The sequence below is a fragment of the Bombus terrestris genome, chromosome 11 (assembly GCF_910591885.1).
Source record: "Bombus terrestris chromosome 11, iyBomTerr1.2, whole genome shotgun sequence".
In the NCBI taxonomy this organism is placed as follows: Eukaryota; Metazoa; Arthropoda; class Insecta; order Hymenoptera; family Apidae; genus Bombus; species Bombus terrestris.
This window is the reverse complement of record NC_063279.1, coordinates 10,052,797-10,588,252: the sequence shown is the minus strand read 5'-3', so window position 1 is coordinate 10,588,252 and position 535,456 is coordinate 10,052,797. Positions and strand designations below refer to the sequence as shown.

At 35.6% G+C, this 535,456-nt stretch overlaps 28 protein-coding genes, 5 long non-coding RNA genes and 2 pseudogenes across 76 annotated transcripts in view; 23 read left to right on the top strand and 12 right to left on the bottom strand.

Moving 5' to 3' along the window:
- Positions 1-10,975: 10,975 nt before the first annotated feature.
- LOC125386047 lies at positions 10,976-14,747 on the bottom strand. Its single transcript, XR_007225873.1, has 3 exons — positions 14,126-14,747; positions 13,891-14,037; positions 10,976-13,462 (listed from the first exon to the last, which is right to left on the bottom strand). It is a non-coding gene; the product is annotated as an uncharacterized LOC125386047 (long non-coding RNA).
- Positions 14,748-68,784: 54,037 nt separating this feature from the next.
- Positions 68,785-80,200, top strand: LOC100647305 (transcription factor Sox-21-B-like). The gene is made up of 2 exons (XM_003398883.4): positions 68,785-69,692; positions 76,442-80,200. Exons 1-2 carry the CDS (start codon positions 69,490-69,492, stop codon positions 77,217-77,219), a joined length of 981 nt encoding a protein of 326 aa, XP_003398931.1. The 5' UTR covers positions 68,785-69,489; the 3' UTR covers positions 77,220-80,200.
- A 15,468-nt stretch (positions 80,201-95,668) lies between these two features.
- On the bottom strand, positions 95,669-104,549 carry LOC100647427 (peroxisome biogenesis factor 1). Its single transcript, XM_003398884.4, has 15 exons — positions 104,412-104,549; positions 102,851-103,066; positions 102,668-102,782; positions 101,362-102,340; positions 100,828-101,042; positions 100,355-100,511; positions 100,126-100,288; positions 99,655-99,814; positions 98,910-99,226; positions 98,754-98,818; positions 98,529-98,588; positions 98,264-98,450; positions 97,883-98,056; positions 96,269-96,381; positions 95,669-95,939 (listed from the first exon to the last, which is right to left on the bottom strand). The coding sequence occupies exons 1-15, from the start codon at positions 104,502-104,504 to the stop codon at positions 95,867-95,869; spliced, it is 3,087 nt and encodes a 1,028-aa protein (XP_003398932.2). The 5' UTR covers positions 104,505-104,549; the 3' UTR covers positions 95,669-95,866.
- LOC100647543 (G2/mitotic-specific cyclin-B3) lies at positions 104,466-109,827 on the top strand. Its single transcript, XM_048410465.1, has 8 exons — positions 104,466-104,602; positions 105,179-105,397; positions 106,095-106,353; positions 106,443-106,781; positions 106,869-107,318; positions 107,712-107,867; positions 107,958-108,265; positions 108,368-109,827. The coding sequence occupies exons 3-8, from the start codon at positions 106,132-106,134 to the stop codon at positions 108,417-108,419; spliced, it is 1,527 nt and encodes a 508-aa protein (XP_048266422.1). The 5' UTR covers positions 104,466-104,602; positions 105,179-105,397; positions 106,095-106,131; the 3' UTR covers positions 108,420-109,827.
- Positions 109,828-110,161: 334 nt separating this feature from the next.
- LOC100647867 (run domain Beclin-1-interacting and cysteine-rich domain-containing protein) lies at positions 110,162-115,390 on the bottom strand. 2 transcript variants are annotated; one of them, XM_048410464.1, is made up of 8 exons: positions 114,631-115,390; positions 114,122-114,273; positions 113,805-113,988; positions 112,100-113,697; positions 111,843-112,025; positions 111,584-111,766; positions 111,355-111,508; positions 110,162-111,257 (listed from the first exon to the last, which is right to left on the bottom strand). In XM_048410464.1, the coding sequence occupies exons 1-8, from the start codon at positions 114,808-114,810 to the stop codon at positions 111,060-111,062; spliced, it is 2,832 nt and encodes a 943-aa protein (XP_048266421.1). In that variant the 5' UTR covers positions 114,811-115,390; the 3' UTR covers positions 110,162-111,059. The 2 variants fall into 2 exon arrangements, with proteins under 2 accessions (XP_048266421.1, XP_012169043.2); XM_012313653.3 differs by having other exon boundaries at positions 111,091-111,275.
- Positions 115,391-115,525: 135 nt separating this feature from the next.
- On the bottom strand, positions 115,526-118,061 carry LOC105666243 (transcription elongation factor S-II). 3 transcript variants are annotated; one of them, XM_012313650.3, is made up of 4 exons: positions 117,841-118,061; positions 116,905-117,082; positions 116,451-116,806; positions 115,526-116,369 (listed from the first exon to the last, which is right to left on the bottom strand). In XM_012313650.3, exons 1-4 carry the CDS (start codon positions 117,907-117,909, stop codon positions 116,034-116,036), a joined length of 939 nt encoding a protein of 312 aa, XP_012169040.3. In that variant the 5' UTR covers positions 117,910-118,061; the 3' UTR covers positions 115,526-116,033. The 3 variants fall into 3 exon arrangements, with proteins under 3 accessions (XP_012169040.3, XP_048266428.1, XP_048266429.1); XM_048410471.1 differs by having other exon boundaries at positions 117,833-118,060; XM_048410472.1 differs by lacking the exon at positions 117,841-118,061 and adding an exon at positions 117,540-117,786.
- Positions 118,062-123,293: 5,232 nt separating this feature from the next.
- Positions 123,294-125,843, top strand: LOC100644217 (odorant receptor 9a). Its single transcript, XM_020865533.2, has 9 exons — positions 123,294-123,524; positions 123,668-123,793; positions 123,861-123,978; positions 124,090-124,351; positions 124,968-125,069; positions 125,157-125,247; positions 125,321-125,457; positions 125,537-125,669; positions 125,749-125,843. Exons 1-9 carry the CDS (start codon positions 123,489-123,491, stop codon positions 125,800-125,802), a joined length of 1,059 nt encoding a protein of 352 aa, XP_020721192.2. The 5' UTR covers positions 123,294-123,488; the 3' UTR covers positions 125,803-125,843.
- A 2,404-nt stretch (positions 125,844-128,247) lies between these two features.
- LOC100644336 (odorant receptor 9a-like) lies at positions 128,248-131,091 on the top strand. The gene is made up of 9 exons (XM_048409952.1): positions 128,248-129,191; positions 129,324-129,449; positions 129,517-129,634; positions 129,743-130,004; positions 130,223-130,324; positions 130,435-130,525; positions 130,599-130,735; positions 130,815-130,947; positions 131,038-131,091. Exons 1-9 carry the CDS (start codon positions 128,988-128,990, stop codon positions 131,089-131,091), a joined length of 1,227 nt encoding a protein of 408 aa, XP_048265909.1. The 5' UTR covers positions 128,248-128,987.
- A 1,879-nt stretch (positions 131,092-132,970) lies between these two features.
- Positions 132,971-135,879, top strand: LOC100644453 (odorant receptor 9a). Its single transcript, XM_048410467.1, has 9 exons — positions 132,971-133,045; positions 133,191-133,354; positions 133,489-133,614; positions 133,696-133,813; positions 133,923-134,187; positions 134,635-134,751; positions 134,841-134,931; positions 135,016-135,152; positions 135,481-135,879. The coding sequence occupies exons 1-9, from the start codon at positions 133,039-133,041 to the stop codon at positions 135,629-135,631; spliced, it is 1,176 nt and encodes a 391-aa protein (XP_048266424.1). The 5' UTR covers positions 132,971-133,038; the 3' UTR covers positions 135,632-135,879.
- A 573-nt stretch (positions 135,880-136,452) lies between these two features.
- Positions 136,453-136,819, top strand: LOC125386011. Its single transcript, XR_007225827.1, has 2 exons — positions 136,453-136,573; positions 136,653-136,819. It is a non-coding gene; the product is annotated as an uncharacterized LOC125386011 (long non-coding RNA).
- A 571-nt stretch (positions 136,820-137,390) lies between these two features.
- LOC125386013 lies at positions 137,391-138,311 on the top strand. The gene is made up of 2 exons (XR_007225829.1): positions 137,391-137,524; positions 137,613-138,311. It is a non-coding gene; the product is annotated as an uncharacterized LOC125386013 (long non-coding RNA).
- Positions 138,312-138,395: 84 nt separating this feature from the next.
- LOC125386012 lies at positions 138,396-139,834 on the top strand. Its single transcript, XR_007225828.1, has 3 exons — positions 138,396-138,499; positions 139,203-139,409; positions 139,511-139,834. It is a non-coding gene; the product is annotated as an uncharacterized LOC125386012 (long non-coding RNA).
- An 11-nt stretch (positions 139,835-139,845) lies between these two features.
- LOC100645397 lies at positions 139,846-143,261 on the top strand. The gene is made up of 10 exons (XM_012319904.3): positions 139,846-139,937; positions 140,083-140,246; positions 140,381-140,506; positions 140,588-140,705; positions 140,815-141,079; positions 141,509-141,625; positions 141,715-141,805; positions 141,890-142,026; positions 142,412-142,544; positions 142,620-143,261. The coding sequence occupies exons 1-10, from the start codon at positions 139,931-139,933 to the stop codon at positions 142,671-142,673; spliced, it is 1,212 nt and encodes a 403-aa protein (XP_012175294.2). The 5' UTR covers positions 139,846-139,930; the 3' UTR covers positions 142,674-143,261.
- Positions 143,262-143,729: 468 nt separating this feature from the next.
- On the top strand, positions 143,730-149,610 carry LOC100644571 (odorant receptor 9a). Its single transcript, XM_048410466.1, has 15 exons — positions 143,730-143,850; positions 143,906-144,467; positions 144,556-144,713; positions 144,801-144,900; positions 146,038-146,244; positions 146,504-146,774; positions 146,949-147,112; positions 147,239-147,364; positions 147,446-147,563; positions 147,673-147,937; positions 148,383-148,499; positions 148,589-148,679; positions 148,756-148,892; positions 149,205-149,337; positions 149,413-149,610. The coding sequence occupies exons 6-15, from the start codon at positions 146,768-146,770 to the stop codon at positions 149,464-149,466; spliced, it is 1,212 nt and encodes a 403-aa protein (XP_048266423.1). The 5' UTR covers positions 143,730-143,850; positions 143,906-144,467; positions 144,556-144,713; positions 144,801-144,900; positions 146,038-146,244; positions 146,504-146,767; the 3' UTR covers positions 149,467-149,610.
- Positions 149,611-151,108: 1,498 nt separating this feature from the next.
- On the top strand, positions 151,109-157,974 carry LOC110119693. The gene is made up of 17 exons (XM_048409951.1): positions 151,109-151,745; positions 151,824-151,941; positions 152,064-152,328; positions 152,455-152,571; positions 152,641-152,731; positions 152,808-152,944; positions 153,026-153,158; positions 154,344-154,385; positions 155,544-155,744; positions 155,878-156,003; positions 156,073-156,190; positions 156,314-156,578; positions 156,704-156,820; positions 156,920-157,010; positions 157,092-157,228; positions 157,313-157,445; positions 157,776-157,974. The coding sequence occupies exons 1-17, from the start codon at positions 151,656-151,658 to the stop codon at positions 157,827-157,829; spliced, it is 2,235 nt and encodes a 744-aa protein (XP_048265908.1). The 5' UTR covers positions 151,109-151,655; the 3' UTR covers positions 157,830-157,974.
- An 818-nt stretch (positions 157,975-158,792) lies between these two features.
- On the top strand, positions 158,793-162,441 carry LOC100645055. The gene is made up of 7 exons (XM_048410473.1): positions 158,793-159,447; positions 159,519-159,636; positions 159,760-160,024; positions 160,151-160,267; positions 160,367-160,457; positions 160,538-160,674; positions 160,757-162,441. Exons 1-7 carry the CDS (start codon positions 159,358-159,360, stop codon positions 160,938-160,940), a joined length of 1,002 nt encoding a protein of 333 aa, XP_048266430.1. The 5' UTR covers positions 158,793-159,357; the 3' UTR covers positions 160,941-162,441.
- Positions 162,438-164,991, top strand: LOC125384629 (annotated as a pseudogene).
- A 526-nt stretch (positions 164,992-165,517) lies between these two features.
- LOC100645294 lies at positions 165,518-169,739 on the top strand. The gene is made up of 10 exons (XM_048409950.1): positions 165,518-165,533; positions 165,814-165,998; positions 166,133-166,258; positions 166,328-166,445; positions 166,573-166,837; positions 166,993-167,103; positions 167,368-167,458; positions 167,524-167,660; positions 169,160-169,292; positions 169,359-169,739. Exons 1-10 carry the CDS (start codon positions 165,518-165,520, stop codon positions 169,407-169,409), a joined length of 1,233 nt encoding a protein of 410 aa, XP_048265907.1. The 3' UTR covers positions 169,410-169,739.
- Positions 169,740-170,253: 514 nt separating this feature from the next.
- Positions 170,254-172,725, top strand: LOC105665636. The gene is made up of 8 exons (XM_048409949.1): positions 170,254-170,902; positions 171,076-171,201; positions 171,284-171,445; positions 171,484-171,770; positions 171,976-172,092; positions 172,182-172,272; positions 172,349-172,485; positions 172,566-172,725. The coding sequence occupies exons 1-8, from the start codon at positions 170,765-170,767 to the stop codon at positions 172,723-172,725; spliced, it is 1,218 nt and encodes a 405-aa protein (XP_048265906.1). The 5' UTR covers positions 170,254-170,764.
- Positions 172,726-173,338: 613 nt separating this feature from the next.
- LOC100648061 (crossover junction endonuclease MUS81) lies at positions 173,339-180,890 on the bottom strand. 5 transcript variants are annotated; one of them, XR_007225825.1, is made up of 10 exons: positions 179,909-180,888; positions 179,723-179,828; positions 179,514-179,634; positions 178,919-179,428; positions 178,633-178,849; positions 178,343-178,555; positions 178,137-178,250; positions 177,929-178,067; positions 174,214-177,575; positions 173,339-174,124 (listed from the first exon to the last, which is right to left on the bottom strand). XR_007225825.1 is itself a non-coding variant. In XM_012313656.3 (9 exons), exons 1-9 carry the CDS (start codon positions 180,272-180,274, stop codon positions 174,000-174,002), a joined length of 1,854 nt encoding a protein of 617 aa, XP_012169046.2. In that variant the 5' UTR covers positions 180,275-180,889; the 3' UTR covers positions 173,339-173,999. The 5 variants fall into 5 exon arrangements, 2 of the variants coding, with proteins under 2 accessions (XP_012169046.2, XP_012169048.2); XR_007225824.1 differs by having other exon boundaries at positions 173,339-174,067; positions 174,214-178,067; XM_012313656.3 differs by lacking the exon at positions 174,214-177,575 and having other exon boundaries at positions 173,339-174,067; positions 179,909-180,889.
- On the top strand, positions 175,288-177,509 carry LOC100645417 (odorant receptor 9a). 4 transcript variants are annotated; one of them, XM_048410469.1, is made up of 9 exons: positions 175,288-175,424; positions 175,575-175,700; positions 175,761-175,878; positions 175,968-176,121; positions 176,355-176,471; positions 176,572-176,662; positions 176,870-177,006; positions 177,074-177,206; positions 177,290-177,509. In XM_048410469.1, exons 1-9 carry the CDS (start codon positions 175,392-175,394, stop codon positions 177,341-177,343), a joined length of 963 nt encoding a protein of 320 aa, XP_048266426.1. In that variant the 5' UTR covers positions 175,288-175,391; the 3' UTR covers positions 177,344-177,509. The 4 variants fall into 4 exon arrangements, with proteins under 4 accessions (XP_048266426.1, XP_048266425.1, XP_048266427.1 ...); XM_048410468.1 differs by having other exon boundaries at positions 175,968-176,232; XM_048410470.1 differs by lacking the exon at positions 176,355-176,471.
- A 355-nt stretch (positions 180,891-181,245) lies between the features above and the next one.
- Positions 181,246-185,392, top strand: LOC100648173 (SHC-transforming protein 1). Of its 4 annotated transcripts, none has more exons than XM_012313664.3 (11): positions 181,246-181,500; positions 181,911-182,018; positions 182,111-182,181; positions 182,298-182,358; positions 182,440-182,613; positions 182,709-182,872; positions 182,958-183,196; positions 183,275-183,424; positions 183,489-183,616; positions 183,681-183,791; positions 183,872-185,392. In XM_012313664.3, exons 2-11 carry the CDS (start codon positions 181,920-181,922, stop codon positions 184,004-184,006), a joined length of 1,332 nt encoding a protein of 443 aa, XP_012169054.1. In that variant the 5' UTR covers positions 181,246-181,500; positions 181,911-181,919; the 3' UTR covers positions 184,007-185,392. The 4 variants fall into 4 exon arrangements, with proteins under 4 accessions (XP_012169054.1, XP_003398939.1, XP_012169055.1 ...); XM_003398891.4 differs by having other exon boundaries at positions 181,891-182,018; XM_012313665.3 differs by lacking the exon at positions 181,246-181,500 and adding an exon at positions 181,507-181,713.
- Positions 185,393-186,204: 812 nt separating this feature from the next.
- On the top strand, positions 186,205-187,840 carry LOC100648368 (protein FRG1 homolog). Its single transcript, XM_048410463.1, has 5 exons — positions 186,205-186,556; positions 186,642-186,718; positions 186,839-187,131; positions 187,319-187,518; positions 187,595-187,840. The coding sequence occupies exons 1-5, from the start codon at positions 186,498-186,500 to the stop codon at positions 187,740-187,742; spliced, it is 777 nt and encodes a 258-aa protein (XP_048266420.1). The 5' UTR covers positions 186,205-186,497; the 3' UTR covers positions 187,743-187,840.
- An 82-nt stretch (positions 187,841-187,922) lies between these two features.
- LOC100645532 lies at positions 187,923-192,316 on the top strand (annotated as a pseudogene).
- Positions 192,051-227,821, bottom strand: LOC100648481 (kinesin-like protein unc-104). Of its 17 annotated transcripts, none has more exons than XM_048410406.1 (30): positions 227,603-227,821; positions 213,208-213,381; positions 211,842-211,924; positions 211,398-211,476; positions 210,446-210,791; positions 210,011-210,266; positions 209,707-209,709; positions 209,357-209,514; positions 208,900-209,039; positions 208,259-208,297; positions 206,276-206,410; positions 205,619-206,065; positions 204,708-204,910; positions 204,509-204,626; positions 203,630-203,802; positions 202,875-203,053; positions 202,254-202,391; positions 200,995-201,132; positions 200,537-200,655; positions 199,525-199,894; positions 199,346-199,436; positions 199,100-199,215; positions 198,412-198,952; positions 198,083-198,272; positions 197,497-197,744; positions 197,069-197,371; positions 196,193-196,480; positions 195,975-196,111; positions 195,790-195,891; positions 192,051-195,607 (listed from the first exon to the last, which is right to left on the bottom strand). In XM_048410406.1, exons 2-30 carry the CDS (start codon positions 213,305-213,307, stop codon positions 195,508-195,510), a joined length of 5,340 nt encoding a protein of 1,779 aa, XP_048266363.1. In that variant the 5' UTR covers positions 213,308-213,381; positions 227,603-227,821; the 3' UTR covers positions 192,051-195,507. The 17 variants fall into 17 exon arrangements, with proteins under 17 accessions (XP_048266363.1, XP_048266362.1, XP_020720941.1 ...); XM_048410405.1 differs by lacking the exon at positions 227,603-227,821 and adding an exon at positions 219,352-219,769; XM_020865282.2 differs by lacking the exon at positions 227,603-227,821 and adding an exon at positions 219,352-219,769 and having other exon boundaries at positions 196,193-196,433; positions 197,106-197,371.
- Positions 227,822-228,135: 314 nt separating this feature from the next.
- Positions 228,136-230,240, bottom strand: LOC105666244 (superoxide dismutase [Mn], mitochondrial). The gene is made up of 3 exons (XM_012313680.2): positions 229,890-230,240; positions 228,722-229,011; positions 228,136-228,648 (listed from the first exon to the last, which is right to left on the bottom strand). The coding sequence occupies exons 1-3, from the start codon at positions 229,925-229,927 to the stop codon at positions 228,320-228,322; spliced, it is 657 nt and encodes a 218-aa protein (XP_012169070.1). The 5' UTR covers positions 229,928-230,240; the 3' UTR covers positions 228,136-228,319.
- A 567-nt stretch (positions 230,241-230,807) lies between these two features.
- Positions 230,808-236,983, bottom strand: LOC100648687 (pre-mRNA-splicing regulator female-lethal(2)D). 4 transcript variants are annotated; one of them, XM_012313681.3, is made up of 6 exons: positions 236,585-236,983; positions 235,224-235,581; positions 232,871-232,995; positions 232,599-232,777; positions 232,359-232,513; positions 230,808-232,277 (listed from the first exon to the last, which is right to left on the bottom strand). In XM_012313681.3, exons 2-6 carry the CDS (start codon positions 235,453-235,455, stop codon positions 231,559-231,561), a joined length of 1,410 nt encoding a protein of 469 aa, XP_012169071.1. In that variant the 5' UTR covers positions 235,456-235,581; positions 236,585-236,983; the 3' UTR covers positions 230,808-231,558. The 4 variants fall into 4 exon arrangements, with proteins under 4 accessions (XP_012169071.1, XP_012169073.1, XP_012169072.1 ...); XM_012313683.3 differs by lacking the exon at positions 236,585-236,983 and adding an exon at positions 236,200-236,223; XM_012313682.3 differs by lacking the exon at positions 236,585-236,983 and adding an exon at positions 236,028-236,173.
- Positions 236,984-237,589: 606 nt separating this feature from the next.
- LOC100645647 lies at positions 237,590-240,218 on the bottom strand. 2 transcript variants are annotated; one of them, XM_012313687.3, is made up of 5 exons: positions 239,790-240,218; positions 238,832-239,104; positions 238,348-238,696; positions 237,872-238,259; positions 237,590-237,807 (listed from the first exon to the last, which is right to left on the bottom strand). In XM_012313687.3, the coding sequence occupies exons 1-5, from the start codon at positions 240,216-240,218 to the stop codon at positions 237,615-237,617; spliced, it is 1,632 nt and encodes a 543-aa protein (XP_012169077.1). In that variant the 3' UTR covers positions 237,590-237,614. The 2 variants fall into 2 exon arrangements, with proteins under 2 accessions (XP_012169077.1, XP_003399242.1); XM_003399194.4 differs by having other exon boundaries at positions 237,590-237,801.
- Positions 240,125-242,065, top strand: LOC100648910 (transmembrane protein 177). 2 transcript variants are annotated; one of them, XM_003398897.4, is made up of 3 exons: positions 240,125-240,264; positions 241,014-241,141; positions 241,211-242,065. In XM_003398897.4, exons 2-3 carry the CDS (start codon positions 241,038-241,040, stop codon positions 242,007-242,009), a joined length of 903 nt encoding a protein of 300 aa, XP_003398945.1. In that variant the 5' UTR covers positions 240,125-240,264; positions 241,014-241,037; the 3' UTR covers positions 242,010-242,065. The 2 variants fall into 2 exon arrangements, with proteins under 2 accessions (XP_003398945.1, XP_003398946.1); XM_003398898.4 differs by lacking the exon at positions 240,125-240,264 and adding an exon at positions 240,563-240,706.
- Positions 242,066-242,283: 218 nt separating this feature from the next.
- Positions 242,284-249,336, bottom strand: LOC100648795 (golgin subfamily A member 4). 3 transcript variants are annotated; one of them, XM_012313688.3, is made up of 9 exons: positions 248,951-249,336; positions 248,654-248,741; positions 248,406-248,575; positions 247,969-248,310; positions 244,165-247,906; positions 243,581-243,897; positions 243,373-243,402; positions 242,937-243,239; positions 242,284-242,651 (listed from the first exon to the last, which is right to left on the bottom strand). In XM_012313688.3, exons 1-9 carry the CDS (start codon positions 249,035-249,037, stop codon positions 242,628-242,630), a joined length of 5,103 nt encoding a protein of 1,700 aa, XP_012169078.1. In that variant the 5' UTR covers positions 249,038-249,336; the 3' UTR covers positions 242,284-242,627. The 3 variants fall into 3 exon arrangements, with proteins under 3 accessions (XP_012169078.1, XP_048266378.1, XP_012169080.1); XM_048410421.1 differs by having other exon boundaries at positions 248,406-248,500; XM_012313690.3 differs by lacking the exon at positions 243,373-243,402.
- A 358-nt stretch (positions 249,337-249,694) lies between these two features.
- On the top strand, positions 249,695-253,322 carry LOC100649185 (pre-mRNA-processing factor 40 homolog A). Of its 2 annotated transcripts, none has more exons than XM_048409895.1 (8): positions 249,695-249,834; positions 250,241-250,469; positions 250,550-250,943; positions 251,044-251,481; positions 251,571-252,039; positions 252,112-252,747; positions 252,814-252,960; positions 253,047-253,322. In XM_048409895.1, exons 2-8 carry the CDS (start codon positions 250,331-250,333, stop codon positions 253,242-253,244), a joined length of 2,421 nt encoding a protein of 806 aa, XP_048265852.1. In that variant the 5' UTR covers positions 249,695-249,834; positions 250,241-250,330; the 3' UTR covers positions 253,245-253,322. The 2 variants fall into 2 exon arrangements, with proteins under 2 accessions (XP_048265852.1, XP_012169081.2); XM_012313691.3 differs by having other exon boundaries at positions 249,735-249,906.
- Positions 253,323-254,205: 883 nt separating this feature from the next.
- Positions 254,206-297,801, top strand: LOC100642390 (delta-1-pyrroline-5-carboxylate dehydrogenase, mitochondrial). 5 transcript variants are annotated; one of them, XR_007225871.1, is made up of 9 exons: positions 254,206-254,450; positions 256,187-256,400; positions 256,493-256,927; positions 257,055-257,465; positions 257,536-257,714; positions 257,789-257,977; positions 258,043-258,279; positions 260,394-260,494; positions 260,815-261,713. XR_007225871.1 is itself a non-coding variant. In XM_048410592.1 (8 exons), the coding sequence occupies exons 1-7, from the start codon at positions 254,407-254,409 to the stop codon at positions 258,275-258,277; spliced, it is 1,707 nt and encodes a 568-aa protein (XP_048266549.1). In that variant the 5' UTR covers positions 254,206-254,406; the 3' UTR covers positions 258,278-258,279; positions 297,658-297,801. The 5 variants fall into 5 exon arrangements, 4 of the variants coding, with proteins under 4 accessions (XP_048266549.1, XP_048266550.1, XP_048266548.1 ...); XM_048410592.1 differs by lacking the exons at positions 260,394-260,494; positions 260,815-261,713 and adding an exon at positions 297,658-297,801; XM_048410593.1 differs by lacking the exon at positions 260,394-260,494.
- Positions 265,403-269,032, top strand: LOC105666274. Its single transcript, XM_048409948.1, has 2 exons — positions 265,403-265,408; positions 266,931-269,032. Exons 1-2 carry the CDS (start codon positions 265,403-265,405, stop codon positions 267,726-267,728), a joined length of 804 nt encoding a protein of 267 aa, XP_048265905.1. The 3' UTR covers positions 267,729-269,032.
- LOC110119689 lies at positions 271,000-273,249 on the bottom strand. The gene is made up of 3 exons (XR_002308189.2): positions 273,124-273,249; positions 272,836-273,037; positions 271,000-272,767 (listed from the first exon to the last, which is right to left on the bottom strand). It is a non-coding gene; the product is annotated as an uncharacterized LOC110119689 (long non-coding RNA).
- A 63,650-nt stretch (positions 297,802-361,451) lies between the features above and the next one.
- The window catches only part of LOC100649304 (carbonic anhydrase-related protein 10), a 230,806-nt gene continuing 56,801 nt past the window's right edge, over positions 361,452-535,456 (bottom strand). Inside the window, exons 2-10 of one of the 3 annotated variants that reach the window (XM_012313694.3) lie at positions 466,610-466,657; positions 434,923-435,059; positions 414,988-415,179; positions 389,527-389,622; positions 383,449-383,515; positions 366,199-366,353; positions 365,001-365,126; positions 364,239-364,287; positions 361,452-364,153 (exon numbers count right to left, since the gene is read on the bottom strand). In XM_012313694.3, coding sequence (XP_012169084.1) covers positions 364,086-364,153; positions 364,239-364,287; positions 365,001-365,126; positions 366,199-366,353; positions 383,449-383,515; positions 389,527-389,622; positions 414,988-415,179; positions 434,923-435,059; positions 466,610-466,657 — 938 coding nt within the window. In that variant the 3' untranslated portion in view covers positions 361,452-364,085. The remainder of the gene's footprint in view (positions 364,154-364,238; positions 364,288-365,000; positions 365,127-366,198; positions 366,354-383,448; positions 383,516-389,526; positions 389,623-414,987; positions 415,180-434,922; positions 435,060-466,609; positions 466,658-535,456) is intronic. The other 2 variants (XM_012313695.3, XM_012313693.3) reach the window with 2 other exon arrangements.

Here is a 535,456-nt window from a genome sequence, read left to right as displayed (position 1 = left end):
GGCAACAATTCTCCAGCTCCCAGACACAGGCCGATTCCGCTCACTGGGTATTGATTTTAATGAAATGATTATTGGAACCAGGGGTTAGCGTACGCAGTCTACAAGAAGCAAAGAGTAGAAAAATTACTGAATAGCTGTTTAACCCATTCACTGCCAGGCAAATTTAGTACGTCTTATCCTGAATGTCAAGATTTTATTTTAAAGAAAACGTGGAATTTCAGAAAATTTATATATTATTATATACAATTTTCGTTCATGGTTTCTAATAATTTCTAACTCAAACTTATTCCCTGACCAATTGCAATCAATTTAAACTTGTAGCGCAGAGTACGGGATATCTCGTGATCGGCCGTCTTGGTACATGCGCTTACTACGAGATATCTCGTAGTTGACTGTGAATCAGTTAATTGTATGGCTAGGGGTTTTCTGATGAATGAAAATCTTTTCTTTCAGCTAAATACTGATTCTACTAAAATGATTATTGGAAGGGGTTGTCGGTACACAAAGTCGAAAGAAGACAAAATACAAAGTAGTTATTTAATTGTTGATTGAATCAAAGATTGAACTACAACTTCTCGTCAGTTATAAAATGAGAAATAGGTCTATAACTACATCCAACTATTACATCTTTGATATCTACTATATTTATCAGAACATAACGTAACAATTCTATTTTTAAAAAAATACAATGAAAGATGATAAAACAGAGTTAGAATTTTCCCCGTACATGAATACAAGTATAATCAATAGGATCGAAACGTCGATTCTTCCTATTCCAGAAGGAAAGAATCACGCTGTTCCCTCTAATCCGCGTTTTTATCGAATGGACGTAGCGCGTAGCGTGCGTGTACAGACCCGCGGCAAGCACAATGTGTTCTTTAATTCTACACTTTCGTGGTCGACGCTGGAATCCCATAAATCGGCCGAAAATTCCCACCGGGGGCATCCGTGGCCGCCTCGTGGACGTAAATTACCGGCTTATTTCCGCGGACGCACCACCACCAACTCCGCCATCACACCACCATATACCACCATGCACCGCTAGACATCGTACAGTCTGGCCCACGGATAAATAAAAATATTTATACCGAGGCCGCATGCACTCGGACACTAAATTAAACCTCCTTCGTTCTCCCTTATTTTTCCATGGCTCTCCGCTTCCCCCTTTCGATCCTCCTTCCCCTCGTTTTACCCCTTCTCTTGTTGCTCGATCTTTAATTTTGTCCTCTCACCTTTCCCACCGACCTTTAATTTTCTCTTTTCTAATTCGACTTTGTCATACAGCGTGCATTGCGAGTTTCCAAACGTTGCATCTATTCCTCTTTTTTCTCTTTCTCTTTCTAAAGCACCATGGTTGGGTTGATTTTTAATTTTCAGCCAGCTACGTTATGTTCCTTTTTCTTTCCTCACCTCAACGTGGCTCGACTTTTTGCGTTTCAACAGTGTTACGTTGTTTCCGGTATTAACGCCTGTCGGATGTTGTTTGACGTTGCGGTCGTTTCCTTTTTACCAGCTTGATTTTTCGTTTCCCCTTGAACCGTGTGGATCACGTTTTCTATTATTCCATTGTTCCTTTCGAAAACACGGATTTGAGCTGGCCGCACGTATTCGAGTTTGTTTTTCGAGAATATGGTACATTGTTTCTTCTTACGAAGTTTTTAATTTCTTTATGAAATCTTGATTACTTTCTACGAGCTTCTTCGATTCTTTTTTATAGTTTTCATATTAATTCGGTGCGCGTAAATTAAACTTCAACTTCAAGTAGTTTCTTCGGAACATCATGTACATTTTTCAACGCGTTTCTTTATGTAGTTTCCTTCAATTTGTTATTTTCTTTGTCTTTGCGAGCTTGGTCTTTAATTGACTTCGTATGTCTTCTTTCTCTGAAATCATAAACGACACTAGTATTGTAATTTTCTTCGCTGTTTCTCTGGCGCGCATCCCATTTCCTTTTCCTTCTCGCTATTTTCCGTACTCCGCTTCGCGTGGAACGAAGAGCGCGTACAGTCGCTTTGTTAGCTTGCACCTGTGTCCAGCGACGCGAAGTTTATACTGCTGACTGATTATAAATCTTTCGCGCGTTGATGAAAGTTACGAACGGTGAGCACGACAAGGTGCAACCAGCTTTTTGCAATATAAATCGAGAAAATGAAATACTAAGTAACATTTGCGTATAATATTTCCAGCTATATACTAAGTAGATATAGCAAGTAATAAAAAATGTATACCATCACACTGCCTATACCTTCGACTCAAAACAAATTTCGTAATTCGATTCAGCTATGAAGAAGTTCATAAATAACATCTATTAAAGTGGCTATTCATTTGTGTGTCCTTTTCTGTTGTATGTACAATAATTACATAATAGCTACGTAACATTTAAAGTAGTAACGAAACAGTCTTTGATTACTTTCACATAAGAAGACTTTATCTGTACAATGAAATTTTCTATCATTTTATTTTCATCGATTTATTTTGAATTGCCTTCTTATATGGTGTACGAAAATTTTTGTGGATGATTGTGTAAATATAATTGAAAAAGTGATTCCAATTTTTTCGAAACTAATAATGTATAATATACTGTAGTATTAGGTTGTCCGGAAAGTTTCTTTCATTTTATAAGGAAATAATAGACGCACAATGTTTTTTGTTTGATATTAGTTTATTGAATTATGCACGAACATAATAATAGAAATAGAACGAAATGGATCACACCTAATTTAATAAAATAATATAAAACAAAAATTATTGTTCATTTATTATCACCTTACGAAACGAAAGAAACTTTTCGGACAACCTAATATAATTCCAAATTTCAAACAGTAGTAACAAAGAATATTAGCTATCGTTAAAGGATTAACAAATCCCTTCCCCAATTTCAAGCTAATATTTCCCAAATTCCTGCTCCCAATGATCATACGTCCGTAACACACAGATGATCGCGATTCAACACGCAAAAACGCAGTCAACCGCTCAGTATATCGTGCAAAGAAGGTGGAGACGGGACAGTGGGAAGCACCTGTAGCCTGTAATGGTCACTCCGGAAGAATTATATAGAGACGGTGATAAGGGTGACCGCGTCACGCCGAGTTAATTCTCGACGAGCGCGCGAGCAGCATGTATATTACTCGTGCCCAGGGACCGTTCGATAGATTTCGTGGATTCCTGGAAGCCCGGAGTACCGGGCCGGCCGCGGGATACGCGATAAATTAGCGTTATTTCAATAAATTAGGTGCGCGGTCGCCTGGTGCAGCCACGCAGCCTGTTGAACCCTTTTTGGGACCCGTGGCTCGTTCGACGACTTTGCCTACGCTTTCTGTTCTGCATATTGGACATTTCAGAGTATAGTATGATCAAGCAACAGTGGAATTTCTGTTAGGATTAAGGTGAGGAATAAAGGAATTTACAAGATATTTTTAATTAATGTCGATCGGTTGATTGCTTCTGAAGCATATCACTGGAAAAAATAGGGAATGCCGAGATTTAGCGTTTCTCAAAAGACGAAAATTTATTTTCCAATATATAATGTCGTAACTTCCTTATTTTCTCCTATATCGAAATGAAGCATCATTTTATTCTTCGTTTTATTCCGCATGATTCTCAACTTTTATTTCTGATTTCGAGTAACACAGTGAACTCTAAAAGACGAAAACCTCGTTGTACAGCACAATTTTTTATAACTATGTTTTCCCGTGCACCTTTCACCTACGATCGCGATTCTGTACGTTCACGAAGTCATTCAAACGAGACAGTAGTTCTTTATAGTTTCAATAATTTCCCCTCGATATTTGAGGCTTAATTATCTGCAAATATCCTATTATTATAAACAGGGCTGTATGTAGGTATATTTCTTCTTCATGTGAGAATAATTTTATATTTATCATAGGACTTTGCATATTTTACACCGCCTGTTAAACGTGTAACAGGACAGCTTATACTTATCGCATAGCACGAGCATGTCTATCCTATCCACTTTGAAGTACCTTAAAAAAAGTTCGATCTATTCCACCAAAAGTACAACTTGCGTTTTCTCGCGTAACGCGGTTTACAGCGGAGGAACGCGAAAACAGAATCGTGCAACAAGAAAGGGAAAAGCGAGAAGAAGGCAGGATGGAAGGAAGAAGGGAAACAACAGGCTGGAAAACGGGGAGAACAGAGAATTCTGCACGGCTTAGAGAAAAAGGGGAGGAAGAAAGGGAGAATCGGCGAGAAGGGCGACAGGAATTCTCGTCGTCTCGGAAAAACGCGCATTATGTACACGCACCACTGCAACTTCATCTCCCTCTCCCCGTTCCTCGTGTTCCACGGGGCTCTGCGCCTCGAGACGACTTGGAGTGGGCGAAAATTCCGAATTTTCGCTGGCGCTTTTTTCACCGTGCGCCTGTCGTATACTCGACGACTGTCGACGAACGAAAAACTTACATACATACATGCCGCGCGGCAAACAATGGAGCTGCACTCTTCACGGAGAATCGTGGAACGTTTCGAGGCGAATTAAAAGAACGTTTGGGAGGAGAAGGTTGTTGGAATTAACAGAGAGTGTTTGCAATAATAGTTTCTAGGGTGATCTTTTTGGCGCTTTTTTAGGCGCTCGTTTAACGAGAATTTTAATCAGAGTGGAAATTCGTTCCTTGCTTATTTGGAGCTGAGTTATTATTAATAAGTGTGATTATTCGGTACAGAGGATCAAATAACATTGACTTGACGTACGCAGTAAACACTTTTCCTAAATATAGTCTGAGTCACGAAAGTATTTGTACACTTATCAGAGTGACGGAGTTTATGCTGTACCTATATTTCTTACTAAATATATATTTGCAGTATATACATTCCCAGATTGGTTTCTGACTGTACTAATGTAATTATAACAGTCTTGTCTCATTACAGTACTAATGAAATTTCAGAAAGTTTTGTACAATATACACAATACGTTCATACAAATTTTCTGTAGTAGATATTCAAATACTTTCGCGAATCACTATTGGCAATATAATAAATTAGAAAAGTTAACGAATTAATTAATGGTAAATTTAAAAACATTGCGAATCGAATCTCGCCGTAAAACGCATATCAGATGATCAATGCGACTATTTTCTTGTCGCATTCGCCAATCCGTTTCAACAAGCGTTTCGTTGTTAATCGTAAACTACACCGTTAACAATCCCGCAGCGAACGTATTTCCATAATAAATCATGAATTCTAGAACCACAATGCCAGCCGATACAATATGCGTCGAAGGGCGGCAACATTCGTGCGACCTGAACGCGGCCCATTGTTCGCACTCGTTTTAATTATTATATTCCAACGAAAATACTTTCTGCCCTGCCCCCCTCCCACGCCACCCCGTCATATCCATCTCATCCTCCTTCCACGGATATTTCAAACGGGAACTGCACACCGTAACGTCTGTTTCCTTCCGAATGGTGAAACCTTCCTTAAATAATATCATAATACACCGCCGGTAGAAAATAAACGGAATTGTTTCCCTAATTGCATTCTATACTCGCGTTTTCTTTTACCCCTCTACAATACCTCATTATTACACATTGAATATTATACGCTTATTCAAGCCGTTTCGCCATTGGGATTTCGCCATTGTCCACGTCCTACTCCTACACTCTCGCCGTCGATATAACCGCGATAACAACCGAACCAACAAAACCTACCAACGAATGGATAAAAAGAAATAAAGGACAAAAAGATCAAGCAACCAAAGGAAAGCAGAAAATAAATATATAAATAATTCGAACGGTGTTCGCGACATTGCTATTTGACTCGTGTCGGCCAGAAGTATCGTGGTTTCTAATAACGCGAACCATTGCGGTGGTTCAGCGCGAAGGTTATCAGCCATACTCTTACTAATAATTGATATCCCTAATACTCCGTCTTTGTAATTACTTTGTCTATCAAACAATACAAAATCCGCACACTCGTAAGGAGGTTGTGGATGTTTATGGAAATTTATATTTTTATTAACAAACAAAGTTTATTAACAATAAAGTACAGAAATCGAACCTAAGTAAAGATCTATTTCCTTCGCGAAATTTTATGACGAACGGGTATACCCTAAACATTTGATATATTGTACACATTGTGTGTATTCTTTACACATTTCAATTTCTCATAAAATGCATAAAAATCCGCAGTCTACTTATAACGAACAATGCCATCGTTTCCCATCGCTCATCTAGCCCGCTTCCCAAGTCACCCGCTTCGTAATCTCCCATCAAACCTCAGTACTCCCTAATTTTTCTATCATACAACCATCCCCTCATCGTCCCCTTAATACATAGCAAGAAGTACATAAACTACGTTTCCCTCGAAAAAAGCAGGCAGCAAAGGAATCCTCGTCGTTGTCTGACTGTCCTTTTCGTCCGCGAGACGATTCACGTTCCAGCTGGAAGCGTTGCGCAAGGGGAGGAAAAATATCGGTCGTGGCCACATCGGTGAGCAACGAAGGAACGTCTCTATATAAAGGTGAACGTCGCCACGGTAGTCAGCCACTTGGCATCCGCTCGCGTACCACGAAATGCTTTTTTATTAACTCGCACCTGAATGACTTTCGTTCTCTCTTCCGTTCTCCTTGTCCCTTTCTCTAACGACGATTCACCCGCCAGCTGAATACATTCTTCGGCTCAATAAGACGAGCTGCCGCGTTCGCCGTTATTCGAAGAACGAACGACGAGAGAGGAGACGTCGTCGTCGCCGTCGCTCTCTTGTCGGTAATTATTTGCCGAGTGGTAATAAATTGAAAGCGAAGCAGCGATAAGACGACGAAACCGAGGAGGAGAGAAGAGAGGGTTCACCAGCCCCCGTTAACTCGGAGAAGGGGGAAGAGGGTGTGACGCGCAACTTTTCGACTTAATAAGTCAGCCCGCGGTGTCCTTTTTGCTTGTGGCAAGGTGTCGAGCCTTGCCGCTATCCTGGATGCTCCTCTTGTTCCCTCGTTTTCCATCCACTCTTCGGGAAAATCCGGCGTGTAAGCTGAAAGAAGATATTTCGAATCGTCTTTAAGTGTCTCGTTGAATAAACGATGAAGATAATGGCCAGTGAAATATTAGTTTTGTGGGTTAATTAGTTGGAGTACAGGATGGATAGATGGAATGAATATTTTTTATCACAAAGTGAGCATAGAAAACATTACTAAACGAACTAATCTATCATTCATATATTTTAAATGCTTTCGAAGTTTGACTCGACCATAATACATCGGAAATATTTCATTTTCTATATCGTTTTATCATAAATATATAATCCTCAACTTAATTAACATGAATCAAACAAACAATACTATATTTAAGTATGACCACTAAAATTACTATTTCATTTTAAGTTACATTAATAGAACGAGATAATATGACAAAAACAAGGGTAGTCGTATTTAAGATACAGCAGACACGGTAACCATTCGGAAGCCACGGGAATCACACGAATTTTCCATACTTTCCACTGCCTTAAAACGGATCTGGCATCCCTTTGGCTTGTGGTCGGTCAGTCGGAAAATTCGCTGAATGGAATTATTCTCTATCGAGCACGCGACAAACTTCATCCCTTGCACACGATGCTCGGCTGAGTGCGTCAACGAAAAGGAGAGAAGCCCACCACCGCGTTATGCGAATCGTACTCGGCATCGTAGGCATCCAAGGGAGACGTGGTTTTGGCATGCAGATTCGATCCAGACCTGTCTATCGTCCACCACCCCTTGCATTCTCCTCGTAACCCTCTACGGACCTTATTCTTCTCGCGACCACCCCTTGTACGCAAGGTGTCTTGCTTTTCGATAAAGGAAAAAAATATACTTATTTCTTTCATACGTATAATCTCGTTTATAAGTATTAGGACATATCCTGATTTTATACAAGGCGATAATTAGAAATTATTCAATTAAAAGTTATCCTATTTTTGATTCTCCATTATTAGACATTTCCCATAATTGGACATTTAGTTTTTATTTTCGATGAAAATTTAAATCGATTAACAAGAGAACGATTGATCGATCAAAATTTAATTTAATCTTAAGGGAACGATTAATCAAGCAAAATCTGTTATTCATACAAGATAACGACTATAAAACTTATTTACAAAAAGGTAAGGGAGGAACATAATGATTTAATAGTTACACGTTCCTTTCCATAATCTTATAATCTGGACTGAAACAATTTTAAATGAATTACAAATCGCAAACCGCCACAAACATCCTTCACGCTAAGCCCACAGAAAGCATTGAAAAAATAAATGAATCAAAACCGTCAACAATTAATCCCCACCTTCCATCCGCGTTCCCTAAACCATCGTGTCGAATGCGGCGAAGACAGAGAGCGAGCGAAAGAACAACGCGGGAAAAATGCTTGAATCCGGTTGGCGAATCCGAGCGATGTAATTTTTCAATGTAACACAAGCCGGCCCTGTTCCGGGGACATTGCGTTCTTATTTCAATAGCTTTGTTCGTGGCGCCCGTTTTTTCCGCATTGTTCCCACCTCCTCCCCCTTGTATATTTCGCGCGCGTGGTGTACATGCATACGCGAAACCCGAAGCCGATTGTATAAAATAACATAAAATGTATGTCGTGCATCGAACGAACAATTCGTCGGCGACAAAACCGGGCATTGTCTCGGCGAGCATTATGTCGCGTTTGTCGTACGGTATTCACCGCGTCGACGTTGGCGGCGCGTCGACGAAACGCACCCTTCCATCTTACACGTTGCTCTTACCCTCGCACCCCCCTCCGTCCAAGATTCATTTACCGCAAAACAGAATCACAGGGAACAATGCGTCGTCGCGTTATCACGGGGCCCCGGTGTTAACGCAAACGAACCCATTTTCGTCGAACAAAATGTTCCAAGGAGAATGGGCGCACACATTCGGTAGCGAAGAATCGTCGGACAATCGCGATGGAGGAAAAGAAACCCCGAGACTGAACTGCCTTTCCTCTTGGCCCTTTTCCTTTCCTTATTTTCATACACATCGCGTTGGTACGATGTGCCAAAGGCTTGTCTTCGTTCCGTCGCTTTCATCCCTTTAGCGGCTAAAGTTCAGCCTTCATTCCCATTACGTTGCTTCCGTGCGGTGGAATGCTGAGCTTGATGTATGGCTGTATAAACGCCTGATTTACATATTTTCCGGATTTAAATGGCACCATCGTAGCTGACGATGAAAACTGGCACGTGCATAGCGTTTCGCTTTAGCTAGGTAGATCCCAGGAGCGTCAGGCAGACGTGTAATTATCATTATCCCTGACTGCGACTATCGTCTCTGTCATTTATCCTGGAAAGGGAAACTTTCTTCCGTCTCTGGTACTTCTGAGTTCGCCTTCTCCACGTTTTCCATGCTCGTGCTTTGTAGCGATGTATTTAAGACGCAAGATTGGCAAGAGAATTTTCAGAGAATTTCTCCAATTATCCTGTAATTATCCTTTGCCGCCTTGTTCACCATTGTTCGGTCATTTTCGCGGCGCATTCGAAGAACTGAGGGAAGAATATTGTTCTTGAGATGCTTATTTTCAGTGTTTGATCTCTGGATTCGGTGTAGTCTCGTATAATTGTTCGGCCTGCGTAATCAATATATTATTCTTTAGAACAGAGATTATGAAAACACGTAAAATCTCATAGTTTATATTATCTTTACTTATGATTATGTTACGTTATAATTATAAATTATGCTTTTATGAATCTTTCAACCTTTTATGAATTTTCTATTAGGATCCCAAGACATCCCTCAGATTTCTAATCCAATCTAACATAATCTCATCCCAATCATTGCTTGCTTCTTTCACGAAACAAACTCTTCCTTTTATAATGCCATGAATAGATCATTTAAACTTTTAAATCAGAAATACTAACACAGTATAGGAATTGTAATTTTCGAAAAATAATATTTCGACTTCTCTTACTCATTATTTTACCAAAAACCATCACTAAAATCCTCTCTATCTCGTAAACAAGGAAAAGAAAAGAAATTCATAAAACTTCTAACAACAAGCAACTCAATATCCAAGAACTTCTATCTTACCGTACTTTTCCAGCGTCCTTTCTATTCCCGAAATTACGGTTAAAGTCACTCGATTAAGCTATTTACGAGGCATTGCGGACTAGAGTGCGATTTTTCTCGAAGAGAACGCTCAATTCGCGTCGTACTATCCCCGCCAGCGAGTCGACGAGCGGAAAGTTGTAGCGGCTCGTTCGCATAACGACCGACAGAAGCTCTTCGAGATTCGAGGATCCCAGCTTCCGGATCATTTCCGTGAGTTAACAGCGAACGAGTGGTTCGGCTTGCGAGAGGTCCAAGTTGGCTTTCAGCCCTGCATACCTTTCAGCCGGACAAACGGGCTGAAACTGTTTCCACGACTTACGCGTATCCTCCACGGGAAGTTTGTTGAAAATTGCACCCATTGTAGCGACAAGTTTCTCGGTACCTTTTTTTACAGACTCGATGCGAGGGACTCGACTGTTTGATGATTCCGTGTATATTGGCGGCTTCTCGAAATAAAATAGGGCAGAATTTTGTTAGCGGAAATTTGTTAGTTGAATTATTCGAAGCTTCTCGGCTGCGCAGCGAAACGTGTTTTCCGTTTTCTTAATGCTGCCAAAAGGCTTTAGTTGCGAAGATAAGCTCTATTGACGATTGAAGTGTAAAAGTTGTATCTGAGAGATAAAGATGAAAGTTATACAAAAAAATGTAATAATACTTGGGAAAAAGCACACGTTAATACATGCAGCAGAAATCATTCAAATCTATAAAAATATATAAATAGAATTTTATGAGAAATTATGATACGTTTTACATAGGTATACACTTTTTATGAAAAGTTATGAATTGGTCGTTCTCTCGTATTAAAAAGTTAATCGAAATTACCATATTTTATAGAGAAGCAAATTTTTGTAATTATTTAATTAGGTGACGGAATTGAAACATTATTGTAAATATTGTTATTTATTGTGTAATAATTATAAGCATGTAATTATGTTATTACTAATGTTGCATCATTGTTGGAAATATAATTAAAGTTGTTGTGTCATAAATTGAAATGCAATTGTAAACTCGATAATGAGTAGTAGGACAAAGTGTTCACCAAAGATAATTACATGTTAATTTTCGACGCATTCAATGGATCGACTCTATCAGTGAACATGCATGGAAACTAAAAACTCGCCTCTTTTTATTCGATTCTAATTAAAATTCTCCAAAGCAACGAGCCAACAATAAACATATTGCTACTTCTCTCTCATTCATGTGTCCAAGTTATTTCCAATTAATTCTCTTAAAATCGAAAATAGATTTCTTATTGCAACTACACTGAAATGGATTCAAAATTAACTTCACGTCCCAGCTTTCTTAAACTTCACTGCAATTTATTCGTTTGTTTATAGCTAAATTAATTTGTTTGAAGTTTATTAAAAATATTTTAAACGAAATAATATTGTTAATTATAATAATTTTCCAATAACAGCGTTGCAAATTGCCTCACTATTACGATTGACTTTTCCTTTTGTTTCACATTTTGCAATTAGTTTACTATAATATTAAAAATCCTCCTCTTCTGGTCGAACCACCTATTGTATTTTTCTGACAGTCTCATATATTTGTTCATTATTATTAATTATTTTTCATTGTGTTTATTAAACGCTTTATTATATATAGAACCATCCATCTTCGGTGAATTCTCTGACAGGCTTGTATACTGTATACTAACTCGATACGAACGTATCTTACATGATTATTACAATACTAATTACAAGAATTCAATAGACATATTCACTGTCCAATTAAGAGTGTTCCCTGATATATTTCCTTAATTATCACAGTTCTCTTAAGCATTTTTTATTATAAAGATATTGAAAAATGATCTCACATAAAGGATATATAGCAAATTCAAAAACAGAACTACACCAAACAAAAACACTTCATAATTCATTAAATTAGTCTTTCACATACAATTACAATATTCAAATTTCCACTTCTCTCTCCATTAATTTTTATTTTTACAAATTTCTACAAATCGAGTGAACTTCCCGCTACTTATTTTAACTACGCCATCAAAACTATTTTCTCTATTTGATGTCATTCCTAAAAAGAACGCGACACATTTCGCCAGTGATTCCAGAGCCGCAAGGGTCGTTTGGAAGTAAGTCGACGCGCGCGACGATTTATGTCGGTCGTCGTAGATATAGCTCGCGATGGGGCTAGGCATAAAAGTCCTGGAACAGGACCCGGGACGCTGTGCACGGGGCTGTGCCGAGGATTAGGAGCTGCGTGAATGGGAGAAAATGCGAATTGATACGGTCGTTAAGAAGAATCTTCTTTGAACCGTAGATCCGTATGAAAGCACGCGTGCTAAGCAACAGAATGTTCAGAGTGGGACCACTTCGATCCTTTATTTATTTCCTTTATATTCTTTCTAGCGCATTTTCGTCTTTAACCGTTGTACAATTTATCCGTCGATGTCCTGATGTGCATCTATTTTACGAATATTCGGCACAGGTGAATCTACCGATAAGGAATTTCGTTACTTTCTCTTGTTAGTAGTTCTACCTTATATCTTTTCCATGGGTACAAAGACCAAGAAACTTATTAAGAAACTACTGACTCAAAGAATACTTTTTTAAAACATTCATATATCTAATACCTATATTAATGATACAAGTATTTATCATACAATTACGAAATAAAAATGGTACGAAAATTCCACCAGTGTATCCAAAAGACTCACTGATTCGGATCGTGTTTGGAACCTATCTGCAAGTTTTCTACCTATTGCATGACAGATATAGGCAGATTAAATATGCCAAATCAAGCCAATAGCATCGAATATCTTCGCAATTACCCACCAGGCGCAACATCAGACAAACGAAAGATCAGTCTACGCCAATTTCAGAAACTTATCGGTCAGACCAAACAAAGATCGCAAATACGAAATCAAGCTGCTGTGCATCTTCCATAAAATGGGGGATAGTGAAAGGGGTGGGTGGAAGAAGAAAGGTGGAGTGCGGAACAGAGGAGAAAAGAAAAGAAAGAACGCGGAGAAAGGAGAGAAAAGAAAGAAAGGAACGGTGGGGGAATAGGAAAGGAAACAAACTCAGAAAGCTATTCAGACTCGGTTTATTCTCGTTCGTCTCGGCGGAGTGCATAATGCTCCGTGTTCCGCGTTTTCTTGCGAGGCGCGGCCATTATGAGCGGACGAAACAAAGAAAGAGCATATCTATTATGCTGGCCGAGTTGCCGCCGCGACGCCGCCGCTAGGATTAATCCGTTCTGTGTCATTATATAATGTAACGCTGACGACACCGCCGTTACGCGTCTTTCTCCCTTTCTTCTCTCTTTCTCGCTATTCGCCGTTTATCTTCGACTCTGTCTTCGTTTCCGCTTATGTACCTGATACACCGTGTACGCTAACTGCGCTCATTGTCGACTTATACTGGCGCGATTACATTCATCCGGATCGGACTCGATGTATGACCGCGTTCCCTGGAACCGAAGAAAGCCAGAAATGGGAGACGGTATCGACGTTTGACGTCGCGACGCCGACGAACGATTAGTCGCTGAACTGGCATTGGTTTTGTATGTAGCGTATGTTCGCTGATGTAATTGGTTTGGGATTGTTGGATTGACGGAGGTATACTTTATGTTAGATATTTTATTGTCTATCTATTAATTATATAGTATGACGACAGTAGAAATGTTCTTAATAAAATAAAATACAGAGTGGGAATGATAAAACAAAAAGGAATGTGGTATATAATAAATGATTATACCATGAGCCACTTAAAATATCAAAGTGATCAATTCTATTGATACCAATTGTCTGATCCCTAAAAGATGAAATACTAGTCATATATTCTACTAACTTCTACTTCTCAGTAAGCGTAGATAGGAACGTATTAAAAAATTGATACCATTTTTTATTCTCCTAGCTGCAAATAGTCGAAGCGCACGTGCGTAATTGGTAATCGAAGTCTCTTCGGCGACGTCATGCCGGTAAACGATGTTTTTCCGGAAGACCGGTTGCAGGAACCAGCGAGTCTGTCTTCCTTTTGTCATGGCTGAAACAACCAGATAGATCATTAATTATATTGACGTGCCGTGACCTTTTTTTTTCGTGGCCGATTTTCTAGAAAGGATGCCGCGTACCGCAGAATCATGCGGAATCGACGTTTCCTATCCTCCCGACCCCTTGACAAATTATTCTGCATGAAATGACGTAATCTACGATAACTATAATTTAAAACAATATAATACTAGCCTCGTTCATGAAATTTTAATACAAATTCCAGATTTTAAATGATTATTAAATACAATTTCAACTGAAAAGGAATTACATACATATCTGCGATGGACATTTATTTCCGCTTACAAAAACATGAATTTACATGAACAGTCTATATATTAGTAAGCAGTATAAGAATCAGAAATAGAAGGCGCCAAATTGAGCATCTTTCGGATATCCAGAGCACCTTAAATACCTCCACCGATAGAGCACTTTAGTTACGCTTCCAAATAGTCCTACGTCTACCCTCCGTTTCCGGAAACAGAGAGCAGCACAGTGTACCAAAAGGAAGAGAAGCTTGCTTCGTAACGAAATAATGAAACTACAAAAACACCCGAAAACTTCTGAGGAGGCAGAAGAACCTGACGCCTGAAAAATTCGAACACCAGTTACGCCTTCTAAAAAGTCCACCCCCGCGGCACCTTTGCCCGTGCACACGCTCAACTTGCTGGTGAGCGAGCGCGCACAACCGGCTGGTTGGTTTACAGACAGCGGGACGAGAGAGTGGAATAGGAAGGGCAGGGTTGAAGGAGAGCAAGACGTAGAGAAACGGGGGAAGACACAACGGAAAGGGTAAGAGATACTCTAAAAGCAAGACAGAGAGAGAAATAGAAGAAACTGGAGGGAGAGAGAAAGAGGCTGTTTACAGGGTGAGTTGATACAACATTAACAACAAGTCGTTAGAGAGATGAGGTACACACGGTGGGGTTGCTGGATCGGTTGTTGGGTGGCTAAGAGGGGGGCGGGGACGGTGGCGCTGTAGTCGCTGGCAGGAGAGGGGGAAAGGTTCGTTGGTGGAGGCGCTGTGTTGGAGCTTGACGAGTGAGTAGGTGGAGGAAGTAGAGGGGGGCCCGAGAAGGTGGAGTGAAGGTGGAGGTGGAAGAGAGTGTGGCACAATGGTCGTCATGGCAACACCGTACGGCTTCCAACACGAGCAACGCGAGCAAAAGAGAGAGACGGAGATTCGTAGGTGGAGGAGAAGAAGTTGGATAGACAGAGAGGGCTCGATCTAAAGAGAGAGAACTCTGTCTCCGACTCAGGGACTCTATTTCCATAATCTGCCGCTTTGTCGATTCTGAATTATGCGACTACGCTCCTCCTCCTCCTCCTACTTCTTCTTCTTCCTCCACCGTTTTCTCCCCGTACCGAACTCAGAGACTTCTCTTCTTCCTCCAACCTTCTCCGCTGCCACCCACTCACCCACCACTCCACCTTCTTTCACGTATATGTGTATATATGTATGTATAGGTATGTATATACACGTGTACATGTACATAGAGAGGTACAAGCAAGCGCATACATAGATGCAAAGCGTACTCTCGTAGCCGCCCCTGAACCGAGTATCCGATTATTTGCTTGAAATCGATTTCACGTGTTCGCCTGCCTGCCTTTGCATTTGTACAAACGCGCCCGTACAACGAACACACATCGTGCGTCGCTTTGTGCGATGTCACGGGGTGGCCCGGGTCCTCTCTCATCGTCTTCCTGTCGGCATTGTCGCGGCTTTGTCGTTCACGACATCGCGTTGTCGTTGTCGTTGTCGTCGTCGCCGTAACGCAGTAGCTTCGTCGTTGCGGTGGACTGATCTCTGATTAGGAACCACGAGGGGTAGTGCTCCCTTTTGCCTGAGACCTTCGATTTTTGTGTTTGAAGTAACGAGACCGCGGTTGATTTCGGAACACGCTTTCTTCAATTCGATTCCCTGGGGATGCTCGTCGTTATTCTCGTCAGCTTCCAACAGAATTCTACCAGGAGAAGGGGTTGACGGTCTCGTGTTCGCTTGGCAGACTGAGGCTGATCATTTCGACGCCCTCTTGCGATAAAGAAGCTATTGAAAAAGATTTGGGGGAATTATTAACCCTAATGTATAAATCTTTCCTTGTTTTACGGAAGATATCTAAATATTATTTTTAGCGCAAGATATTGTATACTAACTTTGAACAATAATAGCTGTGTTTAAACTACTATTAATATAAATGGCGTTTTCACAAGCCAAAATATGACGAAAATAAAGAATATAAAGATTGACGCTTTGTTTAACAATGATTAACATTTAGAAATTAACCAAAATATAATCTTCACAGCCAAACTGTGACATAACGTAAATCGAGACATGAGGTTAAGGCAAGAACTACTTACGAGTAAGCTATAAGACTTGTATAAAATAAAACAAAAGAAATAAAATTGGAAAGTTAACATACTAAGAACAAAAAAAGCAATACAAAAGGAAATAAACTTTTGCTTGCATATTTCACCAAAAATCATCCAAATCCTCCAAAATTCAATATATATATAAAATGCTATCGCAAAAGAAAACTACAAATTACTCTAGTAGTGCAAAATTTTCAAACTCGAATACCAACACATGGTCGAATACCAAAACTGAACCTCCTTGACTTTCGGGGTTGATTTATCCCGAACGTTTACTAAAAAAAGAGTAGATGAACAAAGGTAGCCAGCACCTAACGCTTCTGAGCTCGTACATTCACACGGCTATGTATGTTTTTTTCAGGTGGAAGTTGGTGGAGGTTTGACAGTTTTTATCGGACTGACTCGGACCAGCCGGTACAGGAGCAACGCGGGGGTATGCTCTCGAGTTCCGGTTCGGCGGGCAACTTTGCCACGCGTATCCTCCTTCCTTCATCCGCGCTCTCCCTCTGTCTCTGCGGACCCTCTCGCCCGAGCCCTCTCATAAACACTCGATCTCCATTAAACTGACTCTTTTCAAGGGACTGACCGGCTACCGATACTCGACTATCGTAACATCCGGCTTGACTGTCTGTTTATTTTTTTCTTTCCCTTTCTCTCCCTCTCTCTCTGTCCCTCCCTCTCCTCCACCTTTTCTCGTTCCCCGTTCGAATCCGGGAATAAATTCACCTTTTCAAGGAAAAAGTTCTGCGATCGTATGACGAGAGTAGAGAATTCACGCCTTGTTTGCGTTTAACGATGATTTTTCTACAGTATAGGACCAGGTGTTAGTTTTTGTTAATTTCAACCACGTGTTTTAAGGGTACGTTTCGTCAGATCCAAATAATTATTGTTTGGTATGAGACGATTGGTTTGTAGATCTGACTGACAGCATGATAATGTAGATAATGGTCAGAAATAGTATCTGTATATTATATGGACTTTACTTATTTTCCAGTAAAGCGTTTCTTAATATACATTTAGATACATTTCATTTTCCTAACATTAAATATTTATAATCGTGAAAGTGCATACTATTAAATGATGTGAAATTTAATATATCTCGTATTAACCAAACATATCAGATAATTTAATCGACGCAACATGTGCGTCTGTATCAAAATCATTATAGAATTCTTTCATAGAAAATACTCAAATATTGCCATCGATACGAATAGAATCCTATTCGAACTCTAAAATTGAATTACTTTCAACTCTCCGTTATAACCCACAAATCCCATCTCAAGAAAAAAGGAGAGTAGAAAAGAATTCGTTATAAAAATCCACGGCAGAAAACAATCGTGTGTTTGGTTTGAAAATAATGGCCAAGGGCTGCGCGATAAATTCGCCCTTTAACGATCGGCACGCGCGAACCGCGTTCATCCGGCGGAGACCTATTAGTTCCTCGGACTAATTAATTCGGGTTGGAAGAGGAAAAAAAGCGCGCGACGAGACAGGCGAAAGAGGGGTTCGCGACGAAAAGAAAGCGAGCATTATCGAGCGGGGACAGGGCTCGATGGAAAATAGTTGGCTGAACGACGAAGGGGGGACACTTTCGATCATCGGTTAAATTTCCAGCATCGGCCCATTGTTCGGCCACCATTGTTCTAGTATCTCGAGGGCGGCGCTTCCCTTTGTCTCCACCCTTTGTACGTTTCCGTGGCCGGATCTCTCGCCTCTTCGCGCGGGCGCGAGACGGCATCTGCCGAAGAGGGAAAGAAGAGGAAAAACCGGAGAAGATAAAGGGATAAACGGGACAGCCGGTGCACACGCTCCCGGATCGAATGAAAAGTTATGCCCACCACCCTCTAATTCTTTCGCGCTCTTTGTCCCTGAGTAATGCGTCGCGCTAATGTGCGGGAGAAACTGTTAATTAAATCGATGAAATTTTTTGGAATGATTTTGATTAGGTGTCCTGCGTGGAATGGTAACAGGTAATTTGATGACAATGGTAACTTTCATGATAAATCAATTTTAGAATATCATTTTTACAATTTTTCAATCTTATTATTACAATTTTATAGTTGCGATTTTCCAATCTTACGTACTATTTTTTTATGCAAACGTGCCTGAAATGTCTACATAATAATGTTTTAATATCAATGTTCTTCATAATATAATATGAACATTATTGCTCACTACTTTATTCGGTACCTAAGCCATTTTACGAAAACGTATAAAAATAAAGACGCAATGTTACTTATTAGACGCAACACTCATTGGTGTCTAATAATTAATGTATTTATAATACGTTATATATACGTTATATATTACATAAATCGACGTAACATGTACGTCAGTAGCATCGAGTACATAAAAACTTCGAAAAGAAATTAAAATTTCTATTCCATAAGTGGTGTGGTAGTTCTATCCCAAACAAATCCGAGGCATCAATTTCCTTTGGTTGAGCGTTTATTCGCGGCAGGACGCGGTCGAATGCATCGACGATCTTCATCGTGCGTATCTGCTCACCGGTACAATGTTACATTATCAATGCAACGCAATATTCACATATACAGCCGGTATCGAGTTCGCAATCTCTTCCAACAAACCCTTCTCACGGGCAGCTGTGTAACAGAGAGAAAATGTTCGTGCACGCATACAGTCACGATTCACACACACAGAGTCGATTAAGTCGGGGAATCGACGTGGGAGGACATTACCATATTGCTAGGACGTCTATTGTCGTGATCCACCGTAGAATTTGCATCGGATTCACATTCGGCCAGGAAAGTAGATCGCCGCACTTTGTTCTACGAAGACGAATGGCTAGCTCCTCCTGTTCCTTTCTCGGTTCAGGGCGGAACCAGGGGTTAGTCGAAGCTGGCCCAAGATTCCTCCAGTCCCGTCAGCTAGATCGAAGAAGAATCGCAGGATGTAGTGGCAGTATTTATTCGAATCCTTGAATCGTGAGGAGGAATGAATTTTAATAGCGCAATATGTAGATGTTTATCCTGGATCTGCTTAAAGCGGATGGATGGCTTTCATTTTCTTGGTAGAGGGGCAGGATTTTTTTGCAGAAAGATATTTTTTAGATAGTTTACTTGTTAGCTGTGTTCTTCTATCATTACAAAGTTTTTCAAGTTCGAAAAAGATATGAAAGGATGGTTTTTTAATATGCCTTATTTCCTGTTTCAATTTTACATTAATATCTTTACTGAAATATTAAATCATGTTTCCCTTGTTTGATTACTTGTAAACTAACTTGTTCAAACCATTTTGATTAGCTCCATAGCTGATCAGTTAAATTTCAAAGGAGCTCGTCTAAAAATCATCAATGGACATGAAAATACAATTTTCCATTAGAAATTTGTAATCTATCATAGACTAAAATACATTGCTCCGATAATTCTATTTACCTATGAACCATCAACAGGCGTACCTCCGAAACCACCTCTAATATCTTATGAAAATACCAAGTGTCTTAAATACCCCACTCATCCCACTATTCACTTCAACCTTACAAAAGCTGCACATTAACCCACCTCCCTAACAACTCGCAATTCCTCCAACCCACAACGACATTCTCCTATCCATGGATCTTAGTAGAATCAAAGCAATGTCCTGTGACGTTATACGGTTATCAGAATATTATGCAGCAAACGGACCAGTTATACCACCTACAAACATAAACGTGCACCCTCGCTGCCACTCCCTTTACATACGTATTCGAATATCACGAACGGATATATCTGAATGTAGCACGGCCACAGGATCAGGGGTTGCCTGGTCGAAGGGAAGGAGGCGACGTGCAGTGGCGGACCTGCATCGAGGAGTCGGGAAGCAAGAAGCCAGCGACGCGAGTGAAAGCGTCGATGTTTGGGTGAATGTGTGCCGGGTGGATAGAGGCAGGGAGGCACGAGGAAAGGCCGATACAATGCTGGCCTCTCCCGCGAGTCGACTTTCCTTGATACATCGCCATTGAGCCATTGTCCGCCTCCCAATGCCCGAACGAAAGACTCCGAGGACGAAAAATTCAATTCAGCTTTTAAATTATTTCTCCCCTCCCCGATCCTCGTCTCGCCATGCCCTGTGTCGCGCCACCCCTACGCGACCGATCTCTTCTTGTCCCTGCCGCCTCTGTCAGTACTAACAGGAGGAGGGGGGGAAAAAAAGGAAGAAGAAAAAATAACGTTGGTTACGTCGCTCGTCGTCCATTCTGTTGACGGGCAACCGACGACGATTTCGCTCTCGCCCCCTGCCTCCGTAATCGTAACGAGATCCATTCGTCTCGCCGCGCGTAATGAGACGTTCCTCGGAGAGAAATGCCACCCCCGGATGCTTGACGCGAGATCCGCCAGCCACGGAGTGGTTTTCAAGATTTTCTGGACACTCGAAGCTCTGTCTGATGATCCGCGTCGAATGCACTACGTGGATCGCTTTGGTGAATGGGGGTGCGTGCTGGTTTGTCTTTGGGCTATTGATTCAGGTGACGAAAAGGTGGAGGGATTGGGAGTGTTTTAATGGCTCGCATTATGAAAAATATTTTCTGTAATAGGAGTTGGATAGAATTTGGGCAGAATTTGAGATGTTGGACGTTTTATTCGTTTGAATAATGAAAAATATGTTCTACGATAGCTGGAAGAATTACATAAATAGAGTTTCACGCGAAACGATGAAATATTGTACAAGATATGATAATTGCAGACATCAGTTTTATTACCGCATATTGGCTTTTGAAAATAAATTTCCAGATATATTTATCTGTAATTTTGCAATTACGAGAAATTATATCTTCTTAGAACTGAACAAGCTTGAAAGGTTCAATTAAAATTTTTAGTAATGAATGGAAATTAAAAAATGATAAATTCGGAGATTCCTTAAGAGAGAACTTGTGAGAGTTATTTATTCAAAAAATTAGTCAATATGTTATAATTTTATTACATAACTTTTATTACATAATTAATTCTGTATGTTTTATTTGCATTACATTCGATGCTCAGTAGAATCTGTAGGTCGATTAAGAAAAGAAGAAGGTTTTTGTTCGTTATAAATAATTAATATAATCCTCTTAAGCCAACGCGCATTCACAGATTATATCAGTGAATTTCAGGGTGTCGAATTTAATCTATTTACGACCTTCGCACTAGTTGGTTTTCGCAGTCATATTACGAGATTCATCCATCGCACCGAACGTAATGAGACTTTCCACGAGAGAAATGGCTCGGGAATACCTACTCGTCGCGTGTACTCGAGGGGACGACGAAAAAACCCACGATCGCATCTACAGACTCGCTGGCGAAAGTTTGTTGAGATCTTTAATTACGCGGTTATTGCGGAAAGCTTCGAAATTATTCAGAAAAATCTCAACTATGCTTTCATTCGACAATCAAACGTACCTTACATCGCACAAAACATTTCCAAGAATTTAAAATTTAAATTTAAGAGTACCATATCGCGGAAAATTGTACAGTATCGCGGATAATATTACAGTATAAAGATGTACAAATCATATTGCATATAATATTTCACTTATTGAAAATGTCAAGAAGCGTCTCCATATTTTCCAACCAACTATGTCCTCTACATCATCTACTTCTTTGAAGAACTCCTCCCTTCTCAAAATTATTCTTACATAAAAAATCTACGCTCACGCTACTACCTTGAACAACAATTCAAAAAACATCCTTATATCCTTCAGCTAACTATATCTTCTACGTAATCTATCTCTTACGAAACAATCCCTCCTCGAACCTATACTTACACAAAATAAGTCCAAGTATACACTGGTATCTCAAGCTAACCATTCCAAATATTAAGAAACATCCCCATATTCTTCTTAAGAAAAATTCTTCTTCAGAACTACTCTTACACAAAAAATCCAAGCATAGCATATTCTATCTCAAGCCATTCCAAAAATCACTCCCAGTGTTACACCGTCGAATAAAAAAAACGTATTCCACCAGATGGTGGAAACCATCCCCTACACCTCTAAGACTTTCCAACGGCAGTTTCAGGCCCACAGCAAGATGACCATTGATGCCGCCGGTATCATCCTCCTTATCCATCCTCTCCAGCCGTGAGTCTAGCCAAGGGGATTGAGGAGAGGGGTGATGGAGGTTTAGAGTCGGTGCAAGGGCGTCAATTGATGTTGTGCTCGCCAGTACGAGGTACCACCGACAGGGGCGTCGGGCGCCACATTGTTTCAGCACAATATCACCACCGCCCCCTCCGCCCGTTTCCATCACCACCTCGATTCGCAACGCGACTCACCCCCGTCACCCCCTCAGCCACCCGCCAGTCAGTGACTAGCAGGGGATCTCTAGAGGACACCCTCCTCGCAGCCTCGTTATTTTAATCATCCCCCATTTTATACCCGTAACACGCGGACTATATAGCAACCCCCTGAACGCGGGGGTTAGCTATACAGAACGAATCTCGTGGTCGACGTCGTCGCGCGATTTCAGCCCGCTTTTATAGTTGCCCCGATTTCCATCGACGATCGAGAACACAGAGGCAGAGGGTTGGCTAAGGTGGATCATTAATGGCCGCTACCAGCCACTAGCAACCTCTTATCGGTCTTCGACAGAAAGGGTGATTTACCTACGACAATGACAATTAGATAGGTGCTCTAGTAGAGATTCTAATACAGAAATATTATAATGCAAAGGACATGCTGATGCTTTTGGTGAGATATTTCGTGTATGTCGCGGAATTCTTAGAGTAATAGGTTAGAGATTTAGAGCAACAAATACAGGGAAAATTAGATATTGTAATAGGTGGAGGTAAAGACAGATTATATGCAGGAATTCTATGTTTGCACGTTTTGATGGGATATAGTGGAACAATTTCGTGGAAGATCGATATAAATGCATATTTATCCAAGAAACGGCATAAATATAGCAAATAATACATGTACAGATATCTCATTTATTTATAATGAATTTAAAATTATTATATTCATTACTAATTATTGTATTATTGTACTTATTACATTATCTATTATTAACGAATATTACATAATTCTGCTATTAACAAATTTCCAGTTCATTAAACATTGGAAAGGCAAACGATAAAGATCGTGAAATTACCGTCGTATATTCGAAGGGTTGGTTCCCTTAGGCTCGAGGCGAGGACGAGTGTTCTCAATCATGGATAGTTAACGAAACTCGGTTTTTCCAGCCCTGAAGAACTTCACCCTCCCTTTTTTCTCTCGCAACCCTTTTTCTCCACTTCGGTTATTCTTGCGAGAACCTACGCTCTCTCATTTCATCTTTTTGTCTCTCCTTCTCTCTCTCTCTTCTTCTCTCCTTCCCTGTCTTTCTCTCTCTCTTCTGCTCCTCTCCCTCGCTCCTTCTCTCTGCACTGTTCTTGGTGGGTCCTGGCGGGCGCCCCGCTCCATTATGACATTATGTTCCCGGCATTGTCTACCGCTGAATGCCTGAACGTTGGCTACATTGTCGTGGCACATTGAAGCCAACCATACAACACTACGAACGCTAACTCGTTATCGGGCTGATAGGGACGTGGGGTAGCTGGCTCTCTCTCGTAACAGCAGTCCGATGTCTACCATTACTGATATTCCTCATCCCCCTACCTACTGCCTGTCCTGTAAACTTATCTTTTATATCGGAATGATCGATTACGCGTGTTGTGCCTTCTATATGGGACCATTACTTCATAGAGACAAATGGTCCGATTTGTCTGATTTCGGTTTTTAAAAGTAATCGATGGAATGTAATATAACTGTTGAGAGAGTTGGAACTAGATATGTCTTTGATATGTTTAGTATTCGAGGGTTGAAAAACGGAGATTGAAAAGTTGTTGAAGTAAGGGTTGAATAGTTTGAAGGTCCTTATATATACATCTTAAAAGCTGAAATAGTTCCAGAATAAAATTACGAAAGATTAGAGGGAATAATTGGTTCCATTAGTGAATTCTCTTTGAAGACATAAATATCAATATTCGCAGAAATATCATAAAGAGAACTATACTTTGGATATTTTCTATATAATTACCTTTTCAATTCTATGCATTGTTACACCTTCGAATTCTCCATAAATACATAAAAGTCCACGGTATATTAATCACAAACTGCTCCAAACTAATAATTCCATTAAAATTCTTAAAAATCAACCTAACCCTGTGTTGTCTGAATAACATCGTTCACCAACAAGCGAAGCAAATCAGCAAGGGAGCAACGCCCTGTCGAACGTAGTTCTGGACGAGAAGAAAAAGCGGAGGCGGAAGTAACTGGTAGAAAATAGGCTGGTTCGATGAGCAGTACTGGAGTTGGTGGCTGGAAAGAGGGGAGAGGGTATGATAAAGGAAGGATGAAGACGGTGCAGTGGAGAAAAAACAAAGACGGCTTGTTACGCGAAGCAGGACCTTTGTGGATCGGCTTTGTCTTCGCGCTTTATCGTGCGACAATGTCGCGACAATGGCGAGACAATGCCGGCATTACGACGGCTACCAGGCGGCACAGAGAATGGCTTCTCTCTCTCTTTCTCTCTGTCTTATTCTCTGTTCGTTCAGTTTTCCTCTTCGAGAACGAGCAGGAAGGACGCCAGGCGAAAAAATGGGCGTAACAATGGATTTATAATTAGTGGCTTGTACCGCCGCGCTGGCTGCCATTGTTCCATGTCTTTTCTGGCCGTTCTCCTGGCGGTGCGGAGGCCTCCGACCGTCGAACTTGGTTGAAACGAGCCGAAACTCTTTCGTGCTGCGCCTTTCGTCGCCGCTCCGTTAATTGACACCAGCCAAGAAGCCTTTTTCTCGTCATTGTCGCTTGGTCATTAGATCGCGGATAGACATCCCTTGCTTCCGGGTGACAAGCTTCACTTGCTTTTTCTTCTTGTTTTGCATCTTTCTACTTTGTTTTGTGAATTTAAAGCTAGAAGAATGTTGAGTGTCGATGTGGAATCGGATATTTAATCTTATTGCTAGATTTTAGAATCGTATTCATATACTGTTGATAAGCAAGCGTATTGCCATATACCAGTTTTCTCTTTTTTATTTTCATTTTTTGGAAAATTCGATATAAATTTGTAAAAATCAATTTTCGTGTTCATATCTTTTCTGTTTGTCAGAGAATATGCAATATTTTGCAAAAAAAAAATGTTATATCAAGATGCTAGTTATTTTCACTGAAAATCCATTCGATCTATAGTTGCAAAAAAACGCCTTGAATATTCCAGCGATGGGTGATTACTAAAACATCAACGGTCTGATTTTCACAAATTAGCCAGTCCCCCACCCTCTTTCCCTTTCCATTCTCCTGATGGTCGAACAATGGCGAGATAATGCCATTACGTCCACGTTAACAGCCATAATATCGAGCGACAACGATGCCAACGGTGCCGTGTAGTCTCGAATGATAAATGTCAGCGTTCGAGGTGGAGCAGCTTGTTCACAGGGTGAACCATAGAAAGAGAAGGGAAGAGATTTTTAGTTGTAACGAAACGAAACGAAAAGGGACAACGTATAGCAACGAGGAGGGGAGGGGAAAAAAATAAATACAAGCCAGTGGAGCGAACTAAATGCCACTAAACGGGGGAAAACTGGGGTAAAACATACGTTTCCGCTTTTCTCCCGTAATACGTCATAAGCGTGCGCGAAAACCAGTCCCCATTGTACGGGCCATTGTGCAAGGATAACGAATGGTTGTTCGTGATCCCACCGAGCCACTGACACCACCGCCCCACGCGTCCCTCTCTCGAGTGTGTGTTTTGATCCCGTGATTTTTATGCGTTTCAAGGGGCCCCCTTTTCTTTCGCTCTCTCGCCCGAAAATTAAATTTCACGGGGGAATTGTGAGAAGGCGTTTAGAAATCAACGGTGTCTCGTTTTCTTTTCTTAATTATGCAGAATAGTATGACACGTCGCTATATTTTCTGAGGACTAATAATGAAATAATGAATAATGCGATAACAAAACGTTTCTCCCCTTTGTTGTCCCCTTTGTGAACCTGATTTTTATTCGTTGAAATTATCCTTCAGTCAAGTTAATTGATAGAAAAATTGACGAAAACTTGGCAGGAAGATTAGTAGAGGAATTAGGAAGTTCACATGGGAACGATAGGAGTTCGATCGAAGCTAGAATCGATCGATAGAAGTTTATTTGACCAGGTACTAATTAAAGCTTCATTTAAATAAATGGAGTTCATATAAACGTACCTAACTACTGTGTATTGCTGCGATGCTAGTGATTAAGTAGAATGACCCGTACATAAACTGGCACAATAAACGTTTACGGAAGCCGGGCGTGTCTGACTAAGCAGGCTCATTCTCCTGAGCACACAAGATTCTATAACAACGTAACTTTCAGAGAAATGAAATTACTTGAACATAGATTTTAAGCAGTTTTTAACACTCCTATTGTGTTCATCAAAGCATGCGTTTGCTATGTAAGGATCATATATTTTCTCTGAAGAAACACATTTATAATATTGTAAGCTGCATAATAATACATACGATACTGTGTCACAAGGACGCAATAATTACACTGCTGGCCATTGTTATAACCATTTTTATGAGAAAACTCGATACTTGAAGACGAATAAATTGATTAAAAGACCAAAGATAACAATAGCTTTAATAGAATTCTTCGAAGTATGATATCTTGTGCTAATATAGTATCACCAATTAAGGCTTAATTAATCAAACGTTCTACAACCACCTTAAATACCTCCGCATTCTAATCAGAACATGTCAGACGAAGAAACAGGCCAAGTAAACCGAGTCCATTAACGTTTTGTACTGTTTGACCAAATAATTTTCGTTCGTCGTAGCACGAGAAAGGGGATACACGTTATCAGAAAGGATCGTTTTGTCCACCGACAAAATCAGCAGCGGAGGAAGGCAAAAGGAGGAAGGAACAAGGGGATGTGAATCGAACGGAACAGGTATAGGATTCCGGCGCAAAAAGAAATTGAAGCAACGGAGTAACACATTGTGCTTCGTACAATGGCTGTTTACTGTCTCCACTCCGCGACCTACAATGGCCGCTCGTTCCGCCGTCAGTTTTTGTCGATTGTCGTCCATCGTGTATATATATGGATAGAGACAACGAAGGAGTGAGGGGACGTAGCTGTCCTGGGAGAGCTTTCGCATAATTTATCAGGTTTGTTTAATCGATCGACCGAAAGGAACGACTCGACTACGCGTCTCTTGTTTTTTATCGAGCTTCTTCGATCTTCGTCCCGATTTAATCCCCCCTGCCCCGTTGACTCTGTGCTTCATTTTATTTTATATTTATGAAAATATTGTTCGAGGTATTTTAGTTATTGCGTTACTGGGATATTGGGAGAAAGAGATTTGAGAAAATTGAATTTAATTTCCATCGTTATTCGTTAACTAAACGATAAATATATTTGTTTTTGATAAAACTGCATTATATTTGCTCACAAAGCCATTCGAAGAATGTGTTCCTGCTATACGTGTTTAATAAAAGGAACAATTTCATCCCCAAGCAAAAAGGATTCTGTCTTGGAATAGTTAAGAGTACTCGGTAATAGAATCTTTCTTATTAAATCATTCTTAATCCAATACCTATGAAATTCGACTCTTTGAACGAAGTTCTTTAAAGAAATTATATCACAGCAAGTACACAATGCTTCCATCAATACACATATCTGGTAGCATTTGTATTTCTTGTGAGCAGCATTTGCAGCGCGTCGAAGGCATCAACGTTGCTAGTATTTTTCCCCCTTTCCCGTTTCCCTCCTTCTTTCATTCGTTCCTTTCTTTTTTTGCTGAAAAACCGCGTGATATTAACAAATGTTAATCCCATGAAACCCGTGACAACCGCATTGTCGGAGAAAGCCGATTCGTCGTTTACCGGATCGTTGTCGAAAAGGGGTTCTCTCGACGTACACTTTTGTCGGCGATCAGTGAGCAGGAAACCATGCTGTTACCTTGACGATGCCTCGACGAAAAGGAACGAGGGGAATACATATTCCCGAGCTTGAAAATCGCGTTTGCTGCGAGAGACCGGAAAATGGAAACGGAAGATTTCATATAGTAATAAACCGTGAGCAATAAACCTAGCTTCGATAACGTCCAACTAAGAACGCCATCGTCTTTCGACAGCCCTCGTTAATTGCTAAGCCCTCCTAATACTTTCTTTTATAGAACGAACTCGATTTCAAATATTTTGTATCATCTACAAATTTGTATTTTCTCCGAATATTGTAGCTATTTAAGACGAAGTTTAACGTTCCAGGATTTAGCAAAATTTTGAAGATAAAAAAATTATATTTCTGTCTTAAAAATACCAATAGCAATTGATAACAATTTAAAACAATACCAATTTTTTTCAAAAATAATCGCTTAAAAGATCTCCAATTGCCTTGAATTATGCAATCCGTTGAAAGTGTATCTAGAAGAAGGGAAAATAAATAATAATAGTAAGAGACGAAGAAGATGATTGAAACAACACTGTGCATCATAGATGCGTTTAGGAATTCAATTTAACTAGCGTTGAACCCTGTCAGAATTAGCCGGGACAATGAATAATCCAGATTGGGAATGATGAATCGCGGTCTGGGTGGACTGTTCGCTTCCAAGTGGGGGGATCAGTATAAAGATGTTGCATCCGCATTCTTCACGGCTGCTCCGTGTAATTCATATCGCGATTGTACCACGGACAACAAACAGATTCTATGCGTACGGTCACGTGCACGTGTCTAATGTCCCTATTCCGGCCCATATGTATAATATCCGTATACCGATTAGCGTGCACGTGTAATATGGGCGCAGCGTGTCGCTCTGCGTGGGTGTGGATTGTAATCACCTGAATACCTGCTCTATCGGAGGATCTTCGTTCGGTGGACGCATCTGGATCGTGATACGTAACAACGTCCCCTTTCCTTTCTTATCTATAAGTACCTTTAAAATGTCATAAATTTTTTCATTCTACTCATTTTTATCTTTTTCCGTAAGTGAATGAAATACATATTTTTTGTGGGTGAGTGGATATTGTTACTGAGAGTAAGTAGAAAAAGATACTTTTAACCTGAAGAACTATAAGCTTCATTTTGTGATATTGGACTACATTTAGGTACCATAGACATCCATTGAGGAATTTGGGTTCAACTCACATATCGTTAAAATTTCTTTTTCTCCACTGTAAGAATCGGTAACAATGTATATTTTAATATGGTAGTAATATGATATATAATATAATATTAGAATATATATTCCATGCATATCTAAAAGTATAAAAAAACAAGAAACTTTGAAAATTAGCCTCCTAAGTAATACTAACATATACAATACATATTATTTACGTTTAAAAAGTACAACATACATATGTATACATGATACACATATGTAAGTATATACTATTTCTCGCGAACATTTCAGAACATTTTCCATAATATTATTTCGTTGAATACCCATATATTTCAAATGAATAGAAATAAAGACTAGGAAATAAATTCATCTGTAAAGATTTTAAAGAATATTTCTTTTCTTTTAGAGGATTTTGCCATTTCTCACGAATGCCTAAAAAAATTAATAAAACGGTATAAGGACAAGGCTACAATTTTTCGCCCCAAATATTCTTCAAGGATATACATTTATATCTCAAACAAGAAGCACAGCAAACTGCCACAAGTTCGATACCAGTCACCCTTTACCATTCTTTTCATCGATGACACAGATCTTTCAATAAATCACAAGCGTGCACGATCGAGGATTTCTCGACTCGCAACGAAATGCACGCGAAACTACTCGGCCACGTGGCGACGAGTGACTTCTGGCCCCATTAGCGCGATCGTCTTGCAATGAGCCACGACGTGCGCTCGCTAATACACGACAACGCGCTGTCATCCGTGAAACGTTGGATCGCTGTTAACCTTCTTGCGGTAAGTGGCGAGGGTGAGCCCCATTGGCGTTTCGCGTAATAGATGACGAGGGAACCGGAAGGGTGGACCAGCAATATGATCCGAGCTGTCAACGCGCTTGCAACCTTCCTACTAAACTGTTCTTTCTGTGCTAAGATAGGTATTTGGTAATTCTGAACGATGACAGTGCCGCTTTAGCTTTAAATGGAAGATTTATGTATTTTTTAGCTTTATCGAGGGATTAGAGACTATTATTCAAATATATGGTAATTATTTCGAATAGAGACGTCTTACTGATTTTTATAAGTTTGAAATATGTACGTAATAAATAATTTTCCCTATGCATAAATTCTGCTAAAGACATTTTCTACTTCGGGCATATTAACTTCCAATGTCTATAAATGCTGACAAGAGAATATTGAATAATCTTGAGTAACTTTGATACGATCTTTGGTTACCTTAAATGATTCCAAAATAATTTGGATTAATTTTAGTACAACCTTAAATCTTAATTAGTAAATTTAATCTGTAACAACTGAAAATCGATACAGCTATCAAAGATCTCTAGTAAATTCTAATCCTAATATCTGGAACAATACAAATTTACAATTTTATAATAAATACCACAATGTGATCACAGATTACCATCACCAAGAACAGGCCCATTCAAAAATTCAATTCTATTGCAATAACACCTTCGAATCCCATAGAGAGACGCGTACCACAAACATATCACATTAATGGAGACATCTCATCCTCTCAAGCTAAAGTAGGGATGAGACTATAAAGGTTTTAGAAGGGCCTCGTTTCTACTGCGTGAGAGAACGAGCTTTTTAATTCGATTGATAATAAATGTTTGCATTTAACATGTAACCGAGCGTGTTGGATGCGTGGCATGTGGCAAAGCCAGTATTTGTTCAGGCACGAATGGCAAATAGAAAGCCTGGGTTCCCCCGGTTTTTGTCGCGCGTATCCGTCCATATTGTATTTTCGTACGCCGCATAGTGACGTAAGAACGTCGCCTGTTTTAAAGGGTGGCTTGGTCGGAATACTGACATATTTCTTTTTGCCTCGAAGTGCTCGCTATAAGAGCCTATCATGAGTACGATTCGGACAAAGGGTAAAAAGGGTGCTGTGATTAAATTTACTTTCTGAACCGTTTACTGTAATGCGAGATAGCTGTGCATGATGATGAATTTATTCCGAATTATTGTTCCTTTAAACATATTTTTGAATTAAATTTAGAAATACCTAATAACGATACAATTTCTAATTTCGCCTGTCATTTATAATTTATAACTTACTCTTATGATGCTTATAACTTTTGGTGTTAAATTGTATCGAAAATACATAGAGATACGGAATAGAAAGAAAAATAAATTTCCACACCTTCATCGTACAGATAGCATTCGCAATAATACTGTGACGTTATACTACAACAATATCTATTTATATAGGGAAGAAGAAAGACATAAAAAGGATAAAGGAACAAAAATAAAAATTACACAATCTTTCAAATTTAAACATCATTGCGTTCATTTTCAAAGAAATTCATTTCGAAAGGATCAAGTACACAGACTCAATTTTCAAGCATTTTTAAATCTGCCAATTCCCAAACATACTACATATCAAAAACAAAAATACAACGCTATCTTCGTCAAATTCTTCATTTTAAAATGTCCCTTAACATCCCCCATAAGCAGCCCTCAAAGCTCTCCTTTCTATCACAGATCCTCGAAGGTGCAAACGTTGCATATTGGAGCACGATAGTCACGCGAAGAGAGATAGGAGTAGCAAGCCATAGAGCACCCTTGAGTAGGCAGGCTGGAACTCGCGTAAACTCGCCGAAATGTACTCATTCATTTCTATACATGCCAGCAACACGCGCTTCTCCGTGTAATCCGCGTAGCGGGCGCATTCAGTGCTCTCGAACGCGTTTCTGTAACTTCTCCGTGCAACGTCTCGTCGCGGCTCGGCCTTCCAGATCCTCCAGGAATCCTATGGGATCACTCAAGAGACAACCCAGTACGCTGTGATGTCAACAAAAGCCCGCAGAAGCATAGAACAGAGTCCTCTGTTCCGAATGTAACGATACCTCGAACTGTTTCCGGTTTTGTCGTACCTGTTTACGCTCGAAACGCATCCGATTGCAAAGGGATGATCGTTGTTGGATCTGGTTTCGTTGATCGATGGCTGCTAGATTTAGAATGGACTCCATGAAATCTTCGATTCGGACGCAACGGACCGTTTTCTGTTTTACGAAGAGACGAATTCGTCGATACACTGATCCGCTGTTTGTAGCCTGATGTCAGATAGGATTTACGCTCGCCAATAGCTCCCGGCTGATATTACCGTCATTCGAATTGTAAATGCACTGATACAGTTACGGGATACTGTGGGAAGTTCGGTGTTTGCATAGAAACTCCGGTTGACTGCATTTAAGCACCGCGGTACGATGGGAATTTAGGGTCGCGGATGAAATTAAAATGCTCAGGGAGTTTCAGCATGATTTTAATTCGGGTTTCTTTGATAGGATTTTTTGATACTCAGATTTATAACATTATTGTTAATCGTAAAGTTGTCAGTATTTTCGAGTACATTTATCAGTTTGTCACTACCACGTAGAATCTCCGGTTGAGTTCTAATTTTGTAGCTTCTTACAGATAGAATTTTTTGGTATTTAATAACTGTAGAGTGTGAATAACGTAATAATACAATAAAGCAATGCCGGTTCAAAAAGTAGAACATCCTTAAACAAGGACAGTACAGAGATTGTAAACCAAAAAGAGAACGACAGATTACTAAGTTTAACGGAGAGTATTTCTCATTTGACATACAAGATGAAACACTGTTCCATCAATACCATTGGAAAGCGTGCTCAAAACTACGCCCTCCACTCCTTACATCATCTGTCACTAAACGTCACAAAAACAATGCCCACTCTAACTTGAACATCTTCGCGATTCATCATTTAACGAGCTCAATGTTCTCGCGACTACATCTCTAAAAATAAGTCTCTAGAAAGAAGAAAGATCGACTACACACGATCCTCTGCACGGCTTCACATCGTGACAATTCACGACCAAAGACTGCAAACGACATTTACGTGTGACGACTCGCGAAAAGGCAACTCGTACGTTTCTTCTTCCCATTCTTCGCCTTGTTTCTATTTTTTCCAACAACATCCGTCGTCGAGTGGTGGAACAGAACAATCGCTACGCATCTATACCGATTTCCTTTCGGGAAACCGAGGCTAAGAGGAAGAACGCGGGGGAGAGACGCGAATGAAGGGCGTGGAAAAGCGGGACACACGCTTTCTGTTCAGTGAAATTAGAAGTGCGCCCCGTCCTCATCTGAAAGCAAATAGCACTCGAGCCACGCTCCTTTTCAGGAACAATGGAAATGTTAAGCTAACAGCGACCGGCAATTGACACAAGTGCCGCCCGCGACTCGCTCTCTTTATCCATGGAAAAACTTTTTCCAGTGCCTGTGTTTTTTCCTCACTCCCTCTCCCTTTTTCTCTCTTCCTCTTCTTTTGTCCGTACCACCCACTCTTCATTTTCCTACTGCTCTTCCCTCTCCTCCTCCCTTCCTCCTCTTCCTCCTTGACAGCCCTCTTTCACCTGTGCAGAGTCGAGTCTTGCGTTTTCCCTCTCTCCCCTCTCCAGTCGAGTTGGTTCGTTCGTTCGCTCCTGCTTCTCTCCTGCTTGAATTCTTTTTGTCTTTTGTCTCCCCCTTTTCTTCTCTCTCCATTCATCCTTTGTTTCTCCCCGCCCTTCTCGTTCTGTTTCCAGCGTTCCCTGTGTTCCTCTGCCCCCCCCCTTTTTCGCTCTCTTTCTCTGTCTCTCAACCGTCCACCTACACACCATGCCGTTTCGTTTCTCTTGTTCCCGCTCTTTTCTTTCTCTTTTTTCTCTTTTCTTCTTTTTTTCTGTCTGTGCACGCTCGTGCGTGCACGCGAGTTCGATGCACTTTGCGCGTAAACCGCTCTCTCTCCCGCAAGCCGTTATTATCGCAGGTGTGCTCGAAGCTGGACTCCCTTCCGCCTCTCGGGTGGACAGTCCGTGTCTTTGACTCAGCGTCGATAGTGATACCAGAAGTTATTCTTGGAAGAAGAACTTGGAAGTTAAGGATGGCTGTGTTAGAGAATCTTTAACACGTTGGCTGCAACGATGGTCATCGACAACCCACGTTACTAAATCTTTTAATAATTAAATAAGACGAATTTTATAAATATTTTTATACCGCGGATGTTGATTCATCTATTTGAAATTTAACTATAGTATGTGTAAAATATAGAGATAGGTAAAATATTCAAAATAAAACATTCATTGGATATAATTACGTTTTTAAGGAGGATGATCTTTAGTTAGTTTCTATTCTTTCATTTGCATTCATAAAAATTCGAATTCGCATAAACGTCTGCATTCTATCTACAATCACTCGCTATTCTCGATCCATCGACCTTTAATTAACGTTTCTTGGTGAACGTATCCCCAATTTCTACTACCACAATGTACCTAAACCGAACAATGGTCACAAGTAACAACACATGAAACGAAGTCTCGGTTAATACGTCGAGCAATTTCGCGGCAAGAAAGCGATCAAGACAAGGGTCTTTGAGATAAAGGATCAGTCTGGAACACAACGGAAGAGAAGATGGTTGGAAAGACGAGGAAGTGGAAAGAAGAATCGAGAAAGAGAAGAAAAGTCTAGGAAGAAAGAATCTTCTCAATTCGAAGAAGACATTAGGTCCGAGTTTTTTAACGACGTTCCAGCTTCTGCAAGTTTTCGCGACAAAAGATGGGGCCGGAAACGCACGGCGCTACGGATATAACTGCGATCTTCGAAGTCGAGAAACGGTGTTACGAGATTAAGTAGACTGCAGCCTTTGATGTCGCAAACGATTACGAAACATGAACGCGTAAGAAGTAACAAAGAAGAAGAAGAAGCAGAAGAAAGATGGAAATTGTCCCTTATCGGGAGGCGTTTTCTTGATTCTCTTTAGAAGGATGTTCGGCAAAAAGTGATTTAATTTGACGTTATTACTTGTCAAGCGACGACTCGAGACTGTAACTTCTGTTTTATGCTCGTTGTAAATTAAAGAACTTCCGACGACTAGTCGAAAGGGATGCGTTCATTCTTTACGGATGTAATTTGTTGGAAGTAAAGAAATTCTTCCACGAAAATTAGCGAAAGCAATTAATAACGAGAACTTTTATATTCACCAAAATTACAATGAAATACTACGATGATCGTGTTTATCAAAAGTTATGTAAAAGAAATTTTCTAACTTATTCTGTAACACAAGTTACGTTAGTGTTGATCTTCTCCGTGGCAATGCAATACGAACGCGTTTATCGAGTTATGCGACTCAAAATTTTTCGTTTCTCCCATGGAAAAGTTTATTTCCCTTTGCAGTGTCATAGAACCTGGCCCCTCGTTGCTCCACAAAGCGGCCCCATATTTATGACATATCTGAAGCGAATAGAGACCTCAACGTCGCGAATGTCGATTCTACATCAGGAGGGCATGATCGGAAGCGCATAAAAGGACAAGAAAAAGAAAGGAAACTCGTAAATCGCGCACAGACAATGAATCGAACGTGTCGTTGCACCGACTGTCTCATCCGCGACTGCTTGGCCCATTTTCACCCCGTTTCCTACAAGACTACGGACATCTTTACGATGTGAATTTATAACCCACGATTGTCTACACTATGATACCTCCCCTAAAAGAATAAAAAGAAAGTCACTGAGGTCTACGGGTCGTTCGATCCGGTTCGATCATTGCTGGTGGAACCGCCCCGAGCGTCACGGCCGATTTATAGGCCAAACGGAAAAGGGGTTCGAGAATCTAACGAGAATCGTATGCACGCTTTATTACCATATTATTGCATCGCATTAAAGCGTCTCGCACGCGTGTTCTGTATAGTTTGTGAATAGGGGTATGAAGCATCTGCCTGCAGAGCCTCCATTTCCGTTCTTCTTCTGAGGAATAATGTTCAATTGATTATTGATAATGGAATCGTTACATTCTTTTCATATGAATCGGAAGAGCATATTATACAATTTATAGAATATCACAAAAATTTACAAAAATATTGAAAAATGCTCTATAGCTTGGAGAGCTTTGAAGTCTTCTTACAAGGAACACCAACACTCAAAAATCCTAATCTCCACGCCTAGAGTCAACATTTGCATCAATTGATCCTGAAATTCTCTTTTCCAATCTCTACCAGCAGCCTCTCGGGAATCACCCTTGTCGCGTTAAAATAAAAATCAATCTGCAGATCGGTCTCTGATGGCGTCTCTCGTCGATTTCGAATTATCCCGTCGACATTAAACAGCTCTTAACGGTTCCTACGTGGCTGCTGGAAAATCCCCGGGTCCGTTCGCTCGAAAAGGAGGACCGGTAAAAGGTGTATACTCCGAAATCGAGCCAATATTTATGTAACAGAATCGCGTCGCCTCGCGACACCGATGCTTTTCCTCTTCTACTTTGCTTCAAAGGTAAACAGAGGCGTAGATTCGGTCTCCGCGAGTCAGAGCCAGAGGTAAAAAAGTAGAACAGGGGCGTGGAGGGGTAACGGGGAGAGCAAACTGGTGCATTATGGCAACGACAAAGAGTGAGAAGGGACTCAAGACTGGTGCATTTCGCCAAGGGACCAAGAAGTAAGAAGATGGTGTCGGTGTTGGTCACAATACCGCGTTCAAATTAAATTTAAAGTGTCATCCCCTTGCCGTCATACGAGGTGGCCATTGTGTCCCCTTCGAAGACGCCTAGATTGGGGAAGATCTTTGGGGTGGTTGACGTCGAACCGCTCGCGAATCGTGATTTAAGAATATGAGACTCGATTCCAGTACTTCCCACGAAGAAACATCTAAATGGAAATGCGCGTATTCGTTCTGAGGTGGTTTGAGGGACGCGATGATAAATCGAGACGTCGAGCTGTTAATGATTTCTTGATGGGGATCGTATCAGGTTTTATAAGGAAAATACGAAAAGCTAAGTGTTTTAATAACTTTATTTAACTTATTATTATAGTATTTTCTTGAGATTTTTCTTTTGATATTTCCGAATCTTTTCGATAGAATCGTCAGCTAGCTGACAGACATCAAATAAGTCTATAATAATTACATTAATAAAATAAGTTCTCATTTTTTTTAACTTTCTACTTTATTTTTGTATTTATTGAAAACTATAATAACGCTTTATTACAACGTTCCTCCTGCACGAAAGACGTTTATTTTCATATTTCTATCAGATCACGGAATAATAAACAGGAATAAATCTAATGAAGGGGTTGATTCTAATCATTAAGCGAACCACGTACAATAAATTATACTCGGTAAATGGAGAATTCAATGATAAGAGGATGCAGTGGCAAATTTTGAAATATTCAGCCTGTAAACTTGTCCGCTAAGGCTCATCAGTGTCATCGTTTTCGCGTAAATGCTCGTTAATTAGAATTAGGGGAATGAACGACAGTCACGTTGTAAATCCTCATTAAGTCCGTAATAATTTCCAGAAACTCTGTTCCCGGCGTTCCTCCCGATCGCTTTAAGCCAGCCACGATTCTTAGGAACAATCGCACCAATCACAGCGCCCCCTGCTATCACCCACCCTTACCTCACGCATTACCCTTTGCCTTTTGTCACCCTCCTAACAATATTTCTCGGTTAATCACATCCGCGATTCACTTATGGCTGCGTTTACGTCCTCGTAATCAGCCATCAGACCAACCGCAGTCTCAAGCTCTCCGTCCATTTCTCTCCTTCCCCTTTTTCTTTCTTCATCTTCCCTGCCTTTTTATACTTTGACTTATTCGTTTCTTCACTTTTATCAAATAATTCATCGATTCATTTAATACTAACCTTTCCATACATTTTGTCTTCTTTTCCTTTTTCACTTTTAGAATACGTTTCATTCGACTTTTACGATTCACTTTCCGCTTATATAAAATTACAATGCAAACCTTTCATTCGTTTCCTTTAATCAACCCTTTCCTCTTTCTGGTTCTATCGCACGCGAACGCAGTTATCAGCTTAGTAGCCATAAATTACATGCCTTTTTCTTTTGACAAATTGCCTCACTCAACTCTCACTTATCTGTTTTTCTCGCGGGCTGACTTATTATCTAGATCGACTCTACTATATATCAAGTTATTATCGCGGCTAGCTATATCGTAAATTTATGTGTATAAACAGTTTGTACAGTGCCGTGAAAAATTCTCAGGCTAATTACTCAACAGAAATATCTTATTTTCATGATGGATATGAAAGCATTCATAATATAATTCAGCATAATAAATATAATAATATAAATATAATAATAAATATAATAAAATAAATATAATAATGTAATAAATATAATAAAGCATTCATAGCATAATTCATTAAGTACACTTAAATATATTACTAAATAATTGTTGTGTGTGTGTGTGTATATATATATATATATATATTCCACTTTATCACTTATCATGAATATCGTCGAATGAAAAACTCGTAGACGAACCGATGCTAAACATGTAACGAGATTATCGCCCGAAGTGGCTGTTTCTCGCACTGGCCAGCATTCATCCGTAATATTACCCATAATATACTTCCACCCTCTTAAGCGGCCACGGTTAAAGCTACAAAGCGGCTTACCCGCGGCTTTGCCTTTCAGCTTGGAATCTCGAGAGCGCCTACATTCCGGGGATAACCGTGTACAGTACCGTTCCACTTTTCAAAAGGGTCCACTCGCGTGCTCGGGTCAGTGTTTGGTGCACGGCCGCTAATCGAGAGTCGGCCTTTCAGACTGTTCGCATCACCGATACCCTACGCGAAAGCGAAAAAACTAATGTTAAAAAGAAGTGTCCCTTTACAAACAGAAATTATCCATATTGTAACGTAAAGTTTGTCCCTTTCAGCTTTTATCTTCGCTCATTGATCATTTTTCTTTCATAAAGGCCAACATTTTCATATTTGTGATATTCGTTGAAAAATAAATGAACATGCATTCGGTTCAGTATCTTTGTAAAAAATAGGTATTTACGATAGAAATATAGTAGTGGGAAATTAAATATCATTATATACATTGGGAATGTTTTTTTTTTGTGAATTGTAAAAATTGAAAATACTATGAAATTGTGTGGATCAATGGCCGACTAAAATATTTTTTTTTATACAATAAACACATACATGTGCACCTGTAAATTTAATTGTTCAATGGTAAGTGTACGTATTGTACCTCTATATTTTAAATAATCGCTAAAACTTCTAAATATTCTAAAAATTCAATAATATAAATTAGTAGATTTAATAATAATTTTCATCATTTTTTCATTTAAGTTTGAGATAATTTATCTCACAGATACTATGATCCACCATTCTATTCTTGAGCCCCGATCTACGTAAGGTTAAATTTTGAAAAATTGCAAATAGACGTTTGCCGATTAATTGTGATAGTTAATAAGTAATGTATCGCTCAATTGTAACTCTTAACGAGAAGGATATAAGTAGAAGATTCCAGGTATGTATTGCTGGTCTTCAAAGAATGATGTTTTTTATAGATGTCAGAATCCATTATCCAAGATTAGTAGGTTTTATTCGCTGGAGGCAATAACACAGGACACTCATATACGTTGAATTATCATCTTAAGTCGTATTACCTAAGCCACCGACTATAACTTACGCTATAAACTCAGCTCAGCTGATCATCCTCCCTCTATTACCAACTAAGACGTGTCGCAGTACTAATAAATCGCCAATAATACACCTGTTCCATTATGTTCGTGAAATGGTTCTCAAACATCCAGTTGAAGCATTTATAACATCAACTCTCTAAATAATACTCAGTTTCATCCTCCACTACTATTTGTTTGAGACATCCATTTACCATAAAGATACAAAACTAAATCCATTTCTATCGTTGAACTTCCTAAATATTATGTTAATAAATAATATGTGATTTAAATATATAAAAATAATATGATTTGACGAGATTTCTTTCTTTAACTGATAAATCATTTTCTTCAAACTCCATTAAATATGTAACACATAAAATATAATAAAATAAGATCGACTATCATAAACGTAATAAATTTCCCAACCAACCCAATATTCCAGAGATACCAACTCGTTAGAGTCAAACACCAGAAAGACTAGCGAAACTCGGTAAGAAAGAGTACCGTAAGGGTTAACTGGAGCCCTCGAACGCCTCTCAGGTGCAATTAAAGGGAACAGAGAAATAAAATCCTCCTTTGCCGTGGTCCCCATTAGAAACACACGAACGATCAGAGCACAATGCACGGGAAGCCCGGGGGTTGTAACCCCCGTAAGTGGCTGTTCACCGCTGCTCACGTTGGCCAAGAAGCTCGCCCTCCTCGTGAGGGTTGGGTGGATGGTCGTGGTCGTGAGGATGAGGACACGAATTCGCGAAAAATCGTCCACCGTGTCTAAAAGCCAGCAGTACCCACCCCCTCTCCGTAACGGCACGATCCACGCGCGTATTCTCGAGCAGTCGAGTCTCGAACAGTCGAAAGTCAGAGTGGCGCGTGCTGCCACCGCCCCGTAATGTGTATATTATGTTAACAAATAAGTGGTCGCGGTAATAAAAGCTCGAAGGGGCCTTTCACCCTTCCCCGCTAGTAATGTATGCGCGGGACGTCTTGAACAATATTCCAGCGACTCTCTGGCTGATATATAATGCCGCGTATAAATAATAACGTCTTTACTCCGCCACCCTCTGCCACATCCCTCGTCCCAGATTTCCACTTCCCGCCCTCCCTTTTCCCCTGATTCCCCACCCCTTTCTCGTGTCTTTGTCCCCCTGGCTGACGTTTTCTTTGTCCGGAATACGAAAGGAGAGAAAAGGGTGACTGTGGAAGGAGAACAGGAAGGAGAACGAGGGGGGTTGACAGAGGAGGTGGAGGTGGATGCGAGACTGAAATATGTACAAACTTGCGGCTTCTTGTTATGAGCGGTGATAAATTACTGCGCTGAGAGGAAGGGGAAGATTGGCAAGAGAGAGGAAGAAGGAGATGAGGAAGATGGGTATGGTGAAGAGAAAGAGGAGCAAGAAGGAGTGGAAGACGGGAACAAGCGCAGAAAAAGATGGAAAAAATGTGGGCGGTGGATTGGGGGATGGGTTCCGTTATAAGTACGCGGATATAGCGGTTCCAGGACAGAAGAATGGGGCTGTGTCGCGTGTTTCGGTAATTTTTCATGGACAATGCGTACGGCTTGCGTACGATGATTTTATGCAGATCAAGGATACCGCGTATAAAAGCCCGATTATCTATGGAACGAATAAGCATATTCGTGGCAGTCGATTGAATCGATTGTTGGTTGTTGGGGAATAATAATCGTGTTTGACTTCTTGTCGTTCTTTGAATTGCACCTTGATTCTTTAATTTTTTCTTCCCTCTGTTCATTATTATCAAGTAACTATAGTCAAAATAGGGCATGTATTAAAATGTATTAGAATAATAGATGCTTTATAAAAACATCATATACAAACCAGAGCCACCACAACCAGAGCCAAGACAACTTTTATAATTTAAAAAGATGTGTTGCTATATACTAATTATAAACTTTAACAGCGAAACTTAACTACTCAATTTTAAAAATTTAAAAAAGTTATTCTCAAACTCCAAAATTACAGCTGGTTATCCACGAAGGAGGTATATTCAAGAAATAGGACAACAATCAGAAAGCTGTCGCAATACGTAATTACCAGCGGCAATAAGCAGCCATTATGCTTAGCCATGTTAATCAGGTTTCAGCTCTGGCGGAAGGCAAGCCGACCCCGATGATTAGATCGATTCAGGGATAAATCGATTCAGTGATTCTTTGATCAGCACCTGGCCTGCCAGGAGTGCGCCGAATTCTTCATTAAGCCGGCTTTCCCTCTCGTCATCGTCTCTTCATCCTCTCGTCGCGATCGCTTCTGCACGGTCATCCTGCTCGTCCTTCGCCGCTGCTTTTCTATTCGCTCGAACGAGTCGCGTCTTAAATCATATTCTCGTGTCTCCCGCGACACGCTTCGTTGCTTCCAATCAGAGATCCGTGAGAAAGAATGCCAGGATAGAGAGGGTGGCATGGAAGAACCAGCGAAGCATTTGTTCGACTATTGCCATTGGTTAAATCGATAGATTGAATTGGCCTTTCTGATGTTTTTAGGAAAATGTATGCCCGTTGTGCATTGCTTTGTATAATACTCTCTGCGGTGTGAGCAAGTCGATGTGTATAGTGTTTGATTAGAAGGATTTTGACTTGGCTGAAGGGTTATGCGTTTGAATATGTTGCATGCGAAGAGGATGTAGTATTTGATAAATATCACGCGAATAGATTCTTCAATAAGTAAATGGTTGTTTCTGATTCTCATTAATAAAATCATTGTACTTAACAAGATATTTCATCGAGCAAGATTATTTCTGTCTGCAGGAATTGATCAAATTATTACCATCAACTTGGATCGTGTGTTGTATATGACAATCGTGTATTGTCATAAAAATATCGATTTGCATAAACATTCGCAGTTCAAATGTAATTTTGCTTTAAAAATCACATGAAATATTTCGATATATCTTGAAAAACGAAAAAATGCTAGGATACTTTAACTACTAAGGATAGAAGAACATCGAAGCCCCACTTTCAAATACTACTCTCAAATACTCGGTATTCCTGGTATCAAAATCCAGGATCGGTGTTGACGCTTGTTTCCCCCGTTTCTTTTTTGTTCGCGGTTCGCTTTTCTTCCCGTCGCCGAAACTTCGCAATTAATTCGCCTGGGATTCCGCCGCGTGATTATACGCGACGACACCGGTTTCGGTTCACGATTGGATGGCCTCTGACCTCGGAAGAATTCCCTGCGGAGGACAGCGGAAAAATCGCGGGAACGGTTGAATGAGGCCTTTTCTACCGGAGCTGAGGATTCAATGCGCATTCTGGCCGGGCGCATATGTGAAACGAGGCTGCGGATGATAATGGCAAAGTAGCGAGTTCGCGCGCGCGCCAAGCGACGAATGTGATGCGAAAACAAAAAATGAAAAAGGGAAGAAAAAAAGGAAAGAGCTGCTTTCCTATTGCTGTATAGTATATATGGATATGTATACCCGTATTTTGTTTTTTTCTTTGTTCCCACGCGAACGTGCGCGTTCGTCACCAGCAGAATTCATGGTGGAACGGTGAACAGGGCAATAGAGTAATTGAAAGTTACTGCTAAGGTTTCGCCATTCGGTTTTCTCCACCGATGTGAATTAGAATCCCTTATCCTTTATCCGTACTACGTGAATAGCTCCCTCGATTTTATTGAGAATTTTGATGGATTAGATTTTTTTTCGGTAAATTTGAAAATTTAAAACTGATCGAAAATTAGGAGACTATTTGGGACTTAACGATTATTTCTTGATGATTTAATTAGTATGTTAAAATATTATAAGGAGATTACATTTTTTAATGGGAGTTTAACCCTACTGTATCTTCTATGTTATTTTCTATTCGATAGTGTTACTTTATCATTAATAAGTTTCTTAATTGTAAGGAGAATATTTATTAAGAAGAACCATTGTTAATATGTGTGATTCCTCGTTTTAATTTTATATCATAGCTTAAATTCATTATGATCAATATCTATGTAGATATGTATGTACTTGCACAATACGTATGTGCATGTATACATATACGATACTTATGCAATATTTTTGATTTTATGTATGCTTGTTCTTAGCGTTGGCATCTATTAGAATTTTCATGACGCGGAAAGGAAAGCGTTCAAATCTTTCATCGAATGTTTGATTAATTTTCGTACGTAAAAAGCTCTTTACGAATATTCGAATGATAAATGAGAGGAAAATATTCTATGATAGTATACATTGTATCAAGTGTGAACAGAACGGATAAATATCCCCTAAAACCGAGCCAGGAGTCGATCAACCGTGAGTATCGATTTGTATCGATACCCATCGACCCCCCTCGCGTCTAGCCAGGTATTAACAATGGCTCGAGCTAATGACTACCGGAGACAAGGGGTGACATCGTCCGAAACTCCCCATCTGTTTCAGCCACTAAATCTTCCCATGGTCATACGCGCGCGTCCTAATCGATTATAGGCTCCTGTTTATGGGGTAAGTGCCGGGAATAGGAGTCGAAACATCCCCTTCGTGAAGCTGCGCCCGATCGCTTCCTATTTCCGGTGGAAATACATTTTACTTATAGGATTAAAGCTCACGCCGTTCTTCTTTTTAAAGGATTCTTTCTATTTTAACTGCATCAATACCTTTATCAGCACATAAATAATATCGGAAATTTTTCAATCCTATAGCTCGATATCTATTTTTTTTAAAAAACAATTTCAACCTCTTTCTTCGATTACCCCTAATATTCTTATAATAATTTAACGTAAAACAATTCCAGCCTACGATCATTTAGAACGACTCTGAACTATATGAATCTTTTTATTGACACACAACTCGATTAATATTCAAATTCTTCAATCTTATTATCTTTAATATTCGTTTCTTTTGATACAAGCAGGATCAAGAGAAGACAGTCTCACAGACAGTCAGAACGAGAAAAGAAGCTGAGTAGAGGGGGCACGCCGGTGTCTTGGAGGCCTTTGGACAACGACGGCCGTAATAAGAATAGATGGCTTCTCTCGATTCCTGAATGGTCGACTATTAGCAACGAGCCGTACGGGCGACAATGAGGCCCGACAAACTGATAAATTATACCACGGGCGTATCCGCCGGTGCACCGGCCGCAGGTAAATAGAATTAATCACGCTATAGAAGCTGTGCGACGCGGCCTACGACGCGAGCCAGCGCGAGCTACCAGCCAATATAACAACGTGACTACACATTTTCACCCGGGGAGACAGAACTCTTTTCGTTCCTTCATCCGATCTTTGCTTTCCTCTTTCACGTAAGAGACAAGAATATAAGAAGATCGACGAGACTCGACAATTGACACGAAATCGAAATGACACGAACGATCGTTTCTACATTACTATCTGTCGATTTTTGGGATAAAGAATTATTATAAAATTGTAGACTGAGAGATTTAATATTTTATATATACGTTCGGTTATGTCTTGCGAAAACATAGCTTTTTATACAGCTATTTTTATTCAGATAATTTGCTAACATAGTGTCACTTTGAATAGCTGTTCTGCTTAAGTATGGAGAAAGACAGTCTGTTAAGAAATCAATTCCTAAATACAAATACGAAGTTTCGCAGCTTCAGCCATTAACATTTTAAATCCAAAGATTAACATACGTCACAGAATTGGTAGATTTATCCGATCTCGTCAAACACTCAAAGCGAACATTCAAAGTCCTTTTTACCAACAGTCACACGTTCTAACAATAAGTACTTTCGATTGATTTCCAATGACACTGCACACGTTTCTTACACGCCTTGACAATTCTTAAAACTTCCTCACGATTGCATTAAGCACATACAGCACATATGTACTACTCGTTCGACTCGACTCCATCGAAATCCTCGCTAACAACACAACGTACAATCATTTCAACCGTCAACGCGACGCAATCCGCGTGCAAAATCCAATCGCTGTCTGCTCGAAGCTCTGACACTCAGAAAGTAAATCCTGGCTTTCCGAGCGCGTGAACGCCTCGTCATTCCACCAATTAACTCTTCACGGTGGATTCGAGCGTCGCCAGCCATTATCAGAGAATTCCAACGCGGAAAGAACAACGACGAGGTGTGTCGACCGCGTTACGCGACAAAATTACACTGCAATTGTACCTTACTTACGCGTTTTCTTCGCTTTATTCTGCTAGAAACGGTAACTACATATGCCCAGGCTACATATATTCAAACACTTATAAATATCCCTTATACATATGTTATGTGTGTTGTAGGAAATTTTTCGAAATATTGTTAGCTTTAAGTAAAATTTATGCCAAATGCAAAATACGAGTAAATATATATGTATGTAGAAACATTGTACGATTCGTCGAATATTTAACAATCCAAGTAGTGTTATACGAGACTGAAAGTAATATTCTCAAATTTAAAAGTTTTATTCGTTCGCTCATAATAATTTGGAACTTCACATTTTCTGTTGAATACGAAGTTACAAATATTATCAAATCGAATTCTAAAAACAACTCTGAAGCACAGATACCATTCTTACAAAAAGGAAACCCTAAGAGACGGCGATGCAACAGGGAAACCGATGAGCCATGAAAGGTTCGAAATACCTTTGTACGCGTTGGATAAAGAACACACCGTGAAAAACAATTTATTAGCCATTGGTGGGAACAATGTCAATTTGTTGAGAACCCAGTGTCTCCCTCCTCTCCATAGACGCGTCTTTTATCATTTGTCGAGGACCACGGATGAAAGATAGAGGGAGAAGGTAATTCACGGTGATTCGGGACCGTATTGAACCGGTATCGGTCGACTTTCGATTCGATTTTATGCGATTAGCCACGGTACACGTCGTTCTAAGCGTAGCCACAGGGAAAAGTTCCTTTTTACCGGTGGCATCGTCGAAACTTTCGGATTCATGACACTTTTTTCCCCTCCTCTTCACGTCGATCAAGTTCATGGCGCAACACGGAAGGGCCGATGACAAAAAAGATGCACGTTGCAATGAAGGGAAGGTTCGTTCCTTTCTTTCCTTCTTTTTTTTTTTTTTGTTTGGAGGCAGGGTACAATTTGGGGATTGTGGAAAATAAAGTGCGTCAGGGTGTTAGTATTTACCTGCGCCTATCTCTAATTTGATATTAAACGAATATCTTCACAAACGTTTACGTTATTTAATGTTAAAGTAATAAAGTAATGTTAAAATCAATAAAATTGTAGAAATTCAATTGTAGTTTGGGAACAAAATCTGAGAATTTATAAATATAGAGATCATATTGAAGATATTACGTAAAGTATGAGTAAAGTATTGCATTAAGAATACCTTTCGTTTTATTTGCTCTATGTTCATTCTTGTCCAGTGTGTCTCAAATGTGTATGTTCCTCATTATATTGATAAAATTCGAGACCAATTTGAAAATGTACATAGAAATTACGAGATATTTATTTCATACACTTCGAAGAAATTAGCAGATTATGTAGGCGATCATATTTATAATATTAATAAGGTAAAATACTTAGCGAGATTATTTTTACCAATTAGATATACATACATAAATACTCGTGCACTTTCAGATTGGCTTTAGATGCAATCTAACATCACTCAATAATCGTGTCTGACTTTCAGCAGTAATGAAACTTGAGAAAATTCTATATAATATATTCATAAAAAATTTCTATAAATTCGAATACATTCATCAGCCACTGTATACAGTTAGCTTTCTAACATCAAATAGAAACACCTTCTCTTATATCTTCCTCGACCTAACACCAATTTCTATAACACGTCAAGCAAATCTCAGCAAACCGCCGTCCGATCCCCGAATCTCACGTGGAATCTTCAACTAAAAAACACCGTACCCCATCATCCCCGTTGGGTTTACTTTCTATTTGTACACGCCGCCATTGTGGCCGCGTTTGTCGCCTGGTTCCCCGGCTTGCTCCTTGGCACACGAGTGTGTGCCCGGGAAAGGCGAAAGGAGAATGAAAATATTATTGCTCGATCCGCGCGCGCGTCATGCATAAATGCATCGATCGCGAAGGTTTCTCCTCTCTCTTGCACTTTCTCTCGCCTCCTTGTCGACTCTCGCGGCAGCCAGCAGGCGGCTGTACAAACAACGATATCCACAATGTTCGAGTTACAAGCAACGGATTAGTAATCGTGCTCTGTCTTGCATATACGCTTATGCGTATTCTTTCTCATCATTTTGTTATCCGTTCCAGTGGATGTCTCGTTCTTTGAGCGAGCTTGCCAATTGGAAATCGGGAACGTCGAAGGGGAGCTGCGTTTAAAGAAGCACAAAATTTAATTCGAAAGTTTATAATTCCCAGGAACGATTGTCTACAAATATACGGATACTTAGAAGATTTTGAATCCTTAGAAATACAAGGAAATTCGCGTTTCCTACTATACCGATCAAACTCATTCGAAGTTCTAAATCCTACAAACCAGCGAAGAATTACCCAACCAATCAACTAACCGTTTCCAACAGAAAGCACGAATAACGGCTTGCCACTATCGATATCGAAACCTTCGCAAAATTTCAGACAGCTCACGAAGCAAATGGAAGCGAAATAGGGCGGCATTAACAAAACAGAAGCAACAACAGCGAGCGAATAAACTCGTCGTTCTAAGTCGACGATCAATAACAAAGGAAGAAAGGGAAGAATAACGACGACACGTGAATCCTTGAATCTGTACGGAATCCAAAAGCAGAACTAGACGAGACGAGAAAGAGGAGAAGAAAGGAAGAGAATGAAGAAAGATAAAAAATGGTATGAACCAAAAGGGACGAAGAAAAGTTGGCGGAGACACGAAGAGAGGGATGCATTAACAGGGATGCGAAGGACGAAAGAAAGAAAGAATATAACAGGTCGAGCCCAGAAGCCTTCTCTGGAGGAAGACAAAGGGGGAGCAGAGAATTAAAAGTATCGTGGACAAAGCCGCGGGACAAGACGCAGGAGCTCATTTGGTGTCTCCCGGTGAATGGGCGTTCATTATGATGCCTCCCGGACTAACAATCGGGTTCATTTTGTCTCTCCTGCTCGTGGCAACAATGCTGCCCGGCTTGGAGGAGGTGAAGGTTACTAGGAAGAGGGACAGAGAAGAAAGACAGTCGAGCATGAGGTGCCGTTTCTCCGCCGCTATACCATCAGAGATCTGTCCCTCTCTTCTATCCCGCCATCTTGACTCTGGCCGCGATGTTCTTTTGTCGAGCTCTCTTGAAGCAGCCCCGGGAAAGAAAAAGACGCCGGCCTCCGTCGACGAAAGGGAGGAAGTCACCGGCGAACCGGTGGTAGAAAGAGCCGGACCGATACGAAGCTGCAAGAACCAGAGGCGGAGTGAACAGGAGGAATGGGAGTGGAGTGGAAAACTGGGTATGGAAAGGAACGAAGAATATAAGGGACAGAAGAAGAGGAAACGTCCGGGAAGTGTAACGCGAAAAAATCGAACAAGGAGGAATATATATATTGGATTCGTCGAGTTGAGGAAGGCAGAAAGGTAGAAAATTTTGGACAGAGGAAATAGGAGGAGTAAAAAGAAATATCATAAGTTTTCATCGTCGTTCTGATAATAGACTCGAATTATTTGATACAGAAAATACAGTACAAGAATGATATTCAGATGCTCCTACATCTCTTCCTTCGCCAATTTCAAATAACGCAGTAATCTAATAAAAAATGCCAGAATTAATTGAAATTTCTATTTGTTTATTGGAAGACGTCGACGGTAGAAACACATTTTTCGGGTGTTTTTCTAAAGAGGACACAATGCACTAAAATTTGAAATCAGTTTTACCGAAAATAAGTACATTTATTGTCTCGATTCATAATTTAACGAAGTATCTACGATATCGCAATTCCAAATAATCAACATCAAGCGTGGAAGAGTTAAAATGTCCATGACATGGTTACATTTAATATAATTAGATGTCCTAATACTCACGGCCGATGGTGTAGTTACGCAAGAATGAGTCTATTTTTATACATTTAGCGAACGTGGAAAGAAAAGTGAAAATTACGCCATGCAACGGTTTCATGGTCGAACGAACTGACACTAACGAGCAAGTAAGCGTTTCTTTTAATCAGTCGAAAATTATGCTATAAGAGACCAATATGGCGACTAGCGGCCACGTGCAAGGAGAATCACTTTGGCGCACGTCGTTTGGCCGCGCTGGGCGGTCGGCATCGGCCAGTTTTCTTTTTGTTTCCGTCAGCTGCGCCGTCCAATCGGAGACCTGGCTCGAACTGGCCCCTGGAACCGCGTTCCTCACAACCGAGAGACAAAAACTGCCGTTCCAGGGCCGCTCGTTTGGAACAGAATGGTGGACAACCGACGTCGACACTGGGAAAAAAAAAACACGTGCTGCCGCGTCATGTCGGTTTTAATAACGTTCCGCTAATTAAGAGCGAGAATTGGACGCGATTCCTGCGGTTCGTCGCTCGAAATCGAACGAAAGCGCCTGTATTCTTGTTAGTGTGTCCGAGAATGAGCATCCTTTTTTATTTCGAATGGTACCTTTTGCTTGCTTTCGTGTAATCCTTTTGTCGTTACTGCAAAAATAAGGTACAAGTAACGAAGTATGAAAATTATATATAATATCAATAGGAGAATAAATTACTGTTGTTCTATCGAATTTTATGTAACACGATCTCGCGACCACCCGCATCTAGTAGAATCATAGAATTTACGAACTTGACAAATCTCACGGATTTATCAGAATTCGATAATTTCTATCGTCTGAACAAATTTTATTTACAAATATTTCTACGATCGTGTCAATCGCGTAACACAGTGCAAACGTACCAAGTGCCATTGCCGCTGGCTACAAATCGTACAGTAGAAAGTACAATAATAGCAACGAGGAATAAAAAATGAACGATTCCTCGGAAGTTTCAAAATCCAATAAACTCAACTGTCCCAACGAATTTCATCCTATTATTATTCTCATAATCAATGTCCGATCACAACGTCAGACTAAGTAAACTCAAATACATGGTAAAGATAATGTCGAATCATCCCTAAACAAATGTCACCGTAAGTTATCTATAGGGAGGCGAAACTTGACCCGGTATCAGAGATTTACGAGCTGTTCCAACGAAAAGATCCATCATAAGACAGAGACAATCTGGCAACGGACCCACGGGGCGACCTTTGCCCAGGCTGACTGCGACTTTTTCCCGCATCTGGCCGAGGCGCATCGCCATTTTTCTCCCTTTTCGCCCCGCGGATTGTTCAATGGAGCGACAATGCGCGCGGCCGGTCCGCCGGTGGTCAATTTGTTTGAATGGACAACGACACAGGCCAGCCGCGCACAATGGCCGCGTCGGCTGTCAGGGGCATAAATCAATTTCGAGAAAACGCTCGAAGGTGGCACGTTGCATTGAGAGAGAACGCCGGCGCGCCGCGGTTTTCGCAGTTCACGCGCGTTCACGTTCCTCCCTAGCCCCCTGCGTTTCCACGATAGTTTGGGATTCGAGCCCGGGGAAAATACCGTTCACACTTCGACGCGTTGTAAAACAGAATATCGGAGTATTTTGGCCAGGATCGTATGATACGGAAGTTTGTTGTAAGGTCATTGTTACAATGCATGTGCGTTCTGAATCGGACGAGTCGTCATTTTCACGAATACATCGGAGCAATGAAAATAGTTTACGTACACTGTTGAAATATAAAGCACAGTAATAAGAATGTTCTACGAACGTTTTGTGGCACATTGTGATATTATAGACACGGATATGAAAGTATAAATAATTTTACGACAAAAAGGGATGGAATTTTCGAAGAGCGATGCTACTGTCTTTGTTTCTTTTCACCAATCGTCACCAATCTCGGATTCGTTTTTCATTTTCGTATCTTCCTTTGTCTCTTCATTCCGCGAAACGATATATATCAAGCGCGCATACATACATCGTTCGCCTCTGCACACATTCATATCATTTCCTCATATATATATGTATATGTATAGATCTTCACGAACGTATTTATGCATTTTGGTCCTCGGAATTTTTCTTCTTTAGGACGACAGCTCGGAATAGGCATTACGCACATAAATGTTTAATTCGTATAACACTCTTTAAAAGTACGCGAAACACAAAGACACATCCTAACATTAAGTATCAGAAATTTGACCATTAATCGCATATACTTTATAACATCATCTTACGTTAATAAAAGTGAAACACAGTACGTATATACACCAACACATTACTATACACCAGTAAACGTGAAAGCCGAGCGAAAAGAGCGAGAGTGTCAGCGTCAACGAGCAAATCGAAACGATTGCACCATCGGCGATCCGTATCCTGGTCATGGTGTTCGAAATCGTTTTTAATTAGCGGCTGAATCTCGACGTGAAATCCCGCAGGCGAAACGTTGTTTCGGTCGGCAAAATATTTTCAGAGCAATCTGCGCCGTTTTATACCGGTTGAATTATCTGCGTTTTTTGAATCGCCGCGTCGACAAACGGCCGTGAAACGTTTTCGGCGTCCGTTCGTGCGTGCGTGCGTGCGTGCGTGCGTGCGTGCGTGCGCGAGTTCGCGCGAACGTCCGTTTAATCCGACGTTAGTCAGACCAACGTCGAGTGATTGTCTGCCGGGCGTATAATGAAATTCAATTAATATAACGAGCCAATTAAGCACGTCGGCACACTGACACGGTGGTCTGGCCCGTTCGAAACGGAAAAAAGGAAAAATAAAATACGCGGCATTCGACTTTCGAACAGGCGACTCCATCATGCGCACCCTTTAATTCGTGCAATTTGTGAAACGCAGCCGACTCGTTATGTCGTAAATTGACGCGATTGTGGTATTACAATTAATGCGCGAACGATGTCGCGAGTTTCGATCCGCTCTTTTTAGCTTTTCTTCCTTCTTTTTTTTTTTTTATTATTCGCGATCGCGTCGCGCTCGTGCTTGCGTTTTTATCGACGTTGTATCTTTGTTTTAACTTTTAACCCCCGATGCTTCTACCTTTATCCCTTTGCTTGTTCGTACTGTTTTGCTTTGATACAGAATTTATTCAACATAGCAATTTTCTTTTTTTATAAGCTGGACGGAAGTCCTTTTTGGCATTTGAATGGAATTTGTTGAGTTGCTTTGAATAGTGTATCTATTTATTGTTATCCGCTGTTTTTTAAACGATGCTGTTATTTGAAAATTGATTTATTTATATATATTTTTCATTTAGCTGTAATTCATAGGGATACTATTCTTTTCTCGATGTTTTTATTTGTTGTTGATAAATGTGGATTTACTAGATCTGTCGATAATAGTAGATAACAGTCCGTAAAGAAGATTCCTACAGTGGAAAATAGCAATTTGTAAACATATTAGATCTGTTATTTAAATGTGAGCATTGAATAAATTCAGGATAGACACTAATATTATATATATATATGAAATTTTGTATCTCATATTCTAAAATATCAATTTCACAAAGGTTAAAGTGTTCCTTACGCCCTCTGTGATTTACTGTGGCGAATATTGAAATTGTATTCAACTCAATTGTCGAAGTGATAAAAACCTGGCATTTTATGGTGTATCTTAGCACATATTCTGTAATACCATTCAGAAATTTGATTACGCCCTCTACAATTTATAACGTCACGTCGAATGCGATTATTCTGTCTGAACGTGCATTGTTTATTTAAACAAAGTTTTAGAAAGTTGTGACGATTGAATTCATTGATTTAAATGTGGGTCATTATTATGTAGGCGAGAAATCGTAAGTATAAAGGAAATTTGTAAGTTATTATTATGTGCATATCAGATTATATGCATTAGTTGTCTCGCGATGTTCAAATAAACGAAATTCTATCGCATATTCAATTCAAACCATAGATTAATAAATAAAAGAACGTAGGTAATTAAATTAATAATTGAACTATAACAATACTTTAACTTAATTCTATATCAAAAAATAAAACAGAGCATGAAAATATATTAGATTTATGTATTTAATAAATAATCATTGGAGAATGCTATATGGTTAGAATTAAGTTAACCAAGTTTACGACCATCTATAAAATGTTATGGCGGTTACTAAAAATGCAAAATCTTACAAAAGAATTCCAGAAAATCTTTAATTTTTATAAATGAGAATATTATATATGTATGTAAATGATGGATGAACATTTATAATCATTGGTCAATTTGATGTTTGGATGTTGTAATCTAATTATTTTTATCATAAATAGGCATTTAATATTAGTTCAACATAGCTCTAAGCCAGAGAAACGTAAACTTAGTCTTAGCTGGTAAAAAATATAAAATTTATAAAAGTCATTATCGTAATAAATTGTTGTAGGTGTAAATTTATAATAAAAATTACAGAATTATTAAATTTGATTATATTATAACAAAAAGATCATTCTTTATGACATCGACAAAGATCGTTACCTTACGACTAATCTTGTCAAGGATATATCACTTTGTATACATATACATATAAGGAACACCCAGCGCGCGCGCAAGCGAGCTCGCAATATAGACTTGAACCTTTGTACTTACATATGTCGGTAATTTTTCGTTTGTCGGTATTATAGAGGCTTTCCAGTCAATAAGGCCAATTTCTGTCAGAAAACTGCAGAGCATTGATTACAGAAAAAGAACGCAACATTACAGAAATATGTACTTCTGAGTAACAGAAGAATAAGGTAACAGGAAGGGCAGGAGCTTGATTCTCTCTAAGAGGTTGATCGTTTACATTTCATTGTATTTTAGTAACTTATTAAGAAATTATTAATTAACTAAATGATGAAAGTATTTATTTTCTTCATACATCCAAAAAAAGGTGTTGTTTAATATTTAATTGTTGTTTAATTATTAATAATTGACAGAAAAATATTTATTCTGTAGCTTAAAAATAATTTGATCCTCATAAAGTTAAAGAAGCGAAACCTAAACAGAAATTTGTTTCGTCTACTGTTCTACTATTCTACGTAACTAAAATATACTTTTCTTAGGTGTTTCATATAATTTTACATATTATCTGCATTTTTAAACATTTAAATTTTAAATACACGTACGAACACTCAGAGTTCAGAAATCATTATCAGAATATACATATGAAAAACATAGTTCTCTACCCAAGAGACGAAAAATGTCTACGACAAAGCAACTAATTTCCAAAACGAAGAGCAATCACTCGTAAGAGCATAGCAACCATAAATGAATATCTAGTAATTTCTGAAGGTCCGCTTCTAGATAACGACTCTAATGTTCCTGCATCGTATCTAGCGATTTGCTTCATTTCCGCATTCGGCTACGCGGCTGCCACAGTCGCGATCCATCCAGACATTTATGCGCAGCTAGTTCCTCCTATTCGATGTGGCAACTTTATCTACCACCGTAGTAGCAGTCCCCGTGTCTTTCTTCGCGCCTTCAACACATTCCTCCCTTTTTTCTCCGTTATTTCCCAAGCTCGATTCAAATCCTCGCCAATTTGGCAAAATAAAAATGGGTGGAAAAACAGTTCAAGCTCTTACCAACAATTCTGTTTTGTCCGAGTCAGTCTTTCACCTATTTCCTCACACGTGATATTTTCGAACGTCAATTTAGAAAGAAAGCTTTTTGGATCTTTGATTGAATTTTGACGTGTTCAATTTAAACAAACATCATTATTAAATAATATACATTAGCTGGTAAAAATTTGAAATCATCGTCTCAGTGTTAATTATACGTACACTAAATCTCCCGTGTAAGTTTTAGTATTGGGTTGTCCGAAAAGTTCCTTTCGTTTTATAAGGAAATAATAGACGCACAATGTTTTTTGTTTTATATTAATTTATTGAATTATGCACTGAACAATAATAGAAATAGAACGAAATAGATCACACCTAATTTAATAAAATAATATAAAACAGAAATTGATGTTCATCTATTATCACCTTATGAAAGGAAAGAAACTTTTCGGACAGCCTAATATTAATTTAAGATTAACACCATACATAGAAAAAGCTTTTCAAAGTAATAGAATTCTAAGCTGATTTCTTTCTTAAAATTTTTTAATTCTACAGGTAGCGTATCCATCATCTAGCCACGTAATGAAATGGAGAAATATACGAAAAGTAGGAATCGATTTGGTTTTCGAAAGACTCAGATTTCGATGTCTGTGATAATTGAAACACTTGAAAATTATAACGTCCCATTCACAATTCTTCTATCAAGAGAGTAGTATCACGGATTTGAAATTTACCCTCGTTCTCGTCGTCTTCATTATTCTTTTCCATTCTATCCTCTGTGTCGGTCTAGCTGCCGTCACGTCAATTCGGCAAATCTTTCGGCAAATCTTCTTTGCTCGATTCTCGTCGGAATCCCGTGCCTTTCATTCTTCGAGAATAACGCGTTCCTTTGCCCCGGCGGTAAGCCGGCCGCGTTATCCGCGGGACTTCCTTTTTCCAGAATACGCGGAGACAATTTTATATTATTGCATTATATTCCACGGAGCTCAGTGAAAATTGGCTCTTCCGAAGATTATCGTATTATCTGGCGTACAAGTGGCCCTTCTAGTAAAGATACTGCTTCGAAGATGTCTACTTAAGAGTTCATTTACAGGTTAACGTTGATTAAGAAGTGGCTGTTGAATGGTAAATGGACTTTAATTATTATTCGAATCAGACAATTTCTTCTGCTGGAAAAGCGAATGAAGATTCCTAACATAATATGAAATGAATGAAGTGTATCGATTCAGATTGTTTCTACTTTGCTGGATAATTTTAATTTTCAAATAAATCGTATCCATTGATATTATTTATCTCGAAACAATAAATTTAATACAATTCGATCTGGATAAAAACCTTTCGTTTTAAAATAAGTTTCAGTTAAGGAAGAGAGCATTCATTTCGTAAAAATATTCTAACGAAAATAAGGGTATCATCAATCGTGATACGGTTATTACACGATTTACGTGGAATATATAGAGTTTAGGCGATAATGTCGCGCGATAATTTACAGCAATCGATGAGGCTGATTTTGATCGCGACGGAATTATAAATGCGTTTAACGCAGTTCTACCAGTGATTATAGAATAGTGACGATTTTATAGGCAATTATAACGGGGATTATTTCCATAATTTACACGATGAATTCGAAAAATGAAAATGGTATTCATGAATCGTTCAGCAATCTGCGGAATAAGGCGGCCCGCAATTAACTACCGAAGAACGCGCGAAAGCGAACGTCTACGACAGCTCCATTTCCGTTATCCCCGGGAGACCTTAACTTACGATAATGCTTAAGCTAAAGTAGTAGAATCTGTCTTATTACAATCTATGATCGCGATAATTGCATCCGGAAGTCTCTGAAACCTTCTGAGAGAAGAATTCTTTGTTTATAATTATCATAAATGAAACAAATAATGGCCACATATGAAAGAGATGTAGCGGCACATGAGTTACAATCAGTTGTCGATCAGTTATCAACCAGTTATCAACGAATTATCAGCGATGTAATTAACGAGTCATTAGCGATCCTATTTTACGACTTATACACTGTCTTAGCGAATCGGTTAGTACGAGCGTCTTTGCGAACATTACCTGCATACTAATTTATCATTTTAAATATATTCGACGGTTTCAACAACGTGCAATCTCGTCCATTAAACCTCACCGACCAACCATCCTCTACACATAAACCTCTACAGAGATAAGTCACATTTCGAGTCTTTTATAGAAGGACAATTTTACACTTCAATATATCAAACTTTGACCGATCCCATATCGATTTGATCTTGAAACCGAAATTCTATGATAGGATCATGCGAGTCAAACACGAAGTATTATACAGATACGTATGAGAATAATAAAATAAACAACAAAATAACTTCCAGTAATATACACGAATTACGGTAATTATAATTGAGAATATTAACATTGTTTATCAGGTCGCTAACAACCAGTCAAGCTGTCTATTTTCAAATATAAACCACATGAAAATTGTTTCGCCAATTACAAAGCGATTAATTTACTTTATCCTATTACAAAACAGAGCAATTACACGTAATCTTCGCAAGAATACTAATCGCCAACATTGACATTAAACAAGCACAAAATTCATTTTCTAGCTCGATAGATAACATCAACCATACCTATGATCAATTCAATATTATCGTTAAAGAGAATCATTGCACCAAAAAAAAAGAAAAAGAATTTATACAAATTAACAATTTCATCTTACATGAATATATCTAATCACCTAATCTTAAGCTGCTCGAGGTAAAAACGAGTAAAATAAGATACGGAATAGCACAGCGTGGAAAGCGTAGCAAAATGTTGATTGCGTTCATTTGCGCTCCACCCCACTATTTCATCCCCGGCTTGCACGCGTTTAAGAGTCACTACTTTTATGTAACTTTCATTTTTCGATTGTCAGACTGACGAAGGATAACGGATAGTTCTGACAGGAAAAAGTTGCGCACGCTTTTTCACCCTTTCACACGTTGGCTGAACTCGATCACGATTGGCGGTCGAACTACGGTTGTTAAATCGATTGTTTACCCTTCCGCTTCTACTAACTAATATTAAAGATCTTTCTCGTTTGCGAGCATTCAGGATCCGTTACCGTGTTCGCCGCTATTAACAATGCCCTTGGCTGACGAATCAAAAATCCACCTTTCGAACCTTTCGAAGGTTATTTGAAACTAATAGCCCTAATGAACGGTCATGTTTCGTTTAATGAAGTTCTAATAATCGAGAAAGTCGGTAATTCGATAGTACGAGTGATGTTGGGAACGAAAGCAAGCTACGACCACTTTATCATGCAACGTTACCACGATGATCAATTATTTCCTTCTTCAATTATATGTAGGATTCTTGTTTGAATGTGAAAACAAGCTGCGTGAGATGCAATTGTTCATCCTTTATTTGGTTCTTTTATTTGAACAAATTGAGGATCATTGAGATGATAAAATACCATCACGAAATTAAATGAAGTCCTTACTACGTTTTATATCATTTGATATAATCTACTAATTCCATTGAATACAAGAAAGTCTCCTTTTCGAAAGATCATTATTAATTGTTCCACGAATACCTTGTATAATTGAATTATAGTGCAAATTGTATTAGAATCGTACAACATTTTCTTAGGTAAAGTATAGGAAGATTTAATTAGAAAATTCGTAATTAAATTGTCAAACTTTACATTTGTAATTTTAATATCATTTATCAATATTAATTTCAAATATTAATTGATTAATTTTCTATATAAGAAACCGAATAGTTCGGTATTATTTTAAAAACAAGAAGCAGAAACTCTAAAGTCTCTTAGAAAATGAGTCTGTTCGAAAAACATTATAAGTTTATATAAAGAACGCGATCGAAACGTGTTCACGGAAATAACGCCATGGTTCGTCGATCGTCCTTTACCTCGGTTCTTTTTATAAGAAAGAAAGACAAGCTGGTCGACCGTTTATCTTTCCCACAGAAGGACTCGCGATAACGTTTTACTTATCGGCACTTCCGCAAATCGATTACACAAGACCAAGCCGAAGGGAAGAAATGACGATTATGGGACAGAGAACGCGGATGGAAGAATTTTCAGAAGTTCCTACGTGATCATCATTATTCGCGTTGCTTCGAATAGTTTGAAATTTTCACAAGAAAACAGTGTTTATTTCAATGAGAAACAATTGTAAAAAATTCCTATATTCATACATTTCCTATACTTTTCCTATAAAAATGGAAATGTTCCATTTGCTCCAAATTTTTTGAGATTTCATAAGAAAAGTTTATTTATTAAAATATGAAACAATGGAAAAATATTCGAATACATTTTCTATATTTTTCTTCCCGTAACAATAGAAGCATTTCTTCCTTATAAAATCTCTTGTTCGTACAAAAGTAATGTTCAAATCTTCTTACCAATGCAATATTCTCTTACTGTTGTCAAGTGATTTTTGTAATATTTTATAAAGCTTTAAAAAAAAGGGAGAAAAATAGTAATCAAAATAAATCATAAACGCTTGGAAACGCTCGAATCGAATGAAAAGGAACGCCACAGAAAGAAATGTCAGTGTTTCGACCGAAATGCCGAGTTTTTTTTCGATTTAATTGGCCATTCAACCACCCTCCCATTGAATTCCTCCAATCGCGGAAAATGCGTATCGTTTTAAACCGGGGACAATGTATCACGGGTTTAATTTCGATTTTATTGTGCTGTGGCTAACCAAGGGACGATCCGCGTGAATGTAATGTACATTTTCGGGTATTGTGGATCCTTTTTTAGCTGTGCACAGAAGTCAGAAAGGAAAGGGCCGATTCGAATCGATAATTGGAAAAAGGGCCGTTGTCGCGACAAACCAGTCACAGACAACCACTTCTACCTGGTACATAATGTGTGTACAGGGTCACGTAGATAAAGGGCTTATTCACACGCCCCTGCAAAAAGATTTGCATCGAACAATTATTCGCAACCAATCTATATACTCAAACATTGGCGATAGAGCCAATCAATCGATCAATTTTAAACGAACAGGGTGGAATTAACGAAAGCAAATTAATATTACAAGTATCCTAAAAATTTATGGATTACAATTTGAAGATTTAATTAATTTATGCAAATTTTGTTCACTCAGTCTATCGCAGAATTCTTCGTCGGTTTTCCCCTGTTCTTCTGTTGTAGCATACACAAATCTAGTTTAATTGTTACAATAATCGTGTCTATGAAAAATGTATATTTCACTTATAGTCGAGAACAAATAGATATACATATAAGACGAGATATAAACAGAAAACAATAAAATTAGTACTTTTATAATTATAATAACGTTTTGCTTATGTATAATTTTAAGTTCGACTATACCGTGCTATTATACATTTGTTGTTAATTAAACGGTAATCATGTAACTATCCAGATAAAGAAACTGAAGAATTTACAAAAAGTGAATTGATCAATTTTGCTTTTAAAGCATATAAATGTACAAACGATTTCACTTTAACAATCAGTCCAAAAAAAAGAAAATAATACAACAAAAATAAAAAACACTTTCCATTATCCATCAAATCAACCAAAGAAACTTCCCATTAGAAACATTAATCGGTAAAACCTTTACTTTCAATTTCCACAAAAGTACCAAATCTTTTACCAACCGCCAAGAAACATGCTTTCTTGACAAGAAAATCATCCTCTCGAGAAACAAGTTCGTTCTTTTACCAAGCAACCGAGGCTGCATCTCTAGCCTTGGCAAAAGGGGCGAGACACGAAAAGGAAAGGAGGAGGCGGGGGCTTGGGGGTAGAGATGGCCACGATATTGCAGCTTGTATACCCGAGGCAACAGGGCTCATATCAAGCCCACGACAATGTCCCCCATAATGCCGACAGTCCAGCATTGTCCGGTATTGGCGCGCGGATATCTTTGCCGGTCGCGTGCAAAACCTTCGCCAATCTCGTCGAACGTCTCCGTAGGCCCCGCGTCGATATTGATGGACATCGGACGGACGTTTAATCGTTCCCTCGTCCGCGTTGTGTCGTTTATTTTCCAAGCTAGCGGCCCTCCTTGCCGCGTTGTCGCCCACCAAGCTCACAATGGCGTGAGCGCGTGGCCGCCGGCGTTCCTCGACACACGTTCCTCGACACACGTTCCTCGACACACCTCGACCAAGAGCAAGGAATTCGATTCTGCCGACGGATTCTACCAGGATTCGAGTCGCGGTAACGAGACGTTATTGTAGGCTGCGACAGCCGAGGAGCGCAGAGTTTCGACGTTTCGCGGAGGACGTTGATGGAAGGAGACGTGAAAGATGGTAATGTTTGGAGAAGGCTGATGGAACGTATAGAGGATTAATTGTGAATGGTGTGGCGAGTGACGGGTTAGTTTTGGTTTTAGAAGAAATAATTTGGTACAGGTGGGAGAGGATGATTTGATGTGGAAGGACTCGAGACAATTATATGCTGAGGATTGATTGGTAGTTTGTTAGATAACTATTATAAGGAAATGGAAATACATGTGTAGGTTAATAGTTGAAGTAGGAGATAAGTTGGATTTCGAGATAATCTAATAGTAGGTTATATCGGTGTGAGAAGCGACAGCTTGGTTGTAGTTGTAGAAAAAAGATAACAGTAAAATATATACTTAACAGAAACGTAACAGTATCACCAAACCTATTTGTAATTAAAAATTCCGCGATATTAAACATTTCAGAATATGAATAAGCGGCTGTAGATGGAAGCAACTTAAAAATACTTAATACAAAACAGGGGCTAATATAAAATGTCACGATAGTTGAACATAAAATGTCTAAGAAACTGAATAATCATCGAGACGATTTTTAACGAAAAATTCTTCGCTATCCAACATTTCAAATTTCTCAACTATAAAATGATCAGAGTTCTCCACATTTTCCCACATTCTACGCAACTGGCTGCATCGTATCGTACGAAGCTCGCAAAGTATCGGCTTCGAAGAGCATCTTCTCAATGTCTAATGTCGAACCAGCTTACCCGAAGCGCGTGCACACACGTATATATCGTCTGTCGAATCAGTGATCGGCACCGCTCGACGCGGGACCATTCCTCACAATTAGCGGCGATTCAGGTGCCGTTTTACCACCCGGACAAGCCGGCCTTCCATTCGTCCAACTAGCACGGAACTCGTCGGCCGCGGATAATTATTTTCCGATTATGATTGATAATCCACCGGCACGATACGCGTTCCGTTTCACGTATCCCGCCGGTTATCTATCACCCGTGAACGTTGCCAGTAGAAGTGTTAGTCAGTGAAACCGGGTGAGGTCTGCGTGAATAGAATTTTGTGACTCGTGGAATCACCTTGAAAAGGGGACGCGCAGTTGGCCCTGAAGATAAGACGGCTGTGAGCGTGAAGCTTCTTTTAAAGAAAAACGGAATTATGCTTTCTTCTTTCACTGATATAACGTAATGCGAAGAAGAAACTGATAGCGATGGTTAAATTTGTCTGTAGGTATAGAGGACAGGTGAGCTAGATTTTCAGGTAAGCGATATATATACATAGGTAGGTTGAGGTAGGCGATAAAGCTATGGATGAGGATTGAAAGGCATCGAGATAGGAATTTTTATGTTTTCTTTGTGATAAGGTAAGCTAGTCGAATCTAAAATACAAATATCAAGAATCTTAAATCTAGTATTTCCGAAAGACAGTAGCCAAAGACAGAATATGAACTTTTACCACATACGTAGACTTTGCATTAGTTGACTCTTATATCTATACGTAATTTTCATATATAATTAATTAAGAGACTCAATGGGAACAAATGCATTTTTTCACAGAAAGAGAAAATTGGTACAGAAGTACAGAAAATAATACTCGAAAAATAATTGTACAGATATATTCTAGCAATAGTAATTACATATACTGCTCTAACATTCGAAAGCATACAGATCTCCTTTGTTAAACACTACTTAATTTTACCCATAGTTTTCTCAAATTAAACATTCCGTCAATTGTATACAACCTAAGATCATATTTTTATGAGTCCTCAATCTAGAAGCAACACATGACGAAGTCGATCTGCTTTAAAGAGGACCTCCCAAGAGGATTCGCATTCAACGAACACAAATAACTAACCATTGTCATCGGTGGTCAAAATGGTAAGAAATGAGACTCGATATACGAACGTGTAGGATATCCGAAGATCCTGGAAGAATCGGTTCTAAACCAAACTGCTGAGATTAGTATACGTGAGAGTCGGCGTACGGGGGTGGCTCACCCCTTAGCCGCGTTTATGATACATTCGAGTCACATACGACGAGGCCGGTCCCCGCCACCGGTCGATGTATTCATCGTATGTAACTCGAACGGGACTCCATAAAATACTACCCTTCCACAGGATTTTGTTCGGCCGAATAAGTTATTGTAGCGCGCTCTATTTTGATACGGCGACGCCTGGCCGAGCGGCCGCTCGCTGAATACCGAATGCCGCGTATATATTCGGCCAAACAAAGTGGAATTCGATTTTACGGGGCCTCGAGGAACGTTCGTACGCGCGATACGGACAATCGAGTCTCGTTTACGGGGAACGCCCTTTCGCGGCTCTCTCTTTTATCTTTTCGATTCTTGCGAGACTGGCTCGCCTGTACAAAGCGTAGTTCCTCTTCATCGGCCAGGAAACGATACCTCCCACCGTTAGAAAATATTAGGCTCTTGCAGAAATTTCATCCAGGTCTTTGTTCATGAAAACAAAAGTTATAATAATAATGTATTTATTATGTGCATTACTATAACATTGCTATACAAAGTGCTTCGTTTATCTTGCATTGCCAAATATTTTAATCGACGTTATCGATGGAACAAATTGTAGCAACCTTGTCGACTATCTGTTTAATTTGTAATGTAATTTGATATTTCGTGACGAAGGAAGGATTTGGAATTATGGATGGAAATTGGTGGTAATAGGGGCGAAGAGTGAGTTTAAGTTGATTAGAAGGGTAAAAATGGAAAGGGGTTGATGAATTAAAGGTACGCGTGATGCGGTAAAACTGAGAATCTTCGTAGGGGAAGGTTAAGCTATAATACATGCAGAATCATAAATACTCTACAACTTTGAGTATTCTAACTATGATATTCGTTTAATATTCTCTAACTATTTTGAACGGTGTAATTACTGCAGTACCATTATGAAACCTGTACCGATACGTCATTACCCGTTAGATGTACAAATATCAAACGATTCTCGTAGTTTCTTAAAATATGTACTCCTAAAATGGCATAAAGCACTAAAACACTCAAACAGAACCACAATGAAAAGCACAAAAATGAATGTATTAATGTTGTTTCAACCTTTATGCATTTCCTTTCTTTTTAACCGTCAATTTTTACCAAACTACAGTTGCAAGGTGGCGACTCGTTAAAGAATTTCGCGACGTCTCGCATCTTCGTTTCCTTGAATTCCAGGATGCACCCCTTCGTGTATCCGGGTGGGTGCAGCTGGCAACTGGTCGGCAGAACGGCGCGATAAAAGGACAACAAAACGCCACGAGGCGTGGCGATTAACTGAAACAACCGGTCCGACAATGGAGTAATCAGCGAGCTTTTCGACGCACCCATGCCTCCGCCCCGCCGTTCGCACACCCCACCGTGGCTCTTACCATTCGACGTCGCGGGCCACCGTTTTGTTGTCGCTTCAGCAATCGCAACGATGATGCCTCGCGAGCTCTTTGTCCCGTCACACGTTCTTTTCCACGCTCTGCACCAGTCAAGAACAATTTGCTCAGACTGGCTAAATATGTGTTGGACTAATTTGTGAAAGCATATCTGGAACAAAGTTTCGATTTAATGAATTTCGGCGTTTATTATGGTGAATGGACAGTGGCAGAGTGATTGAAAATCCTATGGATTGATCTTTTTATAGATTAATTGACACGTGGGATATGGATACGAATTTGGAAGACTTTTATAGCGAATGAATAATTTAAGAACATTTCAAGTAAGTTATAAAAGTATTTGATGAACCACGCTAATGGTTACAGGATCGATAGACTGCGAGTTTCCATGCGTTTTTTAAATACTTGAGACTACAAAAATGCACATTATATACGTGATACCTAAAAATATCCTATAAAGTAATCAAAGTAAAATAGACTGAATAATAGTAAAAAGTAGAATACTAAAGTATTATAAAATAATAGTAAAATAGCGATAACATCTGATCTGAACATCTGAAACAAATGCGTATTTAATTCCATTTCTTTATTCATAAAAATACGAATTTGCATAAATGTCCGCAGTCCTATTTTAGTCCAATCATCCACTAAAATAGTCGAAATCAACAAAATGACGGAAACAAACACAAACACTTGATAATTGATCGAAAATGTAGAAGAAGATTTCGTTGGAAAGGGAGACGCGGTATCCCGAAATTAAGAAGCCGTCGGCGACGGGGCTCCGGAAAGCCGGATTGTTTCATTGATGAGGGAGCATTCAGGGCCGTAGTAGTCGCCGGGACCAAAGTGGGCACACGGTTGAAAGGGGGAGAAACAAGGGGTAGAACGGTGCTACGACGTTTACGAGTCCGCTAGCAACCCTCTTTCGGACTACGGTGCGCGATGAATGGTATAATCAGTGGTCGCGTGCCACCCCACAGCACGGAAGAGCGACCGAGACGATAACGGAAGGTGAGACGAATGGAGAGAGAACGTGTACTGATAGAGAAATTCCCTCCCCCGATTGTCGTGCCTTTGCTATCATCGAAATCGAGACAGAAGCGAACATGGAAAAGTCACTTAACATCCCCATACCATCGTACACTTTTTCTCCCTTTTTGGGATGTGCAATCCCAAGTCCTTTGAAGTTCGCCCAATTCTTTTGCAGGAAAAAGTCAGATTTTTGGGCAAATGACACTAATTCAGATATACTTTTTATGAAATTTTTCAAGATATCACTTTATTCTTTATCTGGGGTTTGTTGGAAAATTGTTATATCATTGTTATATTAAAATTAGTAAAAAGGAAAACATTTATTATAAACATCAAACGATATTAGTTAAAATTACTAGTGTCATAAAAATTGCGAAATATGGTAGGAATATCTGGTTTAGAATTTTTGGTACTTTATTGAAGAAGATATTTTGACAAAAATATGAGAAGGAAAAATAATTATTATTACCTGATATTCAGTACACGATACTTTTGAATTTCCTAACATTGTGGTGGAACATCCCATAAAAAAAGAAGCGTGATGTTTGCCAGCGATACGGACTAATTGAAAGTGTCAGAGTACAGATAAGGGTTTCGTACAACTTCGTGTATGAAAAGGGACACGGTTCCCCTTTTCGAGATCCTTTCTTCTCGTCGATGACCGATAAAAATCGCGTTCACGCCCTGCGAATAACGGAGAATGTGTAACGAGGGGTGATAAAGGAACGCCGGCAGAACGACAGCCGAGCGTGGCGATTCATTCACCATCGTGTAGTGAATTTATGATCGAGTTAATAACAGAACAAACAGCTGATTGCCTTCGATAATTTCAACCCTCGCTCGTGCGTCCTCTTTTCCACTGCCACCCGATTCGCCTACATCTGTTCATAGCTAAATTTTACTGCGAATTCCTTTCTAACCTCGCATTATCCCCATTACTAGTAAAAAGAAATTATATAGTATTCTATCAATTTATCAAGAAAGACGATAGTAAAAATAATCAATCTTAGAGAAATTTCAGAGAAAATATAAGATGAATAATGAATTAAATTTTTGTTATGTTATTCTTACTAATAAATTTCGGATTTTAATGCAAGCAGTGATATTTAAATGAAAAAGTAAAATATTATTCCTATATTTTTAATAGTCACACATATTGGATTTGTTGTCTGGTGATTCCATTATTATTTTTCCATGAATTTGTACATTTTGATAAAATTCGCATATACTATCGTATTAACTTACTTAAGAATAATATCAAAAATAATAAGCAGAATATTGGATGTTAACAGAATCTCGAAGTAAAAGGAAGATAACGAAGATAGTTAAATTAACGTTTAGAAATCGACCCTTTTTCTTCTACCTTTCTCATTATTTCATTTTCTCGTCGACTTTTCTCCTGCCTGACACAAATACACCCCAGCTTCACCCCAGTCAGATGAATATTTCGGAACCTTCCGGAAATTCGATGACACCGACCGTACAGCCGTTTCTTTATAAAAGTTAGAATTCGCTGAAATGTTACCACTAACACACAGCCCTCTTGTCTCGTTTTATACCTCCTCTCTTTATCGTCTTATCACTAAAGAGACGTCTTCAGCTCTGCGTTCCCCCTCGACCGTTTCTTCCAGCAAGACATTGCCGACACTGATAACATTTATTTGGAGAAATGGCCCGCTCGCTCTTCGCCTCTACAACGGCCGAACAAAGCAAAGAAAAAATTCTCCGTTCATGGTGTGATCACTGCAATACATGTGATGGTGTATTAATGAGGTTCGTCGATGACGGTGGAAAAATTTCTGGGCGAAGTATCGTCCGTTTCGTGAATGATTGATGGTGTTTTGTCATATTTACTCGATAGATTTATTTAAAACTAGATATGCATTTTTATTACAGGAAACAATATCTATCGTTACTGGATATCTAATTTGTATTATATGAAACAATTGTTCTTTTTAATTTAAAATTGAATAACAAATTGCTATGATGATATATCAGATATATAAATGTCATTATATTCTATTATGCGATATTTGATAGATATGATATATACAAATTTAATTTGTCCAATAATTGCGTTAGTATTGTCTAACTGTTATCTAACCGTTCAGTCACTATTTAATATGCATATAAATAACAACTTTTCACACAATAGAAAGTATAAATATTAAAACAATAGAATACCAAATAAGATAAAATACTAATGTCTACAAAATGAAATATCAAATAATATAAAATACCGATATAGCAAAGTATCGCATCTATAAAACATTCATTCATTACTTTATTCATTACTAGTTACGGGAAATTTAGAAGTGTAAAAATGCATAGAATAACAGATAATACACAAATCCTCCTTAGATCCTTCAGACACGAATCTCATTGTCAGAGATGCGCGTAACGCGTTACGTCTGACTTGTGACGGTCCTGTTCTACTTACGACCGTAAAAATCAATTCAGCTCGCGATTATTTAAAAGCGTCGATGTCGACCGGATGCAAGCTGACCATCGACGTCGACCAAAGAGGTCAGAAAAGCGGTAGTACGATAATCTGCGTGACAGACACACAGCGAGAATCATGGCCCGGCTGGCTGGCTGGCTGGCTGGCTGGCTGGCAACGTGTACAACGAGGAAACGTAGCTAAAAAACGAAGAGAGAAGAAGCACACCTCCACCTGTTGAACGCGCCTGTATCCTCCGTCCGCCATGTCGACGAAAGAGCCAATCGTGCTTGTCCATTAGCCGTGGACCATGGTGGGAGAGTAGAAACATCCCTGGTTGGCCGATCCTTGTCTCCTCCGCGTCCCACGGGACTCCAGCTACTCCACTCGGTCCCGATTCCTCCCTGGCTCATCCCAGACTCGATGTCAGAGAGGTCCTGACGGATTCTTACCAGTCCTCGTCACGGTATCAATCACACAGCTTCTCTACGGTTAACTTGGTGTCGGTGCGCTGTTTCTCTCCTTATGAGCAATCGAGAAGAAACCAGTTTAATTGAATCGAACAAGGACAGATCGAATGGAGAGGATTCAAGGAGTTGGCCTTAACGAGACATATTCGTATAACATTGAAGAATGAATCTCTCTGTGAGTGGCTGCTGGAACGACGATCAGATTCGAAGAACATCTTTCGTGTGAATTTTGAAATCCGGTTAGAGGGGGTGAGTGTAAAAAGAGAAAGATTCTGGCTCGAAGATTCATAAGAAGATTAAAAGAGAAAGTTGATGACAATTTGAGACAACAGAGTTTTGTTGCGAGAATTTTGATTGGAATTGTGATTTGAAGACTGAAATCGAGTGGTCGTTGAGCATGTGGAAATTGTTGGCTTTGACGACCACGTGATCGAAAGTTGTAGAAAGGTGCAGTGTACAATATTTGTCAAGATCGATATTCATTGAGTAATGATGAAGGACAAGAATAGTGAAGAAAGAAATTGTTTATCGATAGAGAGATGTGAAAGAATGATATTGATAGAAGATAGGAATTGAATTTGTAGAAGGAATTGATAGAAAATAATTGTAGATCGTAAATCAGTATAACGGTCGAGATGTCATCGAAAACGCTTCACAACGAGCATATCAAACGTCCGATGAACGCGTTTATGGTGTGGTCACGGGGACAGCGACGGAAAATGGCCCAGGAAAATCCGAAGATGCACAATTCTGAGATATCGAAGAGGCTTGGCGCCGAATGGAAACTGCTTAGCGAAAGTGAAAAGCGACCTTTCATCGACGAAGCTAAAAGATTAAGGTGAGTATCGAAATTTTATTAAATATTCCACAAGAAAGTAACGTCTGTATCAGTCTCTACTGATAAATTTCGAGATCCTGAAAGGAAATCACGAAATTGATCAAATATTATTTTATTTATTTATTAAAATACAAAATTTACTCTACCATGCTGTGCATTATAAATGTAGAATGGAATCTTGAAATAAGAATCCGATATAATATTTACATAATAATAAAATTAATGCTTAATAAAATAATGTAGAAATTGGGAAAATACAAGAGAAGCCGTCGCGTGATGTTCGCTACTTTTTACACGCTTCTGAAGACTCGACACGCACAACACACATTTTTGCCACATGTGCAACTCCAAATTTCCACGTGGGGTCACGCATCTGAGTCAACTTGTATATTTTTGGAATCAATCCTTGCTCACTATCGATAATTTAAACATCTATATAATTCGTTACCACTTTGCACAAATTTTTTACACAAGTTCACAAAAATGCGTACATTGTATCATTCCCTCATAAATATTACGAAATTTCTTATAAAAAGACCAAACGTTATAATTTTTCCATGTATTATTCGAACTATTTTATTTACCAAAATTACAAAATCTTCTAGATTATAATACGCATCATAAATGTTATAAAATTTATCATTAAAATACAAAAATTTTTTCTTAATAAAACAAAAATTGTAAGTGTTCCGATTTTATTTCCGTTTAATTTTGTTTTCTAAAAGTATTTAAGAAAATATCGATCAGTTTCTATAAACACCAATTTTTGTGGTTTGTGAATCGAAATGTCTTTTTGAAAGAATATGAAATAGAAAGTTCGTTTCGTATCGCTTTCAATCAATATCGAAGATTTTTCTTTTGCGTGCTAATTGCTCTTTAGTCACGAGTGGCCGAACAAAATTATCGCATCGAGGCGTATCTGCAATAACTGCGAAGAGGATGAAAAACGAGGAAGGGGGATCTCGTAGTTCATAATACGGTACATTGTTGCTAAAGCTAAGGGCGTGCTGCGCTAAGCCAAGGGGTGGAATAGGGTGAACGAAGTGGTATTTATGGAGGTGGAGGGGACGGCCTCTTTATTACCGACCCTGAATATTTAATCATTGTTATGAGTTTATTTAGCTCGCCGTACGATGAACAGGTCGGAGAGATTTCACGATCGAACGACATTTTTATCATTTCTGTTTCATTCTTCATGCTATCGAGGGGAATTAATGGGGGAATGATTGCTACTTTAAACATAATATTCTATATAGTCAGTTATAACTTATTCGATCCCTTAAGGAAATATTAGATACTATTTTGTGTGTTTTGAATGTGTTACGTTAAATTTTAACTTTCCCTACTTTCTTTCGGTTACTACTGTTTTTAAAAGAAGCATGAAGTAATCGTTCTTCGAAAGAGAAATTCTTTTGGGCACTTGATATGTATTTCTAACGTTAACAAATGCAGTAAATAAAAAGAAAAGGAAACGAAGGAACTCAGTCAAAGAACAATAAGGCAATAAATACAGCGGAGATGGAGAGAACACGACGAAAGGAAGATTAATTTAAAAGTACGATGCGCGAACTATCGATGGCAGAATCGAGGTCTGTCAGGGTTTTTCAAAGCAAAAATTGTCGGGACAGCGAATTGATAGGAGGCGGCTGGGGTTGAATATAACCGGCGCGGCGATGATGCTCGTAAAATAAATAATAGAATAATAAAGTCGGTTCTTCCTAAATTGTCGATTCACTTTCAATTGCCAAGTATTCACTTTTCCCCTCTTTTTTTCGTTCGGGCTAGATCGGTTTTGAAAAGAAAGAAAAATAAAAAATATATAGAAAGGGTAGAAGAAAGAAGAATCAATCGACTCGGTAGTGAATTCTATCAACGGAATGTAACATGGAATCCGCTTTTCTGTCGATGACCATGATCGAGTCCAACAAAAGGAATTATGAAGTTTCGCACTGACGCACAGTCCGTGTCAGTTGTGATTCGATTCCTTTTTTTACGGTATCGAATATTGCCTCTTTTCAATTGCCGAATGAAAAATATTGTCCCGCCTAACAGACGCTACTGAAATTTTTTTCAAAAGTGGACAAATGTGTCTTCATTGTTTTGCAATCATCTTTTATTCGCAAACAATCCGTTCGAGTTTTCAAAGAGATGTGCATATAAAATTTTCAAACTGAAAACTATATGTATTATATATATTTCAGAAAAATTCTATTCCACATAATACGATCCTAAAACAAAAATCATCAAAACAAGACATATATATTCATTAACCAGTATTTGTTACCAAACATGCTATGTCTTTTTATTTATTCTCAACGCAATCCTATTTTCCCATCATTGAAAAATTCCTCGAGTTTAAAAAAATTGATAGAATTATTATTGAGGTATGTGTTTTTCAGGAGAATTAAGACATTGACGCTTGATGTTTATGATGGGTTCTTCTACTCTTCATCTAGTGTTCAATAATAACAAAATATTTAATTCCAATTGCTTAGCTTTATCAGTTTCGTAATTAAAAACAAAAGTATATTGTAATGAACTTTCACTCGTGAGAGTCTTTAAGGGTTAAAAGTTCTTTTGATTGTTGAGATGAGAATGAGATTGAGAAACAAAAATTTGGGTATAAGCATGACCCTTCTGCAATGATTGAACTGGTATTATTAGCGAAATTGTGCAAGCCATCTTACAAATTAATTTGGATCGTTCTGTTCAACACGAAAATCACTTGTACAATGCAAGCCTATAACCCATATATTTTACTTACCAATTTTGTAATATTACTGCTTAGATCGTAAGTAAATTATTCGTAGAGATTACCATATTATACCATTCTATCACATCCCATCTCAAAAAGAAACAACTCCACTGAAACAAACTAACAACCATCCCCACTGGAAGTCTGTAAAATCGACTTGAGGAAGCCTCAATATTCATTCTACCCGCGAAAACGTTTCTCAGGTAAAGGTACAGAGAGTCAGGGGAGGAAAATTTCGAGCAGAGACGTGTAACGGCGAATCCGCTTTTCTGGCGGATGACGGCGTCGCTGACGATTCTGGTAACGGTAGTGTGCAAAAACGAGAGGGGTTGGCCCGCGGGGGAGGGTTGCCAAGAGAGGGAGGAACGGTCGTAAAATAAAGAGGAGAGGGCCCGATAAAAGTCGTTCCCCTGGAGCCAGGTTCCTGGTAGGAACGGGTTCCCCTGGAGCCAAGCCGTCACTGGCCCGACGTAATCTGTCCGTTCGTTCACGGCGACTCACAATGTGGCCCCCGAGATAACAAATAAAGCCCCATTGTCGCAATTGTGTGGATTTAAAAGGATTTGCGCGGCTCCTCTGCCGGCCCCTACCCTCTCCGCCGCCCCTGGTCTCACCCCCTCGCTTGCTGTTCGTTGGCTGTGCCGTGCTGCCACTGCTGCTGCCTGTCCTACGATACCCTCCTCCTCAACCCTCTTTTCTCCCAGCTCCTACAGACGCTCTGTCTACCCCGTTCTCGGTCGCGCACCGAGGAAACCGAGAAGGAAAGCGACGAGAGTGAAAATGCTGCATCGAAACGGTGGTAAAGAATTGGTGAGTTAGAGTCAGTTGCGTCGATCAACGGTGTAAGGTGAAATGGGGAAGGTTAGGGGATAGATGATAGACAGCGAGATTTTGAAGATTTTTTATGTGGTTGGTGGGTTCTCTGATGTTTAAAAGTAGATGTAGATAGAATGGAGAAGAATACGAAGAACAAATTTCCAATTTTTTACAAAGGAGCTGTTTTAAAATTCAATATATCGTCGATCAATCCTATTTTATCAAAATTGTTTTCGTATTATCTGGTTTCCGAGTTAAACACGCGTTTCTTCGCCAAATCCAACATTTTGAAAATATGTTGATGCAAATTCGTATATTGTTGAACTCAATTCAAGAGATGAGATGTTTCTTTTACCACGAAAATTTAATAATGAATACTTCAGCTTGGTTATTTGGTATACTTTTACATATTTAGTTTTCCATATACGAAAAGATCAGTGTAAATGAACTCAACCTTCCTGATTCGCCTCACTGTCACTATCATAATCAAAACCATCCCCCTTAGGATCGACGTAACCGAGAGATATGGAAAACAATATCAAACAACTTTTTACACATTGCAATAATTATCGAAAGGTATATAATATGGACCAATTTATCCAACAATAATCGGTCACATCGACGACCGATATTCGGTTACACGGGTCGCGGGAAGACCGTCACGAGGACATCGAGAAAGTCCGTCGATCGTTGGCAGCACAATGACATTTATGACGAATCGTTACACTAACGACATTCGCTAGGCCACCAGAGGACAATCGTGACTAATTGTTATTGTTTCTTGTTGCGGCAGCCGCGAGCGCAACTACCGCGCGGCTTATGTCCACCGATATGATATAACGCGTTGTTTATCGCACGGTTGGAAGTGGTGTGTGGTCACACCCTCTCCCTGCTAGCTCTGGCAGTGTGCTATTTTCCCTGTGTGATGGTGGTGGTAGAGGGCTCCAAGCGAATTGTAAAGATTACGCCCGATGTTTATGCATTTATGCTGAATTATTGTCGGCGGGGCTTTACCGATGTTTATGCTGATTTACGCTTTGTGCTATCTGCCGGGACACATTGTCCCGGAATTATTATTCCGCTGCGTCACTCTCGCCGCGAGGAACCGAAATTTCGGATTTCGTTCGCGAGTTGGAAAATTCTCCACCGTTATACACCTCGTGGCTCGTTTTCGACCACGCCGATACGAACCATCGGTTTTGCCAATGTGCAGCCTGACTTCCCTCGTTATTCCTATCGTTCGTTCCCAGGAATCGATGATACACTCGAAATATAGAAAATATAGAAATATGACGACACCTGTCTTGCAAAAATAAGAAGGATTTGGATGAATTTCCAGTATTGTATTAATATATCATTGAATTGGAAAGTTAAAAATTTCATCATTTTATTTATTTCCTTTATTACAATCATTTTATTTGTCTATTTAGTAAATAAATGCTACGAGAGGAAGATCGATGTCGAAATTGTGTAAAATGTCGTGATAAATTCATCACGTAATACAGTACCTAAAGGTTTATATATTCTTAGATTTAAAAGAAATATTTTACATAATATATAAATGATATGGGATTAATTTCTTACCAAGCTTATATTTACAGTAAATCCATATAACTGATGCATATATCTGCGTTCCTAGATTCCTTTCAAATTTTACCACGATAGTCGTATCTCATCACGGTATTCATGATATTTCAAAATATTTTATATAACACACACAATATATTCATAAAAGGTGTCTATATATGTTCAAATATTTTCGCCAGACACTGCATAGAAAATAGAACATATCGATGCTGAAAAGTACTAAAAACCCCTGGCGAGATGGTCGAAGTAATTCGAGTGGTTGTGATTGTGCGCGCGTTTTCCGGCAGGATTCCCCAACGCGAAACTCTAGGCACGTAAAAAAGAGTTCCCGCCCGTGAAACACCTATCTCGCTCGCTTTCTTTTATCTCCGTGAGGCGAAGCATAAATAAGGACTGCGTTTGTGCGCCTCTTGGGTACATAATGGAGTATTATGTGACGGAGATACCACGGGGTTCTGACTCTTCCCTTCCTCCCCTCACTTTTACCAGCCTGTCGACACAAACGTGGCGTCGACTGCGCCTTCAGCCGGGGTGTGTGTACAAGATATTAGCTGCAAATACCCATGGTGTCCCGTATCGTGTTCTAGTACCACGATAATACGTTCCTTTGTACGGATAACGGTGTCGAGAGCAAAGTTTACCGAATTCTCGAGTGTCTCATCTCGTCTCGCGCGATTCTTCCAGCGATAACGCGACACCTTGGATTATCGAAGATTGATAGAGGGCGACATCATTGTTTAAAACTGCGTAAAGACTGATTTTTCTTGGTAAACTTGGAAAATAATCTGTATTTTATCAAGATACGATGTATTTACTTATATTATTTATATATATTTCTAGATATACATTAGAAAAATACTTGTCAAAAGTGCTTTTGCTCTAAATATAGATTAGATACACTTGTTAAAAGTGCTTTTGATCAAATTAATATCGACTTGGATTAATTAAATCTACGTTATTTGAACGAATGTTTCTGTTACGTTCTAAACGCGTTTCTTCGTTATGAAAAATTCGTGAAAACTCCTAGAATCTTACAAGCGTTTTCGTTCAACCAGCGGTGCCAGAGATTATGCCTTCGACCCTTCAAAGAACTATCGCGTTCGCCGTAGCAAAACTATTCAATTAGGCCACCCCTGAAACGCTCGAACAAAAGCCTCCCTTAAAACCTAGCGATAGCAGGTTTAGCGGTAGATTTACGATAACTAGAAATATCTTAAAATTTCATGTAACTAAAAAATTAAATGAAAAATAAATATCTTTTTGCCTTAATCATCGTTAATAAATCATAACAAATTATCAATAAATACTATGTTAAATAATTATTACTTATCATTAATTAGTAAATTGTTGTGTACGTTAACCTAGATCTTATATTAATGTTCCTTAATCAAATATTAAATCTATCATTCGTTAAAAAAAAAAAGATACATTGTCGCCTCAATAAAGAAACATATATTCTTCAAATATATCGTGGATATCGCGTATCGCTCTATTCTGTGTTTAATTATAGTATTTTATTGAAACTTCGTTTTAATTATAATCTTCTATCAAACGTTTAATATGGTAACACAGAAAAACATTTTCCTTGCAGAGCCCTCCACATGAAAGAGCACCCAGACTACAAGTACCGGCCGCGCAGGAAGCCGAAATCTTTAGTAAAGAAAGAGAACAAATTCGGTTTCTCGATATCACCCCTGATGTCCTCGGGTGAGACCTTAGGCAATATATCGAGAAGCCTCTTACCACCTTTGGCACCACCATCGCACCACACGTTGATGAGCCACGAGGATCTCAAGATTCCCCGTTTCTTTCCGCCATTTCCATACCCCCTATATCCTATACAACACAAACTTGGAGAAGAGTTCAACGGTGGCAAATTGGCCGCAGATTTGGCGCTTCAAGCACTCTATGGAGGCAGCACCTTTTATTCGAGCCATCAAACCATGTCCTGGCCGGGATTATCAACAGCGACCTGTCTACAACCCAATTGTGGCTGTCCAAGTTCACCTAAAGATCCAAAGAGGCCGTACTTACCCACCAAATTAGAAGAAAGACCTTTTCCTAGTCCAGGTAAGCCAGAAGAGGATGGATTTCCTTCAGACAGAGACTCTAGCAGGGAAGAACCTCGATATAGAAAACTTGAAGAAGATACGTACTTGTCTTCGGTAGACAGGCACCAGGAAGACAGGTCTCAAGACAGATTTTCTTCGTCTTCTTCTTCGTCACCTACCGATCAGACAGAGAAAACTGTTAATAGTGTTCCAACGACGACGTCAACCGCGACGACAAAGGTGGAGAGCGCGTTTTCGGTTCAAAATCTGACGTCGTCCAGCTCAAATTTGGGAAGTCATCGCGGCCACGTCATATGAAGGCCGCTTCCGGTTCTCCCGGACCTAAACTTCCGGGGGAACCTGGTACCACCTGGATGGCCAAGCACTGACTGGTGGAGGGTACCACCGATGTTATCGCCCATTCCTCAGACCACGGTGACGAATTTAAACGTACCACCGAAGGACGACGAGGTTCAGTTACAAGAAGAACAGAGAAACTCCGTGATGGCCAGGTCGAGGGGCATTCATATTGGAAATGTACAGTGATCATTGATGCTCAGGGAGATGAATGGCTTCTAAAATTATTCGATTGAAAACTACTTGAAGGTCCATAATCTGTTATGTAAACGATGACGAAAGGAAGTTATCAATCGTGTATATGATGTAAACGGGACTTTTCGTTGGAAAAGTGACTCTTTTACAAATCGGACATTTACATTTATAGAATCTTATACTCTCCTCCTTAGTTAAAATGTCTTATCTATCACCTTGAAACTGAAGAAAACTGAAGTTGAATGGTGTACTTTGTTCTATCTTTAGTTTTCTTCGTTCAATCGAAAATACTTAGTCACTATTTCGTAAAAGCATGTGTAATATAACATATTGTTAAAAGAAAAAACATATGGAAATACTAATTGGGTTCATATTTGAATCTAATTAATTGTTATGTAAATGCTATAATAAATACGATGACATGTAAATACCTTCCGTATCCGCTGCATATCTTTAAAAATACTAGATAGGATATTTTGACGAAGGAGGGCTGTATAGAGAAAGGTATGAAAGATGAACCACGAAGGTCGTCGATCGTTCGTAACCTGTTGCGTTGTGTGATAATTCCAACAGCCTACTTAACCTGTTTTTTACGATTGTATATATGATATCTCGTTGAGAGGAAATCCTAAAACCTGGTTGGAGACCTCGAGAAATATCACATCATCCCAATGATGTTCCACAATGTCCATGAGTGATCTTACTCTTGGGGGTTGCAGCTTTTTCGCTAGGGAGACGGAACGAGTCGAACTTTTCGACGAGAATTCGTTATGCGACTCGACGGTGGATACCAAAGCCGAATCGATAACTCGCCACGGCCAAAATCCTACAAAGAGAGAAGCGAAAGGGTCCTTTCTGGCAAAGCGTGTACAGGGATGCCAGAGAAGAGTCCAATTTTGATGAGATAACCAACCCTCTCGGTGGCACATATTACCGCACACGCGAGCCCAAAGCGTCACGGGAGGACAGAAAAGAGCCCCCATACGAGCGAAGAGAGGTAGGAAAAAAATAAAACCCTCTTCGAGCAGAGGCAAATCTCTTCTTTAGGGCGCGGCCATGCGAAATAAGCCAAACATTCTGAATGCTAACGTAGATGCGACACAGCGGACCTGTATACGCGTTATACCACCCCCTCCCTCTCCTCACGAGATGATTTTATTGCGTCGCGCATTGATACTGCAACTCCCTGATATTTTCCCTGTGTCTTTCTCATTTTCCTTTTCTGTTTCTGTTATTTGTTAATTTCCTTTTTTAGCAACCTTGTAATTGCTAGATCGCCGGTTGGTGGTGATTGTGAGGGAGAGATTGGTAAGTGAATCGACGATATGAATTTATTTTTACGTCTCTTTTTAGCTTTCATAAAGATTTTGAAATCTTGTGATCCTTTTGAGATCCCCTTGCACAATTAAATTGATATTATTAGCGAAATTTTATAAATCACAAGATGAGGGTGTCAATATATCTTCCTGTGCAATACTAACACGGTTGTTAATAAAGCGAATGGAATTTAAGGAAGTATACGTTATCTAATTGTTCTATTTAATGTAAAATTTTAGAAAGGAAATTATTGACTCATAACTTATAACTTGTTGATTTACTAATATTTATTGTGCAAGAGGATCCTGGTTATTACTGTTGTATTTCTTATGTTATTCGTGGTTCTATTGTTGTTTTGTTTTTCAGTTAAAAAATATTGACGAAAGAGTTTATAATAAATAGACTATGGATATTTATGCATATATATGTAGAATACACATAATATAAAAAGATATATAAAATATCCAAAGTACTCATTATACTACCTTAAAGGTAAATCTTCTATTTTTTAAATTGTGTGCATGAAAATTCGCAGTCCAGTAATGTGCAGCATACAAACTGTACAACTAACAGTTTAGTATTTATCAATTAATTTTATACTATAGAAAGTTTCGAAGCTAAAAAAGTATTAAAAAAAACTTGTTTAAAGAACGAAGTTTATACGTAATCTAGTATCGTTTATCATATCTCTCTCATAATCCTACTGAAAAGAAACTACATAAAAGCAGGACGCAAAAGTGTCGAACATTCTTTTTCGAATGGCATAGAAATATACGAAGCTGTAATTTATTACTGTGAAGCTTTAAACAATTGGCCAGTAATAATAAAACGTTCAATTCAAGCAAATTGTTTGCAGACGTGCCATTCTGTCCGCGAATTGCTCAATTCGTTGCTGGTCCCCTTTGACCTCTTCCCCCCGTTCACGCAGTTTTATTGCAGCTGATTTTTCGCGATCGACGCGCACCCGTATATTCAAAATTTTATACGCTTGTTTTGCCGCGTGAGACACGTATTTTTCGGTGAAAAATTTCGACCATGACGATCGAGCCTCACTACCGACCAGAATGGAAACTAATTCTCACGCACACTTCCCCCACATCTAGAAATTGTATACAGTTAACAAAAAAAAAAGAAGAAAAAAGAAAATCGTAATGATCATAAAGAATCGACGATACAAAAAAAAAAAGAGTACCTATAATGTAAAGCGTATTGTAAACAAATAGAAACATATCTTCTCGATATTTACATAAGTTCCTCGGCTACCGTTCACTTTCAACGTTAAACGAGAGAAAAGACGAGAAATATAGAGGATCATGTAGGGGTTTTCCATTAATCACAAAAAATGGCTGCGTTAACGCCCCAGGCGATATGCACGTAATCATTGTTAATTATTTGCTGTAACATAACGCGACGTTTGTAAATAAATTGGATCTTAACCGAAGCATTTGACTTGCCTATGCTATATCCTAATTACGTAAAAGGTTCTTTGATAGCAGTAACATCACGTTTTGCATGTTTCCTTTAAGCATTTTTATAATACAAGAAATTAATTTAACTTTTCCTGCACTATATCATTTTATGGAATACTCAAATTTCTAATACAATTGAACTTTGATTATTCGAACCAATCATGACACGTTGCTCGAGGTAATCGAATATTTTACCACTAATTATTTCGAGTTACTTTATAAAAATTAATATTAGATAGAATCAAAAACTTGTAAACAAAAATGTAACTATTTTTTTCGATTTTTGTTCTTGTTTCACGATGTTTCTTACAAGAAACCATTCTTAAGTTCTTCATTAATTAATTTCAAAGTCTTAAAATACCTATTCAATGAACAGTGTACTTCTTATTTCACACTTTTTAATTGACAACACGTTTCATGATTACCACATTTCACCAAAATATTATAGATGGTTACGTGTATGCTTGAGAACTGGTCCTTGACACAGAAGGTGAAAAGTAACCAGGATCGATCAAGAAACCATCGACACGTATCTCCCACGTATTTGTAGAACTAATCGGAGGTTACGTGAAGGAGGAATCGTCGTAGGGGAAAATCTAAAGGACGGGAAGGAGAAACTTTCACGCCTCCCCTTCGACCCTCGATCCTCCCCTCCGTTGCGTCGTGTTTTATTTCTGATAGCGACGCCTCCGTCGTCTCCGCGAGGACATTATCGCCACCGCGAAGGACCTTTTCTTCCCCCATAAAGGCAATCACGCTTTCTTCGTGGCGAGATAACAGCAGAATGGAGAGCCAGAGACGTCTCCGTTCGCGCCAACGAATTCAACTACGATTCCATAATTCTTCGTACGACCATGAAGCGAGCAAAGCGATTCTTTCCACTTTCTTTCTTATTGTGAATAGAATTCTGTGAAATCTACGAGCATATTGTTTTCTATGTCGGTTTTCAATTAAGTAATACATGAAATTATTCCCGGTAATTATATGTTGAAAATATTCAAGTCTTGAAATTATTTTTTAATTGCTGTTTAGTGTATAATTAATCGTAATTTTGATCTGAAGCAACACATAACGCGAAGTATTCTATTAATCTTCGTATTGATCAATTTAATCAATATAACTATAGGACTGTAATCGTACTCTTCTTGTGTCCGTATTTTCGAAGATTTATAAAATTGAGAATTTTTCTAGGAATTAGTACGAACTAATGAAAGAATGATCTTTAATTACAATGAAATGAAAACATATTACAATTCTTTGGAGAATAGACGTTTCAGACACTACAATGATAAATTAAAACCTAAGTTTATAAGTTATAGTTATAGTATATTATACAATACATATCTTAAATTATATTTCAATAACTATAACATGATTATACTTTAAACGTGTGTTCCTTTATAACTGCAACTTACAAGTTCTGATATTACAATACCTTACCAAGTAATCAACATATGTATTTCCAATTCATCGATAGTTAGTATCATTTCTCCATTATCGAAATAATTCTTAGAGAAATTCATGACTTTGTAGCTTCGAAAGGACACGAACACGAATAGAAGTAGTTCGATCGAAAATGTAGACGTTTAAAATCTGAAGGAGGGCACGAGGAACGACCGGAAGCCCGAAGAACCGACGTAGACTCGAAATGCACGGTGGGTGTTCCGATTCGAAAGTGATTACATTTGACTTGGATTCGTGCCTCCTTACGGCAAAGGCAGCCTCTGCCGGTACAGAGCCTCGGCAACGAGGACATTCTTCCCCGACAATACCTCCCACAATCGAGCGAGCAGCACTTCCGCGCATACTAATGGAGAGGTGCCTAGACTCCTTTGGCCAGCCAGTAGTCGACGCCCCAATCCACCCTTTCCCCCTTTTCACCCCTTTGCACGCCGCCGTGGAAAACTTCTCCTAGCGGAGAAGACGTCCTCCTCTAGTTTCTAGCAGAGAAACACCAGACCGCGATGGATTTTTCCAAGAAAGTCGATTTTACATTCTTCGATAACTTTTGTAAAATGGGAAAAAATTAGAGATGAAATGGTTGTTTTAATGATGAAAAGAGGTAAGGGATTAGGTAGGAAGTGTGTTATACTGAATAAGCTTTAATACTAGTATTAGTACCCAGTTTCTAACGTATACTTAAATATACTATATAAAAATAATTACAATAAAATGGAAAATGAAAAACATATGTTAATAAAGGGCTGTTTCAAGGTTGGAACTGCTAAATTTATGAAAGTAGCAAATTTTAATTCTCTTGTTTATACGTAAATTATATTTTGATCTTAATAAAAGTTAACATTAATTTTATTAGAAGTATCCACTCTTTGCTAGTATATGAAAATAATTTTCGAAAAGTTCACAAACTTTTTACTTCATACATGATGCTATTACAAAGTCTTTAGACAAATGAAGATCCACGCTGAAAGAGGAGATTAAAATATTCAAGCAACTTCTTACAGATTCATAAATAAACTATGGACAGTTATTTATGCAAATATTTGTACGAATATAATTAAGGAAATAATAGCAGGAAAAGAAGCAAATAGAGATTTGTTTTATCCCATTGAATATTGTAAGGTATACTTTGGACATTTTACCTTCAAATCCATAAATCATCACCACCATCGTTTTCTCATAAATCTGTCTTACTTTATACCTGCCATAACCAGTTCACAACGGAAAGGACAACGAGCTCACTGTCTATAAGAGAAATTAGAAATGTTTAACTTTCATCCTTCACTGTGTAAAAACTACTCCATAATACCACACCTTTTCCCAAAACTGTCTTAGATCCAAAAAATTCGGACGACATTTGAACGCGAAGAAAACAAATTAAAGAATACGAAGGAGACGAGACGCGACTCGATAGACATTTTAATTGCAAATTATATAAGCGCTTTTGTAAGCACCGCGTGAGTGGGAACTCGAGTGCATCGCACGAATCGTTTGATTGCGGAAAATGACGGGCGGCGATGGCGCGAGTGGAAGTTTTGAGTGGGCGTCGGTCCTGGCAGACAATGAGGCATTCAGGGGTGGCATTGTCGGGCCGACAACTGCGTTACCGTAGACAAACCCGAAATCACCGGCGCTATCGCCGTCCCAGATCCGATTATGCGAATAATAAAATGCAGCGAAACAGAGGAGGAGAAAGAGAGAGAAAGGGATGCAACGTGGTAAAGCAATGGATGCAGGGGTAGCGGTGAGAAGTTTGTTAATAGCGTCAGGGTCGCATCTTTTTCTTCGTTCCAACCTCACCCTGTTCTCCCTTTTTATAGGGCGACGATAATCCTGTGAATTCTGATAGTGGGTTAACATAAAAGATGACTCGAAGCTCTGAACATAGTCGCGGTTCTTTTAGGCGAAGTATTTTTATATTATATTCTAATCTATTTTAATTCTTTATATTATTTAAAGATTATCCGTTTTTTATGAGAATAGAGGTGAAATTTATTAAATTGCAAATATTTTTATGAACATAATTAAAGAACAATCAGAGTACATCAACTAAACTTTATCAACTGTATCGTGTATTTCTTGTTCTTTAATTTCCAATGTTTCATAATTCCTAAAACTTTTATTATTATATACCTTATTTCAATTATATAACTCGCATTTGCCATCGTAAAATAAAATCACTTATTAATAAATGATAAAATGCAACAAGAATCAATTTTACAAATATTACATCGAAGTCGAAGAACGAATTCAGAGCAAGAATACACGATGTCTTCGACAGAGGATCAATTGGCAAAGTGGGTCGTGCGAATATTCGCCTGGAAACTAGGTAACAGGGACGTTGATCGGTCGTAGGAGAGACAAACGTGGCCAAGAATCGTCGTAGAAACGATATTCTCCCAAGCAGCGGCTATAATTATGCATCAAGGGTCGTCAAGTCCGGCCCAAGTTGGGGAACTTGGTTAATTAGGGACGGTAGTCAGACGCCGCCCGGTATTGTCCAGCACTGTTGACTTCCGGCCTCTTCTCGCCACCACGAAAGCCCCGCAGAGAGGTAGTACGGGGTTGATTGTTTCATTGTTTCCGACCCCACTGTCAAATGCCACCACGCTGAATAGCGTTATTGTTATTTCAGGCCATGGCGCAGACAATCCAAGGGTTTTCGGGATCCCCACCCGCTTCGCGGTTTAATGTCGAGGTATGTCGACTTCGGGTATGTCAACAATCGCGTTGCCTTCTTCTTCTATTGCGCTTGAAACTTTGCCAGAGAAAATGAACGGAGAACTGGACAAGAGCTTAATAAGTATCTCGATATATCGGCAATAAATTAGAAAGACTCGTAACAAAAATGACCATCATCCATGTCTATCTCTTTCCCAAAAGACGAAGGAATATTGTAACATTCTTTAATTTCTTTAATTTCTGAATATGAAACTGTGTTTAATTGAATCTAATTTCTATTTAATAATAAATTATGACATGGGTCATTTTTTATAATACTGATAAAATTGATCATATCACAAACATTACCTTTTGTAATCTAAGAGATTAAGTTAATTTGACTTAATTTAAGAAAATTGGAATTTATAGTACTGATTTCTAATAGCACGATAGTTGAAAGCAAACTTTTCACATTCTTATCGTTATCACATTACAGAAGATCGTGGTTTCAATTTTTATAAAATGACTAGCTAAAAATGATATTATTAAAAAAAAATCCAATTTATATCGAAGATTATGATTTCCTTGCAAAAAGAAATTAAATTCTAAAATATTGATAACGCTTCTGTTACGATCTCCGATAACGTCCTTCGTCGATTTATCGATTTTTCCGCAAGAATCGTGTGACCCTCGATGGCCCGCCTTCGTGTCGACCGGAAGTCCGTCCAAGCAGCGCCCACTGGCCGCTTTCGGTTTTTCAATTTCGCATAATGTCTGGGCATGGTCTATCGGCGTCTTGGAAAAGCGCGCACGTGATAAGATAGCCGTGGCCAATACCAGGGAATTTACGTTCGGCATAAGTTTGCCTTATATATGAGCGTCCACGGGAAATGCGACGATCCTATCGGTAGCGGCTGGGTCATGAAGATCCGTCCGTGAAATGTTGCCCTGGCTAGTATTTTACTAGTTGTGGGGGATGCGACGTGTTCGAAAAGCGACAGCGAAACCGTTCAAAACGAACAGAGATAAACTGAACCCTGTGGTCAAGTGCTGTCTTTTAAAAAGGTAATCTGTTACCCGGAAGTCGATCGATGATCGTGCCACTACTATCGAGTGAACATATATCTGTGTTTATAAATATTAGAATACTTAAAAAAATTTAGGTAGATCTGAGAAATTACGAAATTATTTGAATCTGTAAGAACTGTTGTCTCATTAGACTTTCAATATGTCAGGAAATATTTTTTAACATAGGATTGAAACAAGAAGTCATACATATCAACAACGATTTCTTCATGTTTAGAAATCGTTTAAGAAATCGTTTAAGAAAATAAAAGCTCAATTACGTCGAAAATGATCGCAAAAAGATGCAATAGGATTAACTTGGAGGATTTTAATTTCAGTATGGACGTTCAATAAATACTAAAAGTGGACTTCGAACAGAGTAAAGTGCACATTCAATAATAATAACACCCAAGGAAGAGAGTAAATCTGGGAAAGATCATTTCCGACGAAGCATCCCATGCTTCAAGCTTCGAGAAAGAATCGCGTGTAGGTCTGCCGAAGGAAGGAAGAGAGGAGAGAAAAAAAGGTTGGCAGAGGGGGCCATTCCGGGGATACTTCATCACGATTTAACGCCATAAAAGTCGCATAAGGCCCGACGCCGGTGATGCCCCGACACCTTCTACCGCGGATTGGAAACAAAATGTCGTAAAATATCGGGTGGGAAGCTTCGGCCAATGATTCCCTCCTTTCCTCACCCCTTTCACCCCTGCCTGTTTCCAACAGTATTCCGGCTTTCCCTCTCGTTTCCGCGCCGTACCGGCTGACCCGAGAACGACGGATATAAAATCGCGGCTGGTAGGGGCTGGCAGGCCACGCGGCGGTAAATATAAATAAAAATGGAAAGCCGACCATAATGGTCGATGGAAAGTATGACGCATACCTATACCCGTGGCTGTTTCAAATTGATATTTCGAAAGTGCCCCCGATGCAGGCGAACGTACATTTTTTCTCCACACGTTCTACTCTATTTTCTCATTCCTGCCTTCTTCTACCCTGTGTAACATTGTCGAGCGTGGTTCTTCCGGTTTCAATGGCCCTCCAACTGACTGTTAAGCCCTGTTGCAGTCCTGGAATTTTTATAGCTATTCTCGTTCTTCTTCTCCTTCTAGTTCCCGTTTCAACAAACGCAAAGGTTTTTAACGTTGTATCAATAGTTCTTTTATATTTCTGTTAATCCTATCATAATCTTCGAATTTTTGTTTTTTAATTTCGCTCAGGAGACAAACGAAAGACTCCTAATATCCTGTTAATGATTCCACCTTTTAAACTTTTCGTAGCCTTTATGTCATATGACTATTAGCTTGTTTACGCACATATAAACAACAGATAAGTATTGTTCTCCCAAGAAGATAAATGAAAAATTCTGTTAAAATATTAATGTTCTTTTATCGCGTTATACAAATCCACTTTATACAGGATACGTTGTACTTTATTTTCGTTTTCCTTACTCGTCAACAGTATTTCTGTCTATGGCATATAAAATTGATTTTATTTCCTTTCAACAGTTCTCAGCAAACACGGCATATCATGACATCTCAAGTCCTACTTGGCGATCCCTTCCTTCGATCGCGTAAAAATTGGACCACTGTTCTGCGCGTCATTTCTGGAATCCCTTGACCATTGGATCAACCGCTGAGAGGAAGATTTGATTTTAGCAAAAGAAAATTCTATCTGCTGGCAAATCTTGGTTTTTTGTTTCATGTACTTATATGGAGAATATAGAAAATACTACATCGCTCTGTTTCATTTGAAAGAATTTACTGGAAATGTAAGGAATTTAAGGGAATTCATTTGAAGATCCTTTAAATTTTTTATTAAAATTTATAGAAAAAATTTGATTATCGATAAAAGGCTCGTTTAGGTATGGAATAAAATTGAGAGTATTTGTGCGATATTCGTTTCGTTTCAAAATAGTTGGTATTCCGCTAGTGGCTCTAGACGGTAGTTCTAATCGATTTGAAAGGTTATAACGTCTTCAACTTATCCATACGACGCCTGACATCGACTGCAATGTACCAATAACGCGAATAAATCGCTTGATAAATATGTAAAACCGCCTAGACTCGCCAGTCATTATCGTTCCTCCGACGATTCACTTTAAATAATTCAATCATAGATATGCAAATGGGTAAAACGGTACCAATATACTAGCTTCCTAACTATATCACTGGCGATTTCTTCAAATGGGCAAAATTATTGTACGTGTTGCACATTGCTGAAATATAATAACGAAACACTGTATTCTATAAACTCGTCAAATTTCAAATAACCAAATAAATAATTAAAGAATGACGCGTTTGTCTTAAAAAAAACTTTAACAAATACGCATTTTTATTTTTATTAAAATTCATTTTATTAGATTTTTATTTTTGTAAAATACGTTTATTTATCTTATTAATCTTATCTTCTTTATCTAAGAAGAAAAAAGAATGGTTTACAATCTGTAAAATAGAAGAAATTTTCAGTGGATCGGTGGAACGAAGGAAATCGACGAAGGGTGAATGGAAGAGAAAAAGAACGGTGCTCGCGGAGACGCGACGCGAGCGCAAATTATTTTTCACGGTGACAACCATCCCCGATAGAGGCTCAGGAATCCATGCACCAATGGATATGCAGCGGAGGCAAAATATAATGCAACGTTCGCTTCTCTCTTCTCTCCGCTCTTCTATTTCCCCGTAACCAACAAAGGAAGGATTTGTCGCGAAGCGAAGCTCCGCCGCCGACAAAACCTTACCCTCTCCTCTCCACACCCCTCCTTCACCTATCTATTCGTACGCTTTGTAAAGCTTTTAGCCCATTACAAGAGCGTGTGTAGCGCGTTCGGCTCGTCGATTGATGTAATGCTATTCTTGTTGCTATATTTATGCTTAATGCATATTCCTTCGACGCGACGCCGTTGAATTATATGTATATATATTATACGTATTTGCGAGTGTATTTCAATGTTCTATACAATGAACGAGAATGTCACATGTACTCTGTGTGTTTTATTATCCCTATTGATCTGATTCTTTTACATTTACGAGGATGGTGTGTAGTTGCCTGCACGACATTGTATAGTAAAGTCGGTCAAATGTCAAAGTTCGCATGTGCATAGCATATTGAAGAGAAAATTGAATGAGGTTTATTCTTAGTTGTGGTTTATTCCATTCATGAATAGTTGCTATTATTTGATGATACAATAGAAATCCCTTTATATGATCTTTCCGAAAGACAAATAGATCGTGTAATTAGAGTTCGTATTATAGTTTACCAGTTTTGTTCACTACCTGTTAGTTCACATAATAAGAGTTCACATTCAGATAAATAGATTCAATCGACAGGAGTTCGCTTAATCAGACACCAACTGAAATTTCGTTGCTACAAAAGGAATTCTATTTGTGCTCCATTTAACGTTCTTATGTAACGATAATAATGTCATCGTCACTTCTTTCTACTTTTTAATTATATTAATGCAGTTTAATGTATTCTAATTTTTAATGTATTTAATGTGACATTAAAGTCAGTAAGCCTTCTGAACAACTAATACATGTTTACTATATTTATTAAATTAAATATCGAATTATGCAGAAAGCATGTTGAAATTGCCGTTTGCTCATACTTTGGTAACTAGTCCAAGAGAAAATTCGTTTGATAAAAAAAAAAGACTTGGTGTAACTAATATCATCGACGACGGGCATAATTTCTGTTTTTAAATCTCGACCCATCCTTTACCATCCCCCAACACTCTTCGGTAATTGAATTCTTGGCCGAGATTACTTTAGCTTTCGCCATTTACTTCAGCTGGAGCATCTTGCAGCGAAGCTCGAACGATGAAGACTCCTTCAACGACGCTTGAACCCCGCAGGTTATTTAAGATAGATTATTATTCTCCGAGCCGTGGCAGCAAGGCATCAGCGAAAATGAAAACGCTATCATTTACAGGCGAATTAATTGCCGCGAATCACTTTATCCGCCATTCCGCTCTCCGCGGCTCCTTTCTCCTTGCTGTTCCCTGCGTCAAATGTTTAATAGAATCCTGTTGTTGCACCACGTTCCTGTCGTTGCTGGTTACCCGTTGTCCGAATACAACGTTTATGAAATTGAAAATATCATAAGAAAAATATGTAATTGTGTTTAACTATTTACAAAGAGTGGACTGAGTACTACACTTACGTAAATCAACATTTTGAAACTTTAATAGTCACCAACTTTGGAAAATCAATCTTAAAACTTGATCAGCAGTCGAACATTCCCTTGACTACAAGGTTCAACTACATAATGCCCTATCTTTCTTTAATGACCAAAATACTGTAAGCCAAAATAATCTAGTTGAAAATTCAGAAACTTATTGCCTTCTAGGAATCGGGCCCCAATAATTAATCAAGAGTCAAACCCTTTCGTTACCACTAAAACAACCTTTGACTGAAAACGATCCAGTTGAAAATATTTCCAAAATCACTGCCCTTAAAGTATCCAATCTTAAGTACTGATCAAAAGTCAAATGTCCTTCTGGTCGCAAGAACCATCAATTATAAAACGCTCTATCTTTCTTCGATAACCAAAACTACCATAAACTAGGATGATCCAGTTAAAAATTTATTCAAAGTCACCGCCTCCGAAGAATCGAACCTAGACGATAGATCAAGAATGAAATTGTCCGGAGACCACGAGGACCAGCGTCACGTTACCAGAGGTCCGATTCTTGATCCTCGATCGTCTCCCATGGAAAGGGGTTGGAGGGCCTGGATTGGAATAGGATCGGAGCGAAGCGTGAAGAGGCCGTTATTGTGGGCGCTGGCGCGCGTCATTTGATCGCGCACAGTGGAAGCCGAGGCCTCTCTGTGTGCACCATTTCCCTCCTGCCAGGCTTGTCGGCCGATCCGCCACCCCCGTTTTCCCTCCACTCTCCCCTTCGCCATCGGTCGTCTGTCGTTTCGCCCCGCGCCGCCGTCGAAGTTGCGCAACCCAGCCCGCAGGAAGGGTAGGTGGGCCTGTGAGGGTGGAATTTAGCCCGCAGGCCGGCCAACCTAATGGAAACAAGAAATTGCGGCAAACAGCGTTACCCACGCCTCGACGCCCCGTAAATATCGCGACCGAGAGAGAGAGCGTGGCCGAGAGCGGCACCCACAACAGCGTCGACTGTCCTCGTCAAAAGATCCTCTGGATCGGCTGCCCTGTAAGGGGGGGTCGCTGCAAAGGGTGCCAAGCGACGTGAAACGTCGTCATGAACATCTTTCTAGTCAGTTGTTCAATGCTATTTAATGTTTGGATTGTTTTGTTTGTTGGGGGTGAACCGCGATAGGTAGTTGGAAAGAAAAGTACATATGTAGTTTGGAAAATTGGATGAGCATTCGGATGATTTGTTTGAATGATTGGAGAGGTTGAGGTTGGAGATGATTTACTTCGAGGGTTGAAATGGGAATAATTGTTTGGCAGAATTGGTTATGGTTTTTCGAAGATCTGCCGATTATTTTATATTGGAAGTTTTCAGTGTAGAAATTAACACATAAAACACGTGATCACAATCCCAACTACTCCAATTATTGGCTGGTGATCGGTAGTTAATTGCAGTTATTAAAAAACGAGTTTCTTTTGTTTATTGTGCACTAGTCAGGTATAGCTATAAGATTTAACTATGATAAAATATGACAAATTCTACCCTATCACACGTAAATAATCAACATATGAATTAGTTTAAAATTACTGATTTAATTCATTCTTTAGATTATAGACGAATTTAACTAAAGAAATTTTCAGAAATTTTTCTATATAAGCGAAAATAATTCAATTGCCATTTCCAAAAGACAGTAGAAGTGGTTCGGCGCGATAAAACGTTGGTAACAATAGAAACGGAAACCGTAGACATTCTTGTAATGCAGCTTCCGGACATTGAACGCGTTCGAGTGGGTAGTACTCGTTCCTGGTAAAAGCGCATTGGCCATCGTCTATTTATCTGGGTCTCTGATAATCGAGTTATCGCTGCTTTCTTTTCATTCGATTCGACCGACACCGAGAGATATCGGTGACACTTTCGAGGGATCGGCCACGTTTCGAGTGCAATTTATTAGAGAAACTCTCGTGTACAACGTTCCGACGATTTCACCCCACCAACAGAATCTCCCGTGTTTGCCAAGAACGTTTGTTCTCCAAGCACAACTTTACATCATGCCATTTTTCCTCCGTGACATTCACATCTTTGTATCCACTTTTAAATTGTTCAATAATAATTTTATCTCTTTACTTTTAAACATTCTTGTTTTATGCATTAATCTATACATTTATGGAAAATTAAGAAATACATAACAAATCTGAAGTATAGTTCTCGTTACAATATTTAAATGTACGAAACGAATCTTTGCTCATATCCCATTTTTTCCTTCGATAGGATAAAGCTAGACTAGTATTCTTTATAGAAATATGAATTTGTATAAAAATCCGTAGTCTAATTATTACGATATATATATAAGTATATTGAATAATTATGACATAAAATATAGCAATAATAACAACCATATTTTTAAAAATCACAAATCTCCACAAAATATACGATCCAAACTACAAATCGAAGTATACTCGAAATAGCGACCGGGTGCGGAAGAAAATAGTATGACGGAAAGACGGTCACGACTTTGAAAAAAGGCGAGAACGCGACGGAAAGGGGGTACGCTGAATGTCGAGTTTTCAATCTGCCATTCTATCATTGACAATTTCGCGCAAATGGGATCGCGGTGCAAGGGCGTTGAGGCGTGCTCTCGGCGCACATTGGCGTTAAATAAGAGTAACCCAGCCAGCACGCCGCCACGACATAATTGCCTGTGAAATCACTAGATGGATTTTGCCTCCTTGTTCTGCATTTCCATCCTGTATTTTTGCAACACCACCCACGCCTAGTCCAGCCTCCAGCTGTGCCGGCCGCGTAATTCCGGGATCGAATCGCAACCGCGAAATTGTTTCATATCACAGCCGCGAATGTGATTCGTCTGCACACCCGAGAGCCAACCATGACGCGAAATTTCAATCTTCTCTGGATGGATTCCTTTAATTTCGAAATTCTATCATAAGCGGGGATAGAAAATGAAATTTCATAAAAACAGAGCTTTCACGGAAGATTGAAAGGGAATATGATAATCCTTGGGATTTTTATTGCACAGAGAAATCGTTTACTGCGGTTGTTATTTTTCAACTGAGAAGATTTGTACGTTTATAAAGAAAAAATTGTAATGTGTGCGGAATACATACATATTTAAAATATCCAGAGTAAAACAATTGTTATAATTAGACTTGAAAGTTGTATGCAAAATATAAAGGTATAAAAAACACACTAAAATTGGTATAAAAATGAAGTTCGTTCCGGGAATACGTTTCGTTCCAGTCCAATTTCGCTTTGTAGAAGGGGAACAATCGTTGCAGTTGGAGGACGGTGAATCTTTTCCTTTCGCGACTTCTACCACAAAGGTGCACTGGTACTTTGACCAGAGAAATGTATTTCCGCGATTCGGTAATCGCCTTACCGCGGCACAGACCGCCGTTACAGCCTTATCTTGTAGCAACCGCGAGATAGAGAGAAAGGAGACCGACGCTATAAAGAAAGAGCACGTGAATCGGAATGTACGACCAACCCAAAACTGAATTCTCTTTTTGAAAATTATTCTAGATAATAAGTTGGAAGTTTGCGAGCTCCATGAAGAAATGAACTTCCCGGTACGAAAGTTATCGATTTGTTGGCGATAGGATAGGATATTCTTTTCGTCCTTGGAGATTTTTACTATTTCTTAATCGAATTCTTTTCTGCAAGAAAATACAACGTAGTTATCGATTAATACGAATAAAGATTTCTCATAAATAATGTTTATCATATAGTATTCCATTGAAAAATGAATTTCTCAACTACATTGATAGAACGTTCCTCGATACATATTAACTACATGTCCTAGGATAGTTACACAGCTTCCACAAAAGACGAAACTAAACATTTGGATTTATGCAAGGAACGCTGTCGTCTTTTTAAAATTCCAACTTTTTAAAAAGACCAATTCTCTCAGGAGTGGAAAGACAAAACCATAGGACGATCAAACGGAGGTAAAAGCGACTAGAAGAAAAGCGGAAACGAGAATGCGAGGTAGCGTAACAGCCACGGGTCTGCTTAGCATAAAAATGGCCAATTATCCGGCTAACAAGCCGGCCGAGCGACGAAAACCCCGTGGAAACGCGGAGGCTGGCTGGTCCTAACTCCGTTAGCGCCTCCTCGCCTCTTGAAGCAGATTAGTTAGCGTAAATGCCGTCGGTCCTAGCATTTTTATTCCTGATTACCGTTTCTCGTCGTACTAATCTCGTTACCTTGACATTCGAAAACTTAACTCTCTCTCTCTCTCTCTTTCTCTCTCTCTCTTTTCCTCCACCTCCATTTTCCTTTACTTTTCATCGACAAGAAGGGCGTCTTGAAGCGAAGAAGACGTTACGAAGAAGAGGTGAGAGAAGCTACAGAAACGTAGAGGCACCCAGCCAGTTCGAAGGACACGCGACAATGCCGTCATGATTTCCAAGAGGACTGAATGCCATCCTAATTCTTCGCGGAATAATCGTGAGTGCAAGTTTGTTTGCCTCCGCGTTCACCGGTACTATGTGTTGCGTAATGGCTTCTGATGGTTGCGGAAAACTCACCACCGGAAACGCCTTTCACTTGGACTTTAACTGAGACGCTTAGTTTTTTAATTTTGTTATTTAAGTAGCAGTGGCAGCGATGAAAAGTCGATAAAAAAGTTTTTCTTTTCGTAACACACTAGACGCTCATACATATCCAGATATTTTTATCAATTTGTAGTAACAGTTCATGAATGTTGATAAAATGTATAAATTAATGGGAAGCTAATGGCTGAAAGTAGTACTCATTGTCGCACATGTATTTCAAAAGTGTCAGAAAATAACTCAGTCCCGTGTTAGAATATAAAAAAGAGATCTTTTTTAAATACTTGATCTTTAGATATTTCGTAGGATCTATCATTTTTGTCAACATTATGTGTTTAATATGCGTGTATAAATAATTCTCTTGTAAGTTTTTAAATAGTTCTTTGCTTTTTCTAATGAACTTATTCGAATTGAAATACTGTATATGCAATGATATAACTGTATAACAATATAATTTTATTTCCATTTTCCTTCCAATAAAATATACACACCTATGAAAGGAACTCATCAAGAGACTAGTGAACAAATCGGAACCGGAAACGAAGATTCCCGACGTTATTTCAACGAGCGCGTAATTTCTTTGGAATCCGCTTATCCCAGCCTCGCAAAACTATAAACACATGTCGACGTAGAGAGGGTTGGGTGGTCGTGGGGTAGATGCTGGTTAACCAGGCTGAAGTAGGAGGCAGCTGAAAGCTAGAGGCGGATGTCGCACCGGGGCAAAGTTAAATTAAATCACGGGCGAAGGCAGCTAATATTGTAGTTTATCTGGCGGGACATTAGCGCGGTGAAATATGCGCCTCCTTCGCCTGAACTTAAAATCAAGATTCACCGAAGTTCCCAGAGCCTCATTCTCACTCTCTCTCTCTTTCTCTCTCTCTCTCTCCCTCTCTCTCTCTCTCTCTCTCTATCTATCTATCTCTCTCTCTCTTTCTCCTTCTCACTGTGTTTCACTTCTGAAACTCGTTCTCTGTCTTACATACGGCCACATCCTTCCTGCTAAGTCGCGCATGAAAATACTAATTATTATACCGATTATTAATACGAAAAGTTCCGTGGCGCGCTATGCCCGTGCTGTTAAGCTTCAGCATGGCGTGCAACGACGCCGCCGGAGGCTGAGTTTCTTGAGAGACGCAGGCATCCGGATTACGCTTATGCTCGGCTAAACGAGGAAAACTGGGCCCCCGTCTACGCGAACGGCTCCGCGGATCCGCAGAACCGTATATACGCGATAAAACGAAAATTAGAACGCGTTCTTCTTTACGTCAGGCGATTTCGGTTTGCCAGAATTGTTCGAGCACAGTCTGTTCTTGACGGAGAATTCGATAATATTGTTACAGAATCGGGCTTCGGCTTCACTCGTATTCTTCATGTTATACTATGTTATATATTATATATATGTATATTATGCGTATATTATATATTACGCAAAATGTACCAGAATGTAAAAAATGTATGAAAGTAAAAAATGTTGTATAATCATAAATCGTTTAAAGGTTTATTAAAATATTGTGTTAAAAATACGAAACACGAAAGAAACAGTAATAAGCGTACAATTATTATGTTATAAGACAAAAATATGAATAATTATTAAACTTTGGTTTATTGGAGATCACTTTATACAAGTCGATTGTATTCTTGCAAAATTCAATATAAAGTAATTAGTATCAATGTATAAGAATAAAGAAATAAACATATTTTGTATAATGAAACATTGTACATCGAAAATATATTCTTAATTACACCAAAAGGAAGACCCAAATCTTCATCTTGCGTTCATGCCAAAGTAGCTTTCTGATTTTGCAATATATCTTCTACGAAATTATCATTCTTCGCAAATTTGGCATAACTGCGGTAAAAAAATATAAAAATTACCAAGGATGAAACACTCGAAACCTCAAAATCCCACGAAATTCAGAAAGTTTTGTGTTCTCGAATACAGGAAGCTTTGACTAAACAAGTTGATCTTCTAAAAAAAATCATTAAAATTTTAATTCCTAGTAAGAAATATGTATATTCTTTAGAAAAAAGGGAAAGAAATAAACATTCCTGGTTTCGAGAGTTTCGAGGCTTCACAAAATTTGGAATTCGATTCATTATCACAGATCTAGAAATCAGGTTTCGACCCACTTCCAAAAATTGGCTAAGATGTATGGATCGGTTTAAGGAAATACTTACATCCTTTTATATTTCTCCTTTTCGACACGGGATAAAGAGGGATGAGTAGATTTGATGGAATCGATTAAATGCGTCTGAGAAACCTTAATGTCCTCCGCTTCGATCTTTCCGTCCTGAAGTCAGGGTAAGAAGACAAGGCTATTAATTGGTAGGTTAAGCGAGAAACGGCCTGTAAGTCTGCCTATATGCGTTATCGTTTATCAGTAAGACGCGTTCCTCTCGAAACGTGTCGCGCTCAGGAAACTCGCTCGCTAATTAGACGTACAGTTTGGATATTCGTGTTCTTCCGGTAGGTAAGTGCCGGCGTAACTTCGTTTTCTCAGTAGGAAGTTAATTAATGACTCTACCACCTTCAGCGTATTAGACACACGACACTCACACCTCTTACACGTTACACGTGAAACACCAATACTGACACGTATATCGCTCCACTTTTTATGTTTACTCTACCACTTATAAGTACGTGGATACTGGTATTTAAGTTAGTATTAACAACGCACGAATACTACTAAAATATATAATAGCATGATACCAAAATATGTATATCATATACGCCGTGGTCCCCTAAATTCGTGGTACGATCGAAGTCAGGAAGATTCTATGATTCAAAATATAACGAAACTCAAGAATAAGAAGAAAATTATGTCGGGAACTTTATTCGCGAGAAAATTTGATATGACATGAGTTATATGTTCTATAAAAAATATAAATTACATTATCTATATGTTGTATAAATAACTTTTCTGATTGAGGTAGTGGAGAAGAATTAAAGGTCAGGTTAATAATGTATTTTAGAATTAGTGTCGTTTTAGAATCGAATCGACGCAGAATAAGCGTCAATAGCAACGAGTGTATTCATTCTCAAACTAATGATTACTCTCATAAGTCGCTGTATTTTTAATAAAGCATCGAAGAAAGTGATCTCGTGGTTCAATCGCAAAATCCGAACTCTTGGAAGCAAGGTGGCAACCGAGGGTGTGGGTGGTGTCTGCCTTTCGATTTTACAGGACCGCTGCAGGCCCTAAACCGTGTATCATTATAACGCATAAGATAATAACCCCCTCGACGTTCAGTGAGGCGTAGGCCAGGATGAAGTGGAGCGAAATGGGGGATGGCTGGTGCTCTCGGCAGCGTGCGCTAATAAACCTGGTCTACGTTTCCTCAGTTATATCGCACCATACCTACCCACCTAGCCAGCTCGACACTCTATATACATAGGGCATAAGCAGAGAGGGGTGGGAGAGGAGTATACACCTAACGATATTATCATCATTACGCACTATCTTACTTCGGAAGCTCCCTACAAATGATTCTCGGCCGGAGTCGCGCTAAAATGCTTTTCATTATTACAGAAGAGAGATACAACGGGCCGTGTAACAAAACGGCGCGATCGTTAGGAACAGAGGAACAATTCTTTGCTCCGTAATACGTACAATTCGTTTTCGTTACTTAAACATTGCCTTCATATTGAGAAACTTATGTTCATGCTAGCGTTTAAGTGGGGTTCATTGATGAAGGGTTCGTTGCCTGACATTTTATCATATGTAACGTGGCTAATGTGGTGTACATATATATATTTTGTACGTAGTCCTAAATCAATTTAGACATACTTACAGGAGCATTCGCAACAGCATCTTCGAAAGCTGATAGTCTGCCCTGTGTTACCACAGCATTTAAATCTGCACCCGTAAATCCTGAAGTAAGTACTGCCAGTTCTTTTAAATCTAACCCCGCCGCGTCTATGTTCTGTGTTCTACACAGGGCAATTAAGATTTCCTCCCTGTCCACCTACATAATTCGAGAAATAATTTTATTCAGCTGACATTCTTATCAGGGAAACTATTACATAATTTTATTGTACCTATATAGAATCTTTTTCTGTACATAAACTTTTATTTCGAGTTAAATAAGTAAGAATATAGAATTCTTATTAGAATTTATTCGAATATATTACTTTTATTTGGAATTATAAGGATAAAATCAAAAGCTACCTGCCTCATTCGGAAGTGGACAATATAAAGCTTTATCGAGACGTCCAGGTCTTAATAGTGCTGGATCTAATAAATCTGGTCTTGAAGACGCTGCCACGACTGCAACACCTTCTCTGTCCTCCACCCCATCCATTTGCGTTAATAATTGGTTTACCACTCTGTCAGTAACGCCAGTACTATCGTGGCCTCGTCTGAAATAAGTTCGGTAATAAAGGGTGCAGTTTAAAACGGTTCATAAACGAACATTAATAAAAAATAAATAAATTTACCTTGGGGCAAGACTGTCAAATTCGTCGAAAAATAATACACACGGTTTGGCACGAAGAGCTCTGTAAATTTCACCAATTTTTATCGTTAATCTTGAAACGAGAAATCACGCATATTTGTAGATAAGAGTTTTTCTCATTTTTTTTTTCTGACTTAAAATATTTTTCAACGTTCGAAAATTAGGTCAAAAATGACTGGAAGAACATAACACAATTTAAAACTCTTACCTTTCGAATACGTTCCTAACAGATTCCTCGCTAACACCAATATATTTTGATAATAATTCTGGACCCTGCAATACACATTTATATATGTAATAATTAAATTACTAAGTTGATTAAAAGGAAAAATAGAGAAGAAAGTAAAAATGTATTTGTTCATACTTTAACACTGATTAAATTAACACCGCATTCGTTAGCGATCGCTTTGGCGAGCATCGTTTTTCCCGTGCCAGGCATGCCGTACAATAAAACCCCATTTTGCAACTTAATCGGGGCATTCTTGAATATTTCAGGATATTTTAATGGCCACTGCAGAATCTCTACGAGAGATCTTTTCACTTCAGCCAGACCGCCAATATCGGACCAAACGTGGCCCACTCCTTTGTACAATTGTACACCTTGCAAAGATATCGGCGTGCAATTCTTCAGGGCGACCGCTACATCCTCTTCTGCGACCTCGACTGGAGGCTTGGCCGTACCTTTTGTGTAAAAATCAACATTACAAATATTTATCTTATGATCAGAAATGGTACTAGTTATTCGTACTTCGCACAAAACATCAGAAAACTTGTAACTTGATACCTTTTGTGTAAATATTGACATTATAAATATTTATATTAAAAATTATGCCATAATTTATTCCAATCTCACAGATGAAATTATCTATCATTTTTATTTTCTATATCTATCAATTATTTAAAACCAGTTCTATCATCTCATAACAATAAAATAATAATATACAATAGAATATACAATAGTTGGTCATTATACGAGTATATACTAATTATATATGTTCATTACGATAAAAAAGAATAGTTTGATGTTAGATGAATTAATAAATGATAAAAATGAAAATGATATAATATTTTAATCCAATATTTGTCTTAAACGAAGGTAACTGTAGTACCGTGACGCTTCCAAGCGGCAAATGCAGCTTTCTCAGCCATATCCACGAGATCCTGAACCATCCATCCCTCGGTCTTGTTTCCATAGTAATCCCAATTCACGTCTCCAGGCACGTACAACTTGTCCCCAAGCATTAATTGCAAAATATCGATTCTATCCGCCTAATTAGAGAGTATACGTTATATCCCAAACAGAAACACTGATCACGATCTGAGTTATTAAACACGATGACTTTCTAATACATAGTTCGATCACCACGTACACGTTCTCCTTCCTCTCTTTCTCGAGTTATAACTCTTAATTTATATAACTTTCATTTTAACTAACTTTAATAATTGATCTATTTCTAATTAATTTATACACTTGTAAATAAGCGTATTATGAATTATTAATGTTTAAGACTTACATTCTGTCTTCCTATACTGCAACCAAATATCTATTTTACAAATAAAATACAATCAAAATAAAATACCTTCTCTAGATTAGGAACAGATAAAACGGTTCTAAAAAAGTGACAGCCCCTAGCCGGTCTCAGTTTTTGGCCTATCGCGCTAACACTCGCACACGTAGCAATTATTGATACTTGATAACTTTCTTGATATTGTGTCACTGTATTAACCAACATATCTGTAATCCTGATAACAAGAAATTAGAAAATAAGAATAAATTTTTACAATTTTATTTTAAACTAGACGGAATACCTAGCAGCGTTTATGGCATCGGGTGTGTTCTCTTCGTTATTCATCGACGCGCTAGTAATGGACTCTAAATCGTCCAAAAATAATACCGAAGGATGATAATAAATACATTCAGTTAGTGCGGTCATAATAATTCTTTGCAACGTTTCAGCCTTCTTTCCTAAAAATTAACAAGTCCCATGGATCGAGAAATTCTTTAAGGAAACAGGGTTAAATATAATATTATATGTGTAATTATATATATTTTAATACATTATATAAATAGACTGAGGATGCAATTTTATATCTTTATGAATATAACCAAAGAAATAACTTTTAAGTAGAGATATATTTCATTGGTTAAATATTTTATTATACTTTTTATTTTTTTATTTCATGTATTCTTAATATTATGTGCACTTTGTTTATTTCTCCACCCTCAAATTTTCCATAAATGGCTAAACGATCGAAGCTTACTTATAGATCTATAGATCTACCTTTTAAAGATCTACAGTCCATCATGTGAGTATGTACAAAATACGGTGGATTCCGTAATTTGTCTACAAGTATCTTGCAGATAGTGGTTTTGCCCGAACCAATTGCTCCAGAAATTAAGATATTTTCAGGCTCGTATTCGAATGGTAGCTGTGTTTTCAAGCCTAGACCAAGATCTAACGCGAATTCGCATTCTGATAGAATTTTGTTTAAGTATCTAAAACAAACAATATTTGAAGTAGAAGAAAAAGTATCAAACACGATAAAGGCAAAACATATGGTACTATTTAAAAAATTACTCCGATTCCTTTCTAATAAGAAAAATAATACTTCTGAAATTATCTGTTACATCAATAAATTCCTCATTTAATAACAATTAAAGTTTACTCGAAACCTTCGTTTTATTAAGTTACCAAGATTAGCTTAAATATTGTGCTGATGAATACGTGAACCATTCTGTATGTTTTGAATAATTTTCAAATAATGTAAAAAGCAAAGCTAATAATTTGGATGCATACAGAGAAGATAAACAATACCTCGTGGATGTCATTCCTAGCGAGGGAGTTTCTTGATCCAAGTGTTCAGATATTCTCAGTTGGCTTTTCTCTTCGACATCCCTCACATGCACCCTCACGTTTCCTAAATTGTTCTCCGTGATCATGGCAAACTTACAATCCTCCGGTGAGATATTCACCACGCAACAACAACCATTATCCATAGCGATAACAGCACGTGCGTTGATTAACAATTCTTTATGAGAGGAATACGTTTTAACGTAATTCTCGAAATCCCTCATAGACACAGAATTTCTCCACGAGAACAGCTCGATGGAAGATGGTGAAGATGTTTGAAAAGTATCTACCAAACACAAACTTACTTTCGCACCTACTTTTAAGCTCAAGCTGCTTCTCAAACTGGTCGAAACGTATACGCTTTTATGACGAAAATTTACGTTAAAATGGTTCCTGTCCAACGTGGAGCATTTCTCTAATAAATCTTCCAATATAAACACTCTCGTTATCAATTCCGTAGAAAGCTTTGGAACCGGGGATTCGTCTTTCTGGAGAAAATTCGTGTTTGTTATGTTTACGTGTTGCTTGCCCTCTGGAACCTTCTTTATACGACAGATAGCAAAATCGTTTGATTGTGAGAATTCTGGCGCTTGAATTCTTGGAATAAACACGTGGTAGGGGCAACGCGCAATCTCGTCGTATTCATTTCCTTCGATTGCATTCACATTGGGCATCGGATAGACACGGTACACCGTCGGTATTTTCCTATTGCGAAAACTCTGCAAAAGTTCGTAATTCTTTGCTGCTCGGTCTTCTTCTGAATTTCGATCGTTTACGCTTGGTAAGAATTTTTTGAGAGCAAAGAACAGATTGTTCATTATACTGGACGACTGTTTGGAATTTTCGTCTGGCTCGTTCTTTTTTGTACTTGCCACTGTATCAGAAACGTGAACCTCGGAAAATTGCTCGAGTCTTCCGTATTTCATTGCTGACTCTAGCGATTCTGTAAAAAAGGAACGACTCTGCTGTCTCTAGATATGTATGTATTTCTATTCGCAAAATAATAGAAGTCACTACATTGGTAAAGACTTATCGACTCTGTAACCTTAATTAACCACAGTTGGTAAGTAAGCAGACTTTAATTATTTTTAATGGCAATTCTTATGAACAATAATCATTTTAATTACGATATGAATTCTTACACTATAACTTCTTTCACATTATGTCCATCTGATCTTTGTTTGTTGTAGCGTTCTAATTTTGCTGGTAATAAACGATCGTTGTAGGGAACATAGGGTGTCTCATTATACAGGGAATTTTAATTACTTGCCTACGATTAGCGTAATGGATGTATGTTTCGAAACCCACGCGACGATTGGCTGCCCCACAGCTACCACGTGAATTTGGCTTAGCAGTGTCGATTGCACCTTTTCCATTTGTATTTCCTGGAAGTAATACAATTTTATATCCAGTCGAGTATACGACAATGCTACCTGATTTTTATAGGACATACCAAAATTTCCCTATCAGACGCAGTGAGAGGTGCAACGTTAATTTTTGTTGAAATTGGAACATCCTTTAAGAGCGATACAAATACTTCGTCACCTTCTTCAATGTTCAAACTTCTTGCAAAAATTGTACCAAGGCACAGTGTTCCACTGGGATTCGATCTTATGTTATAGGACATGTAATATGTTTCATCCTTATGCATTATTTGAATTACATTCTCCTATAATTTATAATAAAGGATATTGAATTATTAAAAAAAGAAAAAAAACAGGATGCTTAATACAATTGCAGAGCCTGTAACAGAAGCATGTCAAATTTGTTATATCTTTGATAATAATTTACTCTAATAGCCAAGAAGTTAAATTCACAACACGATACAATCGATATTATAAGACACGATTTATATCTTGTCAAAGAATAATTCATTTCTATTTAGGTTCCACTGATTTACTTCAACTTTAAATTTTATTCATATATTTTATTAAAAATTAAAATATTTCAACGTTAAGAAATATTTGGCGTAGTGCACCCTGAATACCTGGTTTTCACAATACTGATTTTAGATTACATAGGTATGAAAACCTGCATAACTGCTTACAATAAGAGCGGGTAACGCAAATCGGACTATTTTATTTTACCAGCCGATCTGTACCATCAGTTAAACATAAATTTATTTAGAAAAGTAATGCATTAGCAGCCGAAATGTCATATAATTTTTCAACTTATTGTATACTATTAAAATACCTTCTGACCCGTCTCTATTTTTGTGACCCTAACTTTATTGAAACGATGGAATAAAATGTTTCATAGCTCTAGTTTAATGTTTATATTAACAATTTTAAACAAAGGTAGAATAACAATGTTTAAGAAAAATATGAGAAAAATAAATGATTCCTAATATAATTTTTATATAGATTTATATTTTTTGCTTGCAGAAAACTGCTGGTGTAATTAAATTTTTTGTTAGAAAAATACACAACATTTTTCAGATCCAATAGTTTTTGAAATGTTAAAAAAAATTCCTTTTTTCGTCTCTAATTTTGGGAGCCGTTTTCAATCCTTACCTATATATTAGTAAATACAAAAAAATACGTGTCAAATATTTTTCCAAAAACTACCTGATATTTAAATTTTAAGGAATTAACCTTTTTAAATAATTACTTTTTTGTGTATGCACATACATACGTAATTACCAACACTCGATATTCTCCTTTTATCATATAATGGTAACAGAAACGAACAAAATCATTTATAACGAAATCAATATAAAAATTTAAATTATTACTTGTAATAAAACGGCAATACTCAAAACTATTACGATTAATTAATAATATATAGATCTGTAATCATCGAAATATCTTCAATGCTGACGAGAACTTTCTTATCCACTTAACCGAAGAAAAAATTAATCTCGACATCTAGCGAGACGATAGGATATTACCGCATTCAAAATCGACTCGTTGAGTTCCAATTGGTGTATCAGATATTCTATCTACCATTATATGTGTGATATATGTTTCACAATCTATACGTTTCCTAGTTGATTATAAGAACAAAGCACCAACCTTAGTTTCCAATTTACGTAGCCAGGTGTCCGGCAAATAAGCAAAACAGTTGTTCACTGTTATATACTTAACTACAAAACGTTCACTTTGCATTCTTTTGGTTCATAAAATCAAAGACCAATAAAAACGAAAATCCGGAGCACGGCACGCGAAGGTACACACGTATGAAGAGAATATATGATAAATACTCGGTATGTGACAAAACTTTCACAATATCCAAAGGAAAATCATGTTTAGTTAGGTTAGCGAACATCAAAAAAACGAAATACTCTTTATAATTGCTCAAATAGAATTTATATATCTACCCGAAGTTTCAAGCATGCTAGTGTTTTACTTTAAATCGAACGATTAAATACAGGTCAAAGGTTAATTATTTATTACAAATATTAAGTTCAAACTATTCACATGAGACCAATTATTTGCAGTAAGAATGTATTGTAGTATTTAACAGAACAAACAAGAGGAAGATACACATAAACGTTCTGTATATATATATTAATGTAAATGTAATACACAATTTTTTATACATATTGTTTACATTGTAGACAATTACATTCTTACGTTATAGACAATCATAAATGAAGTATACCAAATTGTTAATCAATTGGTATGTTTTTCTACTTAAAGTTCAGTAATGTGATGCACACGTTATATTAAAGATTAATTAAAATTGTACTTGTATAAGTCATTGATTATATAAAGTATAAAAAACGGATGTATACGTTTTAAATAAACGGACAGTATTGAATTGTATATTTTGTCGATAGGTGGCGGTCGGATCAATTTCGTCTTTGATTGGCTGGCATAAACCGAAGTGGTCCAATAGCAGGAAGAGTTAACAATAACTGTGATAATTTGAACAGCGTCAACTTCAGTTGCTCTCATGAGATAAATGGACACATAGCAATCTGTTAGTAGCATAAGAATTTGATAAATGAGAAACATTATTAAACCAGAACGTACTAAATCATAAATCTTACTTACAAGTAAGTCGGAATAACTCATATATTGTCAGAAAATAACCTTTTAAGTGAATAGTCAATTTTCCTCCTGTATAAAAATTACTAGTTCTGGGCCATTTTTGCGATCGCATGCCTTTAAAGCAGTCATGATGAATTTATCAAATTTATTTTCATTCTTCTTTGACATTATTTTTAAAGATTGTGTATCGTAGTTTTGAAACGATAAAACTTATGCTTTCGTATCTCTTTTAACGACGTATTCTTGGTGTATATTCCCGCGCTTTTCTCTCATCCTGAATAGACCGTTTCATGAATTAAGTCAACAATCAAAATTCGGGTACAAGAAAAGTAGAAAAATCTCTCGATTTATAACAGAAAGTGATTTCAATTTTTTAATAAATTGGTTAGATATTGATCAAAGTGCTATAAAATTGTGCCAATGAACAAATAAACGATCGAATTTATTGGTCATCAAGCTTTGCTTTCTTCGTAATTTAGACCACGTATATTTAACATATTGCTATTGAAAGTCTTATATTGCGTTAAAAAATACTGCTGTAATATTTATTTATATTTAGATATTTTTAAGTAAAAATTTTAATTTGAAACTTTAATTTAAAATCTTTTATTTAATAATGGATTTAAATAGTCGTTGATTGTATTTTTATTACTGTAAAATTATATATTAAATTTAATATATTAATACTTGGTTCCTATATAGGGGAAAATCTGAATTTTAATATTAAGTAATTATAAGGATGGCTCCATCGAAAATTTTAAATATACAAAATAAACAAAGTGGTACTAATGTGACAAATACAAGAAAAAGAATAGCCACGAGAAGTCAAAATTCTGCACTAAACAATGTTTTAGTTAAGCCACCTGTTCTTGGTAAAGATCTCCGTGTCAAAAGAAAAGCAGAAGCGTCCCCACCAAAAGAAAAAACAACAAAGAGATCTGCACTGGGAAATATTACTAATGTATGTTATTTAATCTTTCATTTTTCCTTTTTTATATTTTGTTGATAAAAGTCCCATGAAATGTAATAATAGAACATATAAAATTACAGGCAATTGGAAAAACATTGGGGACGCATCAAACACAAGAACCAAAGAAAACAGTAAAAAAGACAGCTGTTACTCAAGTAAAACCCTTCACACAGACAAGTTCTATTAGAACGCTTGAAAAAGTTGTGACTAAGCCAGAGGTAATACCTCAGAAACCAAAGCCAGTGCCACGTGTGAAACCAGTAAAAAAGGATGATGGAAAAGTTGAAATACCTAGTAAAATTGTAAAGGTTAGACGTAGTTTAGATTTAGAAAAATCAGAGGACAGTTCTTTGTATGTAAGTGCATTAGATGATATTGGAGATGACAGTACAAAGAAATCCAGAAAAAGCAATGTAGAAGTAAGCAATTTTTGTTATTATATATCATTACCTATATCGCGTACTTTTATGTAAATTTTAAGTGTTCAAATAAATATTTAAAAACAGCCTGAAGAAATCGAGAAAACAGATGAAAAAAATGAACCAAGTGAGCCCCAAGTACCTGCAAAAGTTGAAGAAAAATTAGTAACGAATCAACTGGATGCTGTTCCTGAAAGAACATTACCTGAGGGTGTTCAGTGGGATTTTGATGTAGAAAATTGGTTAGATCCATTTCAAGTTTCTCACTATGCCATGGATATTTTCAATTATTTAAAAGAAAGGGAACATCTATTTTCAATTGGAGATTATATGGAAAAACAAGTATGCCTCTCACGATGGATGAGAGCTTTATTAGTTGACTGGATGGTAGAAGTTCAAGAATCCTTTGAACTCAATCATGAAACTCTATATCTGGCTGTGAAACTAGTTGACCTATACTTGACAAAAGTAATTGTTGGAAAAGAAACATTACAATTATTGGGAGCAGCAAGTCTTTTCATAGCAAGTAAATATGATGTTAGTATTAAAATTAATTGTAATATTTTTATTTAACCCTTTGCGATAAAGCCAAAAGACTCATATCTATGGCCCACGTAAACGCATATAGTCGCTATAGTTGAGAAACTCGTGTATCTCATATATGCGTATATATAAAAGACTCATGTGTGTGTCATTTTATTTATCCTGTGGAAAATCTGTGCATATACATATGTCTAAAATTTGACATCTTGAAGTGCTATGAACGAAAATCGCGTCTAAGCAGAAATGTGCGCTAACAATTTTAAATGACTATTGCGGCAGCAGTTCGGCCTCATGGTACGGTTGACTTCGAACCGTCCCGTCCGCAAAGGGTTAATTCCTAAACAAATTTAGCATGTCTCATTATTGTTCAATTGTATAATTTTAAAGGAAAGAATACCTCCAATGGTGGAAGATTTTTTGTATATATGTGACGGTGCTTACACACAAAGAGAATTAATTAGAATGGAAATGAGCATATTGAAAGTAGTCGATTTTGATCTTGGTATACCACTTTCTTATCGATTTCTTCGACGATATGCTAGGGTGAGGCTTACGTTAATATGCTAGGCTTACGTTAATAACGCTTTTTTTTATCATAATGTAACAAATTATAATTATATCGTTTTCGAACAGTGTGCAAAAGTGTCGATGCCGACATTAACTTTAGCTCGATATATTCTTGAATACTCATTAATGGATTATTCGACAATAATGTTCAGCGATAGTAAAATGGCTGCATCTGCACTCCTCCTAGCATTACAAATGAAAGATTTAGGAGGGTGGACTCCTACTCTAAAATATTATAGCGGTTATAGTGTTGATGATATACGAGACATCGTAGATATTATGAACCAAGGGTTACATCGGAAACTTAAAGAAGATGGACTACATCGGAAGCATAAAGAAACTCTCACCACTATACGCAACAAGTACAGTCACAAGTAAGTATATCAATATGCTTCATATATATCTCTAATATATAATTAGAAAAACTAAATAGAGATTAGAGTAATAATGAAATTTACAAATAATTTTTATTTTAGGATATTTTTTGAAGTAGCAACGCTGCCATTAAAAGATACTTTAAATATATAATTAGTTTAGGTAGAGATGTGTAGTTGCCAATAATATATAGGATTGCCTAATTATTGCTAGGTAATCTGTAATGACATTTATAAAAAATTGAGGTGGTCACTGAGCATTAACTTATAAATCAAAATGATTGTTAATTTATGTAATAATGAAATTTCAATAAGAAAATTTTCAAGTTATCTGTGCGCCATAAAAAAATCAAATAAATTACGCTCAGTATAAATTTAACATGTCCAAAAGGATCGGTAAATACACGGTTTTTTTCCTTTATATTTTTTCTTTTTTTTTATTATTATTAGTATTTATACAATATTAGTAATCTCTATCTACAATCTCAGTATTTGTAAGTTAATTTTTTCTCTCTCTCTCTTTTTTTTTTTTTTTTTTTTTTTTTTTTTTGTTGAGAAATTTATTTTAGCGCCACACTTTTATACTTCATAGAAATTCTGATAAAAATTAATATTTTTAAATCTGTTTTTTAGCATGCTAAGATTGAAATGAATCTTTTACTCCTTTTTTTATTTATATATAATGCTATTATATGATGTCTTACTGAAGATTCGGTTGGTACACATATACAAACATCAGTAAATAGAAAATTAAGTGGTACTCATATTTTATAGAGAGTGGCGTATTGTTATGCATTGTTGTTGCACTTTATAGACTGATAATAAATTGTATGCTCCTAAGGATAGTTACATGAAATACCGACGAATATATATTTTTACGCATTGCACTCGTTATTAAAAGAAAGAGATTATTTCCTCCCTTATAAAGAAATTTAGGAACTTAAAAAATTTGAATATTTTCGATTGACACATTGCACGAAAATAATAAATTCCAATATATATATATATAAATATGTAATTTATAGAGGAAATAATTTCTCATTATTTGCTATTATACATAAAATTGTATTCTTCACTACTTTAATTAGTTGCATACATATTATGAGTGTAACAAAGAGGTCTATTTTCGGATTTTACTCATAGTCACTAGTTGTGTCTGTAAGACATGTTCTTCTTTACAAAATACCACCTGTGATATTTATGTATTCAAAACTTTGGTACAGTCAAATTCATCACGATTTTCTCATAAACAATATTTATGCAAGGCATAATGTGCCTATCAATTAGAACATGTTGCATCAGGAGGGTAGTTGTACATAGTAAACACAATTAACGATGTGTACATATTTTTAACAATTATTAAATCAAATTTAGAGTGATTTTTTTATAATAAAAATTTATCATATAGAAATACTACATAGTAAGACTTATTGACATTAGGTGGTGTACATAATATCATATTTTTGTACCAGCAGTGAATGTATTACCTATTATTTTATAAGATGTGTGTATGTGAACCATTGTAAACGAGATGTAATTTAATAAAAAATAATGATTTTTCATTTTTCGTACATATCATTTTTGTATACAATCTTCCAATACAATTTATTAAGGCAATGAAACATACAGAATAGACGGACATTAAATGGGACTCCGTGTTTCATAACCTAATCTATATTTTATTTATAATTTCGTACGTATAAAGCTTTATTTAGTTTTAATTCAAACCAATATTATATACTCTATCGACAAAATCACATATGGTACGAAAGTGGTAAAGGAATGTCAGATAATCCCCAAAACGTAGGACACCAAAGAGCATTGCATATCACATCTATTCTGTACCTTGTTTGTAATACATATATTGCAAATACTTCCGAAAAATAAAACAACCTATTAGATTTTAATATTTTATTATAAACTTCGACCATATTAACAACTTTTATAAATAAACAATGCATACTTTCAATCATGATAGGAACCAGGTACAGCATTTATGACTATTATATTTTTTCAGTATAAAGATAATATTTTTATAAACCATTGTACTAAAAATATTATTGCCACTTTATAATCAATATTTATAACATGTAATAATTTATTTTTATTTTATTTTTAATCATATTAAACGTCTATCAAATTAATTTATAGTTAAAAAAATAAAAGCAAGCTATAAATACATATTTAGAATAATACATTTTTCAAATACGTAATATTTACACTACCTTTTGTCACATTGAAATAATTTATATTATTTAAGTCGAAAACTTATATAAATAAATTATACATATCGCTATTTAGTGTTGACTGGTAACAGTATATGTACTATAGCATGAGTAATTATGTAATATAAAAAAAATAAATAGAAAAAATACTTCAAGAATAAAGTTACAATTACTTTAAATATCACATTTTCTCAGTCTTTACTACATTTGTAATGTACACATAATTATATTAAGTAAATTTTTTTTATAAAATGCTATACTTTAGGCGTTTCAAGCAATAGAATGTTTCAATTCGTGAAATTTGCAAATATATTAAATTTTTTAAATTAAAATATAACTTTTACATTTTAACACATCTATGTAACTAATAATATAATGGAGATTTTTGGTAGTTTGAATTTACTTGTTGCTACTTGACAATTTCAATTTTGTATTAAATATGATAAATAGAAACCAAAGCACAATTTGGGAATATCTTTTTTTTACAAATAATAATTTAAATGAAATTTATAAATTACTAATTCGATACTTATATCTAAAAATATGACACAAGATAATCTTACCATATGTCAAAATTGTTCTCTAGATATTCGTCTATCATGTAAACGAATGCAGCGTGGACAATCTACTTTATTAAAATTCTGCTTGCATTCATTATGAAAACATGCACCACACATTTCACATCTACTAACTTTCGTGAATTCCCATGGAAATATGACATCTTTGGAACGGCATAGCTCACATACAAATCCCCTAGCTTGGCATAGCTAAAAACAAAATTAGATCTTATTAAAAGTACAAATATATAACATACATAACTCGGCTTTCATAAGAAATATAAATATTTACTATAAAAAACACTACCTCACAGCCCATAATATGCATATTACACATTTCAACTAATTCTTGCAATCTCATTGGCAAGATACCATATTTAACATGCATCAGATCTTGAATGGAATATACATGGGGTTCACTTATCATATAATTTGATTCCTTCTTCAGTACATCTTGTACACTAAAAGAAGTAACACAAATTTCAGAATATTATCTTTTCTCACAATAAAAGAGAAAAAATATTTGAAATGCATACCTTGTTGCAAATCGACATGTAAATAGGAAATCTTTAAAGAAAAATAATTGTAAACGTAATAATCTTGTTCTGGCTAATTGTTTTATTCGTCTATATAATGATGGATTTAAGTCATTTATTTGAAATAATGGATCTGATGTCATTTGATCCAACAGTCTATATGAAAAGTTTGATACAGAATATCTAAATGGACAAATAAATGAATACATAGTATCATTTTATAAATTATAGATGTATGTTGTCTTATTAATTGTTATACCTGTTAAAATCCCACTTAGTTAACATTTTTCCTGGTATTAATGCTACCTGATTAGTATGGCATCCAGTACAGAAGTATCTACCTAAATACTCACAGTAACGAAATTTATTTGCATATTTTATTGCAACCTTCATTCCACATCCTGCGCACCTGTAATTCTGTTTGGCTATAAGAGTCCGTCGCCTATGTATAAAAAATATCATGTTCAACTGAATAATAAAATTATATATATGTATCTCCTAAATTCATAAACATACACTGGTGGAGGATGTGATGTAAAAATAATTTGAGGTCTTGGTGGAGCCCATTCTGTTGTTCCACGCAGAGGAATTGACTGTGAATTTTCTGCATCATCTGGATTTATTGGCCAACTTTTTGGTAATGGTAACAATCTTTGTGGTACATCCTTTTCAGAGACTAGCCATTGTAATTCACTCGCTCTCGGTAATTGTTTCTCACTAAATTTACTAAGAAGTGACAAAGCTACCCCTTCCGCGGACATACTACTCTCAGTTAAAGTTGATTCTGTTCCATGTGCAGGGGATGATTGATACAAATCTGCATCTGAATATAAAGATGCCATGGATATGGAAATTCCAGCATTTTTAAGTTTTACTGCATTTCGCTCGTCATCCACTTCTAAATCTTCTATGTCATCTGTAGATATATTTTCTGAGGGAGTATCAGACGAAGTTGATAATGGACTAACACTTTGATCAGTGGTTGTAGTATCAGTTTTGCCATCACTCAGTAGTTCGCGATTCCACGTCCTTCCTTTGTACCGCTCTTCCTGTCGCTGACGCCGTCTTAATCGTATCCTCTGTTTTAAGCTATTTATTTCTTCATCGCTTTCTTCAGTTGCTTCTTCCATAAGACGCCATTGCCTATTACATTTTACTTGTTCTATGGCAGCTATCATTGCTTCGGAAACACTGAAATGTGCGTTTTCTCTGTCCAATTCAGCATTTGCTCTAGAAAATTGTGCAGAAGCTAAAAAATTTGTCAAACTTTGACCTTCCGTTGGACGCGGAAAATATCCTATTGCCATAGGTTGAACACTGCTTCCTCCATCTTCCATGAAACTCTTCTTTGCTGTTCTTATATCTTTTTGCCCCTCAATTTCTAAATTCCATGGACTAGTGAATTCAGGCGCTGAACCTGATAAAAGAGAAGTTTTTCTTCTTGGCGTTTGAGAAATTCTAATTTCTGTAGAATTTGTGTTATATGCATTTGGATTTGTTTCATTTGGTATAAAAAAAGGAATCCGGTATTCTTCTACTGCATTTATTGATGTATCCTCAGAATTTAGCACATCAGAATCTTCACTAGATTTCTTCATACTTTGATTCTGTTTCGCTTTAGTTTTGTTTTGTACTTTCCTTACAGGAGTCCTTGGCTTTACAAGTTGTTTATTATCCACATTTGATGTTGAATGTTTTAATTCGGCATAATTTACATTAATTATTTTTGATAATTCAACTGAAGATGTTTGAGGATCATTACTTTTATGTGAACTACTCTTTGCAACACATGATGAAGCTGCAGAAGCACTCTTTTCTACAGATGTACAATTTTTAGTCAGTGCTGAAAGACTACTCCAACTTTTCAAAGGTATATCATTAATTTCTTTAGAATCTAATGATTTATCTTCATATTTTTCATTAGATTTAACATCATCATGTTGCATAATTTTATTGTCTGAAACTATTTTTAATGATTCTAATTGACATTTCTCAATATGTATTGCTTTATCTCTTGCAACACTAAAATTTATTGTTGAGAAATTAATTGGATATGAAGAAGATCGACGATGTCTCTTTGGACTTGTTTTAGGAGAAATCCAACAAGGTAAAAACTAAAAACAAAAATACTAAGTGAACGATTAGATTAAAATGTGGATCAATCATACAAATACAACGATATACACATTACAATAAATAAAATTGTTTTTGGACAACTTACCAAGGATGGATCAATTTCTGTAAGCAATGTAGGTTGGTTTCTTTCAACTGCTCTTAAACATAAGAGTGTGGCTTCAGCTAAGTTTTCTTGACACAAAAATGCCCATGGTTCAAAACAAGAAAGTAAATGTTCTTTATCAGACAAAAGCCATGGAAGCTTATGTGACAAAGAATGACTTTCCAAACTATGTCATAATAATTATTAAATTATGTTATGTAAATTTAAGTATCTGATTTTATATATATACGTTACTAAACTAATTGAGTTTGTTATTAAACATTAATAGATTAAATCAACATGTTCCTTTTCGTAATTACCTCTTGTACAGCCATAACATATCTTTGTGTGAGACAATTCGAGTTGGTAAATTTAAAAGATAATCTTCTGTTTCAGGAACAACAGGTGACAATGCTACAGAAGGCTGCAGCCAATTTAATCCTTGAATAAAGATCCAACAATCCGGTTCTCCCTTGTAATAAATTTTATTAAATTCTTTTCAACATTAAGTTTACATTAAGTATTTCTCTATGTAAATAATATAAAAATACATTGACCATAAGTAAAAATGGTGAAATAATTCTAAATATAAAAAAAGATAATGACGTCTTCAATGAAAGTAAAAAAGAACCAATGTCACTGTCAATGTAAACAAACAATTATAACTGAGTACAATTTCATATTACATTGCGATCAAAAATTTAATTGTATTAAACAATAAAGAGGCAGAAATAAAATATGGCCAAGTATAATTACAAATACAAATAAATTATATCATATTAATAACTATGCGTGTCAAGCAAAAACAAGTTAAAGGATTTAATCTTACATTTCGATTAAATATTCGACAGCCATGTTTGAATATCCTTTCCATTACATTGTGAAGACGATTTAAACCACCGTAAACATCCCATACGTTTAAAACACCATCGACCAATAAACCTTCTACCGTAGATCGAAGGTTTTGCAAAAGTTGCCATTGCTCTTTGATGTGGGCGTCTCCGCACATAGTTATGATCAGGAATCATTCACTTTCTATTTTAATATATTCTTCAATTATTTTTCGTTGTGTCATCAAATATTTCAGAAAAGTTAACGATCGTTACATATTATATAAACATTATGTATAGCTATTGAAAAACGTTACTTATGCTTTCCTGGATATTTATTAAATTTTCTATTACCTTCAAAAAACTTCATTTTAAATGTTATATCATTACGATCAATTTTACTATAATACTTATATGCTATCTTTTAACGCAAACAGAATCACGTAATTTCATTCTTTTACATGATCTGTTAATAAACTGTAAAAAATTTAGAAACCATTCGAAAAGTACATACTGATGGACATACTTTAATAGTTACACAAATGACATTGATATTAGGTTAGAAATTAGCGTACGCGTTGAAGTACGTAAAACCTTAAATCTAAATTGCTAGAAACATCGAGTGCAGTGGCGGCCCCCAACGGTGATTCATAAAAACTATCAAGTTTATGGTAAAGTCAATCGACAAATAAAGAATTATACGCGTGCGTGGTTATACGGTAACATATGTACAATAGTTACTTAACCAATCCAATTTTTTCAGATGATATAATAGAAATTTTTTAATTTAAATAAAAATGAAACTTTTACATTCGCAATCATATATCATATCTATTTTTAAATATGAAATTTTTAACTACTACATTGTCAAAAAGGGTTCCAAAAATACTACAATATAATTACATACATGTATTTCAGAACTGTACCCACAATTTCTAACTTTTCACAGATAAAATACGATGTAACCTCGTACAATATAGAACGAAATATTTTTATTTTAATGTTAGTCTCATATCCGAACTTTTTAACAGCAACAATGCTGTATATACACAAAATAAGAACATATATCATTCAATTTGTTTAATTTAATGAATTCTTTGTTAATATGTTTTAGATCCTATAAAGCTTTTATGAGTCTTTAATCTTTAAATCCTATGAGACCTCTGGTAAATCAATCAAATATGAGTATATACAATTGAATGAAAACTGACATACTTTTTAACTCGTTGAAAAATTAAAAACATCATTAAGTATTCAATGTAATCTGTGAATTGTAAATATGCAATATATTTGCACTGAGTTTCTTTAACTCTAATAATAATGATTAATAATAGGTAGGTCTTGAACGAAATACATTTTCCTCTCCATTGCAATCGGAAAAAACTGTGGAAGGTAAGGATATTTAGCAAAACTTCCATCGATTTCCACATTCGTTGCATAGCACAAAGGTAGTCATAGGTTCATCAGCTGAACGTGTCTGCACTTGATTATAAGTACAATTACGTTTTTTGCACTTTCCACATTTTAATAGATCAGTTTTCGTTCCTTGTACTGTAGCAAGTTGTGCATCATTAATTGCTTCCTTTTTAAACTGTTCCCTTAATTGTTTTATTTCGTCGCTTGCCATCTCTTCTGCAGTCATAACAGCAAGCCTAGCAGGTGTTATAGCACCGGCAATAAAATTTGTTCGAAGATTAGGATTTTTTGCGTCACGTAAATTAGCGACTCTACTTCGCACCTAAATAATTAGATATATACAATTAGGTTTCGTATTTATATAAATACAAAATATAAAAATATAAAGAAATTAAGATCTTACTCTGTTCTTATATCTATTATCAGTATTTTTAAATTCTGCATAAATTGCTTCTTCGAGTTCTTCTGCTAATTCCTCTGGAGTAGCACAGCCATCAATTGTATTTCCATCTACTCTTAAAGCTGCTGCCAGTAGCTCTCTACATTTAAGCCTTACAGCATCTGTGGTTGTAGGAGCAGGAAACGTAGACTGTTTTCTTTGAATATCTTTATGAGGTTTCTCTTCCTTTATTTTAACATCACTTCCATCTGCATTATCCTTTTCTTTTTTCTGTTCTCCATCATCTTTGCTTTTCTCTGATTTATCGTCTTTCTTCTTTGAACTACTTGAAGAAGTAGAATCTTTTTCTTTATTGGACCCTATGGAAAAGATATAGCATTTTAATTTATCTAAGAGAAATTTTACTTTTATGTTTACTTTTTTATTTTTAATTTTATATTTAAATTTATTTTCTTACCAGATAAAAATTTCTTCCAATTTTTAATAAGAGTTTTGGATAACGATATAACTTCTTCGTCTCTACTTGATTTTCTCAATGCATTCACTGTCATCCCAATGCGTGTCTTGGTCAGAAGTTCCAAATCCACAGGCAATTTTTGTAATATTTTAAGTAATTCCAGTGCTTGTTCTTGCCCCTGTAATATGAACACACTTTTATTATAAAAAGAAATCTAAATGTATATGATCCATTTATATTTATTTAATATAGATTACACATATAGACATACATGATATTTATATAATTTACTGAATACATTGTTATCATGTATCTTTATCATCAAAACATGCATTGTAACCAATTTTATATAAGGATATAATTTGTGTATGTATCAGACAATTTTTTTAAAGTGACTTTAAATGTAAACAGTCGAACTATACAAATAATATATATAAATAATGTATACAAATAATATATATAATATATATATAAATATATACAAGTAATAATTATAGCATAAACGAAAAGTCTATACCAATAAGCTTTGAATTAGTGCGACTACATACTTTAGCGACGACTTCAATACTTATATGAATAGAAAATTTTATAGGCTGAATTTTCGAAAACTCTACAACGAAAATAACATGACTCGCCTTTCTCAAGTTTTATGAATGCATTAAAATTATCGTGCAAAATATTAAAGTTCCATAAATACGTTTTGTTGCTTTAACACCATCGAATTACTGTGTATACAAAAATTCATACGAATAAACATTTATTTCTGGAGAAAAGTTTCAAACGATATTTGTATTTGTTATATTTCTTTGTATTTGTTAAACATTTACGATGATGTATTAGAGTAATCACAGTTTATATTGGAAAAGAGCTTTGCTTAATGAACAGCCTCCAATATGCCGAGCAGGGTACACAACTATATTTTACTCACTTACTCACCGTCCCGTCTCCGCTCGACATTTTGTTCAATTTTTTTTGAATCCGTAGCACTTCTTCCTCAGCACTCATTATGAAAATTTTGTAGTTTTTACACAAGAAACCAATATAAACACATACAACACACCGATCAAATGAATAACAAACTCCGAGTATCCCTATAACCGTAACTTGCGATGCAGAGTTCGATACTGAATAGGTAACTTACAACACGCTAAGGTTGCGGTCATTATATGATATTATAGTGCCATCTATCGTAGAGGAAATAAGTTAAAACTTTTAAGGGCGGGAATATTTAAAAATTTTATATAAAGAATATTTCTCATTGTCAGAGGAGGAATGCATAATAAATATATTTGGTGAATTTGCCAAATAGTTACCTCCTTATCGATTTTGATATCTTTGAAATATTTTGTCAAGATCACCATTCTGAACAATTTTTTCCTATACATATGTGGAGTGATCGATTTTAGTTTTCGCGTTATACACAAACATATATTTGGTATCATATATGCACTTTCTTCCTATATTTTGTACAAAATTATAGATTAGATATTATTATTATTGCCTGTATATGCGTGTATGTGTCTATATTATCATTGTGTTGATGTAGCCGCATTATTATTGATATTGCCCTCACAACTTGCGCGGACCCGCCATATTTAAATAGCTTAACCCTATCTATTCCTGTGTATTTGAAATTCAGTAACTGGACTTCTAATTATTTTTTTCATTGTTTGTACATCACTATAAAGATATAAAAAAAATTCCGTTAAAAAAAAAATTCATGAGAAGGTGACACATCGACAGCTTCACGCGCCATATATGATACTAGACATACTTTTGTATACAACTTGTGACTTACCGATCCCTATTATATACATAGGAAAAAGTTGTTCAAAATGCTGACCTTGATTCCAAGGCCATCGAAATTGGTGAGGAAGTAACAGAATAACTATTCAGCAATTTAATTGTACATTTTTGTTAATATTTTGATTTTACTATAATTAAGTAGGAGAATTTTGATACAATATAACTGAAGATGAAACTGATTTGTTGATTCCAAACATGTAAGCAAATACAGGCAATATTTTTAAAATTTTGACAAAAAACTTTGAAAAATTTTGAAAAAAAAAAAAACATGATTAACACCAAAATTAAATATGAAGATAATTTTGGCGATATGAAACTGATTAATAATGTACTGAATCTTACAATTACTTCTCCGAAAAAAATAGGAAATGTGACTTATCGTGTTCCTCCCTCCGGTCTTTATGTAGAATTTGTAATAAAATAATATTTAGGAAAATTTTAGGAACGAGATAATGCTTCCGTCTTAATCTAATATTAGTAAGACATTGGTGTTTAATCAATAAAATTTATGCTTGATTTGAAAATAGTTATACCATAGAATCTATATCATATTATGTAAATAATAAAAGTTTATTTTGAAATATTTACCGTTCTTCTTTGTAACTATTTCTCCAGTAAACTTGATTACTAGTTCCAGCACTATCGGTCTCAGTAAATATGATCATTCCCAGTAGTAATAATAGTAGTAATAATAAGTAAAATTACAAAATATACTATTCAAAATCCGTAGAGTATTACTCAATAGTCTGTAATATTTTTCTGCAAAGAATGGAATGGAATAAGGCACTCCGAAACGTTACAAATACTATTGCTATTAAATTTTTATACGGAGAATCAATTTATAAAAAAAAACCTATTAATAATTAAGATTTTTTCATATTTATTTACCTAAACTAACTGAACAATGAACAGTTCATACAATAAAAATTCTGATTCTTAATATCGTCTATAATTTTTCGAATAATTGAAATCGACTACAATGCTATTTCAATACATTCTAATAAGCGCAGTTTATCTTTTTTGAACGAGTAATTTTAGAAGCAATTTTTCATCTATTACGGAATCGCAAACAGATTGAAAAAAAGAAAGATAAAATTGAATGAACCTAATTTTCTTATAGACGGTAATAACTATAGCATACGTATATACTTATCCGGTATCAAATAACTTGTGCTACCTATAATAGTGAAAATAACATAAATTGTTGCAGTACTGTATACAGTATTGAGTATGAAAGATTCATCCAATCATCTTACTAACATTTCTTATTTCCAGTCTATAAAGAATAGATTCATGTTTCAGTAACGATATTGTTGAAACCTTCGTGGCCACGTATCTACCTTACGTATCTCGAAACATACGTATAATCGTTCAAGATATTTGGAAACATATTCGAGAAATTTAAGAAGTAAGGTTGTGCGCGCATTAGCGACAAAACTGTTACTTTAGTATTTATATAATAGAGGAACGTAGGGTGTAACCGGGTATGTAAGACATACTGTATGGTGTTACATTCGGGCTGACCTTAAGTCATTATGAGATCATAAGAGTAGAACAGAGAACATCAAATGTTTCATCCAGTGAAGTTAAAAAATTTCAGGTTGGAAAGCATCAATGTTGTGTTGGTAAATTAATAACTTTTTATCACTTGAATTTAAAAAATTATTACGATAAGTAGTGAATTTTATTTTGCAGTCTTTACACGGTATTTTGACATTTTACTCGATTTCTTATCGCATGCTGAAGTGTAAATGTCTAATATAAATTATAAGATCGGGTATTTGATTGTGTGGTAAAACCGGTAACCGGCGCTGCTTTGCTATACTTGCTTTCTATCTATAGTGTAAATGTGTTTTAGTATTCATTCATTTGTGCTACAATTGGAACAATATAAAAGTCAGCTCGAACAAGAAATTGTTCGGATTCGGAAAAAGATCATACGAAAAAAGAATTTCTAAATAATTGAAAGAAGTTAATGTAAGCTAAAATAAGTTAATATAAACTGAAATAAGCTAATATTTGTCAAAATCATATAAAATAACTTTCCTTTGTAAGCTTTCCTTATTACTTTTGTCGAAAAGCTGCCTACCTCCGATTTCAATGAATTTTAATGCCAGATTTTCGCGAATATCTCAGAAACTAAGCGAATGCATCCTTTCTACGTATAGGAAAGAGTTTTTTGAAATATCGATTTCTACAACACATCCAAAAATCATCAAAACTTGAGGATAGGTAGTGTTTCTGCAGTTTCACAGTTTTGTAATAATAGAAACAAAGATTTTATAATTATATCATATTTTATGTGTTTTTAATAGGTACCCGATATTAGCCACACCTATAGGATAAATATTTGCACACTTCATGATATTTGCACAATATTTGCAAACAATCATGATTTTATATATCGTAAATAGCTTTTTCAAAGAGGGTCTCTGATTTCCTGATTCCGTACGATCCGCACGACGCCCTTTATTGTCTGACCGTCAAGGCCCAAGCACCCATAGAAAGACCCTCAATAATCTAAGGTCCCACCATAAACCAAGTCTTACAAACCCGCAGGATTCGTTAATCCTGCAAATATTTTCGGTTTATAATTGGTACTTAAAAAGTCCTTAGGTCCATTGTACGTTCTTGCAAATTACGGAGAAAGTTAATTACCTAATGGAAAAAAACCAAATAGTTGTCTAACGGAAAAGCTGATTTTTCCCATAAACAATGTCAATCAATTCTTCCTCCCATCTTCATTCCCAACATTGGTCATAATCAATCGGCATCGCGGATCATTGCCCTCACTTTCCTAACTAAAAATGTGAGCAACGAATCCGCGTTCTTCAGAGTTCCTACAGTTCCGACTGTTCCTACTGCTCCGACTTCTGCTACGCCATCAGGAGGGTCACTCTACTGGTTCTCATAACCAACGAACAGTCCAAGTCAACATATATACGAATTCTCTCATCTACGACTAATCCTTTTCTTCGTCACCTGTATCTTAATCAACGGCGTTACTAATTTGTGTGATTGTACAAAGTATACAACTACCCCTATTATCTTAACGGAAATCAGGGGATCGATCTATTCGTGGTGTCGATCATTATAATCGTAACGGAAATTTACGACTCCCGTTGACGCGTTTTCTCGCAACCGCGTCTCCCCGCAATAGCTCGAAAATACAACAAGGTTCTTTTTGCCATTTGACCTTTGCTAGCAGGAGAAATATATTATGTACCCGGTTATGCCCCTATGGCATTATTAACAGAAGCAAATATTGAATTTTTTTTTTACGTGAACGAAAGGAAAAAATGAGTCGTTCTTTGCTCGCGTCGTCAAATGTATACATGCCTATATTTCATATAAAAATGGCCTTTTCGTAAACGATAAAATTGTCGCTAATGCGCGAGGGGGTTAAAAGGAAGAATATGCAATACACACATATCACGATTAAAATATTTTCCATGTCGTTCATTATTATTGTTATATATTGTTATATCAAATATATATGTCAGGTTGGCGTTAAGACTAAGGTTAGGGTTATGGGCGTGAAACGAATCCACATTTGGATTAGGCGTTGTCGTTATGCAATGGAGGATATATTTACTAGTGCAAACATGATTACTATAGAATTTGACAAGTAATCGCGATAATTAGATACTCGAGAAGCTAATGACAATGATCCTAGGTTCAATAACGAATTCGCGGTCAAGGGGATAGCGAACATTACTCTTCGTCTAAGTTGTAAACATCTAAATTGTACTCAATCTTAGAACGCCGGGTAATCACTCCTGTGATACGATACTTTAATCGTTGATGAGATTGTATGAGAGAATATCTCTCCATCACGGTGACGCTGTTAAGGAAAACTAACATGGGTGTGTCTAAGGTCCTTAGATTTGTGGAGAAAAGTCTTCGTTCGGAAGATGATAAAAATTGATGTTACTGTTAATTGGTCGATTTCCATGATGGTGGTTAGAGAAGGATGCCAGCCGCCCTTAAGGGAACGTTGCTGGCGGGAAGCGTCGTTCGCGGAAAAAGACTGTTTGTCTGTTTTCGTTAATTAAAACTTAAGATTTATAACGTTATCAGGCTAGCTGAACATATACTGCGGATATGCCTCGACATCCGGCAATCAACTTACCCGGGACAGAAACCATTAGAATGTTTACTGTCGAGTGCCGCTACAATTATTTCTTTTTATGGAGGGCTATAGAATTTCTCCATAACTTTGTTAGACAAAACGTTCATCCCTTAACCGCGGCGATGTTTGGCGACTGATTGTCGCCTCGAACCCAAGCTCATTATTATAACTTTCGAACAATTACAGTCGGATTGAATGACCCGTTGACCGCGGATTCGTTGTCGAACCTAAGACCATTGTCACTAGCGTTACGAGTGCCTAACCGCCGCAGTTAATTGTCAAATCTGTCATATCCATACTTGTGCCAATAAACTCTCCATTGTACTACAACAATGGCTAATACCAGTGGAGATTCTTTAAACGCCCACAACCCTAATCCTGCCATTAACCCGACATATATATATATATTATTTAATGCTATTGTTTATATGTATGGTTGTACAATGTAAACTGAAGATCATTACAAAACCGAAATGCCAGCGGAAACAACAAAATATAATTATATTATTTAGTGTTTCAGAAGAATGAAAGACGGACAAGCACTGTATTTGATATTTCTTATTACAAAGTATTTAAAAAGTATCTACTATTCTTGGGACAGTTTCCAAATCAATCGCACTGGAGTAAGAAACTTAATCTAACCGTGATGATAGGCAGTCTATTGACATTACATTATCCAGGTGTAAGTAAAATTATCATAGATATGTTAAACATGTGAAAAATATTTATAATGTTAATGTTGTTAAATAAATATTGTGAAAACTAGTTACATGAAATTGATAAAAAGATATTGAATACAATATAATTAGAGATTTTACTTAACAGTTTGTACAAATTTATACGTCATTATACGCAAAAGATGTGGCAAGTTTCTTGGAAGCCGTACCTGTAATAACTACGTTAACAGCTGCCTTAATAAAATTGCTAAATCATGTAATTTACAAGGAAAATGTATATAAATTTATAAAGAAAAATCCTATGATGAAAATAAAGATTATAAAATGTAACTATTTTCTAGTTCGAAAAGATGTTCCATATCATAAAGAAAGACTGGGAATTGTTAAACGATAAGAGTCAAACACATATTCTTGAGGAAATTACTAAGGAAGGAAATAAGATTGGTGAAATATATAGAAGTAACTGTTGTGCCTTATTTTTTGATAAATTTTACATATTGATTATATTTTTATATACCAACATTTTTCATAATTTTTATACAAATGATAAGTTATTAATATTATTTTCAGCTTTTATGTTATCATGTATGTTAGGATTTATAATTATTCCATTGACCCCTGTGATCTTGGATATCATCTCACCGCTCAATGAAACTCGCCATCGTGAACAAATGTTTAGAGTAACATACTTTCTAGATGAAAATCGGTACTTTTACCCTATATATTTTCATTCACTTTGGTGTGCATTTGTAATAACGATAATTGCAATCACTATCGATTCATTATACATACAAATTGTTCATCACGATAGCGCCTTATTTGCCATATGTGGGTAAGTATATAATAATATGTACAAGTATACATATAGCGGAAGGATATCTAGTGATTTCCTTTATTCGCTACAGTATCTGTGAAAAATAATAAAAATGATATTTTCTATTGAGATACAGGTGAATTTGTAAAACTGTTACGTCCTCTCCGATTTAGATGATTTTTTAATATGTTATGAAAATCAGCAAATTGGACAACTCTTTCTTTTATATGTAACTATCATGTAACTTTAACTAAAATCTAAACTAACATGATATTCACTTTTAAATCGAGCTATAAGTTATACGTATACAACAGGCACCTTTCGCAACCTCGAGTATACAGTTATTATACAAGTTATCATTAATTATTATTATTAATAACAGAGTTATTATACAAGTCCGCTACATAATTAGCAACCGATGATAACACGTACGTTATTACGAGCGTACAATTATAGGCAGAATTCACTGTAATGTCATTGGATTTTTTCTAATATCTGGGAAATTATGGCCCACTGACTGTTACATGAAAGAGTTGCTTAAAATGTTGAGCTTTATAACATATTTAAAAATCATCGAAATTAGACAGGATGCAACAGATTTACAGTTTTACTGAGATATTTGACAATGATGTAGGCAGGCCCTCATAACAGCACGAAAATCTACTGATGTCGACACAAATGGAACTTACACTGAATGGCTTAGGCAATGTTTGACTATGCATAACGATGCCCTCCAGTTAGTAACGATAGAATTATAATTATATAACGATATAAATTAAAAAGTTATAATAAAAGTTGACTTATCCTTCCGATGTATTTTAAGATTCTTTGAGATGCTAGATGACAGCAGCCGTAGAAGTTACTTTTTTCAAATTTTGCTAACTATGGTCGGTATGACCGTAACAGCCGTACAAGTAAGAATTATTTTGCAATTATAGAAAATATTAATAAACCAAACGCTGAAACCTATTAATACATTTTAATTAGGCCGTTATGAATCTGCATCAACCTGAAGAAGCTCTCAGAATTGGTCTGTTTCTTGTGGCTCAACAATTCCATTTGCTTATTATTACTTTACCTGGGCAAGTGATCACGGATTATAGTTTTGAGTTGACTAACGATATGTATGTTGACAAATATGTTTTAAACGTTTGAAAAATCATCAGTTCGGTATAACATCTGTATTAATATTATATCTAATAGATACCGCTCAATGTGGTACAACATGCCAATAAATGATCAAAGAATACTTCACATGATGCAAATGAGATCTAGTAAACCATGTAAGTTGACAGCAGGAGGGATATACGAAATGAACATAGAGAATTTTGGAATAGTACGTACTTTGCAGTATTGGGTTTGTAATTATTTTGTTGTACTTTAAATAATGATATAATAATATTTTTTATTTTAAGACATTTAAAACATGTGTATCGTATTTCACGGTTCTCCTATCCTTGGGTGACTGATTCGTTTTCAAAATGAATTTGAATGAAAGCCGTATGTTCAATTTATAAGATTCTTCGGAAGCTAACCATTGGTATTGATATGGTAATGTGTATCTATTCTACTTTTTATGGTGTTATTAATATTAAATGCATACAAGGCGTACAATGAAATAATGTTTACATAGAACACTAGCATCAAGATACAATAATTATAAGCACACGTAAATAAAATCACTATATACCTAATTTCTTCTTTGATATCATTGCTTGAACATGACAACAATATTGTTTCTCTTTTTAAATAAATTTTGATCACTTCAATATCATCAAATGAAAATGACATTTTGTATTTCACGTTCATAGCTATATCTTAGCGTGTAAAGGCACAGTATTTAGAACGAAACCATGTTTAAACAGTGTTTAGAACTCTAACATGATACCGAAAGAAAGGATTTAAACTAAGAACGAGAGCACGAAAACAAACAAGACGAGCATAACACAGTAAGAAAGTTTATTGTAAGAACTATATTAAATTAAACTTAACAAAATCCACTGAACTGAACTTGATGTAACTTAACAGCGGCAATGAAATAAATATGAGCACGTATAATTATTTCGATTAAGAATATTAAAGCGAGCACGACTATTTAACTTAGTTTCATGCGACGCAAAGCCTGTATTCTGCGGCTACTAACACCTCGTAATGAAAGATACTGCACCGTTCTTTCTACGTCTGTCGCCTGTTCTTGCCAAGCGTGAACTGGTGGTATAAGTTGCTTCTGTCTGAATCGAATCGTTCCGCAACGTTGCGTACTTGAACGGATAACATAAATCAAACTACAATATAAGCGAAGCACCGCCGATAAACACATTGATATTACCCGACCTGTGGTCTACGACTCGAACGTGATAAAAGAACAGCTTGCGACGATTTGGACGGTTTGACCCCAACTTAAGCCAACGCTATCCAAAATTGTCTCCCGGGTGATAAACGCCGTTCCTACCATTGTACCGTTTTAACGAATACGTCGCACGTTTCATCTGTTAAGACGCTATGGCTGACTACTTAAGGTAGAAAGTGTAGAAACACATTACTATCACGTTATAGCACGTGACTTCACATAACATTCGAAAAGTGTAATCCGACATATTCTCATTGTTTTAAATCCATTGGAAACAAACTACTATCGCGTCATGCTGTTTATATGCAATACGCTATGTGATAGTATGTGATTTCACGTGATGCGATAGTAATGTATTTCTACCTTTAACGTCATGCGGTTTCTCTGAACAAACACACTGCGCAAAAGAATGATGGGAAGCAGGCAAGTGAAGAATCTCTATATTGTACAAATAAAAAACCTGGCATTGGTCGAAGTGATTCAGTGTTATTTAGAAAATGGGTAGCTCAAACTGTTCGTAATACACAATATCTCATATGTTCTTATGGATTCAAACATCTTCAATTACTGAGAAGTCAATCTGTGACTGAATATTCCACGAAACGTCCTAATCACCGTTTTCAATACTTCATCTCACTGAAATCGATGATTGTCCGAAAAAATTGGACAATTTTTGTCCACCATACCTAATTAATTTCTTTGTCCACTACACACAATTGCCATAGAATGCTTTGACTTGAGCATAGCATAACACACATCTCTCTGGTCTTCATCATATTTCACCTTGAATTTACATACGGAAAAGATCTTCAAATATTGGAGAATTAGCGTATATGAAAACCACTACTGTTATTGTACGTTTTCGATAGCTGAATCCTCGAATAGTAAGAATTTTATAATTAACACATAATTGTAGATATTCAATTATTCCTCGTCTTATGATAAGATGTCACATACTGTTTTAATCATACACTTTCTAAAAACGTTGTTCTCAAATATAGCCTTTCTATACAGAGTGGAAGTCAGTTAGTTGACTCTAGATTATTAGAAATCAATGTTTTTGATACTTCCTTACCCTTTGCTTAGTAAACCCTTAAAAACACGCAGCCGAATTCATCACGGTAGGAGTCACAGAAAAACGTTATTGCATGCCTTCCCTTTAGTTTAGGTACTCTATAAGTATAGTCGTAAAAGGAGACGGCAATTCTTGTTACAGAGTCTAAAAAGCACTTCGATAACTTTAATAAACACTCTTTTTGAAAAAGCAATTAATTAGAGCCTACACCAAAATGTCGCTGAAAAATTCACAAGAGTCGTATTTTACTTTCTTTCCTGATGAATAGTAAAGGATAACATTAATATGAAGATAATCTGAATGACAATATTAATACTTGATATATGTTAATATATGTTAATTGAGATAAATTACTTTGACAAGTTATTTCTTTTCCCAAAATTGTTAGTTAAATACTGTGCATGTACGGTAGTATGACATATTTCAGAAAAAATCAAAGAGATATTCCATATATAAGTTATAAAATAAATTAAAGAGGTGATTCTTACCAAGATTATTTGACGAACAGGAGCAAATTTGTTGAAGTCGTCGATACCATGTAAAATGAACGCAATGGCATTTATGCAAAACATGAAATTTGCACTAAGATTTTTACAGACTTGTTACTAAGATGCTTTCATTTACTTAAATCTATGGAGAAACAAACGATACATATGGTAAAGATTCTGATTCTCGCTACTACTTTCGAATAATCGGAATTTGAATAAGAGAATTCAAACGAAAAGAGTTCACTTCATCGGTCAATATCGTTTCAACTACAATATCATTTCAATTCATCCAAATAGACATAGTATAAATGAAAGCCTATAATAATTTTTGTTTAACTATTCAGAAGTTTCTAACGATCAATTTTCTGTTTATCACAGAGTCATTCAACAACAGATTGAAAAAGAGAAAGATAAGTACATCATTTTCTTATAGACTAATAGCTATCTCATAAATTTTAATGTACACATACTCTACCTGTAATAATGAAAATAACACGATGTCACTCAATGTAAAAGATATCCATATCTTATCTGACCAACAAAATGTTTTTTTATTCCGGATCTCTAAAGAGTAGATTCATACTTCGTGTCCAGCAGTATTGTTGAAACGTTCGTACCACACTACGTTTCCATAGTATTACTCCAGAAATTTTGAAACACTGGCAGTAAGAGAAAGAGATACAATATACATATATCACGATTAAAATATTTACCACTTTGTTCACTAATAACATTAATGTTATGCCAACTATATGTGTATATATATATTATTTAGTGTTTCAGAAGAATGAAAGACGCACAAGCACTGTATTTGATATTTCTTATTACAAAGTATTTAAAAAGTATTTACTATTCTTGGGACAGTTTCCAAAACAATCGCGATGGAGCAGCAAATTTAATGTAACCGTGATGACAGGCAGTCTATTGACATTCTATTTTCCAGCGGTAAGTAAGAATGCTACAGATGAATTAAATACGTTAACGATTTATGTTATTAAAAAAATATTGTGAATATTGGTTACATGAAATTGATGAAAGGATATTGGATGCAATATAATTAGAGATTTTACTCAACAGTTTGCACAAATTTTTACGTCATTATACGAAAAAGATCTAGGAGGGATGTTGGAAGGCATGCCTGTAGTGGCTTCGGTATCAGCTGTCTTAATAAAATTGCTAAATCATGAAATTTACAAGGAAAATGTATATAAATTTATGAAAACGAATTCTGTGGTAAAAATAAAAATCACTAAATACAATTATTTTCTAGTTTGAAAAGATGTTCGATGTTATAAAGAAAGACTGGAAATTATTAAACGATAAAAGTCAAATACATATTCTTGAGGAAATTACTAAGCAAGGAAATAAGATTGGTGAAATATATAGAAGTAACTGTTGCAGCTTATCTTTCTATAAATTTTATACATTGAATATGTTTTTATATATTAACATTTTTAATAATTTCTATACGAATGACAAGTTCCTGATATTTTCAGCTTTTGTGTTGTCATGTATGTCAGGATTTATAGTCATTCCGTTATACCCTGCATTCTTAGATATCATCATACCGCTCAATGAAACTCGCCAAAGACATCAAATGTTCAGACTGACATACTTTCTAGATGAAAATCGGTACTTTTATCCTATATATTTTCATTCACTTTGGTGTTCATTCGTAACAGTAATGATTGCAGTCACTATCGATTCATTGTATATACAAATCGTTCATCACGACTGTGCCATATTTGCTATATGTGGGTAAGTATATAATAATATTTTAGAAACATTTCTATATAAAATAGCAAGCTGCAAGGAATGATATCATGAGATTTTCTTTGTCCGCTACAGTATTTGTGATAATGTAATAAAAATAACATTTTTTCGAAATTACTTCTATCTTGAATTCAATTTATCTAACTTCTTTTAATATAAAGAAAAATGGAATTCCTTTATTCAGATACTTATCAATGATATAGGCAGAACATTATAACAGCAACAGGATCTACTGGTGTTCGTATAAACGAAACTTACACTGAACAGTTTAGACAATGCTTGACCATGCATAAGAATGCCCTCCAGTTAGTAACGATAAAGTTATAATTAACGTTATAATAAAAAAGTTATAATAGAAAAAGTAGCAAAAGAGTTTACAGATTACGGTTGACTTTTTCTTTGGTTGTATTTTAAGATTATTCGAGATGTTAGATGACAGCAGCCGCAGGAGTTTCTTTTTCCAAATTTTGCTAACTATGGTCGGTATGACCATAACAGCCGTACAAGTAAGAATTATTTTGCAATTATAGAAAATATTAAGGAATCAAATATTAAACTATATTGGTACCTTTTAATTAGGCAGTTATAAATTTGCATCGACCCGAAGAAGCTCTCAGAATTGGATTGTTTCTTGTGGGCCAACAATTCCATTTGCTTATTATTACCTTACCTGGACAAGTAATCACGGATCATAGTTTCGAGTTAACTAATGATATGTATGTTAATAAATATGTTTTAAACGTTCGAAAAGTCATCAGTTCGGTAGAACATCTGTATTAATTTTATATCTAATAGATACCGCTCAATGTGGTACGACATGCCAATAAATGTACAAAGAATACTTCACATGATGCAAATGAGATCTAGTAAACCATGTAAGTTGACAGCAGGAGGGATATACGAAATGAACATAGAAAATTTTGGAATAGTACGTACATGATAGTATAAAACGGGTATAATCATTTTTCGTCATGATGTAAGTAACGAAATAGTAATTGATATTTTTTCATATCTTAAGACATTTAAGACATGCGTATCATACTTCATGGTGCTCCTATCATTGAAAGACTAATTCGTTCTCGGAAGAAGTTCATCCTGTCAATCCTGTTTTGATGTAAAAGATACCGAACAATGATCAACTACTGATGCGAATATGGCAATGCGTATCTACATAGTAGCTAGTTAGATATGTATAATAAGAAGGTGTAAATCAATGTATGGTACAATAAATAAATGTACACATAAACAAAGCGCTTATTTCGGTATTACTGTTTAAGCATGGAAACAATATTGCCTTGCCGTTTTACTTTGTTCTTTCATTAATTTCAATAAAGTAGCACAAGACACTAATATTATTTTCTAAATAAAATATATAACGATACTTATATTATGATTTCATGTTTGTCAGTTTTTATAATTTCATATTCAATGCTCATAAGCCCAAAATAAACTGGGAAAATGAAACTTAGCAAGATCATTTTTTGTGAAGAAACAAACATTTTGAATTTGTGAACTTCAGTAATGCACGCTACGTAAAATGAAAATCAGTGTCATTTATGCAAAGTATGAGATTTGCAACTAAGAGCATACAGAGACATATAAGCATACAAAGCATATAATATTAAAATATTTAGAGAAGGGTATAAATATGGAATATCCATTTTATTTTTTAGTGTAGAGAGTCTCAGAAGAGACATAAATAGAAAAAACACACGAAGAAGTTTGGGAAATTTTATGTAAAATGAACTGTATAAACGTAGATCTCGTGGATCTTATAGAACTCCAGATCTTTTTTGGGGCTTTTGAACTTTTCCCAAACGAAGGTAAAATTGAACCATTAAAAATTATGGTAGTAGTATAGTATAGTGCAAGTTTTTTGCTAATTTTATGCAAGCTACATATATTCTCAGCAGTAATAACTTACAGTTTATCGTCACACGTTATAATAATTACATTGTTCTAATGTAGTCAAATATCTTTAGTTAAACAGCTTTAATAGCTTGTATCATATCTTTTTCGAAATAATTATTTAAATTTTTCTATTTCTTTATCTAGCTTTATCCGTGCCATTTAAAGGAAAGATTGACATCCATTTGATTATTTACTATATAAACTATATAGACGGTCATAAGGCAATAAAGTATTTCTCATACTTCTGCCAATTCGTTATTTTACTTTTTCTTATTATGTCATAATCAAAACCATAAACACTTCACATCTTCATTGATTTACTAAATCTCGATTATAGTAGTACAACTTCCCGTTTTTGTTCTGTTTCAAAATCTCAGAGTAAACCAACGTGAGTTTCACTTCAATAAGAACGTAAAGACACTTCCTACTGCGGCTGGAACGTAAAATGTATATTAAATAAAAGAACGATAACTATCACCAATGGTTGCTAGGAGAGAGTGTTCTAGTCGTCATAAAGCGCGATGTACAAAATTCATATCGATCGACATTATCAACACTGTCAGAACTGTACTGTAACTGTAACTGTAAGTACTATGTACAGAATAGAATTTTGTTCTCTCATATTTCTACCCTATCTCATATTCATAATATCTCCTCTGTCTATATCTCAACATTTATCTTCGAGGTATCTATGTTCTTCAACAATAGGGGACTTATTCTTTGTCTTCCAACGAAGCGTCCAACAAGCGACAGCTTTAGAAAGAGATGATTGATATTTTATAATGTGCATCCTAACTGAAATTGGCAGTCCCTTAAAAGAACGATTACGTCATTTTCTTATAGGTATGCACATATGCAACTACCGTATAGACTGCTAACACAATAACACCAGCAATCAAACAGCTTTGACTCGATACAATAAATGAAATAATATGAAAATACTGTCATTAAGTTTCTCTATACCTTACCAAATCAATATAGTACCATTTTATACTTTGGATCTACAAAGAATCGCTTCATGCATTCGGCACGGCATGTCAGTTTTATCGAGTTTGTGGTTCCGTGCGTTGCGTTTCTTTAAAAGTCGTTGTTTCGGGAATTTGGAAATATGGACGGTAAGAGGAAGGGACCCAATATACTTATATTATACCGAGATCAAAATAACTAATGTTTCGTTTACTAATAATATTAACGGTATCTGAATTATATTTCAGTATATATTTTATATCGATAATTTTATTCAATTTTCGAAATATGTAGTATTTCAGAAAACCGGAGAACAGTATCCTAATATATATGACATTCCTTATTATAACACGATCAAGAAGTATTTAAGATTTTTGGGCCTAGATCCACACCAAAAATATGGATTGATCATTGTAATTATAATGGTGATTAGTATGACAAGCGGACTTATTCCAATGGTAAGGTAAACATATGGGGAATGCAAGTCATAGAAATAGTACTATAGTTAAAATATGTAAAGTGATTGAATTCTGCGGAATAAATTAAATAGTCAGATAATATCATTAAACAACTGGAACTTATAATTCAATAGTCAATCGTATTGTACGGATCGTTATGCACCAAGAATCTGGACATGGTGCTCGAGTGTTTGCCGCATTTAGGTGCACTTTTGACCAGTGTTGTTAAAATATTGAATGTTCATCTCAACAGAGAAAATGTACGCAAATTTATTACTATTGAACAATCTTTTCGGACGAAAGCATGTTATAAAGTTATGACAACACGTGTTATGTTACAGTTTAAAAAATTGTTCGATTCCATAACGAAAGAGTGGCAGCAGCTGAAATTAAGTCAAGATTTGTACATTCTGGAAGAAGTCACCATACGAGGCAGCAAAATGGCGAAATTGTATCGAAGTAAGTTATCGTGTCTTAAATTTTCAATCGGTGTACTTTTAGTACACGCAAAAATGGTTTCGTACTACTTAATATTTCACACATAAATGATCAATTCTAATATTTTTAGATACTCTATTAATATGTATGGTACTTTTTTTACTCGTTCCACTGCTTCCTCCTATGTTGGATATCGTTCTTCCACTAAACGAAACTCGACCACGACAACAAATACTTAATGTTAATTACGTGCTTTTTGACAGCGATAACTATTTTTTCTACGTGTACTTACAGTTATCTTGGACGTCAATAGTAGTTTCGATAATCATAGTTACCGTAGATTCTTTATTGATGCTTATAGTACACCATAATAGTGGACTATTTATAGTATGTGGGTAAATATGATTTACTCAATACAATTATATTACATATAATTATGTATATATATTGCCGCTTAATAATATTTGCACATATTTTACCTCATTGCAATATAACTATAAAATTGCAGATGTTCAAGTTTTTCAGATGTTTATTAGAATGGGTCACGAAAGTACTTGAACAGCCAAATACTAATATTTTACTTCTTTTTGTACTAAATGTTTTATAGCTTTTATATTCGTATATATACGTTTATATATATTTGTATAAAATTTTAGATTGGTCTGAAACTTTACAAATACAATAATGACAGATGTGTCGCATTACTGTCAATAAAATTTCAAAATGCTTTATGCAACATATAGAATAAATGTATACATGAAACAACATATATACATTTGCCAGCCACTGTATGTACCAATAGACATTATGATAATTTCTTTTAATTCTCGATATATATCCAGGCACCAAATCCAGAAGAGTACAAGGCACTTAAATTCATTTGCTAATGAAGTAATTTCGGAACGTTACACATACAAACAGATCAGAAATTGCGTGATTATGCACAATAAAGCCATAGAGTTGGTATTTAACAAATAACGATAAAATACAATAAATTATCAAATTGTTATTGAACGAGATTAATCATTTTTATACATTGCATTTTTAGCTTTTACGATATATTAGATGAAAACAATCGAATTAGCTATATGATTCAAATTGGACTAAATATGATTGGTATAACCACGACAGCTGTTCAAGTAAAGATATTCTTATGTATTCTTCGTGAAAATCTAGCGAAGCTTGAAAAATCATTAACCTAATAAATTGTTTTATATTTGCAGACAGTCATTAACTTAGATAGACCGGGAGAATCAATTAGAAGCGCTGTGCTATGCGGTGCAAATCAGTTTCATTTATTTATGCTGAGTTTACCTGGACAAATACTTATAGATCACTGCACCGAGCTAACGAAACAACTGTAGGTGTTTAGTGTTTTCAAAGCATAAGTGCAGCAGAATCTCGATTATCAGATCACAGATTAATGAAGATTTGTGAGTGGTCCTGTACATGAAAGATTGAAGAATAAGAATAGGAACTGACGAAAATTTTCACTATTTTATCCAAATATTTTTGTTCGCTTTTGATATTAGTATTTATAAAATAATTCAAAGTTAATGATGCTTTCCAATGTCCAAACAAAGCTATTCGATTAACCGAATAGCGCATATCATTGTTAGATCGAATAATCAAGATTCTGCTGCTTCTTATTAATCATAGAATGTAATGTTTTACTGATATCGAAACAGATACAATTCTACATGGTATGGAGTACCAGTAAAAGTTCAAAGAATGCTTTATATGATGCAAATAAGAACTAGGAGGCCATGTACATTAACTGCGTGTGGATTATACGAAATGAACATTGAGAACTTTGGAACTGTATGTAACACAGCATAAGTCGATTGTAATTGTTGTACTATATCAACCATTACTTACAATCGTTTTCATTGTAAGACCTTCAAAACCTGCATGTCGTATATTACGATGATAATGTCATTAAAAGGATGAAGTCCACTGTTACCTCTATATCCGTTGCATTTTATACTTGGACTGAGTATGCATGAAGATGGTATAATAACCGATATAATAGTTTGTCATTAAATCGAACGAACAAATAGTGTTAATAAATCACGATGATTAGCTGATATACTTTAATTCGCAAGTAATACTGTGTACCTTCCCAAAAATTACTGTACTGAACCTTTTTAAATATTGCCAGAAAATACAATGTGTGTATGTATACACGTTTACTAACGTTATCAAGGTAAACGGATATGATACAAGTACGCAATTAAATCAAGCGAGTAATAATTATTTTTTTATTTTTTGCATCACATATACAACAACGCTGCACAGTTATATAGGAAAACACTGCAAACAAAAAAATAATGGCTCTGGTAGAAATTTGAACTACTTCACTGAGCAGTTTCATGTTTATCAGCGAACGCGTATGCAGTGCAATGTGTAATCAATATTTCAGAACAATTACAACTCTTGATCTTTCAAGGAAATCGACCGATGGCACGACAATGGCGTACGTGTCATTTTTTATCTACTATGCGGTTTTGACGGTACTTTGAACCTGCTTTAAAAATAATACGTACCTGTCCAGTAAACAAAATGATTCGCAGCCATATTTAATGATTGCAATTTCGTACTTCATGTAACGCCGAGTATTTAGTACAACTGTGTTTACTAGATATTGTTCGCCAGTTCTGGAAATGAATAGGTACATTTATATACTTTACGAACATTAAATAGTTACAAACAGAGTTTCGCTTGCATATCTAAAATCTGAAATCTATCTAAAAATCCGATCTCATGGACAGTAAAGCAAAGGTACAACGAGATATTATTTACATCGCGATTAAAATCAATCAATTATATTTAAAATGGCTCGTAAAAGTATTATATTAAGTATTTCAGGGAAACGTAAGACAGTATTGTGATATGTCTGAAATCTAGTACCATAAAGTACTCACGAAGTACTTACAATTAGTAGAACTACTCCCACGTCAAAAGCAAGAAGTCCGGAAATACTAGCACAATTGTTGTGATGATTAACATCACAAGCACGCTCCTACCATAAGAAGAAGAATAGTTTTTAAAATGTTATTATAGATAAAAAGAAGAAACTGAAGAGTGAATTGCACGTAACAGATTAAATAATCAGGTAAGATTGACAAACAGTCGGAGTTCGAATTATTCATTATTAGAATTATATGCAGGAATCTGTACGAACAATGTGGATGCCGTGTTTGTATGTCTACCGAATGTAGCTGCTTATATGACCAGTATCGATAAATTATCGAATATACATATGTGTAGAAAGGACGAACGCCAATTATTTATTATAAAAAGTAGATTTCAGACAGCAAATGTTGAAATGTTGAAAGGACATGGTATTTTATATATTGTAGTTTAACAAGATGTTCGATTTCGCGTCGAAAGAGTGGCAGTAGTTGTAATGAAATAATGAATTATCCCTTCTAGAAAAAATAGTCCTACAAGACAATGAAATGACCCAATTGAATGGAAATATCATCACTGTAAAAAGTCATTTACGAAATTGAATCAATTTTTAAAGATTGGACCAAACAATTTGAATTTTTGTTTTGAGGCGTTAGAGACAGTAGTTTATCCTTATGTTTCAGACAGTCGTCAATTTTTATATACCAGTACGAGCTCTTAAATGTGGTGTATTTTGTGGAGCCATTCAGTTCTATTAGTTTGTGCTCAGTTTATCTGGACAATACTTCTAGACTATTATGCTGACTTAATGAAACAATAGTACGTGTTTAGTGTCGTATTTAGTGTGGCCATTATATGCAAGTTATCATACCAATCTGCAATGTAACGTTTAACCGAATTAACATAGGTACAATTCCACATGGTATAACATATCGGTAAAAATTCAAAAAATGTTTTACGTGACGCAAATAAGGGAGAACAAGCCATGTGTCTCAACAGCAGATGGATTCTACGAAATGAATATGGAAAACTTTGGAATATTATGTATTTCTATAATGCTGTACTTGTATGTGTATACCGTAATTGTATATTATCTACTTTCCGATTATTTTAAATTTTAAGACCTTCAAAACGTGCATGTCGTCTTTCACAATGATAACGTCGGCAGAATAATGCTTCCACGTCAGCTGTGGGAAATATGGTAGCATAGTCATTATGTTCTGACATTGAATTTGGACTAAGCAAGAATGCAGATAATAGTAAAAGTAACTGACATATATCATTAATTTTGTATTATTTAAATCACCCTATTGAATATGCAAACAAGAATTATTGTGTAATAAAATTACATGTCTAAATTAACGATTAACTACTATTAGTACTTACTAGATTTCTTCCCCATATATATATTATTCTTCTATTACATCCACACAGTAAGTTTCATCTTCGTCTTATAAAATAAGGAGTAGAATAAAGCGACCATAATTTGAGTTGAAATTATGATACCTGCATCTTGCACAATAAGTTACTGACACGATTATGTACTTCTCAAATGAAATGATTTTGTCGAAAATGCAAATAAGATTATAAACCATCATTTGTCATATATTGTTTTTACTTTTATTCGAACCTTGTGTCTGTGAACTTTGCAGAAATGATTAATAGTACTCTATTCCTCTGAATTCTTTGTACATTATCACAAAAAAGTTTATATTTTGTATTGTGTGTAAGAAGGTTTTTCATTGTTCAGCAATAGCAAAATACGAAACAAAATTTCAAAAATACGCATGTCTTGTAAGTAACATTATAACCTTGCCATTTCTTGTTTGTAGAAGAACCTTTAATTGGCTATAATATCTAAAATAGTAAAATAAACTCACAATACTTTCTTAAAGAATTAAATAGTTTCAATTATGTGTACAACAATCCTCTGTTAAGAACCGCAACCAACATTTCATTTTGTACTTTTTCCAAATGTAAGTAAAATCGGACTATTAAAAATTACGATAGTAAGATGAAACCGTGTTACTTTTGAGAAAAAAAAGTTGATCGACACGATAGGCACTGAATGTACAATTCGCATTTAAAATATTCGGAAAATATTATTTTTGCCGTGAAAAATTCTGGTTGGACATCTGAATTTGTCGAATGGAATTTAAATCAATTCATCTACTAAAATTTGCGTCCTTAGTGATTTTCTTTTACAGGAGAGTGCAGGTTATTTGCTAATTGTATGTAAGTTACATACATTCTTAGCAGTAATATCTTCATTAATTTTGGCGCACATATAGGCCGACTATATACAACTAGCAATATAGTATTTCTCAATCGTTATTTCTACAACTAGCAATATAGTATTTCTCAATCAATTCGTTATTTCAGTTTTTCTTATTATACTACAATTAAAACCATAAGCACTTCACATCTTCATTGATTTACTAGATCTCGATTATAGTAGTATAACTTCCCGATTTTTTGTTTTGTTTCAAAATCACAGAGTAAACCAACGTGAGTTTCACTTCAGAAAGAGTGTGAAGACACTTCCTACTGCGGCTGGAACGTAAAATGTGAATTAAATAAAAGAACCATAACTATCAGCAATGGTTGCTGGGAGAAAGTGTTGTAGCCGTCATAACGCGTGATGTACAAAATTCATATCGATCGACATTATTAACACTGTCAGAACTGTACTGTGACTGTAACTGTAAGTACTATGTACAGAATACAATTTGGTTTTCTCATATTTACACCCTATCTCATATTCGTAATATCTCCTCTGTCTATATCTCAACATTGATCTTCGAGGTATCTATGTTCTTCAACAATAGGGGATTTATTCTTTGTCTTCCAACGATGCGTCCAACAAGCGATAGCTTTAGAAAGAGATGATTGATATTTTATAATATGCATCCTAACTGAAATTGGCAGTCCCTTAAAAGAACGATTACGTCATTTTCTTATAGGTATGTACATATGTAACTACCGTATAAACTGCTAACACAATAACACCAGCAATCAAGCAGTTTTGTCTCGATACAATAAATGAAATAATATGAAAATACTGTCATTAAGTTTCTCTACACTTTACTGAATCAATTTATTACCACTTAATACTTTGGATCTATAAAGAATCGCTTCAAGCATTCAACACGGCATGACAGTTTTACTGAGTTTGTGGTTCCGTGCGTTGCGTTTCTTTAAAAGTTGTTTCAGGAATTTGGAAACATGGACGGTAAGAGGAAGGGACCCAATATACTTATATTATACCCAGATCAAAATAAGTAACGTTTCGCTTACTAGTAATATTAACGGTATCTGAATTATATTTCAGTATATAATTTATATCGATAATTTTATTCAATTTTCGAAATATGTAGTATTTCAGAAAACCGGAGAACAGTATCCCAATATATATGACATTCCTTATTATAACATGATCAAGATGTATTTAAGATTTTTGGGCCTAGATCCACACCAAAAATATGGATTGATCATTGTAGCTATAATGGTGACTAGTATGACAAGTGTACTTATTCCAATGGTAAGGTAAACATACCGTACGTACATATTATAGAAATAGTACAATAGTTAAAATATGGTAATTGATTGAATTCTGCGTAATAAACTAAATAGTCAGATAATGTCATTAAACAACTGGAACTTATAATTCATTAGTCAATCGTATTGTACGGATCATTATGCACCAAGAATCTGGACATGGTGCTCGAGTGTTTGCCGCATTTAGGTGCTCTTTTGACCAGTTTTGTTAAAGTATTGAATGTTCATCTCAACAGAGAAAATGTACGCAAATTTATTACTATTGAACAATCTTTTCGGACGAAAGCATGTTATAAAGTTATGACAACACGTGTTACGTTACAGTTTAAAAAATTGTTCGATTCCATAACGAAAGAATGGCAGCAGCTGAAATTAAGTCAAGATTTGTACATTCTGGAAGAAGTCACCATACGAGGCAGCAAAATGGCGAAATTGTATCGAAGTGTGTTATCGTGCCTTAAATTTTTAATCGGCATACTTCTAGTACACGTAAAAATGGTTTCGTACTGCTTAATATTTCGCACATAAGTAATCAATTCTAATCTTTTCAGATACTTTATTAATATGTATGGTACTCTTTTTACTCATTCCACTGATTTCTCCTATGTTGGATATCGTTCTTCCACTAAACGAAACTCGACCACGACAACAACTTGTTAATGTTAATTACGTGCTTTTTGACAGCGATAACTATTTTTTCTACGTGTACTTACAGCTATCTTGGGCTTCAGTTGTAGTTTCGATAAGCATAGTTACCGTAGATTCCTTATTGATGCTTTTAGTTCACCACAATAGTGGACTATTTATAGTATGTGGGTAAATATGATTTACTCAATACAACTATATTACATAAAAATATGTATATATATTGCCGCTTGAAAATATTTGCACATTCATTTTAATTCGTTGCAATATAATTATAAAGTTACAGATGTGCAAGTGTTTCAGATGTTTATTAGGGTGGGTCACGAAAATACTTGAGCAGCCAAATACTAATCATTTACTTCCTTTTGTACTAAATGTTTTATAGTTTTTATATTCGTTTATATACGTTTATATATATTTGTATAAAATTTTAGATTGGTTTGAAACTTTACTGTCGCATTACTGTCAATAAAATTTCAAAACGCATTATGCAACGTATAGAATAAATGTGTACATGAAACAACATATATACATCTGTTAGCCACTGTATGTACCAATAGACATTATGATAATTTCTTTTAATTCTCGATATATATCCAGGCACCAAATCCAGAAGAGTACAAGGCACTTAAATTCATTCACTAATGAAGTTATGTCGGAACGTTACACATACAAACAGATCAGAAATTGCGTGATCATGCACAATAAAGCCATAGAGTTGGTATTTAACAAATAACGATAAAATACAATAAATTATCAAATTGTTATTGAACGACATTAATAATTTTTACACATTGCATTTTCAGCTTTTACGATATATTAGATGAAAACAATCGAATTAGCTATATGATTCAAATTGGACTAAATATGATTGGTATAACCACGACAGCTGTTCAAGTAAAGATATTCTTATGTATTCTTAGTGAAAATCTAGCGAAGCTTGGAAAATCATTAGCCTAATCAATTGTTTTATATTTGCAGACAGTCATTAACTTAGATAGACCGGGAGAATCAATTAAAAGCGCTGTGCTATGCGGTGCTAATCAATTTCATTTGTTTATGCTGAGTTTACCTGGACAAATACTTATAGATCATTGCACCGAGCTAACGAAGCAACTGTAGGTTTTTAGTGTTTTCAAAGCGTAAGTGCAGCAGAATCTCGATTATCAGATCACAGATTAATGAAGATTTGTGAGTGGTCCTGTATATGAAAGATTGAAGAATAAGAATAGGAACTGATGAAAACATTTTTATCAAAAAATTTTTAGTCCTTCCAGATATTGGTATTTATAAAACATTACATGTTACATTTTTATCAAAAAATTTTTAGTCCTTCCAGATATTGGTATTTATAAAAGAATTTAAAGTAAATAATGTTTTCCTACGTCCAAGCAAAGCAAATCGATTAACCGTACAGCGCATACCATGGTTAGATCGAATAATCAAGATTCTAATGTAATCTTATTAATCACAGAATGTAATGTTTTACTGATATCGAAACAGATACAATTCTACATGGTATGGAGTACCAGTAAAAACTCAAAAAATGCTTTACATGATGCAAATAAGAACTAGAAGCCCATGTACACTAACTGCGTGTGGATTGTACCAAATGAACATTGAGAACTTTGGAACTGTATGTAACACAGCATAAGTGGAATGTAATTGTTGTACTATATCAACCATTATTTATAATCGTTTTCATTGTAAGACCTTCAAAACCTGCATGTCGTATATTACGATGATAATGTCATTAAAAGGATGAAGTCCACTGTTACCTCTATATCCGTTGCATTTTATACTTGGACTGAGTAAGCATGAAGATGATATAATAATCGATATAATTGTATGTCATTATATCGAACGAGCAAATAGTGTTAATAAATCACGATGATTAGTTGATATACTGTAATTCGCAAGTAATACTGTGTACCTTCCCAAAAATTACTGTACTGGATCTTTTTAACTATCGCCAAAAGCACAATGTGTGTATGTATACACGTTTACTAACGTCATCCAGGTAAACCGATATGATACAAGTACTCAATTAAATCAAGCGAGTAATAATTATTTTTTTATATTCTGCATCACATAAACAACATCACTGCACAGTTATATCGGAAAACACTGCAAACAAAAACATAATGGCCCTGGTAGAAATTCGAACTACTTCACTGAGCAGTTACCTGTTTATCAGCGAACGCGTATGCAGTGCAATGTGTAATCAATATTTCAGAACAATTACAGCTCTTGATCTTTCAAGGAAATCGACAGATGGCACGACAATGGCGTACGTGTCATTTTTTACCTACTATGTGGTTCGGACCGTACTTTGAACCTGCTTTAAAAATAATACGTACCTGTCCAATAAACAAAATGATTCGCAGCCATATCTAATGATTGCAATTTCGTACTTCATGTAATGCTGAGTATTTAGTACAACTGTGTTTACTAGATATTGTCCGTCAGTTCTGGAAATGAATAGGTACATTTATATAATTTACAAACATTAAATAGTTACAAACAGAATTACGCTTGCATGTGGATTCATTAACTACCATGACGCTATTTTAAAAATCTGATCTCATGGACAGTAAGGCAAAGGTACAACGAGATAATATTTACTTCGCGATTAAAATCAATCAATTATATTTAAAATCGCTCGCAAAAGTATTATATTAAGAATTTCAGGGAAACGTAAGACAGTATCGTGATATGTCTGAAATCTAGTACCATAAAGTACTCAAGAAGTACTTACAATTAGTAGAACTACTCCCACGTCAAAAGGAAGAATTCCGGAAATACTAGCACAATTGTTGTGATGATTAACATCACAAGCATACTCCAGCCATCTGTAAGAAGAAGAATAGTTTCTATATAGTTATTATAAATAAAAAGAAGAAACTGAAGAGTGAATTGCACGTAACAGATTAAATAATCAGGTAAGATTGACAAACAGTCGGAGTTCGAATCGTTAGTTATTAGAATTATATGCAGGAATCTGTACGAACAATGTGGATGCCGTGTTTGAATGTCTACCGAATGTAGCTGCTTATATGCCCAGTATCGTTAAATTATCGAGTATACATATGTATAGAAAGGACGTACGCCAATTATTTATTATACAAAGTAGATTTCAGGCAGCAAATGTTGAAATGTTGAAAGGACATGGTATTTTATATATTGTAGTTTAACAAGATGTTCGATTTCGCGTCGAAAGAGTGGCAGTAGTTGTAATGAAATAATGAATTATCCCCTCTAGAAAAAATAGTCTTACAAGACAATGAAGTGACCCAATTGAATGGAAATATTATCACTGTAAAAAGTGATATACGAAATCGAATCAATTTTTAAAAGTTGGACCAAACAATTTGAGTTTTCGTTTTGAAGCGTTAGAGACAGTAGTTTATCCTTATGTTTCAGACAGTTGTCAATTTTTATACACCAGTACGAGCTCTTAAATGTGGTGTATTTTGTGGAGCCATTCAGTTCTATTAGTTTGTGCTCAGTTTATCTGGACAATACTTCTAGACTATTATGCTGACTTAATGAAACAATAGTACGTGTTTAGTGTCGTATTTAGTGTGGCCATCATATGCAAGTTATCATACTAATCTGCAATGTAACGTTTAACCGAATTGAAATAGGTACAATTCCCCATGGTATAACATATCAGTAAAAATTCAAAAAATGTTTTACGTGACGCAAAAAGGAGGAAGAAGCCATGTGTCTCAACAGCAGATAGATTCCACGAAATGAATATGGAAAACTTCGGAATATTATGTATTTTTATAATGCTGTACTTGTATGTGTAAACCGTAATTGTATATTATCTACTTTCCGATTATTTTAAATTTTAAGACCTTTAAAACGTGCATGTCGTCTTTCACAGTGATAACGTCGGCAGAATAATGCTTCCACGTCAGCTGTGGGAAATATGGTAGCATAGTCATTATATTCTGACATTGAATTTGGACTAAACAAGAATGCAGGTAATAGTAAAAGTAACCGACATATATCATTAATTTTGTATTATTTAAATCACCCTATTGAATATGCAAACAAAAATTATTGTGTAATAAAATTACATGTCTAAATTAACGATTAGCTACTATTAGTACTTACTAGATTTCTTCCCCATATATATATTATTCTTCTATTACATGTACACAGTAAGTTTCATCTTCGTCTTATAAAATAAGGAGTAGAATAAAGCGACCATAATTTTAGTTGAAATTATGATACCTGCATCTTGCACAATACGTAACTGACACGATTATATACTTATGGAATGAAATGATTTTGTCGAAAATGCAAATAAGATTATAAAACTCTATTCCTCTGAATTCTTTGTACATTATCACAAAAAAGTTTATTTTCGGATTGTGTGTAAGAAGGTTTTTCATTGTTCAACTATAACAAGGTCGGAAACAAAATTTCAGAAATACGCATGCCTTGTAAGTTACATTATAACCATAACTTTTCTCGTTCGTAGAAGAACCTTCACTTAGCTATAATATCTAAAATAGTAAAATAAACTCACAGTACTTTCTTAAAGAATTAAATAGTTTCAATTATGTGTACAGCAATCCTCTGTTAAGAACCGCAATCAACATTTCATTTTGTACTTTTTCTAAATGTAGGTAAAATCGAACTATTAAAAATTACGATAGTAAGGTGAAACCGTGTTACTTTTGAGAAAAAAAGTTGATCGACACGATAGGCACTGAATGTACAATTCGCCTTTAAAATATTCGGAAAATATTATTTTTGCCGTGAAAAATTCTGGTTGGGCATCTGAATTTGTCGAATGGAATTTAAATCAATTCATCTACTAAAATTAGCGTCCTTAGTGATTTTCTTTTACTGGAGAGTGCAGGTTATTTGCTAATTGTATGCAAGTTACATACATTCTTAGCAGTAATATCTTCATTAATTTTGGCGCACATATAGGCCAACTATATACAACTAGCAATATAGTATTTCTCATATTTCTACCAATTCGTTATTTCAGTTTTTCTTATTATACCACAATCAAAACCACAAGCACTTCACATCTTCATTGATTTACTAGATCTCGATTATAGTAGTATAACTTCCCGTTTTTTTGTTTTGTTTCAAAATCACAGAGTAAACCAACGTGAGTTTCACTTCAGAAAGAGTGTGAAGACACTTCCTACTGCGACTAAAACGTAAAATGTATATTAAATAAAAGAACGATATCTATCAGCAATGGTTGCTAGGAGAGAGTGTTCTAGTCGTCATAACGCGTGATGTACAAAATTCATATTGATCGACATTATCAAAATTGTCAGAACTGTACTGTAATTGTAACTGTAAGTACTATGTACGGAATAGAATTTTGTTCTCTCATATTTCTACCCTATCTCATATTCGTAATCTCTCCTCTGTCTATATCTCTACATTTATCTTCGAGGTATCTATGTTCTTTAACAATAGGGGACTAATTCGTTGTCTTCCAACGAATCGTCCAACAAGCGACAGTTTTAGAAAGGGATGATTGATATTTTATAATGTGCATCCTAACTGAAATTGGCAGTTCCTTAAAAGAACGATTACGTTATTTTCTTATAGGTATGCACATATGTAACTACCGTACAAACTGCTTATACAATAATACCAGCAATCAAATTGTTTTGCCTCGATACAATAAATGAAATAATATGAAAATATTGTCATTAAGTTTCTCTACACTTTACCGAATCAATTTACTACTGCTTGATACTTTGGATCTATAAAGAATCGCTTCATGCCTTCGGCCCGGCATGCCAGTTTTATTGAGTTTGTGGTTCCGTGCGTTGCGTTTCTTTACAAGTCGCTGTTTCGAAATTTGGAAACATGGACGGTAAGAGGAAGGAACGCAATATACTTATATTATACCGCGATCAAAATATCTAACGTTTCGTTTACTAATAATATTAACGGTATCTGAGTTATATTTCTGTATATATTTTATATCGATAGTTTTATTCAAATATAATTCATTCAAATAATTTTATTTAATTTGCGAATTATATAGTATTTCAGAAAACCGGGGAACAGTATCCCAATATATATGACATTCCTTATTATAACATGATCAAGAAGTATTTGAGGTTTGTGGGGCTAGATCCACACCAAAAAAATGGATTGATCACTGTGATTATAATGATGACTAGTATAACAACCGTACTTATTCCAATGGTAAGATAATCATACCGTGGGTGCAAGTTATAGAAATAGTTAATATGAGGCAATTGATTGAATTCTGCGTAATAAATTAAATAGTCAAGTAATGTCATTAAACAACTGGAATTTATAATTCATTAGTCAATCGCATTGTACGAATCATTATACACCAAGAATTTGGACGTGATGCTGGAGTGTTTGCCACATTTAGCTGCAATTGTGACCAGTTTCGTTAAAATAATGAATGTTTATCTCAACAGAGAAAATGTACGTGTATTTATTATTATTGAATAATCTTTGCAGACGAAAGCATGTTATAAAGATATGACAACACGTTTTACGTTCTAGTTTAGAAAATTGTTCGATTCTATAACAAAAGAATGGCAGCAGCTGAAATTAAGTCAAGATTTGTACATTCTGGAAGAAGTCACCATACGGGGCAGTAAATTGGCGAAATTGTATCGAAGTAAGTTATCGTGTCTTAATTTTTTAAACGGCTTACTTCTAGTACACGTAAAAACAGATTCATACCACTTAATATTTCGCACTTGAATGATTAATTCTAATCTTTTCAGATACATTAATGACATTTATGGTACTCTTTTTATTCGTTCCACTGATTTCTCCTATGATGGATATCTTTCTTCCACTAAACGAAACTCGACCACGGCAACAACTACTTAATGTTAATTACGTGTTTTTTGATAGCCGTAATTATTTTTTCTGCGTGTACTTACAGTTATCTTGGGCGGCAATAGTAGTTTCAATAAGCATAGTTACCGTAGATTCTTTATTGATGCTGATAGTTCACCATAATAGTGGACTATTTATAGTATGTGGGTGAATATTATTTACTCAATACAATTATATTACATATAATTATGTATATTCACTACCGCTTAAACATATTAGCACATTTTTAATACGTTGCACCATAATTATAATATTACAGATGTTGAAGTTTTTCAGATGTTTATTACAGTGGATGACGAAAGTACTTGAGCATCCAAATACTAATCTTTTACTTCTTTGATAGTAAATGTCTTATAGCTTTTGTATCCATTTATATACATTTATATACATTTATATACAATTTTAGGTTGGTTTGAAACTTTACTAATACAATAATGACAGATGTGTCGCATTAGTGTTAATAAAGTTTCAAAACGTTTTATAAAACATATGTAATTGATGTATAAGTGAAACAACATATATGCTTTAGTCATCCACTGTATGTACCAACAGATATTATGATAATTTCTTTTAATTCTTGTTATATATCCAGGCATCAAATCCAGAAAAAAACAAGGCACTTAAGTTCATTTACTAATGAAGTTATGTCGGAACATTACACATACAAACAGATCAGAAATTGCGTGATCATGCACAATAAAGCCATAGAGTTTGTATTTAACAAATAACGATATAGTATAATAAATTTTTAAATTATTATTGAACGACATTAATCATTTTTGCTTGTTGCATTTTTAGCTTTTATGATATATTAGATGAGAACAATCGAATTAGCTATATGATTCAAATTGGACTAACTATGATTGGTATAACCACAACTGCCGTTCAAGTAAAGACACTCATACAGTGAAAATCTAGCAAAACTTGAAAAATCATTAACCTAATCAACTGTTTTATATTTGCAGACAGTCATTAATTTAGATAGACCGGGAATATCAATTAAAAGCGCTGTATTGTGCGGAGCTAATCAGTTTCATTTATTTATGCTCAGTTTACCTGGACAGATACTTGTAGATCATTGCACCGAACTAACGAAACAATTGTACGTGTTTAGTGCTTTCGAAACGTAACTGCGGTAGAATCTCGATTATCAGATCACAGATTAATGAAAATTTGTGGATGATTCTGTATATGAGAGATTGAAAAATAAGAATAGGAACTGAAAATTTTTACTTTTTTATCCAAACATTTTTGTTCGCTTCTGATATTAGTATTTATAAAATAATTCAAAGTAAATGATGCTTTCCTATGTCCAAACAAAGCTATTCGATTAGATCATGATTAGATCAGATAATCAAGATTCTGCTGCTTCTTATTAATCATAGAATGTAATATTTTACTGACATCGAAACAGATACGGTTCTACATGGTATGGAGTACCAGTAAAAACTCAAAAAATGCTTTACATGATGCAAATAAGAACTAGAAGCCCATGTACACTAACTGCGTGTGGATTGTACCAAATGAACATTGAGAACTTTGGAACTGTATGTAACACAGCATAAGTCGATTGTAATTGTTGTACTATATCAACCATTATTTATAATCGTTTTCATTGTAAGACCTTCAAAACCTGCATATCGTACATTACGATGATGTTGTCATTGAAAGGATGAAGTTAACTGTTACCTCTATATCCGTTGCATTTTATACTTGGACTGAGTAAGCATGAAGATGGTATAATAACCGATATAATAGTTTGTTATTATATCGAACGTACAAATAAAATTAATAAATCACGATGATTAGTTGATATACTTTAATTCGTAAGTAATACTGTGTTCCTTCCCAAAAATTACTGTACTGGATCTTTTTAAATATCGCCAAAAAGTACAATGTATGTATGTATACATATTTATTAACATCATCAAGGTAAACAGAAATAATACGGGTCCTAATTGAACTAGCATTAATAAAACTAACACTATTATATGTAACTAGAAAAGTGCACAAAAATTCCTAATTTTTCATTTCATATTTTTAAAGCGATAATTTAATGAATATTATGAAGTACATACTACACTATGAACATAAACCAATTATGATTTGTGCTACTGTATCTTTTTCCTTGTTATGCTGTCATATTCAGTATTGCATAAGATTTTTTTAAATATCGTTTTTACAATATAAAGTGAAGAACCTGGCTGAAAACTTCCTAACTACAATAGTTACATATATTATATTACGTACTATTTATGAATATTTTAATCTTCAAACTGTCAAAGTATACATGTCCTATATTACAAGGTTAATATCAGTGAAATATTGAATCCGCACTACCTGTCTAATGTAATCATATCTACTGTATGTTCTACACAGTTTTATCTGACATAAGAATAAATAGCCGATATGTCATATTGAATAAATTGAACGATTTCAATGAATCTGCAAATAATGATATAAAATCACACACTTCAAATACAGTGTTAATACTTTAATACATAAATCAAAGCTAAATAATATACATTCACTATTATTTCACTGAATCTTCCTTACATTTCCTTCAAAAATAACTTGACAATCTTAAGAAGTTGAAATAAATGCCACTTCTATTGTTACAATATTCATGTGTTGCAAACAATGATAAACTCTTCACTGAGACTTTTCAATTGAAAGTCAGAGGAAGTGTTATAACTAGGATACGCTGTGCATAAAAAGAAATGTTTTCAAGCAGCCAGCGCTACGAATACTCTGTTAGCATTCACAATAAATTATTTAGTTGGTATACCATAATTAATTACAATAACAGCTGTACCATGTCCCGCAGAGCGATGTAACATGTCTTACAGGAACGTCGGAAAGCCATCATTATGATGTCAAAGATGATATCACAAATTTAAAAATGATATCGTAGCAAGGTACTTGACAACAAATCGATTTACTATAATATTTAATGACGAAAATTATGCATTTCCAGTAACATTGAATGTCCAGTATAACTACATATGAAGCATATTGATTTCTACGAGAAGGGAATCTCATACTCCATACGACGCTTCTTACACACGCGATTTCTTGTTGAAAGCGGTTACACAAATTAAAAAGGCCGACGTTTGAAACCTGAAGCAACAGCCAGTAAGGGAAAGAGATTTACACTAAAACTAAAATATTTAGTTCTCTTTAAATTAATAATTGGGCTGCAGATATTTATGTAAATCCCACTTTGTATGAATAGATTTGAAAAATCGAACCTAGGAAAAAGATATTTTTACCTGTTACATATTACAGGCAATATTATATTTTGAATATTTTATACATTTTGGCATATGATATGATCGTTGATGATCGTCTTATTTCGGCTTCAAGAATCACCTCCTAAATTTCCTGACACCTGTAGCCGAACATCCTGTGTATTTTTAAATATTATATGCATTCATTACATCTCTTTTCCTTGCAACTTCACATAAATATATAAAAACACGTAGTGACTAATGGTATTAATCCTATATTGATGTTTTCTCTATGCTATTTGATATAACACGATGGTGTAATTAATGTGGGTTTTGAGTATTCAGTGTTTCAGATAACCGGAGGTCCCGAAATATTTCAAGTGCCTTACTACAGCAAACTCGAACGATACATCCAACTTTTGGGGCAAGATCCGCGTCATAAAAGTAGCACTAGAAATATTATTGTAGTAATAGTAGTGACTAGTATCGCAAGCATTACTATCCCAGCGGTAAGAAAAACACGATAATCATTATGGTGAAAAGTAATAAAGCTAACAATAAGCTAATGTCATTAAACAATTGGGACTTGCAATCGATAGACCACAGAGTTACTTGTGTCGTTGCATAAGAAGGACATGGATGGAGTCATCGAGTGTCTGCCACACTTTGTCACATCTTCCGCCAGTGTTGTTAAAATATTAAATATGCATTTCAACAGGCGAAGTGTGCGCTAATTTCTTTTTATGTAAAGAAATTGTCAACTACACACGTTGTTAAATGGATAAATACTTATCTTTTTCAAGTTTAACAAAATGTTCCAACTTGTGGCAAAACAATGGGAACAACTGAAATTAAATGGCGAATTGCACGTTCTGGAGGAAGTCGTCAAGCAAGGCAACAGAATGGCGCACTTTTATCGTAGTAAGTAAAGCTATCCCAATTCTCATCATGATTTCCAATATTTTTAATTTTTAACCAAAACAGTACTTCCTAACATACATAAAATTATTTATACGTAAAAAATCAACTGTACTAATTTTCAGACACTCTAATATCTTTTATGGTATTGTTCTTGCTGGTGCCACTAGTTTCTCCTATTCTCGATATTGTCCATCCAATAAACGGAACTCGAACACGCCAACAACTACTAAGAGTTAATTACATATTTTTTAACGACGACGACTATTTCATTTACATATATTTACAATTATTTTGGAGCTCCGTCGTTATAGTATTCACCATAATTAGTGCAGACTGGTTATACATGCTAATAATTCACCACAGTAGTGGATTATTTGCGGTTTGTGGGTAAATGTCATAATGATATGCAAGACTTGGTTATTACTCGTCATTCTTTCATGCACCAGTAAATATTGTAATCACTATATTTATACTAAGTATACACATACTCATTATTTGTTATCATAACCGCAGATACCGAGTTCACAAAGCAACTGTGAATCCAAACAACTTTACTGGTGAATCTATGTCTGAGAATTATACGTATGAAAAGATCCGGAGTTGCGCAATAATTCACAATGAAGCCATACGGTCTGTATTTAATACAATAATCAAAAAATTACGAAATGTCACTAATATACATCTTCATTAACTTTAAAGATTTTCAGACATATTGAAACAAAGCAGTCAAGGTAGTTACTTAATTCAGGTTGGATTGAATATGTTGGGGATAAGCGCAACAGCTGTTCAAGTAAAAACAATCATCAAAATGATAACAAATATTAAAAATAGTTTCGGGCAAATAATTTGTTTATATTGTTCTTCAGACAGTGATAAACTTAGACAGACCGGAAGAAGCAATACGAAGTGCAGTATTTTGTGGGGCTTGTCAATTTCATTTACTTTTACTTAGTTTACCTGGCCAGGTGCTTCTGGATCATTGTTCTGATTTAGCAGATAATATGTATGTGTTTAGAAAGTATTCATATAAACTATATATATTAATCACAGGCTCGGATAAAATTAAATGCTCGTATCAAAATAGTTACAGCTCCAAATGGTACAAGGCACCCATGCAGATTCAAAAAGTACTATACGTGATGCAAATAAGATGCAAAAGGTTTTGTTCATTAACGGCAGGTGGATTGTATGAAATGAATATAGAAAACTTCGGAATAGTATGTATAAATATAATAATATTATACGTACGTACAATGGTGTATAAAAATTTCTGATTTTACATTAAATATCGCAAAAATGATATTTTAAAGAACCTTTCGAAGTACATAGTATAGTATGACCATAAAGCAAGTATCATTTGTTATACTGTCTCTTTCTACCTGTTATGCCCTTATACTCAATATCAGATAAAATTCTTTCAAATATCATTTTTATAATATCATGTGAAAGGTCTATTTGGGTGAAAACTGCTGCATACTACTATACAGAGTGTTTAGCTATAGGTATAAAAAAATTTAAGGTGTGATTCTTGAAGCTAAAATAAAATGAAAATCAAGAATAAAAAATTTGCGTTTTCTGATTCGTTTGTTGATTATTACCAATTAAAAATTGGTTGAAATATCCCTGTATGCGAGCAAGCGCCCTTACAGGAACGAAATTAAGTCAACCTAAGGAGTGGGGTGCACAGTGATCCTCAAATCGAACAACACATGGGCAGCAGGTTCCCTCGCACAAGCCGTAGAGAAGATGGTAATGACTTTCGAAAACCTAAATCGTCCTGCGCAATGTTTTCTCAGAAAAATCGTAGAATACACGTTATACTTGTCTACTTATTAAAGTACATAACAGCATATCGAAAATCGCCTCGTGGAATTTTCAAGTAGAGAGGATTAATGTTTCTCCTAGTTCTTTGTCTCCATAAATAAATGATAAATAATGGCATACATAAACAATGTTTATATAAATTTCACACACGTACCACCATTGCCCCGTCTGTGGTTGACCGATTTTTCTTAGAAAACGTCGTGCAGGATAATTTGCGACTTCGAATGTCATTATTTTCTTCTCTACAGCTTTTCTCTTTTCTTTTTTCTCTACATTTGTGCGAGGGAATCTGTTGCCCGTATATCGTTCGATTTGAGGATCCCTGCGCACTCCGTTGCTTAGGTTGATCTAAATATTTTTCGTTCGTGTAAGGAGGCTTGCTCGAGCACAGGAATATTTCGGACAATTTTTAATCGACAATGACTGAAAAACAAATCAGAAGACGGAATTTTTTTATTTTTGATTTTATCTTATTTTAGCTTCAAGAATCATCCCTTAAATTTTGTTACGCTTATAGCCAAACATCCTGTATATACGTATATGTATTATCCGCTACTTACGAATATTTTAATTTTCAGACCTTCAAAACGTGCATGTCCTATATTACAATGATGATGTCAGTGAAAGATTAACTCAGCACTATCTGTCGAATGTAATCGTTCATACATCCACTGTGTGTTATATACAGTTTTATCAAGTATAGAAATGATATGATAGATAATTTACATGTAATACTGGATATATTGAACTACTCAGACGAATAGAAATATAAAACCACACACTTCAGATACCGTGTTAATATTTCAGTACATAATTCGTACCTAAATAGTACATTTGCTACCATTTCACTGAATTCTTTCGACACCACTTCAAGAATAATTATACAGATTTAGGCAGATAAAATTGGTACAAGTACAAAGATAACGGTTCTGTTGTTAGAATATTCGCGTGTTGCAATCAGTGATAAATATGTCGAAGGTGAATTCTTAATTGAAAATCGAGGAAAGTATCCGAACTCGAATACACCGCACACTTTTATCGTAGTAAGTAAAGAAATGTTTTCAAGCAATCAACGCTATGAAGAATTTCCCACCACTTATAATCAATATTCAGTTGGTATACCAACACTTAATTATAATAACTGCTCATCCATGTCCTGCCGAGTGCCGTAACATGTGTTGCAAGAACTCCGAAAAGCCATCATTTTCGTATCAAAGACGATGTCACAAGTTTAAAAGTGATACCGTAGTAGACTACCTGACAACAAATCGATACGCAATAATATGTAATGACAAAATTGACGCATTCCCAGCAACATTGAATATACAGCATAACTACATATGAGCATATTGATTTTTACGACTTCAGAATGAGACCTCATACTCCACACGACACTTCTTAAACGCGCGATTCCTCCAAAAGCGGTTACACAAGATAAAGAAGTCGACGTTTGGAACCTGAGGCTACACAACCAGTAAGGGAAAGAGATTTACATCACATCAAAATAAGTGGTTCTTTTTAAACTAATGATGAGCCTGTGGATATTTATGCAAACCTGTATTTATAGGAATATCATTTTAAAAATCGTACTCAGGCAGAATATGATTTTACCTAGTACATTCTATGAAGAATATTATATTTTGAACATTTTATTTATTTTTGCATATCATGTGCATTCTTTGCGTTTCTTTACCTTGAAAATCCTATAAATGCATAAAAATCCACAGTCTAGACATATTGATGTCATGTTGATGTTACTTTTACGGTATTTAATATAACCTCATGGGGTAATTAATCTGAGCTTGGAGTATTTAGTGCGTCAGAAAACCGGGATCCCCGAAATACTTCATGTGACATACTACAATAAACTCGAACGATACATCCAACTTTTGGGGCAAGATCCGCGTCATAAAAGTAGCACTAGAAATATGATTGTAATAATAGTGGTGACTAGTATCGCAAGCATCACTATCCCAACGGTAAGAACAACATGTCGATCATTATATAGAAAAGTAGGAAGGATAAAATGAGGAAACTGAATTCAGTGAATGCTACGTAATAAAGCTAATAATCAGGTAATCTCATTAAACAATTGGGACTTGCAATCGATAGACAATAGAGCTATTTGCGTCGTTGCATAAAAAGGATATGGATGGAGTGATCGAGTGTCTGTCATATTTTGTCACATCTTCCACCAGTGCTGTTAAAGTATTAAATATGCATTTCAACAAACGAAATGTGCGCAAATATCTTCTTGCATAAGAAAGTTTTGCATATAAGAGGCATAAAAACTTATCCTTTTTCTAGTTCAGCAAAATGTACCAACTTGTAGCAAAACAATGGGAGCAACTGAAATTAAACAATGAATTGCACGTTCTAGAGAAAGTCGTCATGCAAGGCAACAGGATGGCGCACTTTTATCGTAGTAAGAAAAGAATTTAAATCCTCAACACGATTTCCAATATTTTTAATGTTTAAAATAAAAGATCTTCCTTAACGTATACATAGAATTATTTACACCTAAATAATCAATTATACTAACTTTTAGACACTTTAGTATCTTTTATGGTATTGTTCTTACTGGTGCCACTAACTTCTCCAATTCTTGATATTGTCCATCCAATAAACGGAACTCGAAAACGCCAACAACTACTAAGAGTTAATTACATATTTTTCAACAGTGATGACTATTTCTTTTACATTTATTTACAATTATTTTGGAGCACTGTCGTTGTGGTGCTTACCATAGTCGGTGCAGATTGGTTATACATGTTAATAATTCATCACAGTAGTGGATTATTTGCAGTTTGTGGGTAAATGTCATGATGTTATGCAAGAGTTGGTATTAGTCGCCATACTCGCATGTACTAGTTAATATTATAATCATTATATTCATATCAAGTACACACATTTTCATTATTTCTTTTCATAACCATAGATATCAAATTCAAAAAGCAACTGCGAATCTAAATTACTTTTCTGGTGAAAAAGATTCTGAGAATCAGACGTATGAAAAATTCCGAAATTGCGTGATGATGCATAAAGAAGCCATACAGTATGTATACATTAATCAACAACAAAGCATAATAAAAGTAGACAAAATAATTAAAAAATTATGAAATATAACTAATATATATCTCCATTAATTATAAAGGTTTTACAATATATTGGACGAAAGCAGCCAAAGTAGTTATTTAATCCAGGTTGGATTAAATATATTGAGTATAAGCACAGCAGCAGTTCAAGTAAAGAACAATCTTGAGAATGATAACAAATACAAATTAAAAATAGATGTCGGTAATTAAATATCTCATTTTATTTTTCAGACCGTGGTCAACTTGGACAGACCAGAAGAAGCAATACGAAGTGCTGTATTTTGTGGCGCTTGTCAATTTCATTTGTTTCTACTTAGTTTACCTGGCCAAGTGCTCCTGGATCATTCTTCTGATTTAGCAGATAATATGTATGTGTTTAGAAAATATCCATATAAACTATATATATATATATCAATCAGACTCGAATAAAATTGAATGTCCGCATCAAATAGTTACAGCTCCAAATGGTATAAAGCACCCGTGCAAATTCAAAAAGTACTATACGTGATGCAAATAAGATGCAGAAGGTTTTGTTCATTGACGGCAGGTGGATTGTATGAAATGAATATAGAAAACTTCGGAATAGTATGTATAAATTTAACAATATTATATGTATGTACGTACAGTGATGTATAAAAATTTCTGATTTTTCATTACATACCGCAAAAGCCATATTTTAAGATACCTTACGAAGTATATAATATATATTAGATTTATACTATAACCATAAAGTAATTTTCAATTGTTCTACTGTTGAATTACCTGTTATGTCCCCATATTTAAAATCAGATAAAATTTTATCAAATGCCGATTTCACAATATAAAATTCGAAAACAATCTGGCTGAAAAATTTTCTAAACCAATATGTTTACACATAGTGTATTAAGTACTGTTTACGAATATTTTAATCTTCAGACCTTCAAAACGTGCATATCCTATATTACAATGTTGATGTCCATGAAAGATTGAACATGCATTAGCTATCGAATGTAATCTCATCCACTGTATGTTATACACAACTTTACCAAGTATAAGACTAGTATAATAAATAGCTGACATGTAATACTGGACATATTGGATGACATTGGTGAATAAATATATAAAACACATCCTTCATATACAGTATTAACGTCTTAACACATAAATCGTACCTAAATAACACGCATTCACTACCATTCCAATGAAGTCTCTATACGTTACTTAAAAAACAATTTCACAACATTAGAAGAATGAAATTGATCCCGCATAATGGTACGTGTAAGGATAAGATATATCTATTGTAACAATATTCGCGTGTGGCAAACAGTGATAAACTTATCGGTGGAGAATCCTTCATTGAGAATCGGCGAAAGTATTCGAAGTTGAATACACTGTGTACAAAAAGAAACGTTTTCAAGGAGTCAGCGCTATGAAGAATTCCCTACCACTCATAATCAATACTCAGTTGGTATACCAATACTCAATTATAATAACTGCTCATCCATATCCTGCCGAGTGGCATGTTCATTGTGTTGCATTCAACATGTGTTACAAGAACTTCGAAAGGCCATCATTTTCGCATCAAAGACGATGTTACAAGTTTTAAAGTGATACCGTAGTAGACTACCTGACAACAAATCGATACGCAATGATATGTAATGACAAAATTGACGCATTTGCAGCAACATTGAATATACAGCATAACTACATATGAGCATATTGATTTTTACGACTTCAGAATGAGACCTCATACTCCACACGACACTTCTTAAACGCGCGGTTCCTCCAAAAGCGGTTACACAAGATAAAGAAGTCGACGTTTGGAACCTGAGGCTACACAACCAGTAAGGGAAAGAGATCTACATCACATCAAAATAAGTGGTTCTTTTTAAACTAATGATAAGCCTGTGGATATTTATGCAAACCTGTATTTATAGGAATATCATTTTAAAAATCGTACTCAGGCAAAATATGATTTTACCTTGTACATTCTATGAAGAATATTATATTTTGAATATTTTATTTATTTTTGTATATCATGTGCATTCTTTGCGTTTCTTTACCTTGAAAATCCTATAAATGCATAAAAATCCGCAGTCTAGACATATTGATGTCATGTTGATGTTACTTCTACGGTATTTGATATAACCTCATGGGATAATTAATCTGAGCTTGGAGTATTTAGTGCGTCAGAAAACCGGGAACCCCGAAATACTTCATGTGACATACTACAATAAACTCGAACGATACATCCAACTTTTGGGGCAAGATCCGCGTCATAAAAGTAGCACTAGAAATATGATTGTAACAATAGTGGTGACTAGTATCGCAAGCATCACTATCCCAACGGTAAGAACAACATTTCGATCATTATATAGAAAAGTAGGAAGGATAAAATGAGGAAACTGAATCGAGTGAATGCTACGTAATAAAGCTAATAATCAGGTAATCTCATTAAACAATTGGAACTTGCAATCGATAGACAATAGAGTTATTTGCGTCGTTGCATAAAAAGGATATGGATGGAGTCATCGAGTGTTTGCCACATTTTGTTGCATCTTCCATCAGCGCTGTTAAAGTATTAAATATGCATTTCAACAAACGAAATGTGCGCAAATATCTTTTTACATAAGAATATTTTGAACTATACAAGAGGCATAAAAAATTATCTTTCTCTAGTTCAGTAAACTGTTTCAACTTGTGGCAAGACAATGGCAGCAGCTGAAATTCAACAATGAATTGCACATTCTAGAGGAAGTCGTCATGCAAGGCAACAGGATGGCACACTTTTATCGTAGTAAGTAAAGAATTTAAATTCTCAACACGATTTCCAATATTTTTAATGTTTAAAATAAAAGATCTTCCTTAACGTATACATAGAATTATTTACACCTAAATAATCAATTATACTAACTTTCAGGCACTTTAGTATCTTTTATGGTATTGTTCTTGCTAGTGCCACTAATTTCTCCAATTCTTGATATTGTCCATCCAATAAACGGAACTCGAACACGTCAACAACTGCTAAGAGTTAATTACATATTTTTTAACGATGACGACTATTTCTTTTACATTTATTTACAATTATTTTGGAGCTCTATCGTTGTAGTGTTCACCATAATAGGTGCTGATTGGTTATACATGCTAATAATTCATCACAGTAGTGGATTATTTGCGGTCTGTGGGTAAATATCCTGATATTATGCAAAATTTGGTTGTTAGTTGCTATTCTCGCATGTACTCGTAAATTTTATAATAACTATAATTTTTTTAAGTACACACGTTTTCATTATTTGTTTTCTTAACAACAGATATCAAATTCAAAAGGCAACTGCGAATCCAAACTACCTTACTCGTGAAAGTATTTTTGAGAATGCGACGTATGAAAAGTTTCGAAATTGTGTGATAATGCATAAGGAAGCCATACAGTACGTATAAATTAATTAACAACAAAGCATAATAAAAGTCGACAAAATAATTACAAAATTATGAAATATGACTAATATACATGTCCATTAATTATAAAGGTTTTACAATATATTGAACGAAAGCAGCCAAGGGAGTTATTTAATTCAGGTTGGATTGAATATATTGAGTATTAGCACAGCAGCAGTTCAAGTAAAAAACAATCTTGACATTGATAATGGATACAAATTAAAATATATCACGGTAAATAATTATCTTATTTTATTTTTCAGACCGTGGTAAAGTTGAACAGACCAGAAGAAGCAATACGAAGTGCTGTATTTTGTGGCGCTTGTCAATTTCATTTGTTTCTACTCAGCTTACCAGGCCAGGTGCTCCTGGATCATTGTTCTGATTTAGCAAACAATATGTATGTGTTTAGAAAATATCCATATAAACTATATATATATATCAATCAGGCTCGAATAAAATTAAATGTCCGTATCAAATAGTTACAGCTCCAAATGGTACAAGGCACCCGTGCAGATTCAAAAAGTACTATACGTGATGCAAATAAGATGCAGAAGGTTTTGTTCATTGACGGCAGGTGGATTGTATGAAATGAATATAGAAAACTTCGGAATAGTATGTATAAATTTAACAATATTATATGTATGTACGTACAGTGGTGTATAAAAATTTCTGATTTTTCATTACTTATCCCAAAAGCGATATTTTAAGAAACCTTACTGAGTATATGCCATATATTAGGTTTATACTATAACCACAAAGCAATTATCATTTATTCTACTGTTTCCAATTATCTATTATGTCCCCATATTCAAAATTAGATAAAATTTCTGGCTGAAAACTTTTCCAAATCAATATATTTTCATATAGTATATTAACTACTATTTACGTATATTTTAATCTTCAGACCTTCAAAACGTGCATATCCTATATTACAATGTTGATGTCCCTGAATGGTTGAATATGCATTACCTGTCGAATGTAATCTCATCCACTGTATGTTATACACAATTTTATCAAGCATACAACTAGTATAATAAATAGCTGAGATGTAATACTAGACATATTTGATGACATTTTCGAATAAAGATATAAAAATCACCCCTCTTATACAGTGTTAATATTTTAGCACATAAATCATACCTGAATAACACACATAACACATATTTACTATCATTTCAATGAATTCAATTTACATTACTTCAAAAACAATTTCGCAATTTTAGAAGAATGAAATTGATGCCGGCAATGGTAAGTCTAACGATAACATAGATCCATTGATTCCAATATTCGTGTGTGACAAACAGTGACAACCTTCTCAGTTAAGAATCCTCAATTAGAAGTCCGAAGAAGTAACGCTAAAATGTCAGAGACTAGGATACACTGGGCATAAAAAGAACATCGACTTTCAAGATCAATGTCACAATTTCAAAAACTCTGCTAGTATTTACCATTAAAATTTAACTGGCATGTCGTACGAGACGGTATCAATATTTCAGGATAACTATACATAATAATAAGCCTTTCATGTTCCACAGAATATTTTGATGGGAGCCAGAAGAACATCAGAAAATCATAGTACTCTTAACCATGATGATGTAATAAATTAAAAATGATATCAACTTGCACAGCTGTTCGACAAGAAACTGAATCAGTATAATATATAATGACCAAAATTATACATTTTCAGTAACATCTAACACCTGGTACAACTACTATGAACTATATTGATTTCCACGATCCTTAGATGGAAACTTGTACTCCATACGACACTTGTTAAATACGCGATTTCTCCTAAACCACTCGCACCAGTTAAAAACGCCAGCGTTAGAAATCTCGAGCTATAGCCAGTAACGAAAAGACATTTACACTAAAACTATAAATAATATTTAGTTCTTCTTAAACTAATGATAACACTGCGGGTGTTTATGCAAACCTATATCTCTATGAATATAATTGGAAAAGTCGAACCCAGGCAGAAAATGTGTTTAGCTGTTACATATTATAGACAATATTATATATTGATTATTTTATACATTTTTTCATATAATATACATTTTTTTGCATCTCTTTCCCTTAAAATTTTCCATAAATGCATAAAAACTCGCAGTGGTTAGTGAAATTAATGTTATGTTATCGTTATTTCTATCGTCTTTAATATAACGCGAATATGTAATTAATGTGAGCTTGGAGTATTCAGTGCTTCAGATAAACGAAGGCTCTGAAATATTTCACGTACCTTACTACAATAAACTCGAACGATACATCCAACTTTTGGGGCAAGATCCACGTCATAAAAGTAGCACTAGAAATATTATTGTAATGATAGTGGTGATTAGTATCGCAAGCATTACTATCCCAGCGGTAAGAAAAACACGATAATCATTATGGTGAAAAGTAATAAAGCTAACAATAAGCTAATGTCATTAAACAATTGGGACTTGCAATCGATAGACAATAGAGTTACTTGCATCATTGCATAACAAGGATACGGATGGAGTCATCGAGTGTTTGCCACATTTTCTTGCATCTTCCATCAGCGCTGTTAAAGTATTAAATATGCATTTCAACAGGCGAAATGTGCGCTAATTTCTTTTTATATAAAAAAATCCTGAACGATGCAAGAGGCATAGAAACTTATTTTTTTCTAGTTTCACAAATTGTTCCAACTTGTGGCAAAACAATGGCAGGAGCTGAAATTAAACGACGAACTGCACATTCTAGAGGAAACCGTCATGCAAGGCAACAGGATGGCGCAATTTTACCATAGTAAGTCATGGTATCCTCATCATGATTTTCAATATTTCTAGTTTTTTACAAAAATGGTCCTCCCTGACATACACTTAAAATTATTTACTCGTAAATATTCGATTATACTAATTTTCAGACACTTTAGTATCTTTTCTGGGGTTGTTCTTGCTGGTGCCACTAATTTTCCCCATTCTCGATATTGTTCATCCAATAAACGGGACTCGAACACGCCAACAACTACTAAGAGTTAATTACATATTTTTTAACGGTGCTGATTATTTTTTCTACGTATACGTGCAATTATTTTATGCAGCAGCTGTTGTTGTGTTCACCATAATTAGTGCAGACTGGTTATACATGCTAATAATTCATCACGTCAGTGGGTTATTTGCAGTCTGTGGGTAAATATCATAATGTGATGCAAGATTCGGTTATTGGTCGCCATTCTCGCATGCACTTTTAAATATTGCAATCACTACAATTATAACACGTACATATGTCCATTTTTGTTATCATACCTGTAGACACCGAATTCAAAAAGCAACTCTGAATTCAAACAACTCTACTGGCACAGCTGTTTCTGAAAAGTACACGTATGAAAAGATCCGGAATTGTGCGATAATGCACAGTGAAGCCATACTGTATGTATTTATTAATTGATAAAGCTTAACTGAAAATGATAAAGTAATTAAAAAATTACGTAATGTTACTAATATACATTTTCATTAATTTTAAAGATTTTACAATATATTGAACGGAAGCAGTCAAGGTAGTTACTTAATTCAGGTTGGATTGAATATGTTGGGAATAAGCGTGACAGCTGTCCAAGTAAAGTATAGTTTTGAAAATGATAACAAATACAAACTGAAAATAATTTTATGTAAATAATTGTTTTACTTCATATTTCAGACAGTAGTAAACTTAGATAGACCGGAGGAAGCAATGCGAAGTGCTGTATTTTGTGGGGCTAGTCAATTCCATTTGTTTCTACTTAGCTTACCTGGTCAGGTTCTCCTGGATCATTGCTCTGATTTAGCAGATAATATGTATGTGTTAAAAAAAGTACTCATATGGACTACATTAGTTACAGACTCCAACAAAATTAATTACTTGTATCAAAATAGTTACAGCTCCACATGGTACGGAACACCCGTGCAGATTCAAAAAGTACTATACGTGATGCAAATAAGATGCAAAAGATTTTGTTCATTGACGGCAGGTGGATTCTACGAAATGAATATAGAAAACTTCGGAATAGTATGTATCAGTCTAGCACTGTTATATATACGTACAGTGGTGCACAAAAATTTCTAATTTTTCATGTGATATAACACACGCGATATTTTAAAGAGTCTTACGTAGTATTACTGTACTATAACGATAAAACAATTATTATTAGTTTCACTACTGTTCACTGTTCTTTTATTTATTATACTCTTTATTAATATTACATATTACATATTAGATAAAATTCTATCAAATACGGCTTTTACGATATAAGATAGAAAACCTACCTGGCTGGGAACTTTTGTATACCACTATATTTATATATACTATATTATCTTCTATTTACGAATATTTTAATCTTCAGACTTTCAAAACTTGCATGTCCTACATTACGATGTTGATGTCTGTGAATGACTGAACCTGCATTACTAGTCAAATGTAATTACTAGTCAAATATCATCAACTGTATATTATACACACTTTTACCAAGCGTACAACTAATATAATAGATAGCTGGCATGTAATACTGAACATATTGGATGACTTTGGCGAATAAAGATATAAAAACACCCCTCAGATACAGTGTTAATATTTTAGTATAGATATCATACCTGAATAACACACACTCCATATTATTTCACAGAATTCACTTCCTACATTACTTCAAGCATAATTATACGACTTTAAGTACATGAAATTGGTGATAGAACAAAGATAATACAATCCTATTGTTACAATATTCGCGTGTTGTGAACAGTGATAAGCTTATCGGTAGAGAATCCTCAATCGAATGTCGGAGAAAGTATTACAACTAGAATACGCTATTCATAAAAAGAACAATGTCTTTCAGAATCAATGTTTCAAAAAATCTCTCGACACTTACAATTAATATTTAACTGGGACGCTCTACGAAACGATATCAATATTTAAGAGAGCTATAATAATGCTAGCTATAATGACAGGTGTTGCATATACTGCAGAACGTTTTGACAGGCTGCAATAAAACCTCGGAAATCATAATTTTCTCTCCAAGTATGATGTCACAAATTAAAAATTATACGATAGTTCATATTTGTGTGACAGCAAATCGAAAAAATTCACATTAATACTTGATGGAAAAATTGCAGATGTCTAATAGTATCGAATGTCGTGTAAACTTACATACGTATATCATATTGATTTCTACGATCCTGAGAAACAGAACTTTCATACTCTCCACATGACAGTTTTTCTTCTGAAGCGGTTACTCTAGTTAAAAAGGAGATATGGCTAGTAAGCGAAGTAAGTTTATACAAAAATCGAAATAGTTACCATTTTTTGAATCGCGGATATTTGTGCAAATTAATATTTTTATAAATAATTAATAAAATGGAAGCTAAGTAGAGAGCTTTTTTACCTATTATACTTTTAATGTCTTGTATATTTTTGCATATGATATATACCTTGTACATTTTTTACCTTGAGATTTCCCATAAATGCATAAAAGTCTACTAGTGATAGTTACAATTTTATGTTGTTCTTTTATGATCCTTAATGTAAATTATCGGGAAATTAATTTAAGCTTGGAGTACTTTAGCGTTTCAGGAAACTGACAGACAATCTCCTGATATATTTGATGTTCCTCACTATAAAATGCTAGAAAAATATTTGCAACTTTTGGGGCAAGATCCACGTCAAAAAAATGGATTTAGGAATTTTATAGTAACTGCTGTAGTGATCAGTATTATAGGCAACATTATATCAACGGTAAGGAAGGATCTAGTAAACCTCTCGTAGAAAAATGTTATAGATAAATTGAGAATACTAAAGTACATGAATTCCTCGCAAGAAAGTAAATAATTAGGTAATGTTATTAAACAATTGGAACCTGCAATCATTAGTCACTAGAATTGTATACCTCGTTATGTGACAAGGATATGGACGCAGTAATCGACGTTTTCCCACATTTTATGGCAGCTACGATCAGTGCTATTAAAATATTAAATATCCAGATCAACAGACAAAATGTAAGTAAATTTATTATTAGATAAGAAGTTTCTTCTATATAATAAACATTCACAATATATTATTCATAGTTTAACAAATTGCTTCAATTTGTGGCAAAGCAATGGGAACAGCTGAAATTAAACAATGAATTGTACGTTTTGAATCAAACCGTTATGCAAGGCAACAAGATGGCTCAATTGTATCGAAGTATATTATCGTATTACTATATTATTATATTATATTATATTACTATATTATCGTACTACTATATCGTATAACAAAAATTCTTTCTTTCAGTATTTTGCAGGTAAGTTATCGAGTTTATTCTTTTCAGGATCTTTATTGACCGCTTTGATATTATTTCTACTGGTCCCACTAGTTTCTCCCATTCTCGATGTCGTTCTCCCATTAAATGAAACTCGACCACGTCAGCAACTGCTTAAAATTAATTACATCATCTTTGACGACGCCGACTATTTTTTCTACGTATATATGCAGTTAGCTTGGGGCTCAATTATGGTTGTGGTAACCATAATTTCCGTAGATTCACTGTACATCCTTATAATTCATCATAATAGCGGATTGTTTGCCGTGTGTGGGTAAATATGGTGCTATCAGAAACATGTAGACACATATCATAATTATAATATATTTACAAAAGATATGCATAAATATTCAAATGCTTTCACACGACACTACAATGAATTTTAAAAGATGTTACAATTATTTTTTCTATCTGTTGTTAAAAATACAGGAACCAAGTGCAAAGAGCAACAACAAATTTAGACACCAATCAAATTATTTCGGAAAGTTACATGTACAAACAGATTAGGGATTGCGTGATCACGCACAACGAAGCCATCCAGTTTGTATCTGTCGAGTAACAATAAATTATAAATAGGCTGTGAATATTTACATAAAATATTGTTATAAACACGACTAAAGTAATAACTAAATATCATAGTGAATACAATACTTTGAATATTTCATATATTTTTGCGTATTATATTCATTTTGTATTATTTTGCATCTCTGAATTTCCCATAAACGCATAAACATTTGCGGTCTAACAGTAGATTATCAAAAAATTATTAAACGCAACTAATTTTTTCTCTTATTATATTTTAAGGTTCTACAATATTCTAAACGAAAGCAGTCGAACTAGTTATTTGATCCAAGTTGGATTAAATATGTTGATAATCAGCGCAACAGCCTTGCAAGTAAGGAGCAAAACCGAACAAAATTAAAAAGAGACATGTATTTAACTGATAGCTTTATTTTTCAGGCAGTTATAAATTTAGATAAGCCGGAAGAAGCAATTAGAAGCGTGGTATTTTGTGGAGCCAACCAATTTCATTTATTTGTGCTTAGTCTACCCGGACAGGTGCTTCTGGATCATTGTGCTGAGCTAGGAAATAATATGTACATATATGTCTAATATACGTGTGCAGTGTGTAAACCATACGAGACAAACATGATAATTCCATTTATTATTGATTTCTTCTTCAGTTTTTGTGTCTATATAATTTATATATATATAATATAGTATAATATATAATATATGATATAAACTTAATAACAACTCTAAAATAGGTAACTGCAATATTTTAAAAATGAAACAACTCATATAATTAAGTTTCTTTTTAAATTAGATTTTGAACTTCTACGATGCTGAGATGTCGTGATATCGGATTTTCGGGAAAAATCGTGTAACTATTGCACTTGCACTTTGCACTTTACACTTATACTTTGCGCCAACATTTCATAAATGTAGCAGTCTACTTCTTGATGGTAGACCTAAAACTGAGGGTTTCGAGCCCCGTTGTCACTATTTATACTGAACGATGTTCCGCTTGGCTGATCAAACTTTTCTTTTTACGTGGGGAAATCCTCTCGGACACCCTGCCTCCTTTTGGGTGGCGACAGGGTAGTGTCGGACTCAAACCAACTAAAACCCCACGGTGGTCTTCCTGACATTTCGCAGAAGTGGCCCGGGTTCTCTTGCGAAATCCTGCCGGAGCACTTTTTCGTCTTCTCCCTATTTGTTGTTAAGGGAGGCGTCCTTGTCTTTACTTGGGCCGCTAGGGGGGGGGGGGACCACAAACCCCCTAACGCCTCTTCCCCGTACCGTCGTGCAAGTCCGGGGAGGGCCCAGACCCTCCTCGGCGTGACGGCTCCTTAAACGCACCTAAGGCGGCAGTGGTGGTGGTTCCGCAACCCTGCGGCGTGCAGGGTCCCTTGGGTACGGCAGCCTGACAGGATCCTGTCTCTTCTCCCTATCCCGCTCCGCTCGCTCCTTCACGCGCATAACTTGCTCGCAGTAGGAGCAAACGGCGATGAACTCCTGGTGCCCCCTCAGCATCGCCCCGACGACAGCCTCGGGGGCCAATCTCTCGCCGATGGCGAGTCGCAAGATACGGCGCGGTTCTTCCCACGCTGGACAGAATTCCAGAGTGTGCTGCGCCGTGTTGGCTGATCAAACTGATGGCTCAATTTGGAAGTTTTAACCGGGTGAATGAAGATCTTCCAAGTAGAGTCATCAGTTTGATCAACCAATCGGAATATCGCTCAATATAGATTGAGACAATGAGACCCAAGACCCTCAATTTCAAATCTGTCTTGAAGAAGCAGACTGCTACATTTACGAAATGTTAGCGCAAAGTACAAATGCAATAGCTACGCGATTATTCCCGAAAAAGCAATATCATGCTGATATAATTAATATTATGATAATGAATCAGAGATTTGGTATTAGGAGATCGGCTGACAATTAATATAAAATTAAAAAATTTCTTAAATAATAAAATATAAAAAAATCTACCTTATCATATTTTTCTCTGTAGTCTTCATATGCAATTAATAATTAGTCTCAATCAAGAATCGATTGATTCGAATATTGTGTTTTCTCAATGTTATAATAGATATGGTGCCATGTGGTATAAAACACCCGTGCAAATTCAAAAAATACTTTACATGATGCAGATAAGAAGTGGGAAACTATGCAGCTTAACGGCAGGCGGACTGTACGAAATGAATATTGAAAATTTCGGAGTGGTATGTATCACTATATGATTCTAATAATTGCTCGTCTTATATTAACTACTTACAATTTCTTTCAAGACCTTCAAAACGTGCATGTCCTACTTCACGATGTTATTGTCGCTAAAATAATGGTTATACCTTATCTGTTGAAATTATTTAGTCAAACTGTGCTGTGATACAAGATTAACCAGGAATGCAAATATTAAGATCATATAGCCAAGATATGTACAGTTAATATTAAATCGTTTAGATTACTATATTAAAAACGTAAATAGAATTATTGAACCATCTTTCAATATTATTTGATATTTCAGGGTGTAAAACATGTTATATACCTTATCGAAATAATGAATTGACCACTATTTCACAGATTTCTTTCAGTTAGTTCCATCGAGCCACAGAGAAAATTTACATTTATGTACTAATTTTAGCAAGATACATATAATGAAACTCCAACAGTTGAGTCTATTAACTAACTGGATCCACCACTTTTTTAAATTACATTCACATCTCGCAAATAACACCGTTGCACTTTTTTCTGTGTCAAAGCTTCAGCTAAAGGTTGAAGGAAATATTATCATGTCAACATTGCGAATAGAGGTACGATACTTTTCTGAGAATTCAAGTCTTTTCAGTGTATAATTAATTCTACAATTATTTATGCATCACTGAGTACGTAGCTAATACCATATTGCCAGTGGCTCGATCAATATTTCACCGTAATTATAGATCTTCGATTTTCAGTTTAAATGACAGGCATCGCTATAACCCTTGATTCGTTATGTTCTTATTTATAATGCACTTGTCATTCAGCAATAGCTAACTTAGACATTTGGCTATATACTGCATACCTGTCTGGCAAAGAAGTCGATTCATAGTCATACTTGATAACCGTAATTGCAAGCACATTAATTATCGAATATCGAGTATAACTGCATTCGCAGATTGACTTTCGCAATTTTAAGAACAGAAACATTTATTCAATCGGCACGACGATAGTCCGAACGTTAACCGGTCAATTAATTGAAAATCTGGAAATATGGATAGTAAGAGATAGAAATGAGCCATTTAGAAATCACGTTGATCAACTCTATAAATTGAAAAGCACATGAAAATGATGAATTACAACTATTATTGTTTTTAAATTTATCTTAGAATGTATCATAATTTACGTCACCTTTTTACGATAAGTAAATTTATGGAAGTAAATTTGTTCCTGGAGAATTGAATATTAATCGTGTGCATGTGTAATGAAATTTAAAAATTAATAAAAAGTGCGGTTGGATCAGTGCTTGTCTTCTGAATGACTCAAATGCAATTTATGCTATGACTATAATATAAATTATAAATAATTAAAATAGTTCTTTGTCAATATATAATTTTTATGGTACTTAAAGTAAACTAGCCAGGAATAATTCTTTCATGAAATTAATCTAAACTTAGGACATTCAGCATTTCAGAAAGTCAAAACACGGTCTACCGATATGTTCGACATTCCTTATTATAAAATGCTCGAGAAATATTTGCAAGTTGTAGGACAAGATCCACGCCAAAGAGATATATTCAGAAGTATTATAGTGACTATAATGGTGACTAGTATCACAGGCATTCTCGTTCCAACGGTAAGGGAAACATATCGCATAGTACATTTTATAGAAATGTATTCTTTATTTATAGAGATACATTTTTATAAAATGTACTATAATCGAAATGAGAAAACTTAGTTGAACAAATTCCTCGCAAGAAAGTAAATAATCAGATAATGTTATTGACAATTGGAACCTACAATCACTAGTCATTAGAAGTATATAGATCCTTATATGACAAGGATATGGACGGAGTAATCGAGTGTATGCCGCATTTAATCGCAGCTATAACTAGTATCGTTAAAATATTAAATGTCCACTTCAACAGAGAAAATGTACGTGAATTTATTATTATGCGATTAAGCTTTGGGAATGAAAACATATTATAAAGTCGTAAAAATACATGTTATATCATAGTTTAGAAAATTGTTCGAATTTGTGAGGAAACAATGGGAGGAACTGAAGTTAACCAATGATTTACGCGTTCTGGAGGAAGTTACCATTCAAGGCAGCAAAATGGCACAACTGTACCGAAGTAGGTTATCATGTCTTAATTTTTCAATTACAGTGCTTCTATGTGTATAAAGGATTTCTTCTATTAATATTTTGAACATAAGCGATCAATTATAATCATTTCAGATACTTTATTGATCTTCATGGTACTGTTCTTGCTGGTTCCATTACTTTTTCCTATTCTGGATGTCGTCCTTCCATTAAATGAAACTCGACCGCGACAACAACTATTTAGAGTTAATTACATATTTTTTGATCATGAAGAGTACTTCTTTTACATATATTTACAGCTTGCATGGGGATCTGTCATTGTTGTGATGATAATAGTTACCGTAGATTCGTTATATATCCTTATAATCCATCACAGTAGTGGATTATTTGCGGTGTGTGGGTAAATATGATACTGCAAAAAGCATAAGGTCGCGTTAATCCGTAAAGGCTATCATGCGTGAAATTTCTCCCTTGATAACATAGACGTGATATTCTTTAATGATAGCTTTTAAGGATCAATAGCCATATGTCTCTTTTTGTACTAATAAGAATAAGAAGATAAAACTAATAAGATTTCATTTTTTATAATTATATTCAAAATATAGGCATCAAGTCCATAAAGCAACTAGTAGTTCAATCATATTCTCTACAGAAGCTATGACGGAGACTTACACGTACGAACAGATAAAAAATTGTGTGATCACTCACGATAAAGCGATCGAGTTTGTATTTATTAAATGACGATAAAATACAATATGGTGCGAGATGATTATTGATCGCAATTAATATGCTTTTTTCGTTATATTTTGAGGTTTTACAATATTCTAAATGAAAACAGTCGAAGTAGTTATTTGCTTCAAGTTGGATTAAATATGATGGGTATAAGCATGACAGCTGTTCAAGTAAAGAGAATCTAATAAATGAAAACAAATGAAAATTCTGGAAACATTTTCCTAATTGAAAGTTTGTATTTTTCAGACAGTCGCTAACTTAGAAAGACCGGCGGAAGCAGTTAGAACCGGCATATTTCTTGGAGCTGAACAATTTCATTTGTTTGTGATCAGTCTGCCTGGGCAGGTACTTCTGGATCATTGTTCTGATTTAGCAAATAATATGTATGTATCTAGTGCAATCGTATAAAATGCAAATATTCAATCGTAGAGAAAAATATAATTTATTACTCGTATCAAAACAGATATGGGTCCACCTGGTATAAAATACCAGTAAAAATTCAAAAAATGCTTCTCATGATGCAAATACGGAGTAAAAAACTGTGTACATTAACGGCAGGTGGATTGTACGAAATGAATATGGAAAATTTTGCAATTGTATGTAATATTATGGGACAGTTATAGTTACTTTATATTATTAACTAGTAGGTACTTACGTCACTTTTGTTTTAAGACTTTCAAAACATGTATGTCATACTTCACGATGTTAATGTCACTGAGGGAATGAGTTGGCTTATAGACCTTTACTCATATTCATTGCATTTTATACCTGGATGGACCTACAATGAGAATAATAAGATAAATAGTCACTATGCATTGTTAATGTTGAATAGTTTAAACAACGTTATCGATGTAAATAAAATTATTAAACTATATCTTTCACAGAATATTTTTAAATATTTTTAAATATAGATTGATCTCGCTTAATACTGTAAATCATTGTTACTTAATCACTTTTATAAGCTAATGATAATACCTTGAAAATGAGAGAGACATTTCGCCATCTTTTGTAAGACTTCCAGAAGAAATCATTTTGGCTTCTTTATTTCTCTATATAAAGTTATTTAAACTTTTCTCAAGGCTAGGCTGATCTATAACCATTATTTGTGCAAAATTTCATTTCTCTGAAGTATTGCTTAATAATTCCTAAACAAATAAATGGGTAAACATAATAGTTCCTATAAGAATTGTATCAAAACTGTGCAAAAATAATATCACACGGTACAAGGTATACATATTTCATTCATGAATGTCCATTTATTTGAATTTCAATTATTAACGTATACAGATCTCAATTGCAGAAAATAATTCTACCGAAAAGAAATGGCACTAATATTAAGAGCATTGGGTACGAAGAGTTTAAAGAATATGTGATGTTGCGTTATATCTCTTCTAAACTAACAATCAATAAGAAATTAATATAACTAGACCTAAGTTTGGTTCTTTTATCATATTTCTACATAATTACGTTGTTACCAAGCATTTTAACAAGATTAGTAGTTAGTTTTGAGGTGATTAGGCCGTGATAGTTATAGTTGCTGGCTGTAGATGTCGCTGTTGGGGTAGGTACTGCTGCATTTTCTTCTCATTTAAGAATCGTGGAAAGAAAAATTGGACTCCGGTCGCCAGGATTTGAAGGCGGGTCCCGAATGTTTGTAACCTAAGGCGTTAACCATTGCGCTGCCGTATTCCGACACTTGGTGTCGTCCGGTGGTATTTGCTGTCGAGTGCTGCCACAGTTTCATAACCATTGTTCGCGTAAGATATCATTTCGCCAATATTCATATACAGTTTTTCAATATGCTGGATTTTATATATGGATTTTACTCAGTAGGCATAATGAGTTATATTTTCGAATGTTGTAATCCTTTTCCCTACGGCTTGTACAAGATAAGCTGCTATCCATCTATCGTTCGATTTAAGGAACCCTGTGTACCCCGCTGCTTAGGCTCACCTACTTTGGTTCCTGTAAAGAAAGTTGCTCGGCACGGAGGTATTTTGGATAATATTTAATTCTCAATAACTAAAAAAGAAAACCGAAAACACAATCTTTTTATTCTAGATTTTCATCATATTTTAACTTCAAGTATCACCCCTTAAATACTTTTATACCTGTAGCCGAATATACTATATAGCAGCTTGTTGATTAATATAATATGCGTATAAAACTTTGAACGATGCGTTACAAATATACAACGCAATAAGTAATTGAGTGTCACTGCAATGTCCATCGCACACATACGCATGCTTCTTGCTCGTAAGATATTAACCACCAAAGAATTTTCAAGGAATAAATTGATTGAAAACCTACTGCTATCGCCGATCGTCATCGACTAAGGTTGTGTCACAACCAGTGAGGTCGATATTTCAGAGTAACCACAGGTTTTCAATTCCCAACGCAAATGATTGACACTCCAGCAACCGATGGCCTATTATTTTCACATCTACGACATGGTTATTATTCGATGTCGTGCTACCCAACATTGTGCTATAATGCATACTTGCCGGTAAGCAAACCGTCAAACTAATTCGATGGTAAAAATTACATGCTTTCACAGACATCGGGTGAAGGAATATAAGTGCATTCGTAGGATCCATTTCAATTTCTCGGTGTACAATATAAAGAACAACTTTCATACTTCATACTTCATACAACTTCGTTAAATCACTTTCGCCGCCTCGTTTACTAATAAGTCGATTGTACTAGACAGATCTAAGAAATTTAAATAGTAAGAGAAAACTGGATATATTCTATATTATGACTGACTGGATTCTTTTGCAATTATGCGAAATTTAAAGATGTAAAATTTCATAGATTTCTCATAATATACCAAAATATATTAATTTTAATCGGTAAAGCGAATCTCTATATAAGTTCCATTTCTTTACTTGTGTCCATAAAGGTAAAAATTTATACAAAAATTTGATATCAAATTATGATTATTGCGGTAACTCGGTCTTATAATTCACTGATTATAAGTGTTTTAATTACCAAAAAATAGATGTCGAAATAAATTTCTTATTTTTGCACATCATATCATTTTCTCTTTTTCTTCTTCATTCTAGCATATTTTACATTACGATATCTAATTCAATGTTGAGTCACATTTTTCAATAAATACTTGAATTGTTAGTTTAAACGGCAATGTTCAGTGTTTCAGGCAAACAGCAAGCAAGATTTTAATGTGTTCGATATTAGCTACCATAAGCCGCTTAAACAGTATCTGTCAATTTGTGGGATAAATCCGTATCAGGAAGATCGTACCAGTAATATTATAGTAATTGCAATAATGTGCAGTTTTATGAGCTTCTTTGCTCCAACGGTAAGAGGAACGTACGCTATGAAATTGCGTTGTTCAAACGTCGTTTTTATGATTATTATTATTAATCGATGAATATAATGAAAAATAAATAAATAGCAGAATAAGTAATCAGTTAATATTATTACATGATCGGGATTCACGATTCCATAGTCTATGCAACTATACGATGCCATACGTGACAAAGATTTCGATAACGTCATCCTAAATTTACCGCATATACTTACAGTACTTGTCAGTGTTACAAAAATACTAAACATCTATTCCAACAAAACGCTGGTACGTATGTATTTAATACCTCCTTCACATACAAAGTCATAATAATCAAGATATCATTAGTTTAGAAAATTATTTAATTCCCTGGAAGAAGATTGGAAATTACTGGAATCAAAAAACGAATTACAAATGCTAGATAAATTTACCAAACACGGCAATAAAGTTGCATGTCTGTACAGAAGTAAGTGGTCATCTTATGATTTTTATTATATACTTCCACAACAATTGTTGGATATAAAAATAATTTTTAATTAAAAATAATTCTTCCAGGAACGTTATTAATAGCTCTCGTAATATTTTTGTCCCTTCCGTTATGTAATCCCATCCTAGATATTATTATACCATTAAACGAAACCCGACAACGAAATAATGTATTTCAAGTTCACTATGGTATCCTAGATAACGAAGAACACTTTTACATCGTGTATGTGCATTTATCTCTTTGTGCGATTATTATCGTGGTGACGATAATCTCGGTAGATTCGTTATACATTACTATTATTTATCACGCTTGCGGATTATTTGCAGTGTGTGGGTAAATACAATGGTTTAAATAAAAATTCTGTTAAAACAAGGCAAAAATTGTATTACGCGGTAAAGAGTATACTTCATTTGTATATGTTTACTTATTTGGATTTCAATTATTCGCATGTACAGATCCCAGGTTCAGAAAACTGCAGAAAATAATTTTGTCGAGAAAAATGGCATTAACATACGCAACATTGGATACGATGCTTTCAAAGAATGCGTGATGATGCATTATAAATGTCTTCAGTCTGTATAGTTTTAAGTCCGACTAGTTAATAGTAAACTAATAATCGATAAGAAATTAATACAACTTGAACTGACTTTGGTTCATTTGTCATATTTTAAGACTTTATGACGCCCTCGAGAAATGTTGCCGGAATTTGTACTTGATTACGATGGTGTTGAATGCAGTCATTCTCAGCGTAACAGCTGTTGAAGTAAGAACATCTTTTACACACCTTAGAAATTACTAGATTGTTGATTTTTTCTGCATTTCTTGAAAATGCAAATGTTAACATATGTAAAACAGTTTTTATGTAACTACCATGTTTTTTTAATTCTTTTTATAAAAGTTTGAATTAGGAGGAACATCCTGAGTCGAATAAGTATTGAGAAAGAACGAAACCGATGCTTTTACCTTCTAGGTAATTGTGTTCTTGGACCGACCGGCAGAAGCCATCAGGGCTATTGTCTACCTTATAGCACAACAATTTCATTTGTACATGTTTAGTCTACCAGGGCAAACATTACTGGATCAAAGCGTAGAATTGGCCAATAAAATGTAAGTTTTTAACACATATAAAATAAAGAAAGCCGCAAATAATCTAAACTTATGGATTTCGGGGCAGATATGACTCGGATTGGTATAAAATACCGACAAAAGCTCAAAAGGTATTTTACCTAATGCAAGTGAGGTCCAACAAACCGTGTATATTGACAGCAGCGGGGATATACAAGATGAACATTGAAAGTTTTGGAATAGTACGTAATAATGGAAATTAATAAAAGTATCATGTTATAATAATTTAAGCGGATGTTAGTAATAATAATTCTTTAATTTCAAGACTGTTAAAGCTTGTATGTCGTATTTCACCATGTTCTTGTCACTGAGAGAATAATCGTTCGTACCTACTCGAAAATATTCGTTTCTAGTAATTTTATGGTTTAATGATAACCCAATCTTACATTTTCTAAGAGTTATGTCAATGTTATATGATTATGATTACATTCTGAATGGAAAAAAGACATATATTATTGAAATAAAATGATATACTTTACCAAGTACGTCAATAAATTGTTATATTCTGGTTCAATAAAATTTTTTATCAATTTGTCACTGATGCTGCTATTCTGAAATTTGTGGCATGTACTCATTGGGGTATTATTGCTAAATATTTTGAAAATAGTAACTAGTAGTGATCATTAATGAGCCCAACACCATATATATAATAAAAGGTTTTACAGAGAGTATGAACATTATAAAATATATAATTCTATAAAAGTATTATTCTCTATATCATTATTGTATAAAATTTTGTTCATTTTTTTGTACATATAATATTCATTTATGTCTTTATTCGTGTAAAATTTCAGTTATCAGTTTAGATCTTTTTTCATATACAATTGATAAATTGTTTTACTAATTACTGATCCTATAAGACGTTTTTTATCACCAAATTCAATAGTGGCTAATAATAACTCACCATTGCAATCAGACTTCTGAAAAGCTTCAACTAATAATCGGGGAGTTGGATAATGTTCTACAATTGCTAAGGCTTTATCTATGGACATTCCTTTTAACTGTAGCAGTTGGCGGACAAACATTTGATTTACTTTAAAAACCTAAAAAATGTATTAACACCTAAAAATGTAAACATTAAATCAATGATCAGTGATAAATAGCTTAAATACCTTTTGTTTAGAAGCTGCTTTATTAAATTCTTCAAATACCATGAGACTACAGGTATTATTTAAAATATTTGTTCGTGTGATAACTTCTTTTTTACAACCTATCAGGTTTTTTTCCTAGAAAAATATATTTGCTATATAATACGATTCAAACTAAATTACATAACTACACAAAAATATAAAAATTTGTTGTAAAAAAGATTAGGTACTTTAAACATTTTTATTAAAATTCTAGTTAATGATGACAAATAGAACATAGAATCTTTATGATTCTTAGTATATTTTACAGAGAATCCATCTTGTATCAAAGTATTAATGGAAGCTTGCATCAATGATGAATGTGGTATTGTCAATCTTTGACCCTTCTCATAATCTTCAATTATGTACATAAGATTTGTAATTCCAGATTGCTTTAATCTAAACTATATAAAGTAACATTCTATTTAACCATATAAAAATATATAAATATAAATTATGTATACATATGTCATACATATACCTTTTGTTCATGAAATCTTCCATCTGTAATACTTGCACTTAAATCATCTATTCGTTTCCTTTCTACTATAAAGGGTAAAATTAATTCATTATTTTTATTTCTTCTACACCTAGCAATCCATGCAAAATCACCAACTTTTAAATGACGTATCTCAAATGATACACCAAACTCTGTTAGTCCTGTGATAGTAGCATCATGTTGAGGTTTTGTCCTACCACTATATGAAAATTGTTTACAAATATATGATAAAATTTTAACATTAGAATTTAACAAAATGTAAACATACCCAGCAGTCTCTTGTGTATCTACTAATAGTATTATATCGAAATTACTTGATTCTAAATAATAGTTTCTTTGAAAATCATCTGTAAAATCTGTTTCATTATTTTCTAAATTATGTACATGATTCATATCTTTTACTTCTTTCGTTTTTTCTTGCATTTTTTTTGGATAGACAATATTTTCCGTTGATTTTTGTTTTACAAAATTTTTATCAAATTGTTGGCAGTGATCTTCAATAGTAATAGTTTCTACAGATTTAGACTTATATATTGTTGGAGGTTCTAAATTCTTGGTTTGTATATCCTTAGCAGATTGTATAAATATTTGTGTATCCTCATTCCTATTATTAAGATCGGCTGAATCTTTTATTAACTTAGACTTTTGGGTAATCAATGATTTTAATGAGATTTGAATTCTATTTAATACTTCAAAAGAATTTAATGATATTACATCAGTATTTGTAATTTCACATATCTTCTTTGAAATACTTATACCATGCTCTGTAAGATTATACCTATACAAGTTATATTACTTTTAATACTACAGAAATGTTAAATTCACATATAATTTTAAAAATTGTTATTAATAAATATTATTACCTAATTGGTCTACCTATCATAGAAATTAATCCACTTTCAAACAAATCTAAGATTGAAGTCTTTGCTCCATGCCCACACAATTGTTTCATTTCCAACAGTAGATCTGTTTCTGTAGTATATCCTAATAAATTATAACATTCATTAGTGATTTAATAATTTAATAATAGAATACACTTACAAAAAAATTAAAAATATTCTTTGAAATATACCTAAATAACATGAGTCTAGTGTTTTCTTATATAATATCAATAAGGCAGCATAATTTTCTACATTCCAAGATGATAAATTTAAGTCATCAAATATTGTTAGTTCTGTCTTGAAACAAAATATTTATTAAGTTTATTTCTTTAATATGTTATTACGTCTGTATATAAGAAATATATAAATATATTTACTCTTTCAGGTACGAAATCTGTGTCCACAATAATTTGTTGTGATCTGTGTTTCCTTTTAAATACAGGTTGTTCATTAAAACTGCAGTGCTTGCAAACATTCTTCACACTTGTTGAGTCATTATTTTGAACTTTATATTCTTTGAGTTTTCTATCTAACATGGAGCATAATTTTGTGCCGAAGTGTTGCAATATTATACAATCCTTCCCAGATTTTAATGGTAAGGGATATTTTTTTAATGCAGCAAGTGCTTTCGAAAAATGATATTGCAAGTCGGAATTTCTCGATGCAGCCTCTTTTCTCCATTCTTCTAACCAGAGCTCAAATAGTGGGTTTGGATTTTTAGGCTTAAGTTTTATTCTTTTCATAGTATTTTTATATCATGGTATGCAAAAGATTATATCATGTATGTTATGAAGTTTAATAAATTATGAAATTAATACTTCAACCAAACACAAAATATTTTTGAGGTTGAAATCTGTATGTATATCAATTTTAGGTGTAGAACTTCAAATCTTCACGATCTATACATATATTTATATACACATCCCCTTTTAAATGCAAGATCATTACTTTTATAAACGTATGAATAAATACATTAAACAATGAACATTTTAAAATTATTCTTAAGAAATTTTCTTAAGGACAGATTCACATAATATAGGATGTTAAGTCAAGATAGCTCTGACATTTCTGACAGTATTAATCATGATCTAAAAAATTCTCGAGTCTTGACACTCATATAATATTGAAGCTTAACGAAAATCGAGTGTGACTACCTGCGAAAAATCAGCATGGAAGACAAGGAGTCTGTCTGTCTTACAAAAACTTGGATTTTATTGAACTTCCATGATGATTTTTCACAACTAGACACGACTCAATTTTCGGACGGTTTTCTCTAGCGAGTGTCGAAACCTCTTTATATGATCGTAGTAGTGATATAAAAATTTTAATATTACTAGAAATCTTAAGAAAATATTAATTCATATAGAATTTTATAAAATATAATAAATATAATTCATATATATTAATTCATATTACTAACCAACCAAAAATAAGTAAAATTTATATGTGTAGTATAAATATGTATTTTTGATCTCTTTTATATAAAAACTAATATATATTTAATTCTCTTTTTCTTAAAATAAAATTATTACCGATGGAGTAATATTAATAAATTATTTATATTTAACTAACAATTTATTTTAATATATATATATATATACCTTTATCTTTTAATAATGAATAATAGAAAAGTTGTGTTGTATATAGTGTGAAATGTGTAATACGAAAATTGATTACAAATCATGGTATACTTAATATACATTTTAAAATAGACAAAGCATGCTGGTTCAGTCGGTGATAAAGGGAACATAGTTAAATTGTCGATAATTTTTGTTTGGCATTTATGGAATTTTCTACAAGATAGTAAATGTGTCTCCTAATTTGAGTGTAGCAGAAAATGCAGAGCAATACGAATTTATTATAGTACTACATTTTATATAGTGACCGAAAAAAATTTCTATGAAATGATTAGTGTACCTAATGAGTATAATTGTATCGTAGATGTGTGATTCCAGTAACCGTCTGCGAGGTATGATCTCATTTCCTGATAAATCATGTATTCGTGTGTTAATCGAAATTTTCTTGTTCGCAATTTACGGAATATCTTAGTTATTCGCATTCGGTTGTCACTGCCAGAAATGTATTTCAATTGAAGTATAATGTCAAGTAACGTTGTCTGCATTATGTAATATTCATTGTCGATTTACCATCATAACTATAATTTCAAAGTGTCAAAGACATTGTAAGCAATACTGTATTTATACATATTTAATTGGAAAAATGTATGATTATTAGTTTCAAATTTGAACAAAAATTACAAACATAATATGCCTACAAAACATTCTGGATGATATTTTTTTTCTATCTTATTGTACAAAATTTTATATTTTGTATAATATTTAAAATGCTTATGTTGTAGTTGTATACTTATGTGCATAGAATTTAGAAATGGCAACTGGAGGTAGTAGTTTTATAAGTAAACCAGCCAGAGGATGGTTACACCCTGATCATTTAGTGAGCAAAGAAGGAATTACCTATAATGTTAAAGTAAGTTTCTATTTTTCTATTATCAATATGTAACATTAAAATAATTTTTTACAAATTATAAGTGTTTAACTATTATATTATATGATTTTCAGTATATAGGATGTCTTGAAGTATACACATCTATGAAAAGCTTAGATTTTGAAACAAGATCATGTGTTGCCAAGTAAGCTTTTTAATAAATTTTTAAAACACATTTATTTGTAGAATTTATTTTACATGTAAAGAAACACTAAAAGTATAAATGTATGTTCTTAATATATCATGAACAAATTTTTTTAGAGAATGTATAAACAGAGTTTGTGAAGCAGCTGGTTTAAAATCTGCAGATAAAAAGAGGAGGGTATGTATATTAATTATGTATGTATATTAATTTTTACTTTTATAATTGCGGCTTTACATTTATAATAATTTATATTTGAAGGTGGATAGGAAAGTGTTAAGAGCCATAGCAGATAAACCTCGCATGGAACATACAGGTGCTACGATAAATTTAACTATTAGTAGCTGCAGCTTAGCTTTGACTAACATAGAGACTGGACATACTATCGCCAAACATGAAATGCCACGTATATCCTTTGCTTCAGGTGGAGATACGGTAAATTATATGTTATGAAATATTAGTTTTTATTATCATTTGTATTATACAATAATTGCCAGACATATGAACTGGTTAATATATTTTTTTTATAGGAAATATTAGATTTTGTAGCATATGTTGCTAAAAATATGCAAGAATGGCGTGCTTGTTATGTATTAGAGTGTGGAGGAGGACTTGCACAAGATGTCATATCTACTATTGGACAAGCTTTTGAATTACGATTTAAAGAATTTCTTACAAAACCAGCTTCATTACAGTAATTATAGATATTAAAAACAAATTTTATTTATTATAAAATTAATCTTTAATATGTTATTTAATATATCTTTTTTATAATACAGCCCTATGTTAAATGGCATGCGAGAAGCAGATAGAGATTATTATAATGATCTACCAGGGAAAGTACCACCTGATATTGGCCCTCCACCAGTTCCACCATTACCAATTTCGGCATCAACACTACCTAATTTAAAACATCATCATTCTACTCAAAATCATGTGTCACGTAGCAATGTACAAAACTCTGCTTTACATGACACATTTTCCATAAATTCTGATAGACATCATCAACAATGGGCAGGTAACATTCTTTTAAAATTTTATTATTATTAGTAATTTCATTTAATAATGAAAACTAATTTCATTTCTGTTATTGTAGAAAGTGATAACTTAATTGACTTGAATTCTGATGGAACATCAACAAATTTCAATATTCCTCCTGAACATAACTATGTAAATGACAGTGTCATAGCAGCTACAAGAGAAAGTCATCGTGACCAAACATCACTTTTCGATGTGTTTGATATGCGTAAGTAATTTAATGTTGATATAGCATTTAAAATTCCAGCATATAACATAATATAATTTTATAGAGCCATTTAGTTCTGCGATATCAGATTTGAATAGATTAAGCCCCCATTCTCAAAAGCAACAATTAAAACAAGAGATATGGTTCCATGGTAGTGTTAGTCGCGCTGAAGCAGAATCAATGTTAACGAGGGTAAGTATTACGATTAATATTTATACATAAGTTGTGTATATTTCCAATATAACATATTTGACAGGATGGTGACTTTTTGGTTCGAGAATCTCAAGGCTCGCCTGGACAATATGTCCTTACTGGTATGAACAATGGTACTCCAAAACATTTACTGTTAATTGATCCGGAAGGCGTAGTAAGTATTTCAGAACATAACATTGGAAGAAATCTACATACATTGAAAAGGCAAATATTTATGATTTATTGTAATTCCAGGTTCGCACAAAAGACCGAGTTTTCGATAGCGTTAGCCATTTAGTAAATCATCATTGTGACAATGTATTACCAATTATATCAGCAGACAGTGTTTTAGTACTTCGATATCCAATTCCCAGACGTGCAAATAATTGATTTTTACAAATTTATAATAGTGCACAAAGTAACGAATGAGATTCACATTTGGTATCGATTAATCTCACTGGTATTTACTAAAAGAAATCGATACTGAATATGTACTGAATATGGTACTGAATATGCTTTTCATAGCAAAAATTTCATGCCATGAATACTTTTCTTTAAAAGAGAAGAAAAAGGTTTATCAGAAAAACGGTTTATCCTAATTTTACTTTCTATTCTTATCAAAAGAAAGACTTAATATTTCACGAAATATAATCCTATAATTATTAGTAATATCGCCTTGCAGAGAGAGGTGTTGAATCATATTCAAAATTAAAGAAATTATTATTAGATGTTAAATTATGATAATTAGTGTGTAAAAGATTTTATCAAAGTATTTTTATGTATCAATTTTTTTGTAAAAAGAAGTATATGTATAAAAAATGGTAGTATTTACAGTATTCTTTGTTTAATTTATTAAATTGAATTTTTGAGATACTTTCTCATACATAATTTTTAAATAGTACCAGTATACTTCCATTAAATATGAACATAACATACGTATCTTCAATTGTTTACAAATACTTATAAATTTATAGTTGCAAAACTATATGAATTTCTCTTTTCATTAAATATTCAACTTAAAATATATAAAAAGATAACATTAAATGATATTGACGAATATTAAAAGATAACTTTCAACTTAAAATATATCAATGTTACATCTGTTAAATATTAGACAAAGATTTTTTTAAATTGACTAAAATCAATTATTCGATATAACTCAATATTAAATCAAATATAGTTTTTTTATTCAATTTACATCTAATTAATTCAACTTTTGTGTAAGATTCAAAATAGTATCTTACATATGCCATTACTACACCTCAAAGTGTGCCACAATTTAATTTTTTAGTGAAGATTTGGTACTGACTACTGAATAAAATAAAACTATACATTTTTAATTTTATATATAACTTTACCATATAGATTATGGCTTTCATAAAAAAATGTTTTGTAATTTTAGTCATTTCATGTTATAAAACTCGCAAAATAGTTATGTGCATAAAAGATATATATATATACATATGTATATATATTTTTACGAATTTTGTAATATCCTGACAGTATGACATTTTGATTCCATATTTGTGAGGTAATTTTCATTTGTAATCTCAATTTTAATAGAGAATTGTATATTTATATTTTATCTAAATATATAATAATCAAAGTAAATTTTGTATTCTGCATATTTATTTGCAGAAATATTTGAACTGAGTCCTGCAAAGGACCTCGCGTTTGCACTTTTATATTATGCATACATTAAAATATTTATTGCGCTTAAATATGGCCTATATTGTAATGTTTTTAGTATTAAAATATACAAATTATAATATTTAATATTTTTACCTTCCATTATTTTAAAATAGAAATATATGATGATAGTACATAAGTATGAATTATTGATTATGCGCTACAAAATTACAATATTAAATCGTATCTGATAATTTATTGCTTATATAGTTTCTTTGAGAATAATATCGTATATACACAACAAATTAAAATATTTGTGAATAATCATTAATTTAGAAAGAATACAGAAAGAATTAAACTTGAAACAAATAACTATATTTTGATAAACCAATTACAAATTGAAAAATCTTTAATTTATTATGATTTCCACATTTTTAGAATGGTGTCCGGATGTCGGGATTAGCTTTACAATTCTGTCTTTCGTACTTTCGTCCGGTCTACTTGTGTCTTCGGTCGTTACATAAAAAATGCAATGTGTTTCAAATAAGATCAAATAAGAACAATTGTTATTAACTAATATCAGTAACGGTTGTTCCTATTAGAATTAATCATATATCAGAGCGAACGGTTTGTGCCTTGAGAATGTTCTTTTCTATGGTAACAGATAAATATGCAAATCAGAAAGTGATTAGAATTATCAGTGGCAAATAATTTGACAGATAAGTATTGTATTTTTATATGGTATCTTATGATTATCTTCTATGATTATATATTTTATATATGATTATATATTATCAAAATCATATTAAAATAAAATATTTATTTAGATAAATTGTCTCTGTTCATTGCTTCGGTTACGATCTTTTACAATTTGAATTTGGCGCAAGTTAGTTCACACAGAGCTTAATAGAGGGCGCACATGACGGTTCTGATATCAATTAATAGAATCAGTTTCCTCTCTAATAAAATTTTAGGAAATATAAGAAACACAATTAGTAAAGCTAACTACATCGTGGATGTTTATTTTTCTTGTATTCTCTATAAGAATAAGTGTAAAACATGACGATGTTATTGATATAATCTTTATTATTAAAAATATTAATAATAATTGATAATCTTTTCATCTACATATTTACGTACGTGACAAAAAAAATATTTTTCCTTAAATCACAAGAATACTTTATTGTATTCAATACAATAATCAAAATTACAAAATATATATATAAGAATTAATATATAAAGAAACGTGAAAATGTCAGAATATGATAAAGTGAGAACTGGAAAACTTGTTTTGAAAGGTGAAAAAAAAAGGTATACAAATTGTTCCCATGCATAATATGTTCATTTCAATGCATATATATTTTAAGAAATAATTATTGTCTTTTGTTTTTTACAGAGCGAAAAAGAGGAAATTGAAAAAACAAGAGAAAGGACATATTATAACCTCAGAAGATAAAGATACCATAAGTCATGGTATTTTATTTTAATATATTTTATATTCTAAACTACATAATATATTCTAATATAATTTTAATCTAATATGTACTTCCTCCTATTGATTATCAAAATAATTGTATTGTATGTTATTCATAGGTGGTTGGTGGAAAGCTACACAAGTGTCAGAAGTTACAGGAACAGTAGCAATTGAATTTGGAAATCATATCTATATGAAAGCGTTAGATAATGGATTATTTACCTTAGGCGCACCTCACAATGAAGGCGAAGGGCCTTTACCAGAAGAGATTCTAACAGCTTTTCCAATAAGTGAAACTAAAGTTGCATTGAAATCTGGTTATGGAAAATACTTAGGTATTGATAAAAAAGGCATTGTCATTGGAAGAAGTGATGCAGTAGGCATGATTGAACAGTGGGAACCAATATTTCAGGTAAATATATTATTCATTGCAAGTTTTGATTACTGAGTCATTTCATAAAGATTATCATTTTTATTAGTTTGTATAAAGGAATGAGATTATTCATTTAATTTTACTGTCAGTAATTTAACACTACAAGTGTAAAAAAATATAACCAATTATTTATATATATTTTATTTAAAAAACTATGATTTTTTAGGATAACAAGCTTGCTATTTTAAATAGCAACGATTGTTTCATATCAGTTACAGATGAAGATGATATTATTTGTCAGAAAAGAACCGCTGGATCTTCTGAGTTTTGTACTATAAGAAGTATAACTCAAAAAGCTCAAGATCCAAATAAGGACATTCCCAAAGAGGAACAGGGTTCTCTTCATGATGTTGAAGTGAATTATGTGTAAGTAGTATAGATTTTATATGAAAAGTTGTTTTCAATATAATATAAGAAACATAATATATTTACAATATTATAGGAGGAAGTTCCAGAAATTTCAGGACAAAAAATTAAGAATAAGTAAAGAGGATAGTTCTAAACTAGAGAAAGCAAAACGAGAAGGAACTTTACATGAAGCTTTATTAGATAGAAGAAGCAAGATGAAGGCTGATCGATATTGTAAATAATTTTATTTATTATTTTTATTTAAACATGTATTTAGATAATTACTGAAATGTATAAATTGTAAAATGTATAAATCTTTAATAAAAATATGAAAAAAGTATATGACTACGTACATTTATATTATATACATACCTATACATTTTATATTATGTGAAATTAACCAATTACATAAATTATTCAAAATGTTTTCATATATGCCTGATGTAATAATTAATGCAATTTAATATGTTTTAAATCCTGAGAAACTCATGACTATTAATAATATAATTCCATATTTACAATGTATGTTTATATATATTTTTTGACTAATATTTATATTATATTTGGAAGTAAATGTTTTTATTCAGTATTAATTTATTTATTAAGTATTAATGGTTGCATTCTATTTTCTATTTTATTATTAGGCGGCACCAAATTTAGTTACAACAAAACAACGTCATAATGCAGAAGTTTTTTTAAATTTTTGGAAATTTAAATCTCCTTATGAACTTTATAGACAAATTTTGGGGATTAATACAAATGATTATATTATTTTTGAGGCAGGCAAATATAGGTTTATCGTAGGAAACAGATTTCTATGAAAAGAAAACATTTCAAGCTGTTGATTTGAAAAGAATTTTTAAGTTTTGTTGTAGGGTAATTGAAGAATTAATTAAAAAAGATTTAGGGGTAGATAGTATAACTATTTTAAAACCACTACTTCAAATTTACATAAACATTTGTTCATGCAAGGTATGAAAATAACCGTTTCACAAAAATCTGCTCTTATAATCTCTATGCCTTCAGATATCTTTAAATTATTTCCTTCCTATTGTTACTCTTATTTTAATTCCTTAATTTCGTTACACAACCATTGTTGATAGGTATTTGGGAATAAGTAAACACTGAGTGTGTACCTTTGGATATGGATATAGATTGGAAATATATAATGTTAGTTTCAGCTGTAATAGATTTAATGTTCACATTGTATTTGAAAATACGAGAAAATCCACAATTTCATGCATCAATCAATTTCAACATCATGCAAGAACTTGTTTAGTTCAAATGGTATGTACAGAAAGAGAATTTGGATGTGACGAAACAAAAATAGAAGAGGAATATTTTATTATTTATGTGGAAAAAGTTTTAAAATTTACTACAAGCGTTAATATTATCGATGAAGAAGCAAGTGCAATTGCTCATATTTTTGAGAAACTTTTCATATCTTTTCATAGAAGGTTTAATTTTTTATCTATTAATAAGTTCAAAACATTTTTGAAACAAATGTTGCGATTGACTTGCACATTTTTACAAAGTTTAGCACAAGAAGAATCAGTAAGTTACAATAAGTTATAAATAAAGAATAAGTGTATGATTATTAATAAAATTATTTTATTTATTGTAATTATGTGTCAGTGAATGCTTATATAAAGAAGCTGTAGATGTTATATTTGGTGTCTGGACGTATGTTGTATTTGATAAAGAATTATTCTCTCAGGGGTTTCTTAAACCACTTATTGTTCAAATGTTTAATACATATCTGCGCTGTTATCTATCACCTCCTGAAGGTATAAGAAATATTGAAGATAAGGATCTTGAGAAAAAAGCTGGATAAAAAACATACTGATATGAAAAAATTCAAAGAACATTTAGATACAATTGGTAAATTTTACATGTGCCCTTACATGCATAATAGATGCATATACATATTTCTCATTTTAGAAATTTTTGGGAGACTGATACTACATTATACTCTTCCATTATTGGCACAATTAATCGAAAATCGACTTCTAAATTACGAGAAATCTTCAGTAAATTAGTGGAACAGATTGAATCACTTTATACAATGAAAAATGACTTTCTGTCTAGATTATATAAAGATATACATTGGTTAATACTTATAATGAATGATATCATTTGCTCGAACACTGTCAGTCAACTTTCTTTAATACCTGATGAAATAATAAAATATGATATTGAACAGGTGTGTAAATAGAATGAGTAGAATAAGACATATATGACATAAATTAGAATTCGGCTTTATAATAATATATATATATTTTTATAAAAAATAATGTATTCCATCGTAGATAAAACAGGGAAACGTTGATACGAGTCTGACATTACAATTCTTCGCTTCATCAGAAAATATTACATCTATCGACATTGCTACAGAATTAGCAGACTATGTTATTCGTTTACTCGCAAGCATTTTCTGTCTGTGTGTCATAGAAAAAGCTGCAATGTCTGTTTTATCAGATAATATACTAAGTCCCGAATTATGTCTTACCATAATGTCGTTTTTGCATATATGGTCCACACTTTACCTTTTACAATTAAAATTCCATTATTATGAAATGTCTCCTATAATGTCTCCTAAAGGAGATAGTCTGATTGCAACATGGGCTCTAAATTTTCTTTTTGAAAAAATAGTGTTCAATATTAATTCCTTTAAAAGTGAACCTGCAGTAATGGAAAGAACTATTAAGATGTTGATATCACTTACTGATAGATCACAAAAGTAAGTTTGCGTTAATAAAGAATGGTATTATATTTTATGTATATCATTTTACATGTAGTATGTATATGCTTTTCAGAGCCAATTATGTATTAAACTCTAAGGACTTGAAAGAATCATAAATTTAATCACAAAAGGACAGCATGACCTTCCACAAGTAGTCAAAGGAGGATTAATGAAATCAGTGGTTCAAGTCGGGGTTAAAAATAAGGTAGATCAGTCATATTGGACACACACTCTGTAACCATTGATAGACAAATTTAAACAAATTACCTCTAATGAAAAATTTGTACAACGTTCAAAAAGAGATTAAAATTCAAGTTACAAATATTTTAGAATGTTTTATTGGTAAGTTTGGTTTTTAAATTCTGTTTTTAAACTTAAATTTTTATTGGTTAGTCGTTTTACTAATTGATTTTTACTAGTTTAACATTAAGCGCATTGTATATAAAATATTTACTATTACTATTTAAAACATACTCTAATATTATAGGAGTAGCACAAGGTACAAGAGGATCAAAAGATAGATTACTATATCACAACATTCAACCGATATTACATGAGCTACCAAATTTAATATCATTGTACCATAATTATCAAGATATACAATTAATTTTAGAATTACTTTTTGAATGTACAAATGGACCAGAACCAGTTCTTTTTCACATAACTGAGGTAAAATAATTTTCAATCTAATCACACTGCTTTAATATAACAATTGTTATAAAAAATAATATTTATTTCTATCATAATGTCAAATAAATTCATTCTTTTAGACTGATGCTGCACAGGTATCTGAGATATATTTAAGTGCAATACAAAATTATATACGTTGTAATATTAACAGACTGACTATAGATTCAACTGCAGAAGAAGATAATTATCAAGATATCTTGTATCATGAAACTTTTAACTAATATTGTATCCAAGAATATATTGCAAGATAAGACAGTGTTTTTACAAGGTATAACTATAATTATTCCTATGATGATTACAGATTTATTTAAATTTCCATGTTTGTGTTTACAGTAAGTTACCATTATTTATTATTGTATTTTTTAATTATTATTGTATTAAAATTACTGTGAAATTATTCTAATTACATTAAAATACATTTCTTACAGATATTTTGAAATGATGATGTCTTCTTGTAAGGATGATCCTCAAAAAGTGCTCGATTTACCGCCCGAACTATTACAACCACTTTTAACATCAATAGAATTGGGTTTATTCTCATTTAATTATGATGTATCTATGTTGTATTGTAATATGATTGAAATTTTAATAACAGATTTTTGAAAATATACAAAACGGCCGTCCAAAAAATGAAATAATGGCACCATTCTTAAATGTAACCTATTTTTCAAAGTAATATTACAATTAAGTTATATATAATTTTATTCTAATTGATGTCTCTTTTTCAGTTAGTAATTACTGTTATTTTAACACATCAAGTTGACTCATATTTTATATCGAACGTGTGCATATCTGTTTATTATTTGATATTTTATTATCAAGACGAATATAATCAGATTGTGCAAAATTTTTCTATCCACTCGATCAGATGAACAAGTTACGCAGAGATTAGCCAACACTTTTAAAAAGTTGACTGAACATATAAATTTTCTCTGGAAATATGTTTGTAGAGATAAAGAAAGATTTAAAAATTCTTTTGATAAATTCGTTGCTAATTTACAGGGTTTTTTAATGATTAAATAATATCTTATTGATTTTTTTTGTCTCCATCTAAGGAACGAAAAACAAATTTTACCTTTGATGTCAAATTTAACATAAGGATATGTCACAAAAGGAATTCATTAAGCATGTAAGCTTTTTATTGACCGATTTATTACACGTTACCACTTACAGTGAGTCTAGCGAAAATCGAATAATTATAATAATAATAAATACAAGTTACAGCATCGATGCATGTCTTTTTCCATAGCAAACGATCAAAAACGAAAACGTTTTTGCAATAGAGTTTTTAGTTACCTTACAAACAAGTACATGAACTTACATACTTGGTACAGATCAAATCATCGTTAGCCTTTTTATCGTATGCCTCTAGATGGTCTTCGACATTTGACAAAATGCTTATATCAATATTAAATTTATTTATATATTTATATAATATACTTTATATATAAGGTATATATACGTATATACCTTATATATATAAGCAAACATGTTCTTTCGCGCTATCTCTTTCGCACTCACTCTCTCTCGCGCACACGCGCTTCTCCATTCTCTCCCCTTTAGTTCTTCCCTTTTTCTTCTCTCGTCTCCCTTTAATTCCACATTTTGTCTTTTAATAACAACAATGATTATTAATCTTATCGACAGCGTTCCTGTATTTTTTATTCACAACGCTCGTATCATTTTTCTTTCTGCTCACTTGTCCTATTTTCCTTTAATTAATTTTTTATTTGTCTACTCCATGCTTAATATTCAATTTCTTTTCCTTCTTTACGTAGTAATAAATTATGTCTTTAACCCCCTGAAGCAATACTTTTCTTTCCGTTTTATTTACTTACATGCACAGTTGTTTGTCGTATATAGTATAACAAATAAATTATGCGTAAATAACACGATTAAAATATAAATGCTACGTATCGTAGGTAATATTCATAAATACATTATGCATACATATACGTATTATGCTCTTGTACAATTCATTGATGTCTTCTTACATGTTAAAAAAAAAAATGAATGAATATCTGAATTATGCATTGTTTATTTCTTATTTTGTTGTGTAAAAGCGCATTTCGTAAACCTTTATTTTAATCCTAAGTCTGTAAGTACAGTTATTCTGTAGATATACAATAAACATCTTAGAAAATAGCAATAGAGAGAGAGAGTACACTTTTTGCATCCTCCAGTTCAGATTTTTAATGTGCTTGCTTTCAAGAATTAATATTATGAATATTACATTTCTTATATTTATTTTCTATATTTATGTTACATGGATTCTACCATTCCCATTTTAAACAGGACTTGGAGTCTCTTTGATATATTATTAGACATAAGCAACAATCTAACAATACTAAATATCACCTTTTGATAAAAAAGAAAAATAATTAAAAAACTTTAGTATTGTACAATGTTTTTCATACATTTTAAAGGATGAAAGATCATTTAACTTTAAGAATTAACCAACATTGCACTCCTATTGTTATACTAGGGAAAATGAAATATAATTTTTGGGGGATTTACTGAAGCACGACGTAATCAAATAATTAATTTTATCGAGGTAATTCTGCCCATCAATTCGTTCATTTTATTGTATAATAGTAATTATACGGTTTAATTCAAATTTCTGCCAATAAATAAATAATTGAAATTGATTACCTACTAAATTCTCGTATTTGGGGCTGCTTCGTAACTACGCACAGATTTTCAATTGTGAAATATACATATATATCTATATATATATTGTATACTTGGCAATATTAATTAAATACATTTACAATTTCAATTAAAAAGTCATAAATAATCAGTCTATCCCATAAATTGGGGTGTGTAATTGTAATTTGATTACTACTATATGGTTGTAAAAGTATAACATAAATTAAAATAAATAATTAAAGCTAACATGTATTATAAAGCTAATATGTACTGAGCAATAAAATTCATGTGTATAAAAGAAAAATGGTTAATGTCGATACTATCGGTTCGTTTTACCTAAATTTTTGCTTCAAAGGGTTAAAAAAGCTGAGTGCGTATATAACTTATTAAAGTACGATTTCTTGTTCTTCATTGACACGTACGTTCTCGTTAACAAAATAAAACTATCAGACTCTACAACAGTATAGTAAGCAAAAACGGTAACAGAAGCGGGGCTCACTTTTGTGTAGACCTCCGCGTACAAACAACCGAGAAAATAATCCGCTTACAAATTTCCCATTTTATCTGCCGTTCAACAGAATATGTTGGTAATCGTTTTTCACTGATAACTCGGTTAGATAAGATTGATAGAAAAATTGGAATATAACTGAAATCAACGAAGAAAAATATTTCTTAAATGACAATGAGGATTATGCCAGCAACTAACACTGACATAAAAATTTTAACGAACGTTTGTACTAAATTAAAAATATATCTGACTCGTCGTTCCATCTAAATAATACTGCAAATTATCCGTATTGTTATTACGAACTTTCTCTGTTGAGACAGAAAAATGTTTCCCTCGATCTTTATGTTTGAATACTGGTCTATACAGTAAGAGTACAAATTTGAGTGAAACTTGTGACCTCGATATTCTACTTTATGACTCAAGTATTCGTTATTCGAGGCGTAAAATGGTTAATACTACAGCAACACGAAACAAGAGGAAAAAGGATTATTTCGATAACGGTCATAATAGACAAACAGAATTACATAAACGAATTACTAACAATGAATTGTTCAACGATTACCATTTAGAATTCGCGTTCGAAATAATCTGCACCCTTTTTGGTGTAGAATCTCTTATTTCTCTCTTTTCTTAATTCCTGTTCTCTTCTTCCTTTCGTTCTCTTTTTCTCTCTTTCTCTCAGACATAAACACTCAGAAATTCATAATTTCACTACATTGCCTTTTCCCTACTTCTCTCTCTCTCTCGTTCTCTCCCTCTCTTTCTTGCTTCCTCTCGCGCCACATCTTCTCTTTAATGAGTATACCTACAATGTGTATTCTCTTGCCTCGTTTTCTATGATCGTCTTAGGAATGTTTTATTTAGGCATAAATACGTTGCTCTTCACTGCATGCGTTCCACGCTTAAAAGAGAATCGCTTCGTACGACCGACTAATATCGAGAAATTCGAATATATTATAAGATAGGTATCGCGAGCTCGTGGTGATGTCTCATCAACGTTATTGCACATTTTGATCGTGTATCAAAATGAACGGAGAGACCACTGAAGGAGAATTTGCGATTCCGAAAGTAATAATGTCAATAATTCGAACACGTATAACCATTTTTTCTTTTTTGGCGAAAGATAAACATGCCCTTGCATTTATGAGTCGGTCCGATTTTCATTTCTCTATTCGGTCGCCAGGAGTAAAAGGACTGACGGGTAGTTAAATCAGATGTCACGAGATATTAATCGGCGGCTACCGAAGCTGGTAGTCAATCGTTAGTACGCATTTTTCGAGGCGTTTTAATAATCGAAAACTACCGAAAATCGAAAGCTACAGAGATCATGAGACTCGAAGGCCGAGTGCGACCAGCAAAGCACCTTTTCGGAGGCTTTTGCAATGACGCTCGTTACCTCGGCCAACGTGTCGGCCACTCACTTATTTTGGTTCGACTGTTGATCTATGGGCGGGACTAGACCAACAGGCGAAGCGTTATTCAGATTCGTAGCTGGCCCCTTGCGTGCTAGTTTTGACCTGTAATAATTATCAAGTATATTTCGTTAGCGAAATTTGTTAACGTTATAAATAAATTTTTATGAATTATATGTTGTGATACAAATTTATAAATACTCTCAAAACTTAAAATCTTTATTTGTTCATATAAACGTATCGGATTATAGACTTTTTTAAATATAATTTCAAATGAACAGCCTTACCTGATTTGACCAGCAAGAAGAGGATTAATAGCGTACAGCCAGTCATAAACCTCCTTATCTCCTAAAGTTTGCAATAAATATCCTCGATGTTTTGTAACAACGCTGTAAAATAAAGAAAGCCGATTTGAGATGTCTAACACTGATTACATCCAAAAGTAAATAACTTTATATGCTCGATAACTTACCTGAAAGTATTTGGTACTTTCACCATAGCTAATTGATCTTCAGAATATTCAACTTGAGCAGTAGCTAAATTAATGAGAGCTCTCTCCACTGGGTCCTTTTCTTCCCGAAAGATTAAAACGTATGGTCGTCGTACAGCCTAATAACCAATGATAATTTTAGTATATCAATCAATTCTAGAAACGGAGAAATAAAAATACTGTATTCAAGATATACATACCACCCAACGTTTCTTCCAACCATTAGTCTTGTGTTCGAGAACATTTAGGTATCCTTTTCTGGCAATAACCGGACTGATGCGAATTTCTTCGACTTCCGGCACGTAGAGTACCAAATTCTCCTTCGATGGGGAAGATGAACCCAATGGAGCCGGTGCGATCGTACACGGTTGATTAGCGGATTCACTGGCTAATATACTCTCCTGCAGTTCCTGCAGTCTAGCTCTCTCCGGTGAACTTAACCTAAGGATGCACGACTTAGATCTGCTCCATACTATTATACCAGCAGCCTGCAAGTAACACTCCAGCATCACCCTGACCGTGTCCAATTTTACTTGCGGTTGTCTTTGACTCGAAAATCTCGAGTCATCGTCTACCAATTGTTGTGTTTCAAAGTAGACAGAAAGCGATTCTTAGAAGCTGATTGCGCTAGAAGCGCGACTTTCACTCAGCGAAGCTACTCGAAACGTTGCGTAACAAACGATTATTGATCGTTCTTAAAAGCGAACGTGAATCGAACTTCGATCAGATACAATAATTTCATTGAGTCTGTTGCAAGCTCGTATGTGGAAGAGACAAGTCGACCTTCAAATTGAATCGAATCCTCGCAATCTTCACTCATAATTGTTAAGAAATATCTTTAAGTTTTTCATTTCGAGATATTACTTATCCAGTTTTTAATTTTATACTTTTAATTTACATTTTATTGGCATTAAATTATGACCGATGATAATGTGAATGAAGAAAGAGAGTATCGTTTTTCTTTGAATCTCGAAAAACAAATATCTATTTTTGCCATCGAGATAAAAATACGATGATGCGACGAAGCGTGGACAACCGCTACTAGCAGGAGCACTCAGGCATGCGGGGAGGGTTACCTGCTCTAAGTAATCACTAGCTCTCTCGTATACTGACTCTTGGGACGAGGATGATATCACCGAAGATATCATAGATGCCGTCATATCGGCCATAGTGTCTTCCCCGGGTGAAACGTCGGACAATAGAATGGGTTCTTTGCTTGGAATGCGACCTTGAATAAGTTTGATATACTTCGTGGCTAGTTCTTTTTCTCTTTCGGTCATCTCCCAAGGCTCGTAAACGTCTTTACTAGTTGAACGCTTCAATTTCACCGGGCTGGCATGCGTTTCATTCGTCGCTTTCGCCATCATGTTGCAGACCTCCTGTATTGAATAAATATAACGAATGTATCTCATTTGTTTAACTTTTCTTCACCTCTACTCAAATGCTTAAATATTATATAAAGATTCTTAGGTCTTTATAAAACTAAAAATATAAGATACTTTACCTTCTCACTCTTTGTGAAATCATGAGATATTTTATTGCAGAATGACACTTTGTCGATACCGAGCTTTTCTCGTAACAATAGCGTGTGTCTTACTCTCTCCACCTCTTCTAATCTTGTCAATTTTTCTAACTCCCATTGGTGATCGAATATTAAGCTATCTCCCCGTGGTCTCCATCCATGAAGATTCTCCTCTCCTCTAACATACGTAGAGCTGGTGTCCAATACACGCCGTTGTCTCCTCTGAACGCCTACAAAAAAACAATTGCAAAAGTGGGGTGGGTACTGAATGTGGGAAAAGCGAAATGTTAGAAAGAAGTATGAATATGTTTCGTCTTGGCCAAGATTGGAAATTTCTTTGTCGAAATAATTTAAGAAGGAATAAAACATAACGAAGAAAATTGCCAATTCGTTAATAACATGATATAATAGTCATCGTGATAGCCACCGGAGCTTATTATTATATAATCTAGTAATGTAGTAACATCTTTCTAATAAAATATCCCCTTTCTCCAAATTTGTGCGACTATTATATCGACAAGGAGGGAAAGGATCAAGAGGGGTCTACGCTAAGGGTAGCAAGACAAACCTGGGCTACCTGCTTCCGAAGAACGACGCAAGACCAGCTCGTAAACACCACTGAGTCTGTTTGCTTCTTGATTGCGATAGCTTCCGCTGAATAGATGCTTCAGAGAACGTGGCCCTACTCTGGCATCTCTGCCATAAATGATCATACTCAAGTCTTTCGTGATGATCGCTGGTCTTCCACAATTCTCCAACTAAAAGAAATGATATGAAGAAATAAATCAGAGAACGAATCTTATGGCCGCATTTAATCTCCATTAAATATACAACGCATAATCTGTGATTAAATCTCTAATAAATATATAATATAAGACGAATAAAGAATAAGCGTACCTCGAGGTAAGCAGAAATTGTCATGAAGATTTGTTCTCCGTAAGCTGTAACTCTATTGAGCAAGGCCGAATTATGAAGAGAACTATCCCACGCTGCCTCGAATCTGAACATGCATCTATCATCACCAGGTATTTCTAGATATTCGCCAGGGAAAAGCCCTAACGAAAGCACCGACGAATCATTGTCCTCCTCCTCCGGTTCTGGCGTGTTTCTAATACGTCCGACGACCAACTCTCTTACATCTTTCCATCGCAGCTCAGACGCTGGTTCATGTACAATGGTAATTCGAATCCGACGCTGGATTCCCTGATGGAGCAAAAACAATCCACGACACGGTAGATCGTCGCTATGGTCGACCACGGATGGTACGTATTCACCGTTCGGCGCTAACTCGCAAATCTCAAACCAAACTAATACATCGTATTTCGCGTGCACGTGTGAGGTGCTCGGAGATGGTAAAACACTGCCGAATTTCGGTGAACGTACGGGTTGACTGATAGGTATAGATGGCGGAAGCATTCTCTTCGGTGGTTGTCTTACGCTATGGAATACAATGCAACTGAGTTTATTCGTGATTTAAGAAAGACAATAATATCTTACCAAATCGTTATAACTAACCATCTTAAGGATTAAAAAAGACAGTATCTTGTCGAACTAATAGATTTTATAGAAATTATTTAATACTTACTATTCCAGTTTTGCATCTTTATGCAGAGGATGTTGCTGATAGTGTCCAAAAACTTCGAAAACGATTGGCTGAGTTTTTAGATATTCCAAGAATGATTTCGTTACCGTCACCGTGATCTGAACAGTATACGAAAAAAAGAGAATAAAGAAACACATAATCGAAGTTGATCATATATAAATTATTTCTCCTTTTTTCATTTAATGCAAATTATTTGTTATTTCTTATTTTAATGTAAATGTAGCTTACATTTTGTACGTGATAAAATCCAGGAGGACATCCTTTTCCTGTATTTTTTACTGGCTCAGTTGAAAATGCCTCATCGTGTCGATGCAAGAAACTAGATATAACGCATCATAATCATGTATTAACTATCAATTTCTTATATAAAATATCTTTATTATTGTATTATATAAAACTAAACATACTTGAATTGGCAAAATATGTCAGCATATTCGGTAGAAATGCCCATGGCCTGTAACACGGTAACCCTGAATGTGAATTCAGAGCCAAGTTGCAAATGATCCGGTAGATCCTCTTCCTTCATGTCGCTGGAAACTGAGCTATCCCCTCTGCCACTGTCTGCATCGCCGATATCGTCTTCGTCTTTCACCTCCTTTTGCTCGTTGTGGCCCTCCACGACGCGTTCCTCGTGTAACAGAATTTGTCGGTTCTTCTCGAGAGTTTGGGTTAACAGAGTGTTGCGTTTGTTCTGCTTTTGATTTCCAAACAAGTCGTCCTCGAATGAAATTCTAGCTGACTGTCTGACGCCACTTGAGTATTCACTGTTTTCCTCTTCTGGAACAAGGGTTCGTTACGAAAATCCTACGCCAGAATACTTTTTCCACAAAATATAACGCGTTTCGTGTTCTTATCGATCGCGTGCAATAAATTTCTCATTATGACTGATATAAACTGACTGTCATAAAGTATTCTGACATATAATACAAGGAGTGATATCCAAGTAATAAGCGTATGTATTGAATAGTATGTAAAATATATTATGTATATATATTTACTTATTTAAGTGTGTATATGGGGTGAATAGTAAAATATATTATTGTAACATCTTTTAAATACTAAATTTAAATTTGTATGAACAATAGTGTACGCGTATAAATATTTTAATCCACACGGCAAGGAAACGATACAACAGTAAAATTATATGACGATAACGTAATTTTAATTACTTCTTTAACTACTTCTGAAATAATTGATGGAACTGTTGTCTAGTTTCATTGTATTGACATTGTTTCACAATCAATTGTATTACTGATAATATACATGTAGGTATACGCATTTCAACGATGCGGTCAACTTAAGATCGCCTAATCAATCACGTAATATGTATTTAATTTCCTCCATCAGAGGAAATAAAGGAGTTAAATAAACTTAAGGTAGGAAATAATAAAAGAAAATATACAGACACTGATTACGTACCAACAACAGCTTGCACGGCTACACGCAAGTAGCCTTTTACGTCTCCCTTTTCGTTTACTATCGCTACTTTGTGGATCAATGGTACAGGATACATAAGATTGCTTAGATATACGAAAGACCTATGGCAACAAACAAATTGTACATTTATTATCAACGTTTTTTTATAGGGCCATAAACATCAAAATGCTTCAACACTACAGATACAACACAAAATGTTTCATATTAATAAAACAAAATTCATTAAAATATTTAGTTCATTTATCAACTAGGTCGTTAAATATTTATAAAATACAATTTTTGTTAATGACTATTTTGTAAAATGTGCTCTTCGCTGTCTCAAAAGAAAGTTCATGAAGATTCGTTTCATCTATCAGCTAGATTGTTAAACAATTATAAAAAAGATAATCTAAAGCATAGATTTTGCAAATGTCTGATGTTTAAAAAGGTTTCTTACGAACCTGCCGACCATTCGGAACCAGGGAAAACGGTCGTAGAATGGATCACCTCCAGTGATGGACTCGATATTGAAATCCGGGGATGTCGGCGACAATTCTGCCTCGTTGTGATACATTTCTCGCATCAGTTCAAGTCTTTGTCTGCACAAAAGTGAAAACGTCGAATCTCCGTTGTTAATCGGTTCGTATTTTCCTTAGTCATAAGATAAAAACGTAATAAAACATTGTCGAGAAGCACAGTGAAGGACACTCTGTACATAATACTACACCGTATGCGTGGTGTTGTGTTCGGATGTATTCGAAAGTGGTATGACAGATATTGTACATGTTCAAACAAAGGGACATAACATGAGAACTTGAGTGTCTTTTATTTTCTTTAACGGTGACTGAAATTTTCGTAAAAATGTAAGTTCTATTTCATCTAAGTAATAAAGTTGATATATTAAGGACAACATTTTACATATTTCTGCTGTCCCTGTATTTTCATAGTAAGAAAGAATTACGTTACGAGTTACGATGATGTAGGACAGCTAAAATATTCTATATGATTTTTGTCAAAATTGTTCGATCATAGTTGTTTAATCATAGTTTCGTGTAATTCGCAGTGACACGTGCACGGTGAAGTCACAAAGCGATAATGTGAGAAAACTTCAGCAGCAAGGAGCGCACGTGTTCAGCGGGACGCAATTGAAACGTATACAGGAGTTAAACCCTTCGACTAATTTTCAGTTAATGCCAATCTAATAAATTTGATTACAGATTTCTTTAGTCAATATGTAGAATATACAGACTATTTCTCTAATTTTATTCTAATCGTTGAAACTGGTACAACGAAACTTTAGACTGCCTAAAGAGGAAATAAAAAAGAAAAATGTAAATATATTAAAAAATAAGATACAAAATAAGATAAAAGAATTTTGTAAAATATACGGAGGGGTTAATTCCGCCCCGATTGTTAATATCAAACAGACTAAACACGCTTGGCCATGCAGAGATCCTTGATCGATGTACATTTTCGTTGAATTTAGCACAATTGCAAAGCGAAAGTATATTTCGTTGGTAAGGAAGAGAGGAAGAATAGAGAAACTGTTCAAATCAAACAAACAGTGTATTGAGACGTAGCAGAAATACGGTGATAAGACGAGATTAAGACCGATATTTTGCACATATTCGTATATATATAAATAGTTAACAGAATTAGAGGATGGGCATGAAGCGTGTGACGATAAAGAGGAAAGAGTCTCACGCGTTCGAGCACCAACCTCGAAGGCAAAAGATTTGCGAGCGAGAACTTCGGATTAGAGTAGGCGGTTAGACATTGGAAAATATCCTCTTTGGCCTCCGGAGTGCTGGGGCTCGAGTCCTCGTTGTACACGTGTCGCATCAACTCCAAGCGCTGTCTATAAGTTAACACGTATTACTTGCGTGAGTGTCCCTGTGCGGTTTCATCCAAGCACGCGTCTAATTAAAAGCGATGATAGACCTTGATCCGCGAATCCGCACTCTTATCAGTTCTTTAATCGACCTCCTTACTATTCGATCGTACGACGAATTTAAAGTGTTGTCAACACTTACCGATTCTGATCGTATGGCCGAGAATAAAGAAATCGATAAAGGAACGATATTTTATTTTTTTCGCATTTGATACTGATATTAAAAAAAAGAAATGAGATTAGAAAATAGCTAGTAGCTATAATATTCGCTACAAATAATGGCAATAAGAAGAAAGGTGGCAATAAGGAAGCTTTCTGATATCTCGTTTCACTCGAGAGATATGTATTGGAGTTTGAAATAAATTATGTGACTCACCCTGTATATATAAACATAAAATGATAAGGTAAAGCATGTTCAAGAAATGAAATGTTAAATAAAATGTAACACACCTAAGTTTATCGAGTGTCCAGTAATGTGTCGCGCCATTCTTCGTGTCTTGAACTTCTACAGCAACTATAGTACGCGGGAATGGTCTTTCCTCCTCTTCCTCGTCGTCAATGACAGGCAAGAGATCCGAAGGAAGCGGCGAATAAAGCGTATCCGTGAGCAAAGTAAACTGGAATTGTACCTAAAAAGGATATATATGATATTTGTGAAGTAAAAGTAGAAAAAGCTTTTGTCGCCTGGAATAAATATAAAGATGTACCATTGTGAAAAAATGAAACGACCAATGAAATGTTAAATTATAAAAGTGATGGTGAGGTACGAAACAAGCGGATGGAATTAATAAAAAAAAATATCAGCGATGAATAAAAGATTAAACAATTAGATCAACAAAGGGATCGATATGGGAATGTAAAGTAATTACTTGTAAATACAAAGTATTTTTTTGACTATTAGAACGTCAAAAAGGGGGTACGCAAAAGTGCATTAATCGTCAAATTTGAAAATCTGTTAAGTTTAAGTAATTCAGGCTTAAATTAATATTATGACCGATGATTGATTAACAAAAAGCTTTTTTCGAATAATTTATTTTGAAATATTTGATCATTTTTGTGAAACTGATCAAATGTTTATGATGGCTCTTAAAAGAATGTCAAAAGATATGATGAAAGACATGAATGTTGATGATTCGTAATCAAAAAAGAGCCGTATAAAGGTTTAAGTTTTCGTTAGTTCATCGAAGAATGAACCACGGATGTACCTTCTTTTTGAGTTCGACAGAAATAGCGTTAGCTTCTTTGAGGAATATAGCGTTGCCCCATAGATCATCCCGAAGACTTGTGAATTGATGATATTTCCACTTGCGGAAGGCCCAAGCGGCCAGTTGGAACTCTCTCTCGGTCCAGTTGCTCTCTGCGTCAAACAAGGGGTTGACTGAAATGCAAGCCATTACCAGGCAAAACAGTCAGAGAAGCCAAGCATTTCGTGGATACTGGTTTCTTCGTTAAAAGAAGCGACTGGCGTTCTGTCCACGATCAGATGATACACCATTTCATTTTGCGACAAGCGATCTTTCTAAGAAACATACCTCGAGACTGCCAACAACTTTTTAATAATGGGGAAAAAGTAAAAATTTCAGGAACACAAAAGAAATATAGTGATGTCATACCGGTTAACTACATGCGTGCATCGCAAGTTAATTGAAAGACAAAATCGAACAATCAACGTACATTCAGAGAACATATTATTAACAATTCGTTACGTACCACCATCTGATCGTCTCACAGATCCGTACAATGATAAAATTTGTAATGGAATGAAACTGAAATTATACGACGGACAACGGTGTATGCCCCTTTAATTAGATTTTTCTAAAAAAGTTTACGATATAAACTATAGGTGAGTCCATTACAAATTCAAACCTTTTAACGAAAGGAATATAACGAATATATGTGATCATTCCTCATTCGTATACAGAACTGTGAAAAATGTTTGATCAAAGATCACTGGCTTGAAATTATGATAGTTCAAGCCATAATTGTTGATCTTATACTATCTTGCTTATGTGAATTTCAATAATTGTAAAAAGTCAGAATATGCTATGTCATAACTTTAAAAACCGTTCAATATGTGTACTCACCGAAAATATCTTCCTCGATATTGTTAAAGTCTTCGGGGGTATAACTGCTGTACATTGACATCGTCATGCTTTGTTCCTCAACCTGTCGTTGCAGTGCGTCTATTCGGGCCTCGTAGTTCTATGTAAAAATATAAGAAAGCATATGTATGAATATTTACATTGAGTATCCATTAGTTTATAAAATATTAGTTGTACTTACCTTTCTTTGTTCTTCGAACAATTGGTCCGCCTCTTCCTTCTCTTTGCGGAATTGTTCTTCCAAAGCTAATAATCTCTTCTCCATCTCAGCTTTTAGATCAATTCCTTGTTTTTCCAGCAATTCGATCTGTGCAAAGTTCCAGTCGACTGTTTCTCCATTTCCAGGAGTTTCTGCGGGAGATCCCTTCTCTCTTCGTTCACGGACTGCACAGCCAACAAAATATCTTTTTTCACATAATATCATTGTAGACATGTTGAATTATAGGCGGGTCTCTCCTCATTAAATATAAGATAACGTAGATAAAGCTATATTTAGTAATAAGATAGAAATAAAGAATGTAATAAGAATAACTCTTAGAACAACTTTTTCAGTTCTGAATCTTTCAACGGTTCACACATAACTTCCATCTGCCAATCATATCGCACTCTTAAAGATTACACAATACTGTTGAGTCTGTTTAATCGCTACTTCTATTAAAACACGAGGGCCTTCATTTATCAGAGCGTCGTATCTCAAAATCTCGTCTATGCCCTTTATATCATACGTAACGGTCTAACTCATTGGTGTATTAAATGTTGGAAATATACATTTTATAACCCTGTTAATCGCAGTGTTATACTGCAACAACCACCCCTATTATCTTAACCGAAATAAGGAGATCGATCTATTCGTGGTGTCGATTATTACAATCGTAACGGGAATTTACGATTCCCGTTGACGCGTTTTCTCGTGACCGCGTCTCCCCGCGATAGCTCGAAAATACACCGTATGTAGTCAAATTTAAATTTAATGCCCAGTCTTCCATGCTTGTACGAAGCTTATTCTCACTGAGGGCATTTAGGTATAAATGGTATCAAGGGTAAAGCATAGGTAAACGGTTAAGCATAAAACAAAGTATATACACTACTTACCCTGATCAGGGTGATTGAATCTGAACACATGATTCTTTCCTAAGATGACGCGAGATCCGGTCTTCAGAACGATCGGTTCAGTGACCTCACGCCCATTCACGTAAATTAAAGCTCCTTTCTTCGGAATCAGGGTAATAATACCCTCGTGATTCTCGAAGACGCAGTGCTCGCTCAGTATGTGAGGACCACATAACTGTATATCTTGCGGTATATTAGCTTCAGCGCTACCGATACGTGTGAAGCCATCCTTGATGTAGTAAATCAAACACTCGGACATGAGCGGATCCTCATTCAAATTCACCAAGTGAGGAGTCTTTTTCGGAGAGAATACACCAACCGTGACTCCATCCTCTTTCACAGCAACCCCCATTTCGGCGAACACCGCCTCGCGTTGTAAACGAATTATCTCGGTTCGTTTCAGCTTCTCTTCCCATGTTTCATTCAATTCTGAGAAGTAAATAACAACAAATTTCGTATGCTTCTAATTTTTACCATTTCGTTTAGTGTTATATATATATATATATATATATATATACACAATTGTTTCCAATAGCGTTCTTTTTTAACTTTAAAAGAATATTTATCTAACCATAGAATTTATTTTCTGTACAGTATTTCGTGTATGTAGTTTGTTAAAAGAATTAATATTTTATTTACCGGCTATAAGTTTTTCTGAAGCTTGCAATTGATCCACTGCTTCTTCAGCGATAGTCGATGTGGTGTGAGATGGAATTCTGGGCCGACTTTCCTTCACGTCGTCCTCGCGTTTGGTTGCTCGGACGATTTCATCCCCTGTGGGATAAATAGAATCGAATAAAAATACAGAAAGTATAAGGGATTGAATTTAGAATGGCGAGTCTCAGCCAGGGGTATAACACGCGTCTCGGAAACATCAAAAGCCATAACTAAAGCAGTGGCGTAAGTGAAAGAGAAAATTTTTGTCAAGATCTGTCCCATGATCCGTATCACAATGAAAAATGTTCTTTAGAAAAAACAGGAAATAGAACATGTAATTTAGACATTCTCCTGCACGAATAAAAGCTGTTATTATATTATTTCATTGAACAGAGAACTTCTTTAAATAATAATATATATTGTATATAAAAGAAAGTTGTTTCAAAGTTATTCACGTACATGAAAATTAACACATTATAGCTTATATCTTTTTTCTTATGAAATACCAAGGGATTAAACTTTACAAAATATCAAAAATTTGTTTTCTTATTTTGGTTATCGCATATAAAGCGACATTCTATCTTAAAAGAAACTAGAGATGACATTCAATGTGAAATCTCTGATTATAAAATTGAGATTGCATACTTCACAAATATCTGAGAATAAAAAATATCTTCGTGGCATACAATACTGTAAAAATGACAAATACAAACGATCCGTATATATTTATGCAAATCAAGCGCAGCACTCAATCAAATATTGCTATCCAGCTACAATGTTCATTAAACTTTAGTTGAAATCTAGTAAACGGTGCTCGTGTCACTGCGTCCGAGATGCGTTCGAGATGTTCATTGTCGAGTGCCATGCAATACCTTTAGGCTGGTTCGGGAACAAAGTGATGGATCTAAGTGGATAATAAGCGAGGCAAACAACACGTGTTTACTGGAGAGGAATTCTGACACAATGGAAAACTATAAAGCCTGAATTCATATGTGGCCGCTCGACGCGAAATGAATTGTAATTACATGTTTACATATCATTTAAGATTCTCTCGAAGACGCTAACAAGATTTTTCTAAAGAATGATATTACGATGACGATGATACATCGATCTCAATCAAATTGTTCGGCTCATAACACAATCAGTTACATTTTATATGACTATTTTTTCCTTATAACTATACTACGGATATTTATATATTTAAAAGTGCAAAAATATACAGAATGTATATAATATACAAAAGTCCTCATTTAATTTTTATTTCTTTATTTGTGTTTATAAAAATATGAATTTCCATCAACATCCACAATCTACTTAGAAGTTTATCTTAGAGGAAATGCTACCTTTCTGAATTTCTGATCAAGATCGAATTACTTGTAACGATTCGTTTTTATCGGTTAGTTACAACAATCTATTGTAATCCAAAAAATGTGGCAATATCGTAACGAATGATTAATTGTAATAAGGATCAAGGTATCTGCTTATCCTCATATGCTGCTTATTAAATTACTGTACCGAAAAGTCCATCAGAGTGACTCGATAGTACATTGGTTTAATTTAACGTTGGTTTATGAAATATACAAGAATGTTGCGTTCTATGCAACCATATGATGTGTTCTTCCTCTATTATTCATTCTTATATTTTTTTTTTTTAACGAGGAACGCTAAAAGCCGCTAATTATGCAGCCTACGAGAGGCAGGAACAATGATAATCATTAGGCACTGGTTGTCACAGGGTTGTATATATATTAAAGGAAAAACAGAATGCGTATCGCGAAGCATATGTAAAGAGAATTTTGTCGGAATCGACAAAAACACAGAAATAGAAATAGATAGATAGATGACACGCATTATGCACTTGGCCGTGAATGAAGCGGACGTTCAAAGAATAGGCGCAGAAGAGTGATCGATTGTCTGGCTTTTATAAGACTTTTCGTTGTGTGGATTGTCGGTTATTTTACTTACTAGATTCTTTCTTTTCATATGTGACTTTACCATCTGGCCCTACGTCAAGCACAGGGGAAACAAAGAAAAAAAATGTACTATGTAAATGGTGGCTTGTCTACCGCGCACTACTTTTTTACAATTTGTTTCTCCTTATTTTTTTATTTCTCTCTATATCTTTTTGTTTATCATCGTTTGTCCTTTCCTTCAGCTTGATATATTGTTATAGTAATATTTCTTTTCTCTTTTACACGAGCAAGTTTACTAAAACGCGTAGAACACTGCGAAAAATTATTTTTGCAACCTATTACATCATTTATAGCATATTTTCTTTTTTTACATGGGAGGAATATCAATGATCAAATAAGAGTATCGTCTAATGGAAGAAATACCATATTTCGTTTACAGTTTAATCAGTGTTCAAATATTACTCTTCCGTAAAAAGTATTTTCATTATAGAATTATTAAAAAACGTAACAAACCAACCCTGATAGATTATCAGGCACACGCAAATGTGTTCAGATTACTAGACTTTCAATTTCGTTATTTTCATTCGAACTATTATTTGCATATACCTGTCATAATGTGCCTGTATGCCTGTATAGAGAAAGAGGGCATCACTCTTTGAAATTGGAGTATTATATGGTGAAAATCCAACTTACCTTCTTGCACATCAATACCCTCTTGTTTCAGCAATTCCCGCAATTTTTGAATCTCTTCTTTGAGTTCTCTGATAAGCTTCGCGTTTGCGTCTTCGTTGACGACGGCTTTGCAAACTATTTGTTTCGCTCTGTCTGCGTATCTGTAGTTTATCAAAGTAAAAATAATAAAAATAATTATTCACAAACGTAGATATGATAGTAACGGGAACAGTTACAAAAAAGCATGCAGCCTATTACAAGTTATTTTATATAGTTAGCTATTTTATACAAATAAACTATCGAAGAAAGGAGATTTATTCATATTCGTTAAATTTGTTGATGCCAAAAATTCTTGCAACTCTAAATAACTATGCACTGAAATTGTCGTGCGACTTTTACGAAAACAGAAATGCTTGAAAAGAAGATCAGTTAATAAAGGCGAAAATAGCAAAATTACAAGGGTGATGAATAACTATACCGTAAGGTGGAGAGGGTTTCATCGTAATTGATGTCCGCTGGACTCACTGCCGCAATCATTGCTGTTTTAGAATTACCTCCTAGATTTTCTCTCAAAAGCCACGTTAGAACAGAATCTCTATAGGGGATGAAATCAGCCTTTTTCTTCTTTTTAGTCGCCTAGATGGCCAAAACAAGGACTCATTCACTGTCTATTTTGTATACAAAAATTTAGCAGACTAACATTCAATGTATTTCAAAGTATAAGTAATTAAGACATATTTGACGAATTGAAAATATTATGATACATTTAATTTGTAATATTATTAAATTAAATAAGTGAGTTAAAATATCATGGATACACGAACTTACCGCCTAAAAATCCATAAACGACAGTAGAGTAAACAGAAGACATAGATTTCGTTAATGTGAAATTTAGGCAACATCTACGTAACTTTGAAAGGTTAAAATTGTGCAACTTGTGTACAACCAATTGTGCAACTTGTGTACAACCAATTGTGTAACGTACCCATTTTTTATATGACTTATGTCAATAAAATAAAAAAGCAATTTCATCGTAATGTTACGTTCCATCATACGAGAAATATAAATTTCAAATCATCTTCCTACTATGCATTATACATTATTTTTTTATAGGTAAAAAAATATTGCTTACAATTTCAGCAAGGGCACTGATGACCTTTCCAAGGGTCGTCAAGCTTTTATTAATATTGGCACCTTCTTTCAATCTCGTACCCTTTGCACCAGTAGAATCAGCCCTTTCAGAACCCGCCAAATCGACCAGGGAGATTTTGCTGACTTTTTCTGTCACTAATCCTGTTGCAGAATCCTGCTTTTGTTGCGTGAAGAATATCGTAAATACGGCATGAGATCTGCTAGACGTTTCGTTCATATTTGTGGCTGCTACCGTTCTGAGAAAAGAAAGTAAGATATATGAAATAGAATATTTTGAAATAAAATATCAAATATATTTTATATCAATTTTTATAATATATTATATATTAAAAGTATAATACTAATCTTTCAATTAATTAGATGTTTGTCAGTTTGGATTATTAAATTTCACTAATTTTATATTTAATGTACATACCTTGCCTTGTTCCCTTCATCGATAAGATCATGAATATCTTGATACGACATCACCGCCAATTTGGACAGGTCCTCAACGTACGGTCCAAGCAGAGGATGCTCCCGTACACGAAGGTTTCCTTTGTTCTTGGGATTTAAGAGATCCCGCACCCTTTCGCAGTATATTTCCATATAACTCACTTCAACAGAATACTTCAGGCACTCGTTTGAATTGCGACTGATTTTTCTAAAGAGGTCCTTGCAAATTTGAGGTATTATTCCCTCTTGACCTTCTTCTTGTTTACCCATCATAGTGTATGATTTGCCAGCACCGGTCTGTCCGTAAGCGAATATACAGACGTTGTAACCTACATGTTAACAAAATCATTGTTCAAATTAATTATTAATTAAATTTTTAAATAATTAAAATTAGTAGCTAAAACTATATCGAGTCGTACATATACTGTTGGTCATAAGTAATAAAACTCCTGCTGATATTTGATGCAAATCAAATAATTGATAATAAATATTAAATATTTAACTATCTTTATTTTTTAATTATTTTATTACAAATTTCTCAAAACTTAGTCCAATAAATGTAAGGAGTAGATATCATAATATTTATAAATGATAATGCGTCTACATATTTCTAAAAATCGCGAGTATTGTAAAAGGTATAACAAGATGTCTTTCCAATAATCATTTATTATAAGAAATTCATAAGAACAGTAAAATAATGTTTTCAAATTTTTTAACGGTAGCATATATTCGTATGTCGTGAATATATGCCAAGATCGTATGAGAATTCGAACGACTAAATTCCTATCCGGATGGTATGTGGGTCCACATGTTCGGTTTCTCGACGTAAATTCCGCGGTATGCGACAATTCGAGTACACGATGCCTAAAGTATTGAGAAATTGTTCGATCAATCTCTGCAGACGTTCAGAAATTTTCCATTTGGTATATGCTCACCTTCGAAAGCATGCTCCAACATCTCTTCGCCGATATCCTTGTAGACCATTAGTTGTGAAGAATAATTTGCATCGTTTGGCTGTGACAAAGAATATAGTCCATTTATTATGTTTTTATACTATCTGTTCCCGATATCGGTTTTACGATAATGCGATAAATTATCGAATAGATGTTTAACTTGTGTCCTTTTACTAACTTCTTCTTGGTCTTAATCTCAGTAGGAGTTATTGTAAGTACCTATATAATTTAGACTCTCTTTAAATAGTTTGATTCTTGTTATTGATCCGTAATTTTAATTAAGAGTAACAATTCACTTTATTAATAATGGACGAATTTATGCTATATTTATAATAGATCTTTAGAGCAATGAAATAAAAGGAACACCAATACAAATGATTGATCTTTTTACGGAAATTCAATAAAACGAAAAAGGTATATACTTACATCCATGGAAAAATAGGAATAATCGTAATTGAAGCTCTTGAGCGCATCTTTGCTGCCAGGTGGTGCTTTGGGATTCAATATCGCTGGAACACGCAAAACAGCAAATTAGTAATACAAAAGGAAGTCACAACTTATTACTCGTTCTTATTTCATTTCCAACTCTTTCTGCGTTGTATATCAAACACGATTCTCGGATAAGACCCATAAAAATTGAATAGAAAGTTTCCAAATATAAACTTTTCTCATTCGTACGTACTGATCAAAAGCTATATAAACATGTAACATATATTACGCACGAACAAATCGATAGACAAATAAATAATTAGATTAATACGTGTGTCATGGTCGAATAAGGACAGCTGCAGGTGATTATATAAAAAGAAGAAATAAATATATAAAAGACAAAATCCGGGAATGTGAGATTACATGTGCATGTAAAAATATTGATTAACTATGTCGAAAATTCGCAACGAAATCATTACACACCAATGAACTGACGTCAATGTGTTCTCCGAACTTTATCTAATATTAAACTTGCCCCGTGATCCATTTGCATTTTACGAGACTTAAGGAACCGAAGTTCTTCGTTCAATTCGTGACGCAACATTAAAGTTGCACGAGAAATTGCCTCAAATATCGAGTAAAAAACTTTTACAAGAGAGAACCAGAATTTTCACCTCGACATTTAAGTAGATTTTCCCTTCAACAAACAACGCGTGTATACAAGGCACGCTATTAGCCAAGTTTGTTGAGTTCAAGTTGTTTAAATTGAAGATTTCAAATGAATGAAAAAGATCGAAGGACGTGGTTATGCATGTATGCAAAATGTTAACCCAGGTATAATATCCCACTTACATAATATGTGTATGCCCAATTATTACGTAATATTTTTCAAAATAATGTCAATTTTTCCTTTATCTGAGATTTAAATTGAATCAATGTTAAATTTGTTAATGTATGAAAACTACCTTTTCATTTCAAAGAATATTGGTTCACGAAACAATAGGAAAGACATACTTCAAATCAGGTGAAATAACAGGCTTGTAATAAAAAACAATTGTCTAATCAGAAGAAGTTTCGTTCTATATGTTCTATACAAACACAATTACGATAATTGAATGACAAATCAATGGCGAAAAAACGAACATGCATCTATGTCTTGATAGAAGCAATTGTTCTCGTGGTAAACGCGGCAACTGTTTTGTTTTGTCGAAAACAATTTTTTTATTTAAAAAGAAGAAAAAAGGTAGAGAATAAATAATAATCAGATCATAATACAAAGACGAAGAAACGAAACGGAGGACGAAATACGAGCGGAAAACAGCGTGAAAGTACAGACAATGTACGAGAATTAAATTATACTCACAAGTAGTATTGCCGGACATTTCGATAATACATTGTGCCTCACGGGAGATCTCTCGATTGTTGAAGGGCCGTACCCTCACCGCCACCTTTACCGACGACATTTTCCGTCTGTTTTTAATTCAGCGTCGGATCACGATGGCGGCGGTGCTGGCGATTGACTTTTTCCTCGTTTTCTCTGTGGAAATAAAAAGGCATCGTTAGCGAAACTGGCATCGCGGAAGAAAGACACGATCGTAGGCTTCCATTCAGTAGCGGTCACGCGCTTCTTGATTAATTGTAACGATACGTTCTTTCGAGATAATCTTATTTGATATTATATCGCTAAATATTTCAGGAGGGACAGCTGAAGAGGAATGAAACGACGAGGGTTGTAATTAAAATTTTCTTTTTTAATAGACATATAAATTCTGGCTGTGGAATATTTCGCCTAAAAATAGAAACAAAAGTATCACTTATTTTTTCATGAAGTAGTTTTATTATTTTATTCGCGTTATTCTATGCAACTTTTTGCGCGTATTTAAGAAGCACAACTTGTTTTTATTATAATTTTTCACCATCATACACCTTTTTAATTACACATTATAAAATGTTTAAAGATCTAAGAATATCAGCAAACAAAATTATTTAGAGAAAAGATAAATAATGTGTAAGTTGAATTCTATTAATATAATTCGGATAAGGATAAGAACGAAATTGAAGACATATCTGTCTTATCAAATAAACGTCTTTTCACAACGTCGTATGTGCATGATCTTCTTCGATTCGTAAGGTTCGGAACAAACCTTTCAATATCAGTAAAATGATATCATAATAAAGGATGGTAGACGTGTCAACGTCAAAACAATTTGATTGAATTTATTATGGTATATTTCATTAGGTCGTAATCGAATCTTGACGCCGTAAAGTCCGTGGCGTCAATTATCCACCAACAAGAGTAACTAGTACCTACATAGTGCATGACGTCGAAAATCGATATTCACCGACAAAAGGTTCGTCTATCGGTAGGTAATTATCCCTCCATACACAGAACAGTCGGCCAATAAACATCAAACGAATCAGCGCAGGAACAAAAGAAGAGAACAGATTATCATTTATCCATAAATCCGATTAACTTTTGCAATTGCTGAAAAAGAAGCTCAGTATGAATATCCATGATACCAAATAAAGTTTCAAGACTCTACTTAAAATAAGAAATATTCAATACTTGCTTTTGTTCAGTAGATTTAATAGCAATTTTGAAGTTTATTGCTGTACGTTGATGTCTAATGTCAAATTGGTCTGTATCACAGTGCATACTATGCCAATTTTAGACATAACTAACTATGTTAGAATAGCTTGAATTTTTACCAGAAACACTGCTTTTGACTTTTTCTTACTAGAAACATTGCAAAACAAACTTTTCACTTTACATTTAAAATACAAAATATGTTCAAATAATATACAATAACTTTCATAATGCATACAATTCTTATCAATATTAAAGTAGTTAGATATCAATGACGTAAATGTATCATAGATTATAAATTTCTTTCTATTTAAAAATACGTAAAAACCGATAATTTAAGCAATTGTTAAGCGCGTTTGTTAATTTCGTTAATTGATGTTTCTGATGTTTTTTTATGTAATATATTTTATTAGTTTGTGCAGTGAGGAATAAAATGTGTTCAAAACTGGGGAAAGCATATTTTTAGCTAACTATAGGATGTAGTATGTACATATAGTCCCTCATCAATGGCTGACCCATTCTACTGCGAACGTATCGATATTCTCTTGTCTATTCAGCTGCACAGAAAAATCCATATTAGGTACAAGATTAGTTCTCGAAATCATTAGAATCTGTATAACCAGTTTTATCTCCCTGATCAACTATCCGTGGAAATTAAGTGAACGTGTAACTTCTACCTCAAGGGCACGAACATAAGCTATATTTATAACCACATCATTAAGATTAAATTCCAACCCTATGCTTATCATAGCGAGGATGATAAAACTAATTTTCAAGGGTATTAAAATTTAAATGGCTAATAAATTTCACTCAAAGATGTAAAGATAGTTTTAATGTTGGATATAAATTCTATTAAATATTGTACACTGCGATTTTAATGTATGATTTTATTAAAATGTTAAAAATCTTTTCGTTTGATTTAAAAATAAAAATTCGTGCGCTGTATTCCTCGTTATCCCGACAATAGACCAATAGTCAGGCTAGGTTCCTTTCTTTCTGAAACGAAGCGGAACAACAGTTTGAATCCAAGGATCGATACGATACATTCAAAGCAAAGAAATTGCAGAAGTTGCTGCTGAGCAAAGTGCCTTCTCCTGTAATTCAATCACGACGAATGGTAGATACAATTATCGTCGCTAGTAAACGTATTATTACCACTTGATGCGACATCAAAGATGCTTATTTTATGATCTTCCCACGAGAAAATGAAAGGTTGATCAGATGAATTGGAAAAACAAGGAAAGGAGATGGTCCTGATACAGGCGTAGTACTAACGACTGAATATTGTGATCCATTTTTAAAATATCCTCTCTGAGTAATTGGTTTGCTTTAAAGCAAGAAGTTACGTCTTTGAAGTCCGTACAGTAAAGTTAATCAATCTAGTGAACCCTTAATCTATCTAGTAAAACACAATAAAGAAAAATAATCTTTAATGCGCTGTTTAAATCATTCTAGTCTTCTTGTTTTTAAATGAGATGATATGAAATAAAAATAAATTTTATTCGTAAGAAAGAAATTACACGGTATCAGAGGAGCAAGAAACGTCGAAGAATTTTTTCAAGAAAAATTTCCTACGCGGGTTCCAATGGAAATCCTTCTGCTGTTATCTCACGCGAAGGATAAACGATAGTGACGTTTCAATCGAAGAAAAATCTCTCCGAGGTGACGCAATTCCATGTAAGGTTTTAAATTACGTTAGTGATACATGATGGTAATTCGTTTTTGTAAACAGAAAAATTTCATTCCCGTAAATGAATTTATTGAAACAAACTCAAATTTTCATCATAAAAATCAAAGTAAATATATATATCAATTAATGAAATATGTACGTTACCTATCAGTTTTCAATTTTAAAAATTCTAAATTCGTACGTTGAAATTAGAAGAACTCGGATTTAAAAAATCTCAATGTTTAATTCCAGGTTTCAAGGGTTTTATTTTTCTAAACGTATTTAAATCTCGTGACGCACCTTGACTTCGATAATTACTGCGCCATTTAGAAATGCAAACAAGCAGCTATGCTGGTTCGAGCTTAAAGCATCGCTTAAATGAAACGGGTACACCGCGCCGCTGTAAACGCGACATGATGATTTAGAAAAATGATTTCTTAAATCTGAATGCTTATAATATAATGGATCAAATATCTGATAACACGAGTATCCTTGATACGAGAATAACAATATCATCGCTATCGATCAACCGATAGTCACGGCCGGGTATTGAAAAAGACTGCAACCGTTGACTGACTACGCAGTGACACGAATCACTTGCAGAGTCTGAACAAGCACTGATATCATCCATTCGATTTTATGAACTACGATTTAAATTGTCGTACTTGCTGCAAGAGCACGTTTCTTTGTAAACCGTTTTTATGGGTTTAATTGCATGACTAAAAATCAGAGAAAGATTAAACGTTCTGAAAATCATGAAAATATTAATGTTTAACTTCTTGAAGGATACCTTCACATATTATGCATATACGGACAAATACTGTTAATAAGAAGTATATCTTGTACGAAATGTTTCTGGTTATAATAAAATAGTTAACCTTTGCATATAATGGCATATGTATGTGTATTAGCTTCCTTAGTTAAGGACGTTCTATCAGTTGGGAACGGAAGAAAACAGAATTTTTATTACTTTCATAGTACCATCTTTACTACTCTTTATTCAACCAAAAATATATATAAATAGCCTGTATAATATAACTTTATTTGATAGATAAAAATTATGGAGAAATTGAAATATTTCGCATCTTGAAAAATGGGGAAATGCTAGTTAGGACACTTTAACTACAAAAAGACGATGTATATTATCTTTTTCTGAAAAACAAAAACTAATGATCTTTCTCTGACTTTAATAAATTTATAAAATTCATTCTCAAAGAGATAAAATTATCCTTAAAACCTACCATCCTATTTAATTACAAAATCACCCATCTATTTATACAAATGTATCTTATTCACCGTGTAAAATAAAAAATATTAATTTATATAAGGCATTTTATTTAATTTTTCTATTTTATTTGTTAAGAATCCAAGTCACTTGAATAAACGGTCCGGTAATTATTCTGTGCAGCGTATAGCGCCTCTGGCGAAAAAAGGACCATCGCTATCAGTTCAATATTCCACTGAATATTCTCCGTTATTGCAACATACAATAAGACAGATCTTTTTGTTAAAGGAATATCGATAATATCTGAAAGGTAGAAGTATATATATTGCACGGCCGTAAATACGTAATTTCGATACAATCGTATTGTGGTGTTCCGTATGGATGTAAAAGTTGCTAGAATGTATCAGCAAGGAAATTTCACCTCCGCTCATAGACTGAAAGGCAACAGTCAGCAGGTTAGTAATTAACATTACGCTTCTTTGCTCGGTTATCGATTGACACGTTATAACACAAAAATAGATCTACATCTATATTATTGTAGATTTACTCGACTAAATTTAGATTAAACTGAAATAAGAAAAAAAAAGAAGAAGAAATAAGATAAATACAATAGCTACTTTTAAAACTAACATGTATTCATTTAATGTTAATAATTCGTCCTGAATTTTATCTGAGATCGCTTGACTTTGTATTATCCTTGTTAACCTTTTTTAAGGTTAACTTTGTACATATATGTATATTATTAGACTGGAAGTCTTTTCTTATATTCATTTTTTTATGATTAGAGAAGAAAAAATCGAAAAAGAATATAAAATCCACATTGTATGATATGTATAGCAGGAAATGGAGTACATACTGCGATTTCATGGAAACGTATACCGCTGCGTGTGCAAGTACATTCTTGAGATGAACGTAAAAACATAGCCACCACGTAATCGATAACAGCAACCGAGTTCGAGTTACACGGTGACTCTAACCAACCAAATTTCAATTTTCTATTAATTGATTCTTAAAACTCTTATAACTCGATCTATCATCGATTCGAATATAATTGACGCAATATCCATTTTCAATATCTATTTCGATTTCCAATTGGATAAATATCGTTCCCCACCCAACGTAACCTCAATAATCTATAAGAGTATAAATGAATTTTTCCATCTCCAATATGTTTAGTCAATATCTAAGATTGACGTTTTGACGTATTTAGTGAAATATCGTGTAATTTGTTTATGATAATTGAATGTATTCCGATCCGTGCTACGGTGATGATTATCGATGGTATGACCTACCATTCGATTCGAGTGCACAGTCGTGTTGCACCATGTAACATACGTATAGGGGTTTAAATGTACAAATTATCGTTGGATTGCTAAAAGCGTAATAAATTAGAAAAGATTGTTACTTTTGAAATATTTGGAAAAATGAATTTCAAGAGTGAGCTATTTTCCAGAATAAGAATATCAAAAATTTTCTAATAGAATTATTTGGCAAGAGTAATATTATAATTCAAAAGAGGAATTAAAATCTTTTTCGAGTAATGAGCAATAAAAACAATATTTTCTTAGAAGCCTGAAAATCTATAGATTATTAACTAAATTGTAAAAGAAAAAAATAATCTTCTGGATAAATAGTTGAGTAATTAATAATTTTTCACTGCAAATTATTCTGGAAAATATATATATTTTTCCTATTTATGCCACAATTCAAGTAAGCCACCGATACGTATGCACGGTCTAAAGGGTATACTATGAGCGATGTATACAAAATGTCGTCGAGCGACTGTTGACAGGACTCATTTACCAAAACCAAGTATAATGTGTAACCTCTTTTATCAGCGAATATTCTCAATATATTCCCCGCATATCTTTGATGTACGAACTCAAACTGACACGGCATAATCGATAAAACAGTAGTGGAAAAGTGTCGCAAGAAGCGAGACGGGCGTAGGTGAAAGAACATCCATCGCGTATACATAGATTTTCGCGATCGATCGTTGTAGCGAAGACGTTTCTACGGTTCTTACCTTCGACTCCCTGTTCAAGAACCAAGCTCAACCTGTCGTTCGTTTTCTCAAAATGAATTCGGGCGTTAAGCGTTCAGGTTCACCGTTGATTCGGACGATAGCGATGATGACAGTCGCTGATGCGACACTTGACATGAAACCTTAAGAAACGATGGGAAACGATGAAACAACACTCAACGAGCCTCACAGTCGACGGTCACTATTATGTCGGTGCACTGGTTATGCTTGGATGATCCTCAAAACTCTTAACGGACACGTACGCGGACATTATAATGTATTCATCCACGTATCGCTCACGGCTGAGCGTGTACGCGCGCACACCCACACACACATACACTCACTTTACTATTTGAACCACCCTGCTGCACGACAACGAGCAACTACGACACCTCCGGTCGGCGGTCGGTCGTCGAGTGACGAACTGATTCGGAGCGCTTGCGCACTTACCCCCGCGGCGTCCATTAGCCGATGGCCGAGTTACCGCGTCGGCGCCATCTGCCGGTCACCTGATAGTTACCCCTACCCATGTGTCCTTTAAGCCCTTCGGGTCGCCTCGATTCTAATTTATTTCTTTTGGTTAACTTTTTTTAGTCTTTCTTCTCTTCTCCGGGCAATGGCTCGAATTTTAAGCCGTTCTATTTAATAAGATGACTTTTGCAACGAAAAACTTCCAGATCTCTTGAGTACCTGAGTCTTTTAGGCAGTGGTACTTCTAAGAACTTCACGTCCAATTACCACTTTGGTTCACCTTTTCCCTTTTTAATTTATACGTAGGATGAGTCATACACGATTAAAATGAAATGGTTTTGGTGATCGTGACGACGATCTGATTTTTTATGATTTCACTTTTTTTCGTGCCTGCAACGATGCGGGTGTAGAATGTAATTTCATTTCTCTGGAGTAAAATCGTAATCTATTTTTATGAGCAAATGCTTCGTACGTGGTTTTGGAGTTCTTAGCAAGTACTTTCGAATGCCTCATAGAAACAAATATAGGGTACGGTCCGCGTACATACATGGGATTATTCGTTGCAATTGCGCTCTAAATTATTTCATATTAATAAAATAATAAAAAGAAATTCGTATTTCCTTTATCTCAACTAAAAACTATTTACTCGACTGTAGAGCAATAACAAAGTACTAAGAAATCTATACACTACTGTAAAACTACAAAATTAAAAAGACAAATTATACAACTACACTTTATAACTATTTCTCGTCCCCTTTTTTCCTTTCTATATATAAATTCTATTTCTCTTTATCGAAATACTTACACATAAATACTCATACATCAACAACGGTATGTTTTAACAAAAGACGTCTGCGCAACAGTTCTAATTGAAACTATCGATCATAGCTTTATTCGAGCTGGCTTTCATTGTTTCAAATTCGTCGTCCATTTTGGAAAACGCTCTCATCTCATCAGAGTTTATATAAGTTCTTATCGATTCGATAAATTTGCTCACTTCTACGCTTATTCTGTTCGGATCGTCGGCGAGCCAATATTTTTCAACGATCACCTGGCCACGCGAAAGGGTTCAGGACTGAGCTTTCCCCGTAGACGTGCTTGGGGTAGTCCGGATACAACCAAAGACCCTGCTGACGTAAAATTGCAATCTCCGTGTTTTAATGCGATTTTTAAATTGGAAATGAAGCTTTGTTAACGCATCCAATATCCATCCTGGGTATTACAAATACCTAGTAGTAATATTACAAATTTACCCTTACTACAAAATTACAGAATTACAGTCAGAACAATTATGTAATATGATGAACGTTTTCTTTGAAATAACTAAAGCGTATTAAATACGTATTATATATGCTGGACTTTATTGCTTTCTGAAAAAGAACAAGCATAAACAAAGGTGGTTTTGTTATGAGTTAAGTCACATAATTCGATAAAAGAAGCTATTATCCTAGAAATTAATTCGAATCAAGTAGTATTGGTCAACAATTAAACCATGTGCGGTTTAGAGACAAGTACAAGTTAGAGAAGCCACATCTAATGAGTCTCATAAAATGATTACAGGGACTCGATCAGACGTTACGTAAAATTGATTCAATGGTTCTTTTACAACTAATGTTGTAAAGAATTAATATATCGGGGACCTAAATTTTTACCAAAAGTAAAATCAGGGAGATTCAATAAATCGAAATAAGACGAAAATCAAGAATAACAAAAGCACGTTTCAAATCACGTGCAGTATATGATTCGATGATATATTTAACAATCCGTAGCAGAAACTCGTAAAACATGACGCTTTACAGCAATGATCATTAAATGACATCAAGAAAACGTCATTGGCCATTTTCTCAAGAACGTCCTCGGAGAAACTTTTTACGCCTTCAGGTTTATTGCGTAGGCTGAGTGTAAGAGATATACAGATAATAGGACCGTAAGTGTAAAATATAAAGTGGAATGTAAATTCAATCGATAAAAAAATAAATTAACGATATCGCTTTGATGGCGGTGAAACATTTAATTCTCATCATGTTAAGCTTCTTGTTCGAAGATCATATCGTGCTTTTTATAAACTAACTAAGTTTTAATTAAGTTACAGTAGATAACAGATTATAACATTTCAATGGGAAATATACGAGATACAGTGTATTCTGCGCAATAAGTCTCAAGATGTATTAAAAGATTCGAAATGAGTAGTCTGATTCTATCTTTCCTATTATTCACAAATCAATGCATGTCGTGTTTTACATAATACCTGCTTGCTAAATATGGTCATTCCGTTCGAATAGGCGAAAGATTCTGTCCGGCTGTTTACTACATGTATACTATAACACTAAAGATGCGACAGGTATAGGGGTTGCTTGGAGAAACAAAGGTCGCACACCCATCCCTCGTTAGGATATCTGTGGTGTCTACATATACAACAGATTGTGTAAACAGAGATGTTAACAGACTACAGAAAATCTGTCAATATTTCCCAATAAGATTAAATCTATTTCCAATGAAATGCAATAGTTGATATCTCACATGTATCGATAGATTATGCTACCAGATACATATGTGTGTTATCTTTTTTTCATAAATATCTCTACCAGTTCATGCAAAAGTTGATAAAAGATTTTTTCTATCAAAGTTTGCATATTTATTTCTTTTTTTATTTCTAAAGTTAGAAGCACTAATCTCGCGTTGAATACGAGATATACCATAGGAAGTGAGAATGTTTTCATGAAACAGAATTCTTCGCCAAATGAGTCATACACATCAATGACGTCAGGATACGTGCGTAGTCAACAGCCCAAACCCACGCTTTTATAAACTGCTCGTCAGATTTCCGTCCCATTCGGCGTTGAACTAATTCTTAGTCGTTATATTTTACGTAATTTTTCTAGCCCTGTCATGATCTTCGAATTTTTGTGCCTGAATCATGTCCCCCGTTTTAACAAAAAATAAGGAAGAAAGTTCAGTATTGTGACAAAATCTCTAGCAAAATATTGAAATAAAAGATCATACAACGATTACTTTATCTACTCTTCAAACTTAAGAAATTTATTAAGGATAGAAACATATAATGGAAAATGGCTCAAAGAACGCAGCAGGGTCACAAGAAATATTATACATAAGCAAGAATTTTAAAGATTTTGCTAAAAAAATAGTAGAATTAGAAAGGTCATCTCTAGGTGTTACATATACGCAACATTGTACTTTAATCAACTATTAATTAACTAAATAATAAATGTACCTATTTTCTATTGTCTATATTGTACCATGTCTTCTTTACAGAACAAATCCAGAAAATTATGTGTTAATAATTAATAGATAAATAATGTTTACTTGCAAGGCACGTTTAAAAAAATTCATTGCTAAAATGATTAAACAAATCAAATTTTCTGACATCACTTTAAATTATTCCACTGGGCCTGCACACCAATTTCCTTCTAAATTGCACTTCTGCGCAGCAAAGTTCCCTTGCAATTTATTTAACGTAATGATAGGTTCGCCAGATAATTTTCCATAATTTATTGCCAGGAAGAACCGTGCAACTATTCATACTAATTACTCGTTACGACACTGCGTTACCCGAAGATATAGGATAATTATGAATATGAATTAATACCGAAATAAAATGAAAAATAATAAGTCCACGGTGACGCATTTTTTTCAATGCAATTGCCCTAATTTTCCCCGTGTATAATCCCACGCCTATTGTGAGGGACAGCTCTTGTAATTAAGATAAATTGATCGTAAAAGCATCAGTTCTGATTATCAGTAGCGACACGAATTGTTTGGTTTCAAAGAATTACTGCGATGCCGTATCAGGTGTGAGTTACTTTCAAGTGATTAGAGTAAACCATATTCCCAACGATGCAAAATTCCATTTAACATAATTTTTCCATCAAAAATGGAATAAACCAAAAGCTGATTTCAATGTGAAATCTTCATTTTGTAATAAATATATACTTATTATTATTTAATTATCATTTGGCAAGCTTTTTGTGTTATGCTTTAAACTATTTTTGTAGCTGCTAGTTAAACTATTTCACTGGAATGTTATACGTTATTTTTATTGTTAGATTTATATAATAAAAGCACGACATGGGAACGTTTTACAAATGTATCACAGAAGCCTATTTTTGTGCAAATCAACAAATCAAATTTAAAGTAGAAATCCTATATATTTCTCTTATTTTTTATGCCAAAGTAGGCAGATAAAATCGAAACAGTGAAGCGACTATTTGATGAAAAGTGTTTCAGGGAAATGCTTCATTTATCAAAAGAAGCAGGCGATAAACCGAATCCCCTTCGTAAACGAAAAACGGCTGCAAGAAATTGTCAAGAGACCTATTCCGGTGCACGTTATTCCAAATTCAGCGTGTCTTACATACATTTATGTGAAATAATTCTTCCACGAAAAGTAAGAAATAGTTAGATCATTCGAATTTTCTGGATAAACTCTCAAGGATATGACAACGAATCTATGATTAAAAATATTTTCGGATGATCGATCTAAGTCGATGAAGGTATGCGCACATGGTTGCTGGATAGGAATTTGCCCTCGAAAGTGAAGTAGTATCGAAACCGGTGATAGTAGGTGGTTGGAAGCAATATGGCGACCCTTAGTTAGCGATGTAGAGTGCGCGGGCGCCGATCGACATCGTGGTCCAGGGTCGTGCATGCCCGCTTTCTCCGTTTATGGACCAATCACATCGCGCCTAGAGGAGAAAATCAATAGGCGTAGAGGCACGGATGACGTCAGCCTGCAACCCGACGATCGACCGATGCGACGCGGGCGGCGCCGGCCAATTTCTACGGAGCAATCAATAAGTAAAGATATCCAACGATGTCGGCAATAGCACCCACGTATCTTTATTTCAACCATATACGAATACGTATCTAACCGCCTGTTATTGCTCATTCAAAAATCTAATTCAACCTTTGTTACAACCCCCTAATCACGAAAGCCACCCCTAAAGGCAGTAATCGTTTCGTCAATATAGTAGCCAAATTATCAATATTGTTAAAAGTTAGAGACTCTCGGTTACTGCATATCTATTATTGTGTTTATTCATTCATAATTTTGGATTATAACTACCTTAAAACCACGAAAGTTCTTCCCAAAGCACAATAGTTTCGCTATCATAGTAGCTGAAATGTTAATATTATTAGAAAAATTTAGAAATATTCATTTATGATCTTAGATTATATAATTGCAATTCCTAATTATAGAAGTCACTTCTGAAACTGTAATAGTTTCATAAATGCCGTAGATGAATTATTAATGTTATTGGAAAATTTGAGAAACCTGGTTATCGTATATTTAGTGTTGTGTATAATTATTCATGATTTTAGATTATAACTGCACATCCTAATTAGGAAACCACCTCTAAAAAAGGGTGATACTTTTATGGGTAAAGTAGGCAAATTATTTATTTGCTCTTCTTACCTAAAATGTTCTGTCTATCATTTTTTTCGTTTTTTAACGTATATTTAAATATTTGAAATTATTTGTGAATAAAGAAAAACAAAAATGACATAACTGGTGGCTACTGACGTGAGTTATTTGCCAAAATAATAAAATTGAAAAAATATTAGGTAAATATCTTGATGAATATATATATCTTTATCGAAAACAAATGTTATCTTACGTTAACAGGCTGTATTGAATCAAATATTACAATATTTCGATAAAATTGTTTTTCCGTAACGTTGCATCGTGAGTAAGTTATATATAAGTAGTACCATTGACGCATGTTCATATTTCATGAGATTTCGTTCCAGGAACGTCATTGGGACATTTGGCCACTGTCACAAAAATGATAAATTTTCCTCTAAATTTCTTAATATTATGTTACGTATAATTATAATTTGGATGTTCATCGTTTAAATTTATTACATTTTGGATTTTATTTTATATCATGAAAAATAGATGATTTAATAATGTTATACAACAAGTAACATAATAATTATGAAATATTCATTTTCAATATCATAATTTTTTGATTTACGATATTCTAAACGCTATTAACTTTGTAATAAATATCATTTAACATTTTTATATTGATATATATTAAGATTGATAGAAGAATGAATTATAACACATAGATGTCATGTTCAACGAAAGTTCATAATTAGTATTCTGTTAAAATTATACATGTCAAGATTTAGTGAAACATGCAAATTGCCGAGAAAAGAAGAATAACTTTCAAAGATATTGAATCAAAGTAGATACTTGACACTTTTATTCATAGTACCACTTTTAATCATCTATCGATACACAAATAATTTCCATCGAACATATTCAACTTATTCAACTATTACTTATTTAAACAAATGAAGGGCAAAAACATTACACTTTTCAAATACAGATCAGAAACATTTCTTTATTTTTTCTCTTTTCCTACATTAAATATAAGTCCTTCCATTATCTTGAAGTATATAATATTTTGAACTGTTAAAAAAATTAAAATAATTTTAAAAAATATAAAGATTTCTATTTAAAAATTTGTTTAAATTTGTTAGGTTCGTATTGGCCCGATCGCTGAATCAAAACAGCGTTCTTATTCACAACAAATTTGATAGTCAACTCCTATTAGCGTATCCCTAACGAACTTAAATCAGCACAAAGATCTAGTTTGTGTCCCGGTCTTTTCAGCATCAACCTTCCGCGGCGTTGCACTTGCATACCCTAATTTTGAAAAAATCCTAATCCTAGAAGCGCGGTATAATTTTCTTCAGTAACGATCCGCGACTCGAACGTATTTGTGTAAATGTGTACCATCGGGTGGCTTCGTATTTTACCAGCAAAAACCTTGTGGCAGGAACGAGTCGATTCCACGCACGTTCACTAAGACGAAAGCGCCCCCTTCGATCATAATTAACACTTCTGATATGCACTAACATAATGAATCATTCGAAACATGCTGCGAACGTACTCCTCGATTCATTGATCTTAGAATTAACTACATAGATACGACACATACATGCACTTATCTTTATATATCGCATATCGTTCAATCTTTATGCAAATACACGTACGAGCACACGTTAAGAGCAAATATAGATGAGAATTTTCTTTTTTCAAACCCTCCTTGACATAACAGAGAAATATATTATAGAACGTGTAAAAAAATGTCAAGTATCGATCAAAATCATTTATTCAGATACTCATTTGCAAGGAAATATTTCGAAAAAAATTATACTTGAAATATTCAAATTACTTACATTTAAGCCCTAGTCTTCGAATTTTTATGTCCTAATTTAGCGCTCGTTTTGATAAACAAAAAGATTTTTGAAGTTTTAAGAAATCACGCGTATTAACAATGATTCTTTCATATTTTCCTCAAATTAAAATTTTTTAACAATGGGAAAACCTGATTATGTCGGAAATGACCCAAGGAACGTAGAATTTTTATCCCTAATAATAATCGATCAAAATTCTTCAAACGATTTTTTATATTTTATACATGTAGTGCATTTACGAACTGTCATCGTATAAAGTCAAACCAACCATGCTAATGAACTAACTATGAAACAGAATAAAGGAATACAATGTCGCGATGGTTAAAACTGATCTGTCTGACTAAAGTTGTACGTATCTACTGTGTACTCTAGATTGACAAAGCAAACAGGAAATTAATTTGCGGCGCAAACGGCATTCGAAGATTTATAATAGACGATGTATTGTACACAAACGAGTTTACGATAACTACAATGATAGCAACGCGTTCGTACATTCATAACGAATGTGCTATTAGTACAAGTGGTTAAAATGACAAGAATGTTTTCGACTCACCAGATACGTAGGCAGTGACGTGAAAACAGCTGAGGACCTCCGGCCATACTGGTTCTAGTTCCGCGATGTTCCTCGAGACACGGCGTGGACGCGACGCGACGCGACGCAAAGCAATTCAACTCTAACCGATCGATTATCAAAGGCGCGAGTTAGGCGTCTTTTTCTTCTTTCTCGGCACTCGCTTGTGCAGCTTATTAACCGTGTGGCGCTGATGTCTGTTTTCTCCTAGCGAAATAGCGCGACGTTTCATGCGAAATTTTCAATTCACACTGCCCATTGATATTATGCCAGATGAAAACGGAAATGACCGCGATGGTTATCGATATATGATAACTTAAATAGCGCGCTTCGATTTGAGCGCGAAAGTTTTCCAAATCGTTCTTGATATGTAAAAGATGATTCTTTTATTAATTTAAGAATATCGGTTTAACATTTGAAAGTATATTTTATATTTTTAAGAAAGAAAAATAATCTTTATGAAATAATATAATTAGTAAGATATTTCTTTTATCTGATTTTAAACCAACAATAACTTCTCTGGCAAATTTCATTATCATTTATTGTTATATGCGTACAATATATATGAAACAGATATATATAAAATCATAAATGTCTTCTGAAGACAAATAAGAAGAGAGAGAATACAAAATTGATTCTCGAAAAAGGTTCATACTATGTAAAAATCATTTTCGACACTATCATATCTTCCTTCACTCTCTAACATTTCTGAGCATTGTTGTAACGACTATTCACGTCATTCCAGTTCACTATGTCGAAGATAGCTTTAACATAATCAGGTCGAACATTCTTATATTGTAAATAGTACGCGTGTTCCCAAACATCGATACCAAAAAGTGGTATCAAACCAGTTGTAGCTTGGAGAGGGTCTTGGTTAGCGCAAGTAGCTATCCTTAAAGATTTTGCTTTTGGACAATATCCAAGCCAACCCCAACCAGAACCTTGGATAGCAACAGTACTCTCAGATAACCGCTTTTTCATCTCTTCCATACTACCGAAGTCCTTCTCAATCTGTTTGAGGAGTGCAGCTGAAAGAAAATGATATTTAATTAATTTTTATTTGATTTTATTACAGAATATCTATCTCGTAGAGATATTTACCATCTGGTTTACCGCCATTTGGTGAAAGATTACACCAGAAAATTGAGTGATTTAAGTGACCTCCTCCATTGAATTTAATAGCTGGACCCAATGCAATTTGCGTATTAACATCACCTTTGGCGACAGCTTCTTTCATTTTCTCTTCGGCAACATTTAAATTGTTAACATATGTCGCATGATGCTTTGAATGATGAAGTTGCATAATTTCAGCGCAGATGATAGGTTCCAAAGCTTTGTAATCATAGGGTAATTCAGGTAGTGAATGTTTTGTTCTCACAAATGTGTCTTTGCTAAAAGTGAAAGATACATAATAGAATTTTTATTTTATCTAGAAATTTGCATAATATATATTGTAAAGTTAAAAATAATGTGTAATAGTTAAAAAAATAGAGTATAAATTATATACTTAACTTTTATGTTTAAAAATATCATATCTACGAAATATCAACTTTGTTTTCATTGATAATATGAATATTATCTTGTCATATGTTGTTTATTTTTTGTTATTATTTTTTATCATGTATATTCTTTTTATTTTTTACATTTCAAATTTAAATAAAATTTACTTCATACATGTATGATATATATGGACTACAAATATAATGATATTCATATATCACATTGACAAAGTATTTATCTAACATATATCTACATGCCAAAGGTCAAACCAAATTGATATTGATTTTTTGTATATACAGTTAATTTCAGCACTTTGACAATATGTCTAAATATATCTTTTTAAAATATACATTTGCCTTTTGTAATTTGGTTCAATATTTTCAAATTTGATAGATGCATCCAATACATATGGCTGAATATCAGTAATATTTTGTCATTTAACTATCAATTATTGTAAAATAAATTTCAATTTGGAACTTAAATTATATAAATGACCATATATAAATTATATATTTAATTAAGTGAAAAGAAATCAGTTTATATTAAATATAATTCATTCCAAATTTTGATATTATTTTCGCAATTATATTTTAAAGTACAAATGTTAATCTTTTATACAATTATGTATATATACAATATCAATAAACGCAATTGTTACAAATAAAATGTCTAATACTAATGACAAAAAGCAGAAAGAATGACAGGTTAGAAATTATATAATATCAACTATGCGAATGTCAATTATAAATAAAAAGTAAGATAGACTTACATTGTGTTGGAAAACAGAGCACGTCTTGCTGCGAACATTATTGAAACTGTGACAAATCAACTTGTTTTTATAAACTAATATCAGAAAATGTGAAGTGCAGAAGCAACCGTTGATCACAGACTTGTCGCGATAGTTGCAAAAATCTTAATGCCGGAGTATGCTGGAAAATGGCTCGAACTCTACTACCACTACCAGCTATACAAATATCAGATATTACGTCACAATCTTTTTCCACTGACAATAACCACATTACTAATTTTCCCCTAATTAGACAATATCTACATATTTAGATGATATATTATAATTAAAACATGACTAACCCTTAGAAAATATTTTTTTCATTTTGATAAACATTACATCTTCCCGAAGTTTATATTAATTATTTAAAAATATTTCGTATAAAATTAGGAACAAATATAGCTTTTGTGTTACAAGGCTACAGGCTTTGTGGTTTCAATTTTATTTTAATTAGATGTTTTTAATTTCCAATTTTAATAACTGTAAAAGTTGATGAATAAAAGAAATGACGTTTTACCTTACGATTATCATAAATAATTATTTTTGTGTTGAAAGGTAATCTTTAATTGATAAATTACATATTATACAATAATAATCGTTTTTGTTATAGATATATTTGAATTGAATTATCCACAAATTATATTTTAATTATGGATAAGTTTCCAAAAATTATACTCCAAATACAATAGATATACCTATTCAAAATCCAAACTGAACATTACATACCAAAATTACAATTGAATTAGAAAGCAAAATATTTATGTAAGAAACACGATAAAAAATATGTGCTTTTATACAAGATACTATAAAATAGCAATGTAAATATTTTGTATATTTGTCCTCAAAAAAAATAAAAAATATGCAACTGTGATGTTCTGTGATCTACAGATCAGTTGCACGTTTTACTGAAATTAATATCGTTTAATATTTCATATAATTTACAGGTATTCAATGAATCTAACAAATAGACCTCAATTTTATTATACACAATTAAAAGCATATTTTATGCATGAATAACGAATGTTGACACGCGTGTCTCACAATGAAAAAAACAATACATACATACAAATTATTGCGCACATAATCGTGTATAAATCTATGTATGTGCGTCGTTGTGTATCAGATATTAACATTTGTGTATTTACATAATAAAAAAGGCATTGCCCTGATTATTATTCTATTGTTATTTATATTCTTTATGATTGCTTTGCAAAATCTAACAAGAGAAGCTACTATCAATGTTTTAACGAATTTACAAAAAGCCATTTAAAAACGTTGAAGCATTTGTTCGTAATAACGAATACTTATTAGAAAATTTAATACGATTTTATTGCGAAAGAAAAAATACTTTTAACTATCTACCCCTTTATTCCAACGCCACATTATTTTTGTGAAGATATAATCATACGTAATCAAGTGCTGTTATCTTGGCATTAACGTGACTTCAAAAAATTTGAAATTTAAAGATATATTTACGGATACACGTTATGAAAAATTACAAAACCATCAGAAATAATATTTATCATAATGTGTCTCCATATTATTCTTAAATATGAAATATTCGATTCAACTTATGTTGGGCATTAAGTCACGCTAAGCTTTGTTCATATATAACAAGTGTTATGTGTATAAAATCGTTCTAGAAAACTGTTCATTCTGGATCGCTTTGAAGCGTCTCACCATTAGTTAGAACTAACGCGTCATCATCAGCTTCGTTATAATCAAGAGAAAGGATACTCTCTCTTCTCTTTTTTTTATATGTCCTTTCGTCGTCACTACCTGGTGCACTTTTGTCCCTTTTGGTCCTATCCCTACCCCTAGTTATTCTAGTTAGCACCTCTTCCCCATTAGTTTTATTGTTATTTCTATTATGACTTTTGCTCCTCAGTATCCTTTTATTATTTCGATTTTCTTCATGTTCTTCTTCCCTATCACTTAATTCCTCATTCTCTACTTTAATGATCAAAGCAGCCGAATCACTTGAGCTTTCGTCATTATGGTCTGCTTGATTGGGTTTTCGTTCGACCCGTTCTGTTCTTTCAGTATTAGAAAACTCACACTGTGGCGATCGCTGCGATGATAACGGTGGAGTCCTAGCACCTTTGCACACATCACTATCTTCCATTGATTTTGAAGTCTTTGTTTCCGAAATTGAATTTTCCTCAGATTCTTCCTTCTTTATTGGTGGTGTGTGAGGTGACAAACCATTCGTTAAATTATTTTCGCTTGAATTTGCTTTCAATGCTGCATTTTCTTGCTGTAACAATGTAACTGATTCACGAGCTTTACGTAGCTCTTGTTGTAAGAAGTAAATTGTGCTCTGCATTCCTTCAACATCCTCGTCCAAATCTTGTAAGAATTCATCCAATTCTGTAACATAGACATTACCAACAGACATTAGCTACTTTGATTTATAACATATTAAAAAAATATCCATAACAAAAATAATACCTGATTGTGATTTCTTCATTTCTTCGCTGAAACTTCTTTGAAGAGCAAGATCTCCCTCCAACTTAGCAATCCGTCCACTAGCAATCATGCGACCTAATTCTTCATTTTCTTGATATAACAATCTGCATTTTGCCATTAGTCTTTTACCTGTATTGCTATAAATAAAAAAAATATACAGAGTGTCATTGGAAATACAAATTTATTATTTAGTTTTATCAAAAGACGTAAATTATTATTTACCTATCTGGTGTAAATTTCCAGGCACTAAGTTCGTTTTGGGTGTCCTCTAATTTAGCTTTAGTTGTAACAAGTTCTTGCCTTAATTTTTGAATTAAAATATTAACAGCTGGATCTAACAAAGCAGATCTTAAAGCCACAGCGGATGGAGCATGAGCAGCTTTCATTTCAGCAATTTGACTCTAAAAGAGAGAGGAAAGAAGAAGAGTTACGTGCTATGAAATTTTTTAATTACTTCTATATTTCTTCTATTAAGAAATGTAAAATCTACATACAATATATTCTTGTAATTCTTGTTCTTTAGAAGCAAGTCTCCTGACTAAAATCTTCTCTCTATGAGATGCTTCTGCATGTTGCTGTCTGTACTTGCTTTCAGAGTCCCTCAATGAGGATAGCTCACCTACAAAAAAAAATTATATCATTTCCTCTTTTAATTAAGACTTCACTGTTTAAAGCTATCTATGTGTTTCGTCAATTTGTTTTATGCTTATTATATAATCATTTTAAAATTAAGCAGAGTATGAGCATCTATATATATAATATGTAATATAATGGGTAATATAATATATATACACACAATATATATACATGTAATGTATATATATCATAATGTATATATATCATATCAAATGTATATATATCATGTAATGTACATTTTTTATTATATTTTAAAAGGTTATGATTTTTTCAACTTTATTTCAATTAGATATAAAAATACTATACTTCAAATACATTTCAAACATAAAAATCATTAAAGCAGTTATTAATTGATAATACAAATTTAAAGAGAAAGCTGTATTAACATTTATTTAATTTAAAATACAATATGAAAAAAGATGTATTTCCATGTCTTTCATAATTTTACCTATATTTTTATGATATATAATTTTTATTCATACACTTTGAATAAAATTATATTTTCATAATCAGAGTTGGGGATTATTTTATAATATTCTTTTTGATTATTTTCTCCATCTCTGGTAATAATTCGTTTAAATAATGGTAAGTCATATAAATTTATGAGACACATAGAGAGCTAAAAACCTTAAAATATATATGCATATAATATAATGGTACAGAGTATTCTGTACAGTCTCTTTTGATATTTCATATCTGTATATCTTTGGTGAAAGAAAGCATAGTGGTGAAAATCTACTACATACTGTTTTGCCCTAAGTGCGCATAAACAAAATATGTTTTCATATGTATGTGACATTGATTGCCTGACAACTGACATTTTTAATTAGCGCATACTTTGAGTTTGGAGTCGTTGCATCGTGCCATTTGTGAGATTCTCTGTGCTTCCACCGAGACCAAGAGTGGACGTTACTTTTCTTCCATGAAAATAGATAGACTACTTGTTGCAGACACAGATGTTGTCACAAGATGACCTCCCGGCCTTATTTGATCAGGATTGTATTTTTTTCAGATTGGTACTTGGACATCAGGAAGTTATGGTGCAGGTACAAATGCATGCATGAATTGCGTTCATAATGGGAATAGACAGGGATGTTTGTCTAGGAACATAATTAAAATTGTTCAGTTTTATCAGATGTATCTATATATAAGATGATATTAAAGATTGTAGATTGGGATAAGAATTGTTAGGATTGGAAAAAGCAGCTGGAATTTCAGATCATAACTGCATCAATTAAAGGTTTCGTACTTCACCAAGACTTAGGTTCACGCATCCCTGGCACAGAGTTTTGTGGGCCAAAGGATGACATAGGGCCTCTGTTTTTACTCTTCTGAGTGGTATATTCAGAGCCAGCAAGGATGTTGTATTTCATTCAATCCTCGCAAAGTGGAAACTCGATATCCAATGTACACACAAACACACACGCACTGTCCTGCTTCTGGCAGTGTGTTTTACTACACTGTAGAATTATACGTGGCACACTGCACGGTCACTTAAGAGCTCATACCAAAAGTAAGCTATGTGTGTTTATTACAGTGAAAGAGATGATTCATAGTGAACACATTCGAAAAAATCTTTCCATCTCTTCTTGTCACACAATATCACTTTTTTCGACATACACTTTGCTTTTAGCATTAAGTGACTTTTAATATCAATAGCAGCGCAACTTAACACCAGATGATAAAATTATGCATACATGCATAATATTGTATTAGATTTTCTGTACATGCAGTGTATATGACTGTCACATCACTTCTGCTCACCAAAAAAATTTCGAACACTGTACATATTGGCATTAATTTAATTGCCCGCACTACACATCACAAATGTAGTTTTCAAAATATTACAATATTACTGTATCACTAGCCTTTATCTAAAGTCTATTACCCAATTGATCTATCTAGTGTTTCATATGAATACATAAATTTTCTACAATTGTAATTTGTTTATCGATGTCATAAGAGATTTTCTTAAGAATTTCATCTATCTTATTATGATACTTATTTATTCAAAATTTTTTCGACTTTAGGATTTATAAAAACTTAGCATTATTATTATCCTAAACACAGTACTAATAATATGCTTAATCCCTAATCTTAGCGTCCCTATAAGAGTCTTGTCTCATACAAGAGACCGTTGTGTTCTGGCATTCATAAATTCGCTTAAGAAATGTGGTGAGTGAGGTGGTCTCACTCAAGTGATCTCAGTACCTTCCTGGGCTGCCGCCTGGGCCTCTAGACACTCCACATACAAGTCCTGTTCATGCCACTTGGCTGCTAGCTCATCCTTTGTCATGCTGTCCAATTGTTGCTGTGTTAGCTTCATACGCCTTGGTTGTCTAGGAGAATGAGGACTGCTTGGTTTTCCTCCCATACTATTATTCAGTGGACTTCTTGGTGAAGATGGACCAGCAGACTTAACATCGTTGCACTCTTCTGCCATTTTATATTAGAAGTTATTAAAACCACACCTAGGCCTGTAAGTATGTTTTGAAGTCTGCCTCTTCTTTAATTGTTTAACGGCAACGAGTGCGTTGATGATATGCTATTAGTGCTAGCACACATTTGTCTGAAAAAAATAAAAATATTTTTTTGGTATAATATATGTATATAATATAAATAAATTTAACAATTATATAAAATTTAATAGTATGCTAAATTGTAATTTTATTGCCTGTAAGTCGACTGTCTTGCTGTTCTACATTTACAATAATATTATTATTACTACAAATATATTTATTGTTATTTAACAATCATTATTAATTTTTAATACATTTTTAAAATTTCTATAATGTAATATCAATAAATAGTATATGGTATATTCTAGAACATATTCTTATAACTAAGGTTATATAGCTACAATACATTAAATAGTAAAATAAAATACAAGAATCTTGTTGTAGATAATAAATTATCTATAGAGATATATTTACGAACTCTTTAAATTACAATTTTTAATTTACTTTTGAACAGCGTATTAATATCTAATATAGCATCGAAAAAACATATACATACGATGCAGAGTTACTATGTATTATTGGAGCTATAATTGTAAACTTGTACGACAGTACTATACAGATACACGTTATATTTACTACTTCATTTTCATAGATATTACATGCACTTGTCATGTACTAGGATAAAACTTTTTCAGGGCGCAGGTTCGGACCCGGCTTTTAGAACATACCGCGTGATTGAAGAAGGTCACGTGGCACGTTTAATGTTTTATTGCGACATGCAAGGTAGGGAATGTAGGATCCAGTTATCTATAGTTGAAGGGAACATTGACGCCATTATGTCGACATGTCTGCCATGAACGAGAATTTCGCGATATAAGATTACAAATTTATAATTTATCTTCTTTCGAAGATCATTGAAATTGCTTGCATATTTGAATTATAAAAAAGATTTAAAAATATTTCTGTAAAACAGTGCACTTATAATCACATAGCCGTCCAGATGTTTGATACAACTTTAACAATTATAACACTTTTCTAACATAGATCGTCGTGAACTTATTACTATGTAATATTGTCTAACGATATAACATGATTCTTGTTCACTTTACATACCTGGTATGGTGACACGCCTATCATTCCATTGAAAAATGTTTATATCCAGTACTCGGTATAACGTGAAACGATGAAACACGACACCATGTATGTGTATATCCACGTACATGTATATACATATATACCTGTATATGTATATATATATGTGTGTATACAAATGTAATTTCGTAGTCTGTTATAAGCAAGTTCAAGCTTTCGCTAGTGTGTTCTTCAATTGATCAATTGACGAATGGAATAAATGTGATATACAGGATTTGTCTCAATGTACCGCGCATTCCAAATACAACATCAATACGCGCACATGATACACGTATCGCGTAAATACTCGAAAACCATGCCACTACAGGCTAACACAGTAATATAACTAATCACGAACAATGATTACTGCCGACATCACGTTCAGAGTGCCTAAGAAACGAATGTCAGGCGCATGCTCCAATTACAATTGTCCAAATACAAGTGCTGACATAGAAATGTACCAAATATTTTTCGAATAAATACAATATAAAGAATATCTAAATTAAAAAAAAAAACAATATTTCAAAAAATTATCATCAATCAAAAAGGTCACAACTTTTTTATATGTTTCCTGTAATTATTTAGTATTGATGTTACAGTTTATTAATTTATAGTCATATTAAGCACAACACAGTAAAATATATTTCAAATATCGAATCATAAATTTCACAACATTAACTACATTACCGCGAAGTTCTAACTGATCTAAAACATTTCAAGATGGCATGTTAAGCCCGCCATTTTCAAAACGTACAATAATACGAACCTCCGGTAACTATCAGTCTGTATAGAGAGTACGACTTCTTTTTTTACGAATGAAATATATTAATTATTTGAAACAACATTATATTTTTTTAGGCATTACAAAATAATTAAATACTATAATAGTAAAATACCTGGGTAAATCTCCGTTTAAAATGACGTAATAAACGTAAAGTTAAAGTATGCTTATTAATTAAATAATATAAATGAAGATAAAAATAATAATTTATCGCTTTAAAAGGTTAGATTTTTATTTCTTCAATATTCCTGGACTCATCTTGATAGTAGATTTCATTGATTTCACTTTAATTGGTATTGTTTTTGAGACTTTTGTAGGTGGTTTAATCATTGACATACGAGTATTCGATGTATTAAATGCTCCCAAGTTTGATGATGCCTGTTCTGAAGATACAACCTTTTTTGTTGTCAATAAAGCTCTGCAACTTTAGGAATAACTTAATTTAAACATTTACATATATAATATTAATTAATAAGATTCAATTATACCTGTTCGACAGGTCGGAATTGATCGTGAGATTTGTTTTACTTGTGCTGTACTTTTTACTCGCCAAAATTTTTTGTCCTGTATCCGAAGATTTTAACAACGAGATATTAGAATTAGCAGTCGAAGGAATGTGAAAGCTACTGCGACGAAGCGTCGGTTTTACATTTTCTTGCTCAGGTTTTAAGTTCCTTCGTGTCGTAGATTTAGGAAGCATTGGTTCGATACTACGACGAGCTCTCGGCGTTAACGTCAAATATGCTTTTGCTCGCGTCTCTTGTTCATTCGTCGATTTTGATAAAGGTTTGATGATTGTACATGTACTTGATTTAGTTGATGTATAGGGACTAAGAATAATAGCAGGTGCTGATCTTACGGATGCACTGTCATTATCTATTATGAAGATAAACAGATTTTAATAATTTCCAGTAGAATATTACTATTTTCAAATAATATTCATTTATCTAAATAAGATAATTGCCTTGAATAGGAGAAGTATCATTCGAAATCTCTGGTTTCTTGATCAGTAACACCTTAAGAGCCTTTTCTAAGTTTTGATATGCCCCTAAAACATATTCAGTTACAATCCTAGGATTTTCAATTTCGTTCTGTAAAGAATATTGCCCTAAGGAATTGGACAATTCAGAAACTACAGAGGGAGAACTCGTAAGCTTTGGAAGTGACGGCCGTGGTTCTTCGTTTAAACTTTCGGTTTCGATGTCCCATGTTTTTTGACGTTGTAAAACAGGTTTAACTGATTGTATTGGAGACATAACACGACTTGCAGATGGATCGGAATTTACACTCCTACTTTTCTTCTCAGGAACACACTAACAATGCGTAATCAAATTAATTGAAATATAAATAATAAAAATATCATTATTATTTTTATATTATATAATATTCTATAAATATTATATAAATTATATTATAATAATACAATATTATATAAATAAAGTACCCACTTTTAAACTCATATCTGTACGCAGAAACATTTCCGGTTCTGTATGACTTCGCGTAACTCCAATGTCTGCTGTTAAATTATTCTGCGCGGTTTTACAAGACGTATTACTTATTTGTGAAGCGTTTAAAATGTCCATATTTCGATTGACATCCGGTTCGCATACGATTATGTCGAATAGTTTATATGATACATCACGCAAAAGTCGAACGACATCTTTTGATAAACCAGGTAATAAAGTACTACCAGTTTCTTCGATTTTTTGTGATATATTGTCCTGAAAATAAATACAATATTAAAATATTCTTACTGTACACTTCTTACTGTACTTTTCACGATTGTTGACTAAAATCGTAAACTTGTACTAATTTTTTTCTGAGGAAAATAAAGAAGATATGTTTAAATCGATATACTCGATGTATTTATTATTTTTTTGCTGACAAATTGTCAAATTTCAGTTTTGGACGTTGTCGTATTTCAGATAAATATTAAATTGCATAATAGAGGTATATCTTTACTTTCATTCGCGCAAGTTATACATTATTTAGTTAGTTGAGCTATTTACATACGTAGTAAATGATGCTTGAATTTAGAAATATTACTATACGTAAAATAAAAATTATTCCATCCCGAATATAATATTAAACGCTGTAAGCATTAGATAATTCATTTTAATTGTTAATACTTTCATAAGACCCAAGTTCACGTGATTGAGAAGCTCTCAATTTAAGCATTTCGATACACTTTATATTATTTATTGCCTCCCCCCCCCCCTAAGTTTGTAAATGTTGGAAGTCAATAAACTCCAAATGACAAACGATGTAAATGCTAAAATTAATACACATTTAAATTTTTTAATTCGCGCGATCACTTCAGTAATAGCTCAGCATAATTTCATTTTAATACTTAGATAAAGCCAGGTTTAATAAAAATTATGAAAGAAATTATTAATTTTTGCATACGGTGCTTCCAACAGGTCCGGTACCACTAATAGTCCAAAAGGATGCGTCCTTAATGTGATCAGAATTGGGACATTTACATATGACTCCTCCTAATTCTAACACTGCCCTCATGTTGGAAATATCGCATTCGAGTGCAACTCTAAGAACTCCTTGATCAGGTGTTTCAACATTATTATCATTCTTTCCTGAGGCATGTAAATCATCGTGCCTTTCAAACGAGAGTAGTTTAAATCCGATCGCTTGTAAAAAACTGGCTAACGTTGCTACGTCCGGTTTTGTTGAATGTCGAATGTCGCGCATTTCCTCATTGTTCCAGTCAGCATGCGCATGTACACCAGTTATCCATTTGAGTACCCACTGATAAAACTTTCGTTGTGCACTAGATTGAGGAGCATTTTGACTGTTAGGAACACACGTGCTGGTATCCATCCTGAGAACTTGTAAACTGAGTGTCACGAGAAACAAACTGTTCTCGGTATTTATATTTAAATTTTTTTTTATCGGCAACCGAAAGTGTCAGTAATGAACCTACATACATATACTAGTATTAAACATATAACAGTCCTTGCTATTGGATTATAAACATTCAAAATGATACGAATAACGATAAACGAAAATATATACAAATTACAAATCTATATAAATTTAATCTTATTGCAAATATCTTTTGTGCTATTTTTTTCATAAACTATATACAACATCTATATGATAAATGATAATATATGATATACATACATTTTTTTTTAAGATATCATGTAAATGTAGTATTGAATTAGAGCTTAATTATTTAATGGTACATAAAAAATATATATAACCTAACACTGTATAAATTATAAATATTTATTTAGTATACATAGTATCTGTTTGATGATGTATTAGAATAATCGTATATATAATCCATAAAATACATACTTTATGTGGGTATTTAATTGTTGTTTACATTGTTACATGAATATTATTTAGTAACAATATAATTTAAGCTGTATTTGAATTATTTTAATAGCATAAAAGTTATATTGCAGATTTTATAGATATTTAATTATAATATCAATTAATATGTTACTATATTGTGTTTCATATTTTTAGGTTATAGTTAGATACAAATAAAATAAGTGGAACTATGAATGCTTTTTTATTGACCTCTACAAATTATCATTTATCTCGATTCATTTTGTTATATTTCTTTATTGTAAACCATTATTTATCTCATCTTCTTTATTTCAGAATTTGTAAAAAAGTGGTTTTACAATGGCATTTGCAAGAGTTACTTTGGTAGCTGGTGCTACAGCCATACAATTATTTCCACAAACTTTCTTATTGGGACAATATAGAAAAATTAGAGCTAGATATGAGTAAGTATAAAAAATTGTGAGAAGATATTAAGAATTCTATAATGCAATTTTGTAAAATTTTATAAATAGCTTTGAGAATAATGAAATACCGATACGAAAAGATATTGATAGAAGAATTAAAGATGTACTAGATGATATAAATCTAGTATATAGACCAATGATACCAGAAGAACGTATTAAATTTTTTAATGTTCATGATATAGAAATGTTTCATGCTGGAACAACGTACTCAAAGTATGGTGGCTTAGTTGGAATACCAGTGAATTTTGAATATAATGATATTAGTCATATAAATAATGGAAACATATCAATTCAATCTGCATCACTTCAATGGGATGCAGAAGCTATCGAGGAATTTTATAAGTCTTTAGTACTCTCAGAAAATGCCCAAAAATTTGCTATAGCTCAACAAATTTTAAAAGTCACAAATTTTGATCCAATAGTAAAAGGTTTGAGTGTATTTGCAGATGCAATACTAGGATTAGGAGCTTATGAGTTACTTCGTTCAAAATTAAAAGTTACTAAACAGCAAAGAGGCAAAAATGTTTTATGTATGAGTATTGCTGCAATTGGAGCTTTTATTTTTACCTTATTAACAAATAATGATTTAAATTATTATAGAGAGACAGAAGTCAATAAAATAATGTCTCAAATTGATGATAAATATATTCAAGGTGGTGTGGAATATTATGAAAAATTATTACAAAGGAATAGGGCCTTAAGAGTACTATTGGGAAGTAAGGGTACATATATGTATACACCTGTTGGAAATCAGACTACTTGGTTTATTCAAAAACAGATTCCAATTTCTGAACAAATAGATTATTTTAAACAAAAAATGCAAAATATCCAGTCACAATTAGTGTAGTATGTATGTTTAAGATTTTATGTAAATAAAACAATGATAATGAAATTAATGACAAATTCGGAGTTAATTAATTAATAGTAGTTCCATTCTAAATTAACTTTATTTATTAATACATATTAATTACTTAATTTATATACAATAGAAATATTATTTTTAAAATATTTATCTATATGAAATGAAATTTAATTTTTCAAGTTAAACTATTTATAACATATATAATGTTGACAATTTACCCTTCGTTATATAAAAAATTACAAGAAAGTAAATACATCTGTGACAACTTTATAACAGTAAATTTTTATTCTATTAATAAATTTATAAACGGTTATAAAAGTTAATAGATAGTGGCATGCTTATAGATGAACAGCTAATATTTATAATTTTTGTATCATAGAATATATATATATATTAGGAAGCAAGGTAATCACATCTAAAATTGCTTCTACCTGTAAATTGTGTCAAGCTTTTTACAGTATATATTTTCTACATATTATATATCATATATTGGCAGAATAATAGTCATCTTTTTAAAATACATATTCCATAAATAAATACAAGATACTTACAATCTAATATACAAAAGTACTTACACAATTTTTAAATATACAGAATTTTGCACTATGTGAGACCTAGAGAACCAAGCTGAAACATTAAAAAATTAAGATTTAAAGTAGAAACATTTTTAAGATATGCAATATGTATAATAAAAGTTATAAGTTGTAATATATATCAAAATAAATAAAACATTCGAAAAAAGCTAATTTTATTTCTGTTTATTAACAGGTATTTGCTTTTTATCTGTTATAAATTAATGTTATTAATGTTAATGTTATGTTAATGTCATTAATTAATGTTTTATAAACATTAATTAAATAAATATTAATTAAAAATATAAATATTCTTTCAAAAAATTTAAAAACTTTTTACCAATGTCATTTTATCTTCTTCTTTCTTAAGTACTTTTGCTGTTTGTTCTTGATCAAATTTGACAACTGCAGCGATCACTCTAGCAAGCACCATTGTTTCTCTTCCCATCATGTATTCAAATAAAATGTTTCTAAGATATTCAATCTCTGTTGAATCTTCTAGTGTATCATGCCTTAACTTCATTAATTTTCTAAGTTCTGCTAATTCTCGTCTCTGTGCTGTTAGGGTTTGTTGAAGAGTGTGAAAAGAACCAGTATTTGATTGTACAGCTGCCATTGCAACTCGTGAAGTGCTCTCTAATTCCTAAGTCAATTAATAAAAATTAGTAAATTTTAATTTTTTACTTATACTGCTTATTTTTATGTTTATGTTAAAAAATAATGATAAAATTGCAATTAGTAAAATTGAAGTGTTTACAAATTTGAAAGAACTTTACCTTGTTAATTAAATCAGTTTGCATATCAGGCTGAAAGAGATAAGTATAAATAAAATTATAAAAAATGAAAAAATAATTACATGAAATTAAAATAAGTAATATAAATATAACAAAATCTTAAAAGTAAATAAAAAAAGAAATATAAAATAAAACGTAATTTTGTAAATTATAAGGTATTATTATTTTTTATAACTTTGTTGTAACCAACCCTCCTTTCATTTCGCCATTCCTGTGTTAATTCATTAATCTCTTCTTCGTGTTTTGCTTCCAACTTGTCAGTTTTCTGTTGCACAATTGATTTCCATTTCTTTTCTATTTCTTTAATTTCATCTACATGTTCTTTTTTCATTATTGTAATTTTTTCCACTAACTGGTTTATATCTTTTGCTTTTTGTGACATTAAATTTTTATTTTCTAAAATTAGATTCTCAATTTGCTCAGATTTGGCTGTTAATTCTATTTGGAAATCTTTTAATTGCTCTTTATATTGTTGAATAAGATTTGATTCATAATTTTGCTGACGATCTAAACAGGGAAATGCAATAATATATGTACAATATATTACTACAATATTTTTGTATATTTATTATCATCATATATAAGGTGATTTTTTCACTTTGTATATGGGTTGGGGTTCGTTAACTTAAAAACAATCCCGACGAGATGATAACACTGTATCGGTATATGTAATCTGTTATTACATGCCGAAATATCATCTCTGTTAGAGTGCGGATAATTATATGCACATATATGTAAAATGGAAACAATATTATAAAAAGAATTCTAATTTACCGAATCGTCTTTCTAATGCAGCATGTAACTCTTCTTCCTTATCATGTAACTGTGCTTGAAATTCCTTAACTAGTTGTTTTAATCTCATGCTTTGCTCTTCCTCGTTTGTTTTTAATTCTTGTTTCAAAGTATCTACTTGATTTTTTAATTCATTACTAACGAAATGCATTTCCAGTTCTTTTGCTTGGAATGTTATTAATGCTTCATCTAGTTGTGCTTCTAATTTTTTATTTTTTTCTTCCAATTTGTCATTATTTTTAGTAGAAAACTCATGTACTATTTCACTACTACTTATACTTTTTACTTTTTCATTTAGTGCAGTATTTGTTTCTCTAAGAACCTTTATTTCATTTTGTAATTTTTTAAAATCTTCAACAGTAGTTGTTGATTTGTCTGTTTCTATTGCTACTTCCTCTTCCACTGATGAAGATTTTAACCTTTCAATTTCTTTCAACAATTCCATATTTTTAGTATCTAGTAATTTTAACTCTGCCACTTTTTCATCTACTATAAGTTTTAATTCATCTATTTCCGTTGTTAATCGTTCTTCTACTACATCTTTATTCTTTATTTGAGATAATAATTCCATATTTGTAGATTTTAATATATCAACTTCATTTTTTAATTCAATATTCTTACATTCTGTTTGATCTAAACTGGAAACCTTAGATTCTAAATTATTTACATAAGATTGAAATTTCGTATTTATATTTTCTAATTCTATAATTCTATTTTTTAAAGATAAATTTTCAGTAATTAATTCACTGCTTTGTAATTGCTTTTCTTCTAAATCACTTTTTACTTTATTTAAGCCATTTATTTCTAATCTTAAGCTATTAATTTCCTCTTCAATATTTTTTAATCTTGCAACTTCCTTGTCCAAAAGTTCTAAATTCATTAGTAGTTCTTTATTTTTTTCTTCCACATTATTATTATTCTCTAACAACAAATTTAATTTATCTACTTCATTATGTAAACTTGCATTTTCCTTTGTAAGATGTTCTTCAATTTCTTCTACTTTTTTCTTAGATGAAGTTAATTCTTCAAGTTGAAAATTCAGTTCCTTATTGTTAAATTGTAATTCCGTATTTAATAATATGCTTTCATTTAACCGATTTTTGTATGATTCAATTTCTTTTCCTAATTGTGTATTTTCAGTTAGTAATTGTTGATTGTGTTTGTCATAATTTACAACTTTTTGTTTTAAGTTTTCATTAGATTCATTTAATTCTTGATTATGTTTTAGAAATTCGTTTTGCTTATCTTTTAGATTCTTATTTTCCAAATTGGTTTCATTATGAATTAATTTTAGCTTTTCTAATTCAGTAATGATTGCTGCATTATTATCTTTTAATGTTACTATTTGACAGTTTTCAGATTTTAATATATTTACTTCATTTTCTGATGTTTTTAACTGTTCTAATAATTCTGCATTTAAAGTTTTTACTTCATTAATTTCGTCATTTAATTTTTGAATAGTGGTATCTTGTTTTTGTTTAATAGTTTTTAACTTCGTTAATTGCTGGATTTTTGTTTGTATTTTTTGCTGTAGAGTTTCATTTGACTTTGTAAGCTGAATGATTTCATTTTCATATTTTTCATCTTTGACTTTTAAATCAACTAAAAAACTTTCTTTATTTCCTAATTCTTCATTTAAGGTACTTATTTTTTTATCTTTTTCAGACAAATTTTCATTTAAAACTTTTATTTCTGATTCTAAAGTGTTTATTTTTTCTTCTAATTTATTGGAATTAAGGTTTTCAGATTTTAATAACGTAGCAATTTTTGTTGCTTCTACATATTTCTGTTCTAATTCCTGTAATTTTTTTGTATTACCATTTGCTTCTTCAAGTTGTACTTTCAAATCAGATATTTCATTTGAAAGTAATTGATTCATATCATTAACATTGTTAAGTTCTTCCTGCAAAGATTTAGATTCTATCATTAATAATTTCACTTGTTCAGGTAAATTTCGTAAGTCATATAATTTGAAATTGAGATTATCTATCTCAGCTATAAGTTTACGATTTTTTGTATCAACTTCGCATTGTTGCTCCAATTTCATGGACATCTCATTTAGTTGTTTGTTATAATTTTCCAAACTTATTTCCAAATTAGATTTAAGACATATAGTATCTTTTAATTCGGTTTGTAATTGATTATATTTTTGTTCAAGTTCTTCAAATTCCTGTAATTTAGTTTGGAAATTTTTAATTTGCAAATTTACACTATTCTGAATAATATTATTTGCTTTTAGAAAAGCATCAAATCCATTCTTTAAGACAGAAATTTCATTGTTAATCTCCATGAAGCATTTCACTGTATTGCTTTTAATATAGATGTTATCTTCCTTTAATTTTTTAGTAGAAATTTTATAATTTAAAATATTTTTAATTAAATTATTTTTCTCTTTGTGAAGTGAAGTAATATTAGAACTATCTGTTTGAAGTCTATTTTTAAGATCAGAGATAGTAGATTTACAGGATTGAAGTTGTGTACATACTCCTAATAACTCAGTATTTTTTATTTCTAACTCATTGTTCAATGTAATGATCTCTGTATTATCTTGTACTTTTTCTTTAAGAATTTTCATTTCCGCCTCCTGACTCAATAATCTTTCTTTCATGTTTTCAAGCATTGTTTTATATTCATGAACTTTAGCATTGTAATTTTCACATACTTTATCTCTATCAATTAAAGCATTTCTCATATTTTCTAATTCTTTATCAAGACTTTGTATGGTAGCTTGTAATTTTTCAATTGTTGCTTCTGCTTCTTTCCTTTTTTCTTCAGCAACAATTTTATGTGCATTTTGTTCATTTTGAAGCTCTGTATATTTTAATTTGTAATTTGAAAATTCCATATGTAGCTCTTCTTTATGTATTTGATATTCTTTAGTAATCTTTTGCAATTCTTCTAATTTATTTCTTGTCTCTTGAAGTTCAATTTCCTTTTCATTTAATTCAAACTTTATATTTTGATATATTTCAGTATCATGCACTTTTGTAGTTTTTTCTATGTTTTCTTTATTACAATCTTCTCCATGATGTTTTGAGCCCACTTTTTCATCTAGATCATTTAATAATTGCTGCATTTCTTGCTGTACTGGTTTTAAAGCTTCTGATTTTTCATTTGTTACATCTTGTACAATTTCTTTTTTTTCTGAATCTGAATTTTGAGTACTATGTGATAATTTTAGTTCTTCCACTTCAGCTTTATATTTATTAACAATTTCACTTAGATTCTCTTTATATTCTGTCACATGCTTCAAATCCAATTGTAGCTTTTTGATTTGTTCTTCTTTATCTTCTAATTCTCTGTGTATCGAAAGTTTATTTTCAGCTAAGGATATTACAGACTCTTCCTCGCGTTTTTTTAAAATAATCATTTGATCTGTTAAACTTTTAATTTCTGTAGATGCATAACTTAACTCCTTTTCCTTTTCTGTATAGGAATTTTTTAATGTTTCATACTGAGACTCTAATATATTTTTTTCTGTTAATATTTCAGAAAATTTTTCTTTATTTCGTTTCAAAGATTCTTTATACTTCAAAACAACATTTTCCAATTTTTTTAGTTTATCTTTTAATTGTGTATTTTCCATTACCAAAGCATTTTCTTCAGAACTAATTGATGATCCAGTACTTAGGTCAATGAGATTATCTTTTAAATTTCCTTTATCATTAGTAGTATCTGGTAAAGTAGATTCTAAGTTTGGTCCAGTCGTTTGTAAAAGTTTAATCTGTAATGCATATAACATTAAAATCTGATATAATATATTAATAGTAAATTTTTTAATATTACCTTTGTATTTAATGTATTTATTATGTGATCTTTTTCTTCAATGTCATTTCTCAATGCTTCTTCCAAATGAGCTTTGGCCTGTTGTTCTAACTGACACTGTTCTTTTAAGTCAGCTATTCTTCTTAATACTTTATCTTGGGTTTCTACTAAGACTGATTCTAACTTGCCTTTTACCCTTTCCAATTCTTTATAATGTGTTGCTAAATCTGTATATCTTCCACGATATTTGTGGTATTTTGCTTGCACTTTCCGATATGCTGAATATATTTGATCTTTTGAAATTTTATCTAATTGTGGATTTATATTTTCATCTATCTCACTAGCAGATTGGTCCATATCAGACTAAAAAGGAAATTAAAATTGACAGTTAATTATATTCAAATATTAATAATTTTTAAAAATATTATATCTTCTTGATGATAAATATTCTGTAATACCTGTAAATGATACAAATTAGCAGGGCTTTCATAAATTGGAAAAAGAGAAGAAGTATCACTAGTAATACTGCTAACTGATGATCTTCTTGAAACACCTATAGAATTTGACGTAGGTGACATTAAATCTACATTTTGAAAACCATGTTTTGCAGGACTATTTTTGGGAGTTTCTGTAAATAATCACTTTTATACTTAAATTCTTCTTAATTTAAAGTAATAAAGCAATATATAAAAAAAGAAAGGCTTACCATCTCCTTCTTCCGTTAAACTAAAATTGTCATTAGATACAGATAATTCTTGTACTGAACTGTTAGACAAAGCAGGAGATACTACCGCCTAAATTAAACCAAGTTATTAATATATAAGATAGATATTTAAATTTTATTTCAATTATATTAGTAAATCAACATATATTTAATTATCAGATATGACAAATGTATTTTTGTAAAAGTAATAATTTTTTTATAAGTACACAATAATTTTATTTTATTAAGCAGATTACAAAATACATAATTTATGTCTTAATTTTATATAAAATGTCAAACCTGTGCTAGTTGTTGCATGCTTGCCTGTAATCTGGCAGGCGATTGTTTCATTTCTTCCGCGAGTTTATCTTTAAATTTTTTGAACATTTTGGCAAAATTTGTATGATATTGTAGTTTTTTATTAAATTATATAAATTTCCATAGATTTTTATTTACATCAAAATTAGGTTGGGATCGAAGACAAATGTCAAAGTTTAAACATAAGTACAAGCATTATCCTATATTGTTTGAGAAAGTATTTTCAGAAAATATGCAAATCATTGATTATTAAACACGATATTTAATCCTTTGATACAATATATTTTTACTGCAATATTAAAACTTTCACGTGAGAACTATGTATACGTAGCACAGTTATTGCCATTGATGTTGATAATGCTAGATTGAACTGAAACTATTTTTGAATGAACGTAGATAAACTGGTTCATTGCATGATTTTGTGTATTGTATATAATTTTATTTCTTTCAATGCATATAATTTTTCTAAGTAATTAGTTAGAAGGAATAAATAAATAAATAAATATAGTCGGAAATAAAAATTATTTCAATTAGAATTGAAATATAATATACTATAGAGTGATCATATAATTATTTATCAAAAAATATTTCAGTTTCTTATAATATTTTTAGAAATTTGAAATATAAATTGAAACGAAATATTGGATTAAAACATTAATATAATAGTCTTATTATAGCATAGTCTTATATGCCAACTTTTAATCTATATATCCACAATGTTCACTCATTTCTTATGGCCATCATATACATAAAATCTAGTTGCTTTCATGCGTTGGTGTAGTATAGTATGGTTGGTTGGTAGTATAAATACAGCGTGATATAGTTTACATGTGAAGTAGAATACCGTTGCTTATATCATTTAATTTGTAAGGAATTACAATAATTCTATTTTCAATGATTTAATTTAAAAGGAAAACATTTTCATTCTGTAGGAAATGGTATGGTATTATTAAACGTAAAATGAATGAATAAGTGATTATGAATAAGTGTAATAACCTTACATATTAGTTCTGTTGTTAATAAGTTTATACAAATTTATTCAATTTACCTTTAAAGAAAATTTTTATGATTTAATTTATATACTCAAAATTTTAATTTCTTTTCTATTTTGTTTTGATAATATACGAGAAAAGTACACTTGAATTAAATCTTCTGAGAATAAATTTAGAAAATAATTTTTTATAATGTATTACACATGTGTGTGATTTCATACATAGAAACATTTAATTTAATTATTTATAAGTTTAACTTGTACATTGTATTATATTACAGGCTTCAAATGATGGTATACCTCCACCCGCTGCGGTACCAGGGTTTCCACCAGCGACTCCAAATATTGCTTCCACTTTTGTACCACCTATTATGCCTACTGCACCTTTTATACCTCCTCCTAGTTTACCACCTGGTCCACCCGGTATAATGCCTCCACAGTTTTCTATACCTCCACCAGGTTTTAGTTTTCCAATTACTGCTGCTCCTCCACCTGATGCTGGAGTCATAGGTTAATACTTTTTTTAATTAAAGGATATTTTTCATCTTTTAGAAGTAATGTGCTTTATTTAAATGTCATTTATATTTTAGCTGCACCTCCTCAAATAACGGCACCAGGTATTCCTCCACCTGCACCTATAGCAAGTGAAGCCACATCAGGTGTTCAACCTATTGCAACAACAGAAAAAAAGACTGATTGGACTGAACATAAAGCTCCTGATGGAAGGACATATTATTATAATAGTGCTACAAAACAATCTTTGTGGGAGAAACCAGATGAGCTAAAAACACCTAGTGAATTGCTTTTATCACAATGCCCTTGGAAAGAATATAAATCAGAGAATGGAAAAGTATATTATCATAATGTGACAACTAAGGAATCTAGGTGGACCATTCCTACAGAGTTAGAAGAATTAAAAGCAAGAATTGCAGCTGAAGAGGCTGCAGCTGCAGCTGCAGCAGTTGTTGCGAGTGCTACAAATACGTTAGTAAAAATTATATTTATTATAATTCACATATGCATATACATATAATAAAGAAACTTTAAGGTTGTAAATGTAATTATCAATATTTTACCTTTTCAGTATAGTTCCTGCAGGTATTCAACATTTATCTCCAAATGTTGCAATTGCGAATACATCTCAAACCAGTACACCAGAACCAGGTGGAAAATCTGCAATTGAACAAGCCATGGCTGCAACTCTTGCAGCAATAAACATTCCTACTCCACCTGCAAAGCCAGATGAAGATAGCAATTCTGCAAAAGGATCAGCAAATGATAGTCGTACCAGTACTCCTGAACCAAAAATGCAATTTAAAGATAAGAAGGAAGCAATTGAAGCATTTAAAGAATTATTAAGAGAAAGAGATGTTCCATCAAATGCTACATGGGAACAGGCAGTAAAATTAATTCAAAGTGATCCTAGATATCCACAAATGAAAAAATTAAATGAACGTAAACAAGCATTCAATGCATATAAGACACAGAAACTTAAAGAGGAACGTGAGCAAGAAAGATTAAGGTAAGTATCATTGTGTCATATTATATAAAACTAGCATATTTTAACAGAAGAAATAAAAAATAGAAATACAGATAAGTTATTTCAAACAGATTAAAAAAAGCTAAGGAAGATTTGGAACAATTTTTATTAGAAAATGATAGAATGACAAGTACAACAAAGTATTATAAATGTGAAGAAATGTTTGGTAATTTGGAAGTGTGGAGGGCTGTTGGTGATTCAGATCGCCGGGATATTTATGAGGATGTTATTTTTAATTTAGCTAAGCGTGAAAAAGAAGAAGCAAAACAGTTAAAAAAGAGAAATACTAAAAGATTAGCTCAAGTTTTAGATACTATGACTGATGTTACATATAGAACTACTTGGCAAGAAGCACAAGCATTACTTTTACAACACGCAGCTTTTGCAGAAGATGCAGACTTATTAGAAATGGATAAAGAGGATGCATTACTTATTTTTGAAAATCATATACGTCAACTAGAAAAGGATGAAGAAGAAGAGAAAGAACATGAGAAAAAACGTAGAAAAAGACAAGAACGAAAAAACAGAGATGCTTTTATAGTAAGTTTTACAAAATTATGAAATTTTATATCACCTTTACTAATGTTTTCAATAAGGACAATTATTTCACAGAGTTTGTTGGATGAGCTTCATGAACAAGGAAAATTAACATCCATGTCATTGTGGGTAGAACTTTACCCGATGTTATCTGCTGATTTAAGATTTTCAGCTATGCTTGGACAATCTGGATCAACTCCACTAGATTTGTTTAAATTTTACGTCGAAGATTTGAAATCTAGATTTCATGACGAAAAGAAAATTATCAGAGAAATTCTGAAAGATAAAAATTTTGAAGTGCAAGTTAATACTACTTTTGAAGAGTTTGCTACAGTCGTATGTGAGGATCGAAAATCTGCAACATTAGATGCGGGTAATGTAAAATTAACGTACAATTTATTACTTGAAAAAGCTGAAGCCCGAGAGAAAGAACGTGTAAAGGAAGAAACTAGAAAGTTTAAGAAATTAGAAACTGGCTTTAAAAATTTACTAAAAACTCTTAATGTTGATTATCAAATGACGTGGGACGATGTAAGAAGTAAGATTGAAGAAGAACCAGATTTCAAAGCAATAACATTAGAAAGCGAGAGAGTTAGAATTTTCAAGGAATATCAACACGAACTTGAAGAAAGCTGTAGTCATCATCACATTAGAAGTAAAAAGAAGAAAACAAAAAAGGTGAAACGCAAGTCACGATCGCGATCACATAGTGTAAGTATATTATACAATTTTAGAGCCTAAATATTTATTTTAAACAATTGTTTTATTCTGTATTAGGAGTCTGAAGGTAGCGATAAAGGTTTGAAGAAAAAAAGACATAAATCAAGATCACCAAGTGTTCCTAGCAAATCGGATAGTTCCGAGTCTGATACTAGAAAATCAAAAAAGAAGAAGAGTAAAAAGAAGAGAGGTCGTAGTCATTCGGTAAGTTCAATTAATATTGCAATATAATTAACAATTTTCTAAGTTTGTTTAGATTTAAGTTTATTAATTGCACATGGTTGGTGTAGCGATCACATTCGAGACTTCCGTCTTCTGAAGAATCACCAGAAAGAAAACGAAAGGAAGAAAAACATAGAAGACCTTCTGCTCATAGTGAAGGGTCTGTTACTGAAAATGCTGAGCATCATGAACTTTCAGAGGATGAGTTGGAAAAACAAAGGGCACAACTATTACGTGAATTACAAATGCAGCAAGAAGACAATTAAAAAAAGTCCGATTGTTAATAACATCTGTAATTTTAGATAATTGCAATATTAAATTAAACGTGATTTGTACAAGTTGAATTATTCATTTATTTCCTTAGTATATTGATAAAATTTCTTTATAATTCATAGTAGACAAAAAGAAAAAACAGAGTATGATCAGACAGAGAAACAGAGAATCCTATGATATACAATGAATCATAAATCTATAAAAGTATAATGTACCCGAAGTGAACATTCTGATTATATATTTTTCAAAAACTAAACTTTTTAATACATTGCTTTAAGACCTTGTATCTATCTTTGTGCATTTGATAAAGTATACATTAAAAAAATTGTTTGGGCTACAAAAAGATAAGCGGATTTTTTATATGTTTTATTTTTAGATATTTGAAACAATATATAGTAACAATGAAATTATTTTATTACATTCATTTGGTTTACATTTTGTTTAAATTTCATTAATTTAATTGATGTTACTTTTGATGTATTGATACTATACTATATTCCATAAAAAAGAAACAAAATGTAAACCAAATGAATGTAATAAAATAATTATATATATATATATATATATATATATATATAGATATTAATAGATTAATTTAAATATGAATCCAAATATACCTCCTTAAGCAGGATTAAAATAGTTCAAATTATTTTTTTCTCGATATTTATAGTTATTAATAGAGAGTTAATAATATTTTATATTTCGACATTTTGATACCGAAATATTTGACGATTCTTTCAACACTTTATGTATTAAATAATCTGTTACAAATTTTATGAAATAACTTCTTGGATAAAATATCTTATAAATGACAATTAATCTATAATTGTATATTTACCTATTTTTGCTGTTATACATATTTTTATTCAAGAATTAACCAACGCCCTACTTTTCGGAATCTTATTACGGCCCTGTTTCATAGTCGAATTGATGGAGGGTGGGGTATACATGGGGGGAGGTTTGGGTCACTATTTGTTCGATGGTTGCCACTGTCGAGTTTCGTAGTTTCGACAGTTCAGCATCCTAATCAGTCTTTACAGTGATTATAGAGAGAAAGGTTTATTGATACCTTTGCAAAATTTTTACGACGAACGTGAAGGTGTTCATGTAAAAAGTTCTAAAGGGAATATAAATCAAAAGAACCAAAAATAGACAATGTTGAGTCTTTGCCGTCAAGCGTTAATAATTAACAGTCAAAAGTGAGTAGCCAAACGCGAAATTACTAACTAAAATTACACGTATAAACAAAACTAAAGCTTTCGTAGTTGGTGTCTTGTGTATTTTATCAGATATGTTAAATCCCATTATAATATATTGATTACTTTCGCGCATTAATACACGCACTATATAATAACGATCATAAACGAAGGGGCGCGTTTATATGTAGATGTCAGCTCATTGGTGTGTTATTGGTCCTCTGATTCATTTTCTTTGTCTAAACTTCTCTGTTCACATACCTCTTCGTCTACGGAAAGGATAGACTACTTTGTGGGCTCCATCGGAATTTTCCACTATAATATGGACGTGAAAGGTGTTTTTTGGTAGTTTACCGACTATCATACTTTTGTCAATGTATTTTTGTATTTTTCTCTATTTAACTATTTTTGCCGGTCACTTTTCAATGTCCATTTTAATGCATTACTCTTGCGCTTTTTTTTGTAAACCTATATTATAATATATAGAACATATTTGTAAAATTTAATATTAGCTAGATTTGTAGTATTGACTGTAAATGTGAACATATGTATAAGGATGCATGTAGGAAGCATAAACTTTATTATATTTATTATATATAAACGTGTCATATCACTTGTGTATATATATATATGTACGTATTTCGATTTTAATTTGCTTTATTGAATGATTCTCATAAAATTATTCATAAATTTCCAAACTTTGAGATAATCAGATTACGTGTTAACATTACTTTGAAATAATATTTTTATTCATTGTATATATGTGAGCGCCCTTGAAACATATTTTTACAGACCAATACATATGGATAAAGCAGACGGTAACATCTGCTTAAAGGACGTTTGTAAATGTATAAAATACACAGCAAAATTTTATGCGGTAGCCCCAATATTCGCTTATTAATACGTAACATTTTTTAGATTACAACTATTTCTTTTCGATTTGTTTGAATTCAAAATGTTACATATAATGTATATCATGTAATGTTTCGCGATATTTTGAAAAGGAATGTATTACTGAAAATAGTGAATCTTTATTACAAGGCCGCTTTGTATAATTAAACGAGCTTTATATCGATTCATTCACTTTACCCATTTAACTTATCCGCAACTTCATTGATTTAATTCAATTGGGATAATTTTCGTTATCAAATTAATGTGTAATTAGTAATGCAGCGATAACTGTAATGACATGGGTCATTGAATTTGTGTTATGTAATAATCTGACCATGATGTCGGCTTGACACATGTAAGCAAGTTTAAAATAACATTCTTCCCTGAAAATAATTTCTCTCTCCTTTTTATTTATGTAAGATATATTTTTGATTTTATTTTAGATTTTAAATAAATAAAAATATTGCTTTTGTGTTATAATGCATATAGAAATAAATAATAATTTTTTATTTTCATAATTTTTGTATTATTTTCTATTACCTTTATCATTTATTAAAATAAAAGATTGGTTACAGAAAATCTTGTGCTGAAGATAACATCATGAGTTTAAGTCTTACTACAAAGTACATAGATAAATATTGACAGATGGTATCAAGAAGCTAATATGTATTCTCTCTCTTAATCTTATGTTCTATATCAGTAAATTTAGATACGAGTACATTTGTAAACATTATGAATATATAAAAGGGATATGTGAAAATACTCGAAAAAAATTTAAAAATTGAAATGTTTGATTTCTTAGATTTTTATTACTTGTAATTATATATATTTCATACTTTTCTAAACAGAGTTGGTACAAGATGTTTAGGAACAATAATACCATTGCCAAATCCTGCTGAATTTCCTTTGGAAAATGAACCTGTCCTTAATTATAAAAAAGGTAGCCCTGAGAGGGCAGAATTGGAGAGAGCTTTGGATAAAATGGCCAGTGATTGTGAGGAAGTACCCCTGGTTATTGGAAATGAAGAAATTAAAACAGATTTATGTAGATATCAAGTTATGGTAAGTTAACAAGTACAATATTAAAGAATTAACGTATAGTAAAAAACTAACAATAGAGTATATATTAGTGACAGTTATGATATATATTTCAGCCACATAATCATAAAGCAAAGGTTGCAAAATATCATTGGGCAACACCTGATCTAGTCAAAAAGGCAATAGATGTTGCTGTAAAGGCTCAGCGTGAATGGGAAAAATGTCCATTTGAACAGCGTTTAGAAATCTGGTTGAGGGCAGCTGATTTGATGGCAACAAAATACAGACAGCAATTAAATGCTGCTACAATGCTCGGACAGAGCAAATCTGTTATTCAAGCAGAAATCGATAGTGCAGCAGAATTAGTTGATTTCTTTAGAATGCATGCATATTTTGCCAAAGAGGCTTTAAAATATCAGCCAATTTCAACCAATTCTAAAGAAACATTAAATTCAATGAGATATAGAGGAATGGATGGTTTTGTTGCGGCAGTATCACCATTCAACTTTACTGCCATTGGTGGTAATCTTAGCTATACACCTGCTTTAATGGTTTGCATTTTTTTTTATTATTTCATTTTTATGTATCTTACTATACAAATGATTTATACATTGAAAATTCAAGTGCAGTACATGTTATACAATAAATGTATATTACAAACGTATCACACATTTTTAGGGTAATGCAGTACTCTGGAAGCCATCTGATACAGCTTTACTTTCTAACTGGTGGATTTTTAAGATATGTAAAGAAGCTGGTGTACCACCAGGTGTAGTCAATTTTGTTCCATGTGAAGGTCCCGTTTTTGGTGACACTATAACTGCTTCACCTCATCTATCCGGAATTAATTTTACCGGATCAGTTCCCACGTTTAATCGTTTGTGGGCACAAATTGGTAAAAATCTGGGGAAGTATAAGAACTACCCCAAATTAGTAGGCGAATGTGGCGGAAAAAATTATCATTTCATACACGCGAGTGCTGATGTAGAGTCAGTTATTAATGGGACCATACGAAGCGCTTTTGAATTTAATGGTCAAAAATGTTCAGCTTGCAGTAGAATGTATGTTCCAGAATCATTGTGGCCAAAGGTAGATTTCACACATAGTTTTGATTTCAGTCTTTCCAATTTTCTAATTTCAAACACTGTTATATATATAGATAAAGGAAGGCCTTTTATCACTTCGTGATGCACTTAAGATTGGCGACATCAGAGATTTTACCGTGTTCACCGGAGCCGTTATAGATGCTACTGCATTTAAAAGAATTTCTGGTTATATCGAACATGCCAAAAAATCGCCTAATTTAAAAATTATCGGCGGTGGGAAATACGATGATTCGTACGTTTCATTTTACATACAATCTGTTAAATATGTATTTTCTTATTATTTTTAATTCCTTTTCTTTCCATTAGGGTTGGATACTTCATTGATCCGACAATAGTAGAAACAAAAGACCCTACAGATAAGATAATAACAGAGGAAATATTTGGCCCTGTATTAACAATATATGTTTATAAAGATTCAAACCTCGATGAAACGATGAAATTGGTAGAATCCTCGACACCTTATGCTTTAACTGGATCGATATTCTCGCAAGACGAGTAAGCATTTCATTTCGTTTTTAACATATTTGTACTTTATCTCATTATACAATGTTCTCCTTCAGAAAATGGGCGAGAAGAGCTCTCGAAGAATTTAAATATACAGCTGGCAATTTCTATGTTAACGATAAATCGACAGGCTCGGTCGTTGGTCAGCAACCGTTTGGTGGTAGTAGAATGTCTGGAACAAATGATAAGGCTGGCGGACCTCATTACGTTCTTCGTTGGGCATCGCCACAGTCAATCAAAGAAACATTTGTTCCTTTGCGTGAATACGATTATCCATATATGAGGTCTTAGATGTAAGTATTATTAACAGCTTGCAGTTATAATGTGAAGATACATATACTGATGCAACAGCATCTTATATTACAAATTGAAAAAGAGCAGATTTTCGGGTTGTTCGATAAGAAATAATGAAATATCTTCATGCATTCCTCTATGTGAATTCATGAAATTTGCGTATAAGGCGCTATTTGCACTCACAATGCAAGTGACATGGGCTTTGTAGGAATTTATACTATAAAGCAAACTGCTTAAACACAAAGTAATTCACGATAAAGATAGTCGACTTTAAAAAAAAGATTCAAGTATTCAGTGGTTGTTAATACATATACCAATTGAACAGTATTTTTTTGTTTTTAATAAATGTGTTTATCGATTTGATGTTACATAGCGTACAAGGAAGGCGAACATATGAATAAGTACATATTTCTAAACTACTTACAAAGTAGTCTCGACATAAGCAACATAAAAGCAAGTCCACCTTAATACATATTTGCTGCCAATAGATAACACTAATGTTCTGCAAGTTGCAGCGTGTAGAGTCTATATTATTAAGATCAAATGTTTTAGTACAATAATATTTTAATATCTCAGGAATTACTATATGTGGTTGCAAACAAAGAGGCATTTTTTTTTGGTCGTACATTACAGTGATACAAGAAATTTTATAACAATATTATTCAAGTATGGTGATCGAGATAAATAACATCTGACGGTGTGTTTGAAGATTGTGATGAATGCGTACTAGTTAGAAAACCATCTGCTGTGTTTTTCTGACCTTACTTTTTTATATTCTTATATAAATCATTTACAATGGTTGATATTACATTATAAACGCGCAGCAAAGAAAACATTCATTTTACTGTGTTACTTACAAGACAATATGTAGACGCGGGACGAACACAGTAAAATGCAAAAGTTACCCTTAAATCTTTACATTGTGTTGTCAAGCCTGATCGTCGATCGTTTAGGCATGTTATTGTTAATAGTGTGATTGAGATAAAGCATCTTGCAAATCGAACAATTATTAATTATTATTAATTAAATATACAATAATATGTTAGATGTTGTGGCTGATGTTACGATGTAATTTAATTTAAGTGTACCATAGCAATAAAAACACTATACAATTAGATACTTTTAATATAAATTTTTCAATTGACTCATCAGTCATCTTGATTTATCGTTGCGATTGATCGCTTTCGTTAAAAGTAATTTTACATTCCTAAAATTCCGAAATTAAAGATATGTACATAATTATTACTAGCACTACACTTGATTATTGAATAATCTAAGGACCGCAAATAAATGCCACAGCAGGTAAATAGAATGTTCGTCCACTCCTGTATTGTCAGTTACCTTGTAATGATAATGTTGACAATAATATCGCATTCTCAAAAAATGATGATTCCACTTTTATGAATCGATGATTACGTGAATCGTTATTGCAATTTAAATTATTATTATTATATTATTATAATGGCACAGATGGTAATAATTAGATATGGTCTAATGCTGAAATATCGACCGATTATTTCGAACTCACGTCAACAAAGTTCGCAATGACGTCAATTAACATTCACTAATATTTTTTTTTACATAAAACTTAGCTGTAACCTTAAAAACAGAATATCTTTAAAAATCTTTTTCAAAAGTTTCATTTAAACATTTTTGATGTTCCTTAAAAATATTACGTCATAAGAGATCTATTACACTCTGTTCTTAACCTATTCTATTTTATCAACTCTTGATAGATAGACTTATATCGAGATATTTAAAGCTACAAAAGATATAAATTTTAAAGGTGTACATTTAAATTCGTATTTCTTTATATAGCTACGTTTTTATTTTGAGCTATATAATCGACAAAATTATACCTTTCAAATATTAACATTTTTAACCTTTTTTTCTCGATCTGTAATTGTAGATAAGGAAGGAACTTTATGTCTTTTAATCCCTATGCAGTTCCTGGCCATCAAATTAGAATCACTTAAAACTTTTAATTTTCTTTCCTGTTTTTAGTGATATTGAGAAGCGCGAACGAATTCTAACATTAAAGTTTATTACTTATTACGCTGTTATACATATACATGCTAGTGATTTGTATTTCTCTTCTTTATCTTCTTTATAGGTCTATAGCTCATATGCTTTCCCGTATGATCCATATGCACTGTCTTTGTGTCTGCACTATTGTGTTAAATTTCTGTGTTTTTGTCCACGAATTGAACATAAGTAAGTAGAACGTAGCATTTAAAGATGGGTATATAGATGATTTGATCATGGTCCAGACACTTTCAATAGCATTCAAATTGAGTGAATTATTCAATCATAAGTACGTTTTAGCTTGGTATCCTCGTGTCACTTTCATTACTAAGATTTCGTATTAGTATTTATGAATTGTTTCTTATTGTTGAAATTAAGAACAATTCGCCATTTATTTGATACGATATATGAGTATATGATATACGTATTATAACTAAAAAAGGTTTCTACATGTAACCTGAATTCGATGACCTGGAATGTCTAAAGCAAATTTCGTATTTTTTGTGTAGACTTATCAGCTGGAGGACAAATTACCTCCTCTTCCTTCTCCTCCTCTCCCCCTTCCCCCTCTCACGTCCTGATCGTACCATTTGCATTTTTCACAGTTCCTCGTTTCCCTTCGTTACTTGGTTGCTGGAACTTTACCTTCCGTCATTTCCACTCGACTTTCTTCGCTCCTCCCGTTCATTCCTTCTTTTTTCTCTTTCTATTTCTTTCTCTTTCACGGCACGTCGATGGCGCCGCTTTGACGAGCCCTGGAATGGGGTTGACATTGGAAGACATCGACGGAAGAAGTGGGATTCGATGGCTTAGGAGAAATCGTCGTTAATGGCTTTGCCGAAGGATTTCCTGGCGTTCTCGGTGCTTTTTTACGAGTTTTCCGGGCGCGACGATCTAAAGCGCTCACTCAAATCAAGATTTTCACCTTTTCAACGGCAGATGAGGCGGATGGCCAACCGTCCTCGCCTTGACGCGACGCCGTTTTTTCTTCATCCATCTTTCGCCGCTTTTCGTCCTCCACGATCCATCCTTTCTTTCCTTTCTCTAGTTGAGCCCTTTCAGGCCCTCCCCCTACCCCTCCTTTTTTCCGTGCTCGACTAAATGACTTGTTTTTTCGAGTTCTGCTTGGATCATCTTGTAGCGGGAGGATGAAGGTCCCGTCTTCTGCCCGGTAATCTGAAATTGACGTAATGATGATGGATGTACGGTCACGAAATTAATCGTTCCGTTTTCAATATCCTTGGCTACGGGTCCTACGTTCATCATAAGAGAGAACCGATAGTATTACTCGAACATATCGTAGAAATGTTGAATTGCAAATGTTGTGGAAATTATTCAGCAACGCGGATAAATGTATAAAATGTAAATTGAAACGGTCACTTAAATAATTATTTCGTTCGTAACAGAATCTCTTTGCTTTTATCTTTTCAAGCATATTTTTTCGTTCGATTGTAGATGTAAAATCGAAAGAGTTTCCATTCCACTCGCTCATTACCGGCATATACATTATTAAAGTTCATTCTCGAAAGCAATTGTTTGTCGGAAACAGAATGTCGTTATTATCGGCAAATATCGAACAATGAACGAACAATGAATGAAACCAAAGATTTAAAAAGAACAAAAGAAAATACGTTGCAAATTTATTAATTAGCGTGCAACCGATTGGTTCATTAAGGGCCTCTAATGGAACACGTGTATTTGAAATTTAAGGATTTCATTGGCAACGGATACAATAGTAAATCAGGAGAACTGGATTTTTTAAAAATCTCATCACGTAATGGTTTCAAGGTTTCAAGAATAGAGAATTTTTAATAGTAATATTTTAAACGTAAATCGTTCGAAAGAAAAATACAATGAATTTTTATTTTAATTAACGCTTGCTTAAATGGAGGAGTGTGTTTCGAAAATCATGATATAAGTGATCTGGAAATGACTGAGTGATTATTTGAATAACATAATTCTCGGTAAGACGTTGAGATTGGATAAAGAAAAAGCACTTGAGTTTCGGTGTCAGTTCGCAGACGATGCTTATATTCTGCTCTCACGCAATATTAATCGTAGAGGAGCAACGTTTAACCATTTCATTCTAGTGTTTCATACACGAAATAAAATTACCGCTCTTCCATTTTGTCTTGCATGGCTTCCTACATAATTTTCCTTTATCCAACGTCCGAGTAAACAGACAGATGTTTAACGGAAGAGTTGGTCGTCCATCCTACAGAACACTTGTTAATTGTTACCTGAAGTCACATACATATAACATTTATTATCTTATATTACGTAATTATTTTATATTACAAAAAGCAAATGAAGAGGACCTTCATATAAAAACATTTATTTAAAGTTTGAAAACAAGACATTCTCTAACGAAAGCAAATTAACGTGAGAGTGACATGTCCATATGCACTCGTATTATACTAGTCTTATCTACTAGGTATACTATAGTTTAGAGATTTCATACGTAAACTAAACAAAGTGGGAACGGTTATAATGAAATTTAAAGATAGTTTTATTTCGTATAAAATATCACACGATATACTGATCTACAGATTTATCGTTCGCTATACAAAAACATTAAAATAACAAGTTTAAATCTACCGCAAACCTAACAACTCACCAAAACACCAAACTTAAAACAAAGCGTATCGACAGGGATGCTACGAAATACTTGGAAATAGATGGTTCGATGTTTCGTCTCACGACGAAGACTCTCGTGTCAATATCTCGGCGAAATTCAATGATATCCGAACAAGGCGTGCTCGTCTTGCGTTGCAAGAATACAAGCGACCAGAAGATCGGGATACGAGAGTAGGAGAGAGAGAGAGAGAGAGAGAGAGAGAGAGAGAGAGAGAGAGAGAGAGAGAGTAAAGGCGATACTACGGTGGCACTCGTGGGGTGGCGTTGGGTTTTAAAGGGTGGGAAGGATACAATATTTCAGAGTGGCGACAAGGAGCAAGCCTGCTTGCCACTGGCAAATTAATTAAATTCCTAGAGGCTGGCTGGAAAGGCTAAGGGGTTGGTTGGCGAACCGGGCAAGAGTCCTGTGTTCAGCTCGTGGGAATATTGTAATTAAGATATGCACTTCCACCCTCCCATTTTACCCATTGCAGTTTCCACACTCTATCCTCTCACTCTTGCCGCGGTGGATGATTTACGCTTCGAAGGACGCGGTATTGTCTGTTTCGACCGTTTCTAAATTGCATCCTATTATGGTTTGGGGCTCGAGGTTGACGCGCCACCGAGATTCTACTTCCTCTTACGGCTCGCTGCTTCAAATTACTCCACTCTGATTGACGCTTAATGCTTCTGTTTATATTGTGCGGTGTATACATATGGAAATGGGTTGAGCGTGCACGCGAAATAAGGGTCGAAACACGCCGGGGGTTTTGTAGATTTGTAAAATGGTACGATGGCCGAACCAGATGTTCTCGTATTGTCCCTACATTGCTGGAATTTCTATTTCTTTCTTTCTTTTTGCTGTCGTTGCCATGCTCTTTTCATTGTCGCGATGTATTTTGTTTGGTCTCCTTATCCTTTGTTTTCTGTTTGAACTGAAATCTCATTTTCGGTACGTGTACTTTGTTTGTTCTTTTTATTATTGGAATACTTAGCTCGGTGTCGTCGTGCTATTTTCGTGTCAACATCTTTAAATCGTTTTTTTGCTGTTGAAACCTCTTCTACGTGTTCTCGTATTGTATCTTTATCGCTGAAATCAATTTTACTTGTTTATGTATTCCCGAGCTGTATTTTTGCTACTGGAGTTCGCCGTTTCGAAAGTTGTATTCCTCTCTTGTTGCATCCGTGAGCGCGGAAAACTTTTCAAAGTTTCAATTTCATCATGCTAGAGTACCGTACGAAGGTATTGCTGAAAGAAAAAGGCTTGCGGGATTGATGGATTATTTTCCACACTGCGCTGGATTGGACACTCTCCACGCAAGTAGTTGGAATCGCAACTGGTCAAGAATGATTTCAGAGAAAATGTTCATACATTAGCGATCACGTTACCATTGATCGATCACAGGGTAAACGTTAGTAGCATAAAGCAGCTTTGAGTACTTTGGTAATCGCATAAAAACAAAACAAAAGGTTTAGGGAATTAGTTTTACCTAAAATTAGGATCACTTAAAGTAGGATCATTTAGGATCACAGCAAGAAGTAGTTCTGTATTGGATTTTATTAGTAAATTGGAAAAGTTCGAAACTCAGAAGCATCTTTGTACGTGTTTGTCAAAATACTCGACTGTTTTTTTACAAAATAAACGGTGGTGTTTTTTGAAAGTTTAATCCCACAAAGCAATATTAAAACGTGGCAGATTAGCATAGTGTATACAGTCTACGCGACGAAAAAAACGAAAAAGAAAAAATATTCGTTCTCTCCCCTTGCGTATGGAAATGCGATGAAATTTTCCTCCGTGAATCACCGAGACCGGCGTGATCACTGTTTTTCAATATTACCAGAACATCGCTGTTATTCACTTTGTGTTTTCAGTGAAATTTCAATCTGCGTCGCTTCTTTTTTTATATATATATTCCCCATATCTTACCACGTTTCTCTTTATTTTGCTGCTTTTCAAATATTTATTCAGACATCGATATACAGCAGCCCATAAAAATATTCGTACACTGGTAGAAATTTTCTGCGAGTATACAGTGCGTTCTACGATGTTTCATCATTTTGACGATCATTACATGACATTATTGTTCATAGAAGGTACGAAATATTTAACGCAATATTTAGCGCAATGATTAGAAAAGAATTTAAGCTGTAAATTATTCGTTATATTAATAAGCCTCGATATTCAACGAGATCTTATTTTTGAAATATTTAAGGAAATGAGAGGAATGTATATTTAATCCCAAAATTAAACAGGAAAAGAATTTTGTTTACATCGGATTGATTGTTAAGATCCTCGTTGAAGTAATTACTTCAAGAAAAACTCTACACCTTTACACGCTGTTACGAAGAGAATAGAATTTAATGAAAAACATTCAAAATAAGGAGAGATCCATATGGATAAGTACAGGTATAGTGTATACTAGTGTATACTATAGTGTATAGTGTATACAGATAACTCTTACAGTGTTACAATACAATAGGATGAAGGTATGAATAATATTATTGTGCCTTTGAATATAAATTTTGTTTTGGATTACAAGGTTCAGAAACAAAAGAGCTTTCTATTGCTGTTTCTTGTAGCCTTCAGCTAGGGCTTCACACCATGGTTAACTTGTGTTGTCGTTTGCTATAAATATAGGAACGTGCACCCTATCATACCTTCTTCCTATTGTACTGTAACAGTGTAAGAGTGATCTGGATCAGCATACACTATACCTGTATTTATACTTATACCTATACTTATTTCAATATATTTTTCTATTACAAATTCATGCACTCGTTCCTCTATCAGTCAACCTCAACAGCCCTAACTCTTCAAGTTGCTTTAAGAAAACCACTTACTATGTTTCTGCCCTATGCTCTTTATACTTAAGGCGACTATTCATTTTTACAGAAAATATCTTCCAACTTCTATATTATATCTTTAAATCGATTTCAAATTTTATCGGATTTTAATAACGACGTGTATGTAAAAAGTTTCCTATGCTAAGTATTCAAATACTTGCAGCGAGCGGCTGCATATTTTTACGTAGAACGAGACTCTATCACGGATACGTATTAAACGTAGAGATGTCAACGGAACGTCCAGATAGGTTACAAAATTCTTCGTTTCGACCACGCGTATTTCCATAAACAAATGACAGGTTTCTGTAGTCTCGTGTTGTGTCGTAAAAAAATCGATCCACAAGCCGTGGTGTCCGATGGGACCCGGTGTCCGACTGATTTTTATAGAATTAAAGAACGAAAAAGAAAAGCTCGATTAAACGATGTCTTCTGTCGATATCGTGAGCCACAGAGCGATGAAGATGTCCAGGCCTGAGAAACCGGTCGAGATTTTAGCCTTTTCATAGAGCGAAAACGAGATTCATTAAGTTTACCATGGCGAGCATCTACGCTCTGTTTCTCACTTTGATCCTTGTGTTTTCTATCGCCGTTCAGCTTCAAATGTTAATCGTATGTAATTAATGTAAATATATTAATTAATATGAATATACGAAGTATCTTTTTGTGATATCGTAAAGAAGATTTCTAGTCTGAAAAACTGCTTAGAGGTTATCACGTTTTTTTTTTTTAAGTTGAACGACTTTAACGAATTATTTAATACGTTGTTATTTTACGAATTATATTTTCATAATTTATTTGAATTTCATTTATTGGGATGAAATTTTCTTTGTCCTTTCGTTAAATTAACTCCTTTTTGATCGAATTAAATCATCCAATTGTGAACTCGTTATTTTCATCGGCAGTGTTATATCGCTTACTGGCCACGATAATGGCAATTCTCGCGGGGAATAAATTCGTATATTCTGTAGCTATAAATCAGAATTAGCAAACTGCATCGTTTGCCGAGCGTCCAAGCTAACCCACTTTTGCCCTCAATGTCTCGCGTGTATTTACATTTCACTTTCTTAGTTACGTATGTAAAAGCATATAAGTTTAACAATCGTATAGAGCTTCGTAAATTCAAATCACAGGAGTCACGATAAAACCATAATACCTTGCTTCATAGGCAGATCCAAAGAAGCTATGCACGATTTTCCATTACTACGCGACCAACGCGGAAGATTCCAACAAATCATCCGTCTGTAACATACTGCAATACTATTCCAAAGAACCTAACGTCTTCAGCGTTCCCAGCTCCGATTCCAAGATATCGTTGACCAACCTGAGAACTGTTTCATCTTGGCCAGTGATACCGAACCAAACGCTATCGATTCCTAACCCAACGGCCAAGACAGAAGCTAGAAATTCGAAGGAAACTGAGCCGAACGTGGTCGCGAAATATTCGTCCACGTTCGTGAAAACCGATCAGGTTTTACCTGTCGTTGACATCACATGGGATTACAATTCGTATCGATTCAAAACGTTTGAGTCGTGCTTACGAAATTGTTACGGGGATAGGTATCCACCAGGTGAAGTGGTGTTGAACTCGATGCAGCTGAATCTGTTGGATTCTCACACGAACGTCCCGATGAACGTTGCCGGTCTATTCGATTTCATGAAAGAAGAGAGCGAACCGCGTTTGAACACCGTGTCGAGGAAGCTGGAAATTGAGTATCTTAATCCGTTGGATCACTTTGTGACGAAACAACCCGGTAGACCGGAGACTGTGGAGAGATTCACGGAAACGGATGAGCAGGATCGGTGGTACAATACAGCCAAAAGCCAACAGGAGGACGCTATCGGGCCCGTAATCACCGGCCGAGAAAAGAATCAGCCGAATCGAAGATCCTCCAGGAAGATCGAGGCCCCTTGCAAATGCTATTTGTCCCCGTCTCGGCGTGTTTGCGGGACGAATGACTCTTGATCGGGAAGAAACCCTCTAGAAACGATTGGAGAACACGGTCGCTGGCTGTTGCCGGGGCATCGATTAGGGCAACTAGTCTGATTGAGAAGAAAAGCTGGCGAGAAATATTTGTCGCGAGATTATCGCTGCTTCTTTCTTATTCTACGAAGGATTCTACGAGTTTCTTCCTTTTTTAATATTTTATCCTGACGCGTGGATGAGAGAGAAGGTTCAAGGGATTTTTGAGATCTCGCCGTGGGAATTTTATAATTTACGGTTTATACTTTACCGCGTGCAGGATACTTGTTTCATAGTACTACTATTTTTATACACGGCTTTGTTTAAAGATTTTTCTCTGGAAATATTAGTCTAAGCAACTTAGACGAATAAATTTCTGGCTACAGAATGCGATTTTTCTGACGATTCTTTCGAGTTCTATCGAGTTTCTCTGAGCGTTACTCGTAGGTAATCAGGATAAAGTTAATCCTTATTTATGGATCATTGTCGTTTCGAGTGTCGAATATTTTATTCGGTGAAAAGTCTGTTTATTTCTAGGCGATAGTTAAAATTTGATAAAATTTGATAGAGTAATAACGCAAGGACGACAGTCATATGTATCCAAGTAGGTTAACGATTCAGATTCCATATACATATAATAGAAATTAGAAGTAAATATCTGAAATCAAATTATGAAATAATCTAATAACTATCTAACAACCAAAGATATCAGTTCAAGGTTAATTAGATTGTTATACATCTGTTCAATCAACGTGATTAAATTATACAGTATCGGGGTTGATATCATTTTAGCACTGGCAGAGTACGAGGTTTGGCTGTAGCCGGAATCAACGTCAACCGTGACAATGATGTTTGTATTCGCTATTGACAGATATACAGGGGTCACGTGTGTATGTATTTCGGTCTTGCCGAAGCTCCGTTTTAAATAGAAATCGATAATGGGTAATAAGGATTGGATAGGGAGGGAGCTTCCATAGGATAGCTTCCTAGGAATTGCGTCTATTTATTGATCGTCCGCTGTATCGGAATATTCAGACGAACCATGGCCTCTATTCACTTTTGGCTCGTCTTACCCTTATTCCTTGTTTCTCTTGTCGTTCTTGAACGCAAGTGTCTCTATTCTCTCGTAACCAATAATTTCAAGGAATTCAATAATACCGAAATAACAATAAAATATATGATTATTGACAGTCTAAAAATTGTATAGTATAGGACAGAATTGTGAGAATTCAATTTTAATGCTGGAAACACCGATGATATTGTATTGGGTTGTAACATAAATTCGTATACATACAAGTACTGTATAATCACAGATATATTAAATATATTCATATATTAGTTGGTATACATATATTATATACATATATATTATATACATATATTCATACATATATTCTGATAAATAGTAGTAGCAGTGAATTTATTCATTTCAGCTTATTAGCCCAGAAAATGGACTTGGTTACATAGGTTGCTACTGTAACTCGTACTGTTATTGAACCTGCTTTAGATAATTATTTCTTTGGTTTCTATTCTAAAACCGTTTCTGCTTCGCTATAAAGCATTATCGTTCCTTAAAACTACCTTAAACTATTTCATTGGTTTCACACTTTGCGCAGCTTTCTTTGCTCATCTCCTCTCCGCTTCTTTTCCTCCTTTCTATCTTTTTTAGCCATTCCGCTTTTCGCTCCTCCATTAGTATTTCTTCCACGTTTACGTTTGTTTTATCAATTCTTTTGCATATCCCCCATGTGTTCAAATGCCTTCGCTGGTTTTACAAAATAAACATCTCTTTTCCTTTTCACTCACCCAAAATCTACATGCATTGTTCGAGTTGTTATACCTTGTTCTTCTCAGTAGCTTTTGCTCCCTAGCTTCCGTCTCTACCTTAAATATTTTGGTACACTCCCTATGGCTATTCTCCTGTATTTCCTATTATATCTAGATCCTTGTATTTTAATTCACCGCTTCTCTCTTTGTACATCTTCTTCCCTGCTCCTTAGAACTTCACCTTCATCTCCTACCTCTCCATCTCTCCATCCCTCTCTCTCTCTCTTTCTTTCTTCTATAGTTTCTCTACTCCTTCTTAACTTTACCCACATTCTTTGAAGTGTTCTAACCTTTCATATTGCAATAAATACAAGAACAGGATGAATTTATGTTACGACTGAATAGTACGAAGTTTGTGTATACTTGTACATGTTATATATATATATAGAAATTGAAATGAATGTCATATGAGAAAATATTAGGGTTGTAACATATGTAAGTCCCCATTTCTCCGTTTAGAATAATAAATAGAAATACAGGACGAATTTATGTTACAACCCAACACTTTTATTGATCAAGCTGTCACGTTTGGATGATTCGTTCCAACTGTTTCACGATGGCAAGCCGTTGGTCGAAGATGAGAATTAATTGCGTCGGGAGAACGATCATCTGTCAAGAAATCGAAAGGAAAGGGCCGGGAGATAGATCAGTTGTAAGAGGGAAAAGCGTAGCTTTCCTAGCTGTGCTATTAGCTCTTAAGCTAAGCCGGAAATTCCAGACCGGAAACCGGCAGTCGCAGCTTGGCTGGATACAGTGAGGCAAAACAAAAAGATCAAAGAGAGACAGAGATAGAGAGAGAGAGAGAGAGAGAGGTGCAAAGAAGAAGGAGAGAGAGAGAGAGAGGGTGAAAGATGGAAGGTTGAGTTGCGCGAGGAAAGAAGAGGATTTATCATGGATCCAGCATCGAACGCGTACTCTCACGTGGCCGAAATGCCGATAGTTTGTTTAACGCCTCCTATGGACATTCTGAGAAGGATTCAATTAAAGCTAGCCTTCATTATTGTCGCTCTAGCAAACCTACTTTCTTCTGCATCGCTGATTACGTTATCGTCATTCTTTTTTATTCTGAGCAAATGGCAGAAATTTTTCTTGTCACGATTGAAGGAATAAAAAATAGGGAATGATATGCTTCAAAGTAAAAAGGCATTAGTGGACTGCGAATATTTACGCGAGTTTATACTTTTTATAAATACGATTAAAGCGATCGAATCTAAACAGATAGTATCCTGCTCGTTCACGTTGGAAATGATTGTTTATCGGGAAGTTGTTATATTCTGCGAAATTACACGTGGCGTGTAAAAACGAGGGAAGATAACAGTACTGTAACAAAGAAAGGAATATATAATGGAAAAACCATTAATTTTTTGCCGGAGTACTCTGACCGACACTCTATGCGAAATAGTCACGTTGTGGAATACGTGTAAATATTGAAACTTTTTTTTTTTATTGGCTTTTTGTACAAGTATCGATAATGTATCAAAATATCTACATTTTTTTTATTTTTCAATTTAATTCACTTTTATTCCTTCGTATCTTTGTTCCATCTTAATATGTTGGTCCTTTTATTTTATTATTCTTCGTAAATCACGAACGCTAGAAATAATTCCAAACGTTTGAACGATAACGTAAGTGGGATGGTTTTTATCGTTAATCATCTGATAAGAAATTCTACGCAGTTTGTACATTATTTTTCATTATTTGCAACTGTTACAGTAACATAACAGTTCCTTTTAGTTTGTCTGACGACTTGGCCTCACGACAGCTTCACGGGAATTTGAATTTTAAAGCGCATTCTTTCGCGATACCTGTGCACCGTGTACAAAGGAAAAAAGTCACGTTCCTTCTTTAACCCTTTTTGCTTGCAGCGTCGTTTCGCGCGTCACGCGTTGCATCGTGTCTCAGACACGTAACGCAGATTCCACCCACCCACGCCCCTATGAATTTTCATCACGATACTTCATGAAAACCCATTTGGATCTGTACACTGTCTACTTTTTACTGAACCATGCACGCAAAACATCGTAAATGGAACTCAGATTACGCGAATCTACAGCAGTTTTATCTAAACGTAAATCAACAATTTTACATTGTGATTCTTTATTCTTCTTCGAATCTTGTAAGACTTGTAAGAATTTGCTATATCTTCTATGAATTAATCGGTTGATCGAGTAAAATGAAAAGTGAATAATAATTCTTTGTTAGAAAAATCAAAGGATAGATAAAGTAACATTCTTCTAATTCCATTTTCATCATCTTTTCCGTGCTACATGAGCGTGACACTTACGAATTGAGCACGTAAGAGGTAAATGGCTCAACTTTATCTTCCACTTACACGAAGAGTAGAATTTCCTTTGAGAAATAAAAAAGTCAATGTATCTCATGTATACTAGGAACTTTTGCTACTATTTTTAATCTCTATTAGCACTTTATATTCCTTTCTATTAATTTCATTAGTATTTTGTACTCGTATTGTTAACGTGAGAATTGTTTTTCAATTTACAAATTTAAATTCACGAACTTAGAATGTTCTCCTCCTCGAAGACGAATTCTTCATTTTTAAAAAGTTTCGCTATAAAAGCGTAGGAGAGAGGGTAGGAAAAATATGGTCAACATGCAAAGGATTAACGTTTCTATCAAACCTATCCAGAATGAATCGAATACAATGGAAATTTTATGTGCGTAACGAAACGCATGGGGCAAGAAATAATCATCGCAAGCAAAGGTGAATACGTCGTGGAAAATCGGATTTCGGGCGAGCATCATGGAGCTAAGCGTCTCGAAAATTTGAGCACGCCGTCGAACGAGGTTTTATCGGGTTTCACGACAGGGAGGTGAGGAGGATGAGAAGGTGGAAAACGAGAAGAACGCTGGAAACATGCAGGAGGCGGCAATAGGATTTCGTGACAAGTCGATTTGCCGCGGAGCAAAGTTCTCGGATTCGTCGGCGTCTTCGTCTTTTACGCGTGCTTTCATGCTTTCCAACAATGTCTGCGGGAAAATTCGTGCCATTCGATCGTCGGCGAATGGAATTGCGATAATCGGACGCGAACCCATGTGTTTCGTTCTCTAACTTTTCTCTCTGAACAACATAATGATAAACTAAGTTCAGCTTAGTGAGATTTGGTGAGAGAATTAAATATGTGTTGTTGTCTCTGCCAGATATACGCTATTGATCGCAAATTTTGGATTCTTCTTGGGAAGTTTCTGTTGTTCGTCTGAAATTAATTCGCTACAGATATAGATACTTATTTTCTTTAGATTTTTTAGTAGACATTATACGAACCTAAAGGAATTCTAAATTGACGTTTTGAATTTCTACTGAATTTTCAATTTATGGATTTCAGCTAATTTGCGAGTGATTCAATTACTCGTTTGCTGCTCGTATAAGACGTAGTGCTATATTTTAAGTATCCCATCCAAGTCTATAATCCTTCCACGTATGATCGTCGAAGAACATTTTGACGTTACCAGTACAAACATTTTACCTGCTAAGTCTTGTATTTTATATTTCGAAAAATTAGGAAAAATAGAAAAATTAGAAAAGATTTGCTATACTTTAAAATACGCTTACCTCTGTTTACGTTAATTACGCTAGTAATACACCGATAATAATTGTTCACCGCGACTGTAACACAGCAACTGTAAAATAGAATTAGTACGAAAAATTGCTAGATGCTATCACTCTAAAGAGCTAAACATTGAGAATGTAGCGTGTAGCTATTCGAAGCTCTTGATCGCCGACGTATTTATAGCAGCTGTTCGAAGGAAGTGGGATCGAGCGGCGCGCAATTAAACCAGCGGGCTCGAGCAGGTTCACGGGAACTCGGACGTTACGCGTGCAAGTACGATTTCGAAGGAGGTCGGTTCGAAGGCCGGGGAACTCATTTCGCGGGCGCAACTTTATGGAGATCGATGCTTCGGGAAATAAAAGCTCGGCTATAACCTCGAGTGCCTCGCGGACGACCGATTCTCGTAGCCATCAAAGGATGGAGTGCCGCGAGGATTTGCCTATTCCATTACGACTCCACCTTTCTCCGTTTCCGATTCCGATATCTTCTTTCGAGGTTGCCCTCGTTCGTGGAAAGCCATTCTGTGGCGTACAGTCAAACTTGCCGATGAATATAAATGCCAAGGGCAACGTGGGGCCGACTTAATGCCACTGAAACGGGCCGGGCCGGTAGAGACTTCCGGTCGAACCATCAATCTCGCTTCTTGCCGTTTGCCTCTCCGTTCGTATCACGCGGATCGTTGCGCAGACGTGGTTGTCGAAGGGGGATGGATAAGTCGATCCGGGTGTTCCATTGTCGGGTAAGTTGTACCCTTAGCCTCGTGTGTTTGTATTTATAAGTTGTTTCTGAACGCTCGTTTATAGAGTGTTTGGGTAAAAAGGTGATAAGACGAAATGGTTATGAGTTTGGAAGAGATTTTAGAATGTTTATTGTTATCTCTGACGTTAGGTTGAGACCTTAAATGGGGTTTTTACGAAAGCAATTTAAAGAGACTTTTATTAGTATTGGGAATATTGATATTGGCACATATATTTTAATATTGGGTATAGTTCTATGAAAAAACTTACGAAATATCTGAAATAAAGTATTCCCTGTTTTTCTATTCAGATTCAATTTTTTTATTTGTACTTATGAAGATACGAATTTAAGTTTAATAATTAATATAGAACATGACGTATGATTCTCATTGTTGGGTAAATTGTATCGTAGGCTGTTCATGAAGGACTTCGGATGTATCATATATTTATTGTTACACAATATATACACACTGTATATATATACACGTATATGCACACTGCATTTGTTTGAAAGATTGTCTAATTAGTTTGTGTACTTAATACTGAAAATATGTATTTGGTTCAAGGTTTTCCTACATATCTACATACTATTTTCAAAGGAGAAAATAGAAGTTGTTAAGATACTAATTTTCTTATCGCTTCTTCGTACTTATTTTTACCTGACGTTTTGCACGTATCTCTCGTTTGATATTCCATGATCGACGTTTCAAAAATCGGAAGGCCGAGGTAAGAATGTACAAAGGTTAAAGAAGGTGCGCATGTTTTGCTAACGTATGACGTTTAGCAAACTGAATATGAAAAAGGGACTGAGAGAGTACGATGTACAAAAAGAAGAGGAAGATGAAGGGGGACACGTGTTTTCTTGCTGGACATACCGATGGACATGTCGGTAAAGCTATCTTGCTGATGTTGCTTTAGACACGAGAGACGTACGGCGATAGTACGAAAGGTCTATGTATATGAAGGGATCGATGGCTAACCGAGAACTTGCGGAAATAGGGATTGATGGATGGTCATCTACCAGCGAGTGCGAAAGGTGTTACGTATACTTCTCCGAAGCGACTTTTCAAACACTCAGCTTCGTAAAAACTTTTCCCAATACCAATAAATATGTATCAATAAATTACGAATAATTTAAGGTGACTCAATTATCTGACTCATGTTTGTGTGATAGTATTTTATATAATATTCACAAAATCTCTATATTTTTAATATCATTATGTTTATCTTCTGATACGAAGAAACTGTAAGTGAAGTTATGTTTTAACGCAGAAATCTGTAGGTTGTAAACATTGAAGCAGGTCATTATACATGACCTCCAGATAAACATGGATATTTTATGTTGTATTTTTGAATTATTTCTTTTTTTGGAAAAAGTGCACTTATACTTCTGTAGCATTTCTCTACTGAGTTTTTCATGTATAGATGCAGCATTTTTTCTATAATATTATTATACGTAATATCATGGATAATAATGATCTTCCTCTGTAACAAGAGTGACCTGTTATAAACCTTTCGTCATCCTCCTCAAGAGGACCCATCATTTCAAAAAAACTATACTTGTACCACTTTCCCATTAAATGTAAGTCCCTCATAGAGTGCAAAATTAAATTATTTACGATTTCGAAGATAAGTTTCAACCAAAATTTTCATATGCGAATTCTTGGGCGACTAAAATTGCATCCTACAAATATTACCTATATATTTCTTAATACTTCGTATATTATTACGTATGATTATTTATCTATATTATTTATCTAAACGTTTCTATAAAAATTATTCAACTGCTGTCACCCTTCTCAAGGGGAGGCAACTCCCGAAGGAACAGTCGGCTAACGCGGTATTTACGATTCGATCTTTGGCCTCAGCATGCTGGTCCGCTACTTCACGGGTCGGATCTGTATTTTTCTCCCGATCTAACGCTCGGAGACATTTCGTTTCACGCGGCGTCTCATTCCTTTCCTTTCTGCCCGTTCGTCGGAATCCATCGGTGTCCTTTTAATCTTTCTAGCCAGCTTTCCACGGCAGATTTATTCCCAAAGATTCGTTGACCGTCTCGAGGCAGCCGTGTTGGTCGCTCGACACGTTTAAATGGCTCGAGAATCACCGACTTCAAGGGAAAGAGCTCTATCAACTGCCCAGACAAAGGCGCGCTCCCAAACGAGACAGACCCTGTTTCTCCTTCGATTCTGTCTTGTTCCGTTTCAATTTCTGTTCCGTCTTACTTTTTTGCCTTCCCACACAAGAGAGTTTGACGAATATCTCAACGCTCGCGATCATATGGTACTTTGTGAACTGTGTGGATGTTAGAAGACGATGGATGCAACAAGTTCTTGAGAAGGGAATTTGAATTAAAATTTGTATTAGTCGTATTATTAATTTGTATTATTTGTATTATCGATATTAATCGAAGATATTGCGGGAATAACGATAAGCTGAACAGCGGTAGCTTTTGATTATTAAAAAATTCACGCACTAAATATCATAACGAGTACTGTACTTCGGATATATTTTATATTTGTGTATCGTGTGTAGACCGTGCATTTTTTAAATTAAATAATTTTTCACGAACACATAAATATCTACAATTGATTAATTATTCGTATTTTAAAGTCGAGATCTATATAGTGTAAATGTAGATGATTTTCTTAGAATATAAATCTTCGTAGAAGATTGTGAACACGGATTTTATAGCGTCGATCGTCGACCATTTTTATCGAGACTCTCGAAGAATGTCTTCTTCGTAGATTTTCGAGGAAAGACGGCGTCGAAATCAAATCGCCCAAGGCGCTCAAGTCTGCCAAACTTTACGATCGATCGTTATTAAGCTAACTCGTTTTACCATTAACGACGGCGTAAACCTGATCATTGAGCAAATTTATATAGATTTTCGAATTGTTTCGCGTGAGCAACCATCGTTCTCGCCACTTCTGGCCTTTAGAATCCGGAGAACTACGCGAATTTCGCGGAAAATCGACGATAATGACGGCGACGAGGCTAGGCTACGATGGAAACAAAGTGCTTGAAAATGTGTTCCCCGTTTCTCGAATTGTATTACATAATTACTTCGAAGAAATATCCTATAGAAACTTCGTGTTTTCGGAAGAGCGATACTCTTGGTTTAATTTTTTAACGCTGTAAACTTCCATGATCAGAGCTATCAAGTCTAAGAGTTCTTTTTCCCCTTTGATCTTTCAAAATCGTTTAACTTTAACGCGCAATTTTTCTGACAAGCCTATCTTTTCAGAAGTTTTTTTTTTTAGAAGCGTGACACTTCGTAATATTCCCATTTTTCAAGCTGATTGTAATCCAGTATCAACTCTTTATAACTTGCAAGTCATGTGCTTAATTGCTTATATATACGCTTTTCAATCTTCATTTTATTTATCTATCATTTGCTATATCATCGATCGCTGATTTATTCTCTGATATCGATAATCTATAATCAATTAGAATTTCTTTCTTTTTCTATAATCTTACTTTTTAGTCTATAATCTGTAATATCGAAGTCTTATTGTACTTAGTATTTCGACTTTGAAAAATTTGATTCGATATCTGAGAAGGTATCTCGTTTCGGAATGCGAAAATTCGGCAGAGGGAAGGATCACAGAGAGACAAAAGAAAATTTTCAATTTTATTCTTATTCTTCGTTTGAAAATCGACATGCGAGGGGATGACAGTGTCGTGAAAGAGGTAAAGGGTCGAATTCCGTACTAGATCGAAGATAATGGCAGCGATGAGACGGAAGAGAGTCGATCACAGAAGTCACTTATCGACCGAAGGAAGTCGTTTAACGCTTCGTTACGAACGGAATTCCTTCTTATTTTATCTATCGCCTCCTCCTTCTTACCGAGCAAGGAGAATGACATTTCAGAGAAACAGAACGAAATTGGCATATTGGCAGATCCTTTTTTTTTATCATTATTATTATTGGTTTTTCGTCACTGTTTAACTTCATATATAACTGACGTATACCTAGTGGGCAAGTTGCAATATCTGTAGATAATTGGATTTTTTGTATGTATGTCAAAATATTTTTCCATGACGTATACCAGAGAAAACTATTTGCAAAAATACTCGAAACGAATTTATATTAATAACTTTCGTCGACGTCCAAACTCTTCGAAAATTAACCATTTCCTCCTTTTATATGCAACGATATATTTAAGAAAATAATTTTCGAGTAAAAAAAAATATATGCGTGTGTAGTACGCGAGACTATCCTACATTGACACAGTATAAAATAAATGTACTATTATTCTAAAATTGCTATCTTCACCTTTCACTCGACGGATTTGATCAAATCTTAGCTCTTTCTCTTTCCAACCCAAACCAATCGTTCTAGTTCCTAATTCCTCATATTCAGAGAGAATAAAAGCTTTCGAAATATCCCGAACAACCGAATCCACTCTTTCATTCGACTTAAATCGTTCCAACATAGGGAACCGCGAAGAGAAGAGAGGAACGTAAAACGAAAAAGATCGAGGTCGTGGAAACAGGATCAAAATGGTTAAGTCGATGGAGGTTCTTCATTTCGCTGGACCTTCAATCTGCTCGCGTAAGTCCTGGCTGCTGTTATCTTATCGATTGACTTTATTACCTAAGTATACTTGGTACGTGAGTAGCTCGAGGAGAATCGGTCGATTCTGTGCCAGACATTGAATCGACCATTGCTGCAGTGTCTAGTCATAGCACGCTAAATGAATGGCACTTTATGACGCCATCCTCGTTCCAGTTGCACGTCCCGTACATTTGCCATTCTATGAATAATTGTTTCTCCATGGAAACTTTCCATTACGCGCATTTCAGTCTTACATTCTTGTTCACGTCAATATCCCGTGAAAGTACACGGGATATTGTGCAGAGTTGTGTGGAAGTTGGTTTAAACAGCTGGTATTTGAGTAATTACAGTGATGTACGAATACATATTTATTTGGAATCGTCAGTTTGATACGTTCACGAAAGTATACGAACGCTAGCCATATGGAAAATTGTTATGTTCCATATCGTGTGTGTTATTCATATAAAACATTTTGAGATTTCATTAGTGTCGTAACAAGGCAGGATTATCGTGATTATATCGATGAATATAATAATATACGAGAGTACATAGATAAGATAAAGAAAAAAAGAAGAAGGAAGATAAAAAAGAAAGAAGATAACTATTTGAAACCAATGATGAAACCGTATAGAAATTACAAAATATTTGAAGTGGTTTATTATACGTGTTGGTTTATTAAAGAGAGAGAGAGAATGATAAAAATTGTAATAGTCAATTATATTAAAATCACTTTAAGTACAAGTACAGAGGTAGTGTATGCTGGTTGTAATCGTCGCTCGCTCAATGCTACTGTTCAACTCTACGCTCGCTATTCGACTGTATCACTCGCTACAATCATTGTCCTAGAGAGCATGTTCGTCTATTTGTATCGAGCGGTGGAATTACGAAAAGTTTTGTCCGGAGTTTGTTTAGCTTTGAATCTAGCAGACCAAAACAACGTTGGTACTCCAAGGCACAACAATATGAGTCTCTTCCGGTTCGAATCTTCCGTTGATTCATGTGCAAATATTTATATATGTGACATATTTGTCGCAAATGTATATGTATTTAATAAAAAATTAGTATACTACATGAACAGTCGTCTGAGGCATATGCATAGTAAGGGTTGAATATGGTCTCAATGAATATTGAGGTTTATTCATATGAACAATTGGTTGTTTAAGTGCTTTTGTGACGGTGATGGCCAAGAAAATACGGTAAATTGAAGTGAAGTAACAGAAGTTGAAAGAAATTTATAATGATTAATTTTGGAAATTTAAAACCAGTACTTTGACGCAAATCTAACTTTTTAACATTAAGAATTCGAATAGGATATTATAAAAGATTCTATTTCTCTGTAAGAAACGACATACTCCTTATCGAGTGTTTAAATTTAAAAGTGCCGATTTCCGAGCTACCTTGTTATCAAATTACATTTTTTAATTTCAAACTCAAAGAATTCATGGAAACAGGAAGCCAATTTACCTAAGAATAATTAAAAAATAAAAAGAAACCAGGAAAATTCGTACATTTACGCGAAGAAGTCGTGTTGTAAGAAAAAAAGGATCGGAGTGAAATCGACAAGAAAGCTCCTTTCTTACGAGGAGCGTTTCGCCTCGGGAATCGCTCGTTTTAATCGCGGACGACGATGCAACGAATTAGTCGTCGTTCCGTTTTAAACCATTTCTTCGACACATGGCTCGAGTCAACGAGCTTTCAGAAGGTCGAGAAAGCTTGGAAGCTGGTCTCAAGGTGCGAAAGCGTGCTTGAAGTATAGAGAAGGTGGTTCTGGTCAAAGAAAGAACGAAGGTAGACCGGAAGTGGGATGAAGATTGATACGAAACAGTGAAAGGGAAGAGACTAGTCACTGATGGAGGCGGGCAAGAGAGTTTTCTCAGGGAAAAACATGTCTTCGTCTATTTCCCGAGCGAAGGAAATTCTTTGTGTTTTTAAATTAAGTTAGCCCACGGAAAAGCCATGCATTCGAACTTTATCCTCGTCCCTCGCTTTCTTCGAACGCTTTTTCACCCTTCCACTATTCTTATTTCGGCTTCTCCAGCAAGCTTATCGCGATTATTTAACGCAAATTGCTTCTCTGATTTTTATTGCTCGTTATACAATAGCAGCGTGAGATAAATATTTACGATTAGGATAAAAAAGAAAAGTAAACTTCACGCAGATCAAAATTCTTTCGTGACAGTAATTTTTATAAAATGTTGTAAAAATTGATAACTTTGAAGCTCTTTATTTCAATAACTTTGGTTTTATCAATCATAAGCGCTAAGATGAGGTTTCAAAAAAAACTTCAGCGTTACGTTTTTCAGATAAACGTTAAGATAGAGAATATTTTTTGCTTGTAGCTGACACGGTGTAAAGGAAAGGACGCATGTGACGTGAGGATACCAGATTCCAAGCTCTTAGGTGCGCGTTTATATTCAAAGGTCCATTAGCGGAGCAGCGTTAATTAATATTTAACTTCCTGTCTGAAGCAAAGGGTATTTATTACGCTTTGTATCAGGTGTCTGTAAACTATACTCGGGACGTGGTTATGATAGCTTACTTTGGTTAATTTCCAATGTATACATAAACAAAGTCGGTCGCCACTCTCTCTTGTTTTTAGTGAGTTACTTGATTTTCTATCGATAGTTTCGATAAACAGGCTCGGTCGGCTGAAATTGCCTACGGTGCACCTGGTTGCATTCATAAATAAATGCATCTTCCTTTTAAGGGCACCAAAAGTAAATTTCTCTACCATCAATTTTCCTAACATCAAATTTCCACGTTTTGAAATCCAAAATTCTATGTCCACGAGAGAAGGTCTTATATTTTCGTAATTATTTATATCGTAATTTCCAAATATGATACTATGACTTTCTTGAACTCTTCAATTCGAACTTTACCATCTTTTATGATATCGTCTATACTTCGAATTCTTATGTATTCTACTATTCGAATTTCAAAAACTTGATCTCATCGCTTCATTGAAGTTCCACCTCTCCAATGACATCGTCATACTACCAAGTTTCTAAAGTCAAAAATTTCATATTCAAGGAGAAAAGCAAGTATTCTTGCCGTATACATATTTTACATTTACAAAAGATCATTCAAATCTTACGACATATATCGTTGCCAGTTTATAAAATGTTTAATCTAAAAGTCACGCGAATGGACCACTTTAACGCTTTTAGGGTTACGAAAGTTAAATCGATGTTAAGGAAATTGATTTTTTCCTAGCAAAACAAAGATTCATAATCGCAACAATCTCGATTAAGGTTCCTCGCATCGTGAAATCGTTTTGAAATCAGTTTATCCTTTGTCTGGTCGTCCTGGCTTGTTAACGCGATGGATTAATAGTCGTCACTCAGTCTAGATGAAAATTCTTGTTTACTTAATTAATTAAATTTGCGAATTCGATGTGTGTCCTGCTAATGAAAGGATGTAACGTCACCGACTTGGCGCAAAGGTCCCACGCTCTGTTGAATATAATTTCGGCCAGGGCGGCGGAAATGCACTGCCAATTTTCCAACATCGTTCGAGTGTTTGTCCGGCGGCTTCACCATGGACATCCAAACTACATACACACGGAAACGCTTGTTCTCTCTACGCGACGAATACATACCGATTTCCGAATTACACGCTCGCACTTTCCAAATATCTAGCAAACAGTAATTGAAACACGACTGACCCCTAGATCTCCCTGCATGTCAACTTTCTATACTTCCTCCAGCCCTATAATTACTTCTTCCCCGCGAAGAACTTTCTAATAACTTTCATCTTATCCCCCTTTGATATTCTTATGGCGTATGCATAAAAGGATGGTGGAAAATTAAACGCTGTAGAGCGTGAAGTGCAGCCATTTTGTACGTGATGTTTACGGGAGTTTGTGAAGCGGTCATGCCTCGCTTTTAGTTGATACTTTCTGGGTACTTAGTTAATGAAGTATAAGAAGTAGCCGAGATTAAAAATCGTCTCTGTGTTTGTGGTTTTAGAATTTTATCAAGGATGAGTGTGGTTACAGACTTTTGTTTTTAGGAAATAAAACACGCCGCTTACATTTGAAAATGGCACCTTCGGTTAGTTTAGAAATGGAATAGCGTCATAAATATAGTAGCAGATTGATAACTTGCGAGGTTGGTAAAAGGTGAATTCTCAACAGTCCAAAATTCTTACATTAATTCCTGTTGTTTTAAAAAATCCAAGGAATTCCGTAGTTCATGAAAGGTTCAAATAATTCCATCTTTTTGTTTAAGGGTAAGTAACCTTTTCCGTACTAGATGGAAATTTGTGTCGTGATTGTATTGATTAGAAAGTTTCATACGGAACGGATTTCAGGTAAATGTGTATCTATGTCGTGTTCGAAGCTTTGGATGCCATTCTCTCCTTCGCAAGATTAAATCTCGCGCGCGCTGTACACAATGTAATGCCGCGCGGAAAAATACTCCGGTCGAGGGTTTCATCTTGGGAAGATAAAAGCGTCTCGAGGATTCTTGGAAATCGACCGGAGTTCTATCGGAGGAATTTAAGAAAATCCACTGGAATCATTGCGAGAAACAATATATGAAAAACAAAAGAAGGAGATGAGTTTCGAACAAATTACCATCGAACGTATATTTTTGGCTGGTTTCTTCGAATATGGAAACCAAACATAAGATACGAAAATATAAAAAGATAGAAGAAACATAACTTTGCAGATTGTATTCATTCGTGTTATTAGTATCATGTTATTAATTTATATTTTATATGAATCATACTGTAAAATAGATCTTCCTAAATTTATATTCTCTAAGTATGTAAACATATATGTACGAGCCAAACAAAACGAATATAGTGATATATATTAATATTTCAAAATACATATACATCGTCCTATTAAAATCTAATTTAAACCCCATCTAACCTTAACAAATCAAAAAATGTTGTCATTTTTCAAACCATTCGATCGATAGAGACAAGTACGTATATAATGAAATACCAAATATCCGATCAAAATATCGCAAATATTTAAATATTTCAAAGTACGCAGATTATGTTACTAAAATCTAACTTTTACTCTATCCAACTTTCACAAGTGAAAAAATTTCATTTCATTTTTTCTTCAAATCATTCTATCTGTCGATATGAAGCAATAATTAATCGCAATAGGTTCACAATAAAATAGCAAATCACCGATCTTCCTGAACACTCAGCCACTTTTGCTAGCGTCGCAGGTTGTCGCGAATCAACAAAGAGGCGCGTCGTTGCTTTTCACAGAGACGGAAGCAGCAATGACCCATGGAAAGCGACGAGACATTCGTACGGCAATCAGGACGAAGCACGAAGAACCATTCAAGTTGTGGGCTTTCATCGTCGCCTTACAAGTTCCACCACTTTCCGTCCCCATCGCGGCTTTCTCGTCGTATATCTGGTTCGCCGCTCTTTTCCGACCTTTCCCTCGCTCCCTTCCAACCTTTCTTTCGCATTGGACACCCCTTTTACCCACGTACCACTCTTCCATCCTCTGTTTGAGCCTTGCCGAACTGTATATAAAGTGGTGCTACTAAATTGGAAACCGCAGCTTTGTCGATGCTATTGCCATCCTCTTCTCTTTACCTTGCTCGTTTCTTTTCCTCCCCATTGAGCCCACTACCCCTTTCCTCTTCGCTTCTTTTCTCGTTCAAACCGGTCCTGGTCAGGATGGATCGTTGTTAGAGTTGACATTGGGGCTGGATTTATTGGCCTGGCCCGTTTTTCGAACTTCTTTTGGGGTTGGTCGACCAAGCTTCGAGGGTCGCTGGATCTCACGGCTGGAAAATTCGTCTGTCCTGACGCTTTGATAACTTTTTCTCGCGCCTCGCTGCGAATCCTCGTCCTCCTCACTGGTTTTCCACGTCCGAGCCGCGGTTTTCTAATTTCTTCAGGTTCCTTCCTTCTAGTTCCCAGGTGTTTTTCGTTTTTTGCTTTCTCTCCCTCTCTCTCTTTTCTTTTTCTTTTCCTTCTTTTTTAATACTGTAATGGATGCTGAGGAGATAAGAGAGAGGAAGCGAAGCGAGAGCGTTTAGGTAGATTTCGCGTTACGTTTAAGGACGATAATGGTGACTTGAGTTTATTAAGCGAAGAGCTGCCAGAGTTGAGTAATTGCCATTTACGGTTCGCTGTTTAACATGAAAATATTGACCGGAACAATTTGGCCTTTGACAAAGACCAAGTTCGAAACTTTTGTCACTCGTTACGAAGAATAATGTTTTAAGATGGAATTTGAATTTAATTACTTCTAGACTTTCCTCTGCTTCCTGCAGGATGAAAAGTTGCTGCTACAAGAAACTAGAGACAACTTTCAGGCTTGTTATAGCTCACTATATAAACAATTTCTTTGAATATTTTTTAGATTAAAATGGTGATTATAATTCCATTATTTTTTAAATATCCAGCAACGTAGAAATTTCAAGGGAAATTTAATAAGAATTGGTCTCTACACATTAAAATTCATTACGTTCTGGTAATCTATCATGGTCTAATTATTATCACGAAAGCATTGGCTTCTACTTCGATCAGATTGCAAAGCTCGGTACGGATAGTAGAACGCGGAGATCGTCGATTTCTACCACGGATGAGTATGGATAGATATCAAACCGATGAATTTAATATATGAGGAGGTCGACTTACACGGAATTAATTAGAACTATTCTGCATTCGGCAAGTACCATCGCTTGAAAATGTCCGGCAGATATTACTCGACCCCTTGCTGTTCTACTACGTATAATATCACGAAATTTACCGATCTACGTTTGCTAAGAAACAAAAGTGCAGCATTTATGGGATCATCTACGTTATTATAATTTTTAGATTTTGTATGGAATAATAATAAAAATTAATTGTAAAACAACTATGTAACTACGTTTCAACAGGTCATAATCAACGGGTCACTTAACTAAACATCAACTTGATCTTGATCTGACCTCGACTTCAATTAAAATATTCAATTAAATTAAAATCGACCTTGATCTAGTTTTGACTTGATCTTTAGCTAACATTAATTTCAATTTGTAGTCAAATTGACCTCCACTTGATTCCATTATCGAAAGCAATATATTTTAGCATTATTTTAAAGCAATATAATAATCGATATATTTTATCAAAAGAAGAAAAGGAAGGTTTCGGTTGTATTTTATTTCATACTTTAACGTGTATCCAATCGAAACCTCTATGATTCCTTCATCATGCAATCTTCATACGTTAGCGTGTATTTTTTAAAAACATGACGTAGAAATGTCTCGAAGGACGCTCGAACAAGAACTCATTCAACTTTCTTGCTTTCATTCTATGTATATACTTGGCGGTAATCTCTCCTCGCTCGTTGACCTCGACGACTGAGCAAAATTTCGCGATATCTGGAAGAAAGAAAAAGAAAAGCACACGTCTGTCCTCGAGACTTTTTTCGCGGATTTCATCCGACGATATTATAACTCTCGAGGAAAGGGACTGCGCGCTCGAGTCGTTGGAAGAATGGCGGGTATCGACGTCTTCGGATTAAAGTTAATCCGGTTGAATCGGCATTCTCGTGGAAACCACGGACGCGGTGCACTTTAGCTGATTGCTTGATTTAACGTAAACGGAGGCACAACCCACGAAGGAGAGAGGCTGCAAGGCGAGTCGGAAAATGCGCTTTGCTTTGTCTGCCCGTCGCGATATCGCCCATGGTCTTCCGTTTTCCTCTCGACTTTCGCACGCTAACCTGCGCTCCTTGTAGAACATTCGTTTCCACCAGATGCTCGACGATGATTATCATCGAAGGTAGAATAGAACTGCAATATTACGTAGAACAATGTGATTTACTGTTAAGTGGTACATGTCTACGTCCTCCTATTTTAACTTTCTGTTTTTTACAACGAAGCTGGAAAGTTTACAAAGAGTTAACACGTTGACTGCTACGTGAATCTCATATGTATTGTACATTGAGTTGGCTAATAATTTCGTCTGTCTTTTATTTAGTGTATAATATCTCGAAGAACGTTGTAAAAATTATTCAAAGAAAGTAAAGAAATTTTTCGATGGGGAATATAAATTTTGTAGGGCAATAGTACAGATATCTTACTTTACTTAGTGTATAATATTTCGAAGAACGTTGTAAAAGTTATTCAAAGAAAGTAAAGAAATATTTTCATGAGAAATATAAATTTTGTAGGGCCATAGTACAGATATTTTACTTTGTGATTAGGTAGACTTTATATGAAAGCAATAAACACTTGACGTGCACTTTGAAGAAAATATAAATAAACGTATTACTCAATCTAATATCGTAGGGATGATAGAGCGGATGACTATTATGACAGGTTGAACTATTATTTTATTGCTAGGTAAAAAGAGAGTACGCTCACACTCGCTGGCGAAGAATCTCTCGTCTTCACGCAGCCACTCGTTGCAAGCGCACACATGCACATATTTTTTGGCTTAAATCTGCGTGTCTCACAAGGATTGCCCGTAGTCACGAGTCCATCATCGCTTGCTGATCTTAAGACTAAACAGAAAACTATGGATATTTAAACTATCTACAATGTAACACTTATCCTAACTTATATACTAACACTATAATAGTTTGTTGAATATTTCTTAATCTATGAAATTTATCTTATTTTAATTATTCTGAAAAATGTGGCAACATTTGATCGAATCACCGATGATCACCAATGATCACCATGGCACTCAACGTGTTAATCAGTGTGGTTTCCGGAAGATTCGACATTGCGTCACGCGTCTTTCTTTCCGCTAAAAACTTGAGATATAGTTACAAGTCGACATTTTCTTTTTGCAATATAGAGATATGAGATGTAGGATTAATTTACGATCGATAAGTCGGAGTTTAAGTAAATGCTCGGGCTGTACCGGGAACAGTAACGAACCGAGACGCGGAATAAGTGTTTCCCGTGTTCGTGGCAATCTCCGAGAGTGAAAGGTGTCTCGAGAATGGATAGAATTTATTCCGTAGAAGTTCCGAAGGTACAGGGCTGTCTCGTTGGAAAAATTTCTCCCCGGATAGGTTCCGCGCCGTTCATAGAATACTTGAAGACGGTTGCTCTCTTTGTAACAAAAGAAGATACGATCAAAACAGAGCTTGCCGCAGTATCCCTTTGAACGTTTCGAATTCTTCACCGACATGATTTTCACCAAGTGGTGAAGACGTTTTTAGAGGCAAATGAAACCAATTTTCTGTGGAAATGATAGTGAAAATGGAAATATATATCTGGTATTTATAGAAGATAGTCTTGTTCATCTTAATTCTGTTGCATGAACAGAGATACCTATCGATATTCCAATTTCTCTTTTATCGAGCCAATTCGAAGAGACTATTTTACGGTACATTGCACATTCTAACGTTATAGCAAAATTTCAATTATAGTTATATAATACTCATTTTTATTTTATTAATACAGTGTAAGAGAAAATTCTTTTCAACCTCAGAGTCCCGAAGAACCAGAAAGGTGGCTTCTGATAGCTAGGAGACATATTGGAATTCTGGAAAATTCAGCCCTTGGATTTTTCCCTTTCTTCGGTTTTATGAATCATGCGAACCAACCGCCTGGTACCAGTTACCAGCAACTAGAGTAACGACGAAAATGTTGTCGTTCTACGTGATTGAATATCGATTATGTGTCGAAACCTCTTCTTGCTTGCTAGCATGGTCAGCAAGGAACCCATCACCGGATACCAAAATCCCAATGATTTACGAAAAAGAAAGATTCTTAAGTAAACGATTCGTGAAAGCCTCCTTTTGATATAAGAACTACGGTCGCGTGCCTATCCATCTGTGAATCTCTCGATTTTTTAACTAGCCTAATCGACTTTCTCTTCGACAGTTGATTATGTTTCGATATATAGGGTACGAAAGGAATTCGATTGATAAGTTCTTCTATCTTATCTAAAATATTTTAATTGACGGTTATCACGTGTTGATTTTCACTTTTGGTTAGAATTAATAGAATGGAGATGTCTCCTTTTGTATTGGATTTTAATTGTACAAATGTAATATAATGGAAGTGTTTCTTTTTTTCTACGAAGAAAGATATTCTTTCGTGTATTATTCAAATTAGGTAAATGCCAGAGAAGATCGAAATAGAATTTAAAATTTGATTCTACGTCAAAGCTTTCGTATTAATATGCTGTTCAACAGTTGTGTTGAAATTAGGTTTAAAATTATATGAATTTTTGATGAATATCGAGAAACGATATAGAAATCACGTAAGGGTTATTTAAATTGCATAACAAAAATTTGTATAATAAATACTTATTATACACTGGGTAATAATGAAATAAACTTGCATCATGCCAAAATCAACGCGCAAGCCTTCAATCTTCGCATAAATTACACGCACAGGCGACCGAAAGGTTCCTCAACTTCGTACTCTTGGAACAAAATTTCGCTGAAATTATAAGGAAGCAGCAGAAAATTATAATTGAAAGAAGAAGATACAATCAAATTGATTCATAATTATTAGATAACTTACTAAACAATTACAGGTTCTTCGAAGTAGACTGGCATTAATGAGGATTGAGTTTACTGGTTATTAAACTCTGAATCTCCTTCCGGTTCTTCGATATAGAATTTCCAAAGAACGTTCTTCACGGTGTTCACGTTCGCGATAGAAAATTTAAATTCTTAAGATATATTGAAATACTAAAATTTCATGACATCGATTCGTTTTCTATCGCAAAACGAAGAATATTTATAATCAATGAATGTGATTTACGTTAATTACTAATTATATCTGGTATCAACATAATTTGGCGTTCATGCTCTCTGCTGATTTTCTCATCAAATCGTAAAGATCCAGTGAATTTTGTCTAATACTTATGGCACATATCTAGTTTCCTTGTGTAAGTATGTGCGCGCATGTAGTAGAAAATTGATACTAAGTGGAGATATCGCGAGTTAGCGAACCTTTCTAAAATATTTACCGAATACTCAGTACCAGGTGTTTAACTTTCGACGCTGTCATCTATTGTAGAACTTAAACATCACACTTAACCCTCTGTTTGCGAACTATTCCTGGTCCACTTTCTAGAAGATTTGTGTTTGTAACCTTTATTAACGTTATTTGTAGAACTGTATATCGCTTGATTGTCTAGTGCATTTCAGCGAATCACAATTTCAAGCGGGTCAATCGTTTATTTAAGCTTTGAGCAAGTTTAGGTCTTCTCAAGGATCAGATTAAATCCCTGAACAGTTTATTTTCTAAAGAAAATTACTCGGCTTAAGAAACTTATTTCAACATTCAAAGACCAAATGGATCAATTTCAATATGTTATGCTTCGAATCAGAACATTCTCGAAGATTAACTCAAGCTCACAACAAATCAAACTATCAATGAAACGTATATTCGTCATAGATAGCCTTAGATCTTTAATGATTCTTTGCTTTGTACAGGAGTATACTCAATATACTATATTTAAAATTTTACTAAACCCTACGACAAGAGCTAAATTCTCTAACAAAATTTTCATAAACTATAACAGAAGATTAATTTAAGTTTAATTTAAGAAGAATATTTTAATATTCAAATGCTTGAAATTAGAACGTCCACGATCATCAATTATCTAGTTACGTATACATTTAACGATACAAGTACTCGTTCTTTAAATCAGTAGTCAGATACTAATCAATTTTCACTTTGCACAGCTAGGTCTAATAGATTCACCGTTGGTATCAGATCGCAGTCGGTCGTATTTCCTCGTCTCGAGCCGCAAGTCTAACGGCCGGTTACTCGACGATCCCTTCGAGTTCTCGAAGAACGTTAGGATCCCTTGTGAGAATGGAAGTGAATTCGATTCCTCGAAGAATCCAGTTTCTGTCTGATGCCCTTTCTTTTTCGCTCGTACCGGGCGGAGATTCAAATCTCGAGTCGATCGACTCGAGACCACTTTGGCGTCGATCGAGTCTCTCCTTTGGTAGATTCCACCTCTTCCACTTATCCGACTGGACGATAACATCGAGAAATAATCCGGCGGTTTCCTACCAGGCGCAAGTTTTCGGGGAGAACCGTCTTATTATACCCGACGACCGGGATTACCGTGACCGGTTCAAGGTCGCTGCATCGATCTTACTGGGAAGCTTTTCCTACAATTTCGTGGTTATCACTTTCGCTGAAGGCTGCTTGATCGTCGTTCGATGCTTCTACCTTTTTTGCATTAAGTTGGATTGAATTAATTTTCTATGAATTTTAGATTATTATTTTAGAACGTATATCGTTGTTTTGTTGGAATATCGTCAATTCTGAGATATCCGTAAAGATTCGATTTAAGATTGAATTATTAGATCGTAACATATGAAATGTTCGATTTTGAACGAACAATACTTCACTGGATATTAAATGGTATTCCTGTGTTTCAGAATATTTGTGGACTATATGCGAAGATACACGTTAAGTTAATATAGAAAGGTTATAAGTTGTTTTTTACAGAAGTTACAGGCCTTTTAGTAGTAGCCTTAATTTTTATCTAGAAGAATTTTACAAGTATAAATAATTATAAATATAAATAATATCAGTAGCTTATTACATGTGTAGATATGTGATAAGCGTTAACCGGGTGCTAATTCTTTTATCAACAGTTATTGACTCAACAAATATACTTTTGATAAGCCTCTGAAGAGATTTCTGATGTTTTGTTAATTTACACTCGAATATAATGGCAAACACAAGACACAAGATATAATATGTCTCGTGATTTACTAACGCATATTGTAAGTAATATGTCACTTTCGAATACGTACGTATGCACTTTACGTTTAAAATCGGTCGTTCAACCTGTCATTTTCTATTTTTCTATGTCGCGCTCCATTATATGAACGCGTTACATGCGATTTTTCTCTTTTCATTACCTTTTTCACGCCGTACAAGCCCGTTCGAAGGAGGCCGAGATAAAACACGATTTGGGGCGCGCGGTGGCTGAAGGTAGGCGCAACTCTCAAGGAAAATATTGACCTTTCCGCGAAAGTTGTTCAGAAATCTCCGCAAACTATACCTGGAGCACCACCTGGAAGAGGGCTTCGGCCTGTTTTCACAGTTGGCGGCGCTTTCGTTAAAATCGATTCCGCGTCTGTCGTGTCTGACTCGCGAACACGCGGCTGCTACGAATTTTTCTCTTTTTCTTTACTGCCGTTAAATTTTAGATTTTTTGTATTTATCAATATTACGACCAATAATCCTATTAAATAAAAATTTGTAATCAACATCGATAATTTTCAGCATTTTCAACACGTTTGCTGTCACTCTGTTTTACGACATTCTTGATCTTCTTACGTTTCACGCAAACGATTCATCGATGCGCAAATTAATTAATTCGCGTGACATTGAATGATTCAAGGTTCTTATCTTTCATCTAAGTTACATCCAGCATTATCGAACCGATAACTAGAGTGTCAAGGATCTACTAAATTAACCGACACGTGGGACGTCTGAGATTAGATCGATTGTGACTGGAGCAATTAAAACCGTAGGTATTAAACCGTCTGGCAGGTTCGTTTTACTAATTTACGACAGTGGAACTTAAATAGAAATCCGTTTGGTACCCTATCCTGAATATTTTACATTCTTCTGCATATTCTATGCGTTTTTGAATTGAACCTTCGAGTTCGCACTTGTAAATCGTAAGTATCAATAAACGTATAAACATTCACAGCATATGAATTACGAATTACGTTTTCAATTAATACATTTTTCGATACAAAAGTACAATATTTCTAGGGAATTTGTTTTTGCAATGCACAAATTTGATTTATAGATATGTTATGTCGCTTCGATATTTGCGAAACAAAATGTATTTTCGACTTTAAACACTCTTTTTATTACAAACACAGCGATGAAACAATATTTATGATACCAAAACTGGCGACATATATTTATAAAGAGGGCTGCTATTATCACAAGAACAGCAATGAAACAATCGGTAAAATTGAACAATACGCTTTACGAACAATTTAGACCCAGGGTGTCTTTATGCGCATTATACGTATATTCGACTGTTTGGTCAATTATATGAAAACTTTCCATGGTTTGTACCTCTCTTTATTCGTGCTCGAACAAAATCTCATTCTTCTTTCTTTCTTTCTTCCTCTTCCTTAAATATTGTTTGCATAATACCGAGGCTAGGAGCCAGTTGCTTAATGATCCGGCCTCATCAACTTCCGTCTTTCGTTTTAATCTCGATTCCTTTCGTACAAAGGTCATCCACGACGCTCTTAATCTGCATCCCTGTCCATCCTTTTCCACGATTTCTTTTTCGTCCGTAATCTTCCTCCCTTCTTCCGCGTACCTAGCCATTTCAACTCTTCGTATTTATACCTCCGTTTAAGACGATTTCTACTCTTCACCTCTCCTTCATTCCCCTTTTCCATACTACCTGAATTTTCCGTCATTTAATCAGTCACTGTCTCAAAGAAGTTCACCGTCTAATTACCGCTATTGCCACACCGCTGTTTTACGTAAGCAATTATCGTCACGCGATTTCGCTCCCCGCGAGAACAATGGAACGTGACAATGGAAAAGAAATACAATTTTTGGTTATTTAAAGCTTTGAGAAGCGATTGTTTGTTGAGACATTGATAAGTTTCCGGCAAACAGAATAATCGGATAGTAGCTGCAATTTATACAATTTTCTTTTATTTCGTGACTGAAACTGTTATTGAAGACGCGAAGATGTTTATTATTATTAGACTGCGGATCTCTGTATATCCATAGAGAAATTTAAAAATTGTAGGAACGCAGAGAATTCGCGTAATATGCAAAGGTACATAAAATACGCAAAGCTTAGCATCTATTATAATATTTGGTAGCAGTATAATATTTCGTAAAACAAGTTTCTGTCCCCTTATTTGTCTTTGTAGAAATTCGCATAACGAGCCGCAGTTTAATTATCACTGGTGAAGTTAGTAATCCCGTGACATTCAAAATTAGTTCGATCGTGAAAGAGAGTCTAGAAGATGTTACTTTCATATTTTTCTATTGTTTTATCGATACAAATTGCTGCGGTCTCTCAAAAAAAAAAAAAAAATCCCCAGCGATCACGTTTGTCCGCCGAACGGCGCGCGGCGAATTGCATCGAGTTTCCGTATCGGCTTTTAGCCGTGTCCCCGAAGGCTCCCTCCATCTTTATTCTCGGCGGGAACCTCGGCGCAACTTGTCGCTATTCATTTACCCTTTTTCCCTCGTTCCCAAGGGAGACGATCTTCCTTCGTTCTCTTGCGGGACACTTTCAGCCTCCGGCTCCGGACCGGAGACGTTTTGAGAAAGTGCGAACGATTGGGATTGTCTCGTCTTTTACACCGTGAAAGGACAGCCACGGCCTCGATGCACTTGAGACTCCGGTGAACAAAGGATCGGGCGATATTTTTTGCCCGAGGGAACGGACCAACCCGACAATTACGACGATCGATACCATCTTCTCCCTGCGATCATTAAAATGCTTTATTTTTATTTTTCTTCTTTTATTCTCCGCCGTTTTATTAAATTCTTCTTTTTGTCTTTCTCTCTTTAGAATATTTTTCTCTTACCGTGTTGACTGCTGCGAGGCAGACGCCGATGATCGCCACTTGACTTGCTAATGGCGCGATAGGGAAATTTTCTGATAGACCTGGGATTAATTAAAACACTCGATTCGAATAAACGATATTGTTTTTGGAACTTTTAATACTGTCGATGTCATTACATCAGTCGATGTTAAGTATCGTGTGTGCTATAAAGCAGGAAGTATTGTTTTACGATCAGATGTAGAGCAAGATTTCACTATGTCACACTTCACACTTCATTAAATCGTAAAAGAGTCATAGTATTATTAACCAATTCTTAATGTTTCTCTTATCTTCTATCTTGTACCATCCAATTCCTATACTTCTCTATAATTGTCACATTTGGTACCCTAATGAGAAACAGTTTATTTATTTGTTATTTATTTGTCATTTGCTTAATTGTCAAATGTTCATAATAAAGGAACACATAGCGCAAGTTTATGCGAATTATCAGGATTTATAGAAACAGATCAGCTGATATTTGAGGATAATCGTTGGTTATATTTACAAAGGAGAGTTTGCAAGTTAACTTTTCATCTTTCTTTTTTCAAAGACATTGATCGATTGGTCAGCGATAAGAAAAACGAGGCAGAGTTACTTGAAATTTCGCAGTGTCTTATACGAAATTCAGTCTCAGTAATCCAGCCTCGTAGTTCCGTAATCAGGTGAAGTAGGGCGCTATAATTACAGACGCAATTTGTTTCGAGCGTCGATGCACGACTGCTTGGAAGTAGCTCAAGGATCATCGTCTTCACTCCGCCTCTCCTGTTCCGCCTCCGTGAATGCCGGGGAAACCGACAGAGAGAGTAGTAAATGCCCCTGAAGTGAAACGCCGTCGAAATAAACGGTGAATCTCGATCGGTCAGTACTCGTGAGTACTATACTGACGTATCGTCAGTATTAGAACGTTTCACGGCTCTAGTTAACGACTAGATTGTTCCCTTCTATCGATCTTTTTCTAGTCTCGAATATTGTTACCTGCTCGCTGCCAATTGGCATATTTCTTATCAAAACGAGGAATATAATTAATTGATTAGAATTAAAATGACACAACGAAAATAAATAATTCTGTGTAATCAGATTTCTATCCTCGTCAAATTAAATATTAACATTACCAGGAACATTTTTTCTCATCATTGCCTTGATCGAACTATTTTATCAAATATCAAATCAAATTCACAATTTAACATTTCTTTCGTTGAACTGATTGTGCTGTTTAGTCCATTTCACAATTTCATTGTGATTGTAAGCTACTCAGGTTATTAAGATAGCAATAATTCAATAAATTATTAATAATACAAATACGTGAATAAATTATTGTAATACGAAATATAATATTTATGTCTCATTAATTTGTAATATTTATAAGACTGTGAATTATTATTTATCCAGTAATTATTGTCGAAGCTTAAAATCTATTATTTATCGTTGATGTATCAACAGTTATACGGTTATAGAATTAAAATCGTTGATATTATTTACACATAAACACGTGACTGTTATGAGGCCAGCGTACCTATATGTCGCATTCGAAACTTAACAGTAATACGACTCTGTTCGAGGGATAGTAACTTCCGGGTACATCCGCTGGAACCGGAAACATCGTTAATCAACGAATGATATATAAAGTTTGGGGGCAAATAAAGTAGCCGAGCAAACGTCCCGGCGTAGAAAATTACTTTCACGATGACGATGAAGAGACGGAAAAGGAAGAAAGAAGGAAAGAAAGAAAGTATAAGACGAGGTGTCGACGGGAATCCAAGAAACGGCTGGAAATAAGAAATGTCATTAAAGTTCCTCCATAGGCCACGTGTCGATTCCTTTCCTATCACGGTACCACCCTTCGAGATCTCCACTTTTTTCCCTATCCCTCGCTTCTTTGATTATTCCTCATTTTCATCCACCACCACGGCACCTGATATTTGCATTGGAAATTTCTGATGAAGTGGGGATGGTCACAGGAACCAGACCGCGACAACTCTTTCTTTACTTCTTCCGTTTTCTTCGTCTTCTACTTTTTCTCGGGACGGCTTTCTTTGATTCCTTCTATCTCTTCCACTTCTGGCGTTTATCGGTCACGAAGTTTTTAATTGCGAGTCCTTGAATTCTTATTCTGAGAATGGAGAATAAATGTTAGATACGTTTAATATCAATATTGTTGAGAAATAATTCATAGAAAATTATCATTCTATTTATTTATATTGCCGTACACGTGTTACAAGGGTTCATTAGGTGAAAGTAAATTTCATATAAATCCATATGAAACAATGTGTAATACAAGCAGAAAAAGTAGAAAATTCTTAAAAATTGTTGTAAGTCTATCTGATCATTTTCGTGTTAACACTACAATTCATTTATTTCATGTTCATTCGTTAATTATTTATTCTTAAAGCATAGAATAAAATCAAATGCTGTAAAAATTAAGTAACTCGATTCAAACCAAAACTTAATCACTATATCAACAATGCTAATAGAGATCTAAATTCCATCAATATCCAAAGCTAACGATAATCCCGGTTCCAGTACCGAGCCAGGCTAAAAATTCTTCCACAAACTACTCTTTTCGCCTGTCACGTGACACATCATACTCACTGCGTCGCATTATCACACGTTCTCCTATAAACACGAGTTTTGTCTCGCGAAATGAAACTTTCCGGACCGTGGCATTTGCAAATCACGCGCGGAACGTCAACCGTGTACGTCAGCCGAGTAAGAAGATCGGCAGTGATTTGATTTTTTACTCATTACCAGTCAGACAAGAATTTTTATTTCGCCACGGTTGTCTCAGGTTTCTCATTTTCTTCTTCTTTATTCGTTTCATTCCATTTTACCGTTGCGTTTTACAGGATGCCATAAAAAAAGAGTCACCGCGTATGTAAAATACGATATTGATCAAATGGCCGCTTCCACTTCTTTTACAAATGTGTGCCAGTTCAAACGTCATTTTTCATAACATTTTCTCGTAGTATTTGTTCAATTTCTTATCGAATAATATCGTTGAATGGCTCGATTGTGGTCGATTTATTTGCATAGGCGTCTTCCTTTTTAGTGTCACTACCTTTGAACATAATCCCGGTGATCGATATCGATAATAACTTTCTATTATGATAAAATCGAACGAATACAGCACGGTGTATAATATATCAGCCGAGAAATGGAATGACGATAAAACAAAAATGTAACATCTCTTTCATGACACGGTGTATAATCTTCCTTATCCGCTGACGTAAATACGCTGATAGGATTTCGTGACGCCAGTGTACACCCCATAGAAATACGTTTCATCGTAATACGATACGCGGCCATGAATAATAATATTTACCCACGAACGTTTCGTCAGGAAGCGACGGTAGTGAATAGCCGGAAGGATATCTCCCTATCTATAACAAGCGAATTCGATCGTCGATCTCCCACGAAAGTCCACGATTTCCCCTTGATGCACGTTGTTATTCATTTGCCCATGGTGGATTTAATTAGTTTTCGACCGATCCTCGGCCTTGGCACTAATTAAACTCGCTCTCGCTCCTCTTTCTCCCTCCGTTTTATCGCTTGTGCCGCCTTGTGGGGTCGTGTAGGCGGTGTGAAAGAGTTGTACGAATTTGTTTTAATTGTTAATTGGCGAAAAAAGGAACCACGTCTCGGGGGAATGTTCAAAATAACGAGTATAAAGATGCAAATTGGGGAACAACCGTATAACGTTGTCCAATTTTTTTCTGTTCATTAGGCTCCGAGAGGCTCGCCGATTTTTGTGACAGATTCCATGGCGCCTTTTTTCAATGCTGATGAAATTGAAAGGGATCCCGATTGTATTCACGTTTACTGACCAATTGTTGATAAAATTAATACGCCTAAGTCTAAGATAAATTATTACAGGTAATTACAATATCATGTACTTGTTAAATGTAAAATATCGAATTCACAGTTCTGGTTACAGTTACATAACATACATATTACATATTTATACAATGTATACATAGGTACACGTATAAACCAATAATGGAACACCGTGATATCTGAACATTAATAAGTCATTGTACGTACATATGTACGTATATGACATTTTGTGTAAATATATAAATATAAATCGATATAATAGATATAATAATAATATATATACATAATAATATATATAATAATAATATATCAAATATATTTCTATTATTCGAATTATTTCTATTCTATTCTACACACACTATTCACGTTTACTAGTACATGCCTGTTTTCGTGCATTCTCTCCTGTTTTACAACGATATAACCGGCACTTCGAGACTTCCCCACGTGCCTTCGACCAAGCTACGTCTTTGACGGTGGTCTTTGAAGGTGGCCTCTTCGTGAATTCCATCGACGAGCGCGACCTAATTGCTCCGAACTACGTTTCGCGCAATCGAATTTCCGACGATTCCGCCACCCTCGCGTATCGATTTCCTGTTCGTTGGCTAGTGCGATTAATTTCGCTCGAGCAGTAACTTACTCGCGGTATGATAATTAAAATAATGTTGTCGAATCACGATACTATATACCGATTTTGGTCGCGATACCAACGGAACAGGCTGATCCAAGGAGAAACGGAGACGGAGAGGTGTCGTGTTGTCGGTACGTACATTACGTGTTAAAAATTTAGAATCATCATAGGTATATAGAATTGAAAGAAATTGTTAATTTAAAGTCCGTATTTATTTTAGAAAATTCTTTAGGCAAAAATCTATCAAAGTTAAAAAAATTAATATTGATACATATATAAGTATATTAAATTAAATTGAAAACATATATAAGTATATTAAATTAATTAAATTTCCTATCATTTAGTAGTAGATTTGTATGTCTACAGAAAATTGGTACTGTAAAAATTAAATATAAAATCGGATTAAAAAAGCACTTCACCGGAAGATAAGTACTTTTTTTAACTACCATAAATCAAGTAGTATATACAAAAGTTATTAACTTGCTTAAAATACTTCAAATTCATACTGACCTATCATCCCACGTGATTTTTCCATTCCTTTTATGTCTATGATTTCTTTACGTAGCTAATAACCCATACAATCATTTAGTACGATCACAAGCAACTGAAGGAAAAAGAAAAAAACAGTAAAGAACAAACAAAGACGAAATTCCAATAAAGAGCGTTCGATCGAGCGAACGTAAAAGAAGTTCAAAGAGTAATTTGATGAACCAACAAATTCGAAAATTAAATCGATCTGAAAGAAGATAATATAAATAGTCTAAATGAAACGTTCTAATAAAAAGTGAAATAATCTAAAAAAAGGAAACGAAAATCGGGGATGGTTCGAGAGCAACGATAATGGTGAAGCGAGAAGGTTGGGATAAACATGAAGGGGTGGAAGGAAACAAAACTACGGAGAGCGAGAGACGGGCTGGAACGAGGGATAAGCGAACGGCTATTCCGTTTCGTTAAGCAATTCCGACGCGTTTCGTCCGATAACGTCCGGCCACGAGGTTCTCTCATAACAAATGAATTTATTCGTGCGCGAGTTTACGCGGCGGGCCTGGTCACGCGGATAATTTACAAGGAAACGGGCCACGCGCGTAGATACCGGAACACATCGACTCTATAGTGTTTCCGCCGCTTTTTAACCGGAGGGTCGCGGCTTTGTTTGGCCGCTTTAAAAGGCACGGCCAAGTCGCAGCGATTTTTCACTTTTAATCTCGGCCAACCCAACTCTCCTCTCTCTGTCTCTCTCTTTTTTTCTGGCCGAGTCCCGTGGCCAGGCTCAACAGCTCGTTCGAAGAGCTCTTTTTCTCCCGCTTCTGTTTTTTGTACACGTCTGCGTTCTCCCTTTTATTTTTTTTCGTTTGTTTGTAAGGGGATGATCCTTTATTTGATAAAATTTTTGCACACGTAAAAGGCGAGTGTTTTTTCCCCCTCCCCCCGTAAAGATTCGCTTTTTATTTCTTCGTTTAATATTTCTGACCACGCGTGCAAGTAATGCAAGCATCAGTTGCTCGGTTGCTGCATTTTTAATTTGTTTTCGTTAAGTAGGTTTCGATGGAATATGGAATACGTGGAAGATATTGTACGTTGTAAAAAGGAAGCTTAAAGGTCGTCTGGGAGTTTTATTGAGAGATTTAGGAAAGTAAATTCATCCTTTTTTCTTGTGCGATAGTAGTTTTTAAAGTTTATTACGCATGGAATAACATAGAAGAACATTTGTTTTTATTATGCGGAAGATACGAAAGGGGTGAAATATGTAGAAAATATTGAAATTTGTGAAAAAAGCGTAAAAGTTGTCTGAAATCCTGATTGAGCGATTCGCTAGTATAAATTGTTTTATATTTCATGCAATAATATGTTTTAAACAGCGCAATAACTTATTTCTAATATTGTTGGAATAAATATCCATATCGTAATTGATTTAATTAACTCCGCGTTAATCCAAAACGAATGTTGGACCTTCTTTAGAGTTCTATTAAATTCCGCAACTAATAATTACAATGGACATTCGAATTATTAATGTTCATTAATATTGCTGATGTGGCTGCTATCTGTCCATTGGGCATTTATTAATTTCAATAATGCCGAGTAATTGTTTTTGCGAATTCCGTGCTTCGAAATCGTGACAACGTTGAACTTCAATTGCGATATTGCCGCCATTCAATTCCATGCTTATGCAGCGCTTCTATTGAACAATATTACGTATATCGCAATGGAAACTTTTGCAAATTATTTTCAACCTTCATCATCGTGTATATCAAAATAATATTTCATTTAAGTCTTAATTATCTTTTATTCATTTGTTCTGGAAGCAATAATAGACGACGATTAACGAAGATGCATTCATTTTGCATTCATCCAATCATTTCATCATTTTGGAAAATTTTTCATCTCGTGCTACTGTCGATTGTGTTGCAAAGATATTTTGTAGAAAGTCATGGAAGGAAAGAGGCCATGTAAACTCTATTCCAGTCGTCTCTGTCTCTTGATATTCTACGCGCGTTCTTTGCAAACGAGATTCCGACCAAAGCTAGAGGCGAAAACGGGAAAAATTTTCAGCTGGCTCGTGAAACGTCGTAAGGACGGACGTTACACGTACTGCAAACTATCTTAGGATGTTCCGACCGGTACGTGTCACTAGATCCTTTCCGATTTGCATTATTATCGGACGTACTTTTAACACTAGGGATGAAATCACCCTTCAGGTCTACAGAAACAATCACAGTAAACGTTCTTGGCAAATTTTTTAAGGGTCTTTGCCTTTTTTCTTTTTAGCTTATTCGGGGAATTAAGAATTTCCATGTCTCCTGCTTTTGTAAGTTTGACAATTATATCAGATTTTTCTGTAAGTTAAATGAAAAAAATCTTCCTTGTTTATTAAGCGTAAGCTTATGACACGATTCCGATGTTTAAAGATATTTTTTTTCAATTATATACTTTAGTTCAAGAAATAAGTCTTTGTTTAATAATTTAGTAATGAATAATTTCATATACTTGAAACTAATTAATTAATATGTAAATGCTACAATATATATGATTATTATAGTTAATCGATCCCATCGTTTAACATAAATATTCTTTAAATGACGTTGCCAAAATGATAAAGAATAGCGATAATTATAAAATATAGTCAATAATAATAATTATTATAAAACGTGTAATAGATTGAACAAGGCGAAGAATATAATGGAATTAAAATGAAATGCACGGAAGGGTAAAGAGTGGAATTTATTTTAACGTGTAATAAATACAGGCATCTCGCAGTTCATAATTATTATCACTCACGACAATGTTCGTTTCGTTTTGCGAAACAAAAGTGCCTCGGTGGCGTACGAAGAGCATTGTGTGCGCACGGAGGTTTAACCGGGGGAAACGCTTGGCGACCAGCGTCATCCGGTGTTAATACTTCTCTCAGTGAACAGGAAAAACAAGATTGTAAAGTGTGTGTTCAGCGTGGTGCGCGTGTGCGCCGTTTAAAAGGCGTGCACTTTAGTCAGTAAACAGCGAGTTTTGTTAATCCCGTATAACAGAAATCTGCAGGTAATACCATGAAATATCGCGCAATCTCCCGTAGAAACCATAAATTGAATATGATGTTTTATTCACGTACGTTTTAATCAATTTAAGTCGATCTCGCTTATTTTTCATTGTTTATCTTTCATAATAATTTGATCGTGTCATCGGAGCGATATAGCCCTCCGAATCAGGAACACTTTTTACGTTTTATCATTTAATCTCTTTCCATCGTTTCCTCGCGAAACAAATGGCTAGAATGTCGTTAAAAGATAATTAGCCGCCCATCAAAAGCTTTCTTGTAATTAATAGCTGCAGCGCGGGAAGAGTATAGAAATATACAGTGTGGAATCTTTATTCAACTTGTTTTTGGTAATCATGGTTATGCTAAAATACAATTTCTTAGACCAAGTCGATACTCGCCATAAACCAACTAAAATTTCAAGAAACTTGCCAATCTCTCCAACAATTATCTTTTCACAGTCTTTCAAAAGTCAAATTGACCGACTTCTTCCAATAAAATTTTCAATTTTATTATCCAGATAAGTTAGGTGTGTTCCTTTCCTTCCTATAATTTTATTTACAATACATTTATGTATAAATGTATAAATTTACAATACATTTCTAACACCCTTGCTTATTTCTACCTTTCTACTTATAAAGTAGATTACTATTCTTTCAAGAATTGATAACTGAAATACTTTTAACCAACCTCATATTTAAATTTCCAAATTCTCATCCCTCTTGACTGCCCCAAAAACTCAGTACCCCAAGTTATATCACACTGACGTTACATAGTCGTCTAGGTGGCAGGAAAAAGCGCTAATAGTACATCAAAAGTGGAGTGTAAAAATGAGGAAATCGGGAGGCGTCAGACACTGGGTGGATGTCGCGTCGAGACAGGAAAAAGGCAACATTAAGAGGCGCTGAGCTGGCGACACGGCAATCTCAGGAACTGGCAGGAAAAAATTCGCCCTCCCTGACGCGCGGACCGCCTTCAAAAAAGGAACTGGCTAAAAGGTCGTTAAGGTTAATGTGGCGCGAAAAGACGAGGACAGAGAGTGAATCCCCTGAAGGCGGTGGCTCGCCTCCTGCCTCGTTTCGACGTTTGGCACCCTTTGAGGTGTGACTTGTTCCTAGTGACAACCTCACGACGTCATCGAGAGATCTCCTTCTTGCGTTATATTCGTCCGATTCGAGCTTCTACACGCAGCAAAGGAATGGTTTAGTAGCTAGGGAATGGACCAGAAGAGAGATATACTAGATGGATTCCAGGCGTCGGGGAGCATTAAGGGTTTAGGAGCTTCGAGTTTCGAGAGGGAATGTCTCTTGACTTGTACGTGGATCTCGTTGGTCGCGGAGATTTCGGGAGACTGGATTTTTCCGTGGAGAAAGTTTCGAGATTTCTTAGATGCATGTTGGGATTTGCTTCTTTCTCTTGCTTTCCTTTTTTTTCGTCCTTCCTGATATATGAGGTTGTGTGTTCGGGAGATTGAACAGTATATAGTGCATGAAATATAATTGGATTTATAAAGTGTGAACTGAAAGTGCGATGGAAGATTGTTTTGATATAGCAGACGAAGGTCGCCGTGGCCAACACTGTTCATTCAAGCTTTTCTCTATTGTTAATTGCTTTCAAGAGGAGATCAGAGAAGGAGAATGCTGCTACAGGTTACGTATATCAATGTTAGGAAGATTTATAATAAATATTCGAAGCAATGGTCGGAATATTCGTGTAATTTTCTTATGTGAGACCAAATTTGGAAAAAAGTTGATGAAGATTGAGTATTTGAGGAAATAAATTTTATTTCATAGCTTTGATTTATTTCTGTACAAGAAATTATATAAAATACTAAATAACTTTTGATCGTATTTTGTATAATAATATTCGTACTATAATAGTCAAGTATAAGTTGGCTTTTGGTATGGGGAGAAGGAGATGTAGTAGAATGAAACAAGAGAAAATTCTTCTTTACCATCTCTTTCCCTCATTACGAAAGTATCTGAACTCTCACGGTTATGCAAGAAGAAGGGGAGAGTAAAGTAGAGAAGCAAGTGAAAACGGATCGTTTGTAGCCAGACGCGCTACATTACTTCATAACTCGGAACTCTCGCATTCTTTTAACAATCTTATCTCACATTCTTTTATAAACTGGCAGAAGGATAAGGAGTAAAATATAAAACGAAATAAAACCGTGGAAGTAAGAGTTCGCGTTGGTGATTAATAATTAAGAATTGAGTAGATATAAATAATACAGTAAACGTGTTAATAAAGAATTTCTATAGTTACAATATGAAAGATTAATAAAAACCAATAAAACGAAGAGCAAACGCATTGACATGGATGTCACGTTTTTACAAATATAAGAATTGTTTTGTGTACTTTGCTGCCTGTATCGGCTATTTCCCAAATCGTTTCGTGTACTTTATTATTTTTTGTCAATTTTTAAGTTTTTAATTACAATACCTTTTTTCAATAATCGATTGTTAATTTTTTATCAAATAAAAATGTAATCCTTCCTCGTTTTGTTTTACGTTTTTCGTAAAATTTGTCATAGAAGGATTTACTCTGCGGTCGACGTGTATACTTGTCATTGCTTGATTTTATTTGCGCTCCTCGTAAGGGATTTTTGAAACTAAACTTCGCAGTTAACAGGCTAAACGTTCCGACAAAATTCATCTTTCACGAGTCGAAGCATTCTGTACGGTTAACAGGTCGAACGATAGAAGCTTCAAAACGAAAAATAAAAACGATACAATCGTCTGGACTCGGTTATCGTCAAAGTCCGCGTCACATCTTTTCTTCGTGGCCACCAGCTATTTATTTTCACAGACAAATTTTATTATCAAGCAACGGTTGAAGTTAGCAGAAAGGCTGGGGGAATTTTCATTGCATATAAAAAGAGAGAATCGCGGGTTCATAGGGCGACAGGGGGCACGTTTCACGCCTTCAGAGAAATCCTTAAAGCCGTTTAAGCCCTGCGGTGACGCCGGATCTCACGTAGCCACGGTAGAGGCGGAGCCAGGAGTTGCGGCGTTCAACGACGGATGAATGGAGCTTAACTCTGCGGCTGTTACGATTTGTACGCGTATTCGTTCCCGTAGATTCGAATGGTTAATTCACCTATAATCGCCGCGTTTCTCCTGCGTGTCGCATTTTCTTATTACACATCACGTTCGCCGGCTTAAAACGCGAGAATGGAACAACGGAACGGACAATTATTAAGTTTTATACGTGTTTCTTGTTACCTTTTCGCATTATTATTCTTTATTATTTATTTCCTGAGGATATTGGATTGTTTGCTTATAATATAGAATATAAGGAACTATATTTAGTGACAAAACAATAACGATTGTTCTTAAAATTCTTCCTCTCTTTCTTGTGAAACAGAAAAAGGGAAAGGAGAGGAAGAAAAAGTGCATTTTGTGGATTTATCATTAAGGCCCTTTCAACATCCTTAGACATTAGGATAGTGTAGGACACGTTGAAGGATGTCTATGAAATAAACGAATAAGCTCCATAGCTAGTGCAGTACGGTCTTCACGGTATTTTACTTCTTTCACTCCCAAAACTTCTTTTGACATGTTAACATTTGTTTGCAATAAAGAAGTTAGAAAGAACACACCTTTGGAAAATCATAGAGCGTGACAATTTCGTGTTTGTATAAATGTAAACATAGCTCCGCGTTCTAAACAGTATAGCGAGCGTTTTATTTCAGATATTTTACGTATTTATGCATATTATTTACATTTGCACGTTTTGAAATTCTTCATAAATGCATAAACATGTGCAGTTTACACACAGTAACGAGAAGAAAGCAAAGAAATGAAAGCACGGAGAAGCCATTGTTTCGCCGCATATACATTTTAATTTGCTGGGACGTCATTGTCAAGTAAAAGCCTCTTGGTACGAAGATATTACAACGCTAGGAGAGGACGATGGGGTGAATGCGGGATCATCCGATCCATACCGCCGCCATGATATATCATAAGTTCCATTATCCGGCTCCCGTGTTACATTATCGCGGCACGTTTCGGTTTAAAGGCATCCCTCAGGTGAAATAGCCATTGCCTTTCTTGCCCTCTTCTGTATACGACGTCGTGTAAATTCAATTTAACTGGTTCGAAGGATGAAAGACGTGTCGAGACTCTTCAACGCCCCCTCCTTCCTTTTACTTCTTCTTCGGCTCGACCGATTTAACGGGGTAATTACCTACGTAGCGTCTATTTAGACCAGTAATGGAACTACCACCATGGTGTATTTCTTCGATTGAATTTTATGGTGGATTTTCCGCTGGAAGATGTAGAAGCTCGTTACCGGCTTCACCGGGATTCGCTGTTCAGATTTATTTTGGTTTTCCAAGAGTACATTTGAAGAGAGACTAATCACAAATCGAATAGAAATTCGAGTATTTGTATTTTCAATCATATTCATATAATTTTTATACTTTTGTATCTTGGCACGATGGCCAAAAGTCTCTTCTCAAAAGATGGCTAATTTTCTATGGGCGAAAGTAGCTCGTTATTGGCTTCATTGAAATTTGTTGTACGAATTTATATCAATTTTCGAGGAGTATCCTGGAGAGAAGTAATCACGAAAGTACCGTAATATTTGTATTTTTCATCTAATTACACAGTTCTCGTATTTTTATATCTTTATATCTTCGCATAAACAAATTTTTCTATACGTATAAAATGGAATTCTATCTTCGATAGATTCATAAATAGGGTATTACTGTATAGCGTTATAAATTGTGTTTATTATATGATATTTCAAATTCTCTGTTTCTATTTTCTATTCGCTCGAAAAAAGATATATTAGAGAATGCAAAGAAACAAGTAGCAGCAAATTGAATCGATACGTACCGAGTCACCCGTTATGATAACGGCTATGTAGATATTAAATTATATTCAGTATGTTTGCAGCAGATATGGCGAGGAGGAAGTGACTTTGTATTAGAGGTCTTCCAATATGGGACCATTTCCTGGCCCTCGACCCCTGTCTCGTTCGAACCTCTTTTTTCTCTCCGACATCGACCCTTTCCTACCGAGTGCTCCCGTCATGCTGCGGTGTTACGGTATTATGAGCTTAGAAATATCATAATATCGGCGACGTGTTTTCCGGAATATTGAATTTTGAACAGGAGAGAATCGGACGAGAAGTCGAGCGCTATTCTCCACGAGGAATTTAACACCCGGTTCGTCTTTTTGAAACGCCAATGTGTTCTAAGTTATTAAATATTTAAAGGGTACCTTTACTTGCTTTTAAGCTCTGTTCCAAACGAATTTGATCTCTCGAATTGAAAGGGATTTCAAGTGAGAAAAATTGCTGGATCTTTTGGAATTTGTATATTGTATGAGACTTTGTAGAAGGAATACAAATTTGAAAGTATGAAAAAGTATTCTTTTCTGTAAAGACTAATTTTCAGATTAATTAAATGACTGACTCGTTTCGAGAAGCGCGTGTCGGTAAGAAACGATCATTTGAAATAATCTTCAACTAAAAAATATTAAAAGATCAATTCTTGTCCCAACTTACCTGCACAAATATTCTTTAATTAGCAATAGAATTTATTCAATTCTTTTATTTAATAACTATATGAAAGAAATATTCCAGTAAACTGAGACCCTATTGTTTTTCCATATTCCTAAATTAACCTTTGAATATTCCATAGAAAATTATCGCAAAGCGTACCGTAACTCTACGAAAGAAACTTACATTCCGCTGTCGAGCCATCGAACGGAAAGTTGCTCGATATCGTGGCATTCCACTCCTCTTAAAAAACAAGTAACTCGTACACATCCGGGAACATTCCCCCCGGAGAATCCGTTAAACGAGAGGAGGAATTATCGAGGAATCGTCGAACCGTCGTCTTTCAGCGACTCCATCCGAGCGGGAGCATAATCTCGCCTCGTTTCGTGTCAATATAAGGCGAAACTTCGATGAACCGTCACCCCCCGTGGGAGGGTTGCTACCGCCGTCACTCTGCCGACTTTTTAATTGCGAATCTTCCGCGAAGAGATATCGTAACTATCATCCAGGGAGAGAGACAGGGTGCCGCGATAAAATTCCACGTCCGAGATCTGAATGAAAAAAGACTCCGATTTCTTCGACGATTTTTTCATTTCTTCTCTCCCCTGTCGAACAACTTGTCCGCGAAAATTCAAGAAGATATTCCGCGTCGAGAGTCGCTCATCAGATACACCCTCCCTGCCCATTTCTTTTTTTGCTTTCCTGAAAGACGGCCGCCTTTGAGCAAAACGCGGAGAAAAGTTGCAAAAAAGTTGAAAAGCTTCCATCTTTTTCCATTCTCTTTTTATTTTCCTCGTCTGCATGCCCCAACCAGCAAGCGCGGACGGAATCGTCCAGATCAACTTTTATATAAAATTCCCTCTCTACCGAGAGGCGCGTGTAAATCAAAGGACGCAATTAATCGGAGGTTGATTGCAATACTTCGCGGACTTTCAATATCCAATTTCGAGCTGGCAAAGGACCGCGATGGTGGGCGACCGATGCGAGCTTCCGCCCACTCTTACAGCTTCGTCGCGAGCCGTCGCGGCTATCTCCTTGCCGGACACCGAATCAAGTCCGTTCTACCTTTGTGCGGATCGTTTCTGGGATCTATCAACTTTCCATCGAGTCAATTTCCACAAGGCGAATCGAAAAATTGTTTTCGTTTTGCTTCTGATTCGTTTGAGGATTTACTTAACGCTCTCTCGTTAGAGTTCTGTTGCTACGGTAAATTGCAGGCTTTTCGTAGATTGGGTGCCTTTGATGTATTAGTGTATGATGGCGAAGAAATAGAATTTGTGGTAGGAATAGAATTCTACAATAGGGAAATGGAAACTTAAAATATAAATAAAGAAATTTGTATTTTTCTATCAACGAGCAAGACACATCTGTATTTTCTGTAATTTTTTTTTATGACAGATATGAAGAATCTTTTCCTTTCACAACACATACCTTTCTTGAAAATTCATTGGTTTAATAATTCTGGTATAATAAGCTCGTATTCTTTTCATTCTATTGCACACTATATTGTATTCTATATCACGTGAAACAAGAAACTTATTTGAAAACAAGGGAAGAAAAATGATAAGAGATCGTCCTAGACGTATTTCCTAAAAATTTTGCAAATTTCTTACATCATTGTACTGTGATAATTCGACCAACTGTTATGTATAAAATCTATTATTCAGAATAATCTTGAGTTAATTCTAATCGATTAGCACGCACGAAATAAATTATTCGTCATAAAATAACTTTTAATTAACCAACGCGAGTTTATCTATATGCTATAACACGATATAAAATTCCTTATCGTTCACAGAATTCGCATGCAACTAACTAACGTCCGCCCTCGTCTTCGTTCCGTCGAAGAACGTTGCATAGTAGACGAACGATTATACAGGCCAAGTGAAGAGCAGCAAAAACTTGGCAAAAGAAGCGAACGCGGAACGCTAGAGCAAGAAGATAATTCCCGCTGATCGTAGGAAGGATACCCGGTCTTTCCGGATCCATGGAAAAAAAAGGATCGAAGAGATTTCCAACCGGGGAACCGTGGCCAAGGAACCGAGCCTAATGGGGAATGGAGGCTTAATTACAGGCTCTGGCGGATATTAAGGGTATGCACGGCAGCTCAGTATAAACGTTGAAGCTGTCGTGTGCGTCTATCGGCTGAAATTGACTACGATAGGAGCAAACGCGGTGCAACCACAGGAAAGGAGACAGATAGACGGAAAGGGAGAAAATCGAGGAAAATAAGGTGAAACGAGGGGTTTGGGAGTTTGAAGAGGATAACGCAGATAGATTGACAGATAAGTACCACCGGGTAAAAAGCTGAGTGGTGTCTAACGAGTGACGAGCAAAGTGAGAGATAAAGAGGCGCGTGATAACAGAGATGGAAGAAAGAAGACAAAATGGTGTCTGGTTATTTGCATTGCTTGAAAATCGACGATGTGCACGATGTAGAAACATTAAATGGTCATAATTCAAGCACGTTGACAGCTCTAGAATATACCAATTAAGGTAGCTGCACGGTGGCGGATATTAAGATCGAGCCTGGATACACGCGACACCGATGTTATCGTCTTTCGCCGCCTCCGCGCATCAATGGCTTCGCCGTGTGTGGTTTTACACACGTGCCACTTGTCACGTGGCATACAGGATCGTACGTATGTGTGTAGGTAGACGTACCACAGGGACGTACACGAGCAGACGTGGCAAACATTATTGCGATATTGGACACATAGTGGCAGCGGGCTACCAACGCGGTAAGCAAACCTCTTTAGCACAAAGCAAATGGGAACTCTGATTTAACACGACTCAGTAGTTGGGCCGAAACTCTCTGAATATACTGATTGTGGTATCATCGTGGTAGCAATCTACGACTCGTTTGGTGGACATAGTGATTAAAATGTTTTGAATGTAGTTTCTCCTTTTGGGTGATTTTTTTAAGGGTGAATGTGTATGTGTGTGTAGTATAAATATACAGTGAATCACGAAAGTATTCGAAGATTTACGATACATTGTTATGAATATATTATACGCGTTATACGAGCCTTTTTGAATTACCATTTTTATTTAGCAAATTATTTAAATACTGTTCGATGCTATCATAGTTGAAGAATATACGGGAAGAATGCGATAAGAATTTCCTATTTTCTACAGGGAAATAGTTTTAAAATTCAATATATTGTTAAATTGATAGCATATTAGCAAGATTACTTTTGGCTTTAGAGCTAGAGTATTGTTCACAATATTAAAATATTGTTTGTCTTAATAATTATATCTTTGGCTTTGATAAAATTTCTCCAACTTACTATCAATAAAGAGTATCTTTGAACCTAATAGACTCTTTCCATTTTTAATCGTTATATTAAAATTCTTCTGTTTAATAGTAAAATGATTACTAAAATTTAGTGATCTTCTATGATGTTGAATTACTATCAAACGATCCTTCACCTTCATTTTACACAGCTAGATACTTCTTACATGTTATTCTCATTATCCAAACAGCGATAATCACCATGTCATCACGTACCCTAAGAGCCTATAATAACCCCTCGAACCATTCACCTCATCTTCAGATAATCCCTAAACCTTTTTCCTTCGGCAGTTATCTACCCCCTTTGCGACGATGTTTCACCAATATCGAGCAACGACATCGACAACAATGATATCAAAAGTTATTCAAGCCTGTGATCGATATTTTCGAAGCTTTTAGACCCTCGGTTGACCTAGTTTCTCCGTAATCTAAGGCCGTAACGAAGACATTAGCGTGTTGAAATTCGAGGGTAATGACCAGGATGGAGACATTTATACAAATGAACATTTTTATGAATATAATTTAAAAAATCGTACTTAGATCTAGAGATTTGTTTTACCTACTTACATATCATAACTGGACTGGCCATTTGATATATTTATAGAAAATTTAAATTGTGAAAAATGTACACAATGTAAATAATCGATAAAAATGTATAAAATATCCAGGATATAGTGTAATAGTAATTAGAAGTACAGTATAATAATAGAAGTATAGTATACGTAGAAAGCATAGTAATAAAATAAAAGTATAGTATGATAAGTCCCTGTAATATTTTTCATAGGTGAAACAGTTTTCTATCTTGGTACCATTTCTTAAATTATATTCATAAAAATGTGAATTTGCATACATATTCGCAGTCTAATTATAAGAAACACCACGTTTTAAATATTTCATAGATTTATTTATCACGTGTAATATGTGCGTTTTTCAACCTTCAAATTACCCATAAATGCATAAAAATCCGCAGTGCAGTAATTTGGCCTGACCGATATGTAAGTAATATAATACAAATCAGCGTTGTCGTCGTCGATTAAGATATCTTGCCAAGGTATTTCCAAGAAGTTTCTACGATCGAACGGTCTCTATGAATGCCAATGGCAAATCCGATCGACTTGGTCACGCGAAAATCTCTTCGTCCATTACGCTAACGCGAGTCCGAGTCGAGAAGCAAAGTACGCTGCCCGTTTTATATTGGACGCAAGAAGATGGAAGCATAATCGTTTCTCGTGCGATCATACGTTCGTCGTACTGGCCGGTTGCGTGGACTTCGTTTGAAATTCTATGCATTCGGGAAAGGGGATGAATATTCACGCGGGGCTCAAAGACGCGGAGTACGCGCGCGCCTGTTTCGCTCTGCTCGTCCGCTTGTAAAAGTACTAATTAATGGTAAATACCGGCGATGCGCGTGGAAATCTGATGAGATTGTTATTTTCATAACGTGAATCCTTCCATTCTTTTTTCCCTGACCAGAGAATAATTTTGAATATTTCTAGAATTCTCCATGAACCTCCGCGGCTGCGATTAATTTGATTGGAATTGAATATGAATTTTTTTTTATGCGCGGTTTATTACGTTTGAAAGGTTGTATTTGTCCTTGGTGACGGATAAAAGTATTGATTTATAAAGGGACCAATATTTTTTGTATTATTAAATATATTCAAATATATCTAATTGTAGACAACTATACAAAACTGGATTTAATCCCAACAAAAGATCTTAGTAAAATTTTGAATAAAATTGAAAATTTAGTATTATCCATACCACCTCTCTTTTAAATAAATAATTTAAATAAACCACGCTTTTAAATAAAAGATTGAATAAATCTTGCCTAATCCGGACATATCTACCGAATTATTTTTTTAGAACAATGATCGTAAAATAATTCTCTTCCGCGATTTCATATTTTATATTATGCTTTTGTCCAGAACGTTGTTATTACAGTTAGTATTTCAGATGATAATAATAATACTATAATTTAATTAGTAGATTTAATCTAAAGAAAAGATATTACTTTTTAAAATATTAAAACAAATTCAGATGTGTCTGAGCTAAAATATTAAATTGCGCAAAGTTTAATTTAAAACGAAAGAAGCATAGTATCTCTAAAACATAAAGTGTCATGTTAATATTTTAATATCCTTTAGAGATAATGAATTGTTATATTTTTAAAAATCTCAAAGGTAATTTTAATCAATCTTTATTACGCAGCAATAAGTGTATCGCGCCTTACGATCTATAAATTTCGATATTGTGCTATATATGGGTTTTATGTTACGTTGACGTTATATTAACGTTAATTTAGACGCCCCGACGTCTCTTCGTTTTTTCCTAGACTCTATTTTATTTGCAGTAAATAGCCGGGATATGATGCTGTAACGTTGTTGCGGAAATTGTGTATGAAGCGATGATGCCGTTATAAAAGTTTTATCGGATAATATTATTTACTGTTTTATCCAGATTTTTATCCCAGCTCCGAGGTATATTATCTATTATGTAATTTCATAGTATAATATTGTTGAATTAAAACTTATGAAGAAATTATGCACGTCAGAAAATTATATTCTTGATGATAAATTAATACAAATGGCTCTACAATTTTCACAAATTTATTGTTATATTTATAATAATTTTTTAATACTTACAAAAAGCTACGTTTTTCAAATAAAACTTTAACAGGTAGTTCCTTTAAAATACTACATATATTTAATCAAATATGATTCAATGCTCTTTTTTCGAAACTGATATGAATATTTTCATTATTCATACCAAACAATAATTTTTATTATAAACCTTCTTATGATCAAATATACTGGATTTCTAGTAAATTTTTTCTGTCTCTAATGTGGTTGACAATTGACGATATGATAAACTTTGATGAGTAGTATTGACCTGTCAAGTTCGAATTTTGAAAAAACAAGATATATTTTACATACACCCAATATAATAATTAGACATATTTTAGAAACATTTAAATCGTAACTAAAAATAAATCTATTAGACCGAGACATAAGATGATAGTAGCACGAAAAAAACGACAAGGAAGATAGATCTCGGTGACGTCAGAAGATAAGAATACGGACACGGAATAAAAATTACAGATCCGAGTCATATATTTACCGTGAAGATGCTCTGCCACTGACTTCTCCTGCTAAGCTTGCCAACACCTTTCATATATAATGGCCGTATAAGTCTGCCAGCTCTATATGAAACACTTACGAATCTCTCGCCCGTGTGCAAGCGAGTTCTGCCTCTAGAAAACACGATTGTCTTACTGTCATTTACAGGCTACGTTTGCTAAGTAACTAATGCTCTTCGAATCTCAACCGGATATGTGTAAGTAGAAGCGTGTTAAAGTACGATTGCAATGGAAAAACCAAAAATTTTATATTTTGGAATCATATACAGTGCCCTAGGAAAGTATTTGAACGCTTACCATAGAGAACCTGTATGTCTTTATCGCTCGACACATAAATCGTTCTAAAGTATCATTAACATTGTAATAAAATAGAAAAATCATGGTTATATAGAGAATGTTTAAAACATTGTTATGTATGTATGTTAAATGTCTTCTTATTTTGGTCCTTACAAAATATGATATTGTACGAAATTAGGTACTTTGGAAGTCTGTGAACACTACGTGAAGGAATACGTTGCCGAAAAAGTCGAACAGTTTTCCAAGAAAAGGCTCGTCAAGTTACAGACAGCAAGAAGTCAAATTGTAATTAAATTTTTCTTAACTCTCGCTACGAATTTTCTCTACGACCTAATATCTATATCGTTTTCCTATTTTTCAATCTACGAAGTTGATCGGGCTTCTGAATGGCTCGTATATCTCTCATTTTCGATCGATGTTCCGTAATACAAGCGATAGTTCCGATCGCACGAAAGTCTCGCGATGGTCCCCAACGCAAACACACACCGTACGAAGTAAAACTTTCCTAGTGGCAGGAAAGGAATCCTCAGGAACGCCCTCCGATAAGGGTGGCGAGTAATGAGTAATAGGCTGCTTATTTTCAAAGTTCCTTTTGCGGGCTGGAGGTTTGAAAGGAGGGTTGGGTCGCGAGGAAACGAAGAGACGTTTCGACCCCAAGCTGGGTTAGGTGGCAAGGGTGGCGCAGGTAAGACGTAGAGGGGACTGCGGTACTGGCAGATAATACTATTAATTTACTTCCAAGAATCGTAAAATTACGATGAAACTTTAAATTGGATATTTTATCTGAGAATCTTACTGGATGTGCTCGGCCGGCACTCTTTCACCCCCTTTTCGTTCTCCACCCTGCAGGTATCCGGAGTTCCTTTCTTTTCTCTTCGTCCACGATTTCGAGCGCCGTCTCCTTTCACCGTGGCTCTCGCATACCATTCAACGGAACAACGTTTCCATCGAACGAGCTGTCTAATCGGTCTTATCGCAGGAATATCCCTTCCGCGAGCTTTTTAATGGCGGCCTATCAAAACGGCGGCTACGGAAGAGCGTAATCAAGAGCCGGGGCTATTAAGAGACTTCCCGATGAGAAATTCAAGGTACCAACTTCTTTGAACATCGTGTGGTTTTCGAAGTCGTGACCTAACAATTCGCGTGAGAATTGTAACAAATTGACTTTCAACGTCTCGAACTACGGAGAATTGGTAATGATCTTCGTCTACTTATTTAGGGGACGCGATGTAAATTCAATTGGCGGATCTTGAGTTTGCCTGCGAGCAAGTTTATAGGCATTGAATATTGTTAGCAGGAAATAATTTAGAGAAATCTTTTCAATTATATATGATATATGATTTTTCTGTTAATCCTTGACAGGTTATGATCGACTTATTTAAGATTTGACTCGAGTGAAAGAATGAAATGCATTTTTAGAGCTTCGTATATATTTCACAAGGGAAATGTGCGTTAAGAATAATTAAGCCGAGGATGTTTATGTAATCGATATTTTCCAGCAAATAATCATTGGAATAAAATCTAAATAGAGATTAGTTTTATCATTTTTGTATTGAAGATATGTAATTAAGTAGCTACGTATTTATTTCGACTAATATGAACTTGGTCTAAAAAGTATACGTGTCATACGTGATTTAGTCATAGTTGTCTACAATTTACTGTGTGAGCATTAACATTAGAAATATCACACCAATCAAATTGGCTGATTTTACAATTTTATTTTAAAATTCCTATTTCATGTTATATTTTTCCCCGCAATGATGTAATGACTTTTGCAACGATAACTAAAAGAATAATATAATGAATTTTATTTTGTTTTTTATGTATTCGAACTCAAAATAATTTTGTATCAAGGCTACTTATACCAATACCAGTCAAAGTATAAAAGGATCTTGCAATCTGTTTATCGAACCCCAATTCACCAGTTTCCTCGTTTTGTACAACTTCCCACACATTTTTAAAATTTCTACTGCGTATCATTCAATATGATGATATCATTTATCAGGAAAATTCCGGATCGAATGCTAGATCTCTAGATACTAATACTAGAAATACCACATCAGTCAAACTGACTGGTTCTACAATTCTATAAATGTGTCAACCCTCGTTTAGGGATTATGGTTCCAGATGGACAAAAATGTACTACATAACATGGAATTTCTTCTGTAAGAAAGTAATAAATTAATAAATATAAAAATATTCTATTATTACGTATTTTTTAAAGACCAGTCATTGGTAGAAATAGTTTCGATTTCAAGTACATATTTTATTTAACTAGTCATTGAAATAACGTGTTAGCATTTTCTACTGTCATTACGAAAACCAATTCCCATCTTTCATTCCAATGTACACAAAACTTAAGCAACTTAAATGATCGACGTTCGTTTAGACTCGTAGATGCTTGGTAAAGTGATAGCAAACAGGGCACTCCGAGTAATAGTTCTCGGAGGGATCGCGCGATCGTTAATTTGCCCAGTGTGACTTGACCGATGCAACTGATAACCCATCTTCTATCCTCGAAGTTTCACGGCTGGCCAAACTTCCTTTTCCGCGCAGGAAGTTCAACGATCTCGTGGAGGTCGCTATTGGACGACAATGAGCCTAAGGTAACTACCAGCCTCACCATGATTGTTGTTACTGCACGAGGTGGATGATGTCTGACCTCGGTTTCCGTCGTTACTCCACTACTTCCTCAACCGTGAACTTGCCTTTGAAGGGAAGCTTCTAACTTAACTGCGTAATGAGTCTTTCTACTTACGCATCGCCCGCACCGTCCCACCAAATTTCGTCTACGTTATATTCGGCTAGACTTGAAGATGTTCGTTGAAAATATTAGATACCGTGAATATATTTCAGAATCATTGATAATTGGTATAAACGTAAAAAATTCTGAAGGAGATTTTTGTGAAACATGTTTACAACAATTTTACAAAATTCTATGATATAATTTTTTTATCAGAATACCTTTAGAAATCGAAATTAGGGAACATGATCTGTTGCAATCACGAAATGTTTTCAATGGATGAAAAAGGAGAAGAATGGGTAAATACATAAAATGGAAGAAATGTAAAAAAAATGTTAACAATGTATTTAAATATAAAAATGTAACAATAATTAGTTTCTAAGTGCAAGGAACTGAAATACCAAAAATTTCTAATCGATATTTGTAATTCTTTTTCTCATAATTAAAAAGACATTTCAGCTATAGAGGGGTTAAATACCACTTACACGTTCGATAATATTTTCTAATTACATAAAAAATTATATTTTACATGAAAAAATCATCTGGAATGTTTCCGTTCTTTCATCCCTTACAGAGTCTACTGTTTCACCAGTGTATACTGATATTGTGTATCGGTGTCGACTCCCTTCTGATGAAGTAAACTACGGTGTTTACGAAAGGTAGGCGACAAAACCCCGCGTATAGCCGAAAACTAACAGCGATGCGGGTCGTAAAAGCTTAAAATACTCCGGCTTGAAATTTTCGTCGGCACTGCTGCGCCTGAAAATATTTTGTGCCTTGCGGCACTCAAGATTCACTCGTTTTCATTACGTTCCTTTTTTCTGCTCTTTCTTTTTCTTTCTTTTTCCCCCATTTTACTACTTCTCCCTCAGTTTCTCTGTTTTCTTTTAAGCATTTTTCCTTATTTCCCTTTTCTATCTCCTCCCCCTATACCATCTTTTCTTCTTATTCTTTTTTTTAACAACTTTCATCGTTCCATCCATTTCTATCTCTTTTTCTTCTTTTGCTTAAGATACATTTCGAAGCCTCTTCAACAATGCGATCAAGTTATTATTCTTTGAAAATAAGACTAAAAGATCTTTCCATATTTCCCACTTTAACCTCACAATTATCGAAATGACTAATTCACGATTTCTTCTAGAAATTTTAAACAACGATGCACATTCAAGGGCTTTTTATATGATTTTTTAACAAAATACAATATAGATAAAGGCTTTGCTTTTCTTTTGCATTAGTTCTAGCACCGGGCAACACAACTTTTCTCTAAAATATATTTCCCCATAGTACAAAATATAGCGTCCTTTTTCCGTTATCCAAAAGTTACCTCCGCTAGAATTATTCCTTCGATAACTCTAAACCACGGAAACCTTAATCATCGAAACTGCGCGGTCGCAAATAATCCTTCGCAGTTGCAACGTGTACAGGTTTTCCGGGACGAAGAGCTGGCCGTATCCTTTTCTAGGTGGACGATCGCCATGGGAGAGTGTGCGCGCGGTTGTGTACAAAAATACACGAAGAAATTCCTGGTCCACGACACGGCTTGAAAAGGGTTTGAAAACGTTGGAGGAAGAGAGGGTTTGGGTACATCGGGGGTTAGATGGGTATTTTACGTTTGAGGGGTCGGTAAGCTTCTGATGTATTACTGGCTGAGCCTGCGGAGTCAGCGCTGCCGGTCCAACAAACTGGACAATCCGATTTTTTCCTCCTCTCTCGCTCGTCTCTTCTTCCCCGAGACGGAATGAAAAAGGTCCACGACGAAACTACCGATTCCGACGAACGCCGACTAGCGCCGCGACGCTCTTGTGCCCGCGCCAAGATTCTCATGGCAAGATACAAATTGTAATCCGGCGTGATTGGATCGCGAAATTAGCGGTGCGTTAGTTGAACGTGGACGTTTCGCTGTACCAAGGAAAATTGAAGCGTTTCAGTGAGATTGGATCGTGTGCCATCTCTCTTTCCTTTTTTCTACCTATCTTTTTTGCATATAATATCGCATGCAATTTGTCATAGATCCTCGGTTTGTCGGAAGAAAGACACGAATATAGAAATGGAAAATAGAAGTAGAAGTAAGAAAGTGATTAATTATCAGGGCATATATAAATAAATAAGTATTTAACTAACAATCTTTGGGAGATTTCTCATAGAAATACGCAACTGTAAGACAGCTTTATATAAAAAGATTCGAGTAATTTTCATTCTCAATTTTATAGAATTACTATTCCGCTCACACATATTGCACATAATATATGTAAACCGAGACGTTTTAAGACGTACATTCGATCACGTCAATGTAAAATTTTGATGTGAAAATTTGCTTTTTGATATTTAACTGTTCCTCGTAGTATCAAATATTTATTTTCACATTATACTAAAATGTGTGCAAGAAAATGTATTCAAAAGCTAAATTATTGAAATTTTAGAAAGTGTCTACCATTTAAATATCTTTATCCATTTCATATTATAAGTAGATTCATTATTGTAAGTAGAAATAGAATTTATTGTAGACGTATAAAATTGTTATTTGCAAGCCAGGAATTGGTTTCAGAATATGCTATTTAATATATGTATTTTCATAACGTATAAATGGAGAAATATATCGAAAATTTTGCGCAGATTTTTCATCATTCTTTCTGATTTTTGTGCAATGTATATCTACAGTGTTCAATGAAGATTCGATACATCATATGATCCCTCGAAGAGAATCGACCGTCTGTGTTTCATACTGGTCAGAAATGTATTTCGAAACGGGGTTGCTGGATTTTGATTGACTCTTTAGCGGACGGCGCTCCAGTTTCGATGGATTATTTCATTTCCGCCAGTGAGATCGACTCGTTGCGTGCTTTACGTGTTTCGAGGCGTACGAATTTTTGCATTTAGTCGTCTGTTCTTTGTGGTAGCCCTGTTGGCCGCGTTTTATGTCTATGCTGAACGAGCAAATTTAATTCCATTTTTCTTCCTAGCTGACAACTTAACGATAACGAAAAACGATTCACACATATATCTTTTTCATCTCGTATGTATATAATAAATACTGTTTCGTTTACGTTAACAGCCTTTTTCGAAGAGACTAAAAAGAAGTATTTAAAAATTCATGTTTTAACAAAATTTAATACATGTGGCCAGACGTTATAATTAATCCTGTTATATTCAACGTTGCACTTTAAAAAAAACATTGCATTTTAAAAACTGGCTATCTAACTGTATATGTGCAAATGCAACATGTGAATTTGAAGACAGAGGTATAATTATTATGACACGCTATATTTTAATACTACGATGAGCAGTATTTGTCAAATTTTGCAGAGTCTATATACTTATCACACTTCTGTAATCGACTAAAATAACTTTCATATACCTCTGTCTAGCGAAAGACATATTTTCGTTCATCGAACTTTTGTAGAAACCACCTTAGCTGGAGCATCTTCTTCGCAAATGGAAACTTCCTTTCATAAGTACGTTTTGAGCGTGTATCTCGATCGACAATAATAGTTCCGATCCAGTAAAGCGCGACGACAGATCTCTGACTAATTATCTTCAAGTGTTGTCACTCGTCGTTAAAACTAACTGGAACAACCGAAGGGGTGTGCTTCCTGGAACTGGTTCCGGTTATGTTTCCGCGATACCATGCGCATCTGCGTCTGAACGCGGCCTACTTATTTCGCAAATTGACATGTACACATTAAAACAGATAGCATCTGTTTCAGGGGCTCGCAGTTTCGGGATTACAATTTCGTTGCGCAGCGCTATTGTTAAATAACGGATGATTGTTGGAAATTTATATTTTTACCACTGTGACTAAAGGGACAGAATACGAGCAGAGATTTATTTCATACGTTATATAGCATAACGAGTGCCCCTTTTTAACTGTTTCGTTCAAATTTCCGTATTATTTACGCAACACAGCGTTTATTAATTTTTTTATAAACGCATATAGATTCGCAGTCCAATTTCTTTATTGTTACGAACGACATAGAGGAGTTACGAAATTTTAGAATATCGACAATTAAAAAATCTTCGAGCGGAAAGGTTCTCGATCCAACATTTCGCTACCTCAAAGTAAACGTATTGCTTCAAGGTGTTTTACAAGGAGAATTTGGGAACCTCTGTTCCAACTCGTTCCCTCCCCGTCTTGTTATCTTTAAGCTTCTTGCTTTTCCACCCCTCCCGTCCATTCTCGCATTGCGCTTTCTTTCATTTCGCCTCAGACTGATAAATTCCGTTCTTCTTCCTCGGTTTCTCGGCCCGAACGCTCTTATTCCTCCCTTCCAACCTTATTCCATTCGGCCTTTTGTTTCCTTATTTTCCACCCCCTTCTTCCTTCTATGGTTTCTTCCGTTTTTCGAGGTGCTCCTTTTCTTCCGTTTAGTCGGGCGCAAAGATACGCACAAACGGTATCATAGTTTTCCTCCGTGCTTTCGTTCCTCTGTTTCCATTTATTCGCATTCGTGCGTTATGCCATTTCCGTTCGCCTCTACTCTTTTCTCTCTTTCACTGTTTTTTTCTTCTTCTTCTTTATTTTTACCTTCGCTTTCTTGCCTTTTTGAACAATGGCGAATACGCGTGCAAATTTTACCGGCACAACTACCGTCCTTTCTCTCGTTTCGTCTTGTCGTTAGCCACGTAATCTTTTATTCATTCGCCAACCGTTTTAGATTCCTTTCTTCCGTTTATTTTATCGCGAGCATGATAGACGTTGTCTGTTTGCTGTTCTCCACTTTCTTGCCGTTTCTCTAACCTATTTTCCATATTTCTTGTCTGGGATTTCTTCTTCATCGATTTCCCTGGTCAATTCATTCTAGGTCATAGTTGCCAATTTTTTTATTCATTATATCGTTCCAAGTGTGTAAATTTTGTTCCTTTTTTTTTCTTTTGGATCTTCTCTGTTATTTGTTCTTTTCTTTCTCCTCAATTTTCTCTGTTGAATTCCTTCAGCCATATCTCGTTATTCTTTCGAAAGCTCCTTTCTCTTCTCTGTATTATTTTCTTCGCTAACCCCCTAGCCTTCTCCTAAATCTTCTTATGGCACCACTCGTTACATTTTCTTTTCACAGCCGCACGCTTTTTGTGAAAATACACTCGCGAGTTCACCCACGGTCTACATATACACGTTCGCGTCCCGGCACACCTTTCCGTTTAAGTCTTTTTGTTAATACCACCTTCGCTGGGATATTTATAATTCGATCTATATTACGAGAATAGAAAGAATCTCTTCTTTTCTTTACCACTTTATACCTCGTAATTTATCACAATTCCTCGCGTGCTAAAATATATTTATACATGTCGTAAAGAAATCTAAGAACTTTCAAAAATATCCTCAGCTTTCCTAAAATTCTGTAATCCGAATCACAATAGAAACCTTACTCTTCGATTCTTAATCAATTTATAATTTTTCCACTCGCAACTTCAATTCTAAATTCAGAATTCATCGCTCATAACATTTTCACCATCATTCTCCTCTAAACGTACCCCTTATCGAAGTTTTACGAACGTAATTAAAGAAAAAAAATATTCCCAACTCTCTTAAACCTTCGTAACTAAAATTTTAATTATTTACAACGAGAACTTGGCGTCCTATTTCGGAATTCGAAACACGCGACACACGCATTACCTATCAGTATCTCGCAAAAGCAAACCTGAAAACGAGGCCCCGATCCTTCCGCATTTAAACGAAAGCTGTTTAATAAGGGGAAACCTGTTTAATAAAGCAGCCTGAAACTTCGTAATCTCAATCATAATAAAGTGCTCATTCTTCAATTCTGAATTCAGAGCTCGTCGTTTATAATTCTTTCAGCCCATGACCAGCCCTTTCTACGTATATTCTCCATCAACGTTTCAGGAATTTAAAAAGATGGATGCCGCAGTCTTTTCTCTGCTTTGCACTCGCTTCTCCATCTTCCAACCCCTCGTTCTCCGGTCACGCTCGTTTCGCGTTTCCGCGGACGCGCGGAAAGCCGCGTGACGAGCAAGGCTGGAAAAGAATATTAAAGGAAACGGCAGGGTACGCGTTTTCATATTTCGACGACGTCTTAGGGGGCGCGTGCGCCACCAGTGACGGGCCTGGCTTTCGATTCAGACAGAGAACGTCGTGTATTCCCATGAGAAGAGATAGAAACGCGAGATGAGTTTGAAGAATGCTGATGACGAGCTTCTTTTTCTGGTATCTTCTTCTTTTTCGACTTGGATATAACTGAGACGAACCAAGCATATGGACAATGCTTGGTTCCTGTTTTCTCTGTTTCGACATTTGGTTGTTTAATACTGGCAAGAAACGCGAATAGGACGCGAGACTAATGAAGTTAATTTTGAAAATTTATTTGTATGATCGCTGTGGAATTGGTGCATTTGACGTAGAACTGTATTTCATTTGCAATTCTCCTCAGTCGGTTTACGCGAGTCAGTTTTAATTTTATTTGTTTTAAGATTGTGAAGGGGATTTTCCAAGCTTTAGGTCACTTCTGTCGTCGCTTTTTTTCTGTCACCTAAATAAAAGATTTGAAGAAATTAAATAAGAGATTAAGATATTCAAAAAATTAAGAAATTAAATCATGAAAATTTGTTATTATACGTCTGTGGTTTATGTAGTCGGCTTTCGAAAAATCTCCTCTGCAATGTATATCTTTTTTCTCTTTTAACTGTACGCAAATTTGTTCAAGTTTCTCGCAGTTGATATAATAGGATGTTCATACTATAATTAAGTTCTAATACGAGATATCAATTATTTTTAACGTAGGAATTATTAAATAATCGTTTGTTCGAGCATGGCGAACGATATGATACATTATCGCGATAGACTTTTGCTCGAAGCTGTCACATAAATTTCTCTATTCACAGAGAATCGCGAATAGTTCTCCGTTTAAACACCGGAGCGGTTCACGATAAGAAGTTCAAAGATTAATTTCGAGGGACCGAATTACTTCCGGGCAAATGGTAATCGGGTTAAAAGTTTAATCAAGGCATTGATTACCGGTAAGAAATGAAGCTCAAACGGTTTGTTAAGTCACTCTTCCAAGGAAGGTAAATCGTAAAAAGGTATTCGATAATTATAGTTTTATAATTATTTTCTCAAAATATAAATCTTAAATATATTATGTATATGCATATTCGTAATTCTTTTAAATTAGCTACAATACACAATATAGTGACAATTTTCTCACGAATATGATCTTTTTATTTTATTACCAACATTCCTAAGAAATGAAATTTTCAATTTGACCTTCAGCTTCCAAGGTTAAATATTTATTTAGCTTTCCCACAAAAAGGAGATTTCGGTTTGACCTCAAACTTCACAGGTTAAACATTCGTTCACCAACCACACGAACATTTACGGTCAAATATTTATTCAGCATTTATCGAGTATTCAAGATCAAATATTTATTCAACATCTCCACTACGATGGAGCTTCCAGTTTGACCTAGGTAAAATGTAAAACGTCCCGAAAATGTCGATTGTGTAAAGTGAATCCTACCATCGTCGCAGAAGTGGAAATCAGTTGCCCATCTTTTCTCCGGGAAAAATATTCCCGTTTCGGTGGAATGCTGGCTTGCAGGCAACTCAACGCGCGCCTTATGTCTTCCGTGGCATTGATTGAAGTATGTCTTCCGTCAGAGCAGCAGGATCGTCACGACATTTCCGTCTTGGTAGCGCCGTTATTTCATTACGTATAACGGATATCAACTGTCGAATAAAAACCAAACGAAAAGAGCAACGCTTCCTGTAATATGTAGCTGGAAAATCGTCTTTTAAATGCAGTTTATTGCGATAAATTTGCTGTGTCCAAAAATTTGCAAAAGATGAAAGCGTCGAGTCGGTCGAAAAATTCGTAGCGTTTCTGCTAGGAAATTTTCTCAAACAATGAAATGTTCGATCAAACATTGCCCTTTGTTGGATATTAACCAGTTAGCTGTTTTTGACATTGTTTTAAGTTAAGTAAAAATGGCAATATTTCGTGTTGTGACGACACCTGTCAGTAATAAAATTAAAAAATAAAATTGTCGATTCAATTAATTTTTAATTCTGCATTATAACAGCCACACACAGTCTGTGTGTGACGAGTATACTCGTCATCGTTTACTTTCTGCGACACATTTTACGTACCCGCTTTTCAAAGAGGTCGCAACAGCTAACTAGTTAAGAAGAAACTCAACCATCTACACAAATGACGAATGCCGCAGTACGAAAATCACGAGACTATTTAATCGCTGGCGAAAAATGTTAACGGAAATGATATTCGTGCGAGACAACACCGTCGGGCTATAACGTTGATTAGTTTAATGGCTTTTGATTTAATGGTCGGTGGATGGTGCAGGTCGGCGCGCTCGCGTGCGTTCGCCTGTCGCATTGCATGCGACGCCCGGAACGACGTGCGTTTTCGTTAACGTTCCACGCCGACCGGGGCTTCGTTTATAATTACGCCACCGCGAATGGTAATCGGTTTATTTAAAAAGCCTTTCAACGTGTCTCGGTAGACCGTGGCGGCAGCCTCCATTCCTCGTTACAGCTCGAAATGCGCAAGGCGCGAGGCGCGGAATTTTTCCCGCGTGCATCAACGTAAATCAATCGGCTTCCAGTCTTACTGAGAATTCGGTCTTGATCTCCTCTCTTCCTTCAATGTGGTTTAATTTCTCTCCTTTACGGTGAAATATTCTACACGATTAAGAAAGGACGTATTGGCTGTGAAAGAAATATAAGGAAAATGTAAGGAAATTATTTGTATAATTATTCTGTGCCGATCAATAATTTAACGCAAAAGTTGTATAATTTTTTGATATATACTATAAAGACTGTATATTGGTTAATCAATAATTCACCTGCAATTAACGACAGCTGAGAGTCCTGCTCTAAATTCTTAATTTTAAAGGCAAGATAAATTATTACTGATGAAGATCGAATACTGGAAAATGTAGAATATCGACAGTAATATTCTAGTAAAAAGAATCACAAATTCCCAACAAAGAGAATGTAATATTACAGTAAACAACAAAGTTAAACACGAAATTTCTGCATCTTTTGTGGAGCACATAAATCCGCCGGACGCAGAGTTAAATGGATCTTAAAGAAGAAATAGAATTTTAATTTCCAACAAGCAAAAGAAGGGGCACGTCGAAAACGCAAAGCGCAATCGAAGACGATTGCCTCGAATCGGCTTTTTCGAAAGCCGATTTCTCTGTGACAAGGCCGCGTTGGTTTCGTCTGGTCTTCTTGCAAGACATCCACGTAGCAAAGGAGGTTGAAGGAAATACCCTTATGGGTGGAGAAAAAGAGGAGGTTAAACGCAGGACGTTTCCGAAGCTCGATCGGCTGGAAAGCGAGGAATCACGTGTCACAACGGCTGACATCTTCATGAAAATCGGCACGTGTCACGAGATTTTCACGACTGCCTACCAAACTAGCTCATGTTTTCCGCTTCCTTCTCCATTTTCTGCACAGATGTACAACGAATTTTTGATCTAAACGAGAAACGATCGAACGTTTTATTATTTGACAGAAATTCATAAGAAAAATGTTACGAAATTTCCGAACGGCTGGATACTTTTATCCTTTCCAATTATAATTTAGTTTAGTACGATCAGGATTATATTTTGTGATAATCCAAAGAGTTGGAATAAGTTACTTTAAAACTATTGATATACGTATATGTACATTTAAAATATTATTTATATTTCTAATAACAACTTTCACTATATTTATATCCATTGTAATTTTAGCAAGGATTTGAATCTAGTAGTTCTGTAAAATGGGCAAGGATTTCATATTCGTGAGAACCAAGACGACAAAGAGAAATGAATTTACTTGGAAGAGATTGCAGGTTTTAAATCCGCAGAATTATGAGATTTGCTACGTGTGTGCCACCTGCGAGTCTTTGTTTCGTTAAGTACATCGACAATGAAGCGACTCCGCTTTAAAATGTTTTGAAACAGAAAAATCTCTCGATCAACAACCGGCTGAATCGAACAAACTAAATAAATAAAAAGTCTTCTAAAAAGAAAGGAAACGATTTTTATCAAAAGCTATTATTACTCATCTAATTTTGCTACAATTCTTAAATTTCTTCTTTTTTAACGATAAGAAGACACGAGTAAATTAAGAATAATCCAAAGAAGAGACAAACGAAACACGCACTCCTCTAACGACGAATATAATAAAATAAAATCGAACGTACAATAAAACTGGGGAATTCTCAAAACCTTTAAAAAACGCCTCAAGAAAAGGAACACTCTGCAAAAACAATAATGGTCTTGAAAATCGCATTACCAGACTACCGTCATTCTTCTTTCGAGCTCTTCTTTCGTACCTGTCTCGAACCTCTCTAGTACCAACGAGACAGGCCAGAAAAGAATACTTCCTTATATTCCACGAGTGACTAGAACGGACAATCTCAGCTGATCGAACGAGGAGGAACAGTCTCAATAGACAGGTAAAGAAGATCCTCCATACACATTCTCGTTATATAATAAGAAAGATATAATTTGATGTAAAGAAGTAAATTATTCGCAAAAAATTCATAAAAGCGATAAAAATAATCTTTGAGTATCTTGCGGCACATCAAAAAATTTATTGGTTAGATTAGTCTTTTAATAACTTAATTACCACTATAGAAGACAATTTTTAATCGTTATTAATAGCCATGAATAGCGCAAACAAATTTTCCCCTATATTTTGCACTACTTTAGTGTACATCATCGGCCCTGCAGAGGGAGAGAAATAATGTAATAAAATATAATTTATAAGACAACGCAATTTATCGAAAACAAGAAGTAAATTACTCACGAAAAATTCATGAAAACGATAAAAGTCATTTTTGAGTATCTCGTCACGTTCCAAAAAATGTATTGCTTCGTTTCAAAGTTTAACTGAAATACTCTCATAGAAGGCAATTTTTAATCACTATCAGTAGTGATGAATAACACGGAAAGATTTACTTCTATATTCGCTATATACACTTTAGCGTACATCTTCAATCCCGAAGAGGGAGACAGATAAGAAGAAACAAAAGCAGGAGGAACAGAGAAAGTATAGATGGAAGATGGTACAAAGGTGTATAAGGAGGTTGTATCAAGCTTCTCTCAGCTATCGTCGAAGGTATTTGCCGCGAGGTACATCGGCATCATTAGAATCTACCCCCAGGTAGCCTCGCGGCTCTTTGTATCCTGCTCGTCGTCAGTTTTTTGCCTCCTACCCCTCGATTCACCCCATGGATCGTCTTTCCGCTGTACCTAGCATCCCTCTTCCGTTACAGGAACACAGGATGAATAGCGTTTTCTTTATCAATGCTTTGAAATCTCGATGCGGCAACGGATAAGACCGTGGAGAGATGATATCGCGAGAAAACTGTCCTAAGTGCGGCAACGGAGGGGTGAAGCGTGGCCCTGGCGTCTCAAGAAACGGAATTAGATTTGTTAAGAGGCTGTCCTGCCACCGAGAGTTCCAGGATGAAAGACGCGACGGTGGCGTGCACCTGCATCCACTCGGCGAATAATAATGTCGTAGCTACGTCCACTGGCGATTTGCTTAATTTATTCTTAACGAGTCGCGCGAAACCAGTCTCCGGTCTTTGTGAGAAGGCTCGTTGATTGTTAGAGAGATGGACCTGATCGTGATGATAATTATCGATCGACGATTCGGACTGATCGCACGGCGAATGGAAATCGGAATTTCTCTGTCGCGGGTAAAGGGACGGATGTCTCAGAGAAGGGTTAGGGGTAGCTGAGAAGTTTGAAGTTCGTCGTAGAATAATCTTGGCCGGGCCTTTGTCCTTTGGTAATTATGTTACATTTGAATTAATTGAGATGCATATTATGGACATTTCCAGTGTTTGAATTTCTTCTCAATCCTTTGCGGTTCGATGATCAGTTTGCCCGGACATCGATTTCATTCTGGTAGGTCTAATGTCCAGTCTGGTTGGACAGACGATTTTATTCTGGTAGACGCGATGTCCAGTGTTACTGAACAGTGATATTTTTTCTGGTAAGTCCAATGTTCGGTCTGATATGTATTTGAAATGTGATTTGAAGTATATCATGTTTGGTCTGGTGTTAATTAGAAACAGCTCACAAATGCTAATAATAAATGTGTAATAAAAAAAGATCAAAAATAAAGAAATTTCATTATTATCTCATAAGTGCATTAGTATTGTTCCGTGGACGATTGAATTCGGATCAAATTGCGTTGCTTAGCAATCGAGCTTCGCGCTTCACTCGATTTCAGTGTATCTGGTTTTTTCTTTCGGTTGATAAGTCCGAGCAATTCCTGGAACACTTGTCTTCCTCGATTTTGTTCGCCACGTGAGTCCAAACTTAGGACGTTAGTTTCGGCTAGCAATTGCTGATGTCGGACCTGCCGGTGTCGTCTATGTAAATACCTGGTACAGATCTAGCGAATAGTACTTCGAAAGTAATCGCGGACCGCAAAGTGTTAACAGCAGTGTATCGCTGCGAGGATGAATTAATACAATGCAAGTGATATTCAAGAATCAGGAAAATTATAAATCGAGTAAATTTCTATATTTATGTAAAATAACGGTTCAGGAAATACGGCGAGGATACGTGAAAATCAGGAAGAAATTAAATGAGGAAGAGACACAAATAATGAAGTCTTTTAATGTTTCCAAATATACGAAATAGTAAGACGACCAGCAAAAAGGAAGCGTTCTTTCGAATTGTGCGTTTGCGTTGCAGAAAGTTGAATAATTAGCGGGATGTAACGAGCGCATATATTTTCCAAGGCAATGGTTTTCGTTTTTAGAAAAGCGCTAATTAAAGGCGAGTGGGAACTGCCGTTACGCGAAGAAGAATACACATGTGTGGCATTTTTACATCTTTGTTTCACCGTGAATTCATTTTGCAACTCCCGACTTTCGTTCCTTTTCCAACTTGTTTTTTATTTCTCTTTCTTCAACAGACCTAGCGTAAAAGCGCAAATAATTTTATGCCGCTACCACGCGTATTCATTTATATTGCTATTAAGAAAATAAGCGAACAAACCGAGCAACCCCGTTCGCAATTTCGAATTTTGCCAGCGGCGAAATTCTTGTCCATTCGACGATCATTAACATCTGTTCCTAGTTAACCGGATTGGGGAAGGTTGTTGGGTGGCCAAATTATTTGTTACCTGGAAAATTGTTTAGAAAATGACCTACACACTTTTCCCTAGTGCAATTAGAAATTTATTGGCAAACGATAATTAATAATATCAGTTAGACTATGCTGCATATGAAATGTCGTTTCTTCGAAGTTTGAATTTGTTGCACTTATCGTGAATTATCAACGATAGTAAAAAAGTAGAAATTTGTTATAAATAACCTATATTCAATATTCAGACGACTTATAATAGAGATATGAAAGCTTTGTTACTTATTATTGTTATTTATTCGTACGATCTTCTTGCACGAGCTCAAAAGAGAAAATAACGTAAATGTTGCAGATAAGATAAATTTATTACAATTTTTAATGCACTAAGTATACATTAAATGGAACTATAAACGAAAAAGTCGTAACAGAGCCGTTGCAAGAATTTTTCAATTATAGAATTGAGAATTTTTACACAAATGTAATAATGAAACCAGCTAATCATTCAAAAAGCCTATCTCATTATGTGAAAATTATTTTCATCCATAACGTTCTGAGCGAAGAGTTGTGATAAAGTTCGGATTTCTCTGTATTTTTTTGGCAAAATTGTTGACACTGACGACCATTGAATACGAGGTTTGAACATTGTTTGATTTTAGTTACTGTCATGTCTCGCACAGAGTGAACAGACGTCTCCAACCCCCACGAGCTCCATTAATTCCTGTTGTGTGCGCACGCCAGTGTCTATCTCCAGACTTTGTCACTTGTCAGATAAAAAATGATGGATTTTCCATCGCAGCTTCGACTAATTACGGTAGACAAAGTCCCTTCTCTTTTCTCATACATTTTCGTACTCTTATCCATTTTAAAATTTAAATACATTAACAACGTAATATATATTGCGCTTTGTATGCCCTACGTGATATTCTTTTCCATCTCTTCCCCTTAGTTTGAAAATTAACTCAAATCTAACTTTCTCATAAACTTCTCAATTTTGTTTCCATGTCCTACTAAAATTTGATTCAAACCCTCTTAATAAATTTCAGCAATTCTTTGAGCCTCTAAACTTAACTTAAACTTAACCCAAACCATGCCACAAACAAGATCGCTTTGTTCACGAATCCGAAACGTTTCTTAGAAATTGTTCAAACTACTATTCGTTTCTTCCTCATTCGACACACTCATTTGATGATACACATTACCAATTTTTAACCAAACTTCGACAGGTTTAACCAACAGACTTATACAATAATTTCATGATAAATTTTCTGTTTCCAGGAAAATCTTCAAAATTCGTTGCTTACGTAAATTCAAGTCCACAAATCGATCTTCACATCAACTCTGTGCGCCACCCCACGGAATCAAGTTCTTCTTCACGTAACGCGATGACATTGCGAGCCACGCGAAGAGAGATCGCGAGAGAGGAGAGGAGAGAGCGGCCGAACGGTCGAAAAACAGTCGGTCACGTGGCTGTACGTGCACAAGAGCAGAAGGAATACCCTTTTGCTTACTAGTGGTGGAGGTAACGGAGGGTAAGTATTCCAACGTGTTTAGTATTCCGGCGCCATTTGATTCCTCGGCTTCGGTACGTGGGCCGCATTGTTTTCGAGGCTGACATCTCACTAAGGCGAATAAGGAGGGCCGAGTTTCGTGGGAATTCGCCCGAGGAATATTATCGTGCCACCACCGTCTTCGTTTTTCCAATGTCCGTCTAACCCTGCCTCAACCCATTCGTTTCTTTATTTCACGTGTTTGTTAAGGAAAGCTCGTTTCACGCGATAATTCTTTCGATTCTTCGTTGATTTGGTTCGTTTTCGCTGAGAGAAGTTCCGTTAAGAGTTCTTAACGTTTTATCAAAAGCGTCGCTTCTACGATGAACGATGATCTTATCGGGAGAATTTTGGAAAACGAGGAGAAAAAATTAATCGTGTTGCTTAAACTTTCTTTATGGAGTTTGATGTGTTACTCATAAATTGTACTACGATTATTTAAATTATTTAGAATATTGTTTAGATTATTTGAAACACTATGTAAATTATTTAGAATATTATTTAAATTACTTACAATGCTATTACTTTCTCTGGATATTTTTACACAAATTTATATACAAAGGTCCCAGGTATTTATTAACATTCCAAACTTGCTCGTGCATTTGTTGGATAATTGCAACATCTCGGATTCCTACTCGCCGAAAATTTATGAACAACAATGTCAATAGAAACTCGAAGAAGACAAGCTTCACCGAGAAAGACACTCCACAAATAAAGTAAAATCAGCCAGCGATCTTTCGGTCAGCTTCTCATTTACCACGCTCGATGTTCCATTCGCTCGGTTTATTATGCTAATTCCAGGGTCATGTAACTTCCATGTCTTCTCGACATTAGTATAAACCAGCCAGCGTCGCCTGTGGAACACTAAATTTCGCCGCGCGAGTACGTGCAACCCTTCGAAGCCTTAACGCGAGACAAACCTAGCTTCTTCGACGTGAATTCACGTTCCAAGTTGCGTATCGTGTGTGTTTTCACCGCGACTGCTTTTGCTTCGAAAGTTGTCGCGGCAACTTCCTAAACACGCCGCCACCCTTCATCCTCTTGCGAGCTTCTCGTTCACCCGGTTGCCTCTGCTCGCCGATTAAATGGAAGATTAACCTTGCGACACGAGCACACGATACCCCCACGTTCCTTGATACTTTAATCTTCGACACGCGCCAGTCCTTTACTTTTACACGTAGTCAACGCTGGGAATCGGGGGTTGCGTCCTTAGGGATCAGATCGATCAGCGCCGAATGCAGCCAGCTACCGGGTGTATGTTGGATAGATAAGGGATGGACGCTGAATCGAATGCAAACTGAACTATTTATTATGATTTCTTGCCGAGATTAATGGCTATTTCTATATTTTGCGGGTGAAATTTTAGATTTAGGGAGCATTGGTTTCAGCGTTTAAAATATTTATAATTAACTGGGGTATTTTGGGATATAGAATGATTGGACGCTGAATCGAATGTAAACCGAACTGTTTACTATGATTTCTCACCGAAATTAATTGGAATATTGTTATTTTCTGCTTTTGAGAGAATTGATTCCGATGTTTGAAATATTCATAATTAAGGGGTGATTCGCTAAGCGCCAAGTATTTGATTAATTTTGGAGCTGTTGTCGTTTTGCTCTAGATCATTCCATGCTCGATGGTTTCATATCTTACACCATTTATAGAGATATTATAGTTTTTAAATGTTTTATATATTTTTTAAATAAACATGTTAAGGTACATGTATCGAATAATTTATAATTCGTTCTGACGCGTTACGTAACTCGTTAATACGATTTTTATGCAACGCTGCAGAAATGTATATAATTCACACGATACGCAAAGTCGAATAAAATATGCGACGTGTACCGATCATTGGAAATTAGGAATAAATGGAAATGCTTTTAGGTAGAAGATATAATATATGCAAATCCGTCAAGCTAATAAATAAACATCAAGCTCAACCAGGAGTAACATATAAATATTTCTCCTGTCCCATAATAAAAAATATCCCCCATATTACAATTGATAATCCAACCCTTTGTATTCTACAAACCCAATCCATCTCCCTTTGCTATACAAACCTCTTCTGGCAAAAAGATGTCCTACGAAAACTACAAATAACATCTTCATCCATGCAGACCGCAAGAGGAGTTTCCGCCCCGAGACAAGGGTGGCCAGCCTCCCTGTTACGTTCCAAATATTATTCTCCCAAGAGATTCGAATTCATCGTGGCCTGATACGAAGAAACTTGGCATGAGAAACTGCCAGGCGAGAGAAAGCAGCAGGGATCGAACGAAGCTGGGGGTGGCTTCTCCGACCACCGTTTGAGAAAGTAGCAGCAGTCGAGACGGGGAAGAGACGTCGGTGGTTGGACCACAACGACGACGATCCCGGCCGTGCTTTCACGTACAGGGAATATTTCCTTCTGGCCGGCGCCACGGCGCGCGAAATTCGGGTAAACAGATTCTCCGTGTGGAATTCGTTCGATCGATAGGAGACGCGACCCTTTCCCTTCTTGCCAAACCAGTCGAATACCGAAGGGAGACGAGTTAGTCTGTTGTGATAAGGATGCTGGGCAGAGAGGAGAGAAGGCAAGGTTGCAAGAAAAGGAGAAGAAAAAAGGGAATTGGGATAGAAGAAGGATGATATAGGAATGTGGGGATCATAGGTTCAACGAATCGAGCAATAAGATCAGCGTTGTTTTTGCGAGGTTTCAGAGGCAAGGAGGTTTCGTTACGGATCGCAGGATAATTTTGGAAGGATATTTTTGTCGTTTATAATGGAGATATTTAGAGATTTCTTTTAGAATTTTAGTATTATATCTCTTAATAATACTGTTTAAAACTACGATAGATACTTTGTTTCTAAGTCGAGGTTTGTATGTTTGAGAATTTAATCTCTGTGAGAAATTTACAGGGAAAATCTCACCGAGGTATTTTTGCCATTTACGTATGTTTCCTGTGTAACGTAGAGCTATGTAACCGATCGGCGAACAAAATACAATAATCGATAACTTTGGATAATAGAGGCTCATTTACTTTCTCCATCAGACACTGCTATGAGTTTCGATAATAGAGGTTGACGTTCGTGCAACCGAGGTTTAACAACAATTTCGACGCAACTTGTGTTCAATTATATATCAGATTAGACAAAACACACGTACGACTTCAGGATGCGTGTTCGTATAACTGAAAGTACGCTGAAGCGCGCTTCGAATAATAGAGGCTCAGTTACGAGTTCATATAACTGACGGTAAACAAAAGCTGGTTCGTATAAACGAGCTTCGGATAAACGAACTTCTGCTCTATCTAATAATCTTTTTTCCCAAAAGTCGTTCCTGCAGAACTCGTTTGGATAAGAAAACACTAGTCAAACAAGAGGAGGGCGATTCCGGAGTAAGGAAAGGAGGACGGAAGGAGCTTGGAACTGTGGAGCTTTGGCTAGATGTCCCGACGGGGATTGGGTGCGAACCTCCGATCCATGGAGAGTCCGATTGGCGTCGGTTACAGCGAGACGCAGACGAGAAGGCGCCGCGTGTCGTTATTCTGGCGCCAGATACGCCATATCCCCTTCACTGTTCTCCCGTTTTGCAGACCTGGACGCGTTTCTCTTCGTCGATCTCGTACCATTAGCTTTTGTCCTAAAGGTCTGGACGAGAGACTCGTCGTTCTGTGCAATAATTCCTAGAAGCTATAGTTGCAGAAATTGAAGTTGACCGATGATTTATTCCATTAGGGGATGAAAAATATATCGGTGATAAATTCTTTAACAGCCATATGTATTAGACTATAATTATTTGGCTATTTTATGATAAATTGATAGTTATTACAATAGATGTGTAAGGATTTTTTCGAAATGCGTGAATTAAACAAAGATGTAAAAGAAACGAAACATTATTATTTATCAAAATAGTAGACAGGCGTGATACAATGGAAGATACATAACGAATACAATAAGAGATATATAACGTTATGAAGCATTTATTCGCTAAGAATTAAAGAGATAGGATATTATCTCGTCGAAATACGAAAGTAGACGTCTTCGTGAAATGTCTCTGTATTTTCCAGCACCGAAGCGATTATCTTAATGAAGAAAAATAAACGTAGAAAATGCCGCTGCGTATTCTGACGTTTACTTTAATTAATTATGAATGACCATCGCTGGCATAGAAAAAATCGAACAATTATAAGATACCACTTTATAGCACGGAGACGTTTTGTATTTTAAAGCGACCTATTTAGCTCGCTCTCTCCAATTCCTCACTTCTAAATGCCACTCTCATTATACAGGAAGAGTCACTTTGTTTAATTCTCTAATGTCACAATACTGAAACGTCAGTTTTCGCGATATTGAGAATACTAGAATTTCTCCTTTTTTTCTGGAGCAGTTAAGTAAGAAATTAACTATTTAGAGACACGTATGTTGTAAGCTGGCAAAATTTCCGTATCTCGTCTATCTGTACAGAAATCGAAGGACAATTTATATCGTCAACGTTTCAGGTATTCGAACTATACAAAAAATTACATGGTATCACGTTCACGATATAATACGATGTTATTTGAAAAATGGTACCTTCACTAGTTTTCGCTTTGTCGCAACAAGACTCGGGTTCTCAATCCTCGAGTATCGCTTCTGGGGCACTGATGTAGATTTAATAAAGAGTCACGCGGTACTGGTATACGCGCTCCATGGGTAGCATTTGGGAAAGATCGAGTGGAAAAGAAGGGAGCATGTCGTAAACGTGGCGCCAGATACTTTATATCCAGCTCTTTACACTCGGTGCGCAAGGACGGTACAGTGCGTCGCGAAAATTTCATCGGCCAACCATTCGTTTGAAAAACGTAGAAACCTACTCGATCTGCAGTTCCATTTCGATTCGATCGGTTCACTTCAGTGATCGAAGGATCGTTTAATTTTACATTCCTCATTTTTCTACATTCGAGGATAATATAGGAAATTAGTTAGATCGTTTCAGCATAATTAATAGTAGAATTATTAAATTTCAGATTTTTAAATTTTTGCAACTATTAAAAATTTGTAGGTATTTTTGATGAAATTCGTGCTGCTTTTTAATAAGATATTAGGTTGTCCGAAAAGTTTCTTTCGTTTCATATAAGGTGATAATAGATGAACAACAATTTCTGTTTTATATTATTTTATTGAATTAGGTATGACCCATTTCGTTATATTTCTATTATTATGCTCGTGCATAATTCAATAAGCTAATATAAAACAATTGTGCGTCTATTATTTCCTTATAAAACGAAAGAAACTTTTCGGACAGCCTAATGGAAATGTATTTGTCACGTGAACTTTATGGATTTGAAGAACCTAATTTTGTACGATAACACATTATCTATCGATTCCACGAGCGCTATTGTATAAAAGTATCTGATACAAAGATACATGATCGTCAGTTATAAAAAATCGTTTGTGTTCATTGTAATCACAGAAATTTCAGCGAATCTGAAAATCCATTTTTCGTTTTTATAAATCCTTTATACAACACTATGTATGTAATACAAACAACAATGATATCTAGAAAAAAATATTTCAATCGTTGGAATCGCAATGGAATGGCAGCAACCACATTGTGACAACAAAACATATGAAAAGCAAATCTGAAAATCCTTCATGCTCGGTACTACATAAAAATATGGTATATATATCATAAAAATACAAACAACACTTATAAAAAATTTTTCATTCTCTGTAAACATTGCGAAACAATATCATTCACGGTATAACAATGAAACCTAACAGCAACGAATTTAAAAATCCATCTACCATTTCTACAAACAATTTAATTCCACGCAATACTATGAAATCGTTTCATAAATTCTACCGTGTTTTCGTTATTATATATTGCTTTTTAATTGTTTATTTTCTCAACTCTATTTTCCCATCAGTACATATTTAATAGTATCAGCGTGTTTCTACATTTTTTAATTGTGTTCATAAAAATATTAAACTTTGTGAATAGAATGTACCAAAAATGTAGAAATATATAATATAAAATACCCAAAGTATCGTAGTGTACAATATTCCACAAACACAATAATATTTGATAGAACAAATCTTCGCTTAAGTCCCATATCCGAATCTCAAAGCCAGAGTGTATCAGCGTAAAGTGCACTTTTTTCAAAAAGTCACATTTTACGTATTTTCAATATCAAGTTTTTACTCTTCCCGATGGTAAAAATATCTCCTTTCCAAGTCGTTCTGTTTTTAATACAACAGTATAAAAGTATCTTGTTACAAGGTTTTTGCAACTTTCATTTGCTCTCTAAACTTTGAAAATTCTGACTTACTACACTCTGTCTCTGGGGTTTACATAACTTTGACGAAAACATTCATAAAAATAGCAATTTACGTCAATGGTCTATGAAACAATCCACCAACGACAAATTCATACAAAAATCCATATTCTCCTTCACAAGCCTGCAATCGTAACTAAATGGCGTAATCATCAAGACCACTAAAAAATCATAGCCACCCCATCAACGTATTAAACATTCATCCGAACGCATCGCCCATTAAGCTTCGACGTGTTAGTCCATACAATAACGCGTCGATCGTTCCATCTTCGCTAGTCGATTCACGAGGATTCCTCGATAAGTGGCAGTGGACTCTATGGGAACACGTTCGCATTGTATTTCGTGGGCAACAATCGTCCTGGCATTAGGACGTCTGTCCTGCACGTTCGTACACAGAATGGTACACGGCTGAACGGCGTCCATAATTCAGAAATATCCGCTGGACTGGGCGACGAGCGAAGGGTTGGGGCTTAGAAGCGAGGGAGGCTCGTGTATCATTCACGAGAGAGACGTCACGAGGAGTTGGGCAACGTCAGCGGGAAAAGAATACACGGGACACTGGCTGAAAGCTGGTCCAAGTATCGGTTAATTTATTTAATGCGTAGCTGCTGCATCAAGACGCGGAAAAAGCATTCTGGTTAACCCGCTGCTACGTTTCTCGAATTTTTATATCGCAATCTCACTTTTGTTTCCGCCACCGAGCAAAGGTTTTAAATTTTGTATAGGGAACATCGTTCGTCAAATTGAAGCGAGAGGTAACCCTTAAAGGTATACCTTTACCAAATTAGAAAATTGATAATGTTACTTACGTTTTACTGTTATTCAATGTCCAACGAAGAGCAGAAAAGTTATATTGTTTGGCCAGTGGTTATAAATAACGGTATTGCGATGGCATATTACAGGATGATAATATTAAGATGAAATTCGCGTGGGAAATTTTAAGAGTCGACAACGATTCCTTCGTATTTTCCTTAATCTGTTTCAGGATTAAAACGTTGCTCGATTTTGACAAAAATTTGTACATCAATTATTTTTATATAGATATAAATTTTTAATTTAGCCGGTTATTTTAGTCAGTCGAGGCATCCAAGGTACATATTTATATTTTCCAATATAATATATCATCTGTAAGCATCGAATAAAGCTGGATATATAGAGGTCGCGAAAGTAATTGACTAGAATTTGCCTTAATAAATCAAGAACGTGTTTGCCAGGTATAAGAGAAAGAGTAGTTTAAGAAAACGTTAAAAGATAAGCGAATTAACCGTGGACGAAGCGAGCGCAGGGAAGACCGTCTTTCCTGCACCATCCCCAGACGTTAATCCCGTGAAACCTAATAGAAGGATCAAGCCTTCGTTCGCTTAAAGCGTCACTAATAACGCCAAGCGAAGGAAGAGCGCGGGGTCAAAATCGTTTACGAGTAGCTTCATAATTATTTCGAACAACACTCGCCGCCACAATTAAGCGTACGGCGTAATAAGCGGCGCTTCGTTATCCATCCGGAAACGTGACTTTTTGGATTTTCGAAACTACGCGCTCAGGTCGAGTCGAACTTTCGGCTGGCTCGTCGGGAACGGTTGCTGTGACGAGAATAAAAGAGCTAGCGGAAATAAGGAAGAAAGAGAAATATATACAGGATGTTTCATAATAAGTGGGCAACATCTAAAGGACGGATTCTACACCTAAAAGCAGTGAGAAATGTTCGTGTCAACGTATATTCTATTTGATATCGTTCACGAGATATAGCGAGTTTTGCGTTCTGTCATTTCGTATCTGATTACCTTCATAGGCGATACGCAAAATCATCTTCTTGCATTTCAATGGATGCATGCACACGTCTACAGATATGGTGACTCCTTCAATAGCTATCGATATTCCTTGAATTTATTGAAACCCTTGTTCAATTTTATGGCGAAGTATCTGAATGCTGTCGGTAGACGTTGAGTATACAATGGGTTTCAAGTACATATTTCTGCAAATAAAAATCCATTGGATGTATGCACCGAGATGCAAGACAGTCATTTTGAGTATCTCCTATAATGATATTTAGATATGAAGCGACAGAGCTCGCCATATCTGAACATTTTTCTAACTTCTATATTACGATTTGTTTCTTCCCTTTAGATGCTGAATGTGTTTTTTAAATATTGTCCATTTATTGTGAAATACCCTGTATAAGTACAGAGAAAATAAACGAGGAAGAAAAATAGAGAAAGAGGGAGAGAGAGAGGGAGAGAGAGATAAATATTAAAGGGAGAAAGGGGGAAGGGTAACGAGGGTTAAAAAGCGAGTACTCGTCAATTATGAAACGCTTCTCTCCCCATCGGCGGAGAAAATTGCGACCCATTAAGGGAAACGCTACGTGTCCAGGCGAAATTTTCGGACGGTCGTCGGTCGCGAAAACAAGCAGCGCGGTCGAAATTCGCGCAATTCACGTTAGCTAAAAATTCTAATCTGTGCTCGGGAATTTTGACAGATTTTGCAAAGGACGATTTTCAATTTATTATCGACTACCACGTAGTGACCAGGAATCATACGATTGAAATTTTTGTCCTCTCTTTCGATTGATTTTGAAACTCTAAACGTCGATGTTTCCCATTTTCGTTTCAATTTTTGCTTCGTTTGTTGTATAATTGACCTAAATATTTTCATGTACACTTCCATAATCTTAAACGAAATACACACATAAAATGCAGCATAAAATAGATTTTTGATAACATTTTAGATACACTATGGTGACTGAGATTGAGATAAAATTGCAAATGATAAAAAGAACGAATTTGTCACTTTTTCTAGCAATATTATTGACCTGCGACAGTGTATTTTTGGTGACTCGAATAATTGTTATACATACAGACTGCTTCTTTTTTTTCTTATTACATATATTTTCATATATCTTTCATTTTTATTCCTTTTCATACTAATCTCAAACTTTGTTCGTTGACGGTTCTACTGTTTCCACTCATTTGTACCAATACCTTTGTAATTAACAAGTTGCTAAGCCTTCATCAGCCGAATTTCCTTTTTTCCTTACTTTCTCTCGAAACTACTAATAATATTTCCGCGACCCACCGTATATCCCCGTGGAGATCGTTATTTTTTCCCGAGGAATTGATCGTAAGAATACTGGAAATTTATAGGAACGATTTTGTCATAGCAGCGGCGGTTTTTTTTCGAAAAGAATTTTATAAAGAATCCGAGTCCAATAAATCGACCAGCACGATAATAATTGTCGCTTCGGTTTTATCGATTATTTTGTTAGATCGTAGTGGCGACAACAAATTAATAGTTGCCATTATTTCTTCGAGCTGAGGATGGCAAAACCGGTTCGCGAATCGAGCTTAGCAAGCGAAGTTTTTGTCAAACAATCGCCGGTTTCCAACGTACAACCCGAACAAATCGGTCTATACAGGAATTCGAAACGTACCGTGTTTCATTGTCTTTAGCATTGTCCCGTCTGGTCTCGTCGTGCCACTAACCCATAGAAATACTACGAATATACCGCCACAACTATAGCGAAATATACAAAAGCCAGGGCCTATCGATAAATCAATATATATTTATACATTGTCATATCAATGTCAACAACGAGAGTTTATTAATGGGAGTGAATTACTACTCAAAATAAATATACGATACTTTGCAGTATGAATTCACACTTCACGTTACTGTTTGGTCTTTCAATGCGCTGATGCTCCATTTGCTTTCTATAGTACTTCAAAGAAATAATTATTTGCAGTCTAGGGTGTTAAATCGAGTTGACATGATTTAAAAATAAAATTGTTTATCGTACTTCACAACTTGTACAAACTTCATAAACTTTTACCTTCTAAGTAGAAAGATTAACTAATCAATAGCTACCTTGAAAATGCTACTTTTACATTTTTCTCCATCTTATTTCTATTTCAAATATCGTATTGTATATACCGTTTCATTTAGTTGAATAATTCTAGACTCATTTAATATAAATTCTATCGTTACACAATTATTATAAATTCACAAAATTATTGTCAAAATTCCATCGTTTCCATAAAATTATTCTTTCTTTTATGCCAACATTAAAGATAAGTAATAGAAAAATAATTGGAAGATATTTGATATTCCTTGCATCTTTTCTGCAATTGCACTCTCTTTTTCTTTCAAGTATCGCCGAGATATAAAGCTGCACCGACGTTTGCTCGACGATTGTTGGACGATTCTTTCCGCAAGATGTTTCAGAGATTTCGAATGCCTGGATCACGCGACGGTGAACGGAAGCGAAGGATCGCTGACATAGCGTGCATGTCAATACCGAGTACGGTTCGAATGCCCTGAACGACCTGAATGCCTGTACCTAGATCGCTTGGCGCAATCATAGAACGATTGCAACGGCGATCTAGCCGAACTTCGTCGACCATGATAGCGAATTTCCTTTTAGAACGTAACCGTAAACGTCGTGGAAACAACTGTTTATGGAACCACTGTTCCCTTTAGACGCAATACCATTTTGACAGGTAAACAATTGGCAAAGTTTCTGAAAGCCAGTGAAACTGCCTTGCAATACTGTGTCGATAGAAAACCGTGATCGAGATAAAAATTTCTATTGTAGGATCTTTTTTATTTTCTCTCGAAAATAAACGATTCACCGAGAAAGTGAATATCGAAACCTCTATATATTATATTTTATGCCAGTTCTATCATTTCTTGGATGTTATTTACCAAGAAACCGGACAAGAAGAAAGATAATTTGCAAGATATCGACGTTTTAAGGAGTTCTCTTCTTATACTTTTTAGTGAGAGGAAATAAGAAAAAGAGATAGCGTGTGTAAGATCTAGACAGGTCCGTAAAAATATCCAAGCACTTACCAATGAAACAATTCGTCCCACTGGTGCAAGCAGCGAAGTGTGATAACACTATGAAACTTTTACGGGTAAATAAAGACCACTGCACGAAATGACGTGGACATCGTAAAATTTTTACAGCCCAGAAAGGGAGCATTTCCACTTTCTTTTCTTTATTCTATAAACTTTTAACGCGGTTATTTGTAAATCTCAATATGTCGCAAGGCCATTGATCCTCTCTTACTTTTCCAAGCGTCGTTGATTATTAATCGTTAATCAATTTATCGTAGTTTCATGGATTGATGATGCCGAAACATTGTTCGTGATTTTTTGTAGATTCCAAGAAGTTTCTGAACAGAGAGCCCGCAAGCTTCTGATTCATTCTAAATTTAAGACTTGCCTGAAGAATCTACTGCAGAATTTAAGACTTACCTGTAGAATGTTGAATCTGATACTTGAGTTTACAGGATTTAAGAATTTGTTAAATTGTGTATGCGCCTATCTGAAATTTTCCAACGTGCGAACCTACAATTTTCAAGGAATTCTTAACCTGATATTGTATGCTTGCCGATTTATTTTCGATCTCTGACGTTTAATTAAATCTTAGGCTCGTTCAAGTTCGAGTTTGCAGTTTTCGATGTCCTTCTGATTCGAAGATTCAAGCTTCCCAATTTGCTATAGATTCGGAATTTATGCAATAAAAAATCGAGCTTGCAAGTTTTTCTGTTCATTTTCTTTATTCTACATTTAAATTTGCACGCTGTGAAATCCAAGCTTGCAGGATTTCAGTGTAAAATTTCTACCCTCGTATTTAAACGTGTACAGTTTATCAATTTTATTATAACTTGTTTCTAAAAATCAAACGTCCGGTACAATAATCTCTCGTGTGTGTATAAATATAATACTTATTCCGTATACGTTCATTCTGGCAGAGCTGCAGCTTCAAGCGTTAAAAGTAAATTTCTCTGCGTTCGAAATATCACCGTATCGCGTTTCAGCTCGTTAATTAACTCATATCCCGGGCTTCTATTAAATTTACATAATTTATATAACTCGCTCTTTTTCGCGCGGCTGTTTCAAGTTGCCGCAGGATGGTGTTAATTTATGCTTCATTTTAATTGGTCGGTGCTCATTTAATATAATACAATATCAATTTTTACGATCATTGTACAGAATAGAATATCCCAAATTTTTTATCTTATTATATCAATTCGTCATTTGAATGATATTCTTACGACGATGCAAAATGTTCAAGCCCTCGTTTCTTTTAAAAATCGTGATCTTTTATTTATGTCGTCGTTGGTGCGGATAAGCGATATATTTGTTAAATATATCCGCTATCAACACAAATAAACTTAACTTCTTCGTTGAGTTCGATGAAGCGCATGGAAGCTTTAACAATCGCGCGACATTATTTAATGTTATTTTCGAGTTCGTTGCCTGTTGTTTTCACCCATTAAAGTTACCACGTCGCTCACGTTAGCTCACTGAAATACGAAACGGAAATGGCTAGCAGAACGAGCCAGTTCGCTTCGATTGAAATGTAAAATTCACGGATAGCCTCTCCATGAATATTACCCGTTCGGTTTGTTAGCTCGAACTCTCAATTCTTTATAGGTTGGTCAAAAAGTAAGAGGTTTCTACTTTCTACTAGAGGTTTCTACGACCGGCTAAGAAATAGCAAACAAGTTGCGTTTATGACGAGCACGCGAGATTAAAGTATACGAGTTGAGAAACGTTGCAACATTGGAAAATTCTATTTCTTTTCCTTTCTTCTCAGTAAAACTTCCCTCTGAATAAATTTTCTACTGGAATAGTTTATCTTATCGTGAGAAGTAGTTAACTTGCTTATAAACGATCTATGTATTTGTACCTGTTTCTGCAACTTTCTTACGATGAAATATAACGAGAAATCATTTGCATTTGTAAGCCAAGGCGATGAGAAATGTCTACTTTGTTTAAGGCATCGTGAAATGGAAATTACCGTATTATTAGGTGTACGTGTTGATTTAGCTGTAAGAGATTGTCGATATCTGTTTATCGATTTTCAAATTAATGTAGCTTTTTATCGAAATGGCAAACAACAATTACGTTCAGAATAGAGGTCTAAGGCCCGATACGAATAAACGATTTGTCGATTTTGTATAGGAGGTACATTGAGATTGGAGAGGATCTTACACAGAATTATTTAACGTACATATATTTTCAAAAATTATATCACTGTTAAAATTACTTTCTACGCTTTAACCTAATGTGAACGCGACGTTCAAATCTCTGAAAGAACGATTTTCCATTAAAGAAAGCTCCGTAACATCACCGCTTATCGTGTAAAGGGAACGCGTAACGACGTCGTGGCATTTATCTGAACGAAAAAATAGCTCGCCAGAAGCTTAATAAGAGGCTGGAGGAGAATCGCGAAGATAAAGTAGAGAACGTTAGAGGATGGTTTGGTCGACGCGTCGAAGGAATCAGCGGCGTCGCGCATAAATTACGCAAGCGAACTCGTTGATTTGCTTGCGTTTAACGCGGTTAATGGAAATTTAATGCACGTCCCAACCGCGGTAATAATAAATAACCTGGTAAGGGAGATAAGGCGGCCGATAACCGCCGCCAATGAGTCGTCGAAGAGTTTCCATTTTGCTCAGGTTAAAGGATGAAGGGACAGAAAAATAGCGGCCCGATAGAGGAGGACTTTCGGAGGAGCGGCGGTTTTTCCCGCTTTCTTGCCTTCCCGGCGAACACCACAAACGAAGATAACTCGAATAAATGTAAAAGGGAAGAACGGCTGACTTTTCTCTAAGTGAAAATCGATGGAGTTTTATTGTGTGTCGAGGCATCGCGAAAACTTGCCCCTCATCCCCCTCGCTGTTCGTTGCTTTCTCTCCGTGTTTGTCCTTTTCCCTCTTTCATTTCTTATTTGGTTAGAGGCACAGTTTCGTGGCGAGAACGATCGAAACTCGATAACAGTCGGCGACTGAATAATTTTCCGCTATTAGACCCGGTACAGAAGAGGGATGCGATATTGTTCATTTTATAAAGTGTATATGTGTTGTGTATATTGATGGTATATATATCTTGGAAAGTTCATATTTTCGAGAAAGCAGTATACGCATTAGAGTGTGTTGTTAGAAGCAAAGAATGCGTTATTTGATATTATTACAAATATTGTCGTGTCATAAAGAAAAATGGAGTAAAGTAAATCGGCATGACGTTAATATTTTGTGACGATTCTTAAAACTATAATTTTAATTCATTTTAACATTCCTTTGTAACTTACGTTCGCAAATTTTCGCCGAGGCAAATCGATCAATCGAGATGCTCCTTCTTTAACATTGCGCTAAGAATATCAATCGAGGGAAAGTTTAAAAATGTGTTTCCGACTACGTTTTTCCGACTACGCGAATTTATATCTAGACAATTTGTCACTTTTCCATCTACATTCGACGTTTCAACAGGCGAAATAACGCGCGATAGTGATGCAAACTTCACCACAAACGGCGATTCATAAATTCAGAAGAGCTTGTGAAACGTTCTTTCTGTCTCGAATTGAAATTTTCGTTGCTCGATGCCATCCCTATTTCGTTCTCCTCGCTCCGACTCCTCCGGCTGCATCCTCGCTTATTAATCCACCCCTCATTATTTCATAATGAAGAGTAAATGGATTTCGTCCTCCCAGGGGCCGAGAGAAGAAACCTGCAGCGCTAAAGTTGCTGCAGAGTAAATAGCAATATATCGAATACAGTTGGAAAAGGGTGTATTCTCTCCCTTTGTTTGTACTTTTCTCTAATATTAATGTTATCGTTAGTATTGTCGTTAAATTACTGTCAGCATTATTGCGAATGCTCCTGTTCAACTATACTATTATTCAAATTTATTGGAAATACAATTGTTGAATGAAATTGTTGTTGTCGAAAATAATTGTAATCGTAATTGTTGAAAAACATTTATCGAGAATGGAGATTTTATTATTCAACTAGATTGTTACTGGGAATATTATCAAAGAATTGTGCCATCAAATGTTGCTGAAAATATCGTTATCGATTTAATACGTTGCGGAAATTCCAGGATAAAAAATTTCATAATCACAATTGTACTTTTTAAAGAACTATGAAAAGATTCTATATGAATTCTAATTCGTATGAAGAATGAAAGGGAAAACAAATAAATAAAGACATTTTGTTTATACGTTTTATCGAGACATGCGTAATTTGTAATTATTTAAAATAATCGATTGTTTCTGCGATTTAATGTTGTCTGTATTATATCCATTTTATATGGAATTTTGAATTTTATTGTTTCTTTTCTATATTTTCATGAGTATAGACGTACCCATTTATTGGCTATGCACATGCGCAACGCCTCAATCAAAGGTAATTAATCGATTATGAGATTAATGGAAAACGTTACTGAATGTGATTCGACGAAATAATATTTAACAACAACACGCAAGGAATGAAGAAAATGACATGTAATAAAAATGACCGCTAATAGGGTTTCGAATGGGATAAAATTCCCAAAGGTTTGACATTTTATTAACATATCTTGTGTTGGTCACGCAAAAGCATATCTTTTCCACACCATCCTTTAATCATTGCATACATAGCAATGTATCTCCTTTTTCATAAATTTCTTATACTTTTATTTACAATTTTTATGTTGATTTAAATTCTTATATTTTTATTTGAAACTTCTATTTTGATGTAAATTTAATTTTGGTATTTGATGAACGAAGTGATCGATATATCGAATATATCGATATATCAAAATCTGTTAGAACATCAATCTCTTCATGCAAAAATCATAATTTTATAACGTATTTTTATAACCACTTTAAATTATATCAAATATTTTCCTCTAAATTTCCAAAATTCAAATGCTCTTGCTCGATCACGAAGATCCGACTTCAAATCTCTTCCGGATGTTTGGCCAAAGAAATTCTCAGACGACTTTCTAGTGGTCGTGCGTTATTTTCATCGGGGATGCCCCCGGTAACGCGGTTATGGAAATTACGAAGCTTCAAAACGCTTTCAACGACGAGAAACGGGGCGAACTGCTTACAGACCGGAGTTCGTGTTTTACTAAACTTTGGTATTCTTCTTCGTTATGAAAACAAGAAACTGGCGTATGGTTAATGAACAGTTGCAGCGTTCAAGAAAGCTCGATTGCAACCGTATGACGTGCTTTTGGTATTTGAAATGTTGTCTCTGATTCTTGGCTAGAACTTCCGTGTGTCGGATTTCGAATAAAATTGATTTTATTTCGTTGAAGATGACACGATTTTCGAAATAGAAATCAATGCTGTATGATTTTTAATAATTCTAATTGTTAGGACCGTTCGCGGAGAGACGCGGTCGCGAGGAAAACGCGTCAGCGAGAGACGTAAATTCTCGCTACGATTTGGATAATCGACGCCGCGAATTAGTCGTTCCCGTTTCGATTAAGATGACAGAGGTGGTTAGGATGAGTTTAACACTGAATTAACAGGATTAACATACACTTGTATATTTGACAGTATTTAATATTATAATGAGCACGTCACAAATTATTTAATGATAATTGGTTTGTTACAGTAATTTGACCCCACTGTAGGATATTTCTCGATGTATTTTATGGACTAAGCGACTTTAATTTTATTCGTCAGAACCTCTCCATGCATAATGTTTGAATCCCCAAATGATACTCGTTGCCCTTCGATCTTTTCCTTTGTCTTCTCTCGGAGACGACCCTAACTACGCTCGAGTCATGCCATCGTACGCGCCTATGCCACCTTCGTTGTATATAAAATAGCAGTCACGTTAAACGAATCGACGTTTCTAGAACTCGTTGCTTCATGAACTATGCGCTTGTCGCTACATTGTATATTTTTCGCCGGTCCTATAAGACGATCCGTCTGCGACACTGTAGTACCACGAGCGACGGTTAGGAATACGGCCTATGGTAAGCCTCGTGGCGTAACACTAGTTTTCGCTCGACGTGAGCATCATTCTATACAAATATATGTAATATACAATGGCTTATGTTATTTCGTATACAATTTTATCATATTTTTTAAATAAAAATGTTGTTTAATAATACACATGGAAGTTCTAAGATTAAAAGTTAAAAAGAGAGATTTTTACGTTAGTCTACTTATACACAAACTTACAATGTACATGGTTATTATACCTTGTACCAGGTCGAACAGTCAGATTTTCATGAACTACACAGATATTTTGGCGCATTCACAAAAGAAAAAAGGAATTATTTCCAATGTTAGGCTCGCTGTCACGCGAAATATTCGCGATTCCATCAATGGTACAAAGAACTTCAATTGCCGATCTTCTCCCTCCACATTTTTTTCTTTCTCTCTTTTTCGCAAACGCTTTTCACTTCCGAAGGAATTCCATCGAGTCAAATATTTCGCATCGTAACGGCCGAACGATTTCAACGTTTAGCGAATTAATTATTGAAAGTGCAGCACGCGTTCCATGGGGCTGTCAGTCGTTACAAATTTACCGCGATTTGTTGGTTAAAAGCACTGGAGACGTCTGTATGAAAATTCACGTCAACATTCAGTTGTACACGCTAACGATCTGTAAATTCCCCGGAAATTAGTTCTCTACCCTTCCTCCCCCCTGCCCCTTTCCCCACACCGCTTGCCAGCAGCTCTCGTGCACCCTTTATTGTCGAATGCGTGAAATTGTTGATCGACGATTCGTTAAGGTATGCAGCCTCCTGCTGGCTACGTTCGAAACGTTTCTGCAATATTATTTCATCGCGTTGCATCCTTTGTGACGCACCAAATCAAACGAGGTATGTATATTTAATCGTCTACCCGATTGCGTTTTATTCCACGTGTTATCTCTATCGTATCATCGTCAATCGAGAAAGTTTAATGGAAATTAAGATAGTGAGATATTTCTTTGGTACGTAATCTTTGTCACTTTTTCGATGCTTTATTGCTTTGCTTTATTGTTTAAAGGATTTTCCATGACAAGTGTGAAAATGTCTGATTATGTACGGCCTATTGCTCCTTGTCCTTCTCTAAGATGTTATATTGTCTGGCCATGGACGATTTAATACTACTTACTTTACTACTCACTTACTTAAGAAATTACAGTCATCCGACTGTAAACGATCTACTTCTGTTTGTCTTATTTTCTTTCGATGTTACAATGTCTGACTATAAACGGTTTATTACTACTTATTTTCCTCAAGCCGTTATATCGTTCGATTACATAAGGTCTACTGCTACTTGGCCTGTTTTTTTTTCTTCTGACGTTAAAATATCCGACTACGAACGATCTACTATCGTTTGTTTTATTTTCTTCTGATTTCACAGATGAATGCTCTTTCGTACACTTATTTTCTGGACGTACGAAGAAACAAATGTATGTAAAATATTTTGCCACATAAAAGATCAGTGTTTTCTATTTTCGGGAGTATCCATTCAACGAAGAATATCAGGTACAATAGGAGCTTCTAAAATTTCAGAAATACGAGCGACGAAAGATTGAAAACTGTGCCATCGAGTCCTCCAGGGATCGCGTTTTAAGGATCGACGGTGTTTCGAACAAAATTACACAGCACGTGCTCACAGTAATCGTTGTTCTTCGGAAAATATTCAAGAAGCTACAAGCTGGCCCGGAAACACGACAGTTTCAAAAGTTTCGACGATAAGAAAAAGAAGGGAGTCGGAAAAGAGAACGTCCTTTGTCGATCGCAAGTGGCGAAGTGAATTGAAAACTTTCCTCCTAAGCTTCTTCGTCGTTTTCTTCTCCGTCTTCTTCCTTTTCCATACTGTCGTCCTTTCTTTTTTTCTCTTCTCTACGTCCTGCATTTTCCACGTTCCCTTCACGATGCAAGTTCTGTTTTGTGGAACTTCCAAGTATTTTCGGCGGAACCGCCACGAGAATGTTCACCTAGAGCACCTCTTATGATCGTTTAATCCTTTTTTGCTTCACTGTTGCTCCGCTTTTTGGTCCATAACTTAGTGCTCCCAAAAATGTTTCACTCTATTGATCGATCGAACTTCGAATTGAACAATCTTTACGTAACATATAGTTCTCGGTTGATATTAATTTATTTCCACTCAAGTTACGTGTTTCTAATTGGTTAATAATCATCTTCTAATAATATCGACATCATTCAGAAGTAAAAATAGGTTACAAGGAAGCTTACCAGATATGGGAGCGTTGTAATAAAATCGTATTAACAAACAGAGAAAGTAATTAAAATAACTGGAATAATAGCGGTACGAAACGACGACGGGAGCGGATTTCTACATGCCTGAAATTCATTTGTTTGGCGGATTAATACGAAGCTAAAATTAATTTAATCGTATCCGTTAAACCGTGCTTAACCCGCGTTATAGAAAATTCTGCGCGATTTTCGAGCCCGATATACGCGAAAACCAGAACAGTTAATTTTTTTTATAATCGTCGATTTTATACAAATTTTTTATTCGTTCGATGAAGCAAAATTTCATACTGAAAATGGAACTATTAATACTTTATTTTGTAATCTCGCGCAACGCACCCATACACGTATACATAGAGGTACTTATATATGTTACACAATTAGAAATAATCTTATAAATAAAATATGAACCAGTTCTTTAGATATTCAGGGAAATCTGAAATTTTCAATTTGATTGGTTCGATTTGTCCTAGAATCAACGACGGAATATTTTAAAGCGAGTTACGTCCCTCGAATCGGTGTTTTCAAGCGAAATAAAACGAGCTCGATTCTTTTAAAAGTAGAAATAAAAACTTTATCGCCGATCCTTTAATACGGAAGAAATACCCAGGGTATCTCATTTAGTTTCTTTTTATGTTTACAATTTTATATCCATTTAAATTGCATTATATATATATGTTGTATTTATTTTCGGGATACGTTGTATACGTTTAATGAATATTGAATATCGTTGCAAATGGTATTTTTAAGGATCTAATTCAATTAATGGCATTTGATACGTAACTTGAAGCAGTACGTTTTTCAATTCAGCATTTTTCGTTATTTGACAGGATTCCATAATAAATAGCCCTGTTCCAATTTCAGCGAATATACGATAGAATCTGTCAATCCTAAAAAATACTACAAAGTTCGCAATAATTCAATCTCATAAAAAATGCGCCACAAATATATGAAAAAAATATGATATACAACGCAACAAGATCTTCGAATTCTGCCTTGAAAATATATAAATTCATTTTTCCGTTCTTTATATTCTATAAATTTACGATTTGACGGCAGCACACCGTAATTCTATTAACTTAATAATAATCGGCGCTATCCAGCGCAATAACAATCCTATCCGCTGAAATTCAATACTCAGCATTGCGTCATTTCTTGATCCTTCCCCCGTCGATTTGTATCAAATCATTCTTCGTAATAAAGCAATCCGATTAGACCGCGGATGTTTATCCATTTTATGGAAAATTCGGAGGTGTAAAAATGCAAATAATATCTACCCATAATATGCAAATACTACAGGGAAAATAAATCGAGAGTAAGATATAACATTTTCTCAAACGAGTTCACTTTTTTTAAAAATGTACTTTCGATATTTGGCTATTTCACCTGTAATTAATTAATGATTATTCACTGATACTTATCCACTTTTGTTACCATCCCTTTACATTTATCAATTTTCCCTACCTCCTCTTCCCTTTATTTCTTCCTTCTATTATTTTTTTTTTTTTTTATTTCGTTGGGATACACGTTTTGGAAAAAGCACTTTCTCGATCATTTTTGCTCGATTGATAACCGTGCTCCATATTATTTTGAAATTGGTATCCAACATTTTTTCCATTTCGTCATGGGAGAGGAATGGAAGGTGAGAGCTTCTGGCAATTTATTTAATTGGCCCGACGTCCATCGCGAATGGAGATGGACGGTTTAATTGATGTACGAACGAAAATGGATTAAAGATATACATTGATAGAGACACTGTTAATGGGAATGGCGTAAATAATTGATCGCCAGTTTTTCGATTACCCCATGGCGCTCGCATCATCAACACCCTTTAAATGGGAAAAGTATTTCAACTAGTTTCCTGGGAATTTCCCTGTAATTCAGATCCTTCGTTGTGATTATGGTGAAATCTTTTCAGATTTCTCTGTCTCATAATGTAACGCCCAGAGATTCTAAAAATACGTTGCGATTATTCGAGTTGAGATTTTCTTGATTCCATTCGTTTTTGAAAGTTCTTTTTGTATTTCGATAGGCTTTACTTAATTTTCAACGAATGGCTAATCGACGTATGTTCTTAAAGTATGTTCAAAAAACAAATTCCTATTCGAAAACTACGTTTTTGGAAATTTATAGAAATTTCCTTTTACGATTCCTATATGAAGACCGTGGCAAACAATAGTTAAAAGCTCCGTTAATACTTTTATAGGAAATCGCATCGGACAGAATATTTCGTTGAATCGATTTGCAATTTCTCCCAGCGATTAAATTTAATTTTTGGGAATTCGCACGCCATTTTATCGGTAAGATTCATGCGTTGTGGCTGAATATTATTGAAAAAATGATGAGTCATACGACGTGGAGTGAATATCTAGCGAAACTCACGGTCTTAATGCACTTGCCAGGACAGAGTCGGAGTTTCATGAAAGTTAATAGAAGTTTAACGGCGAACTATCGGAGCTCTCAGCCCACGACCAACAGTTGTTTTCGTAATAAAAGTGTCGTAAATATGAGGAAGCACAGTGCTTTTTCATCAAGCGTAATAAAGTGGCAAGATCGTTGTAACGGACCGAAACTTCACAATGTTCTTACGCGATGCCGTATCTTTCGCCATTTTCTTGCAACTTCTCATACGTATATCGATCAAAAACTAGCGTAAACTTCATCGTTCGAAGAAATCTTTCATTTGTTCCAACAAACAGCATGTATATATGTTATTATTATTTGTTAATATAGTTGTTGTTTGTGTTTCTCTGAAGTGACTCAAGTAATTTCTGCCTATGTCGAGTACAGACCAAGTCATAACGTGGTTTATGCGAATTCTCCTAGTTACCGGAAACAGTTCTAACTATGTTGTTCTCAGACTGTTCCCAGTCTGATTGCTTTCTGTATCACATATGGTATTATCGGATTCTGACCAAGTTGTTTTCAGTTGGCGACGAAAGTGTGCGACATTATTCAGATGACTGACCAAGTATACCTCTATTCACAACTTTATCTACAAGTTTCTCCAATCAAAGATTTTTCTTCACTCGTACCCATTATTTAAAAATGTAACTTTGAAGATAAAGAAATTTACCATTTATAAATTACTAAGAATTGAAAAATAATAAAATAAAATTCTCTGCCTGGTATCGAACAATTTACTTAATATCTGTAATATATTCTAATATTTTAGAATGCGGATTTCCTATAAAATTTCCCTATTAAAATCGAGCTTCGTCTCAACAATTCTCTCAGATTAAAAGTTCCTTTCACGCATAACTCTCACTCTAATTCTCCTCTCGGCCTTTCGTATAAGAATAAAAATAAAAAAAAAAAGGAAATCATTTGATATTTAAAAAGCAACACCATCCATATCAACTTCCAAAAAGTTAGAAATCATCATTATTTTAATAGCCGGATATCGCGCCATTACAAAATCGTCGAGTTCGTAGCGATCGATTCACCGGTGATTAATTAATCAATTCAGTGTGGCAGCGGGTTCTTTGAGCGGCCGGAAGTCCGGCTGGTGCCGGCGTCGAATGTACACGGAGCACGTTGAAATGGTAGTATAAAGCTTTTCAGCGCGACGGGGTCGAATTGTTCGAACGTGGTAAGTCTGTTATGGAGGTTTGGTCCTTTTCAGGGCCGGTGGAAAATCGTTTTCCAAGCGGCCATTGTGGTAGGTAAGCCGATTCCTCGTTGTCGAATAGAAACGATTTGGTATCCCGATGTATACGTAGCGTCGCAGTATCCTGGCGAATTCGACGGGATCTAAATCACGTTCCTGTATTATGCCACGTTATCAATAAGAGCTGGAAAAAAGGCAACGTCTTTGTTCTCTTTTGTTCTTTCAGCCGAATCCAGACGCTTTCTCCCTTTTTCGAAACAGCTTTCAACAGGATTGAAAGCTGACGAACGAAAATAAAAAACGTGTGTATAGTTTCCTTTCCAAGATATTCTCGTTTCGCTTGCCTTTTTTTCTTCGTCAATTATCGTGTTATCGGATTTTAAGCGGCATTGTGTATTATTGCGAACGTTTTGCTGTCAGTACTTAGCGATTGTAAAAAGGAATTTTTTTTTCTAAAGGAAAGTCTTTCGGTCGAAGATCGCAGATTTTGGTATTCATCAAGAAGTTCTTAGTACCGCGAGGATTCCTTTTCTATAATTCTTTTATTAAAATTATAATATCCTTGTGTTTCGGTTAAAACGGAAAATTGTATTTCGGAGAAAAACGAGAAGTTACAAGATCTTGAAAAATCCCAAACCATAAATTACCGAATTTCGGAAACATTCAAACATTAAATAATCATATCTGAAATATTAAACTTTGAAAACTTAAACCAACCGAAGCACAAAATTGCCAAGCGTCAAACACCTCAAATACCGAATTCCTAGATTCCCAGAAATCTCAAAGTAGATTCGAAAGTATCTAAAAATCTCACATACTAAATTCCAAAGAATCTCAAATTCCAAATTCTCAACAATCTGAAACGCTGAGTTCACAAATCCTCTAAAAGGTGTTCTCAGCAAAAGCAGTGTCGTCTACGTCTCTCTACCAAAACCTTATTCTTCCATCAATCTCCTTTGAAAAAAGTGCGCATCAAAAGCACGATGGCTCCGAAGCGTTCACGAAAATAGCTACATCGAGCAGAAGGTTAACATCTACCATCACGATGGTTTATGTCGAATAGAGGTGAAAAGATGAACGAGGATCAGAACCGGAAGGGGGTTGGAACCGATCGCGACTTCACAACGCAACGTGGCGAGGAATTATGGATACCATTATAAGGAGAAAGATTAGAAGGTCGTCGTAATATTTTTATTACCTCATTTCACACGTACGAGGCTCGCACACCGATTCGATCGGGCACAAATCGCGTCGTTGGAGCAGATCGTATCGAATGGCGTTAAGGAACGAGAATAAGAGGAGCTCCGCGAGACGAAAAATCCAATTCCTCTGGCAAAAACGTGGTCCGATTAACCACGGGCCTCGTTGATCATCGCGGATTACGTTCAACTACGTTAATCGATTATCGACTGCTTTGCTGATCGGTGGACGCGGCTGATGAAAGTTGTTGCCGATGTTCGGTAATCCCGTTAAAAGATACCCGAAGCTGATTCGTCCGATTTTGGACATTGTTCATGATTAATGGGGTTAGGAAAAGACCGTGGTTTTAGGTCAGATGATAATTTGTTGGTTTCGATCGATAATTGGTCGAATTAGTATTTTGATAATTTGATTTGGTAGCAAGTAGATATGCTTCATATATCTATTTTGGGATAAATTGAATTCACAGTGTGTTGTTTATGCAGAATAGTTGCGGATATTGTTTATAATTGATGGTTTTGTTAAGAGACGTTTCATTTTATTTAGATATTTAATTGTTGTTCAATTGATGTTTGGGTATTTTAATTAGAGAGAATGTGAAAAATGTATACACACAGATACACACGTATCTTAAGAGGTGATGCTTTCTTGTACAAAGCAAAGAAATACTCGACGATGTATCTTGTTTTGCAACTTTCACGAGTTGTTCACAAAATTTGTTATATACATTTGCATGGAAGTTCAGTGTTCGTAATTCATTCTTTTGCTAATTTCCAAAGAAATGCCGTCTAATTGTAAGTTTATTCTCGACAAAGATTCTAACCAACACATATTTTCTAAATTAAGAAACAATAAATATACGATTGTCGAGAATGCGTTCTTAAACTCATCCAACAATTTCCTGAAATTCTCCATGTTCAAAGAACACCTGAAAGAAGCAATTCGCAGAGAACAGAATAATCAAAGAAGTCGCGACTATAATCGAATGTAACCGCGTCTCGAGCTGCTGTCTAGAAATCCAGCTGGGAAAAGGATAAGAGGGAAATCAATTTACAATTTGCCACATCGACGCGACGAGAGTGCTGTATAAAAAATGGCGAGCCGCGGGGCCACGAACAGGCCTCAAAGGACAGGGTCGAAGGCGGAAAGCGAGTGAGTTTGAAGCTTGTTCTCACGGGAACCGAAATCACATCCTTAATTTCCATAAAAGAGTGCGATGGGCCTCTTTCCTCTCACTTCGATCGAGTGCCTTCCTCGCCTCTTATTTTCTTCTTCTCTTTCTTTATCTTCATCCTCTAGTCTTTTACTTTTGCTTCTTTTTTTCCCCTTTACCCGATCCTCCCACGGGTGAGAAGATGTCTCTGTCTTTCGAGCAACTTGAAGCTTCGTAAGCATATCTCGTTCATCCTCTTACCTCGTTCGCGACTTTGCCACTCAGCACACCCTCCACTCTTCTCTCTGTCTCTTTTGGTGACGCTTGCCTTGTGTCAGACCAGGTCAACGTAATTACCGGCGAGGGACCTCGTTGCTCATTGCCTTGTTCGTTTTTTGAGCGACACTCGTGTACTTGATGTATCGGTACATCCTTTAGATTTTTAATCGCTCGTCGTTTTTTAATTCTCTTGTTCCTGATAGGGGAGGTGTAGTGTTTGAGAATTCGAAGATTTGCGAAGGACAAGCTTGACAAAGGCGTGCATGGCGTATAATAAGCATTATACTTGAGATAAAAAATTATTAGAATATTCGTAAAGTTTGGTGTCCCTTGAAATCTTACAGTAGCGTCGGAGTAAAAATTGATTTAAAAATAGGAAATTCTGGTCCGTGTCTTGATTAGTTTCATTAATTGAATTGCAATCTAGCAAAGTTACCTGGAATTTCGGAATCTTCCTTTTTATCTATTAATTAACTTCGTTATATTTTCCTTATTTTTCTGTTCCTCACATTCTATCTTTGATTATCTATCGTTTTATCTTATCCTTAACTAGCTCGATAATTAGTATCCGTAATTAAAGACCTATAATCCGGCAAAACGTAATTTCCAATAATGAATAAAGATCCTTCTCATACCAAACATACTAAAACACACACACACACCATCGGAAAAAAGAGAAAATATATTTTCACTCGATTTTGTTTTACATTTTTGTACGTTATAACCTCAGCGTTGGATTTCTAATATTAAAGATATCAGATGTGAATTATACTATCAACCAAACTCGACCCAATTCACTCAAAAGCTAGAGCAACCACTACTCTAAAGAACACATCTTTTTCCAAGTTGATATCTCAGTCCGTTTGCAAGATACAGCGATTCGAAGGACGCTATAGGATAGCGCGCGCAAAGCTGAATGGCGGTCGAATTCCCGGAAGCGGCGTGACCCACTTTTCGTTCGTGAAAATACGCACGCAACGTAGTAGTGATAGTAAAGAAAAAAACGTCGATTCAGCGTCCGCCGGTGGGCAGCTAGTGTGGGGTAGGTCAGTGAGTGCGTGGGAGGAAGAGGCCGGAGTGTGCGAGAAAGAGGACGTCAGGGAAATATTCAAAATTATGGCCACCTTTAAACGGCCATATCTTTGAAACGGGAAGTCGTAGGAAGATGAGACAGAAAACATTTTAAAGAGGAAGTTTAGAACTCCATATTCGTGTAATTGATGGGATGGTTTGATGAAACGCAAGAAGGTTACAGAAAAGAGTATTATAGGTAGAAAAGGGAGAAATTTGATGGGTTTTCATGGTGTCGATAGCGAATAACAATTGACAATATAAATATGTCGTGGGAAGAATGGTGTATGCTCGTAAAATAGAACAAAAGAATAGTGTTAACGAGGAGTAAAAATTATAACGTTGTATTGAAAGGTGAGTTGAGAACTATGAATTTTGAAAAATCTGCTTTTATTCGATTTTCTCTTAAGAGCACTATATTTATTATCGGTATACAGGGTGTGGTCGAGTAACATGTACAATCGGACGTGAGGCGATTCCTTATGAAAAAGGAAGACTTTTTGTTCGAGGCTTTGTTTTAGAGAAAATCGTATTTGAAAATTTATCAAGTGCACTTGAAATATCATTAATTATCGGCTAGGTATGAATAAACAATCAGCAGGAAATTATTTTATATATTAGGTTTCTGTATATAAGGTAATAATAGATGAACAACAATTTCTGTTTTATATTATTTTATTGAATTAGGTATGATCCATTTCGTTCTATTTCTATTATTATGTTCGTGCATAATTCAATAAACTAATATAAAGCAAAGAACACTGTGCGTCTATTATCTCTTTATAAAACGAAAGAAACTTTTTGGACAACCCAATACAAACCACAAATACTTCTTTTTTTATGAATATGTCAAAATACATACAAATTTGACATAGCATAAAATAATAATTACATAACAAAATAATTTTTACATAACTTCATATTCAATGAGTTGATTGTTAGTGTAAATCAATTTATTTATAACATAAATGAGGATTAAAAGGGAAGTATATTATAATCTTAGTGTATATAAATTTGAATTGTTTAATTTTTAATCCTAAAGGTATTAAGCATGAATTATACTGTCAACTGATCTTAAAGATCGAAATCGATCAAAATCCTACTTCGTCAATTGTGTAAGATGTCAATTTAGAAGCTTTAGTAGCTTCAATAGATCGGTGATTCTAAAAGACAAAACGCATTCCAGAAGACATAAGAAACATAGCGACAAAGAGGAAGGTTAACTAAGAATATAAGGCTTCGTGATATTTAAAAGAGCTATCGTTAATCACAGGTACCAATATAATTCAATCAATATGAGACAACTGAAATTGGAGTCATAGAAATGATTTTTCGTTCATCAAAAATGCTTCAACTTTTCATGTCTAGAACTTTACGATTTGTCTGTTATTAAAATACTGAAAGACTCGAACCATAACATTCCATGGAAAATCCACGGTTCAGATTTCTCGATCTGGTACAATTAGCCGACACCGGAAACGGCTAATTGACAGGCGAGAGATAAAACAGCTCGATCGAATCGTAATCGAGGCTTCCACGGCCTCGAGCACGTCAATAGTCCTCGTCAGACGTCGCCCACGTTCTGATAAGTCTGTCTGGTTTGTATGACGCGAGCTATTCTCCACGGAATGGTCCCAAAGCCTGTCGTGCAAATTGAATATTTGGCTGTTTCGTTTGTCATAACTGTCGTCCAATGTCCTCTCCTCGAAAGAGAAAGAGAGAGAGAGAGAGAGAAAGTGAGAGAGAGAGAAGAGAGAGAGAGAGAAAACGTCGACATCACGTCGTCTATACTGCTACTTATCATGACAGACACATTTGAGCGGTCATTCCCTTGTCGATGCGTTTCCTGTTTCTCCTCTAACGATAATGTCATGATTTATTAAGTTTGCGTAGTTATTTCTCGAATAAAGGAATCGTTAACCAACGTTGCAATATTCCATTTGTAATATATACAATTTTTATATAAATTTAACATTATATATATTTGTAATATATATAAATACTATATAATATATATAAATAATGTATATAAATAAAAGGAATATTATTCTTTGTTATTTTTCTCCCATTTAAATTTTACAATTTCATAAAGTTTGTAGAAATAGAAAAATCAATTTTTTACAATCATTAAAAATATGCAGGCGCTTTCGTCTTTTAACAAAATTAATCTTGACTTTTATTCAGATAAGAGGACAATTACACGAATACTTATTTATTTATTTCCATCAAATCACTTTAATTATCATGTAGATTTATAGGATATTTGGGACAACACAAATAACAAACGAGTGGTTCTAATGCTAATAAAAGTCATTCTAAATTATGTCATACTTAATAATCGACCCTAATATAAACTCAAATAGCACACATTGTCGTTGATGATCGATCGGTCTAAAAACAGCAGCAACTAGCAATGGGCGCGAAAATTTCACGTCGGAAATTCGTAAAATGAAATTCACTTACCTCTGGCTGGTCCCGGCGGAGCATCGTCGTCGAAAGTTGCCACGACAAGGAGATAATTAATGAAGGATGAGACGCAGCCTCGCAGCGCGAACTTTGCCCGTCGTTCGACCCAATTTCCACCCAGACAATTTGTCAATGTACCGGGATTTTTCGATCGTCTACTCGCAAGATTGTCGCGAGTCCCACGGGGCTTCGTCCTCCATAAAGAAACTTCCGCTAGATCGTTCGTTTCTTCGAATAATTATTCAAAGCTTCGTCCAACTGATAAAAATCGCGGTCATGTGGTCAAACTAAATAGATCCATCGACTGCAATTAATCTTAATTGATCGTGGTTAACGCATAATGTAATTGATTGTAATCATTTGTTTCGTGAAGCATTTACATGAAATTATTTGAAGATATAGGAAATAAGTATGATTATTACGTATCTATATCTTTGTTGATTTTCTGATTTCAGTGTCCTTATAGGAGTACCATTTTAATATTACATAATAATTTGTTAAATCCAAAGGTATAAACCATTTAAAAACATATAGTCTATAATCCTTTTCTTCTAGTAGTTCTCTTAACGATTCTTTCTACAACTATTCTCATGATATTTCCAATGATAAATTAATATGTATATAACATGTTATAGTTCATATAAATTAAAAATTTATTAGATAATGTTACGATTCGTTGGATTAAGAAATTCTTTGTTTAACTTTAAATTCAAAGTTCCAATTATGTTTCAGGAATAAACGCGAATTGTTATTCCCCATTAGCCCGACAGTAATTATTCGAAGAAACCTTAAACGAAGTTAAAAGAAGAGGGTGAATGAAGAAATTAAAAAATCCGCAGGGAACACACGTGATCTACAATATAACGTTGCGTTTATTGTTATCGTTATTCATTAACCACAATCGTTAAACGTTCACTTTCGTATGATACAACGTTAGGTTTCTATACACATCCTCCTCCAGCCTCCCTCTAAGTGTCCTCTTAATCTGCTTACACCTATTTTTAATAGTAGTTCCTTTTCTTACGGTTTCTTAGTATCTGTATTTATATACAAAAGCGCTGGATCATTCGTCCATTCGGCTAAGCTATGAACAATCCAATTTTTATTCCTCTCGCGATTGCGGTTGGTCTAGCACGCGACTCTAATTTCATATCACTCCTCTTTCTCTTCTTTTTATCGTTCTTTAAGTTTCCACTCTCATCCTCCAAACATCCAAACCTATTTTTTATTCGTCGAATCGCTCGTTCCGCTCAGAGAAATCGTGAACATTCGATCGTTTTATCATCCACTCCATCTATTTCGAAATTTCCTTACTTTGACACGTTTCTATTCGTCGTACGTTCAGCGTCACGTTTACGTATATTGGTTATAAAATAATTGACAAAAACCTGTCAAGTAAGTCGACAATTTCATCCCTTCGTTTCCAAGTGACGTTTGGTGCCCGGCCAATGGCCGGATTATAATTATTATTTTTGTTCTCTGCCACTTTTTTCCCTTCTGTTTCTTTTCTAGAGGGTGGTTTTTATTCGAAAGCGGAACGAGCACGATTCTTCTGTTAGCAGCGACAGGCACACGATTGTTCTCTGGTTTAGTAAATAAAAAAATATCGCAGAAAGGACAATGGTCACTCTTTGGCGAAGTTTTACGATCACTTACATTATACAAATTACGAATAAAATTTCTTCTTCTCGACAATTTACGAAATGATGTTTGCTTTAGACATACAATTATGGCGAGTGTTTTTATTTGTAGTTCAACGTATCGACTACCATGAGATTTCTTTCAATCAATTCCTAGAACTCTCTATTGAATATTCCAATGAAATTTTATTGGATGTGTAAATTAGTTTGATGCTTTAACTCTATTAACTTTTTCAATTAAATACTCTGATCAAATATTTGTTCGTTTTGTGATACTTTCTACGAAAGTATCATCCACACGACTCTTGCGTTTTTCTTTTTTTTTTTTTTCGCTTCAACGAAACACCTGGAAAGATATAAAATGGTAATGGACAGTGTATCGGGAGAAATATTACTTAAAGCAGTTTCGTTTCACGAGAACGCACGATTTAGGCTCTCTAGCGCAATACTTGCGCAACAACTATTCCGACGATTTAAAAAAATGCACCGAATCAATTTACACACCTGACAAATTCCGCGTCGACTTCCACAACGAATTATTACAAAGCGATCGCGTTTACATACAAACCTGCTATCATTCTTCTACACGTACAAACTTCTCCAAATTTCCCTTATTTTTAATAATTCATCCTGAATTCCCAGAATCGTAAAGAATTTGCAATTTCACCTCAAATCATACATCTTCGTCGTGAATTATTAAATCGTCAATTATTGATTCACAATCATGAACAGAGAGATATTTCCTAATTAACTCGCTATTTTCGAAATTCACGAGAAACACGATCAATTAGGGCATTGGACACTGGTTCAGGCGAACGTTCCACGAAATATTCCCATCTCTTGGTACGTTCGCCTCGATTTCGAGCGCTTGCCTCCCCTTTTTCGCCAACGAACGACAGGAACGATTTCCGGAAGGTGTTCAGGCGACAAATACAAATTCCAGCCGCGCTCCAACACACTTATCATCCCCGTCAAAATCGGTTCGGCCGCGATAACTCGAGGAACCCCCGTGCCCGTCCCTGATAGCTCGTGAATCTTCTTCCACACCTTGGAATTGTGGATGCAGCTGCTTGGAATCGACGAAAATCGGTGCCACGTCGAAATACAGTAAATCTTTATCGATCGTTTCTTCGTTTTAATTATCGCATCTGTTGGCGATTATCAGCGCGTAAATTTAGCTTCCAAGTATCAAACTGGTTTGCGATTTCGTTTCTCTTAGGGAGAGATCCCACCGAACGTGTACTATCATTGGACGAATCAATTTTCAATGAAATTAATCGAAATTAGTTCGTTAGTTCCTGCAGCAATATTTTTAGTTAGAATATCTATTCAGTTAAGATGTCAACATGTCATTCTGACGTACAAGTTAGAACAACCGAATAACTCTTCTGCAATCTTCTTTTCGAAATTTGACTTTTCACATTTTTGAATGTTATGTCTATCGATTGAATTGAATCGCTTTAAAGCTTCCGGAAAGAAATCTTTTATCGGTTCGTTAAATAGATTTCCAAAGATGATCTTCGTTCAAATCGAAAAGATTTGAATATTTGAAATTTCTTTCAGTAACATCGAAATGGAATTAAAAAATGTTCGAATTTCAAATTATAATAAATGCAATGAAATGGAAGTTTCTCGATGATCTTATTTCAATTGTTCGTTTTATAACGAAAACGAGAAAGATCTGCAGAGTTTTGTCTGCCATTTGGACGAATCGAGTTCCCTGAACCGTGACCTTGTCAAGCCTGTACACAGTGGTCTTTTTCTTTTTGCATGCCTATTACGAAATGTTCGCGTGAACCTGTCGCATTGAAAGCCGAAAACGTCTCTGGTTTGTATGACGGCCGCGATTCAGACGACGCCGTTGTGCGAGAGGGAGCCATCGTCCTGCCACGTGTTCGCTGGAAAGAAAAAGTCATCTTTTCAGATTCTCATCGAGACGATCCCTTCGCTAGATGGTAAGAAGTTTGGGGCCGCTCGAGCCTGGATATTATCCTGGGTTACCTCTATAGTGCATGTCCTGAGCCATCGATGGACACTTCGCATCCGGTCGCTGCCGAAAGAAAAATACAAAACTTGGTTTTCGTTAATCGTTTCTCGTCGGAACGTATTATTAGCGCCTCTAAAGCATTAATAGAGTAAGATGAAATATAAGAATAATATTTTTCTCTGCTATTCGATAATTCTAATAGTGATCAAATAATATAAATAATAATCCTGCTGCGATTTTTGAACTCTTCTTGGACTCTGAATTTCTATATTTCCATCTCATTTTTGTTTCAAAGAGCGAAACGACACGTAGTATTTTACGAAGAAAGTTAGCACAAAATAGAAGTTTCTTAACAACAAAAGAATCTATTAAATCGGAAATGGCCCAGAGCGTAGCAGGATTAAGCTGTTAAAAGTTAATTTTAATCGATAAATTACTTTTAGGTGGCGCGTGCTGGACGAAAATTATTTTCACCGATTTTACAAATTTTTCGTGATTCAGAAAGTTAATACAAACCCTATCTTTAAATTATTCCGTTAAAAACGAACTCAATCGCCATTAACACAAAACAAATCATGATATCGGTTTCTCTCGATTTATACGCGTTATATTTGAACTTCGAATTAACATTCATAACGATGAAATCGGGCTTATTCTACACGCTTGTAGCCAAGCTTCCACATCGGTTAATGCGATTAGTCGATGAAAAATTAACAGAAGCGGCCAAGTAAATGGATGGAAGGGGAGACGATGGAAAATAGAATAGAGCAATTCACCTTGTGAAAATCGATGTTTGTCCGTATAGTCCTGTAATGAAGATCCTGCAGCGGCCTCGAATTGTTTCCCAGGGGTGCTTTCGGGGTGGTCGACGGACCTTGCATTAGTTGCCTTAGTGCGTAAAGCTGGAAATGGGATTAGGATTACGATGTAACGATGCCGTTCCCTCGTTCAATATTTAACCATAAAGCAGAGCTTGTTAAGTAATGGCGTGGTCGTGGAAGGGAGAAGGATTGAAATAAGGGTGGTGGAAGCGCAAGAATAGCCCCGGGAAAACGGCAGTTGAATCTCGAAAGTAATGTACTTTAAGGTATTGGTGTTGGTGCGGCTGACACCTTATTAAATTATTTATTGTCCCGCGATTAATTTTGCAACGGTGCAAGGAGATTAATAACGCGGGCTAACGATTTACGCGAATTTCATCGTAAAATTTAGCGTACTTCGTTTCTCTCTAGCAGCCTTTTTCGTAAAAATAGATATCCTCTTGGACGGTGAATAATTAAACGAAATTGCTGTATATGTATATATGTACTTCATTTGGTGTGCCGGTGTTGGAGTAACGATCGTATAAATTCTTCCTCGCTGTGTTACGAGGACAATTTCGCAAGATCTTGAGTTAACTCATAGGTGATCTGCCGCGTTAATCCAAGTACGCGTATTTGGTCAAAGTGTAATTTTGTGAAAAATTACTTCTAGCGTTTAACAACTGGGCACAGATTTCAAATATTATACGCTCGAAATATAAACTGTTACATGTGCAGTTTCAACACAGAGACGTTTCTCTTATTTAATATTTTATATAGATAAACTAAAGAAAGTTGCTGGTTTGACTTAATACGATGGTAATATTTGTAATATTACTGATATATGAGAAAACGACAAATTGCTTATTTAACAAATACAGTTTTTCCCATAATTTGTAACTAAACAAATGTTTCTGAATTGAATTGCAACTTTCTTCGATCCTTTTAGTCCTATTAAGAAGTTTGTCAAACTACTGTCGTGGATACGGGTGCGTGTACATGTATTCAAAATTAGAATCGTGTTACGTTTATATTATACACGCGTTTATACAGAACGAAAGGTAGAAGATTGACTAATTGACCATTCTACACACGAAAAGGGTAATAAAAAAAGCTCGAGGGAGGAATACAAATTGAGGTAGATAGGGAGAAGGTAAAGAGGATCAACACTTACCTCTCGCGCTGTTACGTAAATAGGTTTGTTGAGGATCAGCCATACTGCTGTTTCCCAACAGCCTGGGTGAGTCGTGCTGCCCTCGTAAGTCATGTAATCGTTCGTGTTTGGAAGGAGGCTCTTCAAAGACAGATGACGTACGGGCGCAAAATCACCTGCACAGAAACACCAAAACTATATGAGGACAACGGGACATTTAAACCATCATCGCATTGTTGATTTCGAAATTGTTGCAAAAATACACGCTTTCGATGTTTCCTGATTTTTTACGAAAACTATCCTAAAAAAAAAAAAAAAAGAATTTGAAGAAACTGAAGTAAAATCTACGCGAAGGAATTCGTTGTTGAAGACGACGAAAGATTTCGGTAAAAACTTGAAAAGTTACCCGATAATCGGAGAAAAATACTGGAAAAAGAACAGTGCACACGTTAATCGTTAAAATGATACATTTTTCTAAAATTTAGCTATGAATGTTACGAACAACCTCCATAACCTGATAATAATTTGGATTATCAAGAGAAATTTGCCATTTATTTGACGTATTCTGTGCGTATGGCTTATAAAAATTACAGGAGTAAAGTTTTAATAAGGATTCTAAAACGTAAGATGTAAAATTGTCTATCTTAAACAATGTAACGCGTTGTGTAAATCGTTGGCGTGATTATTAAACTGATCGAACGAGATCAATGTTGCCGATCCTGTATGAGCAGAAAAATCGCCTACCTTGAGCAAACAGAATAAAGGCTAAACTTTTTAAGCTCTCTTTGTGCGGCATAACGAAAGCGCATCGGTAAAGAGCGGAGCCTGTCGTCTAAATTCCAGAGTATTTGCATGCTAAACGATCAAAATTCGGCGGGTTCTCTTATTCTATCGGTAGAACCGCTGCGTTGCATATTCAGCGACGTTATTTCGAACGCGACAAAATTACTCGATATTCGTCCGAGGCCACTCTTTGAACTTCAACTCGCGAAACAGACAGCCTGGAAAAAAGAGCAGGAGACTGGCTCGCCGGCGCCAAGAGAAAGGAACTTTGTATACTGTATATATTATTTATTTATTTATTTATTCGTGGTAAATGGAGGTAGGGGACTATAGTAGCTTCCACGATACAACGAGGTCGTAAAATCGACTGTTGTTTCTACTGGTAACCTTATATTGTCCTTTTTATTACTGGAATATCCTTTTACGCCTGTTGTTGCACTGCTTTTTTTCTACATATTACTAGAATTCGTTCTACGACTATTCGTTTAATCCTTTTTGTTATTCTTCTCATTTTGTCTTAGTATTTTTATACTGCACTGTCTTTAACGTTATCGACTTCCCTTTTTTGGCCGCTGCTTTTTTAATTATTCAAATTCTATTTTTAGTTTGTTTATTTCTTTTACGTATTGGAATTTTTCTTTTGGTGTTGGTTATTTTGCGCTTCTCATTTGTTATATCATAGACGTTCTTTTCATAGGAGACCTCACGCTCTTATTTTTATGATCGAAATTGCTTTCTTAGTACAACACGTTATATTCATTCTTAATGATTTTATTAAATATTCCAAACCTCGATGTATATTTTTCCGTATTAATAGATGAGTTAATAGATATAAAATAGATACTTCACTCGACTATACAAATTAAGATCGAGCACTGTAGAAAAATCACGATTTCCTTCCCCCATCAAGGCACTCTATCTGTTCATAACTGACAAGACTGCTTATGGATGATTTGCGCATAGTTGGTAAGTAGGAACGAGCTCGTAATTCTGCAGCGCATATAAATCTGCGCGCAAGAGAAGCAATAACAAATTGATGCCGGTCGTCGAACGATCGTAAAGAGAAATCGTGGTTATTCCGTCGACTTAACGATTCGACGTGGCGCGTTCACTCGTAAAAGGGGTGACCCGTGTGTGTATCGTGTATCACGTTGTCGTCGTCGTCGTCGTCTTGCAACGATACGAATAATCGATAGGGTGTGACCAGGACCCGAAGAAATTTACTTCACAGTGGCGATTTCGATTCTTGAACGAGGCTCGCTCGGCCGTGAGCGAATCGCAAGCGAACTGGAAAACCAATGAAACACGACTAATCGTCGAATAATCGTCGAATTATACGATAGAACGGTTTATCGAACCGAAAATTTCACAATTAAAATAGCTTTAAAGAAGAATGTTTGTTGTATTCTTGTGCTGTTTGTTTGTTTTTAATTTTTAAGAAATGTTGAAATATTCAATTTTATATAGGAAGTGGATATTAATTATTTAGTTAAGGAGCTGATGTACTACTTGTTAAATTATTATGGAGTAGGGTTTCTTGATATGGACTTATCGATTATTTTAATTATATTTGAACAAAGGAAAATACTTGTTTCTATAGAAATTATTAAACCCCTGATTTTTAAACTGGTAACTTTTAGCAATCGTTAGTATAATTAATGGTAAAATATTTTGCATAATGAAGCTTGCGATATTTTTCTTTCTCTAAGGGTTGTAATTATCAAAATTACTTATGAGGATTAAATTATTTTAATCATAAACAGGCTGCGGATGTTTATGTAGAAACATGTTCTTGTTCATTAAGAAACAGAAAGTTACGTATTCAATAACTGAGAAACAAAACGAGAAACAAATCATTCCGTTTCTTACTACAAGAAAACACTACAAAATCTCTTTCATTAAAAACCTCCTCTTTCAAACATACTGCAAACGAAAAACCTTAGCGCAACATAAAGTCTGATCAAAAACCCTAAACCCTGGCAAAACCGAGTTCTACTGGAAACTTTACTAATCATCCTCATAAACTATCATACGATCCACCAACTGAAACCCATGGCTCGATTCAGTGGTCTCCGCCCTTTTTCCCGTTCCGTTCTGTAAATTAATCCCAGAGATGATTAATCTGAAAGTCGGACACCGTTTCGTAAAAAGGAACTCTCTATCCTTTTCCCATCGCTCGAGAAGCTTCTTCCGGCGTCATTAATCGAGCTTTAATAAAAATCATCGTCGAATGGCCAATGCTCGAATGGGAGAGTCGTGGCGAGTTGAAAAGCTTCTTGTTGCGGTGTCGCGACGTCGCGACTGCGAGCCAGCTATTCCCCTCGTATCGAGGCACGTGACACTAAGGAGAAGCGAGCGTGTGTCGGGGCAAATGGTGAGCTGACACAACGGATAAATGTGGCGACCCTCAGCCATCCGGCTTGTTCTCGTCTTCCGTGGCGAGGAAACATTTTTAGGACAGTATTCAGCCCGCTTAGAGGGCAGAAAGTGGCGGACTCTCTTTTTCTCTTTCTTCACGACCCTCGTTTCTATCCACGAACCCTCTCTCTTACCATCTCTTACCTCACCTTAGACGCTCCTTTCCATTCGTTTTCTCGACGTCGGACGCGCAGCGAAGACGCGTGTCCCCGCGCTTTATTTTTATTTATCGCGCGGCTCCGATTCTCTTTCTTCGAGGCGTCACACGCGAAAGCGCTGTGATAAATAATAAGGAGGACGCCCCGAGACGGAGAAATATCAAGCGTGTCCGAGGATCGAAGGGAAGGAGGGTGCTGCTGGAAGGATTCTCTTTGTGTGATTAATGGGCTGTTGTGTTGGAATGGGGAGAATGGGGTTGCAGCGAGAACGTTGTATTGTGGGAGTGTTAATGGCTTGATGAGTCGAGATGTGGATTAATTGAGGATGATTGGTGGCCGATTTTCAATGTTGCAAATGGGTGGTTGGCTTTGAGTAGGAGGCTAGGAAGATGTTTTAGTTATTGCGATAAATCGTATTTATTTGTAGAGTATATAATATGGAGGATAAATTATGCAAAACAACGTAACCCTATACAGAAACGTTTTCTCATACAACTTTTTATTCGTCGCTAAGTCTGCTTATTTTAATGTATACGTATACAGACATATAATTTAATAGATATTTCAAAGCATACTTTTCAAGGTATGTTTGGTGTTTTAAAATTTAGAATATATTAGAATTTGCTTCAATCAAAGAAAGAATAACTTCATTAAGGAAATAAATATTTTATCTATGATATTACTGTTTCATATTAAAATAGTAATTAATTATATTTAGAAACAACGCTTGTAATATTCTTATGTCTCCGAGAAATGTACGGAAGAGTTTGTTCCATCGGAAAAACAAAGGGTGTTTCAAATTCCAATTTATTTGTATCTTAATTTTACTCTTGTTTTAACAATCGCGAAAAGACATCTAATGCCTTAAAAAGAATTTTCGCGTGAAATTGAGAAGAGAACTTGATCTAGATATAGTAAAAAGAAAAAAGGAAGTAAGAAGGGAGAAGGAGGAAAAGTAGAGAAGCATTGAAGCAGGTGACAAATAATAATAAAGATGTGGAAAGGATGGAAATGAGGGTGAGGCCAGGTATCACAGCAGGGATGGAACCAGTTCTGAAATTCAGATGGAAAGAAGAGAAGACCAGAGGGTCGTCCGGTGATTAATGAAATGCATTAACTCTTGCACAGAGGTCGCGAGAAAAAAGCGTGAAGAAATTGAGAAACGTGTCACACGTCGCTTCGTTCTATCCGATTTCGGAGAGCGCTTCAACGCGGAGGCAATGATTTCTCGAATTTCTGCTACGTGGCGCAGAAGGTTTGCGTGCACGCGTCCACGAACGACGCACAGATTATAAAAAATGGGGGAAAAAGGGAATGAAAATAGAAAAATTATTTCAACGTTTTTCAACGTCCCGTGACGTCAATATGTCGCGGTTTACAATTTTCGTGAAATTGATATTTTCAATTTTATTCTGCTAGGGCATTGATTTGGTTAATTTAATAACTTGAAATATAAAATGGTAAAGTATAAAAATTCATTATGGAAGAAAATATACTATAAAACATGTGCACACTTTTGTTAAATATAAAATAAAGAAATTTATATAGAATGAAGAATCAACGGAAATTCTCACTTAAAAGGACAAAAATATGATTTCAGTACAAAGATAATGATTCCTCACGAAACATTTAAGATAAAATTGTGCAATATCTTTCATTACACGTTTGTATTACTGACCTCGAAATAGAAAGGTATCTATTTCGTTGAGTTTAGACACGTTCAGATTTGATAAAACAGGGATTTCATTCGATATGGATGAAGTTTTTTGATTTTTACCATTTCTCTTCCTCCCTCTCTCCCGCTCTTTTTACGATGAAACTATATCACGAGGAAGAATGGTTAATATTTGCATGAGGAAAATATTTCACCAATTTCGAGTGAGCTGGCACCGTTTGAAAATGACCGATTTTGGAATTTTAACCTCTTGTAGAATTTTTCGTACTAAATAACGTCACGGAACGAAAAAAGATTCAATTGAAAATATGGTTGAAAGTGGCGAGAACAAAGGAATATTTGCTTCGTTCTAAATCTAACAAGAGCAAGCGGGAAGGCAGAGCGTGTTCCAAATTAGAGAAGCGGTATGAGGCGGATTTATAACCGCGTAACGTGAGGTCGAGGCGTCACGCTGAATACTAATAATATAAAATGAACTTTCAAGATAAAGCCAACGTCATTTAAAATACCGGCTGAACATACTTTTTATCCATGTCCATTTATTGTATTATTTTATCCTTGGTTATATCTAAGCTCGAAAGGGTTCAATCTTTTTCCTGAATATAACTATATCATAAACTAATTGCTAAAATAAATATACAGTATAAACTGAACATATACAATGATTTATTTAAACTTCGTACAATCGTACACTCCATATGGTATAAAAGATAGTGATTCAAAAATACGAAGTAATCTTTACATAATCTTAATGTTCAAGACAAAACTCAATAATGTAAATTGAAGAAAAATTTCAGATAAGACGTATTATTAACGCAAAGTTCGTTTTTAACAGATCAACAAATTAAATTTGAATTAATAAAATTAATAAATTTTAAGTATCTTTTGTTTCATAAGGTAAAGATTATTAATAGTTCTTCGTCTAAAATTAACATAATATTAAACAAATTAAAAATCAAATAAACCAACTCGTGATTAATGTATTTTTCATTGACTCTATCGATATCAATTCGAAGAATTTCAATATGTTTTAAAGCTGAACGTTATTAGAAATAGTGCGATCCCTTACAAATACCCGTGAACGCAAATATTTGACATAAACAACAAACGTTCGATAATGTCATGCAGGTTCATCCTCGCTGCATATAGTGATTACGTTTTAATCTTTAGTTTGACACAGCAGAGGACACAGGTTATGATGGCGTGCTCCATCGCTGTTCTTATATCGCGATTATCGCCACTGTCATCATCATTATCCCCGGATGTGTGGTCGAGCCATTAAGGTCGGTCAATTTTCCTAAGAGCCCTTTGCCCTCAACTTCCACGCAACGACAGCCACACGTGTGTTTCTCGAAGAACATTTGACGCAATAGAAGCATCGCCGATAGTCACTGGGTCTGTTCGATAATAGATAACAGAACGAGTGTATATTTGTCTTGATAAGCCTCTTAAACGGGCTAATGCGCTCGATTAGGATAATTGGCAATGTTTGTAGTTTCATGTAGCTTCTAATGGCGACTAAATCGGGGAAGAGTTATAATAGCTATTGTTAGACTGTGGATTTTTATGCATTCACGTGATATTTGAAGGTGTGAAAATACACAAACCTACATAATTTAAGTATGTAAAAAAGTATGTAGAATTTTACCAAGCAGAAGCTTAAACGAAATTCTAAAATGTTGTGTCAGGTAGCAGGAATAAATGATTAGAACGAAGTATTATTGCGAAGTTAATTAACATAATTAATAGAAACCATGAGATATGGTATAAGCTTATATCTTATAATTACTAGGAATTTTGGACGAAAATGAGTATTTGCTTTGTTGTGATGGGAACAAGAGAAACAGTGAAGAAGAAGTGGGATGAAACAATGAGCTCCATTTAATTGATACAAGATTAATTATTTTCGATCGGTCGTTTCATTAATGGGATGTTACGCGTGCGTTTAATTTCATTTATACAAACGTGATATCTTTCGAGGTCACTCATTTCATTACACACTCAGTTTTCCAAATTAATTCTGCATTTACCGGTATGATTAAATCAAACTCTGGCAACCATTTACCAACCTAATTGCATAAAAGCCCGACCTATAGACTTGCTCTGTTGTTTCATAACTTGAAATCAGAAACAATGGGTCTGATGTACAAATCCTTCCGAATCTTTGATGAGAAAAGCAAAGAACAGAGATTAAAGAGGAATCCAGGCAAGATTTCCAAAAGTATGTAAGTTGCTCCGTGTGTAATGTGACACCCAGTTCCATCGGTATTTAATAACAAATGAGAACGATGCACAGAATGTACATATTACACGAGAATATCGAAAATATCGAAAATACAGTAGCTATTAAAATATCCAATCGTTGAAACAGATTTCTGCTTAGATGCCACTTTTATATTACTTTCATAAAAATATGAATTTGCACCAAAATTCCCAATTCATTAATTACTATATCTTTGTATCATTCAAATCATTACTACAACTTAAAGTTAGCGAAGAATAGCTCACACAAAATTTCTTATTTCCCGACTCATTCTTCGAAACACGACTATTTTGACAAATAACTAATTTTGTAAAACGTCACAATCGTTACTGCTCGTATTAAAACTTGTAATCGTACGAAAAAAAAAAAAGAAAGAAAAAGGGGCCAGTAAACGTCCAATCGTTTAGCTCTCACCCTAATTAACCGAGGGGTGCTATTATTTCGCTTCGAGTTGTTTGACCTAAAAGCAGAACACGTCGGATCGCTTTCGCGGGGGAAAAATGGCTTTATCGCGTGGCATGCCAAAAGAGAAAAGTCAGGAACGAGGCTGGAACAACGGATTACACCGAAAGGGTGGCATCACATTCCCCTTTCCGTCTGTCTTTTAAAATATGCACGTCGGTTTCCCGGGAGCATTCGCGCCAGCTGTCAAGGAATTTTACCGTGTCAAGGCCAGAATCCGTGGAAAGAATGAAATTTCCGTTCTTTCATCCGCGTTGCGCACAAGCGTTCCCAATGATTCATGGTACATTCACTGTGTTCATTACCCGGCATCGCTTGTTCGTGCGCGCACGCGAGCTCTCGCGGGACCACGCCGTCAAATCGCGTATTCAAAATCGTTTTCAAATTTATGCGCCGGCCTGCGCTCCTTCCCACGGCTTCCTGGATGTCTGCCACGCGGAAACCGGAGCTCACTGTTGTTTGCTTAACCGAGGTTCGAATCATTCTTTTGTCCCGTTTGATGGACATTGGTTTTTGTGTGTTCGCCGCGTTGTGGTTGAATGATTTAATTAGATAATTGTGTTTGCGTTCTGGTGTGTGCATTGATAGGTATTTGGTATCGTCGATAAAGAGTTTGAAGAGTAAAGTGTTATTGCATGGGTACAATACTTTTTTTCGGATTATTAGTACGAGTGATAGAAATGGCAAAATTAAAAATGGAAAATGGTAAATCAGGTGAATTGCCCGCAGTTACTATGATCGGATTAAATCAATTGCGAATTTTTGTATTTGTATTTTTCTTTATATTATATATTTTATATTACGAATTTTTCAAGTTGTCCGAAAGTTTGTATGGAAGAATTTGCAATTTACGTTTTTACCATTTCTTGGAGCATCTCGATATCTGCCAATACTTTCGAAGACTCTTAATTTATAATACAGGGTGTATTTCGATACCATGCAGCTTTCTCGCGCCTAAACACGTTTTTTAAATTATTTGATTTATTGGTAATACAGGCACGTGACCAATTATATTAGTTGCAAACGATAACATTAACTGTTGCGGTTTATTTACATATCAACAGCTATATATTCGTATTACGATAAAAGCAAGAAAATCAGTGAAAAATCCGAGTTACAAAGCGTCACGAAATTCCTCAATTCGAGCACAAAGGTAAAGCCCTTAGCTGCCAGCACGTATTGCAATCGTGCTAATTTCCAGCCAACAGCTTGCACGCGCGGATCAGTTTCTTGTACGCGACCCTCTGTACTAGAACAAAGCCGTGCAAACGGACCAACCGCGCCCCTTTCGTTGTCCTGGCTATCAACAATGACCGCTCTATGCTTTCAGAAATGCCGTCATCCAACATAGAAGGATGCTACGCGTCAAACTGCCCCCGGCTAGATACCGATCGAATATATTTGATGGATGATGTTTATAACACATACATATTCACATGCATGGCAAATATTCCTGATATTAAGGTCCTGTGCCTTAATTTTAGATTTGTTTGTAAGACGATCTTTACTGTTGTATTATAGAAATCGCGATGTTTCTTAAGAAAAGATAATATTTGTTGGACTTGTAGAATAATTGAGCTACTCAGAAGCCAAATTATCAGCTTTATTTTCTGAAGATTTCTCAATTTCGCACAAAATATGTTTATCTTTGCCTTTTTAAAAATAATTCTTGCCTCTCATCTTTCATATTAATTTAAAATTTATGTTCGGCGGAATTATTTTCACTATTCTTTGTCTCAGACAAGTATCAGGTATTAAAGAAGTATCTTCATAATTGTGTGAACCAAAAGATTTGTTTCGTATAACGAGCTCCATCTTTACTAATTTTCTGACGTGTTCATTAATTTCCTCAATCTTCAAGGTAACTTCTTGATCGACACAGTGAAGCGGGTGTCAAACCTCCCTTAATCCATCAAAAACCTGCCGAAAATTCGGTCCTTGAAGTCGCTACCATCTTGCCGGTTCTTACAGCCTGAACGAACTGTCGAAAAAAAAAGAATTGTTCACGAGAGCGATCCGTCACCCTGGTAAATCCTCCTTTTTGTCTTCCCTAGCCGTGGAAAATATTTTCATCGACTGAGGAAAGTTTCGTCGACAAAATAAGCAAGAACGAAGCAAGAAATTTTTTTGATAGAAATATCTCACATTCTTGTATAATCGCTTCCACTTTCTAACATTATATTACCATTTATTAATAACGAGAATTATTAAATTAATAATTAATAAATGACACAATTCGTCGATGAATAAAATTAGTCAAATTAAATAGCTAAGTTAATAAATGACAATATTCCAGAAAATATTAAATGTGAATTTCAACTAAATTACTAACAATAAATAATTCAATTACACACAGAACACAATTAACGATTATTTAAAACTTATCTCGGATATCTAATTTTACAAAAAATTGAAATTGATACAGAAAAAAAAACAATCTTAATAGCAGTTGAATCGACGTAACGTTTTATTTATTCGTTGGTTGTTCTCATACGAAAGAACGTGTGACGATTCTCAGAGGACGCGGTTAAGATATCGTGGGATGAAAAGGTCGCGACGAAAGCTCGCCATTAGTTAGGCGAAACAAAGTGGAAATACGCGATGCATGCATGCTGCACATGGCATCCCTCGAGCCGCGTTCGAAGATAATAGAGCATGGACCTTTTCAACGTAAAGTGGCTTGGAAAGACAGCGTACGGATTTTTCTGGTTCAAATCCTTCTGGTTGCTTCGAATATCGTACGGTCTACTGTACGATCGTGTTTTCTGTATTGTTTCTCGTGGTATCTGTCAGCCATTACAAGAGATTCATACCTATTATATACACGTAGATATAATGAACATGGGCGGTTGTAATTTGCCGACACAGTAATTTAGATGGATTCGTCTTACGAGTAATTGACAAATTTTCAGATGGATGATATTCAGAAAAGCGCAGAATGCCGCTTAATTTTTATAAACGTTAGATTGTAATTTTAAATAAGCCATTCAAAGGTTAAAGTAATAAGCGGACTGTGGATGTTTATGCAAATTTATATTTTTATCGTAACAAATAGAAAAAATGCCTAGTAAGAATTTCAAGACGATTATACGTATATGTGTTAAGGCGATTTTAAGAAATCCGATATTCAGAATGACACCAACCCTTAAATGTGTTATCTATTTGTTTTTATAGTCACGTTAAACAACGTTATATTTTACAGTGACTTTATTCTCTTCCAATATCTGTCTCCATAACTTGAAAGATAATCTTTTACAATAATAAAAATAAATTGGTATCTTATGAAAAAATATTAATATTCTGAATACGTCAGACGGTATTTTTAAAGCAGTAGTTGATAAATATCAATAAGCCAAGGATTTAACTGAACAAAATTCATAAACCACGATGAAAACAATTGGTAAAATGTGAGACCTATTATTAATACGATTAATCAGAAAATATTCTCAATTTATTCTACAAAATCTCCAATTAAGGTGAATTTACTCCAATGTAAGCATCGATACGCTTATTCTACATATATTTCCTCGTCGTGTCTCGCGTTTCTGTCGTACTATACGAACGTCGTTCTCTTCAATTTCATTGGTAACATCGAAATTGGAAAAATCGTAACGGCAAGTATTTTTCGTTCCGCGTGTCATTCCGTATATCACGAGTAGATGGAAGTTAATATAAATGCTTACATTACGATGCAGTGGATTCATCGTTGGCACGCGAACGAAGCAGGAAGCTATAAAGAATTTTATATTTGCTCGCTGCGTCGGCGAGTAATGCGTCGCATTTTTCATCTCACTTTGGAAAATGCCCTGCATAGACACGTAGCTATATTCATATTCAGGAAAGTTGCCCGTTCTTGTCTTATTTCGTCTCTCTGTGTTTTATTGTTTCCATATATTACCGGGGCCGTTTACGATGAAAGACAACGGAAGATGTAGCCGGCCCTCTTGCAACGTATAAGATGCTCCGATTCGCCATCAACCCCATTCTGTTATTCGAAGCTTCCGTTTCACGAATACATGCAGTATTTTCTTTCGCACTAGGAACTAGCGAATCTGTCAAAATAGCAACTTTATCATCCCTATTTTTGTTTCTGGAAAAGTTATAGACATACAGATGCTAGAGACAAAATTGTTAGTTCGTTAATACCTCTGAGAAGGATTGAAAGTAAGTTGGCTTTATGTCTGAGTGTTGAGGAGTTTGCAGTTCTTAAGAAATTTCTTTTCTCGAGTAGTTTGAACATTGTGATCTTATATTTGAGTTTTGAAAAATTCTGCGGTGTAAAGGATCTAGTTCTAAAGATCGATGGCTCTTCTTCATATTGCATAATAAATCGCTTTTCTTCAGTCTTCTCTTTTTAATACCGCGAAACATCTAGCAACGAGTAACACAGAGTTTATCAATTACGCGTGCTCTTTTCGTAATTCTCAATTTGTTTCTACACTTTTGAACCATTGCGTTCTGCATATTGACTTCTATTCGTGTTCGTGTAAACTAAATTCAATTAGTTTTGATAATCAATAATTAAATGTGCATATAAATTATCAAGTGATAACAGAACAACATGTAGCGTTATTACTACATCTACATCTATACACTAAATCTATAATGTGATTCGATAGGTTTTCACATGAGGGCTAAACTAGAATCATATATTATACAAATTCTTGATGTAATTAAAATTTAAGCTGGCGTTTAATTAAATTTCTTTTTCAACTTTCACAATTAAATTTTTCTTCTACTATTATTTTACTTCACTTTCGTCGCACACGTTTACATACGAACCTCGATTGTAAAGAATACACTTATCAACTAATTTTTACCAAATTTTCCAAAAGTTCTAAATTTCATAAAATTCGAACATAATAGTCGAATATATTCAAAACTGTTCAAAATATGAAATTTCTCAAAAATTCGAAACTTCTCGAACGTTAAACATAATTTTATTTCGCAACATGTATTATGTAACGACTCGTATAAGACTCTAATTTCCACCATATTCTACATGCTCGACATCGATAAACGCACATGATCGCGTTACAAGAGTTAACAACTGATTCTGATGAACCAATCGAACCGGGTCATGCGTTTCCCGCGCATAGAATTTCGCATACGTACACAACACGTTTGAATTAAACTGATTCATAAATATTAACGATATTTACGATGCGTTGGGCGATACACGGGGAACGCTTACATTAGATTCGCAAACCGCGAGCGTGTGCATCATGTGCGCATGACACAGTCTCCCGACAATGATGAAAAATTACAATTACGAATATTCCTGGTAATCCATCATCAGCAAAATATTTTCTTAATTTTGTTTAAGTATCGTCAAATGGTATCGTTAATTTCATTTAGGTAAGCTGTAAAGTTTTCATTTGTCATTTCCATTGCGTCGAAACGATAGAATAAAATGGCAGGTAATGGGATTAGATCGTGGCCCTGGGTTCTGTTCCTCTTCCATTTACGAGCATTGATTAAATTTTGCTATAGTCGTTTCGTTCGCAAGCAGTGTACTTGGTATCGCTTAAGAAAACAAATCAAACGTTTATTGTAGATACTATCTTGCAATCTTCTTTGCATCAAGAAAAATAAATAAACAATTTAAACAAAATTTAATTATCTGCCTAAATTAAATTGATACACTAAAGTATCACGAAAAATTCCAATAAAATAGATCTAATTTACAATGTTATATAAAATGTATTATCCATCCTACCACATTTATTTCTCTTTAGAATCTAAAGGCATATAAACAAAAAATTCAATTATCTTCGGAAATTATTAGCAAAAGTCCAACAAAATAAATCTAAATTCCAATAAAATAAATCTAATTTACAATGTTATATAAAATGTATTATCCATCCTTCCACATTAATTTCTCTTTAGAATCTAAAGGCATATAAACAAAAAATTCAATTATCTTCGAAAATTATTAGCATAAGTCCGACAAAATATGTATAACTTATTGCACAAAATTTATCTATACCCTCCCATCTGTAAATTTCTCAAGCCCATTACTCCAATATCTATAACATTGTAACCAACCATCCCAAAACTCAGCCCTTCGTCTCGTTAGAATCTCCAAAATAGCGGTACGTTCTGCAGAATCATGGCTGAGCCGTAAGGCAGGCTGTCGACGACCGGTTGTTCGGCCGGAAGTCAAGTGGTGCGATACAATCTTGCTTTCTCGCGAAATTTCGCAATAAATACCTGGAAACTTTTCGAGGAACGATGGCGTGCGCGCGTTCGTGGGTCCCCATTGTTATCGCGGATGGCGTACATGCACACATCGACGGTACAGGAGCCGACGGTACACGACAATGGAATACTTAGATCCACCCCTGTTGGTCCACCCCCCACGGCATTTCTCCATTGTCTCATGATTTATGTGCCGTGGTCGCGGTGTCAACAGGGTATTGATTAAAATACACACACAACGGCACACGTACACGTGGCGCACACTAGAATATGACGCCACGGTGTATAGAGGAATTTATGCACACACAAGCTAGCTGGACGCTGAGCATCGTTGTCCCTCGTTGTAAATCGACCGGTTGTCGTGTAGATCGTGTCCACCGCGTAAAAAGCTGCGCAACCGAGCTTCCATCGACGAATCGTTTAACGTCGAGTACCCTTACCGTGGAGGGATCACCCTTTGGGAACATCGACGCATCTCGTCGCTCCATCGAATTCATTCTTCAGGTTTAAACCTTCTCCCGTTTACTTCCGTTCGTATATTTTTTTGAGAAATTCCTGTGACGTGCTTTTTCTATACAGACTACACTCTTTTACGACGTTATAAGCTTGGTCCTTATATGAGGTTTCTTGTTATTGTTGTTGATTATAGACTCTTTTATTGGCTGTTTCATTCCGTGCTTTTATCGATTGCCGATTGAGAAGGTAATTCTGGATAAGCTGATGATTTTTGTTGATCGATGTCCGAAAGGAGAAACCTCTTGCATCGATTGACAAGATATAAAGAGACGAGTTATATAGGATCTTTTATAATATAACGTCGATTACTTTTCACAGATAAAATCCTTCTAACAGCGTTATCTGATCTTGCGAAGTTATTTTCGATTTCTTCCTAAATACAAATAATAATCATTGACATTAAATAATTCGTGAATGAAAGAGTTAAGAGATACTCGCCAGAAAACAAGAAATCATCCGAAAGGAAAAGGATCTCCCAAAACTTACCAAATAAACAACCCCCAGATCTAACCTCTATTTTATTCCATCTAACCCCATTCCAAAACCATAATCATATATCTCCATCCTCTCATAAAACTCTCAAAAAACGCCATTCATCTCATCATCGTCAATAATCTCGAAAACGTACCCCACGTTTTAAATGTCTAATTGTAGCCCGTTACCCTTCAATTCTTCCTCTCATTCAAGCCATGAACAACCCCACAATATCGACTCTCACGACGAGATAAAGTCGCCCTTTCGAGAAACCTGGATATCTGCCGCGGTGAAGTGACTCGTTACCTTAAGAGAGTCATTTTCCATCCCCCTTCTCTCTCTCCTTTTTTCCGTCCCTCGACTTTTCACCCTCTCGAGTCAGCGAGTCCCGCGCCACCCCTACGTAGCCTGGAGCGTCGGCACACTCCCTTTCCTGGCACCATTTTATTTATTATCCGGGGTTATCCCAGCGACAGAGTGCGCGGCCAACTTTCTACCGCGGCTCTCTGAAGCGGTCCACGGTGGTATTTGGTGCGTGAACCGCGCATTCATCGTCGCGCGTTCTCTTTACCTCACCCCCTCGGTCTACCAAGCTACTCTCCGTTTCGTTTCCGCTTTCAAACCAGAACCCGGGGTCCTGGGTTTCATCCGTGGCTCTTCCACGTGCCTTACGCGACACCTTTTGACGGTCCACTAATTGCAGTCGCGAATGAAAGACACGGATACGCAACGATGAATCGCTGTTATGTGTATTTCATCAAGATAGTGGATGACACGGATGAGCGTTTTTTGACTTTCGAATGGTCGTACGAGACAGAATTAGCGATGTTTATTCAGGTTACAGATATACATCCAATACGTACATCCATCGTATACAACCAAGTTATCCGAATGACGTGGTGAGCGAGCGAGAAAAGATAGAGCCGGATTTTTGTAAAGGGAGTTCATTCAGCGGAAGAAGCTTGGAAGTGTCGGAAAGTGTTTCACGAGGAAATGTGTGGCAATGAGTCGGTTTAGAATAGGCTGAGATATGAAATATTTTCTTGAAAGAATTTTCTATACAGTTAAAAGGGTACTTATATAGTTTTTAATAATGTCATTGTTTGTCCTTTTCACTCATAATTGCTGCAATAGTTATTTTATCACACGGATAGTGTGCTCAAGTCTATAGAATTCTATAGAAATATTCAGAAATAGGGCAATTCACTTTTTTTTTTTAGCGTAAAGTTCTATTCATAAAATTAACGTTTAGTAGAATTCAAAAGTAAGACAGATTTTATATGTAGGATTTTCACCATACCTTAGCTGAAACATATTCAGCAACAAGGAAATGTTATCCGCCGATTTCTCAGGTAAATGACTCATAAATTGTCAAGAATTCAAAGGTAAAATATCGATGTAGAATTTAGAAACTTGAAATAAATGTAAGGATAAGGTTTAAACATTAAAGTTCTTACTGTTAATGAGATTGCAAGCTTTAGAAATTCGGCAAATGTGAGAGGTCGGAAATTCCTAATAGGATGGTGAAGTAACAGGGGATAAATCGTGATCATTATACGGCGCGGCACGAACGAAACTATTAATATCCCATCGCAAAAGCAAACGGTAGCGGAGCTTGCTAGCGAGTTGAAAGCCTATAACACCATCAGATAGTCTGAGGCAGTATTAGTGCGTAAATGCGTATTGATAGTGTACGCTAGCGGCAGAGACGAAAGGCGCTCGCATTATACGTGAAATTACAATAGATCATGGTCTGCAAACCTCATGAATTTACGTTCTATGTTCTAGAAATTTCTGCTTCGTAAACCGATCAAACGTACTTTTCTGGGTTAGGTAGGATTCGTATTGTTTACGTTTTGAATACTAGTTTGCATTATTCAAAACTCCGAATTTATTTCATTCACGATCAAACAAAATTCGTTCGATGTAAAATTCTACGGTTACTGAATTAATAATTAGACGATACCTAACATTTTGAAAACAGCCTATTCACAGTAAAGAAAAAAGAAACAAGAAAGATTTATGAAAGAATAAATCAATCTTTTATCCATATACTATATAAAAATTATCAAAATACTCAAATTCCTCATATACGTATATGACGTAGACTGACATATGTAAATTTATAACATTTCTATGAATTACAAATTAATCGATTTGATTATACCATTAGTACCACCGTTACGGTCTCGTAGATTTGAAAATATTCAGCTTATTTGCATTATGTTAAATTATCATTATATCCTATACAGTTTCCACCAAAATCTTTCCGAAACACGCAATCCCTATACACTGATCCAACAGAGAACAAATTTACTTACCGCGGTACTTAACTTTGTTGAACACGCTCGTTATGATCTGAAGCTCTGGGTGCAGCGTCTCGCCGATCTAAAACATGCGAAGAACAGATTTCATTTTTAGCATCGACTATGAATAATCCTGTATTAACGTCGCGAAGATATGCACAATAACCATGTATCTTGCCTTGCTTGCAACACACCTCGTCCATTCTATGTCCTAATGCCCTAATACGTTTTCCATCGATTTCCCATGAAATGGGAGGCTCGACGCTGCTAAGTGCAGCGCATAAAGAGGCAAAGGCGAACAGTCGTTTCGAAACTCCCACACTGGCCGGCTATTAAACGTAACCGTAAAAGCTAAACCGGCTAAAACCGACCGGCAACTCTCTAAAGTAAGAGATAAATAATAAAAGTTCATCTGGCCATCGAGGCTGGATCAAGAGTTTCGTCGTTTCCCCTGGTGATGGGACAGGGCCCTAGTCTACCGATCATACGCGTCATAGCTTTTCCCCGTACTCTTTTCTCCGTCTCTATTTATCTTCGTTCACAGCCCATCCTTATCTTCGTTTCGACTTAAGTGTCTCGTTACCGGGAAGTTCGAGGCTATCGTGACTTTACGAGTATCATTGTTGCCGCGCTGACAACGCTCAGAAATTCATGGCGTTTTACGGGGTATTCGTTATTCAAGGTGGCATCACTATGTGGATGAGGGTGGTGTTAATGTCAGAGAGATGGTAGGTAATGATTTGGGTTTGGTACGGTTCGAAAAATTGAATTTGAAAATTGAATTTTTTGATTTTCTTGGAAAGAGGGTCGATATAGATAAGTATAGAGATTCATAAAGGTTTGTTTAAGGTTCATTTTGCCAATCAAAGTGCCTGTTCGATAAGAAAAGTAAGGTACTTTTACGTAGATCAGATACGGAATGATAATCTCATTTCATATTTCCTCGAAATTTTCAGTTTCTCGTTTTTATAATCCACGAAGTGCTACTTTAAACGATTTATGCGAAAATGCTATATAAAACTATAATACAATATGCACTGATATTACAGTGTATTGTTCTATGCATTGGCTTACGAAACTATTTGAACATTCACCATGGAAAACTTTTATGTTGGTATCTTATGTATTATATAAAAAGTTTGGAAATTTCATTAGCATTGTAACGAAACATGACTAAAGAAAGATATTGTTAAATATTCTTTCGAATACATAAGTATACCGAGGAGGAAGCGAATCTCAAGTATATATTCTGACAATATCCGGCATAATTATCGCGTCTTCATCCGGCAGACAAAATAGAGGCAAGCTGGATTATTAGCTTCCGAGCTCGATAACTTATTAACTGATAATAAAATTTTCAGCTCGCTGTAATAAAGCAAATTCAATGGTTACGTTACTGCGTTATACGGGTCGTTCGGTCTAATAATATAACGTGCGATTATTACGTTCGCTTTGCACTTCTTGTTACGCGGTTTAATAAGGGAACGATAATATTTATTTTCCTTGGTAAAATACATATTAGAGTTACTTCAAACGTGTATAAAGTATTTAGTAATTAATGATACAGTGAGATACTATTATGCAGTAAGAATTACCAATTATAAGACAGTAAAATCAAATTTCAATTAAATCAGAGATTTACGATTAAATTAGTACGATGTATAATTACTAAGTATTTTCATACAAACGTAAATACGGAAATTAAACATTAAACGGCCACTTTACTTTCAATATTTTCTATATCTTCGCGTATTCCGTATAGTTTTACAGCATTAAATTTGTTATGAATGTCTTTATTGCTGAAACCGAACGTACGAAAATAAATACGATATTTCTACGAAATAAATATTCCTTTAATTTCTCCTCGCTTTCTATTCTCAAGCAGAAAAGAGTTTGTAATGAATAATATTTGTTGCTCTCAAGAAGGAAGAAAAATCTGTCTACAAAACTTTAGAAAGCAAACGAAAAAATCGTATAAGTAAATCCAGCAGAAAATGTAGAAAAGGGAACCACATCGTTTCCATTATCAACCCCCTCCTACGTCGCTTTCAATCAACGCAAACATTGTCCAATAATTTCACCTCGCCCCGGATTCATTAAAACCCAGTGTCGTAATTCTCACCAAGCATCAAGGATCCAGAACAAACGACTAAAATTCCAGTCGATAAATCCATCCCGGTGAAAACGGGTGACACGAGTGTCCCACGAAAGGTACACGTGGAATGGGGTAGCAACGCGCGAGTGAAAATATCCGGGAGCTCATTTAGACCCTTCGGATTGTTCAAGCGTTGACAGGGAATGCTGCCACCGACTCATTTGGATCTTATCCCTCAGACACCCCCAGGGTATAATCCGTTTGAATTACACCCGTCAACACGACGCCCCTCTGCCACGACACACTTTTACGAGCTACCACCGTACCCTGTCGAGAGATCGAGCACCTGTTAAAGATTGGCCCGCGACACGGCAGCCGCTTTGGGGATGGTTCTAAAATATTTTCGTCGTTGCCGTGACTATGTTATCAAGGAAATTATCGCGATCTGAACAGTGTGAATTGGTGCACGTGTGAGTTATTAACGTAGATCTATTCCAAATTTCATTCAAATATACTTTAAATCTGTTTAAGAGTCGACCAAGTTCGTAATTTAAACGTAATCCAAATCTAACTGAAATCTATTTTAATTCTGATTAAAAAATTAATTAAAAACTACCTCGAATCTAATTCAAATCGGATTCAAATCTGTCTCAAACCTAACTCAGTCCTAATTCAAGCTTGATTCAAACTGAGATAGATTGAAGAAGTTTGTAGTTTGGTAAATTACATTCAGTAAAAAAAAATAATAAATGAAACAATGTATAAGCAAGTAAAATTGTGTGACGTGTTATGAAAAAATGATATAAGAAGGTATGATGAAATCTATGAAAGAGAAGCATCTACTACTTTTACACATAGAAAATTCCAACCAACGTATAAACTCATTCACGCCACATAAATTCTCAATCTCTTTTTATCTTTTTACTTTTTTACCTTTCCAACAAATTTTAAAGATCTCTGAAGAAACACGATATCTCCCTAAAACCATGGACATATAAGAAATACGTAAGAGTGAAAAATCAGGTACCTCGTCTCTATAATATTATGGTCTTTTTAAAATATTGTAAACTTTCCAAATAAGTGGTTTACATTCAGGTTACCTCCGTCACGCCGCGTCCTTAATGCATCCTAAAGGACTCTTTTCCCTCCTCGTCGTCTTTTTGCTGTTCTCTCTGTTTCACGGTCGCGCGTTTCAGCCGCTAAAGACCGTGAAAGGTAAGGGAAAAGGAAGATGGGGGCCGGCTGGCTGCTGGAACTTTGAAAATTTATTCCGGAAGTAAACGGCGGGACCGCGCAAAACGAGGGAAAATCCCTGTCAACCGACGTACCACGCTTTTTCGCGAGAATACGCTCTCGCCTTTTCTTCTCTCCCCTCTGGTCTCGCGTCGTTAATTCCTCGGCTGACGACCACTGATTTTGGGTAATGATTTGGAAACGAGCCGCGTAGATTTTTGTGTCATTAGCGGCTGGGAACCGCTGCTAAAGGCAGATGAAAATTACGCTTGCACGCGAAAAACACCACTTTGGGTTTTGATGGTGCGTGACTGCTGATGGATGTTGGCAAAGAGGATGTTAACTACCAGAGTTGAATAATATTATGAGAATTTTTCAAACTACAGCGTTTTTCAAGTAATTATTTTCAGCAGTAACGCTGTATGATTATGTATATTTAATTTGGAATTGTTTGATTTCTTGAATTTTGTTGTAATTCGTTTGAAGATCATATCGTTTTGATGAGGGATATATTAGCTATTATCGTTGACTAATTTTATGGGAATTTTTCAAATTAGAGGGAACTTGTTTTTAATAATAATATTACACAATTGCAGAAATCTGATTCGATAGTGTGCGCATTTGTTTGAATAACAAAATCTTAACCCCAACGGGATGATACAATAATTGCAAGAATTGACTAATTTTTTGATAAATTTTCCAGTTAAAATATAGGTTTCTTACTTGTTACCTATAAATGAGTAATATGGAAAAATTATTTGATTTAGAAATTTAATTCAGAGATCGAACGAAAGAAGCGAAAATTTCTGAGGCGGAGATACAGGAATTTGATCTAATTTGTAGAATTACACATAAAAATTTACAGAAGATATATTCTGCCCAATGAATCATTAGATTAGCACTCGTTCAATAAATACTCGAAACGATAACATTAGAATGTATAAACTTATTGCAAAAACATTTCTAACAATCATGATATACATCGAAGAGCGAAACGGGAATGGTAATCAGAAAAGGAAATAGAACGAGCTAGAAACGAGTCGATGTTTCGATAAACAGTCTGAGTGAAGCGGCAGCAGCCGATTCTGTTGAACTATCGTGCCAGAAATCAGAAGCATAAACGCTTGTTTCCTGGCGTTTGTTGCCTCAGAATCGCAGGCTTTCCAGTTTCTTCTAGCGGAACACCGGTTCTAGAAGGAGTGAAAGAGTAAGAGAGAGAACGTAGACGATCGTCGACGTGAGAGAAAATGTGAGGGTATAAGAACGAGGTGGAACGAGCTGGCGAAAGCAGAACGTTTCCTTCGAAACTTTGGAATTTATTCTCGGAGCAAGCGGCACGCAGCCCCGGGAAGCCTGCCGGGTGTTTGTCTGCGAGACTTCGAAATAATTGTTCACCAATAAGAACGTCGCGAATAAAATCTTTCTACCTCTTCCTCGTACATTTTCCTTCCTCCGTTTTTTCTATTTTATTTATCTCGATTTTTTTAAATACACCTTGCTCTGTTTTTATATAATAAAATGATTTTGCCCAAATCCGAGAAAAAAGTCCAGAGAAAAAAAGTTCGAGAATCTAGAAAGCTGGAGCGCAGAGGATCCTGCAAAAATGTACAATATATATATATTTATTTATTTATTTATATTATACACAAGAAATCTCTATGAAACAAATGTCTATTTAAGTAGCATTTTTTAAATTTGCGTTCAGGAAAATATGAATTTGTAGAGGTAGTCTGTTTGGGAATAAAAATTACAAATATTTGGAACTTCGTTTTAGTTAATAATAAATCCGTAATTCTTGTAATTTTCTTAGTTATCATTTTTAACGGCGGAGTAAATTATATCGATCGAAAGGATACGGTAAACACGCGATACCTAGTTTACAAATTCGGGAACAAATTCCAGGGTTGCTAAACTACCCCTCGTCGACATAGAATTCTATGATTACTATCCTTATTTTTCATTTCCTTTTGTCTTGTTACCATGATCCATTTAGGAATTCATATTTGTGTTTTTAATAGATTATTATATAGATTGATTAACATAGATTATAATTAATAGATTGATTAATTGTCATTAAAATGAACTTAATCGGAGCGTTTACAAAATTCTATAGTATCGATAGCATAGATATTTTTTGGTACTTATTTCATTGCTATTTTACCAATGCTTTTATTTTTTTATTTTTTTTTTATACAACCTCGCCAATGTTTATTTATTTACCTTTTTTCGAAATGAAAGGAATTATAAATGTTTTTTGATATCAAAATAACTGTCGCGTACGTATATATTCTCTTTGTTCAAACACCATTCATATATCTCATGCATATTCATTTATCTAGTAATTCCACGGTGGCAGAGTGGAACGTTTGTTACAAAATTGATGCGAAACAGATGGAACGCACACTTTATTTAGCAATGTAAATACGCTCATAATACGAAGCGTTAACATATAGCCAAAAAAAATGGCGATATAAAGTCTCCAGTAACAAATCGTGCAAACTGAAATAACGATAAGTATTCGGCAATATTCAATTTCAAAGATTCGATCATCTAGATTCCAAAAATTGAAAACACAACGAATATATCAAAGTCCTACTCTTTCATAAAACCGCCATTGCTTACATATATCATACCAAATTCACTTCTGTGTTCACACACAAACACACATAAATCTAAACATCCCGCCATACTAAGCTCCCAAATCACCGCGAAACTTGCTCGTTTTAATCATTTCCTAGAAACTACAATATTCTACATTCGCTTACCTGTACCATCAACGAGATCGCGACCAGGCCTTGACTTTTGTGTTGCGCCTCGCTCATATTGTGATATAGTTCCGCGTTGAACCCGTACACTTGTATCTGAAACACAGAGAGAGGAAGAACGTCAGAAAGTAAGCAGACTGGGATTTATTTGGCCGCGTAATCGCAACGCGTCTCCGTATTTCCCCTCGCCGTAATTACACCGACAAATTTCGCGTTTCACACGAACCAACCAGCAGGATCGTGGCCGCTTTGTGGCCCGACGATACACGTGTACATAGAAAACGCCCGCCACGGAATCGTCTTGCCAAAATTGCACGCGCCGCTGCAGCCGCTTCGTTTCGTGAGCCTTGTTCCGCACCGCTTTCGAATGAATTAATCGCCGAAAGATTTCAAAGGGATCTTGCCGGCCCTTCGCCCCTCTATCTCCACTGATTTCCTGTACATCACGAGAATTAATCCTTCGTGCACGAGCATACCTCGTACCTTTGCCACGCCGCCCTGCCATTGTTTCCCTCGATTCACCCAAGTTCGGGTAAATACACGTGCCCTTTCATTTTACCATACATGTACGTTTAACCGTGTTTGAGTTTTCAGTATGTGGAATTTTTAGAAAATTTCTGCTTTTCGGAAGTTCGTGTATTCCGGCGGTACGATCGAATTTTCTTGAGCTTAGATTCTGACACATCTTTTCCGTAGTTTCGATTTCACTTTTGAATTTTGAGAAATTTGCGACTTCTATGAGATTCCTTTACTCGGGAAGATTAAATGCTTCGCTTCGATGGTCGAGCTTTGAGAAAGTTGAAGTTCTATGAAAATTTCTGGATGAGGCTAAATTCGGCTAATTGTACGTTTTGTTCGTAGATTGCATTGAATCTAGATTATTTTTTATTTATCTTTATTTCTTTATTATTTATTTACATACAGCAATATATCATTTCAGTCAGATTAAGGAATTTGTCGGAATGTTCCTTGAAACCAAGAAAGTTTTTATAATTTTATATTTTCATTTTGTATATTCAAAGTATTTAGATATTATAATCCAGATCTTAAATCATGCTGGAAGTTAAGCCAAAAATAATAGAAGTAGCCAAGAAAAAAGTATTATAAAAAAACAAAGAAGGAAACCTAGTGGAAAGAACAAAAATTATTACAGCAATTAATTATTCACAAATAATAGTAACAAACATGTAAGTTAATTACGAGACTACCCAATGCGTTACTAACATATTAGAAAATCAGTTTAAAAAGCTATACAATGCCATTTTTGGAAATAAAATTTCGCCTCAGAGATAGGCTTTTAATAATTAAACAAGATTCTGACGCGGCGTGGATGAACTTTGCCAACCCTGCTTAACTCGGCTCGACTAAATTAATCAAGCGTTAGATATTAACCCGTGAAATTGCTTAAGCTGTTTGACCACTGTCGCGACGATTTATGTTTCATTCGATCAAATGGAATCACGTGAATAATTTCGTTCTCGATGAAAATTGATCTCGCACCTTCAATATTTCTTCCGACGTTATTCAAACCAATAAACCAACGATCCATATACGTTTCACGTATTTTCAGAAGGTTATATGTATTTTATATAGACAGAAAAAAAATTATTATTCGGAATATTCTGACAACGTATCGTCAGGTAATAATAAAAAATTTTTGAGGCTATCGAGTCGGTTGATACCTTTTCCCACGCCATGTCGGTGCACTTTATTAAGAGCTTTTATTTCGATAAAACAGAAACGGCTCTATGAGCATCGCATTTTTCCCTTGTAAATAACTGGTCGATAGAGATTCCTCTATGCATTCTTGATACTGGCCTGTATTTTTTTTTTCTATCCTTCGTAAAACGAAAGGAAGTCAATGGTTCTCGTTGGTCGTTTTGCCAAGGAAAATTCACGGTAACGAGATCAAGAAATTTTTCGATAAAACGGCCAAGTAAAGGAAATACTGTAATTTCGTATAATCAGTGAAACACTCTTGATATTCGTTTCTCAGGATCGCGGAATTTTCCTATTATTTTTTTGTGGAATTATCTGCTCTCCAACTTCCATATTAATTTAACGTCGGTGATTTTAAAAGTATTTCGCTGTGAAATCATAAATTCTTTCGTAAGCAACGCACAGATTTCACAATTAACGGGAATTACAAAGAGTAACCGATTTGTATAAATCTTATGAAAATTTCTCAATTAAGGAAATTATTAAGAATATCTAGAAACAAATTTCATAAAAATTCTCTAACTAGAAAAACTATATAAAGACTATATAAAAAAAAATCTCATAAATGTTACATAAATTTAGAAATCTATAAAAACACACGTAGAACTGAAACTAGCAAGATAATTAAAGTAAAGCTGAATTGAAATATATACGAGTCACGTGAAATGAGGACAAATTTAGAGAAAATTTTTGAAACAGAGAAAAATATCGACGAATCTTTATCGTTATCGTTTCAAGCTGAATGAAGGAGGAGGCATCTAAGAAAATAGAACGAACGTGCGACGCTTTGCAGGTATCGTCTATCTTTTCTCAATTCCCTTTGTTGTTTTTCCTAAATCGCATCTCAAAGGTGTTCTCAATCACGCTCGGGGCTGTTTCAAGCATCTACGTTCCTTCTACGCTGATGTTAAGATCGAAACGGATATTCGACGATCGTGTAAATTACAGTTGTAAATTTACCGACGCGACAAACTGCTACGTCTCCCTAAACCCTATCCCGTACTCTTTTTTCTCCCTACAGAAACGACCATTCGCGTTCGTCGTCATAAATTTCGACCAGTCTTTCGGAAAGCACCGATTCGTCTCACTTTGTTTCGATACTCTTTATGCTTCTTTACTGATAATGCAATTTGTTGATTAGAATTTCCCAACAAGCTACATGTTGAATTGGTAGATATCTGGCAAATTGTTTAACCTTTTTGTTTTAAGTGAAATTTTCTAATGCAATTCGTTGATTATAATTCGATGGATGAAGAAGAAATTGTTGATAATTTTGGATCTTAATTGCCGAAATAATGGTAGAGGAACACTAAGTTTACATTTAGAATTTATATTAAAATAGTTATAGATTTATTTCTCACAGTGTCTCAGCACTTTCTTTGTCTCATCTTCTCCCATACCAGACTGTTAACTGAACAGTTTACATTCCTTTACATACACACACATACTTCCACACACTCATATTCACATACATATATCACTACTACGCGGACAATATAGTCTAGCACATAAAATTATACATATCTCAATGGAAATAAATGTTGATTTATATAACCTGTTGATCGTAAGAGAAAAACGAAGAAGGAATTAACGAGGAAGGAATAATGGGGACAAATGTAAATATTACGGGCATAGCCCGTAGTACGATGATCGTTTTCGGCCCAAAATTCTCGAACGTAAATCGTAGGTTAAGGGGTTAATGGAGAATAAAATTTATCAATCAATTTACAAAACTAATTCTGAAACACCTATAGAATATTTTGCAAATGTAATTGTGGAACGTCTATAGCATACTTGCAAAGAAGAAATAATCCTATATAGTACTTTGTAAACAGATTTCAAAAAGAGGCTCATCTCCTCAAAGAACTCAATTGCCTAAATTATTAATCTGCTATAATGAAAACTCCCAATACCAAATCACCATAGTATTTAAAAACATAAAATTCTCTTTTTAAATAGCGATACACTCGACCGACCTACAATTCGTATTACAAATTAACCATTACAAATACCAACTTCAGGGGAATTGCTTCGATCTGACATAGCAGGCGACACGCTCAAACAGAGAAAGAGCAGCAGAGACTGGTAGAAAATCAAACGCCGACTTTTAACCACCGATCCAGCTTTCTTCGTTCTCCCGCGCAGGCAGCGCACTCGTTTCTTTCTCTCGATAATGGCATTGCCGCGGCACTTCCGTCGCCGCTTCGACCTCGTTGAAAGGCCTACGATGCGACGAGTCTTCAAAGACGTCGCTGACGCTGTTGCAACACGATGAACCTTCCAAAGAGAGATAAGCGGCGACACTTGTGATAGAAGAGGGAGATAGATAGATAGATAGATAGATGGATGGATAGAGAGAGAGAAAGAGAGAGAGAAAGGCAAGGATGAGCATAAATCCAGCGCGTCTGATCAAAGTAGCACTACTTGCAAAAGGGGAAGATTCGCCACGTCCTACACGAATTCACTTCCCTTAGACTTTCCCGCATTTCACTTCATGCTACATATTCTTAAAGTTATCCTTTTGTTTTTCTAGAGGCTCCTCGCGTAGAATGTAAGAAGAAACGTGGACTTTTCTCCTGAAAATATAGTCCAACTGTTGATACCTGCTTCAGTTTTGCTATCTTTTTTAATGTCCATGTAAACAATGGTCTTCTTTCGCTTAGAATTTCGGCAAGGTAAATTATGGTAAGAGGTGGTGAAGTCATTAAGTGTTCACGAGGCAACGAAAGTGAAATAAGCTTACTTTTTGAAATGGTTTTTGAAACGTTTATTTTCGTTGATTCCGGTTTAGTTAAAAGGGTCGCAGTTGATGTTTTACAGGTAATTTTGTTCAATTCGTTCATAGTAAATATTGAGATTCGTTGGAAAAGTATTAGAGACGTGCTTAAATGGTATCAAGTCAGATATCGCAGTCTTGCTTCGAACATGACACGTAATTCAAGAACAGAATTTAAGAAAATGTAACCAACTCGTTATTCCACTACATTATTTTGTTTATCAAATTTTCTAGTAAGAGAAATGATACTTCTAAAACAGGATCAAATGTCGCTTTTGTCACCATTAGTTTACGATTCCATAAAAACGCATTCGGATCAATCGATCAAGTTATCCAAATTGAAGCAAGTTCTGGGAAATTTTTCACAGTGATAATTCGAAAAACATGTTTACATAATATATTGGTTTACACAAGGAGGTGTAGAGTATGGGTCGATGAAATATTTTCTCGTTAAGTTTCATGATTGCATTCGTGTCGCCAATATTTCGCCAGGGGAATACACCTAAAAAATTATAGCAGTCAATGATCGAGACAAATTGAATCCAGCCGGATGTAAATTAAATTTTACAATTTTCACGACGCGATCTGGTAAATGACGGTGCGAAAAGCGTACCTGTGCGCGAAGGGGTTCGCCGTGTGTCGATTTAATTAAATTTTAGGCAGCCCGTGTAATCGAATCCTAGTACAACTGCGATTACGAAAGTCGTTCTATGTTTAATGCCCTGCAGGGAAATAGTAAATGCAATTTAGAACGTCCTGCGGCGCAGTTAATTTATTGATATCGAGAGCGCCACCGTAATTTTCCACCGGTGCTAATAATGTACAATAAAGTTTTAACGAACCCTACGTCCGCCGAATAAAACGCCATAGAAACGCACAGAAATGAAAGAAAAGAAGAAACGAGGATTACACGTTTTGCCAGAAGCGAAAAGAGGATACTCTTTTTTCGGTACAGTTACTCGCCGGACAAATTACTCATCGAAATTTGGAGAATTCAATCTCTACACGAATCTCCAATTGAATTCGACTGAGAAATTATTTAGAACGTAGCACGAAATTTATAGCGGGAATTAGTTTCTAAAGAGACTACCAAACGCTATAAAACACCGATTGATTATTTAAAAGAAAAATCTCTAATCTTTCATCTTCGACATTCGTCAAATCAAATCATCAAAAACCAACAAAATTACCAACTTCCCAATCTTCCTATAACGCAAACGCAGATTTCTATGACACGAAAAATTTCCAACCTTTCATCCTGAAAGATGAAGAGGTCGTAAATGTAAAATACATAGAGCTCTGATTCGTGTTATAGTACGAAAAATACCTAATTTCAAATAATTTAAAAATAGCAAAAAGAACAAAATCTGGCAAACTTTCCAATCTTCCTATAACACGAATCAAAGAACAAGCAATAATCCGCGAAGATTCAACATCAACCGAAAGTTCAAAGGTCGATGAAGGAATCCACTTCGTTCATACTCTTATTCCGAATATCGGTAGCTACGAGCTGCCTGTTTTTCCTACGGCTCGTTAGATCGATCGAGTTCACCATGGTCCACTAGCTGACATCGAGATTCGTTATCGTCTCGGCTCTCGGCGATCTTAGGGTCGGGGGTGGTTTGCCGGAAATTCAGGATTCAGCCCGTCTACGAGCGCAAACACAGACATACTCTTTCAAGTATCTTCGCTTTATCCGATGGTTCGTTGGATGGATCTTCGCGCTCCATCCGCATTCTGCCTCTTACCACCCTTGGCCCACACTACCTTTATGCTTTGGCCGATACTTTGTTACCACCACTGCATAATCACCGGGTCGAAACACTGGAAATCCGCAAGCGAAGCCAGAATTACGTATTAGAACGCTTTAAACACTCGCTTTGAAGGATGGAAACTGCGTTCACACGTGTACGTGTCACATATCTCTGCTCAATTGGTCTACTAGTTCTTTGGAAAAAGCTGCTTCAGCGATTTCGTTCCTGACGACGATGTCGTGATGGGACAGATTGAGCTTTTGTACGGTTATCTGCTTTGCTCAAATCCTTCTGCAGATACTCGTGTGGAGTATGGAATCATACGATAGTCTTGTCCTTTCAGAAATGATCAACGTTAGAACCATCAAACGACTAAAGTATTATTATTTATTTTATTATGATTAATTTATTATTATATTATTCATAAGTGAGACTCGTCGTGGTTATTACGATCAAGTTTGGAATAAATCTAAAAGTATATAAATAAGATGATATTGTAAGCCCAAATGATAAATTGAGATTCATTGGAGCATCAATCAGAGTTAAGAATTAAGAGCTGAGAATTGAGAAAGTTTTATATATCTTCGTATAAATAGTTAACGTGATTGTCGTTTCATTGTTAGATATACCTTTTATTATTTATTGTTTAAAGAAATGACGAATGAAAAGCCTGTGTAAAACATAGTAAATTCCTAAAACATCGTAGTTGAAATTAATTTTCGTATGTATATTAAAGGGTAAGAACATAACATTATACTTGAATTATATGGTAATTTGGTTGTATGATTACTTGAGTAACGTGAATTTGATTGTGGGTTAGAACGAGGTATAAATTGCAGGAAATCGTGTAGAAATATATTATAATTTAGGTTGTATTATGGTGTTTTGCGTAGTAGGTGGGACGTAGGTCGGTCCCTTGTACAGCAACTTGGATCACGCCATGAGTTATGGCATAGTGACCTGGATCGCAACATGTTCTGCTATGTAATGTTTTGGATTACGTTATGAATTATAGGATAGTGATCTGAACTATCCCATAAGCCACGTTATCGTAAGTTAGATCATTGCAGTTTTACAATTTGGTATAAGGAAATTCAATGTATGTTATAATTAAATTGCGGTTTTTTACGCAAATTCATATTTTTATGAATATAATTAAAAAAGTAGAACCTCGATGGAAAATTAGTTTGCCTATCAAATATTACAGAAAGCACTATACTTTGGATGTTTTATACATTTTCTCATGTTATATGCATTCTATACAATTTTGCACGTGCAAATTCTTTATAAATACATCAGAATACGAGATCTAGTTATAATTTAACACGTTCCATTTTATTGTGAATTATGAACAATATATTTCATGAATCCATTTACTTTTTACGGAATTTATTTTACGAAGTAATTTGTGTATTAGTAAGAATTAATAATAAAAAAATAAAAAAATTTGAAAGGGAATAATTTGTTTATGATCATTATATGAATACGCGTGGCAATTAATACGTCTATGGCATAATGGAAACTATTTTCAATTTCTCCAAGTTTCCCCCCCCCCCCCCCCCCAAAAAAAAGAAAAGAAAGCAAATGATAATAGAAAACAGACACCTTCAACTCTTAAACCTCCGATTCTTTTTGAAAAGAAACTAATTTCAAATGTAAAAAAATGAAAAATCAAATACACTTGAAAGAAACAATTTAGAAAAAATCTCCAATAAATATAAATATAAATATCCAATTTCTTAAAATAGAAAAGAACAAATTCTCTAACCTTTATTTAAAAACACTGATAGTAGTTAAGACGATATGTAAAATCGCTGACAAATTTCTTAACGTTTGGATTTCGCGGAAAATTCTCAACCGTGTCTACTGGAGGAAATTCGCGACGGCTTGAGGTTTGAAGGATAATTCGTGCGTTAGAGACGCGGCGTCGTCGCGTCACGACGTTCCTGCGGCCTATGGGCATGCCATCAGGATTTCTGGCACAATGCTGTATTCCAGCGTGATAGATATACAGCTGTAATCCCACGCGTTCATCCCCTTCGTCTCTCTCTCTCTCTCTCTCTCTCTCTCTCTCGCCCTCTCTCCCTAGCTATATTAACTCACAAGTGCTGCGTACACGTACGGCACTCGCGTACCACCCTATATACATCTACCAACGCGACAATGCATAGCGAGCTCGAGGGTGCGCGTGCATTAATATGTAGATGCGCGTGTACGTGTACCCGTTGGGATTTCCACATTCATATGTAGATGCGTACAAGTAAACCGGTTTAATTCGTGAAAAAAGTCGGAACAAGCTTATTATCGACGTTAAATCGTATTAACAATTTCATTTGATCGTAATATATGACAGTTAAGTTTTTGTTACAATTGCGGTTTATCGGTTTTGATACAGATATCGACGGTTTATGATGGAATAGGAAATGGTTTCTAACGATTTGTATCGATTGGAATGATTAGCGATGGGCTATAGTACGAGATGATGAATTAAACGTAAGTCACATCAAATGATTTAATTTCTGTAAAAAATTATCAAAATATTATGAAATCGTATTTCTGGTTTATAGGTCGCGACAAATATCGAGTTAACGATTTATCATTATTCCAACGAGTCAACGTTAAATGCGACGTTTAAAGCAACTCTTTCACACGAATTTTACAGCAATTCTTTTTTTCCTATAGAATAATATGATAATGTAAAACTTGCTGGAGCCTGCGTGCTTTTTTTCATGAAGACTCCCCCTTTTCACCAAGCACAATCGACAACCAACGAAATTCACGATAACAACGACTTTCCATTCGTATCGACTGAAATAGGGAGAAGTTACGACAACAAAGGGTCCTTCAAAGGGTGGCTTTCGATAAACTGTTTCGATGGACGAACTCGTTAAACAACGATTCAACCGAGGAACACGGAGGCGTCGATTCATTAGTCAATTTCTTCCGGGTAAACTTCGTGAAAGAAAAACGGAGATAAGAGAAAGAAGGAAGAGAAGGAGAGAGGGAGAGAAAAAGGAGAAGAAAATATTACCTAAGGACGTAGAATTGAAGGGAGAAGTTGATTTCCCCGCAAGTTTACCGTGAACTTCGGTTGGTTTGCGTCGGTGAGGAGGAAAAAATCGAGGTGTTCTCGAGTTGACGGCCTTTTAACACCAGCCGGAAGTAAGAGTGCCACTCCTGACAACAGACAATTGCAACGCGACGAGAGTCGTTCAACTATAAACGACCACTACAATTACGAGGAACGCGCAGCCACGCTCTCTCGACTGGTTAACGTTCTGCGCGGAATAATTAAGCAAATTTGCGCCGACGTTTCTGATTTAACTTCTACCGGCGGTCGCGTGGGCGAATTTGTCCGTGCTTTCCGCCCTCTAGTGTCGCGAGAAGAATCGCGGAAATAGTCTGGAGCACGTGGTTTCCCGAGTACATGCCTGCTAGACTAACGAGTCGAGTTTCCCACGAAGCGACAAACAATCGATAATAGAATTGTATGAAACTACAACGCGTTGATGGCTTCCTGCAAATAGAGCTATTTATCATAAAAATTTTATAATTGCTACAAGATATTTTATATTACTGCAAGATTCATAAATACTACAAGATACGATGAACGTTATATAAAAATGCGATTGAATTAACTTTCCTAGGAATATCAAATAAAAAACTTTCAGAATTGTTAGACAACTGATAGATCGATTAAATATTTCGGGAATAAAGACTTAATTCGATAACGAAAGTTACGAATACTTTTCGTGGAAGTTTGGTATTCGTATTTTTCGTGAACAAGAGTGGCTCTAGTTAATTATAAACCGATGACACGATTTCCAGTAATAATACCGCGATAGTTGGTTACTTTCGACGATAATCCTCTCTTACGTTATTATCTGGCATTTGCATCGGAAAGATTAAACCGTGAAGTTAAATTACATACTGTGTGAGAGATAGGAGGTGAGAGGTAAAGAGCGAGAGCAGTAAAATCAGAATACTCTCGATAACGGGCTCGCGTGCGATAACGCATATTGTGCTGATGAATTGCTCGCATACCTTTATCTACACACAGAGAATACCTTTCTACAAATCGTTGATTATTCGACAAAACATTTGGCGCAGGCGTCATGGTTGTTGGGATCATTACTGAAGTGTAAATCGAGAAGTATTCACAGTAATTTATGCAATATGCTGGATAGAGCCACACTGATTTTGTGTTTCGAGATAAATTTATCCGTAAATACCAGAAATTATTGCATACTGGATTATGTAATAATGTTACATTTTTTTAAAGGATCATTTTTTTAAAAGAATATTGTTATTTTCATATAAGATCATTTAATTAACGATGTAAGAAAATGTCAGTAGTATTTCTATTTATAAGTTGGGAATAAAGCTACCTTAATATTATAAACGTTTATCTACAATATGACAAACATTCAATGAATAAAATATTCAGTTAATACAAATAATCTTAAGTAATAGATCTGTATAAATTATCTCATTATTCTGTTATTTTCTGCTACTGTATTAAATAGATTATTTATTATAAGATTGTCTGTACTACCTTTATAACTATAGAACTTCGTGTATAAATTGAACTAATTATATCAATTAATTGATCTTAATCTAGTTATTTATTTGGACTTAACTAATTTCAAGTAATAGGCGACTGTTTCTATAATGGCGAGTCGAAGAAGATTCAGAAAACTTTTAAACAACGAATTAATCAGATTTCTTCTCTTTCTAAAAATTCGTTAAAATACTCGAAATTTGGTCCAACTAATTTCCCAACAATATAATGGTAATACGTATGTAGAAGAAGAAGATTCAGAAAATCTCTGAACGATAGATTAATCAACTTTTCCAGTAAAATACTGGGCAGTTGAACGATTTTTACGAGATTCCCAGTTGAACGTTCGCGTAGAAATTAAACCAATTATGCCTGTCAATTTGCGTCCTCCGCGGTACCATAATAATAGCACTCGAATCCCGTCGCACGCTGTTTGACCATTACGGAGGCATGCCGGCTGTCATGCTTCTCGTAAATACCTACGGTCATCAAAAGGGTCCTCAGAATCCCGCAGCGCCGATTTCCATAGCCATTGATCTATTCTGAACCCAATGCTAGAATTAACCGATCGATTGGCCACCCTGCATTTCGGATCCGCGACTGCCATCGACTGGAACGCGACTAATTACATTCGCGATTCACGTTAAACCCCTTTGTTGTTCGTTTTCGATCTAATCGCCTCGCGGATTCTGTTTGATTTTTCTCTAATTCCTATTCCATATCATTTTTATAATTCTTTCGTGCGTATCCTTGTTGATTTGGTTCGATTAGCAAATTAATGGGTAGATTGTTTTATGGTAAGAAATTTCGGATAGCGGAGTATTGTAATATTTCATTTAATATCGCTAGTATTGTTGGGTTAACTCGGATTCCAGCTGGATTATTTAATTTTAAGCTTAACTTTTGTTTTATTTCATGTCCTATATCTTATGTAATTTTGCATGTGGTTTAGAAATAGATTTTTAGATAGATTTTTTAGATAGAAAATAGATTCTTTCGCAGTGAGAAATTTGGAATTGTGGAGTACTACAAGATTTAACAAAGAAGAAGAATTTAAAGATTCGCCAGATTCGCCTAAGTTATCTGATATTAGGGAAAATAGTTCTTATATTCGTATGTATTTTATCATGAAAATACGCATCGTATATGTCATGTAATAACGTAAAAATAAATGTAATAACTTAAAAAAGTTGATATTTTATAACGTTAATTTTCACATCGAGCAAATGGTACAGCACTCATCATGGATCACTTTGAATCATTCAATTTAATCACGATAAGAAAAAAAGGACGTCAGGCGTACACCAGGTTGAAAGAGGTGGAATTTAACGACAAAATCGAGTTCCTTGGAGCATCTTGAGCCGAGGATTTCGTGTGTCTGATGGAATTTCCTCGAGAATGGCCAGGGAAGCTTCCCATTCGTGCCCAACCATACACAGTCATGGTCTCAGGTTCTCTGACCTACTTGCGTGCCCGAAAGAGGCGATTTTCGGATTCTATGGCACGTCTTACTTTTTCCACGCAAAGATACACCGTAGAAACCCGTATGGGGAACCATTTCTCCGACGAAAAATGTTACCATGCGATAGAGCCCCGTCTTCTTATTGCACGCAGCACTGCCACGAAGTTTCAGCTCAATCTTCGACGAAAAATTGAATGCCGATACGAACGAAAGTCCGAATGAAATACATTTTCCTCGTGTGATCCTTCAATGCAGAAACTTTCTCACATTCCGTGAAAATTCTTCGCTATATATAGAATGCGAGTGTTTTTCTAGAGGAATTTATTGTACTGTCTGTATTACGCGAAGATTACAGCAGAAGAATATGATAAACTGATGTTACATTTATCAATTAATAATTTTCTTTAACTCGGTGCATTTCTATCGAATGTATTTCAGTATTTCGAAACACCAAATTTCTGGTCAGTAATGTATATCTTAAATTTATTTAAATTAAGTTTATTTATTACGATAATTATTATAATCAAAAACAAGGAAGCATGGTACTTAATGTAATACTTAAAAAGCTGATACTTTAAAATTCCAGGGAATCGTATACAAAACATTGTCAGTGAATCCTTGACGTCATTTGCTACGAATATATTTATCACATTTCATAATTTCCAATCTATTTTTCAAACGTTCTCTGAACTTCCTAATCAACTCGTAATTGTATAATGGAATAAGTTTATTTAAAAATGGAAACATTCCTTTGCTGATAATACAATCCAAAATTCATAAAAACCGATCGTACATCTTTTTCACGATTTCATAGTGGCCTGAAGATGAAACGAACGGTATGGAAGTACAGGTGACGAATGGAGGGAGATCACGTCGAGCCGTGAAGTAATGAAAAGGTTGAAGTGCGGCCAACAATTATAGCTGAGCATTCTCGATGAGCAGCATCGGGTGCTTTCAATGCGCCATGAATCAACGCCAGTCAACGGCATTTACCACCGACCGCATTCCTCCGCGTTAAGCACATCCCCATCCACTTTTATCATTCATTTCTCGTTGCAACTATTTACGCTTTTCCTTTTAGCGTTTCACTTATCTTTTACCGTATTGCTTTTTACTTCCCGTGAATTTATAACCATCCTTTCCTCTCTACTTTTTTCCTTTTTATTTTATAAAAATATCATTTTAGCGAGTCGAAGCTGGAAAAGGGTAAAATATTTTTGACAAACTAGATTTCATAGTGGAGATTGACGGTCACTAATGAGAGAAAAGGCTTTTCAAAAAGGCTTTTTCGGATTGCTTTGGACATCATATTTTAATAACCGTAATGAACGTAATTCATCTCATAGGGTGTAAAATTTGAGAAAACTTTTTGAATAATTTTGATATTTTCTATAGTTATAATTATTAATGTAGGTACATTAGTAATTAAGTGGACAAAATATTCTGAAATTAGATTTAATATTTTGTTCATTAATATTTTAGTATTTTATTCCAATGGCGTGTTAATCAAACACCATATTTTAATAATTGTAATGAACGTAATTTATCTCATAGGGTGTAAAATTTCAGAGAACTTTTTGAATAATTTTGATATTTTCTATAGTTATAATTGCTAATGTAGGAAAATTAGTAATTAAATGGACAAAATATTCTGAAATTAGATTTAATATTTTGTTCATTAATATTTTAGTATTTTATTTCAATAACGTGTTAATCAAACCTACAACCTATGATTTTAATAATTAAAAGATATAAACTACTACCAACCTATAAATTAAACTAATACAAATAACGAGTAACTATTGTAATAAGTAATAGTAATGAATAACTATTCGAAATGTTCGGTCTACGATGCAGCTTAATTTTCCTGAAACGATCACTGCTTTCCATAATTGGATCGAGGTTTAATTCGATATCAAAGCCACGGATCGTCCACGCTCTGATTTTACGATGACTCGAAGGAAATTAATTTCACGATATTAGACGCGAACGAAACGCGCGGTTACGGAAACCGAATTTCGTTCGAACGCGTTATACACGACGTCGTCCAATTTAACGATCGTATTCTTTTACGAGATCGCTTCGTCGCGAACCGTATAGCTCGCGGTATGTAAATAACGTTTACGGTGAACGAGTATCCGCCACGTTTCCGGATATTACGTCGGGAGGAACGACTTTGAATTGCGATTCGACGTGACCACGCTTCGTCACTCCAGACAACGGAAACGGTTTATTTTAATGGCACATTTTGCTCGTATCAAGAGTTATAAAAGTTTATCCGTACTGATCGCCTCTACAAAAAAATAACATTTACATAATGATTTATCAAACGGTAATATTAGTAAATCGGGAAATTAGAAAATTATTTAGGTCATAGAGTGGAAGTCTATTTATTAAAACGTGTGAACATTTTGTAAGTAATTTGATATTTTCATACAATAATGAAAAATTTGATCTTCCATGATGCGAATGAAAAATAAGGAATAGCGGAGAAAACAAGCAATCTCCAATTGTACAAATTGTTTGTCTCTCGATAAGTTCAGATAACTGGGGTTCTACTGCAAATTTTTGTTTTGCTATTTTATCATATTGTTAATTTTGACTCAGATTATAATTGTTCTTTACCAGTTATATTCTAAATAGATACAGGTTGATAAATAAACTAACGTTTTATACTTATACTTAGTCATAATTTGATTCATTCACGTTTAATATTAATTGTTAAAAGCTATAATTAATATTACAACTTCTTTCTGTCATAAGCTACAGAGAATTAAAATGTGATGTTTCTTGAATTATAAAATATCAGCTGCGAATAGAAATATATATACGATGGCTATTATTTCCATGTAAATTTTTAATCGAGAAGTTCCTCTTTGGATAAGTCTCGCTAGATTGATTGATAATGTTCCGAAATGTTATATACTAGGTATCGATATCGATGAATTTCGAAGATCGACAATCGCAGAATATTTACATGCAGGTATATATCATATTATAACTGTGTATGTCAATACCAGTATATCGTAAAAAGAACTGGAGTTTGTTCACAGACGGATTTCGAAATTCTATGTGTGTACAACGGACTCATAAATCTTGAAAAATTCTAAACGGATATAGTTTATGAATACAATGTATTTACAATAAAATATACATCCGTTTTACGATCGTTTTAAAACTAAAGAGGCAAATGAATTAAACGAATCAAAATTAGTCCATCTACTTTATATATAATATGTATGTTTGAAATAACAAACTAAGAGATTCGAATGGAAATGAAATAAATCGATCAAAACACTGTCCAATGAAATATTCGTTTTATAAGAATATATTTATTTAAGTTTTCTTTATTTCCGTTAAAATGGAAACGAAAACAAATGTAGATACGAACTACCGTCGCGAAAAATGCGAAAACATTACGAGAATCTGCAAAAAGCGAGGTGTTCTGCATACGTGGATTCTGTATGTACCGTCGAACGTTATCGAATGTTGCGAAAGCGCTCGAAATGTTTGCAGAGGCACGAATGTACTGGATGATATTCACCCGTGCAAAATACACGATTCGATATCAACCATGCATTCGATCTTTCGTCGTTGTTGGTACGATAAATTGTCTCACTTTCTTTCTAATAATCTGTCGAGATTTGCTGTATTTTCTCCATCTTGTTACAGCGAGTATTATTTTATGGGAGAATAAATTCTACAGGAACAATTCATCGATTAGTATAAATTTGTATTATACTTTTCGAACTAGCGTCAGAAATGATCTTCGTTCTCGAATTTAGTTTTAAGCCAATTTTATCGAAAGGACGAAAACACGTGTATCTCTACAGAGGTTTTCTAGATAAAAGAAGTCCTGTGGTCTGAGAATTTTTTAGATCGTAAAATAATCACCTTAACAATTCTAATAACTCTAGAACTTGCGCAACTCTGCTACAACACTAATCTAACGCTAAAAATGAAAATAGTGCTAACTCTAGTAAAGAATTTGCCAACTTTGATAACATCGAAATTGTTAAATTCCCGAATTCTCCAAAAATCCACCAACTAACTTCGCAATTCGAGTAATCTGAAAGTTTCTCTAGGTGCACAACTTCTCTTCAAACAGTTCCCAGAACTATTTCCCCCCGATACAGAAGTAATAGAGAGATTTCAAAAATTCCTTCGCGCTGCTAGCACAGTGGATCAATTTTTCCAAAGTTTAGAGTAGAAACGAATCTCGTCGTGTTTCTCTATTCTACGATGGAAACAAAAAGACAATGGTTGCTGCATAGTGCAACGTTCGTAGAATGATAATGAAAGAACGATTAGGATGATCCCTGGCGCGCATTTCTTTTTATTTTTTTCAATTCCAATCGGCCAGCTTTTGATCGAACCGTTCGCGATTTAAAGCAAACAGAGATGGTAATCGGTCTAACCGATACAAACGGGACACGTCTGTATGGGCATCAACCGCAGCTACGGCCAATTTGTACGAGACTGTAAACAAGAACGGCACAAAGCAAATTCCGTGCACCGGATACTGCGAATCCCGGGAAATGATACAGCACCGATCATGCTGATAACTTGAGCGAAAATTACCGTCTCACCAGATACATCGTTTAATAAGAACATACAAACGTGTATCAGGCATTTTTCTTAAATACTGTTAACATAATTTACATACGAGTGAAAATAGGAAAAAGAATGTTATATCATCATCATAATTATTAAACTTTTATCCGTACGATAATACAGAGAGTACAGCTACCGATAATAAAACTGAGAGATGGGCGATTCTTCAAGAAATTATAAATCGAAAATGTGGAACAATTTTTTTTTTTGCTTACGAGCCTTCAGTCTCGGGAAAGATGACTTTGAAAATTTGCTCGTATACATACGCTAACACAAAATTTCTATTGAGATACGTATAATTTTATGTGCTGGATTAGGTTAGATGCGTAGTAGAAATACTTGTATGTGAATATCAACGTGTGGCGGTATGTGTGTGCGTGGCGTCTAGAAAACAGATGAATGTAAACTGTTCAGTTGGTTAACAGTCGGGTATGGAAGAAAATGCTGAGACGCGTGCAAGTGTGTATCGATGAATATCTTAGAAATCATCCATTATATAAATATATAATTATTCTAATATTAATTCCAAGTGTAAATTTAGTATTCTTATACCATTATTTCGGCTATTAAGATCCACAATTTTCAACAGTTTCAACTTCACATTGTATTAGGTCATCCCATAAGTTCGTGCCGACTTTTGTATATACATTTCATGTGTCGATTTATAAACATACGGCGATAAGGGACCAATGCACTTGAAAAATGGGAAGAAGTTGTACAACGAGAGGGGGATTACATTTTTTCATGAAACTGAAGGGTAACCGCTCGAAAAACGGCACGAACTTATGGGATGACCTAATACATTAATCTAAGTACATTATGAATTACTTAGGTCTTGTGGAACTTTTCATACCTAAATACCTAACGTAAATCCTGTAAATCGAAAAATTCCTAAAAGTCTGCCCTTTAGGAATTTTTCAAATAATCAAATATTATTTCATAATCGTCGATTAAAATAAATAACTCGTCCCACTTAAAATAATTCAATTTAATTCAAGTCTACCTTTGAATAATTTTTAATGGATATTATCCTTCGTTATGGAACGTCGTTGTATATGTAGAGTGTATCCACAAAGTGATCAAAAGTAAAGAACAGATTACGAGATAAAATGTAATGGATAGAGGGTCAAAGAGCGAGGTGGAGATAACAGAACGGGTTAACCGGGTTTATTGGGACGCTATGGGGACGGAGAGGTAGGATCGCTTTGCTCTATGAGAACCGGAACCAGGTTAGAGCTCAAGTTATAATCTCAGAATTTCGTGATAGAGTATATAGTCCGTCCGCCCGCGGCGAGAATGTCTGTTAACGTATTTACGAAATCCGTCTTCGCTGATTTAATCGTCAAACGGCCATTTACTTTCGTCCCCAGATGCGGCAAATGAAAGTAGTTTCAATTTCAATTTAAATCGCTTTATCATTAAAATCTTCTTCAAACAACTGTAACTACGATTTAATTCACGATGTTACAGAAATATTCAGCTTAACATCTCTCTTCGTACAGAACGAAATTTTATATGGTAAATTTTTATTTAAAATTGAAAACCCAATTTACGATTGTATATTAAAGATGCTAGTCCTTTCTATGCGCAAAATTAGGGACAACGAATTTGAATATCTCATAAAGACGAATCTTTAATTCGTGAAGAAGAATTTTTCAATCGAAAACAGAATTTCTCTGCTTACAAAATTACCGTCTTTGTTAGATATCAACGATGCTTCGTTAACTATGTTTCGTCTACACAAAAATATTATTTCAATTATTTACTAAACTCTATTTATTATGAGAATACATAATAAATAAGTATATAACGATAATATTAGTTCGATTAAATTTTGCCTTTTACTATTACCTGTCCATATCCTTATTTTTGTCCCCGACTGTATACGAAACCTTGTGGTACAAAAATATCGAAGCAAATCCGTGCGAGACAGCGTCGTGTCGTCTTGTCCGTCGAAAAACGGAAATAGGAGAATAGAAGGCGAGGAAGGGAGACAGCGAGAAGAAGCACGGGTCACGGAGAAGGGCGAAGGGTCTGCTTGAAAGGGCTGGCAGGAGGACAAGGGGATTCGCAGAGCCACGGTACTCGAGCGAGTCTGAACCATTACCGGCATGTTTGAGCGACGAGCCGCTTTGATGCCGAAAGCCTACTCGAGAAGGAGCTGATGGAGTGGCTCGAGTGGCTCCTCGAATGGTCCCTCCTTGTCTCAGCACCTGAACCGGATGTCCACACAGGCGTTCCCGGTTTGAGAGTCACGAATTTATGGCCGGCGTGCTAGACTGAATTAGCCTAGCGCATCGTATTGTCGATTAATTATTGATCCGACTAGTTAGATAGATGGATGGTTTAGACGATGATGATACCGAGTTAAACATTTTTAAGATTGATTTTGATAAGTTTTGGAATTTTCTACAGAGTGTTTTTAACAAATGTTTAATACAATCTCTTTTGTGGTGCTGATGATGTAAGAAGAAGTGTTTGCTGTGATATTTGGCACTGAAATACAGTGGCTACCAAAAGTATTTGTAGGTAGCATTATTCTTCAACGAAGAAACGTTTTATAAGTTTTTACCTTTCATTTTCATTTTTGTAATTATATGAAAATGCTGTTAAATCAAACGAAGTTTAATGTTCTTGGGCATAATTAATTAGTATTAGCGGGAATGATCTATAATATAACAATGAAGAAGCAAATTGAAACTTTCACGATCCTATCCAGCCTTTCGAAAATATCAGCTTTCTATCTCTATTAGGACGTCAACGAGCCAGAATGTCGAAAGATAGACGCATCATTCATTCCTTTTTTCTCGGTCGTTTACGAATTCGAACGGCAATCGATTTGCGTGCAGATATGCACAGAGTCCCGGTCGAATAAAAATGGAAATCGCGGAGGCAGTTTACGCCGGGAATCAATGCAATCCCTTTTCAGATTAAAATTTTATTTGCAATTAAACGACGATGGACCAGCTGTGTTTGCCGTCGCAATGATCTACCTTTCTGATAAAACGAGAAACAACAAACGTAAAATGAAATAAAAAAACAGACAGAAAAAAGAAAAGCACATACGACTGGAACAGGTCATGAAGCATGTAATAGTCGATTCATTCGACTTTGTTTCTCGTGATTATTAAAAACAATCAGTGATTCGTTGAGACCGAAGAATCGCGTGTAACTAAATAAATAATTGCGACATGAAGAATCGGAGGGGTCTTAATAGAACTGTAAAATCGGCCTGTCCTTGTTCCCATTGTTAAATGAATCTACGTGAATATTTTTGAGAACACGCACGTCGAACAGTTACGAATAATAGTTAATGTAAAAGGTAGCTCGGGAACAAGAGTAATTTTTAATCATAATTGCCTTGCGGCTAGCATGATCTTTCGCCATTATTATTGAGCGTAATTACTACTACTTTTCAATATATTAGTTCCGGCCATTAGTGTTTCAAGGTCTCTTCTATTTCCTTAATAAATGGTTTCGTGAGCCTATTCTTTGTTCGAAATTAGTTTACGATTTCTTTAATTCTTTTATATATATAGATAAAAAAACATTTAAAATTACTGAAATAAATTTTTGTTCTATCTTCAACATTATAATATTCTATCATATTAGATAGCCTATTTATAATATTTATATTAATTATTATCGCACAGTTGTAGGACAAAAGTTGTACAAAAAAGCATTACTATAATCGAAAGAGTTAATTAAAATATGTAGAAAAAAATGAAGAAGCGTGGAAGTACGTATATTGATCAATGTTTGTAGATGGTAGCTTTGGAATTATTATGCCAGACCACGCATCCAGTTATGATATGTACTCTCACTGATAGTTAATGATTCAAGGCTGACTCTTGCCACTGGAATTGTTAATGATTCAATATTTATTGACTCGCACTGCCGGTGATTCATTGATATATGCTAAGCTGCATCGTTGTAAAATTTATCGTGCAACGTTTGTTTATGTCAATGGAAGCAGTCTGGCCGTTTATGATTGATTTGTGCTACTGAGCGCGCAGTTGACTTATGCTACTGGGAGTAAAAGAACCGTTCGTATAATATGTATGCGATACAGGAATACGATTATATTCAAGAACCTTGGGATTCGAAATATACAATTGGAAAATTAATTGATTCGAATATGTAGCTTTCAAGATTGGTATCAATTTCTCAACGTCAAAAGTAACAAAACTCATAATGTTACATGAAATTAGTTTCATGTAATTTCCGCAGAATTTCAATTACAGCTAACGTTGATACGTTTAAAGAGCGTGATATATTGACACTCAGATTGATAAATTTAATTCGAAATTATTACGAGTTATTCTATATTTAGAAAATCATGTTTAAAACGAGGATACATGAGAATTCCATTTAGAATTTCGAAGAATTTCTTGCTTCTGTACCAAAATTAATATTCCTTCGCACATTTCTTTCCCTACAGAACGAATTACAATTTTCTTACATATTTAAAGCACTCATGAATACGAAATTACATCATGCTTTTAAGAAATCTTAATTAAGTATTCTTTACTCTCCTTAGTTAATCTACATGTTCATAACCTTTTCACAGAAGAAGGAAATTATTTCTCCCAGCAATTAAAGTCACGTGTATGCACAAAATGAAAATACGTTTCCATTTCTGAAGTTCTATTTAGACAACAATGGGAAACATAAGATTCAATGCTATTAAACGTTAATTTCATAAAATATGTACGATATTGTTACAAGAAATAAATTAATCCATTAATTTTGTCCCTTGCACGATTACAATAATAATATTATTGAATGTTTACAAGATACAACTTACAAATTATCAACGATCCAATAATTTTCTTGGGTAATAGCATCAAATTTAACAACGAAACAAATATCAGCTCTGCAGAAATTTTTGCGAACTACAAATCGTTCAAATCTTAACATTATAAAATAGAAGTTCATAACCTACAACTTTTGACTTGGCAATTCATTAAGATTATTAGTAGATAAATTATTAGAGGTTCCTGCTGAGGATTAAACGTTTCGACAATTCTCTAATAATTTCTCAGGTTAACTTGAGTTTCTCCAAGTGTCTTAATACTTATGAATGGGAATGTACACAGCCATACATACGCGTACACAGATCTGGAAACGCGACGAGTTGAGGATTTATCATTCAGCGCAGTGGTAGTTCGCCAGTTCATTCGTCAGCGAGAGTTACACGGTCGGCGCGGCGGAAAACAGGTCGGAAAAAGCGCGAAAGAAGGACGCGGTGAAAATGGATGCGGCTGCGGGCCACAAGCACGGCCGCTGATTGCGCCGCGTCCCGCTCGCACCTGCTCGCGTGTGGATTTCGGATTTGCTGCGTGCAAACACGCAGCGTTGCCGCTGAATTATGTGCTCGATTAACCTCGAATCGATTTCAACCGCGTCGCAGCCGCGTTGATTCGAAAATAATTGTTTTCCGGCTTATGATCCATTCGGGCAACTTCTTTCTGTGTGGTTTGACGTCGTTTGATCCGGTTTGTTCATGTCAAATGTGGGAATTCTAAGATGTAATATGAGTTATATCGACAGTGAAAAAAGTTAGTTGCAAGTTCGAATTACGTTTGAAGAGGTATGAACGTGTGTAAGATGGTTTGAAGGGCAGTTGAAGTGGAAAATCGTTTGTTTCTACTTCTTTTTATTTTTTTGCTGATTCAGCAAGATGGTGTTGTAATATTGGTATTGACATTTCTTTGATTTTCATATGTGTTTTTGTATTTAATAGTAGAAAGATTAGTGGGATTATTTTAACCCATTAATGAAACTAATCATTTTTATTAACGAGTATATTCATTCGCAAACTTTTGGTTTGTAAAGGAAAATGAATGGCTTTCTACGTTTCATTTAAAATAGTAATAGATTATTTGTATAAGATACAATAAAAATATGCTTAAGGGGAATAAAGGAAAAGAAAAAGGAAATTACCATTGACTACTTATGTTTGGCGAATATGGTTTCGTATGATATATAAATGAATTCGTTAGTGAATACAATGAATGACGGAGATAAAGTGTTATCAAATTTTTGGATATTTGCATGGAGATTATTTGGATATGTCCATTTGATCATGCGGCACTGTATTTACTTTCGTTGGAATTTTATCGAGAATCCGATATTAATTTCATCGAAATAGGTAGTGAGACGCGAAATATCAATCGGTAGAATACTGTGTGCGCATATTAATACTGCACCGTATTTATATCATCTGTACAATTTTAGGATAGCATCGAGTGAGATAATTACTGGTTTTTAAAGATGCATGAGATTATAAGTGCTACAAGTTGCTTTCTCAAAAGCCAATGAAATTATTTAATTATTTTTTTCTTTAATTAAATGGTCCTGAATGCGAGACGATCTTTTCTCCCTCGTATTTTTAAGATGGATCTTTGTCATTCAACTAATTTTCTTTCTACTTTCTGTCTGTCACATTATCATTGTTCGTTCGTTACTTTGTTTCATTTTTTTTAAATTATACTTAACAGTTTAAGAAAATAATATATGTGCAATTCGTGTTTTATGTAGTAAAATTGTGTATGTTGTGGATTAATATATAACGTGTTGCATTATTGAAAATCTCTCAATAAAAAAAAATTATCATTGTCGATGTATCAGTAAAGAACGAACTCCAAAATCTTATGGAAACTATACGTTTACGAGTAAAATATCAAATACATTAATTCCACTAACATCATAGCCTAATTTAGAAGTCAAAGGTGACTCGCAGGAAAAGTAACTTTTATATTTTTCCGCCACGGGGAACAAAATCGTGGAAACGAGCGTGTTGCCTTCTACACTAATTAAAATCGAGAAGTCGTGGAGGACGGGCAACGTAGCTCGACGATATTCTTTCGCGGTTCGCCGACCGTCCAGGAGATGAGAATTGGGTCGCACGTGGAGAGGGTCTGCTTGCCGGCAGGATGAGCAGGTCGCAGTTAATTGGGTCATCGTCACGTCGCGTTTAACGAATGTTTAATTTGTCTCGTTACGAAGTCGGCTCCGTGATTAATTTCGATTAACTACGCTGTCAGGTTCCTGCGTCCTGGTTGCACCCTTAACCTTGTCCATGATTCGTTGATGACTCTCGTTACGAATATCAGAGATCTCTCTAATATTTTTTAAGCTGTTTTGTACTTTCAACCTAGTGTAGTTAGCATTTTATTTATTTAGGAGTGTTCATTTTAATATTGGGAATATGAAAACTAATAATTGGTACAAAATATGATAGTTTAATTTTAATATAATGGCGTGTTAATTAAATATGGCAATTACAACGTCGAACAGATAGAGTAAAATTTGACAAAATTAGTTTATGGATTTTATTGTACATCGTTTTAATTATTTTCGTAGAACACCCGGTGCCTACATGTCCTGCACACTTTAATTACACTTTCTCGAATTCTAAAGTGGTCCAACCATATGTCATTTGATAATTTACTACCTCGTGTCTTTCTTCATCCCATAGCTCCGACACGCTGTGTGATTTTGAATTTCGTCAGAATGCAATTTTTAGGCAATAAGCAAGAACGACCATGGGACCAGCAACGCGTAAAAAAAAAAAGTGGACAGACAAAAATTGCCTACCATTTGTTCTGTTGGAGCGGCACAGTAAAAAAAAAAAAAAAAAAAGATGAAAACAGGAAACAACTGAATTTACTTTTTCAACGTTAAACTGAAAGTGGGAAGAGAGACACGAAAAAGATTCGTTTCGATGATTTCGATTTCCACATTGAAGCGAAGGCTCATGATGATATATAATTAAAAGCAGATGGACTGACAGATTTTCAACGAGAACCATCAATATTGAGTCGAGAATGATCAACATGGTCAATGTCGGTGAAAAATTCAGTGACTTTAAAATTTTTCGCTTAACAAATAATTTCCCATCGTACGTTAAATACGTTATTCCTAATTTATATTTTATTTTCGTTCGAATGAATTTCCTCTATTTTTCTATTCCATGATTTTATTTTGTACAGAATAAAACAGTGATATTGTTTGAAATTAGATTCGTTTCATAGCTTAAGTGATATGAAATCGTTTCTTTCTCTGTTCTGTTATTTTTTCCTGTTTCTTTTCCCAATTTCATGACCGGATTTTATCAAGTTTCACCGGACTGCAGATATTAAATTCCGCGTACGACCGAAGTCTCTGGAATTTCGACTTTTCAACCGGCGGCCATAAAATTGTTAACGAATTTCGCTACGTTTTGCCCGACATTCTTTTCCGGTTTGTCAAGTGATCATTTTTGATTTTTATCATTTCAATCGTTTCTAGAAAATAGAAATAGATTTCAACGATTTTTGTGCACGAACAATATGTGTTTGCCGGTGTAATATTTAGCTACGGTTTAGGAATATAATATTCTCTCTTCATAATTTTGTACCTTGCATATTTTAATAAATTCTTATAATCACTTTTTTATGAACAATCTTATAATTCTTCTTCTCTGGTAAGTTTTCAGCTAAATTTCATTTATAATAAATATTCTTCCAATGGCAATCGTTCTCGCGAAATGGAATACGCTCGCGTTTAATTTCTTAAACCTTTTACTCACCTCTGCAGGAAAAGCGTAATTGTTAATGCGATGCTCCGATCCGTAATCGTTATCCATTCCATAGTGTATGTAGATCTCTTCGAATTGATAATGATAGGCGAGTGGGCCACCTGTTATATTGACTCGCACCTTCGCTTCCCGATCCGCTCTGAATACTAGGAACTGACCGGTGTTGTATAAATGCCCGGAAACCTGAAAACGAAATCAATTCGAAATCTTACTCGTTGCCGTAATCGATCTACCATTCTATCATTAGCCAACTTGTTGTTAAGGTTCTACTTTAAACTGGATTAAATGTGAAAAGGTGTTGCCTCGACTAGAATGGTCTTATAATGGCAATTCATTATATTTTCAATAAATATTTTAAAATATTCCATTTCTGAAATTCCAAATTACAAATATGATTCAAACGGAATTAAAATAATTACAACCGAACAAAAATGGAAACTAAAGCCACTGTAAACGAATCTGTATGATAAATTAACATCGTTGATTATTTATACTATGAATTTATTAAAACGCACTAGGCAGAAAATTATTCACTGCTGTTTGGATATAAAGTAACATCAACGTATTTAATTATATTCACAATGTAAAATTAACGTAATATTTTTGCAATCTAGTTGTATCCGACCGATTTTATCAAGCAGGAAAAGCAAACACGGTTCCTGGCAAATCAAAATGTACTAAAACCGTTGGAAATGATAGTCGCGTTTGCCATCGATCGAAATCTCGAAAAGGAACGTTTCTTCCATCACTTTCATAACTTTACTGCCTGATAAATTTCTTGTAACTTCGATTTTCCCCCTCTCGTTTCCATATTGTCGACTGGAAACTTTCTCACTCCGCAGCCACAGTTTTCTCGCTCCGTTCCATTTGCTTTTCAACCTAAATATTTTCTACAGTTTGAAATTCGATAAATCCATTTCCACAAGGATACGGTAATTTACGTAAATTTCCATGAAAAATACCTCACGATATTTTAACGGAAAATATAAGTATAAACGTCAAACGAGCACGTTTCCTCTTTCTTCCTGGTTTCGCGTTATAAACCGTAATTACGAATGGCGTTTTCCTTTCATCGAAACTGAATAAAAGTCGCGATGGTAACGCGATGAAAAACCGGGGGCCCGAAGAATACGCCACAGAGGAAAACACGATCCGACGCGAGATGTATAATTAAAATGGCGTAACTCCATTAAGTCTCGCACGAAACGCAATTATCCCATATTACGCGTGCCGCGCAAATCATTTTCATTTAAATCACCGCTACTCCGGGGGAAATTTTCAATCCAGCCGGCGTCCATTGAATTACTAATCGGCGATCTGCGTAAAATTTCGACCAGCTTGTAGCGGATGTGTTCTACAATTCAAGCAAGAATTAACGACCGATTAAACTGTCTTCAATAAACCTTCTTCGATCGGTTTTGTCCAGCACGCTTTAACGCCCGAAACCGTTCATCATGACTCTACTAATTGTTGCATCGATAACTGCTGCTCTCTCATCATTTGTTTATTGATATCTGGTCATTGTGTTTCTGTGGTACTGACATGCCATATAGAATTATTTTCCTGTGTTCACGTATTGCTTTGTTTCGTGTAACCTTTATCTAGAGACAATGATGCTTTCATATTAGGATAGCATCAGATATATATCAAATTTATTTATTTTGTTTTCACGTTATCAATGTGCGCCAAACAAGTGCATTTCCTCTTCCTGGTTCCGTATTATAAAACCGTAATTACGATTTGCGTTTACCTTTCATCGAAATTGAATAAATGTTATCAAATAATTGTTCAAATATTATTAAATAATTATATTTCTCATGATCGTGTATTTAATTGGTTGCAATAGCTTTTACAAAATGACTCTTTTGAGAATGATGCAGGCAATGCAAGTTGTCATATCACGGTATGAGATATACATATGTCAAATATTATTTGAGCACGCTTTGAACGGAAAGTAAAGAAATAGAAAGCTTTGTATCTGTTTCAATAAAATCTTCTCTTTTATCAAGATCACTCGTAGACAGCGTATTGAATTCGCTTTTTTCTTTGTCATTATATAGAAACAAAAATATGGTTTATTTCAAAAACATAATCTAACTTTATATAAATCTCTCTAGATTTCTGAGAAGCATAATAATTAATTTTCATGCAAGGATATTAAAGGATTATTAAAGGATTATTAAAGGATGATGAAAAATTACAGGATGATTATATGCAAGATAAACGAAGAATACATATGTGATACGGAGCAAAGCAGTGGAAGTAGTAATGAACCGTCTTTAGCCAGACATATTACTGTGAATTCATTATGCATGGACGCTACATTCCGAAAATCATTTAAATAGTCCTTTTATTTCTTACGCGTGCATGTATCTTAAAATTAATTACGAACAAATAACATTGTGGAATTAATGTGATCTTTCATTATAATCTTACAAAACAATCAAAGTACCGTAAATATAATCGCTCTACATAAGCTATGTATGTATATGGTTGTTATTTTATTGAACAATTTAATTTATAATGATAAATTAATATTAATTTATAATTTATAATTTATATTAAACACATGATAAAATATTCATTACGAAATATTAATAAAATAGCAAATATAAAGTATTAATTTATGTTAAATATTGTAATGTCCAATGTAAAAGCGTTCCATAACAAGGCTCCATAAATTTTCATTTACAAATTTAATGTCGCTTCCCTTCCAAATTATTTACCATGTAAATTCGTTTTACAATATTCATTAAAATTATCAATAAATGATCTTCTCTTATTTATCTACCACTTCCCTTAACACTTCTCAAACTATTTACTCATCACAAATGTATTGTCATTTTCCTTTTCAAATTATTTACTATACACATTCATACTATAATTTCATTAAAAATTCTATTATTATTTCCCTACATGAATTCCTTACAATTTTTCCTGAAAACTCTTAAGCTATTTTCCCCAAAAAGAAAAGAAAACATATTGTCACTTCTTCCCAATGATTCTCCCGTGATTCCTAATGATAATTGTTCTTCATTGAGGGATCCTTTTTGTCAAAACGACGTTCGGAAGAAAAGTTGTAGAAGTTACAGCTTTTACCAAGTTCGATCGCCAAGATGTTAACTGATACCACGAATACATATGCGGAACAGAGACGAGAGGAGAAAGGGAAGAGTTCTTTGTAACGAAGTTAATGAAGCGGCCTTTTATACACCGGCGTTACCTCGCGGTGTTTCGCAGTTTCGAAGCCGCGTACAAAGCGTTAATTTCGCGTCGGGTTCGTAAGACCGGCAGATGAGCCCTGTGCACGGTCAAGGCTTTACTAAATTTCCTCCCTCCCAAATTCCTAAATTATCTCCTACGCGACTATATCTTGAACTCTGTGGCTCTCATCTTCGGTCTTTTCCACCACGGGAACGTTTCCCTTGCTGGCGACCTTCTAATTAGTACGCCATCAGCAAAACGAAACGTTGGTCGAATTTTCAGATCTGTGAAATCACGTGTAATTCTCATCTTGCTCTTATTAACAGTCGTGTGCCGAATATACATACGTGAGCCGAAATGATGGAAAATAACATAGTGGAGACTTATGAGGCATTTCGTTTCATTTTCATTATTCATTATCTACTATATAGATCAAATATAGATTCGATTCCTTAATCCATTAAGCATAATACCATGCAGATTAAATATAGATTAAATATTCGGTTTCTCTATTCATTAAATGCTACTGATCAAAGTACAGATTATTTAACAAGATAGTTTCTGTTCTTTTTCTTTTTTCCAAAGAAATTTGAGACGAAAGTAGAAAAGTATTAACATGGACTACGTTTGGGTGCAAGATAATTCTGGATTGTGTTTACGGTTATAATTAGATTGCGGATTTTTACGTATTTATTTGAAATGTAATGCCTCATCCTTTCGATCATTTTTAAATACCCAATCGTACCTTTCTAATGTCATACCAAGCTCGAACAAAATATGAGAAAATTCTCATTGGCACGCGTGACTTCTCGTCTCAATCTTACGTTAAACGTCCTCTCCCAACAGAACGTTTTCCTTTGCTAGAACGAGAGATCGGGGTTAGATTGAAACATAAAAATCCGAAGATTACAGTAGTTTCAAAGACACAGAAGTACGTAGATTGTGTGAAACGATTTATTCAAGTCAGAGAAATGTCATATCTTTCTCTAAAATCGCTATCTCAATTAACCACGACACAGCTACGTTATACCAGTCCCATAAATCAAACTTAATCGAGTGAAACGTTCTTCAAATCACGACGCGACAATTAAACGCCACTAAACATAAATATTTCAGAAAATACTCATCACGAAATCCCAAAGCAGGCTGCGCTACCCGAAGGACGAACAATGTTGTTTGACAGGTTCGCGACACGAATTCAGGCTTGCACGAATTCCGGCAAGTTTGGTAGGCCAATTATCGAGGCGGCAGAAACACGGGGGTGGTCAGGGGTGATCCCCTTGATACCTTGGTAATTTCTTCGCGGCAGGGCGGCTGACGGGACAAGGAGAACGTGTTTCGGGAGCTACGAGCAAGAAAGGGCGTGAACTCGTCCCTCTACTGGCGGATAATTGATTAGGCATTTAATTGGACGGAATAGCAAGGCCAGACACTGTGCGCCGTTGTCGCCGTTCTCTCTCTCTCTCTCTCTCATTCACTCTCTCACACACATACACACTTACTGGTTGAGCGAAGAACCAAGGGAAGAGACGAGAGTTAGAGGTTCCGACGAAGTGCAAGACGAGGCCGGGAAGTCCATTTTCTTGTACGTCGCGAGAAGCTGAATTATAGCGTCATCAGTTAGAAATAATGAGGTAACCTCGGGGAGAAAGCAGCCGCGGACGACACGTCGGCAAAAGTCGCCGGCAGATAACTTATTATTTTGCAATAGATTTCCGCGCCTGGCCCTGGCCGAGCTCTATTCCGGCCAACTTCATACGATGTGCCCTGACTCTCTTCCACTCTCTTCCATTAAACATGTCGCCGTTTCCGCTTCGTCGCGCCCGTTTTTCTTTCGCTTCGTTCCCTTCTTTAACCGGTTTATTAAGTTTCCTTCGATTGCCGATGTTTCCTCCAGTAAATTTTATTTAATGCGCGTTAGGTTTCTCTGTTATGTTCTTTCCCTACGCTTCCCTTATTTCCCTTGTTTCCTCAACTTCATCCCTTTCAAGAATTTACTATTAAAAACTTTATACTTTTCGCTTTCGATAACTCTGTACGCTGAATTTGTTATTGAATATACCAGTTTCTGAAAATTCGTTCTATCTCGTTGCCACTTTGACCTTGCTATAATTATGAAATTTTTAATTTTTAATTTTTAATTTGCTTTTCAATAAATAAGGACTGCTAGCCTTACGAGACAAATTTCCATATAAAATACGAACAAAGATATCGCACGTATTAATGACGATTCTTTCATATCTGTTTCAGATCGAAGAAGCTCTATAACGATAAAAAGGCATCAATAAATGAAAAATGATCGAAAACCATCAGCCGAATATTAGAATAAAAATTCGGAATGAGAGCGGGAATAAATCTTACCTCTTCGTCGAGTCTTTTCGACTTGAGCGAATATAAATCCAACGACGCCAAGAAGTAGCATAACTCACCCAAAAGAACATAACTCATTATCCCTCCGATGGATCTCCACCTTTCCGATTCTAATTCGCGGATAATCCTCCCTCTTTCTCCCTCTTCTTTTTCATCCCCCTTTCCATTCTCGGCAACTTCGAACTCGGATCAATGAGGCCGCCGCCGGAAGAAGACTCGCGAGAAGCGGTTCTACGAGGCCGAATCTGCACAAAGACCGTCCCCTTGGTTCTTTCCACAAGACCTCCAAGTTCAAACCCGTCTTCACGAGCCTTTTCGACGCGTTCCACCCTTTTCCTTCGCGAAGGCAACGAACGATAGAAGCAGGAAGTCGTTCAGCCGCTGAACGAACAATCGTCATCGCGAATTCTCCTGAATCGCCGTGTGGCCTCGTGGTTTTGTTCCCCGTGGCGGCGGCTGGAAAATTCACGAGACGAAGAACCGCCACCATTGCGGTATAATCTTCTTCGTTTCCTTTCGTTCGTCCTTTCGTTCGGTGAACGAACTTCATCGGCGCATCGGTGATTAATGCGGCTGGCGAGTTTCTTTTAGCTGAGTTTCGAACATCAAAGGAAAGTTTCGCGCTTTCCATCGATCGAAAGGGCTCGCGGATTCACGCAGAAAGGATTCTTCGCTCTGACGGAGCCGGAATTGTCTCGAGTGTCTCACGGGATTTTGATAGGGTGATGGGCGGTTCTAATGTTACCTTTCCTTCTCATATCGTCAATTTTACTAGCTGGAATTTTGATCTTTCGGTGGGGTGGCGAGAAAGTTATTCGTTGAATTATTGGGTCGGGAAAGTGTGCGTTTATTCTTATCATAAAATTTGTAGATACTTTTAGCCATTTGGATACTTCATTTCCATGTAGCTTGCGACGTATGAACTGTATTTAACATTGTGTTTATTTGCATTCAAATGTAATTGAATTATAACACGTACAAGGAAGAAACGTGTTGTACATAAAATATCAATTAATTCTTAATAAAATGTCAAATTGTAATCCAAAAAGGTGTTCATTTATTACGATGCATAAATATCACTGATAATATTTTCTTCTGTTTGTAAAAGCAATACCATCATTTCATCTCGTAAATCTATACGTCTTTCACTCGATTAAATAAAAGCATCCGATCAACAGAGATCCATTGTACGTAAAATCAAATCAACAGAATTTGAAAAGCTTTGCGACTATCCTCGAAAATCTGCTTAAAGCGTGGCGAAATGCAAATGTTATTTAACGATTATACCTGAGCATCGACAACCAAGATTATATCGCGCCGAGTGAAAAGGAGCCAACGCGGCGCCGGGAATCCCAATTCTTATGGAACAATAGTCTGATCGCGAGTTAATTAACAACCAGCCACTGTTTATACGACAGTTACGACGATTTATATACCGGCCACGTTTCTGGTTTCTCCTGTTAGACTAGAAAGCCAAGAGCTACGATTATTCTCGATGGATAAAGAACGAGGAATTTCGTTCGACTCGAAGAGCACTGACACGCGTATTGCCCTCGCCTGTTATGGCAATCGCTAGCTTTTTGTGGACGATACTGTATACGAAAGCACTTTGTGCATGATGCTATATATCACAGTATTTTCACTCGCATTTGAAAAATAATTGGTTTGCACATTGTTGGAATTGCAGAATATATAGAATTTGTGTAAAAGTATTAGGATTGACAATATATTAATTGGAACAATAATTGTTAAACTGCAGATATTTATGGAAATTCATAGTTTTGGTATAGCTGGAATGTCTACAACAAACAAGAAATCAAGTCTAAAACGCTACTGATTATATCGACAGGAGATATTCGCACAAAGGCGTGGGAATGATAATTAATTCTATTAACTCTGTCTCACTTCTGAGCACAGTCGATTTCGAGGAGAAAATGAAGAAGCAAGCAACGAAACTGACGGACAAGCCCGAGTATTTGCTTGGTCGCGGATAGTTGGCGGTTTATTCGCGAACAATGGCCGTGTCGAAGGGAATTCTCTTTCGCGAGGAAAAAGTAACAATGGCACCTCTTTATTCAGAAAGCCGTTGCCCTGAGTAAACGAGCTCCAGTTCGCGAACGAACGTTTACAGAGTCACAGTATTATCTCGGCGAATACATTCAAATATTCGTTGCTACTCCGCCACGATTTCGCTTATCTGTCTGCTTACAAATGAATATCGAACGAAACGAAACGAGTGTCGTGTTTCTTTCTTTTTCTATTGCGTCGGGGTGCCTTCGTATTTTGTATGGATTTGTCGTGGCTGCTATTGATAAAGTTAGAGGCCAAGAGGCGGAGGAAGTGGAGCGGGTCTGCGTAAGTTCAAACGGATGCCCAGTAGAACAGCACCGCATATGGTCAGACATAAGGGGAATAGGATGGTCTCGTGTATTTCCACGCGAGCGAGTAGAATGCGATCCGTGTACGGTCGGACGGGGACTGAAATAGAATAGGACAGGGCATAACCCGACGAGGATACAAAAGGATATGGATGGAGCTTTCAAATAAATTGTAAGTAACAATTCCTCCCCTCTGCCACCAAGCAGCCCGTGTTCCGGCAAATATTACGCTGTCGTGTTATCGATCATACGACTATCTTTCTGTGAAAATAGCTAAAATTGCATGCTTCCAGTGATCACGCGAGTAACGTGAGTTACAGAAATTAAGCACGGCGTAGATTTCTTACGGATTCTATTTCTGACTCGTCACTTTGATTCGTTAAATCTTTATAGGTAGAATTTTGTTCGTTTACGAGGCTGAAGATTGTAGTTGATCGGAAATTTTTATTCATTTCGATTTCAGTATTAAAGATCGATAACTGAAAGATTCACGATAAAACTGATTCTTCTCTTTTCCTCGAGTTTTTAGATAATAACGCATTCTAGTCGCTGCAACAGTCTGACGATATAGTGGAATTGATATCGTAAAAATAATCTATATCTTGATTTATTGTTCAATGAAAATTAATGGATTCTATAAAAACAGTCTTTATCACGAGCTCCACAATTTCACGATTCAATTGGATACCGCTCAAGATTTTTAATACTCATTCGTTTGATGGCTACGTTACTGGGTCAAATAAAAATAGTCATATTGTATTCGAAATGATTTTCCTATTACAAACAGAAAGTAGCGCGTTATTCAATTATCACAAAAGACGTTACACGGCTCAAAAAAGATTGAAATATACTGCTGCGTACACCGAAGCCAGTTAAAACAACAAAAACATTTCACTGAAATATCTTGAACGTATCTTTACCCCATCCAATCTGCCCAACCAATAAACTCGCCAGTAACACCGGAACTGAAAAATACAGGCAGGAGAATCCCTATAAAACGTTCCTCTGGCCGGTTCACAAATTCCACCTCTCGAACGCGTTTCTGCCGTCACTTCGGTTCATCGAATTTTTGTCAGGGCCGGGAAAGAGTCGAGGGTGGAAAGTCAATAAACTCTGAATTCCGTTTCTCCAACCGAACAGAAATATTTCAAAACGTTCCCGACTAACACAACCATCCTGGGTCACATACGAAACGAGTCACGATGATCGGAAGTCCAGACGTTCGTGGCTCGTGTCCCAATCCACGGAGAATTAGGATTCTCTTCGAATCGGTTCGGTTTCGATCGCGAAATTACGCTGTCTGACAATTTTGGGATCGCCTAGCGAACGACGAATCCGGTTGAAACTGGCGGAAACGTGCACATGGGTGAAGATCAAAACTAGGACTGCATGTAGGGTGGTTGAAGAGGGATGAAAAAGGGCAGAGGGAATGGAATCAAGAGAAAAGCACGGAGGAACCTCGGTCGAAGACGTACGTTCGACTCGGCAAGTCGGTGGTTCGGTGGTTCGCCCTATTGTTTAATTTAAGTGCCAAAGTTTAAACCAGGTTAAACGCCGTATAAATTCACGAGGTACATGAAACCACCCTTCGACTGTTCCTTTTGCCCTTCGCGTATACCTTTCGTGTCCTAGGAATAGTGGGTGTTGTAAGGGGGATTGGTGAGGATACGAAATGGACCGAGGGATGTATTTAAATAACGCTGAAACTAGATGTGACGTCACTGCGGCTTCCGGCTCGGGTAGTTAAGGCTGACGATAGTTAAGGCTTTTATCCGGTTTTTCACTTTGCTATTCGCTATTGGATTATCCTCTGCCGACTACGGACATTTTAAATCGTTGCTGAATCGGGAGAAGGTTTAGGTTTCCTCGGGATAAAGTTTTCAGTTTCTAAAGCGAAGCGAATTGTTTTACGAAGCTACCGTGATTATGTAGTTGATTATGTTTCATATACCGTCTGAAGAACAGTAGATGGGATATAGTTAAATAGAAGAGACACTTTATAATTTATAATTATTGATACCGTACTGCAGCTGGTACCGGAAATCAAATCTATTAAAATACCAGGTTTCAGGGATTTTGTTTTGGCAATTTCATAAATGTATTATGAAAATACAAATAAATTAATTAATATGTAAATATAATGAACGCAATGGTATGACAATACTTTTTGTAGCAACTGTATTTACGTATAAAGTATAGTAGTTTATGTTCAAATTTTCCAAACGTTACGTTGGTGTGCAGTGTTCGGTATCCGCGGGAGATGGCAAATTATCCTTGGATTATTAATGCGACAAGTCTCGCGTGTCCGCGGAATTAATGGGCTGTTTAGAATATTAATTTCTAAGGAAGTACCGCGAAACAGGCCCAAATGGATCTGGCCTGACGCATCCCTGTAATGTAACTATTAATCTTCCGGGTAGAAACGTGCATGTGCAGTCGAGAACCGCGTGACAAAGGGCAAAACCTTGATACCCATAACTTGTCTCGGTGTATTTCGTCCTGTTCTGTTCCCACTCTGAATTACGGTTACACCAACCAAGAGATAATCGTATCGGACTGTATACGAGAGTAAATTGTTCGACAAAAATACCGATTCCAGACTTTATTTAAAAGTAGACAAATTTACTCTAGTTTTCGTAAAATATGCACGATTTGTTTTCATTGATATAGCTCGGTAAGACATCGAATGATTTTATGATTTTTCGATACACTCAATGTTTCTGATATGTATTAATAATATGCAATAAAATATATATACATATACAGTGGCGAATAAAGGTATCGTTGCACAACAATAATTTTTCTATAAAATCTTTTCCTATATAAATCTAATACGAAACGTACGAGGTGAAATGTCTTACCCTTAAAGGCACGAAGCGTATTATAATTGAGAATGGTACGACGTAGATTAACCCTTAACTACTATTATGAGGTGTTACAATATCGCAAACGTCGTAAACACTGGCATAATTTCCCTTTCAAGTAGCATGTGACACTAAATGTCTCAGTTATCTCGAATAACATCGAGCCTTCTAACGATACGATATGACTGTTTTATGGGAATTTGGATTACAATTGTTCTATTCAAGTATTTCAAAGTTTCACCAAGAATTAGCTTTATAGTAAGTAGGCTGTTTCTCGAAGTTAGAAGTCGAATAAAACTCTAACACAGTTGCTAAAGTTCCAGAAGACTTCCAAGGTTAATGTTTATACAACATTCCGTAATACCTTAGCATCCTACACTGGCAATTAATAATTCGCTGCTGACAATATGAAAATTTCTGAAACCATGTTACTTAAAGAAAAACAATAACTTTCGTCTCAGCAATCCAAACTTCATCTCGCATTAGCGTTCACGATACAATTTCAAACGCAATTCGAAATCCGCAGAACTCTCGAAACAGTAGTTTCAGAAAAATCCACGCAATATTTAGAAGTTTTTGGCTGCGACTTCGTTGTCGAAGGGTCGAACGAAATTTCTCGTGGAATTTCCACGAGCAACGTTTCATCTTTATGCAGAGTGTTTCGGTAGGTTGAAGAGTCCGAGGGGGATGGGTGGTTTGCGAGGGGTTGGCACGAAAAGAAACGCGCATAGTTCGAATTTGTCGGGCAGGACACAAAGTGCCTTCCACGGAAATGCCCGTGAAAAGGTTTAAACGCGCACCCGAGGGATCGTTTGCTCTTCCTCTCTCTTCCCATCTTCTTTCCAACCCCTCGAATCTAACCCAACCCCCCGATGCCAACTTCCCGGAGCCGGAGTCAATCTTCCCAGGCGCAAGTAGCCGCGTTCTCACGAGGCAAGCTCATCGGATGCATTCTACGCTTTGAAACGAACCATGGTTTGGGTTCTGTTCATTGTTTGGTCCACCCTCGAATCATCCCCTCCAACGTCCAATCGCTATCCTCCAAAGGCACAAAAGCGCCTAAAGGGAACAGGTTTCCAGCGTTCTTCCTCATCTCCCGACTCGCATCGGTTAGCCGGCGTCACACGTGTTGTTTAAGTCAAACAATCGATCATTCGCGAAAAAGGAACACTTTTCGTTTCGTTATTATCAGGAATTCGTGCTCCTTGATTTATTTCTTTCTTTTTTTGGTTGCTTCTTTTTTCCTTTGGGAGTGAAGATAAATTGACAAGGTGCTTCTATTGTGTTTGAAGAATGATTTGGTTAGCTGTTTTTTAAGTTTCAAATCGACGGATAATTTTTAGAGGCGTTGCTGTTGGAGGAATGAGTTAGTTGATTTGCGAATGTTAATGGGTTTGTAAATTTATGTCTTGAGTAACAAAATCAAATTTTTGTCACGCTTTAACAAAATTCGGTCTCCATAGGATCAAATTTTTAAAATACAATCAGTAGTAGGAAAATATGTCTATCAATTTTCGAAAAGGAAACAACTTTTACAAAGGAAATTAAAACCAGAACCAGAAACATTGTGTTAACCAAAAACATTCATAATTATAGAATTCGAAGTTACTCGATTCTACTCCTTACGGGTATAAACATGATATAATAAATCTTCAACAGATACGATACGACTCGTAAAACATTAGGAACCCGAGTGGCAAGTTATGTAACTCGTTTTTCCCTAAATAAAATAAAAAATTTTCTCAACGATCTAAGATTTTTCCATCGAAAATCAAAGCTTAAAACAACGAAACGTACCGCGGAAATATACCGTGCGCGATTCAAAGTCCTACGAAGAAACGCTTCAATTATTTCATTAACGGGTGGCTGACCCGCTAAGAAACAAAAGTCTCGAACGTTTCGCAGTTCTCGGGAAGAAGTATCGCAACACCGTGGATGATGGAGCGGTAGGCGGAAGCGAAACTCAACCGCGGCCAGAAAGGAAAAGAAACGAAGGGAAAAAGAAAAGGGAGGAAATACAAACGACTCTCGGCTAGGGCTTTAAGGCTGGCGACGAGTGTTTGCACGAAAGCTACTTCGCCAAGAGTGTTATTGTTTGATAAACTCAAAAATGACGCGCCTCTAGTTCGTTTGAAGTCCCGCGGTTCGCGAACTGCCGGGAACAATGAAGTCCCTCAGAAGAGGAAACCAACGAAGTCGTTTAATCATCGAGCTACCAAGTACCTTGGCTTTGCGTTATTTTTATTGGCTGCTGTTTGCTGTTTATGTAAGAAACTTTTTCGTGCCCTTTCATTTCTCTGTTTTCTTTAGATGCATTACTCTGCGAATTGCAGTTGAGTTTGTTACATTTTGCGCGGTTTTAATCACAAAACTTCGATTCTCTCCTTTCTGTTTCGTCCTTGTACGTTTATACAAATTTATATTCTTATGGATATAATTAAAAGAAATTAAATCCAGGTAGAAAATTTGTTTGCAAGAGTATATTTATAGCAATCATAAAATTAAACAATCAGTTATCCACTACATTGATAAACCTTAATATTTCACGGGACATTTAACGCTAATTATATGTATTAATTTTTTACTAAATGTCTATTTGTAGTAAATGTGCTGTAACTTCATATACATTTTTCGGTTGGTGTAAAATTTTACTAGTATAATCGTGGTACTCGTATTTTATTACAGTATCAATGAAATATCAAAAAGTCTTAATATAATATATCGATAAAAATTGTCCACTTTATCAATAATATCTACATCAAACTAAATTGCTATTTGTTGTTGCTACTCGTCTACATGTATATCTAAAATTATCAAAATTTCTATCTAATTCCATTTCCAAGAAATTATAAAATCTGGGAAAAGGAGAAGCAATACGAGCTCCGCTCAAGAGCCAACCAGCCATTTCTCTGAGCCTCTGAGAAATAGACAGTCTAAAGGAAGTTCCGGTCATGTTCGGGCTGAGCTTCGAATCGGGACTTCTGCTCACGTGCCGGCAATCACCGTGTCAGCTGAGGCGGCCACGTGATTCGTTTCTATCGTATCCACGGTGCGATTAGAGTTAGCACGTTTCGCGTAACAAACGAAAGGTTTCGCCTTTGAGACCGTAGCCAGCACAGCTTTCGCGAAAATCGGACAAAGCGCACGTGGTCAGTGTTTCGCGCTATTCACACGGTGGAACCATCACTACACGACGCTCAAACGGTCATGGAACTTTCTTTGAATAGCAACGAACTCTGGCGAAAAATGGAAAGTCTTTTATTCCCGTTGTTTATTTCATAAAACTAGTACTTTTTAACGTACAGTTGTCGGAATGATCAAAACCAGTAATTTGTAATTTTTCATGAAAATTTTAGAAATCTATAAAGCTGCAATAGTTGGAGATTCGAACTATTTTTTGTTATTTCGCATACTTTTTACAGTTTAGTTGTTGTATATTTTGTATATTACAAATATGTAGATACTAGAAGATCTTAATTTGTAACGTTTTAAGTATATGTATAGTTTTACTGCGATGTATCATAATTTCATATTGAATAGAAATAATTTATTAAATCAATCAACTATCCATTCAACTATCCATGTGTACAATTCGTTAGTTTTTCAAGAAAATTTTGGAAAAATAATTCCAACGTTAACAGCAATTATTTCCGAATTACGATAGAATTGTCGATACTTTGTCACGAAGATGCACGTAAAAACGATCAAGGGAACTACGATTAATTTTAGAAAGGTTTCGGCAAAATCGAATTATCTCCGTAAATTGCTCATTCCAGTTCTGTTTCAAATTATCGGTCTTCGCTTCGATTCGCTAGATTTATACACCGTCAAAGTTTCTTACCTACTTTTTAATTCAGTTCTTCGCTCGATTCAGTTTTACGGCTCTCAATCGAAATTACGTATTAATTACTTTGGAAACTTTCGCATGCTTTTCCAACGTCATTGTAATCAACAAGCAGCTCGATATTTTTCGAACAAATCGCTGTCGATCTGGCATATATTGTTACGTGAACAACGATACATTTGCATGTTAATATGAATTCGGCGATTTTATTTCGGCGTTGTTCAGACGAAATTGACGATTGTAATTAAAAAATACGAAATATATTAATACGCTATATGTTAGTTGCGTCTGCTGCAATGGAAGATGGTTACTATAAACACCATCGCGAACGATACCGAAGCTGGCTATCGATGCGCATCGAGTATTGAAAAATTGGATGAAATTAAAAATTCACATTGGACGTGGACAAATTTATCAGCACATTTATATCTCTAATCTTAATTCCTTTAACGATCGACGTTATCGTCCAGTCGTTTAATTCAGGACGAGAACACTTAGGAATTTTTTCATATGAAATTGTCTATACTATAAATAACAAGTTATAGTAAATGAAAAGATCAATTTCAAAAATTGTTGGAAAATATATAAAAAAAAATGTTTATCCTAAATATAGGACGACAACACTCACGAACTTCTTTCTGTACATAAAATTATTTATGCTACAAGCACGATAATAAGTTATAGAAAATAAAATAATTGCACAGCTTCAAAAATTTATTATAATTATATTTAAATCATCTCGATCAAACAATTTCCAAGAACGAGACCATTACGAACTTGTTAACAAAAGAGTGAAATTCCTTTCGATTGCGATAAATATTTTATAGCGTTACATCGGCCACTAAATTTTCTCCAATTTAACCAAACTGCTTTCGTGGAAATCAGTAATAGAACGCGTCAGTCTCTCCTAAATATTCTTTGGCTCGTGTCGAAGTGTATCGACGTTTATTCCACGGTGGATACAAGCAGCCTTCGCCAAGCGATTTCCATAAAACAATTTCCGCAACTGCACTTTCGCGTCCTAGACGAGTAGACGTGGAATTCTCGTGTCGCGTTACGTCACGCGAATACGCGATAAAGCCATGCATCCAAGAGGGAAACTACAAGAAATAACGTTGTTCGACGAAAGCAACGTTAATCGATCGATCCTCCGAATAAAAGATCTTCGAAAGGTCTTCTATTCTATGAATACTTTATTTGATAAAGAATTATATTCAAAGTTTGATAAATTCGAGAAATGATAGTGAATTACGGTCCCTCGAGGATCAACCGGAAATTTATCGCGACGACGTGGCCTTCTTGCGAAAAATTATAGCAAACGTCACTTGGTGGAATTCTATGTGTAAATATAAGTGCTTTATACCGTTTTATTACTTTGAAATTTATTTATGAAATTAACGATTTAGATAAAGAATTTGTCATTTTTATAATTATTAGAACATTCGTTGGTAAGTCAATTCAATGGCTCGCTAATTAAATTGAATGGCCTGTTGAGAGATTTTAAAGCTGAGATCTGGAGATAGAGATGTCGAGACTAGCAGGGTTAATAACGATAACGAGTTAATATCATTACAAGGCCATCCTGGATTTGGCTGCTTTCTATGAAAGCTTCGATCGCAATACGCATTCATAGCTTACGTTCGCAGTACGTTACATCTTTTAACGTAGTATCTTGGGATTATAATACATATCTCTATTTCGATACTAAATCGTCACACGTGTGTTTTTCCTTTTTTACATATTAATATGGGAAAAATATATTGCACAGCAAGTAGAATAAATAATCGCTATGGTCAGACACAGTGTGTGTAATATACAATAAATCGAATGAACGAAATAATTATAATAAATTTATACACTGCAGTATAAATATTTCACATCAAGTAGAATAGTCGTTTTCTGGTCAGACAAGCCATACCTCAGTGTCTATAAAATTTAATTTAAAATTTAATGCTAATATACCCTTATCTTCGATATATTTATTACATTACCTTCGAAATATTCTATTAACAAATTAAAATCTCTTTTTCTATAAACTACAGAAATTTTCCTCCTGAAAAATTTGATTACTCGAATCTCATTATTCACTATATTAATCTTACAAGTAAAACCCTTTTCCCACTAGAAAACCAATATCTATTCGATCTTTCCGAACGTATCGACAGTGTCTACGACATACAATCGCACAACAGTGTGTTGTCGAGCCGTTAAACAAATTGCTTCGCCATCTAAAGGGAGAAGAGATACATCAGCTCGACCGTTGCAAGGATTCTTGCAAATTCCAGCTCGCGTTTGAAAAGTGGAACTCCAATCTTTCCCTCGATGAATATTCACCTGGCAAAGCAAACAATCGCCTTTCCCTCTTTCTCTTACTTTTTCTTTTTGATCCTGCCGCGTTCTTTCGATCATTTGAAAACGTTTCGTGCAATGCACGTAACACATTCATAAAAATGTTCTATGACAAACGTTCAAATATTTTCCAAAGCCATTGAAAGCCGATGAATAGGAAAATATTTCGAGAACAAAATTCCACCCTCACCGTCCTCGATGCCTATGTCCTCTCATTAATTATGGTTCGACGATTAATCAAGCAGTGGCTCGTCGTTGTTCGCAAGTCGCATCGGCGAGATTTACAATATTTACGTGACTCGTCACGGCGCATCAATTTCACAGCGGAAAATGGGCCCCGCGTAAATCGGCCGCCGCGTTAATTTCCACACATGCAATCCACGCGGCGGCTGCTCGATAAAACCAGCCCGACGTAGCGAACAAAAAGCGGAAGGGAAACGAATGACGGTGAAACCGAGCCCCCATAGCCCGGCACACCGTTGTTATCTTCGCATCTGCGAAATCAATGACCGCTTTTTTTCCATTTACCTCGCGGTAGATACTGATATCGCTTGATATGCGTGGATGAAGTTTGTTTCGAAGCGAATCTTTAGGATAAAATTAAGTCGCGATTGTGATGTAAATTGTAACAGCGAAATATGCCACCTTCTTTCAAAATAGAATTAACGTTTACTAGTGACATTTTATAAATCGCGATTTTCGAGTCATTGGTACTAATACATTCTCTCGTATGCAGTGTTAACAGATTTGATAATAAAAGAAATTAAATTTCATTGATGAATTTGATAAGCTACAGACTATTTGATCATTGTATTTAACGTAAAATTGTACGATTGTAAGGTAGAAGGTCATAATCTACGAATTGACGCTGGGAAAAAATGGGGAATTTTAGAATTTTTTAAGATATTTCCGTGGCCTCAAGAAACTAGTGTCACGTTGTAATATGTGATCGTTTTATTGATCAAGCGAGGTTGAGATTCAGATGAACATCCTACGGATGAATCTCAGCATGAGGGTTTTGAGAGAAGTTTCATGTGGAATTCGAAGCCAGAATTTTCTTTTCCTACTGTTTCTCGATGTTCTTCTATACATAATTGAATTCATAAAATTGATATCGTTTTCCCGATATTTCGAAATGTATAATACATGCGTCAGAATAATATCAATGACTATATTACGTTTTTGTTTCAATTATTATTAAAATCAAAGACTATTTTAAGAGCAAAGAGATTTAAATTAGATTGTGAAGTAACAATTATTTCAATTTTAAAGTCATACTATCTATGATATTTAATCAGGAATGTCAAAGAAGTCTAACGCTACATATTAAAATCAGTGATTATTTTTAGGGTAAAAGAGAATTAGCACGATTTCACGCGTAGCGAAACTGAAGAACGAATAAACGTTTAATTAATCGAAGATTATTATTTTCGCGGTTTTAAGGTATCACGAGCCAATAAGACGAACGTTAAACAGCCAGATTGGTAATTAATGGATATATTATCGAACTAACGAACTCCCTGGCGTGGTGAAAAATGGATAGAGAGAAAGTGGAGAACGGTCCAGAGTGAATTCAAAATCCATTACTAGCCGGCGACAGCTCTGGGAATAGCCGCGGCGTAGCTACTCACGTTCAACCGAATGCGTCTCCCCGTGATATCAGTCTACCCAGTCAAATAAATCATCCGAAAAATGTTAATTTTCACTTGAATCTACTTCACGTATCTGCGACGCGTCGAACCAATCGCTGTCTGATGTGTTTTATTTTTTTAACCTGAGGTGGTATTTGTGAGTTTCGATTAAGACGAACGCCATTCTTTTTTAGAAATTTTCCTACGTTTTCTTTTAATTCATACATATATTCTGTTCCTATATTTTTCTTTACTTGTTATTATTTCCATTTTCATTAGTCTTTTGTGTTTTATCTTATTTAAGATAATATCGCCTATTTACCATTTTACTTCGAAATTTTCAGATAAATTTATTTTATAATTTAAATTTAAATCCATTTATGAGTTAACGTTTAATCGCTTTTTTGTTGGATTTAACTATTATAAAATATTTTTAAAGTATGAAATATTTAGGAAGAATCCCCTGCTGGGGATACCAATCGATACTATGAAATTTATAACTTATTTAATATACGAGATCCCCAAATGGGGACTGTGAAAGCTAATATTATTTTGTTTCTATACGTGTCATTATTATTAATTTTATTATTATTCCGTGGTATTTTAATTATACTGTCCCTCTTTGAAACGCTGTTATAATTAATGTATTCTTTCCTAGATTAATATGCTCGTACAATATATTCCATTTTTGTATTAACGTTCCCGTTCCTTTTATTCTTCCCCAAATCTCAGATTAAAATTATTTCTGCGTTGTTAAGGGATAAAACTAGATATCTTATGACCGTTAATAAAATGTAAAATGTTTGATCCGAAGAAACATTTCAATTGACTTTTTCATATACATACAAATAACAGAAATAAAATGAACGAAACTAAATGAAAATAAATAAAGAATGAAAATAAATGAAATGAAATGATTTGATATTAAGATAACTAATAATACATCTTAAGTTCGAAATTATTAAATAATTGTAATATATAAATATAGTATAAGAAATAATATAATATATAAATAATATCATTTTAATAATAATACAGATCCCAATTTTGACGTTAGATATGAATTATATCAGAACGTATAATACTAAATAAAGTAAATATCACGAAGAGAGCATCATCTCCATTGAAACAAAGGCGTGACGATAGAAATTTCTGTCACGAATCGACTTGGTATACAATCCTTCTTTACTTTTGAATACACGAGCTTACTCAAAAGTCGAAGCACCGCCAACGAGGAATAAAAAGAGAAGAAATAAAGGGACATTGAAGAACACTGGATAAATTACCTTGTGTTTGTCGACCGACACTGGTCTCAAGTGGCGGTCGAAGAGAAGCTTGTCAGGCTCGATGTTGATAGGACTCTGTCGTCTTCCTTTGCTGCACAAATACCACTGGGGGTTTATCAGACCCCAAAACGAAGGTCCTGCAAACAAAGTGAAAACATGCATACATTAACGATTTTCCCTGATTATCTTTTACAAGCAATTTTTTTACTTTCACCATGCCGTACAAATTAAATCGTTCTTTCGCAATCTTAAAATTACTTTCAGAATTACCACGGTCGCTAGTTTTCAGAAATAACGAGCATGTTATTTTATCAAATACACCACTGTTATTTGAGGAATGTTACAACTGGCTCTCTTACAAAGTTCCACAAAGGTATAATGTAAATTCACGTTTCATTTACGTACCGACGTTTGAAATTTCAAAAATTTCCAATTAAAATTAATTAATCGTTCTACCCATGAAAATAGATCGAAATGATTTACGATCATCGAATTATTACAATCAGTGAAAGACAAGCGGTTTTTCCCCATAAGTTTCTTTATCGCAAACAAATGATACAAGAAGTAATAAATTCTAAAGTAAATCTAAGAACATACTGTTCGTAGATCATTTTCCTCTACTTTCCCATTTGTAGATTAATACTGACTTCTGACTGGTCGTAAATAGAGAGATCATAACATCCAAGAGATTGGTAATCCAATCAATCAGTTAATTTCCGCGACTAACAAGTTGAACGTAAAATATTTTCCAAACGAAGACTATCACTCGTATCAAACGTCCCCTCCTAAATCTTCTTTCTAAAAACAAAAAAAAAAAAAAAAAGAAAAAAACACAGTCTTTTGAAAGAGTCGCAACTGCAGCTATCAACGCGTTATCAGGTGATGTTGAAATTGGGAAAGCGTTTCGATAACGCCGCGTGGACATCGACGAAACAATTTTTTTCCGGCGGTTTCCAATTTTCCCCGGTTCCAAGTTTGGCGAAGTTCACGGGTCGAAAAACCGCGACAGTGGCTATCCCAGGCGGCCGCGAATCGTCGTCTTGTCGTCTGTCAGCCGTTTGAAAATTTGAAATTTTTATAATTTCAACTTTTCCGTGTGGCCTGCGCCGGCGTAGCCCGCCTTCGGAACCTTACCAGTTCGCGTCAACTTTTATTCGGTAAAAGGGCTTTCGAACTCGTTTCGTAGGGCGACACGAACCAACAGGGAGCTCTCCCTCTTCCTTCTCTTCATCTTCGGCCCGTTTCCGCTCGCATTTCCCGCCGTCTCCTCTGAGAAATTTAACTTTCTTTTCGCGTGGATCGCGAGGATCGATATACCAAGAACGTTCCAAGTAACGAATCCTTCCTTCGTGAATCTATGGGTTAACCAAGAGGAATGATCTCGTTTCTCATCTGCATCAGGCTCCTTTGCTGAACTTCTCAACAAGAAGCAGCGAGAACTGTTCATTGTTATAGGGTTTTCATTATGTAAGATATGATGCATATTATTTAATTTTAGGGAAATACGTCATCTTTTGTCCGCACATAATTGCAATAGGCGCCGTGTTAAAGGTCAGTAACAATTATACGATAGAAAAAATTTACGAGATTGTACGCTATGCAACAAATGAGAAAAAGAATCTTTTCTTTTTTCAATTTAAGGACATATTCTCGATATGATGCTAATTTAGTTGATATTAATATTTTTTTCAATACCGATTCGTAAATATCAATTTTTGAAACTGTTGCACGAATCCTCGTCTCCTCTTCAATCAGAATAAGCATAGAAACTTCAAAGAGCTAAATATCTCCTTCAGATTATAGCTCGTACTTTACCCATCATTTCACCAAACATTTTGAACTTTTGCCTTCAAAAGTATGTCGTTCAGGGACGAGTACATAAATGATTTAAGCGATATAAGCTTTCAAGTCAGAGAAATTGCTTTGCTACGAAAATGTGCTTTCATGGAAAAAATTCTACTATGGTCTTTCCTCTGTGGCATTTCAGAGTAATAAATTAATTGCCATATACAAGACCATTTGCGTATTGACTAATAATTTGAACAGTCACGGGTAATTTGTCATTTATGATACAGCAAGTCTTATAATTAGAACAATTAAATTTTTACACGTGATCGTAATTCGACGAGTACTATAAAATTAAAAAATAACTATAAAGGAAGCAATACAAAGAACAATACAAAAATAGCGAATCTTAATGTACGCAAAATTTGAACAGCCACGGACAATTTGTCATTTATAATAGAGCAAGTGTTATAATTAGAACAATTAAATTTCTACACGTGATCGTAACTGGACGAGTACTATAAAATTAAAAAATAACTATAAAGGAAGTAATACAAAGAACAATACAAAGATAGCGAATCTCAATGTACGCAAAATTTGAACAGCCACGGACAATTTGTCATTTATAATAGAGCAAGTCTTATAATTAGAACAATTAAATTTCTACACGTGATCGTAACTGGACGAGTACTATAAAATTAAAAAATAACTATAAAGGAAGCAATATAAAGAACAATACAAAAATAGCGGATCTTAATATACGCAAAATTTGAACAGCCACGGACAATTTGTCATTTATAATAGAGCAAGTCTTATAATTAGAACAATTAAATTTCTACACGTGATCGTAACTGGACGAGTACTATAAAATTAAAAAATAACTATAAAGGAAGTAATACAAAGAACAATACAAAGATAGCGAATCTTAATGTACGCAAAATTTGAACAGCCACGGACAATTTGTCATTTATGATAGAGCAAGTGTTATAATTAGAACAATTAAATTTCTACACGTGATCGTAATTGGACGAGTACTATAAAATTAAAAAATAACTATAAAGGAAGCAATACAAAGAACAATACAAAGATAGCGAATCTTAATGTACGCAAAATTTGAACAGCCACGGACAATTTGTCATTTATGATAGAGCAAGTGTTATAATTAGAACAATTAAATTTCTACACGTGATCGTAATTGGACGAGTACTATAAAATTAAAAAATAACTATAAAGGAAGCAATACAAAGAACAATACAAAGATAGCGAATCTTAATGTACGCAAAATTGATATGAACGACGCCGAATCTCTCGTTAGTAGTCGTTAACATGGGAACTAAAACGACCATAGTCGTGGTTGAAGTATCGCGCGTCTTTTCGTTTAAAGCACGATACAATTCCGCCGCGTTCTCCATCTTCCATAGTTCTGACGTCTATGATATTAACGATCCGACGCGTCGTAAGGGTAAGTAATAAATTATTGCTCGTATAAACAACTCGTATAACCGACGCCCCAGGCACGTCAGCACGGGAATTTGCCACCGTGACGGCACGCGACGTTGCACACAAAGAGAATCTTATACAACGATCCATACACGCCGCGCGGTTTTCCAGCAAAGTGTTCCGTGATACTTTCTCATCTTCATTTAATGCATAATAATTCAGAATATTCGCGGCGACATTGTTGGCCGATCCACAGTGAAAATTTCGTCCCTAACTAAAGATCCCTCGTGCATTCGGATGGTACACAATAGCAATTAATAATAAAGCTTTAGCAAAAGATAGTTTTAAGTCGGTTTTACGACGCGGACGTGATTTCCCTGCTGCTTCTCAGTTTCAGATTTTCCACAACGTATTTCGTTCTAGCCTCGTTTATAGCCAGTAGAATATTTCATTTTGGAAAATTCGGTGTTCCTTCTTGCACCTCGATAACAATTGCCAATTTGGATTTTGTCTAAGCTAGCTGACGCTTCAATATCTCGCGGACATATTTTAATTTTAATTTTAATTAAATTTCTCCAAAAATCCATTTTCTCGAGTCTTTTTCCTTCTGATCGTGAATTTAATAAACTCTAACGTATATTCCGCGCTATCAATTCTTCGACAATCATCTTTATTCAAACACAACTACGTGGTTAATTTCCCTATTAATTAATCTCCGATTGCCTCGTTCACCCCTTTCTAAATCGCGGAAAACCTCTTAACAGCAGCCCTATCATAGCCTGCTCGTTAAAAGAAACATTTCCGAAAACGATTCACCAACGATCGTTGTACAACGTTTCACGGACGATTCTTTTTGCCGTGTTAATGAGAGGGGTGCGATAACGATAGCGAGACACGCGAGTGCAATTAAAAATTACGGGGTCAATGCCGATACACACAGTCGCGTTTTTACCACAATGCGATTGTTATTCGTGTGTTCTCGCCTTTATCATCGACATATCGACGCAATTAACCCCTTTTGTTCCACGATTCTCACCCTCGAATGGCCCGTTACAACCCCTCTTCTTCCACGATCGGCTTTCTCTTCGTTCCTCTTTCACAGGGTGAAAACAGAAAAAATCACTGGTATTTTTTTTCTAGTTTATCTGGACTCGTTGGGAATATTTTTGGGGGAAGAACATAGCCGTAAATTTCGCGAATGATAACAAACGACTCGTTGAACGCGTCGCTGCGTGTTATAGTTTGTTGGAAGGGAAATGCGCATTTAACGATTTTGTTGGTAGAGTGCTTGTAAATGTTCCCGTTTCAGCAATCTCGCGCACTTTTTTTTTAAAGGTTTCTCGTCGAAACAGGATTTTCAGTTAATTTAGTACCGGTGCTTTTCAAGTTGTTAACATTTCCCGAGCTCAACCGGTTTTTTTATACGCTCGTATCAAGTATCATCATCGTTAAATCGGTGGAAAAGTTCATCTCTTTCGCCTTTGAAGTTGAACCCAGGAATTAAAAGTGAACAACTAGTGAAATGATAAAATAAATACTTAAACCTGCATACTACATGTTAAAATTAAGTGAATTAATTGTATATTATCTTTTCGACATTTCTTTTTTTTGGGCGGGGGCAGGGATTTTTTAAAGTTTTCTTATTTAAATCTCTAAATACATTTAGATACGTATCACAGTGTATAGATATGCTGGGATAAATCGATGTTTATGATGAAGAAAGATCTATTTCATAAAAAGGAAGATCAATTACATAGTTGGTTCTAGCATATCCTATTGTATAAAAGAAGTGTATGGCCAAGCACGTTTATTTTACTGTTAATACAAATGCAAGTAACTTGCCTATTGGATAATGTTTAATTTATTAGAACTGCAGGTCCATATGGAAAATATGTAAAGCGAAATATTAATTCGTCTCGTGCTCCAATTCTTCGTTCGTACGTGTCGACCATTAAAATGTAAAATTATTATGAGCCAGAGGGACGAAATAGCGTGTCGGTGAGTAGAGAGGACAGATCTCTCCACAATGTACATATTCATAGGTAAGTAAACAGATATACGAAACGAAACGCATCGTGCGATAGAACAGTCGAGTAATTTGCAATAAGGATGTTGATCCTGTATTGCGAGCTTGTTTCAAATTCCCAGCATTTGGTACAGCTCTCCGTTTATTCTGTGTTATGTAAATGAGAACTGCGATCGGGAAAATTTTTACATTCGCGCGGAAAGTAACCAGTTTTCTTGGAAATTATGCTTTATTACGAGATGAAAACGAAAGAAACGATACGATATTCGCCAATATCTGTTACCATGTTCTATCTGTTCTATGGTTATACAGAATACGTTCCAAATTTTATGAAGCAAAATTTTCAAGATTCGACAATTAGTTACTTAAGTACTGTTCTATCCTTCTTATTTACTATTTCTCTTATCAATTTTTATGTTCGTACAACCTTTTTTGTCGTATTCATATGTATAGAATATCGTAATAAAATTTTGCCTTAAAAACTAGAACACTCTGTATATAATGTAAAATCTGCATATATAATATATACATTTCGATGTGATAGGATATTGAACGTTTTATCGGTCGAAATATGAAAACTGAAGGTAATAATGAAAAAAATATCAGATAACGTATCGATGCCTGTATTAGATGAACTTGCCTCGGAGAAAACTAGTTTACACAGTCGATTTTCACGCGTGTTTCGTAATACCTGACATTCAACGCTTCGTTGTATAATGCATGCATTTTCGATACTCTGTTGCTTCCGCAGCGCAGTTTTTACATGTTAAATATTAAAATTTCCTTTTAAATACCTAACGCTACGTTATCGACGACAACCCGTGTTTCCGTTATTACTCTCCGATATTATTTGCAAAGTGGAAGAGATTTTACGATCGGCTACGATTTTATTCGGTAATTTTGTCTAAATGTTTATTCCAATTATTAAATTAGTGAGAATATAGCAATTAATTTTGTCAGGTTTCGAAATATTTGTATACCATCTCAATTTGTCAATATGTGTACAACGTGTTTTTTTAATGTCGTATGACTTAAAAAATTAATTTTAGAAAATTCGCAGAATATTTGATACGAAATGTATGTTGTGTAACAGCAACTATATCTGATAATATAATATTAAAAAACTAATACGGAAACAATTTACTGATTATATTATATTCCCATTATGTGCATTCAATCAATCTCTTCATAATAATACTAAGGCAAAATGGAAACCAATAGAAACCACAAATAACACAAGCCCTTGACTACTATTACATCGCAAGCCCTTGACTATTACTACATCGCAAATCTAAACACAGACACTATTACTGATCAAACTTGCCAAAGCTCTATTATCAAAAAACACATGCCCACTATTACAGAACTTGTATTCTCTTCGATTAAAAAATTCCCTTTCCTTTAAAAATCATAATAATTATCTTCGATCAAAAGCCAATGTATAAACTACGTAGCTGACATACAGCTCCTAAAACGCTGAAAACACCAGCTTGGTACCCGGTCCACACGGCCAACCAACACCGTCAGGATTTATAGTATCTCGCTTGAGCGTATCGCGTCCAGGCGTCGGCTATTTGTCAAGCGACGCAACATTAACCCGATATTTATAACATCGCCTAGCCCACTCGCCGAGGAATTTCATTTTCGAACAGCGAGCGACCAAGCCTCGCCCTCTAACCAACGATATAATTGCATAATTAGCAGCTTGACGGATCCAGCCAGTCTCTCCAACGCCGTTTTCGCGGAAACTCCGATCCAGATGGGGGTTGGCCAGTGGTCGGGGTGAACCTTCGAGTTAATGAAATAACGGTGGCCAGATGGAATGATTACTTTCTTATCACCCGAAGGCAGGTAGACTATTATGGCATTCATCAGCTACCTGGAGGAAGCAGCCATTGGAGAGGGGTTGCAAAACGGGGTTGCTTCTGGAGGAAAGGGAAACGTGGCCTCGGAACGAGGTAAGGTAAGAGGCGGTAGATAACAGGAGAAAGGGTGATAACTGGAGAGCCTTACTCCAGTGTACAACCAGTTGCGAGACTGCTCCCTCTCTTTCTCTCTCTCTCTCTCTCTCTCTCTCGAAGGGAGGTGTAACAACCCCATTATTGAAACTTCAAGCGCGGAGCAATCATTCTGCAATTAGCAAAAGTGATTAAGTGTAGAAGCTAACGCAGCCTCGTTCGAGTCCTCTGCCTTGCGTTTGCCCTCCTCCAACCTTTCTTCCATCCTCTGTACCCTTTGCTTCATCTTCCTTGCTCACCGTTACCTGTTCAGCAAACCTCTCCCCACCCTATCACTTCCTTCTACACATCTACAGCTTTCCCTACAGTACGAGAAGCAACACAACTCGTAGTTACATCGCGGTCGTTGTTGATCCCCTTTGCGGTCTGGATTCCACCCTTATTCTATCCCAGCTTCCCCATGCCGGTGTCAACTGCTTCACTGACACCTGTTTTAATTATCCACCTGTCCTTCCTGCGGGGAAGAAAGGACGGGCGTCTGATAATTCGTAATGAGCGGACAAGCACAAGTGGATACACACCCTCTGCAGGGTGAGACCTGTTAACTGACGTAATTACAGGCTAGCCACCGCTGCGGATAATTGTTGGGGATTTTTTCCCCTCCGCTTGTTCTAAGAAAGAAGGGCGAAATTATCCTTTCTGGATTCCTGTCTTAAACTGTCCGTCAGTGAGCTTAAATACAGAGGTAACGAAGAGGTTCGTCAGATTCCACTCGATAAGGAGCACCGACTTGGCTAGATGGAATTAATCAAGGGCGGATTAGCCTCGCCGGGATTTCTCGATAAAAACAATTAATCGGTGGATGGAACGGCTTGAAAATTGCCACGGGGGCTGTTCTTACTTGGATCGATGGGTGAAAGAAGGATCGTAAGGTTTTCCAGGATTCTGAGGTTTCTGTAGTTGAAAGATTGATTTATTTCATGATCGAGGACTTCTTTGTAAATTTTTTTCCGCAGTAAGAATTATAGGGATTCGATTGGTTTTTAAATCATCCTTAGTTTCCTTGACACGATCACATTTGTGATGTGCCCACGTATGCCGTCATGGGGATTTTCTACTCTAAGTCTAACGATTGTATTTGTACGAGTCATCGACCAGTTTTCAAAGAAATTTTCGACTAAAAGAAGGATTATTTAGTTAAAGAGCTTTGGTTTTGTTCAGAAAAGAGTGTTTCTTTTTTCTTTGTTTAAAATGTTATGGTATATAAACAAATGTTTTAAATACTTTTGATCGAGATAAAAATATCTTATTCTTTCCCCAAGTGCAACGTCTTCCATTTATTATAATACGAGATAAAATATATGATGGAATCTGTTGGAATATGCAGACGGTGTTAATTGTACGAGGTCAGTGGAATAGTTTCGATACCAGACATATGTCATTCGAGATTGTCACTAGCCGGAGAATTCGAACAATATATCTATTTCGAAGATTTCCTAACCATCTCTGTAGGCATTTCCTGATCATAAATCTTTGCCACCTCCGACGCTTAAAGCATTGCTCGGCTACAATGAAATGTCAATTCTTGGCTAACAGTGGCGTTCCCGACCAACCACTGAAATTCTTCAAATGTCCAAGGAATGTCCAAAGTGCAAACAAAAGTCAAGGTTCAAGATAAGAGCAACTTGAAGTATTTATACTGCTCATTTATACAAAAAGATAATTGTGGGAAAATGTAACACGAATATTTTTGTATTTCTGAATAGTTGTAACATGACCATTTTATATCCTAAAAGTAATATAGGAAGATGGTAAAATATAATAACCCGTCTAAAAATAGTATAAATTAATGGCTTTCCTTTAATTTGGTTGTTTATCATATAACCGCTTAATGCAAAGAGATCTAATGCACGAAGTCAGGTTCTTATCGCATCGCTTTGATCAAATGAATCCCTTGCTAAAAGAATTTTAATTTTCTCGAGTAGCGATGAATAATGAAACAAAAGCACGGATGTATCGGGACGCTATAGCCGTAATTCAAGGTTTCTTTTCCCCCTCTTAGGTTCATATCGTGCATTCAGAAAATCACGCGCAAATTGCATACAATTATCAAGCCTATCAGCTATCAAACGTAGTGGTAATTTAGAAAATAAATGGAAGACCAAAAGAATTCCGAGAAAACGCTAATCACCGATCGTTCAAGGTGGCGAAGAAACTTTTCGACCTCGTGCAATTACCACCACGATCTTCCCGAGTTAGGCATCGATTCCACGAAACTGTCTCCAATTTCATGGTTATAAAAATACCTCGAAACCTTTGTCGGCATCGATAGACGGCCCTGAATATTACTCCATCGTAATTTCTAAATTCCTCTTACTAATTTGAAGAATCACCCGAGTATAAACGAAAGCTTGGAATGACGAACCGGAAACGATGACAGGATTGCTCTGTGTACCATCTTATCGAACTATGTTTAAAAGTTCTGCGACTAGCGCCGACAAGTGTTGCATTTTTCAAGAACGATAAACCCGAACAATATTGAATTATCCATCCCAAACAATATTTTCACCTCTCAAGCCGTATCTCCATTTTGACCAGCCAATTCGACCACCGTGACTCGGATCGGTCTATAAACACCCCCATCCATCAATCTTGTCGCTCTTGGAACTCGGAGAGCTCACGATGAGTCGCGATATCTCGGCTCGAGTTCCAAGAGAGCTCGTAAAAAAGCAGCGAGATCCATCGTAGAAAAAGCTTAATTACGAAACGGTGGATTACAGGTGGAGTAGTGGGGGTAGCCTTCATTAGCGTGTGGATTTTCTGCCATCTAAAAACCGTCAGCCACCCCCATACGCGTCCGTGGGGGGCGCGTTCGCGACGGCAACCTCGGAAAAGGATAGTTGATTGGGCGAAATGTATTCATGTATGCATATGAATTCAGAGGCCAGGAGGAGGCCGAGGCGTCGCGACGCCTCGATGTCTGCTACGGGCTAAAAGCTGGCTGCTTGAAAAACATCTTAATTGGACTTGGCGCGCTGTCGCGATCCCAATGGACCCCTATTTCTCCCATCCTTTAAGAGGTGAACAGGCTGCCTTCGATGCTGCACCTTCCCTCTCCGTCACCCCCTCCCTTTTATATCTGGCCTTCTTCGGCATTTTGGAATCGAGATTGCCCGATAGAGCCAGACGACTGGAGACGCTTTCTTCCACGTCGGGATCGACGCGAATGTAAAATGAGAGAACCTCTTTTCGCGGCGTAAGAGGATCTTGTTACGAGTGAGGACATTTTGAAGGGTTCTCTTCTTTCTGCTTTCTTTCTTTTCTCGTTCGTTTTTAGGGAGTTCTGGCAGAAAGAATGGGGCGATTCGAATTGTGCTTGGAATACGAGGTGCAATAATTGACGGGTCGAGGGTCCAGCGATGGAAAGTCGTTCAGCGTTTCAGTGTTAAGCGCGTCTTTTGACTTCTAAAAGGCATACTCAAGGAATAATCTACCAGCTGATGATATCAACGAATTGACAAATTACAGGTTACGGGTTGTAAACTTTTACTTTGCAAATTTGCAATTTGATTGCTAACTTGTTGCTGTTACGTAAGAGTATCTGTCGATATTGGTAACTAAAAGCTTTTAACTGGCAGTTTGTAACATTTCTCTAATAATATTAGTTCGATTATGTAAATGAACATGATTTGAATTGAAGATGGAAAATCTTCAATATGACCATTTTATGGATGTTGAGTAAGACAAGGAAGGAAAGTGGTTGATCATAGAGATCAGGTGTTAAAGTTAATATTTCGTTTTATGGGCAAAGATAGTGCCTTAGGAATCAAATGATAAAGTCGTCGCTTCACGTGCGAAACCTGTTCTATGTGTAAAGAATATTTTGAGGAATCAGGTGTTAAAGTTAAACATCGCGCGTGTAAAATCTGATTTATGTGTAAGGGGAAGTTTTCGAAGAAAAATGGAAAGTTATATAATATCTATATTTAAGTAGAGCTATATATAAATACAGTCCCCATAACACAATGTTCCATGACTTTTCAATTTGATTTTAAAATAAAGCTCTACCGATAACCAGACAGCGGCCAATATCTCTCCATGGATGAGATGGCCACGAATATCTTGAGAAAGAAAATACTTTTCTTAAAGCAGATAAAACCAGTGAAGTTCCTTTTTCGATATCGACACTGGGGGGAATTCTTACGATCTGTCTATTGTGATAACAAACATCAAAATTGCCTCAACGCGAAAGATCAATAATATACGTGACATCGTATAAAAGCAAACGTGACAGTGCCGTATATTAAATCCAATAGAAACAAAATTTCCTTTTGCGCGATAGAGGAAAGTCCTATAATAATAAATAAGATATACGATTGATTAAATCTACCATTTCTCCTGAGAAAAAGTTATACAAACAGAGGAACACGTCTGCATTTGGTATAACGTTTATTGAATATAGAAGATAAACATCATAGCGAAAAATCAGCTTCAACATCGAATATACGAAATGAATAATTTGCTACGAGAGAAAATCATTCTAAATTCTCTGAAACGATAGAACGAAATAAATTACGAGATTAATAAATTTCTTGTAGCGATTAAGATATTAACAAATTCGTTAAAAGATTTTATTATAGAAAAGATTAATACATTTGAAGATTGAGAACTTAGATTATAAATCAAATTGTAATAAAATGTAAATACTGCCTACTAAATATTTAAGACATAAAGAAAATTATATCATTGTTCCCTAATAAAAGAAATATCTCCATGCTACAAAGTTTATACCTCTTATCTATATAATTCCCCTTTTTACATCTGCAGATAGAGCCTTATAAAGCATGGAAGAGAGGAAGGAGGAAAAAGGGAAAGGTCGGAAACGCGTGGCAGCATTCCGGATACGCAGAGGGAATGTATGCAAATACGACGGCGGAAGGATTACTTACGTTAAAGCACGGTGGAGCGACAGGAAGAAAAGGGGGTTGGAGAAAGTTTGGAAGGGGCAGAAAAGGGGAAAGAAAGAAGAGCTATTTCCATAAAAATTCCCGATCCCTACCGGATCAATCTCGATATGCATGAAATATTCAAAAACAAAATGATTACAGCCTTAAAAGCGGCGCGATGCACTCGGAAATACCGGATGAAGGCACGGAAGAAAAATAACGAGCGTTGTAGGAAGTAGACGCGAAACAAAAGCATGAATATAAGATGGTTAAAAGGTCCATGGGGGAGAGAAAATATTTTCTCGAATAATATTTTACGATGGGATCATCGACGACGATGATGCGACCGATTTGACTTTGTGCCCGTTCAACCTAACTTTATGATCGTAATTAGCGTTTGTTGATTTCCCCTTCGTCGATATCGTAAGGGTGAAAGCCACCAACGATACTCGCTTTTTATTGTAATTCGTATTGGGAAGAAGGAAGTACAGTGGATGCCAAAAAGTTCAGATCCGAATGTAGTTTTACACTCGTCCATAAAATTAAAGAACCACTAAATTTTGATCGAGAAATTGCCGCTCTTTGAACTGCTATAAATAACTTCGTGAGAAAATATCATACGAGAGTCTATCTGGGCTTATTTTAAAGATGAAATCTTTACCTTTCCATCCGTCTATTTTCAAAAGGATTTTCTCATTTTAAAAGATAATTTAGAATCTGATCGATTATATCCGAATTATAAAAAGTATAAAAATAATAAGATTATTAAAACGCTTCGAATTGAAGGAACAAACAGTAATGATAAAATATCGAACGAAGAAAATACTCGACTTATAGATTACTAGATTTATCGTTTCAAAAAGTACCACCGTAAGGGAAGGAGGACCAAGTGAAAGGAAAATAAGAGAACCGCAGGAAGGCAGGGACACAACATTCGATATTGCCGATTATGGCGTTCAATTTCAGGAAAGCTTCTTAATTGTTTTAATAATAAATAAACGCCCGTTAAATCAGCCTTCGGCGTGACCGGTCGCGGACCTTAATTAAATTGTTCCGTCTGTTAATAAATTCCACCCTCTCCATCTCTTTGCATCGCTTCAGTTTTCCTCATTAATATCCCCGATTAATTTGTTTTGACAGGCAAGCTCGCTGCAAACAGCAATCTTAAGAGGGGTCTCGTCGCGAAAAAAGAGATAACCTGGTTCGACGATCGATGAGTTCAGAAAAAAGTCCTTCGACCCTTTTACACCCGCGCCCCCCCCCCCCCCCCCGCCTACTTACCCCTGATTCAGCCAGGTTGAACCAGAAGCTCGTTGGCTGGCTGCGACACTTTTCGTGTTCTCACGGAGCCGATAAATCTCTTTCTCTCGTCCCGTGAAAACGAGAGTTTCCCGTGGAAATCGAGGGACGACCAATGAAAGCCGCGAATGTACGCTCGGTGTCTAGAATTTTTCTTTCTATCCTTGTTGCTTCCCTTTCTCACCCTTCTCTTTTGTTCGATGAGGTTTGTTTCGTTTCTGTTCTATTTAAATATTTTTCCTTCCTTTTCGAAACGTTCTAGGTACACTGACGTGATGAAATGATTCAAGTGGATGGATAGCGGGATTGAAATTTTTTATTAGACAAGTGGATTTTCTGAAAAGATAAAAATGTAAATGGGATTAAGCGTTTTATAGGTAGGCTGCGCCCTTCGAATATTTTTTCTATTAATCTTTTGAGAGTGTAGCAAAATGTCGAAAAACTCACAATGGACCATTCAGAAGGTACTTATTTTAGTTAGTTTGTAATGTAGGTCTCTCAATTCTCTCTCTCTCTCTCTCTCTCTCTCTCTACTATTGGCTTCAAACTCACAGTTTCCAAATTTCAGTCGCGAGTTCCTAAATTACGTCAGAAAGAGCAGTTATAAAACTGGTAAGGTAAAAAATAACTGGAAACGATTACGCGTTCTTTAATTTCTTTTCTTGAGCGATTCGAGGACAGGCCGAAAGTTTTAAAATCATCTGGATTTGTGAAATTTTTGAGACCGTCAGAAGCCACGAAAGTTTCGGTAACACATTCAAAGCTTTCAAGATTTGCAGCACTCCGGAGACTTTCGAGCTTCCGTGCCCATCACGGTTCGGATAACATTCGAAATAATTTTAAACTTCACGCTACTCCGATCTGGACGAAACTTTCCGCGAAACTTGTCACGGACCTCTTAGAATGTGTCCGCGGAACAAAACTCCATTTTAAGGAAAAAATGTTTCGACTGAGATAGCTCTACCATCGTGATCCGTTCATTTCTCTGTTTAAAAGTTCTTGATCACCCTAATATAGCGGTTTAAGAATGATATCGTTCATTGCTAGCAATTCTTCAATTCTTTTCTCATATCTTTAGACTTTTTATACTTTCGCTGCTATTAACGCACACGGTGCGTCGCTCTGATTATCCAATTATAAAAAAAAAGAAATGTATAGTGCGTTTGGAATATATATTTATTATGGCTCAAGATAAATATATTTCTAATGCAAAAATAATTCCAGGGATGAAGTCGTACAATGAATATCAATTTTGATAAAATGTATTCAACTCTGTTTAGTAACAAACAGGAGCAAGACTGTTATTTTAATCGAATTAAAAACGAAATAAAATTTATCACCGTGGCAATTCTGAAATAAGATCCGCGATCCCTAACTCTGAAGCAGCACTCTGAAAGGGTACGTACCATTCTTAAAATAATCCCAGTGATCCGGGCCGATTTTATCGCTCGATAAAACGTTCGATTCCTTTCTGAAGTGGAAGCAACGCACCGTGAAAGTTCCGACGACATTCGTAAGTAACAAGTAACGAGCGACAAGTCAAACGATCGACGATCGGCCCCCGCCCTCCGTCTGCTCGGTTACAGAGTACAGAGGCAGGCTGGCAAGGATAAAGAAAAAGTTTGGCAACAGGAAGGAAAATCCCATTCGTCTCAGGCTTCTAGTTCGAGTTCGGAAAAATTCCAGGGTTTCTAATAAAACTTTCACGGCTGCTCCAACTAAAAATAAAGTCTTCGAGTTCCGATAGTTAAATTCGAGATTATCAGCGACAGATAACGGGGTGAAATGAAATATACTTGGAGGGAATGGCGCGTGCGCAGGTGGATTATGTCTAAAGTCTTCGTCGCACCTTAGTCTGTCGAGCTTCGAATTAATTACCGTGGTCCAATTAATCAACGTCGTTTCATCGGGTGCGTTCAAATCTAGATGTAACCCCGCATCCACCATCCCTAAACGACGATATCATTGAATGGCTGATTTTCCACGCGGTCAGGATTCCCTAGCGAGTATTCGCTTTGTTCGTTAAAGGAAATCGATCGAGGTAATTGGTTCTGTTTTACGAGCAAACGATATGAAGTCTTGTGCTTCGCAACCTCTTAGAATTACCCAGCCGTTTGCTTAGTTTTCGTAAGATGTACATTGAGTTATTTGAAAACTTATGGATATTGAGATATGTATAATTTTATGTGCTAGACTAGATTGGCCGCGTAGTAGTGACACACGTATGTGAATATGAGTGTGTGGAAGTATGTGTGTGAGCGGCGGCTCGAAAAACAGATGAATGTAACTGTTCAACAAATGTATATCGACGAAGATCCTAGAAATCGTTTATTAAATAAATCTATAACTATTTTAATTTGAATTCTAAGTGTAAGCTTGGTGTTCCCTTACTTTTATTTCGGCAATTAGGATCCACAATTCTCAACAATGGAAGTAGCGAGATTTCAGAAAAATTTTAGACCAATGTGTTTCCATAGATTCATATTTGATTATACTGTGGTATATAATTTTCTCCGATGACTTCTGTCACGTAATGTTACTTCTTATTCTGTGATTTTTACGTACGGTTTTCTTTTAGAATAGTATTCTCTTTTGTCAGTATGTTCATTCACGTAGTTATGAGAGTTACGCGCTTCTAGTATTAGTAAAATTATATACTAATACTTGTGCGACTATTGAACTTCTACAATTTGATCAAATTTCAATATTGTTACTACAACAAATTGATACGACTGAAGTAGACGTATACTTATGAGCACACATTGTATATGTTTTAGATGATACTTAAGCTTGAAAAAGGTTGTTGAAATTCGATTAAGTTTTGCGGGTTTTATGGAAACTATGCGACATCTGTTCTGCTTGGATATACGTGTTTTATCGAATGGCTATTGTTGGATTAGATCGGTTGGACATTACATCTGGGGTTTTCTTTGGCGAAGAAAAGAAATTATCTTTTATTGCAGTTTTTTGTCGTAACGGAAGAACTGACATTTCGTCTGAATCCCCTAGGGACGTATTAATCTTCCATAGAAATTCCAGAAACGTTTTGCACTAATGCTATTCGAATCTAATACTCGAAATACGTAGATAGTATGGTAACTTCAAAATAATGCATCGGTCATCAAAAATACAATATCGTCAGACACAGCCACACCTGTTCGTGTAGTTTGCAGAAGATACAAATTTCTGACACAGGACACGCGATAGGTCTTGTATCTTCAACCGAATCATCATCCGAAATCCGAAGCGCGATCGTAGCTTTTCACTCGGAGAACAGCATGCATCGGCGCAACAATCTATACACGTAACTTTTCAAATTGAAATTTCCATGTAAAAGCCTGGATACGCGAGTCACTTCTACAGCGGAAAAAAAACTCGCTTCGAAAATTAGATACGAGTTGCAAGCCTGTGACGAAAACAGAGAAAAAAGAACAGATACAAAACAAAATGAAAAAAAAAGATAGCAAGATAAAAAATAAAATTGTAGGCAGGGATGGACGGGGGACAAAAGCGCGAAAAGGGATAAAACGCCGCAGAGAGGCAATTACGAGTAACGGCCGGAATTACGAGCAATTCGAAAAGCTGTATACAAACAACGGGAACGAGCTTTCGAAGCTTACACGCATCGCGACCGATAACGATATCGGCCGGTTCGCAATTCGCGACGCCGCGCCGGTCCCGCTGTACGACAGACCGATTTACACACCGTCGCTGTCGCTGTTGTAAATTCGTTAATTAACTAAGGTAATTGCACCTGTAGCCCGGTAATGCATTCACCCAGCAACCCCTGGATACGCTCGAACACGTATCATACGGAGCCAGAAACAGCCGATCCGACGAGTTCAATTTGAATATAAGCAGTTCACTCGTTGTCGACTGCTTCGCTAGAAGCTCTCTTCCCATTCTATAAGAATTTCGTTTTCCAACTGCTATCCAGAGATGACAGTGTTTAGAAGTAAGCGCTGAGTTACGAGTACTTTTGAAGAAATTTTTAACGTTATAGTGTAGGATTTTTTAATTTATTTAGAATGCATTAAACAGGAAACGATGGTTATTTAATGTGAAATAAATACAATAATGTGCTATAATTAAGACAACTAAATAGTTAATTCATAACTCTCGTCACCACGGTTCCAACGCTCTCTTTCACGCGGATCGCCCTTCTTGACATCAATCTCTGACCACACTCTGATTTCTCAACTAATTGCTGCCTGTTAATTCGTCTTTCTGCCAACACGTTCGTCGCCCAGCGTGATTCGGCCGTTTCCTGCGGGGCCGAAATCCGACCGCCGGTACGCAGAAAGTAAATAGAGCGACAAGCGGGAATTCATTGTTTATCGCCTTCGATTCATTGTAAAGAAAAGATTATTTAGTTCTGAAATGGAGAAAGCGATAAGCTTTCCAGTCAGAGTATTCCGAGGGATCTCATTGACAGATATCTCAGATCTTTGATTTAGTCGAGAAACATACTTGTGAGACGTATATCAGTGATTTTTTCATCGTCAAAATGTTCAGTAAACAGTGTGAAAATATACTTGAAAGTGAGGAGAGTAGTGATGACGGAGTCTACAACTATTGTTCGAAGTGCCCAGAATCACGCCAAATGTGTTTGGAATGTTTTGACAAATACCATGCGATATAGAATAATGTAATATATTATCCAAAACGTAAATGAATAACAAGTATGGTACAATGTGTTTTCAATATAATATCCTATATTTAATTAAATCGAGCAAGAAGAGCGTCACCCATACATATACTCGTCACATAGATATGTGTGACGTGGCGACGAACGTGTTAAGCATCCTTCTGTCTTTTCTCATGGACCCACCACGTACGTGTTCCGCAACCGTCCGTGGTCATGGTCACTTAGGCCTTTTTTCCGCGTAACTATTCGACTGAAGAACCGACGACACATTGATGGGCCTGTCGGCACTTAGGCTTTCTCGCAATATTGCTTATAGTTCACCCGATATTTCTTAGACAATCTGTCCACGATACTGCAATAGTAATGTTCGAATCTGGTCAAAAAATAGTGATATTAACGAGAGAGATAGATGGCTTAGATATTTGTAAATGAACGATAAGCGATTATAAAGGAAGACACAGCGTCGTCGTTGTATGAAGCAAGACGATGCACTGCACGTCGAAGCATCTCCTTCGTAAAGTTTCACTTTCGTAAGTGGTTCATGGATTAACGCGTTATAAGCGTCCATAATATAATCAAACTGGTTTATAGGTTGTCCGAAAAGTTCATTTCGTTTCATAAGGTGATAATAGATGAACAAAAATGTCTGTTTTATAGTATTTTATTGAATTAGGTGTGATCCATTTCGTTCTATTTCTATTATTACATTCGTGCATAATTCGATAAATTAATATAAAACAAAAAACATTGTGCGTCTATCATTTCCTTATAAAACGAAAGAAACTTTCCGGACAAGCTAATACGTTAGAGTTTTGTAACTTTGTAAGCATATGTGATTCATATGGAGAACGTAACGTAGAAAACTTCCATTTACTAAAATTTGAAAATTTTCGGAGCGAGTTTGAATTTAATTCGAAAAAAGAAGGGGGTGCGCATGAATGAGTGATAAGGTCGAGATTATACAGAGGTAAAAGTTTGCTGCAAAGAGATTTTCTTCTGCTTAAGGAGGGTCCTAATTACTTCTACTTTGGTCCTTAAAAGAACGGAATTCCATCCTCAACAGGGAATTAAATAGAATTTACCTCTTCTTCCCTGTGAACCGAGAGCGCAAAGTGTTGCTCCGCTTATCAACCGTTCCACTAAACACGAAAACAGTACAAAAGCTGCAACAACTTCGCGGCTGTCGAACGAATCAACGAAGCCCACGTCCCCGTGAATTAAATTACTTCACTCGAAGGGATCTCTTCGACCATTTTCGCGTCCAATTAAACGCAAAAACTTCGAAAGGGGAGACAGATGTCTCTAACTAAATTCTACTTCTTTCCCTTAACGGGCAACTCGCACGATCGTGCTCGCTGTGTTTCTTTTTTTCATTTTCTCGATCGAACGAACGAACGAAAAGGAAAACGAGTCGGTGGAAACCGCGGCAGCCATAAAAGAAAATTTACAGCGGCAGCGTACGAAGTTGAAGAAGAAAATATCGATCGTAAAGTTAGAGATGGGAGGGGAAAGCCGGTCAAAATGGGTCGTGAATTATTAATTAATAGAGCGATGCTAAGAAACGTGCCGCGAACTTCCGACGAAGAAAGGGAAGCGAACAGCAGGGAATTCAGTTCTTCCAAGTTTCGATGAAAAATAGACTCGCCAGGCGATTAATCGTCGGATTGATCGCGCCAACTACCCAACCTTCGCCTCTGTATTGAATTCTTCGGCCTCGAATTTCCCGCTCAACTTTTATCGACGTCCAAATGGTGTCGGATCACGAACCGAACGAAAATCGGCCAAGAATCGTTTCGTTTCACCTTTGTTAGGCAGTGTTTCAACGTTTAATGCCCCGATCGTTGCAACAATTGTTAAATGGGTGGAAAAAGAATAGGGTTAGATCTAAGTTAGGAAATGGCACCGTTTGAGTTAAGTTCGTGTTGCGTGCGAGGAAATGAAAATTAGCGGGTTCAAAGTAACAAAAATGAAAGAGTCCAAGTTGATATCGATTGGTATAGATACGTGATATATATTACTATGGCGCTGCGGAGAAAGAATAAAGAGAAAGACAGTAGAAAAGAGAAAAAAGAGAAGGTTTTATTCGGAGCCTGCTAGTGGGCTCATTAGTAAAACAACTTAACACGCCAGTGTTTTAGATATTGAAATAGTTGTCGGATAAAAGTTGTATAAGCAGGAAAATAAAAATATTCGGACAAGTATTCCTGAGAATTATTTTCGGTGGAAACTCCTTTAATTTAGTGAATGTATTATGCAGAAACGATGAAATAACTAGGCAAAGGAATGCGGGTCTGATTGGTTATTTCTGATAGAGTCAATGCAATCATACGAATCAGCACGCATATTGACCGCAAGTTTCATACATACAAATAGAAGCATATAGCGACCCGTATGTTAAACATTATAATTTAGAATAAAGTTCTCTCTTTCGTAATAGAAAAAAATTGACTGTAAATTTTCTTCGCGAAATGAAATATCTCGAACTATTGTCTCATAAATGTTCGCTAAAAATCCTCACTATTTCATCATCTATCGCGTCAGACATTTTTTCCTTCCTGTTTTCGCCGCAGGCTCGTTAATTTTCACGCGAGAGAAAACGGAAAGCGGGCGTAATATACGCGTATAAATTTTGGGGAAGCTTGCTAGGCAAGGCAGATGGCGCGCAAGCTTCGAAAAAGGAAAGGAAAAAACTAGCGAATCGGCGAAGAAAAGAGAGGTTGGTGAAACAGACCTTTTCTTTTCTCTTGTTCCTTCCTACGTATTTTCCGGATGGAAACGGCGGCGCTAGTCGACTCGCGTCGAGAGGATAGCTGGAATTAAAGAAGCGGAATAAACATGCAAATGCCCGGCCACTTTCCATCTTTATCAGTGGTCGGAGGATGCGGTCGTGCTGACTTAAGGCTCGACAAAGTTCTCGTCAGTGGAGGAAAGTAGAACGAAGCCGACCGTGGCCGGATCAGCCGGAGATTTTTAAATATACTCGATCCGCGCCGGTGTTTTCGAGTGACGCGAGATAGAAGAAAGATAACGATACTTCGAAGGGGAAGATTAAGAGAGAATTATTCAGCTCAGAGAGATCAGCTGCGCGATGATCGGATGAAAGATCCGAATTGAAGAAATGGGATTTTTAAGTAGACATTCTTCGTTTCTTAGATGTTTACTGTTGACTTTGGACGATTGGTTCGTTCAGATTCCATTAATCTCTCATAACTGAGATTTTGTTTTCTCGTCAGACAAAAAATTGTAATTCGCGTCTTATTTTATACGTTGATCCCTAAATGCATTATTTTTCCAAATATACAAAAATATATAATAATAATAATAATAATAATGTAATAATATAACTGTGAAATCTATTTCAAATTTCTTGTACCTTCCAGTTGAAAAGAGAGTTTAGCGTATGCGACACATAACGAACAATTATTTTAAAAGCACAATAAATTATTTGGTGTATCGATCCCATTTCTCTCTCCCATTTTTCTAAGTAAATAACACTAAATGTATGAGAACTTCTGCCTATACAAACATTGCAAATAATCCATAGACATCGCCTGAAATAAAAATATATCCAAGTACCTTGAAGTTTTCAAAATTTCGTAAATTCCGTCGACAATAGCCGAGATTATCTACAAACGTAAAACGATCCGAGAACGATATCAATGTTTCGTGGGTTTTGGCTGTTCGTCGCCAGGGAAAATCGTTTCACCGAGCTCTGATCCCTGTGAAACGAAACAGGCCGTAACGAGAATGTGGAAGGCGTTTCCGGTGGCCGGTCGGTGGTCGTGCCAGTTCCCGCGGTTATTTCGGCGGTCCGCGAAATTACACGAGAAAATATTTCGGCCGTCGAACCAGGAATCGCAAGGACGTGGTGCGCGGAAGGGCCGCAGGGGAGCGAGAGCCTGGTCCGTGCGCAAAGATTAAATGAAATTATTTAAATGCCGTAATTTAACATCCTGCCTGGCCGGACCGGGCTTCGCAGGTGTTGAACATGCATGTATGCATAGAATACGTTTCCGGAAAACCAACTCTCCTGGTGCCGGTTCATCCAGCAGCCGGCTGGATTGCACGCATACATTACCACCGCTCGAGAGGGCAAATATGCACCCGCGCAGATTTCGAACCGGTCGGCAAACGACTTTTCCAAGTTCGTCTTGTTTCTCATGTTTTTTTTTTCTGTTTCCGTATTTCTGATGAATTAATACGGCCAAGTGTTTGAGACGAAGAGATAAGGAAATATGTTTGGTAGGGTTTCTTATTGGATGCGGTTTGATAAGTTTAGTTGACATTGGTGAAAAGGAATGTTTCATGAACAATGATATGTTTCAGAATTTTTCTTTGTGTTTCCTTAGATGCATAAACAATTGAGAATGAGAATATTACGAAACGTATTTTCGATTGACTTGTTTTAAAATCTTTATCTGATAATGTGAGGAGTATAATTCACTATATGTTTAAGTAACTTTTTAAATGTTCACATCTAAATCGATCATCTATATTTATAGGTCTGTATGTTCTATTTGGACGAGTAGCATTTGATGCGATTTTTGTGTATCTGTTGTTGAAGAAATTGAGAAGATGATACGGCTGGTAGAGTGGAGTAACCTAGTACGTGGTCAGAATAGTCGAAGTATGTCCATAAAAATGGTAGAGGATTATTTGGAATGATCTTAAATACATAGCGTTTGTTGGTTAAGTGGAATAAGCCAATGCATGATCAGACTATTAAATAAAAGTATTATTCTTTGTTGGAGCTATTGTTTTTCCTTTTTTGATTACTTTTTTCTTTCATTCTACTATCTAATGTAAATAAGTGTATTTTAATTAACAATCCTTTTAGTTTTTTAATTCCGAATGAGCAAAATAATAATTTATCATGTTTGAGGTTCATACCACTGACAGTGTTAACTTTTGGACGCAAAACGCAGTTTTGAATGTTAATGAAACACGAATAAATATACAGATATGGAACACACGTCGAAGAAATGTCAACGGAACTGAAATTTACGCGTTTCTCTGCCGCGAAGGTATTCTATTTTCGCAAAGCACTTACGCGAATTCCATGGAACCTTCCATAGAAAACACATAATTCTTACTTTTAAAAAGTAATGTCGCTTCCGAAAATAATATTCTACTGCAGCAATCTGGCCGAATGAACCGAGCATCTCAGTCTCCGAATCGAATTAGAAAATGCGTTCCGTTCAGATTCGCGAGATTATTCGAAAGCGTTCACCTTATTTCATACATTCTGGCTACGAATATTCCCGGTTGCTCGAATATTCATTCGTTTCTATTATTCATAGACTCGTCCTACTTTCTCGTTTTTCGCAACTCTTGATGCATCTAGCTGTGGGAAAATACTACGAGGCTGCCTCGAAAGCAACTGCGATTCGTCCTCTTCATTTTCGAACGGTGAACGCGATGTCTATCGGATGCTGGTGAAGTATGAAAGTATTATGTTCTTTCTATAAAAACGTCAGATAGAATGTTTCGTTTATTCAATGACGAGTTATCATTTAATAATTGACTGTTGAGGTTATTATATATATAAACAGAGAAACGCATGGATAAATTAAAAAGTAGAAAATATATTTTAATACAGAAGTGTAAGTACAAGTAGAAATATAATTTGAGCCATCGTCGCCTGTCTACTGTCTATGGTCTGCCTTTGTTCCAGTCTATTGTCTATACGCTGTCGATGGCTTCAGTGCTTGAGAAAGCTAAAAGGACCAGATGTAGAGTTTTCTTAGAAGTGGTGACCACTTCAACATTTACAATAAATGGATTAAACAGGTGTTGGTTAAACAGGAAACGATGGTTGTTTAACGTGAACTGTATACAATAACGTATTATAATTAAAACAACTAGATAGTTAATTTGCAACTCTCGTCACCACGGATCCAACGCTCTCTCTCACGCGGACCACATTCTCCCGACAACGCCAGCAACACTATCTCTCTGACCTCTCGATTCACACTCTTTGGCTTCTCAACTCACAATGAATGTTAATTCGTTTATGTCCATTAGCAACCCCTTGTCTTTTGTCTTAGCCTCACGTCTCTTATCTTAGCCTCACCACGCACACGCTCCGCAACCGCTTGTTTATAATTCACCCGACACCCCCCAGGCCCCTCGTCCACGATACTACAATATGATACTATGCAAAACTTTTCCAATGGCTTGATAGACGAATATTAGATCTATTTGAATATCCGAATAGAAAAATACATACAAACGTCGTTGTAATCCTCAATTTTATAAGCTAAGGTTAATCTCTAGAAGACTCGAAAAATTCAAGATATTTCTGAAAGCGAGAAACTTGGAGCTAATTACAGCTAGAGAAACAACGCATTACAACCACGGATACATCTGTGTTTGGTGGATTAAAAAGCAAGACCAGATGTAGAATTCTCTTAGAAATGGTGACCACTTCAACATTGACAAAGATCAAATTTTTTTCCCACAGTCCAAAAACAGTCCTGTCACGAAAAAATAAGTAATTCGTGTATATTCTCTTATGACAATTTACACAGATGTGAATTCCCTTTCTAAAGTAATATCTTTATTTTCGACGATTCACGGAAACAAGAACGCTCTATGTCAGTTCATAATGCAACCATAATCCGCGGATTAAAGTACGCTTAATTGAGCAGGTTCGCGATCTGCGTTAAAGATACGGTAATAAATTTGATTATTTATCAGCGGGACGTCGGCAAAGCTAAGCGGAACTGCGGTCAGTCTTCATCGTGTTTGTTGAATTACAGAAATTCTCCACATTCTGCCGCGAAACGACGTTTTGGTGTGCATATTTCGCATAATATTGTCATGGTCACTAGTATTCGTAGCGTCATAGGATAAATCTTGCTAAAAGGGATATTTATCTTTCATGGTTACAGATGACCATAATGTCGATTATTACGAATTACAAACAAAAAAAGAAAATGGATAGATAGAAATCACAGAAAGCAAATTGATCAACGCCATTTGTGTTAACAGGTTCATTTTTGAAGAATTAATTAAGGAAAAAAAAGTTCATCGTATATATTCTGATATAAGTATATGTATATATGAGCATAATCATAAGTGCATAAGTATAATTTAATTTCCCTGACGCATAAAATCACACGACATAAATATCGCGTCAACTTAATTGTTCTCGAGTTGGTTAAAAATACGCAACAGTCGATACATTTCAGAACTTACTTGAGAAACGAATTATTTATTTATCTGTGACGTTCTTGCTTTCCACGGGATATTATCCAGGAACTGCACGGACGAAAGGCCTAATGTCACCACAACGGTGGAATACGCGGCATAAAACATTCATAATGCCGCGATCGTAGGAGAAAAGAATAGATGCTGTACAACCGCTGTCAAATGTCATTGAAATGTTAACCTGATCTCACAATTCTCACTATTTCCTTTAAGATATTGATACATTCTCACAGAAGCCATATGAAATTTCTTACGTACAGTTGTTTATATTTTTGAAAATTCTTTCGCGGATACTAAAATACACATCAACAGTTCAAAAATGTAAATGTCATTTACACGGAGAACTTTAAACTAGGACGAACTGTCATTCGTTGAAATGTTCGTTTCGCAATTCTTACAATTTTTAAAATCGATATTAGAGTTTATTAATTTTCAAAGCTTTGTTCCAGTCACTTCTCTCCAAACAAACGCAATTCGTTGAAAGATTCAATCGGTCGAAAATTCTCATACGTCTCCGAGCTTTATTGTCAGAATAGAATAGAAATTAACGCGACACCGCGATTAAAATTTATTAATCCGCGAACAGCGAGACGACGGCTGGCAGTGTTATCGTACCGTTGCTCAGGCAATCTTGTCATCGAAACCAGGCCAACGCACATTTATCTGTTTCGTTGGATAACAGGGATGCGATTGTTGCCTTTCATTCGGATTTATAAAATAAACCACGGCCGCTTCCACTTTCAATGCGGACCCGGTTTTCACCTTAACGAAGCCCGTTTCATAAAGAGCTCGCTTAATAAGTTCCAAAAGGCCGCCTGCGAGCTTAGATGTTCGTGGTTCGCCGCTTTGGAATAACTTGAAAATGGGGAAAAACACAGAAGGAAAATAAAAGGGAAAAAGAAAAAATTCATTTCCGGTGAATAAAGGTAGTGACACGAACCAAACGATCTGCCATTATGATGATAAAATTTCATTTTGTTCCAAGGACCTCCTCTTCATCTTTTTCTTCTTATTTTGAAGAGATATTGTAACGCGAAGTAACGGCAGGTCAACTGAAAATCATTCAGGTAAACCACGTAAATCTTCGAATAAACTAACAAGCGAGAAAGCAGGGATGATATTTTGATTAATCGATCGATTGTAAAAATTTGATTAACCGTTGCAATATACTAAAATATATATTCACAATAATATGCACAATTACTGATTCGGTTCCAGATTGTTATTTAATTATTTAATTATTAATTTTAGATTATTAATTACTTAAAATTATTAATTTTAGCTAATTAGTTCTAGATTGTTACAGCAAGTAAATCAATTTCGCTAAATGAATTCTAAAGCGTTCTGATTGATGTTTGTTTGAATTTTAAAAGATTTTTGACATGGTTTATTAATACTTTTTATGAATGCTGATATAACATTATTATTATTGAAATAATGGTTTCATGGAATTCTTATCGTATTTTCTAATTCATCATTTTACAGTATTTTACGACTATATCACTTGGATCGTTTTATAGACAGAAGAGAAATGTATCGTTTGTTAAGAAATGTATCTGGAACTTCATCTTTATGACGATTAATACAATTTTATAATAATCTTTTACGATAGCAATACAATCCAGCGACGAAACTGTAAGTCGATCTGTAGCATCGACCACGTGTAATTATTAAAATCCGTTAAAAATATATATTTAAGATCTGAGTAAATATTAATTACGTTCATCACGTTAATTCCACGTGGTAGATAAAAAAGCGATGAAATCAAAGAGAACGTATAACGCGTGGCCTCGCACTGAATCACCACGCGACAATATTGGAATAGGTGGAAAAGTGAAAATTACGAGCTACTACGATGTTATTTATGTGCAATTATCTTTATTTACTTCACGCTCTTTGTATAATGTTCATTTGATTCAATAAAGAGATTGGAGATTCCTATTTTTTTCCCTTGCTTTGATTATTTACCGTCAATTTTCATATTGATAGACATTTAATAGTCATTATTAATATGTTACAATCTACAACGAAATTATTACTATATTATTTTATTTTAATATTAAACACTTTGATATTAATTGAGAACTTGTTTGAGGCCCAACATTCCTAGTACCTGTTCGAAATATCCTATAAATCCTTGTAGGATTTGCACTTTGATATTTCAACGTTTCGCTTGAAAGTGACCATTTGTGTGGATTCATTTGCAAACGGAAGGATTGTTCTATCGAGGTTCGTCAAGGTCAACCGTACTCTCCACGTCAAGTAGCTAGGGAAAATTCGATGAAAGGAATCCGCCCCTGCGACGACCCTTTGTGTCGGATTGCCTTCCCCAGTGCATTGTCGAACGCACGACTTCAAGTCTGGGTCAAAGGGCAGCCCTGTTAGCCTTGTACGACCCTGCGGTGAACACAGAACTGATTTCGACACGACAGCGAATTCAGACACAATGGTAGATACCTCGCTTTCTTTTCGTGAAACGTCAATGAAACAAACGAGCAGGATAGATATATTCGTTCCTGTTTTACACGGTTTTTTAGAGTCCTCGACCTACTATCCCATCGACCTCTTTCATCAATGAATGTAAAGGGTGCGATGAAATACGCACTACCTTGAAATCACTCGAAATTACAGACATTTTTCACTGTGAAATTTTATCGGGGGTTTTTTCCCCCTCCGAGTATTTGTATTTGTGTGCATCGATGTTACGACCAAAATTGATTGTATCGATATTCACTTTGGAAATTGCGACTTTTCAATTTTTGTTTCACAGCTTTGAATTTAATTAGTTTCGATGCAATTCTTTTTCGCGGATGTAGCATGCTTTTTCACAGATTTGTTGAAAAATTGATTCTTGACTCGAATTTTTATTTCTGATGAATAGGATAAAATTCGGGTGATAAGAGTGATCGAACATTTCCGAAATTTTATGTAAAAGTATCGGTTCAAACAATGTATTTATTGTGAGTTTAATTTATAAGTTTATACTGCTCGACGAAAATCAAACTGGCGTGAGTCCAGATTTTTAAAATTTGACTTTAATCACGTTCATCTCAACTTGAAAAATATCATCCTTCGTCTGCATAATAAATTAAATTATACCTTTATAACGATATAAGCGATACGTTCTCACGACTTAAAGAAGTCCAGTGGATATTTTATAATAATAAATACAGAAATCTTTATTTTATGAAAACTACACTGACTTACATCACTATAATTCTCAAGTCTTCAAACGCGTAGTCAAACACTAACAACAATGTTTCAAGATAAACGTGTCCCTAGTTCTCAAAGCCATTGGCGTTTAGTGAGAGATTCTTAATTAACTCTCTTATGCTCGCGGATTAAGCAAGATATGCTCTCTCTGGTGCACCGTCTGAGCATTTTAACAAGTGTATCATTAAGTCCCTTACTGGCATACGTCATAGTGTAAATGAAGGCAGTCTCGTCTCGCGGCAGAAATTTCATTTTCACTTCGAAATAGTACTTCCAAGAGCCGGAAAAGTGCTCTTCAAATGTTACACAAGGCTTGCCAACGGTTACCAGTTGCGTACCAACGCGAAACACGCGACCACGATGGGGGCCGACTTAATCCCAAGCCACCTGGAGGAGTTTCATAGCATTGAAAATTTTTCATTCCCCAGCGCATTCCACGTCGAATATCTGTCCGGGAGTTCGTTTGTCATTCTCCTTTTTCACGCTTTCTCAAAAAATTCTTCTGTATTTCCACGCTCTGTCATATATCCTGATACTTGAAAAAGATATTTTATTTGGTATTAAAAAATCTAAATATTTAGCGGGTCTATTTTTAACTTCGTTGTTGCTGTGTTTTATTATTTAAAGTCGCATCATTTGTCAGGGTTACTGTCTTCTGCTATATTCTTTTATTATACTTTCAACTCATGTTGTATTATACTTGTTATTTCAAAATGTTTTATACAACGCGTACAATATACATACATATATATACAAGTTTTCTATGATGAGTGTTCAAATAGGTTTCGTGAGCCATTTCACATCCAACGTTGTATCACTGAGTACACGCAGCGAAGAGAAACGACAAAGTAGAGTCTACATATGGCGATATTTTTCTCCACAGTCGGGATGAAATCAAAGATATGTTGAACGTATAGATAGACGTTCGATCGGTATAGATAGACGAGCGTAAGATGGTACAGGTATATATCTACGGAGGGAGTCCGTTATTGGTTGTAAAAACGGCCGAGCCATCTGTCTGCGATATGAGACCTCGGTGCACCCTAAAAATCCACTCCTGAGCCATCGATGACAGTAATAAGTCACACAGAGTCCCCTGCTCTGATCTTGTAGTGGTCTGATCGTGCCTGCCAGTGAGATTCAACGACAAAATGAATTCTTTGTTTCTCGAGGCAAACATTGTAGACGACAGTTGTCCGGGCTCAAGGAAGACGATAGCGGGGGACAAACCGAATTTTCTGAACCTAGAAAATTTAATAGTCGAGGACCTACCGTAGGTAGAAGGAGTAGTTGGGTAAGTTGGGTCTGTAGCAAACATAAGTACCAATATCTTAGAAGAGCTAGTCCAAAGAACAATATTTTTTTGAAACGAATTACATCCACCCAAGAACTACTTCTCAGTCGAACTTGAAAATCACAAAACAATCTTTCCACGCTTGCAGAAAATTGAATTTCTTTTTAATGACTTGACTTAACACTTACCATTCGAACGATATATTGATTTTTATCGAACCAACAAAACGGAGTTCTACAAAGTTTGATTGAACAGCATAAGGCTTCACCGCAAGCAAAATGAACGCTAGCTCCAAGCAAAAAAAATATAATATTCCGAAACCAGGAGAAAGAACAGCAAATAAGTAGAAGCGTAAATCAGGTTGCATTTGTGCCAGAATTCTCGCTTTAGCCATACTTTGAAGTATCAGAGCGCGAATGAAATCTCTAAACATATATATGTACATATATACATACACACAGTGAGACGAAGGTCGAACGTGAGAAAGTTCACGCGATAAAAAGGAATTCGACCGAGAAGCGAAGCGAAAATTTTGCGGAAAGGGGCAGGTTGAGGCTTTATAGGAACCGTGCCTTAACCCAGGTTATACGGCACTGTATCTCTTGTGGCAGCTGGCTCACATGGCGGAACAACACTAAACTCGAGGCTCTCGTGCCTCGCACGACCCTATCGGGTGGCCGTCTTATTTTTAATAAAAACTCGGCGGCGCGGCGAGATTAAAAAATTCGTGCCGGCGCCACGAGCCACTCGATGGCGTCGTAACTTAAAATTAAGAAAATTAGGAGACCTTTGCGTCGCCACCAACCCCGTATATCACGGAAACTGATCAATTTTTCTTGTCTCCGACAACTTAAATTCCGAAACCTTCTTGTTACCTCGAGAATGATCGAAATTAGGTATGGATTAATTGGATGATGAATTTTAACAACGCGCAAGTGGACTACATTATCTATGTTGAATAATTTATTTCTCTGCAGTAGAATTTTAAAAATAATTTGAAGACACATAAAAGGCAAAGCATAATATTTAGCTTATAAGAATGAAGATGCGACAGTTCAAGTGTAATCTTCGAATTATCAAAATATACAAATCGAATTATTAGGAAGTTCATTGGGTCCTAATACATCATAAAAATAAGAGAGGAAGACAAACTTTCATATAAAAAGAAATTGAAACAAAGAAAACAAGTATGTAAACTTCTGCATAGAAATAAAATGTCGATTTATCGTAACATAGCTTCTTAATATAGTCCCGGAGGTATCAGCTCGTCAGAGAACTTTTTCAATATTAGCCTTACCGTAGACAACCGGAGAAAGAGTGATTTTTAACGCGGAATCTTTCCGATATCTCATTATTCCGTCGAGTTCTCGAAAGACCGGAACGTTGCTCGACGAACTTGACGCAATCGATTGTGAAATCCTCGAATATTAATGGAAATTAATTCGTGCCGATTAATTTCTCTTTCTGAGCAGCCCGGTATCGGTATCGATTCGCAATTACACAGGCGATTACTTTATCCGGCAACTCGGAAAATTGATGGAAATTCCTTTGGAAATCAGATTTTCCAAAATCAAGAGAGTCAGCGCGATGTAATATTAGTTACTGGGTGCAAGGGAGGTAGGGGGGGAGGAGCGGAGAAATTCTCATCAAAGGGATACTACATTTCCTTTTTACTTCTATCTTACTCGTTACTTATGAAAATTAACTATATCGTGGTATTTGTTTAACGCGAAGATTAAAAATAAGGATATATTTATACCGTTTAAATCTTTGGTCTTAATATTTTGAGATCTTATGAGTTTGCACTCTGGAGGTCTTTCCCTGTTAGTTGAATTACCGACGGATTTAGGTGGATTAAAGACTTACCTGAAATTCCGTCGTAGGTCCACCATTCGTCCCAACTGGCCTCGGATTCTGTAAAGCAATGAAACACAACTATTATCGAAGTGTTTGGAACTCGGCAACACACTATGTATTGCTTAACTGTTATGTACGATCCATTTATATACAACAAATAATAGAATACTAGAATAATATATTGATGTTCTAATTGGAAAATAATAAACCTGATTTGTTATTTGTTAAACTTGTTATTAGAATAGCGATGATTTTGAAGTTAAGAATATAAATTAATAGATTTGTACATCTGAAGCGTGAAAAGGGATATATTTTACGTTGTACAGTGAATTAATGCATGGTATTTGCCAGTTTCTTAACCCGTATATCTTTAGAAACTTCTGCTACACCGGTAAGAACTTTAAAGTTCCATCAAGCAACGAAGAGCATCGATCAATTGAACTTCTTAGCGTCGAGAAATGATCGATCAATTTATTGATAATGGTGATTCAGAATTGAAACTGAAGCATGCGATCAACAGTAAGACTGTAACTCTTGAAACGAGATATTTTCTTTCGAAAGTTTCTTTCAAGAAATTATACAACTATGTAATAATTCTATGTTACTTCTTTATAAACTGACACTGACGTACTACGTTTCAGTTTACTATCTTTTTCAATTAATTTACATATACAATTAGATTCTTACTTCTTCAAAACTGTGATTATATAATAGAAAGAAATTCCAAGGTTTTGGTCGCAAATTTGTCAATACTTTATGAAATTTGAAGAAATTGACGCGTTGGTAATACTGTGACAACAATATATTTGTTGAACCACGGGAAATTTTTCAATGTCTCTACGTTCACGCAAAATTTAAATATAAGGAAAGGAAGCCAGACCACAGTTTCAAAAACCTGTAAAACATTTAATCTCTGCGCTCGATGATCACAGAAAAAGCACCATAAAAACCGGATTAACCAGAGTCCGTTTTCGAAGCTTATGAAATTTCAAACGCCTTCTGAGGAAGCAACATAGAATTCCTAAACGTAACAGCACGAGATCGTTGATTCCACCGTAAAAACCTTCTTCAAATTTCCATTCAAAAAACAGAAAAAAGTGTCCGATACTCTTCGCATTCAGCCATATGCACTCCATACAGAGAAAAGAAAAACAAAAAAAGGAAAAAAAAGAAATGCTGGAAATCTACAAACGCGATGAGAGATCGGATCGGAAACGGTAATCGTTAAATCGCTTAAAATTCAGCGAGCGAGAGTGTCTCGTCTCGGAGCACTCAACGTCCTCATAATTGAATTCTCATTCCACGAGGAACACTTTATCTTCCGCATTACCGCGTCCCTTTCCATATTCATTACTTTTTCCGCCTCGAAACAGCCGGCCGGTGCTGTCGAGAGCCAGGGCTCGTCGTTTTTTCTATATGCAAATCATCCGGCGTTCCATCCGTGGCGAACGTTTTAATGCCCTAAGCGTATCGAATAGTTCGAGATTCTCCCTCGAACAATTATTGCTTGGAGCCCCGGTTTTCTAGTCGACCCTCGTCCACGTGCGCACGTCAAACCTTCTCTCTTCTCCTCCATCGTTTCTCTTCGCTCTATTACTCTATGTCCTTCTCCAACATTCTCTCTATCTAGCTTTCCGCTCTTGCCACCACAGTCGTCAGACTCTCGGCCTGACCAAAGCGCGACTCATTCCACTTCCGACGGTGACCCATATTCGATTATCTGGATGCATGCCATCCAACCCCGCACGGGCAAACTAATTGCCTCAAATTGGAAAACTTTCTCGGCCTGTCCTGATCTCCGCCCTCTCCTCTCGCCATTGTCAATCTCCCATGCTTCTCTGTACCGTGTCCTATCTCGATGCGAGCCATGATCGTTTCACATCCTTGTTCTCTTAATTCGCGATAGAGTTCATCGGGTTTGTTACGGATACAGTGCGGATAATTACGCAAATTTATATTTTTACGAATGTAATTGGAGAAATTGAACGCAAATTTATTTTACCTACTAAATATCGTAACAAATACTGCGGTAAGGCTAGCTCATATGTTTTTGCGTATTATGTGCACTCTGTGCATTTTCCAACGAACGCTACGAAAATGTTTGCATCAAGAAATTTCCTGCTACAAAAAGTGTTTGAAAGCAAGAAAATGAATCCGTAATTCGTCAATAAATATATAACTCTTCTATAAACCTTAGAAATAAATTATTTTCACCAATGAGAAAACAAGTGCGCTTGAACAATTTTTCATTGAGTTCTGTTTTTTCAATTAGTTCCTAAAATAAAGGAAACGTCGTGTCGTTCCTTTAAACGATCGAATGTTCAAAGGTTCGAAAAATAAGAGTTCGTATAGTGCCGGGACAAAAAGGAAAGTTATTTAATTGCGTCGAATTGCGCAACGAGGGACGAACCGCTTTTGCCGTCGTTTACGTAGCAGCGTAACGAGCGCTGTTAAACATCGAAGAAGAAATGAAGCGTGGTCCGTTTGGCGGAAGGCAAGAAGGAACCGCTTGTCGATGAAACGTTTCTACAGAATGCACAGACTAGACGGTTGGCGCGTGTACGAGAACACGAGGAACCAAAGGGAGAAGAAGTAAAACGAAAGGACGAAGAATTTAAACGAAACAGCGGAACGAGGATGGCTTCTTTTCTATTTCGCTCGCGGTAATTTCGCTTTAATTATGCTTTTTACATCTTTGCAAAACCTGTTTGCAATTTCCTCCTCGGCCATCGTTTCAGAATATTTTTCGTACGTTCCGAAGATCGAACTTGAAACTTTCCTTTTTTCAGCTTTTCATTTTCTTCTCTTTTATTATTCAGCTGAATTGACTTGTTAGTAACTGTTAACATGTTCAGCCTGTCATTCTTTAAGTAGGAAACTCTATGATTACGAAATTAAGAGATAATAAAGGACATAATCAATTGTGAACAGGATATTTGTAGTTTTTCTAAATATGAATATCACATAATTTATCTTCCGTAAGAATGACACGATGAAGCGACTTGTTAAAAAATAAAAACACCGTAAAGTGGGTAAAGACATCGTTATAACTGCGACATTGATAACTATAGTAACGAGTGAACTTCTTCGATTAATATTGTAGATTGATATTAATAGATTATCGAACAGACGCGTGCATTTTTCATTTGACCTCGTTACAGTTGTGATATTCTAAATGTAAATTTAGAATAATCTAATTTAACTTAATCTAGTCTAATTATGCTATGATTTCTTCGATTATTTTCCCGTTATTTCCAATATAGAACGTTTCGTGAAATGGATGTTTTAGGAAATAGCGAAGCTTGTTTTAAACTATCGATATGATACCCGCATGTTTACTAATTGGTTTTGAAACACGAATGCGAAAGAATATTGCAAGTAATATATTATTAACTTACTGAAATTTAATAATTACGTATTTAAACATTTTAACAGTTTGTAATCTCAGATATTCCAGTTACGATTTTATATTAGCTCTTGCAAGACTTACTCGAGGGCAGAATTAATTTTAGATTGAAGCAAGATCGAATTAATTTCTTACTAACTATCGCAAAGGCTTAGTTCATGCAATATTGCACTACTGTGAACTTCTATCGCAAGTGGCCTGGGACAGCGCTTCGGGGAATTCGAAGTGTATTATCCCATAGAAATAAGTTTAGTATCCAGTTTCTACCAGGTCTAAGTATTATCTCTTGCCTATCCTTCACGTCAACTACATTATTCGAAAAACCACTTTCTCAAAAATTGCACTACCAAATTACTTCATCGATACCATATATTAGCAATAATTTAGAAAAACACGTTAATATTGCACACATTAAGAGAAATGAATAAGAAAACTAAAAATACTATAATATTCAAAATTTTGAACAAAGTCAATCTTTCTCGTGTTCGTCATAAATTTCTTCGCCCTATGTAAATTTCATAACAATACTTATTTCTTAATAAGAAAAAATAATTCAAAAGTGTATAAAAAGATAATTACTGCGAGAAACGTAAACTCAGAAAAGTAAACACTGTGTAAGATTTTAAAAAGCTTCGCACGTAATATATTCATAAACATTTCCTATAGTAAGTGTTCGAATACTTTCGCGAGTCGCTGTACCTTCTGGACTAAAATCCTGCACATCAAACATTCAAAAAGCTAAATTGTACCGTGCTCGATAAACAGCCATCCCACTATTCCACGATTCGTTTTCCACTTTCCATACTCCTCCTGCTCCCCCATGTCACTCCTTCCTCAAGCAATTGTAACAGCAACCGTGTCGTCGTCCAATTTTCAGCGAGCGAATCCCGGGCTCCATCGACTCCATCGAAAGGAAACGTAAATACGCTTAAAAGTCACTCGAACGAACCGAGGATGGAAAGCCTGGAAAGCAGGTTAATCGCGTGGCCTCGGGCCTTCACGGGACTTCCGACGTCGTTCGTGTATCTCTTCCGGCATTCGGTCCGCGTAGCAAATCTCGACGAAAATAAGCGCCTACGGAAGGATGAGCGAGGGCTCGAGAGAGAGGGAATTAATAATTTCCGCGCCGCGGAGGATCGTCAGCGCGACCCCAACTCTCCAGTCGCGCCGTTATAATTATGGTTAACCGAAATTTCTATATTCAACGACGGCCAACCGAGTGGAGGAGCCGCGTAACTGCCTGGGACCTGGAGACGTTGTTAACTTTAATGGCGAAATTATGGTCGGATTAAACGGGGCTCGCTCCCAGCCCAGATAGCTGCCGAGACCTACGTTTTCACACTTTCTCACCAACAATCAACGTTCCACCGCAAATAACACTTTTTGTTGTCCCGCGAACCTTCGCACAAGTAGCTCGGTATTTGCGACTTTTAACAAACTAAAGTAATGGTAATACTTCTTCGTATCTTTGAGCGCTTTACATTCACAACAAATATAAGATTTTCGACCGAACATGTAAGGCAATAAGAATTAGAAGAATATAAGATCACATAAGTAGAATAGTTACTCGCTGGTCAGACGCGTTATTCTTAACTGTCTATTCGCAGCAAATGTAACTATCCTAAGAATTTTTGTCAAAGATGTAAACCAATAACAAGAATTAAGACGCTGTAAGATCAAATAAGTAGAATAATCGTATACTGATTAGACACGTTACTCTCTTATTCGATTATCAAGATACATGAGACGTATCCTATTCTAAATAGTTACCCTAAAACGAAGTATGTTAAAAGTGTCGTTAAAAAATCTAAAACTAAAAAATGGCAAAAAAATCACATCCGTATCACAGGCCCGGCTGAAAAGTAACTATTTCTAACGCCCTAACACACTTTTTATTAAAACCAATTCCACGACAGCACGCGAGATAAAGTTTCTGCTCGTCTCACACCTTTCCTCGTCCTTCGTCACCAGCAGTAAAGAGGTTTATTAGCCGCGTGGCACTCGCTTCTTCCCGTAACTTCCGTGCCCGGTTTTAGCGCTTGCCGCTGTCTGTTTTTAACACCGTAGGTGCTCTCGCTCAGCGGCATTGTAATTCCAGTATTATTCGTTCAGCCACGATAAGAAAGGTAATTGCGAAATTGCCACACCTGTTGTCACATTCTAGCCTAGTGTGTTCAAGTGTTGGTTAATGGGAACAACAAGACACTTTGCCGACTGCGTGGAACGACGCTGTTCACTCCCATTTGACGGATATTTTCCGACATATCATGAGAAGAGAAGTTTCTATTGGAAGTTTGTTCGTTGGTGTTTGTGTTTGGTGTTGGTGCTGGTGTTTGTGATTGTTCAAGTCGTTGGAATTGTTGAGAGAGGGTTATTATCGGATAACTAGATTCCAATATTTTAAGTATGAAATTATTCTTTTGGATCAGATCGTCGAATATCTTTTGAGAACTGTTAGGTTGCTGCATGGCTATAGATTTCAGATAAATGGTTTTAAAAATTATATTGTAATTTGTTTCAAGAATGCAAATTTTTTATGAAAGCAACAATCGTCTTGACCCTTCTTTTTTATTGAGAACGATATTACAAAATTGTTGTTTAACGTTCTTGTTGATTCGATCATAATTACGACGGGATTATATTGGTAAAGAAAAATGAGTTAGAGAGTGGCGTTTTGTATTTGAAAAGATGTAAAATACATAAAGAACACGAGAGGCAAAAACTCACGGCGTGTATTCCTTAGAAAAGTCCTGGCTTTTCCACAAAATCGTGAACATCGGCTAATTATTTCGGTGCTCGAAATTCGAGAATGTAACCGCAACTTCGAGAAGCGGAAACACGCAACTGGGCAAACTAACGCATCGAACCTGTTAACTAGAGGTTTCGTTCCAACTCGGCCCGTTCGTGCGTTCGATCGCGTGACTTTTCCACGTTTTAACCGCTGAATCGCTGAAGTAGCTTCCCCGCTAGGGCTGTTTCATCAATACTACCAATGATAATAACGTATCTACCAGCAATAATTACGGCCAGAACAGAACATTCTCCGCAACGTATCGAATAGATACTGTGATTTCGTTGTCGATGAAATTGTCGTTGAAATATCAAGGGAACTACTGCCTCCTTTGCCTTCTTTCTATTTTTTTATCAGCGCTGTATCGCAGTCATAAAGCTGAGATTTCTACGCATGAATCGTGGAAGAAATTGCCTGTGTAACTCAAAGTTATTGTACCCACGGGGTTTCCTTGATTTTAGAGAACTTTACCTAGCGGATGTAGGTCAGTACGTATGTACTAGCTTCATCAACAGATATTATGACGCTAATGAATGAACGAATGAAGCACGGATTTTGGAGATTTTCAAACCAAAAGCGACTGATCGAGTAATTTACGAAGGATATCTAAAAGTTTTGCGAATAATTTGTAGGTTATAGATATATGTGTTAAATATGTGGTACATTTATACTGTACGTGTGAAAGTGTATGTGGGCGTTGAAGGACGTCCAGGTCTCGGTTGATACAAAAGCGATTAAAAGCGGTTAGAAGTTATTAAAAGTAGTTAGAAGTGATCAGAAGTAATCAGAAGAAAATAAACAGCCAAGCGATTAGGTTATCGAGTCCATCAGAGAGTAACGTACAGTAGTAGAGCTAAATAATCTGTAAATAAATTTTAAACTATTTGTTTTTCCAAATCCTCTCTATACCTTGACAATATGTATATTTATATCGATTAACATTGCATTATTTTAGCCAGTTTCGATATAATCGCGACCAACGTAACCGTAAACCGTCTCATAATTAACGCTAATCAAGTTTCCAAATTTTTCGTAAAACAGTACAAAATATTCAAAAAGTACAAATACTTTCGTAAGCGTGCATATATACACTGCTGGTAACCATTAAAATATCTACTTGTTACGATTATTGAAAAATTATAGCAGACTGTACTTTATTTAGTATCTTACATTACAAAACATAACAATAAAAATCATAAAGTGCAACAAGCAAGATAACTAGAACGCGAAACCAGACAAGAGTATTCAATTTATAACGAATATCAACGGTTATCCTAATACTTATGACGAACAGCGTAAATATCTCTTAGATCGCTAGAAACCAACTTGTATTAGGTTGTCCGAAAAGTTCCTTTCGTTTCATAAGGTGATAATAGATGAACAACAATTTCTGTTCTATATTATCTTATTCAACTGGGTGTGATCCATTTCGTTCTATTTCTATTACTATGTTCGTGCATGATTCAATAAACTAATATAAAACAAAAAACATTGTGCGTCTATTATTTCCTTATAAAACGAAAGAAACTTTTAGGACAACCTAATATACAAGAACGTTACCTCGTTACTTTCATCTGCGGATCCGTCTACATTCTTTCGTGAACATACATCAAGTCCCGTTCGCGGACGTATTTAAATATTTCCCGCAATATTTCTGCTTCGCACGAGCCCCCCGCGGCGCACGGCTATTCATTTCTCCGTCGGCTTGGACGAACTGTCGGTTGTTTAATTATGATAGCCGGGCCGTATCAAGCACACGAGTCGAAAGAAAAGTTGGCTGAAACGAGGAAATGGAACGAGACGGAAAAAGAGGGCGAAAGAGATGGCGTGATCCGTAGTTCCGTCTCGCCTTCCGCACCCACCGTAATATGATTTCCCTTTCCGCGCTCGCGTTTTTCGCATTTCGCTTAAACGAACGCCTCTGAATGGCGATGCTGACCCTCCGCCACCACTTAATGTGCCCGTTGCCTCTTTAGCGGCCGACGACGTGGAAACGTAATCAACAGGAAGCTCGCACACGTTGCCTTCTGGATATTTCGTCTGAAATTTTCTGGACGTTCGTCTACGCCGTTTCTGTCTCAGATGACCTCCACTCGATCATTTTCCTGGTTACAAAGCTTCGTTTCCCTTTTTCGTTTTGTTCGTATGTACGCGTTTTCTTTAAATTTTATTCTGCATTGTTGTAATGACGAAGAAAGAGAATTGTAACGACAAAGAAGGAGAGAAAAAAGGGAAACGCGTTTCGAGATCAGCTAATAGATTCGTCGGAAAGGCTTTTTAAAAGGTATGCTTTCTTTTACGTCCTGTAAGGCAAGTACAAAACCTTTGTGAGTTGCCCTAGTATTTACTTGAAGCTTCGTACATTGGTAGATTTAATACGAGGTTAATACGAGGTAAGTAACTTAAAAATTATCTTTCTACCACTTTGGGATACGTAAATTGCCAATTTTACAGTATTCTGTCATTTTTACAAAAATTATATATTTGAGAATTATATATCAACGCATCTCAACTGATTTAAATATAACAATAGTTTACAGTAAAAACGTCGCTTCATATGCATTGATAAAATGCTTAAATGGTGAATTAATTCCTGTCGTAGTATAACGAACATCCCTGCTACTTAACTACTATCGATTCCTGCAAGAAAGAACTAAAGGATACGAAAATCGTGTACGAAGATTCATTCGTGGACAGTAATAATTTAAAAAAAAAAAAAAAAAGAAAACGGCGCATGGGATTAAACGGTACGGGAAAAACGACGGCAGAAAAACGTAGCTGCATCGTGGCGGGAAAAATGAATATAATTTCAGGACGAGCAACTCGCATATTACCCTTGCAATATCCGGAGAGTTTTCTTAATCTGGACTTCGCCATGATGCGAATACGAATTAAACTCCGCCACTGTCCACGGGTTGAGCCCTTCATAAGCTTTGGTTCCTCTCTATGCGCCACCGTTACAAGAAAAAGAGGATTTAGGGAAAGATCACGACATGTAATACGACCTTTTCCTCCTTTTTTCTTTCATCTTAAGTCTTCAAGGGAAGACGATACGCAGTACTAAAAAGGATAATGCGCGGTTTACACACGAAAAAGATCTAAGCAACGCTGTATAAAACTGCTACCTTCCTCGATCCGTATACTTCCGCCAGCCGAAACAGGATTAATCCAAGAAGCGCGAGCGTATAATATATTACGCTTTTAATTGCCGCCTTAGCTCGCCAACTTACATCTCGCGCTGTTCCTTGTACGTTTTAATATTTTCTATTTTCCCTTCTTCATCATCCGCTTTTCACCTCGTGTATCCTTCTTTTCTATTTTACGGCTTTATTGCCCTCTTCCGTTAGCAGGTCCTTAAATACGGTGGCTCTAGGAGCTCTAATTTTATAAGAAGCATGAAACTTCATGTTTTCAGGTGAAATTATATTTTTCGTTTAATCCTTTTGTTCCATAGGTGTAAACGTTCGTATGACTATTACGCGACAAGTACAAATTATTCACACGATCATTTCAAGATTTCAAGACGTTATGCTCATCGTTCTACAAGTTCAACAGCTACAAATATATGTCTGTTGACTTTTCAAACACTACTTCTTCGATGTTAGCGCTTCAACTTGAACAATAGAACTTGGCACGAGTTCTCAGGACATTGTACGTATACGTAATTGAATGTTAATTCACAATTTAGTTTTACCATGTGCACAATTTTTGTTAAATATAATACAATTTAAAAATTGTACTCGAGCTTCGATAAGGTACTATGACGAAGTTATATTCGATGAATGCCATAAGAAAACTGTCCCTACTCCACGTAACATCTCCAAACATTATGCTAATCCTAAATTCTATAGCACAAAGAACTCACAAAAAGATCTATCCTAATCAACTCACGAACACTCAGTGAAACTACTCGAACGAGTCACACTCTGTTCGAATGCGTATCCTCAAAGGCTGCAATTCACGAGCAACTGTTCGAGAAATCGAAAGTGTACACAGTGGATGAATACAGTCGCGTAATCACCGGATCTACACCTTTCTCGATCGGCAAATTGTCGGGCTTGTTACACGAGCAATTGGTGGAAACCGTTTCGCCTTCGTCACCCATTATCCCGCTTTTCTCGAACGCTTTTTCCCTAAGGGAGAGACCTCTTCTCGCGCACTCGCCCTTTCACGACTCGCGTACTCCAACACATGCACGACCGTAAATTGCCCTTAGGTCGGCAGGAATAATTTTCCAGAGAGTTTTCAATAATTCATGGTAAGCACGGACCCCGAGGTGTCGGATTATTAGGGCAGAAGAGAATCGCAGGATACGGGGGAACGTTCACTTGATGGTTTACCGCTTAATAATTCGACGGGTGGCGAGTTCTGCTTAGGGTGATCGAAGGGTAGCTTCAAACGGAGGGCTTGCGATGTGTGGAAGAAAAGATTAAGAGCCTATGAGTCGATAATGGCAACGTTTTTTTGCAAAATTTAATAAAGTATTAGAACACTGTCGCTGATTCGTTTAGAATTGGACGGAAGTAACGTTTGAGGATGTGAAAGATTCGTTTGCGAATTTTTCTATCTTTCAGATTATCTTCGGTTGGTCGTTGTTTAATTATAATGATTGATTTGGAGTATTTATTCAAATATTTTAGGGCTGCTTGTTAATTTATTTATGACTGAGTAGAAATAATATTTAAAAATTCGAAAGGCTGACCTCCGTCGAATTTTATATTTTCTAGAGGATATTTTTCAAATGACACAACTCAAGTTTTTCATACAAAGACCTGTTTGGAATCTTTCAAAAAGCTTTATGTACTAAACACATAATATATACGTCGAGGATACGATAACTCGTCTACGATTCAAGACTTTAAATCGCAAAGCGAGAAAAATTGTAATAAAAAGGGGGGAAAAACCCTAGGGAACTTGACTGATGAAATTCGAATCGAGGCTGCTACTATACGAGAATTAATTCAACGCGAGGGAAAGTGAACACGTGGTGCCTACTTTGAACAAGAGAGCAGGATCGAATAGAAAGTCGAGGATTAAGGAAAAACGTAGTAACTGTTCACCCACCGGACGTCGGATGCCAGATGAATTAAAAGCCGTGGTCCTCCGATAATTTAAGTAAATATCACGTGATACAAATGAAAAGCACGTGAGCCTGATACCGATTAAACACGATATCGATCGTCGAGGCCGTACCGAAATTACAGTCCACCGGACCCGGCTGGTTTCTCTCTTCCTCTGTGTTTCGGCCAGATAAGACTGGGCAAATAACGGTGTAGATACTATCGGTTCTGCCTTTCTTTTATCAACGGGCATATCAAATAAGTCTATAACTAACCGTGCAGACCGTATCTCTGTGCCGGGATGCCTGTAACCACGCTCAGACTTACGGTGCACGAAACATTTTCGTGTTATTAATTGGAGCCTGGTATACGAATGATCTCGAGCAGAAAATTACCGACATTGTTCCCAGCATTTCGATAGTACGGACGGTCGTTTACTTGTGCGACGATAAACAGATCTGGCATTTATGAAAACGTTCTTTCTTCGATATGAAAGTCGAGTTTCTATGATTAAGAGGAATTAAATCGAATGGAAATTTTCGAAGAAATTAGATTCTTGGAAAAAGGAATCTTCCAAAAATAGTCTACTTCTGTTCTGAATGAAGTCCACTTTTTATAAATTTCTCAATTTTGGTGGGCGAATACACGATTAGCGGTTAATTGCTGACATTCAAATGATTTATCTTGATGCAGCTGATCTGACTTCTACGTGGTTCAATTGTGATCGATTAAGGTGTAATTAGGGTTTGGAGAATCTTGTGAGCTGCCTGATGTTGTTGAAGAGTAAATTCAGAAGAAGAGGTGGAAGTTAAATACCAATCACTGCACGGTTCTATTGACGATCATAACTTCGAAACGAAATCACTGCTAGAATTTCAGACATGCTCTATATATTATATACATATATAATATCAATTCGATGGAAAAAAACCAGAGTCATATCTTTAAACTAATTTAATACGCTTTGAAATTTATCTTAAATATAATTTCAATACATCTAAAAAACAATTCTTAAGGAATAACCTGTTATCGTCCTTCTAAAAAAAAAAAAAGAACAAGGAAAACCACTAATTTTGCTTTAAGAGGCAACATATATTGCTGGTAGAAATAATAATATTTCTCAATAGAAAACTACTTCACTGGTCTTTCCAGTATTAATCATCCATTCCTCCAGCCCTATTACCGCCGAAAGTAATCCTAATTCCAGGAGAGAAATAAAATACGAAACTGAAACTGCCACGGGAAGTGCCACCAAACAAATTCTCTCCGTGGGCGTAAAATGAAAGAGCTGCACGTATAAGAAAGAAGTAGAGAAGGAAAGAACAAACGAGCGTACGGAAGAAGGGAGAGAGTAGGAGAACAAAGAGGGTGCCCAAACGAGTGGTCAAATGTAATTTAAAGAAGGAAGCCTCTCCCACTCGACCCTCCATCCCATCCTCGGGCAACGACCAGAAAAGAAGGCAGAAAGTTCAGGCTAGTTTACAATTCAGCCCGCATAGAGCAACTCTTCCGTACCCATTCTGACTAACCCTCTATCACCTTGCCTCCGCAACACTACGTCACAACCCCTCCTGTTTGGCTTCGTGAACTTAGGCGTGGTACGCGTTCTATCAGCCTCGCGAGCGCACACGTACACGTGGCCACGCTTTACAACTTTCATAACGATGCATCGATCTATGAATATTACACGTACGCGCTGTTTCTGCGCGGAAGAAACATATTCAGATACAGTGGCTATACAAATTATTCGTATCATCGTATTTGTCATAGCGTTTATATGAGAATTAATTAAGTACAAGTATATTAACTTTTATATCATTTCGTAGTACTTTCATACGACTATGTCAATTTGATACTATGAAAACGACATGTGAAATCTTATGACTTAAAGTTCTATTGGAAACTAAGATTACGTATAGACGTCTTTTTATAGCCACCGTACAAGTATTGTAAATTTATAATAAATAATAAAAAAAATTTGTAGATCTGTTTGAAGAATACGGGCGACCTTAAAATCGTCAAAGTATCACCGTTATCAGCATGGATATAAGTTATTATATATCAGATTATGTATATTATTTGAGAATATTTTAATATTCATTAACGAAATCTTTTTCTATCTTTTATTGTTTCAGAGCTCCGGCCTGTCCTGGTTATCGTCGAGAACGGGAAAGATTTCACATGGGACGGCACGAAGGAAACAGGGATCTGTCTTCGTTCACGCGATCGGATTAATTTGTGTGACAGTCTCGGCAAATAGTATGCTGCCGTCGAAAAATACGTGTGAGATGCAACGTGTTCCTTTCTGTTCGATCACTTAGATCCGCATTCCCTCTAAACGAAATCTTTTCAGCTCCCTATTGTACGTAAAACACACATATATATAATTTTTATAATAAAATATAATTAATTTTAATGTATATAACTTGTATGTATATAATAACGTGTATATTTCAAATAAAAACGGATAAACGAAAACAATTTCGAAAGTTTTTATTTAAAGTGCCGGACACTAAAATAAAATAACGATGCACAAGTAAAAAAGGTAGAACTTGTCAAACAGCAGCTGTCTTTTAAAAACGGTGAACTCAGCAAAAAAAAAAAAAAAAAAAAGAAAGGAGAGAAAGCAGAACAGTTCTTCGACCACTTATAACGCAAGATTAATAGAGGCGTCTTGCACGGTGTTTCGCATCGTAACTCGAACAAGAACGGCTGAATGTCTCCTCGCGTGAAAACTTTCGCAGCGAACATTTTTCTCGCCCTGAGCCGTATGTAGGAAAAAGAAGCAGCGTCGACGAGAGTACTTCAGAAAGAAAAAAGAGAAAGAAACGACGAGAGTAGCGCAGCTGACCTCGCGATTATGCTACGTAGTATAATCATGCGGACGTGTTTCATCTTGCGGCGTGGAATACAATTGTTTCAAATATGAGGCGTACGTCATGAATTAAACGATATTCATTAAGCGGATAATCGTGCCAGCTAACTATTCAGAGGCCGAGTGCCACTGTTCCGCCGCTAAAAGTTAGCCGAACCGCTTCCGGCGCACCGTCATTTTACCCCTTTCAACTTTTGTCTCGCTAGTCTTTGAATCAAAGTGCAATTCGAGGTTGGACCTTTGACAAATGTCGACTCTTTCTTGGAATGGCTCTAGTAAAAATCAGGTCTCGAAGATATGGTTCGAGAATTTCTTTGTTGCAGTAAAAGTGATTAACTTTTAGTAGGAATCATTGGATCACGATTCGTGATGATATACGATAATTTAAATTATGTTTAAGTTGGGCTACGTAATTTTTGAATGTTTAATGTGTGTATATACAGGGTGGTTGATAACTGGTGGTACAAGCGGAAAGGGGGCGATTCTACGCGAAAAAATAAGTCGAAAATATAGAATAAAAATTTTTCGTTTGAGGCTTTGTTTTCGAGAAAATCGACTTTGAATTTTCGCTCGGTACGCGTGCACTTTATCACGTCTCGTTATAACGGACCACACTGTAGATCGTTGTCTCCATGAATATTATCGTAGTTTAAGTTTGTTTTTGCCGTAACGGAAAATTAGGAATACATAATGAAATAATATGAAATAATCATAAAGTTTATTATTATAAAAATTGCTGAAAATGTTGCCCATTCTGCCGAACTAATTAAATTTCTACGAACACTTTCTAAGTCGATTTTCTCGCAAACAAAGCATCAAACGAAAAATTTTTGTTCTATATTTTCGACTTCTTTTTTCGCGTAGAATCACCCCCCCCCCGCCCCCTACCGTTTGTACCATCAGTTACCAACCACCCTGTATATGTGGCGAAGTATAAATAAAATTAATTGTCATAATTGAGTAAAAGAGAACGTTTAGTGGAAAAGGAAAAAATTATAGTCAAATGCGATCTCCAATTTCTATTTTGGTTTACATGCGAAAAGTTATTTTCAGGTTATAATTTTATCTCTAACAATAAAGGACACAAATGAAGTTAATATATAATATTTTGTCCTCAAGCGCAAAATAGTTTTCATTCTACCGGCATGATTCTTCTTTGTGTGCTCGATCTCTGCGAAACTAGTTAAAACAACGAAGTTTGTTGTAGCAAAGTAAAGCTTCCTTGATTTCCTATCTTGAATCTCTAAAAGCCGCGAACTCGAGAAGAACTGAACAGCGCGAAAACACAGGTATCCAATACACTGTTGCAGTAAGTAATTCGAGTAACGTGTCGTGAAGTTTGTGTAAATAGATCAATCAGTTCGAAGGCGAAGTAAGAAGAAAGAGGAAAAATGCGGAAAGTACTCCATCGATCTTAATATCGTTCATGCACAAGAGTGAAGATACTTTTTAGACGTTGAATTAAAGAAATTTTGTGTTCATTTATATAACGTTTCACATACGAATTTTCTATTCGTATGAAGATTTAACTCACCCCCTGTCAATTCTGATTAAGATTCTGAGACTAATACAACAAATATCTAATTTACATCGTACAACTTCATTCAAAATTTTGCATGCACAACTTATAGCATAAGAATCTTTTCGTTTGGAGAATCATCAATACAATGACATACAAAATTCTTACTAAGAATCTCCTGTTTTCATTTTACGTTATATGTTAAACGTATCACACAGATAGCTACACATGTAATATCATAGATTTCTGTAAATCTCAGTATCGAGTAAAAGAAAATTTGTACTCATTTCTAAAAAGGAGATGTAATAATCGATCGAAACGCAGAGACTAATCGTAAGAATGCGCAGTTTACGGCGAGAATGCTTCACTCAAGATTCTCGATAAAATACTTTTCGTGAGATTCCTATAAACCTACAGTCATCATGCACAATTTACAGTATGCGAAATTTTTCACGCCCATTCTTCTGATTCTCATCTTAAGCAACGGGTGCTGCGAACGTAGCAGTTCGCACTCACCATAGAAAATTGGTGGCGCGGCAGGGGTGTTCGCGGGTTAGGTGGAGGATAGGTCGTAGGATAAAAGGTCTGAGCTGGGTTTACGCCGCGTCATCAGCGTAATTGTATGCGAGGGAATAAACAAAACTATAAAGCTCGCGGTTCGGATTACTTTTCCGCAACTTTCCATCCCTTCCCCTAAGTAACAACCATCCCCTTCCTTTTTCTTCCATCTCTTTCCAACGCAGACAGGAGGCTATCGTTGCCAGTTACTTCTCTCTGCTCCTCTTTTCCACGGTTCTCCCCTTTCTCAGCCGCTTCTTAGCCCCCTTTCTTTCCCTCTTTTTCTCGAGTGGAGGCCCGGGCCTGGTGCATCGTGGAAGTTTATGTCTATGAGTCGCGTGTGTGTGAACGAACCGTACGCTCTCGCCAGTTTGCTTTCCTTAATGTACGAACCCGGGTACGTGGGAGAGCAAAAGATAGAAAGATAGAAAGAGAGAGAGAGAGTTACAGAGGAACGTGCACACAGGCACGCTCTCAACGAATCTCAACGTCCTCTCTCGACGGTTGCTTTTTATTTACTCCATTTCCTCCTTTGTTTACTCAACGGCTCGTCCCCTTTTGAACCCAGGTTTCTTCTTTCATTTCTCTTTCTCTCCGGTTCACCATCGCCGGCGTTTTCTTCGAGCATCGCCGGCGGCGGTGGCGCACAGGGCCGAATCAAACGATCTCGACACCCCAGCCGGAACAGACCAACCACCCATCCCCGGGGGCCGGCCAATGGGATTAGAGGACGATCGGGAGTGAAAATACTCTGCCGGGTCAGAAAAGCCCTCGATTCCACTAGTCTCGCTGCTTTAAACAGGTCGCCGAGAGAAAGATGACTCGCGATAAGCCCAGATTCTCTGCTTTAGAGCAGATCTCGCTTCCTCCTTTGGACGATATCTCGGTAAATCGTCGCGAAGATTTCGACACGTGGCGAGAGCTTCGTGCCTCTAATAAAGGTGCAAGATCTTCGCAGTACGATTTGGTAATTGATGAGACTAGAGACTGAAAAAGAAGATTTTTTGGGAGAGATTTCGTGCCGGTAATAGAAAGACAAATTCTTTCGTGCAACGAGCCAGGGAGTGGTAGATATGTTTGTATCATTGGTTTTACAAATATGCTAGGATCTTTGCTTGATATAATATATCATCCTTGAAGTAATCCTTGAAGAACGCGGTTGTTCGGATCTGTGATATTCAAAGTGCAAATTATTTCTGTAATACGGCGGTATTGGGATTATTAGAATAAATGGAACGATCGGTTATTTGGAAATTTAGGAGGATGCTATATAAGATAAATTGACAAGAATCTGTCTGAATCTTTTCCCTAGATAATCATTCTCGAAGGTACTCATTGATATAAATTTTGATTGAAAAGGAATTATTCGGTATAACGTCAAAGAAAACGCAAATGTTCCTACAGTCCTCGCCAAAGATACTGTGTTATAGCTCATAACATAGCTTGCGATATGATCCACGTCACTGTGTTCTAATCCATGATGTGGTCTGAGCGACTGTGCCGTATCTCATCATGCGGTTTAGCTCACCGCATAGGATACCGTATGATTATACTACAGTCCATAATACAATCACGATCATGTTACCAGAAACCGCGATTTCTTTCTTAATACCCGTCCCCTAACTTAGTCGTTGTCCTTTCTTATTTAACAAAATAAATTCACATAAATATAATACAAGGTTCTCACAAAATATTATTTTAAACATTGCGTCAAAAACGAATACAATAATTAAAAAAAGCCAATGGAATCTTTTATAAATCTCTATTGACAAAGAACGTGAGACAAATTTCATCTCGAATATTTAAAACAATTATTATACATCAAATATTTTCTTACTCGGTATATTGTTTCTAATTGTATATTGTATCCAATATTATTATTCCAGAGAATCAGAACAAGTGTTTATCATGGCTCGGTTCCGTTCTCGTCGGCCATTGGGAGACCGATAGTGGAAACCACGGTTCGATTCAGACTCTGGATCAGAATGCGTAAAGTTTGAGAGGTCAAACCGCAGTCGCAAGTGGTCTTGTCTAACGCGCGAGCTACAGTGCACAATTTCTATCGTGTTCACACGAATAATCGTGTGAACAAACATATAAATGTTTGCACACATTGGATTGCGCAAACAAAAGTCATACCGTAACTTATCGCTTGTTTCGTTCTACAAAGACATTACTACTTGGAAAATTAAAAAATTCAAATTTCAAATTCGTGTATTTTCTTAGAATCTGATTTTACGAAAATCATTCTCCTACGTTACGAAACTTTTACAGTTTTTAGAATCTTTTAATCTTGTAACGTTACACGTATCTAATTATCACAGATATGAAAATAGATCAAAATTGTTTAGCTGATTAAATAACGTTACGAATACACTAAAATGACAAGAGCAAATAATAAATGCTATTTCCCCCTATAACATCCCACGGATAATTAAAATGTGTCTACCCTGTTTTGCTACTTTAATTTCACATATTTTTCCCGTATGGATATAGGAATAAAAAGGAGGAAAATAATAAAAGGAACGATAACGGTATAATGGGGAGGAATAAAGGATAATTGGGAAAGAATACGAGACAATAAAATAGCAATAAGAGTGATTTTTCTGACGGTGAGAGAGTAATAGCTTAAGACTAACTAAGAGAGCAAACTTCCGTTCACCGTCAAATGACAGTTGAGGAAAGTTGCTTAAACGCATTAAGGAACTTCCACATCTTGGAAACTTCAAAAACGCGATTGTAAGGGATTCTTGTACACGGACGGGTTATTCGAAGCAGTAAACTCGGATGATTCATTTGCACAGGAAGGGCGAACGCTGCATTCACCAAGAAGGGATAAGTTTCAGCCTCAGAAACGAAACTTGCACGCATACGAAATTTATTTATTATTCTTCTTCGAACTTCAAAGCTGCCTCGAAACTTATAAATCATTCGCTGATACGTATAAGAATTCTTACGATTCAACAATAAAAAAAAAAAAAAAAAAAGGAAGAAAATCCTTTTACTACACGCACGTACAGTGGCTCGAAATATTTAAAAATTTGCCATAAAAATCTTTATATCGCACGTGTTGTGCAAAGCATTCTGAAATTTCATCGACAGTGTAAAGACGCTGTCTGGCCAATAAGCGACTATTCTACTTATTTAACTTCAATTTGTTTTAGTTCTTCCTCCACCTTCGATTAAAATATCTATAATATATTCATGAAGAGTTTCTACAAGTATTCGAATACCTTCGTGAGCTACCGTACAGAAAACACGTTCGGTTTACCCTGATATTTATTTCTATCATTAAAATTTTCGAACGCGTTCATCGGTCCTGATCGAGAAAGCTAGCGAGGCGCAATAAAATTTACACAATCGATACCAAGTTTTTCATGGAAAGCTAACTTCCGAAGTTAACGCTTCCAAAGGGGCGCGATCATGAAATTTCAAATCGCGTCGCACGTGCCCTTTCTTCCTTGGTAAGCAGTCACAGGCAGAATATCGAAAGCTAACTGTAAAATGCTTCTCGTCAATAAGCTTGTACGTCACGATAACCGACACTCCGCGTCGGTACAAATAAATCGTTACAGCCACTGGAAACACGCGTTCGATATTTACATCGCGTTGAGTTTGATCATTTCCAAATAGGTTTCATTAGAATTTATAGTGGATTTCCAGTATGCAAGTAACCTAAATTAATTCCGAGCACAATTTATTCTACACATTGGAGAATACATTGATAAAATTATTATTTGTAGTCTGAAATCTAATATCTAATTGTTTATAGGTAACAGGTAAATAAATGGCTCATCGTATCATCTAGTAGCACTTTTAAATGACTGTAACATAGTACGAAAATGAAAGGTAGAAGCTGATAAAATACTTCATTGGAAAATAATTATAAACGCTTCTTTAGTTTTTATAGATAGTGTAAATGAAAGAAATATGCCTTCCGGCTAATAAAACATTTCTTTAATATTTAGAACATGCGAATAGTAAAATGTTTCTATAATGAAGATTCTATCGGAATGAAATTTGTACTATCGATTCGTTGCGTTCTAGCTACGTAGAATTTTTAATTATTTAAAAACTTCATGCATTTTGCAGATTAATCGACCAAAACTTCGCGTAAGGAAAGCATGTTAAAGTTGCGGGTTGTTTAATCCTAAATTAAAAAGTTCCAAATTAACAAAAAAATCTTAGGGCGATGAAAAAACCGCTCGGACAAAATTCTTGTTAAATAATATCAGTTCAAGATAATTGCTCGATAATAAAATTTAATCGCTTCGTTTGTAACAAGATCTGGTAGACTTTCATGCGGCATAAAAAAATTAATAACCACCTGTCGTTGAAGAATATATCAAAGGTTTAGCGTACGAGTGGAAATGATTTTAAAAGTTAATTCGCTTGTCACCAGGATTGCATAACACGGTATTACTTTATGAATAATTTCGGTGAGTCATAGTATAGCGTGATGTCTGCCCGCGTGAAAATAATCGCCCATACATTTGCCCACGGTCTCACTATTCGAGAGAAATGAAACAGTGGCGTAACATCGCACATTCTTCGCAATAAGTTCTGCAAGATGTATTCTGACGATTCTACTAAATTTTCCGGATGTTTACCCTAGCTCTTTGAATTTTTAAAGGCAGCGCAAATTTGTCGACAAGATTTACGTAACTCATACGTAAAACCTACAGGCTATGTAATGTTGCGTAATTTCAAACACGACTAAAACTTGTATTTTATTTTTTATCCCAAACCTGAAATAAATTCTACTTTTCTAACATCTCAATGTTTTACTTGAAACAAGAAAATTGTCTAGATTTCATCGACAATTAAATGTTAAAAAGTAATAAATGCAGAGCTTCACGAAGTCAAGATAATTTCTGGGTAATCAATTATTCGATATATCGGCAAATAAAATTGTTTAGCTTCTATTAATCGTAAACTATTAAAAAATTATAAAAATAAAACTTCATTAAGTCAACTGCAATTCTTAAACGAAACTATTTGGCTTCTATAATATTGATAAATAAATATCGAAGAAATAATAGAAATAAAATACGACAAGATCGGTTATTATGAACAAAGACTAAAAGTATACTAACAGATAATTGCTCCTAAGTTCTAAAAAGTTTGTACAAAGGACCGGAATATGTTTCCATAAAGAGTCATTAAAATTAAGTCAAAGTACTTACGTTACTCAAAACGCTTCATCTATTTCGGGGAAACTGGATCATTCCTGGTCAACCCGCTCGTTCTACGCCATTGAGTTAGGTTTGCACGGACAGGAGTGAAAATGAGGATCAGGTCAGAATGGTATGCAGTGTATACTCGTAAATATAGCCTCGTAAACACGTGCTGGTGCGGTGACATTAGAACACGAAAATGAACTAATATCGTGTCCCGTCTCACCCTCTCAGCGACAAGTGCTTTCTAGGCGCCGCTCTAATTACAGCTGTATAATGAACCCCTAAGCCACAACCCTAACCCCACCATCGTTTTATTTCGACTTACAAAGTAACATTGAAATAAACAGTTCATCCTTGATCTATATAATCCAAGAAGGGAAAACGACGTCTCAATGAATTTTCCATATTTTCGTGATAATGTTATGAAAACAATTGATTTTGGTAGAAGTTATGATGTTTACAGGATTTTAAGGATTCTATATTTCTTATACATATTTTAGTTTGAGTTAGAGTTGATAGAGTGCGATTCAAGACGAATTTGAACTTTATGAACTTTGAACATTGGACTTTTAAATTTGATTTCGCATTGTGAATTTTCATTACCGTTTACGACATGCGAATTTCTTATTTCTGTAAATATAAACGGCCTCATAATGTGTTTGAGGCTAACGCATTATATTTTCTTCCGTTAAATTCTGACTAAATCTTCTTTATTTTTATTCGATTCTAAAACTGTATTTGCTGAACGAAGACGTCGATTAATCAATTTCACACATTTCGTTACATTTTCCAATATTTCGTACGTGTAAATAAAGTGGAACAAAGTTGCGCAATACGAAAGCCAAATGCATTGCTAGAACAGTCGATTGACCGAAAATTTCCATGAAGGAATTGCCGCGTCCGTTCAACCCCGGAATGGAAACTTTCCGGTTGTTACAATTCCTACATTCGCGAGGCTTACCATTGGATTCGTAATTAACTCCACTCCGGGACTCTTAAACGTTGTCAACAATTCGCTCGACTGACCCGTACAACTTTCGTCAACTTCAGTTTCACCCAGCCAGACCTCGTCCTTACACTCCGCATCAACTTCAACCAGCTTCATATTTATTCAGTCGTATGCGTTTGATTAACCGTAACCCTCTGATTAACATATGCGTCTAAAGTCATTAAAATCCAAAGGAAAAAACGAAGAAAAAATCGATTTTTTCGATCAAAATATTTTGTCTATCAGCTGTGATCCAAATTTGAATTTTTGATTGCAAGGTTTGGTAGCGTAATCACAGCGATTATCAGATTCACGACAGCAGATAAATTGTACAATATTAAGTTTATTTATCCAAAATTTCTTCCTTTCAACAACATAAATACTACGTTATAAAATAACTAAGATTCTTATATAACTAAAATATAAAAGTTCTCAAATGAAACTTAAAAGCTTCGAAAATATACATGAACTTTCTACACTTTTGCATCCAGTGGTAGATACGTATATTAAAATATACCTATCTGTTTGCAAGAATTAAATCAAACAAAAGTTCCAATACCAAAGAAGTAACTGTAGAACGCAACTAAAATATACTGATAGAAACAACATAAACTAAATATAATTCGTACCTATATCTGACCTGTTAAATATATATCCAACTTCAGCCACATAAATTGGTCATCCTTTTTAAAAATAATTCTATCGTAGCTTAACACTTCGCCATGGTACCGTGGCAAGCATTCAGTCCAAAGGTTAATGTCTCTGTTCGAGGTTGTCGACCCCGTGTCAGGCTTTCCGGTGTTATGTACTTGGCTTTTTTAGCTCTGAGTCGTTCTAAGTGACCGACGGGTGGTAGCGAAACTCAGTTTGCCCACTCACTGGACGAATGTCGATCGTAGATCATCGTCTCGAATCGGTAGAAAGAGCTATCGGTAGAAATTGCGGTGTATGCGTTCGAATGGCGTCGATTGGATATCCCGCGTATCAGATCAAGAATTGGATTTTAATTTCTTCGTCGTCTGTGCGGTATGCGGCGGTCATTTGTATTTCCCGATGTCGTTCTATTCGTACGTGAAATTGCGAAAGAAGTTTAACGAGGCGAGCGAAACGAGTCACGAAACGCGCGCTGATGTATTCGATGTTCCATGAACGCTGATGAGTTTGAATCATGCCTGGCCGACTTAATAGGCTATTTAATATTCCCCTATTTTGTGCTCGTACTTGGTATCGTAAAACCAAACGATATACAGCGTTGTATAGCGCTTTTTTTAATAGCAATTTGAAATACGTCACATATACGTACATAGACTGAATTAATTTCGTGTGAGTGACTTTAGTCCGGTTGATCGAGAGCTGTTGAGTCGTACGTTACAAAATTGTGTTGTGAATGCTATTGGTCGTGAGCGTGAAGAACCGGCAGATTTTTGTACGATTTTCGATAGCTGTATTTTCGTTGGTATAGCCAATCAACCAAGCAACGCCAAAGTGTCATCAGAATCAGCTTCATCACACGTATGTAATACTTCCTTATAGTTCACGAAACACTATGCCTACGTTCATATTAAAATTATAAATTCACTGTCTTTCATCACTCTGTCATATACAAGTCTTTCATATACAGTTGTAAATATACAACTTTCAATTTCTCTTAGTTTTCCTAAATTTCCCTTAGTTCTCTAATAACGCGCAACGCCCAATCGTAGGATAAAATCATTACGCGTTTTTATAATTTTTCATGATTACCTTTTCATTATCGCTCTATTAGCGGCTGGAAAAACTGTATTTGAAGCTAACGGTAGTTTTAATAAATGAGAAAAAGTATTAGAGAGCAGGAATATGCTTACAGCCGCAATCTGTGAGAGTAGAACGTAACAAGGGATCGAATAGCGAGCGTCGCGACTAAGCTGCTTAGAATTTACGAGTTGCCAAGCGAATAGCATCTCTCTTCCTCTCGTTTCTCTCTTCCTTCGTGAACTTTGCTTGGCGACTCAGCCAGCGTCTCATAAATTTCCATCCCATTAAGAATCGCTAGGTGGATTATCGTTTGAATTGTAATCGAAGACGCAGGAATAAATGAATAAGAATTGTGAAAATGTTTGGCAACAGAAATATCTTTACTTTTCGTGGTGAAGAAAATATTTACACTAATTATTTTTATACTACGAAATATTACTACTAATAATGTAATACTAATAATAAAACTAATAATAATACTACTAATATTTACACTACGAAAGATTTTCTCTTTTATTACATATTCCATAGAATCCAAGAATCAAAGAAAAAGGTCACGTTGGAATTGTTATCTCGAAAAACGTTTATTAGTTATATTATTGTTACATAATATTTGCCATTTATTAATACGATAAGAAGATATAATAAGTCTTTGAAAGTTAATTGATCTGATAATTGATTTCCTGAATTAATTTACTAAATTATTGATACTGATTAGATGAAATACCGCAGCAGTTTCATGGTTTCGCTCGACATTTCCATAATTGTAATAACCACAAATCGGAGTTGTAAAATATAGCGTGCTCTAGCGAGAATGATTGATAGGGACGAAGAGGATAATCTCTCGTTCGTGCAATCAACAATTTGATATATATACGATCCAAAAATTTTGGATCAGTTTCCCAATTATATCTATGCCGATTCTGCTATTCATTCGAAATTAATTCCACGCATATAAATACGTAATAATTTCTTGCACTTCGATCAAATTTCAACCCAAAAATGTTCTAAAATAAATAAATTCTAAGCTAATATTTTCTCTTACATTCTTAAATTTTATAAAGCATCTAACGGCCTTAAAGTTTTGAAAATTTGCAGAAAATAACATCAACGTTTAATTCATCGATTATCTACATTAAATTCTCCAAATAAAATTGTTCAATTTTCTCCAATTTCAAGGATAACTTTCTCAACATATATTTCAATTTGTAACCGCATCCTTAAAAACTGCATCTAAGAATCATTGGTAGATTAAACGCGTAATCCCTTCAATTCATATGAAATAGTGAACTTCGTGGAATCTACTTTATAATAAAGAAGAAAAAAAATTAGGTTACTTTTTCCCCGGAAGGGAACGAAAAGGCTAAGTTTTTACGAGAGAACTCTTCATGGATAAAGTCTTCTTTAATTTTCGTGGATCGTCCGGCAAGGAGAACATAATTCCGTTTGGGTTAGGGGCTATTCGATTTATTCAGACAACCAGCAGGGTCAAGTGTGCGCTGTCCGTTGCAAGCTGGGATGGCAATATGTAATCCGTTTTAGCTGGCCACTCCTCTCGCTGTAGGCCCGAAAGAACCACCTGCGAGAAGTTTCATTTATAACGCTGGATCAACTGGAAAGGTTGCTATATCTCTGACAGTCCATTCTTAATCCGCGCGACACGGAATAATTGCCACGAAATTTGTCCTCTTTTCTTTCGACCAACTTCCCTGTCTTCTATGAAATTAGGAAAAATAGTCGTTTTTAATTAATATTTGCAGCAGTCGTAAGATACGGTTGACCTGGTTTTAATAGTTAGAAATTTGTAAAAAGTTCGGACGAGATAGAGTTTGTTTCAAAGTTTTCATTGAATTATGGCAATACACATTTTGATATTTTCTCCTTTTTTTCATCTATTTTTTTGCCTCTGTTCTCATTCCTCCCTTAGTTTCATCTCTTCTCAACTTATTTTCTTTGTCTTTCCTCTTTACATAATCATATTCCTCTCTTCCTTTCATCTCTCTGCTTCTTATTTTCTTACTCTCCTTTCCTTATTTCCTTTTTTCTGCTTCTTCTTTATCTTGCTTTGTCCTCTCCTTGCTTCCTTGTTTCCTCTCATTCACCTTTCATATCTTCATTTTCATCCCCAGTTCCATCAACAAGTTTCCCAATTTTTATTACTTTATTCTTCTATTCATATTGTATACTAATCTTTTACTGCTATGATACAACATTGCCATGCATTAAAGTTTTCCATGGTAAGTATTCAAATATTTTCGTGATGGAAAACGAAAACTGCACTCGTCATATCTTTTCCGCCTGGTCTTCACGTTTATCGAAAGTATTCGCTAGTGTGCTACTATATTCGAGACGTAATTTTCCTACAGATTTCATAGTTCTTCCTTTTTTCTCCACGGATTTTCCTAATTGTATCACGCGCGGAGTTTACTAAGACCGCTTTATTAAATACTACAGCGTTTACGCTGTTCCTTCTTCTTTCGCCAGGATTTTGTTCCCATAGTCTTGCGTCGCTACCGCACCAAAAGGTTCCAACACATTGAGCGAATTCGAAAATGCGGAGGAATACAACAGCACGATGAAAATTTCGATCACGTGCCAGTCTTACGCGTTTCCAAAACTACGTAGCAGCTACTGCAGCAATACCAATTGTCCGTAATGCCGGTATCTCGAATCTGGACCACGCCGAGATTTAAAGAAAACGCCGAGCGTGGAAGGTTAATAGAAATACGCGTAAGTATTACGAATTTCTAGACAAAACTACTTAATTATAACTTCTAGAACATTTCACTGTAAAAAAAAATCGAATCGAATAGCATTATTAAAAAAAAAATAAAAAAATGGTCAAACGAAATTTCTTACACGTTCGCTTAAATTCTCATTTTTTTTATTCTTTTATTTTACGTATAAACAACGTGATACTGTAATATATGATGATATCATATGATTATACATACCTTAATGTATTGTATCATCAACTGACTAAACGATATATATATAATCTGTTTTCGATAAAACCGTTTCTAATTGTATCTTACTATTTCTATAATAACACCAATAATAAACAATGAAGATTGAAATTATATAAAAAATTTCATATTGTATAATACAAAGAGAAACAGATAGGCATCTGACAAAATCTATTTAAAAGGTTTGCTGGATAGTAAAAGTGTCGAATACAACGTGTCACGCGTTGTAAACCCCAAATTACGTATAGACCAAATCGATGATAAGAATCAGCTTCAGATATAAAACAACATCATCCACCGACAAACAGTCCTCCCCATTTTTCCTTCCTGCCTCTTGACACCATAATGCACATACGACTGGCAATCACCCCTAGGAAACCCTCCACCCATCGTCAACATCATCTTCCCCTTTAATCTTTCATCCCCTACACTCCAATTTCGTGGAAATCAATTTCCAGCCGGGGTAATACGAGAAAACTGGAGAATGGCGCCCGATGCTTAAGCCTTGTCAAGGATCAACAGAGAGGTCAGAGGCCGGAGATAAAAGAGAACGAGCCAGGGTAGAAACGTAGCAACGTACACGTGGACCAGCCGAGAGCCAAGAGGAGTAGAAGGGCGAGACAGCGTGTGCGGTTAAAGTGGATTACATATTGCTGTCCCGGCTTGCAACGTGTTGTACACTTGGCCTGTTGGCCTTCCAGGTAAATCGAATCACCGCTAACCCCGAACGAAGTTAGCCCCGTCGTCCTGGCAATCTCTGGCCACGAGGAGGCAAGCCACTCGTGTTTTCCGCGTACCCGCCAAGAAAACCGAGCGTATGCGCCATCTTTATGGGTCGTGAGCCCGACCAACCTCCCCCATCTCGCGAATCCATATTCCGGTTGTTAACCTTTCGCGAACTGACACCCTTGCTCCTTGGCAACTTTGAATTTTATGGCCAGTCCGTGGATGTCAGAGGGTGGCTCGTTCGATCCGGAGGCACCGAAGTGTTCCTTCAGTGGAATTGGAGCGGAGAGTTAAAGGGCGGTTTGGCGAATATGAAATTTGTCATTAGGTATGATAAGGGATTGTTTAAACGGGTTTATCTTTAATGGGTTTCTTTGGAGAATTTTTGGATGAAGGAGAATGTATTGCTATTGATATATTACAAACAGATGATGAGATATTCGACTGTGGACTTTAGATTGAATATTTGAATTCAAGTGAATTGCGAGTGAATGTGGAAAATCAGGAAGTGAATGAAGGCAACTAATGGCCTATTTCCTTGCGTAAAATCTTTTGATACGAACGCAAATGTAAATCTTGTGACGCAGTTCGCGCTAAATATAAAATAATCGCGTCTTTTTATTTCGTTTAAATAAGTTTTTCATCTTTTTTTATACTAACGCCATTATTATATCAACTATTATTCAAAAGCCCTGTTGAATAAGGAATGCACTTGGTTAATTGGGTTCATCAGGAATTGTTAAAATATGCGATCTATTGGAGAATGTAAAAATTCTTCGTCAACGTTCTTTGATTCGGAATTCTTCGTCAATACCTGGTCGCTTTCGCACGAATAGTTTTATCCTTGTAACGCTCGGAAAGTACCATTCGTATTTTTTATCCTTTGCATCTGATAACGAGTTTAACGAGAAGGAAATTAAAATGAAAAGTGAGACATGAAAGAGAGCACATCTCAGAGAGGATTATGCATTTTTGAAAAATACCTTTGAGAAACGGAGAACCCAGCGGAAGAATTCTGGTGTCGCATTCACCAAGAGAATTTCAAATTCCGGCCTCAAAGCTTAACCAGTTGGTATTTAGGTCAACGGTATCGAAAGGTTGCAGAAGCTGAATAAAATAAATGCAAATGACGTCAGCCAGATTGAGTTTAGTAGAAATTAACGAATAAAGCATAGACAATTACACTCTGTAATTAAAATCGGAATACGACGATAACGAGGGTGCAGCATGGCAGCTGTAAATCGAGGCAGCATTAACGATTTACGAAACAATCGTTGTTTTATATTTCTCGTGAACAATTTTTACACAATTTTTGGAATATTTATTCTATGTTTTTTGACATCTGCATTAATTAACGACTCTACGCGATCCAGCTCGATATTAATTCGGTCGACAGTGATAATTCGTGGTTAAACGAGCTCCAACAAGCATAACGAATATCAGAGAGAGGAAAAGTTTCGTCCGATCGGAAACTTCGTTTCCTCTTTGATATTACACTTGATCGGCAAACCGGAAGCTCACCGGCGGTGCATTGAAACCGCCGACTGGCACGCCCGGTGACCGGCCAATTAACGCCTTCTGCCCTCGTGAAAATCGACCGACCAAAACCGTCCCACTGTCCAGGACCGTATTTAGGATTACACCTGAATCACTCGTATCATCCAAAAACATTGCGTCGCTTTTTCTGTCTCTGCCGTGAATACATCGTATCCGATACGAAACTTTCCAACTTTCGTTCTAAATCTAAAGCTTGCAATATTTGTTGTTTTTTTTAAGTAAAATTAAAGGACACCAACGAATTATAATAACACAATTCGCTATACATTATTAAAGCATTATGAAAACATAAGAAAGTGTTCGAATACTTCTAAGCATCTTTCATGAATATATTGTGTGTATTACACGAAATATTTTGATATTTCAATTGCACCATTAAGTTTCGATTATCTCGATTACAATTGAAAAGTTCAAAACAAATCTGGGAAGATATATATTAGATTGTTTGAAAAGTTTCTTTCGTTTTATGAAGAAATAATGGACGCACAACGTTTTCTTGTTTTATATTATTTTGTCGAATTACGTACGATCTATTTTGTTCTGTTGAGATAAACACCGCGACATTTCACAGACTTGGTTTCACGTTTGTACGAAGGTGCATTGTTGTAAAACACACGTTTGCGAAAGAAAGGCACTTTCCGGACAACCTAATAGAAAGTGCAAGATATTTAGTACAAGTATATATTTCGTAGAAATCACAAAAATAATTAGATTATCCATTACATCAATAAATCAGAATATCCAGTGAAACTATATTTAGCAGTTATTGTGAAGTTTCTACATGACAAGTATATTCTATATGATTTTAATTCGATAGTCAGAGACTGTAAATATCGTGAGATACGAAGAGGGAACCAAGAGAAGCATATAGAAGGAGAGAAAGAGAATAAGAGAGAGGGAGAAAGAGGGAGAAAGAGTGAGAGTGGGATCGACGCGTGGCGAATGTTAATTAACCAACGTCGAGACGGTCGGCCGTAACCCTTTTACTGGCTGTTCCGTGAAACAGACTGTCGTGCACACCCTTAACTATCTCCGTTTACGTTCTCGATTCGACCGCTTATCTTAATTGTTCCTGGCGAATTTGCCTCGTACACGGACAGGTTTTTGTCTCAGAATTATTATGTCGTTTTGTGCGCAGATGTTTCCGGTGAAGTTGCTCTTTTCGTTGGGGATGTTGACGAAACTATTGCGCCCCAACAGAGGCGGTAGCTAGAAGGTCGGAAAACGTTACCGTTATTTTCTCCCATTCAGCTCTGAGTTATAAAAATACCGCCGTGTTTTATCGTTGTATTTTGCTATTGGTAATGTATATGTTATCTTAATTATTAAACTTTCTGAGAAAATATGGGATGAAAAGTATATAGATGATGAAACAAGGGAAGAGCATTAGCTACAACTTCCAGATGTATTATTATTAACAGATTATTAAAAATGTACAGCTGCTTTTTTTAAATAAATTAATGTTGAATTTTATTCGAATATATACAATTAGTCTAAAGAAGCAGCTGTATACTTTGTGTATGTGTATGCATATCGTAGCAAAAAATATATCAACGCACTTTTATCATTTATAAAATCTTCTTTAATTGGATCAACTAAGTTTTATTTATTTTTTAACTAACCGTAACATTTCAATAATAGATTGTACAACTAGTACGAAGCGTGCCCGAAGACTTATCGTACTAAAAGTAAATTAATTTTTTTCATTATATTGCTTAACAAACTACTAAACTGTCCCTGTTAATTACTAAGAAAATTAGGTTAGTTCAAAATTAGGTTAGCTTATTGGAAGAGAATATCGTAACGATAGTTTCTATAACGAATCCTGAAGATTCTTCCGCGAAAGCTTCAATAATCCATATAGGAACATTATCGCAGTTTCCAAAGCACGAGCGTGCTTCGACGATGAATTTCGTCATGTGAGGCTCGAGTGTGCTTCGCCTTCAGCTTGTCACAGTGTTTGAGTTATCATGACAACCAGGGTCGCGTGACTATTTGCGGATGACAAACCCCATTTCAACAAGAAGCGTTAGCGTTTGTCGTCTACATGATCGGTTACTCGAGTGCATTTAATCCAATAATCCCGACAGGAACTACGATGATTCTATTGCTGACGTACGCCTTAACACAATCGTGTCTCCGTTCTCCACATAGTACAACGTGTAACTCGAGAACCTAAGAATAACATCCAAGTTGAACGGCGTGCTAGTGGAATGACTCCGTATATGGTCAGACAGTACGTTAACATGGATGGTAAGAAGAATATCGAATACCAAATTGATTTCTCGATGCATTATTGTTTCTATTTGACTCTTAATTCTTAATATGAACTAACTCTTATTGTCTAAATCTTCTGTAAAAATATATTTTCCTATCTTTAAGACAGTACATATACTGCCAAATATATGTATATTATAGGATATGTTTGTTCGTTTTAGTCGTAGGATTAAATTTGTCATCAATCAACTCCTGAGTATATAACATACCTAACCTTTATACCATTTTTAGGTAATATATATGTCGGAGATGAAAGAATACTGGAACCTTCCCTTCGGAACTTTGGGAAGACCCCTAGTGTTGTAATTTAGATTTCACCATAGCCGAATTAAGAAACTGTTGTCATTCGATTCGACTGTACTTATTTGAGATTTATGATAGTGAGCTCGGGCTCGAGGCGACAACCAGTCGCCGAACGTAGTCGCGGTCAAGGGATGAACGTTTTGTCTAACGAAGGCATGAAGTAACTCTATAACTCTCCTTAAAAGAAATGCTTGGGACAGGGTGCGATGGTAAATGTCTCAATGGTTTCTGTCCCGTGGCTCGCCACACGCAGACTATGCTTCGAGTAAGACGATTGCCAGATGTTGATGCGTCTCCACGGTACGTGTTCGGCTAGCCCGAGGACCAGCTATAAATCTTAAGATCTATTTAACGAGAGTCCTTCAAACCGACAAACAGTCCTCGTCCCAACTACGAGAAAATAGGAGAAATCTATTTTTCTCACCAACGACGCTTCCTCTTCTCGAACTTTCTCTTAAGGGCGGCTAGCACCCTTCCCTAACCACCAACATGGAAATTGACCAATTAACAGTAACGCCAATTTCCCTCACTTTCCGAATGAAGGCTTCTCTCCACGAATCCGATGATTTCGTGCCCTTGGGCACACCCGTCATAGTTTTCCTCGACAGCGTTACCGTGATGGAAAACCACTCTCCGGTACGATCTCAAAGACGATTCAAGTAACTCTCAGATACGTAGTGATTGCCTCGTGCATTAACATTGAGTACAACTTAGACGCCGAAGAAAAGTAGAGTTCGTCATCCCCTTGACCGCGGATTCGTTAGTGAGCCTAGAATCATTGTCATTAGCTTCTCGAGTATCTAATTATCGCGATTACTTGTCCAATTCCATCATAGTCATATTTGCACTAGTAAATATCTCCTCTATTGCATAATGATCACGTCTAGCGCCAATAGGGATTCGTTTCACGCCCTCAACCCTAACTCAAATCTTAACGTCAACCCGACATATATTTTACAATACTGAGAAATTACATGACTTTCCGAAACAAAATTCTGTCGATATACAGTCAAACTATTATATCTTAAACGTAGCGTGTATCGCAGCAAACATTAAGAAGACGTTAGTCTTCATCAACGTCTAATATGCTGATTAAATAAACAGAAGACAATACTGAGTATACACGTTGAAACTATATATTAAACCCTGTATTATATCCCCAAATTACACAGTGACATAACAAATAAAGAGTATGAATGAAGAAGACAGCTACAATACCAACTTACGGTAGACTGTACTCTAAATTCCGCGAACCAAAATTAATGATACAAAAAATGTACCTCTTTACCATTGAGTCCCTGATTTCCTAAAACATTAAAATAACAAACCACGACACAACTAACCCACGAGTCCAACACGAATTTCGCAACTCCAAATCTATGACAATTAGGATCCGGCGATTATTTGCGGATAATAATCGTCCCTATACATTTCACATCTCTTCTGGCCGACGATCGGCTGTGTGTACTTAATCCGATAAACATTTTGACGCGTGCACGTGAACGACAAAAGCGTCAGTTGCAACGGCCGCCTGTAAATTCGTCGTGCGTTGCACGCTCGTCGCTCGACGAGTACCGGCTTGTTCAAAATTTCACCCCGAACCGCACATCGCACTTCTAATTACATGGAAACGAATTCGCCGACCACAAAGGCTACTCCCCCTTCCCCCTTGCGCTCCCATACCCCGTGAAATCCCGTTCCACCAGCGATTTAATGTAATTCCCACGGAGCCCGTCTAGCGCACGCTGAATAACGGGATTACGGTTTGTGTTTGTGTTTTTAACATTCGTCGTAACGCGTACACACCGGCCCCAGCTTTGTCATCCTGGTCATTTGCGCGAATTACCGGATCTGTAATTGCTCGTTTGCGGCATGCCAAACTCGTTGGTCTAATTTTCTATTTTCCTGCGATTATCCGTTGATATAGCTTTCGTCAGAAATGAAACATTCGGGTATCGAGAGTGATGTATAAATATAGAGGGTTTTTAGAAGGTCTGCTAGCATATTTGAATAGTTTGTTCGAGTATTGTTTGTTTCGAACGTAAAAAGACGTTCACGCGTCGATTCTTCAAAAGGCGCACATTTTCAGAAAGAGTACATTGTTTTTTCTGTCGAAATTAATGTCTTGTTTCTCATTCTATAGTAAATTTTGTAGTACCTAAAGCAAGATATTTATATGATTTTTGTTTTACAAGCTTCGATACCATTACATAGATACGCTTTATGTAATAGTAATTGGGTAATTTAATTAACGTGTGTGTAGTGCGTTAGTAATTTCCGACTGTTTATTAAACACCCATACTGTGTATAAATGTATACTGTACATATATTTTATCATTCCCGTAGGAAATCACGACTAAAATATTTCAATTTTCAATCAAAGCATTACTTTCGTACATCCAAGTTACCAAAAGTAAATATGACTAGAACCGAAACAAAACATTCAAAGATCACAGTATACTTACGTACATTATGAGCAGGTAGCAGAACCGAAAGGCAGAGATTTTCAAGGCAATTTTCGCTCGGCATCACGCTCACAGTAACCTGTACTGCTCTCGCGAATTGTCCGTAATTCGAGCTACACCGAGCTTCATCCCGTAAAACAAGCCAACCTTTTTCCTCTCTAGTATCCTCCTTCTGTATCGAGGGCCTGCGCACGTTCCCCATCACAAAGCGAATACGTTTACAGATGGTCGCGAGAAGGTAGCACGCGGTAATAACAAAGACGCGTGACTGTTCGCGTAACGAATACGATTTTCGAGCGGCTGCTTGTCCGCCTGATGGCTTATTCGAGTGTACAGAATCCAATAACGTTAACGGGGCCCGATAGCCAGCAACAATTCCCCCGTCGACGACACGTACGTGCTCGACTTCGAACTGCGTTCTCGATTCGAGTCGCGTTTCATCGGTGTTTAACAATGCTCTCACGAACCGTGACTATTCATACGGTGCGTTATGTTTTTCTATATACTGCAATGATGTAGCGTCCCGTTACGAAATACCATTGTAGAAAACCTGGCTTCCGCCAGAATTTTACCAGAGACTGACACTGCTTTCCAGTCTACACGAAAGGGTAAGGGGAAAACACGAGAACGGTGGAAACGGCTCGAATAACAATTTTTTCGCGGCAGATTTTTCACCTGATATTCCGCCCGTTAAGAGCCAAGAGATTGACGACGGGTAGCTGTGTGGTGATCAAGCATTCGCTATGGTTTATTGTGTTCTGTCAGGTTATTCTTTGGGCATGTGATTTCATTGAATGGCGAGTGATGAACGGTTATTTTGAAGAGATATTGAGAAAGATGTTGAAAAGTAGAGAATGCACTGGCTTAGGCTTTTTATCCCTTAGACTTTTATGTTTATAATACTTCTAAGGTGTGAACGAGGATCTTTCGTTTCTGATGTGTTTTCATAAGGTTAATGCTGTGATTAGGGTGAACGTTTGAGCGTTGATACGAAAGAGTGTGAAAATTCGATGACCACGAAAGGATTAACCAACATGTATCCACGTATTAAGCATATTATCCAATAAATTTTAAATCGTACGAACAACTAAAATAAAATCAATCTATCCAATTCAACAACTCTAATAACTAAACTTTCCAAACAGATTGCCTAGAAACCTAGAAACTACGTGGAGAACCGGAGAAACGGCACTTAGGATGTGCAAGCAATTTCAGTTGGAAGACCGAGCTGTCGAGGATTCGGAAGAAAAGACAAGAGGTAAAAAACTAACAAAAAAGAAATCAAAAGAAAAAGAAAGTGAAGTTTCTCGTATCGAGAAGGATGTACGTTTCGAATGCTATCGAACGTGTGGATCGCGTGACCACAGACAACAATCGCAGATCCATTTAGACGTCCGTCTGCATTAGAGAGTGTATTTAATCCAATAATGCCAATTGGACCAACGGGCAATTCCCTCGTTTGCACGCATATGCATCCATTTCTGGGGAAACGCGCGCTCGCGAGAGCTCGCCACTACGCTTGAGACACGCACAGCTGTTTGGGATGAGTTTACGTATTCAACGCGTGTTTATGTACAAACGCGACCGGTGCTCCCGAGCGTACATGTATATTTGCACATTGGCGGCTGTGCAACGCGAGCAAATCCTTACAGCGGTGCACGTTCGCTTGACGTGTGGAAATCTTGCAAAATATTATAATACGCGGCAGGTCCCCAGCATGTACCACGTACTTTATTTAAAACTCAACTGGAATTTGGGAATTGAACCGATGAAAGTATCGCGAAAGTGCTGAAGAGAAATTAACATCCTATATGTTTAGAAATACTGAGGAATTTATAAGAACAAATAGACAACGTTTACGCTTTGAATTATCATAATTTGGGAATAAGGGATTGGTGAGAATTAATAGAATTTGAGTATCGAATGGAAACGTTGGCAAGATGCTGAGAAGAAATGGACTACGTATCATGGTGGATTGTTGAGATTTAGACGAGGAAGAATGATCTTGTTTTGTGAAGATATTACAGAGTAAAACTTGAAATCTTTTTCTTTTAGGATATAGAAATTTGAGAATATTCGAATTTAAATCAGAAATGGTTAAATATAAAGGTATCAAATTTATCTTTGCATCTAATAATATACAGCCATTTGATAGAAATTATTCGAAAATATAAAACGAGAAACGAAGACAAAATGGTATATATTTCTGTCTGTTTCCAAAAAATTTAACAAGAAACATCGAAATTACGGTACTAATGATATTTCAACACGTAACACAGATAATATTCATCGCATGTTCATCGTATGGTGAACTTACTGTCAACTGTATGTAAACCTGATGCATGAATTGAGCTTAGTACGCGAATCTGTATGTCTGACGCATGCCTGCATATACTACTTAATCGCATACGTAGATGCATATATACGGTCTAATATGAAATTCACATACGCATTAATCGGGCGAGTAATTTCCAATTACCTTACAATTTTCTATCAAATATTCTGTCGTTACTTGAAGCGATCAATCGATAATTTATAAAAGAAATCGATCATCATAGTTGTATCACTGTAAGAGATTAAACATAATCACTTTAATTAATACGTAAATCTTAATCACACGCCACTAAGCCCTTTACCATTTCAACCATGACATTCTAGATACGTAGTGCAGGTACAGTTGTAACTAAGACTGTACGTAATTCAATCCTCTTAGCTAATAACGGCAATAACAACAACAACAATAACAACAATAATAGTAACGACGACAACAACAACAACGATGTCAGTATTTACTAATCTATCTGAACACAATTCACGATATTTGAAAGCAGAAATATGAAATGACTTATTTTTACGTATAAATATAAAATATTCAAAAGTAAATTCGATATCGGATTAATTATCTATTTATACTACCAGAACTTTGAATTTCTCTATAATTTTTATACAACATTCAAAAATATTCCTTGCCAGAAAAAGAAAAAATATTGAGTGCTTTTTATGTATCTTCATATAAAAAAATTTCAAAGAAATATCTTCTATATCTGACTAATTATTTACTTATTCCACTAGAAACTATTTCTCTATACTATCAATTTTTCTATATACACACATGAATTCTTCCTGACGCAAGAATATTTATTATATACTCTTTATTTATATCTGCGAAAATGTCTCGGAGAAACATCTTCTACGTCTGACTCATTATTTAATTATTCCCCTGAAACCATTAATTTAATATATAATATATAACTAAATGTGTAACAGTTCCCAGTCGCGATATTAATAAAATTTTAATATCTGTCTTCAAAAATTCAATGATAATCCCAACAGGTCGGTGGATAAAAGTCAATCAATTGGCCGAACCGAATTACAACAAGCCAACCGGAAATGATCCCTGCTCATCGAGCCAATTACGAATGACAAGCGCGGTTTCGTTGTGGCCGGTCGTTTGTCTCAACGATCGGATACTCGAGTGTATTTAATCCAATAATGCCAACGGGACCGGCGACAATACCCTCGTTGACGGCATACGTTTGCATATGCCTCTATTTCCGTTTCCCCTCCGCTGGTGTGCGCTTACGAGTGCGTACGAGTGGTTCCGTCTGCCGCGTTTGCGCGTTCAATCCTTGCCTCTGTGTACGTTCTCACTTATACCACCCTGCTGCATCCCCGTCTACAGAGTGTCCGAATTTTAATCATCTCGTTATTTTATAGACGCTCAAAATGGAAAAAAATATATTTATTTTTGCGATTATGTTGATTATTTAATTATGTATGGTTGTGAATGTTTCAAACATGAAAATAAAAGTAAAAACTGGTTTTTTGCAATTAAATTGCTGTGAATATTCTTCTGAACTACATTACATATATTATACTCTGAATTTGTCATATATTTAAATTCAAAATATTACTGTAATAATATTATAATATATCTTATAAGCTCAGCTTTCTTTTATCAATCCTATCACTGCATTCATAAAAGTTTATACCAGTAGTGTAATAATTATCACAGTGTATCTTTAAATTCATAAAGGTGATTAACGCTGTCTCTTAAAGGATCAATCAACGTTCTACTTTCAATATATCTTGGACATCTCCATTATCCTACAATATCTATCACTCTTACAAATAAATCAAACGCCGAAGATAACTACACCCTAGATACCTATTTTCTGCAGCCCTTCAAAGAAATCAATAAAGCGTTTCCCATTTAAAATCGCGTCACTTATACCAAGCATCAACTTCATCCACACGCTGTCGAATTTTCAGTCACCCTATGTAGACTCATGCACGTACACAGAAGCCATTTCTCTCATCGGACTGAACGCGAGCTCCTGCGTTGCAACCCGTTCGCGTGTACTCCCTTCTGTTTCCTCTTTGCACACAGACAACCCCTACACCCACACACACGATTTTCAATTCGCGCAACATATAGCCCCTATCTATCTGTAGGAAGATGCGCCCGTGTATCGTTCCCGTGTGTGTGTGTGTGTGTGTGTGTGTGTGTGTGTATCCATAACCCCCACAGGATGTTTCAGGTTAGGATTTCTCCGGAATGTTAGCACGCGCGGGAGGTCTGGTAATCCGCTCGGGAATGGTGAGGCTTGAATTTGGGTCGCGCGATAAGGGTAATCCAAGGGTTTCGAAATGCCGGATAATTTCTACCAGGACCTTGTCCCGCCTTGCGCGCAACACAGTATTTCGCGGCGATCGCGGCCCAGAATGTAGGCAATCTCGTATCGCGCGTAGTTTCCAACGGATGAAACTACGTTTCTGATTCGGTTGTTGGCTGCGTTTTCGACTCCCGGATAATTATTATCGCACTAGCAATGAAACCAAACGCTCGGCAGGATTATGGGCGAACCTCGCGGTGGTGGTCAATCGAATAAACCGGAAATTTACGAGTCGACCTTCTGCTGCAACTCTCGAAACACACGTTAGGAACGCGTTTCCGGTCGACTTCGTGTGTTTATGGATCAAGAATTGGGTCGGTGGACACGGAGATTTCTCGCGAACGTTCCCCGCCCGACACGTCAAATAAATCTTCCTCTAATTTCTTGGACCGGCTGTGAGCTTTTGGTTCCTCTAGCGTACTGCTACTTGTACAACATAGAAAATACGGTGCACGTCGTATCTACGCGCGAGACTTTTCAAATTTTTTGAGACTCTACTACTTGACTCTCCGCGATCTTTGATGTATACTCGGTGATTTATCAGATATTTCACTTTCCTGCAACCCCTTCTTTTTTATTTCAATGAGGCCGCGTGCAACGATATTTGATTTTATTTATTATAGTTAGGATATTAACACTGAATAACCAAATCGCAACTTTTAAACGCGAGATGTACATCTTTCGAAAAATATCTGATTTCCGGAACAATACGATTTTTTAATATATTTTTGAATTATTATATCAATATGAAATGGAATATATCGACGATTAAATTCACAATGCTTTTCTACAATTTCGCGTCAAACTTTTAATAAGAGCCAACCAAACGTATAAAACGACCTGACATAACGCAACTGTACAAGTGTACAATAGCAAAAATCGTGAAAGCACCCTACGATCTAGCAGCAAGAAATTCCAGAAATACGAAATCGAAGTCGATTCCTTCGATGTTCCTGTTACAATCGCCTCAACTCTGTTCGAGCCACGCAACCAGACTGAACCATGAACCACCCTCTAGCCCAACGCAATTCCCTCGTTTCCGCCAATTCCACGAGCAGCAATAAAACCGAGCACAGAGAACCACCGTTACAGAGAATCTAGCCGGAAGAGGGTGACCTTATCCTCTCGCGAAACCAGTAATTTAAAAGCGGCAACTTTGAAGAGTTAGCCTATACGATATCGTACGTAACGGCATCGCGAAGTTGAAAGATAATTCCTAGTAGCCTGCACTATACCATACTCGATGTGCGTTAGTCGTGGTGGGGATAGGTTATACACACCACGGTGTGACCGTACGTGGAACGCAATCTTTTTCCACCCTTCCTCTGGACTTCCGGCCACGGCTTCGTTTCTCCATGGCAGAAATACCTACGAGCTCATGCAAATACCTCGTCGAAATAAGGTCGCGTACCGTTATTTCGTACTTCTCCTTTTTCTCGCCAACCCGGCCCCGTTTCTCCGTTCGGTATTTTGGCCCCGATAAATTCCTCCCAGATTCCCGAGAATCCACCAGGAAAGGATCTCGGCAAAGGTGCTCTGCTTAGAAAAGATAATAACAACGATAACGGTTGCATCATCGAGTTCAAAATCCACGAAACGCGGGTGAGATAGTGACTTTGTTACAGTCTGTTCGACATGTGAGTACGATAAATTAGAATACAATGAATTATGGAAATGTACATAAAAATATAAACGATATATGATTGTATTATTATTATATTTCTCGTGCAATATTTGCACTAAGAGTGTCGTATGTTTTGGGTTATCTACGGAATCAGTATAGAAAAACGTTTGACTATCTGGCGCCAGGAATTGATTTTGTGTCTGACCCGCAAGTGATTGTTCTACTTATTTCGTTCTACACTCTTTTAATTGCCTCTACCAACTGACAGCTTTGGCGCCTGGCCAGTAAGAGACCATTCTACTTATTTTTGGTTGCATTCTTAGCTGTTCTTCCTCTTGCAGTGGATATCTCGTAATTTCTATAAACATTTCCAGATTGGTTTCGAATTTCAGATATATAATCGTGGCCCTTGTTACGTGTAATGTCTTATTACAGTACTGAAGAAAGTTTAAAATGCTTTTACATAATACATACAATAAAATTCTCTTTCGCGAGTCACTATATGTTATATTGATGGAGAAAAGACCTGATTTGAACATGGCCATCGATGGTACGAAATCTATACACATAAATTTCTTTTTATGATGTGTAAATAGGGACGATAGCAGCTAATGGGTTCGCTTCGTTCGACGCGAGAATGGTTACAGAAGAATCGAAGAGAATATTTCTGAAAGGGCTGCATACAACTTTGAAGTCGGTTATTCCTCGCTGAATTCTTCGAGTCAGCGGAGGCTGGAAATATTATTTCGTCTCCGCGATCCTTCCAAATCCTTCCTATCGTTCTCTCTCTTATTGTTACTCGATCTTTCGCCCTCCTTCGTTCTGTCTCCTTTTCCTTTCTCCCTCTCCCTCGACTTCTCGTTAATCGAGACTTCGAACTTTAGATTACACTGCCGCCTTCTGCGTGGTGACTGCCGAGAATTCAAAGGGCATTGTGTCGAAAGTTGGAAACGAGAGAACGACCGACACGAGGAAAGGGAAAAAATAAAGGAAACTCGGTCGAGTTACTCCAGCGGCGAGGGAGAAGAAGGACGACTTGCAGATCTCGAAGCGAACTTTATGCGTCCCCGGCATTCTGAAAAATGGATCCTCGGCTAGGGGAACCTAAGCCGCGTGGCTTCTAGCGGTAGAAACAGTTACGCGTGTCACGAGACCGGCAATACGATTCTCTAGCTCCCTCCGCGAAGCAGGAAACGCGTATGGTTATTTGACTTGGAGATGGAGCAACTACAATGCTATGAAATGATTCACGACGATTGAACGTCACAACTTTTGGCCCTGCTCTGCAGACGATGTAAATGCATTAGGTTTCGCATCCTTCATTCCACAAAGTTACTTAGCTGTGTAATTTTATGAGATAGCAAGATTAGAATACGAGGAGTGGAAGTTACGAAGGGTACAAATACCTTTATGGTATAACTTTGTATAAATTATAATTATGTTACAAATTTTTTAATGGAAGGAGAAATTTTTATTTTAACAATAATTGAAGCTATTCTATAAAATAGGGATCATAGTAGTTTTAATGTATCATAACGTAGTGTTGGTGTATAAGTTAGGGTAAGTTTTACATTGTAGATAGTTTAAGGGAACAGGGCTATCGGTAATGAGAACCCATCTGTTAAATCTTTTTTTGACTTAGACTAAAGAGAATGTACATGGATATGTGTGTGTGTGTGTGTGTGTCTACGCGCGGTTGCAACGAGTGTCTGCGTGAAGACAAGAGACTCTTTTTATATAGCAATAAAATGATAGTCCCGTGATAGTCATCCGCTCTATCATCTCTACAATAATATAAGATTGCAATGTAACAAATAGTTTTAATCTAATGTGAACAAATGTACGTTAAATAAAAATTTTGCGAAATTGTAGGTGGGACTGATAAAAATTTGTATATACTTATACTTTGTAATTACGAATGTAAGGAAAAGAATTGAATTGGTAATATCCTGAATGGAAGAACAAAATTGTATTTTAATAAGGCTTGAAAGTATTCTATGAAATACAGGCTATGTGCGGAAACGAATCATAAAACCATGCGATTCTGAGAAGCACAGAACACGAAAACAAATCTGCACTCTGTTACACGCTCTGGAGACCTACTATCTCGCAACGCAATAAATTGGAGCTCTATCTCGGCCAGCAGATACCCAGGTGTAAAGAAAAACAAATTTCTTGAGTCGATGCTTTGCATTTTTAATATCAACCTCCTAGCCTCATGTTTTTTAAGACTTCTGTACCCCAGCTTATATCCAAGTTGAGATTTGCTTTACACCGTTGCAATTATTCTGGGAACAATTTTAATTTAGAAACCTCTCTTATTAGCTTAATATAGTTAATTCTTGATGTATTTGTGGAGAAACAGTTTATTCCAGGTAAATAAAAAGCTTGAATTGCAACTGGAGCCGAGTATAATATAATCAATTTTCACATTAACTCGATTAAACAGCTGAGATAAATAAAACAAAATTTCGTTTCTCCGTTTGCATTGAATATTCCATAAAATTATTTAATCTTACTATGGTCTTCGAACGTGTATTTCCAAAACTCTCTTATGTTCTAACGAACAAGCTTTTAATACTTTAAAGAGAACTTTGATTAAAACAAATCAAAAAGAGTTATCCAAATAGATCAATAAACATCGATTAAAAACCATTCTTAAGTTTCTCTTTAAATCTGAGAACTTTTTTAAGATTAAAAAAAAAAACTATCGACTCAAAAATAACTTCAAAAACATACACCTTCGACTAGAAATATTGAGAGACCAGCTCACATTCAATAAAAATTGTACGCTTTCCACTGTTCTTATTTTCGTCTATTTATTTTATTTTTTTATTATATATTTCGTTATTCGTATGATACGTGGCTTGTAGTACAAGGCATTAAATAAAATAGAAGTTGTTAGAGTTTTCCAATAAACAAAACGAATAGGAATCCTAATACTTATGGCCAAAAGTGTAAATTAAAATTCTCTCAATCCATCAACCTTTTCATGTTCGAAACAGAAACTCGATGATTGAAACAAATCAAGAAGAGTTACTCAGATAGAATGATCAATAAACATCAATTGGGCCGTACGAATGAACCGATCAATTGATTCTGGCTAACACGATCAACCAATTACAGACTAGGAACCAACCACAGGTTATGAGGACAAATCGGTTGGTCCACAATATTACTTGATCGATTTATTCGATTAACTATTAACCATCCGGCTAATCAGCTTCATCGATTACGCGAATCCGGTCGATGCGAAGTGCATAACGCGTGAACCGTTGCGTTGACGAGTTAGTTAGTTACAGTTTGACCGGCTGAATAATTGAAGGCAATTGGTTAAGGGACTGGGACGTCTGTGATAAGTTAATCGATTTGCAATGGTTTCACAACCCGTTTGCACGCGTACGCTATACGGGTAGTCACTCGAAAGCAACATTGGACGTAGAAATCTGCTGTCGCTAAGGAATTCGCTAGCGGCTATATTAATTACGCGGTCACTTGTATCACTTCGCACCGTTGTTTTCATTAACAACAGGGCCCGGATTAATTTTTGGTTATTACACGCTTTTGGCATCGCACTTGTATAAACATCGAATCTTATCGAGAGTATCACCTTTCGTTTTTGAAGTTCGCTTCATTTGGATACTGTTATCGATAGAAAATTTGATTCTTTCGATTCATAGAAATGTGAAATCGTATCGGATATGAATTATACATATATAATTTGAACGGAAAGTCTTATATAATTGGATGAATTGATATTCCTGTTAGATCTATGGAATTTTTAGAAATTGAATTTTACTGATGTATTTCTTTTTCCTGTTTCTATAGCGTGGTCCTGAAGTAGCTAAAGTTAAATTAAAAGTTAAATATAACGATTCTAGAATATAGAATATCAAAAATGAAGAGACTCGCCTAAAGCTCTTTCACTCTTCGATAATCATCCCACGATTGAATATCAAGCAATTATGTCGGAACAAAAATAGATGACATGCGAACAAGCCCCTATAAATTCCAAAAAAGAAGAATTTAGAAAATTCTCCTTCCAACATGATTTAAGCGATCATATTTCAAGAAACTTGCAAAGAATATCCATAAATCAAACGGAACAGAGTGAAACCTGACACGGTTGTACATTTTTGGCGCAGCAATGAGAACATTCGGGTCTTATTCAATGTATAAACGCATAAATTCTCTAAGTTCGTTGTTCGGCGTCATTAAATTTCGCTGGTCGCACGAAACCTTTTAACCTGTGTCGTTCTTTCTTTTCTTTTTCCAATCGGTCGACAAGAGAAAGCCACGAGAAAGCACGCAATGCGGACCGGATAGCACGTACTACATGGCGATTCTCGTAGAACGACGTAAAATACTGAGCAAAATTGTTGGCCAAACTATTCGCGAACGTTCCGCGAACTATGTCGTGTCAACGTGTCTGAACCAACCATGTAACCAATGCTATATCGGATTATACTAGCCGTGTTGTTACATTTTCCCATCTTTATACTAATCCTTATGCCATACTTATACATACCATCTTTGTACTTCCTTTTTACACCACCTGCTCTACGTGTTTACACGTGTGTTTTAATTGAGTCCTCTTGTACTATAATTTACCAATTAACAATATTAGTAAATTATCGAGATACAAATTACAAACTACGAACACCTTTTTCCTATTTGACATTCTGGGTCACTTCTTCAGGATTGCGACAGTTTCAGATCTGTTCTGAAGAAGTAGATTGGAGCGTTGACGAAACGTGGAAACAAAATTCGACGTACCTACTATCAAGAGTACGACGCGAGATCCGAAAAACCAGAAATCTGGCATCTAATAAACATCGCTAAACCGTACACACATGAAAGAAATATCCTGTCTGTACGAAAAACGATGCCCTCTTAAGCATCGAACGATTTCGACGGAATCGTGGAAACAGGCTGCACAAGAAGGTAGAGTAACAGAGACAACGAAGAATGGTGGACAAAGAAGAAGAGATGAAACAGGGGGAGAGAGAGAAGGTTCAAGCCCGAGCTATCGACTGATGGTATGTAGTAGGATAGGATTAGTCGACCGCAGACTAAATTGGGTTTCTGTACAGTCGCCTGCAAATACTTCCTCGACAGCCGGTCCACGGTTAGCAAAGAGCCCGAGAAACGTGTAGGGGCATCGTACGATTAGGGGAAGGCTGGCTTTAGAAATCGAAAAGAGAAATTATCCTTCGACCTCTGTTTTTCAATTAGGCCGTTATCCTTTGCACGGGCTTAGCTAACTCACGATTAGTCAATGCTACCTACGAGCGAAGATTCTCAAGCGTTTTATCTGTCGTACATTATATAGAAAACAGGATGTGGAAAGAGATCCATAGATCTATGTTAAAGACGTAAAGATAGACTTAATCTAGAGATGAGTATACTTAAGAGTAAACACACTATAAAAAAAAAAAAAGGTATAAAGTACATATTCCGGTGCATTATAGAGAAACGGTAATAAATGCAAACAAGCATAAAAGGAATTTTATTTCTTTGCGCCTTTGAATAGATTCCACATGAGAAATCGTAAAAACGTAGATCATAAAATACAAAGATATGCGTAAAAAGAGGAAAATGCAAGGAAATGTAATTGACTGTCTATGATCATTAGATATTAATCTAGCATATAACTTTCCTCCATTTCTGTTTTAGGATTCTCATAAAAAAAAAAGTGGAGAAGAAATCGACACATAAGAAATAAAAAGAAAATATTCTACCAGGGTCGTAAAGCTTGAACACCTCCCATCTTCGCAATCTTTTCAAACAAATTCAACGAGGATATCTAGTTGCATGCACAAGATAAAATAAAACGGTTCTTGTGATTTTAACCAGCCTATTATCAAATGTATCCAATTCAGTTGCTGCAATTAATTCTTCGATAACCTTACGGCAAAATGTTTTGATTAGACTGCCTCTAGAACAAACGCGGGTGGAATGGCGCTTGTATTCATAGTAGAAAGACCGCTTTGGGTTAATCTCCGAGGGAAATTAGGATTCAATCAGAGAATACAGGTGAAGGTTCTTTCAACGTCGACGAATTTATGGTAATTTTTGAGAAACCTTTGAGGCGGACGCGCACAAAAGTTTCCACGAGTTTGAAAGGGAGAAAGAGGGTGAAAAATTACGGAATTTCAGTCGTTAGAGAAATTCGTTGCTCGCGAAACAGCTAAAATTCCAAGTAGCCCGTGGTCTGCTAGCAGCTGCGGCTAGGAACAAATGGAATTAATCGTTTTAACGAATCTATCGATTTTTACACACTCACCTACTATTGTATGTGTGATAGTTTCTCTCATCAACGACGCATGATTACATATTTGATCGTGGTTAGCATAATATTGGTTATACCATTGTTACATGTTATGTATTCTCCATAGAATCAGTACACCAAACTTCTTTTTAAAAATCTGTATATAATTCTACACTTTCTAATTAATTCCAATTATTTTCTAATTATTATAATTCTAATTAATACATTATTCTAATACAAAAGGAAACCTTGATTGAAAATAATAATCGATGCTAGGAAAATACAAATTAAATAAAGTCTTAATATTGTTAATTGTTAATGTTGTTAATATTGTTCATTCGTGTCATCTCTTTCGGAAATATTAAAATGACCGTCTCCTTAATATAGTTCGAAAGTGTCCGACAAGTTGAGATGTATCTCATCGAAAATCGCAGCAAAGAGGATTAGTTCAAATTTGAAAATGCTTCTGAAACATAATTGACACGGCATATCATCGGATCTGTTAGAAATTTCAGTTTTATAGGCGTCGAATGAGCTGGATGTACAGAGATCCGTTTTCTATAACCGGATTTTTCAATTCGGAGATATTGCGCCCCGTTTCGAATCAATCAGCTGTTATCGCGATAGGAATTCTGACGCGACGAGAGAATCTCTCGCAGACTCGCAATTGCGAAGGAAGAACGATATATCCGGCACCGTGTATAAAGCCAAACTATATCAGCTACGGCCGTAGGATTTATGCGCGTATAGAATTGCAGTTGAGCATCTGGCAACGGTGATTTAGTTTGCATTGCAATGGGATTTACAGTGTGCTCGAGATACCTATTTTCCAAATTGACCTTCAGATTGAACTTCGACGCGTGTATGCTGATTGACATGCAACGATCTTGCTGTAAATATGTACGTGATTTCTAAATTGTAGACAAGATATTTACTTAAAATGTAAGATTTCGTTCGGTTCATGTATACCGATACTTGAAAAACTTTATGATTATTATTCCCATCGGAACTACGTAGACTATGAAGAATCCCTATACTCGATGTTGTAATAAAAATCTTATAAATAATAAAATTTAATTTTTCGTTCATAAAGATTTTTCTGAATCATTTCTCTAATTAATTCTATAATTAATTCATCTAAAATTTACTGTGCGGATTAAATAAAAAAATCGAAGATACGTTGCGCACTTCGAAATTATACAATTATCTAAAAATCCTGTAATTATTTACGATAAAAAAGTTTAGGATACCATAATAGCATGAATAATAGAAATGGTGATTTATTAAGAGATAAATTTTTGAATCACCTGCGATTAATTAAAATTAACTAGTATTTCCCTCTATGCGGTAACTAATGAATCTACTTGAAAGCGATATATCCTGCAACAAAGGAGGTAATTAACTCTCGTTCGGACAATGTTTGACAACGGAATGAAAGTCTGACTCTCGACAGGAATTCCGGCAAAACGAGTGTTAAGTAGAAATTACTCGGCTGTTAATTATGCTAATGACGTGCCAAACTGCGCGTTCGTCGAGATTAGATCAAACATCGGAGAACAGAGAAAGTGGGGCCATCCTTTCACCGAAAGAAATTACTGTCAATATTTTAATCGAATCTCAAGATCGCCACCAACTAAATACACAAGTAGACTTAGGATAGGCCCACAAAAATTGACCACCTCCCACAGACAAAAAAAAGAATTTAAAAAGAAGAAAATATTAAACAAACAATAAAACAAATTACAAATTCGTTTTTAATAGCGAAAAAACAAAATTGCTCGACCGTGATTGCAGTTTACCTACAAATAAAAAAAAAAAAGAAAACACACATACACATTTATGTGCTCGCATACAATTTAATCGGCAAACCTCGGTCATTTGTTACGAGAATAAATTTTAGAAATCATCGGTCGTTTTATAAAATACCCTGAATCGTTTTTATTTCTTCTTTTTAATTTTTTTTTTTTTATCCAACGTCGGATTCGCGCCATGATTCGGACCGCTTTTTTTCTCCCTAGAATAATTCACAAGTTTATCGATTTTCTCAGCTACAAAAGCAATATCGGAGGCTTATTTATTCGCGTGCAGCGTTGAATGGCTGATTCAATTTTTTTCTCCTTCCACCCCCCCCCCTCCGCTACCATTTTTATTCTCCTGTTTTTGTTGTTGTTTCTTTTGCGTAAAATAAACGAGTGTACAGTATTTAGTTAGTCGCTGTAACGCCACTTCTAGATCGTTATTTGCAAATCGACCCTTTCACCGTCATAACAATCCGCCGAAACGAACGATTTAATTTATACACACTATGCTTCTCGTTTCAATTTATAATCGGATATATGGAAGGGTGGTAGAGCTGTTAGTGTGTACGTCGGAATATATGTCACCAGTGAATGGAAAAACTCGAGCATGTGGAGGCATCGGTTAAATTTCACACAGGATGATCAGTAGATGGTTTTATAAATACATCTATCAAAACAAGCGGGACAGTATATCCCATTCGGCTGGAAATAATTTTTCAGTAAAGCCTTTCAGAAATAAATAAACAGGATTGATCGTTCATTTTGTCAGAATATTGATTCTATCGTTAATCCTTCGGAATTCTATATTGAGTTAAATTCCTCTCTCTCGTCCCTTTATTATGTGATTTTGCGAGAAATATCTTCTTACATTAAAATTTCATGTAGAAATTTCGTTGTAAATTATATTGAACTAATTAGAATGATAAATTATAAATTTTCCACTTAACTATCCATTATCTTCTGTCTCGAGAGAGATATTTTCTTATGCACACGAGTCTCATCCAGATGAAGATGCTTCTGAGATTTTAAGAAAATCATTGTTCTTCTTTATGAAATTACATATTTTCGTTTCATTCGAAACGTGTAGCTTATTTCGCAAAGAATTCGTTAATCCATGACACGTTTTTTTTTTTTTTTTTTTTTTATAGCGAAATAACACATTTTATTTTAACGAATATAAGACAGGAATAACGTTGAAACGAAGTTTTAATAGACTTGGTAAAAAAGAACTTGTTTATGTCTAAATAAAATTATTGCAAATTGCAAATTCTTTTGAACATCATATACTTCCTCCATTAATCCATCAGACGGAACCGGATAATTCACTGCGTTATCACGCACAAATCATCGGGAATAGTAGTTCGCGATACGATTTTTACCAGGAACATTTCACATCGGGTCTGCTGTTAATTTCCGAGAACAATTCGCGCGATCTAGCGACCGAGCCAGACGAACGAATCACGCTATTCCCTATCAAATCCCCACAACAGACCCTCCTTCCACTTTCGTGTTTCATTAAAATCACAAATAAATTACACGATAGTGTAGCACGATCGACGAGGAAAAAACGAGGCTCGATAGTCAGCCACGCAACAGTCGTGTCTTTTTTTTCCCCCCAGACCAAATCGAATCGTAACGCTCTCGAATCGCGCCTTCCAGCGAACTGAAACATCGGACCAAGATAAAACGATGGGAAAGGGATCTGAAATCGATTTCGCTGAACTACACGTGGACGTGAATCGATGTAAGAAAAAAAAAAGAATCCGCAGTAAGAAGTAGAAAAGAAAATACAATACAGAAGGATGAAGGCCTTTCCAATATCTTTCACGTGATCTTGAATTTCACGAACTCGAATAACGATTCCTGGATTTTTCGATTCGAGACCGTGGATTTACAGAATCCGTGAAGACGAAGAAATCGTTATAAATTCTTGAAAATGGTAAAATCGTGAGTCTTTATCTAGAAAAATTTTCTTGTATCCGAATGTAGATACGAAAAATAGAATAGCTCGGCTTGTGGAAATGATTACACGATTATTCTCTTTAGCTCGAAACGCCGGTATCGATTGCAAGTCGGTGCTGCTGCTGCTGTTGCCGCCGTGGTTCACCAAGTGTCAAGCGCGTCGATAAATCAAACAAATTGTCACCGCGACACTCGATCGCGTGTCTCGAAATACGTGACGCGCATCCGAGCTACGCGCTTTCATACGATCTTAGAAGTGTACGGTTGATGATTAGTTTTCTGGTTCCGAGAGTATTTATTTAACCTTCCCGAGCAATTTTCTTTTCCAAATGGTTCCAGAGGTAGTTATTAAATTCTTCATAATTGCAATTTTCTTGTTTACGAGGAAATAGAAAAGCTTTTCTTGTTTGTTTGCTAATAAACAAAGTACCCACACGATTTTCCTCCTATGAATATCGCACACCTATATTTTACCGGCCTGTATACAGAATTAACCCTGTATGCTATCCCAGTTCATGTCCATTAAATTTCATTTCTTTCTTTTTCTTTCCTATGAAGATTTCATTGATATTAACACTTTAAATTGCCATTTTGTAATAAAACGTCTGCCTTTCTTGCGTATATTAAAACAAATATTATGTTATTACCATCGTTATTAATTTTACGAAGACAACATATTATATCAACGCGGTATTATTATTTTCTTTTAGTATTGTGCCAACTCTTTCTTCAATTAGAAAATTTAATAAACTCCAATTGCTTTGGATAAAGAATTTTTTCTGCGTAAAAGATTATATTAAATTTTGAAGAAACGAACAGTTCCGAGAATATTTAAAGCATATTTCCTTTGCTAAATAAAGTATAAAATCATACTTGTATTTTTGCGAAATAAATATCATGAAAATGATTTACAACAGAGTTTAAGAAAGTACCTAATAGTGATGAAGGAATGGATTGCTTTGGATACAATAGAGATTTATCAATTATGATTTAAATCGATTTGAAAAAATTTATGATGAAAATAGTGAACGAATGGATGCAACTATCTAATTCACTGTACGAATGGATTTTTTTATACCTTTCCTTTTTCATTTCTCTCCTATTCATTTGTACGAATTCACCATTTCGGGACTGAATATCACCGGTATCCCGGTTTTTTTTTTTAAGTCAAACAAAAATTTGTTCGAAAATACACATGTTTTTGTTTTCTGTACACGAGAAATTGACAGGGAAGTACATTGTCCACCTCGATGATAGAAGATCCATTTGTCAACCAACGGACAGACAAAATATTTTCAAATATAGTGATTCGTGATAAAGGAAGACCGCTGTTTTTGCAATGTAGTTTGATGTCTATTAAAAAACAGATGACGAAAAAATATACCGCTAACAACCGAAATAAAAGAAAAACAAGCTTCTAAAAATTTTAAAAAAGATACCTTCTTTTGAATAAATATTCAATCCGTACGAAAAGCTGCGGATCTTAAATTACCTTTTCTCATATTAAAAGCAGCGGTCTTAAATTATCTAAATATACAATTACAACGAAACTCGAGACGTTTTCAAACCGTTAATTCACCTTCATTAGGAATTCAACTAACTCTAAATTCAGAAGCAGATCACCCAATATAAAACCATAGACATATTCATCCACTTTCGCTTGCGGCGTATAAGCTCGCCCAATTAAATCTCGAGCGATGCACGATCGATTCGAAATCGGCTAGCCACGATGGGATCGTCGAAACCGAGATTTTTAATTAATCTTCCATCATTTTTCGATCGACCGGTATTATTCCGGCTTCAACGGTGGATTATTAGCTTCCGGCCAAACACAGCGGGACCTGGAGCACGCCGTTGGAACAAATGGGGCCGAGGCTATTCCGTCGAGTGAACGTCGATCGGTTCCCCACGAGCAATTATCGATATTCCTTTCCAGCGCATTTTTCCGTAGCCAGTATCTTGCTGTTCGAATGCCGTGAGTCGATATATCGCGCGGCGGGGAATTTCACGTGCGTGGCGCGCCCTGACCCGTGAAATTGAACCGTGTGATTTCGTTCTAAGCGATGGACGACCACCGCCTTCATGCGAAAGTGCGCCGCCTAGAAGCGCCGGGTATCTTACGTATGAAAGATCGCGCACGTTTGACCTCGTTCGCTACCGAGCACGTTGGACACAGTTACGTGACGCGATATCGATGATGCAAAATAAACACGAACGTGTTTATGTGATTATTGGCGAAAAGAAATCCATTAGGAAAAAAATTACATATGTATAAGTTACAGAGAGTTTATAACCAAAACAATGTAAATACACACAAATCTCAAGCAAGATTCATAAATAACAAAAAAAAAATCAGTTTATCGAAACAAAATTGGCAAAGGTCCATTAGACCTTTTATATATCGTACATAATTACATATTGTCAATTATACATATTGTTTATCTCTGTTATGAACGTTGTTTCAAAAGATGCAGATCTTACCGCATAGACTGATTTGTTTCTTTCATATTCTTATTATGCATGTAAACTGTAAAACAACTAGAGATTAAAGTAAATTGGCTTTGAGATAATATCATGGGAATTTGTAAAACAATCTTTAGTAGTGTACCTTTTATTTCATTTCAAACTATCTGCTACAAAATTGATTTCTCAATACATATTCATTATTGGATGTTTTTTTTCTAACCTTACTATAGAATTGTTTATGTCCCTGACTCTTCTATCGGTATAAAAGAAACTCTTATGCAATATATCTATAATTCAACGTCTGAGTTTAGAAGGAAGTTATATTCCTTTATTAAGCACATACATAATATGTTAATCTATACTTTCGAAGAGGTATCTACAATTTATGAACATAAACTACAATGTGTCACAATGAAGGAGTAAGTTTAGTAAATGTATATACATTATGATTAGTCAATCTATTCACAGGGCATTTATATAGAAAATATGAACAAATATAAATAAATATATCTTTAAAAAATATACTCTTTTATTGGATAGTGGAATATGTATACTACCAACAATAAAAGTTCCAATTTTATTGCTTATGAATATTTAAAATCATCCCGTTCATATATCTATACTTTGATTAATAATTTACGATTCTGTTTCCTTCCACTGCATACTAAAAAACGAGCTTACACGCCAGTAAAAGACAAATATGAAAATATTTTGTCATAAAGATTTTACAATTTTCTTACCTTGTACCGGAATGCCTCGTAACAGTACCCGGCAACACCGAAAATTATTTACCAGCTTCCCGTAATGCAACACGAACGTGGCACCAACCTCATAACTTATCAATAGCTCGGCGGCAAGGCACGAAACGCAACATCACCGCACCACACGAATGACTGAGCGAATAAAACGCGATGTAAAACGTCACTGTACCGGCCGAATAATTCATTACGACGTTAGAACACGACGAACGGACGCATGATCCACGTTGCTCCACCGGCTCTGAATCAACACGGAAAACTATAAACATTGTGTGGAACACGAAACGCCAACGATATTATTACCACGACGCGCGAACTACGACTGACTTCGTTCGAGTCACGACACAAAACATTATTTACATTTATTCTCCTATACTAATTTAGATATCAAACACGCCGTTTCTTCGAAACCACTCACAAGATTCTCCAGTTTAAAAGAAAATACGAGCATTTCGACGCGTGACTATTTATCGCAGATTACTACGCTGTAATAGATGTCGCTGATAGCGAGGTTAGGTAGGCGCGCGAATTTGGCGCGCGAATTTGACAGGCGAATTTTTCATTTCGTATTGCGTTACTTAATACGTACTATGTTACTGGCTAAATAGCGCGCAATGAATATTAATTATGAATGTCATTGAAAGTAAATGCGGTGAGATATTCTTACACTTTGTACTTTCTTCTTGAATTTTGTATTTTTTTACTTTTAATGTATAAGTTGTGAAGTTGTAGAAATTTTAAAATTAAATTTGCTTTTTTATTACCAGTTATTAAAACATTGTAAGCATAAAATACGAACTTTTAACTGTTAGTTATATTACTTACTGTTAGTTAAAAATATGTAAAACAAATGTATGAAATTTTGTAAAGTAGATAACAATTGCAGATAAGAAGTTTATTGTAAAGCATATTTGTATTGTTGTCTCAACTTTATGGGACTTTTAATTTCGCTCGTGGATACTAAGGTTTTATCATCGAAATTTTAATTAAATCGAACTAAGGATACAAAAGATTTTGGTCACGAAGATTGCACACTGCCAACCGGGAACGAAAGGAACTGCAAACAACATAAGGAGCCACGTTATCAGCTGGTCGAATTGGGTCTTATAACCGGTACAGTTAACCGCGTTCTTGTGAACTAACAACAAACGTTTTCTACTCAAATATGAAGATCAAAATGAAAGTTTTCATCGACTACGAATGAATTTACCTGGCTGCGCATTATATTTGCTGCCTTTCTACTTCCAAATGATTCCATGTTCTCAAAGAGACGCATTAAATCGATGAGAATTGTATGCAAATTTCGTCGTTTATCTCGAACGACTGTACCGCAACGGAAGCTATCAAATTCTTTCGAAACTTATTCTATTCAGAATGAGTTCTAATTTCGAACGGAAAAGGAAAAAAAGGGGATATATACACAAGTGTAATTCGTGAATTTGAGAAAAACTATGAGATATTATATTCTTATAATTTGTCGATTACTGTAATTTTGTCTGAATACAGAATCCAAGGATTTAAAAAATCTTAGATTAGAATTTTATATACATGGACAGTTCTTTAATAATAAAATGTATTAAGATAAAGAAAATTATTATTATGAAAGAATATGGAATATAAGCAAAGACAATTCACATCTCTGTAACATTGATTCCAAATTACAGAGTGAGAAAATTCGCAGAAGATTCACTATAGCTGAAATTGATACAACTGAGAGTTATTTTAAATTTCTGGTTAGTAATAATTCGTTGCAATTTTTGCTCGAAAATATGGTATATGCGTAAATATCTACTGTAGAAAGCTATTTAACTTAAAGTATTGTATTCCAAAAGCGTTTTATTGTCATAGTGTTCTGATTAATTTCTTAGAAATTTCGCAGCCGTTCTTCTTATAAAATGTCAAATACTACAATTTAATATTACGTCTGTTGAAACAGGTGGTATATACCACTACGAGAGTAGTAAAGGTACTTTCATTAAAAGGATATAAATAACGTTAAACCGCTTTAAAATGAAAGATTGAAAATCTCTGGAAAATCTCGCTCCCAAGACGTTAAATTATGTCCCGATCAATATCAAAGTAGCGTATTCAGGTGGGAAATAACTCAGAATGAAGAGACGCTTTTACAAAATCTGCTTTCAGTCCTGATTTTCTGGTTCACCAACGGAAAATAATTTCGTAACTCCGGACAAATAAACTTTGCCTTACGCGATGGCCACAGCGTTTGCCAAACTTCCTAACTTCCTTGTGCAACTATATGCGTATGAATGCGGCGCTATCATATGTAATTTAGACAAAATGTAGTATGTGGATAGTCGAAATTTCATGTGTACGAGTAATACAATATATTTCGTTTATTCTATCACGTAAATTTTTATCTTCTTGATCATTTCCTTAGTAATTGGGTAAGTTTTAATTACCAGTTTTCTAAAGAAATTTCCATGTTCACAGAAGTCCAATTTGAATCTAATCTAATTTCGCATTTCAATACGATTATAGTTATTGATGAATATACTTTTTCATAATTTTCCCCAAATTCATTAATTTTGTCATTAGACTGCGGATTTCAATGTATTTGTAGGAAATTTAAGGACGCAACATTGTACAGAACGCACGTAATATGCAAAAATGTATAAAATATATAAATATATAAAATACTATTTGTTCAAATATTTAATATGTGGAAGACACCTCTGCTAGGATACTATTCTTTTAACTGCGTTCATAAAAATATGAATTTACGTAAATATCCGCTGTCTATTTATAACATTTTCGGAGTTATTAGAAAAATATCTGAAAAATCTGTCGATTCGCAGAGAATTGCCGAGGTGCACACAATTTTCACGACTAGCAGATATTTCTGACGACGCGAAGGAAATAGTACATATACAAATAGTACATCAAGAACATGAAACGTTGTCGGCAAATACTGTCGCTTCCTTGTGAAATGTGCAAACACTTCAGAATTTTGTTGGAGAAAAATTGCGACAGCGAATCACGGTTGGCGCAGTTAATTATGTTACCATGTGCCTTGTAATATTTGTATGATTCATCAATTTTTCGCGTAATATTTTTACAAATTCTTTTTAGTTCGATTGACTTTACTTGTTTTTATTTTATTTGTAATTTGTAATCATTGTTTCACTGTTTGTAATTATTCGTAAACAAATAAATAAAAAATTCTCATAAATAAATTATTAATGTACAAAATTCAATGTATACGTTATTATTAAATGTAAGTAAATCATTAATTAAATCGAGACACTTCTCTTCTCGTTCTGTCAAGATATTTCACTTCAAAATCAACTTGGATGGATTCCTAACGATCTAACTTAATTGTCCATTAAGAAATCGTACCTTAGGATAGTATCTGATCGATAGCAACAGCGGATTCCTTTCCAATCGAGAGCCAATAATCGTACTCGTCGGAAGAAATAAAGCGCAGCAAATAGTCGTTTCGCCAGTTTGTTTGAATTTAATCGAATTTTATTTTTCCAAATAATTCTGTGCTTTATAAAATGTTTATTTCAACTACGTACGAAATACGCAATCGTAAAGATTCATTGAAATTCTCGTTAGACCAAGGACTATACAAATTCACATTTTAATAAACATATTTCAAGGAATAAAATCTAAATCAAGATTTATCTTGCACTTTAGATATCATAATGAGTCTATTGTCTTATCTTGTATATCTTTGCGCATTTAAATTTCCCATAAATGTACTTACAAACATTTGCGATCTATTGATCACTAAGAAATACCTCCATCAACAGCGGAGAGTGGCTACTCTTACAATAACCAACAACTGTATTACATTATACATTTTTAATTATAGAAATCGAGTCGTCTTTTCATTCCAAAAGAATTATACGCAATTTGATAAAATATAAACTTCGTAACTGATAGATCGAAAAGCAGTAAGGAGTTTTCATAATCGATTGTGAGATAAATATTATCTTAAACGTCTCGTTAACTTTGCCATGCGAATCTTTCATAAATTAATGACGCCATCTGTCCCATCTGTTTCCCGGAGATCGTATTGCAAAATTCATCGGAGCTCGATTGAATTTGCATCCAAATACATAGACTGGCTACACGCCAGAAAGTACGGCAGCCTTTCGTTGGACCTTTACTAGGGCGCACCCACCCCTTTCGCGTTCAACAAACTTCGTTCGACACAAAGAACAATCGACGATGCTATTATATGTCCACTGCAACCTCCCTTCAACCCTCCATCTTCCTGCTCTTTGGCATAGCGAACGCGTTTAAAAACACGCTACGAACAAAAAGTTCCCTTTCATTTTCAACAAGCTTTTTGCATCCGATAGGCAATTTTAACATGTTATAACTTTATTATAAAATTCGATGAACATACAAGTACACGAGATGACGAGCGTGACGAGCTTCAGAATTTATTTATTGTTTGGAGAATCTCTTTAGGGTATGTAAATGCTGCTTGTCTCAATCGACAGTATTTCTATACTATCATAATGAAAATATATTGCTCAAAGTATTGTATAAATCGGTAGTCGTAAATGCCAAGTAAAATTTACATCTTCGAACAAAGTCGAAATACTATATCTTTCGAGCAAATAACTATCCTGATATTTTATGGAACAACACATCCTTCATGCAATAACTAAATAGAGCTTAAAGTTTCAAGTGTAATCGATATAAGAGCGGAATTAATGAGGCTTAATAGGACTGATGGAATTTACAAGGAACACATTTCAGGAAATTATTACGTAATTGGCGTGTAGAATTATTTGCAAGCGAGTAATATTAGTTTCCTGGAATATCTGCGGAATAACAGTCCCGTGAATTTTCGTGGCTGCTTTCACGCCACCTAGATAACATAATATTTCTCTTGCATAGCTGAAAAGTAGCAACTTCGTTTACATCGATTATTATGCAGCGAAAATATTGCAAATTAAACGTGCCGCCGACAGGGTTCCGCTTCAATATCCTGTCTGTTCCGTTACGTCAACCTAGTCTCAACTAATCTACGTTCGTTTCACCCTTACGAATAGCAATTAACCCCATCGACGCTTCATGAAATTAAGCAAAAAGATATTTAACCAATTCTTTATTTAATTCAATTATTTAAATAACTATTAATTATTTAGATCAATTTTACGTGTAGTTTAGTCAACTTATGTTGTGAATTTTCATCCAGGATCACACACTAATGTGTGTTTTACGCAACAGTAAATATAAGAGAAGACATTACGGGAATGAAATTTTCAAGCAAGAGATCTTGCAGACTACCGAGGCGATATTATTAGTGAAATTTGACAAGTTACAAGCTATTAATATTAACAAATTCTCTCGAATAAGAAGTTTGATAGCAAATATAAACGATACTTCATTTCCCTTTTCGCGTATAATTATAAATTGTGAAAATAGAAAGGTTTTAACTTATAAATCGCAACGTATAAGTTCACCTGTATTAATACTTGATAAATTATTATTACATAAGGAAGCCTGGTCGATGATCGTTCACTGTTTTAAAACCTCTTTTACGTACTGAATCTCTCCGAGGCGAATTAACTCTTCCTAAATTTCTTAAGTCTAAATGTACCAAAAAGTTGGGTCGACTTTTCAAGTTATTTCTCTGTATTCTCTGAATTTGTCACACGTAAATCAACAATTTCAAAGAATTCTATCATATTCAGCAGGATTATGCATTTAAGGATCAAATGAGTGACAACATTTGCTCATTGTGAAATTCAATTTTTTCGATAAATAACTTTTGTTTAAAAGATTGACGGTAATATCAGATGGCACGGATTAGCGACATGTGAACTTTCATCAATGGACGGTCCAGTGGCAGTTCCGTCGATGACGAGGTGAAATAGTAAAAAGGGCCCCTGTGTTGCGGCAGGAAATGGACTCGCTTAAAAATTTACAGTTACGGTGGTTAAAACCCTTGGTGTCACGTGAACTAGTGGAACGCACGCCGGGGAATGCGAGAAATGCATTTAAGTAAAACTTTTACGAGAGTTTTTCGAGTACTTCCGAAAGAATTCTTCGTCGCTTTTATCCGGATTCCTCGGTCGTCTTTTTTTCCCTTCTCTACGCCTTTTAAGTTCCTTGCCTGTGCTTCTTTTTCTTGGGAATTTTTGGTTTTAATAAGATTAGATCGCGCTTAATGAGAGCCGCGTAAAAATGCTAATGTACTGTTGCGGTTCTAGCAGATGGTCTCGGTGTGTAAAAACGCGACTACCGAACGATAGAATATGGTGCTGCTGTAAAATTATTCTGCGGCAAAGTAGTTAGTAAATCGAACAGAAAAATGCGGTATGTACACGCTAAGTACTTTTCTCAAATCACAAATTTCTTTCTAATATCAAGAAGCCATATTGATCGACGATCTTTAAATTAAAACGTAGAGGCAAGTAACGATGTTACGAACATGATTCTTTAAATTTTACTTATTTATCTTATAATAAATCAATTTATAAAAATAAGAATATAAAATAAGAATCGCGATTTTATTAAATATTTGTATTAATATTTCTTCCGCCGCCTTTATACGAAAAATATTGCTGCCAAGGTACACAGAATGATATCGCGAGAACATGAACGCTTTTATTGATGTACACGTTCACACATTCAATATCTGTTACAAGCGTATCTCAGTGTGGAGCTGGTATAAGTCATCTGTTCTTGAGAATCAGACCTTAATCGTGTACCTATATACGCAATGAAACGAAGAAATTAATAAAAGGTGGAGATGGTAACTTTTCATACATAACTTCCCTTCCTTAATTAACAAAAGTTCAAAGGCAAATTCCACGCGATTAAGAAGTTCGAACCGGCAAACCGAAGAGTAGTTTCGTTAAATTCTGTCCGTAGCGCGGATCGCTTTATATTGTAAATAGGAGCGCGAACGGCCGTGTTTGCAGCATCAAATATTGATCGATCCCGATACGAAAGTGATTGGCGCGAGCATGATCGATGAGATATGTATTTCGTGCTTCCGCCCATTGAATTTCGGGCTTCGATACACGTAACTGGCTGTGTTTCACGCAGTGAAATTTCGAAATTTCATTCGCAAGAGGGGAAAGTTTTTCGACCACCGTCCCTCGGAGCCGCATCGATTCTCATTTGTCATCGTTCATTAGAGGAAACAGCCCGGTGTCCTTAATTAATTAACAGCAAACGTTGAACAAAACTTTTTTCTCATCGGCCCGAAACTCTTTCGACGCCGCGGCCGCGTAATGGGCCACGAATAACGCGATCGGCCATGCAATTTCGTTTTGTAGAACTTAATTCGCCGCTGCTCGAGAGCCAAGCTACCCGGCCAAAGTGTCGTGGCTCAGCACTTTCGTCGCAACAGAAATGATGCTCTTGAATTTTGAAATTACTCCCACGTACAGAAAGAACAATGTAATTTATCATGTTTCCTCTTGTGGTTTTTATTTATGAAAAATGGTAATGTAGGATTTCCATACTAAAAAAAAAAAAAAAAAAAAAAAAAAACGCTTTCCACCGAATCGTCGTTGATTCACTGTACCAGATATTGTAGTTCAGACATGCACGAGTATTCCTTGTTATAATATTCGAATAAAATAAATGATATATTGGAAGATCAGCATAATTACCATATTTCTATAAATTAGATTAAACATTCTTCCAATGAATCACACATTTGAGATGAACTAAAATTTTGTCAGGATACGTACACAGAACGTATTGGCGATACTATAGCGAAAACAATGATTTATTAGGCAAATCTAAATGGCCTTTCTTCTTCGCTACAATATTCAGGAAATACCTGAAAGTTTGACATCCAACGTTTCTATCCCTACAACGTTAAACAGATTCCAATTCCAGATAGCAAACATCTCGAACATTTGTCTTAAAGAGAAGGGATTTGTCGACGGTCTGGACAGTCCAATTGGCAGACCAGTTAGATCCCAGTCCAGTGGTCCTCTTTCTCCCTAGATAATCAAAGACACGCGCCACAGAGGGCTACGTCAAAACCACAGAAGTTTCTATGGGAGAGAAGAGATAGCGAGAGAGAGATTACTTCCGCTTTAAGCGTTCATCGACCAAAATATCGTAGACGATGATTGACCTAGCAACGTATCTTTGGCCATGTAACACTTCAGACACGTCATGGTATTTTCGATAACGTCGAATCGATCGACAATCATTGATGTCCATCGTAGCTTTAAAAATGCGATTTTAACAAAATATTTCGTATAACGCATGTAGTATATGGAAAATATGTTTCTACAAATATTCAAATACTTTCGTTGGTCTGTGTATATCAAAATATGTATGGCAAAATTTACTATAGTAAGAAGTTGGTGTGTATTCACCGCGGTGATGCTCGAATTCGAATTCAAATTAAAATCTATTTGATAGCAGAGCATAGGTTTCAAATGACACAGCAAAGGACAAAGACAATTTAGAAAGAATAGTTGAAAATTGAGAATAGAAGAGCTTGAAGTGCATCGCATTGTTCATTTCGACAGAGGATTGCTCGTGCGAATAATAATCCGGCAAATGCGGCGAGACAGGCCGACAATTCGCGTTTATCCTCGAATTCGCGGCGTCGCAATAAGCCACGGTTTTTCGCGCAGCGAAATTTCGACTGGGAATTGACCAGCGTTAATTAACGCGACCAGACAAAATCCACGAAATTATGAAAGCAGCCTGCAGAGTTTATACGAGTCGATTGACTACGCATCGATAATCGCTCGACTTTCCTCTATGATTAAACTAGCTTTTTATCAAATGTCGAGCGAACGACGAGGAAAAAGAAGAAAGAGATTCATTGAATGAAAAAAATTCAAAGAAACCAAAAGCAATCGTTTTACGCTTCTAAAGGAAGAAACAAGTAAAATCATATTAGCGATTTATAGAATGGTGTTAATTATTGTTTCAATAAATATCAAATAACTCGATGAATATGAAACATCAACGAAAGTATAATCTATAATAATACGTTGAAGCATATAAAGTTTAATTTCAATCGTGTATACTTTCGGATGTATCAGCTGCTACAATTTACAAAGAGCTATTTGTGACAATTAAAGGTATGCGATATTCAAATCACTTAAGTTCATTTTCCTGTGTTTCTTATACAATGAAATAGAGTAATAGTAAAAATACAGGGACTTAGTTGCTAAGGATCAAAATTTAAGTTCTCTGCTTCTGTAAAGTAAAATCATCTATTCTAGGCCGCGTTCACAAAGTGTTCATTTTCCCGCAAACTTGTGATCGTTAGCGTGCGCTGTTTGTGTTTATGATACTTGGCTAACCATTAGACAAACACCATAAGCTTATTTTCAGTAAAACAAGACGAGGTTAATCGCGTCTAACAACATAGAATTTCTTCCGTGAGAAAACCAGATGGAGCAGACGTTATATATTAATCTGGTATAACTCGTCGTGATTCTCACACAAGAGTTTTGAATACAATAATTAATAAATTCGTCGATTTCACGTAATTTCTTCTTTGATCATTAATGAAACTTGAATCCTGCTGAATTAATATCTGCGTTAACAGCAGGAAAGGATCGATTTGAGGAAAAAAAGATGGGGAAGAATTCCTAGTTTTCGAGAAACATCTGTTTGCCAGTTTTCATTTCACCGACTTTAGCTCGCGTTCAAAAATATTTTGCACTTTCGGGAGTTGTGAGGAATAGACGCGTCGCGAACTTCCTGTCCCATGGGAGTAACCGCGTGAAAAGCTGGAAACCCGCTTCAACGTCTTCACGAAGCTTGACGCCTGCGTTTCACGTTCTTTTCACATTTTGCGTTGAATCGCTACAACGACGTTCTCGATCGTTCGATAAAATAGTGTTTTTCTTGGTATTCTTTTTCTTCAAACCTCTGCAGGTAAACTGGGCCGTTGACGATCTAAGCGAAGTTTCCCCCTCGCATTTCTTTGAAAAGAATTTTATTTCTATTAAAAAGCCTGAAATACTTTTGTATTATATTTTCCTCGCAGAAGACTTGAGATATCTGACTGACGATCAGTAAATGATCGTGTCAGTAACAGTCGAATTACGAATTTTAATCTACAGAATTACGATTTCGTTCTGTATTTACGTAATAATATGATTCCATTCGGAGTTTGCCCATAATTGAGGAAATAACGTAACTAGATAAGATCAGATAATTTCGGAAAATATATCATGGTGTTTGACAAAGTTGAATCGATTCACCTAATGGATTACGTTAGATTAATCAGCAGCAATTCGGAACAATAGGTAACCTGAATTGACTTGTAAGATTGGAACGTTCAAGATGGTCTAGCACGATGCGATTAATCAGCACCCTTTACCGGCCTTTACCAAAGGAATTTAAATTAGGACTGGTGTTATTAACGTTAACCACAGAGAGGCATTGAACCCATCTGTCTAACTACTCTTCCAACTGTAAATTGCATCTTCAGAAGGATCTGGACGATTTGATTTCTTTGTGAGCTCGATAGGGTTTCAGGACATTTTTCTAAAACTTAGAAATCATCCGAACATATTAAAATCAGAAAGTGAATAAAGGTCCTTAAATAGATGAAATCTTGCAAATAACAGTGTACAGCAGCAATAGCAAAAAAGCAGTAGCAATGAAAATTCAATATTATTTACAGAAATTTTAATAACGCAACAATATTTCCATCTTCGATCCATTTAAAATTCATTTCGTTTTCGAAACACACTGGGAATTATTGACATTTCGATTTACCTCAATTTCTTGCCAAATAAAAAATTCCATCGTTGAATTATAAAAGAATCACCAGTTTCTACCGCTACAATGAATTTTTATGAAACAGAAAGCTCTATACTTCGATATCCCATTTTCACATAATCGATACTTTTACCGGCTCTAAACTTTTACAAAACGAATATCCACCCTCAATTTAAATAACAGTTTATGAAAACAGTTTCTAAACACCTATTTTGTAAAATATCAAATTTAAAAGGATTTTCTCTTGAACATTTCTTCACAGTGAAGTGAAGAAAAGTAAGAGTTTCACGGGCGAAAAATCCGCAAACAGGGATAGACTGGGACCGTGTAACCGCGATTTAAAGCGCAAATTACGTCCAAGTCTCTGTGGATGGGTTTGATTATCAATTAAGGGGAAGATTATGAGCGTGAGCATCGTTCGAGGTCATTAGGCTTCTAGTCCCTAATTAGCCGGCTAACCTCCACGGATATTAAGTTTGTACGTCATCACTGTCTGACGAGAAACTGTCAGCCTAAAGAAGGAAAGAGAAAACTCTACTGAACGAACAACCAAGAAACACGGTATAATTGACATGCGTCGAACCTGAAACTGTGGACCTTTCGATTGTTTTCCGATACGAATTCCCTCTTCTTTTCTCTCGTTTCACTTACCAACATAGTGTATCAATTCCTTTTTTTGAACTTAAAATATTTCTTTCTTTATGTCTACAATCTGTCCGTTCTTTGTGAGCCTCTTAGTTTTCACTTCTCTATGTGATTCCTCGTATGGGCAATATTTCTCTCGTTCTTAATTCGCAAAATTAGCATAAATTTTAAAATACTGTTAAAACTACATATTTTGTCGATGTAACTTGTAATTTTTATTCAAACTAGACAATCTTTGTCCATTTTGAATAATCGGTCTTTTATCTGTATTAGATAAGATTAGTTGCATGATTAGTGGACAAAATTCAAAGCCAAAAATAAAAATAAAAATTATATCTATGAAGAGCAGCGTAAGTTGTGAGAACATTTTAATAAATTTCTCTTCCATTATAATTTTCACTAAAAATGATTGTACAACCATCACACCTTGGTTCGCTCTTAACATGATCGGCAAAAATCTCATCGTTTCCTGATTCATAACCACGACTAAATAAATGGACTCTAGCACAGAGATTTTTTCCACCCAATAATAGATATCCCATTCGGGTATTATACCTGATATATCATTACGTATTTTTGCGTATATTGTGTACACCCTTGCACCTTCAGATTTCTCACGCATATGTATAAAACCTCCTGAGCAAAATATCGTACAAGAAACGTTAATCAAGTTAACCGATGTAAAAGTCAGATTCTTCCAAACTTTGTCTCCTTATTGTATCGAAAGTGAAGTCGTGGGACGTTTCAATATAAATCAACAGCATCTCGGAGGAAAATTACTTCATCGCGTCGTCGTCCGCTCTAGCCAGCTATTTTCTTCGGCGAACCAGACCAACGGGTAGCTATTTAGGAGCTTAACACCTCGCCAGGAGGTCCGGGTGGGGTGAGAGTGTAGCTGGTGGCGTTAGGTGGCTGCTAGCAGGCTTGCAACCACTGTGTCACCTTTATCACCTTTATCACCTACTGCAAATTGCCGCCATTTGGATGCTAAACCCCGAAGTCTCGCCTCGCTGACGACTATTTGTAGAAACGCATCGGGCTACGAGAGCGTTGGAAATAGTCTTGGAGACAGAAAGGGGGTGGAAATAGGTTGCATTCGAGTGTTTACATAAGTTTGATCGAAAGAAATAGCATGAAACGTGGAGAAAGATGAAAGTGAGAAAAGAAGAGGACGAAGGAGGTTGGAAAGGAGTTGCAGATATGAAAAGGTTCAAATACGTAGCGAAGTTATTTGAGAGAAAAGGCTGGAGAAAGAAAAAAATGTAGGAACGAAAGTGGAAGGTGTATAAAAGGAAATAAAAGAGGAGAATTAGAGAGGAAAAGGATAGGAAAGAAAAGAATACGTCCTGAGAGGGAAATGAAAGAGAATTCCGGACCTATACGACTGGCATTCGTTTCCGAAACGATTTAATCGGATTACCAAACGGTTTGAGAATACCATGTATCGCGAATTTTTGCTCACGCTTTGGGAAAATCGAGTCGTTTAGCTATTGGAACGACTTTCAATTCAATACGAATGTAAATGTAAATTAGATATTATGGTATCTGCTTGTCTTACTTTGAACATTAAAACAATTTAGTACATTAAAATAATTTACCCGTGTCATTTGAGATTAAGTGTATATTTAATTTATCACTTACACGTACAAATCACATAGAAATGAGTAATTGACAATTGATATAAGCGAGATATAGCGCTAACGTTAGAAGAAATAATATAAAAAGAATGATAGAAGTTCCAGCGCATTCTGATATCGTCTTCAAATTAATATCCTCAACCATATAATGATAATAAGAGAAAAAGAACAAGAACACTTCGTGTAATACCTGTTACTCAGACGGTTGACTCGCATCCGCGAGTGTATGCTCAAAATTTCCCTCTACGACGAATAAAACCTCACCGAAGTTTTCGTGCTTCTACGAAGTCGGCCAGCTTATATAATGTGCTTTGAATTTCTTTTTCCGCGCTTTTATAACGTCCGCCACGTTCCCGTTCGTTGCACCTATACATTTTGATCTTTCAGCAGCTGTGGCTCTCTCGCGAATCCTCCTTTCTCTCGTAATGATTCTTCTCGCCCCTTTCAAGCTGACAGATTGTTAAGAATACTTCATAGTGAATAATGCTACGCTCCCTACCCCTTAAAGAAATAAACACATTCGACGTTATATCTCTGCGTAATATCACGTAATTTCCCATTGCTATCGATTATCACTAAAGTGCAGATTTGTATGCAAATTCATACTTTTTGTAGATAATTGAGAATTGTGGATAACAAAGGAACCGAACTAACATATAGAGTTGTTTTATCTATTAGAAATTTCAACGAATAATCTTCTCCGGATATTTTATATTTTGTTGCATATTAACGTGCTATTCCATGCATTTTCGTATGCTTGGATTTCGCAAAAATGCATAAAAATTTGCAGTATAATCGCTGCTTTTTACACTAGCATTGCTTGGATGAAGAGGAACGTTTAAAGTTCGATGGTTATCCAATGTCATCGGCGATTTCCATAATACGAAACGAGATAACTTTTATGAAAGATCAATGGATCAAAAGTTTGGAGGAAAAATATGAAATGATCAGAGGAACAAGGCACGGGGACCGGTTAAAAGGATGAATTTTAAAGGAATTATAGCACGAACGCGTATGGCCTCGCGTGATTACAGGTTTTCGTAGAGTTCGCTTCGTTTTAACGTTCCGGGCAATTAGTTGTCGGATTCCTCGTGTCCCCTGTATACACGCGTTCGCCAACTTTGCTATTACCGTGCCGACGAAATTTGGGAAACCTTCGAGCCGTAAAGTTTCGAAAATCCCACGAAATTGGCCGACGCTACCGCTTGAAAAATAACCAACCGGTAGCGCGAAACTCACGTAGCTTCGTTATTGTCTCTTTTTGCTGTATTCTCGATTGAAAATCTCGATTGTGAAAAATATCGTTCCTTGGATTAGAACTATCGCACAAATCTCGGAGTTTTCAAAATATTATACCGGGCTGTTATTTTTGGATTTCTGGAAAGTCGAATGGAAGATAATTCGACGGTGTTACCATAAATTGAAAACGGTAAAATTCGACAAAGGAAAATTAGATGAAGTAATATAGATAATAAGGAAATAGGAACAGACGATGTTAAGAAGAGAATAAAATAAGATAAAAACGAAAGATCTTATACCTAATAAAAATCTTAATAAAAAAATGTCGATCAAAATATACAAGTACATAAAATATCCCGAATTTAATTAATTATTACAAGTTTCTTACTCGACGAAGGATAAAAAATGGGATGAAGCACTCGACCAAGTAACTGGGTCCAAAGGGTAGAAATCTCCTAAGATTTTCCGAGGCTGCTCGCTAAGGCGGATAAAAGACAGAAACGCAAAGGACGACGACGAAACAGACGAAGAGAAAGAGAGCAGAGAGATTATGTATTCGGTTGCTAGACAGGATAAGTGGATCTCTACAGCGACAGTGAATTAAGTTTTCACTGAAAGATAATGTACTACTTAAACCGACCTCTCTGATCAGTTAATTCTTAAA

Excerpts from the sequence above, each read along its gene's own strand:
- LOC100647305 (XM_003398883.4), top strand. The coding sequence starts at position 69,490 with ATGTCATCGAAAACGCTTCACAACGAGCATATCAAACGTCCGATGAAC. Across the intron at positions 69,693-76,441 it reads GACGAAGCTAAAAGATTAAG|AGCCCTCCACATGAAAGAGC; the intron begins GTGAGTATCGAA and ends TTTTCCTTGCAG.
- LOC100647427 (XM_003398884.4), bottom strand. The coding sequence starts at position 104,504 with ATGCAAAGTGAACGTTTTGTAGTTAAGTATATAACAGTGAACAACTGT. Across the intron at positions 100,512-100,827 it reads GGACTGTAGATCTTTAAAAG|GAAAGAAGGCTGAAACGTTG; the intron begins GTAGATCTATAG and ends GTTAATTTTTAG. Across the intron at positions 98,057-98,263 it reads ATTGTCCACTTCCGAATGAG|GTGGACAGGGAGGAAATCTT; the intron begins GCAGGTAGCTTT and ends CGAATTATGTAG.
- LOC100647543 (XM_048410465.1), top strand. The coding sequence starts at position 106,132 with ATGGCTCCATCGAAAATTTTAAATATACAAAATAAACAAAGTGGTACT. Across the intron at positions 106,782-106,868 it reads CCAGAAAAAGCAATGTAGAA|CCTGAAGAAATCGAGAAAAC; the intron begins GTAAGCAATTTT and ends ATTTAAAAACAG. Across the intron at positions 107,319-107,711 it reads TCATAGCAAGTAAATATGAT|GAAAGAATACCTCCAATGGT; the intron begins GTTAGTATTAAA and ends ATAATTTTAAAG.
- LOC100647867 (XM_048410464.1), bottom strand. The coding sequence starts at position 114,810 with ATGTGCGGAGACGCCCACATCAAAGAGCAATGGCAACTTTTGCAAAAC. Across the intron at positions 114,274-114,630 it reads GTCGAATATTTAATCGAAAT|GGAGAACCGGATTGTTGGAT; the intron begins GTAAGATTAAAT and ends ATTTATTACAAG. Across the intron at positions 111,258-111,354 it reads TGCATATTATGGGCTGTGAG|CTATGCCAAGCTAGGGGATT; the intron begins GTAGTGTTTTTT and ends TTTTGTTTTTAG.
- LOC105666243 (XM_012313650.3), bottom strand. The coding sequence starts at position 117,909 with ATGAGTGCTGAGGAAGAAGTGCTACGGATTCAAAAAAAATTGAACAAA. Across the intron at positions 116,807-116,904 it reads TTGGAAGAAATTTTTATCTG|GGTCCAATAAAGAAAAAGAT; the intron begins GTAAGAAAATAA and ends TCTTTTCCATAG. Across the intron at positions 116,370-116,450 it reads ATAATAGATATAAGAACAGA|GTGCGAAGTAGAGTCGCTAA; the intron begins GTAAGATCTTAA and ends CTAATTATTTAG.
- LOC100644217 (XM_020865533.2), top strand. The coding sequence starts at position 123,489 with ATGATAGGCAGTCTATTGACATTACATTATCCAGGT. Across the intron at positions 123,979-124,089 it reads GATTGGTGAAATATATAGAA|CTTTTATGTTATCATGTATG; the intron begins GTAACTGTTGTG and ends TATTATTTTCAG. Across the intron at positions 124,352-124,967 it reads GCCTTATTTGCCATATGTGG|GCAGGCCCTCATAACAGCAC; the intron begins GTAAGTATATAA and ends ACAATGATGTAG.
- LOC100644336 (XM_048409952.1), top strand. The coding sequence starts at position 128,988 with ATGCCAACTATATGTGTATATATATATTATTTAGTGTTTCAGAAGAAT. Across the intron at positions 130,526-130,598 it reads TGACCATAACAGCCGTACAA|GCAGTTATAAATTTGCATCG; the intron begins GTAAGAATTATT and ends CCTTTTAATTAG. Across the intron at positions 130,736-130,814 it reads TTCGAGTTAACTAATGATAT|ATACCGCTCAATGTGGTACG; the intron begins GTATGTTAATAA and ends TATATCTAATAG.
- LOC100644453 (XM_048410467.1), top strand. Across the intron at positions 134,932-135,015 it reads TAACCACGACAGCTGTTCAA|ACAGTCATTAACTTAGATAG; the intron begins GTAAAGATATTC and ends TTATATTTGCAG. Across the intron at positions 135,153-135,480 it reads ACCGAGCTAACGAAACAACT|ATACAATTCTACATGGTATG; the intron begins GTAGGTGTTTAG and ends ATATCGAAACAG.
- LOC100645397 (XM_012319904.3), top strand. Across the intron at positions 140,507-140,587 it reads TTCATCTCAACAGAGAAAAT|TTTAAAAAATTGTTCGATTC; the intron begins GTACGCAAATTT and ends GTTACGTTACAG. Across the intron at positions 142,027-142,411 it reads ACCGAGCTAACGAAGCAACT|ATACAATTCTACATGGTATG; the intron begins GTAGGTTTTTAG and ends ATATCGAAACAG.
- LOC100644571 (XM_048410466.1), top strand. Across the intron at positions 147,113-147,238 it reads CAACCGTACTTATTCCAATG|TCAATCGCATTGTACGAATC; the intron begins GTAAGATAATCA and ends ATAATTCATTAG. Across the intron at positions 147,365-147,445 it reads TTTATCTCAACAGAGAAAAT|TTTAGAAAATTGTTCGATTC; the intron begins GTACGTGTATTT and ends TTTACGTTCTAG.
- LOC110119693 (XM_048409951.1), top strand. The coding sequence starts at position 151,656 with ATGGATGGAGTCATCGAGTGTCTGCCACACTTTGTCACATCTTCCGCC. Across the intron at positions 156,004-156,072 it reads TGCATTTCAACAAACGAAAT|TTCAGCAAAATGTACCAACT; the intron begins GTGCGCAAATAT and ends TCCTTTTTCTAG. Across the intron at positions 157,229-157,312 it reads TCTGATTTAGCAGATAATAT|TTACAGCTCCAAATGGTATA; the intron begins GTATGTGTTTAG and ends CGCATCAAATAG.
- LOC100645055 (XM_048410473.1), top strand. The coding sequence starts at position 159,358 with ATGGATGGAGTCATCGAGTGTTTGCCACATTTTGTTGCATCTTCCATC. Across the intron at positions 159,448-159,518 it reads TGCATTTCAACAAACGAAAT|TTCAGTAAACTGTTTCAACT; the intron begins GTGCGCAAATAT and ends ATCTTTCTCTAG. Across the intron at positions 160,458-160,537 it reads TTAGCACAGCAGCAGTTCAA|ACCGTGGTAAAGTTGAACAG; the intron begins GTAAAAAACAAT and ends TTTATTTTTCAG.
- LOC100645294 (XM_048409950.1), top strand. Across the intron at positions 165,999-166,132 it reads TAGGCAACATTATATCAACG|TCACTAGAATTGTATACCTC; the intron begins GTAAGGAAGGAT and ends TGCAATCATTAG. Across the intron at positions 167,661-169,159 it reads GCTGAGCTAGGAAATAATAT|ATATGGTGCCATGTGGTATA; the intron begins GTACATATATGT and ends ATGTTATAATAG.
- LOC105665636 (XM_048409949.1), top strand. The coding sequence starts at position 170,765 with ATGTTCGACATTCCTTATTATAAAATGCTCGAGAAATATTTGCAAGTT. Across the intron at positions 171,202-171,283 it reads TCCACTTCAACAGAGAAAAT|TTTAGAAAATTGTTCGAATT; the intron begins GTACGTGAATTT and ends GTTATATCATAG. Across the intron at positions 172,093-172,181 it reads ACTCACGATAAAGCGATCGA|GTTTTACAATATTCTAAATG; the intron begins GTTTGTATTTAT and ends TTATATTTTGAG.
- LOC100645417 (XM_048410468.1), top strand. The coding sequence starts at position 175,392 with ATGTGCAGTTTTATGAGCTTCTTTGCTCCAACG. Across the intron at positions 177,007-177,073 it reads GTAGAATTGGCCAATAAAAT|ATATGACTCGGATTGGTATA; the intron begins GTAAGTTTTTAA and ends ATTTCGGGGCAG. Across the intron at positions 177,207-177,289 it reads ACATTGAAAGTTTTGGAATA|ACTGTTAAAGCTTGTATGTC; the intron begins GTACGTAATAAT and ends TTTAATTTCAAG.
- LOC100648061 (XM_012313656.3), bottom strand. The coding sequence starts at position 180,274 with ATGAAAAGAATAAAACTTAAGCCTAAAAATCCAAACCCACTATTTGAG. Across the intron at positions 179,829-179,908 it reads CAGATTTCGTACCTGAAAGA|ACAGAACTAACAATATTTGA; the intron begins GTAAATATATTT and ends TTTTGTTTCAAG. Across the intron at positions 179,635-179,722 it reads ACTAGACTCATGTTATTTAG|GATATACTACAGAAACAGAT; the intron begins GTATATTTCAAA and ends ATAATTTATTAG.
- LOC100648173 (XM_012313664.3), top strand. The coding sequence starts at position 181,920 with ATGGCAACTGGAGGTAGTAGTTTTATAAGTAAACCAGCCAGAGGATGG. Across the intron at positions 182,614-182,708 it reads TTGCTTCAGGTGGAGATACG|GAAATATTAGATTTTGTAGC; the intron begins GTAAATTATATG and ends TTTTTTTTATAG. Across the intron at positions 183,425-183,488 it reads TTTCGATGTGTTTGATATGC|AGCCATTTAGTTCTGCGATA; the intron begins GTAAGTAATTTA and ends ATAATTTTATAG.
- LOC100648368 (XM_048410463.1), top strand. The coding sequence starts at position 186,498 with ATGTCAGAATATGATAAAGTGAGAACTGGAAAACTTGTTTTGAAAGGT. Across the intron at positions 186,557-186,641 it reads TTGAAAGGTGAAAAAAAAAG|AGCGAAAAAGAGGAAATTGA; the intron begins GTATACAAATTG and ends TGTTTTTTACAG. Across the intron at positions 186,719-186,838 it reads TAAAGATACCATAAGTCATG|GTGGTTGGTGGAAAGCTACA; the intron begins GTATTTTATTTT and ends TGTTATTCATAG.
- LOC100648481 (XM_048410406.1), bottom strand. The coding sequence starts at position 213,307 with ATGTCGTCGGTAAAGGTGGCGGTGAGGGTACGGCCCTTCAACAATCGA. Across the intron at positions 208,298-208,899 it reads GGGTATTGATGTGCAAGAAG|GGCCAGATGGTAAAGTCACA; the intron begins GTAAGTTGGATT and ends TGCTTGACGTAG. Across the intron at positions 198,953-199,099 it reads AAAGATGCAAAACTGGAATA|CGTAAGACAACCACCGAAGA; the intron begins GTAAGTATTAAA and ends TGTATTCCATAG.
- LOC105666244 (XM_012313680.2), bottom strand. The coding sequence starts at position 229,927 with ATGTTCGCAGCAAGACGTGCTCTGTTTTCCAACACAAT. Across the intron at positions 229,012-229,889 it reads GCTCTGTTTTCCAACACAAT|CAAAGACACATTTGTGAGAA; the intron begins GTAAGTCTATCT and ends TTTCACTTTTAG. Across the intron at positions 228,649-228,721 it reads AAATGGCGGTAAACCAGATG|CTGCACTCCTCAAACAGATT; the intron begins GTAAATATCTCT and ends ATTTTCTTTCAG.
- LOC100648687 (XM_012313681.3), bottom strand. The coding sequence starts at position 235,455 with ATGGCAGAAGAGTGCAACGATGTTAAGTCTGCTGGTCCATCTTCACCA. Across the intron at positions 232,996-235,223 it reads CCAGGCGGCAGCCCAGGAAG|GTGAGCTATCCTCATTGAGG; the intron begins GTACTGAGATCA and ends TTTTTTTTGTAG. Across the intron at positions 232,278-232,358 it reads AATGAAGAAATCACAATCAG|AATTGGATGAATTCTTACAA; the intron begins GTATTATTTTTG and ends TCTATGTTACAG.
- LOC100645647 (XM_012313687.3), bottom strand. The coding sequence starts at position 240,218 with ATGGATACCAGCACGTGTGTTCCTAACAGTCAAAATGCTCCTCAATCT. Across the intron at positions 238,260-238,347 it reads TGATACTTCTCCTATTCAAG|ATAATGACAGTGCATCCGTA; the intron begins GCAATTATCTTA and ends TCTTCATAATAG. Across the intron at positions 237,808-237,871 it reads AATTCCGACCTGTCGAACAG|TTGCAGAGCTTTATTGACAA; the intron begins GTATAATTGAAT and ends TTATTCCTAAAG.
- LOC100648910 (XM_003398897.4), top strand. The coding sequence starts at position 241,038 with ATGGCATTTGCAAGAGTTACTTTGGTAGCTGGTGCTACAGCCATACAA. Across the intron at positions 241,142-241,210 it reads AAAATTAGAGCTAGATATGA|CTTTGAGAATAATGAAATAC; the intron begins GTAAGTATAAAA and ends TTTTATAAATAG.
- LOC100648795 (XM_012313688.3), bottom strand. The coding sequence starts at position 249,037 with ATGTTCAAAAAATTTAAAGATAAACTCGCGGAAGAAATGAAACAATCG. Across the intron at positions 248,576-248,653 it reads TTTAACGGAAGAAGGAGATG|AAACTCCCAAAAATAGTCCT; the intron begins GTAAGCCTTTCT and ends GATTATTTACAG. Across the intron at positions 248,311-248,405 it reads CTAATTTGTATCATTTACAG|TCTGATATGGACCAATCTGC; the intron begins GTATTACAGAAT and ends TTTCCTTTTTAG.
- LOC100649185 (XM_012313691.3), top strand. Across the intron at positions 250,470-250,549 it reads ACCTGATGCTGGAGTCATAG|CTGCACCTCCTCAAATAACG; the intron begins GTTAATACTTTT and ends TTTATATTTTAG. Across the intron at positions 252,040-252,111 it reads AAAACAGAGATGCTTTTATA|AGTTTGTTGGATGAGCTTCA; the intron begins GTAAGTTTTACA and ends ATTATTTCACAG.
- LOC100642390 (XM_048410592.1), top strand. The coding sequence starts at position 254,407 with ATGTTGAGTCTTTGCCGTCAAGCGTTAATAATTAACAGTCAAAA. Across the intron at positions 256,401-256,492 it reads TATGTAGATATCAAGTTATG|CCACATAATCATAAAGCAAA; the intron begins GTAAGTTAACAA and ends TATATATTTCAG. Across the intron at positions 257,715-257,788 it reads GGTGGGAAATACGATGATTC|GGTTGGATACTTCATTGATC; the intron begins GTACGTTTCATT and ends TCTTTCCATTAG.